The 576,716-nt window shown below is 40.2% G+C and overlaps 3 protein-coding genes and 1 long non-coding RNA gene across 8 annotated transcripts in view; 1 reads left to right on the top strand and 3 right to left on the bottom strand.

The window, feature by feature from the left end:
- sim1a (SIM bHLH transcription factor 1a) overlaps nucleotides 1-16,147 on the bottom strand; it is an 18,811-nt gene extending 2,664 nt beyond the window's left edge. The window contains exons 1-9 of the mRNA XM_076737938.1: nucleotides 15,973-16,147; nucleotides 11,124-11,206; nucleotides 9,716-9,805; nucleotides 9,522-9,630; nucleotides 9,338-9,423; nucleotides 5,684-5,883; nucleotides 5,399-5,505; nucleotides 4,475-4,622; nucleotides 364-529 (exon numbers count right to left, since the gene is read on the bottom strand). Coding sequence (XP_076594053.1) covers nucleotides 364-529; nucleotides 4,475-4,622; nucleotides 5,399-5,505; nucleotides 5,684-5,883; nucleotides 9,338-9,423; nucleotides 9,522-9,630; nucleotides 9,716-9,805; nucleotides 11,124-11,206; nucleotides 15,973-16,147 — 1,164 coding nt within the window. The remainder of the gene's footprint in view (nucleotides 1-363; nucleotides 530-4,474; nucleotides 4,623-5,398; nucleotides 5,506-5,683; nucleotides 5,884-9,337; nucleotides 9,424-9,521; nucleotides 9,631-9,715; nucleotides 9,806-11,123; nucleotides 11,207-15,972) is intronic.
- A 5,195-nt stretch (nucleotides 16,148-21,342) lies between these two features.
- ascc3 (activating signal cointegrator 1 complex subunit 3) lies at nucleotides 21,343-177,001 on the bottom strand. Of its 3 annotated transcripts, none has more exons than XM_076737118.1 (42): nucleotides 176,920-177,001; nucleotides 175,571-175,711; nucleotides 166,372-166,522; nucleotides 161,401-161,978; nucleotides 153,710-153,827; nucleotides 143,051-143,252; nucleotides 142,266-142,401; nucleotides 141,118-141,243; nucleotides 120,873-121,073; nucleotides 119,034-119,174; nucleotides 103,251-103,415; nucleotides 93,752-93,928; nucleotides 93,015-93,086; nucleotides 88,748-88,882; nucleotides 79,215-79,406; nucleotides 77,900-78,124; nucleotides 76,859-76,978; nucleotides 76,401-76,565; nucleotides 75,972-76,058; nucleotides 75,600-75,776; nucleotides 72,332-72,557; nucleotides 71,528-71,682; nucleotides 67,701-67,799; nucleotides 67,378-67,546; nucleotides 62,688-62,908; nucleotides 62,070-62,155; nucleotides 61,662-61,828; nucleotides 59,974-60,119; nucleotides 58,056-58,176; nucleotides 55,187-55,329; nucleotides 52,929-53,066; nucleotides 51,450-51,570; nucleotides 50,786-50,918; nucleotides 48,836-48,961; nucleotides 41,649-41,760; nucleotides 41,400-41,534; nucleotides 35,531-35,755; nucleotides 31,086-31,237; nucleotides 30,038-30,188; nucleotides 27,208-27,414; nucleotides 25,848-26,023; nucleotides 21,343-23,925 (listed from the first exon to the last, which is right to left on the bottom strand). In XM_076737118.1, exons 2-42 carry the CDS (start codon nucleotides 175,658-175,660, stop codon nucleotides 23,778-23,780), a joined length of 6,615 nt encoding a protein of 2,204 aa, XP_076593233.1. In that variant the 5' UTR covers nucleotides 175,661-175,711; nucleotides 176,920-177,001; the 3' UTR covers nucleotides 21,343-23,777. The 3 variants fall into 3 exon arrangements, with proteins under 3 accessions (XP_076593233.1, XP_076593234.1, XP_076593235.1); XM_076737119.1 differs by lacking the exon at nucleotides 176,920-177,001 and adding an exon at nucleotides 176,763-176,788; XM_076737120.1 differs by lacking the exons at nucleotides 166,372-166,522; nucleotides 176,920-177,001 and having other exon boundaries at nucleotides 175,571-175,594.
- Nucleotides 177,002-236,730: 59,729 nt separating this feature from the next.
- Nucleotides 236,731-238,127, bottom strand: LOC143324277 (uncharacterized). The gene is made up of 3 exons (XR_013077452.1): nucleotides 237,985-238,127; nucleotides 237,629-237,717; nucleotides 236,731-236,855 (listed from the first exon to the last, which is right to left on the bottom strand). It is a non-coding gene; the product is annotated as an uncharacterized LOC143324277 (long non-coding RNA).
- Nucleotides 238,128-265,123: 26,996 nt separating this feature from the next.
- Nucleotides 265,124-538,097, top strand: grik2 (glutamate receptor, ionotropic, kainate 2). Of its 3 annotated transcripts, XM_076736798.1 has the most exons (18): nucleotides 265,124-265,237; nucleotides 267,985-268,400; nucleotides 349,079-349,246; nucleotides 353,856-354,113; nucleotides 369,066-369,247; nucleotides 377,727-377,780; nucleotides 381,311-381,484; nucleotides 434,128-434,271; nucleotides 437,980-438,087; nucleotides 442,987-443,100; nucleotides 456,392-456,598; nucleotides 460,058-460,281; nucleotides 467,475-467,593; nucleotides 474,699-474,916; nucleotides 498,715-498,940; nucleotides 512,224-512,474; nucleotides 512,758-512,785; nucleotides 536,099-538,097. In XM_076736798.1, the coding sequence occupies exons 2-18, from the start codon at nucleotides 268,283-268,285 to the stop codon at nucleotides 536,350-536,352; spliced, it is 2,847 nt and encodes a 948-aa protein (XP_076592913.1). In that variant the 5' UTR covers nucleotides 265,124-265,237; nucleotides 267,985-268,282; the 3' UTR covers nucleotides 536,353-538,097. The 3 variants fall into 3 exon arrangements, with proteins under 3 accessions (XP_076592913.1, XP_076592914.1, XP_076592915.1); XM_076736799.1 differs by lacking the exon at nucleotides 512,758-512,785; XM_076736800.1 differs by lacking the exons at nucleotides 467,475-467,593; nucleotides 474,699-474,916; nucleotides 498,715-498,940; ... (1 more) ...; nucleotides 512,758-512,785; nucleotides 536,099-538,097 and having other exon boundaries at nucleotides 267,988-268,400; nucleotides 460,058-462,554.
- Nucleotides 538,098-576,716: the final 38,619 nt, after the last annotated feature.

Here is a 576,716-nt window from a genome sequence, read left to right as displayed (position 1 = left end):
CATGATGATGACCACAGTCTCCCTGAGAAGGAAAACTCATTTTGGTTGCTTGTACTTGTGATGTTATTCTTCCAGTCATTACCCAAATAAAGTGGGTTAGATAAACTAGCTAAACTGTTTGCTTTTCTACAACCCATCTGATCATCTGACTGCTGGAGTTCCTTGCCTTGCTGGACATCACCCATCATACATATTGTCAGATAACAGCAATTTCTTTGGTGAGTACAATGTTATCCTAAATTCAAGAAATCGTTGCAGCTCTGACATGAAGCTTTTCTGTCTTGGAGACCGTTGTAGTGTGTGTTCACCTTAGCATCACATCATATGTGTGTTTGAAGTTCAGCAAGTTAAATACATTCTCACCTGTGTGTATGGCGAGAGTCTAGCTTTGGTCTTGGGCCGGGATACCCTGCTCTTGGGAGTTCTGCAGTTTTCTGTGAGTCTGCTAGCGGTGCTGCTGCTGTAGGGGTAAGAGGCCTTTGACGTGGCCTGGTCCAGAGAGAGCTGGAGGCCTTTATACTCTGGCTCCCTACAGACAAAAACATAAATTCCATGAGGTGCTTTCACCGTAATATTGTCAATGCATGTCATTTGCATGTCATACATTTAATACGGTTCATAATTACACAAGGAGCGATCCCAGTCCCCCGGAAAGGCTCTTTATTGAAGAACACAAACAGCCCATATGTACCTGCGTGTTTGGCTTTTCTCTAGATGCAAAAAGCCATTAACATCTGTTTAGCAATTAGAGCCGCATCATGATGCTGAGAGGGCCAGCATCCAGAGAGATGTGTATTTGTGTTTCTATGTGTGTGAGTGCCACTGCAGGGAGGGGTGGGGGTGTGCTAAGAGGGCTGGAATGGCTGTTGGGATGCTTGTTTTACCAGAAGGATTGAAGCAAGGCTTTCAACAAACACTCTACAGAGGGAAAGCTGTCCAATCAAATACACTGGGAGATTAAAGGCTATGTCTGGCTGAGTCAGGCCCATAGGAGAAGCTTGGACATCTCTTTACTGGGAAAAGGGAATTGATTTCTCACTAAAGTGTCCTACAGCTCTCACCATGGATGATGCATCAAGTTTGAGACAACAGAAAACCTGGACAGGGTTTACTTGAGACAAATAGTGATCCATCATCTAAGCATATTCCCCCATTACAATCTCTCTCCACACAAACACAAATTCATACATGTTCATGAATTTCCAGTCTGTATGTATACAGACATTGTTATATTCACTAAATGTGACAAAAGGTAGACGGTTCAATGAAAGTATTTGTACTGGGCACTGACATTGTGTTCACTTAAACGGAGAAGGTTGGACTTTGTGCATAAGATAGCAGACTAGTTTGCTCTAAACCAGAATAGAAGGCAGCAGAAGTGATTAAACAGACAGGGTAACTTCTGTGAGCAAAACATGTGGTTACGTGCTTTTGCTGCAGACATGCCTTTATTCACAGGATTGCTAAATCACCATCAGGTTGTGGTAGCAGTGGCGAGTGCAGAGGTTATCAGAGCTGAACACACACTGGGAGTTCACATGCAGGTGAAGTGGCCTTATCAGCTGTGTTATCTGTGGTTGTATACACTAAAGCTACCTGGCAAAGCAACTCTGCTCCTGATAACAACACAAAAAAGAAGCCATACTGCTTCATGTCCACCATCTCCGCGTGGCTCAATCCATATAGTGTCTCAAAAAGATTTACAAAAACAGAACAAGGAGGGAATTAAGGCTGTATTCCCCTCACAGTAAGATGGAGCCAGTAAACACTCATCAAGTTTACAACCTATTAATTAAAAAGCCATAAAAACAAAGCTGTTATGGATTTGATATAGTAGGTACAAGAAATGTGTGTCAAGCTGTTCTCTGCCTCTAAATGCAGCCAGCCACGCTGCTTAATGGAGGGTTTTATAGGCCTTATTCATCAACATGCTCACTTGTACATCTGTGAAATATGCACATTAGGGGCAATAAAATAATAGGATAACAGGCAAGTAAATGTTATCCCTCTCTTAAAAAGAGTGTGGCTCATGCAGGTAGAGTCTCTGTGATGATTACAGTTTGATTTTATTGGAAGCAAAGTAGCAGCTTGGCATGAGGATTTTCAAGGCAACCAAGTGCTTTTGGTCTGTTTGTGCAGGATAAAGACCCACCAATGCATCCCAGTCCAGCCAGATATGCTTCAGCTTCTGCCTCTGTTTATATACTCTGCAGGCTGAGCTGCCAGTCTTAGATAAACTATACCAGGTGACTGACGCTGCCAGAGAGGTCGCCACAGGTAACAGCCAACACATGCACACAATTAGCAAAGTTGATAACAAAGGGCTAAGACATTCTGACATAACTGGCATTTGAGAGAGCAGATGCAGTGGAACAGAAGGAACAGAAATGTCTACCATGAAAGGTAGAAAGAACAGGAAAGGTTTGGCTTTCTAAAAAGAAATCATAATCACATTTCCTTTGTTTCATCACACAACAATAAAGACTAAAAAACTGAATATGACATGACAAACTTTCTTCATTCCCAGATTCAGCAAACCAAACACGTGTCATACTTCCAATTAACCTCCAGTTAATTGCTTCACAGCAACTATTTGCGTAAATCTCTAGTACCAACACTCATTATCTTATCAAAGCAGAGAATGACAACACAACAGAGACGTGAAGCACCCCTCTCTGCCCCGGAGCTACCAGACACTTCAGTCATTTCACATCACACCCATATGACTGACAACTGTCAGGTATCCACTAATCTACCCCTACAAGCCTATATAACAGCGATCCACAACATTTTCATGTCAATCAATGTTCTGTTTTGCTATTCTCTTTCAATAGTTGATACACTATAGTGATTCAACTTACAGTGAGTTTGTGTCACAGCATTTTATATTGTGTCCAGTTTGGACGAAAAAGAAGAACATTACTGGAACATGTCTACAAGATGCTGTTAGGTCAGAATGGTTGCATGAGCCGCAGTGAGGGTTACATACATACAGTAATCTTTCATCAATCCATCAAATCTCTGATCCTCTGAGGGTTAGTCAGTCATCTTTGATTTGTTTTGAAATAGGGGGTCACACCCTGTCTACACTGGACATGTTTGTCCATCTAATGGAATGGATGTCCATGTCAGCTGCTGCTGACGTGCAGCCTTAACTGTATACCAATGAAGACAAAGTGGTACAGTTAATGCTGGTGTTTTTCTATATTTTTCTTATCATCAAATCCAGTAAAAAGACCAAAATCAACAATTTGTTGATCCACCTTCATATGCCCTACCCTGTCCATGATGCTGAACCCCAAGCCTGCTGGTTCCCAATGAAGACATCAATCATTAAAAGTGACTCACAGATTTATAGCTTCATTTTTAAAGAAAGTTCACAAATTTCTTAAAAAAGTTGGTCACTATGGTTTTTATCAAATGTTACCAAGTCATGTATATTGCAGTTTATAAAACATTTAATTGCCAGGCAAACACTGTAACAAATGGTTTTTATCATAACAGGTTTACGACACACATGTAGGTTCTGAGCATATGGCCAAAAAAACCTGTACCACCTGCAAGGCTGTCTTTTTTTTTTACATGAAAAAATACAAGTTGCAGTTCTGCCACTTTACAAATGGCAGCTGGCAACAGTTTTTTCCTGCTCTTTTCGTGAATTACTTTTTTCTGATTTTATCCCACACAGCTATGGACTGTCAGTGCCAGATGCTTCTGCAAAGAGTCTAGGAGTTATCTTTGATCAGGCTGTGTCCTTTAAGTTCCATATAAAATAAATTTATCACCTACATAACATTGCAAAAATCAGGCACATCCTGTCTCAAAACCATGCAGAAAAACTAGTCCATGCATTTGTTACTTCCAGTCTGGATTATTGCACGTCCTTAATATGCTGCCCAAATTCATTGGTAAATACTCTCTAGCTGATTCAGAATGCTGCAGCATGTGTTCTGACAAAAATAAATAAATAAATAAATCATATTTCTCCAATATTGGCCACCCTGCACTGGCTCCCTGTAAAATCCAGAATAGGATTTACTCAATTTACCCTATTACCCAATTAGAACACTGTGTTCCCAAAATACAGGCTAACTTACAGTTTCTAAAGTCTCCAAAAGCAGAATGGGAGCCTGAGCCTTTAGCTATCAAGCTCCTCTTCATGCAGGAGGCAGATGTCTCTACAAAAAACTCTGGTATACTGTGAAATACAGAGATTTACCTCAGAGTGATTGGCTTAATCTGCATTGACTGAACTCCTTTGGCAAGAGCTTGAATGTAACAGACATTTATAAGTAAAAATTCTGGTCAATATATTGCCTATCCCTATGTGAATACATAACTAACTACACAGCACAACCAAGACATAAACACAGCAACACTGTTTGTCTTAATTTGTTTGGCTGTCAGATTTTTCAGCATGTTGATATCATAAAGGTAAATCTAGCAGCATTTAGGAACACAGTCAGATACTCACGTGAGAACATAGTTGACACTGACGATGCAGTGGGGACGGGACGATCGGCTGTTGTGTACAATGGTTGCATAACTCTGAATCCAGACCCAGCCTCCATGTTTGGCCAAGAAACGATAGTACTTAGTTGTGACCTGACCTTTCACCAGCACTACAATAGATGGGAAAGAAAATACAGCAAATGATCACGATCGTGGAAAAAAATCCAAATAAAATGCAGCATTTACAGTACTAATATATTGAAATATAGCTGCAAATTACAATAAGGTGATCAATTATTAAAATCTGAAAGATCTGAAATTGGAAAACTGCGCTGAATGTATTTTATTTTATCTTATGGCACTGTGAATGAAATGAGCTGTTTTATAGTAACAAATTATTATTATATATATTAAAAATTATATGAAATTTCACTTGAATGATTAAAAAATAAATAAGGTTAAGCAGCATAACAACAAAACATCCTACATGATATGACAACATAACGTAACATAATGTAGCATTACAAAACACAGCACTGTATAGCCTGATGTGATGTGTCTGTACTTGAACAGCGTGTGTGTGTGTGTGTGTGTGTGTGTGTGTGTGTGTGTGTGTGTGTGTGTGTGTGTGTGTGTATTACTCATGTGGTCATGTTTACACAGTCACATTGTGGGGACTTGCCTTCCTTATGGGGACAAAAGTCCCCCTAATGTAAATGATTAAATTTTAGGGTGAGACTGGGGTTAAGATTAGGGTTACACAAGGAGTGGTTGTGATTATGGTTAAGTAAGATAAGATGAGGTAAGTCTCTGGGAAATGAATGTATGGCTATGCAATGTCCCCAAAAATTATTGGAACACACCTGTGTTTGTGTTTGTGCGTGTCTGTGTGTTTGTGTGTGTCTGTAGAGAGATTTTGTAGAAAGGTCAAACAAACCTAACTCACACAAGTGATGAGCACAGCGCAGGTGGAAGGAGTCACAGCTGTGGACATGATGGTAGAGAGTCTTCTCTATTAGATCCTGGGGCTCATAGCCTGTCAGCTCTGCAACCCTGAGCAAAACACACACACACACATATATTCTAAGGGTACACTCACATACACATTTTCACACAAAATACATAACAAGCAAAAACATAGAACTCACATCCACACCCTCTCACTGTACATGCATATAAACATGTATCCATGTGCAGGCAAGTACGGAACACTGAGGCATTCAGAACGTACCGTGAGTCGAGGAAGATGAGCTTCATGTCCAGGCTGGCTCTGAACATGAACATGTTGCTGTGCAGCTTGATCTCAGTGACAGCACTGGGTGGCAACGAGTGGCCGACAGCCACCAGCCCCACGTTCTGATAGCAGCCGTCAAACGGAGACATGTCCAGGCTGTACTGACGGATCTTCAGGTAGCCACTGCAGTGGATCACCTGGGCCAAAAGTTCACAGATGGATACAAAAAGTATGAACATCAATCCACACATGTTCCAGTAGTCCTTTAGTCCTATTCAGTCAGTGGCAGGAGGAGTGTCCCTGAATCTTTTTAAATGCTTTATTTCAGCATCTCACCTGTACCCACATTACTAAGTTTTCAAACTAACTTTACTGCGTTGTGAAATTGCAATGAGTCAATGCAGAGGGATCTGGAAAAGAAACACAGGGTATCCCTGTCACTCAAACTGTACTTCCTGGGTAGTATTTCATCATCCTGCCGGTTTCTGATGCAACACATACCCACCAACGCAGCCCCTTGTATTGTTTTAACATAGGGTTGTTTTCAGTCTGAACACCTACTGAGAGTGTGATCTGCTGTTATTAATATATAATATCAAATGAGCACAATGGAATAATGGCCAAATGAAGTGTGTTTCGTTTTCTTCCTTCCTTTTCTTTCAGTCTAGCAGGAAATAAATTAAGGCTTCTTTCGGTGTAGCATGGGAAAAGAAAGAGACAGAGCCAAATGTGCAAAAAATTATTTTTGTCCCTAAATAATAACCTACATTTTGCTTTGTGGTTCCCTGCGATGTTAACTTATCACCCCAATGCCCACTCATCTACAGTTCCACCTGAGCAAACTGCAACTGATGCTGCATCAAACAAATAAAAGGGACTTGAGTTGAGGGGTGACTATAATGATTTTGGTAGATTTTGGTAGATTTTGGTTGCCAGATCTTCAGCCTCCACACCTGGCATCAGTCGGCCTGCCCAACCTGCAACTTGTTTGTCATTGACAATTTTAATCTCTTTTGCACTTGTCCCTCATTTTCTAGGAATGGTGGCATGACTGATTGGAGTAGTTCCCCCTTCTGGCTTCTAAGTCCCCATTCGTCTCTAAACTCTGCCATTTCGATCCCTGTGATGATTACAAAAAGGCTGAGCAAGAAGTTTTCAATCCATATGGGTGCCATCCATAAGAACTTGAGGCCAGCTGCTGTTGCCTCTCTCACCTGTTTTTCTGTACCAGATATCCCTGTTGCGCTGCCCCTCCTGCATGTGAGATCACCCTCAAATTAATCATTTGTTTTAAATTAAAAATTAAAATTAATCTCTGTTACCCTGTTTGAATTCTTACCTTTAACTGAGACCTAGCTGAAACCTGGTGATCAAGCCCCCAGAACTGCTGGCCTTCATGGAGGCCTTGTAGTCATTTTTAAAAATCTTGTTAGATGTTGCCCAATTGCTTGACAAGATAATTGATATTTGAAGGTAAATGTCACCTTCCTCTTCGATACCTCTTGATTCCTGTGAACCTGTGTCTCTTTACTTTCTGTGGGAAACAGTTTGTTATTTGTTGAAACATTTGAAGCTTGACTGAATTAGCTCTTTTAAAAGTTCACGATGATTTGTTACTAGCAGCAGACAATGGGAACTGTGCTGATTTAATACTTTTAGACCTTACCGTGGTATTTGATACCAGATGTGAACAATGGGTTGGAATTCATAGTCCTAAATTGCTTTAAGTCATACCTGGAAAATCTAAGTCTTTCTGTCAGTGTGGGGAATGCCTCTTCCTCCTGTGAGGTTCTTCAGGGATCTGTTTTTGCTGTCCTCCTGTTCTCTCTGTATATGTTCCCTCTGGGTTCCCTGATTGAGAAGCATGACATCTCCTTCCATTGTTTTGCAGATGACACCAAGCTATATCTTCAACTGAAATGTCACAGCCTTCAGTCATTGCAGCCTCCATTTGATTGTTTCCAGGGCATACAATACTGGATATCCCAGAACTTATTAATGCTAAATGAACTGATAATTGGGATGGTTTTCTTTGGCCCTCCTGAATCCCCAAGCACTCTGTGTGAAAACGCTTGGCTCACTTCGGTTAAGTTTGACAAACAGGTAAATTAGATGGGGGGAGCTCTTTCCATCTGCAAACCTTCGCAAAAGTAAAATCCTTCTTATCATTCCAAGATTCTAAAACAGTAATCCATGCTTGTATTACCTCTCGCCTTGACTTTTGTAACTCCTGGCACATGGCAGTCTATCAGTCTTCACTTTCACATCTGCAGTATGTGCAGAATGCTGCTGCTAGGTTTTTAACTGGTTCCTGTAAACGAGAACATAATCCCCTCATGCTCGCCTCCCTCCGTTGGTTCCCTTTCAGTTTTAAAGTCTATTTTAAAGGCATCATTATTTATTTTTAAAGGACCTCATGGATTGGCTCCCTCTTACCTATCTGACCTTTGACTTTCTTATACCCCACCAAGAACATTCAGGTCCTCTGACCAGTCACTTCTGCCTGTCCCTTGGGTGACCACACTCTCTCAGTTTTGGGCTCCAGTCCGTGGAACAAACTGCCCCACCACATCAGACGCGTCCCCTCTATTGAATCGTTCAGAGCACAGCTCAAGGTCAATCTCTTTTCTTTGACTTTCCAGCATACTTAAATTTCTACTAAATGGGCTTTTCGAATGGCTGTTTTATCAGTTCTTAAAGCACTCTGATTTCATCTTGATCTCTGCTGCAGTATATGCATGATTTATGTTGTCTGCTCTGTTCTTCTTGCTTTCCTCTGCATATGTTTACAAAATACCTTGGTCAACTCGTGTTATTCTAAATGTGCTATGGAAATACATTTTAATTGACTTTTGACTTGACATCCTTAAAATTTTAACCACTACTGGTAAAGTAGTTTAATTGTAAAATTGTCATGTTGTTCATTCCATCAACCACTGCACATACTCAAGGTGTCATGAGCACTGCAGCCTGTAGTTGTCACTAGCAAGGCTTCAGACGTTTAGTTTTGTTATCCTTAAATACAGTGCGAACATCTTGGGCAATCACCAGAAACATATTTGGAGAGCAAGCCTAAAAATTACATCTGGGAGCTGCTTATTTGTTGACCTGCAGTATGTCTAAGTATTTATCACACATGAATGAATTTAAATTCATTATAAGGTTTTGTGTATATTTTGGTAAAACTGTCTATGAGGACCACATCTACAGTGCATTATGGGTGCATTCATAATGAATTATAATGCATTCATAATGTTTTATGACAGCAAATAAATTTTACTTGTAATTCTCTGCATTTTGGCTTCTTACAAAATAATCACTTGTAATAATCACAGTGCAGCATAAATTCTTTTAAAAGTATGAAAACACATTACACTTTACTTACCACCAACAGAAAGCAATGTAGGTGTCTATGAGTGCAGTCATAAAGCATTATGAATTTATTATAATTAATAATAATTAATCACTATGAAAGCCCCCATAATGCAGTGTGGAAAGCATCTCCGTAGAAAGCATTACAGTTATTTAGTTTTATTTATTTATTTTGATTGATTGATTGATCGATCGAGTGGTCCATGTCAAAACAACTCTGAAGTAATAGAAAATAAAGACAGCTGTAATCACGTCAGTTTAGCAGCATAGTTGTACTACCTTGTAGCCTCCACAGGTAAGACCAGCATTTCTTTTAGCGAGGACACATTTCATTCTCAGAAAGAAGGAGCGTTCCATCTCATATTCTGCAGAGAATTAAAAAAACATGCAAGAAAACAAGTTATTTATCCTGTGTGATGAGTCCACGTCAAATATAGTACAACATGCTTGGGTTGTTGATTACCGTGAACAAAGTGTGAATGGTAAGGCTGGTGTGCTGTGAGGACGGCTGTCATTTCATCATGATCTGCTGGGTGAATGTATTCATAAATGCTGTTTCCCGTCAACTCTACCTGTTGAAATGAACACTGATCTCAGAAGTGTGACACATCAGGCCCAGTATATCAGAGGAAGTCACATTAAGCTTGTCAAACCAACCTGCGACAGGCCCAAGTGGACGGATGCTGTTTCTGATATGTACATTATTTTCCCATCTGGAGCAACCACAAAAATGAAGCCATCTAATGTCTGAAAGAAAGAACAAAAAGAGTTTTATTACATGAGATACCAACACCAGGCCAAAAATGATTTGCCTCTTAATAAAAGTCAGAGTTATTGTCATGTATACACTATGGTGTCATATTAATGTGATAGCTGCTGCTGCCACAGCAGACAAACTGACAGCTGCAACAACATCAGAACAAAATAATGATTGGAAGAAAGGAATGAAATAACAAACACAAACAACAAGGACATGTAATGTGTTTTAAAGGAACAGTTTAATTAAAGACTCAGTTCATAAAGGTCAATCTAATGAAGTCTAATGCAACAGCCCTGCAATTAATTGTACCTGTTCACTTTTTGCTTTAAAGAGGTGTTGATGCAACTTTACGGTCATTTTGGAAGCTGTCGTTTGTGCTGCTGCTGAAGTGGAATTTATTGGTTTGAGCCGTGTTGGTAATGTTTTGTTGACGCATTTTTATCAATTAAAAGCCGATCATTATTATCTTCGTGAAGGTAGGATTTATTACTGGCTGCTATATCACGCTGCATTCAGTAAGCTAGTCTACCTAATAGACTTCTGAGTGAAAGAATATATTATTATTACCCTTTGTCAAATTAACTGATAACAATAACAATGATAATAAGGAACACTGTTAATAATAGTAATTTGACCCTCTCTAGATATGAAGCTCTTATTTAGAGTATACAGCCTGTTTGTCAAACCAGCAGAACTACATTGTCATCATGAAACCTAATTTTAGGCCAGTCTGTTTTCTGTATACCTGCTGAACACTTGTAGCCCTCTGCTCCCTTTTTGCTTCTCTGTAACTGACAATCCTGTAGGCCTGATCAGCTCACATGAAGATCTGCTTGGCACTCTTCTGTGTCTGTCTGACCAGTACGAGCCAACCTGTGCTTGTCTCTGGCCAGCCTGTAGCCCTGTAGCCCTGCTCCATTGTGTTGCTGCTGATGTGAGAGGAGCTGCAGGACAGACTGAGGCTGTGCGTGACCAGGAATGTGTTCAGCTCATTTCACTCTTAAAGCACATGAATGAAGGCAGCAGGAGGCAGATGGCAGCAGCCACTAAAGCCCCCACACACAGTCTACATATGGCCGAATGGTAATAATAATAATGATAATAATAATTATGATAATATTAATAAGTATGTCTTGTTTGGGTGAATTTTCCAAAGAGCTAAGCTAATTCTCCATTCATTGTAATGAACGTTTAAGGGCCTTTTAAATTACCTTGTGGCAACTCACTCACTTGCAAACCCCAAAGCTCACAATTTGTTCCAGTTGCTTTTAAAGTGTGAATATTCCAAACCACAGAAGTAAGTACCTGTAAGAGATGGGAGCCTAATTCCTGGCTGACTCCATCCAGAGAACTACTGCGGCTCACATGACCCCAGGACTCCCCAAGGCCTGGAAACAAATCACACACACACACACACACACACACACATACACACACAATGAAATATAATATAATTTGCTTATAAGAAATACAGAAATTTCACATTGCACAATGAAAGCAGAGGGGGGACAATATGTTGGAAAGCCTTACAAAACAAGAGAGGGTGTAATTCTATATTTTAGTCTATATACTCGAATGTCTGCAGTGAATAACAGATGTTCACAACAGATTTGTAACCTTAAGCTGTAAATGGAATCTTATTGTCAGTACATTATCTCCACAACTGAAGAGGCCACAGCAAATGTACGAACAAATAATGGTGACAATAATGTCTGTGCCCCATAAACTGGATTTACAGACTAATAGACTGTTCTTTATCCTTCAGTACACAGCTACTGAATAGGCTTTCAATCTTAAGACTGTACACACATTTAACTGCATCATATGACCAGAAAAAAACTGCAGGGGGAATCAGAGGAAGTGGAAAGGGGGAAATGTCGCTCAGTTGAAGGGTCCACTGCACACACTGCAGCCGTGAGCATCACAAATCTGAAATCAACCAGTGCAAACTGCTACAATGTGTTAAGCTTACTGTCTGAAGCCTGCAGCTCTAAAAATACACCAAACCTAAAATTAGACTCGGAGCAGACTTTTATCGAATCCGGATCATTGCAAATGTTGTAGCGTGAAAACACTTTCATAAACCCCTCACAGCAGTAGTAAAAAAAAAAAAAAAAAAAAAAAACGAAATATGTGAGACGGTGTGGTGCGCAGAGCTGAGCGGACAGAGCAGTCGAAGTGTGTGCAGCAGCGCTCCACATTGACATGCAAATCCCGCTCTGCAGAACAAACAGGCGGCGTGCATGCAGGGATCACAGCGCCCCGCCGCCTCCACGCTTCATATGGACCTAATATGGACTTCACGTTTGCATGAAAACACAATCAAATTACCCCCCCAAAATACTCACGAGTGGAAAAAAAAATCGCTGGCTTCCACTTCATATCAAAGATGACTAAATATAAACATACAGACTTTAAACTGGCAGAAGCAAACAGCGCTGTGGGAACACGAGCTGAACCAGAAAACAGCCACATGTCCGCTGTCCTGTGCTCTGAGAGCAGGGGCCTCCCTGACGTTTGGCTCTCACAGGCCGACATTAATGCCGTTTGTCTCAGTAATAATAATAATGCTAATACTACTACTACTACTACTACTACTAATAATAATAATAATAATAATAATAATAATACATAGGAAGGCACAATCCTTAATGAGCGGGGCAAAAACTGAAAATAACAGAACATAATAAAGAGTAAAAGTCGCTTCAAACTAAAGCTTCTGGTCCAGCCTCCGTGAGCTCATTTGTCCAGGTGTGTGTGTGGCGGCAGGCGGAGCAGAGGGCCGCTGCAGGTAAGGAACTCATTGATTCATTAATTCAACTGTTCGCTAATTCTTTTCATTCGTCCATGAGCTGGTAGACAAGACGCTCCGATTTGCGACGATTTCATTTTTGTTCTAGTCCTGAAAGAGAGCAGCGGCTTCAACCTTCGATCATCCGGAAGAAACGCGCAAAAGTATACTCGTGAGCCGTGAGGTGGAAGCTGTTACCAAAAAGCGTTTTGTTAGACCTGAAGAGGTGAAAGCAGACAATGTTTGACAAGAAGAAAACAAAAATCAAACAGGAAAGTAAGATTTAAAAAACATTTTTGTGAAATTAATTTTCCCTCGTGCGTCTGCCTTATGTTTTTAATCATCTCGTGACCCCTCAGATTTATCTTAAGACCCTCGAATAATATATAATATGATAGAATTATTTTATTTCTATATATATTACATATATATGTAAATAAATGAAATAGAAATTAAATCTCAAATATAAAAAATATATTTTTTAAATAATCTAAAGAATTAAAACAATAGAATCTAAATCGCAATAGATCGATTTGTTAGACACATGTTGAAATAACTAAATCAAAAGATAAATAAATAAATTGAGCGCCGTGAATGATTTGGTGAGGCTGGTTACGCATTTGAATGTTAAGCTCTAATCCACAGGTAGAAAAGTCGCTGTGGTCCCTGAACGCCTCATGACACATAATAAAAGTACAGCAGCGATAATCAGAGCGGAGCAAAAAGCGCTGCGGGAAATTATAAGAATAAGAATACTACGAATAATATTAATAATGAGCTCACTGGAGCCGCTTCACTCTCTCCTGTAGCACTGTGGGCATTATGTTGTTTTCTAATGTTAAATCAACAGGCCCATCTGCTGAGGAGCACCGTGACATGTGGCTGAAAGCTGAGGAACATCTAGCAGGCCTGGATTCTTTTTTCATAGCATCGCTTTTACTTTTTTGTGACTTGGTGTTTGCCAGTTTTAAGCTGCTGTGGCCTATCAATAAACTATAGACTGATATGATTTAAACTCAGTCACAGTAAAATTAACGGTGCTTTAATTTAGCAAATGCGGTGAAGATAATAAAAAGTGATTTTAGCCTGTTTAAATGTCTTTCAAGACAGAGGTGGAGAGAATTCTGCAAGATATTTGTAGCGTGGGGTGTCATGTAATTCAACTCTGGATGGACGGCATTGCTCAGGTCAAAGGTCATACTACTGACCACTCTGAGCGCCATAAATAAAAGTGACCTCCCAAGTCACAGAAATAAAGCAAAAATCCTGCGATACATCCCCTAAAAATTAAGAACACTTTGAGCTTTTCTTCTCCCCACTTAAGCAAAACCACTAAAGCCCTCTCAGATGGGCTTCTTCACGACTAAATCACCACGTGTGGCCTGTGGAGGAGTGCATGTGGGGGTCCTTGGAGTAAAAAGGCCTGTGAAGCCTGAGTGGAGAGGTCCAGCCTTTAAAACAGCAGAGGTGATTTAAAGGGGAAATCACAACAGGGCTTGTAAAAGACAGAGGAGTAAACCCTGTGCCTGCACGATTGTCCCTTAAATTATTCAGTGAGCTTCACTCGCTGGCTTTGCCACATACATGATAACAGCAGAGGAGAACAGGCAGTCCCTGAACGCAGAATCTAAAGGTGGTTTTGATGTTAAAAGCACTGCAAGCATGTCTGTTACACCAAGTATTGATAACTCATTGTGACATGATGACTTTGGATGGAAGAAGAAGCAGAAGACTGAGCATGAAAAGTAGCTTCTCAGTATCCGGTGCTGTCTGTGGCCCCCGGCCTTTTCCTCATTCCGCTAGATCCTGATTCTACACTGAAGATTTCCACCTCCTGTGGCAGTTGTTTGGAATCCCGAGGTTCAGTCCTAAGAGGTTTCTTACAGCCATCCTGCTTTTTGCTTTCTGTACATTCTGCGGTGTTCATCTCTCATTTTCCCTTTGATGGATTCAGTGGTGTAAATAATAACATGAGGGCTGAATGATTTGGAGCTGGTTGCAGTGGGAAGTAATTCGAACATCTCCCTGCCTTGCACTTCTTTGTGAATGAAAACATATGTTTACCAAACAACATTTACATTCGCTAACTCAACTAAAACGGACATTGGTATATATAATGTGTACTGAAGGAACAGATAACATTTAGCTAAGTGAGCACGCTGCTTTCCCCTGCTTTGTTTTATTCTGACACTGACTGTGTGGTATTAGAATATAAATAATTACTACATTACATTTTCCCTGGTAGCCTGATGATGATGGCTTTAGCTGTTTAAAGAATGCTGTATTATTAGGCCTGTAGTTCTGATGGGCTCCTGTCCTGTAATGGATCTCATGCTGCAGTGAGGTAAACGATCAATACAAAGTTACTCTCACAGCGTAAAGACACAGATCCTCGCTGTTCCTTTGTGTTTTCTTTGTCACTCCACCTTCTACGCCACAGCCTGCTTTACTGTTACAAGGAGCTCCATATGTTGAGGGATCAGACGTGCAGATCATACTAATATCCGCGGCTCTGCAGCAGTCACGCAGGATGGAGCCTCATCCCAGCTAATCTGCTGGCAGGGGCCGCCAGGGGCCCCACATCACTGCAGGCTGGGGACACGGACAGACGCACCGTGGGACACAGGAGACTTCTGCTGCTGACTCCACACACTCCTTCAGTCAGAGGACAAACTGCGGGAAACACTCAGTCCGCCAAACGGAACTGTCTGATTCTGTTTTAAGGTCACTGCGGTAATTTAACGAAACTCCAGAGAAACGTATTTAAATCACGCGTGATTAGGAAAGATGGAATTCACATGAAAGCAATGTACTGAAAGTGCAATAAATCCTACATTATTTCCATTATTTCAAATGTGCGCACAAGTCTCATTTAAGCGCCTGCAGATACCGAGAGTGACAATAAAAATACACGAAGCGGACTGGAAATATAATAATATGAAAAATAAAAAGGTGAAGTGTGTCTCACATTTATTGTGACAGAAATCTGTCGGATATCTGAAACGCGGCCTCACTGATTTTTCGTTCCCGTAAAATTAGAAGTTTTCAGAATAGCGACGTTTATTTATCAAAAAGGCCGAGAAAAAAATGTAGTTTTCTATATTTCATTTGTATGAATTTAGAATTAAGAAATTGCTAAATAATGAAAATTAAAATCAGAAGAAATTCCACACACGACACAGCAGCAGTAATTGTGGTGATGAGATGAGTCGGCCTGCAGGAGCTCGTGCGTCCACAGTGACATCTGGAATCAGACGCTGCTCTCAAACCATCGTGGAGCTGCTGCCGCTGCTTCCTCTAACTGCTGTGAGGCTTACTCTTTTCTTATTATTCAAGTTCAGTCACACTGCTTGGCTCTCTTACCTTCCGGAAAGACTATTCTCATTTTCAGGTAGCTGGTCGTCAGCCGGATGATGGAGGCTTTGTCCAGCTGGGAGGTGATGGCGGAGGGCAGCGGCAACAGTTTGGCCAGTTCATAAAATTCACTGTTTTCCTTTTCCCGTCGGGAGCGGGCGGCGTTTTTCGATTTCTCCTTCATGTTGTCTCCTCTGTGTCACAGAAGACTTTTCCTCTGTCAGTCCGGCTGCGGTCACTCACGGTCCAGGTGTCTCATAGCACTGTGGTGGACCGGATTTGTCCCTCTGCTCGGCCTGAACTCCACAGCTGGCGCGCTGCTGTATTTCCAGATGTTCGGCTGCTGGCTAGAGACCGGCAGGACTCGGCTGATTCCTGTCTTCGTGACGGGGATAGTGGCGCTTGGTCGGCCCATCGGGGGGCTCAGCGCACGCTGGGGTCCATCATAGCTGATGTCAAAGGGGAGTGAGGAACCGCTGGAGACATGGGGCCCTGTGAGATGAAACAGCACAGTGTTGGTCCCTCATCGCAGTGAGACATCACTTGTGTCTGATCTAAAACATTGAATCGCTCCGTAAATCGAAGGACACTTGTTTGAACCTTTCTACTGAAATTTAGTGGCTGTATTTTCAAACATACACATAACAAATCTAGAAATGTTTGTTCGCTTACCTCGGCGCAGATTCTACCGACAGTTCGTTAAATTGTCGCCTGTTGGGCTTGAAAGTGTCCGGATAGAATCCCTCTAAAAAGCCTCAGCGCTGCATTTCTTCGCTCTATGTGATTTTATGGCTCTCAGCGCGTCCAGAGCCGCCGAAGCGCCGCAGGCTCGAAGGCCCGCCCACTGCACGCAACTCTGCTCCTATTGGGCGGTGGGATACGCTGTTCACGCGTCTATTGGCTCGTCTTTAGAATGACGCGCTCCAGGAGAAACGGGGTGCAAATGGACTCCTCCGGCCCACAGCGGACTGGAGCCGCTCGCTCTGTTATGGGATGCCGAACTCCTTCATTTTCTGTATTTGTTGTTTGTCAACAAATTCTAGATTTAGAGAAGATTTCCCTTAACACATTTCATCTCCGAGCTTCTCTTGAATTCGGCATTTTCTCTGTTTGGTCGATCTAGCACGAGGCTACTACTTACCTTCGTGTTCTCTAAAGAGTCACTTTGTTACTGCCGCACGCGCAAAAACACCATTCTGAACGGTTTAGCGGCGTCTTTAATATTTGGATCAAACATGTAGATTTCAGCATATTCTAAGAGATAAGATATGATGACACTTTATTAATGGTCCAAAGGGGAAATGTTGAGTGTTACAGGCAGCAGCAGCATTATCAGAGTATTTATAGACATAGAAAAAAATAAAATTCAAAAAATATATATATTTTAATCAAAGCTCTGTATAGAGAACACAGTGTTTAAAGAGTACAGGACATTTTTCCAGACGACACTTCAAACTGTATCTGTGACGTTTGCTGTGAGGGTTTCTGAGGAAACATGATGTCCACACACACACGCGCGCTCTGTGCGTCCTCTACATGTACAGTCACAGCTGAGGCCGCTGAAGAACTTGTTGGACCTGAGGAGTCAGACGTGAGGCCTGTGTGTGAATCTTAAAATGATGCACAGCTCATGAGGAACTCCTCCTGATGTTCAGCACACAGCAGAAAACACGCAGATTTTCAGCTCCCTGCTGAGATTTAGTGGGACAGAAACACTCTGAGCCTGCGCTCCGTCTCCTCTTCAACCCCCTCTGAAAACAAACAGGACTAATACTGATCCTCATCATCAGCTCCAGCCTCTGAACATCAGCACATGGGAAATGATGCTGGAGCCTCTCAGTCGTACTGACTTCTTACCGAACAGCGAGCCTTCTCGCAGCCTTTGCTTCTGTTACTGTCTTCAGATTTTCCAGTGTTTTGTTAAAGTCGATCTTTGCACAGAAAGTTTTAGAAAGGTGACATGAGGAACTCTGAGTGCGTTCTGTTCCCACTGTCCGCAGAATTCACCGTGCTTTTGAAAAGCAAGCTTAAATTCTATGCTCGTGCTCTGCTCCGACCCTCACAGGCCAGGATGATGATGATGGTGATGATGATGATGATGGTGATGATGGTGGTGGTGGTGGCTGGGCGGCAGCACCATCACGGCTCTCTCCCTCTCTGGCTGCACTGGGGCCAGTGCGGCCGGTCGGTAATGGGATCCAGGCTTCGGTGAGGGGCTGATGGGGAAGCTGGAGGCTCCCGCTATGGCTGACGCTGCTTTAACCTTCGCTTCAACTCCACATTTACTGTTCATTAGACTGCGTGTGTGGAAAATATGACCATCAGAAATAGTCCACGTGATTAAGTGTCCTGCAGTCAGGCACTGATCACAACAAGCTGATGAGTTTATTCTGCTCAAAGATCAAGGCTTCACTGCTACTTTCTCAGTATCATCTGCACGACATATTCTCGAAGTCAAGTTTCTCTTGAAATGTGTGTGAGAGCTGTAACATTGAGGCTGGAGCCGTGAAATTCTTTTTCATTCAAGTACTTGATGAGACCGAGACAGCTCCTTTAGTTCAGCAGCATAAAAAAAAAGCTGGGAAAATTACTGGGTTTTCTTGAACACGTAAAACAACTAATTATTATTATTATTATTATTATGCACTGTTATACTTTTTGGTATTCTATTATGAGAGTCGTGTATGCGCAAAAAGTGCAACTCCTCTCAGGCCCCAGCAGGGCCGGAGTAACATTTGAGGGGGGGCCCGGGCCAAAAATGAGACCCGCATCCGAGCTGCACAAACCAACCAGAATTCCTACAATGGAATACTGTCTGTCTGAGGTTTTCTGTGTGTTAGTTGTGGTAAATTGGTTAAACTATGGCTGCAATGATTCCTAAAATAATCTATTAGTCAGTCATTGCTTGTTTGCTTGTTTGATATTTAATGTCCTTTTTACTGATGCCCTCTATTTTTTGCTATCCACTTTGCTGCTGTAATACCGGAAATTTCCCCACTGTGGGACTAATAAAGGAATATCTTATCTTAAATAAAATTAATCTGCAAAGATTTTACATTAAATATTTTTAAAATACATTAAATGACACCACCTTGTAGCTGCTTAAGGATACTGTAATGCTCTTTCTTTCATTTTCATTCTTTCTTTCTTTTACAGCTTTGTGATATTTTATATTAATTGCTTAAACAATCATCAGATTAATCAAAAAATAATATAATCATTAATTGCAGCCCCAAATTATACACAAATTAGTTTGAGCATGCAGCATGGAAGCATAATATGATGTAACATGAAAGCTGGTATTTGACACAGGGTCCCCCTGCAGAACAGGGCTCAAGATTTGGAAATAAATCACAGCAGGATGGCTCAAGTTCATTTACCAGATGATTTTTCTTTTTTAAATTGAGGTTTAGTGGAACATACTTCCAACAAAACTCACAGTTTAGCAATGGGAGGGACTGGCGAGGAAACACTGTCTGGTAAAAATGAATGAAACATTTTGTACTGAAGTAGCAAAGGTCACAAACAGCCTGTTTAACAACTGTTACGCAGGGTGAAAAAGAACATGGAATTCAGAATCTGCTATTTTCAGATGTGCTTGTGTCACACAACAAATGGAAACAAATGTGATGAATGAAATGTCTGCTGCTTCAGGGCTCCGTCGGGATTTTAAAATCCTAAAATACTCGGATATAAATTCCGATTCTCCCACAGCACAACTCTGCTCACAATTTTGACCAAAAAAAAAAAAAAAAAAAATCAGAGAATTGAAACATTCGATTTAAAACAAAACAAAGAAACTGGAAATCTCACAATTTATCCAAATTTTAAATTTTCAGTTATGTTTTTTGTAAACGTTGTCTCCTAACATTACAGTCAGCCATCCCCTGCCACACTGTCACATATGTGACTCTGGAAGAAAATACTATTTAAATTCTTTTATTATAATGGCAGATATTGGCTTATAACTGTTAAATTTTAACATATTTGGTCTTAAAAAAAAATAATATGCATGTGCGATCATGTCAACTCCTGCTGGGGTCAATAAACCTGCAAAATTCTCAGAAATATAACAGGAGGTATGACCTCTGTGGACTAACTGCTGCGATCTGCTGCTAATCTGACTTGAATGGATGTTTGAAAATTTCACATTAATTCAATCTTTTATTCCAGATCAACTCAACTGTTTTGGCCCTGTGAGACAGCTTTTATTCATGTACAGTAAGCAAACTGGGCATTATGAGTGCCAACACAAGAACTGGATTATATCCCACATTTTAAAAGTAAATGCAAAACAAATGTGACAGTTAAAAGATTGAGCCCTTAATACAGCAGCTCTGCTGTGTAAATAAAGTGTCCAACACGTGGCTGAAAAAGCACCAGATGTAAAGAGAGTCGGTCGAAGCACTTTCACTTACTGCTGCCTTCCCTTTGATTATCAGCACTGTGGGATCATAATGTTCTACATATATTTTTAATGCAATTTGACTGAACTATAAAAGAACTTGTGATGTTAATTAATCTCTAATCTAATCTCTAATTATTTCTTAGAGATATAGATCCCATGTTTGAGTTTATCCCGATGGGGTAAATGGGACTGATCCTCCCAAGCCATTCGTGGATGCGTCTTGCATTATAACAGGGAGCATTAGCTTTAACCACCAACCATCCTGTTAGCATACAGCCCGTGATGCCAGTGACAATGCTCAGTACCAATAGGCCTTTTTTAATATTTATTTATTTATTTCATAATACTGATCACTGAAGAGGGACAGGAAGTGAGAGAGGGGATTAACATGTAGCAGGAGGCCCAGGCTCCACCCGGTGAGCTCCCGAGGTGCCACCCTACAGTCCCTTTTCACAGGAGAGCTGTTGACATGTTTTAGGAAAAACACACATGTAAATAATAAAATGAATAATGACTGAATTCCATTTCACTGCTTGAGTTTCAGGGTCCTGGTATTATTCATGCTGGCTCACGGTCACACTGACACGCTTGAACAGAAGTAAAGTGGCCTTCATGTGTTGAGGCAAATGTCAAGGTGTGGAGGTAGGAGAGAAGCTGCAGATGGGTGTGTGACACATCTCACTTTGTGACCCTGAAGTTTTCATTCTGTCTCAGGCTTGAAATTACAGGCTTGTTTTTTCTTTTCAACCACAACCTTTCCACTGTTTCTACCAAGTGTTTCAGCTGCCAAACCTTATTATTATGAGCGGTTATCAGCATCACAAGGATATCGACATCAGGATCTTTAACCCTACAGTACCTTAGAAGAATACTCCATTGATTTAGCATCACAGACCTAGAACAGTCAGACTAATAATTGAGAAGAAAAAAAAATGATGCAGCAGAACCAGAGATATTATCTCCTCTCATTCCACTCTTCTTCTTGTCAAAACCTGCCACCTACCTTACCAACAACGCAACTTGACCATGAACAGTCCAGCTGGAGACTCAGGAGTGTTATTAGTGACTAGTGGAGCCCTGAGCTGCAAGTCCTAAGCAGAGACGATGAGCTGGCTTTAGATGTCTGGTCAACTCACTTTCTTTCAAACTGCACACCCTCAGATGTTTTTACATCATCCAAAGTATGACAGAATTATGTAACACTGAATTGTTTGACAGCAGCTTTGCATGAATGGATGACCATGATCTGCTGAAATGATGCAGTGGCTGTGATCGATATTTTTCTATTAAAAACACATCAAATGTCAGTGAAGAGGTGACAATGTGAACCTTCACAGAATAATCAGCTGAATCTGCAGCTGTCCTCAGCTTCACAGGTCCCACAGTGAGTTTCAGCTCATTGTTTCACTGTCCGGCTGCAACCTCACTCCTCTGGTTCACTGTCACTGCTCTCATAGGGTTGTTTATGATGGTAAATGCTGTGCTGAGGACTGACAATAACTTGCAATGGCTCAGAATGTCCAATGGCACAGGTTCATCAACATAGTCGCTACAGTGTCTTTGTGACCGAACCCAACTCATCCTGACCGGCACTGCCAAATTCAAGACCCAAACCCAACTCGAGGTCATATTTTTGCTTTATTAGCTCACCGGGCTAATCCATTATCCAGAGGCAGTGAGTCAAAGTGGTGAAAGAATGGAAATCAAGGCCAAAACACTGAGGTAAGCAACCACAAGAAGGATCAGGACCTGGTCTTTGAGTGAAATGAAGCTTTTATTTTAAAGATGATCAACACGTTTAAATGATTTTCAAAAGCATTTTCAACCATAACCATATATTCACCTCAAAACTGAGTGGTTTTAAAGCCATTTCAGGTTCAGGAAGGTGTAGTCTGATGGTGTTTCACTTCGTCAAGTTTCTCTACTGAATCCTTTGATCATAAGTTTTCATGAGGAGACAGTCGTATTCCTTGGGAGGAGGAAGCCATTTTTTTTTTTTTTTTTGACAAAACATATGTGACAGGTGATCCTGAACCAAGCCCCTGGAGTGGAAAGAAGTGTGTTTCACACACCTGCAATGAAATCCACTCCAGCAGATTAAATAAACTGTCAGCTTTTACCTGTTTGGCACAGTGAAACATTTCCTCCCTCCTCAAAATGCCAATCTTTGGATTGATGGGTCTCAATTAAGATTTTTAAACTAACTTCTGATTTACATCCAATGAAACCAAACCATTTTGTACACAGAAGAGCTACAGGCTGCTTGCAGGTCTTCACCCTTCACCACAGCCCAAACCTTTCCGATATGACACAGGATCCCATGCTGAGCCTTTAACTGCTCACCGTCCCATCTATATGTACCCGTGTTATTTTCCCATAAGGCCACAGTAATTGTTATAAGTTGGTTCAGTTCGTGGAGGAGGGTCTATTCTATCCTTCCTCAGAATAGTGCTGTTTACTCCTTCTTTTTTCTACATTTCTGGTCAAGCAAAACAACAGACTGAGCAACATCGAGTCACACTGGGCACACACTTGCTTCTGTATTATTCTGTTGTGCTGAATCTGTAAAGCACGTTGCATTCTGGCCACACCAGCAACATTACAGTTTAGGTTACCATAAAAGTGCTGGTGAAAGCAGAGCTGAAGCCTCCTGTAGGTAGCCTCGCTGTCTAAAGGCAACAGCAAGAGAGGTTTGTATTGTTCTGTATTTTCTGTCTGAAAAATATTTTGTTTTTGTGGGAAATACCAGATGTTTTCTGGAACTGATTTTTTTGGAGTAACTGTTGCGGAGGCCATTTTGAAGGAGGCACCTTCTGAAATGAGACATAATTACAGCACTGTCCATCAGGGATGTTACAGGAGGTATTCTGCATCACTTGTCAAAGGTTAAATAGTTGCTGTGACATCATTGATTGAGGCGTGGCCAGAAGTCAACACACTTCAAAGTTCTTGATGTAACTCAGCACTAACTGATCAATAAAATCAATAAAATGAAATCAGATGATATGTTTAACTGAACTAAAACAAAGATCATGTTTTTTTCACTTTCAGAGAATAACAAGAGATTCCTCCACACCTTTCATCCTGATGTTAAATAATCAGTCAAATCCATGGTACAAGAGGCACAAATGTACATATATTTTTCTGCTCTAACAGTAGAACACAATGCAATGCAGCCACAAGACAGTCAGAGGTGAAGGTCACTGCCAATGTTACAAAAGATGAAGTGGGCAGAGAAAAAAACGGTAAAATGCAAGCTGTGGCTGTCAAATGATCACTGGAATGCACCGATGGTCACAGATCAGTGACACCTCACAGTCTGAGTGTTTCTGATTCATCACGCTGATCTGTTGATCCTCGCTGACTCTGCTCTGCTGCCGATGATGTGTTCTTCTGTCACTGCTCCTCAGCTGAGGGACAGGTCAGCCACTGAGTCAGACACCTCTGTGTTGACCTGAGCAGCGATGCTGGCAGGTGTTACATTCAGGTGGATCTCGTATTGCTGGTCCAGACCCAGGTAGCTGTCACTCATCAGGTACAGTGTGTATATACACCTGAAAGCAGAAGGTAGATGGATAAGCATGGATACACAGGGCAGAAAGAAAATGTACTTGGATCTTGTTGGACCTAAATTTACCCCATTAGTGCTGTAAGCCATTTGTTTTTAACTTTGTTTCAGGGTCACAGTGAATGCATCCTACAAGCAAGTATTGTGTGTGTATCACAGCCTGACATAGCTAATTTTTCTGTGCCACTTAACCCCATTGTTGTCCAGAAACTATTAAAACCCATCAGTGAGTCACGCTGCTGCACTGAGTGACACGTTCCTTCATTAGCATGAACACACTATCCTGCTGCAAGAAATGCTCACTAGAGCACTACGGCTGTCAAAATTGGCCAAAAATGACGTTTGATTATTCCTCCAAAAAACACATACTGTAGAACGGAACCATTCAAATACCGCCACATTACAAAATAAACAAATAAAATAATGTCCTATAACGTGTTCATGAATTATTCACTCCTTCCAGCTTGACATTTGTTTTCAATCACTGAAAGTGACGCTGTGTGCGGAGTTTCCATTTGGTGTCAGTCCACGTGTCCTGGAAGATTTCAATGTCCTGGACAAATGGGAGAATTTCCGGTGAAATATCATCTGATTATGGACGCTGTTTTACCTTGTCTTTGTGTCCAAGTGACTAATGGAGACAACAGTGACTAATGAGAGCGCTGCAGCCGCGACACATGCTGCAATGTAATTCCCCATGGTGTTTGCACACCATCGATGTGCGTCCAGTGAAAGTGTTCGTTTTTGTCTTTGACAGGTTTAGATTGTTGTTCTAAGTGTCTGACAACATTAAAGAAAGGATCCCTACAGAGAGAGACCTTTCAGTTAAAGAAGATCCTTTTTTATTAACTAGAAACAGCTGGTACAGCGTTCTCACCAAAGCCACCAGACTCCATTCACAGAAACAATCATTTTATCACTGTAGAGCATATTTCATTAAAACTCAACAGAAACAAAATAAAACTCACCCAAACCATCTTGGTTTGTCTTTCCACTGTTCCAACAATCACCACCAACTCTGGTTTGGTTGAAGTAAACTCTTAATTCACTGAGTTACATTTGAAAGTATCAGGAGAGGAGCGAGAGAGAGGGTGGACATCAGAGAAGCAGTGGGGGGAAACAGAGTGTGCAGCCAGAACATTTTCAGATCCAACTCTGGAATTATTTTCACCAGACATGATGACCGGACACACTGTTGGCCTTTAACAGATTTTCCCGATAAAAAAAGGTAATTACAGGATACTGGAAACTCTGGTTTTGTGACTCCTGTCCGTCACGCACTGCATTCAGTACAGCTGCCCAGGCTCACGTGGGACATCTGTGGTAACACTGCTTCTTTCCTCTCACAATCAAATATTCATTTTCACAACTGAACGTCTGTTTTTGTTTTGACAATTCAACTATAAAATCGAATTTAGAATATTTGTGGACAGGCCTGTAGAGCACCGCATGTGGATTAATCCCCGACTGAAAACAGTCCCCAACAAATGCCTCATTTTCCACTTGTTTGAGTAAAAAACTATGGCGACCTGCTGTTTTAGGAAATTACTGAACCTTTAATAAAAAAAAGAAATGATATATTTGTAAGACATTTTTAAAGTTTCACTTCTTCAGTAGGAACCGACAGTTTAGGACTGAGAGCCACAGACTGAGCAGGGAGGCATTGAGAGATGGAAAATGAGAAAATGAGAATAATTTCCATTATAATGAGGCAGGGAATTTAAAACTAGCTGGAAAAAACAATCTTCTATATTTTAGTGAAATGCTTTATAATGTCATTCGCAGACCTTGCTTTTCCCCTTTCTTGCTTGTCTAACCTGAAATTGACCTCCTGTTTCTTTCAATCACCGTATGTGGAGTGTATTGTCAATGTATGGCTTAAACTGCTCCTTTCATGCCGTCGCTTACTTTCCAGTATTCTCCGGTGTGTAGAAGGCCACAGACACAGCTGTGTAGTTGCGCACGTATCCAACCCGCTTGACAGCTAGCAGCTCCCTGCGATCCACCTCCCCCAAGACCAGGAACCAGCCTTCATCCTTCACCTTGGGGAACCTGGGAGCCTGGGCCTTACTGTCCTGCTTCCTCTGAAATAAGAGACGTGAGGTGCCTTTCAGTGATATATGGACAATAACAGTTTTATGGTGAGAAAAACTTTATCAGTATCTGACACGGAAATTCAACAGAATTACTCACTGTAGCAATCTGATTTATTATAAAGTAAGTTTGTGCTGTGTTGTGATAAATTAAATGTATCACAGTTAAAACAAACAGACCCAGAAGGACGTTCTCTTCTTCTAATTGCTTTGCATATGAGACAGGGATTTATGCAGCAGTGTGCAGTTAAATGTCTTTCATATACAGCGTTTGTTTCAAACCTGATGAATTTTCACCAAAACAAAAGGACAGTTCTTCCTCGAAGAGTTTGAGAAGCTACTGAACACTTTGTGTCCAGACTGGTTTTGTGAGAGCTGCATCCCAGTAAGAAACTCCATTCAAGTTCCTGAGGGAGTTCAATGCTGGAGAGATAACCTAGACAGAACGTCATCAAAGGCAACTGAACAAAAACATGCCCTATTAACAGCAGTCACAAGATAAACTACAAACTGCTGCTTTAATGGGGAAACATCTGTTCAATTTTCACTTTAGCAGAAGGGCTGTGTCTGGAGCAGCATCGCTCAGAAGTCTCTGGCAAGCGACTGGTCAGCAACACAAGTGTGTGTGTCAAAGGTCGCTGTACTCTTACTCTGCTGCTGTAAGTGAATCAAATCAGTCACTCTTTAAATATCTAATATCAGAATGTGGTGCCACATTTTTATGTAATGAACGTATAATTCGTTTTAGCATTTAACATTAAATTCCTGCTAAAAATAACAAATGACAGCTGAGTCTGATGAAGCTGAAGCGTGTGTGGTGCCACTCTCAGGCCAAACATGACATTTCAGCCCCACTGCAGTCAAGGATGGAAAAAGAACCGAGCGGGCTTTGCTTTGCATAGTCGCTGTTTTCAGGTTTTGTAATGAGACCACTCTGTGTAGAGCTGAGGGGAACATCACTACTAGCAACCCTTTGACATTACTAGTAGTCATGTGATCCACTGTTAATATATGAATTTGTGCAGCTTTAAGTTAAATTCTAAGATCTTACTATTTCATGCGTAAATACGCAGATGCAAAAACCAACATCACAGAGTTGTCAACAGAGATTTTTCTGATACATTATGATGACCTGACCTGATGGACAGTTGAATATTAGTATTGGGCGTACTGACCCTCTGCTGGCCCTGGTTGATGCGTCTCAGTGACACCTGCAGGACATACTCCTGGTCAGCGTGGACGTCCAGCCAGCTTCTCTCCTCCCTCAGGTTAGCTCCCGCTGCAGGCAGGCAACGCTCCGTCTGCTCCTGGCTCTCCTCCCACCAGCCCTTCACACTCATCTCAACCTCCAGCACTGGAAGATGACTCAGGAAGGACCATGCCTGACGAGGGAGAAAGAAGATGAAGATGGTGATGATAATTGACATTCATATCATCTCAATAATCAGTGCGTCTCAAATTTTGCACCACATGATCAGAGATGATGGAGAGTGGACACACGCAGTGTGACACTGTTACATACAGGATATCAGAGAAATGTTTGCAAGTCCAGACTCAAGACCGAGGCTGGATGTTTCCCACTCAGGACTGTGCACTTCTCATCCAAATCAGCCTCTGCACATAGGCATTTAGTTGTGGTCTCGGCCTGGTTGTGTAGTCTGCTTTGAACTCCACCTAACCAGTCAGGCAAATGCACGAGACTGTCTTTGACCCAAACCAAACAGATTAGGTGTGGAAGCCCTGAGACAGTTCCAAGACAACAGCAAAGTCTAGAGTTAACACAAAGACCAACCTCATACTCCACGATAAACCCAGTTCACTTTACGTGACTTCTGGGACCTGGACCTGAATTAGCAATGTCTGCACCAAATTCTTAACTCATGCCTTTACTTCAAGCTGACTGGATTACTGTAACACAGTATTTACTGGCCTCCTGAAAAAAAAAAAAAAACACTGAGAGACTTCAGTACATTCAAAACTCTGCAGCTTGACCAGTTAACCAGAACCAAAAGGAGAGAGCACGTTAGTCCAGTTATAGCTGCTCTGCACTGGCTTCCTGTAACATCAGAATTGATTTTAAGGTCCTCCTCCTCGTATACAAAGCCCTTAATGGACGAGGACCAAGATACATCGCTAACTCCCTTGTTCATTAATTGCCTTCAAGAACACACCTGCCATGCTCATACTGTGTAGGACTGTGAGAGTCACATGCAAAACAAGATAGTGAACTCTTGTTTTGAGATTGTGTCTGCAGTTTGTGGAAACTTCAACTTTTTCACCAAGTTTGTGTAAAATGTAGGTCAGTGATAACACCTTATTATAAAGGTAAGGCATACAGTTACTGATCAACTGCCAGCTGGTACACCAAAATAAATGCCCACACGGTGATAAAGACCCCAAAGTGGAAGTCCGGTTTGAGATCCTTAATTTGAAATCCTTACTAGCAAACCAGTTTGCGTCCGTTGGCCATGGGCCTGCTCACCGGCGCTCCATAAGAGCAGTTCACCTCATGGACATGATGTAGATTGTGATATTAAAGATAATAATGTTAAATGGAACATGATGCTGTGATATTGTCACAGCACACATAGACGGGAGTCATTTCTATTAAATAGACTTTCTTTAAATATTCTTAATAAAATGTTCAGACTCTAATGTAAATGTTTATTCACATAACTTTATTGCTAGCAGCAAGCTTAAGGGTCTTGATTATTTCAAAGCTCTGTCAGACATTGAGCCAAGCTCAAGATGATTATTCAAAATCTATGTCCCTCACTGGCACTCATCGTGTGGTTACCTCACATTTAGCATCTTGGTAAAATCCATTATACCCCCTAATAAAAGATGTTTTGTTCTTTGACACTGATACTCAACTCACACAGTCATTTCCTGTATTACCAGTCATTTAATTAAAAGTAAATAAATAAATTAAATTAAATAATTATGATCTATTTCTTTCTAAAAGTTTCACTGATTATGCAGGAGGTGCTCAGTGAAGGGTCCACAAATGTTGTGTGTTCAATGTAGCTAACTGGTTATTGTCATTATTGTTTTGTTTTTTTGTATTTATTGTATGTCTGTTATGGAATTATTCACACTGAGTATAAGAATCACAAATGGGTGCGAGGTACACTGAGATGGACATGAATACACTGCCATAACATTATGCAACATGAGTTTTAAGAGGGGGTGTGTGTTAGATGGACAGATCTGTCGGTTACTGTAAGTCTTACATGCCTCTTAAGGGCTTTTATGGAGAATTGAACAGTTGGTTCAGCTCAAAAGCCCCACCATGAGGAAGACATATGACAAAATAGATAAAGGCACGGAGAGAGTGACAGAAAAAAAGACAAAAAACAAAAGAGGTGGTAGAGAACTCTGTGTGTGTGTGTGTGTGTGTGTGTGTGTGTGTGGCAGCGTAATGAGGACTAGGAGGAGAAAAGCCTCTCTGATTCACCCGGCAAAAGCTATTTATGTGAGGATTACTCTCTCTGAGCAAGTCAGACAGGAACGCTGCTGCACATCTAATTATTTAATTAGAGAGGCCGCCACACTGTGGGGGGGTGGGGGCAGTGGGGGTGTAAAGGTGGGGAAGGAGGAAAGCAGGGACACTGATTGGGTGAAGCCACAGGGTCTGCCGTCGTGCCCGGACACTCTCATTACTGCTGCAATTAGCACTTAAATTGGAGCTGTAAACCCTATCAATGGAGCTGTAATTGGGGATCCTGGAGGTATCTGAGACCACAGTGGCAAGACTGCTCATGGCACGTCACTGATAATGTGTGTGTGTGTGTGTGTGATGTTTTTGTGATCTGCATGCCCTAAATGTGGAAACAGGCCCATTCTGAAGATCATTTTTGTAAAATATACAGTACTCAAGCACTTACAATCAATTATTTCTTTGTTGTTTCGTTCTTTCTGTAGTAAACCAACATTACACACTTTACTGAGTTCGATGGACACTCATATTCCCATGTGCTCTTGGTGTGATATTTGTAAGCTTACCTGGGCAATCTGACTTGATTGAAACTCTTGGCCGACAATAGCAGCGAAAACACTCTCCTTTCCATGGCAGGCAGCAATCAGCTCAGGAAGTCCTTCGATTGGCCCGCTGAAGCCTCCCACATCACTCCTCCCCTTCCTGTGCGCCCATTTCCTATGAAGTGATTGTAAGAGAGGAAAGGAGACATTCTTGGTCCTGAGGCAGCATCACAACAAATCCTACCCCACACTTACTGCTGTCTTTTATCACAGGGATTGTGGGTCTTCCTTTCTCATCCCTCATTTTTCATTGAGTTTGCATAAAATTATTTAGCACTGCATGGACGTAGGCCTGGAAATTCATATGGTGTGTGTGCGTGGAAAAACAACCCTGGTTGCCTTTGAAGATGAGCTCAATTCATTCTATATGTGTGACTGCAGGTTTATCTATTATCTATCGCTGTGTTGGTGTTGTTCCTACATCAGCTCAGCTCAGTTTTCAGTTTCTTTTTTATTTTCAGTTTTCTGCTGAAGTTAGATTTAGGCAACAAAACTACTTGGTTAGATCATGGTTTGGGTTAAAATAGACTCTTTCACAACAAATAAGACTATTTCAGAACATAAACCACGTGTATGAAAGGCGAACGTCTCCTAAATTCATATTTTTATTACAGTGTGAGCGGTCAGTTGCAATGATGGTCCTGGAACACCGTAATTATGATGTTGTTAGGACATCACCAACACAGCGATAACAGACCATGCTGTGACTGCATGTGTGTTTGAGTCCACGTAGGAGGTTTGCAGAATGTGTCTGATGAGGTTTACTTGATTCGATACCTCAGGAAGGTAATGATTACATATTCAGTTGCTAATGGTGCATACAACATTGAATCCTGTTTGTCATTAGAGCAGCCATACTTTAAATCTGTGAAACCCCGAACACCTAGAGTACTTCAGGTGACATGGAGAGAAGCTCTTCAGACAATGTGGCAGATTAGCCATCTGCTAGAGCTAGCCACAAATGATTGTGCATGCACTGTAGCTGTACCTGCGGTGAAGTGATGTTGTTTACCTGAACAAATAGAGGTCTTGTTGTTCTACATGTGGCAGTGTCTGTAATGAGGAGTCGTGCAGCCAGCGGCCCTGGACAATCATTTGCACCAGGTTGCAGATACTGATGGCTGTAACGAGCCAACCTTCATTGGCTGCTACATCCAGCATCGCCTGGGGACAAGAATCAGAAGAAAATATACAATCAAACATACACTAATCATGATTTTTTTTACTCCATCTCAGCCTGTCACCCAGCAGGGTTTCACCTGAGAAGAGTTTTTGTGCCACTTTTTTGCGTTGTCCCAGGTTCACACGAGAGTTCGGCCCAGGCCATGTGTAGCATATTATGTGTAAACCTTCACCTTAGTCAGGTAAAGATATAAAAGGCAGTCATCTCCACATCCCCAACTCTAAAACAGAGCAACTAACTGTATCAAATAATTGTAAACCATCTTGACAGCAGAGTTCACCAAAGATGTTTTACTGTGCAATTTACTTCCCTCTTTGAGAGAATCCACCATGAAATGAACTGATTTTACTCAGGAATGTCACTGTTGACCAAAACATAAATGCTGGTGTGAGCGAGCCTTAAGAGTTTAATGCATTAAAACCATCTTCAAAGAGTCCGAAGTCACTCAGGCAGAGTGACAAACAATGGTTCAAGAGTGCACACTCAAGGATGATAAAATAAGCAAGAACTGTACGTAAAGCTTTGAGAAGACTTAACTTTGTACACGCAGGTTAACTGAAGTTCATAAATTAAGGAGACAATGTGGATTAATAGAAAAGGAAAGCAGGAAAAAAAGTGGACCAGATCATTTAAAAAAGTGGTTTAGTTTTTATTGGCTGCCCAATAGGTGATATTTTGAATTTCAAACTTTTGCCTGCATACTATTTATGAAATCAGTAAAGGGAAGAAGATGGACAAGACAAGAAGCAGAGAAAAGTGTAAAATATTGTCCTTCACTCATCCAAGAGGTTTGAGGTTGCTGAACGCAGCTGCTCTCAAAAAGTCATTTAGTGAGAGGAACTATGACTGGAAACAGCAGACGAGGCCTGCCATAGGAAATCAAAATGCTAATGCAGTACAAATTAAGAGTAATTTACATTTCACAGTAGCTGCTTGAGCAAAGCCATGACAGAATCCAGCTGAAATCACAGTGCTTGAGCCAACAGCAACAGGCTTAACTGATGAGAATCACAGCATGTTAATTCATGTCAAAGGGAGTCAATGTCCAGAGACGGGACATTTGAAAAGATAAGTGGAAAACCATTTAAATACAAATGGAAATGCCCTCTCATCGTGCAGAAATGTTAGAAAGGCTATAAAATCTTAGCATGGCTTTCTCAATGTACAGTTGAATCACTTGGTTCCTATAGTACCTGAAACCCAACGCAGAACACAACCCAGACTGGGTCCAAATTATACTCAGTCTAATTGCGTATGGTATGCACCCACTTTATTGCCATGGGTCTCAGGACTGTATCCAAGCACCTCACAATTAGCTTTAATCACATGTTGCTTCATAATCATAACAGCACAGGTTTTTTGAGGCATGATTTTGCTTTTTTGACTGCTTGTTAGGAAGTGGAGCATCATGCTGCTGACAGTTTTGGTGCTCTCCTTCTTTATGGGTCCACTACATCTTGGACCGGGTCTACTTGAACTCAGGTTCATGTTGGATCAGGTCTGTCTTTGGGTCCGTTTCAGCCTGGTCTCCATCTCCATGGTCTCTATGAGGGACTTGACCTGTTGCACTTCATTCATTTACTTCCTCTGGCTCCAACATCTTTTGTGCTGTTTTTTTTTTTGCCATGTGTTACACTTATGTTTTCTAACATGTTTTTGATGTTTACTCTTAGTACATAGGACATTCTTATTTGTACTTATTTTTTGTAGAGCTACCATACTTTTAAAGACTATGGACTGTGACAAAACAAGTCTGCTTTTTCACTTTTCTAAATGTGGAATCTATGAATAGGTCCATGCTGGTCTCTGTGAGGCAGATGATGGCCGTGTTGCACAGTTCAAGTGTATACTGTGCACTGCTGGAATACAAACAGCTCAACAAAAGACAAATGATTTACATGAGTGCATGAATGAAGGCCCACATGTCTGGTCAATGACTGAATTAACTGGCTTTCTAACCAACATCCAGCAATTGTGACTGAGCAGTGCTGTTATGCTGTTGGATTAAACGATTTCTCAGCTGAGTTTCAGGAAAATGTAACATACATGGAGGAGTTGTTGATTGTGAAGGTGTAAAATTACATATTCATACTGTGATTAAGACCTTGAGTTCTACCTTTTCCTGAGCGGTGAAATCATAGACTGAGCAGATGATCACAGCAAACTGAAGTTATTGTAATATTCTGGGACTCATCTCAAGAGTGGGTTTGGTGGCAGATTGTTTACAAAATCATAACATGTTGATTAAAATGTTGTCCAGGGACAGCAAAAGTCTACTGCATTCACTTTATGTATACTGTAGGTAACAATAAAAATATAAATTCATTCAATCAAAACAACCAGAAAGACCAGAACCATTTCAGTCAATGGTGGCAGCAGGACACCAGAGAAGGAACCACATCCATGAGCCATGCAATATCACTGCCAGATACGCATGGAAAATCACAAGCACATGCACATATGCACACACACAAACACCCATCCCGAGCTGTGGACAATCACTTACAGACGTTAAGACATGGTCTTAACTTCAAACAGGACATACAAAGAAACTGAATAATCCAGCTAGCACACTTTAAATGAAAAATAACCTGCATGGACAATCTTTGATGGATAAAGTTATGGGGTTGTTAGCAATGTTACTGACTCTGATAACTTGACCAGGTGGGAAGTATTCTGTCGTTGGCTCCAGTCACTTTCCATATAAACACTGAGTAGCAAACCCATTGTGGCTAACACCCAAGCTTCTACAGAGAAGCCCGGCTGTTAGATCTAACCTCAAAAGAGTTATTTATGAGATGAATCAGCAACTTCACCTACAAATGTTTAACATTCACCTTACTCTCTCCATCACAACAGCTGCTTCCCGAGATCTGTTCTCTTTTCATGTGCAGTACATTATTCAAATACCATGACTGCAAAATACCACTGATACAAATTAAAACTAAAATAAAAGTCAAATCAAATAGCTGACTTACTTGCTTTAAATACTCACAGATTCAAAATGTAAAAAGTTCCTAAACTTAAATTATTGATCTGATATACACTGATGTGACACCATCAGCTGATCGTTTCACCTGAGAACACACATCACTGTCAGTTTGTTAAACTGCTAAAACATGCAGTCCACGATCATACAGTTGACATTTCTCTGCCTCTAGTCAAGTTGGTCATAGAATTACTTCATGTTAATTAGTTACAGTTGATATAATCTCCTGCTGGCCAGGTTTGTCATTGCTGAAAGTGACATTCAGCCAGCTAAAAGGCCAGCTACCTGACATCGCACATTGTACATTGCAGCAATTCTAGGGGAAGTATTCATAAACAAATTGAGAATGCTCTCAGAGAGCTCTGAACTGAACCTAATCATTTCCACCAAGGAGTCCTATCTTAGGCCTGATGTAGGAAAATTCGCAGAGGAACTCCGAGCAGGACGGGACTGAAACTTGTATCTTAGTGAGGAGGCGTAGTCGACCCAGTAGCTGACGCAAACTTTTAAACTTGTGACTGGTTGTTAGAAAGACATGACAATCTCAGTGATAATGGACAGTGAAATCGATAGGCCTAATCATGGAACTTAGTCTCTATTAAGACATGATGTAATAAAGACTGAATGCTAACTAAAGTCTGAATAAGTCTTAAGCTGTACTTTAAAAGTAGCCTATAAAATGTTAGAATACACTGGACTATGTCAGTGTTTGGAGAAGATTTCTCCTACCTCCCTCTCTTTCTCCCATTTTCTCCTCTGCTTAAGAAACACTAAAGCCTCTTAAAAGTCCTACTCCTAATAGTTCTTCTTCATGGGAGCTATATTAAGCACTGAGATGCTTTGTGAGTAACTTTGATCTTTAATTTCAAGGGGAAATTCTTAGAAAACATCATAATTCTAAGGAGTTTCTTAGAATTTCACCACCAGGAGTGACTCTTTGTACGAGGAAGCTTTGTGAATACCACCCCAGGTATTTTGGCAGCCTGGATGTTAGTACACAGAAAATTAAAATATTATCATGTTTGCATAATCTAATTTTCACTGCAGTGATCCCTGAATGCCTAAACACAGCAGTCATAACCTTCTCTCACATGTTGAGCCAATTCCCAATACTGGCAAGATGCAGAAGAAACGCACATGGTGTGGCTAGACTGTGCAATACTGTCTGAAAGCCTGAATCATCATTGCTTGTTTTCTTGTTTTGATAAAGTAACTCAGATTCATGAATCAGTTAACAAATTAGTCATTTGTAGCAGCTGTTCATCAAACACCCAGTGAATCCTACCTGACAGATTCGGATGGCATTGTCCAGCACCGTCTTGGTATCGGTGGTGTAGTCGCTGCATGGCAGCTGGGCGTGGCAGAAGTGGGCCTGCAGCAGCAGGTGGGTCTTGGTGTGGGCGCTGTCATAGGAGTGGGGGTTGACCTGCAGGGGGAGCTGCTGAGCCAGTTGGCTGTTCAGCTGGTCCTCATTGTGTCTGACGGGCAGCTCAGCATACTCCTCTGCATCCTGAGAGACAGAGATCAAAGTCAAACAGGAAGTCTAAATCATGCATCAGCCCTGTTTAATCTGAGCATCTGTACTCTAACAGCTGCATTTACCTCCCTGCTCTTCTGGTTTTTCCCTGCTTGGAAAACTTCCCCATAAAGACTGCAGGGGAATCTTTTCAGCAGACCTGATTAACTAAAAACTGTGCACACCTGCTTCTAAGATTCTATCAAGGGTTGGGATGATATTTTGAAATCTTCAAATGTCTTGATGTGTATTGCAGAGAACACTGAATGACAAAGACAGTGTACTGGATCACCGGGTACATAAAATGACAAAGATGGTCCATCAGCCTCTTTGTGTTGAGGCTGTGCGTTGGGTCTTTGTTTGTGGTTGTTATAGAGATGCGTGGACACGCATGGCTCTTCTTCTCTAATTCACTCCAGTTCAACTTCGGCTAATGTAGTCCCATCAACAGGCTGTGCTGGAGGCATTTGTCACAGCCTACCCCCAGCCTGGACTGTTAAGGCTCCATCCATCACTGACTAAAGGCAGTGTTTCATAAGCTAGGACCTGAAAAAGGACCTGAGCTAGGTGGGGGCTGGGATGGAGGATAGGAATTGGAATCATCTCTGAATGATTTATCTCTCAGTGCTGTTGTCCCTGCATATGGATGTGCTGGAGGGAAAAACTATAGATCTTTAACCAGGCATCATAACCAACAACTCGACAGCCCCTCATACCCTCTGATAGTAACACTTGCAGAGACGGAAAAAGGAGAGAGTATTGAGAGAGATTGGAGCTTTAAAAGCAGTAACTGCAGAGAGAAAACAAACTCTGGAGTTAGGCAAACACAAAGGGAAGGAGGTACACACAGCTGAGACCTACAGTGGGGGTCAGGTCCACAGTACACCTGCTAAAAAAACACATTTTATCTTGTTACTAAATGGTGTTTTAGAAAAAAAGGACACACAGGATTTGTGAAATCTTCAAATTTGTTGATTTCTTGAAATGCCAGCAGCTACCTGTGCTGTCTGCAGTCTGTCCAAAATATCACACCACTGGTTGGATATTTTAGAATAGCCTCTTATTTTCTTCCTCATTTTTCTGCTTTTGTTTCAGATAGTGCCGAAAGTCAGACAGTTAATTACTCAATCAACAGAAGATTAATCAACACCAATGTTGACAATTTATACATTGTTTAAAACAGTGATTTCAAGATGTCACTTTGGACTCTGTAACTGGTGATAGTCATGTTTATTATATTTTTTAAGTATATTTTTGAACATTTTATGCCTGTCTTGAGGAGTAGATGGTAAAGACTGACAGGAAATGAGTGAGGAGAGATGAGGAATGATATAAGCCTTGAGGATGTTATGTTTACATGCTCTTTCACCACAGCAGTTCTTGTTATATGTGTCAACATTATGTCAGCTTTCCCTCATTGATCTGGTATGCGTATTTGGATATGACAACACCACTGCCTGTATTGTTTGACAAAGTTTACGTTTAATGCAGTTTGACTTCACTGTGAGAACATTGCCATCCTCGGAAGCAGATCACAAATACAGCACAAAAGAAAACAAAGGCAGGCTGAGTGGTAGCACAGTGCTCAGACAGAGAAGAACAAGTGTGTAAGGAGGGGGTGGTGCAGCGAGGTGTGGGTGTTGCTCATTAGAGGCCACGCTGCAGCAATTAGGGGGAACTGGAGGAGCATGCCAGTGCTTTGTAGCTAACAGAGGGGGAGTGGATGGGGCGGGAGGGCGACTGGCCTATTGTATTGCAGCTTGTTAGGGAGGGAGGCAGCCAGGCATGCCATGCTTTGGTCTGCTTACATGTGTGCAAAGGAGAGTGATGTTAAGTGTCTCAGTATAACCTCCCCCCATATGTTAGCATCATGAAGTCAGGTTTAACCACTGAACCCACATAATGGACTTAACTACTTGACCATATGGTAAAAATATAATGCAAGAATGCCAGCTAATTAGGACATAAAAAACACACAATTCATCAATGAATCTGTCGTCTGAAATCTGAGTTTTTAAGTGCCATGTTCTATTTTTTGCTACAACATAATAAATGAAAAGAAGAAGAACAACCAAGAAGAAAATGCTCTCTTGGCGAATCAGTCAGCCTTGCGTGGCTCATTTTGGGGGGTGAGATAAGGCCCACTTCAGTCTTTACATCCCCACTACATCAGGGAATTACTGAGTCTCCTTTGAACTATATACTGTATTCATGAGCTGTTTTAAATCTGTTTTCAGTAGAAACCACTGGTCTGGAAGCTGAGAGCCACAGACAGGAAGTCAAACTATTGAGAGATGGACCAATACATCAGTTTCTGTGGTCTCCTCATTGGATTTGACTTCACTGAAATAATTAGCATATGTACCTTGAAATAAGATAAAGCAGATCACTGCACTTTTACCTACAAATTACTGTTACTCTTGATTCTTGAAAATTTTAAAACAAGTTGGTTGTTTTGACTTGTTGATTGTAGAAAAACTGATTTTAGAACTCAGTGGATTTTTTTTTTTACAGTGATGAAATCCACTATGAATCATTAAAAACACACATATAAACCCTTTAGAAGCAGTAAGTCATTATCACTCCTCAGTGAAAGGTGTGAAACTACCATGTCTTGTGTTGACCCCACCAATCAGAAGCCAGGGTGTGGATGACCTTGCCACTACAGCCCCAGAATGAGGAGAGTTAATGAAACTCAGGCAAAGGTGCTAATTTGATGGGAGGGAGTAAAGTGTGTCCGTGTGTGCGAGCATGAACATTCTCTGATGTATCCTGTGTTGGCAAAATTTAAAAAGAGAAGAATAGAACAATGCATGTCTCCTGTCACTGATTACAGCTGATTTCTAAAAAGTTGTATGTTCTGCTGTGCCGCCTTCAAACAGACCTCCAGCTGACAAATACTGAAGACAGAGATGCTATGCTACATAGATGTGACTGGGCTACAACAACAACAACAACAACAACAACAACAACAAAAGGAAATATGACCAAAGTGTGTACTAGCTCAGAACAATTAACACTAAATTCTTGTTTACATCCATCCAACAAAATCAGTATTTTAGAGTACTGTACTCAAAACACGTGCAGCCATATTTTTCATTTGCAATCGCAACTACTGTTTTTCTTAACAGACATTTAATTGGAAAGTAGTTTGTGAGAAATAAAGTCAAAATGTTTTGACTGAGCTGGTGGCCAAGAGGGTCTGAATCTAGATTCATGCATTTCTCTGCCTTTTATCTAATAGCAGTTTTTAACATGGCAAGAGAGCAATTGATTCCATTACAGCTCCAACAACACCAACTAGAATTAGCACCTTGCTGTTGGATATAGGGCTGGGCGATAAAACGATAACAATATGTATCGTGATAGACACGTAATCAATATCAATAAAAAATGCGTTCGATAGAACATTTGATTTTTTTTTTTCTTCGTGGGAAGAAACCAGACGTTACGTAGCAAGGTTGGTTGCATGAACAAAGGCACTCGCTCTCTGGTAACCTAGCAATGTAGGGAGCAATCACTGATCAGTGGGAGTGAAACACTAACAGCCAATCATGCAACAGCATCAATTTGTTTGTGCCATCTTGTTGTCTCGTGTTTGGTTCTTTGTGGGGAGTGAGACGAGAAATAGAAAGTGAGTGCTGCAGCGAGCAAAGAAATTGTCGATATAACAGGGAACGTCAGCTCGTCAGTGTGGCAGTTTTTTGGATTTTGTAAGTCGGACTGTAGTGAGACCAATGTGGTCTGTAAACTATGCAAGACCGTCATCCCCACCAAGACCGGTAATAACACAAACTTGTTTAACCACCTTAGCCGTGCTCACCCTTTGGAGCACAGCCGTATTCACCAACGTCCAACAACATCTGCAACCGCAGCACCACTGCACAAGCAGCAGACCACCATGAAGAGGTACTCTGCTTCAGTGCCTTATGACAAATCGTCTAAAAGGTACAAAGACATAACGGAGGCAGTGGTATCATATAGCTGAAGACATGCTCCCGCTGAGCACTGTGGAGAAGCCAGGTTTTAAAAATCTCTTACACGTTCTTTTTTTTTTAAAAAAAATTTTGTTGCAGATTTACAATAAAAATATAATTGAAAAGTTCATGTATGTTTAGAGTAAGAAGAGTTACTAAAGTCATTCATATGTCTAGGCTGGTTTTATGGTTCAATCATTGTTACTGTCCATCATGTTTGTTTTTTTGTATGTCACAGATGTCAGGTCTACCTCAGTTTCTGCTTTGTTTACAAAATTCTGCACATATTTGAAAACATTTTATTCACCAGAAGGTGAATCAGCTTGTGAACTTCCTGGCACTAAACCTGCAGAAAAAAAGTTCTCAGGTTTCTCTATCCATTTTTAAACTTTGCACTATTTTGTTGCACTTTATTTGTTACGTATTCTTTATGTTTGCACCTTAATGTTAAGAGGTAATTGTTAAGTGTTCATTGTGATTTTAGACTTTTGAGTGTTTTTCATGGTTGTGTTGACATTTCTTTTCCTTTCTGCCTTGATAGCTGAGGGGATTATAATCATTCATTCATTCATCTTCTATACCCGACTATCCCTTTCGGGGTTGCGGGGGGGCTGGAGCCTATCCCAGCTGTCAACGGGCGAGAGGCAGGGTACACCCTGAACCGGTCGCCAGTCGATTGCAGGGCCACATATACAGACAGACGACCATTCACACTCACACTCACACCTAAGGACAATTTAGAGTCACCAATTAACCTAATAAGCATGTTTTTGGTTTGTGGGACGAAGCCGGAGTGCTCGCAGAGAACCCACGCGTGCACGGGAAGAACATACAAAGTTCACACAGAAAGGCCCCCCCCCTGCCCCGGGGATCAAACCAGCGACCTTCTTGCTGTGAGGCACGCGCACTATCTGCTGCGCCACCGTGCCGCCGGGATTATAATCAGAGGAGGTTAAACTTAAAATAAAAATGTTTAAATTTAATGTATTTTTCTTCTGGTCCTTATTTTAAATAGGTCATAAAAAATATCAATAATTATCGATATTGACCGATACAAAACACTTATATCGTGATACAGTTTTCAGCCATATTGCCCAGCCCTAGTTGGATACCTTCACCAACCAGTCAAGTTGCAGTTTGCATTCAGGTGTATTTTTTTTGCTGAAATGGAAGTTATCACTATATTGACATGTATGATTCCAATGAATAGTTTCCAGTGAGAAGCATAATTATAATAATTCATCGGTTTTATATAGCGCTTTTCTGAATACTCAAAGCCGCTTTACAATATAAGCAAAACATTTAGACAAAGACATTAAACAAACATCAAACAAAACACATCACTATGACAGTAGACAATAGACAAAACCATAGTCTAAATCTGATTCTGATCTTCAAGCTGGCAGCACAGAAGATCTGTACAACCACCAGTTTTCCAATATTAAGTGTCATCACCTCTTCATTTTATCCAGTGAGAAATTTGTGTGAAACTTTTGACCCCCAAGTGAGCCCATCCCCTGTTTGTTCCACCCTGATGGAAAATTCCTTTTTGTTGCATATCTGCATTAATAACGTGGGTCTCAGTGTGTGGCTTTGATAAGTTAGACTTAGTAAGTTCTGACAGAACAGCAGTAGCTGTATGTTCACAGAGTGAAACTCACCGTCAGAATGGAGAGCAGCTCATGGATGGGCAGCTCGGCCCTCATTCGTTCTTTAAACACCCGGATGGTTTGGTGCTTCAGGTAGTAATAGGAGGCGATACGACCTAAAGTCAGAGGCTCAATGCTCCGATCATCCTGGAGAATTAATGGAAACCAAAATTTGATATTGGGTCATTTTACAGACTACATACTTATTTTAAAAATAATACACACACACACACACACACACACACACACACACACACACACCTCTTTCATCTCTATGCAGTAAGAGCATTCCAGGTCCCGCAGGCTTCTCTCCACCAGGTTGGACAGGTATTTGTTAATGGACTCGTGGCTGATGTCTTCTAGGTTGTAATAGCTGAGAAACACATGACATAGAGTAGAATTACAAAAAACACCAATGAAGTTATGTAAAAATTCAAAAGAAAAGCCAAATTCTGTGCATTTGTTCTGTTCAACTGAGAACTGGTGTTTTACATGCTTCATGGTTACTTTTCTCCCCCTCTGTCCAGCACAACCTTTGGAGAGGGAGGCTAAAGAAGACATACACTGTAAGTTCAAGTAGATGAAGCATTTAAATTTCGGTAAATCTGCAGAAGTCACATGGAGCGAAAGGTCGGTGACTGGTGAATTTTGACATGTGAATTTGCAGTGTTGGCCAACCGCAAGCTGTCCTTTGAAGGAATGGAGAGCTGAGGGTCCAAAATAGAGGTAGCTACTGTAGCCTATGTTAACTGTGTTTTCACAATGTCACCAAGCTTCTATCACCATCTGTTTTACTAGGATAGTGAATGAAAATCAGTGTCCCTTTTCAGCATGGCAAGAGGTTCATCGCCATTTTGAGAGGGGATGGGGTGTCCTTGACTTAGGTTTTCTCTTCTCAACTATGTAACACGGATGATAAAACCTTATGGGCCGAAATGGAAAACCCAGATAACAGACCTGGAATAAAATGGCTGTTAACTACTATGTCTACACATAGTTGCTTAAAGCACTGCTGTTGGTTAAAGTCTTGTACACATTGTTGTGTTGTGAAGAAAAGCTCCAACTGAAAGAAAAATGGCCAGCCCTTGCCAGCAAATGATTCCCAGGTTAGACTGTTATTACCTGAAATAAGACAACCAGTGGCCAAAATGGGTTCCATGCTCTGCTCTGCTAAGTAAGAGTTACCACATGAGGCTTAGCAGAAGTGTAATCAAAAACAATCTTCATTAGCTCATAATGCCAATATTTGTGCATGGTGTGTGCAAGTCAAAAAGTACAAAGGAAACCAGGCATGGTTTCACTGAGGCTAGAAGAAACAGATGCTAAAAACCCTAAAGGTGTGTTGGCAAGGTTCACTGTGTGAATTTGTAATGTAAAATATGTTGGAGAACTGTTCATTCCCAGTGGTTATTTGTACTACTGGAGTGCCATCTGGTTGTTCTGTTGTGTCAGTTAATGACCACATTTAGTGCTTTAATCTGAAGATGAATACAGGCAGATTTATAACTGGGCTGTCCAACAGAGATATATATTTGCATGTGTATATTTGCAAGTGATTCTTTTTGTAAATTGCTGAAGTATTGATGTGAGACCTTCCTTTTGTTGTTTCAGAGAGATGCAAGCTAAGAGGGAATACAAATCAGCTATTAGAAACATGTGCAAGTCTTTAAACTGCACTGTAAATTCTCAGTATTCCTTCTTGGTGCCAATTACGAATAATTGTGATGTTGAATACACTTGTACAGATATGCGGCTTAGGGAACAGAAGGCTGCTGGCGTCAGTCAGTCATGACACTCTATGCATGTAGGTGATACATTCAAATCTATTCAACAATTAAAGGAAGAGCTTGATATTCCCTGAACACACTTCCACTTCAGAAACAGGAGTTATATAATTTCCATACTATTAAAGTGACAAATGTATTCATTGAATTCATACTATGTATGACCATTTGCTAGACCACAGTTAATACTAAACATAGTTCAGAACAGGATTTTGGTGATCACCAACACTTCGTCTACATGAACTGCACCAGAAAAATGACAAAAAACGTAACATACGTAATATAAAATAATCTAAAAATTGCAAATAGTAGTAAATACTCTGTCAAGCACTGTGCGAGAAGTGGCCCAAACATCTTGACACATCCATCTATCATCTATCACGGTGGTCATGGTGGCAGCAGGCTAAGTAAGGTAAGGACTAGGGTTGAGCCCTAGGTAAGGATAAAGCATTTTTGACGAGTACGAGCATGATATGAGTAGAACTCGTCAATATCCGTGCTCGTGCTGAAGGAAAATCCTCATTGGGTGACTGACTGTCTTCACGCTCTGTGATTGGCCAGTCACACACAGCGCCCGCCCCTCCCTACACAGACACATCTCTAGCTCACGATGCTCTCTTCAGTACTCCTTCGGTTTTCTTCAGCTCGCCACTATTTCGGTTTGTATGATATTTAAAGTTACTTGGTGAACTTGTTTCGTAACTTACGCGGTACATTTGACAAGACAGAGCTGAAAACGGCTCGTGTCGCGTCGGTCAATGCCTCCACTCCAGTCGGGTTTTTTTTTTTTTTTTTTTTTACCGTCTGATTGCTCTTAGTTTGGCTGGTGATATAAAGTCAGTTGGAAAACTTTGCTCGTACTGAACGCGGTGCTTTTGAGAAGAATACAGTCAACAAGGCTGACATATTATTTCCCTGTTTGCCATCACTGGATGTTTGCATGAATCACCAAGTTCACACAGATCATTAAAAAATAAACAGTCTTACAGACCACTTACACACATATAGCTGAACACACAAAGTAGCCTATATTATTATTTTTATTGTATATCAATTTCAGACTTAAAATAATGTACTGATTTAAGCCCCACCCATTTCCGTTAGGCCCCGCCCACTCCGAGGACAGATATGGATACAGATAGTGGTGTACTCGGTCATCCCTAGTAAGGACCTGCTCTGGGCCTGATGGGTCAAATGAACCCTCCACCATCCTTGCAAGAGACTGAGCTTGGCGGATCGGCTCAAAGTTAAGAGCTGGTTGACTGTTCCATGATCTGGATAGAATGTGCATTGCTCCTCTTGAATGTGAGGTTCCAATCAACCATGTTTCTTGGACACTGATTAGATTACAGATTAAGACATTTTTTGGTATTAGAACAGTAATGGATCCAAAACAATGTACCTTTGGTGCAAGCTCCTCACATAGAAAAAACTTGAAATTGTGAAGTGTTGGGCTGTATGCTGTGCTGCTTTCAATCACCAAAATATCAAAGCATGTCCACCGAACTTAATATGTGGTAAGATAAACCACCATCTATTTTTCCTGGTGGAAGACTATCACATATATTACATTATAATATCATTACTATCATAAGTAAGTTCAGATGAGTTTGAGATTTGTCTACCCTTGTTTACATGTGTGTTGCATGTATTTCTGCTTGTGAGTGACGTGTAATAATCTTCATTGGAATGATCTGATCAGTTAACAGGTAATTTTGCAGTTGTCTGCATAATGCATGCAAAGCCGGGCTGACTCTTACAAATGGCCCACTTCTCATATTACATTAAAACAAATGGTATCTTCATGATCATTATACAAAATCATTTATTGTACATTTGGGAGCAGGGAAAAGAAATCGTATCCTCACTCGTGGGGTGGAAGCAGCAGTTGAGATGGGTGATGGCCATATTTAATGTGTGTTTAATGTTAAGTATTTCTTTCCATCCCATCATTCCACATGTTAACTGCACAGTTCAGAGCGCTGAATGCTTTTATTACTGAAAAAATTTCACAGCTCTTTATTGGTGGTGGGGCCTGTCTGATTAAGTCATGGCCATTAGCATCATTACCATTAGGCTCCTGATGGCGCAGGGAGTCAGCCTGCAGACATTTACGATACCCATGGGACCCTGAGCCTGTGTATGTGTGTATCTGTGTGAGTGTTGTGGGAGTCAAAGCCTGAAAGCAGTGGTGATATATTAGCTGTTCAGATATAAAACACAGCTGCGTGGACATAATGGTGTCAGTGGATCTGCACATTCAGAGGTAAAATTTAAGACACCAAATATCATTTCATGTATTATGAAGCTGAATTTAAGGGTGCTGATTTACAACTGTTGCTTAAAGAGCGTGTAATGAAGGCAAAATATGTTTGTCATACGGGAAGCAAATTTTGTTTTGATTTAATGTCAGGCATTGTGGTGCTAACTTAGTGTCAACTGTGAATGCAAGTAATGTAATATAAAGAACACTGTCAATCCAGGCTCCATCTTCTATACATTCACCATATGTAGTGCAATCTTTTTGTCTTTCTTTGATGTACCGTGCATTCGGAAAGTTTTCAGACCCTTTGTTTTCGCCACATTTTGTTGTTTTAGACTCATCTTGAAATTAAGATTCAAGTCCCCTAAGATTCAATTAGTTTTCTTTTTCATCAATCTACGCTCAACACTCCACAGTAACAGAGCAAAAACAGTTTTTTGGAGTGTTTTGTAAATTTATAAAAAATAAAAGACTTACATGAGTGTTTAGACCCTTTGTTCTGACATTTGTAATTGAACTCTGCTGCATCCTACTTTTATCAAAGGACCTTGAGATGTTTCCACATTTTGATTGGAGTCCAGCTAAGCTTAATTGAATTCATTAGACATAATTAGGAAAGGCACACACCTGTCTATATTGGGCCTCACAGTTGATGGTGTATGTCAGAGTAAAGGCACAGATCTGGGGAAGGATACAAGAAAATTTCTGCAGCATTGAAAGTGCTCAAGAGCACGGTAGCCTCCACCATTCTCACATGGAAGAAGCTTGCAGTGGCGGGGCTTGTGGACAGGCAAGCCAGGCAGTTGCTTGGAGCCCCCGGCCACCAGGGGGGCCAGGACCACTTATTTCCAACAACGATTATTGATAGGCCTGGCCTTTCAGGGACCTCTGTTGGTCCCTGGATCTCACTTTGAGAACCATGAATCCATTTTTTCAGTATTCATCTCAAATGTCCCAGAAATTGTGCATTTGTGTGTGCAAAAAACAAATTTTTGCGCCATGCATGGGTGGGGTGGGGGCCCCAGGGATTTCTTGCTTGGAGCCCCAAGAGACCCTGGCAACGCCACTGGAAGCTTGGTACAACTAATAGTCTTTCCAGATCTGACTGTCGAGCCAAACTGAGCAATCAGGGACAAAGGGCCTTGGTGAGACAGGTAACCACAAAGCCATTCATCACTATGAATGAAATCCATAGTTCCTTTGTGAACATGGGTGAACCTGACAGAAGGACAACCATCAGTACAGCACTCCAATTAGGCTTTTATGGTAGAGTGGCCAGAAGGAAGCCATTCCTCATTAAAAGGCACATGACAGGCCATTGGGACTTTGCAAAAAGGCACCTGAAGAACTCTCAGACAATGAGACACAAAATCCTCTGGTCTGATGAAACAAGGATTGTTTGGCTACAATTCCCAATGCTGAGTGTGAAGAAAACCAGGCACTGAGCATCAGCTCATTAACACCATCCCTAAAGTCCAACATCATGCTGGCGGCAGCATCATGCTGTGGGGATGGTTTTCTGCAACAAGGACTAGGAGACAAGTCCGGATAGCTTATATGCTATTTTTTTTTACAAGCTACTTCCTCCAAATAGTCGAGGGCTTGAAGCAAAACTATTAAGCTGATAAGAGTACAGTATGATGTATGAAAGTGTGAAAGTAAGTCCCCCAGGGGTCATCTGGTAGAGAGAAAATGTTGATTTGGAAATCAGTACAAACAGATTGACAAACCATGCCCAGGATTCATAACCTCAGCTCCACCTGAACACACAGGTTTAATGATCTGTAGATGTATTTTACCAGTCTGCTCCCTCAGTTTATCAATCTGTTTGCACAGTTTACCAGTCCATTCAGTTAGTTTATCTCCTCCACACCAACTTCCTCATCACTTTTTTTTTTTCTACCATATGACCCATGTCTCCTGAAAATAATGCAACGTCATCAGCTAGATCATGTCTCTAGAGAACAATCACTTTTTTGGTCTTGTTGAATTATCACTACACACAATCCCAGTCATAGAGTGGTGTTACAGAGTTTCTTTTTCTGTCACAAAAAAGTGTAGTTATAGTTGATTTAATCTGATGTTTGTCATTTTGAAAAGCGAAGCCTGCCACATGTACATGGATTTTTTTTTCGACATTGATCCTTGCCCATAAAAAAAGAACAAAGAAATTCTGATGAAAGATTTGGTGGGCATCCAAGTTTAACAAATCCAGATACCTTGCCAACTGGGAACCAGATCAGAACCCAACCCTAGTTCTGTCAAAATAAGATTTAGTTAACAGACAGTGAGGAAATTCATGTGAACTTTGGGCAAAGCTTATGACGAAGGGGTATTTTATGTGGTCACTACAGATTATGGGATGAGGGATGTCAAAAGCCATTGGATCCTTGCATAACCACAGTGAGAACTTTGTTTGCATTCTCGGATATAACTCAAGCAAGTTCTCAATTCATCAATTTTGAACTTCTTGTGATTTTCATGGACAGAGTTTTGCGACACTGGAAAACTGTGAATGTTCTCTGAAATGTTCCTGCCAAAGTGAAGGAGTTCACAAAAGAGCAAATATGAGATCACAGGCAGATTGGTGCAGCATAGACAGTCATGTGGCCATAGTACCTGTCTGTCATGGTGAAGAGGAAGCTGAGCCTGAAGGCTCAGATTTACCACTCAATCTATGTTCAAAACCTCATCTATGGTCTTCAGCATTGGGGAGCACACAGAAAGACAAATTTGATCACAGAAACACAAGACTGAAAAGTATTTCCTTCACAGGCCTTATCTGTGGCAGAAAGGGTGACAAGCTGGGTGACAATATGGAAGGAGTTGGGAGTAGAACTGCTGTTGCATTGCCTTAAAAGATGCCAAAAGAGGTAGTTTGGACATCTGATCAGGACTCCTCTCGGGCACCTTTCTGCAGAGGTTTTCCAGGCACGTCCAATTTGTAGGAGACCCCAAGCAGACCCAGAACAAGTGGGCAGGAATGTATATCCCACCAGAAGTAGCAATGGTTTGGGACCACCAAGTTGGTGGTCATCATCCTTGTCATTGTTTTGCTGGAAATCGTCAGACATTGAATAGTAACCCAAAATGTCTGCTTGAATCCAAAATGATTTCTGATTTTCACAGACCCGTATTGGTACAATCCTACTGCTTGGCCTCAGTAAGGGCCTGAATGGTAAATGTGGGCTGACAGCCGTGCAAATACCAGCAGGCTGGAATGTTCTGGAATGGTCTCTGTCTACACAGCAGATGTTTGACCAAAGAACACGGCACCCCTCTAACCAGGTTGTGAGAGTAGGGCAAGAATGTGTGCATGTGCATGTGTGTTTTCCTTAGTTTTGATCTGCATGAGCTACTGCTGTTGGTAATGATATGTGGTGTGAGCAGGTTTTTCTCACCTGGGGTTCATCACCAGCCGTCTGAAGAAGTATGTCCAGGTGATGTAGTCCATTGCATCCTGTTTGGATGAGATGGTTCCTGCAGCAATCTCAGCATTCAGATGGTCTGACAGCACACCGAGGAGGCTGGAGATACAACACACCATCTCAGAAAGATCACTTACACACAGATTCCAAGTCACAATTTTGTTTCAAAGGCATTTGAGATTAGGGGCCTTATTATTGCACACCAATAGGGCTGGATTTCAACCTCAGCATTTTTCTTGTACAAAGAGAAATAAGTCTCGCGCTGCAGTTGGTCAATCAATTTCTTGATCAATGTCAAATTCTTGTTGTTTCATTCATCTACACAAAAACAGCAAAAACGTGATCAATCATTCTTGACTCATACTATCAGAAACTCAATACCTTTGGGTTTTGGACTATTGGCCAGACAAAACAAACATCTGAATATCACTTTGGGCTCTGTCATGCATATTGTTCAGATATTTTACCAACATGATTAATCAATTAAATGACAAAATAATTGGCAGATTTATGCAGCACCAGCACCAAGTATCCAAAACTCTGTACTGACTTCTGGCATTAATTGTGTGGTCAGAATCATAAACCTGTTCATCTATTTTTTAAATCAGAATGAAATCAAAAGCCAGTTTTACATAAGTGTTAATAGTTCATCTTCCTTTGATAAATAAATTAAAAAAAAAAAAAAGAGTTTTAACAAAAAAAAATTCCCCCATTTCTCAAAGTAAGATAGCAATAAACAGATCTGTTATCTGTGCTGAAAGTCAAGTAAAGTCAGTTATAGAAGCACAAGAAAATTATTAAGAACCATGACAGCAGTGAATGAAAGGTGCCCAAAGACATGTTTGTTCCAATTTTCTTGTTCTCAAATGAAAAGTCAGTCGCGAGGTTACAAGCTATTTTGTGAAAAAGGAAATCTGCTTTGTTCGGTCGTCAGTCAGTTTTATTACATTATTCTATTTTCATCATTATATTTACATTTTGTTTCCTCCAGTGCTGCATCACTAAATACCTAAAGACACGTTTTTATCAGCAGAACCTGTGGAGCAGGGCCTGGCAAATCCTGTTAGGGACACTTAGTTTTAATCATTCTGCATTAATGATGAACTGATGTCTTTCTGTTCCATTATTCTCTAGTTAGACTGACAGTATCAGGACAATAATCTGCCATGACAGTTACACTAAATGCAACTATTAAAAACAACTTCTTCCTATCTGTTGTTGTCCAGTCTGCTCTTCGTATCACCGTCAGGAATGATGCCTTTCAGGGACATCTCACCATAATCGCTGCTATTTGTATCATTTGCATCATCATCTATGAATGATACTGAACGGAAGCTTTGATCCTCTCCTGTAGTCCTGATGGCTCTTTTGTGTGCTATTTTTCACTCACTCACTTTAAAGTCATTTTTTCCTCACATCTACTACAGCTTATTATGGACAAAGATGTTCACCTCAAATATCAGTTGCCTGCATGCTATTCTTGCACTTTTTTGGAATATGTGACAATACCACATGAAACATGAAGGTCATTTAATTGAGTGTGAGTGTGAGTGTGTGTGTGTGTGTGTGTGTGTGTGTGTGTGTGTGTGAAGTCTGTCATTAATATATTTCCCACTTTTCCACAATTAAACCTGTTGCATATTTATGTTAGTAGGCCTTTATAAGGATTTACTGTAAATGGCAATTTAAGGGTGCTTTTTCATGCACTAGATGGATGTAGAACAGGTGGGATTTGTTATTATTCAAAACCACCGGTGGGCATACACGTTTGATGAACAATATGTTGGTCATACAGGAAGTATGTAAGAACAGATTTCGAGGCTGTTCTACGCACAGGTAATTGGTAAATGAGGGCCCTGGTTTTTGCCATAATGGACAATGATGGAGAAATCTTAACCAAGACAACAGACATGTAACTGTTACCTGGACTCGACAGGGAAAGGCTCATAGAGGAACTTCTTGTAGAAATCCTTCTTGATGTCATGGACAAGGATAACCGCTTTTCCCTGGTCATCAAATTGAGGTCGACCTGCTCTCCCCATCATCTGCAGAACATCTTCACACAGCACATACATGAAAAAAGACTGATTTTCCATCCCATGTTCAATTCTTCTTTCAATGAGCTGCTCTCACATAACAAGTGACTCTTTGTTGTCCTGGACTGTGTTCCAGGAGTGTTTCTACAAATTAGACTCTTTCCCTTGGTCTACTTCTGACGTTTAGATCATTGTGATTAATCAAGTGATGTATGTAATATAATGTCTAATATCGATGAGAATCAATCTCATCAAAAGGCCCTTTAAGACAATGTGAACTTCGCTCACCGATGGTTTGTAATTGAGCTTGTGCCCAAACTTCAACTAACAAGCTGTGTGTACCACTTTGGAAACTTAACACAATCAACATGATGGCCAAAACAGGATTATCACTTTCATGAATTTTTATTAAGGGATAATTAAATGATTAAATAATTACATTACATCAATGACATTACACAAATAAAAGGTAAATGTCTGTTCAGTTAGATGAAAAACCAAATGTACTGTATGTATAGAGGAGAAAATAGTGAATGGACAAGACTGCGTACCAGTAATAGGGTAGTCCACGTAGCGCCTGGATTTGCCATCATAGTATTCAGTTCCCTTGACAACCACCAGGTGAGCGGGGAAGTTCACCCCCCAGGCCAGAGTACTGGTGGCAATCAAAACCTGAGAATAGAGACAAGAACTTAAAGAAATGATATAACACAAGCTGTTCTGTCTTCTGTCTGTTCTTGTCAGTGTTTGCGTATTGTCCCGCTGCCCCTAGTGGCGTGTCAGGGCATTACGTCCAAGGGAAAAGAAAAAGAAAAAAAAGTCTGTGAGGAGATATGAGACGATACGTGCAGGCTGTGCTCTACCGCAGTTGCTGTCTAACCCTGGAGTAGATCCGTCAGTGAGTACAGCTGTTTGTAACCCCATTAAGTTATGTTTAAGGTTGTTGAGAGCATGTTTAAGTTAAGAACGTTTCATTTTATGTGTTTTATGGTTAGTGAATAACGCTGACGGTACAATGCTAATGCTAACTAGCGTCGCTATTAGCATAACAAATTCATGTTATTGTTCAGCCTCATCCGCGTTGTGTGCGGCGTTCGTGTGTAAACTATGATTGTTAATGTGTTTATTTTGTCATCTGCCTGTCAGAACATCCTGTAAAGAAAGAGATGTGTTTAAAAAGTTGATATTGTGTGGGCAATTGGCCAATGCATAACCTGGTAAAGGAAAAAAGAAAAAAAAAGGAAAGTGTAAGCCTAACCAGTGTTGCCGCATATATTTAATTTGATATAATTGTAACTTACTGTATGTTTACTGTGTTGCAGTTTTACAAAATACAAACAGACTACAAACAGACAAGCAAGTTTTCAGTAAACCCTTGAACTGGAATCAAGTCTACGGAGTCTTCTGTCTTCGCTATCTGTCTAAAGACACCTGACGTGTTATCCAGGACAGAATACAAGCAATATTTAAAATTCAAGACATGAAATACTGTATATACAGAATGAAAATAAGCCAATAGTAAATAATACTACCATTTGAGTAATGTAATTGTTAAGGAAACCATGTGAATATGGATGAGAATGTACATGCAGTGGATCTATCACATCTAGAATGGTTCAATCTACATTCTGCTGTACAGCGTCATGTGCATGCCACTGTCTGCATAAGGCATCATCATCAAGCTTTCGAGGGAAAAATTTCAGGCATCTACAGTAGATTTCACATGTTTTCCTCTCAGCTTTAAAACTGACATGATCAGGGAGGATGACGAGGTGGTTAAAGAAATACATAGCAAAATAAAAAGACTGAAGAAGATTACATTTGTAATGCATTTCCTGGATCCCAAGGGTTTTACTCTTGTATGTAGGAACAACTCTAACATTCAGATCAAGGACAGAGTGAAGAGCATTTCACTGACAACCAGTTTTGCACTCAATCAAATTGTAAACACTTGTATCAAAGGTAACCAACGTTGTTTACATGCATGTGAAGGACACAGTACACATCTAGTGTACAGGATAAGGTCATACCTGGATCTTACAGTTGACAAACAGCTCTTCCACAGTCCTTCTGTCTCTCTCATGCAGGCCTGCATGATGCATGCCAATCCCAAAGGCCAACGTTAGCTTCAGGTTGGAATCCCTTACTGTGGCGATGATATCCTCAATCTACAGACCAACCATAGCACAGACAATGATCCACAAATCCAATTACAAACTGAGTGACTAACAATGACACTGCTGAGAGATGCCCTGCCAATATTTCACTGTAAAATATACCAAGTAGTAAATATTCCAAGCCTCAGTTAAAGGGGAAAAAAAAAAGCATAACGTGTGTTTTGCCGGAGGAGGAGGAGGAGGAGTAAACAATGATGGACATAACAACTGGCATCTTTGTTCTTAGTATTTTGAAAATGATACAATTTTGAGATAATGAATGAAAAAAAAAACATAAGAACAATTTCCAGTGAGATAACCTGTGTACCAGTGAAATATCTATCATGCACAGTAGACACAAAATCATCAGTAAAATCTTTAGCTCAGCATATAAAACAGTATCCATATTGAATAAAAAAACAGTCCCCCTGCCACCCAAAATTGGATGTATCTCATTAGTATCCCAATGATTCAAACTGCAGTGTATCTTTCAAAAATAGGATGAGTGAATAATAAGTAAGAGAATGGAAGGCGAAAGTGAAAATCCAGCCCTGGGAGAACAAGCCGGGGGTTTCAGGCAACAGCGGAGGGAAGAAAGAGCTGTCAGGTCGGAGAGGGGATTTGGGGCAGTGGGTGACCCCCGGTGAGAGTTAAGCAACTATCGCCAGACGCCTGTCAGTCAAACAGCGGGGAGGGGAGCTGCTACACGGGCCAGCGCAGAGAAGCAGCAGGCAGCAGCATATATCAGCGGAACACACACAGAGGCCGGGGACGCTGTGTGCACACATATAGAAACTAGGCCTACATTATAAGACAGTACATATTTGCACTGGCACAAGGTATCTGCAGGGTTCAGGAAAGCAAATTCAGGACTGTGTAACATTCCATATGTATCATTTTTAAACTTGAACACATCACAGTTGAATTAATAATGCTAGTCCAGGTATACAAAGAAGGTGATGACTGAAATGTTTTCAGGAAGTGACTTTTTTTCGACCGGCCTTTTGTTATTTCTGCCAAATTATAGCAAAGATTAGGATCATTTGAGATTAGAAAGACTGAACCATGGTTTTCAGCTCCCTAGCAGTCTCTAATGGATAAAATGTGCATTACACTCCACAATTCAAAGTTGTGTGTTAAGCAAGGAAAGTCCAATATTTTGTGTGACATGTTAACTTTCTGGTGAGAAGATGGCACAAGACTTCATGTAGTGTCCAAAATAGAAAGGGTTCATCCTTTGGAGAGAATGGATGTATTCATTCAATTTTCATTGCAAACTATTTGGCTTGGATATTTCTTGGGTACCAATTAAACCATGTAATAGTAAAAAAACAGTTCCCAGTTGATAGTGTTGTAATAATATTAGCATACTTTTCAAACGTGAACCCAGGGGAGTCATTTGCTCCCATCTTGACCTGATCCCAAGGTATGTAGAGACAATATAATGGAGGATGAAACAGACTTTTCCGGCACAAGATGGCTTGAATTCCATCTGTAATTATACTTAAAAAGGCACTAACAAAGAGAAACAGAGCGTCAGCACAATTCAGGGAGAGCAAAGAAAAGAGCACTGAAGTGAAGGAAACACATGAGAATGACAGATGCATCTCTTATGTTTGCACCAACTGCATCAGCTCTCTACAGGCTATAGCAAGGCCCCTGAGTGTGATGATGCTTTCCAAAGAACAACGTTGAGCAATCAGTGCTGATCCACTTGATGCTCATGGTGTCTCATCTCGATTGACTGTAAAGTAGCAGAATGTAGAATACCTGCAGTCTTTATTACGTGTTACACTGTGTCTGTTTCACTTGTGTTTTTTTGGTCTTCTGTCCAATGTGTTGCTGACAGAACAGTCACACTTCTATTTTAATCAATCCAGCCGTCTACACAGGCTGTGTAACAGCTGACATTCACCTGCACTATATGTATGTGTGAAGCCATATTTTTATGTTTAAGTCTGTTTTCTTCCATTTCACACACAGTAACTGTGTTGGAAACGCTCGGTGACCTACACTCAGTCCTGTGCCTGAACATGTCCTGTGTAGTCGCAGACAGAGCATAGAAGCTGCTGCTGCTCAGCTAACATCCTGTTTATCGCTACGCCTCCTGTGCACACATGGTGTTAGCGTACCTCCCTCTCGTCCTGGTGCAGCCACTGTTTGGGGTTGTCCTCTGTGGCCAGGTAGGCGATGAGGTCCAGGGCGGTCAGTCGAGTTTGCCGCCGTGATGACACAAAGATCAGCACTGGTTTGGCTGGTGAGTGGCTGCGTATCGCTGTAAAGATAAGTTCAAAACAAAGTGTTTCTTACTGTATATTGATTGATTGATTGATTGATCTTTGAGAAATCAGTCAACTGCTTCAGTAATTGTTTTAGAATCATTCGGGGTCCGCCAAGACATTTGAAGGATAAAAGTGGTGCTAATCTACAGTAACTAACAACGTATAAGTCTGCCTCTCAATGCTTTCTGACTACCCTACCCCGTCTGTGATATTCAGCCCCAAACCCACTGGTTCTTCTCTTAGATTCATCTTTAAAACACCTCACAAATATACAGCAGAGTTCATTATTTAAAGAGTCAAATTCCTAAAACTGCTGTTCACTGTACTTTCCAATAAAAATTGCACAAACATGTGGACATAGTGCATTTGTTGGGGACTATTTTCAGCAGCAGATTAACACACATTTAGGGTTATAGAGAGTATCTATGGCAACAAGACAGTACATGAGAGATTGAGTCAAAATAAACAGAGAGTGAGTGTGTGTTCATGGTAATGAAGGAACATGTCACCCAGCGCAACAGTGTGGCTCATTGATGTCTTTTAATAGTTTTTGGACAACGATGGAGCTCTACGGCACAGAGGAATAAGATATCAGGCTTTGATACAAACGACAATTTTTAGAATTGTTGGTTTCAGACTGCACATTTGTTGACAATGTGTTGAAAAACGAAAATTTCCACCAGCCTTATCCGTTAAGGCTGTCGAATACGACCACATTCAAATTCAACAGTCCATTGACTTGATGCACTACGTTAAGCAGCTAACTTTGTTGTTTTTGTTTTTATGGACAATTGTTGCAGCAGAAAAAAAAATTGGAATGAAAACTTTTAGAAATATTTGTATCAAATTTTCTAGGTGCTCTACATTGAACTAAGAAAATTGAAAAGTGGAATTTTATTATGTGAATGAATAATAATGAATAATAAAACAGCGTGTACAAAAACATGTACACCCCTTGTGTCACCAGACAATAATTGTGCCAGTGAGAAGTACAGCTCTAGAAAAATTAAAAGACCTCTGCAATTTTTTCTGAAATCAGCATCTCTACATATATGGCAGCCATTCCATTGCAGTCTGTTGAATTCCAATACAAGCACAAGGTCCTGGTTAGCAATCACCTGAACCAAATCTTATTTAACGAGGAAAAGTATAAAAAGCACTGCTGTAGTCATCACTATCCTCTTGCAATAGGACAAGCTGGATGGCAAAAACAGTGCTTGTAGTACTGCAAAAGTAATTGGAATCAAAAAATAACTATTGACTATGCCAAAAGAGTTGAAAAGAAAAGTTTTCACTGAAGAAAAGAAGGATTCAGTTCTGGGGCAGCTGGGGTGAAGTGCATAGCCAGAATGTTTCAAAGCAGGCTCCTAGGGGCAGGGCTCAAGTTGTGTAAAGCTAGAAAAAAGTCCTTCATCAATGAGAAGCAAAGAAGAGCCAGACTGAGGTTTGTAAAAGACCATAAGGATTGGACCATAGAGGACTGAAGTAAGGTCACCTTCTCTGATGAGTCCAACTTTCAGCTTTGCTCAACACCTGGTCATCTAATGGTTAGAAGGAGACCTGGAAAGGCTTACAAGCCACAGTGTCTCGCATCCACTGTGAAATACGGTGGAGGATTGGTAGTGATCTGAGGGTGATTCAGCAAGGCTGGAATCAGGCAGATTCACCTTTGTGAAAGACGTATGAACCAAGCCATGTACAAGGTCATCCTGAGAAAACTTGCTTCCTTCTGCTCTGACAATGTTCCCCAACTCTGAGGATTGGTTTTTCCAGCAGGACAATGCTTCATGTCACACAGCTAGGTCAATCAAGGTGTGGATGAAGGACCACATCAAGACCCTGTCATGGCCAGCCCAACCTCCAGAGCGGAACACCACTGAAAACCTCTGGAATGTGATCAAAAGGAAGATGGATGGTCACAAGCCATCAAACATAGCTGAGCTGCTTGAATTTTTGTGCCAGGAGCGGCATAAAGTTACCCAACAAAAATCAGAGTTATTCCACCAAATGTTGATTTCTGAACTCTTCCTAAGTTAAAACATTAGTATTGTGCTGTTGAATGAATGAATATGAACTTATTTTCTTTGCATTATTTAAGGTCTGAAAAGACTTTTTGTTATTTTGACCATTTGTCATTTTCTGCAAATAAATGCTCTAAATGACAATAATTTTATATGGAATTTGGGGGAAATGTTGTCAGTAGTTTATAGAACAAAACAAAAATGTTCATTTTACTCAAACGCATACCTATAAATAGTAAAATCAGAGACACTGATAATTTTGCAGTGGTCTCTTAATTTTTTCCAGAGCTGTATCTTATGCTGCTCAGATCTAATTTGAAGCTACAGATATGGACATTCATTACTATTTGAAATTGTATTTTTTTTTTTTCTTGTATAGTAAACAAAAGACGAAGATGGATCGTGGTGAGTACGGACTCAAATTCAGAAAAACTGTGGAATGTGATGTTTAACAATGGATAACTCTGTTCCTGTTCTTAAAAAAGCTTCATGTTCCCCTTAATTTACTTGAAATACACACAGAGATTGTTTATTGTATTATTATGTTAGCATGACAGAAAACATTCAATATGAAATTATCTTTGTACAGTCGTAAGTTTACCTACTGTCTGCTGCATGGAAAGTCACCAACAAATCAAATACGAATACAGTATGTAGCATAAAGCCTATGTAAATCAAGTGTACAGGTGGATCTATACCTTGGAAGGTTGGCTTGTTCATGCTGGCCATGCGGGGGCAGTAGTGTTGACCTGGGAAACCATGGATGTGAACTTCCAGAGGTACAGGGCGAACAGACGGACGGAAGTTAAACAAACCCACCTGTTACACAGAGAAGAGGGGAGGGGGAGGGGGGAGAGAGAAAAAAGAGAAGAGATTTAATGTGAGCAGCTGGCATCATGAAGCCCCATCTGGCTGTAATGTAAACTGTCTGTCGCTGTCACTGAGGCACAGAGCAGCAGGTCACTGCTGGACTCTGCTGTGTTATGTTTAACCTTTGATGTGTCTGCTGTGTTTATTGTGTGATAAGGTGATATGGTGCAGTGTGTGAACACAACCGAACCCAAAGTGTGTTATAGGGTGTTGTGAAGACTGTGGTCCATTATTTGATGTGTATTGTGGTGAGGGCTGCTGCGTGTCTGCAGACATCCTAAAAGCCTGGATAATGGATTGGGCAGCTACAAATCTAGCAGCTCAATTCCAACAGCAGCCAGCCAGTCAGATTTATGGATGGCAGACAGCCAATCTGGTTTGTTAACACTGTCTCTCTAAAGCTGTGGCAGCAGAGCAAAAGTCGAGCTTCAATATTACTCAAGTCTGATGATATCTTGACCAGTAGCAAGGGCCCCAAAGACAAAACAGGAACACTGTAATTTTAGTATTTCAAATCATAAACATATACATGTATATATACACACACATATACCAAAACAATCTAGAAAGTAACTGTGCAATTTTCCTTGCCCATGGACATTATTTGAGCAACCCAAATACAATATGTGTTTATCTCAATCCCTCAGTATGTCATCCCTCTACCTTGCACATCCCATCTCTTACAACCGCATTCTGAAAGTTTTGGGGCCATTTTATGTTCACCTAAAAAACAAAAAAACAAAAACCAGACAGCTCTCTTTTGCACTTCCTCACTTTTTGTGTGTCAAAACCAAAGCTTAACCTCATTTAGAACAGCCCACCGAGCCCTACCAGCAGAGTCTGACTGATTCTTATTCACATCTTATCCTAAATGTTTAGAATTATCAGCTTATGATAAAAGACCTGGGCAGGCATGAATCACCTGAGTTTTAGTGGGTGTTTTCACCTCACTGGTCACAAGAGGCAATGAAGTCATTCTGACGTGGCACACCAGGAAGAGGCAAAGGTGGTGCACTCACAAACTTACTTGAAAAAGCCCCACGTAGGTGAGATTTATGCTTGTTTAGAAGTGTTTCAGAATTTTACTCAAACAGCATGCTGCAGTTTCAGAGGAAGCAGAAAGCAGTTCCTAGCATATGATAAGAATGGACAATAAAAAAGAATCTAACAACGCTCTGCTCTGATGGATGTTTTCACACTGGCAAACTGACAGACTGCAGCTAACACGAGTCTTTGTGCAGATGTGCAACCCGTCAGTATTGACATTCAGAATAAAAACATATCCATCAAATCATTTCAATAAGCCGTCTTTGTATCATTCTGATGCTCCTGTGCTTCAAGTGCTATAGTCATTCCTGATGATTACAACTTAAGCATGCAAACCAGACACAGACTGCAGATGATTATAGAGACGAACTACAGCATACTACAAAAACTCCAGGCCAAAAGTATCTGTTTATCTTAATTGCGAGTATTATATACATTCAATCAAATAAGAAGAGGCAGGCAAAACATGAACTGTAAAAACACTGAACTAGACAGACTGTGGTCTGTGGTTAGCTTCACTGCAGCAGTGTTCTTGGTACCTGAAACAGGAGAGCTTATGAAGATGATCCCTCCATTTGACCGAAGAACAAGGGGTCAGAAGGTAGGTGGAATACACAGAAAAAGCATTTTCAAGCCATGTTCTGGTACAGCAAAAGACTAGTACTGTGGTATGTGTTGGTGCCATGATGAATAGCTGACCTGTCCGATTCCCAGCCAGTCAGCGAGGTCTCGAGCGTTGGCCAGAGCCGTGGACAGACCAACTACTCTGACAGTCTTAGAGGTGTGAGAGGAAATGAAGTTGGTCCTGGAGACAATGACCTCCAACACTGGACCCCTGTCCTCACCTGGAAACAGACACAATGGCACACTGAGTGTTTATGTTTTAATGCGATCACACTGGTATGGGTTTTCCAAGAAACCCAGAATTTGGATGTGGAAACATTAGCCTCTGATAGACAGTAGCACACATAATATTTTGCATTTCATGCATTTTGAATTTTATTTAAACCCTCCTACTGAGGAAATGAATGATATGGAAATGCTCAGCTTTTGATTACACAATATTTAACCTCGACTGTAGATCAACAGTAAGCTGCTGATCAGACTGCTATTTCTAAAACTGACCAAACCAAACTTTTCAGAAACAAAGTTGAATATTTGTAACAACCATTAGCCATGGGCTTCAATTTCCAAAAGACTTCAGGCAAAATAAAAGCAAAGATATTTATATACATGTATAAAAGAGTATACAGAATTGTACAGTTCTGGTCAACATTACTGGCAGAGATAAATGGTATCTTCAGAATATTTTAACATGACTTTCAAGATTATTCCAATGATTCGTTGAATGACTTTTGGTGGTTTTAGACATGTGCTTCCATCTTTATCATGCTGGAGGACAGATGAACTTTGAGCAAAGCCTAGCTTTCTTAAACTGGGTAACACATGCTGCTCTAAAAAGCCTTGGCAAACCTCTGATGTCATGATTCCTTTAACAAGGTATAGAGACCTCCAGTGCCAGAGGCAGCAAAGCAGCCTGATGGTCTGCACTGCCAGAACTCGACTTTGGCACCTCTGCCCACAGAACATTCGCCCAGGATTGTTGTTTTCTAGGTACATTTTGGCAAAGATCAATTGTGCCTTTTTATGTCCTCCTTCAGCACTGTGGTCACTCTTGCCTTTCATATATAAAGCCCTTCTTGGTTTAGTCTGCAGTGTATGATATGGGTTGAAACCTTCCATCCAGACTGCTCCAGGTTAGCCTCCAGCTCTGTGGAGATATTAAACTGTGTTTTTTGCACCAAGCTTCGATGATTTCTCTCACTGATTTTCCTCTTTTCCCCACATCCCCGGAGTTTGACAGTTCCATGAGTGGCAAACTTCTTAATAACTCAACATGGTTGAAAGACGGAGGCAAAGATCTTTGAAGATGCTCTTGTATCCTTTCAAATTCTTGTGCTTGGTGATGATAACACTTAAGATACTCTCACACATCTCTTTTGTCCTCACCAGTGTGAAAACAAGGGACAAGGGCATTAAGGCCTTTTTAAGCATTAAAGCCATCATTCATTGATTAATTCAAGTCATGTGGAAACTGAAAATTTATCACAGGTGAGTGTAATCTAGTTCTTTGTATTTTAACTGGTGTGGATTCCTCAAAAGGGTGCCAGTGCTTTTTTTTTAAGCCATTATTTGTTTTATCCTTTCCTGTTCTGCCTCAAACATGAGTGTGTATAGACCAAAGCTGTGACTACACACTTTCACTTCAGGAAATATTGTACATGATGTACTTAAAATCCAGAGGCGCCTATAAAACAGAACTGTATGAGCTACAGAACGTGACCCACTCACACACAGACTCCTGCAGGTTTGCTGTGGACTCTTACCCAGCAGGTGGATCTCATCGATGATGAGAATGGCTACTTTCTGTACATAACTTCGGTTCTGCCAGCTTCTGCTCACTCCATCCCACTTCTCCGGTGTGGTGACGATGAGGTCAGCCTGTGCTATAGCTCTCATGTCTGGAGTCACATCACCTGTCAGCTCCACCACTCTACACACAGATAAAAGCAAGGAAACACTTTCAGCCAGCTCATTTCTGCCATTATTCTTTAAGTTACATGTTTTCCTTTCAGTCATGTAAAAATTGCAATAATGTCATTTGTCAGGTCTGTCCAAAACCCTACATATGACAGGAGTTCATGCCAGCTGACAGCTGACAGCCCCATACACATGTGCTTTTTGCAATGTGTGATGTCATCCACTTGGTGACAGTAGTGTCTGTTTTCACTTACTTCTTCCCCAGTTTCTCTTCAATTCTGATCTTCCAGTCCTCAATCCTCTCTCTGACCAGGGCTTTCAGGGGCGCGATGTACACCACCTGAACACACAGGAACAAATCTTTTGCTTTATATATATATTGTTTTTCAAGTTTTCTAAAGAATACACACTGAATTAGATAGTTATAATAAGGTCAAGAAAAAAGTTTGGATTGTTTTCTGACATACATGAGGTTAATATCTAAATGGTGAAGCTATGTATCATGTTAGATTTCTACCTCTATTTCTTGTGTATGCGTTCCAGAAATTATAAAAATAACAAAAAGAAAAAAAAAACCAAAACAACCCAACATCAAAAGAAGTCTCCAGAACTCTACAGACACTGTTTCTGCATTGAAATAGAATGACTTCCTAGTGGCTGTATGCCTCAGCCAACCAGTCAAGTTTAAGTTTACATCCATGTCTGTCCAGACTCTACATAGGACACTAATATATGTAGTGAAGACTTGGAAAGAATTTAATGAAAGATATTAAGTGTGGTTACTCATGCACTCGGTACCAGTGTTGACCAATAGGACAGACTGAAACAAGTCAGTAAATTCCTGAAAAACAGGTGGAGCCTGCCAGACAAACCTTAGAGGTTGGATACTTGTTGAAGACCCGGAACATAGCCATCTCTGCTGCAATGGTTTTACCAGAGCCCGTTGGGGCCCCCAGCAGAACGTTAGTGTCAGTGTGATACAGCGTGTGGAAGATCTGAGTCTGGATGGGGTTGAAGTGAGTGAACTTGTACAGGCTCTCGTACTCTCGGTTACCCAGCGCTGTCACTGGCAACGGCTGCAGGTCCAGCAGCTCTGAGAGGGAAAGAGTAATGGGAGAAGATGAAACTGGATTACATTCACAAAACTACATTTATGGCAGCAAAAAGTGGGGTACATGAAAAAAGAACACAGTATGTATGTCAAAAACATGAAGTGAAGGTGACGCCTGCAATTAAGAGATCTGTAAGTAAATGAAAAATCTGATATTTATTCACATCTAAATGTTGAGTCCACACCTAAGCAAAGAAAGAGTAAACAAAGAAAATAAAAACAAAGGTTCAGAACAATAAAAACGACTCAACCCTTCAGCTTCTTCAAGTTCAATACACAGAACGCTCTACTATCAAACGGAAAATTCGAGATCAAGTGAAAGAAAAAATCTTTATGGTAAATACATTTGACCAGATAGAGATCAAGAACTCTACTCTGTTGCTTCTCCAGTTCACTTGTCTACACTGGAAATGACTTAAAATTAAAATTGAATTGAGTCAGTTATGAGGTCTGAATGTATGTTAATGAACTGCATATAACTTAACGGTGTATAGGAGGACAATTTTATATACTGACTCATGAGCTCAGGGGATGTAATGGTGGCCCTCGGGCCAGAAAACAGGCTGACATTTTTTGTAAGTTACTGGTTTCCTCTTTACACTGTTTCAGGTGTTTTTCCAGCTGTGTCTGCAAGTAATATGAAATATTTAAAATCCTTGTATGTCTCCCAAGATCCAGACCTTACATGTAAATAAAGTTTCAGTTTTTATAATATCTGAAGTTATTCTAATAGTGCATTCAAGATCTGGTTCAGATCTTTATTTTCTTATAATGGACTGGCAAGCTACTGTTGAGAACAATACAAATGAAAGATGTCAAACACTTCGTATTGTTCAAGGCTTCACTAAGCCGAGGCTTTTTAAACAGGATTCTAGTGGAATCTGTGGAGAGTCTGCGTCGCTGTGGCAGATCCAGTGTCTAAACTGATTTTTAGTTTGTTTTCTTTTGGAGCAACAATTCCCATTATTTATTTATTCCTTCTACTCCCTTTCACGATGCAATTGTTCAACCAGTTTGTACAACATTCAAAGTAAATAGGAGAGGGAATTTGACAATGTATACACAGAGGACGACGGGCCAGAAGCTGTTGACTGTCAACATCGTCTTTTCTTTCAACAGACTGAGGAAACTCCAAATTCTTTATGTGATACATGCAACACCATCTATTCACAGCAAGACGGATCAGAGCTTTCTATCACCTCTCTGATTAAAATGGAACTATGTTCATCTTTCTTTTAGCCAATGAGCTTAACAGCATTTTCAAAATCAAAATGAACAAAGACCCTTGTTCTGTTACTGTCTGGATGGATGTTATACTGTTTTTTTGGTTGTTGATGCTTTCTTGCAGTGAATGTATGTCTTTTACTGCACTGATACTGATTGTGTGCTATATGTTGCTGTACTTGTTTCATATTACTCATAAAAGGAGCTACTCTCCTTGCTTTTGTGGTAGAACTCAGTTCCTTTTCAGCTTCATATATCTGTGTCAAAGAGGTGTCTTGGATGAATGATATGTCAGTAGAATGTCTTAAAATATGTAAGAACTTTTTTCTCTTAATTGGCGAATTAATTACCCTAACATTCAAATGAAATTAAAATGAAATTAAATCAAATTTAATTATTTTAAGTTGGCTAATCATACCTTAAAGAATGTGAAAAATAATAGATACCTCAGAAATATCCTTTCTTAGTATATAAGGGTTCTCAACAGTTACAGAAAGATGTAATAAGCATCAAACCACATTAGTTAAGAACTGTAGATTCTATAGCATCTGAATGGGTACAATAAAGGGCTCGCAACATAAAAGGAAACCTGATACAACAACGTGAATGTGTATAACATCACTCACATCATGAATCAAAATGTTTTAAAACACTACTGTGGGAGTGCCTGTTCATCCCTAAGAGATGTTAAACTGTACAGGTAAAGATAAATGAGATTATTAGTTACCATTAGTTCAAAAAGCAAGTCAACAACAAGTTAAACGAGAATTCAAATAAAGCAAAATCTCAGAAGATCAAATTCACTGCAGAGATTACACAGAGCAGACATCAGGCATAAACAGACCATGCTTTCCAGACAAAGAAAATGTTATGTATTATCAGATTTATATGGTGAGTGTGTGTGTATGTGTGCATTAAGGCAAGAGTATGTATATGTGAGCACTGGAATATGATCACTGCAGATTAATGTTTTGGGTTTCAATCACAGTCATATTTGGAGACTTATCAAGATTTGGGTCTGGTTCTGGGATTGGCCACCAAAAATATTTGGAAAACACATCAAAAAGATGTTCTGCTCTAGTCCCACAATCCAAAAAAACAGAGACAGTCTCACGAAAAGATAGGAACAGAGTAAGGATGACAACAACAACAAGATATCCTTCATACATCTAAGACTGTACTGTGTCATGTGCTGCTGGCAGAGGGTTTGGTTTGAAAGTTTACGGAAGGCGATTTTGACAATAAAATGGCAAAATCAAGGTTACTAGTGAGGCAAACATGTTATTATTCTTATCTTATTTGCATGTCCACATCTTTGGCTGCAAACTGGAAGTTAGGCTCTAACTGTGGTTGCAGTTGTGTGTTGGACAGGTAGTGTGTAGCAAGTTTATTAGGGCTATTTCACTGAAATCAGCTGCCTGATGAGATAAAAGACAGGGCTGGGTTATAATGCTGCCCATGCCCCAATGTCATATGAGATGGATGGTAGAGGTTAGAAAGATTTTTTTTTTTTTTTGTTTTTACAATTTTGCAAGAGATCATGTTATCAGAATGCCATCTACAAGGCAGAAACACCCTACGTCGTCTTTTCGACTGTTGGACACATGAAAACATTGATGAATGCTGAGTTTCTCTTCTGTTCCTTCCATCAGTGTCTGGACGACTCTCTTCAAAAGCTCTGCACTCTAATGTTATCAGTATTAAGAATATATCTGATGCTTGATTACTTTGAAGATAGTGTTCTGGTGCACTTGCCAAGGCATTATATGTTCTGATGTGATCTCACGTTCTTCATGTGTCTCTATTTAAAATCAAACATCAGATTTATTTTTGTTATATGTGTATAATAGAACATGACAAACTGAGACTTTTATACAAGATTACGAATGGAAAACTGGAGATGCTGATCAAACAATGCCCCTCCATCCGCCTGTGATATGATCTCCTCTGTGCTATGGGGTTTTTCCCTGATAGCTGCTGTAACTGCAGCTGCTCTTACTGAAGGGAAATGTGGTCAGAAATAATATGCTGGTTCCTTTCTTACAGTCTGGAGGAGTGAATGAGTGGAGTATGGGTGGATTAGATGCTTTTGTTCTCCACTTTAGTTGGGTCTTTGATGTCTCCATGCAGTATCCAAACAGCTTGGCCATTCAGCGGCGGTGAGCTGCCGTTTAAAACTGGCTCTAAGTTACAGTTGGTGTTTTTAAGGGAAGTATCAGCTTTCTTGTGCTGATCTATCAGTTTATGTAAATTCCATCTGAAGTCCACGCTGCTTTAGTCCAACAATTTATGGCTACTATATTGTACAGTAAAAAGTCTCATGACAGCGAAGTCTGTTGCGCATCCATCATTATTAATTGTTCAGCAACAGTAAATTACCGTAGCAACCAGACTGTGTCCACAGTAAGGAGGCTAAACTGAATAATGAAATTCACATGTGAGAATGCTGCGAATCACACAAACGTTTTCAGTTTTTTTTTTTTTTAAGAAACATCTCTGTCTGTTGATTCATTAAAAATGCTGCTGTCATCAGTACTAACTATCTAATAATGTCACATATAATAATATATCTGTCACAGGGCACAATTTACTTTCGGAATGAGTACGTTCACTTTTGATACTTGCTGATGATGCTTTCAAGTAGGATTTGAAATGCAGGGCTTTTACTTGTGATGAAGTATTTTTAAATTGTGATACTGTTTCTTTCATTTAAGTAAAGAGTCTGAGTGCTTCTTCCACCACTGGCTGGACTAGAGCAGGGAGTTTGGCTCTTAACAGTGGACTGTAAGAACATGCAATCAGTGTTGGTGGTGGAGCACCTTGGCAGTCAAATGGTTTCAGAGCATGATGCGTGGGCACAGATGTTGCGGGCTGAACCTTTGCTGCATGTCATACTCCTATCTCTCGCTCATCACTGTCCAATAAAGGCAAAAATGCAAAGCAAACAAAAATAAAAATAATGCACTTGTAGTACTGTAACAGAAAAACAGATCTAATGTCAGGATTTTATTTCTTTCTGGCTTTTTGCCTTTATTTGATAGTCCTGCTGGAGAGGGAGAGGAGAGTGGGGATGACATTGAACGAACCACTGTGGTAAGCAGTGTGAGGCATGCACTCTACCAGGTGAGCTACCGGTGTGCCCCCTTAGCATCAGTATTTTAAATTCAAGTCAAGGCGAAACCCTGTCGTCACGTCATAAATGCGTGTTTGAGTGTGGGTGTGTGTACCAGTGTGTGGGGGGTGTCTCTCGGGTAAAATGAGGTTCTGGAAGTTAATGATGCAGACAGCCTCAGCCCCGAGCCAGCGGTCAGACACTGCTTTGATGTAGTATTGTGAGGGCAAGGGCTCAAAGATGGGGATGGTGAACACTACATGCTGAGGCTCTCCTGTAACCACCTGGAGGACGAAACACACACACACACACACACACACACACACACACACACACACACACTCGTAAAGGTACAGGAAACAAGAACACAATCATCATGTACTCTTTGAGGAACACTATTCTCATGTCAGTCAAGGTCCAAGATAATAAAAAAAAAACCTGTTTCTTCTGCAGGAGGAAGTACTCGGAGTGATAGATGTGATCATTGATGGGATCCTCCACCCACAACCACCACGGCTCACCCACTGACCCATGGACCTGAATCATTGAAGGAAAGCACATTTCAACCAGAGACTCTTTTCAACAGGCAGTTGCAGTGGTGTTAAACTGATGAGGTGACATTTCCAACAAATTCATTTCATCGTCTCATCATACAGATTACTGCGGAGACTGTAGAGGTTCTGATTCAACTCTGCAGCTTCAGAACTGGATTGAAATATATTGTTATTGTTGTCATTCACGTTATTTTGTCCTCACAGTGTGTTACTGGATACCTTCAATCCGAAGGGCTCTGATATAAAACTCCACAAAGAAATGCAAACCACGATGTAGATCACAGATCTACCCCTGATAAATGTTTACAAGCAATGAATGCGCAATTGCTGATTCTTTGATGGTTTGGCTCAAGACTGCTTCACCAACCAGGCAAAGCTGGTAACTGCCATCAGGACCCGAAGGCCACGTCAACTTTCTTTTGCATTTCGTTTTTCAATATAATAATTCAAACAATATGGACCATAACAATAAAACTCATTAGGCATGGGTCTTAAGGTGGCTCCCTCGTGTTTTCTTATATTGAGGCCCTCACTGTAAAGGGGCGCTGCTTCAAACTATTTTGGTTGATATTACGCTATATGGTGCATGTTCTTAAACAAATTGGTGTTTAATCAAATAATCACAAACTAACATATAGTAACCTGAGGACAGGGTAATATTCCAGCATAGGGACACTGGCTGGTTTCTGGGTTCTTCGCTTTCTACGAGTGAGAGCGTATGTGTGCATTTGGTTTGACAGTCTACAGGCCACTTCCTGTCTTGTTCAGAGCAAAAGTTGAGGGGAATAACAGTGAATATCTGGAATTTGGGGACATGAAGAAGGGCAAATTCTAAAATGTCAAATACTCCAACAAAATATTACAACTGACATTTTCATGCAATAAACAAAATCTCAGCCTTCAAAAACCACTGTCAGTTTAATATAATGAACTATAAACAATACTCGCAGGGTTACGGCAGTATGTATCATAATGTGTCAGTGTGGTCTGTTTCCTGGGTGGCGGCTCATGTATCGGTACATGTGTCCTGGCTCTGCAGCCGGATCAGGGCTAAGCCAGCCAGTCTTCCATTACCACTCTCCCATGATTGGAGCATGCATCGCTAATCGGACATAAACATTCATCTTCATATTCAGCCACGCTACAATGAGCTTCCTATTCCACTCAGATTCCATGACAAACACTGGACTAAGCTTCCAATGATCCCCTCTGGCCTGTCTGCCCACTGGGGTGGGACATGTTGGTGAGGCCTGGAGACATTCTGGCTCTCAAGGACAGATGGAGATTCCATGGTTGTGAGAGTAACAAGGGAGCAGGAGCAGCTCTTCTTTCTCCATTGTGAAAATGTGACCATGACTGGTTGTGAGTATGTACTTGTGGTTTGTATGTGGGGTGTTGTGAAGTAGTATCTGGCTGGTTTTATGCGGTGGGTTATGCTGCAGGAGTGGTTTTTGAGTTTTCACTGGATTGTCTGCTATGCTTTGACATATGTTTGCTGTGACTCCGAGACTGGCCTTTGGAACAATTCATCATATTGATGTGCAGAAGAAATCAGTTTATTTTGAGTTATCGGGTGATGCAGGGAAGTTACATGCACTGTAGGATTAAGGTAACTGTAAATTTGTCTACACACACAGCAGGTCAGTACTCAGATGGTGTCCCTACCAGGGGAAGAGGAAATCTTGTTTTGGAAGCACTGCTTACTGTTTTGTGCATTAGTGACACAATACACTACTTCTTGTTCGCAGTATTTTTATTTTGATTATATTTATTGAACCTGTCAGAGCTTTCTGACTGACACCACAGAGACACGTTCCAATTTTACAAACAGTCAACTGCTTAACTGTGGAAACTGACTTTTATAGAGGACTTACAGAGTCTACTAAGTGTCAGTTTCAATCAGACGCTGAATTATTTTCAACATGAACGTGCATTGTCAAATGGAATCATACCACTCAACAGAAACACTTTTCCTGTCTGAGGTCTTTGTCCTGCCAATTAGAAACCAGGTTAGCTGTATACACGACCAAGAAATCAGTATTCTCCTTCTCTAATTAAGGAAGCCAGGTTTCTCATCTTTCCAATTCCTTTAAGACATTATTGAATATTTTGTGGGTTCAATGTAAACTTAGTTTGACATATCCTAACATTAAAACATTATCATACACTCACTTTCCATGCTGTTTGTTGTTGTGTATCTTTTTGCTTTTACTTCTGGATTCATACATGTATAGTCAGAATTTTATTTTGTTTTGAAAAAATAAAGGTATAATATCAATAAAACATGATGTTATAATATTATATATAACATACATTGAAACATACTATTATAGAAATCTATGTCTTTGTCTATCTATATGTATATATGCATATGTACACACACACACACACACACACACACACACACACACACACACACTTGGTTTTTATTATATTGACATGTGAGAATCTCCACTCACATGCTGCACTGCTCGAAGGCAGTGTAAGAGACAATTCAACCAATTTGTTGATGTTGCAGTAACGGTCTAGTTTGCTTGTACATGTATTGACTATTTGGACCATATCATATTCAGAGGTGGCTGCTATGCATATTCCTGCTTGCTTTAAGCACATCCACTTCATCATAGTGGAGTCTGTCATGTTGCAAAGTGGCCTCATATTTCTGAGGGATGGTGCACAAAACAGTGGAGGGGCTGCATTTACTGACAGCAAGCTGAAGTTTCAAAACAAATATCACATAAATTGAAGGAGCCACAGCTGATTTTAACCTTCAATTAAACCCTTGCGTAAATTTATGTGTTAGCATCGATCCTTCTGAAACCTACTGGCTCATTTCGTGGAGATCTCATGAGCATGTGCAGTGCACTAGTGTTGATAAAATGCTGTTGGACATAATGATGATAGGAGCTCCGTCTGTTTACACAGTGACCAACTGGCTGTTTATTCCAGCCTGCATCATGGGAGAGCTTCACAAGTCCACATGTTATGGACTTGTGAAGCTCAGTCAGCACCTAATTTAATCAATTCACAGAAGTCCAGGGTGAACTTTCCATTGTTACACAGACACATTGACCGATATATATACACAGACATACACACATACACATATATATATGTGTATGTGTGCATACAACTTAACCTTTTGAGTCATCTACCTGGCAGACTTAACTTGCCAAGACTACCCACAGTTCCTGGCACTCATCTGTGGCTCACTTCTAAGGTCTATTCATGCAGGGTCACGAGGGTGTTTTGTTTTTCCAAGCATCTGGGATGCCACGGGAATAATCTCCACCTACTTGACTACACTCAAAACCTCTTGACCTCATCTGGAGAATAGCTTCTCAGTCATCTAACTTGATTCATCTTCATCTGCAGCACAATTTTTAGAATATTATCGAGGCAAAGAGAGATCATTTGTACAGAATGACTTTTGTTGTAGTACCAAACAAAAAGTCCCAAATCTCTCATTTTAAAGCACTTTTGGTCTAAACTGTCTGCTGTGTTTAGCTTCAAAACATTCATTTAGGTATTGGCTGTGTTCTAGGCTGTCAAATGTCTCAGGAAAATGTAATGAACTTAGACTTCAAGGCAAACATCTTGAACTCTGTGTACTTTCAACTCAAGTGTACTGTTTCAAGCTATATCAAATAAAAAGAGAAGCAGACAGCAGCAGTACGACGGCATGTTACAGTATATATCATCCATGTTTACCTGGTCATTCCAGCGAAAGTCAGGTGTGATGATGAGGCGAACACGTAGGACGGTGCGTGTGATTGGCTGGATGTTGGCCTCCATTGTGATCGAAGGGATCTGGTGGACGCACTGTTTGACTGTTAACCCCACGTTGACATGGTGCAGCATGTGACCTGGAAAAATACACCTGCCATTAATGTGTTTTGTATCACAACTATAAGTGCATACAGTATGTAGTGCATACAGATTACAGTAAATTACCAAATTAAAGACAATACTCAAATAATAGCTGGGCTGCCTAAATTCAGCATAATATACATCTCTCCAGCAGCAATTCCATCAATCCAACAACAGATTTGTGCCCTACATACCTGCTGCCCTGAGTTTCTCTCCTTAACATTTATGTTTTTATTCACTAATTAATTCCAATCGTTTCAACTTTGCTGCTCTTTTGATCACTGTTAAGATACTGTGAATGAAAATCAACACTTTCTGCAGCTGTTTCACATTAATAGCCTTCCATGACAGAAAGGGATTATACTCTATGACTGGAAGACTTTAATATGTAGCTGCTGTTGAAGAAAAAAACGAAAAAAAATTGCTTGACGTGACTGTTTTAACGTAATTATGCTGTGGAAATGTACATTATCAAGACAACTCAAATAAAGGTCTGGTTCTTCCTGCAGTTTAGGTGAATAAAAGGCCCAAGACAATTTATGGCATATCTACATATGACAATCGGGTGCTTTACGTCTGTATTTTATTGTGGTGTCTAATAATTTACATTGTACTACAATAAAGCTAGGATTTAGTGGATTTTACCAATCTCATCCTTCCTCATTTCCTTCAGTTTGTCCACAGTTAGCTTCTTCTCCTCCAAGCGGTTCAGTACGATATGGCTCAGGCTGGGGAACTGGCGGAGAGGGTGGGCAAAGCCCCACAGTCGCTTATCAATAACCTTACAGAGGGTGAGCAGTCGGTAGGTCATGGTCGGCCATCGCTTCCTCAGAGCAATCTCAAACAAAGCCCTGACGATCCGAGCAGCGTTCTATGAGAAGTGACAAGAGCAAAAAAAGAGAAGCAGAATCAACATCAGTCCCAGAAGTACACATGTTACTGCTGCATTTGTACGCCGATTATTTCCCCTTTGCCAAGACAGCAACAGTTTTAACACTAAACTTTAAGTCGAAATACAAGGATTGAAACACATTTGTACTGGAGCAGACAAAACAGCTGTGCAGTACATCATGCTGAATACTGGTGATTAATCATGTGTGATCAGGAGGAGGTCTGGCTGGGTTCAGATGTCCAGGTTGGTCCCAGCTGTGTGCTGATGGATTGCTCATGTCAGTTCTAGAGGAAAGGTCAGGTGGTAGTGTTGATCGCTGATAGACAGCTCAAGTCTGGTCAGGCTGTGATCGATTTGGTCAGGTGTTAATGTGATGTGATTGCCTTGTAAAGTCTTTCTTTAAAGGCTTTGCTCTGTTAAATAGCTGGTTGAGACTAATAGCTGGACACAAGAAGGCCTAACGCCCCAAAAAAGGATCCTTTTAATCTCACAGTAAAACTATGACCACTTTACTGCTGTTTTCATATTCAATACAAAAATATTTTCATTCATTCCTTCATTTTTGTTTTCCATAGCCAGACATACCCCAGCCCTCAGGGTCTCTGTTAAGAGCTTGTCCACCAGAGGACAGTTTGATTTTTACAATGTAAAATGTCTCGCTCATCACACATTTTTGTCATAATTCCTCAATCACCAACTTTAAGGGAGTCCAATCAAAAATGTCATTGTGTGATGTTAACTGTGTGTGCGTGTGTACCATGTATTCCTGTTTACACAGTCACATTGTGGGGATTCACCTTCCTTATGGGGACAAAATGCAGGTACCCATTTTAGGATGAAGACTGGGGTTAAGGTCAGGTAAGGGTTAGGGTTAGGCAAATAGTGCTGTTGGTTATGGTTAGGGTAAATCTCCAGGAAATGAATGTAAGTCTGTGTAATGTCCCCAAAAATGATGTATATATCAAATATCAATATTAGCTTTGGCCTTTAAAATCCAGTATTGGTCAGTCTCTAAGAACAACAACAGAAAAAGTTTTGAAAAGAAAGCAGCTGAGCTTGACTTTGTTCTGCAGTGATCTCAACACGAACAACAGAAACCTGCTCCTGGTTGTTATGTGTAGTTAAGTTGAATAGTTTATGTCACTCAATCTTGAAAGGAAGACATTCCGGTGTCAGCCAGTTATGCTCAGCCCAAATATTTTTTTGAATTATTCAGGTACATATAAAGTATGCAGGCAAGTATATATGAACAATGATGTGCGTCCCAGCTGTCTGTCTATGGACACATTTTTAATATCCCATACAGTATGTAAGTGCTATACATATGAAGATACAGTGTTAGACTGCTTCCATGTAGTCCCCAGTAGGATCCAGTCAGTACCAGTTCTAATCAAATTCATGATGGTACGTCCTCCACTTCACCTTGACTGGTAGCTGGTATTCCAGACCTAAACTGTTGGCTGCCTACATGAATGTGACAGCCCATACCTTTGTCTGCTCTTTAAAAAACATTCCACACCATCTCCAACATGTTCAACTTTCTCTGTCTTTGATCTGCCAACACACCAAAAAGAAAGAAAGAAAGAAAGAAAGAAAGAAAGAAAGAAAGAAAGAAAAGAAAAGCTGGGTGACCTTGAAGCCACTCCCTTTTCATTTGAATCTACAAATATAAAATGAAGCAAACTGGTCTGAAAACAACCTTGATCCACATGTTCATCCACTTCTAAAGCAAAAATTGAAACAAAAGTGTGTGCTGTCAGCACGTCTGAACAGCTATGGTCACTTAGATGGTCCAGTTCAGTCTGTGTAGTGATTCTCTACTCACACTTCTTGACATACGGTGTTTTTATAGCATTGCACTGTTGGTCAGCTAAAGATTAACCATTGCTTTAACTTTATTTATGCTTTCATTTTATTTTAATACTCATATATCTAAATATATTTCGTATTCTTACTTTGGTTTTATGTGTGTGAATGAGTCTGTTGGTGGTGATTTTATGTTTTCATCTTAACAAACCTTTGTTAAACTACTACAAATTAATTGCTTCTGTACTTTTGCCCACATTTTTTAGTAACTCCTGAGCACCATCAAGTGCAAAAGCCACCGAACAGTGTGGGACCCTGGACCTGACTTTAAATCCTCATTGCTCCACTATAGTTGCCATCACAGACTATGCAGAAGACACACATCACTCCCAACAGTGCAAAGAGGGAATCTGCCTGAACTATTCCAAGTATTCAGCCACATGGAGTCAGTTACTGTGGGAAATTTTGGAAAGATGAGATTTGGTGAGCAGGGAGAAGAATGAAGCAAGCAGACAGAAACAGTTGGCCATTATGTGCCTGTTAATACATTCAGTCATTTTAACAAGACAAACTTTTGTCGCTTGCTTTGTGAAATAAAAAAAATGGTATATACTTAAATAATTGACACAGATTGGATAGAATGTGTCAGTGGTGTTATCACTCCACAGCTGGATGGAAACAAATATTTGGAAATACATGATGTAGTCTCAAAAATAATTTACACACACACACAAATATATTTCAGCTTCTGAAATGTGAACATTTGGTGTTTTTTTTTGTCTTCCAGTCTTCTATGATAGTAAAGTGAATATCTTTAGTTGTTAGGTGACTGCTGGTCAGATCAAAACAAGCTGCTGAACACTGTGATCAGTTTCCACTATTTTCTGAAATTTTATAAAACAAATGGTTATCTGATTAGTTGAGATAATAGTTGCAATATTAATGGCTAATGAAAATAATCATTGGTTCCAATGCTATTTTTAACAGCCAAATCCAAAGTATGTCTGTGTATCTCAGTACAGAAACGTTCATCAAATGTCCATCAAAATGGACGCAACAACTGGTAACTTCATCTCCAGCTACTACAGGAGCTCCATTAGTTTGACTGAATGTATTAAATTACAAATATTTACATCTGTCATTTGATGCTGTGATTTACTCAGATATCGGTTTATCTCTTAGTGTCTGGTGCGTCTGCTGTTCCTTTTTCCTCACCTGTGCCACATACGACAGGTCTGAGATGAGAGAGAAGCTGTCCACCTCTCCTCGGCTGATGTACGTCTGAAGCAGAATGTTGATCTTGCCGTAGCTGTTCTCCACCCCGCCTGAAGCCGGCAGCTCACAGTAGTTACACAGCAACTGATCCAGCTCCTCCAGCTCCTCATCGCGAACCTGCCAACCCACACCACCAACATGATACACTCCATTTCTCACACTGGAATGGACTGTTTAATGGATAAGTACACTTTAGCTACATCCTGTGGGGATACCTAGAATGTAGACTGCTTGGTGGGTGACAACAGGTTTACAATTACAACTTTGAGAGATCTCAGTGCTCAGTTTAGTTTCCACATCATGACCTCTCACCTTAAGCTGTTCAAACTCTTCAGCCTTGGACACAATACTGAGGATGTCGGCTTCTGTTCGCTGAGAGTTGAAGTTTTCATTGAATGTCTTCACAGAAGGAGGGAGAAGAAACAGAAGTGGTTCAAGTCATTATGTCTGCAGTGACGTACACCATGAAAGAATGTGAAAATGCACAAAAATTAAACAATGATGAATCAGATACCTATGACAAGCACACAAGGTTTCAATAATGTGAGACATGAAAGATTTCTGCTTGCTGACACAGTGGACAACTTCATTTCTTAGTTTGGACCCAGGGTCCAGTTGGGCAATATTCTATTCCACAGAGGAAAATGTCCAAACATGAAGCACTACGCCACCCTGGGCATCTCGTCTGATGTATGATCGGGCCAGTTCTTGCAGTGTGTGAATCTTGTGTGCAGAGTCTACCTCTATGGTGTTGTATCTGATGTAGAAGTGGCTGGCAGTCCTGCCCAGGTCGGTGGACGCAAAGTAGCCAGTGCGCTCCTCAAAGCGGATCATCCTGGCCTTGTCCAGCTTTCTGCCTGACTCCACCACCAGCTCCTTCCTGTACAGCTCCAAGGAGGGATCCATCTGAAAAAAAAAAAGAGAAATGCTTCACTTTTTAACTCACCAGTTAAATTCAAGTTCATTTCATTCAAGGATTTATAAAGTAGATTACACAGGTTTTTGCTTTTACAATAATTATTTTTTCAATTTCCACCAGTTAACTCAAATTCATTCATTAAATGTCCTATGAATCCACAGTCCTACAGTCTTCTATGTGACCTTAGGGACCACTGTAAATCATTCAAATCAACACACTGACATTGATGTTCGACTGAAAGACAGACAGAATAAAAGGGATTATACTCAGGATCACCAACCTGATAAGCCTTGTGGTTGATGCCGTATGCCAGCGGGTTGGCCCTCATGCGAACATATAGGTAAGTATAACTGAGCCACTTCACTGCCTCCTCCACGTTGGTGACTGACCCCAGGGCAACCTGATTGCAGGAGAGAGACGAATCAGTCCTCACACAGTCACTAACAACACTGGTCTCTGTCACCACCTGGTGGACACTTCTGGGAACTGCAGTCTGACCATCAACTGTCCAGTTTTACTGCTGTCTAGCCTTTCCAACAACAGTGTCAGAGGTCTAAGCACTGCGACATACTTTGGAGCACAATGCACTGTTCTCACCTCAAACAGACATGGAAATGAACACAAAGGCCTTACATGCAAAGCACATCCATTCGTCTGTTATCATCAACACAGAATAAGAATCATCTTTAGACGAACAAATCTGCTGATGTGTCCATTCATGAAGCCTTCAACCATGCATACATGATACATGTGATGTTTTTTAAGGACACAACAACAACTGACCAACGACAATTAGCAGGAAAGCTAAAGCACCTGTTCTGCTTTTCCTTGTATTTTTTGTTTTTACGTTCCCTCATTTCATTTCATCTTACTTTTTATCTTTATTATTTTATTACATGTTATTGATTTTTTATTTTATTTTTGAACGTTTTCTTTTTTTGGAGGGTTACATAGTTTACCTGGCAGCTGATTTGCATGATGTGCTCTGTAAAGAGCTCAGTCTTAAATGGTCAGGATAAATGCTTCTGCTGATTCCAGATTTCAGTCCATTAGTACTGGATGAAACCACCGAAAACGATCGGGACAAGAGGTGACTCCTACTTTTTTATAACCATACGAGAGCCACCTCTTTTTTTTTGTTTTTACCTTAATTTGTTTTGGGAAAAACAAACACACTGCAGTTCAGTAGAGTGCAAAACCATTTTAAAACCATTCCAACTGCTTTTATTTTTCTGAGAGGAAAGAAAGAAATTTCACAACCATTATTAGCAGAATAAAGAAAACATTAATATTAGTTCAAACAGGGCTTACGGAGACTAACCTCAGCATTGAGGTTGTCAGCCAGGCTGTTCAGGAACTGACTCTCGATGGGGTTCTGCTGGGTGAGCAGGGTTAGGTAGTGGCTCAGTTTGTCATGGGTGGTGATGATGGTGCCTTCGCCGTATTTGTCAAACTGGGGACGACCTGCACGCCCGAAAATTTGCATGACATCCAGGATACCCAGATCCACCAGGGAACCGCGCTTGGCATCGTAGATTTGAGTACCCTGTTATACACACAAGAGACACAAGTAAAGAGCAGCTCATTTAAAATGTGCTAAGAAATGACCAAATAACGTGTTACATGTGATATTTTCCGTGCAGTGCAACATCAGCAAGAGGAGAGAGAGCTCTTAATATTTAATACTGTAAATTATTTATAAACAATCGTGAGTGTTGGAATAAAGTGTCCTGTACTACAAACTGCTTTCTAAAGAAACTACAAAAACCGTCTCAAACAAAATTGTGCGACCGCAATTGTGTGCAAGTCAAAGGCTCCCAACATAGCTAGGATTGTGCATTTAGAGATCCAGTGTGGAGTGTAGACTAGCAGTGAGGCTGCAAATTGCAACTAACTGAATACTCCCTGCCTAACCCTCCCCTATGGTGGCTGCTAAAAACGCTTGATCGTCCAGTCTGGGCTACTGGAGAAACATGGTCATGCAACATGGCCGCCTACATGGAAGAGGACCCATACTGTCTGTAGATAAAAAGAGCACACTCTGATTTCATGAAAACACAATGATTCTTATTTCAGGTGAATATGTACTACTGAAAACATACTCAAAAATATTAGATTTAATTTCTCGTACAGTCTGCCGACTGATCCCCTAAAGCTTACACACTGGACCTTTAATGTTATGGTTAGTTAAGGAGCCATTTTTGGCTTGCTCATATTTCATGTCAATACAGTTTAATAAGCAGTTTTTTAACAGTTTTATACCATTTCATTTTTGATTTAGCATTTCAAAACTGATATGACTCTTTGGTTAATAGAAATTTGTTTTAAACGTATACCATGTGCAAGTCCAGACCAACACTGAACTGACACTACTAACAATATTGTGTGTATCCAAAGTCTGATACAGTATTGCTCCTCAGTATTCCTCTGTGCCATAGAGCGTCATTGTTGTCCAACAGCACTATAGTGGTGTATATTACCAAAGAAACTGGCAATTACTGAAATTACCACAAAGCAATACCTGAAGGTCTGAGAGCTCAAGGCAGTTGTTCACTTTGCCTGGCTGGTAATCCAGCTTTGCAGAAAATATGAGAAACGAGGAAAGAAAGAAAGCAAAACAAGTCAAAAAGTAGAACCTTGATGATAACTGCATGAGCAGGCAGGTTCACTCCCCAGGCCAGGGTGGCAGTACAGACCAGCACCTTGAGGTGGCCTTTGGAGAACATGCTCTCCATCATGCTGCGGTCAGACCGCAACATGCCGGCATGGTGGATTCCAAACCCTTCTGGGAACATCTCCTTCATCTGCTTGTTCCTGGAGCGCTGAATCTGAAAGCAGCGGTACGAGAGGTTAGTTTAAAAAATGCAGTGCTTGAGGGCATGTAAGGGAAAGCAACTAGCAATGTTTTTTGGGGGTGTCTGAGGTGGGACATGAGCCGAGAACTAATATCATGTTGGACTGCAAAGAAAACTGTGGACTCTGAGAAAAAATGACCTCAGTCATAATTGTTGCTGTTCCTTTTCCCAGAATAACAGCAACAATAACAAGAACAACTTTGTATAAAAGGCACTCTAGTTCAAGCACGTGACAATGTGCAAGTGGCTCAGAAAGTGTAGGTGAATCAGCAGCTCTCTGACAGTCTTAAATATTTAACAGGATCAGCTTCACAAAGGTATTACCCTTACATTAAGGTGAACAGTAATAAAACATCGCTGTACATTCAAAGAATATCTGCAGCTCAGGAACCACACACACACAAAGTCAGACTGAGCTGTGTGCTGCTGACTGACAGGGGGGCTGTGACCTGGCTGGGCTTGAGGGGAGTCCTCATCACGGGGCTTTATCTCTTTCTCTGAGCATCTAAATAGAGGTCAGTTGTCGCACTCTGCACTGCAAAGAGAAAGCCCATTACTGCCAGAAGCTGTCTGCCTCACACACACTGAGCGTTTGAGTTGCAATGGATGTCTGGATTTGTATGCAAACCTTGTGGATAAAGGTGGAGGACAGAGACTTTAAATAATGAAAAGCACAGCATAGTAGTGTCTGACTGAAAATTAGATAAAATGTCACTGAAGAACAGGTTTTCTTCCATCATGGGAAAATAATAAATTGGTTCATTCAATGCGAAAAAAAAAATCTAGTTTAGTATTGGCCTTTTAAAGAAATTACTTCTATGGATAAGTGGCTGTTGTTACTTCAGTGTCAGGTAGTGTTAGCCACATTCCATACTTTTTAATGGAGATAGAAACATCCTGTACAGTTGTCAATTTTCTACTGTAAGCTAAATAACCACTTACACTATACATAAGAACATTTCTGACAATTTTCTGAAATGCCATGGTGGACACACTGTATTTTACAGACCATCTTAATTCCCAAACCCTATTTTGTACTTTGTTAAGTTCATGGAAACCTTGGTTGTCCTCGCTAAATGAAGAACAATGTGATTAATCGAGGAGGGTAACCTGGGCAACTGGACCCAAAGGGCTTCTTCAGTGAGGTTCTTATCATGGTCATTGACACCACTTGGGTTGTCAGCGCTCCTGGCCGTGTAAGGGCAGTCGCCTGAGTCGTTAAAGTCACCTAGGGCCAAGTGTAAATGACGAGCCTTGGAGTTCTCACATTCATGGTATTTACAGTTGACCTTATGACAAGTCAAATGAGTGTCATTTACATTTGGCCTCAGGTAACTCCAAGAATTCTAGCGACTGCAGTTACACAGACAGCAGCGCTAACAACCCAAACTGTGCCAATGACAGTAATGATGAATAATGAGGTGAAACACCTGGGCCTCCCACCAGTCTGTTAGAAGTGAAGAAGCCCTTTGGATTTCTACAACCAAGTCCAGTTGCTCTAGATTCAGCACTCCTTAGATAACCATGAGCTGGGTGATTGAGACTCCTCACAGACTTGGTTGAAGTTAGGGAATGTTCATGATCATGTTTAAAAGGTAGCAGGTAAGATTAGGGAAACTTCTTTACCAAGCTTCTTGGTCAAGATTAAGCAACTACATTACCAGTTGGCAGGGTATGACATACAAACTGTGGTGTCCTGTGTCACACGCTTATTGACCCATTCATCCAGATTCCATGCCGACTTCCTCCTGTGGCTCTGTCATGTCACCTTTGCTGAGACTCACATGGCAGCCAAAGGACTTTGTCAGTTAAATGTAAGAATAGGTCATATTTAGGCCTTTGAATATATCAGTGCAGTCTTTTTTCTTGGAAGGACAGTCTCTCCTTGTCATATTTTATTAGTCAATAAAAGTCACACTTGAGTATGAAATCTTTTTAGTGGACGACACACACCAGTTTTATCTCAGTTTAGCCGATTCCTCCTACATACACTCAGTGCTGCTGTAAGCTCCTTTTGCACGGAGATCTTGCAATACAGCTGTAAGTGTGTGATGTTAGATAGCATGTTCGGTGTTCCGGAGACAAAAGAGGTACGACATATAACACAACAGTGTTGGTGTCTACTGTGACGTATAACGTGTGTCAGGCAGCAACATTGGTTTCTAAACAATGATAATGATGGAGGAACTGAGTGTTGAGGTGCTTTTGTCAGACAAGCTATTTTCAGTTGCTGTAGGTTAGCTGCTAACTTTTTCTTTTTCTTTGAGTTAGCTGCCAGCTGCTGTTTGCTGCTTTTTAAATCCCTTGATGGTGGGTCACACATATAAGATGTCATCTACATGTCACACCCCTGTCCTCTCCTGCTGGCTCACCCTTTTTACACAGATGTCCGTTTGGAAAGGTGGAGACAGAATCAGTGCATAGACCAAGTGTGAGATGCTAGTGTTGATTCAAGGACATGATCCCTCACTGGCTTCCTATATCACAACACTTCCATTATTGTTTGGTTTTGTTTTGCTTGGCCGACTTTCCTGCCCTCACTTTTTTTTTTTTTTTTTTTTTTTTTTGCCATTTTCTGGTTTATTCAGAGAGTGACATACAGAGGGAGAAAGGAAAAGCAGGGGAGAGAGAGTCCAGGCCTCTGCGGTAAGAACTCAGCCTTAATACATGGTATGCATTCCAGGTGAGCTACCGGGGCCAGACTTTGAGTGCCAACATTCAGAACAAACACGTGACAACACTTTTGCCAGTAGATGCGGTCAGGTGAAAAGACAGACCACCGTATTTGTTCAAAGCATACCAAAAACTTTAATGGTTTACACATGTAGATTCTTTGGCACCTTCGACACAAGTCTAGCATATTTCCCTCTTCCCTTAAGTATTGAAGTGGCAGTGTATTTGTTATGCTGGTACCCTTCCACTTCCAGTTCCATCTTTTGTGTGGTGACGCACCAGAACAAAAAGCAATCCTGCTATGTCCACCTAAAGCCATATATGGCTGAACAGGGCAAACTGCGGCGTGGTGGGGCGTCCTCAGGGCCCGGTTGTGCACGGTGCTCTTGAGATCCATGTGAGCCAGGGAAGGTAGGTAATTGAAATGCTATGGCTGAGGCTTAGCTTTGAGGTGTCAGAGTGTGTTACAGCCATGCTTCCAGCATCTAATCTAAGGTGAGTTAGCGCTGATGTCTGCTGTGCCATGGCTGTATTTGAGATGGCAGTGACCTAAGCTCCTGATCAGGTCCCATTAGGCCCTGCTGCTCACTGCTGCTCCTGCTGCAGAGCTCACTCTGTCCACAGACAGCCAACTGCCAGCTCCACTCACCGTCTATCATTGTTGTGACTACGTAAAAAGCATCAGTGAACACCAGACCTGAAATAAACTATTCAAGAGGTTGTCAGATCTTTTCTAAGGACCGCTAAATAGAGGTAGGTGTAACTAACTGGTTTTACATTTTTGATGTTTTAATTCGAGCCCTCATAGATCCTTAATCCCCTCAGTAATAATGTGCAGGAGAGAAGCAAATTATTTTTAGAAATGTGGAAGCATCAGTATTTTTTTCTCCAGCAAATTACAGCTTCAAAGCTGAGACTGCGTAGTGTAACATCACACCAAAAATGTGGCAAATGATATCTGTGCTCTGTGGTGTTGAGTGGTATGGTAGATGAGTTCTGTCTCACAGCATCGCCACCAACACCATCTCTCCTGAGCACCTAAACCATTCACTCACTATGTTAAATTGAGGCAGGATGGTTAATTGTTGATTTCATTCAGTGGCCCTTGATAGTCATAATGTTTGGTGCTCAGAGAGGCTGGCTGGGGAGAGAGTGGGAGAATGAGTTTCCACTCACACCATCCCTACTCCACTTTTCTATCACGATCTGCCCGTCTCTTAATATTCCATTCTGTTGTAGTTCAATCTAGTGGAGATATTTTCTAAACCTGCTGCAAATCATTGTCAGCGGAGCAAAATTTCACTGAAACACATTTTTGGAATTTAGTGAGGCAATTTTCCAAAACTGCAGATGTAGTCAATGAGCTCAGCCTCAGTTAGTTTATCTGATTTGCATTAAGCATGACTTTTTGCATATCTCTGAGAAGCAATAAAACACAAAAGAAACCGCTGTCTGTTGCCTCTAACCACTGCTATCTATACATGAGAAATGAGTTCAATTCTCCAATGAGAGAGACGAGTGGTTGAAGTTAAAGGGGCTTCTGTGGTTACAAGAAATAGATTTTTGGTCATTTCTCACCTATTAAACTTCTATGGCTATACAACTGGTGAGAATATATGATAATACAAGAGAGAGCTATATCACAAGTATTTAATTGGCTTCAATCATAATGCAGCTGACTGGATCTGCAGTGAGGTCAGGAAATGTAAGCAAATTATCTCACTCACACCTCTTCTCTCAGCTCTGCTTGTTTATGTTGTTTGTAAGTATCACTTCTCCTACAAAGTCTGTCGAACACAAGAGAGGATGCTACGGTTTTCTTATGCTAATATACAGATTTTCAAAAATTACAGGTACGAAACAAAGACAAGGTGCTACGTAGTCATTAAAACTATTTAAGTACAGCAACAGAGTATTTCTTTCCAGTGTGGAAAGAAATAAACTGCAAACTTGTTTTCAACTTGTTTGTAAAGCACAAACTGCTTTGAGGACAGGGGTCGTATATAATGAAAATCCAGGGTAAAAGTCCAAATACTTTTAAAGCTGAACACAGCTGTAATATGTGAAGCAATGATGCAGATCATATTTGTTAGTGTGTGTTTGTTGATGTGTTGTTTGTCTGTTTGTGAAGACAAAAAAAAAGTGGATGATACCAGTCCTTGGTTGTTGAACATGGTGGTTGGAACAGCAGAACAGTTAACACAGTAATCAGCTGTTTTAATGCTGATGACTAAGCCATTAAAGAGGAAAATGGACTTGCTATTCACTACCATGATAACATGCAAGGCCGCTCCCTGAGGCTATCAGACTGCAGATGAGCTGTGATACTAAAATAGTCGGACTGGATGGAGAGGTATCCAGCTTTCTACGCACTCCCCCACTATTTTACAAAGCAGTGTTTCTATTTAAGGCAGCCATTTTTGTGATATGTGTGTTTGTCACTCCACTGTGTCATTCCTATTTTCCTCCAGCCTTTGAGTTGCAGCTCATTGTTGTTGATCAGTGTACTGGGAAGCTGGTTTGGCACGGTGACAGGTTGTCATGAATCTGACACAATGAAAGGTTCCGCAGTGGACCAGACTTGTAAAAATAGCACCAATGAAAGCAAACAGAGACATTAATGAGCCCACTCTGGTGTTGCTGTGGAGTCCCTGGAGGCTTTGCACTCCCAGGCTTCAGCGTGTCTGCATCGGTGTATCTTGTCAAACAAAATGACATGAAAGCTGCACATCTGAAGACCACAGAGCTGGAGAGTTGAAAGAGAAAAGACGCCTTCACAAGAAAAGTGAAGGTGTATCAGTACACCTGTACTGTCTATCCCTACCTTTACAGTAGATCACCATTAATCTAACTCTTTTTTTTAAGCAATATGCATCCCTACTTTAACAGAAAAATCTTTCACACAGCACAAATGCCCACCACTGAAAGCGCACATTAGTGCTAAAGGTGTTACTTCACAGCTTACACAAACTCATGATATATCATCTGTGTAATAGACTCATGGGACCACAAGGTGTCTCTTAACCTCCACCGTAGAGTTCCGTTCTCATCTAGAACCAGTCACATGGTTTCATCTCTGAGAAGTGGATATTAAAAAAAAATGAAGGAGACAAGCGGGAGGTGAAGGAAAGAGAAGGGAGAGGAGGGTAGAGGACAGATTGTCAGAGTTGGAGCAAATGCAAAGTCAAACAGGCTCTTGAATACAACGCTCTGTGGGGAGAGCTTCAGGCAGAGGTTCCCTGCACACAGGCTGGGGAAACATGATACGCTTTAAGACCTCATAGTTAAACCTCTGTGGCCTCGACTCCATGTTTATTCTGATTTACATCTCGAGCTTTAGCAATTAATTGAAAGCCTCGTTAATGCTAACAAGAGCTGGATTTCAAACCCAATTAATAACTGAGTTAAAACTTCTTTGATCATCCACATGCAAACTGAGACAAGACTGAAACTGAGGGCTGTCCATATTCTAGATTTTCTTACTGTCAACAAATCTCAAGTGCTGACGGAAACCAACAATGAATCCCACTAACAGGGTACGTGTGTATCCAAGGCCTGATAAATCTTACTCCTCTGGGCCATAGAGCTCAACTGTTGTCCAAAAACTACAACACCAATTCCAAAAAAGTGGGGATGCAGTGTAAAAGACATAAAACAGAACGGGATCATTTTCTAATTTTTTTTGACACATATTCAATTAAAAACAGTTTGATGCCAACAACACATTTCAAACAAGTTGGGAAAGGAGCAACAAAAGACTGGGAAAGATGTGGAAGGTCTGTGTGACATCGTTAGAAACATGCAGTGGGAAGACATCATCTTGCTATTTACAAAATTGTGACTAATATTTTCTGATTCTCTGATATCTTATTGACCACAACATTAATCAAGAAAATATATAATCAAGAATGAAAATAAAAGTTAGTTGAAGCCATATTTGGTAGTTACTTTTTTAAAGATCTTTGGTTCTAGTGATTTCTTGTGTTATTTTTTTGCCTCTTCAAGCATTTGATTTGTCAAGCATGAAGCAAACAATTAACATTTGAATGAATTCAACAGGAACCATAAACACCACTGGTTCCCATGAGGGAAACAGCGTAACATAATATGTGTTGTGTTAATGCTCAGTAATCACACTAAAATTACTGTAAATGTTGTCTTCATTTCATTACATTGGAAACTGAAAAGAGTTTTATTCTATTTATGCTTATACAAACAAAATCTTGACAGCATTATGTTTCTTACCAAAGAAATGCACTAAAGCTAATCTGTTGTCCGTGCACTGCAACGAGCTGTGTTATAATGAACAGGCCCTCGTGTTGAAATAACATGAAGCAATTGTCCATAATAACGTTCCCAAGTGAGTGTTCTGTGTTTCGCTTCTCTCCCACTGAGTTATGAAGCTTTTCTCTATGTTCTTATGATGATCGTATATGAGTATTTCAACTGTTCTCCTCTCACCGTGTTCATTATAATCCAACTCTTAAATGTGTACACATGTGATCAAAGACAAGACTGTAGGACTGTTGTGTAAAACGCTCTTTTGTCGAGTGTTTTCTAAATGTTTTTTAATCATTTTACTCGGCTACACTTTATAACCATTAGCTCCCCAAAAACTGTATTTAACAAGAATTGATTCAAGTGGGTGAATTGAGATATCTAAGCTTGATTGACAGCCTCTCCAACCCCACGAGATTAAGCCAATTAAATAACATTAGGAGAGAGAAAAATATAGTGGAATCACTTCTGACTTTTAAAGCTGGATAAATAAACGCTAAATTATATGACTGACCTTAGAGGTGCATTATTTCACTGCATATGCATATTGGAGATTAAAAAACACCTATAAATATTAATGTGGGGCAATTTCCAGAGTGCAAATAGGCAGTGCATTATCTCTGTGTGGGCTTAGAGTGGAATCAGCCTGATGCCTCTTTCTTCGCCAGAGCAGGCCAGACTGACAAACACTCAAAGACGGACTAATGGAGTGGATAATATTCATTATGCTGGGACACTGGCAGAAGAGCTAGTAGTAAATTAATGTACAGTTAGTGCATATGCAACAATATTAGTTCATGTATGAATACTGTCCAAAAAGTTGCCCAGCTGCATTTAAAGTAGTTTCAAAGACTAACCTGGTCACAACGCACCATTTTTAGTCGCCCAACATAATCTCTTGTCTCTTTTTCCAGTTTTAGAAAGCATGAAAAATGATCTGATTTGTATACATATCCTATTTAAATGGAGGGAAGATTAGAGGCACATCAATCTTGGCTCAGCCGCAGGGAACGAAGGGAAAGGTTACTAAATTTATCACTCTGCCTTCTGTTGCAGAGATTTAAATATGGGAGTTGGAGTCTGACTGACCATCCTCTGAGGGAGAATAAAGCTCCACCTCTGTGTGCTGTCACAGCGCAGAGACCATTAAGTGCACACACACGCACGCACAAGCACACGCGGTCGTGTTTCTGTCACAAGCACAAGCACACACACAATTCCACACACAAGCACACACAGTGATGTTTCTATCATTTTGGGGGACATTGCATAGCCTTGCATTCATTTCCTTGAGCCTAACAATAACCATAACCACTACTTGCCTAACCCTTACCTTAACCTAAACCTAACCCACAAGCACGCACACACACACACACACACACACACACACACACACACACACACACAATGACAAAAAGACACCCCAGACTAACAACTAAAACACCAAAATGTTGGGAACACATTAGCACTAACTAATCCACAATAGTTCTCAAAGCTTGCAAACTGCTACTTAGCATGCCGGTGAACTAGGTTTCTGAACAGACAATAAGCTTAAAGTGTATTCAAGGGATTCAGCTTGGTGTTGCTCTGGATACAAGCCTCTGGGGAGCAGTTTACACTAACAGAGGAAAGCAACGTAAAACAGGTTAACTGTAACGTGAAAGTGGATAGTGGAACAAAGCTAATAGGCTGTGACAGCTCAGGTCAGTCTTATCAAGACAGTTTCCTAATGTAGCAGCCCAAATTTGCGTGTTAGACATGACTGAAGTTATAGATCCTTTGCACAGATCTTCTTGACGGGATGATTCCATCAACACAAACTGAGCTCTAATAAGATTTGATGTGTGGTGTGACCGAGTCTTTTGTGTTCCAACCTAAGAGCTGTGTTTTTGTTGCTGTTTTTTGCCTTGATTTTGATTTTTGCTGGAACAATCTTGTCTTTCCATATTCTTGTCTTGAAAAAGGAAAGAAACCATACAGACCTCTCTGAAAAGCATTGCCTCTTATTGTTTTTTCTCTAATCGCAGTTTGGCAACCAGCATTACGCACATTAACCCCTGAAAAGTTTGGCCCCAGCAACAGAACTCTGAGGCTTGGAAAATGGAAATGGCCCAAAACCCAAAATACCTATCATATGCAGTGTTGGCTTTAATCATATATATATACAGGCAATATGGTTTATGGAAACTGTCTTGTCTAAACATTGCTAACAGGATAAGGAAGTGATCAATAGGTAAGTATAGGAGATCACTCCTGCTAAACACTGAGAGAGCTCAAGAAGCTGAAATAGCTGAAAAAAGATATTGATGACTTCTATACTTTCAAAGAGGATTTAAACACAGATCACTGAAAGCTTTTTCTACCTGCTTCTCACACTGGCCATAGTCGGGACCTTGGTCTGGTTGAAAGAAGCATGTTTCTCCATGGTTCTTTGCCATCTCAATCAGCCCCATGGCCGTCTTCACTGTGGCATTACGAGCATGGACAAAGACCATCACCTGAGACACACAAAGATACAAGATTAGAGCTTCACAGCATCAACATAACCTATAATTCCACACAGGAGCTGGTACAACAATCGTCCAATCAGTACAATTTCAAGCCAACTGGTTCAACACTCAGCCGGATTGAGATCTTGTTACTGTGAAGGCCATAACATCTGATTCAGACCATTTACACATTCACCAAACCATTCAGTGAACCCTGTGACCTGTATGGAAGCGTCTGCATTCATTATGTTCATTCACTCATTTATTCAGGTATTTCCTTTCATTTCCTTGCTTCCAATGGAAGTGAAGGAGACAGAATATCTGAATATCTGAAGCTGATGTGAGGCTTCAGCAATGCATGAGCCTTTTACTCCCTTATTTGTGGATGCTACAAAATATCAAAACCAGAGAACAGTGGAACAACAGTCTATAGTGGCTGCACATTTCATATGAATCCATTGTGGAGAAATGATGGAAAAGTAAAAAGTGAAATGATGAAAAGCTCCTCCTTTGGTGTAATGATTCCTTAATTCACCTGTAAATAGCCATGGCATTGTTTAACATGTAACTGCGTAGCATCTTAGCAGGGGAAATATATTATTAGACCAAACAATATTGCATGACTGCACACACATGCAATAACCAGCTGTGTGTATGCTCCAAACACAGTGTGTCCGAAGAGACTGCTGCAGCAACTGTTATTTGTTGAAGGTGTTTTATCAGCACCACTGAGCTGTGTGGAGGCATTGTCGGCAGCAACCGCCGGTTTCTCAGCTTATTAAACTTCTTTCTGGCAGAATGCTTCTCACCAGGAGGGCGGTGGGAAAATCATAAAGGAAATTTCATCCATCAGATCCTCCCAGATGAAATTAATATATGTCACAGCCACTTCTTGACAATTTAATATTGAGTGAAGAAGAGGCCTCCCCAGCTGAGCAGTGGCCTCTGCAGCCTCAACCTACAAGCTGGACTAGACCATTGTACCATGTGAACCACAGAGATAAAATAGTTGTCAGTAGAATTAAGTTGGTTTACAAGTTCTCAAGGGCCACAGCAAGACTCTTATTAAGTGTGTCTCTGAGGGAGATAATGAGCAAGAGGGAAGTAAAAAAGCGAGCAAAAGGGTGTGTGTAAATGTGTGCACTTGCAATAAAATGATGCAGACAGGATAACAACTGTGCTCAATAGGGCGCTCAACTCCTGTAGCAGATGGGAGCTAAACAGTAAAGTCTGAATTCACAACTCTCATGTTCCCAAAAGGCATTCTGAGGCTGTAGAGTGGAAGCAGAATGAGTGGAGGGTGGTGGTTGGTGGATGGGGGAAGGTAGGGGAAGGAAGGGGAGGGTAAACTGGGGGAGATAAGGACTTGAGAGACTTCAGATAGCAGGTGTTCCAAAAGGTTCACAAAAATATTTACTGCAGGAGTTGCTATTCATGAAGAAGTTCAAAGAAACATTTTCAAGAGAAACCGGAATTGGAGTTAAGGTGGACTGTATTCTGATGCTGCACAACGTTACTGTGTGCCTCTTTAACTTCAAGTTCCAGTCCAAACATTTCACAGGGACAGTTTTAGTGAAGTCATAAAGAAGGATGACTGTGATGACTGGGGAAAAATAATCAGACTGAAAACTGTCTTGTAAAATGAAAATGATTCGTTGTGATGTTCAAAAAATACTCATGAGGGGAACTGAAACCCCTGAGGTAAGGTCTCAGTATCTACAACAGAACACCACAGGCATACATGAAGTCAGAAAACATTATCAGGCTAACAAAGGGGTCAAAGGCCACTAGGAAAAATGAACAGATCTGAAATGTGTGCATCACATGGTGACTCAAGTGATTGAAATTATGGCAGCCTGATAATCACAGTGAATGCTTTGGCTCCTGTTTACACTTACAAACATCAGTTATTCCCCATTTTCAAATTATTTTCTCTTGTATAAGTAAAGAATACAAAAAAAAAAAATACATTATCATCAGTCAAACCGCTGTGCTGCTTGTCAAAGTATGCTTTCCTCTAGCAAACATCCAAACCATCCAATGACTATGTTATGTTTGGAGATTACATTACATTTTTTTTAGAAACAATTCTTTTTTAGAATTGTTGGACTAACTAGCTCTTGCGTGCAATACACAAACAATGCTGTTTATTTCCATGTCTTCTATGGATCATCAGCTGGACATGCAGCTTTAGCCTCAGTCTCTTTGGACTAATTTGTGTATGTAGTCATTAAATCTTAGTGTCTTATATTATACACATTAAGCCTTAAAGGTAACTAAATAGTCTACATTTGAGTTGATGGGGTTTTAATTACATAAACACTAATTTCATTCATCTGTCTATCTTAAGTCATTGCCTTTTCCTCCCAAATAAGATATATTTCAGTGCCTCAGAGTCAACATTTCTGATATAAAATTAAACCTAATGCTGCCTTTATACTGACCTGCTACACTTACTTGCTGGGACAATTCCTATAGTAGATGAACCTAACACACATTATTTACCTGCCATACTTATCTTGAGAGAGGATATCAAGAAAATCCTTTTACCTTACCTGTCCCACTATCTGAGGAATAAAGTCCTGGTTAGATTTATTACGGCAGCTGCTTGCTGTCTAACCCAAAGGTACTAATGGTTCCTGGAATAATGAGTTTAACAATCAACCATATTCCTACTAAAACTGAGCCCGACATTGACAAATGTTCAGCAAACCAAGACATAAATGTCATGAAAAGCATGTAATTTAATTTTTATCATACATGATGACGCTGTTACAGCACTAATTTTAGATTTTAAAACAAATGATGAGTAAGCTGTTTGTGTTCCATGAAAATCATTGCTTCTTTTCATGTTTTGCAAGACAGAACCTTATAATCCCAGGCAGAAAATGAGTTGTTGGGATTAGAAGGTTCTATCTGCATTTGACCTGTTCCAAAAAACCCTTTGATTAATTTCACAGGATTTTGATATTGTACATTTGTTGTGTCATTTTCATGAAAGAGACTTGTTCCACGTGTAACTTTTGCTATCTGGAAAGCAAAAACTTTGAAGCTCAATGTCTCAAAAATGCTCAGAACGCAGATAGAACCTTATAATTCCAAGGTGGCTTCTGTGAAATTTTGTCATATTTAGTGCATCAATTCTTGAGTGATGGCCACTAATGAGCTTTGTGTGGTCACAGTGAACTTTGATTTCAAACGGCCAGAAAAGTGTCTGTGCAGAACATTAGGACATCACTGTGAAATTGACCTTTGACCTTTCAGATATAAAATGGTCAAGGGTCACTCAGTGACTAATGAATCAGTGACTGGTCAGCTTTCCCACATGTGCTTTATTATGTTCCAATCATTCCATCATTTTATACAATGACACATTCTATTAAATGTTGTCATGATTAGTGTATGAATTCCTGAGTTATGGCCAAAAACGTGTTTTATGAGGTCACAAAACCCTTTGAAATGAAATTCTAATCAGTTCATCCTTGAGTCCAAGTGGACAATTGTGCCAGATGTAATGAAATTCCCTGGTGTGGGTTGGGTGGGAGGTGTTGGGTTCATGAGAACAGGATGTATGTATGTATGATTGAACCGACAACCAGAAAACAGAACATCTCAGGACACAGGTGTTGCCAGCGCAAAGGCATGAAAATCATTCCATGCTTTGGCTGGTGACATGAAAAGTGAACGCATCTGTTCATCTTTTCCTTATAAATGCATAATCTCTGATTTTGTTTTTCAATGAAATGCTTCTGTGATTGAGCTGTTTTCAAAAATGAAATGATTACACAGGGATGCCCAGATCGATCATCTGCTGATCAGCATTCACTGATAATCAGTAAAAACACGCAGTCGTGATTAATGCTTTGTAGTCACAGATGGCGGAGGAGGGAGGTATCAGCGACTAACAAATCAGTGACCACTCCTCTTTCCCACATGTGCTTTATTAAGTTTTAGGTACTCCGTAGGTATTCTGTTTCACTAATGCCTCACTGAACTCCCACTCCTGCAGCAAGAGCAGCATCCTCCTAACATTACTTTACATTTCAGTCTTTAACACATTCACTCACACAAAAAGCTTTTTGTATATTGTGTAAACATGGGGACATTTCTGGAGGGTTCAGTCATGCAGAGGAGCCCTTACCTGGTGACCAGCTTTAACCTGCTCCAGAACTTTGTTGTAACAGACTTCCTCCATGTCATGAAGCTGCTGGATCTGAACAAGACACAAAATCACAATCAACAATTTAACTTTACAATGGGTAATTTAAACTAATGAACTGCAGCAATGTTTGCTCTCTCAAATGTGACTCATGGATCTCTCTAACAATAGGAATAAACACTGGCACTCTCTTTTTGACTGAGCAATGCTAGTTCTACTTGAAACACAGTGAAAACAAATCATGATGCCAGCAGTGATGCCGACAAGAAAATATGTAAATATAGAACCAAATTTCTGAGTTCATATTGGGAACAGCTGCTACATGCCTTGCTATGTGGCACAATAACCCAAATGTCTTTATGTGAACAGTCAACAAAGGTTATGAAGTGGCCTATGAAGATGAAGATGATGGCCAATGTAGTCAGATGACTACATTGGCCATCATCTTCATCTGCAGATTGGCCATGCTACATCAGCATGGCCAATGTAGTCAGATGACTACATTGGCCATGCTGATGTAGCAGCTGGGCTCTTCCATTCACAGTTAAAAGCTAAGTTTCATCTTGTAATGTAGTGAAGTCTTATAAAATGCAGTTCTTCAGTACAAGCATCCCTGTGCCACACTTGGTATGGTATGCATGTGTCACCTTAAAGAACTAAACTAGTCTACTTGTGCATGGTTATGGGTTCATACATTCACATCATCTTCATTTGTTTACCTTGTTGGTGGATTTGATGCCAACAAAGGTCTGTCCAAGGGGCACCGGTCTGAAGCGACTGTCAAAAAAAAAGAGGCCAATGTAGGGGTTGACATGTAGGAAGGCGGCCACATCCAGGTAGTTGGGCAGAGTTGCTGACAGTCCCAGGATCCTGATCATACTCTGGGTGGACTCCACCTAACCATCCAACAACAAAACAGTGTCACAGTTACATCAACCTCTTTCCTATGCATTAGGCAGAAGGAAAAGTTGCAATACTGGGGAATACATTCTTGAAACGACCATGACTAAGTGACTTGTTGGTCAACATATGAGAAGGCAATGTGTGCAGAAGTGAACGAAAAGTATTGAACATAGATAGATGATCACAGTGACACATGGTGAAATACCTTGGGTCAAAGAAACACAAGTCAGGTTTGTACAGTGAAGTTGTTTGGAGTAAAGCAACCGCCCTCCTGATAAATCCTGACCTCCATCAGAGCTGTAAACATTTCTTTAAGAAGCTAAAAGTGTTTGCTGCTTAAATGTCCCATGAGATTTACTGCTGTGACAACATTGCTCACATGGAAATCTAAAGTGACTGAAAGCAGCCTCTCTAGTCAATGAAGTCAATCATTCAAAAACACATGCATTAAAACAACACAATAAAGAAATCACCTGGAAAGCTTGTGCCGTTCGTCATAATCTAAAAAGGCAATGACCCAAGGCTCTGGAACACACCACCAACAGATATTTTTCAAAGAAAGCTAAAAATTTCTCTTCACTTCAGCCTTGACTTTCCAGATACAGGCCAGAAACCTTTGTGCTTTGCCTCACACTTATGCATTGCTGCACACCTTTTAAAGAGTTGGATTTTATACAATTTTGTCTAGCCTGCTCTTAACTTTATTTTATTACTATTATCCAGTGTCTTTTTATTTTCCATGTTATGTTTTGTATTGTATTTATTTTCAGCCTTTCATTCATTCATCCTCTATACCGACCGAAGCCGGAGTGCCTGGAGAGAACCCACGCATGCACGGGAAGAACATACAAACTTCACACAGAAAGGCCCTGCCCGACCGGCGACCTTCTTGCCGTGAGGCACATGCACTACCTGCTGCGCCACTGTGCCGCCCTATTTTCAGCTTTATTTTATCTTATTTTTTTATGTGCATTTTCTATCTATGTGTTTATGTTCATTCTATGTCCTTTTATGTGAAGCTGATTTCTTTGTTGTAAAGCTCTTTAAGATGCATTTCTTGTATGAAAGGTGTTATACAAATAAAGTTTTTCATTAATATTATTATTACAGGGACTGGTAGAGGTGGAATGAAATGTCCCTAAATCAGTAAGAATAATTTGCTAGGGTGGATGGCAGGTGGATGATTTATGCATACATATGCAGATTCAGATGACATTGGAGCCGATCCTCCCATCAGTTTGGGGTTTAGGAGAAAGAATGGAGGGAAGTGGGGTTCACGAAATGAAGAAATGAATTAACTGAAATTGAACATGTTTAAGATGCTAAAAACATGGCAGACGGATGATGGGCGTGGCACATATCACGACTCCTTTCAGAAAGACAAGGATAAATCTAAGAAAGACCCAAATTCAATCGTTCCTAAATGTGAATCTTCATATTAACTTGAAAGGTCCAAATGCTGTAAAAATGCATTTTCTATTCACCCTTCCCTCAGTCGCAAACCATAGTCTAGCAATTGTATCTAAGTCCAAGCACAACTTTTAAAGCCATAAAGAATATTAAAAATGGCTCTTTCTAACTTTTCAACACCCGTCTCTCCGTTCCGTCTCTAAATAGCGTGTGAAGGTTAACACGCCTACTTGTCAAACAATTCAAACAAACGCCAAATTGGTCCAAAAGACAGCAACAATAATAGAAAAACAAAAAAGGTCTATTGACTGCAACGCCTTTTCAAAGCAGGGTGGTCACGTCGCTGACACTGCGCTGAGCCACAGTGTGTTTTCATTTACAAATACAAAATCTAGCATCCCTCATGGGTGTACATACATACAGCCATATTATTGCGACGCTAGAGTTAAAAAAATATGCAAGAATATTATTATCAAAACAAGTCGTGTACTTGCTTATGTCTTTATTTTGTCTTTGAAACCTGGGGAAAATTCGATATGTAGTGTATCAACGTGGGTGAGGGTACAGAAAACTTTTTTTTTTTTTTTAATCTGTGAGCCTCCTGTTGGATGTGACAGGGAAGATTGGTAAGGCCTTTAATGTGATGCAGTACCTGTCAAACCATCCCATCAAGATAAGACCAAGCCAATCCCTGCCAGCGGCCCGGGCCTGCAATACACGTTCACTGCAGTGCTGCTGAACCTCCATACTGCAGATGTGCATCATGTTCACCTACAGAGAGTCAAACAGTCTCCTGGGGTTGTCTTTTACATTGCCTTTTACTTCATGCAACTATATGTTGAACTGCTTTCCTGGACAAGAGATGAAGAATCTAGGTTTCAGTTAAGTTTGTGGCATCATAACATTTTATGGCAACATACGGTAATTGTGATTAACAGCTGAATTTACAATTACCCCAAGGAGAGTGAGTAATGAGCTGAATAAAATAGGTCACAAAATAGACAGTGTGGTAGTCTGTAAAGTCCTCTGCGGCTTTGCATGCGGCGAGTTCCATGTAGTTCACAAAGCTCCAGAGAGACGCTTAAATCAACCAAAAGACAAAGAGTCCCAGCAACCTTCAGTGGATTTGCATGCACACCTGAAATGGTGGACCTTTGATCCCTTTATAGCGGGCCAGATACCAACACCCACTCAGCTGATTCCAGTCTCCACAAAAGAAGTAAGCTAATGAACAAATTAGGCTCCAACAAAAGATGCTGTCAAGTTGCATTATGGGAAGTGCAGAATGCTGACTCATAACAGAGATTAAAAGTCAAAATATCTTGGACACTGCTGCATCTTTTTAACCAAGCCTGATAGCAGAGCCTGAGCGCTCTTTAAAGTGAGCTACTACTACGCTGGGTCTCCACCATCAACACTGTAAGCACTCACCAAAATGTGTCCATTGAAAAGATATTTACTTCAGTAAATGTAAGCAGCAAATCTTTTACTTTAAGTCCATTGAATATACGTGAAGGCTATTGCATTACTCAAAAACATAAGAAATTGAGCAAGATTAGAACACCGCTATTACAAAGGTTAGAGAGACTATGTCGAATGCAGTGGCTAACAGGCTGCAGTACACCTGGGCACGAAAACGCAGTCCAAACCAAAGCTCTTCCAAGCAAAACATCAAAGTGACAACTGGCTCGGTTCGAAAACATTTGCATAAAAAGAGGGACAAATATCATTTAGTTTACAGGGATTTCCATACAAATGTGTCTGAAGACGTGAACTTAAGCACCTAGCGCATCAGACGCAGCTGCCTTAATTCCTTCAGCACAATCAATTATAGCAGTCTGTCAGGTGTGGCAATAATTGGACAGAGAGATGAAGGAGGTGGGGGATGGTCTGCGAGGAGTGCTGCTGGCACCCGGCATCTTCTGCTGGAGCGAGGACTGCGAGCTGTTTAGCACGCACACAAAGACAAACAGAAACACGCTGCTTCTGTGCCAGTCACACAGAGATATAATTAGTGGAAAAAGAGCAGTCCTTACATGTTCTACTCAGTGACACGCAGTAATCCTCTGTAGCCTCTGCTACAGAAACAGCATTAAAGGTTCAAATATTCTGTATGACTTATCTATTCTTTGTACCAGCTTGTTATTCTTAGAGGAACATAGTGCTCCTTTTGCCACACTTGCTTTTAGGGTCAAATATTCAATATGCTGGTAGTACACATTAGAGCATAAGTCCTGTGATATTCTATATTTATCTTTTTGTCAACCAATCCCATGTGCAGAGCCAAACCCATCATGACCTGATCCTAACAAGTCTTGTGCGTGTGTGTGTGTGTGTGTGTGTGTGTATACAAAGCTTGATACACTCCTCTGTGCCGTAGAGCTCCACTGTTGTCCAAAAACAATTAAAAACACATCAATGAGCCACGCTGGTGCACTGGGTGACATGTTCCTTCACCATAAACACACACACACTGTCACTTATTTTGACTCAATCCCACACACACCGTCCTGCTGCCACAAATCTTCAGAGCGAACCAAATGTGGTTTAATCTGCTGCTGAAAACACTCCTCAACATTTCCTCCTGTTTGGGTGACAAAACTACAGTGTTGTCAGAAATTATTGAGACTTATGTTATGAACCGTTTTTGGGGAGTTATGTCTTTGGTAGGCACTCATGGACTTGGGGCTGAGAACCAATTTGTGGAATTTGTTGACAATATGAAACCCATAGAAGGACACCAGCCTCAGCCTTTAAGGTAGCAACATCATGTTTTTAGCTTGTAAACTCTGTCACTTCTACCCGCTCATCACAGGCTGCATGTTTCGGAGCTGTGAGCGGGACAGTGACTTTTTTCCTCATTTCATATAAATAATTATTAGAGACCTGAGAGGGTGAAATATCTCAGATTTCACAAGAAAAAAGGAAATATTGACAAAATGTAAGAAAAAAATTGTGTAGCAAATTAGTGCTGTTTGCTAATATTGTATTGTACAAGATGAAAAATTTTCATGTTATTTCCAGGTGTTCAATTAATACATTTCCAATCAATCAATTCCAATGGATATCTAGATAACCTGGAGAGTCAGTGAACAGCAGGGAAAATGAACATGAACAAATCTGAAGTGTGTCTACAGACAAACATACGAGTCAATATACATGAAGATTAAAGTTTCCAATGATACGAAATATGAAATATTTCCTTTGTTTTGAATTGAGGAAATGTCTGTGTTCCCATCAATTAGTGCTAAATGACATCGTTCTTACCAGGAGATTTGCTGGGACTTATCAGAATTACTGGCCACCAGAGATTTATGTTGTGCTTGGAAACACTGCACTAACACCTCTATAATAAATGATAAATGTATTCACCAATCACTTGAACTTTCTTTTGTCAGCTTTATTCTTCCTTCCTTTTCTAGACTTTCTTTGTTTCTTTTTCAAATTACTTGTACCCCTTATACCCTTACTCCCATTTCTTTTTGTCTTTCTTTGTGTTTCCCCTCTTCCATGTTCTTAACCCACCCCCCCTCACTTTTCCCTCATTCTCACCTGCCCATCCTGGAAACAATCATTCCCTCTTTCCAGTTTATTCTCTCTTATGTCTCATCTTATACTGTTATTTTAGTTGATCATTTCCTGTAATTACCTTCTTTTGTTCTTTAAATGCATTTTTTCTTTTTCAAAAACCAACTTAATCTTCACAGAAAAACAAAATTCTATATCAAACATGCATTTGCTGATGTTTGGAAGATGCATTTGACTGAATGTTTGCTACAAACCACATTTCTTTGATATTACTGTGTGACCAGTGTGCAGATGTTCTGAAGCCAGACTTTTGTGAATGAAAAGGATTAAACACAAAATGTATTGTATACAGTGTGATTCTTCATGCAGTGCAGAGGATATCATTATTCAGTGAGCTCACAACATTGTGCTCCTCCTCACACATCTGCAGTGTGTTTGCTGTTATCGCCCATCGTTGCCCGAGATCAAGGCTACAGTTAAAGTAAAACCATAAATCTACCTGCATTCACAGGCAAGCTGTGAGGAAGACTGTGCACTGTATACTAGCTGCCCAGCACACAACTCGGATGTACCCTTAAATGGCATATAGTAAAAACAAATGCCGCAGACCAGCGGAGATGACGGTGTGAACACTCTGACTGGTGGTGCATGTCTGATGAAATGGAACAGACAGTTTGAGGTTCATAGGAGGTAAAATCAGATGTGCACCAGGAGAAATAGCACTGAGCGTACTCTCTTTTCCTGTCATCCCGCACATTTGGAGGTTAAACTTGTTTTTGTTTCCCTTCATGGAGACGCGACCCACTCCAGAAATGGCTGCCATTTTCCTTTTCTACCATCAGATTTTATTGCTGGCTGCCACTCATCTTTTAGTTTCAGACAACAATCCAGCTTACAGTGTGAGAATCAGTCATTCAATGGGAAATACACCAATTTTGTGCGTCAAATTAAATTTAATACTACTGCTCAGCCTGTGAAAAGAGCTGTGTAATGTATTTTGTGTCTCTGCAGGAGTTTTGTTAAGTCTGAGAAAATGACTCTGATTATGTCATTGTGATGTCAGCAGGTTAAGTCCATTTCTGGCTGGCTCCTAAGCACTGACAGCATGTGCCATCTGCTGTCCAACAGACAGGCCGTCAAGAGACTTCAAACTTGTGTGCTGCAGTACAACCTCTAGAGGTGTTAAGGTGCACAAAGTGCCCAGTCAGCCCTTCTTCAGTAATATCAGCTAAACCTGCAGATAAATGGGCTGTGAACCGAGTAAACAGCGGTCACATGAACGGACCAGTTTTCAATTACCTTGCGGTTAACCCTGCCAAGAGGTCTCTGCCGCTGCACAGCACAGCAGCTCATCCCTGCCTGTCTTTTTCACTTGCCTTGCTTTCCTCACTCTGGTCTGAGTCCTTTAGCATACATCTATTATTCATGTATTTTCAACATTTCTCAAAATGATGAGCACTTGAGTTGGTCCGTCATTCTCCAGTCACACTCAAGTGGGATATTTCAAAAAGGATTTCTTTTATTTGTGCACACCTTTGCAATCCGCACACCTGTCTATAATATGCCAATCGAAGGCACATTCATAAACTTTTTCAAAATAATTTAATCTCTGCCCTCCTTTCCTTTGCTTTTTGCTGTTGCTACTTCACCACTCCAATAGGTGCTCCAGTGAAAAACGATCACATGTGAAAAAATTACCTGGCAATACTAAATGACACAGAGGACGCGTCTGCTCTTCATCTAACCAACACATTTCAGCACATCATGCTTTTTTACAGCCTGCATGAGCGAGATGTCAATTATCCAATGAAATCTGCACACATAGTATATGGACTCTGCCACACAGAATCTTCACAATGAAAAGTACAAAACAATATTTCATAAATAGTAAAGTTACCACACAACTACGAAATAACAAAAAATAAGGATGGACTTTAAGACCTCAGTGAATATTAAATACCAACAATACAGAGAAAAACTATAAAACTTGCTGAAAAAAAAAATCTAATCTAATGCTAAAACCTTAATTCCTCTGTCTTAATTCCTCTAGGATGCAGTTTCTGAGATTCTAAATTCAAGAAGCCTCTTTTGGTTTCCAAAGGAAATGAAAATCACACTCTCTGTCGCAGAGCGACCGTTTTCACTAAAACCAATAACTGAATGCTTGGCCTCCCAAAGATCCTTCAGTGTTCTGTGATCTTATCTTTAACACTCTTTCCATGTGTTTGTTTTATTTTGCACAGACAGCTGGTCTTATACATCACATTTTTGGTTCTACGGATGATTGGTTTATTTCTATTCATAATATCTCCTGTGATTGGATGAGTGAAACGTTTGGTGTTCCATGTAAATTTTGCAGTTGACACAATTTCCACACATCCCACCCGGTATGTCGCTGGTGTACCTTTCAATTTACCGCATGGATATCTGGAACAGGAGGCTTACTTCTTGAATTTTTTTTTTTTGGGGGGGGGGGTTAAGTCCTGGGTTCAAGCTCAGAATGGTTAATTGACTGTGGCTTTTTCCAAAGAGGTGATTGCAAACTGTTTTCATGTTAAGAACGTATTTTGATCTCTAGGCTTTGTGAACAGATCGATCAAATTGCTACCATTTCTAACCACTTAGATATCCACTGTAATAGTAACTGTAAATGAGCCGTCATTGGGATACTAAATGAATATCTCTCATAGCAGTGGTGAAGGTATGAACACAACAATTTATAAATACTACATTACAAAAGTAAAAGTCCTGACTATAAAATACTTAAGTAAGTACAGAAGTACTTATGTAAGTATAAATGTACTTATCAAGTATCAGAGGTAAAAGTAGTTGATCTGCAGAAAAATGGCCCCTGTGACTGTATAATTACAGTGGACATTATTTGATTGTTAATACTGATGCAACAATATTTAAGCAGCGTTTTCTGCTGCAGCTGCTGGCCAGTTTTAACCGCTGCACATGCTGTTCAGCTGTGTGGTAGTTTAGTCAAACGGTTCTCAAACTAGGGGTCAAGATCCTGCTACACAAATCTGTTTTCACAGATTCACAGTGAGGAGCAGAGAGTAACAAAATGGAAATATCCAAGTACAACTTCTATTTAAGTGCAGTACAAACATCAACATATATCCACCAGGTGATAATGAGGATACATTATACTGACTTCTATTGGCAGTTCACTCACACGGATGCATCTAAACCCAGAACAAAAATTTAAAATGAAAAAGATGCATACTTCGACACATACAAGCACTTGCTCGCTCTCCACTGCCTCCTTAAACTCACTCACACACATGCTGTGTGTCTCTCTACTCTGACTCCCCTGGCTCTCCTCTCCCTTTGTGTCTCATTTTGCAGCCTTCAGTAGAGTGTTTAACAGAGGCTATAGGGAGATGTTGTGGATAATGTGGGTAAATGTGGAAAATTACTGGTGCATGACATGCACTGCTGTGACAGGAAGCTGATGAGGAGAGGTACAGTACTGCCTGTGAGCCTCTTTCTCTCTGTTTGCTTGTTGTGCTTGAAATGTCATTTGTCACACTGAAAGTGAATAAAAAGTGCAACTTAGCAGAAATAGAATGTACCGAAAAGAGAAGCATTTTCAGCACATGAGCCCAAATGGAGAGATATTTAACCTCAATACCTTCTGAGTACGGATCAAAAAGTATCTGTAGTACTGCGCATGGAAAACTGTTAAGTACCAAAAGTTAGCATTGCATTTCATACTCTGTAGCAGGGGTTTTAGAGTGTGACGGTGTGGGCCCCCTGTGGACGAGGCAAGACATCAAGACAGCTGAAGAATAATGTTGCCAAGTAGCAACTTAGCTAGCAATGGGCGACAACTCAAAGCCCATTTTTTACATTTTAGTAAATTGCTGTCGTCAAGTATTAGCTGTTAGCAGTTCCTGTTTCCCAGTGTACCCGTGGATGCACAAACAACTATCACTGGATTACTTGCTGAGGTATGACCCAGAAAACCAAAAAACGCAATGATTCTCAGTTCGCGAGTCTGAGCGCAGGCACAGGCTTTGCTGATACATCCTGGACACATTGGAGTTAAAATCTTATTCCAAAAAGCTGAAATTTTATTATGGTTTCTATATACTGTACATGGAGCTCCCTCTTACATAGAACACAAAAATATTGTCAAATTTTCTTCTCAGCACAACAAGCAAGTGCTCAACACGACACAACATGACACTAAAAACCCTTACTGAAAAATCTATGCTAATGGCCAGTGCCAGTGCCTTGTTCATGTCTATGAAAAAGAGGATATTCAGTGTTCAATTATTTAAGACTTTTGCAGTCTAATAAGACAATTAGAGACTAATTCAAACCATTTCAGGAGAGGACAGAGGGGCTGAGGGGAGTAGGACCAACCTGTCTGATGGTCCTGGCCACCAGGCTCTCCAGCACTGGTCCTCGGTCTTCGTGGAGAAGGTGAACTTCATCTAAAATCAGAAGACGCACGATCTGGGACAGAGCCACATCTCCGACACTCTTCCTGGTCACAACATCCCACTTTTCAGGAGTTGTCACCAACATCTGGAACGAAACATGAAGACATGAGGAACGCCGACTCAATACAAGCTTCCACAGAATGTTAAATAAATGAAGAGACAGTGTACAACAACAAAAAATACTCAAAAAATGTTCTTCAATACAGCTAAAGAGACTATTCACAGGCATTTTGTCAAAAGCACACCTACCTATGTGATCTAATCATGTTAATGAAAGCTGGAGCAACAAAAAAACACTGACAGTGTTCCTGAGTTTAAAGCTCTATCACTGTTTTCCAGCTGTGCATTTGTCATTGAAGGTACAGCCACATTGACAGGTCTTGACTATGTCAGCAACTACATAAACATTGATCACGTTTATCTAAAAAATACAGCGTTGTCCATAAATATTGGGATAGTTTTCTGTTGGCTCTGTAACTTGACATCCACATTAAATAAACCATCCATTAAAAATCTGCTTTACAAAGATCATCGATAATGAAAGAAATGCAAGAGGTAATATGGATGAGACCACTCTCAAGTCAGCACTTTAACCTCAGAATACTTTCAAAATAATAAAAGGACCACAGAGTCAATAAAGAAATGGTACCACACCAGCTCAAAAATCAACAAGGACTGATGGTACATCTTCTCACACTTTGGCAAATCTCCAGCTGGATCCAGTAATGCAGATGAGCCAGGCCTTCACAGGCCTGCCCAGTGGACATACACAAGGCAGAATGTCTGCAGCACGGACTCCGATCACAGCTGTTCACAGCATTTCACTGCTGCTTGTAAGGTCTGTATTTGTACACAACAACAGTAATCCCACACAAGCTACTGCACCTGTTACATTTATCAGACTAATTAAATCAATATTCTGTCATTATACCATTTAAACACTGGCTCAACTAACAATACCACCCATACTTCACTCCTATTTATGTGGATTCAAATGAAGATTATGAAACACAATCAATGATGTCAACCCAGAAACAACAAGACAAACAAAGAGAGGACTAAAGGAGTTCTCCACCGAATGTACACAATACGTTGCGCTTACTAGTCCAGAGGAGTACTACTCCAGAAAACAACTGTATAAGGTCCTTTGTCAAATCATCAAGGTTATCTCAGCTTGGTCCCGGAGTCCAAGAGAAACGCAGCATTCCAAACTGGGAGGGTGGAGTTTGAAGGATGAGGGCATTCATTACAGAGGAAACACAACGTAATTGACCTTTCTCTGTCTCTCTTTTGTAACGAGTCGACGGAACACATGTGTGCTTCAGTCACACGTTCACACTCACATACTCTGATGCGCGCACACCCTCATCATTTTATTTTATGCTTTCGCTGTTTTAATGTTTGCTTTTTGAGTTTATAGTTGCACATTTGCTTATTTTTGTGGATTAAAGGTGGGATATGTAAGCCTCTAGGGGTTTTCTAAATCTCACCTGTACAATTTGCTTCTTTTCTTTTGTTGTGTTTTTGCTGCTTTGTGCAAAAAAAAGAAAAAAAAAAAATCAATGCATCTTGATAATGTCATGGTCACATGGTTGTCATTTGTCCTATTGATTGGTTGCCGAATGTCAAGAAGGCAGGTCTTATCTAATATGAGCCTGTCAGAGACCAACACCAAAAAAAAAAAAGAGGAGATAAGGAGGAAGCACACTTCCACCCAATCAAGAAGGTTTGTGTTCTGCAGAGTAGTGAGAAGCAATGATAACCCCATCCCTGAAGTACTTTGTCTAGTTTTTGTCTGCACCTACTTGTGAACCACCATGAACTGAAACCAGTGCCAAAGTGTGAGCCATCGGTGCACAGATGGTGCTTTGATTTGCCTGATTTCCACTGCTGAAGCATCATATCAGCTTCAAATGAAGCTAAGAACGTCCATCACTGAATTCCCTCAACAGCCTTTTAAAGGTTGTCCAAAAATAGATTCAGAGTAGTCAAACACCTCTTTGTCCATTATTGACAGAACTTTATATTACAGACCGACAAATCTCTATGAATTCACCAAGACTATTGACACTCTTTCAGAGATTATTTCTCCACAATTTTCTGCTCATTTATTTGGACGACACACTGTAAAACCCAGAGCAACACAACCAAACTCCCTTCAGAATACTATGTCCGCTTCATGGCTCATCAATGCCCAATTGCCTGAAACTCCACTCATTACAACGCAGACAGAAGCACCTAAATCATAACACCATGATATAACAAATGTACGACATTACTCACATTGTGTGCGCTAAGTTACATTCGCTCCACAGGGATGTTCGGATGTCTGACAGCGTCCACAAGTTAAAAGAATTTGTCATATTTGATTCTGTAATTATATTCCACAGTATCAACACCCCTCACCTGTATCGAATGTCAGACACGGTCTTTGCACGTTGCTTAGTGCCCACAATTCCAGCGTAATTTTATTCTCCCTTTTCGAGAAAAACACTACAATGCATAATAAATGGTGTGTGAACTGTTTGGCAACCTGTCCGTGGGTGTGCAAATTCCTATTAAACTCTTTCTGTAAAAGCAGTTCATTAAACCTTCTCTAGTTTGCATTTAAATCAATCCATGCAGCCATTAGAAGCTGGCGTGCTCACAGAAAAGGAAGTGCCTGCTCCTAATTGGAGCTACTGGTTAATCTAAATGGAGGCTCTGGCAAGTGGAGCACAGGCCAAAGGGCTTTCTTAATTGCCTCACAAATACACACGAGGAGGTGTAGAGAAAACATGCCATTGTTTGGATGAATGGTGTTATTTAGCCTATTTGTCAATAGATTGCAGCAGGATTGAAATCAATCTTTGGAATCCACTAATTCTGTATTTCATACATGTTTCATACAAGTAAGTGTTTCTTAAGGACGACAATTTAATCAGAGAATAATCCAGGTTCATAAGCATGTACAAAAAGAAAACAATAGCCTGTACGAATTGCTCTTTTTACTAATTCATCACTAAACTGAAGAGCCTCAGGCACTGTAGAAACCTGGATATGTTTAAATAAACAAGAGGGCGGAAAGTTTTCATGATATCAGGCTTCTTTTAACACATGCCAAAGGTTTTTAGTTTCATTTGCTATTTTGGAGCACACTGCTCAGTTTCAGTGAGCTATAAAAGTCAACATCTAGAGACTCTTTCAGGTCAAATTTACATTAATGTCATGTGTTGGCCATTTTTAAGACCTCATTCATGGAAGAAACATCAGGGCCAATGACGAAAACCACTGGCAAACTATGTCCTCATGAGGATGGTATATTTTGTGGTTTATTTCAGTAAAAATGACATTTTTAATCAAATTTTCAAACCTTGCAAGTGAAATTGTCTTTGAACCCACCAACAACACATTTCAGAAGCAGTCCCTGCTGTGGTGTGTAATGCTGGAGCCCTGGCACCATGTATTACAGGTCCAGCAATCGCTTGCTTCATTTTGCACCAGTATCATGGTAAGATGAAAAAAAAAACAAGTGCCCAATCACAACTGAGTATGGAAATCATGTGCTCACACCTACAAGCCTCAGGCTATGAGAGGCAAGAGAGACCGATGAGAGAGCGAGCATGCGACTGGAGTCTGCATGTGTGAGCAGAGGCTAACGCTGAGTCCAAACGTCTGTCCTCTGAGCTCCAGATCTGGCCCTCATGAATTTTGGTCATACTGCGGCCTGTCTGATGTGCTCACTGTCACCAGGATGCAAGCAGATAAAATGTGACCCAGATCATCGGTCGATCAGTGGCACGTGAACTTCAGAAATCAGAAATCAGAAATACTTTATTGATCCCCGAGAGGAAACACATGTCAAAAGTCAAACGTCTTCAAATAAAGATCTGTGCTATAGAGTATCTCCATTGGGACTCATTGGAGTCTGGTAAGGTCTGGGCTCAGAGCACACTATAAAAGTCCAAAGAAAGCAAGCTTGAGGTCCCCAGTTGACTGGATAAATTCTGAATTTGGGAGACTTCAGGCAGTCTGGGCTTCATGTAACTTATGTTAAAGTTTACCAAACTGCAGGTATGCATTGAGCATTTGGATTAAGCCTGACCAATGAAAACTGACCTGGTTCCTGACACCAAAAGTAAACCAATTTCTTTCTCGCAACATTAGAAAAACTATCAATCACTCAATTTATTTGTAATTTGATCGCAAACGTCTCATGTGTCTGTAAGAATTAACATATAATTTACATTAAAGAAGTATTTGTGTTATCCATCTTTCACTGATTTGTACAAAATAATAATTGATTTCTTCACTGATGTTTAAAAGGTAGACTGGCTGTTTTTTGCTTTGAGAGCAACAAGCGGCTTCTTCTGAGATTCTGTTTTCAAAAGGTTAGCTTGTTGGACAGAACGCCACAGATGACTTATCATTGGTCTTCACAGTATTTTGATGTGGTTGATGTACTGTGGAAAGTTGTCAGACATTTCGTTATATTACTGCCACTGCCTGGCAGGTACGTAGATGAATGTCTATTCTCTCCCCTTGTTAATTCCTTGGCTGAGACGCGCTCAGCATATGGGAGACACCAGTGACATTTCCTGCAGCATTCACAGGAAAGCTTGTTACAATATGATTAGTTGATGTCTTATGAAGGTGAATTTTAAGATGTGGAATTTATCATAGTAGACTATTCACAGCTGTACAAATGTAAATTTGATGAATGCGGAAGGGACACGCTCTACAATAATTTGTTTGCAGTAAATGTTTCTCATGCAAGCGGAAAAGCTTGCTCCCACTGTGATATTAGCACACTAAACAAAATAGGGTATGTTTGAACAAAGCCCAGCAGATGTGTTATTTTCCCCGAAATTTACATAAAATTACAAATGAGGAATTCATGCTCTCATAATTAATAACTCGTGTAGAACTTATAAATTCTAGATTTACATTCTTTGCGCGTTGGTGAGTAATTCATGCTCTGATTACTCCATTTGAGTGCATTTCTACATGAATATAAACGAACATTGTGTAAGAACTGGCCACCAGTCTGATGACTGGGAAAGTGGTACCACGGTGATCTAAAACGGTTCTGAGCAGAACTCTGACCAGGGGATGATGAAGAGCAGCAAGAGGAAGGTCGGCCATCGCTGGCGTGGAAAGTAACGAACAGAATCTCTTCATCTGACTCAGAGAGCCAAACCAGAGCTGCTGATGGCTCTAACACCTTTGTGTCTGTCGTCTTTGAATGAAGTGTGTTGTGTTTAATACGGAAAATAAGTGTTAGAATATTTTCTTTCTTGGTATTTTCTTTATTGTGTTTTTTACTAGATACGTAGAAAAAACTCGCCACTCCCAGCTGACACTACTGGACTATCACCTCTTAAGGTACGAAGTGGAATCATGAGACAGGATGGGCCACAGCTCGCTAACTTTCATCACTTACAGCTAATAATATTACTCATGTTGTCTGACAAGTGACCGAGTAAATGAAATAGAAATCAAATTAAATCAAATATTCTGGATGCTTACAGTAAGTGCTGTGTCTCGGAACAGTCTGACATTTCAGTAATGACTTGAAATAACTGTTTTTGACTTGCTGTTAGGAGTTTTTGCTTGGCACCTTCTGTCACCAACAGTTTTGTTGTTAGTGTCCTTTTTTATGATATTATGAAGGCAAGATTGGCTGAAATACGTGAGGAGCTATTTCAATTTCTGTGCATGTGACTTTTTGAAATTTTGACTCTCTCCCCTCGGCCTCCCTTTACAGGAAAACTCTCTGGCTGTGAGGCATCTCCTTCTTGGATGTCATTAACTGATATTTCCTCTCTGGACAGAGAGGGAAGAGGGCCTGGAAGTCCCAGGATGCCATCCACCCGCACACTGGCATCCACATGGCAGCATCCCTCCAAACCTTTCTGTTTCCATGGTAACTATTGCAGCCATAGAGAGAAGAGGTTGTGGGAGGAAGAGGTAGGTGGGAGGAAGATGGAGTGGGGACGTTAGACAAAGACATTTACTGGATTGTGATATGTTAACAACTACGGCTTATCAAAGCAAACTGTAATGAAAACCTTCTCAATGCAGCATTGTCACGTGTCGTGTGTGTGTGTGTGTGTGTGTGTGTGTGTGTGTGTGTGTGTGTGTGTGTGTGACAGGAAGATTGTGTGTTCTTCTGCTCAGTCTTGAAAATACCACTCACAACTTGCTAAATATGAGAAAACATGTCATTGCTTCTGTTCAGTGTGTGATGGTGGGTATAAGGAGGAGTGAGAAAAACTTAGAGAAAACATGCTAAATGTAGACAAATGAAGTCATTAGGATCCTTAGCTCTATTGCTGGATAGACTAGCATCCTTTTTCTGCTGAAAAAGAATTTTGGAAAAAAGGATTCAAATAAGAAATCTTGCATATTTCATCAGTCACTGCAGTTTTCTGCTAAGAGCTGTTACACTAGCAGTGACTGTGTGTGATAGTATGACTGCATGTTGTATATAGTGTGCACAGCACCACCAGAGCACAAGGCACAAGGTTTTCCATTCACATGGAAATGCACTAGAGTGTGTATATGAATACATATATCTATATACACACACATGCGCATGCACACACACACACACTCTCTCTCTCGCTCTGGTTTCAGTGATGTCATCATCAGACACACCCGTCGCCCCTCTGCTCAAATCTGATCTTTTTCAACATTCTCATATAACACTCACTAATGACTGTATTAATGTGTGTATGACCCTGATGAAGGCCGCATGATGAAACGTGTCAGTCTAAGATTAGGTAATACTGCTTGAGTTTGGATCCTTCATGAATGCTTTCCTCTCTGCACCTTGCAAATGGTTGAAGTCGTGCCAGAGGCTTCGCTCTACCATCAAAAGGGCATGTTGAAAGAAGCAGTGAGGACTTTGAGGAGAGACAGAAGACAACCAAGGTTACAGTGCGTGGCATCACTCCAGCCTGTCTGATGTGGACAGCCCTTTTTACTCAACAGCTTTGTGTAAATGTACTGACACTAACGCAGTCAAATGGAGCGATGAGAGAGAGAAAGTGAACAAAGTTGTGCGGAGCTGCAGTGAATCTGACTTATCATTCTCTTTGTGAAATCTTTCACATGACCTGATAGAAATGCAACTTTAATACACCTTCAGATTAACTGGAATTGGCCTCATTTCATAGGAATAAACCCCACCTCTCGCTGCCGCCGCCGCCACCACCCCCTACACACACCAAACCCCAACCTTTTCTGTATTCATAAGTCCCACAAGGCTTATAACTTTAAGTAGTGCAATCTCTCGAATCCAGCTCTTTTGGATTTACCAGATATGCGTGTTTTCTCAACCTTCTCAGTCTCATCGCTCCGTTTTTTCAGGCTGGATCTTCCAACCTCCGCTTACCTCTGAGCTGGAGGCGCCAGGTTCTCTCACTAAATATATGCTCAATCTGCAGGTTTCATCCCCTTTTCTTGGGCCTAACTGTAATAAATACATCCTCTTTCTTCAACAGAGAAGGGAACTCCTTCCTTTCCATCTGAATGGAAAACCTTTCTAAGACATCTGAGGTTGCGTTCACGTGTTCCATCAGTAAAACCCCACAGACAACACAAAAATGAACTTCATCTGCTGCTCAGTGCAACTCATTCATTACTCAGACAAAAATATTGACTGTTGAACAAAAAGAGCCTTTTATCCAACAGAGGTTGGGAATTCCTATTTAGGAGACTAATAAACAACTTAGGTAACAGGTCTTTTTTTATAGGTTAATCTTCAAAGGCTCAACACTGCAATAGACTGCAAACAGACAAAACTTAGCAAATTAAGAAAAGACTTCACCAAATTTGACAACACTTGCACAGAATTTAGGGGAAAAAACAGCTAAATCCAGAAATACTGGAAGCAGCAAAGACAACAGTAGAAGCTGTTTCCAGGGGACACTAAAACGTGCCGAACACACCCGGACACGGCTGGGACACGCTTGTTGACTGCTCACTTTTCAATGTCTTACGAGCCTACATGCAGTGTAGGAGCCATGTAGGGAAGCAGTAACACTGAAAGATGCTTTTAATCAGCAACACGATAGCTTTAAATGAGAGACCGTTAATATGACAGAAGATCTCTGGAGTCAACAGTTGAGAATGGTGTGTTTAGAATTTGGCACCTGGCACATCTTAAACCTTTGAAAATAAAAAATAGAAAAGCACAAGTTTTTCATCAAGCTTATTAATTTGATGCTTATTTCGCCTTCATGATACAGGTGTTACCACCACAGACACTCATGTAGCTCTCCCATCAAAAGCGAATATTTAATTTGATCTTACTGTAGTGCAACCGGGGGAACGACTACTACGTGAAGAGAAAGTGCTGCTTTGAACATGGAACTCTGGGTGATAAATGAAGTTCTATGGAACGTGGAAAAATATAAGGTGTCTGTTGACTTTCTTTACCAGCTCTATTATGCATAACATCGACAAGTACAGGAAAAGACAAATCATTTCAATGAAGGATGACACAGGAAATCTTTACTTGTGTCCCAGGGAGTCTGAAGATGGTAGTTTGATACCTGGAACACTCCAAAAATCAACAATACAAAAAATAAAGAAATCATCTATAGGGCCGATTAGATTACTTAATATTCTTCTAATGACAGGTGAAGGATTTATGTACTGCCAACGCACTGTTATTGGATAGGAAACATCAATATTGGCCTCAAAACACAGCATTGGTCAGGCTCTCTGTGCAATTTCTGAGAAGACTTTCTGGCTAACCTGAATAACATGAAGCAACACAAAGCGTTGGACCATATATATCAAACTCAAAGCCCAAGGACCAAAACCGGCCCGCGATGGAATTATCTTTGGCCTGCATGATAATATCTAATTATTATTAGAGCTGGCCCGCCGGTATATTGCACACACCACTAGTACTACAAGTCCCACAATGCACCGCCAGTGCCTTGGCACGTCGATCAAAGGCCCGCAAGCGCGAGTCCCTGCCCCACTTGTTCATCAGCAGCCTGATGGAGCTCGTTACCTGTGGTCAACTTTCAGCTACCCTCTCCCCGAAAAATGACTAAACAGATAGTGGACTTTGAAAACAGGGTTTTTCAAGGCAGGTGGGAGGCCGAGTATGTGCTTGAGGATATGAAGGACAACGCTGTTTGTCTTCTGTGCGGAGACAGTGTGGCTGTCATGAAACAATGTAACGTAAGAAGACACTATGAAACGAGACACCATGACAGGTAAATTAGTCTGGAAAATCTGCATAAAGAGCCAGAAGAAATGAATGGAACTGATTTTTCTTGTATTTAATGTTTAATGTTGTTGTTTATGGATAAAAATGGTCCTATAAGCTGTGTTATTTCCAGGTTCAAGTATCTGGCTTCGACTAGTGCACATCAGTGAGCAGCACACTCAGGTTTAATTTAAGTTTATTTGTTGCACTCTTTTCTTGCTACCACTGGACATTTTTGGTTTTTGTTTGAAGGAAATTATTTTTTGGCTGTTGTTGGCCTGTGGGAAAATGTTTTCATTTGAAATTACTATGGAAAGCTGCAGATAAAGTCAAAAGAAATTAATGCAACTGATTTTTCATTTATTTAATGATCAATGCTGTTTTATAGGCAGTAACTTATAGGCTGTGTTAGTTCCAGGTTCAATATGTGCAATATGGTCATTTCAATCAGCTTTCAATAAACATTGAACCAGTCAACATTTTTTTTAATTTGACACCCCTGTGAGACTTGTCTGTGTTTAATTAGAGTATCTCCATTACATGGTTTGTCTATTAGAGAGCACCAGCAGCTTTATTTTTACTCTGCAAAATGTCTCGCTTCATGCATATCCTGGTCCAAGTTCCTTAAAAACCATCTTTATTTAAACTGTAGCGGTTTGTCCTTGTAAAAATGATTGGTGAATATATCCTTATTGGACTATTTGAACATTTGGCTTAAAAAAAATCTGCACTGGTCAGGCAGTCTGTGCACTTTCTGGGGTGTAATGTAAGAGCTGAAAAGCTAACCTGATGGAAAACCCAGGCAAAACAAATTTCATCAAAACTGTTGTGTTCTGTGTTTAAAAAAATGGCATACCGTATTGATCGCTCAAAATACCATTGCTGGATTTAACAACCTCGAACAAATTAGTATCAGGCTAAAAAAGGCAGAATTGGCCCGGCACGTAGTAGACCAGACACCGTATTCTGCCTCAGATAAAACACCATTCAGAGCTCTGAGAGCAGTTCACAGAGAGCATTGCTCTCACGGCGTTTCCAACCATGTTTGTAATTTTGTTAAGACATTACACGGACAAGTATACTGCATGAGTTTACTGGCGGTGATACGGCAGTGAAAAAGGCTTCAGACACGACCTGCCAGTCACATAAAACTACTCCACCAATATCTGTGACAGCAACTCTGTCTTTCAACTTTATGAATCAAATGAACATTTTATAATGGATTTTTATGATTGTTTGGTTGCTGTGGTAAAAGTGTGGCAGTGTGCCACAGATGGCTCTGTTTAGATGAAACACTGCACAGAAACCTATAAAATCCCAACAGCAATAAGAAATAGCCTCATAAGAGGAATATTAAAAGGCTTCCCAATGACAAGTGAATTATTGATCATATAATTAATATCTCATCAATTAAACTGCCATAATATTATGTGCACCCACATTAACAGGGCCTTAGGGGACGTAGCGTTTGTTTGGAAAGGAAAAGTGGGGACACAATAAACAAGGGGGAGTGTGACAAAATACATGGAGAGAAAGAAAAACAAAAGAAAGGTGCAGCACTGCTCACAGATCCTCTAATTAATTACCTACAACAGACAAAAACACACCAATAAAGACGTCGACTGCTGAAATATTTGACACATGAACCAGTGTGACCCCAGTTGGGTGACTGTCCCTGGATCATCATTAGCACCTGAACTGTGCTATAGTGCTAGCAGTGCTAACTCTGTCTGTGTTATCATAGAACAAACTAGAACAGAACATCACAGCCAGATACGTAAATCAAACCTAAGAGTGTCTTACAGCTTTTTCTTAGGCTTGTTCACTGTAGTTTTTAACAAATATTACTCCAACAGGATGTGGTTTTTATCATTTTGGACAACAATGGAGCTCTACGGCACAGATGAAGAAGAAGCACAATGAGGACAGTAAGATTTTTTTTATGGGCTGTGTCCACCAAAGCATTTTTTTCTGACACCAGGGTATTTTTTCAAGCGTTTGCAATAGGAGTGCTGCACATTTACAGTATGCTAAAAAAAAGCCATCAGTGTGAGGAAGCCTGGCCGTCTACTCTGTGCTGAGCGCTGGGTGTTTTTTTTCTGGTCGCCAAAGGTTGAAAAAATTCAACTTTGGGTAAAACCCCTCACTGTCACTTTTTACCCAGCTGTCCAATCAGAGTGGAGGAGGGGCAGGACAAATAGAACAACACTTCAAACTGTGGCCTGCTCATACAAAAGCTGGCTACTCCTTGAACTGTGCTCTATCCAACTTCAGCTCGTGAACCAAACCATGGCACTCACCGATGTTTCGCCCACAAAATCTCATGAACCCACACAGACCGGTCAGCCCGCCCTCTCAGCCCACGTGCTTCAGCCAGAGCAACGGCCAGAACAAGTGCTCTACCTTGTGCCAACATTGTTACATTTGATGGCACAAACTGTGCAAAATTAGGTACTTGCAATACATAAATGAGCTGTTATATTCGCAGACATTCTGTATCGTAGCAACCACAGCGTCTCAGCTGGAAAACAGCTGCGCCTCTAAATAATTCTCAAGCTGGGAAAAATGCTTTGTTGGACAAAGTCCCTTATTTAGATCAGTTTTGTGGATTCTGTCAACTCAAAAGCTGACTTGCTCATCCTGACATTGTAATTAACATTAAAGCAACATTATAGAACAATTTTACCTTAAAATAACATTTTCTGAATCATTTTGATGTTACACTGACTCTGTCTGTTCTTGCTCTGTGTGTGACTTGGGTGGGTGGGATCCAACTGCAGTATGTCGGTGAAACTTGATCATATTTTATAGAGAAAAGGTTTTCTGTTTTTTCCTCTGGTGTCCCGTGGCTTGTTATGATTTACTGAGTTTCCTGGTGCACAGATAGCTTTACTCGTTGCTAAATTAACCCCTAACTGCTGCTAACTCAGTTAGCAGTGCAGCTAGCTGACTCACATCAGGGGATCGCTGGTGTTTACATCACTAGCACAGAAGGTAGAGTAAATCTCTCCATTGCAAGAAAGACGCAGAGCTGTTGGACCAGTAATATTAGCAGGTTTGCTATGTCTGTGCTGTTTTGTTTGCTTGTTTGACTGAGCTAGTAAAGGTTATGACTCGCTATAGTTTTCGCTTATAAGTGATGTAATCATCACGAAATGCATGTGTATAGGTGTCCATATTTACGACAATGCAATAAAATACCAATTCTTATGTAATGTTACTCTAAGTCACGCTAACATTAGCCAGTTTTCACACCATCATCATCATCACATGCCCCCCACCAACAAATACTTTGACTGTGGCCCTATGTTCAAATCACTGATAACTTCGTTATAATTACATTTTTCGTAGGTTGTTAGCTGGTCTGTAGTTCACCAGTGACACACTCACATGTACCTGACTGCAGCTGATAAGGCTGTTAGTCTGAAAGGTAGCGTTACAATGTGATCAATCAGTCACGGTCTCCTCCACAATGCATCTCCCATCTCCTCATCTGTGTAGCTAAAGTCAGTCACAAGATGACTGTCTGAGCACTCTCCTTGCTCATTAAATTGATAAAAACTTCCTAAAAAGTGGCATCTGTTACGTCAGTACAGGTTTTCTGTACTTCAGGTGCAACGTCAGGTGCACTTCTACTGTAAAGACACTGTCTATAAGCACATTAGCACAGCAACTTTGAGCTGGGTATCAAGTTTTAGCCACAAACTGAGATGGTGTGTAGCCCCCAACCAAAACAGCATATGAAGCTGGGACTCCATAGAATCTGGAATTGGCTTTCACCTGCTGGCAAGTGCTGAAGGAGAGGACGGAGACAAAGAGCAACTTGGAGATGACCTGTTTTGTGTTGGACAGGTAGGTGCCGGGGGTTAGCCCAGTTTGCTTGCTAAAGTATCTGCTTCGCCATAACTAGAAATGTAAAGTTCCAAAAATAGTATCTGCAGTGTACATACACAGTAATGCCCAGAACACACCGCCAACCTCTACTTGTGCATGACGCACTCGTGGTGTCCACACAGACAGTGTTGCTGCTGCAGTGTTGTTATTGCCAGCCTTATCTTTCTACACTGAGTTTGTTTTTGGCAACGGCCGTCAATAATGATGAGGATGTGATATTTGTTTTCCCTCATTTAGAGAGAGACAGAGAGAGAGCACCAGAGAAAACACTTCCCTTCATCTGATATCTTTCATGTCTGTGACATATTCTACAGATATAGACAGTGAAACTGTACGATCTGTCAGTGCAACTATTGGCAGATCATTTTCAGTCTATTCTTGCTGAGGAATGCGCTCATCACGTGTAAAGAAATAGGTGACACACTGCTGACTACGCGCAGCTGCAGCCACATGTGAGTCACGTTCACACACAGATTGCATGAGTGTTCTAACCTGTTAACATCGGTGCTGAAAAGAAAAGCGAGAGGTTTTTCAACCTCATCAGGTGAATGGCTGGTGCTAATTTGAGACCCTACATGGGTTTATTTTATTATTAATTTAAAAACAATTCAAATGTCCTGAGGACTTGAAGAGAAGTTCATGGATGCATTCAAGTGAGCAGCAGATTCTTCATGAGAGCAACATGTGAAAAACAGGAGTGTCACAATTCTCCTAATCCTCAAATCAACTTGACTTTCAATTTAAAGGTCACAGTTCAATCCCATCTATGATTCAAATCATTCTATTTTATTCAGCACTGATGGCTTTGCCTTTTTAGACTGCTGAGTATTGATTTGTAGAGGTCAACAGATGATCGTTATTGTGTACTGAAAACTTAAGACAGTGTCAGCTATGATACCACTTTTGTCTTGTTTTTGCAATGAACCACACTAAGCGCACACAGTCGAATTTGTTTTTTGTAATGTAATAACAGTAACTTATTCCATCAGCTGAGATGACGCAAAAACAAAGAGAGGAGTCATGAGACGGCAGAAGGGGACAGACTCACATAGCGTGTTTGTTGTGGGAAGTGAGTCTCAGCAAAAGTGCATGATATAAGGGGTAGTTAAGTTATTCTAGTTAGCTGTAACGTGGCTTGATGCTGTCACAGAAAAGAAATAAAAAGTCCATGTTCATGCACTGTTACTGTGCTGCCCTGCATTTTTCACAGCGAGGTTGCGTGAAACACTTCTTGAAAGGAATAAATGTTACCATCGGGAACAATGAGCTAGCTGCTAGATAACCAGCGAGGGTCAAACAAAAAACTGGATACATAAGTGCAGCTGCAGGCAGTAAGCCACACTGTGTGGTCTTTCAAAGGCCTGTTTTTTTCGTCGGACATGCAAAAGACGTGTGCAGGTAGGCGAGGTATAGAGAGAAGGGAAATACTGAGAGGAACTGTCGATCCTGCTTTTCATTTTATCAAAACTGAAAGCTCGTGTCCATTGATTTTCTATTTAGAATCGAAATCACGACAACCCTCAAGAAAAAGCTGCTGACGTCATGCAAACTCTGAACGAGGTACATCTCTATCACCTACTGATGATAGAGATGATCTGCATTTAAATCGAGCAAAAATACAAAACATTTCTGGGTCAGGCTTCTTAATTGTGAGGATGTGCTTATTTTCTTTTGTATTGATTGCTGTTTCTGCACATATTTTACAAAACACAAAATAAATCTGCTGTCAGTAATGAGACTGTTAGGAATTCTGTGCATTTCTTATGAGCAAAGAGCAGTTTGTTAATAACGTGCATCACATGCATACTTGAGCTACAGCACTTTTGGTTCTACAGTTCTAAGAAAATGATCTTTATGGTGTGACTTAATATATTTTTTGCATGTGTTAGTTAAAATGCAGCGTGGAAGGGACAGCAGTATTTTTACTGTATGCTGTTGCATCTTAAAAATAAAAGGAGAAAAAAGTGAGATTTGAGATTTGATATTTTAAAACTCAACTTAAATATTCATTTGTCAAAGACTGCTTTTCTTTTGATTCATGAGGTTGTGAATGAACAGTATACTGTATTACCTTTTGGTAAAGGTAGCGATTAAATTGGGGATATTGGTGATCTTGTGCAAATAAGGGCACTGGATTTCCATTTGTGGTGGTCTTTTAAAGCGCAAGATTTCACTCATGAAGCCAGAAAACAAAGAGCAGACTGAGAGCGTAGAGCCCGTTTTATCATTTCTCCTCTGTTTGAAAGTAACTGCAAATTCAGAGCTCAGCAGTTGACAAAAATTAAATTAGACATCTAGTTAAGTTACATTTGTAACTAGTAATTGGCAGAATTGTGACTGATGTATATTGGAGAGCAAATGATGAAATGGCTTCAAATTAATATCACAATCTAATCCACTTGGGGGTGCTAGAGAATACTGTACATGTGTAGCGGAGGGAACCTGGAGGAGGAACTGCTTTGGCACCCTGAGTGTGGACTATTCTTCAGAGGCATGACGTAGAACTCAGCATGTATGTTTTTCTGTTCGTGTGTGTGTGTGTGTTTGTGTGAGTGTGAGTGTGTGTGTGTGTGTGTGTGTGTGTGTGTGTGTGTATACCTGTGTTCGTAGGATCTCTCCTTTGGTTAGCTGCATGTCTCCAGTGAGTTCTTTAACAGTGATACCCAGTGGCTCCAACCGTTTACTGAAGTAATTAGTCATCTCAGCTGCCAAGGCCTTCATAGGAGCCACATATACGATCTACAGAGAGACAGAGGGACATAGAAATGAATAGGACGGAGAACAGAGGGGAGGAGTGGGGAAGGTGTGGGTGGATGGGGGTACAGGAGGCTGGGAGTGGAAGGACACTGTGGTGATAAATGAGCTAACAGAGGCAGGATCATTTGTTCCCTGGCAACCAGCACAAATCACAATTTATTGAGAAATATGATGCCAGCCACTTGCATGGGTAAAGTTTAATGGTGATGTATGAAAAGTGTCTATCGTCACTGGCTGGCTGGCACACGGTGCCGTGTGTGAGCGGGTGTATGTATGTGTGTGTAAGCCTTCATGAAAGAGAACAAAGCCCTTTGGATGTCTGAATTATTTATCTGCGTGTGTGTGTTAGGATTTGACACTGTGGGTTTATGAAGACATGTATCAATATTTTCAGACTAAACTGCCTATAGCTGACCTTTTGTGCATATATCCCACTGTAGCTGCGTTTCATTAGGACCGCTTTCATCTGCCATTTTTCTAAATCAAGTATTCATAAATATGGAAAACGTGAAATAAAATCCCAAACTTTCTCTTTTTGTCAAGATTTCAGACATTTCATTCAAATGAGTAAAGCATTTTAGATGTTTTGCCATTTTGCGTTAAAGCCCCTCAAGACTTCATTTCTCAATCAGTCTCTTGGTGTGTGTGATGTTCCTACACGAACACAAAATAATCTGCGAAAGTCAAACAGTTGTAGGACTGAAATATGATTCAGCAATATCTGAATCAAGCTGTGAGATGTTTGCTGCGGTTGCCAGGTCGCTGTCAGTCAGATGTGATCAAACCACACCCACACAGTCCTGATGAACACATTCACTAAGTAACTAATTAATTCCATTTTTGAGTATTAAACTCCTAATAAAGAAAATAACGCTGTGATTATTTTTTGAACTTTAACTTTGGGAATTGCTCATTTAGTCAGAAATATTTCATTATAGAGATAAAATGAATTTGAAACCAAGTTTTCATGGGCTTTAAAAAAAATGTATCACTTACAACACAGCTTTTCTTTGATGGTTTGCTGTGACATTTTTGCATTATGCATCATGAAGGTAAGACAGCCTCTTATTGTCCCCAGCATGAGAAAAATCTTAAAGTTCACAACAGCAATACTTACTATGAAACTTCAAACAAAAAAAACAATTGACTGAATGCTGGACATTCATTTAGATCATTTTTACACTCACAAGAAAAGTTGAAAAATTATTATTACAGAACACCACTGAAGGACAAAAACACTGCACAAATTGGCAAAACCATCTTGGAGGCGACATAATCAAGCAAATCCAGCTGTCCTTGACTTAAAACAATCAGAAAGCTCCTATTTAAATGCTGCCTGAAATCCAAGCATCCAAAGCTCAAAGGCTCAGATCTGAATGTCTGCATGGGGTGTGTGAGTCTCAGCAAGGAGTATGCTTAATCTCCTTGAGGCATGTTGAGAGACTCTGGGGTGGAGTAACACTGGGAACATTAAACAGCCATCGCAGAGAGTCTTTATAAAGAAATACTGATTGGAATTTTTCCTAACAGCTGTCTGACTTACATATTGCAGTCAGTCCAGGTAAAAGGCTTCCTACAAACAACCAGTGGAACATGTAATCGAACTACAGCACCATAGTGGAAATAAGTGAGCACATAATGGGATCTCTACTTTGTACTTTGCGTGTGTCAGCGTCACACCTTGAATTCATCCTTCTTGATTACACCGTGTTGCAGATGCTGGCGGATCTCGTGAAGGACGGTCAGCATGGCAATGTTGGTCTTGCCAGCGCCAGTCGGAGCGCAGACGAGAAGGTTTTCGTTGGTGTTGTAGGCCGTCTCAAACACCATGGACTGGATTCTGTTCAGACGCTTCATCCCCTTGAATACCAGCTGCCCAATCTGAACAAACAGAGAGGGAAGGGAATGGATAAAGAGGGGTTAACACATTGTTAGCATACTCGTCACTCAAAAATCTGGATGACTATCGTGTGAACTATAACATATCTTGTCTTCACTTTCTGGTGAATTCTGGTGCCTCCTTGAATAAAAATCAACAAAGAAATAAAGGGGAAAAATACAAATGGCTTCACGTATTTACTTCAAAACAAATGGAAAGTAGAGAGATATATTGAATACATAATGAAAATAATTAGTCTTTAAAACTAAAAACAGTGCTTTGTTTAGTGTTGGTTGAGGCTTCCTATTGGATAACAACAAATGTAACAGGTAAGCTTTTGTTTCCTTTGTTCTGAATGATTTTGATGGTTGGACAATTTTTCTAGATTATTAACAAAACCAGCTAAATAACAATCTGTTTTACAACTTAATTTAAATCACTGATATATTTATATCATATAATCATGTAAACACTGTAAATCAGCATGAGACCAACAACAACTTGTGTCCTCGTGTCATAAACCAGTTGCATCCATGCTTATTAATCCATTAACATTCATCTATAAGTTCATCCCTATTAATTGATTCCTCAGTGTATCTTATTGTCCCTAATTAAAGGAACTGCAATGTTCTTACAAAATAAATAACAATTTTCATCAGATTTTTGTCACATTTATTTAAAAAGACACACTGCTGACGTTTCCAAACTCAGCTGTGAACTATGGGGTAACGCTAATACTGGGGGCAGTGACAGTGACACAGTTTAACAATATTAGTCGCCCAGTTGCCCTTGGCAACCAGATATGGGCCAGTGTCAACCATTTAGTGCAGTTGCCCCGATTGGCGACCGTATTTTCTTTGACAAAAGCACACTGGAGAATATTCCAGCCAGCGTGCTGACATGAAACATAGACAGGTGATCAGTTACATGTGTCAGTGACTGAGTCACAGTATAAGAGGTGACTGCACAGAAAGTGGGGCATCAAGAAGCATGAAGGAGGAGAAAATGTGTGTGGTGGGATCAGCTGTCACTCATGCTGCCCTTCGTCTGCCTTCACTATGGCAACAGAGTGTGGGTGATGGCCCTCAATCTCACAGTGCCTCTGATAAGTAGAGAAATGGCCACTGTGAAGGACAGTTGGTTGGAACCCCCTCCCCCAACACACACACACACACACACACACACACACACACACACACACACACACACACGCATAAATACAGACACACAATACACATACAGGAGAGAACATCCAGCTGCTGCACAGGTGAATTATTTCCTTCATGAACAGAATATGAATAACCCAAAACACAAAAATCTTATTAAAATCCCTTCATGGCATTGGTGGAGAACACAGCGACAGCAGCTCTGAGCATAATAAGTGCCGTCCTGTCTTCTTATATTCAAAAGGCAACATCCACATTTTGAATAATATATTAGATGATTTAAAGGTATTTTTAAAATAATAAAAACATGGACTTGACTGCAGCTCAAAGGTATGCAGGGTCGTCTGGAGAGAGGATACGCTTTCACTTATTGAAACTAAACACAAAAAGGCTATGAATTTCAAACAAGTTGCTGATTATACTGCATGATCAGCCAGCGTTCCTCTAAGTAAATAAACATTAACAAAACGAAGTGCAAGTGTGGAACTCACTGTCTGTTGTCAAAGTGGAAATATTATCATTAAATCTTCAGATGCAATTTTCAACAGTAACGTTGAATTCTATCATTCTTATTTTATCTTAAGAATTCTCAAGCACACGACACACATATAAAAGCATGTAAATACAAAAAATGACATCCAAAACAAGTCCAACTTCAACAATCTGATGAGGAGCTGACATGCAGAATCCAAAAAGTTCTATTTCTATTTTTGAGATTTTGGCAAAATAAACATTTTTTAAATGAATGAATGAATATTCTTTCCTATCTATGTGTACCCTGTGGTGTTCAATCAGATAAGAGGTTCCATCAGCTTGTATTGCAACTTCTGTTCACTGATCTAGGCCCCCGTTTCCACTCACGCACAAACTGAAAATAAATATAAACCCGGTGGAAACAGATCTAATGTCATGCAGGTTGGCACAGTGATAGTTTGATATGGTGTAATCCTGACTGACGGACACAAATGAAGTTCTGGGAAACTTCCACAACCAGCTTTGAGAACAACAGCCAACTAACACCGAAATTCAGAGGCCAACGATGTGACCAGGTTGCAGTGGAACCTCATGCAATAGAGGTCACTGTTGTTCCAGGTGTGCTTCTCACCTCCTTATCGACTTTTTCCGTTTTTCTCTTTTCACCCTTGCTCTGCCTTCTCTGTGTTCCACCTCTCTCCCAGTAAGGCTGGTTGAGGATGCCTTAAGCTTAGACAGCAGTATTATTTATTCAAGGATTCATTAGAAGTATGTCATCACTTTCCTCTTCCCCTCGTTTCGCTCCAACACTCATAGAAAGAAATAATTAAAGAGTGCATGTCAGGCGAGGATATGTGGGCTGCTGCTCGGAAGTTGGCCCCCGCAGCCCAGTAGGGAGGAAGAGGTTATTAATGCATCAAAGAGCAACTTTATCAGAGTCCACTTAAGCTGGAAGGAGCGGAGGGCGGCTGTAGTCTCAGCTAGGTGAGGTGTGGGGTGGGAGGCTTCAGATGAACATCTTGACACATCCACTGATGTACACATGTGACAGTTTGGCTGTTCTGTGGGGCGTACAGACTGCTGATTACCAGCCACACACACCGCCAGTAACAAAGCCGATCAGTTACTTCCCACAGAAAGGACGCTGAAACTCCACTCGCTGATGGGTGTGTGGTCAACAAACATTTGGCCACATTTGCATGTGAGCTGTGGATGTGGCTCTGATGTCTACGCTTAGACAACAGCTCCACCTGGCAAATGCAAATGGACAAGAAGTTGATTACAGCCATTCAAAGCTGTCCAGCTCTGTCCAAATATTATCTGAAAACTACTAAATTAAACTGCTCAGAATTTGTCTAAAAGCTATTCCACCCATCACTTAGGCTGTTGGTAACCTCTGCTACTTACCAGCTGTTGGAGGAAGTCTGAATTGATTTTCAGGGAGCCAGACTTAGAGCCATAAAACTGCAGTTTGTCACCACTTTTGGAAAGAGTACAACTGTGGCATTACTATGATTTACCCTTCTCTAATGTTTATCACCAGGAAGAAGAGAGCTCTGTGCATGTATTTGTGTTAGCTGAGAGCTAACATGAAGCTTTCACAGCAATATGAAACCATAACAACAGCGCCTGCACAGCTTTCCAAGGGATTCATCTGTTGTCCATGGTCTTGGCTGCTCGCTTGCCTTTGAGGACAATGAAGCAAACAAATGATTCATTCTTTCAAGGAAAGGATAACTCATACCCTACGATGCCACTGTAGCCAAAAAGCTCTGGAAATGGTTCGGTGGATATCCCCTTTGATGGAGGAACATATGGGGGTTGTCCCCTCTTTCCATTACACTGTGTTGTAGGTGTTGAGAAACTTGCAGAATCAAGAACCCATGATGAGAATGTTGAGTATCAGTACCGCCAAGTCTCACTGAGGTGCAGGATATCTCAAACTAAACCACTAAATCAGCAGTGATTAAAAGATAAAGATTTCATGGACATAAAAAACAAATCTTTATTCAAGTGTGTGTACACATACACATACACACACACATAAATGTAGCTTTTGTCCTGCATTGCTTTGATGTAACACGAGCTTAAGCTACAACAGGAAGCAATTTATTTATTCATTTTTCATTGAATGAATTATTATATGTTATCCTCTATTTTTCTTGTTGTTGTTTTCAGCTGTTTGTACTGTTATCCTGTTCCTTTGTGTGTGTGTGTGTGTGTGTGTGTGTGTGTGTGTGCATGCTTATCCATTTGATCCTGAATAATGCTTAAAGAAGCCATGATATAAAGGGTATGAAGTTTGGAACAAGAACTCAGGATGCATTTTATACAGATATTTTGTTGTCTCAAACCTGGAAATCTCTCAATTTTACATGGTTTACAGCTCATCAGATTAACCTGAAAAGACATAATCATATTTGATTAATGAGAATCACAAATACTATATTACTAAAACTACAAACAATTCCAGCTATCTCCTAATAGTTTGTCTTCATACGAGTTGCCTATATACACGTTTCCCCCCTAATGTGTGGGACCTGTATAGAGTAAATATGAATCCTCTCATAGAAGGTGAGTCCAGACATGTTGAAGAGGAAAGTTCAAGTGAAGAGTCAGCAACAAGCGATCCCGTACTGAAAAGGCAAAGATTTACTACTTTGGTGGCTAAGATATTAGCAGGGGAAGAAAGCTACGTATTATGTGTGCTGCTCCCAAGTCAAGACTACTGATTTAAGTGTTGCTCCTGAACTTGGACTAGTACTAGTGACTTTAGACTTTAGACTTTAGACTGCTTCTTTATTGATCCCAATCTGGGAAATTGTGTTGTTGCAGTAGCAATGACCAAAAAAACATCCAGACGACCATAGAATATATGCAAGAATTTAACAAAGTAAACAAAAAAGTGACAAAAAATATATACAGAGAAAGCAGCAATGAATACAAGATAAAACTAAATGTAAATATACTGTAAAATGTAAATAAATGTTTGCAATATTGAAGTAGTGCAGATAAAATGTGAAGTATTGGGGTTGTGAGGTTGGTGGATTAACTGTTTAAATTGCTGTACAGTGTGATGGCTCGTGGCAGGAATGATTTCTTGAAGCGGTCCTTGTGACAGCAGAGCTGGAGCAGTTAATTGGAGAAGGAGCTTCACTGTCTGTCCACGAGGTGGTGAAGAGGATGTTCAGGGTTATCCATGATGGATAACAGTCTGTCCAGTGTCCTCCTCTCCACCACCTCTTCAACAGTGTCTAGTTTGCAGCCAATAATGGAGCCTTCCTGATCAGTTTGTTCAGTCTGTTGGTGTCACAGACTCCGATGCTGCTCCTCCAGCACACTGCAGCAAAGAAGAGTGAGCTGGCAACAACAGACTGGTAGAAGATCTCCAACGTCTTGCTGCACACGTTGAACGATCTGAGCCTCCTCAGGAAATAAAGTCGGCAAGTTAGTCTAGAGCCCCGGCTTCCTTTTTACTGTTCATGTGTGATTAATGTCACCCAATTAGTTCACTCATTGATCTTTGTATTTGAAGCTCTGTGCATGAGCTCCAGCTGACCAGAAATGCCACTTTTGAAAAACACAACATATTCCTTTATATCCCCACATACACGCTGTCATTAACTCCCCAACTGAACAAGTGAAGGTACAGTATGGGTGTTACTGAAGCACACTCTCTTCATAATGACTGCAGGGCCTCTTCTCCTCTCTCTGAACAGGGATGATGAGTCCAGTCTCCTCCTGTCTACCTAATCATTTCCCCTAAGGCCAAGTCCACTAGGCTCCTATTTATAAATATTCATTTCTGAATTATGGACCACTGAGCTTCACCTATTTTGTGAGGGTTCTGCACACTCATCTCTGTGTCGCTGTGGTGACCAGAGAGGCACAACAATCACTCCTCATTTTGATTTATCGACTTTGTCTGTTTGTAACGAAAAGCCAGCGTCCCTACACTCCTTAAACATGCAAATTCATGCAAATGCATGCCTGCCCCAGTATTCACCTTGAGGTAAAGCATACATGTTGTAAATAGAAATTTGCCATAATTTAATGATCTTCAGAAATCTTCAGTGCTTTTTATTCTCTCCTTAAAACCTCTCTGGCTTCATTGTTATGCTAATGTATGCACACACATCTTCCAATTGGAGATCCAGCTGTGCCTGCCAAAACTTGTCTCGAGGGTACGATGTCAGTGTTGTGGGGAGGCGGTTACAGTACTGCAATAGACATTATGCAGCTGTTAACGTAAAGCAGCAACCCTGCTTTGCCGAGACTTTGCTCATCAAGAATTTCAGCAGCCAAAGAATCTTCAGGTAAAACTGTGTCGATTCTTCGTGATTCGGGAAAGTGGGGTTTATCATTTTCAGTATTTACTAAAAATGTGAAAAAACTAATCTGATGTATTGCTTTAATTTACTTAGAGAAAAGTATGGTCCATAACAACCCGTGTGTTCTTTTTGCTCTGACCTTCTGTTTTATCAGGGCACAGTGTACTCACCAAATCAATTAAAGAGGTCTGAACAGTGAAGAGCATGACCAGTCAGACATCAAACATGATGAAAACAAACAAAATGAAAAAGAAAATGAAGGTGAGGTGTCAAATCATTACCCAAACTGTCTGCTGTAAACATCCATTACAGCGTACAGACCCACTCCTTGCTTGAACCTGAACCTCCTCTACTTACTGTTGTGCACTCAGTTTTTCTGTGCAACACGGGATTGTTACCATCGTTTCAGGTGCCCTCACTTTCACTTCGACCTCCGACTGAAATGGATAAACTGTTTGTTTTCAACCAGTTTGATCATCTTTCTGCTCATGTTTCATAACCTGTTGGATCTTTTTTGAGCCATGTTGTTGCCACGTTACCAGACCGAAGCAACTAGTTTGGCAAGTACAATTTTTTAACAATCATAATTAAAAAAACTCCCCAGAAGTTCTTTCATGTCTTTAATCGATAGTCGAGAAAGAGGACATGAAATTAGGTGAGAGACACATGGGGACAGACAGGGAACAGAGGTCCACAGCTGGACGCATGCTGCGGATGTTGTGTATCATGGTTGGGGCCATCACATCACCACTCAACACAAATTTTGATAAATCACAGTTTGTGATCAAGATTAAAGTTTGTTGTTGTCAAAAAGGGGTGATATTTTTGGACAATATAAATTGTTAAATATATAATTTACGAGAAGATTGGTTTAGAAACACCAGCTAAAACCTCATGCTCCGCTGCCGTCCTTTGATGTGGATGCTGGTAGCCTCATGCACACCTTAATAATCACTATCACATTTTTCAGCTTTTATGCTGTTTAACAGTCACGTTTATACCACATTACACAGCTGATCAATCAGTCAGTGACTAGCCCTTGTCACGATCACATTAAGTCATACAAACAGGAGGCAGACTTTGAGCTAGAAAGTCAAATTGACATCACCAGGCAAGATGCCAAGTTAATTAAGTTGACAGGAGTTGAGAGGACTTTATCAAGTAGAAATTCAAAGCAAACACATCCAGAGCCAACAGGCTCATTTGTTCTCTTCTCCCAGATACATCACTCAGGCAAAGGACTCCAGTAGCTTAGTGTTTGGTTACAATCAGATCTCTTAAGACAGACACCAAAACCCACTAAAACGTGGACCAGTTATGACAACCAACTTGCCGCTTTATTGCAAATCAATCCTCATTTTTGTTCCTGGCTAAATTCAGCAGATATCATCCCTCTATTTATTACAAGGCCCCAGCATTTAAAACATCGAGCAAAAGCTCTGCAGAATCCAGCTGTCTAATATGAGACCATCCACATACTGTATGTGGTCAACCCCTCAGCAGCAAGGTTAAATAAAGTTTCTAATGAGAGCAGCTGTTCGAGTCTGGGGCTGAAAAAATCTCTAAAACCCAACTGTCTCCTACAGGAATCTGTCTTCCTACACAACATTTTCAGGACTATGCAGATACTTAGGTGATGAGTGTCTCTGGCTGATTATGAGAAAAGAAAGACTGAGTGAATATTTCTGTATAAAGAAACACAGACAGCAGAGTGAGTCAGCTTTCTGTCTATACAGTGTAAGCAGTCGTCCTCAGCAGTACATACTGTGTGCGTAAGAAGGTGCCCATCAGCCCATCCTGGGCCAACGCTGAGTGGGATGGAAGCTGACAGGCTCATTAACACGGCGGATACAAAGCCTACGGCCATATGGGCAAACTGGGAGGACTGGGAATATCCCGCCAATCCACCAGTCACTTAAAACACACTAATTGGACACCAGTGTTGTCCATATCCATTGGTTTCCTTGTCTGTAGGTTTAATGGTGAAACTGAGATGGTCATTCAAGAGGCAGTCACCAGTGTTTCTGTGGTAGCTGCTATTTTGTGTTATTGTGTGTTTACTGTATGAGTCACTATATGAGCTCCTAAACTAATTAAATTCCTCTGTGCATTGGTAATGGGAAGCTAAGAGATAATTGTTGTCATTTTCATGCCATCCTTTTAATTACTTTCTGGTTCCATTTCATTCCATTTGAATTGACAGCCTGATCAACTTTTAATTGCCAGTTTTTGCAAACAGCTTATCAGCCTGCTCCAAGCCTGCATGCAGAGTACTAAATGACCTGGCCAAACACACCCCCACAAACGCATTCTCAAAGAACACACACACACACAAACACGCGCATGCGCACACACGCACAGAGTAAATCCCAGAGACAATCCTATGGATCCACATGCATGCTGAGAGCACACATGCACACCAACCCTCCGCACCAGATGCATGGTGGAGTTTGACAGAGTGAGATGCGGATGCAGCAAACAGGAGGCCCATTCATTTCCCTACAGATCAGCAGCAGCAGGAGAAAGAGGGGGAGAGGGCACAAAGAAGGGAGAGGGAGAGCTGGGAGTAGGATGGAGATAGCAAAGAGTGAGGTAATCCATCACTTCATCCATAAGCACCTGCTGAAGAGGCACAGAGAGCTTTGTGAGCCCCAAAACCTTGAATAAATACAGTACAGCCCATCCTGCATCAGTCCCCTCAACATCATACAGCTAATTATCTATTTTAATAAACTCCAGGCCTGTATGTGTGATGTACATAGTACTACAAAAGATAAATTTCTACCAACAGTTTAACAAATTGTCCAATTAAGCTCATAATGAGCAGGCCATTAAATGTGTGGTGTGCTTTACGTTACACAGTTTCTACTAAAACAATGAAAATAAAATAATGGCTTTCAAGGGCAGTATTACCTGTTTACCTACATACACAGTTGTCCCCTTATGGAATAATAATAAATGTTTGTTAAGTGACATCAGGTGATATAATAAACTAGAAGTTTTGACATCTGACTGATAAGCACCCTGGCAGGACAAAGAGCTTCATGGCGCTGAATCACAGAGGTCCTGATTCAGAACTTGAAGTTGATAAGCAGAAAACAATTATACAGCTCCAATTCCAAAAACGTTTTGCATAAAACATAAACAAAACAGAATGTGATAATTTAAAAGTTCTTTTTGACATATTAAAAGCAGTAATCATTTAATCATCACTAAACTTCATTGATTCCTATATGTTTATTCTGAATTTGATGCAGCAACATGTTTCAATCAAGTTGGGACAGGAGCAACTAAAGACTGGGAAAGATGTAGAATGCTCCAAAAATATCTGTTTGGAACATTCCACAGGTAAACAGGTTCACTGGTAACACATGAGAGTGTCATGATTGAGTATGACAGGGGCATCCTGGAAAGGCTCAGCTGATCACAAGCAAGGATGGAGAGAGGTTCACCGCTTTGTGAACACATGATTGGATAAAGGATATTAATACAGGGGCTCAGGAACACTTAATAAAACTTGTATTCTGTTTTTATTTACATTTTACACAGTGGTTGGAAGATTGTTAGGGTTGTATAACATGTTTTGAAGTTTATCTGGGAAATAGTGACATCAATGTAGACCATTTCAGGAGAGAAAGACAGTAAAAATCCACAGTCCACAATCTATCTTTCAAACATCAAATTGAGCGAGAGAGTGGAACTTGTTCCTCAACAAAAACCTCTTTGGTTGAGCCTAAATAACACAGACACCAATATGCAATAGCACAACAGTCATTTGGTACTTCAGCTGAGGCGTGAGTAACACCTTAATTAGCATCAGCTAATTAAACTTGCTGGTGACACTTTCACTTTCAACAGCCTCGTAACACATTGTTATGACATAGGCAGCTATTCTTAGATAGATAGATAGATAGATAGATAGATAGATAGATAGATAGATAGATAGATAGATAGGACTTAAGGAGTTCTATCGACAAGCAAATGTTGTGGACCTGTAGGGTGGAAGGCTATTTTGATATATTCACCATAAAAATAAATCATTGACAGTTTTTGGCTTTTTTAAAATACTCTAAGCATTCTGTTTTAAACAACCAGTCTTGCATGGCTGATGGTTCCCAATTACTGGATGCTGCCTGGATATGGAAACTCACTTAGCCTACTTTTTCACCATAGGTACTTGACAAATGAATTTTACAAAGCAGAAATACCCCACTGTGAAGTTTGAGTTGGACAACTGACAAACATTCACTTTGGATCCAGCGGCATCTTCCCAGGGTTGGCATCAGAGGACAGTTAGCCCACCACAGAGGGTTTCACTTAGGCACCATCAATAGATAATTGTTCTAATGACACAAAATCAATGTTCGCTTCAATATCTTTATACTGACTAGTTAAATTTCTGCTAAGAAATTATTCTTGTCTTCACTGGTTCTGTGCCCCTTTGTTTTAGCAAAAGAAATTACCCGGGAGAGTTCAGTGTGCAAAGGAAGAGTTTATGTTAATTCATTTGCCAAAATAAATATTGCCACACAGTCTTTGCTTTTCATCTTTTTGTTCCATCTTGGTATAACATTTCGATTCATATGGACTCTGTGAAATGGTGAATTTTTTTTTCTTCACTTAAGCTCATGGTACTATAGAAGTAAAGGCAGGCAAACTGTGCGTGCTACATATGCCAGACACGTTCTCCAGCATTTGAGACAGTCATGATTCATTCTGATTATTCATTATCCTATTATTTCAGACAGAAGATCAAATATTAGGGACACCTTATAATATAGTGCAATCCAATATAATCTCACTACATATAAAAGGTCAAAAATATTATAGATTTAAATTAACAACTCTCAGACATCCTAACAAAATTGTTTCAATAGTTCATTATCCCATAGGCTACTGCAAGGTCACTAGTGACTCATTTCAATTTATTGGAAAAATTTATTTGAATCTGAAATCTGAACACAGACATCTGAAACTACAGATGAAGAGTCAGCCTTGTCAAAATACTCAGAGTAAATTAAGATGGGGCATCAAATTTAAGTTTACATTAAATGAAGTAAAACACAATATGTGTAATTTACTAACAAAATTACAACGTCAACACCTTTTTCAAAGGCTCACAGGTATCAGGTAGATTTTTAAGGTGATGCAGCGTCGTCCTATTTAAGAGTTCTGTCACTCCATCAGACAGGATTGTTAAAGTTTGAACCCTTGAATCCTTCAAAGAAGGCTTGAAGACTCCAGGCTTCTGCTTAGCAAGTCTAGGCAAACACATAGAGCCACAGTTGTGTGCTGTGGGGGAATCACATCAAAACTGGATTAGGGAATGCAATCAAGGTGGATTAATTATGGATGGAGGGCTGTTCAGTTCCACATCATCTTTGCAGGCCTGTGCATATACACTGGCTGGCTGCTTCCTGCACAGGAAGAGGAGAGGGCAAGCTGTCAACAGGCCGAAGAATCAAAGGATGTTGAGTGAGTGTGGTGATAGTGGAACATACTGGAATTCCAACAACACCAGGTCTGAGCACCTGTTACCATCAGCTGAGACTGAAAGTATCTGTCAGTAGACCTTCATTCATCAACCTTCCAATCTGAGTGGTGGAGTGAGACATAAAGGAGGCCAGGAGTGTGCGGCATAATGCTCTAAATGACAAAGCATGACTTAACCATAACAACAAAAGACAAGAATCAATGCAATCCATCTACTCCTATACCATGAATTTTCAAACAGTAACCTTGATTATCCTCAACAGCATAAGCAGGCCTTTATTTGAAACAAGCTTTTATATCAATGAATCTCAATAATGTTTCACATCAAAAGCTTTTCAGCAGCTCAAAGGGCATAATTCTTGCAATATCAAGTGGTCTTTCAATATGAAAAACCTGCAGCAAGAGTTTCACTGACACTGGCTTAACTTTGACTGAAACAACGGCAAAGAAGAAAACGAAAACAGCATTACCAAAAGAGAAGCTTGAAGTGAATATGACATGACTCAGTAGTGATGGAATTAATGCTGTGGAAATGCTCATTAAACTAAATCAACTTCATCATTATTGTGGTAACCAGGAGGTAGTATGATTTGCAAAGAGAATCAACAGCAACAGCAAACAGAGCAACTCTTTACAGTCACAGTTTAAACATCTTCTAACTGCAGGATACCGCTTTACGTCATAAAGAATGCATCATCTAAAGCTGCTTCCACCAATATGACAATGAGTTTAATGTCCTTCAATAGCCACCAGTCACAAATCTTCAGTCCAGTGTTGCACCTTTGAGATCTGGTGAAATGAGAGATTCATGGCATGAATGTGCTGCTGACAAGTCTGCAGCAACAGCATGATGGCATCATGTCACCTGGCACCATGAAGCAGAATCAGTAGGGAATGATTCCAGCACCTTGTTGAATCCATGACAAGAAAAATTCAGTCTGTTCTGGGGGCAAAGGGGTGTCTTACCCAGCACTGGAATGGAGTACCTAATAAAGTGGCTGAGTGTTTTTATCAGACGAGAAAAATAGGTAAGTATAAAGGCCTGTCTTAAATATAAGCCTTCTTCAAATCAAGGCTTCATTCTGAAGTTGGGGCAAATAAACGCCACTTTAGTGTGCTGAGCTTCTCTTTTTGACAAAATACTGTTCTTAAAAGCTTTCCAGTTGTTCAAAGTGCAACATCCCTCTATCTTCTGGTGAGGTTTTAATGTGAAACTTCTGCTGTTCTGTTCAGTTTCATTTCAAGTTCACATCATTTGAATAAAAGGCAAAGAAGCAGCATTGGTAATGATCAGTGAATGAAAACAGTATTTTGTTAAAAAGAGGAACTCAGCAGTGCAGAGTCATGTATGCAGCACTACTCTTGTACTCATGAAATTGGTGCTGTGGAAACGCACATTATGCAGAATTTTCCATGTGAGCCATTAAAGAACAAGAAATTCCATGCTCCCTTTAATGTATTTTTAATGAACAGCCGTTATTGGTTCATGGCAGCCTTTATTAACATCAACTTCAGTTAATTTTCCTTATTTTGTAACCATATTTAATGATTTTTAAAATGTTTTCTGATCTGATGCCATTTTAATTTCCCATTGACGCTGTTTGCTGTCAATGCAAAGTAAAGACTTCCTCTATGTTTGGGATAATGTACTATACATTTCACAGTACTAATTCCATTAAAATAACACCAATATCATGCCCCGCAAATCTGTTGCTCTCAGTGATACTGAACACTTTTTGCACATCTTTCACATTAAAAGCTGTCCAGCAACTTCAACTGTATAATCTCTTATTTTACTATGTTTACTATGTACAATTGTTAATATCTAGTGAATTAAACACTATTTCTGTTAAAAAGAGAAAATGGGGGCAGCAGTGTGGTGAGTAAGACATGACACTGCTGTTTTACTAACAGAAGCAATGCTGTGGAAATGTACATTATGCTGAAACCATTATAGTACAGGTAATCTCATCTCCATCAATGTTACACGTGTCCTTTATTTGTTCGTGCTGTTTTTTTTTTTTAGTTAAGACCATGTTATTCCTTGACTACTTTTTAATGTTTTTGTTCAAGAATTTACTGTATGTACAATGACTGAGTTTGACACCATAATTGTCTGAGTAAGGGATAAACAACACCGGGGAGAAAATCATGAAATAAGAAAGTTTTACGCGTCAAACAGCAGCAAGATATACAGTACAAATTGGGAGGGAAGAGTCATTCATTACTTAGGCCTTTCAACACCCCCTCATGCCCACTATGGCTCTCCTGTAGCAGCTAAATAGCAAAGCTTTCTGCGTTCTTTAATCCTTCTTCCTATGCAGACTGTTTCTCTATGGTAATGTGTCATTTATCAGAATGTGTTAGCAGCTTGACTGGATTCCTATCAATTAGCAGTTCATAGGATGTGCAGTTGTGTGTCCTGTCAAGGCGTCTGTCTATATTTGAGTTTCAGTGTCCATTCTGTTGCCAGTATTATGAGGTACATCAGCAATGTAGGAGTAATAATGTATGTTTCTATGCGTGTTTGGTCCATCAGTACAAGTAAAGAGTGGCACTTGCTCTCACTCACAACACACTGAGTAACATATTTATTCGGATAAATTAAGAAGGCTTTTACCACAATGGCAAGTGCAGGACGCCTAGACCCTGATTCATTAGTTAAAAAGCACCCTAATAAATTCCCCACTTTTAATGTTTCACAGAGCTATTAAAGGCGTACCAAGGCTCACACAGCCCTGTTTCCCACTACAGCTTTCAATAAATGACAATCGGCACTCAGTGTAAACGGGGAGTGGAGGGGGGAGCGTCAGACTTTTCAGCGTGCCTTTCAAACCCTTAATAGCACGTAAAGACTTATTAGGCATTGTGTGCCGGCGCTTTAGAGGAGTGAGGCACTTTGTTCCAGAGTTGCCCAGGCTTAAGTTAATGAATAGAGCTGCTGCTTGACTGAGGCTAATTCACATTGCTCAGTTGAAGAGGTTCCCTATCAATATATATCAGTTACATAGGGAACTAGATGAAGGGAAAACTGCTAGTGAGCTCAGGAGAAACTGAGAGAAAAAAAAAAAAAACGACAGATAAGCCTTTGAAAAAGTGAGAGAAGACAAAGGTGGAGCCGCAGAGAATTTCCCTCAGCTCCTATTCAAATTGTTTAGGTTTAAGTCTTTGCAAGAGAAGCTAGGACATGAATGTGGAATGGATGTCTGATAGACAGCACAGAAAAGACTGTTAACTGATAACTGCACAGAAGAATCAAAAACATCTTCCTGTGAAATTCATTCAAAGTATTGTTTGGTTTTCCATTAATTGGGAGCATTTAGGATGGCAGCTACCTCCAGGGAGCTATATTTCCTGGAAAAGAAAAAAAAATAAAACAATTGCAGAATTTTGCTGATGTTAGATGCTTTCACATTTAGTGGGAATACTCTGTTTAGATGAGGGGTGCTGCCTGGGTAGAACGTGGAGGAGAAGGAGGAAGACTAATCTGTAATGACTCTTTTTGCGTCGATATCAATACTACATGTATTTGGATGTCTCGCAATGTCAACGAAAGAGTGGAAAGCAACATTAATGCAAGCAGAAAAGAGCACCAAGCAGTGACACACTGTGCAATGTCATCAACACGCCCACTTGCTCGCCGTGTAGTCTGGTAGCAATGCATACACTAAAAGACAGTATGTATATCCACTCCACTGCGGGAGTGTATGTAGACACTGTGTTGCCAAATCTCTGCTGGTGGGTACATTTCTACTGTCGTCCGGTATATATCATCCAGTATTTGTCGTCCTACCACCCAACCCTAGTTGCGATACAATGTGGCACAGTTTTACAGCTCCTTTCTGCTCTACTAGTTTCCTTGGTCTGTAACTTTGATGACCACTATCTAGGAAATTTGGTTGAACACAACCCAACTTACCCAATGTTTTGAACAAGAATAAAACAGGGTGGTGCGTCACAATTATTGGCGTCTCTTACCGTGGTTGACATTTACATAGATGAGGTGGATGGGGAAGCCTTGAACCTGTTCCAGTTAACAGCATCTTGCCATTGGTTCTGTATTTGCACCTGAGTCTAGATAAAGGCAGAAGCCTTAAGTTCATAAAAGAGATGGAAGAAGAAAATAACCTAACTTCTGTAGAATGTGCATGAAGAAACTGAAGACTAAAGGAAACTAAAGCACAGTCATCTGTACTGGACATTTGATTCCCACCTTCCACTGGAACACAAGGTTGGGGTTAAAAGGACACTTGTTTCTTACACTAGATCACAAATGTGCCGATCAACACTGAGTCCAAAGACAAATATTGTAAATATCTTGGAGAAGTTTTGAAATTTGGTTTTACAAATAAACTTTATTGGTTTAACATTTTGTCTGACCACATATAAAAGCAGAATTAGTAAAAAAAAAAAAAAAAAAAAAAAAAAGCAAAAAGTAACTGCAAGTTTTACTTGTAGTTCACATCCGTTCCTGTTCAAACTCATATACAGTGAAGACTATCAAGGAATTTAATAAAAATTAAGCTCATTTTTAGGGGAAACTGTAATGTATGATTCCACTGAAAAAAATCCAGTGAGAAATATGCTGTCTTCATTTCCAGAGGAGCACAGAGGACTGATAGAGAGCTTCATCACATGGAGCAACGACGATCACCTGAAGCTCAATATCAGCAGAACCAATGAGCTTGTGTTGGACTACAATGCTTCAAATACAAATGTTACTGTAAAGAGGCTACAAATTCTAAAATGTGGATACTTCATCTTGAGCCCGGCAGCACAGCATGTCTACACAATCAGCACAGCTCCAAGGTGGACATCAAGGATTAGTGTCACCAGTTCAGTATCTGACCAAATGTGAAATATGGTCACGTTCTCCCTTCTGTTCCTGAGGTATGGTGTTTAATAAAGGCCAGAAAAGTGTTTTTGCAGATCATTATGTCACAGCGAAGTGAACCTTTGACCTTTGGGATATAAAATGTCATTCACTTTTTCAGTTTTGTCCTATTAAAACGTTTGTGTACCATTTTGTCATAATTAGCTTATGAATTCTTGAATTATGACCAAAAACATGCTTTTGAAGTCACAGTGACTTTGAGACAAGGTGGACGTTTGGTGTTCCTGATATATGTTGCATTCACAAGAATTGGATGGTTGGAGGGATGGATGGATGGATGAATGGACAACCCAAGAACATAATTCCTCCAGCCATCTCCAGTGTGGAGGCATAAAAAAGCTTAGACCTGTTTATACTTAACCTTGGCCACAGTAGTCTTGACTGAATGAATCATTCAAATGAGGATGACAGCACACACGTTGAAGGTATGCATGGTACTGCACACGCAACTGCACTGACTCTATGCATGAAAGGCTGTTTATAGGTCTATAAAGCCTTTAGTGTCTCCAGAGGGAGCTGTTTCAAGTCTGACAGAGGTCCTCAACTGATGTCACTTGAGTCAGCATCAGCTGGGACTGAAGACTACAAGTTTGAAACTGAAAAATATCTACATATTTGGAGTTGCAAAGAAGTGATCTTACCAGACCTCTGTAGGCCACTGTTCATCTGTACAGCAGGCTAGAGGCTCTGGGCTACATCAGCCACTATTAGCACAGCACATCCTGAATGCTTCCCCACATGCCTTCAGTAACGTTTCATATTGTTTTGTTTGTTGACAACAAGTACTGTAACTAAGTCTCCAAAGACTTTCAAAGGGATATAGTTGTCCATATTTGGCATTCTAGGGGTGTTTCTGGATGTAAGTGTTTAGAGCAGTTGAACAGACTGGAATTATCATTGATTCATTGCATGAAGTTGTACATGTGGATGTTGATGTGTTGGCCCTTGGATCCTTTTTCCACGATGCTTAAGATATGAGATTGATATGAGTGGCCTCCTAAAAGCTCAACGTCACACTGTGGCCTTTACCTGCCAAAGGTGTAAGAAACAAACAATCTAAACTACGAGGAAGGAAGCCATGAACATTAACACTATTCATCTATTCACAGTCCCACTGGACTGTACAACACTCTGTCTCCGTGTCTCTCTGCCGACACATCCCTGCGTCTGATGGAAGGCTAATTGTCAAATCCTCAAAGATTACCTTGAGGATTGAAATTGACAGTATTGAAGAGACCTCAGCCCTCACAGTGCAAACACACATACACACACAAACACCTGAGTCAGTATTGTAAACTGTGAAAACAAGAGCAACAGTGTAGATGTGATTAAACCATCCATTTATCAATTTGTCATGGCACATGACTCACGCACACACTTCCATCCACAGTCAATTATACACACACACACACACACACACACACACACACACACACACACACACACACGTTTGTACTTCTATCCTTGTGAGGACACTCATTAACATAATGCACTTACTAGCCCTTTACTCTAACCTTAACCATCACAACTAAATGTCTAACCCCAAACCTTAACTCTTAATCTTAGTCTTAAACTTCAAACATCCCTTCAAAGGTCTGTTCCAAAGTGAGGACCAGCCAAAATGTCCTCACTCCCAAGGTCTAAAACTCAAAATGGTTCTCACAAAGATGGCTATATACACACATGCACACACGCACACATACTCACACACCAAAACTGCAGCTGGTTTATTAAGATGTCTATTAGCATGAGTGACAGGAAGGTTAAGAGAGGTGAGCAGTTACACTAGTCTCCTGAAGTGTGACAAAACGCTTCTGAGTTTTATGGTTATTGTACTTTAGGGCCTTCATCAACAAAAGGCCAGATTCAGAGAATAAGGAGTGACCTTTTGCACTGCCGCATCTTCACTACTGATGCAGTAATGATGGATTACAAAGCCCACTTTGGCAGACAGGGTAGAAGCAGAGCCTTTCAAAGACAATGATGTGTGTGGCATATTCTCTGTCCTCCTGCCATACCTCTTCCCCAAGGGCCGGAGCAGACTGAACTCCTGCTTTTCCAGCCTGTTGCCCTCCAATACAGACCAGTGGTGGCTGTGTAAAGCCTGCCAGAGGCTAGGGGGGATGTATGTAACAGTATGAGTGTGGGTTTGTCAGTCAAGGTGTCAGTCAGACTGACGGGTCATTGTGTCGGCTGACAGCCGGCTGAGAGCTACAGCACTTCCATTAAGAAGGAACATCACTCACTGGCCATTACAGCCACAGTCCTCTCCTGTTCACTGAGATGGAGGATAACAGGGACCATACAAACACCTACGGCAAACTCTCCTAGCAGGGGGACACACAGGCAAGACCTGCTCTCCGTACAGATATAGTTCGAAATGCTGAGATGTAGATATGCAGAGTTAAGATGATAACGCATTGCTGGGGTTGGAGTCCCATAATATTTTATCAAATCTAAAGCCTTAATCCCTTGTTGAATGCATTTGGGTTTGGATTTCAATATCTGTAAGTGATGAAAGATTTAAATAAGTAAAAGTATCCATTTAAATGTGTTGTCTCAAAAGAGCAATGACACACGCCATACAGAAAATACTAACAAAAAGGTTTCTGCATGAACGCCTGCAAACCTCCGCTGAAGTTCATTAATACAGCACCACCTCCACCACCAGTTTAAATAAATGGCTTCTCCAATTTTTTGGAGAAATTCACCTTATCAGCAAGGAAAACACAACACAGAAGGACATCAAGGGAAGATTGAGGCAAGCCCAGGGTGCACTTTTCAAACTCTGAAGTCAAAGTAATAGACAAAAAAAAACAAAGATCCATCTATATAGCAGCATGTAGTACACAGGGCTGGAATGAAATGATGATTCACTGAAATGAGGCAGAGGTGACTGCAATGGTAGCCACTTGCTTTGAAAGAAGCATTTTCCAAAGACCGTACTGAGAACATCAAGAAAAATGAAAAGCTAGAGGACCAAAAATGACCTGGAAGAGAACTGTGACAGACAAGCTAGCAGCAATTACCCGACCTTAGGGTGAGGCTCACCATGTTCCCAAGGATAGGGGACAATGGAACAATCATTGTGGCCGTATGTGGTTTAGGTAAATTAAGGTTCTTCCATGAATAAATAATGTTTGATTAAGTACGAGTTTGTAGAAAGCATATTAACTAAATACAATATAAATATTGTTCATTTCATTGATGAATTAACATGTTTAATCCAAACACAAACAGAAATGTAAAAACAACTATTTGGGTTTTTACAAGGAGTTGGCTGCTAAAAGTACTTTCATGACATCCCAGTGTCACCAGTGGTTGCCAGGCCACCTCAAAGTGACACACAATTCCAGGACGTCTCCTCTTTTCACGCTTCTCCGTTTCTCTTTCCTCTACTTTCAGCTCGAGTGGTCAGTTCCATAAAGCCTCCACACAGACAAGAAAGAAAGTGAAAGCTCACACTATGTTTGCATGTGGCACAGCTGTAATGAGAAGTTTGCTAAACACACTTTGTCAGCAAAGCCAGTAGAAATATATTCACTGACTAACCCATCCTGGCTTGAGGAATGTCAGTTTGTCTTCAAAACAACACTGTAATCTAAGCCGACCATACAAACAGCAAATGCATATCCACACTCAGCGCACAAACACACACACAAAAACACCAGTACACAATGGCTCCTACCTCATCTAAGTCAGAGATGTAGACAGGCTTCTCTTCAAAGCCGATCGGCATGGGTTCGTTGGGTGGGATCTCCACCTCTTCATACATTTTACTGTTCTCTCTACGGATTCCCTCGGGGAGCAGCAACTGAATGTCACACACACAGAAATGCAAAGAAAATTCAGACCTCATAAATGACCTCAAAGACTCAAAAATAACATACCTGGATTTTAAAACACTCTCTGAAACGTGGAAGGATATTCAAAGTCACGAAATATACTATTACAATTCAGCTGTTTCCACAACAAGGTTTTGTAATTCCTGTATCCTTCATTCACCCTTGAAAATACAGAGCAGATCAAACACAACTTGACGGTCTAATCAGTGCTTGTTTGAACACATACATAAATTTGAAGTACTGCATGTAAAGGCCCAATAAATAGGACATGATGTAACAGGCGTTCATACAGCACTACACTTTCCAAGATAAATCCAATAATAAAATTCATAAATGCAATAAATAATAAGGTTTTAATGAAACTTTATTTGGCACACTTTTAGTGTATTGTGTGGATCCAGCAGTGAAACCTTAATGTGATTCATGGCCTGTTGGATGTGCTTTTCTGTTGTTATACTCTAGTGTGCGGTAGCGTGGTTTGTGATATGAATTGTCGTGACTGTAGTACGCTTTGTGGTACTTTGGAAGATTCACTGTAAACAACTTTAGAACAGAAATACATTTTGTGTCTCAGAACAGTGGGATAGGTTATGATGGATCAAATCAATTTGAAAAAGATTTTGTGCTTTGCTTGACATTTGAGAGCAGTCCATGGATTTAAGAAGTGAACAATTAAAAAAATATTCCAAATAACGGATAAAAGCAAAAGCTTATGGCTTCTATGTCTGTCACTGGGGTGTCACTTTGGAGCAGACTAAAGACCCTGACACACTGTGCGATATTTGGATGTACCAGTCCAAAGTTAACAATTGCCAGAGAAACATGGTGAAATATTTGTGATCCCACATCTCACTAGGAGTAGTAATAAATAAGTGTAGTGTAAAACGAAAAAAGCAAGAATCACATGCAAACAGCTTGCTCTTTTTGAGCATTTCAAAGGAGGCATTACACAATGTAAGCAGAATGAAAAAGTGGACACTTCGAGCCTCACCCTCGCTCCTCCGACGAATGCAGGCGACTTTGTGGCCTCTGCGTAGCTGTCGTAGACATTGGGATATCGGACGCGTTCATACACTCTTTCTCTGCTGAGTACAGGTTCACGGCGTGCAGTCAGCAGAGCCTGCTCCCTATACGAGCAAACACAAGACATATGGAACATGAAAAACCCAGAAAAGAAAGCAAATGTAAATAAACGGAGCTTGATAGTGCTCCAAGAGGAGGAGAAAGAAAGAAGTACACTTCACAGTCTTCTCTCAAAGGAAGAAAGGAATGAACAGTAATGTAATTTGAACAAAAACATCGGCACAATGTCACATCTGCAACCACTTGGGTCCATACATGAACCCTCATATCCATCCATATTTTTGCTTTGGAATGAGTAGTGCAGTTGATAATTCAAATGAAGAGGCACAGATGTGAGGTATTATGTTCCTTCCTAAAGTGGCTTACCTCTCTGCTAATCTTTTCCTTCACACTGGGCTGGATTTGGCCATGCTAGGTTTTTAATTAAACAGATCACTGGTCTTTTTTTTTTATCCTCTGAAATTAAACTTTCAGAAAAAATCCTCTACAAAAAAGACGTGACAAGCTGCATCCCTGTGCTGTTTTTTTTTTTATTTTGTAAAGCTCCAGCCAAGTTGTCAAGAAAAATGCAGAAGCTTGTCGGTTTTTGGTGTTGATACCTGAGAGCACAGGAGGAGACGGACAGACAAAGACAAATGAGGGAAAAAGCAGGGAGGATAAGTTTGGGAGAAAGTTTTGGAGGGGATGACATACCGCTGGGCTCTCATCTCTCTGGGGTCGAAGGGCATGGCAGCATCGAAGGAGTCGCTGTCATCTGTTCCTTTGCCTCTTTTCCTCTCTCTCTTCTCCTCCCTGCGATACATCTTCATCATCTGTTTCTCCTGCTCTGAGTGGATGGTCACCTGGCAGCCATAGGTGGGCTTGGTCACTTCACCACTGACTTTTCGGCCCACATCTGGAGGAAATACAAGCACAAACATACTAAATAAAAGGCAAAATCTTGCCACAACAAAGGTTTTCTTGGACTGGATTAAATTACTTTATTTCTTTAAATGAAAGACACCTGGGCATCAAGACACCTGGCAGCAAAATACTGTATATTTACTGAAAACAGCAATACAAACATCATGCTATGGTAATTGGAATGAATGATTCAAGGTTCATTTATTTGTCACTCTACAACACAGGATTACACGCCCATAAGCAAGCAGACAAAATGAATACTGAGAAGTTGGAGGAGGCTATGTCTTTACCAGAGCCAGCAAATGATCTGACAAGTGATGACCCGGCGCTGGTACTGAGAGGCCGGCGGTGGGAAATGGGAAGTTTATGTAAAGCATTCCAGCTTGGAATGTGCATGTGTACGAAAATATCTTCAAAATATGTTGAAATTTATGCTAACCTGATTTCAGACCATACAACAGTCAAGAAAACATCATGTTTAGACCATCAGTCATTACACTGTGCAGTTATTTTATTTGTTATTCTTTTAGCAATTATTCAACTGTATCAGCAATTATTGAATTATTCATATGAGCAATTATTCAACTGTGTAACTGGAGCAAATGTAACATGACCCAATTTCCCGATCAAGTATTTCTAACTCTGATCCTGACATTTAAGCCTACGCCAGTTTATCCATTCAAGCCCAGCTGTCAAGTTGCCCTTTACTTATGTCTGACAAAGATCTGGTGCAGCAGGGTTTGCCTTGATCTCCACTGGACTACAGTTTAATTTAACTGCCAATAGATGTCACCAAAAACACAGTAAGTTTATTGAGTCAGTCAACAATCAGTGCAGCTGCTGGGGCATCTTAGATAGAACGTTATTCACTGACAGTGGTGGAAATGTGAGTAGAATGTCCTACTCGAGTACAAACCCTAACCCTACTTTGCTGATATTTTACCAAATTAAAACTACAGGTGTTAAAATCTACCTCAATAAAAGTGCAAACCAACTCATGTAAAATCTTGTAAAAGTTTGTTCAGTTTCTGTAGCTCATGAGAGCCATAAAAGACGTACTCTGTAACTGATGTGTTTGAAATATAATGAGATGTACTACTTAAGTAAATGTACATGTACCTCAGTTGTTTTTTTTTTGTTTTGTTTTTTTCTAACCACAGTTCAGCACCAGGCATCATAGATATTAACACATAGTCCACCTCCCCTCATTTTACCATAGTCTTGCATTCTGTCAGCATGGAACATGGTCCGCCCATCAAGTGCAATAGCTTGATCTGGGATGTTATGACAGAACCATGTATGTGCAAAGATGTGGGCACAACAGTCTCTGATTTCTCTACAGTCGAGTTTCATCAATTTTATTTTCCTGCAACATTAGCCAGTAGTGGGCTGGGTAGTGGTACAGATGCAAGCTGGTTTCGCTAAGCTTAGCTCTCTTCTCTCTATTGGTGGGGCAGTCACACCACATGCGGAGAAATTGAGTCTGGTTGGTCTGGTTGCCTGGTCGGAAGATGTGGTGGTAGCGATCATCTCAAGGTCCAGTGCATTTAATCTGATCCCCATGCTTCCCTTTCTGATGGTGATGAGTGTATTTAGGTTTAGGTTTTTCAAAAATTGAGCATACAATCATAAATGTGTGACTATATGACTCAATATGCAATACTGTGGGTGAAAGTGAGAAGACAAAATGTAGTTTAATCAAAATTACCAAAAGTTTCTTGATTTTCACTGACAAACAAGCAGAGACAAAACATTATTAACTGTCTCTTTCTCTGCAGCAGTTCCAGTTCCTGTGCTGCGCACAGCAGTGTCATCTCCTGTGTTGCATGTGCCATGGACTAGGCTACAACAGCAGCACACAATGAGCACAGTCAGGACTCAGTGAGTGAGAGTGTGCATGTGTGTGTGTGTGTGTGTGTGTGTGCGTGCGTGTGTGTGACAGAGAGAGAGTCGGTTAATGGAAGTGTCGGGTATTCGTTGGACTGTGTGCATGCGTGCTCTTATGTCGGTGTCAACTATATCTCGGGGATGCCAACATGGAAAACACTGATGTTTTAGCTAGACTGCAAGTATCTTTAAAGCAGAAGTAGGAGTTTCAGTGTAAAACTAGTGAGGTAACTAGCTAAAAGCCAACCTTGTATTCAGAAAAAAACAGCCTAGTATGCACCTAACAACAGAGCAGCTGACTGACTGATGAATTTAGGAATGTATTTGGTGAGATATGGTTGAGCATATATAATAGAATTTCTAAACTTTTAAGAGTTTTCAGACCCTGATGCAGACAGTCTGAAAGAGTATTTATCCCTGGATGAGCACAAAACTGTTTGTTCTCATTGAGGAAATATCAGGTCAGCCTGTGTCAGTAAAGACTGATTCATATTTCAGTAATCTTGATAGCCCGTTGATGTCAGATGCAGGTGCGTGTGGCATCGCATGGGTTAATGTTCCCCATTGCAGTCTCCCTGTTTGAGGCACAACAGCTCAATAAAAGGCAGAATTGCTCTTGAAAACAGATGAGATCTGATGATTGCACCACGGCCTGGGCTGATTGACTGAATGATTTCTTCTTTATCTCGTCTAGCGGCTCTACCTGCTCCACAGCCTCCCTCTCACTCTAGCAGCTCCCCTCTTCCTGTCACTCTTCCCTCCCTCCCTCCCTCCCATTACCTCTCCAACTCCCAACCCCTTTAACTCTGTCACCTTCTATGCACCAATTCCTCTGTCTAAACCATTCCCCATCCTTTACTTTCCCTCTCTCTGGGAGCGATTGTGCCTTATTATGTGTCTCCAACAGTGATTGCCTCCAAATCTCCAGGATTCTCATTTCCACAAGCGATCATGGTGCCATAATCACTGAGAAGAGCATCGGCAAGATAGATTTTTTTGTTTACAAGATGGCTTCAAGGTGTTTTCACTCATTTGAAACTGTAGTCTTTAGAATCAATATACGATTTTCAAGAACAATCTTTTTAGACTCAACACATAGAGGTGGCTTTAAAGACTAAAATGTCATACTTAATAAGACCAATTTTATTATTACGTATCACAAGATATTTCGGTAACTATTTTGTGTAAATATCAAAGTCATCGTTTTCATGCTTGTAAACCGTTGTAAATGTGTTGTTAAATACGAAAGTCTCAAAATTTCACCTACTTACAATGCATAAGAAAAGACTGTGAGGAAAGATTTTATCTATCCAATTGAATCATGTGTATGGGCAAAGTTATACTGAGCAAAATTTGAAAGGAAAAGAGTTGTTTCTGCTGTCTCTTCTTTGATGCACTCTATCATATTTATTCTTTTGATTTTAGACAAAAATTGGTCCACAATATCTGTTTGTTATTATTCCATCTGGTGGCTCCCCATCCTCTAGGGATGCAAAAGTACACAGACAGAAATAACATGGAAGTCAAGCTACTACTACAATCGTGATATAGTTGTCATGCCACATAAAAGTGTGTATTCACATGGAGTAACATTCACGCTGAATATTAAGGTTTGTGGCCACCTGATGAATTTAAGTTCAATATTCGCACTCCTTTAAGCTCAGTTTTGGTTTCAACAGCCCAACTCCTGTAAATTAAATATGGCCTTTTAGTTGCTGAATGCTGTTAAATTTACCTGGTAGACCGATGAGAGCAGAGTTTGTACCAAAACAAAGAGCTAACAGAAGTAGCACCAGAAGAGAGAGAACTAAAATGTTTCATAGAGTTTAACAGCAAAACTAGTGATAATTCTCTGTGGGTTTCTCTCTGTGACTGACACCTTTCACCTGACACATACTCTTTAGATTCATTGTTCACATAAAAATATTGATTAGCGCAGCTTTACATATGAGAACTGCATCTGTTACAATGTCAAATTCTGATTTTGGGTTACACTTTCTATGAAGACCACATCTACAGTGCACCATGGGGGCATTCAAAGTGAATAATAATGCATTAATAATGCTTCACGGCTAAACTAATTAACACACATAATGCTTTCTGATGCACTATATCAACAATCAATGAAACTGTAAAGTTGTGAAACAGCCAGTGCTGTGGACGCTCTGTTGTGTGGTCGTAATGCGTGTTCTATCACACAGCCATTTAGGAATATCCAAACCAAGGTTTTCCAGTGTCATCACACTGGATATCAACAGTGGCAAAGAAGATTTCTCTCACTCTGTCAAGGTTAACAGCTAACCCACAAGCTAACTCATGAGAGCAAAGGGAGCTTCTGGTTAATTCAAACAGTGTGTGTATATTTTTTAACGTTTGTCATCATGACAGAAATAGTATGTGAAGTAGTAGTAGTAGTACTAAAGTATGATAAGGTTGCCTGACATTCATTGGTAGCGTTTGCTGGTTTGATTAATGGTTTATGGTCAATTGGTTACTGACCGTGGCTGATCATGCTAATTATCATCTAATTGTACTGAAGGAGTAGTAGTTTTTTTATGCAGTAAATGGTTGCCCTTGACAAAACTTGAAAGCTCAGCATTCTTGTTGCTCTTTTCATAGCTTCCTTGTAACATTAATATTTACTCACCCTGAAACAGCTAATATTTCTCTGTATGATGACCTCCTGCTTCTGTCAGCTGCTATTTACAGATATTTATTTAATTTTCAGATATATTTTCAACATTCATGAATGTAAAAGACAGTAAAGACCGTCATACTGAGCTGTAATGAAACTAATGTATATAAATAAGGTAAATAATGTGCTGGGGATTGGACCCCTGAAACTGCTTTGTTGGAAAATTACCTACTACAGCTCAGAGAACACAATCATTAGTTGGATTTAAGCTCTTCACTTGAAATGGAAAGAGTGCAAGTAGCACAAACAGTAAAGCACAGTGCTGCCTAATTCTCTAGCTTCTGAAATAAAGCACAAAGAAATAAATGCATGCTTTTCTGTACAGTAATACAGGGCGAGAGAGCTATGCTATCCAGTTAGCTTACCTAGTTAATTTGTTCCATGATATAGTGGTTAAGAATTTTTTCATTCACTTCTTCTGAATGACAAACTTCTAAGTTAGATTTCAGAGGCAGGGCTTTTCTTTCAGCATTTCCTGTCAATGCTGATAATGTTGGTCTATAATGCATTTTTCTAATGGCATATTTTGACATCTCTTTTGCAGAAAATGATTTTGCTTTTCATCTGTGCAGCGTGTCATTGGTCTACATTCTGTCAATTAGTAATTTATGTCAGTTGTGTAAGGCTCCTGACTTGGCAACACCTCAATAAACCGTATAAAACTGTAGGCGTATTATAATATTACTGAGAAACAAAGAAAAAAATGGTGGTGCAGGCATATATCGTTCTCCGGTGGCTGCACCAGCACATCAGTCTGGAGCCCTGAACGTGACTGTACTTCTGCCTGGAATATCGCTAGATTTGCACAGCACCTGTTAAAAAACTTTTGGGATGCGTGGACATGTTGTCTTTTTTAATTGTTCATTCCATATACCACTCCCTCTATCAGCCATTAAAATGTGGAGAGGAGCCACCAAGAGAATCCGTTCTTTGATAAACATGCAAGTGCCAAGCTGCAAACTGCAATTTAAAAGCTAATCAGCAAGAGACAGGCATTCCCACTAAATCCCACTCTTCCTGATGGCATGCAAATAGTGGAAAATTTAATCAGCCTTTTTTAACCCCCAGTCGTCAAGGCAACACTAATCTCAAAAGCTGTCTGCCAAGTGATATTTCTAACGTTGATCAAAAGTTTTCACAATGGGACTGACGTCAGCTGCGGTTTGAAGCAGCATATGGGTGTGACTACAAGTACAGTGTGTTGTCGATGGCCTGAAATACAGTAAAACTATTAGCACTGCAGCATTTTTGTACACAGTTAATTTAGTCACATAGTGCTCGATAAAAGGCAAGCCAGAATTTCACACTTAACGTTTTAGACACAGATTTGTCTTATCCATCAAACTTAGCATCCTGCCAGGTAAGAGGATTTTAACAGTGAGGGAGAGTCAAATCTAATTCCAGTCCCTGCGTATTCCAACACATAATGGACTGCACTCAGCCGCTGCCATTTCACTTCCAATACCCACAAAGCAAGAGCAACAGCTGAAGGTGAGCATCCGTCCAGGTTGGGAATCTTTTCATTACTGTAGGCTTTCCAAGCTGTTAGACCCATTAACCGAAGTTTGTTAACTTTTGTAACTTCTTGTAATGCTGCATGGATTATTCCAAGCTAGTTTCAAGTTTGTTTATTGTCATTCATCCATATACACAATACACAGCTGAACGAAATGTCGCTCCTCATGGGCCAAAGATGCTACTACACAAATCAGAATATTTTTTTTAAAGTACAATAAAATAGGATAGAAATAAAATAGAATGAAGAACAAAAAAAGAAGGTACGAGGAACAAATTTAAAAAATACAGTTTAAATATAGTTAAGAATTGCAGCTTCTGTAAAGTTGCTCTGCAGCATGTAACGTGGGTCGGTTACTGAACAGTAAAGATGTAGTTCCTACACTACTTGTTCATGGAAAACAAAGCAAGCCTTCAGAGCTTCGAGCGCTGGTTTTGCCACTGAGACTCTATGATTGGAGTTAGCGTATACATAGCCGTATCCTCAGACTGCAGTCCACATGCAGATCTCACAGAATGGATTTCATTGTTAATTTTGACTAGTTCTGGGATCGTGCTCCTCTCTTCAAGAGCGATGGGATTCATCCCAATAAGTAGGGTAGTCACAACCCCTTCCTGACTCCATGACAGTCTGCTGCACTAGCTGCACTAGCTGCTGTTTTTACTAAACGGTTTATCTGTTGCTGAGTGGACATTGGTAGGTTCAACACTTCTGAAGCACAGATGCTGAGGATCAGACTGGCTAATCCTTTTTATTGTGTGATGACTTACCACTCACCTGGCCAAAATAATGGCCTTCTAACTGCATTGGACAAGTTTTTTTCTTTTGTGGTCATTGAGCTTGACAAAGTTTTGATCTCTAGTGATCTCAATATACATATTGATGATGCATCAGATAAATTTGCTGCTGAGTTTTTAAGCACAACTCAGTCCTTGAATTTATTGAATTTATTTATTGCTTTGGGCCTTAACTTTAATGCTGTATGCACTGATGATTTTTTTTGTTGTCTGATCACAAGTGTAATATTTTTGATATTTTCTTTAATGCTGACACCCAACCCATCAAAGCATGACCAGTTCTGGCACTCTCAATAGCCACTCTGCTGTCAACTCTGCCTTGTGTGATGTGATGTGATGTGTGGTGTGTGGTGTACCCCTTGGTTCAATTCTTGATCCTATTCTTTCCTCCCTGTATATACTTCCCCTTGGTTTCTTAATTTTTTGTTTGTGCGTTGACTTCTGTGTTTTCCTTTCTACACAGGTTTTATAGTTTTTACCCTGTTTTTTCCTGTTTTTAACTATCACTATTTTCTTCAGTGTTTGCATTGCACAGCACTTTGTAACTTTGAAAGGGTGCTTTATAAGTAAAGTCTACCTGTTTACTTACTTACTATATAAACCTGTCAAAAACTGAGGAGTTTTTGACCTGATGTGCCTTTAAAAAGATAAAGTTGTCTCTCTGTGTGTACAAGACAGATGCATATTTTCCAACAAGAAAACATTTTTTGTTTTTTTGGGGGGGGGTTTTTGGAAAAAAACAATTCCAACACTTACAATAGTGGATCAGAATGACTGAACATTAGCAGTTTAATTTATTACATCATGACTGGGCTCTTTTATTGAGGCTGCAAATGTCAGTTAACTTTGCTTTAAAATGGGCTTAACACTACTGGCTATACTTATCAACTCACTGTCAATGATTTAACCTGCTCTTTAACCTGCTAAGTGAATGAATACTAGTCTACATTAATGAGCTCATGTACAGTTTCACCCCCAGTTTTCAAATCTATATTTAGGACCTCTGAATTTCAAAATACTCCAAAAACTCTAAAGGGTGAGTGTGTGTGACTTTAAATAGTTGCAGGGATTATTCTGACAAAGCAGGAGCTCCTCTTCTAATCTTCAGCTTCTCTTTGATGTCTACCTTGCATATGGATCAGAAGACAGTTCTGGCAATGAAAAATTTTCCATCCTTATCTTCCCACCAATATCTTCAAGTACTGTACAGCTACACATTAAAGAAGGGGAAACAAAAAGAAGAGTCTGCTACCTTAGGACAGAGGAAACAGGGGGTCGAGCCACAATGCTGGCTCAGGATGGAGGACACGTTTGAAGTTAAAAAAAAAAAAAAAAACATGCAGGCATGGAGGGAACAGTACATCAATAGGTGGGCTGCTTTAGTACAGCTCACTATCAAGCCCCTGAAATACTATCTCATACAAAATCAATGAACTCCGCTTTAAGCTGCCGGGAGAGCTTGATAACTACAGCAAAAACCAGCGGAAGCCTATGCTTATTTGGGTCTTTGCAACATCATGTATGTGTCAGCCTTTTTCTCTATTAGTATGGCATGATATTCTATTATTTCTCTTATTCATGAGAGGCTTTAAAGCAGGGACGTGAATAGAGAGCCTGCCTGTAAGGGAGGCTTTAGTCTGGTCTTCATCATTCCTGGTAGATGGTATAAAAGACGTGAAAGAAATAATGAAGAATTGAGCTGAAGTGAAAGGCCAATCTTTAGGTAATAGCCTTTCAGTGGATTGAGTCATTTCACTATAATGCAGAAAATAGGAGCACTACACAGCTCAACAATGACCGTGATAGGAAGCAGGTTTTCTGTAAAGCTAGTAAAACTCTATACTCTCTCTCTATCTATCTATCTATCTATCTATATATATACATATATATATGTAACTCTATATCTGTATTCCAATTTTAACCGTAAGTGGGGGAGGTCTACACCATAAGTTAATGCCAGTCATCTAGACAGACTTATGTTTTCAACAAAATTATGGAAATTGCATGTTAAAAACCCATTTAAACTGAAATTACCCTAATATACCAAAGACAAATATTTTTTGGAACCTCCATCTTCACCAAACTACCGTTTTGTGCTATTAATTACACACTCTGTCAACAATCAACAACAAACAAGCACCATTATTACAAATCACTGGATACTGTCAGTTGATATCAGTCCTGACACATTTTACCACACTAAATCTGACTGATCACAGAGGCCAATCATTCACAGAACAATGGCAGTCCCTATGTACAGTAGCCAGAGGAGAGTGTAATCTTCCATGTTCCTGATATGTGAAAAGTGAGTACTGATTACAAAGATTCAACAATCAGAGAGACATAGAATCTACAGAGATAAATATGCCTGAAAACTTTGCTTTGGTTGTGGCAGTATTTCTAATATGAGTCGGCAGAGAAACGGGTAAAACAACAAGTTTTTATAAGCCTTGACTTATCATTCCACACCCCCATCACCCCCACAGGAAAACACTGACAGTGATCCAGGAGCAACTTTTATGGAAGAGTACCAGCAGATTAATGGATTAGTTAAAGTTTCGATATATGAGGTTTTGAAGTGGAGGGTGCAGAGAATGAAGTCACACTCCCTCTGTGTGTCTTGTCATCGGAGCCGTTCTTTGTTTTGGCAGGCGGTCTGTACACTTTTCAGTTTCAGAAGGCTCTTGTGTGTCTGTAAATGTTACCTTCCTTGTTTACTTCTGCCAGATTCTTTGTCAGATTCATTGTACAGCAGTTTTTCTCTCTGCCCCTTTGCAATTTTGTCACTCAAAACAGGGTTTAAATGACTCCTGATTTAACCACTCACTGGGTTTTGTAAAAAAAAAAAAAAAAAGACAATGAGAAGCAATTTCACCTTTTCAAATGCAAAATAATATTGTTATTTGCATTATATTGTATTTCATGCTTTACATATTATTTCTATAATTTAAATTCTGCACAATTCATCTCTACTGCTTCACTGTTACTTGTTGTGCACATAACAAATAAGGAGCTTAAAATATATGAAATGGTGGTATTTTTAAACACTGCTGAACACCTGGAAGTTCTTTTCTTATTTTCCAGAAACACTATTTTGAAATGCTACTTAGTATTGTTTGAATGTGGATATTTTATGTGTGAAATGTATTTTCAAAATAACACAGTAAGAATAGTGTAGGAAGATATTGCTTGCTTTGTATATATACTGTAAATACATAAATAAATAAATATGTGTGTGTGTGTGTGTGTGTGTGTGTGTGAGGATATATATATATATATATATATATATATAAAAGAATGACAGATTATTTTGTATACCTCAGTCATTTGTATAATAGCCATTTAATAATAGTGACTGCTTATCTCTCCCGACATCATCATTGTCAGTCAACACAGAAGCTACAGTATACTGTACAGTACATTCATCAGTTCTGATGAATAAGGTTTTTTTTTTTCCTAACATAAAGTCATATCTGGTAATCATGACTGTTTCACATAGTTAATACAAGTGCTGTTACCACAGAGATGACCTGGTTGCCATGGGGTTGTCTCACCTGGTGGATAGCCAGTCCTGTCAGGTGCAACAGTGAGGAGGGAGTCAACGATGGCCGCCCTTTCCTGGAGGAGGGTGGAGATCATCTCCAGCCCCTCTGGGCCCAGCAGCTCAAACAGCTGGAGGGGGAGAATGGAAGGGGGGGTGAAAATCAGCAGTCATAATGTCAAAAATACAGTCAACTACAGCAGCAGCAGGAAACATACCACAAGGGGTGGGCGGTCACCAGTGTCAGTTTGACACAATATGGATTTTGCCACAGTATGTAAATGCTGGCGATAGACAGGCCCTGGGCTTCACTGACTATTGTACTGTAATATACTTTGTCTTTTCTGCCAAATAGAAGCCACTGAAATGCCTAATCCTACCCCTTATCTAACTCTGAGAATGAATCACATTACATTTACTAATTAACCTACATTATGGGGCAGGTTACTCCTCCCAAAACACATCGCAGCCTATACCTCATCTGTTTTTTTTTTTATCTCTATCTTTTTTCCTTTGTAGAAGTAAGAAGATATGTTACCTTACATTTCCAAAAAAGTGAAAAGTGGTAAAAAGATGTTTTGAGTGAGGCATCCCTTCTATTATTGTAATACTGTGATATAAAACATGATAAAAAAAAAAAAAAACAAAAGAAAAAGTGATAGAAATTTTCGATCACATCATCCACCCCTACTGCACACACATCCAAACATGTCTATACATCCTATGGCTCACCAACACCCCCAACGACGGTGCTATTGCCAAGCCTGAACACCTGGTAATTACCATCCGGCTGGTACAGAATATGCTCTGCCGCTTAGCCTCCCAAACATAGCCACCTGGCACTTAGCAAGTGACAGAAAAACAACAACAACAAGAAATCCAGAGTACAGCAGCAGCAACACACAATTAAAAGCATATTGGAGGTAGGGCTGCACAGACAGTCATCAAAGTTACTGTAAGACTGAAGTGGATGTGATGATAAGGTTTGCACTTTCTAATTGGAAAATAGTAGACGTGAGGGCCCGGTGTATGTAATTTGATCCTGTAAAATAATGCAGTACTTCTTTGTCTCTCCTTTCAGGGTTGGTTTCAGGATGGAGGTATAGCTTGCTCTTTCAGTCTGTCCTCCCTTGGGAAGGCAATAGTCAGCACAGCAGGGAACTAAAACAACAGACGCACTTTGATGTCAGGTCAGCCATCGTCTTTGTTGGGGTTATCTTTGTTTCCCTCTGTGGTCTCTTTTATATTTGCTCTAAATTTCTATTGGTCCCTGCGAATGTGTCTGTTTTATTAGAGCTGAGTGTACTGTACGATGGCAGAAGGTGGGAGGTAGCGAGGAGGGGAGGGGTTTCACCTGCTCTATAGGATCTTTTTTTTTTATGAACTCTCATGAATTCTGTCCTTGGAGTTGACTGATTAGGTGTGGGCACCGCTGGGACTGAGAGGCAGAGTTTCTCCTTCAGATGGATTCTACCAAAGTCCACCATCCTGCAGGAAAGACCGGTTCTGAAGTATTAATTGTGTAATAAGTCCAAGTCTGCAAGGCTACAGATCAGGAGTATAAATGTTTGTGTCCTCGTCCTGTCCTCCTGTGACTAAATTTTCTGCCTTTCCTTACTCAATTTTTCAGCTGGTAAATAGAACAACCAAAGCATTATTTGTATTGAGGCGAGGTAGTGTCTCTCTTTAAACAAGTTCAACATAAACCCAGTTTGACAAAAAATGCAAGATTAGATTTCGATTACTTTTAAGAGGTCATATATTCAAAGCAGTAATATGTCAGATAATGACTTTGGCCAATGTTTGTGAAAAGAAATATCTAGGCATAAATATATGTTCCAATGTATAAATAACATGGTACATTAAAGTTTAAGGCAATAAAAACACCCCTTGTGGAATCTCATCTCAATCATCACGACAGTAGAAATATAGAGAGAGATACATTTCTTTTTTTATTAATATATATGTATAACCTTTTCAAACAGGGCATTTATTATTAATTATGGGCTACGTCTCTGCTCTTTCATAGGTCCCCTGGTATAAGCTGATGGTTACAAAGCTGTGCAGAAGTGCAAGCCTCCCAAGCAACAAATGAGAGATTTAAAAGTCATAACTTGATGTGTTAACACTTCCAGTCACTTCCGTCAGAGGTTTTGCCACTGTTCTTACTGTACTCTCCCCATCTTTGAGGAGAGTCCCTGAATCTGAATTTCAAATTTCAATTTGTAGTTATCTGCCAACTTGTTTCAAGTTTGTTCACTCAGAACTACTTGCTTACTCATCATACAGCTGACAGAATTATTGAACATTGGACTTCACAACTCGGACAACTTTACTAGCAATCTACGACTCCCCCCGAAGATTGCCAAGACAGATAGAATAGCTGACGATTCCAGTAACACCAGAGGTGGGGGATTGTGCATTTATGTAAACAAAGTTTGGTGCATGAACATTGCTATAATCAAGAGTCACTTACAATATTTCATGGTCAGGTCTGGGCCCTTTCTATCTGCCAAGAGAGTTTACATCTATTGTTGTAAGCCTTGAGAGGAGACTGAACAAAGTCCATCTGTCTCCTCGCATTCAGGTCAACTTCTACTGCACAATTGAGAGCATCCTTACCAAATGCATCACAGTATGGCCACTGTTCTGTCCCCAAGCGGAAAGCACTGCAGAGGGTGCTGAAAACTGCCCAAGGCATCACTGGTACTCCCCACCATTGAGGCTGCCCAGCACGCTGTCTGCAGAGTGTGCACAGCATCGTCAGCGACACCCTCTCACCCTGGCCACAGTCTGTTTGCCCTGCTCCCCTCTGGGAGATTGTACAGGAACAGCTTCTTCCCCTCAGCTGTCACCTTGCTGCATTATCACCTTGGTGATAACAGACTGAAGACTCGTCAGCTGGCCTGGAGCCGGCTTTGTGTACTTTCGTTTTGCTACACCTATCTATACCTATAATGCACAGCTAAGGCGTATGTGCTAAAGCTGCCTGTGTGTACAGGATGACAGATCAGTTTTGATACAGTGAACTTGTGCAAAAAAAAAAGTGCCAAAGAAGTCCTGTCACAACAGCCTCCTAATCCAAACAGCTCCTCTCTTAACAACTCACTGTAGGTTTCACTATCTATAGCATGAGGCTACCTGAACATGCAATGTGAAACTGCCTTCCCAAGCAATTAATGTACATAACCAATGGTCTTTCCACTGTACCATCCTTCTGCCAGGACTCCGTGACTACCACAAAATGTCAGCAACCGAGGGCCAGCAATGAGAAATAATAAGTAGCAGGTTCTGTCCATTGTCAGCTTTAATGGCACTAAGTGCAGAGCCTTTGAACTTTACTGTTGACTTTGGAGTCACACAGAGGTAGCTGCATGGAGAGTCTGCAGGTGCACTCACTCTGTCTCTCTCTCACACTCACACTCACTCTCTCTCTCTCTCTCTTTCTCTCTCTCACACACACACACACACACACACACACACACACACACACACACACACACACACACACACGCAGGGCATTCTAGTTCTAAAGATGTCAGTGGGAGAGTTCGTTTCCAAATGTCAACTACGTGAGAAACATTGGAACCAACTGTAATAACCTGAAGTTGTACAATTCTGCTTCTGTGGTGAAGAAACTGATAGAACAGGGAGGGGGACAGAGAGACAGAGAGAGACAGACAGGGAGAGAGAGAGAGACAGAGACAGAGAGAGAGAGAGAGAGAGAGAGAGAGAGATGCTGCAGAGGAGCTACATGGATGATGTAAAAGGGAGCATGAGGGAGGTTGAGAATGAAAGTGGGTGAAAATGCAGGAGGACAGAATGATGGAGCACTTTCCTGATTCATAAGTAAAAGTGAAGGACGGCAAATAACTGCTAGAGGTTTCAACAGGATGAGACACAACAGAGGCCTTCAGTAAGCACCCTGATCCTGACCTGTATCTTTGCTTCACACAGCAAAATGGGGAGGCAGATCAAAACAGAAGGGGTAGCCTTCTGTTTAGCTTCTCTTAACTGTACTGTTATACCAGCTCAATGCAAACTACAGTTCCCTGGAAGAAAAAAAAAAAAAAAAAAAAAAAATCAATTTCTTCTAAACATCTAATTCCCAGCTGAAATTCCACTTATTATATTGCAATATACCTATACTAATATATAGAATGTTTTTTTTATGGCAAAACATTTACAACTGCATGTTCCATATTTTATTATATACACATGCATACATACATACATACATACACACACATATACACGCACATATACACATATAAATATAAATATATATGTGTACACACATAGACACACACACACACACACATATATATACATATAAATTTACATATACTCACACATATGTGTATATATACATATATACACACATATATATATGAATGCTATAAACTAAGAATTCTGTCAAAAAAAAATAGTCTATGTTTATCAAATCACAAAATACTAAGTGAGCGAACAAAAGAAAAATCTAAATCAAATCAATATTTGGTGTTACTACTTATTCCGGCTATCCAGTAGCTTAAAAAAGTTGCTTGTGAGGCAGAGAATAGGTCCTGACACGCTGCTGCTGTTCCAGAGAAGCACACTGAGTCCAGAGAAGTTTTGGAGTTTTATTAACACAGCAGCTACTACAGCGGCTTTACACATGCACATAAGATGTCGACTGTGTATCGAAGCAAACAAAATAACAAAAGCGATAACAAAAGTGGTCAACAAAAATTACAGCTACCTAAACTCGCCTCTCTCCTCCCAGTGTAGGTGAAGCAGCCTCTGATATAACCTACGGACTGTCAACTACGGTGCCCACGTGACCCAAACTCTGCGTATCACCATGGCAATATATGGCTCCTACAGTACCCTACCCAGCATCAGTTCTTAAAGATACACTTACACAAAGTCAGGGATTTTGTAGGATTATAGTCAGGTCAAACAATTAACCAGTCAACCAATTATGCCAAACAGGTGCTAATGATCATCAATTTCACATGTAGGCTGAAACATAGCCATTAACTCAAACAGAAACAGGTGTGCAGGAGACTTAAAACTGATGAGGAACAGCAAACTCTGCTACCAAGGTGAGGTTGTGGAGGACAGTTTGATGTCACAGGTCATACACCATGGCAAGACTGAGCACTGCAACACAAGGTAGTTATACTGCATCAGCAAGGTCTTTCCCAGACAAAGATTTCAAAGCCGACTGGGGTTTCAAGATGTGCTGTTCAAGCTCTTTTGAAGAAGCACAAAGAAATGGGCAACGTTAAGGATTGTAGACGCAGTGGTCGGCCAAGGAAATATTGCAGCAGATGAAAAAGACATCAAGCTTAGTTCCCTTCGAAATCGGAAGATGTCCAGCAGTGCCATAAGCTCAGAAATGTCAGAAAACAGTGGGACCCAGGCACACCCATCTACCATCCGGAGAAGTCTGGCCAGAAGTGGTCAGGTTGGTCTGGATTAATGGTGTCCTCAACGCTGAGAAATACAGGCAGATACTTATCCATCATGCAATAACATCAGGGAGGCGTATGATTGGCCCCACATGTATTCTGCAGCAGGACAACGACCCCAAACATAGAGCCAATGTCATTAAGAACTATCTTCAGCGTAAAGAAGAACAAGAAGTCCTGGAAGTGATGGTATGGCCCAAACAGAGCCCTGATCTCAACACCATCGAGTCTGTCTGGGATTACACGAAGAGACAGAAGGATTTGAGGAAGCCTACATCCACAGAAGATCTGTGGTTAACTCTCCAAGATGTTTGGAACAACTTACCAGCCAAGTTCCTTCAAAAACTGTGTCCAAGAGTACCTAGAAGAATCAATGCTGTTTTGAAGGCAAAGGGTGGTCACACCAAATACTGATTTGATTTCAATTTCTCTCCTGTTCATTCACTGCATTTTGGTAATTGATGGAAATAAACTATTACCACTTATATTTTTGACAGCATTCTTAGTTTACAGCATTTTTTCAGAACTGCCTAAAACTGTATATATACTGCAGACAGAATGTAATCAAACAGTATTTCCCAGTCAGACAAGCTTGCCAGGGGTATCTTCCATGATTTAATGGCAAGGTTTGCCATCATGCCATTTTGCCCGGGAACCGTTGCTGCATCCTGGACTTAGCGGCAACTGTGACTGTGATAAAGAAATAAGAGCAAGCAATGGCATTTTTTTTCCCTATACCAGCATGATAGAGGGTTTAGCCAGACCTTTCTCCAGCACTTACAAAGAGTGGACATAGGTCCACACAGACACACACACACTCACACATGATGTCATCTCATCAGTCTATCCTCTAAAGTCGAGAAATTAGGTTTTGATCTCTGGTTCTGTGTGCTCTACATGTTGAGTTGCTAATATTTCCAAGTGGTTTTTATTACTAATGAAGGTCAAATCCAAGCAGAAGGTTGTAAAATGTCTAAAAAGGTGTGGAGGTAAAGGCCAAGGATGACTTGGCTAACAGCTAGGTCATGATAAATCCAGCATCTGGATCAAACCCAAAAGGCCTGCTGATGAAGGTCAAGGTTACAGAATCAATAGGAGCCTCAAGATATTAAATGCACCATTAGGACAGGTCAAACTTTATGTACCCGAAATACCATGTGGAGCATAGACTCCTCATTTCTAAGTTCAAGTTCAAATTGATCTCAAAAGTCTTCATAAGAAGTTGGGCTGCCCCCTAAACACTGATGTGAACAAAATGATTTTTTTATTGGTGTTATTTGAAGTACAGAGCAATTTGCAAATTGGCATAACTTACTCTGTCAACATTTATTTCAAATTCTCCTAAGATTGTTATAGATTTCGCCTCAACAATACATGTAAAGTGATATATACACATTTGTGGATCCATTTGTAAATGTCAAAAAGGTTTAGCATATTTCTAAATCATTACCTGTCAGTTTGCGGGCCATGTGACATTTATAACTTCCGTCTTATTTGTTTGCGTAATTTCATCCATAGTTTGTATAAAACAAAAACACAGTCTCTGTGACTTCAGCCATAGGTTTCTGAAGAGCCATTGTGAAGCTCAGTGACAGTGGCTCCGGCTGCTGCCATCTTGGCAATGCCTGACTCCACCTAACTCCTGGTTGATTTACATGTGTGAGGTGCATTTAGTAGCTACATTCTCTCGTGTGAACAGAGAGAACTATGTTCTGTGCTAGAGGAAGGCTAAAACAAGTGTCTACTTAGCATCTGCATCCACACAACAGGACACAAGGAGAAGGACAGCAGCCTCGATTCAACCAGGAGGTGAAAGACAAGTGGAGCATCTTTATTTAACCCAACGGTTGTGATTCTGCATCAGGTTCATCATTGTTATCTCCAGGAGAGTGTGCCACTGACTGCTGCATTGCTTTTGTTTTGAAATTCTACACAGTTCAATCATTCATTGCCAAAGATATTTCATGTTAATTTTTTGACATTCTTAAGTCATGACAGGCTATTTTTATTTTATTTTACAAAAGAAGGAAAGCAGAAACACTTTCTATATGAATAAAAGATGCTGTATGCAGCAATTAATTAATAAAGGGCATTTTTTCATGTCATTTTTCTTTCTTTCTTCTTTAAAATATTGCAATAAATATTGAATCGTGGTCAAGGTATTATCGTACCTTGAGTTTTTGGTATCGTTAAATTCCTATCAGATACTATCTAATATATAAATACTGGATTTCCTAGTGACACAAACCTCATTCTGCAGCTCATCGTCGCTCTTGTGGGAGGCCAGCATTTCAAACAGGGAGGTGCACAGCTCCTCTGGGCTGGATGAGATCATATTGCCGCCGTTCAGATACTTCTCTACCTCTCTTCTAAGAATGGCTCCATCCCCAGAGCTCAGAGATCTTACTGAGCTGGACACCTCTTCCTCACCGGTGATCTTCCTCCCGCTCTGCTGGTTGTTGAGGAAGTTGATAAAGTCTAGGTTCACTTTCTCCTCATGGATGCCAGAGCAGGGCAGGTCCTCGAGTGGGTCCAGAGTGTAGCAGTCATATGAGAAGGCGATGTTGCGCCCAAAAGTGGAGCCTCGTTGAGGGTTGTGACGAGAGCTCTGGGTCTGGATAAAGTCCTCTACACGGGAGTCTCCGAGTGAAGCCACCAGCTGAGCCACAGAGGCACAGGAGGCTTCAGCTCCAGATGAAGGGAAGGGGCCGAACATCTGTTTAATGGCCCGGGTCTCCTCTGTGCCCACATGGTCTTTGTTGTGGAAGGTCTCAAACAGAAAGACAGCAGCACTTTCAATGGCCTCCTGACCATGTTCGGTCCCCACTGTGAAACAGAGCACAACAGATTTTTACTTTGATTTCATGATACTTGGTGCCCTAGGCAAATCCACACATCAGGGCTTTTTTACACCATTTTCCTCATCAAGAATTTTGGTATAGCAGTGGTGGAAGAAGTATTTTTACTCAAGTAGTACAGTACTTGAGTAAATGTACTTAGTGACTCCATTGCATGTCAGAGGGGAAATATTGTGCTTAATACCACCAAAATGAGTCTAAAAAAGAAGCCATTTTACTTGTTGCACTAATAAGAAGCATCTCGCTTTCAGTAATGTTATGTTTCTGTCAGAAATAATGTCTCAAGTATAAATTATTGGAATACACAGGCTTATGAATTCAATACATATACAATCCACTGAGAATTATACAGGAAACTTCAACAAACCGGTGGGACTAACTACCAAAACATGCAGGTACAAATGTATACTATATACATATATTTTCTTCTATTGTATTATATCTAAACATCACAATAAATCTAGGCAAATCTAGCTACTAGATGCCCTCATGGTTGCGGGCGCCAGTGAGCCAGTTGCCTTACTTGCCTAATAGTAACGTCCAGCCCAAACAATAGCACAAATTCCACCTGAAGTGACAATTAAAGCTGGTGTACAAATCATCATTTTAATGATAAGGATTATTAGGATAGCTGCAACAATCACCTTCACCTTTTCAATTGTCATTAGTGGTATCTAGATGGCAGTTCTCTTTTGTATGCCCATTAAATCTGAGCTTTGCCCTATTCATAGCTCCAGAGAAGAATCAGCAGCTGTTCTTCTCAGCAGTAAAGGCTCCAGCATGAGCTCACTGTTTAAGATCCTTGCACCTCATTTAAATAATATTCCAAACAATTCATGCTTAACCAGAACTGCACTTAACAAAAAAGAAAACAGAGTAATTGTCCAATTAGAGGAAAAAATGTCAGAGGGACAGAAGGAGAATAGAGTGAAGAAGGTTGGAGAGGCAGAGGGAAGCAGAAACAGATGAAAAGGATTTAAACCAATTAAAATGGTCTGGAAGCATCAGACTCGTTGCTGCACGTAGCAGAGCAGAATGGCTGCTTTCATCCTCTCCAGCATGTGCTTAAGAGCAACTTCTTTATTTGGATCCAGTCACACTGACTGAGGGCAGGTTCAACACATAAAAGCACTGGAGAGCATCACAACAACAAATACTGTTACTCTTTACTGGAGAGTGAGAAGAAAAAATACTGTCATGAAGGGAGTGAAAAGCAAACTAAATGAAAATCATCAGGCTTTCACGAGAGAGGTCCATAATTGACTTGTGAAGTTCAGTTAACACTTTAAGTCATAGAGGGAAGATTACAGCATGTAGGCCTACAGCATGCTGTCAAGAACCTGTTTACATCTCTGGAGTCTAGTATATTTTCATTTCTTGGTGAGCATTTTCAAAGTTGACAGATCTAAAAAAAAAAAACACACACATTATTTCTGTATGTTCCTGTACTTTAAATAAAACTTGATGAACTAATCATATGTTCATCTAGTTGTCCATTGAGACTATAAACTAGCATTTCCCATGACTGAGAAATATGCATTCTCCTGCCAAAGACCAGCTTTGTATTCTTTCCAGATTTCAGCCGAAGTTTGTCACCATGTCCTGTTGACACCAAGCACTTCAAAAAATGTTACTTTTGTTCATATGAGAATGGACAGGTGATATAAATAGTTTGGGTTGCACCAGGTATCCCTGCAGTGACACAAAACAGTTTAGGCACCCCTGGTCCAAATTTCTGCTACTGTGAATAGTCAAGGGAGTAGACGGTAAACTGAAAGTTTAAGATGAAACATTCTTTTCAACATTTTAAGGAACATTAGTGGACCATTCTTGGTCTGTACAATTTTACACTGGAAAAAAGGAAAGGGGCACGATGCAAAGATTTAGGCACCCCAAGAGATTTGAGCTCTCATCCAACTTTCACCGAGGTCTCAGGCATCGTTTAATTAGCTTGTTAGGGCTATGGCTGCTTCACAATCAACATTAGGAAAGGCAAAGTGATGCAAATCTCAAAGCTTTCTATATATTGCACAATGATGCCATCTGTTGACTTGAACTCTGTGTTTAACATCATCATCCCAGAAATGCTCCAATCAAAATTCACCCAGCTCACTGCACCAGCCTCCACCTGTCAGTTGATAACAAACTTTCTGACAGACAGAAAGCAGACAGTGAGGCTGGGGAAAATCACATCCAGCCCACGGACCCTCAGCACTGGAGCCCCCCAGCTTCCCTCTACACCAAAGACTGCACCTCAGGAGACCCATCTGTTAAACTCCTGAAGTTTGCAGGCGACACGATGGTCACTGGTCTCAGCAGAGACAGTGATGAGTCTGCATACAGATGGGAGGTCGAACAGCTGGTCCTCTGGTGCAGTCAGAACAACCTGGAGCTCAAAACTGTGGAGATGACAGAGGACTTGAAGAAAAGCCTCTCAACACGGCCCCCACCACCATCCTCAACAACACTGTTTCCACTGAGGAAACCTTCAGGTGTCTGGGATCCAGTACCTCCCAGGACCTAAGGTGGACTTCAAACACAGCCTCAGTCATCAAAAAGATGTCTTTCCTGCATCACCTCAGGAAGTTCAACCTGCCTCAACAGCTGCTGATCCAGTTCTATACAGGAATAATCCAGTCTGTTCTATGAACATCCATCATTATCTGGTTTGGGTCTGTCACCAAACAGGACAAGAGGAAACAACGGACTATAAGGACTGCTGAGGAAATCATTGGTGCCAACCTGCCCTCCATTCAGGACTTGCATACCTCCAGACTGAGGACACAGGCAGGACGCCTCACTGCAGACCCCTCACATCCTGGACACAAACTGTTCCAACTTCTACGCTCTGTTAGCCACTGCAGATCACTGAACTGCCTGCTCATTCTTTGTAGATATTTTTCACTGTTTATTTTATATTTGCACTACTGAACTTATTGTTCAGTCTTTTTTTCCCATTTGTAAGTACACTGTACATTGAGTGCAATGTTTAAACTGGAATCAAATTCTTTGTATGTGCATAAATATTGGCCAATAAAGCCAATTCTGATTCTGATAAAGTCATTGCAGCCAGCTGTAGCATACATTTAAAAAAAATAACAGTATTAAGGAGCCATGCACTACATTAAAGTGAAATTCCTTTATAAATATATGTATTGTTTTATATGTACACATGGTGAAATATGTGTGGTAGGATTCATGCAGTTTACAGCAAGAGGAACATACCTGATTTACTAACCTCACTGACATTAACTGATGATTCCATCTACAAGTCATGGCAGATTTTCAGCTGCCACCTCAGCTTTAGAGATTTGGGTAAATGAGACTGGTACAAAGCAAAGCATCTGTCTCTGAGTCTGACCAAAAGTATACTCACAGTAGATCGCTGGAATAGCCGTTATGGCTAACTACAAAGGGATGTATATCCAACATTGCTTGGCAATGTACTATGACATTCACCTGTGCTTCTCCTGCTACTGTATGACAAGTCATAGAATAATAAGTCCTAAAAATTCTAATGATAAAAAAAGAAGTTTTTTATGGTGGAGTGCGCAGTCTGAGGAAAGAAGCTGTTCAGCCAAAAATGCTCTCTTTTTGGCACATGTTGATTGTACAACTTTATATATATCTTTGTGTGGTTCTTCAACAAATGTTTAAGCATGAAATAACCCTCATGATGGCAGCAGGCACATGATTTTCCTTGTGAGCTTTAATGTATTCCTACTGTTCTTATCATCACACGTTGCTGTTTGTATGTGGAGTGTCAGAACATATTTCTCAGCAGTTTGCAACATCAACGTATTCACATATGTGACATAATTCTATTTCTTTTCCTTTTCCGATGTCCATTCCAGTGTCTTTGGTTGTTTTCAATACCAATGCCAAATGTCAAGTGGACCTCTATGATATGATTTTAGGCTTAGTTGGGTTTTTGGGCAATATCATTGACTCAGCACTTACTTCAGTTACTCAGTCAGTTACTGAAATCTCTAAAAACCTGGCACTCGGTGGAATTTCATGGCACTCCCATGGGTCAAAGGTTGGTGGGTCAGTGCCAGAAACTTACTGGATGTTAATGATGTCCATATAGATCAGACATAACTAAAACCACGTGGGTTATAGAATATTTTCCTTTAAGAAATAATTTGCTAAAGTTCACAATGACTTCTAACCCTTGTCTATCAAAGGCACATGAACAACACCATAATCTCACTGGCTGGTAAGTGTATCATAATCATTTTTAGACAAGCAGTCTAAAAACAGCATTTTGTTACTTTTAACTGTTTTCATCAGTTTAACACAAACACATGAAAATAGACTGAATGAAATTCCATTGGATTTGAGGCTGAGGAGTTACTGACCAATCTGTTTGGCTGCCAGTAGGAGGCTCTTCAGTTCCTGACTGGCAGCTTGCTGCTTAGCTTTGTCCTGATGCTCAGTGCAGAAATGGACAATCTTCTGCCACGTCAGGCCCTCTCTGGCAAACAGCTCCCATCTCTTCAGCCGTTTGGTCTAGCAAAACACAGAAAAAAAGCATTTCAAGAAAGAGAATAGTAATACTCAAAGTGTTAGTAATCACAGGTTTTTCTAACTGCCCACATACCCTTGGACAAAACCAATGTACCTGACAGTCTGTTGATATATTGTGCAGATACTTTGTAAGAACAAGATGTTGCGTGTCACTGTTGTCAGTCACTGATATAGTGCAGTTAATCTTATATATTTGCTGTAAAATTAATCAATGCCTTGTCTGGCAGGTCTTCAAGCAGAAATGATTCTAATCCATCATGATCAAACTAAAGAACCATAGCAAAGGTATTTTGCCTTTTATCCCACTTAAGAAAGAAATTCTTAAAGAAATTCCATCTTTTTCATTTGTGTATTTATAAGGACAGGCACATAAGGCTTTCCTGTAGATGTGCCAGTGGTTGCTAGACAGCAAATTTTCAACATGTACTACAAATAATTCAAACTGAAGCTCTATTTTCTCAGACTTGACAAAACTCCAACAGAGTGACAGAAGACAATATGCAACAAGTCTGAGATCGAGTAGAACTTCTCATGAATAGTAAACTGACTTTAAGGAGTAAAATTGATGGAGTGCCCTTTAAAGAATCTTGAGATTATTTTCCTCTTCTCATAAAGACTGCAAGTTTAGTCATTTCAGAACTGAATCATTAGGGACTCTCGGGAACAGATTTCCTATGAATTGTTTTAATGTATTGCTTTAATTCAGACAACTTCAAAGGAGAGATATTAAGTTAGAGTTCTCACAGTTATGATTCTGTGTTTACATCTGAATACACCACTAAATGCTCTGGAAATTCTCAGAGAATTCTAACACAATTTCTTTGCCATTGAATATACTGTATAATATACATCCATTAAGCTATATCCACTTATCTTTTGGACAGTTGTAAGGGCTGGAGCCACCTGGACAGGTCACCAGTCAAGCACTTTTTCTGCATGAGTGGCTGAATAATGCCTCCAATTTCATTTCAAGGTTAGGAAGAGGCTACTGCTCACTGACATAAAGTGAAAACACTGGAGATTGAATTAAAAAGATGGTATAATGATTGGCAAGGTAGCAAAATAAAAAAAAAAATATGAAACACATATGTACAAACATATGTAAGCAAACCAGTGAAAATGGAGGATCCAACCCAGAAGAACCCACTCAGATATTGTCTAGAGGAGAGCAGCACCTCTTTCTCAGAAATGTCTGATGTCCACCATATACTCTTAAAACCATTCTAGTTTATATACATACCATGGTTTGAATAAAATATGGGAAAACATGTACACACACCCCAATAAAAAAACATGTTAAATTGAAAAGTACACCAGAGGACGGAATAGCTCTCAATACATTTAACACAGCACCAGTTTGCTATTGGCTAGATCTCTGTCAGGCTTTATCAGCATACAACACATGAAAATACAGCACTGGATTCTACCTGTAATTTACCAATTACTTGCAAACCAGCCTGTAGCCTGTGATAACTGGTCTCAAATAACAGAAGTACTAGTAAATCAAGCAAGAATTTATCAGCAAGTATTTTGCTAATTGATTATTTAATGCACCTTTAATTAATACTTTTATATCAATTTATACACGACCCACCCAGCACCATACAGCAGACATAGTTAGCAACTAGCTTGTGTATTTAGTTTATCATCAAAAGAGACAGATATTTCCCTCAGGAGTTGATGGAGACCAAAACAGACATAAAAAGAGGATGAATATTGGACATTTATCAGGTGGACAAAAACATAACATCAAATGACTTCACGTCAGCATATCGGTGTTGGTCAAATCAACTTAAAAGGTGACGTCACAGTGGTTTTCAAAGTTTTTGTGCCCAAGGCGAGCCAAAGGGCAGGCCACATCTGTGCAAAATAGGCTCTTTACCACGTGTTATCACTACTCCAATCACAATGTAAATGTTTTTTTTTTTTATTAATGCCAAATAAAATTTGACAAACAATTATATTACTCATGAAATATTTATTAACAGAAAAAAAAGAATTTGTTTGAAAATTACCGAGGATGGGTTTAGACTCAATTTCTTGAAAGCATGCTGTGTCTCAAATAAACACTAAAGCATATCTCCAGTATGAGACACCGAAGGACAAAGCATCCACTTTTGATGCTCTGGGAATGAGAGCAGGGTCTTGAGCCACGCATGCTGTTTGAGAGTCACTGGTTTGGACCTTGTCGCACTGTCAACATGTGGCCAAAACTTCAATTATTGCAGATTTAACACATCTCCACTTCACAAAGCTATGGATGGAAAACTTCAGCATCCCTGTCAATGCAGAGTACATAATCAACTAGCTGTATCTAGCATCTTTAAGAAAAGCAAATTGATGTACTTGTACTTTATCCGAGTATTTGCAATTTGTTTCTCTTCTCTCATCCAACAACCCCTTAACTACTTATTTAACCAATGGATAGGGTAAGGTTAGCTAAAGTCACAGAGCTGATGGTGGTACTACATCTTTACGGCTGGTGCAATGACAAGCACCAAAGTTTGTCAGGCCTGTCAGACAAGTGTTTAGAGTTTCAGTGTGTGAGTTGGCGACAGCTGACAGAGGTGGCAGACTGTTGGCTTTGGATGGAAAATGCATCACATTGCTATGCCAATAATAATTTAGAAAAAAATAAAATCACGAGCAGGTGTGCACAGTCTCTTCTTGTGATGCCCTGCAGCTGATAATAAATCTAGCATTGACACAGTTTTCTCCGAGTCGAACTTTTCATTCACTGCAGGTATCTAACATTAAGTTTTTGTGCTCAACATCTGGCATATGCTAGAGCATCAGGTATATTTTGATGGTCAACAACAGAATTTCATACATACTAACATTCTCTTCCGCGCTCTTAGCCTGTGCTGCATGCTGGGTATCTGGGACAGTCTCTCGTGATTTCTCACTACTTCACTAGCTAACTTTGTATCTGAGTTTTTAGTGTTAATATGGTAAAGGATGCAAAGTCTTCTTACTTTGCCAACCTAATTTCCTTCAGTAAACACAACACTAAAGCCCTTTTTGACACCATTAGCAGTTAACCCTGCACCTGTTGATGAGCCCATCTTTTCAAATTTGTGGATAAGAGTAATGACTAGCATCATCCCATCTTCTACTCTCTACTCTCTCTATCAAACCTTCCCTGAAAGACCTCAATGACCTGGTGGCCATTATGAAACCTTCCTCAAGCCCTGTATATATTTTACCAATGTCCATGGTTAAAAATGTACTTGGGTCTACTGGTCCATGCCTGATCTCTTGCTCCCTGCAATCTGGTTGTGTCCAGGCGTATTTTAAAACATGCAGTCGTTCACCCTCTTCAGAAAAAAGTAAATAAATAAAATAACCTTCCCTTCTAAAAATGATAGGCTGATACTGAAGCTGCCTTTTATCTCAAAAACATTAGAGAAAATTGTTGCCAAACAGCTCACGTCTGTCTTGACTGAGTACAACACTTTAGATAAATTCCAATCTGGTTATCATCGGAAGCATTCCACTGAAACAGCTCGTCTCAGAGTCTCCAATGACATACTGATGTCTTCTGATGTGGGTGAATGCTCTGTGGTGGCGCTGCTGGATGTTAGCACAGCTTTTGATACTACAGATCACAGCATCCTCACTGAAAGGCTGAGGCAGCGACGACAAAAGTGGCAGTGGCTGATAGAAGGTTTTCTGTGTCACTCGGTCCCTACATGTATGAAACCACCGCTCTTTCCTGTCGCGTGCCTCAGGGTCCTGTGTTATTTGCTTTGTATTTGCTTCCCTCAGGTCATATTATTAGCAGATTTAAAAGGTATCTCTTCACTGTTACACTGAAGATACCCAACTGCATGTCTCTTAAGCCCAATGAGACTGACAAACTGACTGTTTTGTACAATTGGCTGCCCTTAAGGACTGGATGGCAAATAACTTTTTACAGTTAAAGCTGCAGTAGGTAAGTTGTATAAAGATCATTCTTTGTCATATTTGCTAAAACTGTCCCTATGCCCAGAGAGCAGTACATGAAACATGTAATCTGTGAAAAAAAAAAAAAAAAAAGGCTCCATTGGTCCCACCTACTGCTCCTACTGCGATTTGCAAGAATCCACCGCGCCCGACACAAAACAACCAATCAGAGCCAGAGAAGTGTCTGAAGGAGTGTCTGACATCTGTCAATCACTACTCACACACGCTGCGAACCGCCCCCTCCCTCCGCTCATGCTGCCGGCTGCCGCTCAGTTAAACAGCTCTGTGAGCGGCATCAGGAGGCTAGTGAGAGCTATGGAGAAGCTACAGCCACCCACAAAGGAGAAACTGTCCATACCGCCGCTGCCAACAACAGCATATACGGCTAAGACAACAGATAATCATAAAGCTAATATGGTGATTGTTACAGTAACACTCACATGCAGCGCGTACGGTATGTAGCGGAGTTAGCTTGTTTCCGATGCTAAGGCTAACGCTACTGGTTGTCACGGCAGCTGCGCAGACGCCGCAGGGAGGAGGGGCTTGGAGGCAGTGCATGAGTGCAGCGGGGGGAGGGATGTGGAACTTGTGTTGGTTCAAATTTTCAGGCTAAGTTTGCTCTCTTCTTCATACAAAACAATCAGTGACCTGTACGTTTCTGCCATTGAAGAAACAGAAACACTCAACCAAACTCAGGTCTATTGTATCACAGCCTGAACGAGAGATGATTATTCATGCTTTCATATTATCCTGGCAGGACTACTGTAATTCCTGTTTCACCTGCCACAGCAAGTCATCTCTGGACCATCTACAAATAGCCCAGAATGCTGTTGCAAGGCTGTGGACCAGGTCCAGCAGGGCGACTCACATCACGTTTCATCTTATTTACGTTCACATTTAAGATTCTTGTTTTCACATATAGAGTCCTGCATGGTAAGGCACCTGTGTACATCTCTGACCTGCTCCATCCTTATATCACCAGTAGGTCACTTAGGTCCTCTGACCAGGGCTTGCTGTCTGTCCCTCACACTCAACAGAAAACAAAAGGTGGTCATGGCCTTGCAGTGGTGGCTCCAACACTGCAGAATTCTCTTCCTATAGACTTGCATTCACTGGTATCTGTTGATGCCTTTAAAAAGCAGCTAAAGACACCCTTTGTTTGGCCTTGTGCTGTCTCGTGTTTGTAATTTTCTGTTTTTAAGGTCTGTTCTTACTTGTGTTTTATTCTTTCCTTTTACTGTTTTTCTGTCTTTTTCTTGTGAAGGGTTTTCATGCGTCATGTAGTTATTTATATAGCCAACAAATATACTATCCATCAACCAGTGGTGGTGTGGGACATGCTGGAAAACAGTATGTCCAAAAACAATAGCAGCAGTATGTGACACTTGTTCTCGCTAGTTATCGAGCATACATTAACATGACCTTGTGGCAATGTGTCTTCTGCTCCGAAGATGCAGACTGAGCATCACTGTGAGTGATGTTTCACACTGTGAACTCTAATCGCACACACTAATATGACAGCCACTGTTTCTCATGCCAGTAACTGGATGCTGAATTTAATCTTCAACTTAAACAGTCTCGAGCAGTGTTCTCATTTGTGTTTCTGGATATTTTATCCAACCAAAATGAAAACATTTGGATTTTTCCATGTGGAGGGGAAAAGGGAGCTGGGTAAGAGCCACATAATATGCCAGCTGTGTCATCAAAGATAAAATATTTCTGTAATGCACGTAACATGCAAAATCACATTACTTGCTTGCTCACAGATTTGGCAGAAAAACAATCTGCTGTACTTGATGCCAAAGACAGAACCCTCCAGTCAGTGTCAAAGCAGGACACATTTCTTTCTCGTATAACATTCAGTGTGGGAAAATATGCTGACTTCATTAATTTGACTTTTGTCAACATATATGAGAAATTTAGCTTTTATGAATTTAGTCATACATTGATGGGACACTGCAGCATGATAACGCGAGCAATAGTCAAGATTTTTCTTACAGTAAAAGTTCAAAACCAACAATTAATCGATCCAACAAATGAGTATTGTGTATGTGTCCAAAACTATTAAAAACACATCAAAGAGCCACAGTGCTGCATTATATGACATGTTCCTAATTACCATGAACACACACACGCTGTAGTCTCCTTTGACTCAGTCCCACACACACCATCTCTCTACCTCTTTTATTCTTTTCAGAACTATTTCTTTGTTTTTTTGGCTGTTCAGAACACCTACAATTTTTGATTTCCAGTGTGGTCAATGCTATGACCTAACATTTATATCACAGTATTTTTTTGTTTGTTTGTTTTCTACAGTGATGGTATTATATCACTGTATCACAAAAATAAAACGAATACTCCAATCAAAACATAATTCTACCTTTCTTCACTGTATCAACAATGTAAGGCAACACATCTTAGGAAAGAAAAAGGGATAGAAAATGGATGTTCATTGACTCCAAATAGGAATGAAATTAAGGTGTAGGCCTACATGTGTCCTGGAAAGAGTAATCTGTCCCGTAATTTTGGCTCATTATTAAGTGTAATGTGAGTCATTCTCAGAGTTAGAAGAGGGGGATTAGGCATCTCAGCATCTATTTGGCAGAAAACCCAAAGTATATGATATAAGTATAAGAGTTAATCAAGTACACTGACATACGGCAGCCACAGACACTAGTGTTGGGAAAGCTACTTGGAAAGTATAGTGAGCTAAGATACATAAAATGAAGCTTCACTACATCAAAGCTCAGAGAAACGAAGCAAACTAAGACACAGCAAACAGCCAAAAGCAGTTTATTACATCTAAGATGTGTATTTATTTTTTTTACATTGAACCAGCAACTGCTATTTCAGTAATCAATAAAACTGTCAAACACATCAAAAGGCAAAAAATGTTAGGTTGCTAATTAACCAATAAGCTGTGCTCTCTGCCCTCACTGCTCTAAAACCAATATCATGACAACAAACCAATAATAATAATAACAAAAAGCAGGTGTCCAGGGCGCGTGTATGTATGTGTGTGCATGTGTGTGTGCCTGTGTGGGTATGCTAAATTTAGACTCAAGTGCTGGACAAACTGTTAACTCAAAATTTGATCACACGTCCGTGTATGGCGGTGGCGTCATTACTGAACCTTGCAGTTTTATTTCAGACTGCTGCAGACACCTCCGCTGCATCTGAGCTTCAGAAATGCTTTGGGAAATGTATCTTGTGTGGATGCTACGGCATGACTTGATCAACAAAAGAGGTGAGGTACTGAGTAGCTGCTTGATTCAGAACGATTAGCATCACGCTACTGAGAAATGTAGTTAAAGTAGTAAAACTGCTGCTTTTACTGCTTCTACTGCCCAGCACTGACAGACACACAGACTGACATAATATACTTTGGCAGAAACCCAAAGTATATAAGTACAACTGTGAGTGTACAACAGGGCATGTGTATCAAGTACATTTACATACAGCAGCAACAGACTCACATACTGACGTGGCACGCAGCACAGGGGACTTTCCTGTACCAACAAAACCAGCTGAGCTTGTGATGTGTATGTCGTGTGGAGATGAAGCAACATGAAAAAACAGTTACCTACATCCAAGCTACTACTCTGGTTATTAAACTGGCTTCAAATGAGGCTTGACATTCGCACAGTTTCTCTTGACTGTCCCTCAATAAAAAATATGCCAACATTTCTCCAGCTTGTGGGTGTACAGGAGATGCTACTAGCCACATTAGCTGTGGAACATACTAAAGCCAAATTCAACAGGCTAACCAGCAAATCAAACAGTAAAGCAGTATTGATCCATCCTTGAACTTCAGTTCTGCTTTTTACTGACCCTCAAAGCAGTCTGAAGTACAATAATTGGCACACACATAACTTTATAACCGTTACCCTAAGAGTTTCCGGGTAGCTGTGAGGACATTTCCATCAAGCTAATCCACTGGCTCTGCACTTCCTTGGAGGTGAGAGTAGATGAAGACTCTTGCCTTGATGCTTGCAGCCAACAACTGATAACTTAGCATGCACTGCTCATAATGTTACCTTCCCATCTTCATGTTAACAGAGTTGGAGCCATCGAGAGGATAGTATAGTTAGTATAGTTAGAGGATAGTTTGGGGGTGTACCACCAGTTCGATAAGTACGTACGCAGCCCTCTGCCTGCATGTTATCTCAGCCAGAGTACATCGCGTTATTTTTGATATGATAAAACTGTTATCACAGTAATGATAGAATTGCAAAATCTGTGTAATAGCATGACATCACACCGGTGACAGTGATAAAAACAAGTATTCTGCCCACCCCTGACAAAACAACAGTTCTTACAAAAACGCATAACCTGACTCTCGAAAAGTTAAGCATTCTTGAACTGCTGTTTTGCTTCGACCATCCATTATTTAATCTGTTTTATCTGAGTCCTTCAGCTTTATGTAAGTGCGATACTATATTGATGGAGTACTTTTTCTTATCTAATTGGCACACTCAGATTTGAAGCTGAATCAAATATAGATCATAATTTGAAGACTGATTGAAGTACTGAGAGATTCTCGCCTGATGTAATACACAACACAGAAACGATGGCTTTTTTGCTCCTCAAAAGCTTACCTCTGCTTACGACTTGGTAGATATGACAACATATATTGTGGGACAAAAGATATTTGAGACTTCGCCACTACTACCATTGCTTGTAAAGCTGCAATATGAAGGAGTAACAGGAGAGTAAAGGTGAGTAACCGGAAAGCAGTGAGTAGTCACACAATTCCTGTTGCACATACCAAAGAGACTGACATCAGGAACTACAAAATTTCTTTTCACTTGAATAAAGGTGCATAATGCCTTGATGGATGTAATCATCAGTATTATGCACCTTTGGTCCCTTCATTGATTTCCTCACGCAACATGAAATTCTATTTCAGCATCACATCCAGTAGCTGTTCGATGGTGGAACAGAATACTTAAACATTAAAGCAGAATTAAGAAACAAGTGCAGCCCTATGAAACTTCTTTTTTCTATATATACATTCAGCACCTAAAAAAATAAACATTTTATTGCTGCAATACTAGTTTCCAACTGTCCACTTGCTGGCCTCACCTTCAAATCATAGAGCTGTTCAGTGAAGTCCTCCTTCTTGCTGACATTGGAGAAGGAGCGCAGTGCACCTGTGAGCCGTGGAGGAGACATTGTTCTCTGATGCTTTAATCCATACACTGGATTTCCAGCTTGTTTCTATGACTGACAGACAGACAGACAGATGCACAAGGTAAACTCAAATGTGATGGCAGTGTGGTTCTACATGACAACATGACATAGCTTATCAATGGGCACGTGTCTCCATGAAGACTGTCAGTTTACAGCTGCTTTACTAAACGAGAATGACACTCAAAAGGTAGGAACATATTAGCAAATCTAACACACCACTATGGTATTTTGGTGTATTTGGCAAAACAATGAGCACCACAAAAACACCTTTGAGCAGCTAAATATTTGATTGTAACAGCCGTTTGTGCAAGGCAGGAACATTATGGATGGATGGATGTTAGGATGTTAACCAAGCTGACGTCAATCATGGACAACCCATCCCACCCCCTGCATGAGACGCTGGGGGCCCTAAGCAGCACCTTCAGCAGCAGACTGCTACATCCACTCTGTCAGAAGGAACATTACAGCAGGTCCTTCATTCCAGCAGCAGCGATCAGACTTGTATTATTTAATGTAGCACTGTGTTTACATACTTACTGTTCTGCACTATTGTGTGTTTTTATCCATGCAATATCTTGTGCAATATTACATTTCCTTTTCATATGCAATAGTGCAATAGTGAAAAACACTTTACTTAAACTTTTCACTTTTCATCCATTAGCAATTTTATTTTTTAATTTCCCCAAGGGAGATTAATAAAGTGTTGGTATCTTATCTTATCTTGTCTTCTCTTGTCTTATGTTGGTTGGAGAGAAATTGGAAAGCCAGTAATAAACGTCGAATTATTGGAAGAACTAAGTTTACTTTCTGAAACGTGTGTGCCAAACTGAAGACTGGACACTACGAACTTGTCTGAGATCGGAAATGATTTTCTTGTTCGTGACACGTTGCCACAGTTACTGTGATAACAAGTCAGGTGTGTTTGACGACCCAACGTTGCTCTCCCTAGACAGGAGAACAGGGCGCGTGCCAGAGCCAATGCGCTGTATCTAACGTTTTATATTGTAACGTTAAAATTATTATACGTGGTCTTTCTCCACTTTTACGAACTTCAAACACAAGAAAGTGAAAGATGCTCACTCACGCTGAGCAATGATTTTTTTGTTGCTAGCTACTGTTAGCTTGACAGGCTGGCTGCCACTTCCACATCCCTATTAGCTTTAGCACTGTGAAGACCTGTCAACATAAAACGCATCCAGACAAATGAACTATGGTAGACATCGTAAAACATCGATAGGTACCTTCTGAAGCGCCCTGCCGAATCAAGACTTGGGCGCGTGTGAATGGCCCACCGTAAGATGTCAACAGAACCTGCTTGCATATGCGAGCTATGGGTATTGTAGTTCTCCGGCAAACACTTGAAATGGGGTAGGGCTAAAATGACTACATTACCCATAAACACAGAGAAGGACACCTCACATAAGGTTCGCTTTTACTTAAACGGACAGACTCTGAGCCGATGGAGGCGAAGTCGGTCTTCGCATTTAACACGGGACAGTCTGTTGAGTAAGACAGTTGCGACGCTCAACTTCTGTTGTAACTGAAGAATCAAGGAAACAATAAACAGAGTCGGTTCACCAAGACACCCCGCTGAAGATGAATTTTCTGTACCTGTGTCACATGGGTTTCGCTACTGGCATGGCCCTCAGGAGCCTTGCGAGCCTTGATTCCAATAGGATAAGTGAACGTAAGAACAGATTACGACCTATTCTTTCGCCCCACAGTCACCCAAGTGGACATTGGGTGTTTCTTTCACAAGCCGCATATCTTTCGAACTTTCTGACACTGACATGGTATTTTACAGACAAACAAAAGAGAAAATTAACTTCGTTCGAAACCTGCCTCTGTTTCAGCAATTCAGTATCGCGAGATGTGTCTGTCTCAGCAACGTCCCATGGTACGATCTGGAGTTTATTAAATAATAATAACAATCACACTCACTATTATTATTATTATTATTATTATTGTTATTATTATTATTATTATTATTATTGTTATTATTATCAGAAACTTTATTTACATAGCACAATCCATGCATAAAATGCAACACAAAGTGCTTAACATAACAATAACATAACATAACAAAATGTAATTGTAATTGTAATAAATGATAAGGTATGATTAAAAACAAGGAAAATGAAATAGAGTAAAATAAAATTGAATTTAAGCAGCAGGATAAGAATAGATAAAACAGCCTTCAGGTAAAAAGAAAAGACACCAGGAGAAAACAATGTTAAATAAATGTGTCTTAAGATTTCGTTTAAATGTGTCAACAGATTTGGAACCCCTAAGACTTTCAGAGAGGCTATTCCAGAGTTTTGGGGTGTAATTAACAAACATCTAAATGTCTTAACCATGTCAGACAGATAGGACCGGGCAAAACTATCCAGAGATTTTACTTTCTCTCTCGCATTTCTTTCCCTCTAGTCACATTGTGCATGTACAGGAAGTGACACGCATCATAAACGTCACATGAAAGATGGCAGCAGGACTGAAAAAACAGCATGTTTGGTCAGCAGAAGAAACAGAACTCATGCTTAAAGTTTTGAGGGGAAATGGACATAATGTGGTTCACAACGGGGAGATTTTTGAATGTGTCGCCCTTTTCGCTGATAATGGAAGTATAACTTGGCGCAGACGGATGCAGAAACTAATGGCACCCACAGTTCCACACAAAAGCCAAATAACAACAAGAAGAACTGCCAAATCATGTAAACACCTTTATTAGAGTCATTTTTTCTATTGTGTTGTTTTCTGTGTATATTATCTGTGGTATTTACCCCTATTGCCCAGTGGTATGTGAAGTATGGGAACGTTCAAACAGGTGATGCACTAATCACAATCAGGTGTGTTGGTAGAGGCAAACAGTTTTTCTGGCCGTCGTCTGCATAAGCATCGTCATCATAATAATGTTTGTTTGCATGCAAGTTATTAAGGATATAAGTGCGTGATTACTGTCTGCGAACAGGTCTCTTGATGTGTAAATAAATATACTTTAAGTATGGCTGCACGCACGTTTGGACTGTGAATTATTCACTTTACATGCGGCAAAAAGAAGACGCGTCAATCAGGCAAGTACCGGTATATCAGCCCTTCAGTAGCTTGCAGGTTTCTTGTTTTGCCAGTCAAGTCACTGCAACCTTAATCGGAGTAATGCCTTAATCACATTATTGACCATAAATGCATCATTAGTGTCCATGTAACCACCTGTACCTGAGTGTTTAGAGTAGATTTAGGTGTTCACACAGTTTCTCTCTCTCAGCTTTTGGTCCAATAACAAAGATCTCAGTTTTGTCTTGAGTTAACTGTGAAAAAGTTCTGAGTCATCCACAAGCTGATGGCTGAGATGCATATAATTAAGCTGCTGATAGAACTGTAGTCATTTGAGCTGACAGACGTATAAAGCTGGGTATCGTCTGCGTAATTATGGAAATTGATGTTACAATTTGTAAGAATGTTGCCAAGTGGTAACATAAAAAAAACTGGAATTTCTCAAATATACTGTCAGCTGTCATTCAGCTGTTTAATAACATGTTTTTTTCTTAAGTCTTACTCAGAAAAGGCAGGTTGGACATTGGTCTGTTAATGCAGTTTTAAAAGCTGTAAGAAAGGCACCTATGAACAGTGACTGATTTATAATTATTACAGCTTCCCCTGTGAAACTGTTAAAAAACTATCTTCAAGAATTGGTGGGATGGAATCGAGCACAGGTACAGGATTTTAACTCACAGACGACTTTTCTCATAATTTTCAAATCTGTTGTAAAGCAGTGTGTGGTGCATTTGGATCTTGGAATAAAACTCTGTGGTACATTGTCATTTTCCTCAATAACTCCTGAGCAAGGACTCCTTCGTACGGGTCTTTAGGCTGAGTTACGAGCTCTCTGAGAGTTCTCTCAGAATGTTTGTGAATACCGGCCCCTGGTCACTGTGTGTGAGTGTACATGCGTGCGTATTTAACCATAACACTGTTTCATCTTTCTTTATCTCTCCCAGTTCCCTTCAGTAGCGACAAACGTGACTGAACTCAAGACTCCTTTGACACCCATGGCATTGTCTGTTTCTGGCAGTAGAATACTCACCCAAAAAATTGAAGTAAGTAAGTGTAGCATTAATATGGTGGAGTGTTTTTGTTATCACTCTATGGAGAAGCAGTTAATTCTGCGATCCTTGCGCGTGTCCCTGGAGATGATTTGAGCGGCGACCATCCAGTGAAGTTTACTGAGCACTCACAGCCGGCTGTCCAGATCTCCTTTTCTTTGTACAGTTGCAGTGGAAGAATGTAATGGCTATTCTGAACACACAGTGTGACGCAGAGTGTGACAGCCCTGTGTCATGTTAATGAAAAAATCTAAAATTATGTTATATGACTAGATTTCACAATTGAGGCACCACTCCATTCATGATTTTGCATTATAATACCCCCCCCCCCCAAAAAAAGATGATTTCTAATCATCAGGGAGAAAGAGACTCAGTGCTTCCATAACCATAGTCATTCACTGTCACTCCTGCCTGCGAGCACATGGTGTGAGAGGAGAGGGACAGCCACTGACAGAGATTACTTTGAGTAGCATGCAGGGAAATAAATTAGAATATAATACACATTTCTCACTTTCCCCCAATGGTCTGAATACCGTGCAGCTGTACAGTGCTGCTGTTGCACTGTGCCGCTCTGTGTTGTCTGTCCATGCGTTGTCAGTGTTCTCTTTTCATGCCACAATGCTGAGCTCGTTTTCAGCAGCGTGATAAAATTGATGAGCGGTGTGGCCTGAGTGTGTGTGAATAGTGAGTTGGCAGCCCTGCCAATCAGGCATTTCTCAAAGTGTTCACATGTCCAAACACAAACCAAGCATTCTGTCTCTATTTGAGCATACCTGGCCTCTGCATCCCTGAGTCTCCTGGATCACGAGGCCACAGGTTTCCACTGCTAGCATCAGCTAACACTGCTGTGGGTCTGGTAACATCATAGGAGAGCTCAGCTGCAGATGCTCAGACAGACTTCAGTCTCTGGTAGGTCGTCTGCTGTGCAGGAAAGTAACTGGCTGGACATTTGGTTTTAATGGGTGGGTCCTGACATTCAAAGTATTTTTTTGGGGACTTTTTACAACAACTGATTTATATTGAATAGTTTGATATTCCGAAGGTTTATATAGTAAAATACTACCATACAGAACACACTTGGAACTCTAGAACTCTAGAATATTATTCTCCGCTACTGACCCTCTACTAAGCACTGCCCTCACCCATCCAGTTATCTGCATCTAATTGTGAAGAACCTGCACCATTCTTCAATAACAAAATAATTTCAATCATAGCCAGCATTGCTGCAGATGTGAATGCAGATGACCTCAGCAAACCCTGTAAAAAAAAAAAAAAAAAAGATGGAACCGTGGCAGAATTCACCTGTATTATTTTTCCTCCCAGAAGCTTTCAAAACATCTGTTGTAAAACAACAACTTTATTTATCAGTAAGATACTGAAAAAATTAGTTTCAGTGCAAATTAACTCCTTTCTTAAAGAAAATAACGACTTGGAGGAATTTCAGCCAGGCGTTAGATCACACCACAGCACTGAAACTACTCTTCCTACAATAATCAGCAACCTCAGATTGAATTCTGAGGACAGTAAAGTGTCAGTATGGTGTCAGTCTTCTGTGCTAGGCAGGAGGTTATAGGTGGGACTAAAGTGAGACAGACTGAGATAACAAAGGAAACAAGTGAGGAAAGCTCACTCACAACCAACACTGGTTTAAGTTTGGTAAAGTCTGTTAAGTAACAATTAATTCAATTAGAGGCCCAAAGTTTTGTATTATTTGTAACCATACAAAATATGAAAACGAGCCTTGTTTGAAGTAGTTCATTTTGGTCATTTCATTTAATTGGCACAAACACCGTTACGACCCCACGGAGTGCTGCTAGTTAGCTGTCACACTCACTGCTGCTGAGTGTTTGTTTCTTCACTGCACCGATTCAACTTCCTGAGTAACTCTGAGTACTGAGAGAACACTTTTCTTGTGGATTCAAATGAGTTCTAACGTGCACACCAACATTATCATACAAAAAAGTCCAAACCTTTGAACCAAGAACTTTATTTTTGTTTTCAGTTATTGTCACAAGGGGGATCTAAACCTGCTTTGTAATTAATATTTCCTTCTGTTCCGCATGCTGATCATATTGTGACATGTAAAGTAACTAATGGGCAATAGTTACTCCACTGTGTGGAGAAAAATGTTATTGTGAGTGCAGTTTTGAATGTGCAGTTTTTTTGTCGCCTACCTTTGGAGGTACAATTTGTTTTTGAGGTCTTCAAGAATAGAGCATGTAAGCCTTCTGTCACATATGTAATATATGGTTGGTAGATCTATTTAGAGTTTAAATCAAAATTTTAAACACAGGAAGGTAAAGAATTGGAAGATGCTGTAATGTTTGTTATTAAAGGAGAAATGGTTAATTAATGCTATTCAGACACGCTTGTCTGTACGCACATATACAACCCCCCCCCCCCCCCCCCCCCCAGTCAGTCAGTGCTCCACTTGGGCCACCCCAGTCCATTCAAAAATGTCTGGTTGTGCTATTGAATGCGCTCTGTGCTATGCACCAAAATATAACACGGATGAGCAATTTCAAGGTCAGTGCAATACCGAACTGTCGGAACACTGCTTGCACTGGTCATTGCACCACCAAAGCTACCGTATCCTTTATCATATCTGTCAAGCAGACAGATTATCATGCTTTTTTCTGAACTCATTTACACCTCCAAAATCTTATAATCAAAACTCCTTTGCTTATAATGACCTTATGACCTTTCTTTTAGTGCCACAGTCAGGACAAACCTTACATTTTTAGTCTGCTGATACAGCCTAAGAGTAGTAAAACAATTAGCATGTTTGGTTTTTTGTTTGTTTTTTTTTCTGTCCAATACTTTCATATTTTGGGATGTAATGAACACTGAACATTGTAGGGGCCATGAGCACAGCTTTAGCCCCTCAACCTTGTTTTCATCTTTATTTTCAGTCAGCTGAGAAGTTTATATTGTTCTATGCACAATTGCATTTTGCCACACAGTGAAGTTAAAAGCAGGCTGCCATGTGCAATCAATCACACACTCTCATTGTAATTCATAACTCACCTACTGTAACTTCAACCTGCGAAGAAGGTGTCTCATTTGCTCTCTCTTTGCTTTATACCTCTGTGTGGTTTGTCCCTTTGGCCAGGCCCAAATCACCTCCACCACACACACACACACACACACACACACACACACACACACACACACACACACACACACATCGCTTCACGCACTGTACGCATGAGCGGTGTCCACTGCACTCTGGCTATGCCGCAAGAGAGCTCTGCTTCAGAGAATAGTGAGTGAGAGAATGATTCACTCTCATGTTGTGTGTCTCTCTCTTCCTCTCTCTCCCTCTCTCTTTTTTTATCTATCCCCCCCACACACAAACACTCACACACACACACACAATAACAACAACAACACACCTACACATGTCCCTGAGACCACACTAAAGGGCACTGCTTGTAAAATATAATGCATCAGTTTGAGATTTATTTATGTGAATTTCTCATGTTTGACTTGTCATCCCTGATTTTTGTTGTATCCAGCATAAACCACATTCCAAGTGAACATTCTGTGGATGACATTACCACTGGCAAAGACAAAGTAATCTGAACCAAACTGCAAAGAAAACCACTGCATGTACGAGGCAAACAGATTTCATGTGTGCAGCATTACTGAACAAACAAATGCAGCAGCTAATAGGCCGATACAATTCTGTTTTAATTTTGTCTGATTTAATTTTGTAACACTTTAGATTACAGCCCGTAAGGTATGGCGTAATTACTCAGGAGTTGTGGTGTAATATTTTGTATGGTAATGGAGGACTAGTACACGACAGACCAGTACATATATGTAGGTACCGGGGAACAAGATGGCAGTTATGGAACAAAGGGGTAACAATTTGGGATATTACAAAAACTTATATCATAGCTATAAGTTAATTACTAGGTATCTATTCTATTATTACACAGTATGTATGACCAACTGAGCAGTAATTGATGTTTGGGAGGAACGAAGAGAAAATATTTAATTTCTGTATGCCCATTACAAAATTATTGCACAGTGCAATATGACCATGAAACTGAACAAAAATCTGGACATTTGAGGGAAGATGGAGTGATAGCTTCTGCATCACTTAATAAACCTGATGTGATTTTATTTTAAACTACATCGTACCATCATAATTCTGGGATACTTTGTATTCATGGGTCAGATTTGACCCATGTTTGGATTCATGAACAAGCACTGAAACATCCAGTTTTATCTGCTCTGTAACTTATTATTCATCCATAACCGTAATTCATCCATAAACATAATACATAAAACCATAATAATAATATTTTCAGTTTAAAATAAACCCAATTTATCTCCTATTTCATTGCTGAGGATGAACAGAACAGGCAACTATATCAAAAGACCATGGGAAGCTAACAATAAACTAATAATTTCCAAAAACTTATGTTGTAGTTTTAACACTATTTTGCTCAATCACACAAGATTTATTTTCAAAAGTTATGCAAGATGTGTGGGCATGTGTTTGTTTGTGCAGTGCATGTGTGTTTTAACAAACTGGTTATTATTATCATATTATTGCAGGGTATGGTGTGACCATAAAAAAAAAAAAAGAATCACAGTCTGAACACTCTGTAGTTGCCCATAAATGAATGTAGCAAGGGGAGAACAAACAGTGCTTTAGATTACAGTCTGCATATCCTGTAGTTACCCTGTAACTAAATGTAACAAAGGGAGAACTAACAGTGTCTCAGATTACAACCCGCATACCCTGTAACTAAATGTAACAAGGGGAGAACAAATATTGCTTTAAATTACAGCATGCATACCCTGTAGTTACCCTGTAACTAAACCTTAGAAGGGGAGAACTAACAGTGCCTTAGATTAGAGCCCATATGCCCTGTAGGCACCCTGTAACTGAACATAACAAAAGGAGAACTAGCACCACATATACAGTTTATCTAACATTTTTTGTTGGAAGAGTATATTTACCATATACTGTATATATGCAATGTGATTCATACCTTATATTTTATCTTGCTGTATTTGTATCCATCTCCTGGGATGAAAGGAGGCTGTGCATGGTCCTGATAAAAGATAGGCTTACGCCTCGATGACCTCTGATGATTGTCAAGCACAATTTCCAGGAAGAAGACTTTCAAAATTGTATTTACTTCCAAGTTCTCAATGTAACGACTGTTTCAGCTTATTACAGAACAACAGATGAGACAAAATAACTGTAAGGCCGGAGATATACTTGCTTTTAAGTATGTCGTCACATCATGGCTGGCTTGTGTACACATGAATGGTTGGAGCAAGAAGGGGATGGTAACAGATGCCTGTTGTGTGGTGGACATTTAAAAATATTGGTGGTGTTTCTTATCATCAGTTTTTTGCATTGGCAGAACGAGAGAAACGTATGATCACACTGCTGTCGTTTTTCTGCTATGATCTCAGAATGAGCAAAATAGTAACCTCTTTTAGAGTCGCCACGTGTATTGTTTACGTCATGTGAAAATTAGAAGTTCTATATGGTGTGAGTTATGTGGTGTGCCCTCTAGTGGTATCCTCCGGTAACATGTGTAGCGCACGGGCTAGTGTGTGAACGTGCTCACCATGCTGGTGGTTGTCGATATGAAGCTGTGGTGAAAAAGAAAGTACATCTCTGGCCTAAAACTTCTGAAGAATTCATTTAGGGTCTGGTAGCAATTATCTATACCCTGATGGTATGAAAATTGACATACAGTGTAAAAATGCTTATTGACAGTATTGAATGCAGAATTAAAAATCATTATACCCTATCAGCATTATGAAAAAATATAGGACATAGTATGTTGTGATTATGTTGAATTAAACAAAATTAATTTACAGAATGAAAGTATAACTAGCAATAAACAATGCTGTGCTCTAGGTTTAATGCATAATACAAGCTATAACTCACTATTAATTAAATGCAAGACACACATTACTCACTGAAATATGGAGTAAAATTGTGCATTCCATAATAACATTTCTACAATCAGAATCTGCTTTTTTGGCCAAATATGTGTGCACAAACAAGGAATTTGACTTTGGTTTAAACATTGCACTCAATATACTTGTACAGGGAAAAAAAAACCTATAACAGACTGAACAATAAGTTAAATAGCATAAACATATAAAATAAACAATGTATACAAAAAATGGTAACATAATCAACAATATATGCAATGAAATTTACAATGTGTGTTGACAGTGATAGTGAGTGATGATGCCAGTCAGTGGATGTTTTGGTGTCAGAGGGTTAGTGATAGTGTATGACCAGCAAACTGTTCATCAGGATGACGGCTTGTTGGAAGAAACTGTTTTTGTGTCTGGTTGTTTACAAGAGGAGTGAAGTTAGAACAAGTTTTTGTTTAGGATATGAGGGGTCTGCAACGACGCTTCCTGCCTGTTTCCTCAATCTGAGGTGTTTAAGTCCTTAATGGAAGGCAGGTTGCCACCAATGATTTTCTGAAGTCCTTATAGTCTGTTGCAGTCTGGTGGTAGACCCAAACCATACGATGGTGGATGTTTATTGAACAGACTGGATTATACATGTGTAGAAATGGATCAGTAGCCTTTGAGGCAGGTTGAACTTCCTGAGCTGATGCAGGAAGGACATCCTCTCTTGCACCTTTTTGATGATTGAGGCTATGTCTGAAGTCCATCTTAGGTCCCGGGAGATACTGGATCCCAGAAACTGAAGTCTCCACAGTGGAAACACTGTTATTGAGAATGGTGATTGGGGCAGTGTTGTTGACTTCTCCTGATGTCCACTGTCATCTCCACAGTTTTGAGTTTGTTCAGCTTCAGGTTGTTCTGACTCCAGCGGAGGACCAGCGGTTTGTACACCTGTCTGTATGCAGACCAAACAAGGAGAACTCCTGCTGTGAATAAAAGGTTTTACAATTAATGAATATGGTCTCTAGGTGAGGGCTGCATGCTTTCTTCAACACTGTGACATCTGTACACCATCCCTTCTTCATGGAGAAGCAGTTGCCACCTCCCCTGGTTTTCCCACAAAAGCTCTGTTACGCAGTCCGCTCGGAAAAGGTGAAAGCTGGGCAGATGTCACGCAGTGTTTGGTGTGTTCTCACTGAGCCAGGTTTTAACTTCTCACTGTATGAGATCCTGGGTCTCAGCTCAAAATGCACTTTTGCTCGCTTCCCGCATCTGGGTTTCTTTCACATCACATACAGAGCGGCTGTTCCTCCAACAAGAAGTGCAGAAAAAACTTCCAAGCTTGATGAAAAGTGGAAAAAACTGCACTCCTGACTGCATTGTATAGGAGAGGAACAGCTCAAAATGCGACAAATAAACAAAAACAAAGCATTTGCCAGAGGAATTTAACTTAAAACACAATAAATCATGTTTACATTCTGAGGTAACTTGTACAGAGTTCTTACCAAAGTCCCTCTAGCAATGTGGCTAATTGGCAATTACCTATCTTTTGGTTTGTCTGTAGCATGCTAATAAATGTTAATTTGACAATTAAAACTTGAGACAGGTAACACATTACCATCAGACAGGCAATGTTACACATGTTAACATGAATGCTCAACTAGCAGGAGAGTCACACAAGCAGGTGATTTGAGACAAGCAGCGCAGAGATTGCAGCATGTATACAAACTGACCATCATAAAGCAGCCATAACGAAGTGGATGAAAAAAGAATAAAAAAACATCAGCTGTTAATATGATAATCAAGTTTGGCTAATAAGAAAATTTAGGGTGGACCTTCTCATTTGGATCAACAAAGTGCTCGATCTCAGCCGTGGTGAATTCCCTGACATGAACGAATCAACAATATTATAACACAAGCTAGCTCAAATTACAGCTGGGTTACATCAACATATGGTTACAATGAAATGTACATAAACAAGCGCCCAGTAAGTCTGCTGCTGAGGTGAGCAAAAGCCAAGACAGTCTTCAGAGCCCAACAGTATTCATTACAATACACTGTCCCCTGGACCTATGTTCCAAAGTAAATGCACAGATGTACTAGAATCACATCATATTTAAGTAATCTTCCCTGACACATCTGGACTATTGCTTAGTTTTATTTACATACTGTAGCCTAATCTGTAATAGGAATAGAATAGATACTCAGTAATTAAATAAGAGTTATTGTATGAATTCTCTGTTCCTCCCAAACATCCAAATTATTGCTCAGTAAGTCACACATTCCCTTTAATGATAAAATAGGTACCCAGTAGTTACAAAATAACAACATTATAAGTTATTTTGAAGATTAAAGACAATAAAACCAGGTGGTCACCTAAAATCATCTTCTGAAACTTAATACCAAGCATCATGTCAATCTAGTCAGTAGTTACACAGTACAAGATAAGGTCCTCTCGCCTTCAGAGCTTAAGTGCTTAATTATGTGAACAAGTAAATATAAAATCGAGTCACTTTCTAGGTACAAAATATACTATGGTATGTATTATTTAAGGTCCTACTTGCTGTACAGGGTGTGCAGGGTATGTGGACATGTTAAATGAGACTTGGTGCAACAGAGTCTAACTGAGAAACAGTTTTGGCTTTTCAACAGACACAATAAAGGAGCTCCTCGGAATCTCCTGTGGCATATGGGGCCATTTGTTTTTGTCAGAAGGCCTCTCAACACCCTGCTAATGTGCTACCAGCTTTTCCCTCAAGACAGAAATCCATCCTAATTATTCACATTTTGAGTTGAGCTCCATGGTGAAGACCCTCTCCCAAGGTGCAGTCAGCATCTCATACATCTCCCTAACTCACCACCCTGAAACTGCAGGCCATCTACCACACACTCCAAATAACTCTTCATATAGCCCATATGTGTGTCCTGTCCATTTATGGATGTGAGTGTGCATGCATAGCTCCATGACAAATTGAATCTAGTCTGTAGCTGAGTTCATGACAAGAGTGACTGGGTAAGTGTGTGTATGGTTGTGTTTGGCCACAGGTATGATGGGTCGTGCAAGCTATAATTCATTCTGGGCCTCTCATACGCATAAATTCTGCTGTTATATACATATATTTCCGCTTAAATGTTTTTATGCTTTCAACACATATATGTTTACACTCTCACATCACTATATTTTCACTTCCATATATATGTAGACTTTACTTTCACATGCATGTGTTTTCATTTTTCATACACTCTTCTTTAATATAGGCTACTTTTGCCCCCTCTTATATATATAAGATAAAATAAGATAAGATATTCCTCTATTAGTCCCAGTGGGGAGATTAGTGGGGAGATTTCCAGAATTACAGCAGGAATATAGAAAAATATGAACAATTTAAACAAGGGGAAATACAGAAACTAGCATATCGGGAAATGTAAAGTATGGGAGTGGTAACAGTATATAGTGTTTTCAAGTTTACACCATGGCACAGAGGAAACACCAATATTGCACATTGGAAATTAGAGATTTGCCAGGTACTGATATTGCACATTGGATGATAATACTCCTGACTGGAGTATTGATATTGCACATAGAAGTAATAATACACCTGAGTGAAAGATTGATATATTGCACCTTAAGTAGAAATTCACCTGAGCTAAATATGTTCACAGTATAAGTGAACACAGTTGATGTATATTATAATGCAGTCAGTTTGAAAGTCTTGGTGAGTGTGTGGTCTACTGGGAGCACTGCTGGTAGTAAAGTCTGACTGCTGCAGGAAGGAAGGACCTGCGATAGCGTTCCTTCACACACTTTGGGTGAAGCAGTCTGTCGCTGAAGGAGCTCTCCAGTGCTGTTAAAGTGTCCTGCAGAGGGTGGGAGTCGTTCTCGATCATGGTTGACAGCTTAGCCATCATCCTCCTCTCTCCTACAACCTCCACTGAGTCGAGGGGGCATCCCAGGGCAGAGCTGGCCTTCTTGATCAGTTTGTCAAGTCTCTTCCTGTCAGCCGTCGAGATGCTTCTCCCCCAGCAGACCACTCCATAAAAGATGGCTGATGTCACCACAGTGCCTTAAAAGGTCTTCAGGAGTGCCCCCTGCACTCCAAACGACCTCAGTCTCCTGAGCAGATAAAGTCTGCTCTGGCCTTTCTTGTATAGTGTGGTTGTGTTGTGAGTTCAGTTTATTATTCAGGTGAACATGCAGGTACTTATAAGATGTCACCATCTCGATATCCTTTCCCTGGATGTTCACCGGTGTCAGGGGGCAGACTGTTCGTCTGCGGAAATCCAGCACCAGTTCTTTTGGTTTTACTGTGGACTGTTGGTGAGATAGTCCAGAATCCAGTGTGTGAGGAGATGGTTCACCCCGATGTGCTGAATGGTACTGAAAGCACTGGAGAAATCAAAAAACATGATTCTCACACTACTCCCAGGTTTCTCCAGGTGAGAGAGAGCTCGGTGTTGGAGGAAGATGACTGCGTCGTCCACCCCAATTGATGCCAGGCTGGTAGGCAAACTGAAGTGGATCCAGCGATGGGCTCACCAGGGGGCAGAGATGAACAAGGACCAGCCACTCCAGGGTCTTCATTAGGTGGATGTTAGTGCCACCAGCCTGTAGCTGCTGAGGTCCCTGGGATACGGACTCTTAGGCACCGGTACCATACAGGATGTTTTCCACAGCTGTGGCACTCTCCCCAGCTTCAGGCTCAAATTGAACATACGTTCAACAATCCCGCACAGCTGATCCGTGCAGGACTTGAGGAGCCTGGAACTGATGCCGTCTGGGCCTGCAGCCTTCCTCACCTTGATCCTCTGGAGCTGGTTTCTCACCTGGGTTGTTGTGAGGGACAGGTTGGAGCAGGGAGGCTGCATGCTGGAGGGTGTGGGTGGGGGGGTTGGGTTGATGAGATGAGCAGTGGGGGGTGGCTGTGGGCTGAGTGTTGTAGAGGGGGAAAGGGGGGGCTGCAGCATGGAGGACTGGGCCGGGGGAGGGGCAGATGACTGATTAAATCTTTTGAAGAATATGTTCAGGTCATTGCCCACTTTTGGTCCCCTGCAGCTTGGAAGTCAGGTTCCTTGTGCCCAGAGATGGTTTTAAGGCCTCTCCGGACTCCACTGACATTTTTTTTGCTGCAGCTGATCCTCCATCTTCCTCCTATAGGTGTTTTTCCCCTCTCTGATCTTCCTTCTCAGCTTCTTCTGCACAGCCTTCAGCTCATCCTTATTTCCTGACTTAAAGGCCCTCTTCTTCTCCTTAAGGAGAGCCTTTATGTTGGGGTTAATCCAGGGTTTGTTGTTGGAAAAACACTGTACAGTCCTGGTGTTTTCCACACAGAAGTTAATATAGTCCGTTATGCAGTGTGTGAGACTATCGATGTCCTCTCTGTGAGAATCACGAAATTTATCCCACACAGTTGTCTCAAAACAGTCCTTCAGAGTCTCGTCAGCCTTGTTGGACCATCTCTTCACTGTGCAGGACACAGCTGGTTGCCTGTGCATATATACAGTATGCATATATACTAATTCTCTAATTCCCACACCCATATATTTTAATTCTTGGAATGTAATCACTCGACTCACATACTATAGATACACCCACTTTCCAGTTTCTTAGCTCCACCAAGCTAAAACTAATGCAGCCAAATACAAGAGCCCTGTGATCGTTCCTCCCATCATGACATTTATAATGATCAGTTTTTTCAGTCATTTCAGCTGTGTTGAACTATATTGCATTATACTGAAACTGAAAACACTGTGTTTCTGTTATTTAGCCTTCCTTCACTGATATAGAGTGGACAAAATGTGCCCCTATATTCTCCTTACATTAAATGTACGAGTATGAAATATTTGGATTGAATGAGCTGACTTTGCAAACGAGAGCTTCACGATTGTGTTTTCTTTTTTCATTATTCTTTGAAACAATTGTTCACATGGTAAGAAAAGTCAAGTTTTTAATGAAAATGGTTATCATTGTTGTACCTGGGAAAAAGAGAGAGGCAGGAGTGAATAAGAATTAAAAGAATCCCAGCATTACTCTCACACTCATTATACATGAAAGTATCATTTTGAGTAGGGATGTATCACAGGGATACAGTGAGCTGGGAGAGAGTATTTTAAATTGTGAATGCAAGGGCGAGTGAGAGAGTAGCCAAGTGAAAGGAAGAGGGTAAGAGAAATTGAGAGGGATGAGCAAAGAAAAAATGAGAGATAGCAAGAAAAAAAAGAGTGTGACAGAGACAGTATCTGTGGAGAAGGAGAGGGAGAAAGAGTGCATTCATGTATTCATCACGCACACATCACACTGTGGGAACTCGCCTTCATTATGGAGACAAAACGTAAGTTCCCGTAATATAAATAATTTTATTTTAGGATGATGACTGGGGTTAAGATTAGTGTGAGATTAGGTTTAGGCTAAGGTTAAGGCTAGGCAAGTAACTGTTATGGTTATGGTTAGGGTAAGCCCCCAGGAAATGAATAGTCTGTCTGAAATGAAAAGTTTGTGTAATGTCCCCATATATAAGATGGAAACGTAACAGTGTGTGTGTGTGTGTGTGTGTGTGTGTGTGTGTGTTTGTGTGTGTGTGTCCACGTGTATGTAGTGGTATATTGTGTCACCTGCTGTCTTCATTTGTTTCATTTATTGTCCTCTCTGCTGCCTCATATTACACATGATTATAGTCAGCAGCATATTGTTAGGGCAAGCTAACTTACCTGGCAAAATAAAAATACACACATTCAAAGTACTGCACTAGGATACTGGATCAGTCGTCGTAAAGACTACCATACTGAAGATGAACTTTTGAGCCTTTGTGGTGTGCTATGAGGTTGAGTTGGTTTTTATCTACTTTATCTAAATGCTTCTTCACAGTGATCTCTTTCCTAAACCCTAAGTCAGCTTCTCTCGCCTTCTCATACCTTTTCACCAAAGCAAACAACTCCACAAAAGAATAAGATATCACTCCACTGGAAGAATGTACATGCATACAATGTCATCCCTGCACTGCTAATGTTGTACATCAGGTGATACAGCTGAAGCCAGTGTAACCTGAGGCAGCTCAGTGGCCGTGCTAACTGACAATATTTATAGTCGGATGAAACAAGGCAAACGACAAAGTAAATGTCCCGCCAAATATTTTTGTCAGCATTTTCAGGCAAATGTGTGACTGCATTACTCACATTGGTAACACTGCTTTGTACTTGCATGTACAAGAGTAACGTTAGCTAGAAACTTGTCATACTGAGCTGCTCTGGTTGGAAACAGACAGCGTCTGTTTGACAGACGTTGTGGGAGCTAATGGTGAAACATGGTAAAAAGACAATATTAAAAAGTAACATTCTTCAAGTTGCTTGGTTACATCTACATTACATCTACATCAACATTCTATTTATTTTTCAGTTCTATTCCGTCTCTCCTTACATGAACAAATAATAAGATGCAAACTGGACATACGTGTTTTTCATTGAATGGACAATATATTTTTGATATATGCGTATGAGTGAAAGATGTTTGCATGTGAAATGAGGATGTACTTAAGTCAGAGGCGGAGAATAAATTGTGGCTTGCGTGGCTCTTCATACACATGGTTATGTTTGCGTTAAAGTGAAATAAAAGTGTATGTGTGTGCGTATGTGTTTGGGTGCATTTTTGTGTGTCTGTGTGTTCCATGTCTGATGATGGTGTGTGTGTGTGTGTGTGTGTGTGTGTGTGTGTGTGTGTGTGTGTGTGTGTGTGTGAATGCAGGTTGGCTCTGTTAATTCTCTCTGACTCTGGACTCCTGGTAATTTGTTGGCAGCTTGTTCAAAAGAATGGGCCCTGAATTATTCACTTTTTCTCTCTGAAGAAGGATGTTTTTTTTCCTCTTCTTGCTCTTAGTTTCCAAATTGAATTCTCTGTGGGTGCTCTTGATTCAACTGGAGGATATTTTAAAATATTGAAAAATCAATTTTAGATAGAGCTTAATATGACAATCAGTACAGTAAAAAAAAAAAGGAAGGCAATACAATATGACTCAGAGTGCCAATGCTTTGTGAGAAAGAGAAATGCAGTCAGACTCTTGGTGCTCACTCCTCATCAAAGACACTCAGGATGATAAAGGCATTCTTAATTTAGCTCAGTCTCAAATGACAAGAGATAAGAGAAATTCTATCTTTGGTCTTTCAAAATGGAAGATGAATTATACAAAGCATCATCTACTGAGTACTGAAAGCTAAACTCGGCATTTTTTATGAAAACTTAACCTGGAGTGAAAAATGTCTTCAGACATTCAAGTTAAGTTGCAGGGTTTTGTTACTGGTCTACAGAGTACTGAATGTTTGTTGATGCAAAAAATGTTTTTCAATGGAGGTGCAGTCCTGAGAAATGCATTGGTTTAGACTGAAGTACAGTGTGCAGGGTCAAAATATCTGTGGCCTGTTTCACCACCTATACGCAAGTTCTCTTTTAAGTTAAGGTGCAAAATCCACACTAAACAATTTGTTGAAACTAGTTAGTTTGACACCAAAGCACTATGATTAGGAGATTACTATACAACCTCTCCAGCTAGTGCAAAATAACAGTGACATTGAGTGGTGAAAGCAACATAAGGTAGGATCATGGTACTCTAATATTGGGCAAATGAAATTCTAATGTTATAACAAACACATAATAGCTCACATTGGCAACCTGTAAATTATTAGCTGTTATTTAGAAAGTTATCTAACCCCATATACTTGCTTGCAAACACTGTCACATTAGTGTCTTATGCCAGATTTAGTTGATTCCAACTTTGCTAGCCCTGTAACATAGTGTAATGTTATGTTGGCATTAGTTTGTGTACTGTTACGGTAATTTGTGTACTATCACGGAAAACATGTTGCCAACGCAAAACAGTCAGTAATATTTGTTCCTCCTCATTTTCCAAGTTGTCCCACCTTTCAAAACCATGCTCTATGCCAACTAGTATTTTACAGAGGACTTTACATCTACTAAGGGCTAGGTGTAAAATTTAAGTTGTAACTTTTGCTGACATTGGAACTATTTCAGCTGGTGCGACCCTTAATATGTTAGTATCACTTAAACTCTGTCCTAAGTTAGAAATTAGGTTCCAACTAGGCTATGTTTGAATTTACACATAGCTGGTGCAACACAGTGTTGCTTTGTCAGACATTAAATGTCAGGAGGCTAGTAAAAGCTATGGCAGAGCAAAAGCCACCCACAAAGGAGAAACTGCCCATACCGCCGCTGCCAATGACAGCATATACGGCTAAGACAACAAATAACCATAAAGCTAATATGGTGATTGTTACAGTAACACTCCACAGCATGTATGCTATGTTAGCGACTGTGATTTAGCAGCTTGACAGAGTTAGCTTGTTTCCAATGCTAAGGCTAACGTTACTGGTTCAAATTTTCAGGCTAAGCCTGCTCTCTTCTCGATCTTACCTACTGCAGCTTTAAATGTTAAATGATTTGTGGTATGTGCTGACTCCTTGTAATGTAAAAGCTCCTTGTTACTCAATGTTCCAACTGGAGATCCCTGTTAATCGTCAGCCAGTCCTTGTAACCACTGGAGTGCACCCTAGTCCTGCTGCACCTCCCTCCCTTGACACACATCCTCACCGGTGAGTGTCCGACCTGCACAGAACCCTGACCTCGAGCCAATCCAACAGTTTTGGAATAGACTGGGACATGAGCTGTGAGCCAGGCCTTATCAGCCAGCATCTGTGTTTGGCCTAATCTTCTGTTTGAATGGGAGTAAATCTGTGGTGGTGTGTTGGATTTCCCCGTGTTTATCTGTGCACTGTGGAGCTGTGTGGGGCTTGTTTTCATGTGTCCTTCTTCGGCAGAGGTTGGGCGTGGTTTGGGAGCTGGTCCCGACACAGCTGGTGTGAATCACAATCCCAGAAGTGATAAATACTGTGGACAGTGGAGGACGCATTGCCGGATTATTTCTGCCACTCAGTGGTATTGATGGCCGTTCACTAGTGTCACTTGAGAAACTAATGATCTATTCTTGCAAATCTACGTTATGTCCCTCACCACCCAGCCACTCTTCGCCACCAGCCTCAAGCTTCAAGCCTGCAACCTCTACCATTGTGCTTTCACCAGTGCCTCCACCACCACGTGCCACTCCTCTCCAAAAGTTGTCATTCCACATGAACACTGAGCGCTGCAGCGCACTACGGATCTGCTCTCCACCTCTGGACCCTGTGTCTCACCAGCTGCTCACAGAAACTCTCACGTTACCATTCACCTTTGCATCTGGAATCATTATCTTTGTTCACAATAAATTATTTGTTTTTTCACTCTCCATCTGAGTCTGCTTCTGAGTCCAGAGCCCAGCTGTAGAGTGTAACAAAATCCCTGCAGCCAGGTTCAACATCTGGTGGAAAAACAGAAACCAGAAGAGTGGAGGCTGTTGTAGCAGCACATTAAAGGTGCCCTGAGGAGGTTTCCTGGAAACTAACACTCAGTGTTAATCACCAGAACTCGTTGCGTGTATCCTCCATGTCTCACAAATGTGTTGAAATAATTTCTATCTTCATGAAACATTTGCAAAACTGATTATTTTTAAGTACTTTAAATCCAGCATTGTTTATTTGCCATCAGTCTGCTTCTTTCCTGTCTTTGTTAGGAGCATTGCAGGATTTTTTGGCATGTTACTGCCACCTGTAGATCAGTGGAATAATCAGAAACCACTGACAGGCCTGTGTATTGCATCTCAGACCCATCACAGCTCCACTCATGGAAAAAACAGCTCCATAGCACAAATAGGTGTCAAAAATTCCACTGGGAATCTTTAAAGACCAAGGTTTTAGAATGTAAAGGTTTGGGGAAAAATCCTACCACCACTTTGTAGCGCTGCCTCTAAACAGAAATTTATCCTCCATTTTCTAGTTTTACCTCCCTTAGTGTTTTCCTATTCTTGTGAGAGTCCAATCTATTTACTTCATTCCAACACAGCCGGAGTTGAGTCTTTAGATGTTCAATATGAAAAGAGATGCCTCGGTTAAATTTGCACTTCACAGCATGAAATATTTGATAAGATGTGGCTATATTTTTTCAGTCTTCAACTCGTCTCTCTGGTTTTTATTGTTACATCTCAAGGATATCTTTTCAGCTGCTGGGAAATTATCTCAAAGTCTTCAGAGTTTGCGATAGTTTTTTTTTTTTTTTTTTTTTTTTTTTTTAAATCTTTTCCGAAACTTTGCTGTATTTACCTACCAGATCACTCCAATTCTGCAAAGATTTCTGATAATTCAATACCATTTTTGTTACGATCCTACAGACCTGTCTGTTCCTAGTGTTTTTTCCCTTCCCCCAGTGTTACTGTTGTCTGTCTGTTCTCCTCTGTCTGTCTAGTTGGGTGTGTCTCTACACCTGGCCAGCTCCGCCTCCACAAGTGCACACCTGACGTGCATGAGCTTGATTAAGGCACAGGATAAAAGGGGAGAGTTCTCTCCTACCTGTTGCCAGATTGTCCTGAATCCCTGGCTGTGTCTTTGTTCAGTCCGTGTGAGCACTACGCTACGCCATGTCCTCCTCTGAGTTTGCTAATGTTGTTTCTTCATGGACTGCCACTAATAGTGTGCTTGTGTGTTTCAGTGTCTCCCTGCCTTGTCAGCTTGTGCCTTGCCTCAAACCTGTTCTTCAGAGCTCCCTTAGTTACTTCCGCTCTCTTTTGGAGTGTGCTTTCTTTTGTTATTTTGTCCACTCTTTACGATTGTGTTTTATGTTCTTCATTCACTGTTAAAATAAATATTCTGTTTTGTTTTCTAAAACGCCTCTGGGCTGCATCATTGGGTCCTAAAAATTACTCAGGCGAAAAGCCAGCATTTTTAGTATCTGTCACCATTTTGCAAATTGGAACAATGGTTTGATTGTATGAATCTTGTTTTTAAAAGTGACAAATACTCTAAAAATGTAAGAATTTCTTCTGGAATTTCTCTTTGAAAAAACATGATCTAATTTGAAATGTTAACATCTGCAAAAACTGCTGATTTGTATCTGTCATCCGAAACTTAGTCTCTCAGTTAAATCATTTAGGCTGATGACAGCAAAGACGGACAAATAATTCAACCTCAGTTTCCAGCAGTTAGAAAATACACCAGACTTAGTTGACAAATATAGCCAACAGAAGACAATATTCAAGTGCTTACTACTACCAATTTTAACTGCCTTGTCGGATAGTTTCCAAATAATTTGAGGTACCACTAGAGGAAAAAAAGAAGATGAGAGAGGCAACCAGGCTGAATTGTCTGAGCACACTGGATCAGAGTAACTTCCAGCAGCCCCAGTTCAGTGGAAGCACATGCCTGACTGACTAAACATTAAACCTTAAGCACTAGATTGTTACAAATCAGTCATTCCTCAGAAAGCCTTGATGTTTGGATCAGCCTTGCATACGTAGTCGATCATGTGCAATCACTGTAGTCGATGGCAGGAAACTTAATTACTCATAACAGGTATTTCTGTCCACCCCTCTGCACCCTCTGTGCACTTGTCCTCATAGACTTGTCCTTGTTACAAAGATGTCCCATGCTGCTGCTCACACAAAGCCATCATAGCTGCAGCACAACTCTATGTCAGCCTGTTTTATTAACTTTGCCATTGGCAAAGTCCAGCTTGTAGGTCCTGCTGCAATCAGCTGTCTGCTCCTCCATTTGTGTATTTAAATTGCTATCAGTTTGGTCAGCGGTGGGAAATCCTTCCCATACATGAAATGGCTCATTAGCTGCATCAATCAACTTTTGGCTGGTATAGAGCAGATGAACTCCAAAGCTGACAGACACATTTTTAAATGACACATCCAGCAGACACAGTATTAGGATTCATTTAGAATTGTGTTTCTCACCACCTAATAAGAGTAAGGGCAACATTTAGTCTCCTCTTAGCCATTTCTTCATCCTCACCTACTCCCGAGAAAAACGAACAGAAGCAGGTGAAATGATCTTATCAATTGTGAAGGGACCAATGTAACGGGGTGCCGATTTGTGGGATTTAACCCAAAGAGGAATGTTCGTTTGGAAAGACAAAACTGCTGCCCTGAGTGGTACTCGGGTGCTGGAGTCCGACGTTTCTCCGCCATCTTCTTGTTGTGCTTGCTGGTGCGCAGTAGAGCTGCCCGCACATCCTTCCACACCATCCGATGGTAACCCAGACAATGCAAACTGATTTAGAGAACCAGTCCATGATAGTGAGAATAGTGTCATTACCTTAATACCGAGACAGGCTGGTCACAAAGTCCAACGTGATATGAGACCGAGGTCGGTGGGGAACCAGGAGGAGCTGAAGGATTCGAGATGTGACCTGATGCGATGCTTTGCACCGGGCATAAACTGTACAAGCAGTGACGAACTCCCTCGCATCTGTCTCCATGGAGGGTCACCAAAACTTCCTCTTAATGAAAGACAACGTTCGGGCAGTGCCTGGATGACAGGCCACCTTTGACGAATGCCCCCACCACAGCACCTGGGAGCGTACACCTCTAGGGACAAAGAGAGAGTGAGGAGGGCTGCCACTGGGATCCAGCTCTGTGTGCAGGGTGTCACGAACTAACGCCTCCACCTTGCAAGAAACCGCTGCCAGCACACACGTCGAGGGAACTGCCAGGACAAGGCATCTGGCTTGGTGTTACGTTTTTATGTCTTGGCTAAAAAGCATGGCCCATTTGGTCTGGCAAGAATTTAGTCTTTTAGCAGTCTGAATGTAGGTAAGATTCTTACGTTATGTCCACACTATGAATGGTTGTTCGCCCCCCTCCAGCCAGTGACGTTACTCCTCGAGCACCATCTTGACCGCCAGCATCTCCTGGTTCCCCACATCATAGTTCCTCTCTGCGGGGCTCAGTCTTCAGGACAAGAAGGCGCAGGGATGTACATGCTGGTCCACTCTGACTCTGGTGTCCGAGCTATCCACCTCCACAGTGAATTGTTTAGAAGAGTCTGGTTGGATAAGAACAGACGCAGAAGTAAACAAAGTCTTAATTTGCTGGAAGGCTTGCTTCCTCATGCCTCCTCAGACCAGTCAAACTTTAATTTGGTGGAGGTGAGGTGGGTGGGTGGTGCTACCACACGGCTAAAGTTCAGAATGAAACAGCTATAAAAATTTTGTGAAACCCAAAATCCGCTGAAGCTGTTTGTGATTGGTAGGAGTGGGCCACTCAGCCACCGCCTGCACCTGGAGTGGATCTGCTTTTATCGGCCACTTTCAATAATTTCAAAAATGGTACAAATGATTCATGGAAGACACATTTCTCTGCTTTAAGAAGAAGTCTGTTGTCTAATAACCTCTCGAGTGGAGTACAAGGCGAACGTAATGTACATGCTCTTCAGGTTGCAGGAGTAAATTAGACATAGACAAACTTTATTGCCATCCAGTAAACAGCAGGTGTACACTGAATGAAATTTCTTGCAGCAGGCTCAGCACAGGATAGAAAATAGTTAAAAAGTATATACATATGTACAGCATATGTATATATATATATATAAATGAAGAGTATGAGGTGAGAATATTTCCAATTACCTTAAAGAATGTTAAAATAAACGGCAGAATAATTTGGTATATACAGTGTATAAATAAACAGTATGGAAAGTAAACAGTGTGTACAATAAACAGTAGAATATACGTAGAGTTAAAAAATAGCAGCAGAGATGTGCGGTAAGTGAAAAAAACAAGCAGCACAAATATAGAATTAAGTAATTTTAAAGTGCATTTGAGAAGAATGACCTGTGGTGACAACAGTGGTGCAAAAGAAGCTCATTTAGAGTTCAGCAGTCTGATGGCCTGAGGGAAAAAGCTGTTTCAGAACCTGGTGGTGGTGGTGGTGGGCTCTCCTCATCCTGCGCAGAAAGTGCAGCCGTTGCTGTGCCCTTTTCACCAGTGACGCGGTGTTGACAGACCAGGTGAGGTCGTCCATGATGTGCACCCCCAGGAACTTGGTGCTGCTGACCACCTCCACAGCTGTGTTGTTGAGGAGAAGTGGAGTGTGCCTGAGCTGGTTCTTCCTGAAGTCAACAATAATCTCTTTGGTTTTATCCACGTTCAGGATCAGGTTGTTGTCTTTGCACCAGCCCACCAGCTGCTCCACCTCCTCTCTATAGGCCAGGTTGTTGTCATCCCTGATGAGGCCCACCACTGTTTTGTCTGCGAACTTCACAAAGTGGTTGGTGGCAGCCTTGGGGACGCAGTCATGTGTCATCAGGGTGAACAGCAGAGGGCTCAGGACATAGCCCTGAGGGGAGCCTGTGCTGAGGGTGATGACACGGGAGGTGTTCTGTCCGACCTGCACCGACTGAGGTCTTTCAGTGTGGAAGTCAAGCAGCCACTTACACAGGGGGGTGCTGAAGCCCAGGGTTCCCAGTTTGTCTACCAGATGCTGTGGGATGATGGTGTTGAATGCTGAACTGAAGTACAGAAACAGCATCCGCACGAGTGTTTTTTTGCTCCAGGTGAGCGAGGCTCAGGTGGAGAGCAGAGGAGATCGTGTCCTCGGTGGAGCGGTTAGGCCGGTAGGCAAACTGGAAAGGGTCAAAAGTGGGGGGGAGTCTGGAGATGATATGCTCCTTTACCAGCCTCTCAAAGCACTTCATCGTGATTGGAGTGAGTGCGACGGGCCGGAAGTCATTGAGTGATGTGATCTGAGGTTTTTTAGGCACTGGGATGATGGTGGCAGACTTAAAGCATGACGGGAATTTGGCTTGATACAATGAGGTGTTAAAAATGTCCATTAGAACGTGAGCCAGCTGATCTGCATATTCTCCGAGCACCTGCCCAGGTATATTGTCAGGGCCTGGAGCCTTCTTTGAATTGACTCTCCTCAAAGACCTCTGCACATCAGCTGTGTCGAGACAGAGTGCCTCTTCATCCTGCTGGGGAGCAGTTTTCACCACAGGAGTGCTGTTTAGTGCATCAAACCTCCCAAAGAAGATGTTGAGTTCGCTGAGGAAGTCAGCATCATCATCGCACGCAGGAGGGGCTATCTTGTAATTTGTGATAGCCCGTATGCCTTGCCACATGCTCCTGGTGTTGGAGGTGTCATGGAAAAAATCCTGGATTTTTTGGCTGTGGGCACACTTTGCTAGTCTGATGGCATGGTTTAGGTTGGCTCTTGCTGTTCTCAGTGCCTCTGCGTCACCTGACTTGAAGGCTGAGTTCTGTGCCTTTAGCATATTTTGCACATCTACAGTCATCCAGGGTTTTTGGTTGGCCCGGGTGATGATGTTCTTCATATTGCTGACATCATCCATGCGTTTGTTGATGTAGACTGACACAGACATGGCATACTCATCAATGATGTGATGTGATCATTGTAGGAGGCAGCTTCCTTGAACATATCCCAGTCAATGCACTCAAAACAGTCCTGAAGTGGCTCCATAGCCCCCTCAGACCACTCTCACCTGCCTCACTGAAGGTTTTTCTCTGATCAGCAGGGGCCTGTATGCAGGAATTAGCATAATGGACAAATGGTTTGAAGAGTGTAGTATCTGCTCTTCTGCAGGAAATTCTTATCTCCTGGGCTTGAGGAATCCTTCTACCCGTATATAATGTAAACCTTTAACATAAACATTGAGAGGCCGTAACCATATTAGGCACCCTCTTACTTTGCAGTATATGCTCTGCCATAACCATATTAGGTCTTCTGTGTTAGTTGTATGAACACAACTCCCCTATATTATTCATGTCTGAGATGCTGTGTGTTGATTCAATTGGCTGAAACCACCCAGACATAGCATGTTGTCTGAGATGCTGTACTTGTTTTAATAAACCTGTTTATTTATGAACAAGACAGTATCAGCGGGGAACTTCTTCATCATCTTCACTTCATTGCTGCATCATTTGTTCACAATAAGAGACAAGGTGGGGGTGGGGGGCTGAATGCATCTTTGATGTTAGTGTAGGCCTTGTCTCGTGTGTTCACTCCCCTGGTCGCACAGTCCACATGCTAGTTGAAATGTGGCAGAACTGTCTTCATGTTGGCTTGGTTAAAATCCCCAGCAACAATGAAGAAGCCCTCAGTGTGAGTGGATTGCAGGTCACAGATAGTCCGATAGAGAACACGCATAGCCTCCTTTGTGTTAGCGCTGGGGGGGACGTACATGGCAGTGATGGAAACTACAGTAAATTCCCTGGGCAGATAGAATGGTCTGCAGAGTACTGTCAAAAGCTCAATGTCCGGTGAACAACAGCTTGAGACATAGAGTTGATGTAGACACACAATTGAAGATGCAGCTGAAAGACCAGCCACTTACTAATTGTTAACTGGGTAACCTGCAGGCCCACCTGCTGGCTTGTTTCAACAAAGGTGCAGAGTGTCTGATCATGCTGTCCTATCCATTCACCCTGCTTGTGTAAAGGTCCCAGTTCTCAAGCCGAGTCTCTGCCGAGTCCATAGTGGCCAGATTGTTCTGTTAAGGTTTAATGTTTTAGATTAGGACTGAAGGTGACAGAGCACGGAACAAAGGGAGCCAATAAAACAATGTTTTTTATTCTACATAACAGACAATACAATATAGCATTTGAAAAATGTAGCAAATACACTTTTTTACCTTCTTCCCAAAAGCAAGATGAGAATAGCACTCTCATGCTTGCATGGTAGTCTGGAAGTAGAGAGTTGTAATCGGGCAGTTGGAGTGATGATGTCAGCTTAAGTAAAGCCTAACAACATGCTGGCCAGATTCCATTCCAAGAATCCAAAATGAACACCTCCAAAACTTACTAAGTAACATATTTTACCTAGCTTCTTGAATCCAAGAACAGAAATGTAAAAATCACTATGTGCAACTTTAGGGGGACTTTAGGGGCAATTTGCCTGCCAGGCAAACAGGTCGGTGGAGGGCCCAGTCAACATGGGACTGAACTACATTCTGCAACACCTCAACCACGCAGGGACAAAGATCCTGTTTGTGGACTATAGCTTGGTGTTCAACACTATTGTCCCAGAAATCCTCCACTTAAAACTCATCCAGCTCCCTGTGCCAGTCTCTACCTGTCAGTGGATAGCAAACTTCCTGACATACAGGAAGCAGCAGATGAGGCTAGGGAAAATCACATCCAGCACGCCTACACCTCAGGAGACTCGTCTGTTAAAGTCCCGAAGTTTGCAGACAACAGAATGGTCACTTGCCTCATCCAAGATGTTGACGAGTCTGCATACAGACAGGACTCCAAACAGCTGGTCCTCTGATGCAGTCAGAACAACCTGAAGCTGAACACACTCAAAACTGTGGAGATGACAGTAGACTTCAGGAGAAGCCAGTAACACTTGCCCCAATCATCATTCTAAACAACATTGTTTCAACTGTGGAATCCTTCAGGTTTCTGGGATCCAGCGCCTCCCAGGACCTAAGGTGGACTTCAAACATAGCCTCAATCATCAAAAAGATGTCCGTCCTGCATCAGCTCAGGAAGTTCAACCTGCCTCAACAGCTGCTGATCCAGTTCTAGATAGGAATAATCCAGTCTGCTCAATGACCATCCTTCATCGTTTGGTTTAGGTCTGCCATCAAACAGGACAAAAACAGACTGCAACGGACTGTAAGAACTGCTGAGAAAATCACTGGTGACCTGTTTTTTTTCCAATGCAAGTACATTGAGTGCAATGTTTAAACCAGAATCAAATTCCTTGTATGGACACACATTATTGGTCAATATAGCCAATTCTGATGTAACCAATTTAACATTCAAACTGCGGTATCTGATGTTCACACAGTTCTTTTTTATGTCATGATCCTAGCATGACATCACGCTTTCTATATGCCATGTTTTTGGCCATGCCTGCACCATGGCATGGCAGTGTTAGTTAGTCCACCACTTTGCTCCAGACAGAAATATCTCAACACACATTCGATGGATTGCCTTGAAACTTGGCACAGAAATCCACATTCTGAGACCATCCTAATGACAGTAATTCCTTGACTTTTGCTCTAGCAATCACCATGAGGTCGACAAATTTGCTTTTAATTGAAATACCTATATGTATGTAACTATTGGATTGGCATGAAATTTAGTTAAGATATCTATATTTCATTTACGTGGCACGGTGGCACAGTGGCAACACTGTCGCCTCACAGCAAGAAGGTCCCGGGTTCGAATCTCGCTGCGGGCACCGGGTGTGTCCTCCACCATGCTTCGGTGCCTGCTGCTCAAGGAGGGCCTTTCTGTGTGGAGTTTGCATGTTCTCCCCGTGTTCACCTGGGGTATCCTCCGTAAAAATATACCCCCACTAAAAACATGCAAGAAGATCACCACCTGACCAATGGTGACGCAACAGAATGGGTCCCCGGGCGCCGGTCTGGCTGCCCACCGCTCCTGGTCTGCCGCGGAGGAGGGACGACCAGGATGGGTCAAAAGCGGAAGGCAAATTTCACCGACCATGTGTGTGTGACAAATAAAGGGGAATGTCTCCCCCCGATTCTTCTTCTTTACGATGAATTATAAAAAATTGGGTGAGCCCCTCAATTCTCAGTTGTTCAATACCAATACTTCAATACTATTTTGGTTTATCACCATATACAATAATAAGTAAGTAGGTCACAAAATCACTGGGAATTGTCCTCTGAGGACCATGGATATCCATACCAAATTTTTATAGTAATGTGGACAGTAGGTTGTTGAAATATTTAGCTCAGAACATTTGGACTGATGATATAAAGTATTTTAAAGTTTATGACAGATCTCTCTCAGGAGAAGATGTAACAAGACATTGTGACATTGAAACCTTATCCATACAAGAGGTGGGGGATCAGAAAATGCTTATGTGAATCATTCTTTTATTGCATTTTGGAGACAATGACAAATGATCTTGAATCTGCATCAAAAACATTAATATTTGGCCCCTCTTCTAAATGATTCTAAATAATCCATATAAGTATGATTTAGACCTCATAATGTTGTGCCTGATGTGTACAGTTTGCAACAAGATGCCGAATTATCCACCATAACTGAACCAATTATATGATGTCAGGTCATGGTCAAGTGTGTTGGAATGTTCACTCCAGGCAGCTGTTTCAAAGAGCGCACTGTTAAATATCCAAAAACATTAAACCATCTATAAATAAAACCCCAACGCTTGCTCTGCAGACTGTATGATAAAGATTACCTTTATGAACTGTTTCACATACTAAAGCCATTATTTTTTTAAACAATTGTATCCATTTTACTGTTATATTCTTGGGGAGAGGACAAGATGACCTTGGTGTCCTGCATCTGTGGTCTGTTTGTGTTGCTGCCAAGTTTACACAGATTTTGATGGATGGCCAAAGGAAAAACAATTCAAAATCACCTTAAATGTAATTGATTTACAGCTATGACAAAAAGCCTGACATCAGATGTTTTCTCCATGCTTATCTTTTTGACACTTTATCTAACATATTTACCCAGAATTCCTCTGAAAGCAGAGGTAGCACTTAGATGTCGCTGTGCTTGTGATTTGTGATTTAATAGCAATATACTGCTCAGGAGAAATCTGTTTGCATTTTCAGATAATCAATTTGACAGAGACAAAATGAACAGATTGATTTAAGCTAGTGAGCAGCCAGACACCACTGCACTGAGAAGCTTCATCCATCAACGGGCAAAATTGCTTTCTTTGGCATGTCGCAGGTAAGACATACTCCATCACCTTCCACAGAGAGTGCAGCCACACTATCATCTGCAGGCTGGCACTCCAACACCACACTGCCTGATTCAGTCTGGGAGCGCACCATCAAAGCAATATTAAATTGGACTTTCCCAAGCTTAAAATATCACATTCTACATGGAAATGCAGCCATTCAAACTGCTCTGTTTTGTATGGTGAAACCAATACATTGGGCTAGTTGTTCCACAAGATTGAAATATCTCAGCATCTGTTCTTTGGATCTTTATACAGATATTCATTCTCATGGTCCCAGAAGATGAATCCGGCAGACTTCGGTAGTCCCTTAACTTTTAATCGGCCAAATATCTGCAACAACTAATGACAGTCCCATCAGCCTCCACTGTACTTGTGTTCAGTATGAATTAGCAAGTGTTTGCATGCTCACAGTTTAAAGGTCGGTTGTGTAGGATTTAGGAGGATCTATTGGCAGAAATGGATTATAATAGTCATAGTTAATCTGAAAATAAGAATCATTGTGTTTCTGTTGCCTTTATCCACAGAGGGAGCAGGTCCTCTTCATTGGAGTTTGGCATGTTGCACTGCCATGTTTCTACAGTTGCCCAGAACATTAAATTCCCTAAATTGGGCAAGTAAGAGTCTGTTGCATACTTATTTTATCAAGAGTTAAATTGATCAGATTAATAAATTAGGTCAGCTATATATCCATATCAAGAACAGGCTCTGAAAACTCACTATTAACTGACTGGACCCTCTGGTCCATCAAAATTGCCACCAAAATTAGGAAAAGTTCTTTGTCAAGACAATACACACACACACACACACACACACACACACACACACACACACACACACACACACACGTGTTTCCATCATTTGTGAGGACATACCCTACAACACACATATAGAACAACAGGCACAGACACACAGACAGACTGAATCACACGGGAAGAATGATTGTTGTTGTATTATTATTCTTCATAACACAGCATTTAGTCCATCTTTAAGTTGGAAACAACAATAAGGTGATAAGGTATGGCCTTATATTGGTCTTACAGGTCTTGTCGAGAGCCTTTAGACCTTGAATGTTGATGTTGGTTGTTGCACTTCCAATAAAGGGCACAAGTAGTATTGATTAATTGCTCTCATGAAGTTTCATGAAGTAAGGATAAATTCAGAATGTAAGTAACATGCTCAATACACTCAGATGAGGCGAAGCATCTTGTAATACTGGTGTGCTACTGGTGTAGGTTCCAATTGAACTGTAATCACAGTTCTTCTAACCCACTCATCATCCAATAAAAAAGGAGATTTTCTTGACCATTAAAGGTTTATGGCTTTGAATGACAACATTGTGTGTATATGGCCTATGCCAGATCTTCTCAAAGTGTGGAACTCAGTCCACATCTGGACCAAATCGCCAGTCAATCTGGAATGAGCCCATATCATCAAGTGGTGGCCCACAGGTCACATCCCGCCTGCTACATTCCTATCTGGCCCACAGAATAATAGTGAATTCAGAAAATGTGTGCATCTAGTGTTACTCAGCAGTGAAAAAGGTCCACTCCATCCTAAGAGAGACTGCTGATTAGCTTGCCAACCCCTGGCAATGAACCAAAAAAATCTGTATTTCATAATTCACCAACTTGTCATGGAAAATCACAAAGCTTGTCTACCTCTAGATGCAAGAAGCATCACTTGGGTTTATTTTCATTGGCCAACTGTTGTATTGACTCTCAAATTGAGTATTTTTGTTTGCTTCCTGGGATCCTGAAGAGGAGTTTCTTATTAAGATAAGGATTCATTCATTGGTAGTTAAATTGTGGCTCACAAAACTAATATTTATTTTTTAAGAAAGTGTGAAACAATAATAGGCTAATTACAGTGAATATTCGGTGTAGCTAGAGATCATTCACAGCAATCCTGTCCACAGATTAATGTGGTTTTAATGTAGCTTGTTTCCCCGCCATTGACTTTGTTGTCTGGGTGATGATAACTGATGGAGAAAGTGTCGTGTGTTGTTGCTGCAGAGTTCACACATTAATTACACCAGATAATTTGCTATCAGCACATAAAACACTGAAACAGAATGTATGTAATTTTCTCTAGGACACTGTTTCTACAATTAGTGTAAATGTAGTTGTAAGAATACAGTGCTTAACAAATTTATTAGACCACCTGTGATAAAAACGAGAAAACATAAATATTTTAGAAATCTTTCAAAAACTTGTTTAAAGCTCCAAATTCCTTTTTCTTGGTCAAATAGTCTCTGCACAGCTTTGAAGTATGCTTGGGATCATTGTCTTGTTGGTATATGAACCCACACCCAATCAGATTCAGTCCAGAAGGGATTCCATGATGCACTAAGATGTTTTGGTAGATGGTCTTGTTCATGATACCATCGATTTTCACTAATTTGCCCACGCCGTTTCCACAAATGGAACCCCATACCATAATGGAATCTCCACCATGTTTCGCTGTGGGTGCAATGCATCTGGCATCAAAATGTTCTCCAGCTTTTCTGCGGACATAAACACAACGATGCTGACCGAAGAGTTCAAACTTGGACTCGTCCGTCCAGAGTCCCTTCTTCCAGTCATCAACAGTCCAATGTTTGTGCTCCCTGACGAATCTGATGTGTTTCTGGATGTTTGCAGGCCTCAATAATGGCTTCTTAGCAGCTATTTTTCCCTTTAAGCCTTTTTCCATCAGTCGTCTGCTTATGGTCATTCTGGAGACTTTCTCAGACTCTGATCTAGAAGCATTCATCTCTGCCTGAAGGTCAGCAGTGGTCTTCCTTCTGTCTCTAGTACTTAAAATCTTGAGGTGTCTGACATGTGCTTCAGTTAACTTTCAATTCCTGCCTCTTCCTTGGTACTTTTTGTAAGTACCAGTCTCGGCAGTTGACTCCAAAGCATACTTGACCACACTGTGAGAACACTTTATGTCTTTCCTTATTTGTCTCAGAGACCATCCAGCATCATGAAGTGCTTTAATGTGAACTCATTTTCAGTGAGCTCTCGACATTTTACCATTTGGAACAGGAATGAGGAATTCACCTTTTTATACCCAGATTTGAGCCGGCTCACTGGGCTTCTCTGAGAAGTCAGAAATTAATCAAGCATAACATTCAACCACAAAAGCTATTTTTTCTGTTCAGGAATGCAAGTAAACAGCTATAATTTGACATATTAATCAAGAAATAATAATGTGTTACTATTTTTTCAGTTTTTTTTGTAAATCAGAACATTTGAAAATTCATGGATAACAATAATAATTATATTTTAGCATTAAAAATATCATTTCGGTTAAAGAGCTTCTACATATTGGTGTGTTAACCATTGCAGAAACATAAAAAATGATTTTGGTAATTACCAATGCTGTTAATTTAGGGCAGCGTCTGGCATAAACCTTACTTTGGGTGAGGATCTAATAAATTTGTTATGCACTTTATGTCAGTCAGGAATAAATATGGACCAACTGTCTGAGCCTTGTCTGCCTTGATTTCATGCTGGTCCAATCACAAGAGATATGATGTTAATTCATTTATTAAGTATTATTATAGTATTTTATACAGTATTATAGTATAGTAGTGTTAATATTAATATTAAATATCGTTTTGTTATTGCCAATCCTTCCAGGCAGTTTGAGAACCCCTGGCCTATACTGAAAAGCAACACCCTACTCCAGTAAGATGATAAAGTACAGGAAAAACCTGAATAAATAAAATAAGTGTAAATGCTTTCATGCAAGACAGAAATGCTCACTGTATAGTTTGATGTGTATGAAAATAATGTGAATCATATGCTATAGTCTTCACCAGATCTCAACCCATCTGAACACCTTGAAGGAATCCTTTTGGAAGTAATGCTCCTCAGCAGTATCATTTCTCGAGGAAATAGACATTTGCCCCTTTTTGCAGCAACTTAAACCCACTGCTTGTTAGTTATATCGTCTGTGTACTGCTTGTCATGTGTATGGTCTCTCTACTATTGGTCTCTGGTTGATAATGTTGCACTTTTTAAGAGAAAAATAGAAGTGCCTCTTCAGTGTATCCCCATGTTTGATGATGGCTTACAAACCTGATAGTGGTGAGGGACACCCTATTGATTGCTCAGGGGAGACATACCAGTAAAGACAAATGAAATGAAGGAAAAACTGAACTGTGGCAAGAGAATGAATACTTCTGTACGTTATATTGAAGGCCTACCACATGACATAGATTTCTAAGAAAATAAGCTGTATTTAAACAATGCAAGTTGCGGGTCGAAGTCCATGTTTGTTTTGGTATAAGAACATGGGAGTTGGCATTCTTACAGGATTTGCGGATTGTCTATAGGGTCAGAATTCTAGTACCAGTGGTTCAATGTAGAGTCTATCGTATTTACTCTGTGGTCAGGTTTATGCTCCTTCCTGACTGTCAGAGACTAAAACATCTTTGCAAGATGCTAGAAACAATCTTTATGTGTGGTTTAGCTTATGTATGCATATGCATTTCCTCTCAGCTGTGGCTGTAGCAGCTTTGAAAATGATCGAGTGTTGAGGCCTATAAATGTAAGATTGTGAATAGTGAATTTGAGGGCTTTTTGTGTTATATGTAAAAGCCATTATAGTGGCATTATGGTACATTCTTTTGCAGTGGGTGTGCAGCATTAATAGTTCATGGTCATCAATTCAGTTACCGTATGGAATACAATGAAGAGCGTAGGTGTAGACTAGATGGGTTTAAGTGTTACATTGTATAGAGGAGAGTCCTCAGCCACAACTGATTTTGTTTATCTACAAAGACTGCATAGATATAACAGAGAACCGGCGTGTTTTGTTATAAAGCTTTTATTATTTAGCTCAACTGAGCACCAAATTTTGTTGTTCATAATAACAGACTTCCTGTTCAGAATGATGGTTTAATTTTGCAAGGCTACATGTGGATGTCAAAGAGGTAATTTTGATTCAACACAACTTTAAGAAAATGAACCATGTGAGCAAACACTAAACATGTTGTCTTACAATTAGATTACAATTAGTCCCCTGCAGAAGAGGGTCAGGAGGTTAAGCAATGATTCAGGACGTGCCTTTAAGAGTATCTAGCTTTTGAATTGTGACGTATATCAGTGTAAGGATAGGCAGGTGGGACATAATGTTGGGAGGATTTTGATTTCAAAGTTGAAAATTGTGTGTGCATTACAGTACAGCCTCTATTCAGTTGTAGGCGACTACTCATTTCCTTCAAACCTTCATCACCGGGGCAGGCAGACATACCCCTTGCTTGTCCCACTGAACTAGGTTTGTGATGGCAAGACACACTGACATACCATGCCATTGCTAGCTAGCAAACTAATGAAACTTTCCTCTGTGCTGCTAAAAGTTCAAGATTGAAAGATGCATGTTATTGGCTGCAATTGTTAGGATCAAGCTTGCATGTCATACATGTCATATCAAGAAACATGAGTAGATTTTGATAAAAGATTGCAAAGAAATGGATTTCTTGGCATATGTAGTGAAAGACTTGCAGAATATGACTGGGGATGTGATGGGCGGTGTTGGGGCCCATCGGGCAATAATACTCTATAGTTTTTTAAAAAACAGTACCTAAACTAGGATACACTTCAACACTCATGAAAGAAATGCAAAACTTTCTATTTAGAAAAGCTATGGCACAGCCGTTGGTCCAGGCCCTATTCACAAGCGGTCTTCTGGTTGCCTGAAGTCAGTATGCCTTTGGTTCTATGTTTTGGAAGTGCTTGGTGCCTGGTATTCCTGCTTGCATGTCCAGTTGAGTTTACAGTATGTTAATTTAGCATTTCTGAGACTGTGTTTCTTGAGTAAGGTCATATTATTGTAAGCCCATCAAGGCTGAAGATGATCTTTTTCATCAGTGTACTGAGGATTTCTGCCACAATCAATGCCTGGATGCTAGATGGTCATTTTTGCATCAATACTTATTTTCTCTAAAGTTGAAAGGCCAACTTTTCCATGATAAAACCATTTTATATTGGCATGAAGACAATAAAGCCTGGAGTTACCTCCTCTACTAGTGTGGAGCCTCTACTACTCCAGTAGCATTTTGTACTGTCTGCAAATGGTCTGGATTTGATTTCTTTATGTTCAATTTAAGTGCTTTGTTGTGCAACTGAGCAGAATATACTGTAGCTGTGAATCACCAAAATATAAATTTCAACATATTTGGCCCTCAGAAATGTACACTCCTGCAACAAATGTGTAGAATATGAGTGACTGAACACAAATAAGAATTTATTTTAGATTAATAATGTTTCATGTAGCAACTGTCATGCATCAGTTGTCACAGCCAGTCTCCATCTGCATAAACAAAATACCTCTGCCAATTAGATAAGACAACTGGCATTTCTCCCTGCAGCTATCACTGTGAAACCACACTCTTTCCAAAACCAGAAAATATTTGAATTTCTCCACAGTAAAATACTGTTTCTCTTGTATCAGAGGACCATGCAATCTAAAAAAATGGGATTAAACCTGAAGAAATACACAACCACAACATTGCCCTTGTTAATAACATTCAAATTTTACATGGAAAGGGGCAATATTATAAAGGTTTTGAGATGTGTTTTTTTTTTTCCATTGATACACTAACACGTATTTTACTTCTAGACTGTCAGAATCATGAGCGATATTATCAGATGTAATAGATTATTTTCTTCACTCTAACTTTTATGAAGATGAATGACAAAGGGCTATATTTAATTCAATTAATTCCCACCCCAAATGTTAAAACATTGCAATGTACACCCATGAGGCTGCAAGTATAACTCACTTTGAGAATAATATTGTATTCCCAAAGACCAAGTACAGCATCATAAATGTTTAAGGGGGTGGAAAATGAACCAATTTACCGTTCTGTTGCCCATACAAAGCTTAATGTGTAGGTAGGTGATTTGCCAGGGTGGCAGAAAGGGAAGAGATGCGATTGGAATTTTAAGTGACGCAAAGTGATACAAGAAGTATACAATGTACATGGTCACACTAGCCTCATACAATCCTAGCACAGAGTGGAGACTGACACCTGTTGCTGTCAATCACAGAAAAGTGACTTAAACTGACATGGACTTTTGAAGGTTGATATCAGTGCCTGAGCATCAATAGAAGATATCCCATATCAGCACATACATTGGCAATTTAGTGGCACAAGATGAGACTGTAGCCCCATCAAAAATGACTGTAGACCATGCTCCATATCCACTTACCCATCATGGAAGTATGAAGCTGCAGACTCTCTTATCTGTGCCAATAAACACTGAACTAAGACCAGATTTAATGATTCTGGGGACATAATAGTGCAGGTCTGTTATCCTGTACGCCACTGCCACATTTGGTCAGGTGTTCTTCAGGTGAAGTATGACCCCCAACCATTTGGAGTCCATGTATGGTTTTAGTCTCTTTTGAAATTTAACATTCCTTTAGTTTAATCCCCAACATTCAGAATCAATGGAAGTGCTGCTGGCATGCAGTAATAGAAGTTTAAACACATTGAAGTAGAAGGTTTTTATTTCTGCCTGAATATTTTTTTTGGAAAATAGATGACTGTAGACAAGTATATCTGGGCCTCATGGGCCTCAAAATGCAGCTGCCATTTTGAAAAAAACATATTGCAAGAGTTGTAATGGAGAAAACATGGAAGATTAGCAGCTAATTTAGATAATTATGGCATTTTAAACTAAATATTTTACTAGATTGGATCATCTGAACCTTTGGCAATGTAACAAGACTGTTTTTGTTACTGTTATTGATTGTTGGATTACAATGAGAATTCAGCAGTTAGTTGCCTTTTAGGGTGTTCAAATGAAAGCAGATGAAAAGCCTGTTCAGGGTTTAGTTAACAATATGGCTTGTATTTGCATCCCTACTTTGTTCATTCCTTTTTAATCATCTCATCACAGACAGGTCTGATATAATCAATAATTTGCAAAAGGTAAGAGTTCTTGATGTGATTCTTGTTATCGCTAGTCAATTTCAGCATGTAACGAACGGATGCATATCAAGCAGGTACTTTGTCTTACACAGGAACTTGTTTTTCTCTGTTGAAAGCATGTACTGATGGAGGCCGTGCCTCTAACAAACAGGTCAAGTTGTATGTATGGAGGTCCTCACTCCAAGCAAAGCTTTAACACTAGCCATGTACAGAGTACAGAGAAGGGATGACAGCTTCAAACACTTTTTTCTGCTGAATGGGGTGTTTTTTTTCTAGAAGAAGAAGAAGAAGAAACATACTTTATTAATCACACACATTACATGCACAAACATGCACCTTCCATCCTTCCTCCGCAGCAGACTAGGGGCGGTGGGCTGCCAGCTGACCACCGCCCGGGGACCCAGTTCTTTTCGTCACCATTGGTCAGGTGGTGATCTTCTTGCATGTTTTTTAAGTGGGGGTATATTTTATGGAGGATACCCCAGGTGAACGCGGGGAGAACATGCAAACTCCACACAGAAAGGGTAGAGGTAAATATAATGCCGACATCACAATGCCTACTGTGACTGTGAAAAAACAAAGTGATCTGATCTTCATCAGAGCCCATAATTATCAAAAATGTGGAATTGTTCTCATGTACAACCACACAAGAACCTTTCAATGAATTTTTCTCTTGATGCAAATGAAATGATTAAAAAGAAGCCATTCTAAGAAACCATCCTCTCTACATCCTTAAGGATTCTTATTAGTATGTTGACAAAAAAGTTTGCACAAAGAGGAAACCTGAGGTAGGAGAGCCATGTCACAAGCTTATTCTGGATGTCCCTCAGGTGGATCCTGGAATATTGTTGTGATACTGTACATTGATGTCAGAACCCGGAACAAACAGCACTACAGCCATACTATACTATTTTACCTATTGACACAGCTGCTGTGCTTTATAAAGTCCGTCCGTTACAAACGCAGCCTCTCTGGGACAGGTATGTTTCTGGTATATCCACCCATACTTTGTGAGCTTTCATCCTGAACAGTTGGTTGAGTACTGCTCCATATACATTTGAAATTCTGTCTCAGAAGGCCTTTTGTGATCTGAAATATGGTTAAATCCATAACACCTTGCCACTGAGCTGGGAGTGTTTCTGAGTCAGAAGGCAACTCAGTGCTTGTGGCAGAATTTTGGAAAAATTGCTTTGGACGGTACAATCCTACAATATATTAACAAAATGGTTTGGTATAACATCAGAATTTTTAACTGGGTTGAGGATTGACACTTAAACCATAGCAAGCCTGTGGGCAATGTGTTGCCTATGTTGATATTTCTCTTGCCAAAAAAAAAAAAAAAAAAACATATGAGAACAAAAATTGTGTGCTTGAAGTAAAACGTAACAAAAGTTTTGCATCACCTCTTTCCTCAGGAATTGAAAGATCAACAAACATGAGATGAAGATCAGAAGGAAGGGCAGTATCAAACTTAAAATCTGTGACACAGCTAATGTAAGGTGTGGATATCAATCAGTAATCAACTTCAGATATTCATTTCTTCCTCTTTTGATAAGTGAAGGTACAGGGGAATGGAATCATGTATACATTATTAACCTGGGCTATATGGTATGCTAATTATCTCTGCACACTTGGATAATATTCATTTTATTACTATTTGTTGTATTATCAACAAGCCTGTAAAACATTTTGTGATCATATTTAACCAGATCGTAAACCTTGTTGCTGCAATCATGTGTCTTGGCCTGAATTTCTGCGTATGCTGTAGTAGAGAAAAATGCTGGTGTGTAAACCCCCAAAAGCTTGATGCCTGAAACAATATGAAGCTGGAAGCTTACTGCTACTTAACTTATGTGTCAATGAAGTTCCTTCCTAGTAGATTCCACTTTTGATTAGAACTGCTATCAACATGACTGTCTCCCCATCAGCCATTTCTAGCTTGTTCTGGAGTCCATTGATGTTCCAAAAGCCTAACATGATATGTTTGGACTGGCTGGCTGAAAACATGTTATAAACTTACAAATCACTTTCCCATTTTTAATTCTTCTTCTAATTCACTTTAATTGTGTATCCAGTATTTGCAGGAGCGGTTTTTGCATTTCTTACACATTCTTGCAGCCTCTTCTACTCCTTCTGGCAGGAGTGTCTGCTTATAATTATAAAGTGTCGAAATTATAATTGTGCCTGAAAATTTGTCAGTCAGTTTTCAAGAATTCTTCTGCTACAGCAAAGCATGACTAAAGAAGCATGAATAAAGTAGAGTGAAAGTTCTTGGAAGTTTTACTCAAAAGCCAGACAAAGGGAAAAATCAGGAAATCTCAGGTTGATTTCCTGATTTTCTGTGAATGCACACTTAACCAGACAGGGCATATGCAAATTATCATCAAACTGTGAAACAGGCAAGGGTTCAGGCAGGCAGGATCAGGCAAGCAAAGAAGGCTAGAAAGCTTTGGCCGATGCAAACTATACAATCTGAGGAGAACTAATGGAAACCGGTGTACTGGTATACTACTGGGTTAGAGGAAACGCATAGTGGATGAGTGAGTAGGTGGGGAAGTTTAAAATTATCTCTAATTTCGTGATCTTACACCACAATGATTAAGGTTTGTTTAGTTTCAGCGCAACAACAATTTGATTAACAACTTGACCGTTTTGTTCCATCCTCTACAGTTTCATACCCCACCAAGAATGTTCCGAAGCAGAGTGTCTTGCTTGCCCAATTTTGTTGACTTCTTCTATCCAGACTTAAGTCCTGTCTACCAGCTCTGTAGGTGCAGTGCATTTTTTTAAAACTGTAATGTTAGCCGATAACTGAATCCATAAATAAATAGCTTGACCAGGGCTGCCAAACTTTATATAAAGGCTATTAGTTCTGAGCCATGAGCCTTTTTATTCAACATGTTCTCACTCCCTACTCATCACACATGGTCACTTGGTCAGTGGCCTTACATTTCAAACTGTGACACTAAGTACCCCTCTAGTGTCAGTTTTGCACATGCAGGGCTCCACGGTCAAGTTAGCAATAATAAATATGCAATATTCTGTTAACAACATCTCCTTAGACTTTTGAAAAAAATAAAGCTTGCTGAGAACAATTAGAAAAATGTAGTTAACATCATGAAACAGTCAGAGTTTAGTCAGGGTTTAGGAAAAAATCATGGTTAGTTACACACAGTAACTATGTTACTTCGGTTATGCACATAACATTACTTCATTTAAGACAGAGGCCAATTTTCAATTTTATTTTTATACAGGACAGGAACTCCGATCTCCTGGGTGAAAGTCCTATGCTTGACCCATCAAACTACTCCAACCTCCATTCATATGTAGTCTCACTCTTTAAACCTTTTCTCACTCTTATATGTCATTGGATGTGCAGGGAGTGAGACCAGCCTGTCTATAGCCTATTGGACTGCCCTGCACATTGAAAATGCACTCTAAAGGAATACTCAGTGCCACACAAAGTGATGACAAGAGGTCCTGACCAAACTTCCTCGTGTGACATATTGGGAATAGGAATATGTTGTTAAATTTAATCTGAGTGAGATTGAAGCTCTTTGTGCTGTTCACTTGAATTTGCAGTAATATTGATCATCTGGTGAAATCTAGACTTTCCCAAGTCCCTGTAGAATGCTAAAAGTGGTGCTGCTGTTGGAGACTTCTGAGCGTATAATAACATTGTATTTCAATAAACTCCAACTACATGTCCTCCTGTATTCTTTCCACACCAACAAACAAAGGGTCGAGAACAGGTTCATGTCCTACTCAATAGCAGCAAAATCTATTTTGTGGTCAAAGAGTGCTTGTCAAAGTCTATGATAAGTGATGTGAACACAGTCACATATTTCTTCATTCATTTTCTCCCGCATTATTATTTGACTAAGCTTGGATCAAATGTTCGGTGTATCCTCATTTGTCTATTTGTCTCTAAACACCAGCATTTTACTTTCGCTGGGGGGCTCGAGTCAATTTTCGAGAATACTGTAATGCATCTAACCTTCATTTGACTGGAGGATTTGCTGCCTGCCAACAGCCTCATGAAAGGGTATTGTCAGTGACTGATACTCTGCGCTGTGTACAACAGAGTCCATTGTCACGTCAACACAAGGGTATCTGTGAAGGACTGATCTGTGCTCCCACTCCTTCATCAAAACAACACTTTCTATGCCTTGAGGTGAATGTAATAACACAAAGAAATATCTCTAAAGAAAAACAGAATATGTATGTACCAATGGACGTTTCAGGGTTAGCGTTACGCTGCTCAACTGCATTGAGCTGAGGATATTTGTGGAAATTTCAAATAGTGGCTATTCCTAGAGAAACATTAAGCCCTGGTTGCCATAATCATGAAAGGATAATCACAGGGTGACATGTTTCTCTAGGAATAGTGGCTATTCCTAGAGAAACATTAAGCCCTGGTTGCCATAACCGTGAAAGGATAATCGCAGGGTGACATGCTGCGCTCTTGTCAGAGGGATTTCTGGAGCTGTATGTGTCTAATTCAGACTCTCAGAGGAGCCCTCCATCCATCCATTGAGCTATTATCTTAGAAATTCTTATCCTTAGCAGGATCGCAGGGGGCTGAGGATCCCAGCTGACATTGGACAGGTCACCAGTTCATCACAGGGTTGATACATAGAGACAAACAACCATTCACTCAACCGGCAATTTAGAGTCACCAATTAACCTCAATGTCTTTGGACTGTGGGAGGAAAGTTATCACAAGGAGGAATCTGAAGTGGACATAGGGAGAACATACAAAATCCACACAGAAGGCTGCAGTTGGCCGATGGGTTTGAACCCGGAAGCCTTCTTGCTGTGAGGCGACAATTCTAACCCCGGCCCCGCTGTGCCACCCAAGGCTCAATATGACATCATTAAACGGAATAAGAAAAAAAATAGTAAAGTGGTGAAGAGAGGATTATAGAGAATGAATGAAAGAAACTGAGGGACAGGAGGAGATCTGTACTTCTACAATATATATCAAACTGCCAAAAGTGAAATTTTGGACTGTTAAAATTAACATAACACACACTTTTGCCCCTACTTACAAACAGAAAAGTAAAAGCTATTTATCATTTTTGTCTGAACTTAAGTGCTAAATTTAAGAGAGCTCTAGAGATTTCGGAAGTTGGTTAAGAATAGCCTGTTAGGGTCTAGATGGCTGCAGTACAGAGCTGCATGAACACACCTACTGATACATATTTTTGAATGACTTGACAGCAGAGCACTGATCAAGTCTGTTCAGAATAGTTTTGTTTTACCTCACCTGATGCATTACTGTAAGCTGTTATCTCTAAATACGCTTTGGATCAGATGTGACACTACTATTGACCACTTTCTTTAGTCTTTTGTGGTAAAAATGACAAAAAATAAACCTTGCATTGATTTGTTTGTGACCACTTTCCATGTATCTTTTCCCCTTCCATTTGCTAACGTGATTGTAGATTACCACTATTTCTGTCACAATCTACTCCTCAGCTCCATTGTTCTAACACTCTCATCCCCTGCCCTCCATTTTGCTCTCAGTCCCTGTCTCAAGCCCCTGCTCACTTCTCCCAGGCCATGTAGTTTCGCTCAACTCCCCAACCAGGAGTCTCAGTTATCGTGGTCATGGTTATCCAGGGAGGGTTGAATCTAGGGAAGCTCGATTTGGTTGTAGATAAGCTAAGAAAACATTTCACATATCATTCCAGGGACTTCTTCAGTTCTAACTGACTGTTGGGGAATCCCAAGTATTTAACTGCTGCGAGGTCGTTATCAAGGTCTGTTGTAACGGCAGTCCTTAGAGTTGCGAAGCCACCTGCGGTCAAGTATAAACGACAGTTGTTGGAGTTGTCACGAGATCAAATGTGAGTAGTTGTTGAATCACCTGAAAAGGCATCAACATTGTATGTGGAGGACAAGTGGTGTTGTGAACCACCTCCTCTGTTGATGGATGGTTTCCCTACTTTATGCAATAGCCTCCTTCACTCCTCTTTCAAACCTCTTTCTCTTTCCCAAACATGTACGTTGTTGTCTTTGAATGAGTGTCCCGTATCTTTTAGGTAAACTGTAAGGTAAGTCTTGACCTGAGGAGTTGGCCCTCCTGTGTTGAGCCTTGAGTTTGTTCAGTGGTTGTTACTTGTATTTGGGTGTGCTGTCTTTCAGGTGGAACAGTTTCTTTCTTAGTGTTGCTGCATTTGAAAAATGCAGTGATGTGGATTTCAACAAGCACCACAACAAACACTGGTGTTCTTTCTGGATCTTCTGGCTGATCACAAAGGTCCGGTGATCCACAAGCTTTAAGGGTATTCTGCAGATGCTCTCTCGATCTCCTGGCTCTGGGCACCGTCCCACCCATCCACAAACCTGTTCCCACTTCTCAGCAGCCCTGCAGGTTCTTGTCAGCTCCTTTTGGATTTGTTTACCTGTGTTAGACTGCTGCCTCACAATCTTGAAAGCTAATGTAACTCTACCTTTTGTATATTAAATCACTGAACTATCTGCATTTGGGTTCCTCCTCTGGGTTTTTGTTACCCTGCTTGCACCACCTGTGATTTCAACCAGTTTCAACAGTCACTTTTTAAATATATTATGTATTGGTTGAAGGCTCCATGTTATTTGCTAGAGGAGAAAATGAAGACATAAAAAATTCATAGGCATTGTTGGACAGTATGGAAGCCCCAAACTCCTAAAAGATATTTTGTATGAAATTATGTATTTATCTTGTGTCATTTTGCAAGACTTCTGGGGCAGGGCTGAGGACACAGAGGTCATGTCCTTAGTGTTGGTTCTGGAACTTTAAAGATTTTAACAACAGTATGAGTTTATGTTCTATAATTACACACAAACTACACATAATGGGTTTTGAAAGCCTGATTCTGTTTTTAATATTATATTTGAACAAGTAGAATCCCCGCTGCTGGGTCTGTTGTACATGTTAAGATTGAGTGGATCACGATTGCTGATTTCTATTAGATTTTTAATTCAATATATTTAAATGTATCTGTTACTGGTAAGAAGAAAATAATTTAATAATAACTTGCAAAGATAAATAAAATGTCCAGGTGGCTAATCAAAAATTTCTTGAGGGTGGATTTTCACTGTAGTAATTTGGACATATGACCTGTTTTTACAATCCTGGCAACAGCCCTGACAAGCAAAAGTTTTCTGTATCACTTAATGCATCCGTTTTATTTCTTAGTTTTAGTAAAGAACTTTTTTATAGTACTCAAGAGTACATTTTTTGATAAACACAGATTCTGGTTGTATAGGAAGCACCAGCTTGTTGTTGTGATTGGCGATATCCACAAAACTGACCAGAGCAATCCTCTTGTTCTGGCCTTTCTTCTCTCCCCTTCATCCTCCTCTGGCTATATCTCATCTCTGCCTGTTCACAGTATAGGCCTGAATTAAACATGGCTTCATATAATGTAAGAGGCGATTGCACAGGCCGGTCGATAGGCTTTTAATCCCTTTCCTGCTCTCCTCTCATCCCCATTCTGCAGTTTTAGTCTCCCAGCTAAATACACTGTGGCTCTCATCTCAGTGTCCTTCTAGCCCACTCTCTCAGCTGCGCAGCACTTTGGTCAGCCAAACACTTTCTTTCTCTCATTCTTTGCTGGCCTTGGCCCCTCTCTCTGCCGCTGCTCGGTGTCATTCTGTTCTGCTGAGGCAGCTGCTTTGTTGCTGCTGTTAGTCTGCCTGTGTGTCTGTGTCATGTGAGCTCCACATAGCATGTAGTTAAAAAGACACATCAGAGTGAGGTACAGTGTTATTGTGCTCTCTCTTAACCTGCAGTCTGCATGCTTCCTAAGCTCTTGTCTCTCATACAGAGTCACTACCTGACTCACTGCTTCAGCTAACCAAACCCCTTGGCCTTTCTTTTTATATCAAAGTTATAATGTCCCTGGTGCATGCTGGGAAATGGCTGAAGCAGATGCTACACATTCCCTGTGTAGCAGACACTAATAACTTCCCTTCTTACGCAGTAGGTGACTGAAAAGGTCTTTGTCAACCTTTCCACTTGATGAAAATACTCCACAAAGCTGTTCACACTGAAAAATGTTGTGGTAGTGTGTATTGTATTGGCATATTACTGATGCATGCTGTATGCAGATATACAGAAACTGAAGTAGAAATTCCTTAAAACCTTAATCCAATTCTGAAAACTGGGTTTAAATCTAAGTATTTATATAAGTATTTGGCTATCCAATTAAATATTCTAAAAAAACAAAAACAAAAAAAGACATTTCTAGTTATTTATTGGGAGTTTAACTATGAGCGTATTAAAAGAACTGAATACTAGACTCAAGTGTCCTCCTGAATAAAATTTGCTCACTGAGCACATAAGCAAAAAGTTTTATAGCTGCTGAGCTTGGGCCTGTGTTGTGGAGCACACTGCACATGGGCATTAATGCTTAGTATTATTTGACTTTAATTAGGAATGATGTCATGCACTTTAAAATTGCTTATCAAAGCTCCAGGTAGGTTTTACAAATTGTGTCATTTCATTCTTGCGTATACATCAGGAAGTGCTAAATCCACTTTATTTTCGGTTTTGGTTCTACGAAAGTGCAGATCTACTATTTGCCAACTCCTTTGGTGAATTGAGCTTTTAAAATTATTCCAAACATTTTTATAAAGTCAATGGAAAGTCTGACAAAATGTATAATTTGACATGAATTTTAATGTGTGTATATCTCTCTGTATATTTTTAATTTTTATCATTTTATTGCATTTTTATTTTATTCATGAATTCCATTTGCCAAGCCATGTAAAATGGAGTACATGTTATGCTTTTGTTTGGACTGTTCAGTGGAGACAAATTCCTTATTAAACTAAATAATGGGTATGCATTGAATATATACTAAATGTTATATCAGCGATGGAGAACCCCTTCAGGCCATTTATGGCCTGTGAGGCAGTTTGATTCTCTCCGTGTTATGCAAGGTAAGGTTTGTGGTGACTGAGTTAATAGCTAAGAAGCTGAGAGCTCATTCAGAAACAGATTTTGTGAAGGAGTACCTTGTTGCTGCTATGGAGCTGCTAACACCAGACAAAGTGAAACTCTTCCAAGGTGTCTGTTTGTCTGTAATAATTCAGAGAGATGAAGTGAAAACCCAAATGTGCAAACTGAAATGTCTGTGTGATTTGGCCTTCCTGGTAAAATTACCACAAACCTCTCAGAGCTGAGCCTCAAGCTCCAGCCCAGCTTCTCAGTTCTCCGCTTTCAAATGTGAAATCATTAAAACTGCAATTAAAACTGTGGCAAGTGCAACTGGAAAGAGGAAACACTGTGCATTCCCTGCTCTGACATCTGAACCCCCCCCCCCCCCACTCCATATGCATAATAAGCATCCCTTAAAAGATGTCATCAAACTGAAATGACCCTTGATGAGAAAATGGTCTCCCTTGTGTCATATGATATATGCATATTAAAGACAGGAAAAAATAGAAGTAATAGCTAAAAACAAGTTTAACCTTGACTCAAAATATTTTTTTTTTGCATTTGTCACGATTATCAGTTATAATAAATAATAAATTCCAAATCTACCGGTCCAAAGTCACTGTCAGCATGGGCTTACTGTTAAGCAGGCACAAAACATCATGTAGACCCACAGATAATCATTTTATGCTGATTTCGGATGTCATTTGTATGTTCAACATGTCAAACAGCAGACAGACAAAGTCCTCAAAATTAAATGACAAAATATGTCCTTTCTCCATGCCCTCTTGAATGATACGGAGTGTTTTCTCATCTGATGCCCCTATCAGCAGGACCACATCTCTGTCTGTGCCAGTCAAAAGTGTTAGAAATCACTGTTGAAAAATAAATCTGTTTTATGATGTGACACCACTGTGGTTAAGATTTAGGAAAAACATGTAATTTGGGTTAAAATGACTACTGTTGTTTGTAAATAAGCAGCTGCTTGCAAGTCTGTTCATCATCACAATTTGCTAAGGTGATTATGTGGTTTAAGCCTTTTTGAAATTAATGTTGTGAGTTCATTGAAATTCAATTTTAAGTTATTCATTGAAAGACAGAGCTGTGCCTGATTTGCCTGTACTGAGAAAGTTTTTAATAAATAACTTAAATGTAATTAGGAACAAACATCTGCTTTTATTCAGGCTTTAACGCTGGTCAAAGCCAATATTCTAACATCCTCTACTTGATGTGACAATGTTCTTATAATGTTTCCACCATCAGAGCAGATCAACAGTCCTCCTTTCAGATGACTTCACTTGATGAGCTTGCAGAGCTGCTTTTTAACAAAGTCTTGCCCCACTTACTGGCATGGTGACTGCATTAAGGGAAATATTCAGTTCATGCTAATCTGAAGTGGCAATGTACGGAGCATTTATAATTAGTGTCAGGGTCAGCTAATTATCAGCAAAAACCTTTGATTCCTAGCAAATGAGAGGGAAGAACAGAGGGCAAAATGAAGACAGGTAACACTGGTATAGCATCTTTCCTTTTATTTCTTCTGTCTCCTTTCATTCAACCTTTCCCCACCTCCTTTATAATTCTCCCTCTTTATTCCCTCTCTCTGTTGCATCTCATCTCATAGCTGCTTGGTATTGTTAGTTGGGGACAAAGCACGGGTTGTGTGCTTGGTCTGCTCTGGTATTTAAAAAGCTGATGTCAGATGCACAGCAGTGGCCCTATGTCTCATTAAAATGGAGCCGGCTGCTCGGCTTGAACCTCCACCGGAGAGCACAACAGTAATTGGTAATCAGAGAGGGATGGGGCAAGGCATCCCTTGCTGGCTGCATGACCTCTTCAGTCTGCTGGATGGCAGCGTATGTAGACTACAACACCTTGCTTTGAAACATAAATGAACATTGTATCAAGTATAATGTGCCTGACAGTCCAACCAAAGCTGCTATTGTCTGGAAGAGGATTCAGCAGTATGGGCTTTTGATGGTCTATACAAATCACTTGAAACTGTGTTCCCCAGATATTTTGTTGTTATTACAATAGCTTTGAATTCCTTGCTCCAAATATATTCCAAGAAGTTCAGTGTTGAAGCGGAAAAAAAGCATACAGAAACCTAAAAATTGTTCAATAGCTGACCATTGTAACGCAGAGACTGTGCTTATCAGAAAAACAGTGGAACTGATTGATTCAAATGTTTGAAATGACCTGTTTCTTCAGATTTTTTTTCCCGTCTTATTTTCTCTTCATGGAAACAATGTAGTGTGTAATGTGTTAACCCACATGGAAGTAGTACTCATTGTTATGCAGATGATATGGCTTTACAGCATATAGCTGTGGATGTGAACTTCTCTCCCAGGAGTTTTTGTCTTTGCAAACTACAGTCTGCCTTACTGTCTACTATTATGTTGCAGGTAAATCTAACCCTTTCTACTTTTCCAACAATCCATTATGCTTTGTTGGTAGGCAGGGTACACCCTGGACAGGTTTCCAGTCAATCACAGGGCCGACTGTTTCTCCTGGAAAAGAAGTACGTGAGACTGTTATTCATTGTCTTCAGTTCAGTGTTTAACACCAGTTCCCTCCAGGCTCATTGCCAAGTGCCAGTGCTTGGGATTAAACATCTCACTGTGCATGTGGATTCTTGGCTTTCTGATGGGCAACCAACTCTTCCACCTCCATCCTTAACACAGAAGCACCCCAGGGCTGTGTTTGTCCCCCTACTGTACTCCACTACACACATGGCTGTGAAGTCACTTTGGATTCCAACATCACTATCAAGTTTGCTGATGACACAGCTGTGGTGGCCCTGATTACACATGGCAATGAAAAGGCCTACCTGAAGGAAGCAGAGGACCTGACCTCTTGGTATCGGAACAACAACCTAGCACTGAAAGTCAGACAGACTAAGTAGTTGACAGTGGGAAGGAGGAAGAAAGGAAAATCAACGGGTGGACAGCTCCATGTATACCTTGGTGTTGACATCACGAAGGCCTGACCCTGATGCTGCGTACTGACTCAGTAGTGAGAAAAATAAGCCAGAGACTGTTTCACATCAGACTCTTGAGAAAAGTCCCTCAAATACTGAGAAATTGCTACTCCTGCACCATCGAGAGCATCCTGACCAGGAACATCACTGCGTGGTATGGAAATAGAACTGAAAAGAGTGCTTCCTTTGGATGAACATACAATAGGTGATGCTCTGCCCTGCTTAAGGGATATCTACACCGGGTGCTGCAAGGAGAAGGCTAGGAGACTCATTAAGGATCCCAACCACACGGATAAGGCCTTTTCTCCCTGCTGTGGTTGTGAAGAAGGTACTGCACACACCAAGCCAGCACTGAGAGGCTCAGGAAAAGCTTCTACCCCCAGGTGACTATGATTCTTAAATTAGGTCACTGCCTAAAATTGCCCCACCAATCATGCACATATATTTAATACTATTCATTTTCTCTTGAAGCTATTTTAAATGCACAAATTGCAAGAATTGTAGGGATATACATTTCACTGTGATTGTACATGACTGTAAAGTCACAAATTAACTTAAGCTTGAGCAAACAGGAAAAACACATGCAGTCATGGGAAGGACATGCAAACTCCACACAGAAAGGCGACAACCAGCAGGCAGGTTCACAGCCACAACCTTCTTGTTGTGACAGTGCTCCCTACTGCACAGCCATGCTGTCCACCTTTCTGCTTTTGAGTTGCATAAAATGCTGGTTACCCTCTCTTTTCCATGCTGAAATTCAACTTTCCTCATTTAAGGTCATGGCCTCACATATGAAATATGGACACACTAATGTGTTGTGAATGTTGATGATGTTTGTTGTTGACCCAGATGATTTCATGTATGTCAATAGATGCATAGACACAAAGCAAAAATGTGTATTTATTTTTAGAACTAGTTTTATTCTGTTGACTGGTTCTGATTATCAGGATAAAGAAGAGCTGTCTGATGGTAATTGCAAAAGATTTTGCTAAAGACGGACACAAAAAATGGCAAAAAGCAGATGTGAAGGAAGGGTCACTTGGAGATAGCTATTTCTTTTGTACTTCTTCATTGCATAATGGACAACTTGTATGCGAATGACAATTTTTAGCCACCCTAGTGACATGGGTCTGTGGATGGCAATGTTGGTTTGTCTGTCCACCACTTTGGTCAAGACTGAAAGAAGCAGAAACCTAACTTTGAAGATCCTCTGACTTTCCATCTAGCACCACAATCAGGTCACCATTTTAATTTATCCAGTACTTTGGTTTATGGTCAAATATGTCAGCATGTTAGCATGCTGGTGTTAGCATTTAGCTCAAACCACCACTGTAACTAAATACAGCCTCACAGAACAGCTAGCATGACTATAGACCTATTTTTCACTGGGAGTGTAATGTCTGGGTTCCGTCCGTAATGGGTATGATGGAGCTGATCGCTACCATTCTAGTCAATGAGTGTAAATCCACTGGCCGTGTACCGTCTCTTTCAGAAGCGTCCCAGAAATGTATCTAAGCTCTGCTCTGTGGGGAACATATGCCAAATCTATTTTTGAAGGATGATGCAGATCAATCTGCACAGAACAGATCAAGCCAGACAGCAATGGTGCAAAGAATCATGTAAATTTTCAAAGTAAAATACCCTGTGCAGACTCCCAATTGTACATCAACAATAAATGCAATTAAAACAGACAAAAAAGACCCCATTTAGCTATGAAGCCTACTTATCCATGGCAGAAACAAAAAATCAAGGGAAGACAGCCAAATAAACACAATCTCAGCAAGTCAACAGGCAAACTTACAGCCTAATCATTTTTCAGATTATATACAGCATGTCCAGCCCTCCATGTTTCAGCTCTGAAGCCACTTGCCTCTGGTACTGGACTATTTTCTGGTTTTGACCCTTGCTTGCCTCACTTACTCTGTAAGCCTATGATCCTCAGGATGAGCTTTGTCATATCTCAGAAAATAACCTTAACCCTCTATGACATTTGAACCTCACACAATCTCTGTAATTTTTTAAAATGAAAAAAATATAGTATCACCATACATGCCTGTGTCCAATGAAATGAGGGTTGAAATGGTTATGGCCTCTTGTCTGGGGGTGGAGCAGTATCTCAGGAAGCAAAGCCAGATGGGACACAGTGCCACCAATTGGTAAGATAAAATTACTTTTCAAAATGTTTAAATTAAAATAACTTTCCATGAAAAATATCTGTACATGCATGAGTATGTAAAGAAGTATGTTTGATTACTTTAGTTTATGTACTAAAAGTGCTATTTTTAATGTTTGTTTTTTTGTTTGTTGCCTCAGGGCAACATTGTGCAGCTATACAACTTTTGCTTGAGCAATATCATACCAATGTATGAAGATGTGCTTGGATGTATGCAGTCACAGTTTTTCTTTTGTTATCTACTGATATTTAACAGGAAATGGACATAAGAACATTGAATGGGAGTCAGAAAGAGTGGATAGGTTTGAATGGTAGCTCGGAGGTCATGGTCAGTCAGCAGAGTAAAGTGTGTGTGTGTGTGTCAGTGGATGAAGAAGGGCATATGACACATTTGTTGTTGTCAACCATTGTTTCACATCCACCACCAACTGTTTCCTGAGGTTCCACACTGAACACAGTGTGCTTTGTCAAAAAGAGAAACACGGATTCAAACCTACACACACACACACACACACACACACACACGCACACACACACAAACACAGGCTAACCCCTCTACTCACAAACAAACACACACACTCACACACACACACAAATTAGCTTTTCATCCCTGTTGGGGACATCACATAGACTTGCATTAATTTCCTGGAGACTTACCCTAATCATCAACTACTACTTGCCTAACCCTAACCTTAACCCAAACGTTCGCTCAAAAATTTTTTGATTTACATTATTGGCACCTGCGTTTTGTCTCCACAAGTACTAGGGATGAGCAAGTATACCACTATCTGTATCCCTATCTGTTCAACCATCTAAATTAGCTGTATCCGTATCTGTACTTGGAGTGGGCGGGGCCTAATGGAAATGGGTGGGGCTTATATCGGTACGTTATTTTAAATCTGAAATTGATATACAATAAAAATATTAATATCGGTTACTTTGTGTGTTCAGCTATATGTGTGTATGTGTGTAAGTGGTCTGTAAGACTGTTTATTTTTTAATGATCTGTGTGAACTTGGTGATTCATGCAAACATCCAGTGATGGCAAACAGGGAAATAATATGTCAGCCTTGTTCACTGTATTCTTCTCAAAAGCACCGCGTTCAGTACGAGCAAAGTTTTCCAACTGACTTTATATCACCAGCCAAACTAAGAGCGAGCAGACGGTAAAAAAAACCAAACAAACAAAAAAAACCCGACTGGAGCAGTGACCGACACGACACGAGCCGTTTTCAGCTCTGTCTTGTCAAATGCACCGCGTACGTTACGAAACAAGTTCACCAAGTAACTTTAAATATCATACAAACCGAAATAGACACGAGCTGAAGAAAACCTAAAGAGTACTGAAGAGAGCAACGTGAGCTAGAGATGTGTCTGTGTAGGGAGGGGTGGGCGCTGTGTGTGACTGGCCAAATACAGAGCGTGAAGACAGTCAGTTACCCAATGAGGATTTTCCTTCACCACGAGCACGGATAGTGACGAGTTTTACTTGTATCATGCTCGTACTCGTCAAAAATGCTTTATCCGTACCGGATACTCGTCTGAAACGACTATCTGGCTCAACCCTAACAAGAACACACACACACACACACACACACACACAAACACTCAATTAGTGGTAGTTTGTTTATTTGCTTGTTTGATGTTTTGACTTCAAAGCTTCTAACTGTGATTGGTTGGAAGCATTTGTGATTGATGCTTGTCAAACCCTTTTCTAATGCACTGCTATATGCTTCTTATAGTGCTTATTTTCCTGATTCTATGTATCATAGCACAATAGAAAACCTTTGTGTTTCTGACTTCCAGAAACTGGGTGAAATATTTTTTTCCTTCCCAAAATAAAAACGTCATGCCATCGAGGGCAAGTGATGTCAGCTTGGGCTTGGAGACATCAAATTTATGACATAAAAGCAGAGTTACAAACTGGGGTTTGGAGTTTGAAAGACACAGGTGTTTACTCAAGATGCTACTGTAGGTGTCGTCACAGGGTTTACTATAGCCAGGATCAGACTACACCAATGTAGCCTGATCTTGAGACAATTTTTTCATTGGCAACTATACCCGTGAAGTGTGACATGCATTAACCAATCAGGTGCTCTCTCCTGAGTGCAGTCAGGGCAAACATGATGAAGAGGAGGAGGAGGGATGCTGAGGTTGCTGTCAGGTGGGATGAAGAAAGGGAGGAAAAGTTTGCTGAGCTGTGGCAACAGTACCCCTGCCTATTTGATGTTTCCTCGAGGGAGGAGGACCAAGTTATAAAAGACAATATTGGCGAGAAATTTTGGAAGCACATCATCAGCCCAGCGAGTAGCTGACTGTGTCATAACATCATCCCCAGTCCTAATTGCAGTTATATGCACATCATTACTCCAGTAGCATATGGTTAGCTAGCTACTAATTCCAGCTCGGACGTTAAAGTTGCCTGTTTGATGCAGCCAACACAGCCAAGCCTGCTCCTTGTAGAATGAATTGCTATGGAAATTAAATTAACTTATGTGAAACTCGTTGTACCTGTCCTAATTGTATCCGGATGCTACCCAGATGTATAAATAATGACCCAATGGTCCGAAGTTTGCACTGTGTCTTGCATTTGCTTTTAATGTTATGGCACATCCACAGCTGTTTTTTTCTTTCTTTCAACATCACATACAATGCTTCTGTCGCCATGACTGACCGTTTCTTCATCCACCTCCCCGATGACCTGTTCTGAACTTGTGTATGATCGTGAAATAAGACATGCTCTGATTGGTCAGGGTAATACTTGTAGTCTTGTCAGTCACTCGACCAAGACATGGCACTGTGATCGTTAGAACTGACACAGAGCCCATCACCAAAGACAAAAATATGGTGTAGTCTGATCCTGGCATATAACAGACTGCCCACCCTAAATCTGACATGCAACATCCTCAACCACCATCATATTCTTTCTTTTTAAACAAAGTTCCATGACTAATCTGATGTCAGTTAATTCATATATTAATCTGTCATGTTCTACATATTATCTATAGTATAGTATTGCGCACATAAAAAATAAATTCCCTGTAACATTTTCAGATACAGCCAGAGCCATTAAGTTTACCAGACACACACCTTTCATGTGCAGGTCTGTGTTTGATTTAAAACAGAACAAAAGATTTGACACAGGAGGAGACTGTTTGTAATCTCAGTGGCAGTGACTCATCAGGTGAAATTCAAATCCCAAAGCACCCTCTATTTGTCAGTCTTACCTTGCTGATTTGCCTTTAATGAGAGTGTTGTATGCCTGAAATGACACGAACCAATCCTCTGAAAGCATTTGTTGTCTGCAATCAACGACAAAAAAGTGTATTTCCACAACCTGCAATTTCACATAATTATTTTGGCTAAAGGGGCTGGGTGTTGTGTGTTGTAAAGGTGGTTGGGGGCAGACAAAAGCCTTTCAGCCTGGTTTTCTCTCAGGCAATCTTTTCTCTGGCTTTCGCTGGTGTTCAGGTCCTTCTGTAATCGTCAACGCTGTGCTCCAGGCCTCATTACCGAGTAAGAGAGGAGAGACCACCAGATTGACCAGAGAGAGAGAGAGAGAGAGAGAAAAGCACTATCACTTTTTATGTGAAGGTCCAATTTGCTTGAACTCCATATGAAAAAGATCTTAGGGTTATAAATCCAACTTGTAAAAAAGGTAAATTTGTGTTTGGCAATCAGTGTCATATTCTTCCCTCAATCCAAATGTCATCTTGCTGTTGATTAGCATGGAGAGCAAAGATCAAAGAGAAATGGGTACACATGTAATTGGAAGCAACCTAAAACAAGGCAGTCTCTAAAACGAGACTAAAAATCTATAGCAGTGCTAGTGGCCCTGTGAGGCTGTGCTTAGGCGCAGCAGTGCTTTGAGCCAGAATCTTTATCTAGCGTGTTAGTATATTAACGTTTGATAATTAGTACCAAATACAAACTATGACTGAGGCTGATGGGAATATAATTCGTTTTGCAAGGATTTGGTCATGTGAAGTTATGAAGTTATGCTTCAAAATTTCTATTGAAGATTTTCCACTTTCCATGTCAGAAATTATATTTTCACTTTCCATTTTCAAACTGCCATTTCACAAAATCAGTTCATTCCAATTTCCAATTTCCTTGTTTCAGTTTCCCTTTTATTTATAGCATTTCTTTATGACTGGATTGACATTTTATCCTTTAATTTTCCATTTTCCCATTGGATGTCAATTTTCTAATATTATAATAGTAGTAATAATAAACTTTATTTGTATATCACCTTTCATAGAGGAATTGCAGCTCAAAGTTCTTTATGAGAAAGAAATCACATGAACTAAATGAGTAGTTCACATAGAAAAGACAGGATGGGCATAAAAACAGGAATAAAAAATGAATGTAAAATAAGATGGAGAATGAAACCCACTTGATAATGACAATAAAAGTAAGCTTGAATAAGAATGGAAATAAAAATAAAGACAATGCATAAAACCACAGAAAAGAAGTGCAGCAGTGCAAGTGTTAGAGGCGAAGCACAAAAGTTTCCGACCTGTATCAGGAAGTCATGGCTAGGTATAGGCTAACGTGAAGATATAAGTAAAATATTCAATGAGCTGCTTCCCTGATATCTGGAGGCAGTGTATTCCAGAGCTTCAGGGTGTATTGGACAAAGACTGCATCCACAATTTTCTTTTGATTGTTGCTGGACACCTCCCATAGACCAGCAGCTGAATTTGAGCAAAATAATCCTCTTTAGCTACAGGTAAGGCTCACCAAATTCACCTTCATGGTGATTGCTCTGGTCAAATGCAATGGTATTTTCAGACATAACAATTACAAGACTCAGCAGGGGACACTACTGACACACAGACCACAGACAACTGACACCTCTCAGTCCGGATTACAGTAAACCCACAAAATATCAAAACTATCTGGGAGGCTCTGAATAGATGACTTGGCAGTAAATTTGTAGTGACATTGAGAATCCCTCCAGAGAAGAAAGATGCAGTTGTTTACCACAGTATTGGGGATGATTTGTATGGTCACTGAGTATTTGTTTCTTCACTGATAGGCTATAAAAGCCCAGTGTTGAGGACAGTACGGTGTCACTGAAAGCACGTGATCCGAAGTTTACTGTTATGTGTTGGAACGGTCACCAGGGACAGGCCTCACTCCAAGGACATGAGTGGATGTTTGTTTCAGTACAAACATCACCAATGTACACTCCTCACATGAAATAAATAGGGAAACTGGACAGGGAGTAACAGAGTCACAGAATTGTTACTGGATTCAGTGATGTGAGAACAACAACACAAGTATGACAGAAAGAGTGCACTGAAAACATCTCTGTTTTTATACTTTTGTGTGATGCACCAACAAAACCATGGCTCTTAGTTCAAATTTACTTTCAGCCAAATTAGGTTGATGTAGTTACTGATAATCGCTCATTGTACTTTATCTGAAAACATCTCTAAGACTGTATTCAGTTCTTGCTTTGCATATCCATTTATCACTAAGTTTAACTCACATGTGTTTACAGTGGTTCTGTGCTGATGTGTTGATGTAATATTTATTGTTGAACTGACATCAACTAGCCAACATTTGTTTGTCCCTACATGGGATTGTCCATGGGTTCCATAATGGCCACATATGAACTGCCTACATGGATTTCGTGCAGGATCACACAATCTTAGGTGGGACCCAACTGGGCAACATATGCAAGGCCCACCTCTGTCCCAGCTTTAAGCTCTAAGTGGATCCTACATGGGGACTACAGGGTTTGAAATATAGGTTCTAAGTGCAGTTTTCCATGGGCTCCTTGTTGCCAATTGCCCATAAGGATTTCATGCAAGATTATGTGGGGTCTTTGTTGGGGTCCCACTGGAAGACATATGCAAGACCTATATGGGCTTGCCCTTCAGCTCTGTGTGGGCAATACATGGGGACAAAATGGGCTGGAATATTGTTTGAAGAAGAAGAAGAATCAGGGGGAGACATTCCCCTTTATTGTCACACAACATGCACACTACACACGAAGGTGAAATTTGTCTTCCGCATTTCTCCCATCCTGGTCGTCCTTCCTCCACGGCAGACCAGGAGCGGTGGGCTGTCATCCAAGCGGCGCCCGGGGACCCAATTCCTTATTGTGGTGGTGATCTTCTTGCATGTTTTTAGTGGGGGTATATTTTACGGAGGATACCCCAGGTGAACACGGGGAGAAACACACAGAAAGGCCCTTTTTTTTCCTCAAGCAGCAGGCACTGAAGGTATGGTGGAGGACACATCCCAGTGCCCGCAGCGAGAATCGAACCCGGGACCTTCTTGCTGTGAGGCGACAGTGTTGCTACCGTTTGGTGGTGGGATTGTGGGATTGATAGTAAACTTTAAAGCATGCATTTAAATACTTACTCCGTACAGTGTTTAGCTGCTTGTGGTTATCACATATATTTCATTGTTAGCTGGGAAGCCTGAGTTGATTTGCTGTGTCATATGAAGTTTTAAATGAGGAAATCTGGAAGACACAACACCCAGTTGAAAACAGGGCATGCCAAACTGGTCATATGTAGTCTGTGTCTGGGCTTTGTTTTGAGCACTCGACTGTAGCCTACGTTTGTGATGCTGATCTATGGATGTCACCAGAATGACCATGCCCCCTCTTGGGTGAAAACTGACTGTAAAAATGCTATGCCTATAAAGGTTCTTTGTCACATTTTGCACATCAAACAGTAAAAAACAAAAACAAACAAAACAAAATGAAAAAAAAAACCAGGTTATAATTGTTTTTACTTTCGCAAAGAAGGACAGTGAAAGATCTCTGTCTTCAAATCATCCACAGAGAGGATGAAAATGGTAAACATCAGTATGTAAATGATGTGTGCTGTAGATTGAAGTGAAGCACAAAAGAGTTTGGTTTAACTATTTGTCTGTCTGTCCACGACTGTCAGGAGTAGAGGGCATTTCAATGTTAATAATTCACATAAATTGTGTTCACCAACCTTAATATACATATTATATAATAACAAACCTGCACCATAAAGTAACAGAGGAAGTAGGGGCTAAAACCGATTAGTTTCTTGTGGTTACAGGTCATGTAATAAATGGCTATTAAAATTGACAGTGGTTCTGCTTTGCCACAGCAGTGTAATTTGCTTACACTAGCATCACATTGAACAGACAACCGAAATAAGAAGAAAGAAAGCGTTTCAATGACAGAAAAAGTGACAGATGTCAGAAATACATTACCTGGACACTCAGTAACTTGTATGTGTCAGGTTCATCCACTGCAGACTGAAAGGACACTCACTCACCCTTTTTCTATATTTTTTTCCATAGTATAACACTGATAGCACCTGCACAATATCATTGTTTATCTGAACTGAAAAAAATAACCTCTAGGATTTAATTAATAAAATCCTCGCAAGAATTTGCACTAACGCTAACTAAGTAAATTTGCTGTAATATCAAGTACAACTCACTTGCCAATATCTGGTAAAATGTACTCACCACTAAAGTTGACATTCATGACGATATTAAGTAAATGTTACTTAATTTCATTTAAGTTATGCTTTATATTTATTTAAATTAATTAAGTAAAGCTAATTTGTTTTTTTTTTTGCAGATAGGAATGTTGCTTTCATCAAAATATTAAGAAAATCTTACAATTTACTGTTTTGAAGTAATTAAGTATTTTTTTCTGTTTGTCATTTTGAATTACTTTGTTGTATTAAGTCAGTTTATTCACTATAGTTGTGTAAATATTGAGAATTTTCTTTTGATAAATGTCACCAAATTAATGTTATTATTTTCTAAATGCATTCAGCATACTTTTATGACAAATCACAGGAAATGCAATATAGTTAAACTGTTTATTTTCTGAACATTGAACCCCAGTGAAAATCTGGAAACAAACTGACATAACATAACATAGATATAACAACAAACTGTAAAGCAAGGCAGTATTGATTAAATAGGAACACAGGTTCTGTTCATTCATCACATATCTGGTTAACTCTAAACAGAAGCAAAACCCATGTACAGTGTATGGCAGCAGTAAAATATCCATTTAAAATATCTAAAATAAAGAAAAACTCCACACATATTGGAGATTCAAAAGTGAAGAAGATTGTTGCGAAGAAGAAAGTCTGAGTGACTGGAAAGCGGGGGTCCATGAACAAAAGCTGTTGTCTGTGAATGAAGGGTCCAATGGAGCTGACAGTGTCTTTATAAGATGTTGCAGTCATTTGCAAGGTAGAAAACTGAACTGGAGTTTACCAGCTGCTGAGATTTTCAGTGCTTGGCATAGAAGCAGCATTTAAGACAGCAACTTCAACTTTAAAGCTTGTACTTTTGGGGACAGCTTGATCCCATCCAGCTCAGGAATAGTTTCTCAAACACCTCAAAACTATAGCACAGTGTTGGAGGCTATGCAAGGTTGAGGGCATAAATGAGCCCTATAAGCGTGCAGGCTTTAGCGGTATTGCCACATCCTGGCAGTATCTCCTTGCCTTCATGAAGGATGGATACATCATTGGATCCTCTCCATCAGCACCGTGGATAACCAGGATCTTCAGGATGCATTGAGCGGGGTCACAGCGGCTGTCCTCCTGCATACAATTTACAAAGAAAAATTCCAGACAACTCTATTGAGAAACAAATACAAATAGAACTGCATTTTGTCTACTTTTTCCATTCATTTTCATTGTAACATTTGGGCCATGGCTGAGTGGAGTATCAATCCCTTTGTCTTCCTGTCTTACTTTGCAGTTAACTTATAAAGTATAACATTTAATCTTACTGCATTAAAATATCTAAAAATAACTGACCTGTGTTACAGTATATATTTTGTTTGGTTGTCTGCCAGAAGCTGTCATTAATCAACTTTATCATGTTTTAATCATGTTTTATATGACACACTTTTTAGATCTTAGTCATTTTTAACTATGTATTTAACAGGATGAATGATTTAGTCATCTGGATTTGAAATTATAAGAGTGTTATGTAAATGTTAGCAGCAGCTCATCTATGGCTCACCAAACTGCCGCAGAGAAACACTTGATTTTTAACGTGAAACTGTTTAATTGTCTTAACTGGTTGTAATCGTATACTTATTGTTTCGAAAGGGAGACCTCTATGGATAATTCAGCTAGTAGTTAAAACACCCTGAACATTTGGATTTGAAGTTATCAGTGAAGCTGTTTAAGCTAACAATTAGCTGCCATGATTCTAATCTACTTCACAACGTTCTACAACTCCATCTTTTGCTACTGTTTTGATCAAGAGACCCTGAGCAGCAGAAAATTACATATTGTAGGTTTAAATAATACATGAACATATTAAACCTTGTCTTTTAGAAAAATGTTTTTAAATTATGCTTTACCAGGAAATCCTCAAAGAGTTCCTCCTCTTTCTCCCCAAGGTGCAGTATGAGGCTGCGGATAACAGTTTCATGTCTCATCTACACTGGATCTGTGAACAGATTAAAATAGGTGTCAGTATTGAACCATTATTTGTATATGATGAACTGAGCATACACAAGAGCAGACATGTGCAAGGAGCGGTGATTAGAACATACAGAGCAAGAGCCAAGAGTGGAAAGTTGGAGTGTGCATGACCATAGAAGTACACAGGTTCGTGCTACATGTATATGCATGATGTGCATGTGTAAGCAACAGAGAAAGTAGGTCCGTCTCCCTGCAAATAAAATGTAAACAACACAAATCTAAACAAACACACCTGACTAAGTTTGTCCAAGAAGGGCCTCATCTTGATCCCATAACACCTCCTCTGGACTTCATCAGGGCAATAGGTTTTGGTGTGTAGTGGTCAAGTTTGTACATGAAGCTCTGCTCCACAGAAATTGTAGTTATTCTCCTGAATTCCTCTTTGATCTGAATGACAAGAGATTCACAAGATCAGAAGGAACAGGGACAAATAGTCTGACGCAAAATGAAGGAATGATATATTCCCTATACAGTTTTAAACCTTGTAGATTATGTTGCATGAACAAGGTAGCACTTTTTGTAACTCAAACAGGACCACTACTTTGACTTCCAAGTTTAACTTTTAGAGAAGTGCATTTCAAGCTTATTGTTGTCCAGCTGATCAGTTAAGAATATTAGTTAATAATATGTATCATAAAAGCCAATTAACACGGTGCAATGGAGCACACTACCACCACCACTCACTACCTCAAGCCTTCAATAGGACCATTGGCCATCTTGAGAAGCTCCTGTCTCTCCATCTCCAGACTGTTGCTAGTTTTGCCACTTGGATGTGGTGGGAGGTAGTTCGCCTCTGCTCTCTTTGGTCTCTTGCAATTTTTTTAGGATTTCTCACACCAAGGGATTTCCTTTTCAATGAATTGATTTCAAACTCAGGACAAGGATCTTTGCGCCTTCTCATTTTAGAACGGTAATTAGCCATCTTGTATTTAAGACGCTGCTGCTACCCGTATGTGCCTGACATTGAGGTTCCAGGCTCCCTTAAGCATGGATGCTTTTTTTTTTTTTTTTTTTTAATCAGAGCTTCTACAACTGCCTGTATTTGAAGACCAGTGGGATAGGCAGCGTAGTGAAATATTGCTTCAACAAGTTTCTCAAGCTTGGATTCTGAAGGAGTGAACCATTGCTCACGTAAGCGCTGTTTCCTTCTTGAAGAGGTATTTCAACATTATATGCAAAGGTGGGTATCACAAAATTAGTCGGCCATGGGTCTGATCGATATTCTGGTGACTGTGGTAGAATGATGGTGTCAGACGAACAAACAGAGGAACTATCCAAAGAGCTGAAAGACTGATCCAGTGGCATTGGAGGGGAGAAAGCATCAGCCTCAGGGACAGGGGTCAATGTGAGAATAACAGATGGTTCTGTTTTAACTAATTTGATTATGTCTTTGTCCTTAACCTCATCTGTTGAGGTCAGAGTGAAGAATTGGTTATCAAAATCTTTGTCCATGTACATAAACGCATTGTAGCAAAGTGCAGCAAAATTAACCTGGAGTTGAAAATGATCCTGAGCAGCAGCCAAAAGTTCGTCTACAGTGCTCTGGATTCCATCTGGTAGGGTTAACTTGTGAACTTGAGTCTCTTAAATAATGACACATAGTTGAATGGGGGCAGACATCATGCACAGCCTTGGGCAAGGAGAACTACAAGACAAAACAAAGAGAAAAGACATGATTTGATAAGACAAATAAAAACACATTTCAGAGGCAGAGTAGTTAATTCTGACACAAAGTTGTTTACTTTCAACATGCAGGGAGAAGGGAAAAACTCTAAAGCAGTCAAAACTCCAGCAAAATTTGTGGTATATTGAACAACCTAATAGTTCGACCGATGTGTCTCAGCTTGTGGCTTTTGAAAGGGTCATCATTAAACACATTACAAACAACAGGCTGGGTGTGAAGCAGTGAAAAAAACACCCAAAGAGGCATAAAATACAAAAGACAACCAATCATATTCATGTCTAGATGTATGACTGTCTGTCTTTTATATTTTTATATTTCATGGTGACCTTGTCAAAGGCCACAAGCCAAAATGTGCTGGTCTTAGAATAAAGTTCTTATACTGTTTATACTACAAGAGCTGATTTCTTCAAAAATATACCTCATGAGAGCATCCGATCAAATAAAGTGTCCAATAAATATTTCTTCAGAAAATTTCAAATAATAAACCCACAAATAATATACAACAACAGGGCACAAGTCTGTTTCAAATCTTAATCAAGACTTTATCTAGTTTGACAAGCAGCGGTGGTGTTTCAGAGAAACCATTTGAGCACCCTCCGTTGCATAGGTAGCCAAAGGGTATATGTCAGTGAGTTGTGACTGCTCAATAACCTTGACTATGCTTGAGGTCTCCAACTTGAAACATATAAAATGCTCACAGTACCATGCACTTTGCAATTTAAGTAGACTAAGAACACTAAGCTGTCATGCACAATGATGATTTTTAGTATTTCAGCGAAGTTGGCCAACCCACCACTGGAGCCACATACCAATTGCATACCAATACCATAACTGGTGCCCTGAAAATTCTGCCTTGTCCATCAAATGAACAACTGTCTCTTGAGGAAATTTCTGTGACAGAAAATATTGTATATTCTCATTTACAACTTCTAATGGAACTCTTGACATTTTTGATACACGGGCTGCAGATTTTTGACATTTGCAGCATGGAGATAGTATGTGCTCATGGCCTGGTGTTATTTTTTTGCCAAAATGTTATGGAAGCAGTTAGTCTGTCTCATTATTTTCTTTAAGAGGCTGTGCTTAGCTTCAAACCTCATAGTCTATAAGGACACCAGTGGGCCAAATGCTTTAATGAGCTGCGGGAAAGGCTCTACAAAATGGTGTTTTGGAATAAATTTCCCTGCTGGAAAAACACTGCTAAATCTTTGTCTGTGCTCAGCTATTAGGCTATCCAGGTGACCAGTGCTTTCATCTGTATGGGTAGGTAACATCACCAACTCAATAACATCTTTGAGTGTCATTAACAACTGCCATGCTTGTTCCTTTTCTGGTACTTTGGCACCAACCGTAAGTGGGAGCAGTCTGAGTAGGCACCAATTTTTATGTGTGTTATCACCAATGGTTTCATGAGAGGCAAATGTTGGTGGTATGCCTTGGGGACAATTTATCTTGTCTTTCCACTTATTTGGGAAATGTTTGATGATTCTGTTGGGCTCTTCAAGAGAGAAATATTTTCTTTATCAAAATATCTAAACATAGTGCCAATTCAACAGGTACAATACCTTCAAGTAAATCATGAAGTACATCAGGTGGGTAGCCTGTTGTCACATGGAAATGATTTAATCTTCAAGTAATTGCACAATGCCTTTTAACTCTGTGAGGCATGCTTCTATCTGTGCCAAGACCGTGGGGTCGTCTGGCAGGAACGAAAGGAGGAACAGGGTATCGTCAGCATATGTATGAGAAGCCATGTGAGCTGATGACTGCACCAAGTGTGTAGGTGTATATTGAAAAAAGAAGGAGTCCAAGCACTGACCCTTGAGGTACCCCTGTGGACAAGCAGTGGGATTTTGACACTTCTCCCCTCCAAGATACTGCAAAGGATCTCCCAGAGAGGTAGGACTCAAACAGCAGATCCTGAGAAGCTGAGCCCTTCGAATGTGGAGAAGAGGATTTGGTGGTTAAGCTTTAGAGTAAATGTAGCAGAGTAAAACTACAATATTAACCTTTGAAAGGTGGAGGAGTAGAGGTATCCTGGTGCCTAAAGTAACAAATGATAGACAATCAAATAGCTAAATAAATCAATGTGAAAAACTGAATATTTTTGTGTCTTAAAGGAAGCCCAAGTGACATAAAATTGCCATATCATATGTATCATATAGGACACAATTAGAAATTCATACTGTATATGCAAGTCAAAGTCAAAGTGTTCAAAGTGTTCAACAAACCCCTCAATAGAATTTCCTGGTAAAATGTCATGAGTCAGGTTTCACAAGGTTTAAGATAACTTCTTTATACCTGTGAGCAATGTTAAAGGTGCCTGGGCTTGAGAAACAGCCAGATACACTGAGAGTTATGTAAGGTTGCCATAAATAACTGTACTAGACAAACAGCTGATGTTAGTGTTGTCAATGTGTTTTTCCAAAGACCAAAAGAATCTGTTACTGAGTTTATAAAACACTTTCGGGTGAATAAAAATGGAGCAATTATTAATTATAGCAACTATTCACACACACACTAATGAATTACTTCTTGTTCAATTTAGTGACTATGTTTAAAATCAATGACTTTAGTTTGGCAGGCAAAGATGTTTTTGGGGATCAAACACAGAGATGGAGAAAAGTGGTGTGTTTCAGACAAAAGGAAGCGCCCTTCTCTCCCCACAATGGCTTAGACAGCACTAGGAAGTGCTCCACCAACACACACATACACAGGATGTGGCCTATTTAACATACCAGTGCCTGGTTTTACTATGACTGTGGACCTTGAAGGAGACCTGAGGGCTGAAACGTCACCTGAATTAAGGAAATGCATATGCAGCCAGATTGTACAACACTCATCTTAAGTTTACTTTCAGTGATCACCAACACTCAACAACCCTCGGTGTGCAATACTTCTTTCTTATTAAATTTTGACATTTACCTGTTGCAGCCTTTAGTAGTATGGAAAAGTGTTATGTATTTGTGTTATGTCATGCTGCTTGGTGCTGTTAAAAATCAGGTAACAGCTGTCCAGGTTACTGTGAACTGCAATGACTGTTGTTGACACGTCACACATTCTGGACCTTGAGGAGAAAGATTAGGGCTGGATGCTACCTGTGACCCTGCAAACTCTGCGGCAGCTTTTCAGAGTTGACAGACATGTTGTGAGTTACTCAAATATCTCAGTTTATTTGCTGAAACTAATGCAGTCTACTTTAGTATTTGAACCTTTTCTGTACTGTTACTCCAGGTTCAGTGGCAGTCCTTGTCTCTAGAATAATCTTCAGTGATGTGGAGATGCTGAGGTCTCTTACAGTGTAATTCTATAGTTCTCCATAAAGACCATAGTAGGCACAATTCCTGAGATTAGTCACAGAAACAGAGAATGTGACAACATAAAAAATTTGAAAGAAAAGTATTTTCAGTGCTCAAAATAATTCACATGAAAACAGATGATGCACACTGGAATTACTATAAATACTAAAATAAACAAACTAAAAGCACTTTCCAAATGGCAAACACTTTTATCAGGCTACATCAACTCTTGAGGTGATCTTTGTAAAATATCAGTTAAAGAAGAAAAAATTTTTAAATGTATGGAACTATGGTCGGCTTGCCTAGAAATGAAATACATTGTATGCTCTTGCACGCTAGATTCAAGAATTAAACAGTCACAATGGGCGGGTCTGTTAACACATATTGTTGTGTCATTTTGGTTTCCTCTGATCATACTGTAAAGGCTTTGATATTAGAACTGTGATCACCACACACCAACATGTTTCTCCTTCATTCAAGATCAAATTCATCTTTAATTGTAGGCCTGCATTATTGGTCCTGATAGAACATGAAAGCATGATGTAAGTGACAGGAAATCTCCCATGTTTTACAGATTATCTGAGTGACCTGATGAAGCTTGTGTTGCTCCTGGACCCACCAGGGTTGTTCACTGTGACCTGAGAGCTTGATTACCAGCTGACACTTCAGTGTACCAAAAACCATCTTGATGAGGTGATGATCTGGACATTTTAAATAAAAGTTATGGCACTGCTTCTTGGTGCATTATATACATGCCATGTATTTCCATTTCATTGGCAATGAATAGAGTGCTAAGGAGGGTTTTGGTCAGTTTTATATTTATTAGTATATACACAAAACATAAACAGCTACATTGACACTACAGAGGAAAAGACTTAAGTGGAGTTGTAAGATGGTGTACTTGCAAGTGTGTCCTTGAATCAGATCATGTTTATGTGTCTGTTTGAAATATATAATAGAAGACATTCTTGTGCCTTGCCATGGTAAATGTCACTGGTCTGTCGTATTATCTCTGTTCATCTCAGTCAAGCTTCACTGCTTCTGCGTAAGACATTCAGGTCTCCTAAACCTCCTTCAGTCATGCGTTAACCAGCTGTCAAGATTTCTTTCACACACACAAGTTAACTGTTTAACGAAGATAACCAGCAGATTTATCTATAATGACAGTAATTATAAGTGGTCTTATACACAATGATGTTCCATTGCACCAAACCATTCTGCTTAATGGAGCAATAACTATTTGATAATATAGATAATGTTAATCATAATGGGAGGACAAAATATTTCTGCTTTGTGTATGCTTACACATACTCATTTTGTTACATTCTCCTAATTACGCTTACATAGTTTTTTACTTCAGCAACATTCCCGATGCAAGAATTCTGGTGGTAACAGGGTTCCTTCTCCATTGTGGTATTGGTTGTCTTAGCAATGTAAAGGTTCTAAATACTTCCTCCCAAGTGGCGACACCAAAGGTTTGGAGGTGGTTCAGGCCTGTCATGGTACCGAAGACACTCTCAGCTGTTGACCAGGTGCAGGGCAGAGGTGGATTGTTGCCTTGAGTTGCTTCAAAGTGGTCAGAATCCTCTAAGTGTGAACAACAACTCTGTTATTGTCAAGCGTAAGTTTTCCTCCTGTTCAGTTTCCACTTGCTTGGCATCTGGTCACATTCATTTTTAATTGCACACTCAGTTGGAGGACTATAGATCCCAGGGCTTTAGCCACAGGTTTGTCCTTTAAGACTTTACTGTGGGCTTTGTTTATATACTCCTGAGTATTCTATATATTTCTCAGTAAAAGGCATTTCTTTGAAATGGGGAAAATATTGGATTATAGACCATATCTCGCTCCAAAGCAGTTGATTCGTTTAGTGTATTCAGTTGCACTGAGAAGGAATATTTTAGCCTGCCAAACCTCATGTTTAAGAGGAGACACTTTTCGTCAGCTTCTAAGTTGCCAAGGTAATTATGGCCGGTGTTCGTAGGCGCCGCTTGGCTAGAATTTAAATAGAGGGAGCTGCATTGCTTAATGAGTAGTTCTCTAGTATATTGAAAGTCTGGGGATACTATTCTTTGCAAACTGATTTATTTTAATGTACATATTTAATGAACATTTCAGGTACACACAGTGAACCCTATAATCCTCACTAGAGGAACAAGGACGGGTTAACTATCTGCTAAATTAAGTAAATCCAATTAAGTGAGTGAGTAAGTAAGTAAACTTTTATCTATATAGCACGTTATAAAACATGCAGTTACAAAGTGCTTTACACACTCACACAAAAAATAAAAATTAGTAAAAAAAATAAGGTAAAAACGATATAATATAAAACACAGCATAATGAGAGACAGATCAGACAACAAAAACAACAACAAAAACAAAGCCCAGAATGGAGATCTATAAAAAGGCTTACCTACAAAAACGCATCTTTCAAAGTGACAGTCCAAAGTTTCAGGAAGTCTGATAGATTGGGGAAAATAATTCCAGAGGTTTAGGGCTAAAACAAAGGCACAATCACCTTTTGGTTGGAGCGAGGGATGGATAAAAGACTGAGATTTGAGGATCAGCATGGTTGAGCAGTGGAATACAGATTATAATAGAAATATAGCAATCTGTGGGGATGGATCAATTACTTGCTCTAATACTACTGAAATTACTCTGAAATAAGACCTCCAGTACTCCCCTCCCAGCCTTGGACATGACCAAAACTTATGAGTGAGATTGCAGGGAGCCTGGAGACATCTGTCACAAGTGTCAGTCAAGTTCGGGTATATTTTGGCAAGTCTAGATTTACTATAGTGTGTCCTGTGAACTATTTTGAATTGTATGAGTTGTAATCTTGCACAAGTTGAACAAGATTTTATTCCTTCCGACGCCTTAGTCCACCAATCATCAGGTATAACACTGCCAAGTTCTGTTTCCCTTTCTGCCTTAATCCTCTGTAAAGCTGGAGGTGCATCTGGGGTTAATAATAATAATAATAATAATAATAAACTTTATTTATATAGCACCTTTCATACAAAGCATGCAGCTCAAAGTGCTTCACATAATAAAAACTATAACAAGTACAATATATACATTCATACAGTAAAAATTAAGCAAGAGAGGTAGAATAACACAGAAAATAACACACACACACACACACACACACACACACACAAAAAACATATAAAAGAACAGTTTAGAACCACCCATTGGGGACTAAAAATCGGCTAACTTTAGCCTTCCTGCTACTTTTCAACTACTGTAAAGGCTCGGTTGAAAAGGTGTGTCTTTAACTGTCGTTTAAAGATCTCAACAGAGCCCGCCTCTCTGATGTGTTTGGGTAGGCTGTTCCACAATTTGGGAGCATAGCTGAAAAAAGCTGCATCTTCAATTTTCTTTTTGTTGCAGCTTTGCGTATCTAAAAAACCAGCACTGGAGGACCTGAGAGGTCTTGATGGAACGTAAAACAACAGAGAGTCTCTAATGTAGGATGGACCTAGGCCATTGAGAGCTTTATAAACGAGCAGGGACACTTTAAAATCAATTCTGGCAGACACAGGAAGCCAGTGTGGCTAGAACTGGAGTGATATGTTCTCTCTTCTTTGTTTTGGTCAGTAATCTAGCAGCTGAATTTTGTATTAGTTGTAGCCTGTCAATGGACTTTTTTGGAAGACCAGTAAAAAGTGCGTTACAATAATCCAATCTACTTGAAATGAATGCATGAATTAGTTTTTCAGCGTCTTGCTGAGTCAGGAATGAGCGTACCTTGGCGATGTTTCTGAGGTGGAAAAATGCAACCTTGGTCAGTTTATTTATATGGGGAGTAGGGATGTATACCGTGGACCGGTACTTTTCGGTACCGGTCCGTAATTGGGTCGGTACCAGGGTACCGTTAAGATTCTTGCCTAACGGTACTCTTATCGGTCCTTTTTTTTTTTTTTTTTTTAAACTTTATTTTGGAGATTTTTATCTGCGTCTACCCAGCCGTCGCGTAATTACGTCACTGCCGCCGTCTACAGGTGATGAGCTCAGGCTGAGCCATCATGTCGGTGAGGGTCAAGCGCTCAAAAGTTTGGGCGTACTTTGTCAAAGTTAATGATAACGTGGCTCGATGCAGTCTCTGTGAGAGAGAGGTTGCGTCCAAGGGGGGCAACACTAGCAATATGACCAAACACTTGGAGCGCGCTCATAACATGAAGCTAAAGCAGTGCGGCGTGTTCGATTGCTATAAGAAAGCTAGTCACGTTAGCAGCCCGACGACGGCTAACGCTAAAGACTGCATCACCGTGGCAGCGCCAGCGGCACCCGGCTTCGTTTCTGCGACGTCAAGTCACGGTAAGTTTGCAGATGTATGGATGGATGCGGGCATGCATGCGTGCGAGCGAGCATGCATGCGTGTGTGTATGTGTGTGCGCATGTGTCAATATATACTGTATGTATGCCTTGTACAGGCTCCAGTATATTACTATGTATGGCTCTGTCTGTTTACAGTCTGGTTTGAACAAGTTGTTGTTCTGACACTGTTCTGTGAAGCTTTATTATTACCTTGTGGTAATTAAAAAAAGGTTGAATCTTTTAACATCTTGTAACGTCTTTATTTTTTACACAAAATTACATGTTGTAGTATCGATAAGAGTATCGATAAGTATCGGTACCGATAAGGAGTATCGGGATCGGTATCGGTATCGATAAAATCCTAACGATATACATCCCTAATGGGGAGTGAAGCTTAGTTCAGAGTCTAAGATTACACCCAGACTCGTTACTTCTGATTTTACCCAGGAGGACAAATGGCCAGTTTTTTTCCGCAGGTCATCCCTTTTTGATAAGGGACCAACTAATAAAATTTCAGTCTTGTCCTCATTTAAGTTTAGAAAATTATTGCTCATCCAGGTATTTATTGCTGAGAGGCAGGTAGTGAGGGAGCTTACAGCTTCTGTATTATTTGGCTCTACGGATATATACAATTGCGTGTCATCAGCGTAGTTATGGAAATTTACTTTATATTTCCTGATGATATCACCAAGAGGAAGCATGTATAGGGAGAACAGCAGAGGGGCGAGACAGCTTCCTTGTGCAACACCAAAAGTTATGTCGTACCTCCCTGACACATGGTTCCCAAGGGAAACAAAAAACTTTCTTCCTGTAGTGTATGTTCGGAGCCAGTTTAAAACTGATTTAGACAGTCCGACATAGTGCTCAAGGCGGGTTAGGAGAATTTCATGGTCGATTGTGTCAAATGCAGCGCTTAAATCCAGGAGAACTAGGACTGAGACTTTGCCGGAATCTGCACTGAGTCTCAGATTGCTGACTATCTTTGTGAGGGCAGTTTCTGTGCTATGGTTAGTTCTGAAACCTGATTGAAATTTCTCTAAAATATTGTGTTTGTTAAGAAAGTTATTAATCTGGTGGAAAACAACTTTTCCTAGAACCTTGCTTAGAAATGGAAGATTTGATATGGGTCTGTAATTGCTCAGAACATTAGGATCTAGATTAGGTTTCTTCAATAGAGGTTTCACAACAGCAGTTTTAAATGCCTCAGGGCAGATTCCAGTTTCAAGGGAAGTGTTAATAATTTTGAGAACAGAATTTGAGATATTGTTGAAAACACTCTTAAAGAGTGGGGAGGGGACTGGGTCAAGGCAACAGAACGATGGTTTGCTCTGGGTGACAATGTCATAGAGGTCAGTGCTTGAGATGCTGTTGAAGTTGCACATGGTTGCCCTATTTTCCTGAGGTTAGGAGATCATATAAAAACGAAACGTGCCTCCTTGCCATTTTTGTTACTGGCAACAGGTTATCAAGTCCTGAGGAGGGTGTGGCATCTGGAAAGGAGGGAGTGTTTGACTTCTACAGAACTTTGCTTGAACAGCAGGAAAAAAGTTTCAAACCGTGTGTGCAGGTCATAGTTGATTCTTCAAACAGGAGGACTGATAATCGGTCAAAGCAAGTCCATGATTTCAAGGTGAGTCTTGAAATGACTCAAAAAGAATTTGCTGATTTTAAAATTCTCATGTAAAACTTGGTCCAAGAATCGTAATGAAGCCAGGACAGACTTGGACATGATTTCCAAAAGTTTGATCTCAGTCTCAGACAAAACACCATCTGGAGGGCCAGTCAAGATGCCATAATATTGCCATTAAAGAGTCTGGGAAAGAAAAGGTGTCTGAATTTGAAGAAAAAGTAAGAAAACTTTTCAGAAAACTACAACTGGATCATTGGGCTCGTGGGACTGGGAAGCCAGTGTCATCTACAGAAAAGCCCTGACCCATTGTGGTCAGATTTTTGTGGATGAAGGACAAACTGGCTGTTCTGGATTAAGCTAAAACCTTGAAGGGCTCAGGCATCTTTATCAATGAGGACTTTACTGAAGCTGTCCGGCAAAGACGGAAAGAACTACTCCCAACAATGAAGGCAGCTCGAGAGAGAGGTGACATTGCACATCCATCCACCTACCCAAAATTCACCACAACAAAGGAAGACCAATGCTCAGTTTGGCTCATTACTCTCCACCATTAGACATCCTTAGGCCTATTACTGAATCACACATCTACAGCACATTATTCTTTACAAATATGGACTACAACAAATCTGACTTTGAAGGCCAAATCCCAAAGCTTATCGATCCTTCTACAATTGACTCTCATAATTTTGATGTTGACCCAAACCAATTTTTTTTTCATCATTTGATATTTCTAGCCTCTATAGTTTTTATAGTGAAGCCCAGTTTAATGATTTATGTGTTTCTATGCCTCATAATATTTTCTCGACTTTCCATCTGAATATAAGAAGTCTTTCCAGTAACTACAATAAATTCACTCATTATTTATCTTCACTTAAGTTTTCTGTTATTGCTTTAACAGAAACATGTCTTACAGAGGACTCTAGAGAGATCTATAAATTACCCAAACAATTCGGTTCATTATGTAAGAGAGAATAGATCTGGAGGTGGAGTATCTCTGTTCATTCATGGTGACTATGAATTTAAAATTAGGGATGGTCTCTCTCTGAAGTCTGATTGGGCTGAGGTGGAATCAGTTTTTGTAGCGCTCTCTGGTGTCTCGGGTGGCAAAAATGTTATTGTTGGTGTTATTTCGCGCCCACCTGATGCTGTCATCAAAGATTTCAATGAAAGTTTGGAGTTCTCTTGACTTGATAGACAAAGAGGAAAACCTTTGTTACATTTTGGGAAATTTTAATATAAATCTTTTTAAAAATAAATTAGGTACCCTTACTGGGGATTTTCTCAATATTCTTTATTCTAGTTACATAACATAACATCTTAATTAACTCTCTGAGCAAAGGAATGAAATCTGGGATCTTGTATTCAGACTTGTCAGACCATAATATACCAAGAAAATAATGCACAAAAGAATTATGTATTATTACGTTCAAAGACATTAAAACCACATGGAAAGTAATTAATTAGTTGTTGTAAAGAGAAAAGACTACCCCAGAGCTACCTTCAGTTTTTTTTCTTTTTTTTTTTTTTTGGATGGTGACCATTCTCTCAACAATCTGTTTGAGCTCAAAAATGTGATGAGTTTTTGTATGAATTAGCTAACAAGATTTCTGCTTGTTATGGAAATCCACTGGACTTAATTCAAGAAATGTTCATGTTATCTCTTCTTTTAAGCCCCCTGATATCCAAAAAATAAGTGACATAATTGATGAATTAAAAACATCTTCAGCTGGTCACGATAATATTTCTGCATTCCTTGTTAAACAGGTGAAACAGTCAATATTGCAGCCACTTGCTCACATGTTTTCTTTGTCTTTGACAACAGGTGTTGTGCTAGTGTACCTGAAAGTTGCTCAAGTTATTCCTTTGTTTAAAGCAGACGATCAATGTTGTTTTAATAACTGTGGACCAATATATATTTTGCCATGTTTTTCAAAAATATTAGAAAAAATCAGATACAAAAGGATTGTTTTTCATCTAGAGTCTAATTATTTACAAACACCAGTGTGATTTCTGGAATAATCACTCCACTCCGCTCTGCTTCACCTGATTGACAAAGTTAAAAATGAATTTACTTTCATAGACCTTTCAAAAGCTTTTGATTCAGCTGACCATGATATTTTATTGGAGAAGTTGTATAAGTATGGTTTTCATGATGCAGAGGTGGATTTTCATTAAGATTTAGGGGTACCAAATTATGGAATGGCTTTTCCCACCTGACAAAAAACTGTTCTTCTATAGAATGTTACAAACGATGCTTAAAAGACCATTTAACTGCTGTTTTGTAACTGCCTTCCCCATGTATTGTATAAAACAATATCTAACTCACAGACACCTACGCACTCACACATGCATGCATGCTCACATGTACGTACACATTTCACACATACATTTTGATATAACTTTTCTTCTTATTGTTGCTGTTTGTCTAAATATATTGTTATTATTAGTTTGCCATCACACTTATGTAGTTATATGTTCTTTGTTTATTTTGTGTTTTCTATAATATTGTGAAATGTAACGTTACTTAGTGGAGGCTTTAAAGAAGCCCACTGGGTTTTCTGTCTTTCACCATGTGATACTTGTTATCTTTGTTATTCTTTGTGTATTTCAAATTGTGGAAAAAAAATTAAACTTAACTTAACTTAACTTAGCAGGATGTTGCACTTCACTTTGAATTTCACAGGAAGCCAGTGGAGGGAAGCAAGAGCAGGGTTAATGTGTATGAATTAGTGCTAGTTAATAGCCTGACAGTTGCTTTCTGAACTAACTGCAAACAGTTTAGAGCAGCTTGACTGAGACACATGGAGAAGGAATTACCACAATGAAGATATGACAAAATGAAAGTGTGAATTAATTGTTTAAGATCTGTCAAAGACAAGCTACATCTGATTTTTGCGATATTACTTATGTAAAGAAAACAAGACCGAACGAGCTTAGTAACATGTTGATTCTGAGCGCTAGAATTGAAATTTGAGCAAAATAGACCAATAAACCAATCAACTGATGACACAACAGTGGTGGGCCTCATCAGTGCAAAGACAACAACCTGATCCTGAATGTGGACAAAACCAAAGAGATCGTTGTCAACTTCAGGAAGAATCGGCCCAGTTATGCTCCACCAACAACACAACAAACTCCTCAACAACACAGCTGTGGATATGGTCAGCAGCACCACGTTCCTGGGGGTGCACATCACTGACGACCTCACCTGGTCTGTGACCACAGCGTCACTGGTCAAGAGGGCACAGCAACACCTGCACTTCCTCCGCAGGATGCGGAGAGCCCACCTGCCGCTGCCCACCTTCACTACATTCTACAGAAGCACCATAGAGAGCATCTTGGCCAGCTGCATGTCTGTGTGGTGTGGAGGCTGCAGTGCTGCTGACTGGAAGAACATGAGGAGAGTGGTGAGGACAGCGGAGAAGTCATTGGGACATCTCTCCCCTCCATTCAGGACATTGCACCCAAATGCTGCATTTCATCAGGGACTCCTCACACCCCCACCATGATCTGTTCTCCCTGCTGGCGTCTGTAAAGAGGTTCTGCAGCATTCGGTGCAGGACCACCAGGTTCTCTAACAGCTTTTTCCCCCAGGCCATCAGACTGCTGAACTCTAAATGAGTATTTTTTGCACCACTGTTAACACCTCAGGTCACTCTTCACTAATGCACTTTAAAATAACCTCAGCGTACATTCCTTATTTTACATTCTGTATACATCATATTATTCTGCTGTTTATTTTAACATACTTGTACATATCACAACATACAATGTACTCTCTCTCTCTATATATATATATACTCTCTCTCTCTCTCTCTCTCTCTATATATATATATATATATATATATAGAGAGAGAGTATATATAGATTGATAGATAGATAGATAGATAGATAGATAGATAGATAGATAGATAGATAGATAGAGTACATTGTACAAATATTTTCAATCCTGTGCTGAGTCTGTTGCAACAAAATTTCGTTCGGTGTTCACTTGCTGTTTACTAAATGACAATAAAGTTTGTCTGAGTCTAAGTCTAACTGCAGAGGAAAATATATGACTACCAATTAAAAGAATTTCTGTTGTCAGAGTTTAGGTGGAGGAAATTAATGACATACATTCCTTGGTGGCAGCTAAGCAATTATGGGGGAAGGACAGTTGATTCAGGTTATTGGCTGTAGAAGAGAAATAGATGTGTGTGTCATTGGCATAACGGTGACAGGACACGTCCTGAAAGTGGCTAAACAAATGACCCAGAGGAAGCATGTACCATGAGGACTGATCCAAGGACTGACCCCTGAGGGACACCACACAACAGGGGAGCTGAGGAGGACATGATTGTTGATACAGACAATATAGAAAATAAATATATATATATATATATATATATATATATATATATATAAAGGGCAGCTTGGAGATGGTCTGTAGTTCTCTAATTGGGCTGGGTCTGGAGAGGGTTTTGTAAGAAGTGAATGAGCACTGGTAATTTAGAAAAAGGGGCTTACCCAGATGTGAGAGAGTTGTTGAAAATAGAGAGCAAGCTGCGACCTAAGACAGGAAAAATGGATTTCAGGAATTTTGTAGGAATTCTATGACATGGAACAGAGGAGGGATGCATATGAGGTGCAGGGATACAGGCGTCATTTCAGACAGTAAACTAGGATGGCTGAATGGTGTGGATAGTAAAACAGACAGTGGAAAATTAGATATCAAACCGTTGATATTGATTACAACAAAAGAACAGAAATTTTCACAGTCAATAGAAGATTAGGTGGGAATGATGGGAGGAGGAGGATTTACAAGCTGGTTCAAAGTGCTAAACAGGAGCCTTGGGTTGTGTTTATTACTATTAATGAAGCAAGAAAAGTAGGCAGCTCCAGCCTCTTTAATAGTCTGATTCTGTTTAAGCAATAACTTCTTCATATGGAGGTGATGAAGTTTAAGTTTAGGTTTTTTCATTTTTGTCCAGCCTTCCTATATCCTCTTCTCTGTTTTCTCATTGTCACTGTTGATCCAAGGGGTTGCATTCATAACTGGGAGAGCTCTGGAAGTGTGTGTAACAGAAGTGTCAAATCATTAAACCAGCTACTTTGGTCATTAATATTAGTAAAGTTAGCCGGGCAATTAGCCAGATTAGAAAAGTGCTGGAAAAATGTGGTGGCAGACTGCTCATTAAAGTTGTGGGAGTGGATAAAAGTAGAGGTGCATCAAAGGTAATATATTTGTAGTCAGAAAGAAAGTTAATCTTATTCAGGGAAATTCAAGACATGTCCAGAGTAAACAAACCTAAGTCGAGGGTGTGCCCACGGTTATATTTGGTGCCAGAGACATACTGCACAAGGTTAAAAGATTTAGAAATGTTTAAACAGTCTGTGGCAAATGAGTTAGAGGACAGGAGATTTAATTGCAAATTGGTTTATCACACACACTTTTGAAAGTTACAATTCAAAACTGACAAAAGAACGTAAAGAGCCTTCTTGTTTACTTCTGCTTTCCAAAACTAGAAGCTGGGTAAGCATGGCCTAGCATACTAAATAAACCGATTTAACTGTTTCATACTGCAGACTACCATGAAAAATAGTGCTGCATACTGCGTTTGTCTGTAGTTTGTAGTAGGCTGATGAGTTCTCATCGCTGGATGTTACAGCTAATGTGCTACATACCACCCCCTGCTATACCCGCAAGGGAATGTCGGAAACACATCAAATAGTTACGCCTCCTGACAATTTTACAACCAACTTTTTTTTTCTGTCTTTTCTTTTTTTTTTTTGTTAAGAGTGGTTAAAAAATATGTCACATTTACGGGAAAATATTTAAATTTGGAGGACAGTGGAAGGGAGGGTGCAGGAGAATCCCAGGAAAAATGTGAGGGTTGACAGGTCAGCGTGGGTTCTCTGAGGAGCTTCAAGCAATCAAACATTTTCATTTTTTAACTTATTTCACACTGACCCTAGCTCAGCCTATCTCAACCCCAATCTTCAAACCCAATCTCAGCTGATCCCCAAGAGTATGTTAAACACAAGATGAGAACTGTCTTTTGCTTGAAGTAGCGTGGAGTCAACTCTAATGCTCACTAGTTACATGAGTCTCTGGACACCACACACAGCGTGCATGAACAATGGCCTGACCCCTGTGCCTATTAGCAATAAATTGGCAATCAAATATGCATGAACCTGAAACAGTAACGTTCATAGGAGTTCCTTGAGGATAATGTTATTGCTTTTAATAGTTCTTTTGCTATAGCAGCTGGTCACTAACTCTGCTTGGTAACCACAGCAGCAGCTCACACTGCACACCACTTGGTTCCCTCTATTCAAGGTCCAACATAGCCACCAAAACTGCTTTTACTTCTTGGTCACCATAGCTTTGTGTAAATGAATTATTCACTTTGCACTTTGCAAACGATGTAGCATATTTTACCTGAAAATATATCAACTTTTGATAGCATATAACTTTTTTTTTTTTTTTTTCCTAAAGGGAGTTAGTGGATTTACACACACTTCCGAAAGCACTGCCATTTGAAATGCAGAAATTTATGGCAATTAATCACTTTCAGTCTGAAAGGTGCCATGGAGTTCTTCAGTCCTGTACGGTGACTTATACTCGCATACTTGCATCTCACATTTTTCTTTACAAATAAAAAAGTTTATTACTTCCAACTACCCAGCTAATAACTACTAACTACAAACACAACTAATAACTACTAAACATACAAATTAATGAACAAATAATTGTGACCATTAATAGGCTGAATGCTACCATGAACCTGGGCATGATGAAGCCAACTGTGGACATTTTGTAAACTCCACAAAGTCAGTAAACTGACTGAAAAAATATTTTCGGAAGTTTTTGAGTAAGTGTGCTGGTACATATGCAGTATGCAGTGAGCACTTGAATTGCCTCTGTGTATGAAATGTGCATTATAAATCAGGCTGCCTGTCTATACAGTACATATTTTTATGCTAATTTTTATATCCCACTTATATAACTCTCTTTTTTCTTTTTTTCTCTTTTCTTTTATCACCATGACATTAATTAAAGTTTATAATTCTCCTCGTCTTTTCTCGCACATTTGAAACTTTAGCTAAGTTTCTGAGTTTTGGAGCTTCGCCATTGGCCGTTGCTCTTTCAAAATGAACTGGCCTGAACAGTGGGAGTGCTGCGTATTTACACTATACAATGGCAGCAGTGTGATGTTGTGTTGATTCTCTTCTATTCTGCACTGAGTGCTGCATGTAGCTTAACCATGACATATGGTTAAGCCACTCATGACAGGAAATTGCAGATTTTACTTTGTTGACACCACTGCTGGCCATACACAGTCCAGCCATATAGGTTTCGACAGAGTCATTTTACTTACGATTACCTACTGCGACCTGTGAGTCCTGTTAAAAATTCAGTGTTGATGTTCCCAGGAGAACGGGTTGAATGGCTCCTGGCCCTGCCACAGTGAAGCTTTAATAGTTCATTATCATCACAAGCTTATCAGAGCTGTCAGTCCTCAGTGCTGAACTAAATAAGCTACTTTAGAGATGGCTCCTAAAGCTTTCTTTTCATCCTCCGCTCAGTGTCATTGATCCTGATGAGCGCCTAGTATTTTTGTGTGGAACTGTTACACCATGACCCACTGGGCTCACTTCCTCTCTTTAAAATCAGTTTACAGGTTAATTTTATCAGTTACACACACAGGAAATAAAATGTAGATCAATTGTAGTTTGGCTGGAATAGGAAGGAGTAGCTGGACTATAATTAAGGAGTATACTAAAGATAGATAAGAAAGATTTGAAACATGCTGAGCAGTGTCCCATTTATAGTCATGTTTACAGTCGCATTAGGTTATGAAAGGTTTTCTCAATGAGGGTCTTAATATAAATGATGGGGTCACTTCTTAATTCTTTCATGTGAGATTTCTTGTGCTCTTGTTTATTCCTTTTGTTTTTGTTGTTCTTCTTATTGGTTTTGTTGAGTGATCTGCTGAAGTGTATTTTTGTTCCTCACTCAGTTTAGAGCTCTAAGAGTCTGAATCAAGACAGCTGTGGAGTAAAAGCTTATATTTGCGATGAGACATGACACTTTCAATAACTTAAAGTCCCTCGCTCCTATAGTTTGGACAGGGTCTTTGTAAGTATCAAGACCAGATCCACAAAACCCTGCTAAGGGTTCGTGTGCAAAACTTGGGATGATCTGTTATTACAATCAGCCAAAGTAGAAAACTGATCTGAGACAAACAGTCCTACCTGACTGTATCAGCCAAAAGCATTCTACCTCCCTTAGCCTGTACTGGTCTAGAAAGAAAGAAAGAATCGGGGGGAGACATTCCCCTTTATTTGTCACACACATGCGAGCACAGCACACGAGGTGAAATTTGACTTCCGCCTTCAACCCATCCTGGTCGTCCCTCCTCCGCGGCAGACCAGGAGCAGGGGCAGCCAGACCGGCGCCCGGGGACCCATCTTCGGCGTCACCATTGGTCAGGTGGTGATCTTCTTGCATGTTTTTAGTGGGGGTATATTTTTACGGAGGATACCCCAGGTGAACACGGGGAGAACATGCAAACTCCACACAGAAAGGCCCTCCTCGAGCAGCAGGCACCGAAGGCATGGTGGAGGACACACCCAGTGCCTGCAGTGAGATTTGAACCCGGGACCTTCTTGCTGTGAGGCGACAGTGTTGCCACCGTGCCACCGTTTGTAATAGGTGTGCTAATAAACATTATCTAAATCAACATGGCAGTGCAACTGGGCTTTACGCCTCTCCCAGTATTTACTATGAACTGTCTTTGACTGGGCCTATCCCTATTTCTGTGTCATCATGTGGAATGCAAGAGAAATATGTTAATCACTGTCACTTTCTTTTGGACATTTGGACTTTTGACTTTTGTTGCAAGAAACACTGGCTGGGAGAGCTAAATCAGCTGAGCGTGCTTGATCTGTAACACCCAGTGGATCCAGTGGAGACCACAGCCTTGCCTGGAGTTGTGCCAGAGAGGAAACACTGAAAGTGGTGCGACAGTATGTGGAAGTGGGGCTAGCATAGAGAAGTTCAAGCTAGACTAACTGCCAACCCAAACAAACTGGCAGTTCCAACTATCATACTGGCTAATGTTCATTCTCTGGACAACAAAATGGATTGTATCAGACTTTTGAGAAATTCCCAGTTCAGTGTGAGGGACCGCTGTCTCTGTGTTTACAGAGACATGGCTACCTGAAAACATCATGGACACTGCCAGTCAGTTGGATGGGCTAACACTGCACAGAGAGGACCGAGTAGCTTCGTGATCTGGTAAGATCCTGGGAGGTAGCTTGGTCATTTACATCAACAAATTGTGTTGCCAAGATTCTGAGATGGTATCCTCACTCTGGCTACTGCATGTAGAGCCCATGACGGCAAAGTGCTGACCCTTATAGATGCCGTCTGACGGTGGTTGTCATTCTAACAGTCTATGTACCAGCTAGTGCTCATGTGATGGTAGCTATGAATGAACTCTACGACACCATCAGTGTTGTTTTACCGAAGTTCTACCAGCGCATGAAATTTGTTAGAAGGGGCAATAACGCATTAGATTTGGTTTACACAAACATTAAGAACTCCTATAAAGCAGCCTCTGCCACATTGGCAACTCTGACTGTTATGCTAACTCATGCATACAGAGGTTGGATGAAATGAGAGAAATCAGTAATCTGAGGACAGTGTGGCCACAGGAGGCAATTCCAACATTACAGGACTGCTTTGAAAATACACAATAAGGCATCGTCAAAGTGGCAGCAGCATGTGACAACATCACTGACTTACAGGAATATATATATATGATATATATGACATACAGGCTATACCAACAAGTGTATTGACAATATACTATTATGGTAACCATCAAGGAGCAATCGCAAACTCTGGTTGACTCGGTGTGTTCACTACTGAGAACCTGGAATGCTGCATTCAGAACCAGAGACACTGTAAAATACAGACTGGTGAAGAAGAATCTGTCCTGGGGTATCAGGAAGGCCTTTGTTAAAAAGGCCCACCACTGGCTCTGTCCCTTCCGGATATTCTGAAGAGCATGTCTCCCCACCCCAGTCCTCATCAACCTCTATAGGGGCACCATTGAAATTTCTAACCTACAGCCACACTATCAGGTTTAGTAACTGCAAAGTGCCCAAAAAACACAACCTAACTGGATAGTATAGACAGCAGCAAGATCATTGGTGGCTCTGTCCTCTTCCTACTTCCTGCAAGGATCCCCACCACATTCCCATGTCGGTTTTCATTCCTGCCACCTGGGAAAAGATACAAAAGGGTAAAAGGTCTGTGCCAAATCGAGCAGAATTCTAAATAGCTTTTACCCAAAAGCGTTAAGGACCATCAACACACTGTACCCCTCCACAAACATTACCACCTAACCACCCCATCAGTGCTGGTCACTGGCTGACATACACCAGTTGTCAACATCAAACTGAAACTTTCTCTGTCTCTGCACTGTGTTTCTAATCTTTTTTTTTTTTTTTTGTGCCTTTAGTTTTAGAATATTCAAGGCCATTTCTAGATAAATATTTTTCATCCTTTCTGTTGCACTGCTGTGGGCAGGAAGAAACAGATTTCACTTTTAAGAGCTGTATGAAAAGACACAAGAAAATGACAAACTAAGTGTTGAATCTTGAAAAACTGATAATTTAATAAACTGCCAAAATGTCATAAACATGATGAGTGAATAATGTAATACCACACATAATAACAAGTTATTACATTTTCTGCAAGTTACACTCTGAGTTTGGTTGCAGCAGGTTTTTGTTTTGCCATAAAACATAATAACTTGACAGATATTGTAATAATTAATCGAAATTGAATGTTTTAAGGTTCAGTCTGTATTTGATATATAGAATCATTTTCAAAATGATTCTGGGAACATTTTCCATATTTCAATATATAAAACACTATTTTTTTTGCCACTAAAAACTCATAATGTATCAACTTACAGAAAATAATTTGTTTACATTATGTGCAAAAATAGGCCCCTCGAAATCTGTTTTTTTTTTTTTTTTTTTTTTTTTTCCCAGATTCTGTTTTATCTTCTCTCAAATTCTGTGTTTCCCATTTTCATTTTTCTGATATCTGTGATACAATTTAAGCACATTCTGTCACCAGACAGAGTGACTAATTGTGATGGTTGAATAAAATGTCAACAATTCAATCAGTATCAATGAATTTCAAGTCACACAGCATTGCACTGTTTTTTATAAAAAGGATCTTCTGCAGGATAGCCTCCATAAGCAGCTCCAACACACTGGGTAAGCGGGTCTGACGGAGGCCACTCTCACATTCAGGCACTGCTCCTCTTTGTTTGCAGTGCATGGCCAATAATGGACTTAGTTTTTAGGAGTAGGAAACCTTTTTTTATGAGCAGGATATGTGACTCTCCACATACAGCCACACAGTCTTCAACCACACTTGCATCTTGTATCTGCTGATGTGGTTTCTTGAAGTGATGAGCTGTTGCTCGCATGCGGCCTCACTCAAGGGAAAACCCTGATTGTTATGAATTGCATCCACGTCTCTGTGATAATCTAAGTTTTGCAGATGATTCCTTTTTCATTATGAAATTCCTTGATTCCGTCCATATTTCTGCAAATCATATGTCCCTAAAAAGGCTTTTGCTGTATTAACTCAACGTTTTTATTACATTAAAGGCAGGTTATCATTTTACATTTGCTTTTACTACATTCTGCATGCTTATTATGCCTACAGTATGAGTTACTCTCAACACCCAGAGATCAGGAGAGTTCCATGACAGAGGTAGGGGGTTGGGTTAGAGAAAAGGTTTTGTTGAATATGAAATTGTCATCTTCCTTGCCAGCTTAATACAATTACAATTACAATACAGATACAGTTAGAAAAAAAATCTTATTTTATCTTGAATCTTGTGGTTGGTTGTACATTATCTACTTATTCTAGGTTTGTTGTCTGTTTCTTTTTTGTCTTTTCTTTAAACGACTGTTTATGCTTGCTTATGTGTTTTGTGTATATAGATATTGTTTGTGCAACATGTTAATTTTCTTTGTTTTGTTTTGGTTTTGATGACAGTGTCATTTTTTTATTAGTTTAAATGAGGGAAGGACTCCGCATAAGCCTTTTAGGCTTCCTTCCTCTACTGCACTGTAATGCCTGTCTTTTCTTTTGAATGTGTATCTGTGAGGGTCTTGCAGGATTCCTCCCTCATCCTCACTGTTTCTGCTGTTTTTCTCTCCCCTCTCTGTGTTGTTTGTCTCTTTCTGTTTGTGTGTGAGTGTGTGTCTGTCTCAGTAAAGGTGTGGTGACTTAGTTTCCTCCTCCCACCTGCTCACCTGCTTGCCTATTGCCAACTACACCTGTACCCTGCAGTACATAGACCCTGGTCATTCACTCTGCTGTTTACCAGAAGGTTGTGTGAGTCATCGTGGTGCTACATTCAGCCGGTTGTCTTTATTAAACGTGACAAATCCTAATCTAACCTGTGCTTCAGGTCCGTTATCTCGTGCCTGCATGGTTTGCCTCCTGTGCCCTGATTTTTGTTTGTCTCCAGCATTTTTCCTGAAGATTTCAAACACTGCCGGCCCTGCTCTGCTGTTTGTCTCAGATCTACAATTCACAATCCAGCCTGCCCGCTCCATCGCTCCAGTTTTACCCATTAAACAAATTGGCTTTTGTTTGAACTTTTACATTGTCTATGAATCTGAGTTCTACTCTTAGGTCCTGAGTTATTACCTTAAACATATTTGTATTTTCGCTATTGTGCAAATAAACTTAACATGTGTGCCCTACAGATACCGCATCCTTTTTTAATCCTGTGTATGGGGCAGTTTTACTTGGAAGGATGTCTAATGTGACCACACTGTAAGGGAAACAGGGAAGGTGCCACCATGATGACAAGTCTAACTTTAAATGTGTGATATGCCAGAATTGGTCACCTGTTAGTAACATAGTCCAAACGCATAGGAGGCAGTATGTCACCAGAGTAACCGCTAACTAACTGCTGACTGTCGCTGCTGTTACCTAGTTAGCTCAGTTAGCCATGTATACAGTGTCAAGGTTATTTACAGCAGCTCCATCCAGGATTCTGCCTCTGGGGACGATGAAAACACGGTGGGTTCAGGCGGGGACATGAGAGGTGTGAAGCAAGACAGAGGCCCAGAGACTTGGGACATAACCTACTATCAGACTAGTGCCTCCTGAGTTACTAATTGGTATTACAAGACATGATTAGCACGATGACACCAGTAGATATCTCTGCCACATAATACTTACACGTCCTTGACATGATACCAAAAACTGTTATTTTTTCATATTCTGCTGACTTTTTGTCTGTGATTTATGACTTTAATCTTTGATATGTTGACTTTGATAACAGGATTCTAATCTTTCCATGACAATCTAAGATTTGTGAATCATGATTATGAATATTTCTTTGTTATGAATCTCAAACTACTTTAACCACGTGGTGCAAATCTCTATAAAAACAGAACTGGTAACATTTGCATTAAGAAAGTATTTCTTCTCAAAAAATTGGCTATTCTCAAAAGCCATCACCAATTCATATTTACGCCCCTCTCATCCAGACTGAATAATTCATCTCTAAATGTAATGTGTACAGGGGTTTCAGCCTCTTTTATGTCCCATGGGTGAGAGTAGTAGAGGTTGTTGGATCACAGAACTGTCATTGACTATTTATTTGTAGCCCCCACAATTCAACTTTTCATGCTGCACACTGTGGGGCGGGCAGGAGGAGAGTGGGGGTGATCAAAGCTCCCTTTCATTTCAGCTCCAGACTGTGGCCTCAGATCAGGCCTCCATCACTGCAGGGATGTGCTCCTTCACCACTAAATTGTATATCTTTCTGCAGTTATTTCTGTCAGATGGCCTCCCTTTGTTCCCCTTCATTCTGAACCTGCCTTTTGATTGGCCCAATATGCCAAAACAAAAAAAAAATGAGAGGAGTGTTCATGTTGAGGGATGAAAAATAAAGACTTTCTATCATAAACAAGTCATTTATTCAGGAATTGAGTCTGAAGAAAAACGACCTTACAAAGCAAGGAGATAATTTCAGTGGTTTCTATGCAAATCAAGATGTATTGAGATTTTTCAAAATTGAAAGACATTATCTCACCTAATGCCAAGATATTGTCACTCGCTTCTCTAAACACAAATTGAAACAGAGAAAAGCTTCTCACCGGGCAGTTTTTCATTGGTTTTAAAGAAAAAGTAGTTACATGTCATGACAATCACTGTTATATGTTCCATGGTTAGCTGATTCATTGATATTATGCTTTTATGGTACTCAATCAGTGTCATTCGACTCTGAAATGACTCTGCTCCACCACACAGGAATAAAATCAGGACAGGAAAGCGGGCATGTTGTGATTTTCTTTGCACATTTTTCCGATTTTTTTTTTTATTCTGCATTTTCTTTCTGACTAAATGTTTTTTCTATTTATCTAACCTCAGAACAATTGAGGCTGGAAATTTCTTTTGCAAGGGAGACCTGGCCAAACCAGCAGCATAAAACACTGCAACAAAACCAGCAGAGCCCAACATGTTGTAATGTTGTGCTGATGTATCAAAGTCTTAATGCATCCTTACAACTGAACAGGTTATCCCCACTCTAAATTAAGGTCCTGGTGTCCATGAATGGTTTAACTGATTAATGGTTAAACTTTTTTTTTTTTTTTTTTTTTTCCACAAACCATTAGCTTTGAAGAACTTCAGTACACTAACACACATAACAAAATATTGATATTTATTTTTGCATTTGATTTAAAATCCAACAGCCACTCAATAAATATAAATGACATTTTTACAATGCATTAGTGTTCTAACTGCAACGTTCTTCGAATGCTTTGAAAATACTGAACGTGAGTGTTGGGAATATTATAGTGTAACTCATGAATCCAAAAAGGTTTCCCAAAAAAGTTAAGCAGTGGGATATAGTCTGTAAATTTCATACAATTTAGCGCAAAACCTCAAAACCTCTGCTTGCAGTTTTTGGAATTGATAATAAGCCTGCATGCATTACAGCTGCTCCTTGCTTCTAATATTTTGATGAGAAATAAATAACCTGCTAAACAAGTGACATCCAATTCACTCCATGAACTGTGATTGAATTTCTGTTGTCACAATTGTAAGATAACGTGCTTCCTGCATACAGTAATGCAGTCTTGGGAGGAAAGATAGGTGAGTGAGCAGATATTTGATAAAGATCATTGAATAACCATCTTCATCCACACCACAGATCCTTCACTGAGGCTTATTCTTTGTTGCCTGTAAATATTTTCATCTCCTACCACTGTAGAAGCCAGTGAACTTCACAGAACGTTCTGCAGAAGATACGTTATTTTATTTAACAAAAATGTTTTGGATGTAACATTCTGAGAGTGTTTTAATGTTAAACATGGGAGTGTTAGGGGTATGTTCTTGAAAACTGAATATCTGGGTTTACCAAGGCCCTTAATTTTGGACTCTTACTTAAAATGATCTAGACAAGGTGACAATGGAGAAAAACAAAACAACAACAACAACAAAAAAACTATATACCACAATGCAAGCCATGGGATCTGTTGTCATCTGTGCTTTATTTTAAAGCACAAAGAAAACTAAAATCTTCTCTTCGCTTCTATTTTTTCGACAAAATATAATTACTTTGGTGAACTACTGTATCAACAACTTTCAAACACACTCCATACACTTGACAGTCTCTATAGCTTGTCACAAATGCAAATTAAACTGCATCCTATGTACAGGAACTCAGTCTGAGGAACCAAAATAGCTGAGTTAATCAAGCTCTGGGTTAATCTACTAAACCCCAAACAGTGGGATCGACTGTAATCTGTACTTTGAATATCATATATCGCTGAACCGCCAGTGACATCCCATTACCTCTTTAAACTCTTTCTAAAGCTTGTTTGACATGTCACAAATGCAAATTAAATTGCATCCTGCTTACATTATTTGTTCGGTCAAATCTGCAGGGGAGTGATGGCTAACCACCAATACTACTGTTTAATAAAGGACATTTTACTGCAGTTGTAGATGGAACATTAACCAAAATAAGGTGCATTTATTTAAATTCCTGATGTTTTTGCCATTCTACAAGATCAGATTGGAGCTCACCCAGTCTGTAGCATGAACAGTACCACACCTTTAGGCCCAATTAGCGCCTCTCATTCCAACAAAGGAACGGTCTGACTTGTATTGCTATTCTCGTGCAAATGTCCACAGGGGTATCGGGGCTGCTGAGCTATCCGCCGGATAAAGGATTATAACGTGCTTCAGCTCGACCTGACACCCGGTCTTCTCCGCCGGGGGAAGCTGCAGGCTCGGTGTCGGTGAGTCCCCTGGTCCGGTGTGTGCCCCCCTGTTGCTTTAAGCAGTGCGTCCTGCCGTCCGACAGGAGGCGTGTCTCCCCTACGGCCGGAGCACAGCGTTACCAGATGCAAGTGCGGGGGAAGCGACTCGGCTCCTCCATAGAAACAAATCAACTTCTTTGTGCTGCTCTGGTGACTTCTCCCGGCTCCAGCTCTACCTAGGGTAAGCCCAGTCTTTCAAACTTTACATATATTTACATGGTTTTACTGCGCTCTTCGCTATTTTTTCCGGTCCTTGCATCTTTTCAGGAACAGGTTGTATCTTTGGAAACAGATGAAACCGAAGTAGGAGCCTTTCCACATCGTTTCCAACCGGCAAAACGCGCAGAAAACACCGTCACGCAGCTCACAGGGCAGGTTTGAAGTTCATCTGTGAGTTTATATGCGTAAATTCGTCTTTAAGCTGCGCCCTCAGAACGAAAAGAAAATTGAAGTGTTTCAGAAAAAGACTCCGAATTGAGCTAAAAAGCCTTGGAGAGGTGTGACCTCCCGTGTCTTTGCCCGACCTCTATTTAGAGAAGCTTGTCACCTTTTCGGGTTCCTCCTCCTCCCTCTCCTCCTCCTCCGGTTGATCCCTTCGCTGTTGTGGGGTTGAAAGACATTATGAGGGTCGTTAAATGCTTTCCGTGATCCGCTTTATGAATGATCCGTAGATAACGGCTCTAGTTCACAGGGCTGGATGGCAACTCGCGGAGACAAGTCGCGCAATTAAATCCCATAGTTGATGCGCACATTGGCTTTAAATCAACTTTATCATCGCGCAGCGTTGTCCGCTGGAGGGGCTCCGCTCAGCCTATTTAAAAACCCGTTTCACACGTACAAACATACATTTGTTGAGCTGTAGCTCCATCTGTACAAACAGCGGAAAATAAACAAATCCAGATGAGTATGTGCTGTGGAGTCAGCTGTGCTTTTTCACCTGCCAACCCCGCAGCACCTTTGTGCCCGTTACGCGCGGCCATCAGAGAACTGTGGCTTTGTGTACTTGATATTAGTTCAGGGCTGCTCCTTCTGCGCCGATTTATTCATTGCACGCCGAGAGACAAATCTCAGACGTGTTTTTTAGCTTCGGTCATTCGTCACACATTGGCTCAGGAAACCTACTCACAGCCTCTATAATGTGCGGCTTTATTATGAGAGATAAAAAATGAACAAGCATAGTCTAAAAACGGAGAAATCAACTTGTAAGTGTGGACTGTACCCCAGCACAAATTCTGTCCCAACCACTTAATTATAATTATGATGTTGGCATCTTTATGAAATCACATTTGGCTTGTGCGTACAACTCCAATATTAAGTTCATTTAAGCTTTCAAAAATGTTGCGCAGCCCGGCTTATGTTGGCCACAATAAATGAATGTTTATGTGGATGCAGGCAAAGTGAAACAATATTTAACCTTTAACCAGAGCTCGTATCATCATATGGATTCGGTCCAAGCAGAATACTTCGCTGTCAATCGAAGGAGCAGGGAAGCTGGCAAAATGAATAGAAGCAGAAGACACCACCATGAAGTCTCTGTCCATGGCACTGAAACGTCATCCATGCAAAGACTTTAAAGCACAGTCTCTGTCCGTGGTGCTGAAACAGCCTCAACACAAAGACCCATTTCAAACAAATTCATCAGCTGTGGCCTCAACCTTAATGCGTTCACGTCTTTACAGGCGCTGTTAAATCTCAATAAGATATTTTATATCGCATAGCAGATGATATTACAAAGGATTTTTTTTTTGTCATACTGTAATGTTTTAATGCAAATTCACTAAGTTTTCATTGATCATATATTGCTGATAGCTTGCATCAGGGGCCAGCGTGCTGTCACTTTTTTATTAACCCCACGTTTAAATCATCTTGACCTCCTTAATGCAAGAATCGTAAACCTGACTGACTTACGAGGTTTAAAGAAGTCATCTGTGAGATTTAGAAATTGGGCATCAGATGAATCAATCGGAATTTGCCTGAAAACTCTTCATTCAGCAACTACAGGCCTTGGAGATAATACAGCAACAACGCGTGCTTCTCTGTGTGGATGTCCACTGAAACTAACCCACATGCTGTGAAGTCGTTGTGGAATTCTCTGATTTATTTGTGAATATCCTGTTAGAGGCTACAGTCCAGCCTATCGGAAAATACTGAAAGTGGCACTTAAATGTTTTCGCCTTTCAGACCATTTCAGCACGATCAGTAATTCAATAGTGCAGTGAAGCAGCCGATGTGGCGCTTCTTGAGTTCACAAGTCAGACGAAACACATGAGAATGAAATTTGGCGTTGAGGTTTGGCACTTATCAAACAGGCTGTGCAGTCTCAGTCTCAGGGAAAGTGCAAAGTAAAAAAGTAATCATTGCAAAGACAGAACACGAGCGCTGAAATACACCGCGGTGTGAGCACAGGCTATTCATCATGTTGAGTGCATAGTGACAGGTTTGCTTCACGGAGCCCTCACATGAGTCCAAGCTTGAGTGACTCCGATCAAGCACAGGCGATGTTTTCGAATTCATAGATTGGCTTTTATTCGGCTGTGCACGGCGACGCTCCGCTGCCAGCAACGGCCATTGAACCGAACCGAGGAAAAATCAGAGAGAAAACCGGAGAGCGGCGGCTGGCTGGCCGGGGACACGGGGGAGGAGGGGGACGCGTGATCATTTCGGTGGGCGATCTAGATCAAGGGGCGAAGTGTGGTCAGCAGTAGCCGAGAAACATGCCCGATCCACCCTGTGCGCTCTCCCACTACTAGTGTTGGCTCGACGTCAGATGCTGTGCGGCAGTGCAGCAGGAGGAGCTCGGGCTGGCGAGCCTGCTGAGACCGCCGCTTCACTCACTCACTCACTCACTCACACGCTCACTTGGTCACGCTGGATCTCCACAAACCTCCGCTCTCACCCCCCCCTCCAATCTCTGCCTGTGTGTTTCAGTAGATGGATTTCTTCAAGCTCTGCCCTGCCTGACATGGATGCCCAGCCACCTCCACCACCACCACCTCCACCATCATCTTCCTTCGCTGAGGGCTGTTTCTTCTTGGCGCAGTAAGCTGGACACGCAGTGTTTTTTTTCGCCAAATGGATGTGGGGAAACCGTTGCCCAGTCCGCCGGTGGTGATCATGCCGTGATATTGCAGCCGCCTTGCTTCACATTAAAGGGGTAGAAGAGAAAAAAAAATCTGGGGAATATACCAATTCAGGGAATAAAAATCCTGTGGACCACACAAGCACCATGAAGATTACCTCCCTGCTGATATTTAATGCGAGAGTCAGGTGCACCGTCAGGCTTCTACTGCTGCTATTACACTGTGTGGGATATTCTCATGGGATGCCACACGTCTTGAGATTTGGTGAGCAACTTCTTCTTTTTCCTCTCATGTAGCTCAAAAAGTTTGATTTGTATGTTTTCATCCCCATAACGCTTGTTGCTCTCATCACGACCTGTTGGAAACTCACTTTTCTTCCCCTCCCTCACTTGTAGGAAATAGTGAAAGTTGCTGTTCTGACTGTTTGCATAATTTGCAAGGCTTTTTAGGAGCAGTAGTATGAGGGTAGTGCCTTCAAAGAGTTGGCACAGACCTACACTACTATAGTGCCAAGCTGCCAAACAGAGAAGTGAAGAGAAGAGAGTATATGAATGATCTCTAAGTCCATAAGGAGGCAATAGTGGGAAGCCTGTAACTTGTTGCTATTTAGAAAGTTTCAAAAGATTTGACATTTGCAGTTATCAGTTCCCCTCACACCACACCCCCATGTGTGTACAGTGGCTGCTGGTGATATTTTGATGATTGCATGTCAGCCACTTTTGTGTATGTGTGTATGTACGAGATCTGATGTGACGCTGTGGTGTTTGTGTGTGTGTATGTGTGGTGTAAATTTATTCATTCTTTCATATTTCACAGTATATTTATGTAGCAGAGGTGTGTGTGCGTGTATGCAAGAAATCAGTGCAAGACAGAGGGTTAAATATTATGTATTACTATTTATTCACTAAGTGTTTTTTTTTGAAGAAGAAGAAGGTGTGTTGTCTTTCAGAATGTGCCTCATCCATATTTCAGATACATATTTTATTTTGCTCTTACATAAATTTTGGACGAACTATTGACCCATGATTTTCCCCTTAAATTTTCACTTAAGCAGTAGGAAACATAACCCTGTTTCATCACTGTACAGGCGGACTGTATGTCTGTTCCAACGCGTTGTGGCTATGTGATACTTACACAAGACATTTTCCACCCCAGCCCCTCTTGTTTTTATAGCTACATCATCTCATCAAATGGAAATATTCTAGATATCGTGTGTTTTATTTTGTACATAACAAACTGCCCAGCGCATTTGAATAACTCAGTGCTTTTAATGCTGAGGCCAGCGACTGGCAAGAGGTTAAGGCCACTGCCTTTAGCCATACAGTGTGGCTGCAACCATAGAATAAAACAGCTGAAAGAAGGAGCTGGAACAGCAGTGTTAAAATAATGAAATTAATTTAATCACAGTTTTGTCAGTCATGTATTTTATCAAGAAAACATCCAGTAATGTGGGTACAAATACACACCTCGACAGAGAATAACACATACAGAAATAAGCAGATTGCTGCGACTATGAAGAGCACACAGAAACTGTTTATTAATGTTGACAAACATACATGTTGAATAATCCACCTGTTTTGTTTTGTATGGATAGGAAGAAACAGCACTTATACTACAGAGGAGAAAAATCCTCAGTAATTAAATCCACAATGAACATGGCTTTAATTCATGAATGCAAATTGATGAAGTGCGGATTGATTTTTCCGCTGATGGAGCTATAAGATGTGAATGAAAGCACAGGTGGATAGACGGATGAAATCCTGTGAACCTCTGGCCTGCGGGTTGTCAGCAAAGTCAATGACTGGCTCCCCGCTTAGAGTCATTCAGTCCATGTGCAGAGGGGAATCCAGTGTGCTGAGGGGAACATCCTGTGCCCCATTACGTCCCGTTATATGATCATGTTCTGTACCGCCTGTATTTGATGACACAGTGCTGAAGCTGAACACTTACAACCTGAATCTGTCTTATGGACAACAATTCTTGTGATTACATTTATTCCTCGCCTCTTCTTTTGCCAGTGGAGCCTTTCTAGCCACATGTGTATTGACAAATCTGTTCAGCAGGCATCTGTGGGCTTTAATGTGTGTGTTTTTAAGATTTCATTACATTCACTAGGAGCAAATCAGTGGCTCAAGAGACAACCGTACTGGCTGAGCTAGACCTCTGTATCTTTTTAGTTAGCTGTGAAGAGAGACACTGATCAGAATGTAAGTAAATAAATAAATATTAAAGGGTCTCTCCAATCACACGTCACTTAAGGGGGGGAGGGTTAGAGAAAAAGGTTAAACAATGAATGGTCAAAATCCAAGAAGCAGAGGCTGAGGCATCCTGAATTTTAGTTCCTAGTATGGGTCAAGCTCCAAAAGCTCTAGATCCTACACTTACCATGATGCAGCTCAACAGTGTCTGTCACTGGACCCCTCCAACCAGTTAAATGCCAATATCTCCAAAACTTAAGGCCTCCAGTTTGTAACTCAGGTTCTCTGTTAAAAATTTCTATTCTCTAACCCCGATGACTACATCGGGGCCCTAGTGACATCATCATGCACTGGTGGCATCATTATTGTTTTTTTTCTGAGGAAACTAAACAAAGTTTTTCCAGTCCCACAGAAGACACAGGCTGAGTAGTGCCCCATGTGATGAGTGAACTGACATTCACATGCAAAATTAAAATGCTCCTTGTAACATTCTTGATTGTGGAAGGTCAGCAATGTAGATGTAGGTGCTTAGTATATGCTGTTTAAATGACTACTCTCTGATTTTGTGATAGCTCTCAGTAATACCTTTAAATTCCAAAATATCATCTCAGTAATAGTATGCTTGAAGGAAATTTCTGGATATTAGTCTGCTATTGAGTGCTATAATAAGATCAAGGAGTGCATCTTTAAATAGGCAAGGGTCTCACAATAATAGCTACAGTGCGTCTTACACCTTGACTCATTCACTGTCAAAACTGTGCTACTTTAACTCCACCAATTGAATTTTGACTCCGCAAATGGGATTTCATCTGCCTCTGGAGCAGCTTTGACTCTGAGAAATGACATGAAAAGAGCTTGCTATTAATGCAATAATCCCAACATTAAATTTCCGGATGTGTTTTGACCATTCGTTTGTCGTAGCTGTTCTTCAAAATGGGCGCTTGCAAATGGTGCAACTCATTCGGTCGTTTTTAGAATTATGTTGCAAGGGTGATGTATAACTAAATTGGATTTCTGTTTAGAAATTCAAGCAAAAGAAAAAACAGCTCAAAGCAGGAATACCACAGCTGTTTTTAATCAATCTGACCAGCTTCGGTGATTAAAAAAATGCTCTTTACAGATTCCCAGATTTAGGTCTTAAAATACTCAGGGAGCAGAGATATATGTGGTTAAGAAATAAAGAATTGGAAGCAGGGTTCAGCTGGTGTATTGTTTAGTAGTTGTTTCTGTCAAAAACAGACGCTCGGATGCTGACAACTACTGATGATAGAAGCCACATCACTGATTTTTCTCTGCTCAATTGAAGATAAAGCTTGATACAGATCAGCTGTAAGCAGGGATAGATTGAACCACGGCAACATGTGACCTGCCAGTTCTGTAACCACGGCTCCAGCCTGCTGGGTCTGCTGCAAAGTCCTGGAGTTTTTTGTGAGTTGAATTGCAGACAGGTGAGGTCAGGAAATTGGATTACTTGTGTGGAGGAGAAGCCATATTCAGGGTCACTTCACAGGAATACAGCAGAATGTATTTCACACATTCACAGCATGAGCTGCTGGTGGAAAGCAGACGGTTCACTCCTTTAGAAAAGTAGCATTAACAAAAAAAAGTTTAGGTCAAGGAAGTGGTCCAGCTAAGGACAGTATGCAAAGTCATGGATTAAATACAAAATTTTTCATCAGAGCTGCAGAGTCATGGACATCCATGAGGTTCCTCACATCCAAAAGAAGCAATTTTAAGCAGTATTTGTGTATCTATAAATGCATCAATTTATGCTAGCACTTTATGTCTCTGTGATCTCTGTAGAGCTGAGATTGAATCAGGTGCGTTGGCGCTGGCTGCCGTGGTCGGCATTAGTATGAAGGTCACCGTCTAATGGGGCAGACAAGCTAAATGTTGCAGGTCGAGGCTAGAAAAACTCCCTCTTTAGAAAATAACTCACTCTCCTCGAAGGCTACCTGTCAATAACTGAGCAGAAAAGTTCACATTATCCTCCAGGCTCCAGCCCCTGCCTCACTGATGTCTTGTAAATAAGCACATTTGCAAAAAAAAAAAAAAAACACAAAAGCTGCTCGGAAACAATGTTTGGCTAAGTGGATCATTATGGAATGGAGAGCATTAGGTATGAAATGAGAGGTCATAATCATACTGTTCTTCACTGAACAAGTTAATTTCCCTATTTTTGTTATTATTTTGTTATATTTTATGTTACTGATTACAATTAACTTATAGGTCTTTCAGAGCTGTAAATCCCACGGAGTGACAAAAGCACAAAACATGTTTTAATCCACGACTGAATAGTTCGAAGCAAATGCACTATGTCCTCCTTCTTGAGTAATGTGTGCTAAAAGCTACAGTTGCCAACTATTTTAGGAAATTGCTGATTCTTTCTTAAAAGAAAAAGAAACTATGAACCCATATTTAAAGACTTAAGTCTTCAGTAGGGGCTGAGAGCAGGACCCGAACACAATGTGTTACTCTGTCTCATATTCTGTGGACAACAAGGTCTCACAGGTAAATGACAAAATTAGTAGTCGGTTAGTACTTTCCTAAACGACCTGTATGACCGATGACACCTCTCAGTCTTGTAACTTCGGAATTATGTTCACTGTGGACGATTCTGCACCTCAAAATAGAACTTTCCTTAACCCAACCAAATAATTCAGTTGTGTAAACCTGACCAAGTTTTGGTGCCTTAACATAATCAAAGTGCGACTATTTCACAATGTTAACCAACGTGTTTATAATTGTTCTCAGCAAGCTGTATTTTGAAAGTCTAACCGGACGTTGCTAACCCAGTGTTTGGCATTTATTATTTATCATTGCTAACTTGACCACAAAGCCCTGCACACTAAAAAAGTGAAGCTAAAGAGGTACCCAGTGAGTTAAAGGTGATGCCACAGGGTCCTGACCAAGCATCCATATGTGATGAGTTGGGAGTAAGAATGTGTTGGATTTGGAGAGAAATTTGCTGGTTTACTTTATAGCCCAACACAGTGAGAGGGTGCTATTCTGCCAGTGCAAATAAAGCTAAAGCTGTCAGAGTCTGGCAGTGACAGATGGCAGAAGGAGAGACTGTCTGATGGAAAAATTACTTCCATTGTGTTTATCCACTTCAGTACAGACAAAGAGGATAAGGAGGGGAGGGGAGGGGTTTGAGAAACAGCATATTGCACAGACTCGGCAAATTCAGCTAACCTGCAGGAACCCACGGACAAGCCTCTTTATTTAAATCATGTATGACCAGAAATAGCATTGCAATCATAATTGAAAAAGTAGCAGACTACCAGGATGTCTGATACTGATCCTGAGGGTGGAGTTGGATGAGCAGTCAGCCTTTTTTTCAGTCTCAACAGTCTTTTCACCATGGACCCAACTGTACATTTGTCAAAAGCCTGACTTCTGACCTTCTGCTCAGAGCCAAACAAAACTCAGCGCAAGACCAAACTGTCCTCCTTTTCAGAGTTAGAGATTAGAGTGTATGACAGGGAGACTTGTCCCTTTTTTCCCACTCTGTGTGGCTGTGAAGTGGATTATCTCCAGGACCGAGTGTAATGTGCATCTGCATGTGTATGTGGTGCGGCTCTAATGCTGCTGTTTGTTGATGGTTTTATGGCCTTGACAGTCTACAAGGGTTGTGCATTTGGTGTTAAATTTGGTGGGACAATTTTCTTGGTCATCAAAAATGCACAGTTGTTTTTGTGTGCGTGTCACTACAAACACTCCCTGTTACACTGTGTCACTGTGACACAAAAGCTAAAGGGCCTGTCTGTCAGCTGGGTCTATATGTTGGCCAATATAAACATATCAAAGATGCGTTGACATCACCAAGTATGCCGACTAACAGTTAACAAGTAAGAAATACGATAGATGTGTTCGAGGTAGTGTAAAAACAGTGCCATCCTTACAGAATTTGTTCAGCAGACAGCACTGACCAGACACTTTTTTTTTTTTACTATTAATGTTCTGCTTAATACATATTTGATCACAATGATAAAAGGACGAAAAAACCAAAAGTGCGCCTCATCCAAAATATCCCATCATATGTTTATTTTAAAAAATAACAAAAATAATATTGGCAGAAATGTCATTTTATTGTATTGCCAGAATTTTCTAAGATCTCCAATATTTGTCTGTGCCAGCCTCAAAATCCAGCATCAGTCAGGGTAAGCTGTTACCTACGCATGAAACTAAAGAAGTCCTGATGTCTTCCATCTTTTGCTTTGACGATACATTACAGTAGTTAAGTTGGACAATGTTAAAATGACACATTTGAGCAACAAACACAATTTAGCTACCACTCCCCTCCTGATGTTTGCATGCTGATGGTAGTTATGTCCAGTTAGGACATCTTTCCATTCTGTGATATTTCAATTAAAAACCAGCTGTTTTAAATGTGCTGCTGTTCATTTATTTATTTGATTAGTTATTATTTTATTTTGCATTTATCTCACACGTCACTGCCAGTGCTGCAGCCATTTGACACTGTGTAATACAGCATACAGCAGGTTACCATATCATCAGGGCAGCCATCTCCCTGCTCTTTATCTCTCCATCAACAACCTGCCAACTCTGCCACTACCTTACTGTTTAAGCTCATGGAGTTAAATGATCATTTGAGATTGTTGAAAATATTGTTAGGGACAGTTCAGTTGCACCTTAACAATTATTGAGACTGTGAGCAGAACTCTGTTTATAGAGCATACAAAAGCTCAGAAAAATGTAATTAATTCTACCCAAATTTACACAAATTCAAAATTTAATCACGCACATTTTATTGCATTGTGGTACAAGTTAATTCTTTTAAGCCATTTTGTTTGAATTGCATCAATGATTTGTCTTTTTAGCTTCAGTTTGTCAGAAGTGCTGCAGTACAGTAGACTGTGCACACAGAGGGAGAACAAGAAGAGAATGTGACAATAAAAGTGATCATAATAATTTCAGTGTTGAACATCTGGACTGCCACACTTGCTGGACTGCCAATTACATTAACTGCCTGGGTTGTCACACTTCCTAAATTTGTGACGCAACATGGGAGATAACACTGCCTGCAAAGCACGGCAACATATCCTCCTCGTATTTTTCCACGAGGATGATGATGTGAACAGTTTTTCCCAGTCGGCCAATATTGTTTACAGAAAACCCAACATGACAGGACTTCAACGTCACTTGAACAATGAACAGCCCACAGTGTTTATCTAATACTGAAAATACACACTTTTCAGGTAATGTATAAATGGAAACAAGATGGAAGCATGCAGGTTCACTGGAGTGTGTGTGTGTGATGTGCTGAGTTTCAAATGTTTTCTGTACTCAGCTATTGGAGACTGTGTTTCCCCTGTGGGTGTGTATTGAAGAGCCGCATTTTCAGTCAATTGAAGCTACATCATGCTTGGTAGTGAAGTAAGTAAAAGATGAGATCTTGAAGACAATCAATAGTCATGATGGAAGAACAGGTTGAAAGTTTGGAAAATGAAACAGGTTATGGTTTATGAATTGCGATCCTGTCAGAAAGGCTGACGGTCAAAGGAGACTGGATCATTTATATACGGTGTTTGGCAGAAAAGGCTCTGCAGTTGAGCATGATTATAATATGAATCCAAGCAACATGTTAAAGATTCAGCAGGGGCTGTGATAACACAGGGAAGAAAACGCAGTTGCAAGTGTGAATTGAGAATGAGTTGAATGTATTGGGAGGCTGCTTATTTGCTTTCTTTTGGAAAGTGAGATGAGAAGAACAATCTCATGTCTGTATTGACAAGAATGGAGCTGCAGTCAGAACAAGGTTAGCCTGTCGTAGCATTAAGACTGGAAGCATGGAGAGACAGCTAGCCTGCCTCTGTCCAAAGTGAGAACGTACCAACCAAAAACTCTAAATCTTCCTATCTTGTATGTTTAACCTGCTAATTCTTGATAAAGCATTATAAGGATTAAGACAGATTTTAACCCCAAATTGGTCCCCCCTAACTAATTTAAGAATTGGGCTGAATTTCGAGCAACACCTTTTTAATTGACTTATCGATGAACAATCTAGCCAGATGGACGTCTGGCAGATCAGAAATTTTGCTTAGTTATCTGCAGTTTGAGCAATTCCACAGTCAGATTTTGCACATGACTGCTGTCAAAAGATCTGCAGTGAGCTTCTTTTAATGATTAAATAATGAAGTAGTATTTTAAATATTGTTTGTAACTGTAGCATTGACCGAGACTGTGCTGTAATAGAAATAAAACTGAACTTTTCTGTGCAACAGACCATAATGTTTACATCTTTCAGCCATCTGTAGCTCCAGATTACGAAACAAAAAAGCTGTAATTGAAACAGGCAAAAATGATTGTTTACATTCAGTGTGAGCTAGGGCTGTCATAATTGGCCAAAAATTACATTTGATTATTCCTTCTAAAAAAACAAACCAAAAAACCCACATAGGTTTGAACCATTCAATTTTTTTTTGCACATTTTGTCCATAAGAGGGCAAACCAGTACAATAAAAGACAGACCACGTGTAAATTGTTTCAACATAAACATGTCTTTTACAAAATAAATAAATAAAATAATGTCCTTTACTGTGTTGTTGAATAATCCTCTTGCCTCAGCTTGAGCTACATTTCATTCTCAATCACAGTTTCCAGTTGGTGCTGGTCCACGTGTCCTGGAAGATTTCAATCTTCAAATTTTTTAGATCAGTCCAGTACGAAACAAACCGTAAGCGCTCCTGACATTTGCACACCGTCAATGTACGTCCACTAAAAGTGTTAGTTTTTGCAGCTGACAGGCTCAGGTTGTTATCATTATGGAAAGGATCCCTACAGAGATCTGTTGTGTTTAACCAGAACAGTACTTTCATCATCATGAAACACACTTCATTCAAATACGACAGAAACGAGATAAAACTGGTTCGTCCTTAAACTGTTACAATAATCACCACCAACTCAGAGAGATTAATAAAAAAGCGTGAATGTGATGCTGCAGTCAGTATGCACTCGGTACAGCAGACAGAGTCAAATCTTCACGCTGAAATGGCTGATCTCCTGGTAATTTGTTTACAGGCTCTACATCTTCCCTACTTGAATTAGCAGGCTGAATTAGAAGAAGTGTCAGAAGTGAAGGTTACCGGGAGCTAGCAATGAAGCTATCATTTCAATTAGAGGCATGCTGGTTGAACTACATTTGACCTCAATCAGAGGAAACTAATCTGATTTGATAGAGCTGTGGAGGAGGATATATTTTTAAAAGGAGGATACCTTTACAAGAGGAAATCAGTTTTCTGCACTTTCTGCTTTGAATGCTTGTGTTTTCAGAAGAAGATGAGGACACGACGTATTATTTTTTAACAGTTGATAACTTACTTTTGCAAATATCATTATTGTAATCCAAGTCAATTTCATGAAAAAACAAAGAAAAAAACAGAAAAGGTGTCAATTTTATATTTATTGTAATATCTTTAAGAAACAAAGCCATGCAGTGTTGCACATGAATGGGAGACGTTTCACCTTTTCCACTCAAATTTTGGTTTTCCTGCTTTAGTACTTATCAGCTTCAAAGTCTTAACTGCACCTGTAAACAATCATCCATGAGCACTCATTTCATTTTTGCATTCTCTTGTCATTGTTGCATGACCGATGGGGAGATCAGACAAAAATCTGCTCTCACTTTTCAGCGTATGAGAGAATGTGCACCTATACAAAACCAATAATGCTGAGCACAGGGGTTTTATATATTTAGAATGGAATTCACAGCTGTTCTCCTTCAAGTGCCTTTGTGTTCATTATGGCTCTCTGCAGTGTAAATGTCGTTTATACACTCTCTTGCCATCAGCACTTCTTCCATCAGTAAGTGCTCTGCAAGAGTGGTCTTTTACTCAAAAATAGTAAATAATAATTTATTGCAAAACATGTATATGCACTGCTGTGTAACCCAATTAGAGGCAGACAGTTTTGAGCAAATTCAATTCAAGGGCAAGGTCCTCTTTATGACATTGAGATGAGGACATCAGTGCAACCTCTATCTGTTGCCAAAGCATTTAACTAACATCTCTGGATGTCATGGTGCAGTGATAGCAGGGTGATAAACCTGCTGTAAACCCAGCCCCAGCCACAATGACTTCAATAATGCCTCTGAATCAACAACATTTACAGAGGACATGTTGGGTCTTAGTCTTAACATTTGCCTTAATTTTCTCTTCCCAATAAATTTAGTTAGCCTGGGGGCTTGTTCCCAACTTGTCTGATAGTCATCTTGCTTGTGTATCTTTACCCACTGAACCTAATTTCAGTAATGCTCCCATGATCCCAAATCTCTGCAGTGAGTACAGTGTTATCATAACTGATAGAACTGATGGCCAGAGCTCTGAAAATATAACGTAAGTCACAATGAACTTTAGTTTTAGTTCTTGGTTTTGCTTTGATAGTTTTAGCCCCTTGGCAGCCAAAACGTATTCAGCACATTTCTTTATAATCTGAGATGTCTATGCAGTGTTGACAATTTCTGCCAGCTGCAGGAGACAAGTGAATCAAGATATCATGTCTTGTAAATGTTGGCCAAGTAGAGCTGTTGGCCTGATTGTGGCACTAGATAAAAAGTGGGAGGTCGTCCAATCATTAGGAATGATTCTGTGGGGACCACAAACATCCACATTATATTTCACATCAGTCTTGCCAGCAGCTGCTAAGATATTTATATTGATATTCACCAGTTTGATTGTCCATTTTATGGACATGTCTACACCAATAGTTCAACATGTTCACTCATTGGATCACATTGTAGGTAGAAATTAAATAAATGTTAATTCCTCTGAAAACGACTGCGCGAATGGAATGGAACCTGTCTTCAGCCAGTAGGCATGTTTGCTGAGACGGAAAGAAGTTCAGCAGTTTCACAGAATGGCAACACTCATTGTATCATCCTTCATTGAGGGTAACTCAAGCATGTGATGTGTCAGTGACTCTTTTTATGCCCTTGGCAGCAGAGCATGCGTTCTACTATGGCAGCACTTCCCCTTCACTTGTTCTTCCAGTTTATGATGATTTCCTATGAAGAAGTGTGGCTTTACTGGCCTTATTTAAACAGATGTACAGTGCAGTGCTCATGTTTTATAAGGCTGAGGGTCCACATTGCTTATTTCTCCTGAACCATATGTGATAGATAAAATAAAGAAAACGCTGCTGTCTTGTTACTAATAATGAGGATTCAACCTCGTTATAAACCTCCAGTTTTACAATGTTATAAACAGACAGCTCTTTGGAAAAATTCTCTGGCATTTGAAAGTGGTGCATGTTGTGCTTGCGGCTTTGGCCAGCCAAAGAGATTTTTCAGAACCAAAGGGCCAATTTATGCATTGTGATCTCTGGTGGTGACAGTAGTGTGCTAAGTCAAACCTAACTAAATATAGCCTGAGTGTGGATGTTGTTCAATCTCAATGACTTTGGAAGGAAGAACAATACTTTTGTCTAATCTACACAGGAGATGCTGAGATGCTTTCCATACGCCACAGTGTATTGCAGAGGATTCCTAATTAAAGCAGGCTTGTTAACTCTATGTGTGCCTACAGCAAGGATTAGTCTATACTTCATGACATTGCATGTAGCTCTGTCAATTTTGCTATTTCTATGTGAATACTTGCCAATAACTATTTACAGAATTACCATAATGGAAGTTGAAAGTATTCCTATAATCATGTCATTGTGTACATGCAAACAGAGCCATTGGTGTTGCTGTCTGTCATATTCAAAATGTCCTCTGTAAAAGGGACACATACAGTAGAATAGTGGTAACATGCCACACGGGTCTGGTGGTGTTTCTGGTTGCCTAATTTTCTCTCTGCATATTCATGTCTACTCCTATCTGTGTTATTCTCCTTGCTGTTTTTACAAAGCCTGAGAAAATGAAATATTTTACTTAAATTACTTTATTTGCCTTAGCGCTGCCAGTCTGAATTATCAGCTTTCTTAAATTGAGTTTAGCAGTGGTGGCTTTGTGAGCATTACACTGTGTCTTGGCCCACAGCCAACACACTGCTGGTAAATATATTTAAATCAGTGCTAAGCGGCTTAAAATATTCATATTTCACTCATAGCTAGTTTATAGAAATTTGAAACTATCTCAGGCTAGTAAAATCAGTTACATGGATAATATTTATACGTATATATCATTTCACATTTTGGGGGAACAAAGAGAGCGGGAGCTGGTGAGCAGTAGCGAGGCGTTAAGCCCCCATGCACAGTGTGTGTTTTTCTGATATGGCTGGCTTTAGATGTTCTGTCTCTCCCGGCTGAGAGAGGCAGGAAGACGCATGCCATGTTCCTCTCAGGCTCATGATACTGCTTCGTGTGAAGACGGTTAATGTGCCACGTCAAATGATTATTCTAAAGCTGCTCCCCTGCACCCTTTCCTCCGCTTGAAACAGAAAGTCTCTGCCTGTTGTTGGTTTTGCCAAACACGGCATGTATGGGATGTAATTAGCTTAGATGAGTCTTAGATGCTGACTGGGGCTGAGCTGGAGGTGACTTACCATGGACTAGCAGTGATGGAGACGCTCTGTTCCTGCTGTACTGGAACACGCTGAGGACATAAGTGACCAGATCTATTTCGCGTATCACTGTGAAGGTAATACGAACCAGAACCTCACATGACACACTGTCCTCTGCTCTGACTGTTGTATCCTTGTTGTTTGTCCTCCACTTGAGTCATTGTGCACTAAGAGCTGCATCCTGGTGCCATAAAAGTTTTGAGCCCATGGCTTAAATAAATTGCATTTTCCCAAAGTTCTGTTTGGCCTGATTCAGAGTCACCTCAGCAAATTTTGAGTGTGACCTTCAAGTAAAGAATAACTGTTCAATTACATTCTTCATTTGTTTTCAGTTCTGCCTCAGTTATATCCTCATTCGCTCAGGGTGTGGCATCCCTTCCTGGAAATACATCTGTAGAAGCCATATGGGTGAATGGCAAAACATCCTCAGTTACAATCAAGCATTTCGTAACAGTTTGACTTGACTATGAATGCCTCATCAACCTTTTTAATGAATGGGAGGAAGATGTGTTGCTTTCTCTATTAATAGTAATGAAATGTTGTGTTTTAAAATCTACAAAATGTAAGTAAGTCTTTATTATGTAAGAATGACATTTTTATTATGAGCTAAATTAATTATTATTTCTTTTAGGTAAATAGCACTTCCTATGTAAAGAGCTTGGCCTGTACCAGCTCTATATGGAAAGTGTCCTGAGACAACTTCTGTTGTGATTTGGCGCTATACAAATGAAATTGAACTGAAATGAAGATAAATGATTCAGCTGGGTCATGGGGCTCTGTGGAGTTCTCTGGGCTTAAAAGGAAAACCATCCAGAATATTGTATTACTCATGCTAACTGCAAGGCTATAGGGATGACAGTATCATTTGAATACAGCCTCAACTGACTCTTAATCTTGGTTGAAAGGTGGGCACCGTCATGGGGAGTGGCAACTGTAGTCATTCAGTTCTGTTTAAGAAGGCATACTACCCAAAATGTTTGACTTTTCCTTTAACCTAAACAAACAGCCTGGCATGCAGTCATTGTTAACTGTAGTAATTGCTGATCGTATGCTAAACACAAAACATATTTTCTGGTGAAAGACATGTTAGACATGTTAGACATGCCTACAGACTCCCGCACAACAGCTGTGCATAAAGAAAAACCTGTGGATGTGCAGTATGGCTGTCAGAGCAACCTGGAAAAGATTATTGGTTTCACTTTTGTTTCTCAGGGGGACGAGAACCCCGGTCTCCCATTTGTGGACTTTCTTGCTCTTTATACTACGTCACCTTGCTCTGAGCATCAAATATTACCACGGGTGGGTTAAGAGTTGACTTACTTGAAAGCCTGAGGGGTATGACAAAGGGTCTGTATTTGATGCTTTGGGAATGAGACCAGGCTCGTCAGAGGGGGCATTCCATCACCTGAAAGCCCCTCTATTTTTGTGTGAGTCTTCCAGATTTCTCTGTCTTTCCTCCTGCTGCCTGGGAGACAGGTGTTTGGAGACCAGAGCTGTATATATTGTAAGTAAAAACCTCTGATTGAGAACGGCAGAGAAGCCTCTTCAAGTCAATAACTCATTTGGAAGGGGTTATGAATTAGAATGATCTTGCTGAGGGGAAGGTAGACTCCAGCCCATATCCTGCCTCGAGTCACTGAAGAAGCTGGAATAATAATCCTTCAGGAAAATCGATGGGAGAATGCAGTGCCACAGGGACAAATACCAGCAACAGCACCTTTCTGCATCACACAGCTCTTATCTGTCAATCGGCTGAATTTTTGCTGATATGCCATAAATCCAATTCCCTAAAATGTCATATTAAAATTTCAGGCCATTTAGATTGGCTCGTGGATGGAGAATGATGGCTTCCCTCTCCCAGGGGCTGGGATTATATGTCAATAATGTCCTCAGTGCCAGGGAGGTTCTTTCATTAGCTTGTATTTAGATTGAAGTGTCATCCATATTATGAGAGCCTGCTGCTGTGTCTCTACATGTCTCAACAGTGTGTGTGTGTGTGTGTGTGTGTGTGTGTGTGTGTTTGCACGATAGTCGAGCTTTTTCTCAGCTCTCAAACTTAATAGAGTCATCAGTCGGATAAGTCAGCAGCGTGATGTGTTAGGAGATACACAGTGTGTGGAGTGGCAGTGTTACATTTCAGCGGAGGTTACAGAGACCATCCCAAAATTAAGAAGTTACAGGTTTTAGGTCAACCACAGTAGCTAGAGTGCCCTTAACTCCAAACGTGTCTTATTTATACATCTTTAGTGACAAATCAAAATACTCACATGCACAAAAGTATATGGATATCTGCCCCTGTTGGCTGGCTCCAGTGAGTGCAAAATGTGTGAATATGCAATCAAAATGAGTTTATAGTATTAATAATAAGATGAGTAGGCCTTCATCATTGTCCAAAATTACCAATCCTGTTTTTAGCCATGGTAGTAGCAATTCAGTCTGATTAGAAATCATATAAACAAGACCCTCATTCACCAGATTTGTTGTGCAGTGCTGGCTTGAAACCCAACTTTTTTTTTTTCTTTTTGCTCCATAATGATCACATAATGAATGTTAGTGCTGAAGATCTCATGCAGCACTTTACAGTAGCTGTTTGTTTCTTGTTTTTGTGAAGGTTTTGAATAGAACCGTATTTACTGTGACGTTAACTGTCACTTGTAGGAATATTGGGAAAATTGAGTTATAATTACATTGTACATGAAAGAAGTCTTAACATCAGACTATTTTTTGCTTGTTGTCATGTTTAAAGATCTTACCAATTACTTTGGTGAGCAAAACACAGTTTAACAAATATAACCAGAGCTATGAAAGTGAATGTGTTGATGTAGTTTTTCTTACAGTTTTTCGATTACAGCTGGGTGAAGCAGGGTGGATGGGTGGATGCAGTGCTGCTGTTTAAATACATTAATATAGTTACAGCGCTAGTGGCTCTGGTTGTCCTTGCCCTCCAGCTGAAATACCTCACAACACGTCATGTTTCCTGGGGCAGTGGTGTGTTAGGTGGGTTGCTCTCTCTTTTCGTGTCATTTGGGTTACAGTTCTAATAATTCGGTGACCTATTTGTCTGCCTTAAGGTCCTTGAACTGCCAGAACCTCCGTGACCATGATTAGATTTTTTTTCTCTCATTACTGGAGTGTTTGAACAGCCAGGACAACACTGTTGAAAAAAATGAATTTTTCTATACTCACACTGTTAGATAGATATTGTTTGAACTTTTTTTTTTTTTTTGGCTGATTTGATTTATTAGCGGACTGTCAAACACAGACTGGGTAACAATTCAGAAATTAGCTTTTGGAGTGAAATGACAACACTGTACATTGCACAGTACACTGAGTGCTGTAGTTTCAAAGGATGACAATGATTTTGCTTGTTTTAGCACATTAGTGATAATCTGTAGAGTTTTTGATGCCAAGTAGCACAATGGAGCAACTGTTACATGGGTCCCCATTTTGTCACCACGAGGACACACATGCAAGCATGGGTAATGCGACACATATGCCAGCCAATGGTTTTACCCTATTCCACTTATCTACAGGGGGCAGTAATGCACCAAGAGACATACCAATGAGCCTAGAAAGGCAGGAAAGGAAATGGCTTAGTTAGTAAACACGTGTGGATGCAAATAGTGCAGCACTTACAAAAATGCTTTGCAAATGTTTTATGAGGCAACCATTTTCCAGAGCATAACAGGCACCAGGTTTCAGACATTTCCTGTTATCCAGTGAGCCATTGCTTCAGTTCATTATAGAGTGCTCCAAAAAGAGACTTGAAACTTGAAGCTTGCTGTAGATAGCTAATCCTTCCCAGGGAACATTTAGTCACCTTTAAACTCTCAATTTGTGCATTCAAGAATGATCTGTACCTGCGCCTGGACTTGGCTGCTGTACAGCTCTCTCAGAGTGGCTAAAACAGGCTGTGTGCCAGTGGAGTTTGGAGCACACCCAGTTGACACAGAAGCTGTAGTAACTGGAGCAGTTAACTTCAAGTTTTTCTTAACGATTGAACATATATAACATACACCATCCTGGTGCCATGAATCTTACTGGAGCACCAAATCTGTTGTAATCTGCATCTGGAAATAGTCCCCAACAAATGCACTATTTCCTCCTGTTTGAGTAACTGCAGTGGCTGGCTGAAGTTAATATCAGTGTCGATATCAGAATTGATTTTGGCAAATTGAATGCATTTCAGTTAGTGAAATGTCGACCACTGTAATCCCATACTGTGTTTTAGGTTAAGAAGAAGCCTGGATAGTTAATGTCCAGCTTAACTAATCGATATGTGGTTTCCAATGCATTATGGAATGATGCGCATATTCCCCGCAGTTTTGTCCTGTTACTCACTGATTGTACACACAGCAAATAACTGTTCCGAGTGTTGCATTCAGAGACATGCGTAGAGAAAGTTGCTCTGAGGAAGTGTCTCACACTCTGCTGACTGGAGAAAAGAGAAACACTTCAGGCATTTCTTGGAAGTGCTGCAACATCACAACCAACAGGATCACTGGTTGTGGGTGGGTATTTTAGTTGTGCGTGTGTCTGTGCGTGTGTGTTTAGGTGTGTGTGTGGGTGTGTGTTACTTCCTGCTGTTATCTTCACTCTTTGAAAGTTTACATGTAAGATTTTTCTTGTGTGTTTTGTGTCTTTTTTCCCTCTTTTCCCAGGCTTTTGTGAGGTTTCCCTGCTTGAACTGTGATTCCCCTGATCTGTCCTTTGTAACTCTGAGGGGAAATCTGTGCATCTCAAACACCACACTCAGCTAACTGTAACTCATGACTGTCTGCTATGGTTTTGAGTTTTCATAAAGTGTGTGTGTTTCTGCGTGTGTTTTCATGCGAGCGTGCATTGGTACAGTGGGAGGGGAGCCACTTTGATTTCCCAAGACGTCTCGGTCAGGCCTCATCGCTTTCAGACAGCAATCTCTACTTAACGAGGAGGGAAAATGTTAGTAGGAGGGAAAGGGCAGAGAAAAGAGTGTGCGCACCCTTGCATCGGTGCAAGTGAGATGGAGCAAGAGAGGGAGAAGACAGGATGAAGGTCAGTTGGGGAAAATTTGTAGAAAAATCTGTAGACACTTCAGAGAGAGCAAATAAATAAAGGATGTTTCCTTTGAATTAAACATGTCTGTAAACGGTGGTGGGGATAGGGACCTTACACTGGGTTCATCTAGGATGGTCAACATAACACCGTGGCTCATGAGCCTGTTGGTACACTGAACAGTTAAGCCCTGGCTGCTTTTGTCTGCTTCATTCTAAGCCTTTAAATGATGTCTTCATCCTGTGTCTTATCTGCTGTTTGCAGTATGAATGTGCTGCATATTGATTAAAAGGTTCTTTAGGTTTATCACAACAAGCTCTTATTTTTGCTCTTTTTGCTATTGTTCCTATTAGTAATATTATTGTACTAACTGGGAAAAATGCAACATCGCAAGAACAAGTACGATGAAGTAAGAAGCATGAACAGTCAGATGATGAACTTAAGGCAAACTTTAATGTTATGACCCAACTGAGTGTGAAAGTTCATTCTTGGATATGGGAAAGGTAGTTTAACAAAACAATCTTAAAACAAAGTCCACTAACTGTCTTTTTTTTTATAGCATAGCACTTTATAGCATCGCAGGGTGATCTTTTACCATCTGTGAAATGTTCTGCTGAGACACTCTTGCATGCTTTCGTTATGAGCAGGCTGGATTATTGCGCTTCCTTCTGTGTAATATAACTTCAGGGCTCAACCCTGTCCCCCAGAAATCACGTTTACATGCAACTCATTTGCAACAATAAATCCATTTTGTTGGAAATGTTATGCTGCTGTGATCCCATTTTCTGTTTACATAATGAGGAATATTGTTGATTGACTTGGTAAGTTGCAAAACATTGATATCGAACTTACTATTCATTGACATCATATTTCATTTTTTCTGTGGCTGTGTGACCCCTGCTGTGTGACCCCCCCCCCCACGTGTCGAAGTGTCCTTGGGCAAAACACTTAACCCCAAATTGCTCCTGATGGTCAGGCCAACATCTTGTGGGGATAAAAGGATGATACAAATGTACTTGTTTAGCATTAATCACTGGCATTACATGGTTAAGGTTTGGGAAAGATCATTTTCTCCATGTGACTGTTTAGGTGACATTATGGATGTGAAAGAACTACCATTTCTCTCATTTTAATTTGTTGTGTTGATATTCTGGACTGTGTTGTTTCAATGTCTCTTGTGTGAATCCCAGGAGGAATAATTGTTACTGCAGTAATAACTAATGGAGATCAATTAAAAAAATCATCTCAATGTAACACAGAAGTTTGCAGTGACTAGAAGCTCAAACATGCTGTCAATTTAAAACCCCAGCAGAGCTTTCAGATCACAAGGAGAGCTCACGCTACATCTGGTGAGATGTTCCAACATGAGAAGTTTTTGAACAGTTTACCATATAATCTGAGGCTTGCACCCACACTGTGATCAGTGACATCACCCTCAAGACCATTTCATTTAGTTTAGCTCATAACTTCCTATATCTTTGTTTCTTTCTGTTATGTTCCTATATGACTTGTTTTTTTTCCCCCACATCAAGCACTGGGCAATACAAATAAGCCGGAACTTTGGAAAGTAGAGTGTTCATAAGGCAGCTCAGTGGCCAGAAAAAAATGCTTACATCGTACATTCCTGCAAACCGTGGATACCTTAAATCTGTACCTTTCATATGTATCAAGTGTACAATATGCATCAAAGTGACGTAATTCAGATTACCGTTACATATTTGAGGGCTTGAAGAGGACAGTGGTGGCGTGACAGCTAACGAGTCGACTGCCAAGCAGCAGACTACTGTTCCAGTCGTGTTCATGGAAAAAAAAAGGGTATTTTTAAGAATACATCAGGAGGCTTTCCAGTCGTGTTTGTGGCAACTGCACTCTGTGCTTTTAATGAGACTAAACCGGACCTTTTTAACCAGACGTTGGGACATCATCTCACGGGACAAGACATCAGGACATTTTCCAACTGTGGTTGTGTCAATCAGCAGACTGTGTGATTTTAATGAGATGTTGGGACATTTTCCAGGGTTTGTGGCCACTAAACCAGGTGTTTTTAACGAGAGGTCAGGACATTTTCCAGCCAAGTTTGTGAGTTATTTTGAGCCAAATATGATTTTTTCCTAAACCTAACTGAGTGGTTTTTGTGCCTAAACATAACCAGACCTCAATCACAGCATTGTCACAACATGAAATTGAACTAGGTTGTGTTAGTGGTAGAAATGATGGGCAAGCACTTCAGGGGCTACCAGTGTACAGGCACAAACCTGCATCTTATTAGCTTTATTCGCATCAATAAGCATCTTTCTATGCTGAATGCTGCACTCTTTGTCAACTGTACATTCATCCTGTGTTACTCTGTAGGGGAAGTCAGCTCAGCTCCTCCACCAGCATCACTTCAAAGGCTTCCCAACTCTCTTCTCATAACTTTTAAGGGCTAGAGAGGAAGTGCTTTCGGAAGTGCATTACAATATCCTGAGCTGCAGATCTGCTCACCATTTTTCAGTTTCAGTCAGGCTCTAGTTCCGCATTTTTCTGGCTGATTGTCGGATGTATGTGCACATACCAATGTTCCGGTCAACTGAGCCTGCTAGGTGTGCTGAATGTGAGAGATGTTTATTAACTTCTAAATATAAATAGTATTAATTGGCAAATTTAAGCATGTATTCAATTATTTGAATCAGGGAGGGTTGTTCAGCAGTAAAGTATATGGAAAAGGTCTAATTTAACAAGCAAGTGGGCCTTTTCCCTGCGAGGGTTACAATTACCCTAATTGAAAAAGCCGGACATGGATTGAAACTGGCAGTCTAATTAATGGACTCTTTTACAAGCTTCCATAGAAACCTCTGTTCACTACAATACTTACACACATGGGTGGGTCCACAGTTACTCTGTGTATGTATTCCATATTTAGCTGGCATTTGTTGGTATTTGTAATATGACTCTTTTTTTCAAGGATACAAAGATTATATTCCATTTCTTTGTATGTATTGTGCCCCAGTGTGTTTAATATTGTGGTGTTGATATAAGATACAGACTTTTTTTTAAAAAGGTCTTTTAAAATACAAAAAAGATCAATAAATAAAACTCTACAAAAAAATAAAGTCAATCAGTCAGTAGACATAAAAACCGGAATTATAGAAATAACATTTAATCATAATGATATTGAGTTTTTTTTATTATTGCTGAAATTATTTCACAGTCCAAGGTACGTATTCATGCATGATCAATTATTTATTATTCTTATTTATGTCTTTTTGCATTTAATAGGAACACTTTGGGGCAGTTCTACATTTGGCTTAACCTTTAGGATTAAGGTTACATTGTAGTTTTTATTCTCTTTTTAGTCGCAATGTTTCATGTGTTGTTAAAGGAACATCAAACTCAAAATTGTGAATTTGTATTTGAATAGGTGTTAACAGTTTTGGTGGCCTTTTCGGCCACTCCTAGAAATACCATCAATATCTGTTAATATCTTTGTTTTTCATTTTTATGCTATTACCTTTTTTGCTGGCTCCAATACTCAGGTCTGAATTATAATGTATATATTGACAGTAAGAGGTCCAAATTTGAAATGCTGCTCTTCCCTCAGCATTCATTTTAACATGTAATTGACATTAATCTACCAGTTGGAGTTGGGACCAATACAAGCATGTTTCACCATAGTAATAATAGTAATAATCATAATAATGATAAAAATCATTTTCCAGTGAGGAAGAGAAATGATTTATATGCAGTGTGGCATAAAACCACCTGGACTGTTAAACAAGATTTGGTGCAGGGTGCAGTGTCTACACTGCTGCCATTTTGTTCTGCTTTGTAGCAGGTACGTTTTTCTAAATGAATTGGTGATACTTGATACTATGTTTATTACATACATATATTTTACTGTTATGCTGTAACTTTGAGGTGACATGTTAAACAATTTGTGGCCATTGCTAAATTAGCTCATCCTGCTCCCTCTCAAATACACACAGTGAAACACAGACCTTGTTTAGTCTTTGACGCTGTGGTATCAAATGGTGCATATATGAAGCACAAGTTCGCTTTATTCCCCAGATGAAATGTTCATCGTGCTCAAACATACACTTCATGGCTTTCTTGCTTTCATGGTGTCTGCCATGTAACAACCTCAGCCACATGGATTATTGTTATATGTTATATTGTTACAAATTGATTTTAAACTGTAAACTTTGTTTCTCTAGCACATCACATTTATACCCAATTGATAAATATGTATTTGAAAAAAAAAAAAAAGGATTCTAAATCAAGTTCCTTGTAACTTTAATTAAGCAGAGCACCAAATTCACTGAAGCACTAGCTGACTGGCTGCAGGCAACTCTGTTTGCTGCCTCAGCTCTCTCCACCACCCTGACCTCCTCCTTATGTTCAAGGTTTCTGGTATTGTTGATGTTGATGTATGTGCGCTATGAATCATTTTCAGCTGGTTCAACTTCAAAATGTAATAATCAACATCAGTAATAATTATCACTATAAGAAGAAACACTGTTAGGAAACACTGTTAGGACCTTGTCAAATGCAGAAAAAAAAGCTTCTTAGTGAATGTTCTGACAAGCATGGCAATGTAAAAGAGTGTGTGTGTGTGTATATGTGTGTGTGTGTCTCACATATCTGTTTCAGTCTTTAAGCGTCTTGCACATACGTCTGTTTTTCCTGCTGAACGGTGAGAGTGTGAGCATGGGTGAGTGAGCATTTACATATGTCTGTGACTAAGCCCATTGGCACAGTACAGTATGATGCAGTGCTCCTTGCCTGACTGTGCCTGTCTGCTGTGAGTGTAGTTTTCTGTGTCCTGGTTGTAATCCTCAGCACTGTCCCTGGGGGAAAGCTGGGGATGCTAACAGCAGCCAAACTGCAGGTTGCTGCTGGAGAGAACAACAGGTCAGTCTGTCCTCGCTTCCCCACTGGCTGGGGCCAAACACACTACAATAGTATCAAAACATTCTAGGTGATGCTAAGCACTTGGGATTTATAGGGCAAAATGGGCAGTTTAAGAGTTAGACTGATATGTTGGTCAGATTTCTATATCTGTTTATCCCTAGAGGCATTAACGTTGAATTAGGAAGTGCTTGATTGAGCAAAGATTGATGAAATATTTGCTTTGGTTGGAGAAACAGCTCAGCATTCACAGCTTTGTTGGCTGGGTTAAGAAAGGGAATTTCATCTTCCTGCCGTGCATGCAGAGGCTAGCTAGCTGCAGCCTTAAAAACAGCAACAGAAGAAGGGTCTGAAAACTGCATGGATGAGATAAATTGGCATGTTTCTGTTGAATGTTGTGAAAAATGTTAAGTGAACTGCTCTTTGAAACTGGTACCACAGCTTCACTGTTGACTGAAATCTACTGATTGGTAAAGGCAAAACAAACAAATATGGTGCAAATCCCCACTATTTCAGCACCGTGTTTAAAGGCCCCTATCATTCAACTCTATCTCACTGTCTTCCCTGTGACAGCTCCATTGTACAGACCTATCCCCTCTTTTCTGTCATTTTCCAATGAATCAGACAGTGTAGTACTACACAGGTCACTACACGTGGGATCTTATCTTATTCATTAGGAACATGGATAACAGTTGGATACTGAATTTTTAATCCAAAACTGGAAAGTCAGAGCATCTCTGGTATCTTGCTCTTTTGCCCTTATTCACCCCCCAAGTCACTCAGTCCTGTTAAGAGGAGGCGATTAAAGCCAGTATGTCATGGTACACAGTGACTGAGGCTGCTTGTGCAAGCACAATCAGAAAGCAGCCTTGGGGGAAATGTTGGAGAGATGCGCATGGGCTCCCTACCTCATTCAGAGGTGAAAATAGGCATTGTGGATTCTCTGAGAGACAGGAGTGTTGGCAGATGTCCCATATTGAGGAGTGTGAGACAACTCCATGCTGCATGGCAGGATGAAAGAACTAACAAAAACACTGGCTGGATGAGTGTCTGCATAGTTTGGGGACAAAAAATGTGTCAGAGGGGTCAGAGAGGCCGTTGAGAAGTCACTAGCTTCAATCCCAGGACCAACTGGGAAACTCTATGTGTAGAAAGCAATAGATTAACATCCTCCAATCCTTCAGCACATTCCTTTCTTGAGGAAAGCACTGAAACCTCAACTGTTCAGTGGTTACCAGTAAGACTAGTTGTTCTGGGCAGGTCCTAGAGTGGTTGTGTAGTTTGGATTCAGTAAAAGTAAAAGGTAACCTTCCCCAGACAAATAATGGTTGGAAAATAGTAGCTGCAAGCAGCACTCCCTTGAGCCAAGCACAGCATATCAAGCACAGTACCCTGCACATGAGGACACGTCTACCGTCTGAGCAAATCTGATCATGATGGAGAAAGCTTCACAGAGATGTGGAGAGATGTTTGTTTCTGCCTGACAAACTTTGTCACAAAAGCAATGGTCTGCAATAATAAACTGTTTAATTAGAAATATAGGAAGCTGTCTTCACAACAGCTGTATATTTATATCACTGCCAAACAGTCATAAATAAGACATGCAACGCGTAGATTCTTCCTGCATAAGGCAAAATCCTTAGAGCTGCATGCTACAAATCTAAAGGTCATTTTCATAAAGTGTGATGTTTAGGTTGATTTCAGGTCATTTCAAACAAATCACAAGGCAAACTTTTGCACTTGTGAAATGCAGAATTTCTTTTATCCACCTGAAGATAAATTTTCTCCTGCTTTACTGCTTTGCATTGTTCTTACATTGTGCAGTGACAATTAAGTTGGATCTTGTAATCACATCATGTCACATACGGCAACAGCTCCATGGCAACCTAACAACAAAGAGGGATCACCTTATAGTTTATGTCTTCCAGCAGCGTGCGCTCTTTGATCAAGCACAACACTATTCTCTAAAGCAGGGCTTACATCTCCAAGACGTATTCACTGTCATCTAGTCCTGTGTGTGAAACCTCATTGTAATAATGGGAGTGGGGTGAGCAAATTGCAGTGACAATTTCATCAGTGATTTTTTTTCCATTTTTGTGCCATTTATTTATGATGCTCTATGTAGGTAAAAAGAGCTGAACGTTGGAGGGATTGTGTCACTACAGAGATTGTCCTGAAAATTGTGTCACAGTGGACAACAGCCCCGGGGTCTCACACTCTCAGGAGCATGGTGCATAGTCCTAATGTATGTTATACAAATTATCATGGCGGTCAGCAGGTTCCCTGACCGTGTTATCAATGGATCGCTTTTCCCTGAAGAACTGGTCCCTGAAGAATAAAGGAAAATGACTCTAAAATTACAGATCCTACAAAAGCAATAGGGTGTAAATATCAGTTCTTTTTGTAATCACTCCTTCAATGAAGAAAAACAAAAAATCTAGCTTTAGGTTTGTTTGTTTTTTGACATTTCACGTCCATTTCTGTCAAAACATGGGGCAGAAATTAGTAAAAGTTCATTGTGGATATCAAAGTAGTGTTTTTTCCTCTCTGTCTCTGTCTTCTTTCTCAGTTTGCCTCTCTTGCTCTCCCTCTCTCCTTGCTTCTTGCTGCTTTGTAAGCCGAACCTCTGGAGGGCAATGGGCTAAAAAAGGAAACAGACGGTTTGGCCCGCAGCTCTTTTTTCTTTTAATAGGCCTGGTATTCCTGGTGGAGCAGGCAGAAGTTCACCTTGATGTCACATATCAGCGGCAAGCTCAGGGCTCAGGGCCGGCCTTACCTCACTGGCTCACAGTTAAAAGGAGGTTTGGGGAGGGAGGGAGGGAGGAGCAGGAAGTCAACAGATTCTTTGACCTCCTTTTATCTGACAGGTCTTCTGTGAAGAGACAGCCAATGTGTGCGATTTTATTACTGTATACTGTATGTGTACTGCCAGCCTATTGCTTAGACACACTTACTTTAAATATCTTTTGTGGCATGTAAAAGTAGTCGTACACTCGATCCTCCTTTTGGTTTGTATTGTTTGGTACTATTGGCTTATTGCTGCAGGATGTTTTTGTGCTGTTCCTCGCAGAGATCACTCAGTCAGACCAGTTATTGGCTTTGAGTATCACTGCCACCTACTCAGTTCTCATTCTTGCTATTCCAAACAAGAAAAGGAAAATTACATCACCTCGTGGATCAGCACAGGAGTTTTCTAAGTAAAGGCCTATTACTATTGTGTCAATGTGACCGAATCACAGAGTAATGAGTGCAGTGCTGAGGTCACAATGTGACTAGGTTTACTGGTGACACATACTATATGATATTTAGTTACTTCTGCAATATTGTGCACATCCTTTGTGGCACTGTAGACATTTTATATACTGCCATTAGGCTGGGTGAGTTGGTGAATCCCGGCTAAAATAAAGCTTAGATTCTAATGTTAGGCACACAAAAGGCCCTTTATCTCCCCAGTCTTTTCCACACAAACTGTCAAGCTGCCTCAGACTTTCAATGTTTTTGTTTTTTGTATCCCTATTATCTAGCTGCAACACAGTATGTACGTGGGTATTGATGGACTGGCCACAGCAAGTTCCAGGTATACAAGTACCACAAAAATAGCCAATAAATTTACATATTATTCAGTTTTTCCTGCAGCCCGTTGACAAATCTAACCTACCACAAGACGGGGGTTGAGATTGCTATGCAGGTTGCAATCATAATCCTTGTCTCCACACAATTCAATTCCTTATTCTTCTTTGCAGTCAAATCAGTCAAATTTGATACAGATAATTCTCTTTCTCTGTCCATTCTTTGAAATTTTGGTGCAGATACCAAATTAATAATCCTAAATAGTATGGTTGACTCCCATACTATTTAGGAGAGTGCAATACCATTGGCATTCTTCTGCATGATGGTGTGTTTGTGTTTTTGCTGTGAAAGTCTCATTGTTCTGTGCACATACTGTATTATACACAATAATAATATACATATTTAAAAGCCTAGTGTATCATATAACTCATGGCTTGATTGTGAAATAGTTCATGAATCAGCTTGTACTGTGGTGGCAGATGTTCGCTTGTGAATAGCATTTAGCAGGTGAAATATCAGATAGTAGCATTAGCAATGAATGTGTGAAGCAGGTGTTTAAATAAACCAGTCTGCTTTGTAAATGTGTGTGATGATCTCCCAATCTGGGAAGCACAAAAGCTTCTTGTTCTCACCTAACCTCCACTATACGCTCCATTTTTCTTGTTAAAATGTAAAAAAAGAGATTTACTTACACTGCCCATATACTGTAAGTGGAAACCAGAAAACAAAAAAATTTGACTTGAACTTCTATACAACACAAGAACTTTACTTGTTACATTGAGTCAAGTGAAGGTGAACCCTTCAGTAGGCGTGAGGTTTCCGAGGGGATTTTTATGGTGTCATAATATCATATAGGGACCATTTTGCATAAATTTTTCTTGTGCTGAACTTGGCTGTCTCCTGAGACGGCTGTCAAATTTTTTAGAAGTGTATGTCAGGGATCAGTGCTTTAGGTCCTTCTGTGGAGGAGTACACATATGTTACTGAGTTAATCATGACTTTTTCACCATCATCTCTCTCCATCTCTCCCTCTCTCTCTCTCTCTCTCTCACACACACACACACACACACACACACAGAAACACACACACTACCCTCTCTCTCTCTCTCTCTCTCTCTCACACACACACACACACACACACACACACACACACACGCACACACACACACACACACACAGTCTCTCTCTCTCTCTCTCTCTCTCTCTGTTATTCAGTCTCTTGCTGTTTGGACAAACACTTGACCAGAGCGTCCAGCAGCCCAGACAATCAATGGCAAATGCCCATGGCGAAATCAAATTACTTCTGCTCGATTTTGTAGCTGGGGACAAAAGAAAGAAAAAGAAAATATAAAACAGTGTTATTTCCAGGGTCAGTGGCCGTCTGAAGACATGTTTTTCGTCTCTCTCTATCTGGAAGGATGCACAGCTCTGAGTTGAACTCCAGCTGAGTAGAGCTGATCACTGCTTTGAGTGCTGTTGATGGCACAACTGAGCTGATGAAGCAGTGAGTGTTCAATGCATTGTGGACACTTACTGTCTGCTGTAATTTCTCAAATGAAAAACAGTAATAGTGGTCGACCCTGAAATTATAATCAGCAAATAAATGCTGGTGACTTATAAAGGCCTGTAACCACTGAGGGGGTTTGCTTGTATTTATATTGTAATGTTTCACATGGTACATTCTATTGTGCATTTCCACAGCAGTTCCATCAGTACACCAACAGATAAACAACGTTGTTGTGGTTCAGGATGTAAAGCAGGTTGTCCACTAATCAGAAGGTTGGTGGGCTGATCCCCGGCCCCTCCCTGACATTTTGCTTCCAATGCTGTGCCATTGGTGTGTGAATGGGTGAATGTGGTTGTGTGTTGCACTTTTGAATGTTGCACAATTTCCCAAATTAGGATCAGTGAAGTAAAGTCTAAGTCTAGAATAGAATTTACTAGACTATATGTAAAGCTTTCCATTTACCATATATAAAAACAGCCAGGTATTTATAAAATAATTATCTTGTAAGGGTAAGTGGAATGTCTGGAACAGACAGTTTTTCACAGCTGACATTTTGACTTGTCATAGTAGGAAAAGCACAGGTGTTACTCATAATATTCAGCCATGTCAGAGTGACAGTGAGGAGGCATGCATAGTACCAGGACCCTACAACTGAAGCTGCCAAATATAATTCAGACATCATAGGTTTCATTATTTACACTTGTGCTTTTCCTGCTGATTTATCAAAGGACATATCATTTTGCATGGTCAATTGGTCTGCTGTGCTAAAACTAAATTAAGTTTTAAATTATTGTAACGTGTATGTTTAGGACCCAATTGCAGTAGTACCAGTACCAGTACACGGAAGTTGCTTTCACTGACTTTGATCTCAGACATGACAGAGAACCTTTTACCCTTCCTTGTTCAAGGACAACTACTTTTTATCCAAGGTGTCAGACGAGGGTGCCACAGTAGTTTTCTGGCAGTTGCTCTCAGGAGGTGCAGTGGTTTTGGATGGCTGCTGCTGGTGGAACCTGGAGATGAGCTGGGAGTCGAGGTTGTGGTGGGCATGGACCCAGGACCTCTCTTCCGGTCTGTAACACTCCTAGTCAACCAAATACTGAAGACCTTGGCCACGGTGGTGGGAGCACAGCAGATGGTGGTGGATCTGCAGGCATAAGTGGACTCTCCGGGCTTGTGCCCAGCATCAGGTGCGATGACAGTGGTGGATGAAGGCTTGGATGGAGGGACAGGAGACCTCCTTCTCCAGAGCTGGGAAGAGAGGAGGCTAAGAGTGGAATCCAGAGGACAGGCAGGCAGTGGCCCCAAGCAGAACACTCTCCAGAAGACTCCAGGTGAAAACTGTGGACCTCGATCAGACACCATGTCGACTGGCAGACCGTGGAGGTGGAAGACCTGGGGCAGGACCAGTTTGATGGTTTCCATTGCTGAGGGCAGCTTGGTCAGGTGCACAACGTGGGCCATCTTGCTGAACCGGTCCACCACAGTCAGGATGGTTCCCTTGGGACAGTGGAAGGCCAGTGACAAAGTCCAAAGAGATGTGAGACCATGGGCGATGAGGAACTTGGAGGGGCTGTAGGAATCCGGCAGGGGCATGGTGAGACGGCTTGAGCTGGTTCCATACTGTGCAGGTGCTGCTGAACACCCTGACATCCTCATCGAGCATGGACCACCAGAAACATTGTTGGAGGATGTATTGGCTTGGGGGAGTGGACTCACTGGAGGACATCAGACCGTAGGGCAAGGGGAACAAACAGGGTTTGACCCTCCACGGTGGATTTCACTCTCTCCTCAATCTCCGAGGTGATGGGAGCGATCAGACAGATGCAGGAAGAATGGGTGTGGGTCCCAGTGTCCTCTCCTTTTTCTCCTGGAGCTGGCCAGATAAGACGACTGGCTTACGGAACCCAGGTCGGTATGAAAGGGAGAAGTTAGAAGAGGAGACCACTTGGCTTGATGGGACTTTGTGCTGTGTGGTTATATTCAGAAATCAGAATCAGAATCAGAATCAGAAAAAGCTTTATTGCCAAGTACGATTTTACACATACGAGGAATTTGTTGTGGTGAAGTTGGTGTATGACACATCTACTAAAAAATAAGAATACAAAATATAACAATATAAATATATATACACAAGTCTGTTTTTTGTTTGTTTGTCGTTTTCCGGAGACACAATCTTATTCTAAGTTCTTGTGATCAGTCCAGACCTGGTAGGGTTTCGTAGTTTCCTCCAGCCAGTGGTGCCACTGCTCCCCCAACTCCCGGTTGCCACTGTCTCCCCAGGAGACAGTTGCAATGAGAAGGTGGAGCTTCTGTTCTGTGGCTGAGCACTAGAACAGAACAGCCCCCACCCCTATGTGAGATGCGCCCACTCCAACGATGAACTGTCGTTCAGGATTGGGTAGCAGGAGGATGGGGGCAGATGTGAACCAGGTCTTGAGAGTCTGAAAGGCCTCCTTTACCACTGTGGACCACTGGAAAGGAGTCTTGGATGTGAGAGCAGTGAGGAGAGTAGCTATGGAGCTGTAGCTGTGGATGAAGGATCAAAAAAAGTTTGCAAACCCCAAGAAACATTGCAGATGTTTGTGGGTGTTGGTAACTGACCAGGATGTGATGGCAGACACCTTGGCTAGATCCATTCAGGCTGCAGGTTGATGGCACAGTCATTAGGGCGGTGAGGAGGCAGAGAGCCTGTCTTGCTGAAGACCTCCCTGTAGTCATGGTACTCTGGCGGAACTGCTGACAGGTCAGGAACGAAGCTCAGAGTGGAGGAATGCTGCAGGGCTGTGGCTTGTTTGAGGCAGATCTGGTGGCATGAAGCGCTCTATCCCAGGATGACCCTCGTAGTCCAGTCAATGTGGGGGTTGTGACGATGTAATCAGGGTTACTCCAGGATGAGAGGGATGCAACGTGAACTCAGGATGTGGAACTGGATGGTCTTCGGACAGCAGGACCTGAACAAGTGTTGTCTGGTGGGTTAAAGTTGCTAGCAGGTAGTCATCGAGGGCGCTGGCAGAGATGGGTCTGGAGAGTAGAGCACAATCTATCCCCAGCTGGTGAGCAAGCTCCTCATCCATGATAAGGAGGAGCTTGGACTGGAACAGTGGTCGTTGACAGGAGGAGAACTGAGGAGAGGTGTGGCTCAGCAGTATCTCTCTGGCTAATGGTGAGCCCTGCCTTTTGCTGGGCATCGGGAGATGAAATGGACAGCCTGGCCAACAATACAGTAAGATAAGAGACTGAGAGGTACTGTGACAGTTATACCTATTACAGAGAAAATATATGTTCAATTGATAGATGTCGCATTAATAAATTCAAATTAATTACTAGCATAAATCTCCTCTCACAAATGTGAAAATTACTCATTTTTCTTTCTTCTTTTTTTTCTCACATTTTTATCCGTCCTTAATGTTATTTGGTATATTATTATTCCAGCCCATATTCTGCCTGTTTGCCTTCCTCTCCAGTCCTTTCCTTCCTGTCTACGTCCCTCACCCTTGCCTCCAGGATCACTTTGACAATACATGATGCAGGTGTCAGGCTGCAGATACTAAGCTATCCATTTCTCTGTCTAATGGAGTTACGGCTAGCCTCTGTTGACCCTTTAACAGCTTGCTGTGGAGGAGGTGGCCACCGGCAGCAGAACTCTTGTGACATTCTCTCCTTGCAGTCTGTTTGTTTTCTGCCAGCAGATCTCATTTCAGGGTGAAAAGCTGGGTTTGACAAAGAAGGACATTTAATGCAGGGGACTGATGGATTTGAGGGAAAATCTGGAGGTGAGGTTGTCGACACACATCCTCAGACAGTGCTGAGGTTTCCATCCTGCAACCAAAGTCTGCTGGTTTGAACAAACCAGCTGAGATTTTTTTTAATCTGTCAGAATTCAAGGAAAGACCAAGCCTTCCCAAAACATTCAGTGTAACACTATTGATCTCTTCAAACCAAAGGAAGAGCAAAATGTATGATATTCTGCAAAGGTCATGAGCAGCCTAAGTCTTTCAGTATCTGTGATAAAGCAACAATATCCAATGGACTGTGTAGGGGCCTCTGAGCAAATTACATTGAAACAAGGAGCTGCTTTTGTAAACATTAGAAAAGCAAGGTTAATCTGATTTTGACATACTGTAAATGCATTTACTGTGATAATTTAATGGTGACAAAAAAAAAAGAAAAAGTTGAGGGTGAGAAACATTAATAGTAACGTTAACCAAATGCGCATGGAAGTCTGTGTTAATCAGCTTGGGGTACAAAACAAAGGTTTAGAGCACAAGTCCAGTCTATTACACACTGAGTCATTGTGTTTTAGGTTTGTGCTTTGATTGCATTTTATTCACCAAAGTAGTAGATCTGATCTGGGACATTAATTAAATTAGCTGTCAGACAGGTTATGAACAGTTTATCCAGATTATCTAAACTGCTTTATGTGGAAGAAAAACTGAAAGTAAGCACACCTAAAATTTCAGCACTGCACAAGAAAACACTGTGTACACAACTTTAGTAAATATAGTTGGTCAGAGTAAGTCAGACTCCAATGGATTTCATTTTGGGTAATCATTTTACTGTTGCCTTTGTTTTCTGGGGATGAAGAATGCCCTCATGGAAAAAAAAAAAAGAAAAGCGCAAGAAGCTTTATTTATGCTTTCACAGATGTCTGATGGCTATTTGAATACTTATTGTCGACTGTCAGAAACAAAGGCGGAATGATTCTCACACTTATTGTAGCACTGGGGTGGATGGATGGGTCAACAACGTGACTTTTACACTGCCAATTGTTTACATTGCCAACCCTTAAGTAGTTTGTTTCGCAAGCCTCAACAAACCTTGACTATAGAGGTGGGAAATCAGAAAAGGCTAGTTTTTTGTTCTTAATGTGTTAGGTGTTATTTAAAATCCTCATACACACATTACATCAAAAAATGGCAATATAATTTTCCTTTGGAGGGCAATTGAAGAAATACCAATTTTATAATTCAGATGGTAGGATTTGCTAAAATTGTTGAAAGCTTTTATCTCTCAAACATGGTTGAAAACTCCATTAATATAAAAAAGATTAAAAAAATATATTCTTATTTTACATAATTTTATTATTAAACCTAAATATCAGACATAACAAGTTTTATTTAACAACATTGATATTACATTGCTATGGCTGACCAGTATAACTAGTGTAGCACAGATGCAGTGCTAAGTTTGTTGGCTGTGAATTCATATAACAGCAAACACACTGTTGCCTCTCAGTCCCTTAACTCCTGGGGATGAAATGCTTCAACTTCCTTTGGAGGGCCAGGGAATGAGGAAAGGTTTTAGATGGTAAGAGATTCATTGATTGGGGCAAAGTGCTTAAAATGATGAAGGAAAGGCCTGACATTCTAATTTCATGTTTGTCTCTTACTAGCAGATTCAGCTTGAGCAGTGCTTAGAGGAATGTGGGGCTGCAGAATGGCCTGCTGCTAATTGTGTTATTTCTGGACAGTTGAAGCTTTATCCTTGCAGGACCGCACCACTTGCCATCTTCAGCACCTGTATGTCTCTCTACAATTTCTCCCTCACCCACCTCTTCCATAATAACGATTACCTGTTCTGTTAAAATGCCTTCCCTCCTCCAGTCTAATTATCACCAACCTCTTTCCCTCTCTCTCCATAATGGATACCAGGAAACATTAAGAGCTCCAGTGCAGAAATTAGCGCTTGACCCGCAGCCTCCTAACTGAGATAATGTCTGTACACTTACAGTAGAGGGAAAAAAAAACTCAGCGAGTGGGTGTGCTGGTGGGGAAGGGGGTTTGGGGTAGAAGACTGTGATCCCCTCCTTTGCTTTTTAACTGCTGTGGGAATTGAGAGATAAAGTCAAACTCAAAAAGTTTGGTGACTATAATCCAGACAGAGCGAGAAATGCGACGCAGAGACACTGAGAAAGAAAGGATCAAGAGGGTAGGCGAGAAGAAAAAGCTGCTCTCATCATCCCTCTCTCTTATATTTCAGCGGCCATCATTACTGCAAAATGCCTGTCTTATTTTTCTTCCATCCGGCATCCAAAAACACTGTTTCAGTTCTCAGATAACTACTGCTGTGGGAATTGGGTTGTTTCATATGGAGGGGAGGCACACACAGAAGAAGAGGTATAAAAAAGGAAGGCATTTACTGACTTTTAACATGAGAGAAGGAAGAGAGAATGAGTGTCTTATACTCTAGGCTTTTGTGTCAAGGACATAGAGACCAGGTATGCTCAGATAGAGATAGAATGCTTGACTTTTGTTCGGGCATGTGAACACGTTGAGAAATGCCATTTTGGACTGGCTTCAAACTGATCACCAACCACAAGCCCCTGGTACCCTTAATGAACATTAAAGACTGTGACAATATCACAGTAAGGTGCCAGAAAGTGCTGATGAGACTCATGCAGCCTGCAGAGGCTGTGTAAGCACCAGGAAAGATATTAGAAGTAGCCGATGCTCTCTTCAGGGCCCCAGTGCAAAGTTTTGGTGATGATATGTCCATCAACATTGTGGCTGCACATATAGACTCAGTCCTGAGCCACGTCTCAGCTACACTACAGAGGATGCAAGAGAACAGAGACCACACAGCCAAAGGCCCCCAGCTCTAGATAGTGAGACAAATCATAAAGTCAGGTAGCAAGATTCTGGCTGTACTGATGGATCGTACAGTTCAGACAACTTTACCCACCCTATCTGAGAACTTAGACCCAAACGGGCAGGAAGAAAGCAGGCAAGCAGATGCAGATGCGAATAAAAGACAAGAATACCACTACAACCATAGAAACAGAGTGAGAACTCTATCTTTGCTGAACCCAGGAGAGTGCTCTCATGAAACCGGACAATAAGAAACAATGGACAACATCAGGTATTGTCTGAGGAGCCACTTCCACTACTAGATCTTATGTGGTGGACACAGCACAAGTGGGACAGTACAGATAGATGTTATCTGTTGAGTGAACCTACAGAAGTAACACACACACACCTACACCAACATTGCATGTTATGTACGTTATGGAATACTGTGAGAATATTGTTGGTGCCATCATCGCAAAGACAACCGGATTGCTTTTCATTCTCCTCAACACACAGACACTACCAGAAACACATATTTGTGTCCATATTTCCATGAAGAAATGGTCAACAAAACTTTGGAAATAAGAGAGAAGAAAGAAGAATGTGCACTGAAGATGTAAAGTGAAATAGTCCTAATTTTATGTGAGTAAAAACATAGTTTGAGTCTCGCAACAATTAACTATGGCAGGGGGCTGGCATTGGGGTGGAGAGGGAGTAGAAGAAAGCATGAGCAGAAACAGCATGGGTTCACTTATTAAATATATAATGGAGACATGAAAGCAGATAGAAACGGTGCCAGCCTGATTAGATCGCCAGTCAACCTTCATTTTCCCAGGAGATTGTATCCAGTGGCAGACAAAATTGCACAGTGAAAGAAGGCTTAGGGAACCAATCTTAACGGTGATGGTGTCATTATTCTTTAGTTATTGCATTGAGTAATCAACATTTACTTCATGATGTTACCACAAAAAAACGTGTCTTTTGCCAGTTTAAGAAAATGCCTGTAACAATCTTTTCTGAAAATTGTTACAATCAACTTATTATTTCAGCTCTAGAGAATGTTGAACAGAGCAAACAACATACTGATGATTTAGCTAATCTTACCCTATTTTCACACAAACACACAACTGTGGCACTGGAGCCATTATTTTTAATAGACAGTGCTACTGTGCTACTGGTCAACTCACAACTTTGTGTCTTTCTGGTGGATAATAATGTCCTTTACTACATTTACAGCAGTGAGGCTGTAGATCTGGTCATAGCACAATAACTGCTGCAGCTGCTGTTGTGGATGGTTATTTTGTTAAATGTGCTGTTTACCATGGGTTTTGATGATTCTGCTTGCAGCTGGTTGTAAATTCTTGTGGAGCTCAGACTATTGTTGCAGATGGTTTGATCATTAATTGTATAAATGGTTGATAAAGTTGACCCACAAGGATCAACATTTCATGACCTGCTATATGTTCTACACATATTTATTTATTTTTCAACTCATATGTCAATATGTCTATTATCATGCTGATGAGGTCATCTTGTCTGCCATCATCTCTACTGGAAATGAGGACTTCTCCGTCTTACAGTCGATGACCTCCATACTTTCCTTACTAATGTGAAGGTTGTTCCTAATTTCAAAAAGATGCCATCAACATATCAGGTGACGTTACATGGGAGTTATGGTGATGCCAAATTTACTGTAGCGAAGAATGAAGGTGAAGTTCATGCATCTCTGAATATGTTGTGTATGTTATGTAATTCTCTCGGTCCTGCTGAAAGTTTGGAAAAAAAAATCTCAAGTAGTAGTAAAAATTACAAAGAATGATATGTTAGAAAATTAATAATGTCTTTTTCATGATTTGTGTTTGTAATTGTACTGTGTTTGCTTCATGCTGGGAACTGTGGATGTGCACCATAAATGACCTATTTTCATTTTTACACAAGATCTTGATATTTCTTGTGTGTGTGGAAATTTTGGACTTATGGTGGAAGTAGAGGGAAGGTCAATGGGTCACCATGAATAATTAGTGGACCATCTGACTTGGCCTCGCTCTAGTTAGGTAAAAACGTAAAAACACAGAGTTCAATTGAGCACACAATGAGTTTACAGACTAAGATGTATAATACGGGTTGGTGGGGGGTAGGAGTGGTGACAGTTATAAAAAGAAAGTGCATATCCTCTCAGAGTTGGCTAAGGGGCACAAAGTAGTTCCTCATCTTGGCATAATGACGTGAGGAGCCTGTGTGTCCATATGTTGGGGCTGGAGGCCTTGGATTCAGCAGGAAGTCTTATTAGCATTGCATTGGCTGCAAGACATTTGCCTCACACTTGTTTAAAGGTAATGAAGAATCATCTGAGAGAGTGCGCACTGCGATCAGGCTGCCATCTGTTACCTGCTAACACCGCTCACCCTGACAATGAGTAAAAAGCTGGAAATAGTACACAGCCACACCAAGCTGTGTGTTCATATGCGAGTGCTTGTTTTACAAATGATCTATTATCTGTTTTAAAATTGGCTGACATTCACTCCCTGCCATTGGCCTTTTGTCTGTCTCTTTCTCTGCCTGTACGGCTCTTTCCCTCTCTCTGATGAACTGTTTTATTCTTGTTGGCAAATAGTGACTAGATTAATATGAAGATTAAATTTAGGAATTCCACTCTTTCAAAAACTAAAGGATTTAAATTTGAAAATGGCGACTTAATTAGATAAACACATAATAACTAAGTATAAATTGTTTGGGTTTTAGATGTCACATATTTACGTTATAGTTGAGTCTATGCCACTCTCCTTAACTGTTTCCAACAGCTGGAGGTGATTTCCTTCAGCATGAAAAGGTTCTGATAAACCTACTGTGCATCACCAAACTTCGTGACTTGTCCTGAGGCTGGTGCAAAAGGTAGGGTGGCACTGATCTGATTTGACAAATTAATATCAACATTGATTGACACCTTTGACATGACCGATCCAGATTTTATAACATTTATTTGAGAATTATTTTATTTATTTGTTTTTGTTATGTTCAGTCAGTCACAGAGGACAGCAGTTTCAAAGAAAAAATGAATCTTGCTCGTAGACAGTGGCAATAGAAAACAAAAAAGTTGTTGCTTATTATTTTTACAGAGCTGTTTTACAGTCCTAATGGTAGACAGAATCAGCCTGAGGTTGGACAGTACCGATCATCTCAGACTTATTTCCATTCTTGCCTCTTAGATGTTTGTTGATGAAAGAACAAAGACCAATTATTGTCTTTCTTTGCTGCTTCTTGATAATGCACCATGGACTGAAACTGCTTGCTGTCTCAAGCTGTTCTCCGCATACAAAGAGCTCATCTGGAGTAGTTATGGATGAAATTTTGTTTTTTGTTGGAGAAAGACATGTCATATTGGAAACAGCAATACAGTAATAATTTTCTTCAAGATTGCCAGTATTGCACTGAATATAATCTGTGCATTATCATAATAATTAAAGGAAGTGCAAGCTGAAATATTATTACAATGAATCAACCTGTAGGGCACTTACTGTGCTTTCGCCAGTGGTCTTTTATTGTTTTTATTTATTTTAGTGGAATCATCCAGTCTGTCATGGAATGCAGTAAGAGCTGAGATGAATAAACATGAAAAGAATTGTTTCTGACATGTTAATGACCACAAGATTTTGTGTGTGGTTCAGAAAAATCAATTTTGGCCGCAACATGGGGGAAGAAATTGGTTTCCCAGTATTTGACTCATTTGTGATCGACATACCCCAAAGACAGTTGGGGAAATCGAAGCATGGCAGTAATTTTTATGGGGGAATAGTTACTTGGTGGGTAGTTTTAGATTTTGTTGCTGTTTGCACTGTCTTCTTTCTTGGTGTGTTGTTATGGCAGACCCAATTAAACTTGCTGCAGACTTGAGAAATGAGCAAAAATGAAATCAATACCATATTGAGTGTAAATTCTACCCAGCTCTATTTTGGTCTTCCTTTCAAACATAGCTGCATACACATACACACAGTGAGACTGTTAGTTAACAGGAGGCTGGTATCGGGGCACTGAGGTGGTGAATATTGATGCCAGCTGTATTGATTGAGGACCTGTAGGGTTTGTCTTCTTTTATCCAGTGAGCCTTCTGCCTGTCCAGCAGACTTTATGGAGCATCCTGTCTATGCCTGGCTGCACTTTATGAGACGTGTGGAGGAGGCCCATTAAACGAGCTGAAGAAACACACTTTGTCTACTTCTATATACAGCACAGTTCAATCATGACAAGACACAGCATAACACTGATGTTACAGTATATAATGAGCCACAACTAGCCCACTCCTCATCATATAGACCCTCGCTGAGATGGATACAATGTCAAGTTCTTTGTAACCACAAGTATTCACGATACAACCAGAAAGAAACACAGCAATCACTTAGACACCACTAATATGTGCAAACACTTGGGATTTGCTTGTACATACCCCAAAACCCAGTTTTGATGTAGTAACTACTAGAATGGATGACGATGTTGGTCTGTCAGTCCGTTAGTGGGTCGACCTACTTGGACTAATATTATTGTTCTTGTCTGGTGATAGGCTTGATAATCCAGTGGTTGATCCATCCAAGCAGCTATGGGACTCCTTCTATCCACTCAAAATTCATGAGTGTCTTCTTGCTGCCAAAGATTCAATATACACACTGATTGCATTACACTGTCTAATGGTATCTCCATACTCTGTACTCCAGCTCACTGTTGATGTTTTGAAACTCAACTGCACACTATGTTTGACTGCAAAATGTTCTCTAAAGATGGAATCTGGTCCTATCAGTAAAGTGTACAGAATAATTTTGATATAAGGATGCTTGCTGTGTCTTTTTTTCATGTCGGACATGAGTCTGGTAACAAACACTTACATGTTTAGGTCTTGGTGGAAGTCAACATGGCGTATTTTACAAATCATTGGTATGCGGCCATGCTTTATTTCAAGCAAAGTTAACAATGCTATTTTAAATGTGTGGGTGTCCTTGGTCAAACCTTCTGTTACCTTTTCCAAAAGTCATGAAGTTAAAGATGAAACACTACCTCAAAATTTACAATGGATTGCCTCAAGAGGAACAAGCTGAAGGTTTTGCAGTATCAATCATGTTCCCCCTACCTAAAAATCATCGGAAATCTGTGGAGGGTACTCAAAAGAGCAGTGTATGGAAAAGGACCCAAGAACTAACCATTCAGGATGTCTGAACCATTGCTTCAGGCCCTTTTCCTTTTTCCTTTTTTTTTTTTTTTTGTTATTTTAGAATTGTAAAAGATGTAGATAAAAACAAGTAATGCTGCTTAAATCTGTAAATTTATGGCTTTTGGAAATTGGGTTATCTTTTACTCAGCAATTCACAGTGACAGAAATTTTGACCAGGGATGCCCAAACTTTTGCTTTCCATTGTATCCTTAAATATTTGCTCTAGGTTATTGTTCCTATTTATTATTAAATTGCAGGAGTGTTATGTTATTGATAGCTTACATATGAGTGCTTTGTGCTTGGTACAAGAACAAAATATTCATCTAACCAAATAAATCATTCATATTTTCATTGAAAAAAATAAAAATCAGATCAATGAGCAAAACTGTTAATGGAATGTGAACTAATTTTTGATTTTTCTGATTTTTTTTTAATGTCAAAATTCATCATAATTCAGCAAGTCAAGAAACAAAATAGTCTCCAGGCTTTGTGGAGAATTCAGGAGGTCCAGGGTGCTACAACAATCGCAGTCTGTAGGAGGTCTGTGGCATTTTACAGAGCGGAGGTAGAACATCATCTGACTCCCGCCTTCATGTCTGATGTTTTCTGATTTCAATACGTTCTGGCTCCTGCTGGTGTTGGTGTAATTGCCTAACTATGCAGGAGAGCAGTTAAAAAAAATGCACCTTACCATTTTTATGCCTGTAAATTGAAACCTTAATTTGTCAGAAGATTTGTGTACAGTAAGAAAGACAAAAAGGATAGTGTTACGGCTAAATGTTATCATAGTTTCTTGCCAAGCTGTTGTAGTTTTGAGGATTTTAGAACTGCTTCATTGTGAAGTGCTGTTTGTGGCCCTGTGGGTTGGAAGCCTCTGGATGTTCGAAGCCTTATATAACACCACCATTCAGCAATAAGTGGCACTTATTCAGCTTAGTGCAGTGCTCAGCTGAATCACCGGTTCCAACTAAGTGGAGAGCATCTGGGCTTTGCCAAACAGGTTTTATATGATCTACTGATTTGTGATTGAGATAAGCTGTGATCTTAATAGTCATGAAGCACCCTTTTCGTGTTTGTGTAGAAGTTTATATGTGTTAGGAAGGATGTGTGTGTGCGCTTATAAGGGTACAATGGTTAATCCAAATATTCACTTGAAAAAGGCGACTGGCAACTCAAAAATAAGAGATAAGAGAAACATATTTAAATATATATATATATAAATCCAAACCTTTACAGTACCTTTGAGGTTTTGTGGTTATCCAGTTAGAAATTATTTCAAGATCACCACGAATGGTTGTGGTGCCACCACTGAACCCCTGTAATCTGCGAACCAAATTTGGTACTAGGTAGAATGCCTAAAAGATGTGTAGCTAGCAGCATTTTTGTACAATTTTTCTTCCAAACATTGAAATTGTACCAGATGCAGAGTTATATAATCCACCTGAGAGCCTTATAAACTGCAGTTTATTGTTTTAACCTCTGATAAACCTTTAAACTAGACTTCCGGGTTTGTATTTATCCTCTTCACATTACCTGTAGCAACATACCCACAATGGCAAACACTCCTTGATGTTTTGTGGTTATTTAGTAGTTTGAATTAGCTAATGAGGAAATACCATATGATACAGCACTACCAGCACCACGAAAAACACCACAAAGGGGCACTAGAGGTTGGCTTTAAATACCACTTCAGACTGCATTTAACTTGATTAAAAAATCACCAAGTTTTCTCAAAATACAATAATTGTTTTTGCAACTAGGAACAGATTTATAGAGATTTTGACAATTGTTCCATTAAAAAAGACATATTAAAGCTGCAGCAGGTAACTTGTATAAAAGTAATTTTTTGTCATATTTGCTAAAACTGTTCCTATGCCCAGACAACAGTACATGAAACATGTAATCTGTGAAAAAAAAACAAAAAAACGGCTCCATTGGTCCCACCTACTGCTCCTACTGCGATTTGCAAGAATCCACCGCGCCCGACACAAAACAACCAATCAGAGCCAGAGGAACGTTTGAGGGAGTGTCTGACATCTGTCAATTACTACTCACACATGCTGTGAACCGCCCCCTCCCTCTGCTCATGCTGCCGGCTGCCGCTCAGTCAAACAGCTCTGTGAGCAGCGTCAGAAGGCTAGTGAAAAAACAGACTGTGTTTCTGGAAAAAAAAATAAAAAATAGACTTGTGTATATATATTTATATTGTTATATTTTGTTCTTCTTTAATAGCTTATTTTTTGTAGGTGTGTCATACACCAACTTCACCAAAACAAATTCCTCATATGTGTAAAATCGTACTTAGCAATAAAGCTTTTTCTGGTTCTGATTCTGATTCTGATTCTGAAAGCTATGGTGGAGCAAAAGCCACCTGCAAAGGAGAAACTGCCCATACCGCCGCTGCCAACAACAGCATATATGGCTAAGACAACAAATAACCATAAAGCTAATATGGTGATTGTTACAGTAACACTCTGCAGCGCGTACGGTATGTTAGCAACTGTGATGTAGCGGCTGGGCAGAGTTAGCTTGTTTCCGATGCTATGGCTAACGTTACTGGTTGCAGCTCAGATGCTGCAGGGAGGAGGGGCTTGGAGGCAGGGTGTGGGTGCAGCGGAGAGGGAGGGGGAGTGACATGAACTTGTGTTGGTTCAGATTTTCAGGCTAAGTCTGCTCTCTTCTCCATCTTACCTACTGCAGCTTTAAGGGCCTCAGCACCTTTGAACAATGTGCTTGTATGATCACCACACCCCAACACAGTTGTAGAATTAGGTATTGGTCTCATTGAATAAGCGTCAGGCATGGTGATTGCTTGTCTCTCCTTTGCTCCTCTCAGGCTTTGTCAACCTTGGACAAACTAGAATTTCTATGTGTGAAGGTCGTCATGACCTTCCCATGTTATGCCAAGGTATATTTTTCTGGTTTATAGTTTATTATTTTTCTTTTACTAGTTCAGATCTTACTCTGTATTCTTATTCAAAGTGGATTTAATTTCTCCTCTGATGGAATGTGTTCATAGTTCTTCTGTCCCATACTGGGACATACATATTTATATACAAATATACAGTACAAATGTGGTGCATTCGTTTAAGGGGGGGATTGTTAAGGAGAGTGATGGCTGTAGGAAAAAAACTGTTCAGTTGTCAAGGGGTCCTGGTGCTGATGGAGCTGTCTTGGCATGGCGTGCAGAGTTTGATGAGTCTGCCACTATTCTACTGGCCGCTGTCTGACTTTGGCATCATACAGAACACTCACGGACACTTGTTCTTGTCCTGTGAGGCTCCTTTCTGTTCGCATGATGTGTTCCAGTACTTGATTGGTGTGGACACCGGATGCAGGGTACCAAAGAGTGATGGAGGAGATGAGGATACTCTTGATGGTGGCTGTGTAGAACTTGGTGTGAACTTTTAAGTAGATCTTCTTCCCAAGTATTCTGAGGAAGAGCATCTCCTGGTTAGCTTGCTTGATGACATGAGTTGAGTGTGTCTCCCATTTCAAGTCGCTGGTGATAGCAGTACCCACCAGCTTTACAGCTGTGTTGTTAATGGATTTGTAATCATTCAGGCACAAAATTCTGTCCTTTGGAACTGGGATGATGGTGCATGTTTTGAAACAAGTTGGCAGAGGGCATTCAGAAATGGACTGACTGAAAATAAATGAGATCAATAGTGAGAGATGGCTGGCAGTGCCTCATTGTGTCTGGGGAGATACCAATCAACACACCCAAGGGAGGGGAGGCAAAGTGGACCATCAGTGTGTGCGGTAGGGGAGGGACACTTGGCCATCAGTGTGTGTGGTAGGGGACCTACCTCAAACCTAATGTAAAAGGTGTTGAGTTCATCAGACATTGGGTGATAGCAGGACTTTTCTTGCCGTAATTTGTGATTGTCCTGAGTGTGTTCCAGATGGGGTTGTTGGCGCTTGAGTCATGCTTCAGCCTGGCTTTGTATTCCTTCTTGGCAGATTTAATGGCCTTTTAGAGGTTCTTTGTAGCCAGCGTGAATGGATCCATGTCACCCTCCCCGATTGCTTATTCATTGTGGTCCCTGAGTTCTCTGACCTGTTTGGTGAACCAACCAAACTAGGAGCGATGTGCAGTGTCCTCTCTTCCTCCACTTGTGGAGGGCACTGGCTCTCTGTCTGCTGTAGCACTGCACAGGGTGCTTGTGTGCTGGGCAGCCTTTCCAGTTTCATGAAATTCCTTTGATGGACTCAAAAAAGTCAGAGGTGAAGCAGTTGGCATCCCTGATTTTTAGGAGCACACTCTGATAACTGTGGTGTTTTAATGGAGTAAAAAAAGCAAAAATAAAACAAAAACGACATATAATTACATGAGGAAGTGGGAGTGCGGAAAAACTGTAGCTGCCAACACGGAAGTCAGGTGCCAATATGAGTATTCAATTACTAACTGTATTTATATCATTATTAAATCACTAACTGTACTACATTTTCACCATGCTCAGTGCATTTATAGTGTGACTTATCACGGTTCTCTCTGAGTGCCAAAGGCCTAATTGTGCTGACCTGAAAATACCTTCATTTTTAATCACTGGTCTGAAACAGTTTACAGTCTCTCCCCTCTAAAACTGTCCAATCTCTGTCTTCCGTCCCTGTGTGGAAAGTCTGTTACAGACCAAAGCACAAAAAGGACTCAAGCTGAGTGGTATTTCTGCATCACTGTGAGTTGGTGACATGGTGAATAACTGTGGAATGCTAAAAGGCACCTGTCTTCATTTGCTGTATTAATCTGTATGAAAAAGCTGACATTGCTGGCTGGCTGGTACAAAATCCCCGAGGAGTGATCCATCGTCTGTTTAATACTATGAATGAGGAAAGACAAATTGTGACTGATTTGGTGTTCCATAAATAAGAGCTCAAGTAAAAGTCTAGCACAGTAATGAGACACAGCTGTTAGAGGTGGAGGCTGGAGGAAAAAGCACTTGGAGTCAGCTGGTGATGTGTCAGGTAGCTGGCAGTTGTCAGTTTTGAAGAACTTAAAGGGTTAAACAGACCAATAAACTAACAACAAATCAAGAAAGTCACACTTAATTTATTGAGCCTACTCTTTTTTTGGGGTGAATTTTCACCTTAATTCCTTTAGTTGGCACAAAAGAATGGGATCACCAGGACATTACACCCATGTGTTATTGCTGAGCGCTCCATTCAAAAACCTGGATATTAATCTGGAACTATAACCAAGAAGTCATCAATATTAAATGACAAAATATGTCGTTTCTCCATGCCCTCCAGAATGACACACACATAGAAGCATTTTCTGATCCAATGCCCCTATCAGCAGGATGACATCATTTTTGTGCCTTCCAAAACTGTAAGAGCTCACTGTTGAAACACAGATCTGTTTCATGATATGATAATGCTCTGCTTTCAGTTTGGTTAAGACACAAAAGCAACCTAGGCTCAACAAAAGATCATATCATTTGATAATTATTATTATTTTGTTCACCCAATTTATATACACTACAATTCAACAGCACAAAAAACACAGCCTCCAAAATGGATCAGCTGAATTGAAATCTATGTAAAATAGTTTCAATAAAAGTGAACATTAGAGTTTTCATGAAGGCTGTTTGTACTGCTGTACCAATGAAGTGCCAACTGAGAGCGTATTTTTCCATTCTTTCTTTATTTATTTTAATGTATTTTATTCCTTTAATGAAAGTTTCTTCTTTTATTTATTTCCATTATGCATGTTAAATAATTAACATGATTACCATGTGAGCACCTGAAAAATTAAATCCACACCTTCTGGCTAACTAGAATTGTGCATCGTCTGTTGCCTTGATATAAGAAATGCTAATAGTTCTTAAGAAACTTTTCTTGCATGCCCTGCATCCAAAGCACTACACTTAATCCTTGTCCTTACTGTACCTTTACAACCCAAAAGAAAATTTTTTCAACAATCTGGAATCAGTTAATCAGAGATAGTTTAAGATGCCAGTGGTCACCTTGAGGTATTAGCGGTCAAGCTGAAGGTGATGATTACAACTGTAACTTCAGTTTAGTCTATTCTAACTTTAGTCTATTATTTGTGCTCTCAGACTGACTAAGGACCATCAGATGGAATGCATCTTGTTTCTCTCATGACGAATAGATAGTTCAACCATCAATCCAACTATTTTCCCAAAAGTTGACAGACAAGAGAGCCTGTGTCTGTAAGTGGTAGGGGAATAGGATGATAGGATGATGTAGCTGTTAGGGCGACAGATCTCTCAGTGATCCCCGCCTTGTGTATGAGTTTGAGAGAAAGGAGTTAATGCGAGAGCATGTTCAGACCCTCATTTACCTGCAGCCTGTGAGATGCAGGAGGTGGTCTGGAGGGATTGGTGATGCTGAAAGGATAGGCTGGGACTGCCAGTTTAACATATAATACACAGCGGTGTGGTATTTATGTGCCGTCAGACATACGCGCACAATGCATACATACTGAGGAGGTGAATGGGCACGTGGGTGTAGGTTATTACACACACACACACACACACACACACACACACACACACACACCTTTTTACCCCCATATTTCTCCCTCAACATCCAGAGGTTTATTTGCAGACTTGCCTTGATCATGTTTTGTTTCTACATGTGCAGATCCTCCTCCTGGTGAACAGGGAAGAAAGTGGAGGTAATAAAATGGTTGGGCCTGTAATTACTTCCTGAATTATTATAAATGCCTAATGTTGTTGACGGCACTGCCTTCCTGCACACCCTCAGGCTTACAGCAGAAACCAACGAAGCAAGGAAGGCTCATGCATGCTTTCCCCTCATGTTAAATACATACAATGAATAACTGCTCAAAATATTCATCACATGCAAATTTGGTCCCTTAACACAAGCATTTGACTGTGATTTACAAAGAATTCATTTTGCTTCTGATGTTCATTGTTGGATATTGTTCCAAAAATGGACAATTATTTGTATCATTTTGCTGTTCCCTCTGGCCTGATGCATTTGTGTAATCATGTTCTTTCTTTCGAGGAGAAAGATAGAGTAGATTTCTAGAAAGTGTATCAACAAAGCCGCGGCGTTTTTTTTTTTTTTTTTCACTTTTCACAACTAAACCATGTCCAACTCTCTTCTGTTGTGTTCTTGTATGTTTCCGTGTCTATACAGCATATCTGATTTACAGAGTAGAGAGGAGAAAAGTGTGCACAACGTGGAAACCTCAGCGTTTCCACGAACCCTCGCTGGTGAAAATCACTTAGGCAAGCATGTTTTCTTGGATATTACGTATTGAAGACAATTACATTCTTCACTCAACCTTCATCACTGTCGTCCTCCACCCTCTCCTCTCATCACATGCGCTTTGTTTTCTCCCCTTCCCTCTGTTGTCGAAAAGGAAAAGCACATGCCTGTCCCTCTGCTGAAGGGACTGTTTAACTCAACAAGAACAAAGAGCAGCAGTCGTGTCTGTGTTGTGTCACATAACTCTTCTGTCGATTATTTTTACCTCGTCTATTTATAATCTTTCCTCTGTCCTACATATGTCTTAGACAGCTCTCCTGGGAGGTCTTTGTCACCAAAAAGCCTGCTTGCTCTCTTTCTGTCTGCACCTTGTGATTAGGTCAAAGAACACGGCACCAAAAGGAATGAAAAAATCTTTCTCATCCTTTCATATGTTAAGCAGACAACCAACAAAGTCGATTTGATTAGTTAGTTTTGATGCACAGAATCATTAGTGACTAAAGACCACAATGGAAATAAGTCCTGCGATTCTTCTCTTATGCTTGCTTTTAATTGTGCATGTACATCTTTAAAATGAGTTGTCATACAAACAAGCAAAAAATGTTAAACCAAAACACAGAGGATATTGGTCTAATGCATCTTGCATTCTTTTGGTGTCATTATTATTATTATTATTATTATTATTATTATTATTATTTGCTAATGAGATGATTTCAATCAATATCAGGGGAGTCAGCCTGTAAGTCCTTACCCTGTCTGATAGATGAAAAAGGAGGTTTGTGTTGGCTTTTGTGATCACTACTTCTTAAATATAAAACGTTTGGACAAACAATATACAGATCATAGAGCTTGCTTCCTTTCTTTCTTTTTTTAAAGCATTATCATAGTGAGAATGGATTTTTTTTCGTGAGAGTGGGGCTGCAGGAAACCTCATGGAATTACTTCAGTCAAAACGCTTCATCCTCTTCGAAGCATGAATTATCCACAGCAAATCTTGGTCGTCTTCTTTTCAGACAATAATACACAAAATTATAACTTTGCACAACACCATATTGTTTTTTTGTTCAATATTGCCAATTTCCATGAGGGTGTCACCAGAGGAATACTTATAGCACGTGCTCATCCTGTAGGGAGCATGAATCTCTCCAGCAAATTTCCATCAAAAAATGACAAAATACATTAAAGCCTTCCAAAACAGTCCATATACACGTCTTCAATATAACATGACATCACAGCAAAAAAAAAAAAAAAAATCAAAATGCTTTCAAACCCCTTCTGAAGTGGTTTGACTTTGTTAAGGTAATGGAACATTCACTATCATGGTTAAAAGAAAAATCTTACATGGTAAAGACAAAGGGACTATAGTGAAAAAGGAAATGGATACCAAACCTCCCTCACATTTGCTCCTGCCATGTATCATAATCTCATAATCTCACAGCTGCCACAGGTCTTTATCAGAGAAACATAATGGCATATCTTTTTCAGGCATTTGAACAAACAAGTCATTTCTTCAGGGGACAGTGTTAATTGAACTGATGTTGATTTTAATGGACAGCTTGTGTCCTCTGAACTCTTCACAAATGAACAATTAGATTTGCACAAAGTGTTCTGATTTCTCCAAAAATATCAAGACTGTGATCAGTCGTCTGCATTGGCCTCAGTCACGGTCAGAAGCTGGTTAACTAGTTCACATACTGCATGATGTGCATGAGATGTGTTGGAAGCTCTGCTGTGCACTGTGAGTGGATCATACAGGATGGTACCTGGCTGCTGGCTGCTTTCTTTGTGTGGAGCCTCCATTCAGCCAGTGGCCCTGTTCCTATGCTCCGAATCTCTCCATTGTTGAACTGCTCCCTCCGCCCCCAACCCACCTGGTAATCCCCCCTGCCTGTACCTGCTCCCACAGGGAGCTCCTGCACTGTCTGCCTGCAGGCTTGGCTGACTCTTATTACGCTACCTGTGGATATTCACACCACATTCTCCCCACACTTAGCCATTTGAGGCATTTACATCACACGGAGAAAGTGAGAAATATTCCCACCATATTCCCACCTTTAGCAATATAACGTTTACACCCTGCTATGTGTTGCAACAGCTTTCACACGCTGTTTTTGGGATGAGTGTGTGCGTACAACATAAGTGTTAATTTGGGTATTAAGAAAAAGAACTGTATCTTTCTGTACACATGCGGCTGCACGTGTGTGTGAATGAAAGCGGAGGCGGTTAGAGTGTGGTGGGTCCTTGCGGTGGTGTAATGGAAAGCAGTGGTGGTGTTAGTGTGGAGTGTGCGTGGGAATTCTGTGTCGGACCCCAGCAGGTGTTGTTGTTGGTGGCTTATGTGGGAGGCAGAGCTGGCCCTGGGTCTGTGCCATGCTCAGGCTCATTGCTGAATTGCACTGTGTGGGAGGATCATCATGTCATCAAGACTGCTTCCCAAGAGCTTCTTTGAGGGGTGAGTACAGTTCCGTGCTCACCTCCCATTAGCCAGGTGTAGCTAAATATTTTTATGCAAATTATTGATGCACTTAATGGAGAAAGCTAATTGGATGCGGCATAGAATTTGAAATGAATAGACAGATGGTATCCACAGTGACACTCTTGCTCTGTGCAGTATCAAGTGGAAGGAGACATTACAATGCCTGTAGACCTCCGTGACCTTATGACCCTCCTCAACTCCCAGGGTTGTAGTTACCACTGAAGCCATGTTCTCTGTACTTTCAGGGAATGTTTTACAGGACACAGACAGGAATGGGGCCCTAAGTCATCTCTCACGCTGTGTTGCTTGTAAATATTTTTACAGGTAAACATTTATGTGTTTAACTCACAGTGCAGTAACTGAGCTCAAACACAGACACAGACACAGACACACACACACACAGACATGCTGACACACACAGATGCATACACACACACACGAGTGAGAAAGAGGGAAAGAGAGAGGTATAATTAAAAGTCCATTCTCTGCCTTTTCTCCTTCTAAATATATTTAGGGACCTCCTCGTCCTCGTTCACCAATATTTCACTCCTCAATCCGTCCCTGTTTTCTGTAACCTCTTTGCCCTTCAAATGCTTCAACATGCTCGTCATTTGCACTGGCATTAATATGATATTTAGCATGGTACTTAGTAGTCTGTTAGCAGCCAGTAGTGACTCTCCATCCTTGTCCTTAGTTACAACAAATGTTGTGGTGATTTCTCCACTACTTTGTCTGTCAAAGTGAGATATTTTCTTCAGATTGTTAAAGAAAATTGCAGTCATTTTGTCTGCATATTTAACACTTATCCCCACTGTCACAGCAATAATGAATTCTGACTAGCTGTTGTACATGTTAATTCCAGTTAGAAGGGCAAATTAAAACATGCTAACACAAAGGTAATATTGTGATGGGTCAAAAAGTTGATCTAACAAAGAATGTGGTCGGCCTACTATAATGAATCACTCATGAAAAAATGCTTTACTTCATCCCTCTGGCCACACCTTTGCCACATAGACATCATAAATGTAAGTAAGGTTGAGGATGTACTTCTTTATCATGACTGTAGCTATAGTCATCTTCACCTTCGTAGAAAGAAACATCAAAGCACAACAAAGTAGAGGAAATGAAGAAAAGCTAAATCATATTTGAATTATCACTCCCAGTCTGTATTCACTGGTAATAAATAATTAGCACACAATAGCATCAGTAACAATGCAGGACAAAAAATAATTTATGTACGGCATGATAGTCATAGGGAAGTGGTCATCGTGGAAAGTGGGTGTGCAAAGCTCTGGATTTTGACCTGAGACATCCTGAGTCCCACATGTGGTTAAATTTAGGCAAAAAAGTCCTTTTGTTAAGTCGACGACTAACTGTTAACTTTTGCGGTATTGAACCCAAAGTGAAAGTTTTATCATGCTAGTTGCTACATGTTAGCTGCTATACAGTATTGTGCACAGGACGCCTTGCTTGTCATAGTATATTTGATTATGATTCTGATCTCCCAAAAATGTAAAATCCATTGTCATTAGTCAGTTATATACACAGTATGATCTTTACTGCGTATATTAAAACATTTGTGGTTTTGTGCCATTTTCTACAAAAATTCAAAGGGAAAAAGAAGTATTCACAAATATATTTCACATTATATTTGCATATACATATGTGTATGCCTGTGTTCACTTATTGCCAAGTAAGAGCTTGTGTTTTATCATAATGATTCAAAATGAATGTGGCAATGATTTATTAATGTGAAAATGTGACACACTGCACCTATATAACAGCTGAACTCTAAAAGAAATGAATTAGCGTGACTCTTGAGGGAATGAGTTAGTATTCTTAATGGTTTAAATGCTGTTTCAGTGTAATTCTGGGGTAAATTTCAAATAAATATTGAATACATTTCCATACACATGGTTGAGTTGTTGTGATACTTGGTGTCAGCATGACTCTGTCTTTGTGAATTACCATTATAATATGACTAGTAAATACTCCCTAAACCACCACCATCACCATTAACAACTCCCAGGAATAAACAACTACAAACAGCAGAACATGTGCAACAAACCATAAAGCCACGCACGCATGCAGGCACGCACACACACACACACACACACACACACACACACACACACACACACACACACACACACACACACACACACACATGCAGACACACACTGCACATATTCCCCAGTTGCATGGCAGCTGGCTTTGTATCCCAGCTAACTGCAGCTAGAGATACAAGTTCCCTCAAACGGGGAACAATTTCCTCCAAATGCATGGTAATGTTTGAAATAAATAAGCTACATTATGCATAAAAGGGAAAATGATTACCCGCTTTTAAAAGCCTTTATGAATATTTATAAAGTGTTTCTGTCGCCGCTTATTTTGCTGCCTTTTTGAATATTCAGTCAGGAGCAGCTAATAGAAAAGCCCATGTTCCCTCTCACTGTTTCAACATGAAGCCGACATGGACATTAACACTTTTAATGCTTTGGCTTTACATAAAAAAATTTACCTTTGATTGCTGATTGAATTTTCAATTCTCATGGCCTTTTTGGGGGCTTTTATGCCTTTTGTGTGCTTTTATATGCAAGCCTGACTGCGTGTCTGTGTGAGTGTCTTTTATGTTTTAGAGGTGCCTGCAGGCACAAGGCTGTGTATGACAGCTTTTCTCTCCCCATAGCTGTGATTGTCAGGGTTAGTTAACGGCACAGGGTCCAATGTTCCCGTGGCTTTAAGGACAACGTGATCCAGTGGCAGAGAGATGAAAAGAGAGAGGTAACTCATCCACCCATCTGAGGGGATTTTCCCTTCAAGGGCCTCATCACGATCTCTCCAAATGAAACCATTATCTCAACATTTCTGCCCCAGGCGCTCTCACTCTGACTATTCTACTCTTTCTTTTACACACACACTCATGCTTTCACACCATATCCGCTATGCTCCCCTGAACTTTTCCCTTTTTCCTCTCTTTTGGAATGGTATTTTGGAGATGTGAAGGGAAGATGAAAGATGGAAGGTGACAGCAGCAGAGAGATGGTGAATGGTGGGAATGGTGAAGGGGGAGTAAAAGGGTGGAGGTGTCGGGGGAGGACGAACCAGCAGGGAGGAAAGTGTCAGAGATGGAGGAGACAGTGGCAGAGTGTGTGTGTGTGTCTGTGTGTGTGACTGGAGGTGACTCCTAATTCATCCAGGGAATGCTGAGATTTGGTTTGCTTGTCATAACAGATGCCTCAGTCTGCCCAGAGGGAGAGCTGTTCTCCACCTGCCGTGATTCAGTTTGAAATGTCTCTTAATGTATTAGTCGGCCATAATGGATCCCATGGCTCATACCTGCAGACATGCCTGCCTTTTATCTCCACACACACACACACACACACACACACTGCAGCCACCCACCAGCCCCAGCAATGAAGGAAAGGGGTAAAAAAGGAGAGCCAGAAAAAAGAAACAACGGAGTGGGTGAGAGAGGGGCAGTCATCGTGATGGTAACGGATGAATAATGACATGACCGCAGGACTGAAACAAATCACCTGTAGATGATTCTATTATATGCAGTCACAGAGGAGCTGTTCACACTGCCTGCTGCTCTGTAACCTGCTGGGAAGCTGTTCACTCAGGACACAACCAACTAAATGAGAATTTAATTATGTTTATCACTAGACATCAGTGCAGACAAAGATTTCTTGGGTGATTAGACCCCACTGAGAAATTATCTTGATATAGTGAGGAAACTGTAGTACGTATGCATGCCTGAAGGTGGTCAGGAACTATTGTGGTTGTGATTTTTAAAGGTACTCGTTTAAAAAAAAGCACCTGGAACTCTCACTGGATGATGATGATTTCCTTTTAATTGTCTTCATTGTTAAGAATTCAATGAAAATACTAAATGAAAGAATTATGTTTCATTTTTTTAATTTAATATACATATATACAACGGCACAATCAACAAAAAAAAAAACAAAAAAAAAAACTACACATAAAAGAACGAAAAAAAATACAAATTACAAATAAAGGCAGTGAAATTTAAACAGGTTACATTACAAGAAGTTACATGTTTTATCTTATTCAAATGAGGAAAAAAAATCCTATTATGTCTGTAAAAGAAATTATTAAAATGTGGTAATTGCAATGTATTTGTGCTTTTTCAAGTTCTAGTAAAGACCAGGAACAAAGGGTAAGAGGAGTGGAGCTGGAGGTTTTATAGAGAGAGTGTAGAATGATAAAGACTGATTTAATTATTATTATGCTACTGGGGATCACACCACAAAGACGAGAAGTGGGGATTATAAACAAGAACAATGACAAAGGACATTGCAAAGATCATTCAACAATGCAGTATTTTCACTGAAAAACATCTTTTGTTTGTTTTCTGATTGATTCTACACATATATTTTTTTTTTTTTTTTTTGTAAAAAACAAATCATAGAATTTGAACAGAAGTCCAGAAGGTACATTTAGATGTGTATATGTATGTGTATGTACGTGACAGTTTCACATATTTCTCTCATAAGCTTCAAATCGTAAGAGAAAGGACTTGCATTTTTAGACTGAATATTATCTAAATATATAAGCTTAAATATTACACTTTAATAATGTAAATAATATAAATATCTAAAACCGACTAATGTGCAGATATCATAACTCAAATAGACCCTTTAACTAATGGAAACAGTGAAGATCTGTGAACTTGGTACTGTTTGGGACTGGACAGCAAATTACACACAAGCATCTGCTTAGTTTGCCAATAGGAATACTCTCTCTCTCTCTCTCTCTCTCTCTCTCTCTCTCTCTCTCTCTCTGTCTCATTCACACACACACACACACACACACACACACACACACACACACACACACACACAAACCTCTCAGTCATACCTGTCAACATTGCGATGGGAAACAAAAAAGGAAATTTTCTGGTGTCCCTCCACCCATACCACTGTCCACACACCCCTTACATTTAGGCAAATTTACACACAATGAATCTGAAACTCACCGCTATACAATCACTTGCTTTAAAATATCAGAGCAACAAGGATTGGGTTAACTAGTTCCCTACATTAACTGACATTTAGTTGGTCAGAATCAGATACCTGCTTGAAAGTGAAATGCTGTGAACACCCCTGAATTATATAAACGAAAACACAAAAGGGCAGATAAATTCAGCGCTTAGTTTAAATGTGTATTATTTGATGGATACACATCACTTACACATTATGCTTCAGTTGCGATTTTGAGAGTGGTTATTGGCAAGTATGACAACTGGTAGGAGAGGGTGATTATGAAAATGGATGGCAGAGATAGAATAAATACAGTCATTGGTGGAGTATATTTCTGTGCCTCTTCGCCACGCTTACGCTTGGCAGATGTGCCACTTTTTCCTCTGTGTGATAAACTAAAATCCGTGGGGCACATTGTACAGGCACATACTGGTGTACTGGAAGAGAATGCAGCAAACACATCAAATAGATATTTTTGCCTCCTGTAAATGTTACAGCCAACCGTTTTTGCAAAGGTTGAAAACGTGTTTATCGAACAATAAGGAAGAATCCTTGGAAAAACGGAGCTCTCATTATCGAGAGATCTCTCCTATCAAAATCTATTGTTCCACAGCACAAAAATGTATTAGTTTCACAAGAGTGGCTCTAAACTTGTGAGATACTTCCATTTCTTTTTGCTTATTTGGAGTCTCTTTGAATGTGTATAATCTTTAGTTTTTAGTTATTACAAAAGATTTGTCAGGTCTTGCCAGAAAAAATAGTTTAAATACAGTGTTTTCAATTGCTGCTATGGTGGTTGCTGCTGAAACTAAGTAGTTTGCAAGTTGTTTGAATCAATGTCTTTGAATTGTGTGGTTGTCTGAGCTGTAATGTGTATGTATTATGTACCTATTTGATAATGTTCTTTCAATAAAAAACAGATTAGAGCATCAAATTGGCTTGAAAGTCCAGGCACTTCCGAGGATGTTCCTGTGGTGACATATTCAGACACACTAAGCGCATTGCTGTCCATGTTAAGATTTTCTTTTAAAGATGTCCTCAACTTTCTCAGCACAAAACACCAAAGCTTCCCCGATAATTCATCAATACAATAGCTTAATGTTATGCCCATCAGTTTTCAGTATCTCTCCTTTGATACTAAGAAGTAGCGTTTTTCTTGGCAGTTTGGGATAGCAGAAGGCTCAGTTACCCCTGATCCTCAGACACCTTTGCTATGGAGACTAAGTCAGTAAGATGGTGCTGTATGTTGTTCCAAGAGTCAGATGTGCTAGAATTAAAAGCACTTTTTCCAATTTCAAACCTAATTCATGGAACATGAAGGACGAGCCAGTCAGTAGAGTGTGTCTGATAAAGCCCATCTGAGTGATGAAGCAGTTCTGAAAGGTAAAATGGTACATTTCCACTCAGAGCTTTATAGATAAAAAAGATACCATTGAATATCCTGTCTCTCTTGGAGAGAAGACCCCCCCCCCAACTTTATCATATAAAATACAATGATGTGTACCATCAACATCGCCAGTAATGAATGCTTTTATTTCTGTAGAAATAACCTCGTGCACATAACACACATAACATACCAGCTCAGATAACCATACACACAAAGACAATGATTCAAACAACATGCTGTCTATATGGAATCCAGCAACTACTTGCTAACAGAATATGTAGCATTTAAATCCTTTTCTGAAAAATCTTTTGTTATAATTAATGAACAAAAGATCAAAACACATTCACTGAAGAAAGGTCATGAAAATGCAACATACATTTCAAAACACATTTTATTGCAGATATTGTGCCATTCTTTTTGTTTTCACAGACAGAAACAGACAGTCACATGATGTGGACAAAGGACAGTAGGAAAACAAAAGTCAGAAAAAATGTTTGTACAATTTTAGAGCAATTTTTGTGAAAGCAATATTCACACTATGAAGTGGGATCAAAGCGTCTGAACTAAACAAGCATAGCAGAGCCTCCCAATTTCCTGACAGACACAGATTCACCACCACTCTTGATTAACCGAAATGAGCCCATTTCAGCCAACCCTTGAATGTCTTCTCATTGTGGGTATTATCTGTGTCGGGCACAGCCTGAAGCTACCCTGTTTTGGTGCTGTGGGGGCTAAAAAACACACACCTCAGTCTTTTATAAAGAGAAGGAATAATATAAAATTGAAAATAAAACTACTGAACTGTGCTTATAAAATAAAGTTCAAAATAGAGTACAGAGAAAAGAGACAAAAGAAGTGCAGCAGTGCCTAGTTGCAAGGCAAAATGTGAAAGTTTCAGGCCTATATCAGAAAAGTCATAGTTAGTTCAAGGCTAAAGTGAAGACGTAAGTTTTTAGCTTTCTATCTCTATTTCTCTTTCTATATTTAGTGAGCTGTCTTCCCTGATATCGATAGTTAGTGCGTTTCAGAGCTTAATAGACAAAGGCTGCATCCCTGATTTTAAACCAGCAGATGAAACAAACTAGCTTTGTTGCTAGGTTTCTCAAGAGCTTCTGTGAAGCTGAATGACAGTGGCTCCGGCCGTCGTCATATTGGCTTTGACAGGCTCCACCAAACTCCCGGCTTATCCAAAAATGGGCAAAAAGGTGGACCATGAGTGGAGCTGAGGTTGGCCAAATGAAGTGTGGTTGATAAAAGCTAACTGCTGTCACTGTCACTCAGAGCAGCCATGCCCGTAATTATGCATAAATTAAAGGCTTACAAGTTAGTTGTATATACACTCCCTTACAGTAGTCGTGATTGGAGAAATCAGCTATGGAGACTGAAACCGTTTCTTGTTCCAGGCTGTAAGCATGTTTATTTCTGCTGTGAAGTTGAGCATTTAGTAAGGGGGTCTATTAGGATTGACTTGCTTTTTTAGTCGGCCTCAATTGAAGGAACTGCAATCTTGGCACATTTTTAAGTCTGGTTAGTCAGGTTGCCGCTTGTTAAGGACATTTCCTGAAACAACTGATGCTTTCATTCTTCTTGGAAGAAGAACATCGTAAGTTTGATATCATACTAATTTGCTACAGGAAATACATCATGAAACATGATGCCAATATTCATTTCCACCAACATAGTATGGAAATATTTTTAACAAGTCTAAAATGTTAATGATGACATATTTAATCGGTTCCTACAATATTAGCTTGTGGCCCCGAAAGCCAAGTTATTGTTTTTATGGTTTTGTTTAGGCAACTCAAAGCACTTGTTTAGGTTTAGGGAAATATCGTCGGTTTGATAAATGTGACACAAGGCAGCACTGGGTTACTTTATCAGTATTTAATCCACTGTCCTGCTACGAGGAGTGACAGATCAGAACACTCTCATGTTATTTGAGAGGGAGATGAAAAACAATGTATTATGTGGTTTGGAGGGCATTTTGCTGGAAAGCTGTGGTGAAAAGAGGCAGAAGTCATTGGAAAAATCACCAATGTGTTCTTTTTTGAGGATAGAGGGCACAGGACGCAAGAGAGATTATTGAAAATGCTGTCATAATCCTGAGAAATATGAGCACTGAAAAATGCATATGCCAATAAAATGCCTGGGTAGCACCATATACCTCTTCACGTATTGATTCTCAGCTTGGACTTTGATCACCTCACAGGCTATATGGGTTGCGGTGAAAGAAGGGTTAACGCTTGCCCCTGCTCAGTTCCGTGCGGCAGATCAAATGGAACAAGTTCATTACAGAGACGAGGTTGATCGTTCCACTGCATCCATCATCCATCCATCAGCCATTAGTTCTGTCTCCCAGATTCCCTGAGCACCTGTTGGGATCTGGGAGACAAAGCAATCAGCCTACCTTCCGCCTTTGATAGAGAATCAGAGAATTCCATGAAGCCGACCCGACTGTGACCTTGAGGCTGCAGCGTGATTTCATTACAGGGGAAGTTGAGACAATAGAGGCGAGGCATCTTTGGAGCACTGAGAGCTGCTTGCTAAATGGGAAGTGCACTGAAACATGATGATTTCATCATGTTGGCACTTACCGAAGATGCTCACAGCAGTGGGAAACAGAAAGACACAATATGTGCACGTGGCAGACACTCAGAGGTGTCAGGGTTTTGAAAGAACGTCCGATAACTGGTAAGATCTCCAGTTCAATAAACACAACAGTCTTGTCAATTCCTTCTTGAGAGAGACACTGACTTCCTGACTGAACAAAGCCTTTCAGACAGGAAGACCTTGCTGGCTTAATCTGTCTTTTGAAGTACTGCTTTTCAAACATAAGTCTGTTATTTAAATGCTCCATAATGTAGTGTTCCATAGTGTAATAACTCTATAAAAACAAGACAGGACAAAATGTTTGAGCATTCTGTAGATTTTCATGTCACAGCTCTCTATGTTGTGGAAACAACTGTAATGTTCGCACAATATGAAGCGCAGTGTTGCTGTTGGAGAACAGTGGTGAGTTGGAAAATACTGGCATGAAAGACGATGATTGTTCTCAGTCAGCAGAGGTAGATAAGCTGTTTGACAGCATTTTTATTTCTTAGTAAAGATTGTGATCTTCTACCCCCCCCCCCCCACACACACACACACACACAACTTGATCCTGTGAAAGATTTTGTCATCAATTACACAATTTATGAGACAGAATATCATATTTTGCTGCTTACTTTATAAAAGGTTAACATTACATGTAAACGGCAACATAATAACATTGCCATTGTGAGCATGTTCGTATTCTGATTTTAGCATTAACAGTACAGCCTCACAGCGCTGCTAGCATGGCTCTAGACTCAAAGTCTCGTATCCACACAAAAAACACAGTTTTATGGACTGATCTGACATGAAAAGAACTTCATTGACAGCTCGAAATGGGCTCATTCACAGTATTTCATGGTTAATTAAACTGACTTATTTTTTGTAAAGAAATTATCATGTAATGACAAATGTATTTCAGTGCTCTTGAGAAGGTGAAATGAGCTGTGCACTAAGTATCTCCTTGAGTATAAACTTGTTCCTGCTGTAGCCTTTATGTTAATGTGGCAGCATTCAGTTCCGACTTGAGCTGTGTTGGTAGTGTTATGGAAATGTTGCAAGGTCTGAACTAGTAAGATTGCTGTTATGCCCTTGTTGTGAAAGTTATTCAAACATGAAGCTGACACATAAAATTGCGAGAACATTTACATCATAAAGCGTGCATCTGAAAGGGGCTTCAAAACGCCAGCTAAACATCTCAGTTTTAGTTGTGCACATACGCACATCCCACTCCTGCTCTCTCTCACACACACACACACACACACACACACACACACACACACAAACAAACATATTCCCATTGAATATTCTCACAGTGTGACCCTGAGAGCAGCTCTAGATGAACGATGCAGCTGTGAGGAGATTTGTTTAAAAAGCCAAGCGTCCCGTTCTCTCTCTTATCAGCATGCCGTGCCGGGCTCTCCCACCATCTGAATTATCTTTTCTTGACATTATAATTCAGTGCACACTTGACAGCCCTGTTTTTTCCCTTAGAAAATATAATTTCTGTACATTTGATTTGCTCCCCTTTTTGTTTTCTCATTATCTGTAAAACATGTTGTGTACCTCTCCACCCATTTCTAACCCTCTACAATTTCATAGAGGAAGAAGAAAATGAAAAGCCGCGCTGCGTATCTTCATGTGAAACTGCCCAGGTTCAATTTTCCTCCTTCCCACTTTTCAAAATATTTCTAATAATAAATAGGTCTTGGCTGCAATTCCTTGGAAAATGAATCCAGAACATGATGATAAATGTGCGTAGAATAATTCCATGGATGATACAAGGTGGGGACTTCCTTTTTTAGTGCTGTACAGAGTTGGCTTCTCCCATTTTTTTTCTCTCTGTGTATAATATTCTCTTCCAGTCCAACCACCGGGTTATTGGAGAGATTCTGAGATTTACAGCATGCATATATGAGGGAAATAGGTCACTTTTCCATTTTTCTCCCTTCAGATTATCTATAAAAGATGTTATGATACAGAGTATTCTGATCACAGTGGGTTCTTTCATTGGGCTGCATCAAAGGCAAACCTTCATTTCTTTGTGATGGATAAAGACCCTTCTCTAAAGCTCAAGCTGAATTTATGATGCAACTTAAACCTGCTCTAATCAGTAGTTTTATATTAACAGTGAATCAAATGATTATGTGAAAGGGGTCACTCGTTGTAAAAACCTGCACAGATTCATCATAAACTCTTCTCATTGGTTTCATGACCCACAACTTTACTGTTTCACTTCAGTCACACTGCTCTCATCAGCCTGCAGCAGGCAGCTCTTTCCAGTGAAAAAGCTCTAAAAACCCACTGCAGACGAGCTGCTCAGTGCAACAGCAGACAGACACAGGTGGAGACTAGCTGGTGAACATAGTGGAGCCTTTAGCGGCTAAAGAGGTGGACATCTTTCTCAGGCTTTGGTGGAGACCAGATGGACAGAAACACAACTTCAAATGAATTCTAATACTGCTTTGTGTCTGTTGTGTAAATAGGCAACTATTTGTGAATATGTTCACCACGCACAGTAAACCTTCTATGGTGATGATATTTCAGCTTGTGTTTACAGCTTTTTTCGCTCCTTCCAAGTGTTATTCTTTTCAATAAACGCTGCTATATGTTTGTGAATTTAGTGTCCAGCTAGGTGCCAAATATTATTTTATTCATGAATTTAATAAAGAATGACGTTAGATCATACTCAGTGTGTTTCACCACTTGTATTATTGAGGTTTCCTATAAACCAAAGTTAAAAAATGTTTGTATTTTTTTACACATTTGACACTTGTCAAACTGTGCCTGTATTTCTGTGAATGTTTCCACAGACTCTGAGACATTGTCAATGACCCCAAACTCTTTACACTCCTTAGTGGAGCATAATCTCCATACTACCATTCAACTCACAAAAATCTCCTACTGTCTATGTTTTATAGTTATATTATCTCTATGTATATTGATTGAAGGCCCCCCAGTTTCACTACAAACCTTTTACTGAAACCTATATGGACATATAGAGCTCCAATGGAACGGAGAAATAAATTCACAGCTTAAGACAATGCATTTTTTCCCCCTGTATACTCCTTGTGGAGCCTACTAGCCAACTTTTTTGTCCACTGTATTTCTGATACTATTGAGGGTGGTGAAAATAGTTTTTCTGGTAGCATTTTTTTTGGCTCCTTGGGAGCTGTGCTGATGGCAAGACAGCTGGTTCTGAGGACAGTGATGACTGTAATGAATGTCAGTTGAAGTCAATGGATGGATCCTTCACTTGTGTTTTGCAACGCTGACTTTTCACTTGTACGTTATGTGTATTTCGGGTAGGACTGTGCTCAGCAGCTTATTGACAGTTTCTGTGAACACAAATTCTTTGTTGGCCTTGACAAGGGAATACTGTCACAAACAATTGACTACTGGCAGCTGAACTTCAAAATCTGTTGGTGAAACCATCTGCAGATGGATGTACGAGGGAGGAAAGAGAAGGCATGTACTGGAAGATCCAAGATTGCTGTGACCTGAGGAGCTTCTGTTCGGGGCATTAAAGATCTACAATTGATCCCATTATGGCTGGGTGACTTTATAGACAGCTCTGCATCGGAGCCATCAGGAGCTGTATACCTTAATTAATCTGAATCGTGGAAGGAATTGTGGAAGGCTGTGTTTGTGTACTTGTTCGATCATTGGCTGATGTTTCCTCCTTTGCTAAATCAATGAGTCTATTGAGACTCCTTCATATCTCCTCAGGGCCCCGGCTGATCCCTTAAACGGACTGGCATTACATCACAATTGAGGGGTCAGAGGACATCATGCTGGTGCACCTGGAGAAAATTGCCTCAGGAGGGATGTGCCTCTCACCCCTCATTTTTCCCCTTTACTCGAGATAATATCACACACTCGCCTGAGCAAAGAAAATCAATATGCCTTAGCTAAGTTCAAAACCAAAGCTACTCATTAAAAAGAGAGGGAGCAAACACACTGTTTGGAGTATTGGTCCAACCCAGGCGAGTTAAGCTGCAGGGATTGTTATCATTGTTAAGCAAATAGATCCACAGAGGGAGAGATAGAACGGAGAGAAATAATAAGATTTACTCCCTGTGCTATTAGCAAACTGTATCTTCCTGCAGACTGATGGGGGGAGCCACCCCCTCGGAGCGACTGAATGCCCACCTCAGCACACAGGGAATTAGCTAACTGTTGATATGGAGGAGGTTGAATTGTAAAGCAGAATAAAGCTGCGCTCTCTGACTGTCCTCTAAACACCTGCCTCGCGGTGTGACTGCATCCTGCACCGTCTTTGATTTGCCATGTGTTATATTGATTTTAAGGGAAGAGACCTTTGCTTTTATTTAATTTACACCCAGCCAACATATTTCTTTCCACCTTAAAAGTTATTAAGGAGACTATTCATGCAATCAGGAATCTTACCACAACACATTTTATGGACCCCTATGTAAATAAACCATCCAGATATAGTCATAGATCAGGGCTAGAGGGAAGTATGATGTTAATTGACAGAAATGCAAGCAGGAGGACTTGGAACTCACTGTATCCTCAATAAAACCCTGACCTCTCTAGCATTAGCAAGTGTAAAGTTGTGAAAACAACTAAATGAGATTTGTTATATAATTAGCAAATCACCAGACTCACAATTTTTCAAACTTCAGTAGTTCTCACGGTGTTTGAATATGCAAATGTATGAAGTAGACATTATTTAAAGTCTTTTATCATAAATGAAATGTGACATAAAGTAGCATACTGGCTAACAAATGTATACCAGTCAAGGAACATAAAATTATTATTTTGGCAATCATGTTTTAGCCCCAAAATAGGCAGGCCTTATTATGCAGCTTTTACCAAACTGTCTAATTTCTGATTGGCTGGAAATTATCCATTAAAATTGTACAATAAAACACCTCAAACAAATATCTGTAGTTCTGCTTGGGTTTTGCATTATCGGATAAAACTGATGCTGCAAAATGAACGATAATAGATTGTAATGTCAATACCTTGTTTTTTTGACAAATAACTATTGCAAATGTACAATAAGGTACGTAGCGGCATCCTGATAAAGAAAATAATGGACTTGACTCCTCTTTGACTGATCCATTATTTCCATATGTCAAGATGCCTCATTGTGTATCTCAACATTATATCTTAATACGAGCTTTCACTTTGCTCTAAAAGAATCACAAATAGGGCTGCTGCCACATATATGTGACCAAATTTATCACATAAATATGTGTGACTTTTACCTTGTATGGGTGCTGATATGGGTCACAGGTTTGTAAGAGCACAGTGGTTGATTTTCTCTGTACTGGGTGACCAAAACTTTACAGTAGATCTTTACAGTGAACTGGAGTGTGCTGTGCTTTCTGCCTTCTAAGAATCTGTTCTCTCCCATTGTGGTTTGCTCATTGACATTTCCAGATGTGAGTAGTTCACAAAGGCTGTGACTGAGGAGAGAGGCTGACATTTTGTGTCTCTGGGAGTGCTTGACAATGGCTGAAAAGCACTGACATTTATGAAAGTGCCGAACTGAGCACTCCTAAGATTTTCTATTATAAGAGAGGAAAATTACACATTACACATTATATCTGTTGCAGTAATCTGTGCTCATAGGATGGCAGATAAAAATGAAAGAGAAAAGATGTGTGGTAGGAAGGGGGGAAAACAAAGTACAGGAAGAAGGTAACAGAAATAGGAGAGAGAGGTGAATAAAGGACATGATATAATAAATACAACAACCTAGTTGCAATTCTCAAGTGGCTCACTGTGTGAAAGCATCTTCAGTCTTTTCCTTCTAAACCTCCCTCAACTGCTGCAGACAGCTCCCTGAAGTATAGAAAGCCTTCTGTTGTTGATCTTGTATGAAAAAGGTACAAACTGTTCTGCACAAACAGACCATTCAATAATAATGACTCCGCTCTGGGAAACAAATTCACAAGTGCCTGTACAAGATTCGCACAGGCTCACAGAGATGGAACATACACTGAACAAGGATAGCTGGAGTATAAATCAGATTATTCCACTATTAAATCCCACAATTAAAAATTACAAATGTTCAGTAAAGTATATAAAAAAATAAATAAATAAAAAGCTTAAAAGCACATTTACTCCTAACTCCATTAGGGATTCTAGAATATATAAATATACAAACATAGAGATGCCATCATGTGTCTCACCCACCTCCAGTGTTGGTTCAGTTACACTTGTTACAGCATAATTAAAAGAGCCAAGCTGGTTCTAAGCATGTGTACTGCATTCAGAAGTAATTGTCAAATGGGAATACTCACATAAACTGGGATTTCCTTATACTTGTGTCAGACACAATGTAAAATTGATTATGTCCCTGTCCAACAGGCATTGGGTGTCTGGAACAAGCGTCAGGGCATGAAAACTGTAATGTGTCATAATGGAAGGCAACTGATCTTGTGCCTAGATCACCTCATGAGCAGGGCTGGATAAACCCTCTTGAGCTCCCATTTCTTTTTGCAATGTTTACAGGTTTTCCATGCCTAAATAGGCTATTACTTATCTCAGCTTTGTTCTATGTCAGTTTGTGGTAATTTGATTAAACAAATAGAAACTTCACTTCAAATAGAAATCGCACACAACTGATCTTGGCCTTCAGAAGCATTTTATGTGGCCCCCAAACATGACACAAAATGCAGCCAGTATTTTTATAATCTGTACACAATGTGCATATATGGAGTCTATTTCTATTCTGTATCCTGTGCATTTTTTTTTTTTTTTTTTTCTTGACCCGTGCCACTGTTTCTGCTTTTTGTAATACTTGCTGGCTGTAATGTCCTATCTAATCTAATCTTATCTTATCTTATCTTATTTTATTATATTTTAATCATTTGCTGTTCCTTTCAATACGCTCACTCTCAATCGCCTAAATTTTATACCCAACTCTGTTGGGATGTAACAATATATGATTCTTGTGATATCGCGATAAAAATATAACAGCACAGGGCATGATCATAGTAGTCAAGAAGACAGACTCCCGTCATCCTTTGCGTGCAAGATAAGCGCTGCCAAAAATCAACCTACTAAGAAAATTAATGGTAGAAGTATCGATAATGAAAAAGAAATTGAGGATGTTCCAACGACTTTAGAGCTGATGTGTGGCGGCATTTCAGTTTTCATGTTTCAAGAACTGAAAATGACGAAAAGGAAACTGACAAATTCATAAAAACTTGCAAATACTGTCGGAGGACGGCCAACTACACTACAGGAAACACATTAAATTGGCCTCCAGAAAAACTGAAAATCACAAAAGCAACAAAGTTTCAGCCAGGCCAAAGGAGGCTGAAAGAAGCATTTGCTTCTGCACAACAGTCTGAGAGCTGAAGACATAACAAGATGCATCAGTGAATATATAGTAAAAGACCTATGGTCGACAATGATGGATTTCAGAGGTTAGCAAACACACTGGAGCCAAAGTCTACAATTCCATCAAGGCCACATTTGAGTCGCACAGTGATAGCAGCTCTGTACCAAGAGACAAAAGTGAAACAGAGCCTCAAAGAAGAAGAGTGCGTCACAATGACCACAGATGGATGGACTTCACAAGCTACTCAGAGCTGTATTACAGTCACAGCTCATGTTACGACCCGCGAATGAGAAATTAAAAGTTTTGTCTGACAGATGCAGCCTCTTTTCCAATCACACACTGGAATCAACATCCCTGAGGTTTTGAAATCTGCTGTTTTGCAGTGGGAGCTCGACATGTAGAATAATAACAGTGATCACGATATTGCTGTCGTTACAGACAATGCAGGAAATATGGATGCAACGGTGAAAGAGGCCGGACTGTCCCCACACATGAAGACACTTGCAGACACTTTAAACTTTGCTTCTCAAGCAGGTTTGGACATAAGCCGCTCCAGCTGTCTGCTTGGTCGAGTGAGGCGAGTAGCCATTGTACCGTGAGTTTCGGTATCGTCCCTACTATCCTGCATCAAACGAGGCCACCCTAACAAGCATCTCTCACAATAGGAATGACAACTTGTACAGGGCTACTAGTTGTATGGCAACTACTGCCATTTTGATTCACAGCAATTGCATTTTGTCTTTAATAGTAGTGCTGTTAGCTAAAGTTAATGGTTTCAGTGGACAACTCGGTAGTTTAATGTGTTGGTGAGATGGAAAAGCCATCGTGAAGCAAACAATGCATGGCTGAGGAGAAAAGCAGGGTTTTAGGAAAAATGGATCAACACTTACTTTGTCGCACCTCAGAGGACAGATAAAGCGATCTTCATTATCTGCAAACAAGTGAATTCTGTGTTCGAGGAAATCAATAGTAAATGCATTATCAGACCAAAAAATCCTATGACAAGTTTGTTTTCCTGTGCGCTCCTCAATTGTATGCTGCTCGCTAAATTGGCAGTCAGTCATGAGAACTTTCAGAACCCCTAATCCAGAACACTTTGCAAGCAGTTACGAACACTTTCCTCACAGCATACAATTTTACCCAATAATGAATGATAACAACTTATGGTAAAGACCTTCCTCCCAGTCATATAATTTATTGCATACCGTATCTTTATCAGGGACATTTTGACTCGACAAAGGTCTGAGGACCTAAATGCCACGAATGAAGTTAGCACAACTGATCGACAGCGTGCATGATTAAATGTTTTCTAGCTGTCTCTGCTGAATAATAATGTATGCTGTAAAAGTAGCCCACGAAATGATGAAAAGACAGGTCTAATTGGCAGGAACCTCTTCACATGCTGATAGTTTTTATATTTTTTTGCTTACATTTATTTACCATGTTGGTAATTTTTGTACTATATCCATTTATTAACAGGGGAACAATGTTTCAGCTTTCATCAATTTCTGTAATTGCTAGCATCATAGTATCACTGCATTGTGTTGGAGATGTGAGCGTATCTTGAATGAAATTGACCACAAACATTATCCCTGCACGATCTAATCTGTGGCGATTCATTCAGTCACTGTCATTCAGTCTTTGGAGAATACTTCTCCTACCTCTTTCTGTTTCTGGAATTTTCTCCTCTTCTTAAGGAACTTTAAGCCTCTTAAAAGTCCTCCGCCCTACTGCAAAAAGTTTTTTTTTTTTTTTTTTCTTAACCGTAGCATCTATATTGAGCACTGAGAAGCTTTGTGTGTAACTTATTTTTACCAGGATCTAGTCTATAAGTGAGGGGCAATTCTTAGAAAATGTCATAATTTTAAGAATTTTCGTAGAATTTCATCACAAGGAGCAACTCTGGTGGCCTAGCGCAGTTGCCCACTTTGCCCTGTTGGTAATCCAACCTTGCAGATGAGGCCCTGACAGAAACCTTTTTGGTTTTGTCTAGTCTTTCTGGAGTGGCATGCTTCGTGATGCCATAGGTGATGTCATTTTCAATCCTGAAATTTTGTCTCAGTTACCTTCTACACAGTCACATTTACCTGTGACACAGGATGTAAAAGACCAAAACAGAAATCGGAAGACATAGATGGAACAGCATCTAGTCTGATTGCACCAATGGAAACCTCATACTATGTAAAAAAGTAAGCCGAGCTAAAAACTATGTACAGTATGTACTTGCTGCCTGTATGGTTACGTCTGAAAACCACGTGACTTCAAAGATCAACTGTGTCTGTGGGGTTGGGAAGAGGTCACATCAGAATATCTGTGCTATCAAAATTTTTTGTTGCCACTATAGGTCTGTATCACACAAGACAACCAGTATGAGAACCAGTTCTGATATTGCTAAGCATTGTACACAAACAGGCTGACCTGATCTGGTGAAATCAGTTGACAACAGCACTACTCGCTACGAGAACAAGAGGCAAATAGGAAATGTATAGATATAAATGACACACAGTGTCACACTAACGACACTAACAAATTAACTGTGAAATAAAAACCATGTTTCCATGGGATTTACACAGTTTGCCTCCTAAAACTCCACAAGCCATCATGTTTAGTGTCAATTGTTGACAGAGGTTGTCTTTAAACTTCAAATCAAATCAAATCAAATCAAATCATATCAAATCAAATCAAATCAAATCAAATCAAATCAAATCAAGTCAAACTTTATTTATACAGCACTTTTCATACATAATAAGAATGCAACACAAAGTGCTTTACAACAGTTAAAAACATCATAAATGAAAACAGAACAACAGAGAAAAGCCATCCCTCCCACCCTCCGTATGTACTTATACACACCCTCAACTACATGCATAGACAGACAGACAGACAGGCAGGCAGACAGACAGACAGACAGACAGACAGACAGACACACACACACACACACACACACACACACACACACACACACACATTCTCACCACAGACAGTAGCGAGACATAGCAAGGCACTGAGGATCGAGGAAAACGCCACCTTTGGCGTCCACACTGAGAGGAGTCGTTGCAGATTATGCCCACTGGGGGTGCCAGCACCTGGCCCCCCTGACTCCGACAGACAGACGGACCCCCACATTTAACGGTAAATTCTCCAGAACTGGTTTACTTGCTAATTGTGAGGTCACACATATGTAAAAAAAAAAACAAGGTCAAGGTCAAATAAGGTCATGAAAGCAGTGCTCTTTTCAATTACCCACATTTCTACTTTGAAGCTGCCGGCAGCAAGAGGCAGTTCTCTTACTATACTGAACCAGCTGCTTCAGGAACCACCTCCTCCTCCAAGGTCTGTCTCAAGAAGGAATACATCATACATGCTAAACAATTCAATTCTCTTGGAGATGGAGCAAAATGTCTGCCATCATGAAATCCTCTGGTTGCATCCCACTGTCTGCCTAATGATCTCTCCTAGAATCCTCTGCATTTTGCTTGCCTCTGCCATTGTGTGAAGAACAAAAGATAGAGCTCACACCGTGTTTACTTTCTTACCATCACACACCTGGTGAATCAGGTAAATGAATAAATAAAGCAGGTTTGCTTGTCGAATTGTCTGTTTCCAAAAATAACAAAATCTGTTGGATGCAGCTCTCCCCGATTTCACTGCCAGAAGTGGGTTAGGGTAGTTGTACAAGCCGATATCACGAGCACTCTGTTTAAAGCAAATGGAAGTCCGAAGTGTCCCATCAAGTGAAACTGAACTGGCTGAAGGACACAGTTTTTCATTGAGTCTTCCCGTCCATATTTTCCATTTATCCACAAGTCTTCATTTTTTTTACTGAGTTGTCACTGCCCTTTTTTTCCTCATAGTTCCTCAAATTATTCTGCTTGCATTCATACATCCCCTAATGCCTTTGCATGTTTTTCTTTTTTTTTTTTTATTGCCTCCATCTGGCCCTCTTCCTGCCCTCCATCAACCCCCCCCCCCCCAACCCTGTCTACTGCAGCAGAGCCTCAGCTGTGATAAAGATGGAACATGCTCTTGGAGCTCGTCATGCTATGCTTCCCGTTCTGCAGCACTGACATTCTGACACTGATCGCCATCAAACTGTCAACAACAGACAGGGACTGGGGGCTGAGGTTGGGTGGAGGTGGCGAGGGAAGCTTGTGCATTTTTCCTCATAAATAATTTTCACTCAACAGAAATGATGAGCTGAAACAGAGTTTACTATTAATTTCTCTCTCTCTCTTTTTTTTTTTTTTTGGAGAGAACAAATTGAGATGGATGATGCCTGATGTTTTCCAGGGCCCGCCAAAGAGACGTGGAAAAGGCCAGTCTGTATTCGTGCAGGGCCCTGAGTTAAGTCATGGCCCGGTGAGGAGGGATTAGACGGGGCCTTTATTCACTTCATGGAGAAGGATTAGGCTGACATGTTGCTCATGAACTCACTGGAAGGGTTCAGATGAGTACAGAAGTCATCTTTGCATTTAACACTATCCTGGCAGTAAACCAATCGCAGCAAACATAAGGTGCTCATCTGTCTTTTGCTGTCTCTTTGAATTCAGAAGCAGATTAGTTTGCAATTTACTGTGACATCCTAAGTATTGATCTAGGTGCCAGTACTCTTGCAGTTTGGGGAACTGAAGCATTCATGCGGGAACAAATTTCTTATCTTTCATAGCCAGATTTGCTAAGCAATAGAAGTCCATCATTGTTCTTGTGATAAAATCAATTTGAACGGGGGAACTATGATATTAAATCCACATTCAGTGTAAAACTGATTTACTGATTTTTGTGAATGTATGCTGGGAATGGGACAGTTTGGGAATGCTCCAAAAACACCTGTTCTGAACATTCCACATGTAAACAGGTTGATTGGTAAAGGGTGATAGGATCATGATTGGGTATGAAAGGGGCATCCTGGAAAGGCTCAGTCATTCACAAGGATGGAGAGAGGTTCACCACTTTGTGAACACATGATTGCTTAAAACATGGACTCAGGGACACTTTCAAAGCTGTTGTCGGTAAACACAGTTTGTTTGAACATTATATTGTTCTGTTTTTATTTACTTTGTCTCTGGCTGCAGAAAACTACACTGCAGCATAAAACAATACATGTTTTAGTAAATGGGACATTACAAGTTGCCAAGTCTTCTTATATATATGATTTTGGGCCTCTGCTTCTTAAGTTGCATGTTGTGGGTTGCCTTTTTTTGGGCTTGTTTTAAAAAATACGGCTGCGTGTGAAGAAAATTGGAGATGTGTGCACACCATGCAGACTGAATACAATGACCAAATACAAAACACAAGAGTGAAGTCAATAAAGTTTCATTGCTTTGTTGTGGTTACTGCCTAGTTAAGAGCAAGATTTCATCGGTTTTTAGTTTTATGTTTAGAGTCCAACATTTTTATTAATTTTGATATTGCTCTCAGAAATACGTACCCTTTGTAACTAAGCTGTCTGGTAGGTTGTTCTAAATTAAGTTTAAACACGTTTCATTTTAGAATGAAGGCATTATCTGAGCCGTTATCAATGGTGCGTTTAATTCATACCATATAATATTGAATACTGAAGTTAATGGAGCACGTGATTCTCCTTAGTTTTCCTTTTTAACAGACTAGATGTAATAAGATTACATCATGCTTTGTAAGTAATCCAACCATCACTCACATTTATCGAGCCTGTTTACACGATGGCTGTGACAGGCTGTGTTAATGTAGGACTTCTTTTGGTCAAAGTTTTAGTTTGTTCCATACTTTGGGTTATGACTGAGTGCATTCGCAAATAATAATGACATTTTCATCAGCCTCTGTTGTAGTTTGCGCTTTGTCCCAGACGATTGATGTTCTTACCTTGGGGTGAAATACAATGAGAGTATCTTAAATTAAAGCATCTCATTAGTGTATCCTATGAAAGCTTTAATCCAGTATGTTAAAGATATGCTTCTGCCAACTTGTACTTTATTTACAGTCCTTCCTCTTGCTACTGGCTAAGAAATGATTGATAGATGTCTAAATTTGAAATATTTCTTTTTTAACAAACAAAATGATCCATGTACTTCCTAAATTATGACAGATGTTGTTCTAATGTCCTGTGTGCTTTTCTCTTTATGTACATATATTTGTGGTAATCGTGGTTGAGTGCAGGGACTACTTCAACAGAGCTTTGTGATTACATATTTCCATCCTATAGTATGTAGACTGCCAGCAACCATGAGCCTGGGGTCGGCTCAGGAGAAGTGTGATTTTGTTAATGACTTAATGAAAATACTGCCTTAAGGTAAACAGTCTCATTACTGGCAGAAAGGCATTTCACTGAATAGGTTCATAAACAGTCTTGATCAACTGTCTTTTAGAACAGTTTTTGTGTTTTCCACAACACCTGTGATGTTTCTTTCTGTCTCTACTGTACCACGTGCTGTGTTGTGCTTTCTTGTGTAACATGAAATGCTCCTGAACAGGAAGTACAGATTTCTGCTAATGCCAATACCCCCCTGGCAAGCTCTGATGGTTCCTTAGGGTTATAATGATTACACTGACTTCAGTGCTACTACCAGTGTCATAATGAATCATTTATAACTTCTGAGGGGTTCAATCGATTGGGGAGTATGGTGTGGGAGAGGGGTTTGATGCATGGCCTGATTAAGACATGGCTTTGTGCTTACAGCACATATGTCCATACAGAGAGGACATGGACTTAATGGATTAGTCTCAACTGTATTTTTTGTGTCTTTGAGCCACCATGGACTCAATATTCTGTGGCTCAGGGCACCTGTCAGTCACTGTGCTCCCTGGATAACAGGGTAATGTGTTCTGCAGACCATGATTTGTTACAAATGCTTATCAGACAGCAGTGCTACAGCATCATTACTGATGTAATCACCTTTTTTAACAGCCTAGAAACAGATAATACTGTGATCTTCCCTGAAATCCCCATTTTATTTTCATAGACTAAGACAGATACCTGATTTCAAGTTGATGTAGATTCCTGAATCTAAAAATCAAGTCACAGTTTGGAATAAAGTGAAACAAATATAATGAAACAAGAAAGCAAACATGAGGGTATTTGCAGGTGTCATTGACAGCAGAAACCCTTGTGTCTCAATTTACGTGTCTTCAAGATAGAATGACATGTTTTTCAAAATCACTTAACGTCGGAAAAGCCGGTCTGACAAGTAAATAACAGCTTTACATCAAGCCAGCATACTGACATCAGAGAATATGTCCTCTAGCTTCTCTTTTGGGATATAAATATGATAATTAGAAATTAGGATAACACTTTGCACACACATATACGTTGTTGGTGGTACACTACACTCTGTAAAAAATGCAAATAGTAATAATTTCAGTTACACTTTACAATATGATACACAAAAACGTGAGTAGTTACTGGGGAATGAGTGAGGAATGAATAAGATATGACCTGATAATTAATGAAACATTAGTAAGTAATTCCTGAATATGTGATTGGAGGACTATATTTTAGATAATGATGAGTTACTAGAGACCATACTGGGAGAGTTAGGTAGTGATCAGATCATAAATATCTCTGAATCAACACACTGACCACTTTCTGCGTTAGTAGTTCCTGAATAACTCTGAACCAGGCGCAGAGTGACAAAAATAACGACTCATTAGATACTATTTACTGAATCATTAGTGACTCTTTTTGTGCTCCCTCACATAAAGTGATACATCATGCTGAGTAGTTGCAAGGTAGTCCCTGATGAAAATCATGACTGTGACAAGTAACTACTGACTTTCAACTGATAGTTCACAATTCAATCCTTAATAACAAACAGGGACAGAAAGATTCTCCAAAACACATTTTAATCATTATATTCACAACACACACGTATCAATATTCACATCTAAATTATGTTCTTTGGCATTAGTGATGCTGACACCAGGACTCCTCTGCTGCCGCTCTCCCTGGCTGCCTGCCTTCTGCCCTCATCAGCAGTGCTTGCTGTCAACAGGTCTATAGTCCAGCACGTAGAGATAGTGTGAAGGACATTACATTCATCGCTCTGCAGCTGGTTGAAACTCACAACTCTGCCTTTGCAGTCGTTGTTCACATTGGCACCAAGGACTTAAAAAACAAAGTTCATGTTCCTCAGTCTGTGGACAGTCTGTTTGACTCCAGGAAGCAGTGTGTGTGACAGAGAATGCGTATAGAGCTACACATGTGGCAGCAATTACTTCAGGGTATTGGATCAGTTTAGACTGTCAAGTGGGGGTACAAGAAAAGGTGAGTGTGAACAAATCCCATTAAAGTCCAGTAAAGATGAGTTGATTGTTGTTTTTGTTTCTGTAAAAATAAAACACAAAAGCACGGGCTGTTTAGTAATGGAGGGGAACCTGAGCTAGACATAAGCATTGACACAGATAGCAGCTAGCAAACAGCTAAAGACTACGTATGACAGTGTAATAGTGATTAGTAATTACTAAACCAAGTATTCAAACTGGCCAATACATGAATGACAGTCACTGTAACAGTTACTCATCAACTAGTATTCAATGTACAAGGTATAAATAACATAAATGATTAACAACCGAAATGCACAGAAACAGTTATCAGAACACAATAACACAACTCTGACAGACTATGTGTATTGACAAAATTAAAGGAATGAATGAACGAATATGTCTGCATAGTTCCAAGTAACGTGTTGCAATTAATAACACAGAATCCAAAATCATGGCAGACATTACATAGTTCTGTGCACTGTGTAGTGATACTCTCTTTCCCTTGGTTTATAAAAAAAAGAATTTATCCTGTCTTGAACTGCATGGAAATCTAACAATAGATCATTGCTAACACATGTAAACATGAGTTTTGGTGTTGGTTTTGGTCAAAAACAGCTGTTCCTTCCTTTTAAATCAGTCAGGTTTTCTCTTATTTATAAATTTTCTCACTCACTGTTGGGGACTGGACACAACCTGCCACAGTGTGTGTTCACTATGCCCTTTGTTGCTCTTATTGGTGTGTTATTGTGTCATATTTTTATTTGTAATATTCTTGTGTGGTTTTTATGGGAGGATTGAATGAGCAGCTTAACATGAAAATAAGAATGTCCTCTTTTCTATAGAAATGCTTACATTCGCATGTAAGTGAGAGAGAGAGAGAAATTTAAATCAAAATAATGTGTGTTTGTATATATATCTATAGATATAGATATATAGATATACACACACACATATATATACACATTATATTGATGTGCACATATTTTATTAATAGCGAGGTGTTCTTTAGTCTACATTAACTTAATAATCAATCGTAACTGTCATTGGAGAATCTCCAATTGTTGATTTTTTCAATCGTGCTATGTTGAAGGCAGAAGGCAGGCAGCATGCTGGAGCATTCCGGCCGTGGAAACCGAATCAGCACTCAGTGGTGCTGCAAAAAAACAGGGAAGCAAGTTGAAAGCGATGCAGCGAACATTTATTTTAAAGCATCAACATCTTAATGTGACAGAATATGACTTTCTTGTGAATAATAAAATGTATGTGGTGTGAATGTAATGATTAAAATATTATTTTGAGCGTCCTGCTGTCTCTGGTTTGTTACCAAGGAACTAACTGAATTGACTCCCCGTCAAAACTCAGTGGCTACTTGTCACAATCATGTAGCAATAAGAGACTACTCAGTATGACATGTCACTTCACTGGAGCAGACACAAAAAAGAGTCAGTAATTATTTAGTAATTGATGAGTTACCACTAGTTTGTGTTATTTAGCGGCAGGTTCAGAGTTAACCAGTAACAACTCATGAAGGACTGTGTGTGATTTACCACACACACACACACACACACACACACACACACACACACACACACACACTCACACACACACACACACACACACACACACACACACACACACACACACACACACGTGTTTCCTTTCTTTAGGCTTAGAAAAAGTGACAAAAACACAATTATCTCCAGACAACTGACCCCACGCTCCATTGGCTGATGAAGACCATCAGATGTTGAAGCCCTGAAACAAATTGATAAATGGATCTTAAACTGGCAATAGACAAGTTTTTTTTGTCTTAAATGTATCATTATGAAATAAATGATTGCACAATGTAATGGTTATAGAATAATACTATCAGTGTTTAGTATGCTTCTCAGTAAACCTTGCTTTCACGATGTAATGTTGTCTGCTGTGTTTGATCTATGAAAATGAAGGCTGACTGGTCATCCAGTCAGACTGGCACCATTTCTATCTGCTTTCATGGCTCCATTATAGATTAAAGGAATGAATGAACTCATGTTTTTCTTCTACTCCCCCCTCCACTCTGACACCAACCCCTGCTCTAGTTTGCACAAAGCAATACTATATTTTGTTATAAAACTGTCAGGGTTTCCCTTTACCTCTTCAATGAACACGCTTCTTTCCTCCAGGTGACCAGGTGAATCTTCTGTAAATGTAATATGTGATACACTTCTAAACTCTAGTCTCATGACTTCCTATCAATTCACACTGTTGCTGTCACGAATGCCTGGATCAGACTACACGATTTTTCTGTCTTTCACGATGGTCACCATGTCAGATCTGATTAGTGTCTTTAGTGCATTTTCAAAAACCTGAAATAATCAAATTTTAACTAAAATAAACGTAGCAATGGCACAATTTAAAAATCTACCTTTACAAGCTAAAAGGGTGCTATAATCTTATGTCCATAAGAGAAATATGAATAATCAGTTTTCAGCCATAAGTTCCAGTCATTCATAGTGATTTTTGAGCAGCTAAAAATGTTTTCCTCCACTGGGCTTCCTGCCCAACAACACCCCTTAGCATTTGTAAAAACTGCTCGGCCCTGAGTGGTTTATTGCCTAAGTGCTCTCTCTGATCAATCATGGAGGCAACGTTTTGATCGCATTTGGTTAATTTTCAGTGAGCGCTCTGGCTGTTGAGATTGTTATGCTTAAACAAATCTGGGGCATTTTAAGAAGGTGGTGATTGCTGCAAATACTGTGGTCACTGCGTGTCCAATGTCATTTTATCAGACTGATGAAGTGCTGATTGATTTCTCTCTTGACTGATCACTGTTCTCTGGCTGTGGGTCAGGCAGCATGCCTTGAAAGGACTATTTCCCCAGGAGAGTTATTCACACACACACACACACACACACACACACACACACACACACACACACACACTGCAGTACACACAAGAGTAAGTGACTGTTAAGCTTTTAAAGTTCTTATTTATGATACTGAGTGTATGCAGATAAACTCTTGAGTTGTTGTAGGTGGAGCTCTTTCCTTCCTGTGTTCAGCATGTCAGCTGTTGGTGCTAACAAACTGTCTTCTTTTTATTTTCAACAAACTGGAATTATATGGTATAAAAGGGAGGAAGTCTGGTTGGAACTGAAGTGCAACGAGCAAGCAGCAACCACATGGCGGCTGTGAGAAACCTGTCAGCCACGAAAACAAACTTCAAACATATTCTTTAAGTCTTAATATCTCCTCAGTGGACCAATTAGGAAAGTAAACCTAACAAACTAAGATTTTTTGTGGGTTTCATCAGTGACTTCTTATTTCCACATTTGTTTGTGATGAGTTTTGGGTCACGACATAGCAAAACTGGCATTAGCAAGACAACAGTGACATTTTCAAACAGAGACAGTGGGAATGTTTTGAACGTTTCAAAATATTTTTTTTTCCTTGTACATATTTTTTGGCCATTTTTGTGCCTTTATTGCATGTAGTATGGAGATGACAACAAAGGTCCCCACTTCGATTTGAAATGAGGATGCTGCAGTCCAATGCTGTCTCGACCACAAAGGCGCATGGGTGACCTTCAAAATGGGTTTTATGGAAATTATGTTTACTTACAAACACATGCGTTTTGTCACATGTGTTTTGTAACTAATGAAATTTCCCTGCAACAGTTTTTACGTCATGTATTCAAACGTTTTATACCACATTAGGTCCTAGAGAGGTGTTGGATGGTAGGCATACAAAGAGCAGGACTTTGACCCCAGGGTCTGGGGTTTGCATCACGAGTACCAAATGTGATAAGGCCTAGGCAACAAAAAACACTTTGTTTTAAGGTTAGTTTAGGGGAAAGCCTGTGGTTTCAGTTAAATGTTAAGCTTGCAGTCACGGTTGACCGTACCATTATTTAACAGACAGTCTTTCCCAAAATTAACCAAGTGCCTGAAGTGCCTACACGTGCTATAAAAATATTAATTTTGCTTTAGTTGATATGAGCATGAAAACAAATGAAATACGTTGACAGTAAGCATTTTACAGCTGCACATTTTGTGACTTGGCAAATACATTCATGAACAATGTTTCCTCATTATGTGGATTCAAAATGTAGTCTGAGCAGGAGATGGGGTCACTCTTTCATAGTTTATCCTCATTAGGGTTGTGGTAATGACAGAGCAGACCTTTTAGCAACTTTCTCCATATCTCTGTGCTAAAAGGCCATCTGGGAGCTGCAGTAAATCCAGTATTTTGTAATTATCTGGAATCTTTTTTTTTTTTTTTTTTTTACATCTACAATGTCTCATGAATCAGAGCAATGGTTTTCTTATTTTGCCTTTTTTGTCTTTGTAACACTTGTGAAACATTTATGAATGAGACCCATTGATTGAAAGAAGTCTCAGAGGTTGGTAGGTTAGAATATTTGGAGAGGGGTTTGAAATAAAATAATTTAGGATTTTAAAATGAATCCAAATCCTAAACCCAGAATCAGTCTCATTAAGATGAGAACAAGCAAAAATTGTCACATTGGAGTGGATTTTCTTTCTCTTTCCGATCCTCATCACATTTATGCTGGTTCATGTCCACATCCATAGAATATGTATTCACATTCTAACTTACTGACTTAAACAGTCACCTCTCTAACACCAGTTCACCTTTCTGCATTGATTTGTCTCCATATTTACAGGCTAAATTCCTCTCAATGGAACCACAGAGTTTCTCAGCAGGAAAACGGCATCTTCTCGTGTGTGAACGGAGCCATTCCAAATGTGCAGCTTTCCAATTATAGTACATCCCGCTTAACTGATTCTTATTAATTCTTTCAAACTCATTATGGCATGCAAAATAGGGCTTCCCTATGAGATGAATACTAATGAAAGAAGAAACTTCTCAACAGTGCTGCTGCTGTCAGGGGTCTTTCTGTTTAGTTGTTTGCTTTAAGGTAGAACACACAGACAAAATAAATGCCTGTGGAAAAGGAACATTTCTTAAGGGTTCAGTAGTGAAATCACTGTAAGGGAGCATTGATCAGAATCTGTGATAATCGCTGTTGACAGGAGGGACCTGCAATACTTGTGCAGTGGAGTGTATGGATTACGTCTAGACTTGAAGAGGGTCTAACACTAGAGTGCTTGTAGTTGGAGTAAATAAAGCTCCCCCTGACTGACACTGAGCCAGTAGTGCCAGGCCATAGGGCTAACCCAAACAAAACACTTCAATCTCTCACCATTGCTCTCCACTGCTCCCCAAGGGCTTGATTGATTGATTCGCCGGCCAATCAGAGTGCATTGATCTCAGAACCTGACCCCCCTCCCCACCCCCAAATCCCCAGGCCTCCTCTCTGTCCATTCATCTGCTGACTGTCAGAAGTATACACTGGAGGGCTGTAGCTGTGGAGACCTGCACTTTTAAACACACTTCCGCAGCTTGCTGAAGAAAAACGCTTTACAGTGCTTCATTTAGTCACTGAATCCTCCCTGGACCCAGTTACTTTTGCTATGAAGGAGCGCGTCGTTCATATGAGCCCTGTCTCGTAGATTCAGTTTCTGTACAACTAATTAGCAACGGTAAAAATATTTTGAAGGAAATGTAATGCCAACTGAATTATGTTTTGTATTAATATAATGAGGACATTTTGTCAGTTAATGTGCCTGGCAAGTCACAAAAATGTTGGCATTGAACATATGTTAACTGGCAACATGTTTACACCCTAACAAGAAATCTTGCAATGCAGTTTCTACCCGTAGTGATGACAGCTTTATTCAACTTTTTATGGTTATGTTTAGACTCTGAGAGCTCTCGGTTGAGATTAGGAAAGATAGTGGTCTTTTTTTAATACAGGAAAAGTCAACAGTAATCTCAGTCTGCCTAAACACGACCATGGTCGCAAACCCTGGATTCTGGTGCCACAGTCGTTCACTTTGTACACCCCTCATTCAACCCAACCACTGCGCTGCAACTCCAGCACGGTACATAAAATTTAGTGTTTCATTCACTCTTAATCATAATCCAGGCAGTGATTACGTTTTCCAGCATAACGTATTCATGAATGCAAATTAGTTGTATAGAGATGCAATTTCAAGCGGAGCGGGTGGTTCATAGACAGTACCATGATATTAAAAGCTTGATTAGTTACGTTCTTGAGCATATATGTTTTTTCCATTTTTATATTTCCTGCACAGACAGTCCTGGCAGTTGGAGTATTTTCATAGCTTGGGGTGGACATAAAACTCTCGGTTTAATAGTCAGCACATGGTTACTGACTAGATTAGAAAATAACAGCTTTTTTAACGAAAAGTGAGAGATAAAAATCAATATACATAAAAACATCAGGAGAGCAGTCTAGTACAACTCTCAAGCATTTTGGTAATGGTCAACTAATTGCAGAGAGAAATCTGTGCTTCTTCAAGCCATAACCCCCCATTCAAATCACATCACAGGCACTCCATAGAACTGTTACTTGTTAATTAAAAATCATGTATTTAATCTGCAAAATGTTTTCATAAAAGTAATGCTCAGACTATCCCATCAATAAGGGTCCTACACGCACTGACACTTATCTTGATACATTCATTTATGTGCATGTCTTTGTTGTGAGTTGGGACACACAGTTAAGAAACACAAATTTGGAAAAAACATTAATTCATTCAACGACTGTTTTGCAAATGTATAGTATACGACTGACATGAAATCATCCAAGTGTTAAAGTTTACTCTGATAACAATATGGCTTTGCCTAGTTTAATGAAAATGCCACAGTCCTCTGAATACATGGAGTGAAAACCAAGCAAACACAGCCTTGGGGTTCAAAAGGTTAAAACTTTGCTGGGTGTACTGGTAATGGCAATCTCAAGCTATAAACTAACAGAACCTGATTAAACATTTCACAGTTTAATCAGTTCATCCTGACTATCTGGGCACAGTCTGCTGTAGGGAACAATGTTCATAGTTGACGATTATGCCTTGATTTTTTTGGGGAATCCACTTCCTTTTTTGATGACAGCAATAAGAGGGTGTGGTTATTGACAACTTTTTCTTTCCTTTTCTGTCAAACTGATCATGAAAAGTTTTAAGGTGGAAGCCAATTTTTTTCTGAAGAAGCCAGTTTACTCAGATTGAGACCCCTCTATTGACTCTATTTATTAGGGTAACAGAAGGCTCTATGTAATCATGACCACAGCTGTTGTGAAAGCATCTTTTCCAATTATGATAATCAACTCTGATAAATTATTAATAACAGTTGTGTCTCTTTTTCTTTGACAGGGGGGATATTTGAGTCCATTGAAAGCGGCCCATCAGGTGCTGAAGAACTAGCCTTTAAATTTGCTTTAAACACAATCAACAGGAACAGAACCCTACTGCCAAACACAACACTCACCTACGACATCCAAAGGATAAACATCTATGACAGCTTTGAAGCCTCAAGGAAAGGTATTTATGCATTTATCATTGGAAATTCTGCCTCCGGTGTTGGCATGCTTTTGGTTGCTCTTTCTTAATGTATGTATATATATTTGTGTGAGTAACTGTGTGTATGGGCACATACACTATGGCATAACTGCTTTGCATTGTAAATGCGTTCCCTGTTTAAGGCTTGCAAGCTGCAGTGGCTTAAATTGTGACAATTATAATCAGGCGAGGGAGAAATGGCTGAGCACTTCAATTGTAAACAGAGAGAATTGATTGGTTCCAGGTAATGACTCAGCAGCAGTAATTCAAAGATCTGTTTGGCCCCTAGAGACAGCCAATAAAGTGCTATAATCTATCAGTTTTGTGTGTGCATCAGGCTGACATTTCAAGTCTCTTATCAATTACGGGCCATTATATCCTGTCTCGGTGATTTAGCCAACTCCCTTATATCATATAAGGTGATTAGAGTGCACAGTCCAGCTAATACAAAGAGTTGTACAATTGTTTATATGTGTTCTGAATGCAATTTTATGAAAGCAAACTCAAACTGATTCAGTCACACAGTTAGCTCCCACTCCAGCTATGTGTTGTGGAGATGTAATGTATGAGATGCACTATCTATCTATCTATCTATCTATCTATCTATCTATCTATCTATCTATCTATACAGTGCTTATATTTATTAGGCCGCCTGTCATAAAAACAAGGAAACATAAATATTTTAGAAATCTTTCAAAAAGTTGTTTAAAACTAAAAATGTTATTGTTATTTATTTGGCAAATAACAAACTGAAATGACTAAATAGTCCTTTTTCCACACATAATAACCAAAAAACGTAATATTTTGTATGGCCTCCTTTGGCCTTGGTAACAGCTTGCATTCTTGCTGGCATTGTTTTTATGTACTTTTCGACAGTCTCTTTTGTTATTGAGTTCCAAATAGTTTCTAGCTGTTCCCACAGACTTGCTTTAGATGAAACTTTTGTGCGATCAATCTTTGAATCTATTAAATCCCAAATTTGTTCAATAGGATTCAAATCCGGACTTTGACTTGGCCAGTCCATCAGTTCCAGTACTCCAGATTCCTTTTTCTTGGTCAAATAGTCTCTGCACAGCTTTGAAGTATGCTTGGGATCATTGTCTTGTTGGTATATGAACCCACAACCAATCAGATTCAGTCCAGAAGGGATTCCATGATGCACTGAGATAGTGTGGTAGACAGTCTTGTTCATGATACCGTCGATTTTCACTAATTTGCCCACGCTGTTTCCACAAATGGAACCCCATACCATAACGGAATCTCCACCATGTTTTGCTGTGGGTGCAATGCATCTGGCATCAAAATGTTCTCCAGCTTTTCTGCAGACATAAACACAACGATGCTGACCGAAGAGTTCAAACTTGGACTCTGGATGTTTGCGGGCCTCAATAATGGCTTCTTAGCAGCTATTTTTCCCTTTAAGCCTTTTTCTCTCTCGATGTTTTACCATGTGGAACAGGAAGGAATTTCAAAGTGAATTCACCTTTTTATACCCAAATTTGAGCCGGCTCACTGGGCCTCTCTGAGAAGTCAGAAATTAATCAAGCATAACATTCAACCACTAAAACTAATTTTTCTGTTCACGAATGCAAATAAACAACTATAATTTGACATATTGATCAAGAAATAATAATGTGCTTTACTTTTATTCATTTTTTTTTTTTTTGTAAATCAATGAATTTGAAAATTCATGGATAACAATAATAATTATATTTTAGAATTAAAAATATCATATATATATATATATATATATATATACACACACACACACACACACACACACACACACTTTCCTGTTCAGAGGATAAGGCTAGTGTTATTCTATAGTTTTGTGATTGCCAACAAATCCCAGGACAAAGCAAATGTGAAAGATTTCCTTACCCCGTCAGCCCTTACCCCACTGGTTTCTGCTGAAGATACGATCTTTAAAAATGGCTCACAAATGTAGAGTTTCATTTTTAAAATGTGGCTGTAATTTCCTAAAACAGCTTAGCCCTGTAGTTTCTAGCAAACATTTCTCAAACAGTGGGAAATAGTCCCTCCACTTTGTATAGCCTTTTCCTTCTAAGAGGTGTTGCTATTGGGTTCATCCCTCGAAGTATGCACAGTCATGACGATTTTCTTGCCTGCCAATGTACACTGTACAGTTGCCTGAGGTCCTCAGATACAGTATGTAACACCACTGACACCTCAGTTCTGCTCCCAAATTTCTTCGGCATGAAGAAGTCAAGTGAAGAACAGAGGTGAAGATGAGGAGATTCAGCAGCTCTGTAGCTGTGTGCTTGTGCACTGCTTGTGTACTTTCACCCCCACTGTGAGGCTTGCCTTGGTGCTTAGGATGCCGGGCTAGCTCTAACTCTGCAGGCTGTCTGTCCATGTATTCTGCAAGGATACACAACAGTGTGTGACACTTGATGGAAGCTGGGATGAAAGCAGCAGGGTCCTTCTTGAGGATGAGACAGACAAGACAGACTGACAAGCTAATCTCCAGCGGTGAGCTCCCAAATATCCTGGAAAGGGAACCAGATGGAAGGCATGAAGAATCACATCTGCAATCACATCTTTCCCACCCCCGTTCAGCTGCAGCAGCTCTCTCCTTGTCCGTGTCAGTCTGCCAGCCATATGCCGGCTGCCAAAGGACTTTCCAGGACTTGCTGAGCATCATGAGGTTCCATGATGACCAGGAGCTGCTGGCCGAACAGTCCCTGCTGTGACCCCTCTTAATAGACCTCCAGACCTTCAGGTTCTAGCCTGGAAAACTGAAAGCGGCAGTTTCCAGGCATGAGCCTTTTACCAGAGTAGCACCAAGATGCTCGCTCCAGGGAGAGATGCCCAGCGGCACTGCTACAGTATCCTACACCAGTTGCTGCAGCTGACCGCATTTTCATGAGTAATAAATCCTTGCTTAAAATACGTATTGCTTACCAAAAAGAATTATCACCAACCTCCCACCTATCAGGATGAGTTAGTCATGATATCTCAGCACAAATGCTGATACTGATGGATGTTGCCTGCACCATGGCCATCACCAGCCCTATCGAGACAGTCTTGTCCCATACACAATGAGGAACAAAGAATTGTTTCGCACAGCAGCGAAGAAGGCTATGAGCTCGCTGCAAATTATGTCAACTAATGCTCACTGATGTGCTTGTACCTGCTTACAGAGCACTGGAAAAGATCTTGTCATCCTGGACAGAGATATCAGCCCTGACAGCAGAATTGGTGGAACTTCTGGAACACTCTCTTGGGTTCCTCCAGGGATTCCTGTTATTTTCTCACCAAAAAAAAAAAAAAAAAAAATGGCAGGATGAGACTGATTCTGGATCTGTCTCTATTCAACTGATACATTACTAAGCCTGTCTTCATACTGACAATCAGAGATGTGCTAGAATGTGTGCATCTCAGACATTGGTTCACTTCCAACCTGAGAGATGCATATTTCCACATCCCTGTCATTCCCAGATTCAAAGAATTCCTGCGATTCTCCAAGGAGTACAATACCAGTACAACCGACTACCATTTGACTATACTGGAGCCATTACACAGAAAGGGATCAAGGTTTTGTTCTACTAAGACAACCTAATCCTTATGGCCCCCTCCAAGGAGAAAGCTGGATTCCACACAGTGGAAGTCATACAGCGTCTGCAAACACTGGGTTTCGCCATAATCTGGAAAAAGAGCTTTCTGCTTCCAACCCAGTTGTTAATTTACCTGGATGTGCACGTGAAAGCTGTCCTGGGATGGATGTGCTTAAATCTGCTGTCATGCATTGTGCCACAGGGAGACTGACGACACTGTCACTGATGCGTCTGGTGGGTATGATGTCAGCGAGCCATGTGATTGCAACCTTAGGGCACCTACACTTGAGAAAAATCCAGAGGTGGTCTGACCGCCTATGCCTTGACTTGGTTTGGCACAAGAGGAGAATGTTGACCACCCCCCTCTCTCTGCAGTCAAACCTGACATACTGGAAAACCCCTCATGTTTTGTTGAAGGTGGTTCCGCTCAGGAGAGCAGCGTCATGCATATTGGTATATATGGATTCATGGGGTAGGGATGCATTCACCAAGGAAAAGCCCACATGGAATATTCATTTTCATTAGCCATGTAAAAAGCTCGGTCTGAAATATTTTGTGCACGTAAACCTTGTCAGACTTGCTCATACGAGGTAAGAACCATCTTATCTTAACAACCTTAACCAACTAATCAACAGAACAAATGACAATCTGTGACCGTAACAGTGCTCTAGTGAGTATTTTGGGCAGATGGACATTGTTTGAGTCAAAACAGACTACAGTGCATGTGTTCATGGTAATGATGGAATCTGTGTTGGTCTAACTCTGCTCATGGGATTTGCTGGCAAGAAGAAAAATAAAGAATATCATCATATTTATAAGGTTAAAGTATGAACATATAGATAAAGATTCAAAAAAACGAAGCATCAATTAACACATGCTGACATAATTCACAGAAACCTTGTTTACATAAGCTGTTTTCTCCTATAGTTTCTGAACTGTGTAAGAAGTGAATGGTCATTCATGATGAACATGTATAGGAGAGAGCTCACTCTTCAAATATTTCCCCTCTCTAGCTTGTGACCAGCTTTCTCTGGGAGTGGCGGCCATCTTTGGTCCCTCTCACAGTTCCTCTGCCAATGCGGTCCAGTCCATTTGCAATGCTCTGGGGGTGCCACACATCCAGACCAAGTGGAAGCACCAGGTATCGGACAACAGAGATGTCTTCTATGTTAGCCTCTATCCAGACTTCTCATCCCTCAGCCGGGCCATCCTGGACCTGGTCCACTTCTTCAAGTGGAAGACAGTCACTGTCGTTTATGATGACAGCACTGGTAAGACCTGCTTCTATTGTTTTGCTTCTCCTTTTGTTTAATTCCAGCTGTCCACTCTTAACTTGTTTTACCTGTCTAATTTATATTCCTGGGCCATTTTTATTTTGCATACATTGGGATGTTTTGCATACTTTATTTTTTATTGTTTTGCTAACTTGAGTTTACACACACTTAGTTATATCCTACATTTTCACATGTATTTATTGATTTATTTACTGTTTGATCTTTTTGTTAAATACTATTCCTATATTCTGTTGTAACAACAATGTATCTTGAGAAAACAAAGCAAATGGAGAAAATACCTTCACCAATTTTAAACATGATGCTTTCCTTGCACGTAGAAACAAAACACCAGGACAAAAATAATCTATGCTGGATTGCAACAAGAACAAGTCCTCATGCATCACTAAAAAGTTTAAGCGTTTACCCAGAAGATCTCTTCTTTACCAGTTTTGTGCCCACACCCCTTGAGTCAACTTGTATAAGGAGGTGGAGCAACCCATAAATGGTGCCAAATGCCAAACCATTGTTCATGTGGAGCCTGTAGAGATTCAAGGTCAGCAGTAAGAGAACCTCATTCAAAGTCACATTAATTCAAAATTAATAAAAGCTGTAATCCAGGATTAATCATTAGCAGCACTGCTATTTGTCAGCTGTGTTTCCTATAATGACATGCACGTCCATTTTTCAATTTATTGATATAGTGCGCAATCACGACAAATGTTTTCTCATGACACTTTTGACATAGAGCAAGTCTAGACCATACCATTGAATGTTCAGAGACCCAACAATTCCCCCATGAGCAAGCAGTATGAGCAAGCACTTGGTGATGGCAATGAGGAAAAGCTTCCTTTAAACAGGAAGAAACCTCAAGCAGAACCAGAGACTGGGTCAGTGGCCCTCTGCCTTGACCAGCTGGGTTTAGAGAGGTAGAAAGAGAGAGAGAGACGGTAAGAGAAAGACATGCATGGCAATGACAGTAATAATAAGAATAGCTATAATAGAAATATAATTTGCAATAGAGGGGTATATGAAATAATACATACATATACTTTCATATATTCATATATGAAAGTATATGTACATAGTAAAAATAATATGTATATAATAACAATAATGAAAATATGACTAATAAAATACCAGTAGCAGTCACAGGGTCACAGCAGTTGGTGCAGCCATGAGCCATGGGAATCTTTGAGGCAAGGAAGCACATTAATGGGACATGAATACGTACAGATAGAGAGGGAGAGCCTAGTCTTAAATGTAGAAAGGGCGTCTGCCCCACAGGCCAAGACTGGAAGATGGTTCCAAAGGAGAGAAGTTTGATCGCTGAAGGTTCGAGCCCCCATTCTACTTTTGGAGACTTTAAGGACTACAAATAAGCCTGCAATCTGGGAGAGCAGTGTTCTAGTGGGGTTACAGAGTACTGTGAGCTCTTTCAGATATGATGGTGCCTGACCATTAAGGGATTTGTAAGTAAGTTTTGTAAGTTTTTTGCATTTTTTTAGACAGGATGTGGCTGATTTTTGCAATCTTAAGTAGGTAAAAGAAGGAAGTCCTTGAAATTAGTTTTGTGTGATAGTTAAAGGACACATCCTGATCAAAGAAAACTTCCAGATTCAATGCCATCCAGGGTTGCGATGTATATCATTAGATATTGAGTTTCTAGTGTTGAGGGACAAGTACTGAATTTGCAGGTCACACAAATCTTAAATTTAGTAAACTGATTGGTTTCATCTGGCTTCATTGATAAACATAACTGGGTATAATGTGCAATTTTGTTTTAGAAAATGTATGGAATGTTTCCTGATATTGCGTCGACCCAAACACAGAACCTTGTGGAACTCCATAAATAACTTTGGTGTGCATGGATGAATCATCATAAATACGTACAACTGGAATCAAACTGATTACAAGGATTTAAACCAGCTTATTTCAGTTCCTGTAATGTCAATTAAGTGTTCCAGGTTCTGTAATAGGATGTGATTGTCAGTGGTGTCAAATGCAGCACTAACATCTAACAAGTACAGAAATTAATCCTTTGTCTGATGTAATTAGAAAGTAACTTTGACCAGTGCTGTCTCTGTACTATGATGCACTCAGAATCCTGACTGAAAATCCTCAGATAAACTATTTGTATGTAGAAAGTCACACAACTGATTGGCGACTGCTTTCTCAAGGCTATGAGAAAGGGGAGGTTACATATAAGTCTATAGTTGGCTAAAACCCTAAAAATCAACAACCCAAAGGTTTAATTACAGTTATTGGTCTGTAACATAGCCTGTGGACAGGCAGTTTGATCACATCTAGTTAAGAAGTGTCAGTTAAGGTTAAAACTTATTTAAGCATCGTAGTTGGGATGAGCTCTAAGAGAGAGGTTGATGGTTTACATGAAGGAATCATTGAAGTTAGTTGGTGAAGGTCGATGGGAGAAAAGCAGTCTAAATATATATCAGATTAAACAGCTGCTTCTAAGGTTCCAATGTAAAATCATACCAGTTGAGGGAAGGAGGTGATGAGTTTTGTCTCTAATAATTAGAATGTTATCATTAAAGAAGCTCATGAAGTTGTTATTACTGAAGGCTGTACAATGCATGGCAAGGCAATACATGGCTCAATGGAGTTATGACTGTCAGCCTGGCTACAGTGCAAAAAAGAAACCTTATTATATTATTTATAAACCTTATTCTTATTTCCGTCTATTACCAATGAGTAATACCAGCCCTGTCATTCCTATACATCCATTAACATGAAATTGGTGAACACTGTATGTTTCTTCCATGTACTTGTGTCTTCTTAGAATTTAGTATTTTCTCACGATAAAAAATAGATTAAATTAAAATAAACATTTTATGTATAACCAAAAGTACTGTGTGAAAAGCAGACTGAGGTTTTTGCCCAGGTACAGCTGAGGGTTGTAATAATTTGTAGATGTTGCATAATTCATGGAAGTCAGAGAGTTTGTGAATCTGCAAAAGACATGCCTTCCTTGTTACGCGGGGAAGCAGCCTTTGTTCAGACCTTGCTATTATTGCAGTCCAGGTCACCAGGCGACAAATAAACCAGCAGGCTGGGTACATGTACCATATGCCAGGGGTCAGGGTGTGCCAGCCTGAAGACAGGCTGCCAGGCTTCCCAGAGCTCCATCCAACAAACACAGTGGGACTAGTTTGCCCTGGATCATAGTAATGCAGTGTGTGTTCACTGTGTTTAGCATTCAGGCCAGCCAAACTCTGCTTTTTGGAGTCATATGCTAATTGCATGTGCTAGATTATGAACAAGTCAAATTATCAAAACAAACTGCAAATAACAATGCAAAATATTGTAGTTCATGAACTCATTAATTTTCTTTATGCAGTTTTTTTCTGAGTGTCATCACAGGCTGGAGACTAGTAGGATACAGCATGAACTGAGTCTAAAAGAGGTCTCCAGTCCATCACAGGGCTAGGACACATGGGCAGATTTTAATAATACAGTATCAATAATACAGTTTTTGTTACATGTATTTGCATTCTGGAACTGACTCCTTTCATAGTTGTTTTCTTTTGTCACTAGCAGCATCGGCCTTTTCCCATGGAGTGAGTTCAGGAGCCTATTCATGAGTATGGAATTCAGTTTAATGTTGCATTTCTGACAGAGAAGCTGCAGAAGCTTCTCTGTTTGCTGCTCCCAGGGGTCAATACATGAACTGTGAGACCCATATCGTTAAACCGTACTTGTTCTTACTAAAATCACGTGTCACAATATCACCCTGGAAATGGCCCTGCACACCTAGACGGGGGTTATCAATTATTCTGTTTGTTTAGGCCTCTGCTCAAATTGAAGTTGGGTAGAGCTATGCTGAAATTACAATTCACCAAACTTCTTGAACCGAAAAGAATGAGAGGTGTAATGTGGACTCAAGTGACATTGTCATGCCTTACTAAGACACTTGAATAGAACAAAGCTATTGTTAGTGTTATATACTGGCATACATCCAGCTATGGAAGCTGTGTAAACATGTGAATTTGTAAAAATTACACTGTAACCCCAATTCTTAATTCCTAACCCTAACCCCTAATCTGAGATATTATATATATATTTCATGAGCATAAAAACAATGGTGGTCTTTCAATTATTCAATATCTGGAGAAAGTGGCTGTGTGTGTGTTTGCATGTGTGTGTATGCGTGTGCATGTGTGTGGTGGTACCAGTCTTTGCCCTGCCGGTCTTGTAGGCAGCTTTAGGGAGGAATTGATTGTTGCTGATCCCACCACCTCTGTTAATTAAGTTGTAAAGTGGACATAGCTGGTTCACTATGGGGTTAATAGTGGCTTGATTTTCTGTCTTGGTGATGGGAAATGAGATCGTGGCTTGACCTGCAAACAGCTTCACCTTCTTATTGTCACCGTTTACACAGGTGACCTGATAGCGAGGACAGATAATGTTGATGGTGAACACTCAGGGCAAACTGAAATCAGATGTGATTGGGGTCCTTGAAGAGGTTCAGCCAGGATTCCATTTCATTTGAATCTTTTCTTGACTTGTTTCAGTATGAGAAGCACATTGCTTGATGTACTGAGCAAAGTCGGTGCAGGAGAACATTTAATATTATCATATAATTCTCATGGGCTCTTCCCATGATGCCCCACTGGCTGTTCTAAACTGTGTCTGCTTTTTGTGAATGGGATATAAAAGGGGTAGGAAACAACCTCTCTCTTTGTGCTGTTTCTCCACCAAGCGGGTAGCAAACAAGCAAATCAATAACCATAATGGGACTCCTCTAACGGCTCAACTTTATAATGGCAAAACTGAGATGGCAGCAGCATGTGTTATAGCTCTCCCAACCAGCCATAACATCCATACAACTACCTGGAACACTGCTGCCCCTACTACTGCTGCTGCTGCAAAGTTTGATTAGGCCATAAGGGAGAACAGGCTACAATACAATAAAACACTGGCTCGGAAAGAGCTGCTTCTTTCTGGTGTTCACAGTGTGTAGTCCATACATACCTCCATTCGTCACTAACCAAACAATATAGTCTTTGGTGATGGCAACCATGGCTGCTGCTGCTGTGTTTCAGATTAGATAATGTTTCAATTTGCCATAAAAAAAAACTCTTTTTTTTAACAAAAAAAGAAAAACTGACCTCTACCTCTGACACAACATATAAACAAAAGTATTTTATATTTTATATTACAGTATAGCTGCGTCGATTAGAAATGTATTGAACATATTGAAAACGAATTTTGAATTTGAACATTTTTTCATCATTACTGAATATTTGTTAGACTAAATGTTTTATCGCTTCATCAAGAAAATAATCCTCAGATTATTCAATAATGAAAATAAGTTACATTTATTTATTTATGACTTCCAAATAACTCATCCAAGGTATTTAAGAAAGAACTATGACATCACAAATGACAAATTACACTCATGAATACCTTCATTTCAATGACAAATGAAACAGGAGCATGCTAAAATGTTGCTGTTCTAAGAGCCTTAATTTTCATTGACTTTCCCCAAGAAATCATGAATGTACTTTGTAAATATCAACCTGCCTGTTCGATGTGAGATATCTTGACTGCAAAGCTGACATTTCATCGTGAGAGCAGCACTAAAGGAAAGACCCTGAAATGGTCTCTAATAGAAATGATTCATCTTCTAGGTAGCATGATTGTGTTAACTAAATTTAATGGTGATCTGCTCATTTCTAGTGTAAGTGGAAAATCCTTGGCCTGGTGGTCATGCTAGTAGAAAGTTCAGGTTTTAATAAGATCTTTAGGAACCATCACCTTGAGACCATGAATAGCCATAGCACAGGCCAGGAGCAGATATTATATTTCACTCATGATCAAAGTGCTGGATGAACAGAAAAATTTGGCTCCACTGCTAGCAGTGCAAAAACATCTGACTTAATATGAGCCTAGTCAAACCCTTTTCTCATAATAACCTGGTTTGTATGGCAGCAGCATCCCGAGGCCATGCCTAAGGTGGAAGACAGAGATGCTGTATTAACCCAAGCAAATCACCTCTCCATTCACTGTGACTCAGCTCAAAATCATTTTACATTTTTCAGCACTATTTTACTTGTCTCAGTCAGCCTTGGGAACTTCTTGTGAAGCTCTGACAGCAAAAGAAAATAGTTGTGATGGTACGTGAAACGCTATTTTCGTTGCATGCTTCCCTCAATTAAATGATAACTTACGGAGTAACAAATCCATGTCCTGCTTTTTTCTGGATGTGGTGGGGGCTATGGTGCTTGAGGAAAGGTCAGCTTGACAGCATGTGCACTACAAGTAATATGGATGACTGCATGGTGTAATTCCAAAGTGCTCATTTGAGAGAGGCATGGAAATGATTAACAGCCATGTCTGACAAGCTGAGTTGGTATTTAGAGGGCCCACCCTCATGTCTGATCTTTGTGAAACCCTGGTGGATGTTAATGGAAATTTAAAGGCCCATCCCAAGGACTAATGCAGGTAATTGTAAAAGTAGTAGTGGCAAAGGTAGTAATCTTACCAGTAACAGTAGTGGCAGTTACTCTCTAATGCGCATACAACAAGATACTAAGAGTAGGGAATCCAGGGGAAAATATGCCTAAAACTAATTTAGCCCATGGGTAAGTATTCAGATTATCATAGATCAGATGACACCACAAACAATTAGCTCAAGTGCACTTATTTTATTTTTTTAATAATACCAATGCAAATGAGTACACATACATACAGCAGCATAATAACAATCTGAGCTGCCAACAGCACATTACCTGCAAGCATGCAGAAGTCATAGATACCAATAACCACACAGCAGTTAGGTGGACCCAAGAAATAGCCAATAAGAACCTGTGCTAAGCAAAAAATATGTGATGTCACTAACAATGAAGGAAAGCATAACAGCATATACTTATCTTAAAACCCATCTTAAGGACAAGTCAAAGTGAAGTAGAAGTTTAATTACTAACTAGAAGTAATACTTCTATTATAAAGATATATCAACCGGACCAAGGCAGTTCTTGATAAAATATAATTAAATTTACGTGTAAAAATTGGGAATAAAAGCCTGTCTCTAATATAAACCTGTTTGGCCTGTTTGCAGTTAAGCTAAATAAAGGCCTCTGTGACTATTTACGAATTTAGGATATACTCTGTCTGCAGCATATAAAGCCAAAGGTACGATATATATTCTACCAGTGAGAGTCCTCTCAGTGTACTTCAGAGTGAGTCCCAGGACCCCTCCAGTAATCTGTTTCAATTTGATGTGTGTGTGTCTCCACACCAGCAGCCCCAGTCCCATCATACGCTCGACTACCACTCAATAGCTGTTTAGAGAAGGGCTCACTGACTCTTGACAATTCACCATGCTAATCCCACTTTTGCTGTGGTGGAATGCTAATGGTAGCTTCACTGTTTTCCATGCTCTGATCCCATATTATTGTCTTATGTTTTGTTATTTTGAGTGAGTGGAAAATTGGATGGTATTGTAAAATCAGCTTATTTTTCAGCTGTTTCTCATTAGAACTGTGTTTGATCACTAACTGAACTGAACTGAACTGAAAATTATACAAGCATCAAACAAAAGTGCATCAAGCAATGTAAAACTAAAAATTGAGCTAAATTAGCGACCAAATAATTGCAAAAACATTTATTGGTTTCTGGTACACACATGAATAATTACATCTCAACAACGAATGAAGCAAACTAATTACAGAAGAGGTCCAACAGAAACACCACACATTATACTTAGGCAATCAAACCCAAACTGGAATTGTATGCTGTATATAGATGCATGGAAGGACAGATAGAGTGATTTGATGAATTTGCACAAGCTTTGAAATTAATGACTTGAGTAACAACGGTAATTTGATCAAAAATAAAGCATTTTTAAGTTATGTTATCATGTCACTGCCTTCTATCACTGACTGTTTGTTATTGAACAAGCTCCCATTCATCATTCAACGTGAACCTGAAATTTGCAGTTGAAAGTTGAACAAAATGAATTTTAATTGTGAAATACCATGTGAACTTAATAAAAATATAGATACATTGCCATATGATACATTCAAGTATATCTTAAGTGAATGTCTGTAGCACTACACTAGTAAATCCTCAGTTGACAAAGACATTTGTCTGTTATTGCCGTTGTTGGTTTTGTGAAGCCAGCTGCAGTATCACAAAGACCCTTTACTGTCCCCTGTTGTCAGCAGAGAAAAATGTATCTCAAATCTTAAGTCTTTCATTTGAACTGAGGATTACATATTTTTCTGTGAGTTGAGAAAAATTCTGTGCACTCAGGTTCATGAAGCCCTGTTAATCCTGTTGTATAATATGAGCTTTTTTCTTCATAGGCTGATTCCCCCAGAGATGGAGAATATTGTTCTTATATCTGTCTTCATTTTGCCTTTTAGCTGCATTTTGGTGTTGATGTTGACCATGCACTAATGAAAACAACATCTGCATGGAGTGATGACAAGGTGTGAAGACAACACACATCGTGCCAGATGCCAAGCTAACGGAGATGAGTTAATGTGGGCTCTCTGAGCTTCAAGCACTCATGTAGATATCTAGGCCAGGATTTTATACAGTATGCAGGGGTGCTGTAGCGTGAGGAATAGTAGAGATAACTGTGCGCCCTTCCCTTACTTCAAAAAAATAAAAGTAAAAAATACATAAAATAATAAAGCAGCCTGGCAAAAAACAACGTCATATACTCCACAAAAAACACGTTTAAAATGCGATTCATCTGAAATTTGTCTAAATTACAGACAAACGGCTATATTCACACCACCTCATAGTGGAAAAAAAAATTCTATCTGTCTTCCTGGGCTATCACATCTCATCATGCCCTTCCCTCTGCTTACAAGGAGACCAACAATTGACTTGAACAATTCAAATTCAAACTATCATTCAAATATCATTCAAATTATTATTATTATTATAAAAACTGATAAACATACATGCACAACTTCCTAAAACCTCCTAAAATAGACTCATTATTTTTGTCACTTACTTTTCATATTTGTCATTAATCAGCATTAAATTAGAAAATTACCACATTTCTCGCTCATATTCTAACTCACATCTTTTATATTCTTTTTTATGTAGTCACCCCTTCATACACTTACCTTTTTTCTATTCGTGTCATTATTTCTTAATTGTTTGCTTGTTTATTTCTCCCCTCCAAAATACTCCACCACTACCATAATATTACTACGTTACATAAGCACTGCTGGGGCCATGCTCTGCTCTGTCCCCGGCAGCTGGAGAGCCATTCAGGGCACTCTGACGTCTGTCTCTGGAGAAGGAAGGTTGCGTCAACTTTTACCTCAGTTCCTCATCTTTCCACATGCAAATAAATTTACTGTCAATCCCAGATAAACTGGCCCCCTCCTTAGAGTCTGGGATCAGTTTTATAAGGGATCAAGCCCACAATGGGCCAGTCCCAAAGCTGGACAAATCAGTCAAAATAAAAAAAGACACAAATCTCCTTAAAAGATGACATTAGATAAAATAAAATAATGTGATCACAAAACGACCATGAAAAACATGGTTACTGCAGTGCAAAACAAATGTCATATCAGTACTAACAAATGAAACAGTAACCTATGTTGATCAGTGAAAGAAACTTGAACTTATTTTGTAGCAGAAGAAGAACTCTTTATACCCACTGCACCATGTGGCCAGAGTAGATATGTGAAGAGTACCTAGTTCAGGGAACGGACTCTTTTCAGCACAAATGATTTAGAGCTGGGAGAACTGTGGTGTAGCTAATAACAAAGACAATTTTTGCTGTTGTGCCTGGCCCACATTTACAGCTGGAGGTTTATTTATAGCGAGGGACCAGCAGCATGCATGTTCTGCCTCCACATTCCTGAACAACTGTTAGAACCTTTGACCGCAGGCCTGCTTTAATCTTCCTCCAACATGTTCCACGCATTTAATTGAACATAAATAAGCCAGCCGATGTGGTGAGGGTCACATTAACCTTGACCCCGGGAGTCTGCAGCTCAGTGACTCATCAGCCATTACTCCCATCATGCAGCGCTGCAGATCGGCCGTCTGGGGGAATCAGTTTAATGTCTACACGGCCGATGATGATTGAACAGCCCAGTAAAAGGAACTCTTCTTCCTTGTCGCCTGCGATGCACTCGAAGAGAAGTTGGGAAGGGAACGCTTGAGGGGCCATTCCCTCACAAGGATATTTATCATAGGCAGGCTGATCTGCTTTATGCTCAGGAGACTCCCAGACAGCCCCCTAATAAACGCTTAGCGAGGATGAAATATTCATGCAGAGTTAAATATGGATCCTAGAGCAGTCGCCACGCATTAAACACCGTCAATACTGATCAGCGCCGACACCCCTCTTTTCTCCCATTCCAGAATGCTTTCCCACTAGATTCCTTGTGGGCTGAACCTGTAGTTTTTGGAAACGTATGAAGGAGGATTCAGCCATGCATAATGTGAGGAGAGACGTCTTAGGAGTGGAAGGGAGAGCTAGACAGTTGCTCTGACATGTGTTTATGATGAGCGAATGCAGTAGTCAGATGTGTCTAGCTGCTTTTATCGATGTTAACTAACTAACCGTGAAACAGAGATTGCTGCTCCAGCAGTGGAAGCTGTTTTTCTCCAAAGATGGTTCATGCAACATCGAGTGTTCAAATGAGATTGGACTGAAATAGAACATAACATGCAAACACAGACTCTTTTGCTCTCTCATACACATGTATGTATGCAAATTAAGTCAGGTAAAATTCAGCCCATCATTCTACTTCCCACCAAGTGGCAACCATATTGGAGGACCTCTAGTCAGTACTCATGCTACTTGGGCACATCACGAATTTGTCAGACATGGTGGCTACCCGAGTGAAATCATGGAAGTGGCTAAACGGATCAGCATGGGTCCATCTGTCCATGTGTCTGTCCATCTGTCATGTACAGTAGATCAGATGCCACTGACTGGATTTTGTTCAAGATTTAGGGAAGAACCGTACCAGAGGTTTGTTCAAAATTCTCTAAATTGCAGTCATTGAAGTCTAAACTGAATTCTGCTATTTTTTTCGAGACTGTAGTCATCAGATTAATCGAGTTGAGTTCACATCTCTGGTCCTTTAGAAGTGAGGGATGTGCTTATGGAGCACAAATGGATGCCATAAATGACGGATGTGAAGAAAGCATCTTAGTGTGTCAGTTGACATAGCCAAGAGTCAAATAAGAACATGTTTTTCCAACAGGACTGTAGCGAACCATTAGTTGAAATAATTTGTATAACTAAAATAATCATCATCAACTATGAAATAACAACCAGCATTCAGACCTTAATGTAGGGAGATCACACTTAGAGCAAAGGTAACTGCACATGTTTTTGCTCTTTTGTTCTCTTTCTTTTTTGCTACTGTGTTTTCACATTTCTGTTTGTGCGCAGATTTAAAAAAATAGGATGTAGTGTAAAATAGTGAGCTAGTGAGAACATATTTAGTGTAGTGGTTTTGGTGTTCATTGACAAATTATGTCATCCTGCTGATATGGGCGTCAGATGAGAAAAAACTTCTACGTGTAATTCTAAAGAGCATGGACAAACAATGTATTGTATCATTAAATTGGAGGACGTGTTTGAGCGAGCGATACTTAAACTGTTTAGTGCGACAAATGTAATCTTTCTGTTACACCACTAAAAAGCCATGCTTTGCGATAACTTAATCTTTTCCTTTTGTAAGCAGTGCTTGATATAAATTGAAACCAACGTAGCACTTAAAGTTCTATTCACTCATGATTTTTATGGTTCACTTCATCAAATTAAATGAACTAATTTAATAGAACCAAGAAAATTCTATAATGACAATCACAACTTACTGTAAACACAAGGTGTAAAATATAATTACGATGGGAAGCGGAGCAAACCACTCTGATGCATATGGGGGGTTTGCAGTCTTTCAAAGATGAAAAAAAACCCAAATTATTTGGGGTGTTTGGGCCTATACATAGCACAAGTGCTTTCAATGCATATGATTGTATTATTAAAAATTATTTCTAATGATATATTTTGGGCGGAAGTTCTGTTTGGTTTTTGGTCTGAAACCCAAAGTCCATCTGCTGATGGACACACAGCAACTGGTACTTTTAATTAAGGGATTTTTTTTTTTTTTTTTTTTTTTTTTTTAATTACACATCAATTTTAAATTTGTGTGGGGAAAAAAAACCCCTAATGTTTAATGTTAATACACTGGTAAGTGGAGTGAAACTAACTTAAGTCAGTCAGTTAACTTAAGTCATGGGTTAAACATTTTTATCCTTAAGGGCCAAGTTGTAGCAGAATTTCACCACAAGGTGTGGGCTGCAATTAAGCCAACCTCAACTAACGTCATTTCTAATTAGCAAGCACATTCCTGGCACTGAAATACAAGACAGAAAAATGGTTTACACAAGAGAAAAATATTTACTTACCATACCAAATCAGTGCCAAGAACAAGAATCACAATAATGCTGCTGATGGTGACTGCTGTAGAGCTAACATCCAGCTGCACCTGGACTTACTCAGACAGCAACAACATTACAGAAATTAATGTTAAGTCATGTAGGACTGATCTGAATACTTAGATGCCATGTCTTCATGTCCACCGTAAAATCTCACTCCAGGAAAGACGGAAATTAAGCATTTCCCAAAATGTTGTAGTATTTCATAAACAGGCAGATACAAAAATACAGGAAGACCTCTTCACACAATCTCCTTTCAAAACAAGCATCCCTTTTATTTTTTTTAGTGCAAGTTGGTGCACTGGCGGATGCATACAGTCCATGTGGTTATAAATTCTGGCCATGGTGCAGTGTCCACTCTGAGCGGGTGATGAAATTTATGTCATGCTGACCCTTGTTGACCCTTGTGGCTACACCAATATGGCAAAGTATAAATTTGCCTCTGGTTTGTCTTTAACACCAGGTGCCCAGGTGATATTTCTACCTCATACCAATGGCATTCCCACTGCCCTGAGCTTTTTATTCTGTTACCAGTGTTCTTGAATGCATACACTATACTACTACAACACATCAGACACTGTTTTTAGACTGCAGTTTTTACACATATAACATACATATTAGACATATTTGTGCACAGCTGGTCATCCAGTGCCCTGTTTACTGGTTTGTTTATATTATGCACAGTAATGTTCCTCTGACCAGCTGAGATGGTGTGAATCACAGCTGAGGCATCCCTTCGATGGTTAAATGGAACATTTCCAGTGTCTCACAGGTCAACACTCTGGGGATATCATCATCAGTCTGCGACAGAGTCTTTGTTTTAATGAAAACCAGCGAATGGCTGCCGACGCTCCAGCAAGCTGGTTTCCCACAGTGCTGTGCACTCATCTGGAAGCAGGAAGTAAACAAATAATGCCACAGGCCAAACAGCTGGGGATGGTGGCTTTAGGCAGAGACACAGAAGACTGCTGCACCAGTTTAGACCGATGTGTCTGTTTGTAGATGTAACTACCGATACTGGACTGGAATTTAAAATAGCATCTGTTCCAGTCAGTGTGAATTGTGATGCCGTAGTTGATTCACTTCCTGTGATCACTGTTACTGTTTAAATTAGGTTGTTTGTGTTCCAGAATGAGTCATGTTAATGTTTCCTGTCATCTATCAGCAGGACAACATCAATCGCCAGTGCCTTCCAAAATGAAAATAGTAGTTACAAAACAGATGTGACTCTTTTTTTTTTTTTTTTGCCACTGCTGTGGTTGATATTTGGTTAGGTTTTGGCACAAAAACTACTTGGTTAAGTACAGGAAACGATTGTGGCATGGTTAAAAGAAACCAACACTGACTATTAGAAACAGGATGTGGTCTCTCATGTCCAAGTCACACATACTGTTCTTCTGACCATCAAACCTCCACCTTTGCTTCAGGGAGATAACAGTCAAAATTCACATGGCTGCAACAAGACTGAAGTAAACATAGGTTATATCAAAGCATTCAAATAACAGACTAAAGTTGTTGTTTTTCAGTAGGAGAAAGTCTCAAATTGAGAAGGCAAACAGTTGTATTAAAAAATCCTCCAATTTGACGCATGGACACTGCATTTAACAAACTAGAAATAGAGAAAACATTCATCCATCAAATATACACACTGCATGTGAATATGTTGAAAATAATCTCAATTTCAATGATTTCAAGCGCATTAACCATGAACTTGAAGCTCTGCTGGGATCTGTAGCATTTACATATTCTTCTGGTGAAACACAAAGATGATTGATCAGCTACTGAGAGGAAGAATACTTATTGAACATCACAATGTAGAGCTTATCTGTCAAAATTAAGATGTTTATGTCACAGTCACAGCCAATTTCCCCAGCAAGGTTGACTTCACAAATACCCTATACACAACAGTGAATGGCCTGTGGAAGAAAAGATGGATCAATAGTGGGTACAGAATCAATGTCATCTATGATGAATGATGAATGTCAGGTAATGTGAAGTATTGACCTGTGTCTTTTTCTGTTGTGTTTGTAAGAATATTTGTGTAGTTGGATCTATTCTGCTGATACTGAGGTGGTGCGGGCTAAAAGACTGTTACCATGCATTGTGGATATTATCAGGACAAAAAAGGACAGAGACAAAGATGGGAAAGAGGACACAGAAGCACAATTTCATAAACATCTTGCGTTTAGAATAGAAAATAGGAGAGAGCTGAAGAGAAATTGTTTTCATTAGAAATGAACTGACAACAGAAATATATCCCCAGAGTTTTCTTATCCTCACTCTAATTATAACCACCACTGCCAAATTAATCAGGAGTAGTTGTTACCTCAATTACTGTGGAAAGACACATATATTTGAAATATACTTTTAGGAAATTCATTGCTGTCATGGGAAAAGGATTGCACCAGTTGCACTGGGCTAATTTTTCAAATAGCGATGGCTCTTGAGGCAAAAGAAAACATTAAGATGTATTTTACTTCTTTGTTGTTTTCCCTGCAGGTCTGATTCGGTTGCAAGAACTTATAAAGGCGCCTTCCCGATACAACATCCGGTTAAAGATCCGGCAACTGCCTGCAGAGACAAAGGATGCCAAGCCACTGTTAAAGGAAATGAAGAGGGGGAAGGAGTTTCACATCATCTTTGACTGTGGCCATGAAATGGCTGCTGGGATCCTGAAGCAGGTGTGTGTGTGTGTGTGTGTGTGTGTGTGTGTGTGTGTGTGTGTGTGTGTGTGTGTGTGTGTGGACCTGTATTAGTCATGTTGTGGGGACATAAATCTATTTACACAGTCACACTGTGGAGACTCCTTATGAGATCATAACATACGTCTCCATAACATAAATCATTCAATTTTAGGGAGAAGACCTAGGTTAAGGTCAGGGTACGTCTACAGGAAATGAATGTATTACAAGTGCTAGATGGAAGATAATTTGCTTTAACCATGATCTTTATCTACTCTAAAGACTGACTTTACTTGGTTTACTTGTGATCATGGCTTCTATCTTTCCCCCCCCCCCCAATTATCTTAATTTTAATTTTCTTGAATAAGAAATGATTGTGGTTACATTGTGCACACATATTGTGTCATTTTTGAGCTCGGTCCTCTTCAGGAATACGTCCTCCTCTTGATGGTACCCTCTTGGGCAGACTTTGAAAAACAGAAGCCTTTTATCCTGTGATAATGACACATTTACATGGAGGAGAACAATGTTTGATATCTTAAGATAACAATACTATTAATCTCAGAATGGGCTTGTTATCTTGACATAATGATCACAAAAATATGGTTTGCTATTTTGCATGACAGAATATCAAAAGATGTTGAGATAAGAGGCTTAAAAAAGACAAATACAAACCTTCCTATGTGCACTGACTGGCCAGCGTCACACTGAACAGACCCAACTGACTGTGCTGTCCATTATTTAATCTGACAAATTGGCATGATGGTGCTTTTAAGTACTTATTACAAATAGTCCAATTATAAGTGGAGTACACAAGAATAAGCTGCAAAAAGGAAAAAATTAACAACAATTTTCTCAATGTCACACCTGATGTTTTTGCTTTTAGCAATAAACTATGTCTAAGACAATTGGATGGATGCTGAATATTTAAAAAATATTTTAACAAAGCATTGTTTGAGTCCAAACTGTGATGAGCCAAGGTTAGAGTACTTGTGATGCATGGCACCCTCGAAAGGTCATGGTGGAATTTTTTTTCTGAACCACTTTTGCATTCCTTCACATTTGGCTTTGCCTTGCCTTGTAACATTTTTTTGCATTTACTTGATTCATAGGAACAGTTGGTGCAGTTCAGCCAAAATACACTGCCAGTTTGGCAAACTCTGCAGACATGACAGAAAGGAGAGATAACACGGTCCTGTATGCATTTGGTGCTCATTATTAATCCTTTTGTTTTTGAATCTATCATGCTATGATACTGTGGCTACTCTTTAATGCCCCTATGAACATTAGCAATGAAAGCATGTTAGGCACATATGCTTTAAACCTGTTGTTCTTTTATCAGATATGACAGTTATGCTACACATACATCACATGTCAATTTACTGCACATACATAGAAACTAATGTGTCCCAGTCATAATCATAAGAGGCAAAGCACAGCAATGGTTAGAGCCACAGTCATAGAGATAGCAAGGGTTAAAGATTTGTCATCCCATGGTTCTAATCATAATCACAGCTACAGCCTGTTTCAATCAGCCATGGCAGCAGTCAGCAAGAGAGCTAAGGTAACTAGCCCTGCTAGTTATCATCTAGCTGCAATGGCACAGATTTGTGCCTGAGCAGCCATAGCTAAGGGTGCACCCTCCCGCACTGTAGTCAAAACCAGCAGCTGTCTCCTAAATTATACTTGATACTATATCAGAACACAGCTCTGCCTTTTTCTGTGGATTACAGGGAATGTAAAATATGTTGCTGATGGAACCCCCCCAAAAAACTTATTTTCTAGCAAGGAAATAGTACATTTAAAGAAAAGGACATCAGCTCCACTGTAGGTTGTGTAAAGTGGTGATGTAACATGTACCCAGCAGGGAAAAGGTAGGTTGTGCATTACACTTTAGCTCTCCTTCTAAATTCTACACGATGGCTTTTCCATGCAGCCCAGGAATGGCATTTAGTGTAATGAAACTTTTCAATGAGTAACTCAATTAACAAGCATTCACATTTCTTCTACTTACAGGATCTATCAAATATTAAAGACAACATGATTCACCCTCAGCTCTCTGTCACTCTCCTGGGGTTTTTAATCAATGTCTGAGTGCTAGATTGCTGAGGAAGGTCAAGGACTCCTTTCATTAATAATGACAGAGACAAACCCTACTAATGGGAGGTAATGAAAGACTTAACTGTCCTGCTCTGATATTCTCATTACATGACACACCAATAAGTTAGAGATCATAAGCACTCTTCATCAGCTATCAGCCAAGTCTTTGCCCCCAACATAGTGTGCAAACAACAAGGGAGACAACAAGACAGTCAGGTGACAAGATCAATATTAATTTAATGTCTGTGTTTTCAGTGTTTTGTTTTCCAAGACGTGTAGCACAAAGGCTAGCAGGGAAAACTGTGTTCGTTAAATACAATATTTGAAAACCTCAAAACTTCAACAGGGGAAAAATACAGCTGGCAATGAGAGTGAACAGTCAGGAAAAAGCATAAAACCTTTGTTGCAGAGGACATAAAACGTTGTGAAACAGCTATCAGCTGCAAATCTGCATTCAAACTATTTAAAAGTTCACTGGGTGTTATTCACAATAACTGCATTCAAATGTGGCAATCTGTACCACAAGCACTGATTTCTGAGATTTTTCACTGTGTCCAGCTGTTGTTGTTAGTATAATATAATATAATAAGAATCTAATTCCGGCCTGGTCTCGTTCCCAGAGTGTTGAATACTGACGCTTCCTCATGTCAAATATTGATGTGGATGGGTTTACCTTGGAGTTAGTTTAAAGCCCAGTGCATCTCAAACAGACAGTAAAGGGTACCTTGTGCATCTGTATGAGACACTGAGGGGCCTGATAAAGTGGCAGTATTTGACGTTCTGGGTATGGCTCAGGTGTAATGGACAGTTACTGTTCGTCGGCAGGATTTAGTGATCAGTCAGTTGTTCCATGTCTAAAATTTGTGTCAAGTTCTGTGTGTACACCCCTTAAGAATGAAGAATGAATGTTCTGATATCAGTCAGATGCAGAGCTGTGACATAAACACACACACAGTCACACTTCACACACGTACACTTTTGTGCATGTGTTGTTAGCTAGTTAACATCTTTAAGGTACAGTTGGAACATTGGGTGGTGCTGCACGAGTGGCAGCTAGTTACAGGAGCTCCAACTGTTTTTTTTGTGTGTGTGTGTGTTTGTTTTAGTGTTTTTTTTGTGTATTTCTCATGTCTCTTCTGTCACTAGTCTCGGTCGATCGCGCACACTCATGTACAGCTGGTGAGACATATGATTTGATTTTTTCTCTTTCTTGGACTATTTAAAAGAACATCGGGGGATCCCTTTAGCCATGACTCCGCTCTTTACACTTGGGAACAGCAGTTAGTGCTGTACAACACAAACGTACACCCAGAGCAAAGACTGGAGATCTCCATGAGAGTGGTATGGTTTTTCCCAAATAACAAACCCTGCGTGGAACTGAAAAGCCCTATTTAATGAAAGGAAGAGGGTCTGGAGACCGGGAATTGGCAAATGAACTGGATCTGTTTTTTGGCAGATTTGACTCTTCAAAGACGCAGTCATCCACCTGCTCCACTGATCTCTTTCCCACTTGGAGAACATTGGGAGCATGGTGAAGGTCGTGTTTTTTGACTTCTCCAGTGCTTCCAACACCATCCAACCATCATCGCTCAAGGGGAAGCTAGAAGAAGTTGGAGTTCAGTGTGTATCAAGGGAATGAATTGGAGTACAGGGAAGTCATCACTAATTTTGTCAAATGGTGTGAATTGAACCACCTGCACATAAGTGCCAGCAAGACAAAGGAGATGACGATTGACTTCCGCGGAAAGGTACCACAGACTACACCAATGAACATGCAGGGTTTGGACATTGAGATTGTGGGGGATTACAAATACCTGGGTGTTCACCTCAACAACAAACTGGACTGGACAACCAACACAGATGTCCTGTACAGGAAGGGCCAAAGTCGTCTCCACCTGCTAAGAAGACTGAGGTTCTTTGGTGTATGTAGGACACTGTTAAAAAACATTTTATGACTTTGTGGTTGCATCTTCTATGTAGTTATCTGCTGGGGCTGAGGGACAGAAAAAGACTACACAATCTGGTCAGGAAAGCTGGCTCTGTCCTGGACTGCCCTCTGGACAATATCGAAGAGGTGGGTGAGAGAAGGATGTTAGCCAAGCTGACATCAATCATTGGCAACCCATCCCAACCTCTGCATGAGATGGTGGCAGCCCTAAGCAGCACCTTCAGCGGCAGACTGCTACATCCACTCTGTGAGAAGGAATGCTACAGCTGGGCCTTCATTCCAACTGCGGTCAGATTGTTCAACTCTAGCACTGTATAATGTAGCACTGTGTTTACATTATCTTATCGTATCTCTTTTTGGGGCAAATACACACAGATCTCACAGTCCAACAAATAATGTTGTTTTGAAAAGTTGCTACACAGTCGGTGTGAATACCTCAGAGTCGTATCGCTTAGCTGTCTTTTTCGCCCTTCCAGTCTTTGTACTATGCTAGGCTAAAGCGCCTTTAGAATCTCTATGCACAAAGATTAAACATAAAGAGTTCTTCTCATCTGACTCTGAATAAGATAACAAAATTGCATGTTTCGCAACATTAGAGGGTGTTCTTTAAAATGTGCAGTGTGAAGTGTGCATGCACTTAATATGAAAATAAATTTGGGAAATTGGCAAAATCCTGGCTTTGCACACACACACACAAAAAGAATTGATTCATTTGACTTTCATCGCCACCGTGTGTTCAGGCCAGCAAACAGATTCATCAGTATTGATATTAGTTATATGTCAATACTTTCAGACCTTTGCAATATGCATATTGCTGTAACTGATACAGAATGTCACATGTGGTATTGCAGAAAGTATTTCCCTTTTTTAATTTGGTTAGACAGACCTACTGTGTCAGCAAGAAGCACAAATTGTAATCACCACTTTGTAAAAATCTTATTAAAGGATAATTAGCTTTTGAGTTGAATACACCTTTTAATCCTACAGCAAATAAGGAATGCTTTTTCTGTCCTGCTGAAAGCTTGGATAGATGTTTTAAAACTACTATAGCTGAACAGGATGTGTTTCTCTATTTTCTTGTTTTCTTTGCAAAACTTGGAAAATATGTCATCACAAGGTCTAGTAAATGGCACCATGTGAGGCACAAGTGAGTGAGCTGGTCCTCAAACCGAATGCTGGAGTCTTTCTCAAGGTTTCCCACCTGATAGCAGCACCATTACCCCTTCCTCCTGTCTAATCATCTTCTCCACAGTCCTAATCTGTGATTCATATTGGTTTAGTGAGTCTCAGCACGGCAGGCAAGACTCTGACATCGCCATATAGTGTCACACAGCTGGAATGATGTGGCACACAGCCAGCATGCACACACACACACACACACACACACACACACACACACACATAGACGCAGTCTGCTGGATGATAATAGAATTTACAGAGCAAGGTATTTCTACTTTAGAATCTCATTTCAGAGTTGCATTTTAAGAGACAGATTGCCTTGGTAATTGTGCAGATGAGTACATATTTCTGTTGGCAAACTTGCTACAGTCGCTTGGTACGATGGGTGGCAATCACAGATGACATGGCTGACTCATACAGAACATGAAAAAGGCAGCAGACAGATTTTTATGTAAAAGTACCTTCATCTAATTATCCTAAACTAGAAATAGCAACACAGCAGAATGTTGTTTTCCCATTAATCAAAATTTCCCTCTGCTCAGTCAGCTCTGGTATTCATTTAACTGCTTTCTCTACTAAGCTGTGAAACTGTTTAATACATCACTGTGTACTGATTCCACTGCTGTAAGTCAAACTCACAAACCAAATGTTTCCTCGTCCATCCTTCATATTTTACTGTTTGTGGCAAAAGCAAAGAAGTCTTGATGTCAGTCTCCTCAGACATGTCTTCCAACTCTTCCTGGGAGGTCACAAGGTGTTCACAGGACAGACTGACAATCCCTCCAGCATGTTATTGGTCTGCCCAGGGGTTTTCTCTCAGTTTGACATACTTGGATTACCTCCACGGGGGACAACCAGGGAGCACCCAAAAGCCGAGGCCCCAACCGCCTCAGCTGGCTTAATGTGAAGAAGCAGCAGTTCCACTCCAGCATTCTGACGGATGTCTGATCTCCTTGCCCTGTATCTAAGAATGAACCCAGGCAACCTGTGAACAAAACTCATTTTAGTACTTGATCTCATTTGTCTCATTCGTGGTTCCTGAAAGCTCCTGACTACTGTTGAGGGTTGCAACATAGACTGACTGATAAATTGAAAGCTTCAGACTAAGACTCCTCTTCACCATTAAAGTCTGGTTCAATAATGACACTGTAGAAATCTGCATGTCATCTTATTTGCACTCTTGTCCTGACACATCATTTTATTTTTTTTATATAAACATGATATATAATATAAATATTTTAGATCTCTAAGAAATTGGTGATATGGATATTTTCAATATATATATATTTTTTTTTTTTCAGAGCTTAAAATTTTAGCAGTTTGGGGCAGCAAGTCACTTCCAAACTGAAGGGAACAAGCCACCACAACATGACCTCAGACTCTGAAGTGCTGACATAATATTTTTGATAAATTTATCACTAACTACACCTGTCCAAAGAGAGGAATGGGGACAATTCTGTTAAACCCTGACTTATGTTCAATGGCCTTTTTCCTTTTCTTTTCTGTTTCTTTTCTTTTTTTTTTTTTTACATCCAATGCCAACAGATGGCAACCGTGTTGTGAGTAAGGATGGTGAAATATATTGTTTATGGTATACAAAGAAGGCTAGTGCTGATTGATCCATTATGAGACATGAACTCTGGTCTCCCATATAAAAGTCGAGCGAACACCATTCCTGACCTCCACACACACACACACACACACACACACCCACACCCACACACACACACACACACACACTCCATCCTGCCTTGACACTGGATGTAAATGGTTAGGTGCAGAACATATCCATCTGTGTGCTGAAAGAATGTGAAACACAAAGCCTGGCACATTCACAGTGTTGGCTCTTGGTGCTCTACTGCTCTGTTATTGAGAAATGTTGATCAGCTGCTTGCACCTTTTCTGGTTGACATTGCCAATAAACTCTGTTCCAAACAGAGCCAGCATGGAGCCAGGGCTGGATCATATTACACACCATGTTTGTATTTTCACACGTTCAAATCAGCAGCATAAGTATCACACCTCACTAGCTGTTTTTTCCCCAAAAAATTCTGATGTGGCCAGTTCAAATAAAGAGCAGCTTCCACACAATTTCCCACAAATCCACCGTGGATATACTTACTGCAGGGTGACTTCTTTACAGGCACAATTCCAACATTTTTATTTTGGATGGGCCAAAGTCATTTTGGCCTAAGCCTTTTAATACTGTTTGCCTTCCTTTGATGGTTTCCAACTGGTAGTCTCGCTAAAATAAAAATGAGTGAAGGCTACTAGACACTTTTTAAATCTTTTTCTAAAACACTTTCAATGCCAAGATAGCTTATTATTTAACCATGAAGTTTATATTTATTACAAATGACACACATTAGTATATTGTTACAATCTTGCGAAAATGAAACATAGTATCCTATCTATCATGCTTATTCTTTACTGTGGATTGTGTAGACCAGTGCATCCATTCATTTATGACATCGACATTTTAATTCTATTTTAGGAAATTCCTTCTTGTTTGGATAATCTGGCTGGATTGTTATTTGTTCAAAGTGATTGCAGGGAAAGGGAGAGATTGACTGCTGGGTGAGCTAGAGGTACTTTTAACAAGAGAGAGAGAGAAAGAGAGCAATGCACTGCACTGTCAATTCATGAGCTTGTCTCAACAGAAACAATCTATACTTTCAAGTCAATAAAGAGACAATCAAGTCAGGCATGAATTTTCAGCGCTACCTTAATTCTTCTAGTCTCAACAGGAAATGCATTTACAGCGAACATGCTGTTAGGATTGGTCCAGGCTTCACACATGGTAGTCGCCTTAGAAATGTTTTACTTTTGTGAAAGAGAACCCTTTTCTTTTGTCATATGTATTTAAATGTTTCCTACAGTTTCCCAGATGTCCCACATCTCTAAAATCATGCATCATCCTCCTAATTTCCCTACATGTGGCAAATGTATGAGACTGAGCTCTGTCTTTTTCTTTATTTAGCTGTTTTTCTTTTTGGTGGGTGTTTGTTTCTTATCTCTGAGCCTGCGGCTGCAGCAGTGTAGCAGAATATATGCCTCTTCACATTACATGGTAATACAGCCAGTAATACAGCCACACAAACAGACAAATGCATGTGTGTGTGTGTGTGTGTGTGCATGTGTGCAAAATATGACAAAATATTGTATCTGCCTCCCTATTCATTTGTAAATCTCTCTCTCTCTCCCAATCTCTCTCCCTCTCTCTCTGCCTCCTTCTGTCACTTTCTTTCTTAGGCTCTCGCCATGGGGATGATGACAGAGTATTATCACTATATCTTCACCACACTGGTAAGTAGAGAAAGAGCCTCTGCTGCGCAGTCGCTTTGTCATCAGGTCTAACTCAGAGCTCCATACCCCCATGAAGATTTGTTGCATGCCCAAAAAATGAGATGACGCTGCTCTTCAATCTTCATTTTCGCAGATATTCATTTTATATTTATTACTCCATCTTGCTGGATCACTCTTTTTTCCCTTTAATGTGTTCTCCAGAGCCAAAGCAAATAGCATAGTACTTTGTGACATCAAGATAACTGTTTTTTTTTTTCTCTTTTGCTTCATCCTTTTCTTTATTTCTTTTTCTTTTTTACACTTGCACTTCTTTCTGGCCTTCTTCCTTTTCTTAATGTTAATGATATTCCTCTTCCTCCTGCTTTCCTCAGTCTTGTTGGTCCTCCTTTTCTTATTCCATTTCATCTTTTTTCTCTTGTTCAGATCTTCCTCCTCTTCTTCCTTAATGTTTTGTTACCCTCCTGGATATTTTAAAAGATCTGGATATGTCACATTGAGTCAGTCTCACTGCCACTTTGTCCCTGTGGCCAACTGTGGTACTGCGATTAATAGCACCCCAAAAAGCATTTTAATAAATGCAGTGGATTTTTTAGTGCTTTTATCCAAAGTGCTTTACAATTTCACTATCATTCACTATCATGCCTCGGCAGCCTACATGTCAAAGTATGCTTGCACAAGAAACTGAACCCCAAATTGCCCCTGATGCTGTGCCATCGGTGTGTGAGTGTGTGTGAATGGATAACACTCATAATGAGCAGGTGGCTTAGCCTTAGTATTCAAACACACAAATGTGTTTCAGTGGGTCAATGCAGACTTGTAAAAGCGCTTTGAGTGGTCGTCAGACTAGAAAAGGGCTACATAAATGCAGTCCATTTACCATTTACCATACATAAATATCTATGCAAACATGAATTGTTAATCAGATTCTAATAACCACCTTTAACACCGCAATTTCTGTTTTAAACATATACTATATACTACATATACTGCAGAATTTTTCCTCACGTTCTTTGGTATTCCACCGGATCAGGTCAGAATGTCTAACTGTAGAAATATCAGATAATGAGAACACATAGTTCAATATCACTGAAGTTAAACGCCAAAAAATGCCATTTTTAAGCAACCTTACTTATGCTTCATAAGAAAATATGTTTATCATTTAGGATTGACCAAAAAGCAACAGATCATCTTTATTTGAATGTCAGGAACATTTTTTTTTTTTGCTGAATATCATGGATATCACATTGTGACCACTTGACAAGAAAAAATAGATACAAGTGATACAAGATGAAGATTTCACCTCACTAGTCCAGGGATGTCAATGCAAATCTTTACAGCTAAAGATCTCTTGCAGACACAGGCATATTCACAAGTCTTACAAAGTTTAATTCCTGTCCCATATCTATGAGATAACATTGTAATAATAGCTTCCACAGTCAGTATATTAGCTAGCTTGCCAGAAATAGCAATTCTCACTTGAATGAATGGTCACTATGTTTACATTTTGTTTCAGGTTATTTTTCCCTCTCTTTGTTATCTCCCTCTTTCTTATCATGAAGAGGACTAATCATTAATATTGACCAGCAGCAGTGGCAGTAGCAATCGTAGTAGTAATGGTCGTAGTAATTGTTGTGGTCGTGTTTCATTGTCATAATGATTATAGCCATTTTGAAATCTGTAAATGAAGAGTGCCGTTCACAGACTGATAGCTGACTGATAGCTGGCATTAAAGTGAAAGCATCAGTACTTCCCGTGGAGTAAAGAGAGATGAAACAGAAGATTGTGTCACTTTTAATTTCTCACCTAAATGTAAAAAGCAGGATTCAGAGTCTGTAGCTCTTCTGATATGATGTGACTGTATAAGTGACTTTCCCTTTGGGTATCTCACAAAGTCCCCTTCACTGTCTACAGAATAAAATGCACAACAACATACACATAGTGTGTATGTACACGCATGAGTTAGGATTATTCTAAGGTCCCTGACTTCCTGTGTAAACCTGCTCTCAGTCCATATTACAGCCACAGTTTTTACTAAAATCAAACTCTTAATGAAGCTCCATCCCACTCTCATCCTGAAGAGGCTGCTTGTGTTGCCTTGGATCAAAATACTGTCTTTCTTTGTGTGTGTTCTGCCTCCACCCCGTCCTTTACTTTTTAATGTTAAGTTCCTTTGGAAATTGAATAATTCAGGTTTTCAACTGCCTGTGCTTTTCATCACTGTGGCTAAAAGGGATCATTTTTGGTTTGAAATGAAACATCTAAATGTGCATTCTCTCTTTCTGCAGCTATTGAGTGTGGCATAATTTATGTGAGATAATTAAATATCCCTCTGGTGTTTTCGGGAAGATGAAAAGTAAAATACAAACACGACTGAGGCAGGGGAGGTACAGTAAGAACAGAAAGAGGGGTGTCTTGTCATTTCCCACTGTTGTGTTTGGCAGATAGAGAGTCCAGTGCTGACAGCCTAATTCTCCCAGCAGAGTGAACAACCCAGCCATACTGAGGCCACATATGGCAGCCGTTTTCCTGCCAGATTTTTCCTTACTCTTCACTTACCTTGTGTTAACTGTTCTGTCCAATACTGTACGGTTATGTATGGTTACTGCAGTATGATTTCCAGTAGACTGACTTATTATAAAACTGACTCTTGTCATTTTACTAATAAAAGCAGTTACATTTAAAAGAGATATTTACTTATTGCTTCTCTCTGATAGTAAGATGAAAAGATAAGATGGATATCAATGCCATGCCTGTATGTTTAGTACAGAGTTGCAGTCTGGGCATGGTTAGCCTGGCTGAGCAAAAACGACTGGAAACAGTGGAAAACAGCTACCCTCTCTCTCTACCTACACCTTAAAAGCTGACTTATTTATATTATGTATGTTGTGCAATCACTGCAGAATGAGAATCTTAAAATAGCAGTTATGTAGAGACGTTACGTTTCTTGATGAACATCGCTCCACCCAGTGCTCATGTGCATTCTCTATTAGTGCCAGTGCTTCTGGCTTAAGATGTGAAATGCTCCTCCACCACACTTTTGGAAATTTGGTGGGATTAGTAAAATGCTGTTATCATCAGGTTGCTATTAAGCATGGCCAATCCCATGACATACTGTCATCTTTTGTAGTGCTTAACCTAACATTCGCCCCTAATAGTGATATCTGCCATGCCTAACCATAATCTAATATTGACCCAACACTTTAAACCAAACCATGGACAGTAATGCAATGTGAAACACTATTCAAAGAAGCTCAATGATTGGAAGTTTCTTATAAAAGTGCTCCTTTGGAGTCCTAGTTGACTTCTCCTTTTACATTTATATGTCTACAGGCTGGTACGTTTGACTTTTTGTTTCACTCAGTTGTTCAACTCAGTTGTTCATCTTTTGTACCAATGAGTCTTGTGAGCCTTGTTGTTGGTATCTAAATAGGACTGTATGAGTTTTCTTGATAAATTTAAATGGCAGGGCTGTTGATTAATCAAATCGATGTCTGTCTCACCTATCTCTAATGTATTTTTCTTCTTTCAAGGATCTGTTTGCACTGGACGTGGAGCCTTACCGATACAGTGGTGTGAACATGACAGGCTTCAGGATCCTCAACACAGAGAACAGCCAGGTGGCCTCCATCATTGAGAAATGGTCCATGGAGCGACTTCAGGCCCCGCCCAAACCTGACTCTGGTCTACTGGACGGCTTCATGACCGTGAGTTTCATGGACAAAATGAATGAATGAAATAATCATGAATGAATGAATCCCTCTGTGCATCAGTTTGCAATTATGGTCAAGTTGTCTCAAACTCCATGAACAAATGATCAGAGATGAGTTTTCATGACATGGCGTTCATCTGCTCAGTGTAACTAAGTTTGTGTCCCATTGGTCAGTTAAGTATATTGGTCAGAGTATATAGACTAGTGCCATTCATTTGTTCCAGTGATCCATGTTTGTCTTCTCAGGTCACTTTCACTTTAGTTTGTTCACTGGACAGATTTGGTGGATACATCATAAATGCTACATGCACTTTATTCCCAGTATTGAAGTCTTGTCACACTTCAGATGTTATAATAATTTGGCATTAAGAAAGCAACTGGACAACAGATATTGCAAATAATGACAACAGTTAGAAACAGGACAAAAACAAGGCATTTTACCATGTGTTGTCCTCCGCCATTAAGCTGTGCTTGTCTTGGGTTCTGTCACCGCCTGTAAAGCCCCTGTAAAGCAGTTAGGATCTCCTCTGCTTTCCTTAGAGCGCTTTTGTCTTTCTCTCCCTAACTAACCCATGCACACACACATCCACATGCCTTTACAATTACAATCACAATTACAGTCATTTGGCAGACGCTTTTATCCAAAGCGATGTACGTATGGGGGCAGTTTTGGGATTCAGTATCTTGCCCAAGGATACTTCGGCAAGTGGCATGTGGACTGCCGAGGCCGGGGATCAAATCACTGACCTCCTGATTGGCAGACGACCGCTGTTTGGGACCCATATGCCATCTTGAATTCTCCCATTCACGTGGTCATGTCCGCCATCTTGCCTTATCTCTCTCTCCCCTCTCCTTCTCTCTCTTGCTCTCTCTTTCGCACTTACTAAGATATTAGTCTCTTACACTGGGATCACGTTAGACAGAGATTTCTTCAGGGCCTGGATGGACTAATGATTCTTTTAATGGACAGTGCTGTTTTAAGATGGTGATGCTTTAATATAGAGACTTTTTATGTCACCAAAAACATGCCAAAATGCATCGATTGCAAAGTGTATGGCTTTTAACTAGTTATACCTTGCTAGTTTTAGACTGAAGCTTCTACTTCTGCTTTAAATAAACTAGAAATCAAGCTGAAACATCAGAATTTCCCATATAGTCTGCCCTGCTATAGTTGCATGTCAGCAGCCCCACTCATATAACTGACAGTTGTGACACTGACACGCGTCCACATGTACACACACGCACACACACGTACACACACACACACACACACACACACACACAAACGCACCAAGTCCTGACTGTATACTGTGCTGGTGTAGTCTTGATATGTATGAAGAACAAGAAATGGAACTGCTCCATTGAAGAAAAAAATCGACAATATTCATCTCTTCTTTTCATGTCAGTGAAAATGAAGACAAATTTTGGACATTTTGCTTCTTTTTGTTTTTGGTCAATAGTATTGCATGTCACGACAAGTGTTTAACGACATTGGCGCGGTCTCATCATCATCTCGCCTTAATCACGGAAAAAAGAGTTGTTAGTTTTCAACAAGTTCAGCATACTTTAACAAAATTAACACTAATGAGTGTTTCTAAATGCCTGCATTTATATACACTCGCCTTAAATGTAATATTTGATGATCATTTAATTTTTTACTAACATGTTTGACCATATGTTTTTGCTACTTCTTTGACAAAATCTGTAAAACAGGAGCTGGTTTTTCCCACTACTATTCAATAAATACTGATACAAAATAAAAAATAGGACAAAAACATGATTATTACAGTACAGCCACAGAGTTTCTGTTACCAGACCAGTCATGAATGAGCTGCACAGGTTTTGAACATGTTTTAAAAACACAAAATGTGTCAGTAAAACAGCTTCAAATAATCCTGGAAATGTGGCTAAAAGTGGCTTTAGATGTTCTGCCTCTGAAGCACTGTCAGTTGACACTGAAACCAAAACAGAGGTGTGATGCAGCCATGGCTCAACCTGGCAGCAGCTGCATCCAGTGGACATGAGGGGTAAACATGCAACAGAAACAACAAAGAATTGGAGCATAAATAAGGTGGAGGGGCTCATGTATTGTGGAGTGTCTGCTTTCTGAGCCAGTGCAGACTCATGGGTTTGTACAAATAGAAGTGTATCTCTTCTCTGAGATGGACTAGTGACAAATATCTCCAGAGATGCTTCACAAAATACTGGCAGTGTCAGTGGGTCAGAAACCTGCAGTCCTCTACAGCCCACTGAAATACTGTAAGTGATGGAGGGCACATGCAGTTCTTACCTCACTTGAACAATGGGCTGAACTACCAAAAGGTTTGTGAATTTCTCTCCGTTTTAACTTTGCTGGTTTGCTGGTTTTTACAGCCATGAAGTCACTGAAATAAAGCATCGTTCAGGACATAATAGACTTCTTAGGGTAGATGTGGACTGAAGTGGACTCTCTTACTGTAACATCCAAGTGTCCTGAGGGAGTCAAATGGAAAAACCTTGGTGCCATGAGTTGTGAGCCCAGGGTGTGATAAGAAGAGTCTCTGTCACTGTGATCTGAAACTTCTCTGATCAGAGCACACTGCCTGTAATAACTGCTCCTCCACACTGCTTTCATACAGCTCTTATCTGGGAACCCTGCCAAAAAAAGTCAACCCACCAGAGACAAGGAATGGGAAGGAAAATAGAGTAAAGGAAGAGAGAAGAGAAATGAGATGAGGGGGATGAATAAAAAAGAATTTGAAAAAGAAGGACAGAGAGTGGGTGAAAGGAAGGCAGAAGTGAAATCAGAATCCTTGTGCTTTATTCCCAGAATGACTGTTGAGGTGTTAAATGTAAGGCCGATGCAGCTGCTTGGTCTGATTCCAGTTGGAAAGCACTTGCAGTTGCAGCGGCAACATGTTGACTGCTGATTGAAAACAGTGGCGTACCTCTGGGGAACAGATTCCCTTTTTTCCCCTTAAAAGAGCGAGATCTTGCTGAGTCATGTTTCTGGATTGATATTGGAGAGTGGGTGTTACTCAGTTTAAGCCCCTTTTGTTGGATTTGTGGCTCAATCAATACTGTTTCCCACTTGAGACCTGAAATGGACTGTGTGTGTAATAACTGTACCTTTTCAGAACACAAAAAGCTCAGAGAGTGCCTTTATAGCTACTAGCTTCCAGCACAAGCTGCTACATGGAGTCCTAGAGTCAATTTGATGTCTTAAGTCCATATAAGGAAGGTGAAACAAGGGAGAATAAAAGATCTCTCTCATCAACTTTGTGTTTATATTCATCTCTTTTACTCTCTCTGTAGAGAGTCATCAGGCGAGCTGAGCTGGGTGGTTATTTTTGGATCAGTGACAGGCGAAGATTTATGTGTGTGAGGAGTGTGCTGTGACCCTGCTCATCAGTGAATTAATGGCATATGAGTTTGAAGGTGGGGATTGATTAATTAGACAAATGGCAATCAGTCAGCAGCTAATGCATATTGACATGGTGAAAGGTTCTGTAAACGTTTGATTAACGGCTTCATTTGTGTGCTGTATTTACGGTTTTGTGTGCTTAAGTAGTGAACTGCTGATGTGCTGTAGCTTATGGACTGGCAGATCATGACAGATTGCACTGAATGAACAGTCCAGAGACTTCAGTTTCTCTCACTGCGCCTCCACTCAGCACCATTGTTTCACATTTAGTGGTTGAAATTGCAGTTTAAACAAGATGGCTTATTGCAGAATTCTAATGGGAGCCAAAGTTGCTGTAATGTTTAAATTTAGTGCTTAAGTTGCTTCTTCCCCTCAAACTGTTTTCTTTGCAGCTGGCAACAACTGACATAGCATTTAGTACTACAATAAAAGCCTATGCAATCAAACATTTGATCTATCCTGTCAGACGTGGACAAGACCACTTAACTGACAGTAAAACCAGAGTGTTCGTCAAAAGACTTTTTCATTCATTCATTCATCTTCTATACCGACTATCCCTTTCGGCGTTGGGGGGCTGGAGCCTATAATTTCATCATAGTCATTGTAATCAGCGGAGCTCAAGCTCCAGTTCAACTTTGGTGAACTTGAAACATGTATTTGTGTTGTATTTGTGTTGTTGACCAATTGCAAACTATCCTGACACTGCTGACCTTTGACTGAGCAGAACTAATTAGTCTAAGGAGGATGCTATTATGCTAAATGTTAGATAGCCCAATTAAGATATAACACTCCTCTACTGGATTGTAACCCTCTCCACAAAAATGATGTGGATTTATTGATGATCATTCATAAAATAAGAATGGATGGTACAATTACATGAAATTGCACAGTTGGTGATCCAGAGAGTATTTACTATGGCTGTGTCTGAAATCACTCCCTCCTTCACCTCATTAACTGCTCCCCATATAATAGACACTCAGTAGTTTATTCTGTGGTGAGCAGTAAATTGAGATTTCAGTGTGTGAATCATTATCATTTTGTGTCATCACTGACAGGTGATTTTCACACTCATAAAATGTGACATATTACATTGCGGGATTTTCAGCGGAAAGCACTGCACATGTCATGGCCACATCTGTTTTTCTTTCCATTGTAGGAATCTTGATATAGAGCATACATTTAATACTCATCTAAAATGGTAGTGCACTAGGTATAAGGAGTGATTCTGAACATGTAGATCACTAAAATTCCTGCACCACGCAATCTACAAGAATGTGCAAATGGATTTCGCTGTCTGTGGCCAGGCACTAATCCCTCTACTTAATTGGTGAGATAAGCAGCTTATATATCAGTGGATTTTGTCTTTTGGTGTCTAAGTCAGTTTTCACTTGCTAATTGTTGACTTTTTCTAAGATCATAGGTTGTGCTGGGAAGTTAGTAGTCACGTCAGTAACATTGTTAAATGTGCAGCAATGTGTTGCTGAAACTTCTGCTGTTGCTGATGAATGTGCAATTAACCTGACTTTTATGTGACAGTCCAACAGTGCCCCCAGCACTGTTTGCTGCTGAGTTTCAAACCATCAGTGATTGGAACCTAAGGATGTGGGGTCACTCTTGGGCTTGATCACATATTGTAACTGCTATGTGAAGAAATCCTAAGAAATCTACAAGATCTGTTGAGTTATTAAATGTCTAATGGTATGTTTTTTTTTTTTTTGGTTTGTTTTTTTTTCCCTTTCTTTTGTTTGATAAAGTTTTACTGTCTTGCAGTATTCAACAGTTCTCCACATGGAGAAATATAAATATAAATGTAATTACTGAATTCATTTGCAGTAATTCTTGTGTAACTTACTAATCCATACGTCAAAATGAGCTAAAAAGCTTTGTGTTTGTTAACACAGCTGTGCTGACCATCGAAATTCATTATGATTATGATCATAGCTTGATAAAATAATTTCTAACTCATGGAGCACTTGCTGGCTTCTTCTTATTCTAAACCAGATCAGACAGTATTGACAACCATGAGGTATCTGATATGAACTTGACAACAAATTAAAAACCACAAAGTGTTCTGTGTTTATTTCATTACATCTTCAAAGATTTCTAATATCACTGTCTCATGTGGTTTTGTTTCTAAATTCTCCCCTTGCTTACATGCCTGATCAGATAGTCTTTTCTCACCCAGCAGACCACCTAGCTGCAGCTTTTCACAGCGCCGCCTCAAACTGCATCCTGTGTCACAGCATCAAATCATGAAGATAAGTAAATAAACAAGTGGAATTTGGTTCAGGGACTGTTTTCTTTTTTTTTCTCAGACATCTTTGCTTGACAAACCAGGTAAACTAATTCTGCACCTCATTCCTTTATGCTGCCTTCCATTAACCTGGTGACGGAGAATCTGTGCCCTGAGTCGTGGCTTAACATGCACGACAAGAGTGACCTTACAAGCTCCAAGCTCTCATTACCATAATGTCTCTCCTTGTTAATTGCTTAAGCTGCTGTCTGATTCATTGTGTGCCCTGCAAAATTGAAACAGGTTCAAAAAAACACTCAGGGCATGACTGTAATTTCTGCATTTATATCTTTCTCATAAATTGGAAGGAGGAGACGTTAACTTTTACCCTCGTCCGAGCGAACCGGCTGACCCTTAAGTCATCAAGGTCGTCTCTTTGTTTGTTGCAGCTCCAAAACACAAGTTGGTATTCAAAGCCACAGCATCACCGCTGAATCATTTCTCTTCCCATATTACCATAAATATGCTATGCCTGTGGGTACATTTAAATGGGGCAATGATGGAAAGCTATTTCCTTTTTGACAGATATCATTTAAAGTCTGATCCAAACAGAGTTATAAAAAAAATGTCACACAGACATCAGACATATTCCAGGATTCATATTATCTGAGCATCACTCAAACAGGCATATGGTGGACATCGATAGGATGAGTCATATGAAAAATATGTTATTAAATAGCAGGAGGCTCTGCTCAAGGATTACCAGCCAAAAATGTATTAGCACTTTGCAATAAGTGCGTAGCTGCCAATAAATCTACTTACATTTACTTATATGTTCATTTTGATCAAGCATTAAAGCCCATTCTTACCATAAAAACTGTAGATCTGCACATGAATGCATATATAAAATCTGAATTAATCCTCTCCATTTTGTTGTTTATTTACTGTCAGGTGTGGCAAAAAAAGAGTCTCTTTTTGTTGTTATGGTCTATCTTAAGTTTTTGTTTTTTTCTTTTCATTTGTCTTTCAACTCTTTTCATTTCCTGCTCTAAATATATCATTTCCTCGCTCCGAAAAATAAATTAGAACTGTCACAGTGAAACTACTATTAAATAAAAATTTCAAAAACAAAATTTGTTGAGAGCTTTTCAGTGCACAGCCTTAATCTGTGCCTGGATTTTGTTCAGTCATCACTGACATTGTTTAACTATGACCTAAATATAGAATTTCAGACATGTGATGACAATAAAACAATCCATACTGATAACAAGTAAACCATCTCTGTGACAACTGAGCAAAATCCATCTGCTGATGAAGGCCATGAGATGTGGCTGAAAGCTCCAGTAAAAATACATAAAAATGTAATTGTAAAACAATTTTTTCAATTTTATTTTAGTTATTTTTTTACACCAAGGTTAAGAGTGAACATCTGAGAGATAATCTAGTATAGCAGCACAGTAGACAAAATCCTGAATAGTTCCTCAACTATCAAGCCACTGGCCTTTACATTTAGCAAATCTCTAGAGAGTGAAATGATACCCAACGATCTTCAAAACTGATGTAGTTCCTGTGTTTGACTCGGGAGCCCAAAGCTGATATAACGATTACTGCCTTACTGCCATGTTTCTCAAAGATTTTGGAGAAGTTGGTTTACAACAGAATGATGAAACATCTTCAGAAGTGGGATCCTGTATGAACACCAATATAGATTTAGGAAAAAACATTCTATAAACATGGCTGTGCTCCAACTGGTTGACAAAATGTATTCCGCTTTAAATTAAAATAACTATGCTTTAGGAATATTTGTTGACATAATATATCAACAAATATTCTTATAAGTGGTTTTACAACTGTATTCAGGTTCGTTGTTGAGCTCTCTCAGCCACAGACAGTTGTCTAATTAAACGAAACATTCTCATCAGGACAATATTTTCTCATTATAATAGTGTCTCTTGGCCTTGCAATGTATGTGAACAGTGCTTATTTTAATTTGAAACTGATAATTAGAAACTGATTAAAACCAAAAAGTTGAGTTATTTTCAGCATAATATAACATTACAACAGTAACGCATAGAGCCATGCTCTTGGTTGTAGGATATTTTGCTGTCACTGCGTTTTCAGTATCTTTTGTGGAATACAATTTTGTTTTGTTCTGGCAGCCATCATAAAGAGATAAATTGTTAAAGATCAATTTATTTCTCCAATAACATTGGTTGAGTGAGTGTGTGTGTGTGTGTGTGTGTGTGTGTGTGTGTGGTGGCAGGGGTGTTGGCATGGCAGAAAAAGAGATGAGTGAACTGGAATAGGACAAGGCTGGTGGAGGGATTGAGAGATGGGTTTTTCGTCTCTATCCTGCCTGTTCCTTTTTCAACCTGTCAGTCATGCTGTCTTGCTTGAGACCTCCCTGAGTGGCAGAACAGACTGGGGAACATGGCCTGGACTGGTTTAAGGGCTGAGTGTGTCGGACGGGGCGCAGTTTGGTTTGGAAGCTGTGTGGGTTTGTGTGTGTGACCTTGGCTGCTGGACCTGTCAAAGCACTTGTCAGAATACACAGGCAGGTTGACAGACCAGGAACCTGCCTGTGCGTGGCTGTCTGATAACCAGATCATGCTCCATGCACAGACGCAGAGTTTTTTGTGTTGCACTGTGAGATATGCCCTGATGAGGCCGGTGTTGTGGCTTTGAAATGTTTCCAAAGATTTTGTCTGGAGTTTCAGCTGTTGGAAGGAGTTTTTATTAGGGGGAGACGAATAATCGGTTATTCTACATTTTGGCTGTGGCGCCACACTTTGCACTGCGATGATGCTGTTAGACTCTGCCCTCCTCCGCCTATTAGATAGGGCTTCTCCCAGCTTGTTTTTTCCATCTGCTTCTCTCTGTGTGCATCAAGCCATCTCTCTGTCTGTCCCTCTATGGCTCACAGACTTGGAGCTGGCTCTGGTATTGTCCAAATGCAGGAAAAGGAATTTGGCTGTGACATGTTTCTGGAACATTATTCCAGCAGCTGGCACTACATGTGCAGAGACTGGCAGTGCTTGGCAGTGCTGGTGAGGATGAGGAGCAGTGACTCTGGTACCACAGGGTTCACCCGGAGAGCCGCTCAGTGTCTGCTGGGGTTTCTCTGAGCCCAGTGGACAGTGGGAGACAAGTCACTCTCTACAATGCTGACATGAGTGGGTTGAAGTTAGCAGTTTTGCCATCTCTGACTCCACTGTCATCAGAGGATAAATCTGAAGGACTGTGAATCTTTTAATGGGAAAGGAAAAACTGCTACACAGTTATTCTTTTTGCTAATCTTTTTAATATGTTTATTTATTCAATTCACTTCAGTTCAAGTTGTCTCGGGACACTTTCCATATAGAGCTGGTACAGACCAAACTCTTTATCTACAGAGACCCAACAATTCCCTCATGAGCAAGCACTTGGCGACAGTGGCGAGGAAAAACTTCCTTTTAACAAGCAGAAACCTCAGGCAGAACCAGGCTCTGGGTGGGCGGCCATCTGCCTCGACTGGTTGAGTAACAGTTCTAATAATAGTATCTTTAAAAAAAACAAACAAAACAAATCTAGTTGAACTGGTCACAACCGGTGAAGTTAGGTAACCAGTGCCATAGACTATATACTTGTATTTATTAAGCCAGTATAAAATGTAATAATTGATCTTGTTTTCCATTTGAGGTGTCCTGCCAACAATTCAGTACAGACACATTTGAAGAAAATTGTTCCTGTGCTCACAAGAAAACTCTTGTGAGCACAGTGCTGTACTGAGACGCATTGCGAATAAGAATTGCTCTTTTCCACTCTGTCTCAGAGGAAGGCTGCTGGGCAATGTCGTGATTTTGGTGTAGTGGCCATAATTGTCTTGGTGGATAACCAAATATACTGATTGTATATTGATATTCAGGAACTTACTCACAATTTGCAAATTTACTGTCACCTAAAACCAGTGTAACCATTGTGCTGTTACAAGGAACGTGCACCATTAATAGGAGTGCAGGTATATGGTATTTTTGCATAGTAATGAAAAATAAATTCAGGTGGAGATTGAAGAGAAAATCAGGAAGTAAAACATGAGAACAGCAAATGGGTTTGCAATAACATGTTCTCTTATGTAACAAGAAAGCTTCACTGTTGGCCATTTAGCATTTAATGACTGTTGCACATTCACCAACTTAGGATACAGGCAACTCAAGGTCTGTGCTGTATTCAAACTAGCCATTTAAACCAATAAGCAGTTACTACCACAATTATCTGCAAACACATTTATTCAAATGATGTTTTTCATTTCTGCAGTTTGTATAGCAGCATGACAGGGTTTTCAGGAGTGGGCTGCAGATTAGAGCATGTTCAAACAGGGCTTCAGCTCAACTCCTTTTTTTGGCAGGCCTGCATGAGTGGTGGCTCTGCCTTTGCAGCCATGTTGTCTAAGAAGTAATGCAAGGTAGCATTTTGAGTCTGAACTTTAGAGTACTGGATAAAGTGTTGTTATAGGGTCACTGAAATAATTTGACTGTTACAACAAGCATAAGGAGGGAACTTGCTACTTACATAATTAGACTAGCCAAGGAGAAGCAGCTGCGGCATTGTTCCTTTTTGTTTGTGTTAACAGTCAGACAGTCATTGGGAGTGAAACACTGAGGTGATGTTGGTGTGACTCCCACACTCAAAGAGGAGATATCCTAGGTGTCTTTGGTCTTGTTAAAGTTAAAAAGTTGAGTTTCAGCTCACCTTGAGGGGCTTGCAGACTATGAGGTGAGAATCATGTTCTCCAGTGTCCTCAATACCATACAGCCCACACTTCTAAGGGTCAAGTTGGAGCACACAGGGGTGGATCACCACCTCACAGCATGGATCATGAAGTACCACACCAACTGACCACAGTATGTGGAGATGTGGGACTGTGAGTTTTGAATGCTTGTTTGCAGCTTGGAGCCATGGACATTGAGATGGTGGAATCTTACGAGTACCTGTGTGCTCAACTGAAGACCAAACTGGACTGAACTAACAAAACATATGCACTATATAAGAGAGTTCAGAAGAGATTATATCTGCTGAGGAGACACAGGTCTTTTGGATTGCAGGGACACTCCTGAGGACCTTTTTTGACTCTGTGGTGGCACCAGCCATCTTCTATGTAGTAGCATCTCGACTGCTGACAGGAAGAGACTTAACAAGATGGCCAGCACTGTGTTGGGATGCCCCCTCAACCAGGTGGAGCTGGTGGGAGATAGCAAGATAATGGCTGAGCTATCATCCCTGATGGAAAATGTGTCCCAGCCCACACAGGATACAGGACAGCACTGGATAGCTCCCTCAGTGAAAGGCTGCTTTGCTTGCAGTGTGTGAAGAAGAGATTCCACAGGTCCTTTCTGCTGCTGCTGCTGCTGCTGGTGGTGGTGATTGAGGTTAGGCTTTTACACTTTACAATCAGCACTGCTCCCAGTTAACCACACACACCAAAACTGACAATTCCTTTATGTGCAATATTAGTGTATACTAAACAGGGCAATATGAACATTTCCTATCAGCAGTAATGTTAATTAAATCACTGTCTATTTTACTTATATTGTTTACTTATTTATCATATCTTACAATTTTTACTGATGCTTCCTATTATTACACTATCCCCTTTTCTTGCTGTAACACAGCAAACTTCCGTGCATTATGATTATTATTATTATTACATCGAAAGACATAGTCGCAACTTTCTACAACTAACAAGGTACCCTTTTATATTTTATATGTTTATATGTAGCAACTAACAGCTGTATTAATTAAAGTTTAAAAGAAAAATATAGTTTTGAACACACCATTAGTGAATATGAAGAAAACATTCAAGGAACATTCAAAAAACACAAAGTAAATGTCTCTGTGTGTTTTAAGAGTGTGCTTTGTGTTTTTCTCATTTTATATGTAGCAGCTGTGTAGGTAAATCTGAGTTTTACCGTCACTCATAGTCTGCAGGAGCAGCACCCACAGCTGGACTCCCAGCAGCGTCATCGTTATGTTCCTGCCTAAACAAACATCACTTTAGATTGGGTTACTGAAAAATACAGCCATAATCTGGATTTTGGAAACATCAGGTAACACTGACTGATAACTCCTCAACATACAGAAACTTAATAAAGACGAATGATACAACATACAACTTATTACAATTAATTCTTTGGTCTTTAAAATGTGACAAAACATTTTTCAATTCCCAGAGCCTAAATTAACATCTTGAGTTGTCTTGCCTTTATTTGATAATGCAGTGGAAAATAGACAAGAAGAGGGGAAGGGAGTAGGGATGACATGCAGCAAAGTGCCCTGGTGAGCTATCTGGACACCCCCCAAACTCAAAAATATTCTTATTACAATTGTATACAACAGAGAAAAACAGAAAATTCTCAAAGGTGCTGGATCAAGTGAATGTTTGCCATTTTGGCTTGACAAATCACTTCAATTATTGCTCAGTGATTATTTTTGATTATATTTTATTTTGTTCATTCATAACAGCCCATTCAGGTGTGATTAGAATAGACATGAGAATGCGTTGTGAGAGGATAATGTACACCCTCCAGCCATTCAGAATCAAGTATTCTCCAGCTTCTTATTTTACTAAAGTTATCTCACAGCTGCGTGGCAGTGGAATTTGAAGTACAACCTCATTTGAAAAGTCTGCCGTTAGAATGTGTTCATGTCAATGACACTTAACTGGTCAGAAAATGTTAATGCTGTGTTTAAAAAGGCATAGTCCAGGATATTTTTCCTCAGCAAAATGTAAGGTAAGTAGGAAGCTTTTAAATGTTTTCTACTCAGTGTTTTGGCCAGTGTTTTGTTTGTGCTGAGTGAGTGAAATATGTCCATTTGCTGCCCCTCCAGTGGAGAAAATGTGATTCAGTAACATATAGGCTGCCCTTAATGCTAGAAAATTAGTTGGCCTATACTTGTCTCTAAATGGTTATATAAATAATAAGCAAGTCAGTAAAGTTATCAGGACCAATTAAAAGAATTGCTGAGCAATTATGGAGGAAGGACAGTTGATTCAGGTTATTGGGTCTAGCAGGGAAATAGATCTGTGCATCATCGGCATAACAGTGATATAACGCGTCCTGAAAGTGGCTAAACAAATGACCCAGGGGAGCATGTACCATGAGGACTGATCCAAGGACTGACCCCTGAGGGACACCACACAACAGGGGAGCTGAGGAGGACCTGATTGTTGATACAGATGATATAGAATATGTATTTGTCAAATAGGAATGAAACCATTTTAAAGCTGTACCAGAAATGGCAACACAGTCATGCAATCTGTCGAGTAACATGACATGATCTAGTAGGATGAGAATGGAGCATTCACCTTTGTCTGCATGCAGAAGAATGTCACTGCATGTCAATATAATTTCCTGTATGTTTTATTAGAGAGGTGCAGTAGCTATACTTTAAATCTTAATCAGATCATAAAACAGTTTTAGTCTTAAACAGGGTGTACAGGGTTTCTGTGCACTATATCCCCAGCTGCATACAGCATTTTTTTTACTCTTGCCCATCAGATTGCTTGAGTCTGCCAGTGGATATCTGTCTGTGTATCTATCTAATTGTAAGAAAGTGATGAACCTATGTTGTGGGAAAGTAATATAGACATGTGTATTTGCTTGCATTCAAATGGCGCTGTTCAGCAGCCAAATGCTGCCACTTTTGACTTCTCTACTATGAAGGTGATCAATAGCAAGAATACAGAAAAATGATTTTTTTGGAGCAAGGAAATATGAAAAATATGAAAAATATGCTCTGTTTGATACTCACACAAAACTATGGAATGCATCTGTCTTTATTATCATCCCTTTAGTAGTGCCAAAAATGAACACACTGACCTGTTGTGTTTCCAAAAAATTCTCTTTCTCAGCAAATGCTACTATGCTTTTTTTTTAATAGAATATCAAATATCTGTTAGGGAAAATGGGATCTTATGGCCAGTGGACTTGTCTTTTTAACTTCTCCTTTAGAGTGTTAGGGGTGTGACGTACCGTACAGTCTGTAATGAGCTGGTTTCAGCTTGGTCATTGCCACAAGCCATCATTAAATCTGTTACCCATGGTGCAATGTTCCTGACAGTGTGCAGCGGCAGTCTAACTGAGCTACATGCAGTGGATCAGAGGTTACCAAGTCACAGTGGTGGAGAGGGTGTGGTGTGTTGTGTTATGATTGTTAGGAAGAGAAATAAATTTGAGAAATATGTTCAGTTCACACATTGACAGAGTGTTTCTGTGCCAGCTAGATGCACACATGGACTAACCTTCAGTCTGCTAGTCCGCAACCTCTGGAGAGCCTTGGAAACAGATGAATGGCTGTTGTACTCTGCAACACCATGTTTACACTTGCTTCAGGTCACTGTTGGCAGCTTATCAACTGCCTCTATACACGATAGTATAGTGTTCGCTATAGTTCAGATTACAGTACGCTTGCCATATTAAAGCCTACAGCTAATTCTAAACTCCTCTGATTGAACAGTGTGCACACTGCCAACATTCTGGTCCCGCCCAGGCTGAGAAAGTTTGCAGACGTATGAAGTTGTGCTCAGAGGGTCCTTAGAGCAGATTCCTTTCTCTGCTCATTATGTGCTTGCTGGGAAAAACTCATCAGATTCACTTGAGTGTTAAGACTATTAGTCCTCCTGACAGTGTGTCTTAGTCACGGGACAGTGGGTTCTGCTACTAAAGCAATATGGCAGAGCTCCGCTCATAGTCATGTCTACAGTCCATTCAAGGCCTGGGCATTACTATGCCTGACAGAGTAGGAGTCTTTTTAATTAGCAAAGCTCTGCTTAAAGACTTGAAACTCATTTGTGCTGTATTTGAGTGTGATCAGCTACGACATTCTGGGTGTTTTTCTTTGTTTTATTTTCTTGCTATCACCTTATTCTGCAGTGTACTCTCACAGCAGCCATAAACAGATAGGTTTGATTGGCACATAATTGGTCAAACTATACATGCAAGATGGTGCTCATATGCAAGATGGTGCTGTGTTAGGTGGCAGACTGTTGCAGCAGTTCCATCGTTTTCGTTTGTATTCATTCATTTAGTGTGTTTTCTCCATTTCTTTTAAGTTCTATTGTTGTTCGATCAATGTTCGTGTGGCGAGGAGGTGATAAAGAGGATAGGTACAACTCCTATTATTACTAAAGAGCTCGACAACGCCACCCTGGGAATTTCACCCAGGGAATTACTCTGGTCAGACACCAGGCACACAGGTTTCGTGGTTACTGAGAGCACGAGACGTGGTTCCAAGGTTAAAATACAATTTATTATTTTCTAAAAAAACAGTACAAAAAAAACCCCCCATTCACACAAAGGAAAAGGCAAACCTAATCAGGGCTGAGGCCGAAGGGGATGGGCAAAGGCTAGTGCAGGGGAAGGATCCACCAAAGAAAGAAAAAAAACAGAAACTCAAATCACCAGGCACACGTGGCAGACACTCTCCGTGAAGAAAACCCGCTCCCAGGGACACAGCAAGACAAAACGAGGGGGATGCCACCACCAGAGCACCAGCACTGCCACCACCGGCCTACAGCAACTGAAAAGGGAAAACAAAACAATTAATAAGGTTGCACACCAAAAACGAAACCACAATTCATGGGCAGGTCGCAGACTAAACAATATATCAAATAATGGCTGCCCAATATAACCAAAAGAAAAGGAAAAGAAGAAAAAAAAAGTAAATAAAGAACACAAAACCAAACTCAGTTACCCCAATTATAAAAAAACAACTCAGGATTACCAAACTAAAATTACATAAATGAAATAAAAAAAAAATAAACACCAGCACAGTACTTACAAATAATAATAAAATGAAACGAGCCACACACACGTCCACTCATTCAAAATAAAAGGGGTTCAATCCCCAGTAAAAGATAAAAAAAAATTATCGCGCCCGGTCCTGGCGTGCGGCCCAGCAATCGTGCAGAGGAAGTGGCGACCAATCCCCTGACGGCCACAGGACGCCGTGACGGCAAGCAGCCGCAGCGAGTACACGCCACAAACGTGGTACAACCAAAGCAGCAGCGGCCCGATGAGATGGTTAAAATAGCACCTGGTTAGCAGCAACAAAACACTCACAAGGGGGGGGGGGGGCAAAAGGACTCCAGGCCGCCGCCAGATTATCACAGCTAGCACGGGGCAGCAAACCAACAGTCGCCCTGTCGGACACACAACCGCTGACCCGGAAGTGACACCGGTGACGATAGAAGCACAGAGGACGAGACAGTTGGCGGACTACCGCTTTTATACCGGTGCACCTTAATGCATACCGGAAACTAAAGTAACCAAACTGCTCATCCTGCTACATTCGCATGCAGTTTTACAATTTTTTTTTTTGGTGGCCTTTCTGTTAGTTTTACACCCTTTGTAATGGAGGGCCATAGAGAGGGGAGTGGAGCCAGGAGGAGTGGCCCTACATTCCCCCGTCCCTCCACACCTCTCCACTATCCACAACAGCATTCACAACCCCCCTTTGCCCAAGCTTTCTCCCTCCAGCCCTCAACCCTCCCTGGTGATCCTTCCCCTCCCTCCCTTGGACTAAACTCCCACATCCTCCACCATCCCCCACAGCACCCCCCCCACTAGCACCATCCCCTGCCTGACTCCGGGCCAGGTAAGAAGACAGCTGGAGAGGCTGCACCTGGGCAAGGCTGTTGACCCTGACGGCATTACTTCCAGAGTCTTGAGGACTTGTGCCAGCCAGCTGTCCGTGATCCTGGGCCACCTCTTCAACCTGAGCCTGAGCCTACAGAGAGTCCCGGTGCTGTGGAAGACATCCTGCATGGTTTCTGTTCCAAAGAAGAAATCTCCATCTGGCCCCAATGACTACCAACCTGTTGCCCTTACATCGCTCATGATGAAGGTGCTGGAGAGGCCCTCAAGAGTTCACCTACAAACCCCATCTTGGAGTGGACGATGCCATCATATACCTGCTGCAGCGTGCTCACTCCCACCTGGATTGTAGTGGCAGCACTTTCTTTGATTTCTCCAGTGCATTTAATACCATCTAGCCACTGCTCCTGTTTATATGTGTGTGTGTGTGTGTGTGTGTGTGTGTGTGTGTACATTCTATCCAAAAAAGGGGGGAGGGTATTAAAAAATAATATAGCTAATGGGAAAACCTTAAAATTGCACATGGATTGAAAAATTGCACATCGTTTAAGTACAGTGTTCTTCACTATTGCACATCAGATAAGATAGATAGATAAAAAACATGTTACACAGTAATGGGTTAGAAAATATGTAATATTGCACAAGATATGATGCAATGGCAGGATGATGAACCACAGAATCACACAGCAGTATGTAAACACAGTGCTACATGAAACAATACTAGTGTTGAACAGCCTGATCACAGTTGGGATGAAGGACCTACTGTAGCTTTCCTCCCTACAGATTAGATGCAGCAGTGGGTGGGATGGGTTGGCCATGATTGGTGTCAACTTGGCTAACATCCTTCCCTCACCCACCTCCTCAAGGGCAATCCAGGACAGAGCCAGCTCTCCTGACCAGTTTGTTAAGTCTTTTTCTGTCCCTCTCAGAGCTTCCACAACTCCGGCAGACCACTGTGTAGAAAACTGCAGATGCCACCAGAGTCATAAAATGTTGAAAAGTGTCCTACACTGAGAGATGACTTTGGCCCTTCCTGTACAGGACATCTGTGTTGTTAGTCCAGTCCAGTTTGTTGTTGCGGTGAACACCCAGGTATTTGTAATCCTCCACAATCTCAATGTCCAAACCCTGGATGTTCACTGGTGTAGTCTGTGGTACCTCTCTTGGGAAATCAATCACCATCTCCTTTGACTTGCTGGCGTTCATGTGCAGGTGGTTCCGTCCTTACCAGTCGACAAAGTTGGTGATGACCTCCCTGTTTAGTTTGTTCGTGAATGGTCGATATGCAAGCTGTAGGGTGTCAAGCTCCCTGCTCATCAGGTAACAAAGGTGGTTCAGTATAATCCTCTCCAAGGTCTTCATCAGGTGTGAGGGGTTAAGTGGTGCGAAGAGGGTGCTGCCAGTGTCAGGTCTGGACTCTGGTGGGTGAGGGGAGAAACAGGTGTAGAATCAAATCTTTTAAAAAACAGGTTCAGTTCATTTGCCCATTCTTGGTCTCTAGATTCAGGGCCCCTCCCACTGTCACTGCTGTGGCCTGAAATGGCCCCTTTAAACCTCTCTGGCATTGTTCCTCCTGTAGCTGTCCTTGCTTCTCCTAATCTCCTTTTTCAGCTCCCTCTGCAACCTCCTCAGCTCATCTTTGTCTGCTGATCTAAAGACCCTCTTCTTCTCATTTCAGTTGTGGGGACACCCAGGGTTTGTTTTTTGGGAAACACCGTACCTCCTGGTAGGCACAGTGTTTTCCACACAGAAGCTGATGTAGTCTGTGATGCAGGTTGTCAAATGTTGTTAAATGTCCTCGCTATGTAGAGTGCACAACACTTTCCAGTCAGTGGTTTCAAATCAGTCCCTCAGTGCCATGCTGGACTCATCTGGCCAACTTGTCACATACCTGATGGTTGGTGGTTGTTTATTCACCAAAGGTATGCATGCAGAGGGCCGATAAAGCAATTGTGATTGGAACAGCCCAGTGTGGGGAGGGGGAGGAACTGTAGGCATCCTTTGTATTTGCATAAGGTAGGTCCAGTGTTCTATTGTCTCTGGTGTTATTTAATATTCTGGGTGAAAGTGGGGAGAGTGGAATACAGGGAAGCATGATTGAAATCTCCAGAAATGAGGAGGAGGGCCTGGGGGTGTCTGCAGCTGTGAAACTACTGTGTGTAGGAGCTAGCATGCTGCTGCAGCAGCGGCCAACCTTTACAATGATGTGCCCTGGGTTACACCATTTGTTGTTCACACACATCGCAATGCCCCCACCTTTCCTCTTACCACCCCCCTTCGCTCTCCTGTCCACTCTCAGCAGTTAAAAATTGTCCAGTGGAACGTGCATCTGGCATGAGCTCCGTTTACCAAGTTTCAGTGAAACATATGAGACTACACTTCCGGTACTCACCCTGCAGTCTGTTTAGCGCCGTTAGCTCTTCCATCTTATTAGGTAGAGATCTGCCTGCATGGCCTGCATGGTTTGTACCATATTTTCTTGTTCCTGCACTTCGCCCCAGCTCTGCATCCCCTTTTGCTTCTCCTTATTTTCGTGGGGATTTCCAGACTTTCCAATGGGAGTATGTTCATGTTGCACAGCACCAACAGCTGTTCCTGAGTATAAACAAGAGAGTTGTGGCTGAATGGATCTCCTGGTGTGGTTTTAATTGTCCGGAAAAGAGAAAAAAGCAAATCACTAGTCTCATCAGTTGTACATCTGTAAGTATGTACAATTGACCTAGACTAGTGATGGAGAAAACACGAGAAATGCAAAAAAAAAAAAAAAAACCCACTAAAGCAAAGAAAGACAGTCTGAGCTGCTGTAACAAGCTGCCACTCGTGCTGTCATCTTGATCAGAGACATACGCATACATATGGAGGTACACACTTGAACATAAAGTGGTATGTACCCATAAATGTGAATATAATTTGCTCTATTTGCGTGCTGTATATACCTCTATGAACAGAGAAAAATAGGCAAACAAACAAACAATACATGTATGTACCAGATGTACCACTAGATGTTTACTTTACCTGGATCTTTATTTTACTTTTGCATACAACCCAAAAATGGTGGGATACTGTGTGTGTAGTGACAATTTTCCCATGAAATGAAATTGCCACTTAGGTGACAGGAGCAGTCTCGTAATTTTGACACGCATCCACCGTCCACAATATAAAACAACTTTCAGTATTCACGGATCCGTTCTTAGCGTTCCTTTATTTTCTCATTTGTTTCACAATTTCCATCATTAGTGCGGATCCATGACAACAAAAAGTCCAAAGGCGTAATTGATTACCAAACAATTAAACGGTCAAAAAACATTTACCGTGACGCTCTTCTTCACCTTCAAGGAACAAAAGGGCCAACCATACCACCTGTGCGCCCGGCCATATATAATTGGATACTCCACCCATAACCAAATATTACTAAGATAAATTCAAACTAAGAGACAAAATAAATAATTTTCTTTCCTTAATATTCGCAACATAATGCAATTCATAATGTACTGTCTACTTAAATTAAATTAAACTCATTTTCACCTTAAACTGAACTAATAAAGACCATTATAAAAAATGGCTTCTACAGTGTGAAACATAAATGAAACAGAATGTGATAATTTGCTAATCCTATTTGACATTGACAAAACAAAACCACATATTTAATGTTATACCTTATCAGCTCCATTGATTTTGTAAATATATGCTCATTCTGAATTTGATGCAGCAACACATTTCAAACAAGTTGGGACAGGAGCAACAAAAGACTGGGAAAGTTGTGGAATGCTCCAAAAACACCTGTTTGGAACATTCCACAGGTAAACAGGTTCATTGGCAACAGGTGATAGCATCATGATTGGGTTTGAAAGGGGTATCTTCAAAAGGCTCAGCCATTCACAAGCAAGGATGGAGAGAGGGTCACCACTTCGTCAACATGACGGTATTAGCGTTGATGAAAATGATACTCGCTAATGACCTTCTTTTCCATGATTAAAATAAGACAGTGACAAGATGGCACCAACACCATTAAATGTTAAATGTGACCACAATAACGTGCAATATTGTTGATGAAAAAGACGAGATGATAAGAGCCTGTCTCCAGCGGAAAAACAACCATATAGGTGATCTTTGCAAGTAGATTATTTTGACTGGTTTGTACGTTTGTAGTTAGATGACAGCCTCTAGTGGCCATTGTAATTATGATGGAAGCATAGGAGCAAGTCTGGTTACGCAAGAACACCCAGGATACAGCTATTTGTGTCCCCTGTATAGATATCTGAATATCGCTGACCTATTTTAAGTTATTTTATGTACTTAAGTTACACCACATACCTTACAATATTGTACCTTTTTTTAACCCATGATGTTTTCCTAATGCAAATTAACTTTTTTTGTTGGCTAAACCAAGCCATGTTGTTTTGGTTCCTAAACCTAAGCAAACTGTGACCACTTTACAATGTTAACAATGCAAGAATGAAGATCAGGCTTCGCTTGCTGGAGTGTGTGCGCCCACATGTGTAGCTCAGTGCCCTAAGTGCTGGTTTATTTTAAGCAGCAAGAGGAGCTTCAGTCTAAAACTAGTGAGCTAACTAAAAGCCATGCACCTTGCAATTACAAGAACAGCCGATGCATTTAACACCTGCAGCTGAGTTATTAACTGACATACTTGGCATGAATCTTACGAGAAATTAAGTTTAAGTAATTGAAAAAAAAAAAAAATCATTGGTTTTGGCTAGATAGCATTGACTGAACTAAAATAGTTTTTTACGTGTTACACAGCATTCCAACTTTTTTGAAATCAGGGTTGTTCATGTATAAATACCTCTTTACGTGTGCATCAATTGAATACACGCATACATACAGGGTTATATACACATATATCAGTCTTTATGAATATACTGCTGTGTGGTTGTATCTATGTGCATAAATGTGTATATAATGTCTTCCAAGCTGCCCTACTAAGAATTTGGTCAACATTTGCTCCCTGATTTGCAACCGACAAAATGAACCTTTCTACAACAAGCAACATAACAGTGTTTCTCACACTATTTTTTCCTCTTTATTCTTTGTTTTCTTGTCAAACTTTGTCTTTGCCACTACCTTGTTTGCTTGTCGGGCTCTTTAGAGTCACTATGCACAACAAGGACAATAGTGATTAGGTGGGACTGCCCGAAGCAAAAGCCCTGTTCTGTTTCCTGGCTGAGTGGACATGCAGTCTAAAGCACAGGTTGTGCAAATGCAGCAGTCAGTGAATTTATCAGAAACAAAACTTAACTTCAGTTTGTACCCTGATGCAGTTAATAACATAGCCACCATTGAGTCATCAGTACCAACTGAGGCCACGTTCATTATTACCCAAGTTGTGGCACATTGTCAGGGGACAGATCAAACAGTGTGGATGAGTCAGATTCAGGTCTGAAGATGTTCAGACATACTTTAACACAAAGGAACCTCAAACCCAAGGCCCCAGGGCTGCTGCTTTCTTACCTTTAAAATCAAAAAGACTTCAAGCAATCAAGGTATTCTGCCAGCATGTTCCCTTTTCACACTATTCATCCCTTCACCATGAGAGACTCTAATCAAAGGGCTCCCTCATAGGTTTACTGAGGCTGTTTAAGCAGATAAATAGCTGCTTCCTCAGTCTGTGGCCTCAGGGACTATAGCAGGACCTTCTATTTGCTGGAAACACAATAAACAAGGTCACAGTGAGGTTTTACCACATGATAGAGCTGTTATGGTCTGTCATTGCACTTCTAATTCTCAGTTTTTATTCAGCCACGTACGTCGCTTCAATGCTTGTTGAATAATACACCGCTTGATTTATGTGTTGATTTCTCTGTCCCTGTGGTGGTACAGTTAAACTGAACACAAGCTTACAGGCAGTGAAAGTGTGAACTTCATAGCATGAGAAAGTCGGTGTTTTCCAGTCTTAAAATTTTAGTGAGATTTGTGATGACATCAATGGTTAGTCCATCTGATGCTGGCCTCGCCAGTAATAGTTTTCAGATCTATTTTTGCTTATGGTAATTACCAACTTATAATAATATTAGATAATAATATATAATTCTGATTAGATGAAATGCTCAATTCAAGAAAAATCTGAAACATCTAAAAATCATAGACATTTCACAAGATTAGGGAACAGTAATGTTGCAGTCTGTTTTGTGTGTAGAGGTGACATTTCTGTCTGCACAAGCACAAAAAAACAGTAGTGAAAATTAAGTACTTTTTGGTCAGGAAGCGTAGAAATTGTACAAATAAAATTGGAATTTTTGCTCCACTGAATTTATCTGGCAGTGAGTTATTAGGATTTTCCACAAAAAATAATTTATTGGTTAAAGTATTCGACTGAATCTTCCAAAGTAATTTAAATTACCTTCACTTCAACCAGCTTCAACAGTAAAATGCTACATCCATGTATTTATGCATCAACATCAATAGTCAAGAAGTCCCTGTCCCCAGTAATGCTGTCCAGCTACTCTTAGCTGATCCTGAGGTGTCCCCAAACCAGATGAGATATATCATCTCTCCAGCGTTTTCTGGGTTAATCCCGGGGTCTCCTACTAGTTGAATTTACCCAGAAAACCTCCAAAGGAAGTTAACCAGGAGATATCCTTATCAGATTTCTGGGTTTGTTGACAGCAAGAAAGAGATTAGAGCAACACCAGGTGCTAAGGGTGAAAGGTATGATATAATACACGAGATTAATGTAGATAAAAACTTCAACAAGCAGGAAAGAAAAGAAAAAAAAGCAAATGTGTCTGCATTGGAGTGGACATGTCACTTGCTGAGCACAAAACTGAAACATTCCATTTTGCTTGCTGTGTTGACACTATTTACACTTCAGATTGAGCTAGGGAAATATAGTAGTTTTCATTTAAGACTAGAAAGACTGAATGCTCTGCCAAATCCCTGCATATTTTTTCTTCTATAGATCCTGTGAACAACTGGGGATCACTTTAGTAAATTAACTATGTGTTGACTCTCATGCTTTTGACTGCACCAACAGGAATTTACAGTTGATGAGTCCTTAGCAGTGAACAGAAAGGGCAAGTGATTCTCCAACCCATGTTTAACCCAGGTTTGGAGACAGGTCATAACACCAGGTCAGTTGATGTGTTGAGCTATTCAGATTGCTACCTAAGCAGGTTTAACTGGTCATTTAACAGGTCATTGTGTTGATCTGATAGGGGTATAAAACTGCAATGAAATGAGATGCTGTGCTCAGCCTGAGGCTGATGCTCATTATAGTAGAGATGAAGGCAGGTGAGGCTTTGTGTAGCTCTGTACATTTTGTTTTAGGTTTTTGATTCACTCCTCTGCCTTCTAACAGCTGTAAATTTATCAGATTAGACTAGTGATGATGTGAGTTTGAGAAAATTGTGGGGTTAATCAGAAAAACAAGATATATAAAATTAGAAAGATAGACATAGTTTCTTTTGTATATGGACACACTATACTCAGCTGCAGCATCCCCAATCAGAAAATATATTTTAAGATTTTATTTACACAAACTTCACTTGTGCAGAGTAAGTGTCACAGTAATATCTCAGCTGAACTGTTCAGATCCCATGTTGAAAAAGAATGCTGTAATTGGTGATGATAATGTGCTAGAATGGTAGCAATCATGAATCCCTGTTGAATGATTATACCCATACAACTTGAACTTATTTAAAGACTGAGCTAATTGTTATTCTATATTTTTTTCATTTTGTCAACAAACCAAGAAAGCAGCAATAACATGTTAAACCCTTTATCATTGTCTGACTTCTCTTCTCTGTCTTGAAGCCCACTGATTCCATGTGAAGATCTAGGAAATCTCCCTCAAAATATATATTGCTTCATTTAAATAAGCAACTGGACAGGTAGTTTATATCAAAAATTACTAGAGGACAGTGCATTTGTTGGTGACCATTTTCAGCAATGGATTAATGCACATTTAGTGCTCTGGAGAGTATTTAGGGTAACAGGACAGTGTATGTGCAATTGAGTCAAAATAAATAGTTGTGGTGAAAGAACGTCTGGCACTGCAGCACTGTCTATCATTAATGTGTTTTTTAATAGTTTTTGGACAACAATGGAGCTCTGTGGCACAGAGGAATAAGATAAAAACTTCTTCTTTCTTCTGTTCTGGAGTCTTTTCTTGATATTTTCTTCACCTTTGCCTTCCTTATCTTAGCTATTTCCAAGGCGAAATTTCCTTGCAAGTTGGATTTTCTTTGTTGATATCACACATTCTATGTCTTTCTGTGGTCTGGGAAATGATATCACTGGCTGAAGTAAAAAGTAAAGTGAAGGCAGAGTTCTTCTGAAAGGATGAATCACAAACTCATTCAAGAGCTTTGTGCAGGAGAAAGCATCTGACTTAATGTCTGGCCGCTTAGATGCAAATAAACTAACAACAAATCTAGAATGTTTTAAAATCAGCTCACCCTCTTTTAAAGCCATAACACTTGATGACTTTCCTCATGAATTTATCCATTAACTGAGGCTGTAAATGGATGAGTTAATCTGGGCAGGGAGGTGGAGATCGAGGACAGTGTCTGTGTGGCAGCGGAGGCGGAATATGTGGAAGTGGTGGTGGGATGTTTTTTGAGAGTGTGAGGGTTCACTCTGGTCATCTTGTCAGATTGCTAATGGAGATGTCCAAATGAGAGACGCGCCAAGTGTTTCACAGAAAGAGACAATGTGAGGGCACATGGACTGACATTGCAAACCCAAATGGGCAATTGTGAACATGAGGCGGAAAACTGCCCACGGTATATGAGATAATCTGAGGGCCTGCAGGGGTCATGATGAGGCAGAGGACAGAGTGGAAGGATGGCTGAGAGAGACAAGGAAAAAAGTAAACAGGCAGGAGAGGACTGAAAAGAGAGGGGAGTCTGAAATTTGGGTGTGTTGGGGGGGAATTTGGACAAAAACAAAACACAGAAATAAAGAGACGCAGGAGGGGGAGACAGCAGCGAATGAAATAGCACAGCGCAGCAGAGTGAGAGCAGCAATGACATTAAATCTGTGGCTGAAAACAGATGATTTCCCATTTAACACTCCATTGAGTTCTCCGTTATCCTGGGTCCTGCCTGGCACTGTGACGGCGCCACTGCTTTCCTTCTGTTTCACAATAACAACCCCTCAAACCATCCACCCTCCGCACACACAGCAACACACACACACCATCCTCTACACACCCCTCCCATTGTTCACCTACTGTACTGCTCAATATACCCACCATAGAGGCTTCCATGATGTTATTAGACAGTCTGCAGGATACTGGGTGGGGGGTGGAATTGGGGTTTGGGGGTGTCGGTGGATGGTGTCCAAATAACAACAATCTACCACCCACGCCTCACTCTGTAGCTCCAATAATGGACCACAATGGACTCAATGGGAGGCACTGTCAACAGATGTTTTTTGGGGAAATGATCAGACAGCAAAGTGGTGAGGATGTTCTCACTTTAACAGAGAATCACACACAAACAGCACTGAGAGCGAATGATGGATTTCTTCAGCTTCAAACACTTAGCAGATATTCTTAAATTGGATTGCATGATGACCTAAGATTTGTTGACCAAGCATTAATTTGTCTATTTGTGTTCTTGTACCTCTCAATGCTTTGACGTGGGTGAGGTCAAGACAATATCATGCACTTCTGTGCATCAATCAGGATATATTTTGAATATTAATATATTAATAAGAAAAAGATTTGAATTAAAATTATGACATATAGCTACACTGCCCTGATGAAGGAGAATAGTTGAATTAATTGTGTTAAAGGATGCTTCCCCCCCCCCCCCCCCCCCATTTATTCAGTAATATTGAGCATTATATTAATACTTAGAAACCAATTGTCAGGGGTCGGAACCACCCCTCCCCTCCCATCATTTATACCTAAACCTTTTGAAAAATTAGTATTGCATATATTATCTGTCTCAAAGTGGGATGATTCCAAGTTCTCTTATTTCCTTTTCGATAACAAAGAACACTGTGCTTTCTTAACACATTCAAAACAAAAGACTGAAATGAATGCTTAATTGAGGTTAGAATGTAAGCGCAAACTGATTACACTTAATCTAAATTTAATTTGCAATATAAACCTGCGTTTAATCAAATTTTAAAGGATAACACTGGGGTTATTTTATTTTTTATCATCATCAAATCCAGGAAAGAGACAAGAACCGACAGAGAATGTGTCCTGCCAACACGTTTTCTGTGTCGCCACAACCTAATATGCTGTAGCTATGCATCTCTGCCATTAAACTTTGTTGTCACAAAGAATAATAATAATGATACAATAATTATCAATTATCTTATGCTAATAAGCCACTCACCAACACACTAGCCGAGCTAATGACATGGCTGTAAGACAAGTCATGTCCTTCTGCCAGTCAGTGTGCCACTTTGGACCAGGCAGAAATATAAGCACTGGATGGATCAGCAGGGAATTTTGTACAGACACTCATGTTCTCCAGACGATGAATCCTATTGACTTGGTGATCCCCTGACCTTTGCTCTAGTGCTGCCAGCAGGTCGAATTTTTCATTTGTCCACTGAAAAATCTGAACTGCTACAATACCTGATTGATTCTTACAAAATTTGGTACAGAGAACAGCAAATGTAAAAGATTTTAACCTTTAGACTTTTTGGCCTAATTTATTTAATTGTATATAAACTAGTAATACAAAGGTATTCGAACTGTAACTCTCTGACAGGACCAAGATCCAAAAGCCGCTACAAATCTGAGGGAGTGGTTGTGTGGGATGAGGAGGAGAAAGATATTGAGGAAGGCAGTAGGCCAGACGGAGAGATGGTAGGAGATGGTTGGGTGCTGACACCAATTCTGGGTGTCGGTAATGAGACACAGTGGCAGTCTTGGCCTGCTTTAGGAGTGTTTGACAAACAAAAAGTGTTAACTCAATTAAAGGCCAGATTTCCCCCAGGAAGAATGGAAAAGTGAAATTATCCCTGCTTGTTAAACCTGCCACTTAATTTCACTCAAATTATTACTTATGATCCCAAGGACCCTGAGGCTAATTGTTTCTCTCCCAGCCTTCCCCTCCCTCCTTCTGCCTTCTGCTTAGTTTGCAGTGACAGAAAGAAGCTGCTCCATCAGCTCTGGTAAATGGCTTCATCAGGGAGAAGCTGTGAGCTCCGTCTGTTTTGGATACTGTTGCTGTTGCTGTAGTCATCTGAGCAGCACCGTGTCACTTTGTAAAATGAGCTTGAACTCTGGAAATCACATTACATGTTGAGAACAAAAATCCAAATTATTTCATCACAGTGCACACAATATGTGGTGCTAGCATTTGGGACACTGTATGTTCATCACATTTAAAGATCAGCTAAAGCTTTGATCACACAGTATGCTGACCTGAGCCTCCAGATTCTCAAGATCTTGTTGCTAATCTACACCATCAACCATAAAAGTGTCTTTGCACTTCCAAATGAAAATAATAGATAGATGTTATTTTTTAGTTCTCTTTATTTATTTATTTATTTATTTATTTTTTTTTAACATCAAATAAAAACAAAGTTATTACATCAATCAACATTACAATCAAAACAGCCTTGACAAAATTAGTATGCCAAAAAAGACTGAAGATAATTTTTAATTGATCATACAGTCAAGGCATGAAAACGGGCACTTTTGTCTTAAAGTTCCTGTCACACATGACTTTCAAACCTCCCATTCGCCATAAGACTGCCATTGTACCCTCAATCCATTAGCTGTGAATATAGTTTCATATGGAAAGTTTCTTCTTGGAGCAGCATTTCAGATTCTGAAAGAACAGCATTGCTATTGTCACTCTTAGCATTTATATGGTTGTACCCAGGTTTCACCAATGGGGATGATAAAACATTTTTCCACTTGGGTATTGCTGTGTTCAGGTGTAGGAATAGATAGTTGAGATGGGAAACATTGTGTTTTTGATGTTCACTTCACCAAACAACTCAAGATGGTATGTATGTATATACGCAGGGGTGCACATAACTGGTACACAGGTATGCATTCAAGACAAAAATCAGAAATGCACAACATCCAGTTGTTTCAGCAACTGAACTGGGTATGAATAATGTCATGAATGGCATCACTTTTGATGGAGACCCAATGAAGTCACCTACTTTGAGAGAGGTCCAAAAAACAGACATTAAGCAGCTAGTTTGGCATTCCGCCATCTCCAATAAATGTCAAACCAAATCCGAGCAGAAGAAAAGACTTTTCTCTTAGAATGTTGTTTGCATTCACATCTACTAAACAAAATAGGTGCATGTTAAACAGGCTCAAAGAATTTCTAGAAACCGTTATTTGATAGACTAACGTACACTAATGCTAACAAACAAGCTAGTCAAGCTGAGAATTCCAGTCGCCTACTTGCTAAATGGTGGAACAAGGTGAATAAGGAACAACAATGAGAAGCTCTGTGTAATGTTTCTCTCCTGGCATTTCATAGGTCTAAACACGCACATACTCACATACTCACACACATCCTGTGCTAAGGATTTGGCTTTATTGAAGCAGCTAGGAGTGACTTTTGGAGGTGCATATTGACGTGGAGGGGGGACATGGATAATGCAGTGCATTGCACAAACTGTCAGTTGGGGAGTTAAAAGTGAAGTTGCAGTCCACTGAACAGATGGCTGCTCTGATGGATCATCACAAAAACCACCTTGAAACCTGACAGAAACTCTACTGAATGAATGCACTTAAAGCAAGCAGGGAAATGCTTGACAGTGTCCTCTGGGTGTGACTTGGTCCAAATAACAAATACAAGCAATCCAGATTGCTCCAACATCAACGAGGTGGTTAAATTGCCTCTTACACTACCTTGTAGTAGTAGCATGTGAGGGGATTCTCACATCTAAACAATAAAAACCCAGTACAGATCACATACTTGTCTCTCAGCCCTGATGAACATTAACCTTTGACCAAAGCCAGCTGTTGACATGTGGATAGAAGCTAATCTGAGACTAAACCAAGGACTGAGAGGTGCATCGTAATCATCTACAGTGCAGGAAGCTGAAGCAGAGAACAACCAGGGAGACACTGAGGACGACAGGGAGGAAGATTGCATTACCACCACTATGCTATTGATGGGCTGAGTCCCAAACACCATCTCCTGGTACTCATCTGAGTACCTGACCATTAAATAAATTATTAATATTATAATATTGTAACATTTTAATATATATATATGAATTCTAAACATGAAAGAAGTGGTCCTACATAGGATTCACTACATTCTCTACATGAATGTGTGATTGAAACTAGAGTTGATGTTCCTCAGAAATCAAGTAACACTTTGCTAATAGGGAAGCATTTTCACCCATCATCTCAAATATTATGTCTAATATTATGTCTATCATGTATAAAAATGTACACATATGGACATTTTATGTTATCGTACTGTGCTTCATGATCTATAAAAGTTTCTCTATTTCCTTTCCTTCATCTTCGTCACACGGGTTCAGTGGGTTCTGTGCTGTTCATGTGGGGCTGCATGGAGGTTCTGGACTACACACATGATGGACAACGAGCAACCATTCAGCTGAGCTCTAATTAAAAGGCTCTTTAATTACATGGAGGAAGTGGGTATCGGTTAGTGTGATGAAATGCAGCTTTGACACTGAAAGAAAGACTCATCGTGATGAAATGCTGCTCTGACATTGAAAGAAAGGCTTGTCCTGAATGTCACCTACAGCTACGCCTTCTCAATAAATCACCATTTCGAGGACTGCAAATGAAAAAATCAGGTTGGTTAGATTTTCACAAGATCTCGCAGTCACACATCCATCCACCTTCACTACTGCCTCGCTTTATTTGCCCTTTTCCTCACACATATATGGTACCTGTTTTTCTGTGAAAACAGTAATTTAGCACACCAGTACACACACACACAGACACACACACACACACACACACACACACACACACACACACACACACACACACACACAACTGTTTCTTTCCATCACTTGTAGGGACATTACATAGACTTATATTCATATATAGTGGACATACTGTAGCTATAGCACTGATCAACGCTACCCTCACAGTAACCCTAACCTAAATCTGTCCCTAATCTTACCCTTAACCCAGGTCTTCACCCTAACACACACACACACACACACAAAAAAAAAAAAAAAAGATTTATGTTACAACGTTTTGGTCCTCACAAAGTTGTAGAACCCCACGCTCTGAGTGGGTTTCCAGTGTTGGGACACAATAAATACACACACACACAGACACACACACAGAGACACACACACACACAAGTGAGCTGACCTAGATCACTGGAACACATGCCTCCATACGCCTGCAGAAAATTCGTTGAGCACAATTTTCCTAACATGCTCCCTCGGCAGACTCTAAAATCTTCCTACCCCAAGGATATCTTAAGCAGAGGATTAGCTTTTCCAATTTGTGAATTGAAATTTGCATCATTGTTTCTATTTAATCAGGCGCTTGTTTCAAACTGACAACAACAAAAGATTGCTAGAGAAGGGGAGAGTGGGACATTCTCACTGTGTGCTTTACAGAAAAAAATCATTAAAAAAATAGTCACCAGCTCTAGTAATCTGGCAGGAGAATGAGTGAAGCCTCTGCTGAATAGAGGAATAATTAAGAAAATAATCTATTAGGTTTTGCTAATGAATTCAAGGAGTGAGTGATCCATTCCTCTGTGGTGGAGATGCAGTTGAAGAAGACATAATACAGCAGCAGGAATTTACAACATTGCCTTTCAGCTGAATCGTAGGGCTGCTGGGGCTGTAACTCTGCTTTAATACGCTCTGTTAGTGCTGCTTGTTATTGTGCGTTATTGTACTGCTGAGTTTTGTGGCATTTTATGGTCCCTTGTACATTGTTTTTCCCTTAGCTCCCACTAGTTTCCATTAAATGTTTTGTGTGTAGGGGATATTTCAGTTTTCATATGTTTTTTTTTTTTGTACTATTATTGTTTCAAAACCCACGCAGACCACTTCCCAATTTAAACATGAAGCACTTCTTTCACTGGAAAAATAAATAAAATGCCTTTATAACATATTCCAGGCAGCCGTTAAATTGTTCCTGCAAACATCATTTGGTGAAACAAATTAGTAGTTTATCAGCACACTTTCTAGGAGACGGGGTTGATAACACAGCACACAAGAGTCACAGCTTCGGATGTCTCCTCTTTTTACGATGCACAACATATTTCACATCAAAAATAATATCAGACAAAATGTTTTAAATTATTAACAACATTACTACCATACTAAATCTATTCTGATCATGCATTTTTTATATTTGCTGACTTGCTGACTTTTTCAATTTTGCACTCCAGTTGTTCCATAACTTCGTTCCTTTAAGTGATTTTTTTTTTTTTCTTTTTCACATTTTGTGGGGCATTTCTTAAGTCTGTATCACAGACAGTAGAGAGATGACAGGGAATGAGGGGAAGGGAGATGTAACAAAGATCCCTGGATGGACTTTAACCAGGAACACTGAAGTTCACGCAGGCATCTTAAGTTATGGGGCAGAGCACCCTTTCTTTGCTGAACATGCACATTCCTCTGAAGGCATATTGGGATTTTTTTTTATGTTTTCTTTTTCTCAATTTAAATTTTAGTATTGTTGTTTCTGACTGTTTCACTCTTTCAACTTGCTTTGTGATTTGTTATTACCATAGATTCTAAATATAATCATATTGAAAAGAAATGATAGTTTGTTGTCAAAGCAACTCCTGCTTTCCCACCGTAGCTTTTTTCTATCCTTTTCTTTCCTATCCTTATCCGATCATATACATTTTTTTAAATTCATGTTCCACAATATCTTACAATAATTTCAAATATTTGCCACAACAAAATGAGTTTGTATCACCTTCAAATAAAATTGAATGGTTTCAGTGCTTCAGCTTCAGCGAACTGTTTGCAAAATGACACCACTCTGGCTGATCCTCACTTTTTCCGGCAGCGATTTTAGGTTAGGACTTATAGAGAGAAGGTTAGAATTAAGTTAAGACTGGAGAAAGGTCTGTGGTCATGTATCACCGTAGGAGGCAGTGAATAAATGCAGAAGTAGTTGTGGCTGAGCATCCTCATATAGAGAGAAGTGTTTGCCCGTGTTGGTGTGAATGTATGCTGCCTGATATGAAATGTGTTCTCAGTTAGGTTTGGTTTTATACCTCTGACTCTCTTTTGCTTGATTATAATATTCACTGCTGCTTGTTCTACTTTTATTTGTGGTTTATGAAGAGTTTTTGTGTAAATGCCTGGATGTCCACATGTGTGAGAGAAAGTGTAACGAATAGTATTTTAAACAGTGATAGTACCTTGAAGGCATCAACACATGTTCCAAAACAGGTACGAGATGTAAGGGTGGTCAGGAGTTTCCCTCTTTTAGTCATGTCAAGCAGACAATACAGAAAGTAAGAACTGTCTTTACTATTTCCTGTGAGTCTTTCATCAGTAACAGCAGTAGAAACACAGACACTGTATGAGGACGTTTCTTGTATTTACTTCTCCTTTGAGTGAGAGAGTTACAATATAACGACAAAACCCAAGGACAAAAACTAGTTCACAATTTGAGGTCCAGGCTAGCACCTCATTTTGTATTTTGTATTTTTTTCATTTTATTTTATATATGTTGAGCAATAGTAGTAGTCACTGTAGTATGTACAGAAACTTGTGCCCATCCACTGTCCACACTGTTGTTTTTGCATTTAATATTTTCTTTTTTATTATTCATAACGACAATATTCCTCTAACATTCTGGCTGACTAGAAACAAGGACATTTGGTTCATGATTATCACCTTAACCCCTATAAGTCAGGAGGGTTCTTATTGGGCTTGAACAGTGACTGTACATTTTGCCACTGAAAATAAAATGTTACCTTGAAAAAGAAAACCCATAGGTTCTCCTCTTCCTCGAACCTAAAGTGCTTCGCTGGCTAAATGTAAGCGCTAAGACAGCATGTATTTTGAACAAGTTGTAGTTTTTCCCCAAAAAATGTCGACAAAAAATAGTCTAATATTGGTATTCTTGTCTGGTGGTATGGCTGTGTTGTATATCCATCCCCCCATGCATTGTAGGCTGTCCCAGTGCATGCTGGGATAAACTTGCAGACCAGTGAGACCTAACCAAGATTAATGCTTCAGAGACAAGATGAATGAATATACTGCCTGTTCTTGAATACTCTCCATCATCATAAATGTATTGATGGTAGTCTTTTGGTGACATGTTGGGTAGATGACCCATGAAAAACACAGCCTTGATGTTTTAATGCTGGAGAGTAATTACATCTCATAAGTGTTGACATGTGGTGGATGTTTGACAGAATTGAGTTCAGCTTTCTGTCAGAGCCTCTAACTATTGATGTTTCAACTTGTTCAGCAGTAATCTGTTGGGGCATGCTACTGATATGATCTTGTTGTTTGCCATTTTCATTGCCATGCCTTAAATCCCATGAGCTCTTGTCTTTTGTGTCCTGATTCCTGTCAAGTATCTCAATACAATGCTCATACCCAGCCTTGGTCTTTGTGTTAATGGCTTGTAGCGATCCTCTAGTTGTCATCCCTATCACTCTCACTGGCAGCCAACAGTCATCTTCAAGACTCATTTCCTGGCGTCATTTTAGGGGCATGTACGCTGATGGGATGTGGAGAGACACATATTGTCATTACAAAGGAAAGCCAGCCATAGTAATGATTCGGTTTTACACAGTCAATTTCCTCTCCTATTGAGGCATATTATTGTGACACAATTCTACATTGTAAATGGTGAGGCGCTGTCATTCTCCCCCCTTTCCTCTGTATTGTAAGTTCCTACTCCTTTTTCCCTCAACTTTTAATCTCCCCAATGCAAAATTGTTTTCAATTAAACAGAGCTTCTAATATATGAAGGGAGTGGTCACTGGAGCCAAATGTTGAAGGGAAAAGTGGTTGCCATGGGAAAGATTTGGAGAAAACATTTGATTTCTGTGAAGTGAAAGAGTATAAAACCCATCTGGAATCCTAGCCGCAGGCAGAGTTGCAGAAATAAACAAGAGCCTGGAGGCAGTCCACTCTGCTCCCATCTCACAGTCTGCTCTTTTATTTCTAAAAGGTTTTATGTTTGCTATGCAAGTTGATAGTGTATAAAGGCCTTAAGTGATATCCATATTAAGTTTTTTGTTTCAAGCTGCCAAAAGCCACCACTTGAGTTGGCTCACTCTCTACTTATAAAATCGTGTAGCGGGTACTGAGGCAGGCATTACTCACTATAACAGAACAGAAATTCATTCTTTTGTCTTTGAATTGTACAAATTTGTCAAAGCGTATTGAGCAAGATGTTTGAAATGTTTCACAATGATCTCTATCCATGCTGCCTCCACAGCATCACGCTGGTCTTTTGTGTTCCACTTCATCCCAACATGTAGTCTGAATCGTTGTCATGACACTGTAGAAGTCCAGTAGACAGGCAGTTGCAAGAGTATCATTTTTAATCAATGGTCTGTTGCTGAAAGTAAGCCAACAAGCAAAGCTCTATCCTGCATTTCATTCTAGGGGAGACACACTGGACCTCATTCAAGAATATTTTAGTATTCTTATTCTAAATCTCTCCTACTTATTTTTGGAGGTTTGCTCCTATGAGTGTTCCAAATTGTATTCACCAGACTCTCTTCACCACAAAAGTGTGTTAAAAGGCATTTATTTAACCCTAGTGAATGTCACCTGAAAGATGTGTGTTTGCGTGACATGATAATTTGCATTGGTGCAACTAAAATTACCATATAAGGCTGCCTCCTCTGTTACCCAGCAATAAAATGAGAGCTTGACCTCACAGACCCTCAAGTCATGGTAACAGAAGACAGCTGCCAATGACATATCATCAGAGCAAAAGTGTATTGTTACAAAAATAATGATGAAATGGTTCAGACTACATGAAGTTAGATGCTAAAAAACAAACAAAAAAATTGTATAGAAGTCCGGGACAAATACTGTATATGTGGATATGTGGCAGGCAAGGCTGTTGGCTTCTGTCAGAGTGAGAAAGTTTTCTAACAATTACTGAACTGTAGAAGTGGCTGTGCCCAAATACGCCAATCAAAATCATCAGAATTGAAAAAAAAGGTCTCACAAATTGGCAGCCATGATGATGACATGGTGAACAGAATGTTATCATCATTACCAGTAATATTACCAATAATACGCTCAGTTTGTTCCAATTTATATTTCATTTTAACTAATTTCAGTGTCGTATTTTACCTCCAAATTCATTCAGATTAAGGCTTTGTTATGTTCTGTCCAGGGTTCGCTGAGAAACAACGTGCAAAAAACTTATCTTCCTTCAACCTATCACTTAGAGTACTGATATGTTTTGCTTTTAAGTTCATGTCTGCATGGACATGATGCCACCCTGCATATCATTTGTTCCACTGTGCATCTTACTGAGTCAACAACAGGTATTAAATTACATTGTGTCTTTAAATAGATGGAGCTGGCAATTGACCAGTAGTTGCAAAGACCAAAATAACAAGCAATTACTTACTCAGAAGGTATTGCAAATATAATATGAATATAAGGTATAACAAATATAATCACTCCGTTATGGAATATACAACACAATACACAGTACTGTTGCCATCTTGGCTCTTTATGTAGTTGACTGGCATCAGGAAACAGCCAGTGACCTGCAGGTACAGTGCTGGTGGACCAGTCACCTTCACGGGCTGGTACACATGTATTTGCATGCATTCCCACCCACTACCATCATGCCATAGTACCCTCATTGAAGAAAGAGACTAATTAACAGTGTAAAATATGACTATGGTCATAACAGCCATCCTGTTCTAAGCACATGTTGGACTTTGTCCACGTTGTCTTAAAAATTGAGCTTAGCGGTTCATATTCCACCTTGGAAACAACTGGTGACATAACTATTTAATTTTACTTGCTTGTTCTAGAACATTCATTAACATCAGAAATCATTTAAACTACACCAAGAACATTAGGTGTTAACACATATTATGTGGCCCAACATGAGCCACAGAAACACTGCTTCACCATTAACCGAAGATTCCTTTGAGCAAGAAATGTGCACCTCCACAAATCCAGTTTTTAGCATCATTTACCCAATGTAGCCTCATGGTCGTGGTAGCCAATAATTCTGCAAGCCGATTTGGCTGCTGCTGCACTTCATCCATTTCTACTATGGGCAGAGATATCATTCTGTACATCACCATCACATCTTTCAGTTCTCTGACCTCTCTCATCAGTGAGGCATTTTGAGCTGACTGGATTTTCCAGACACTCTATGTGTCTGGTCAAATCCCATGAGGCACCGAGCATCATACCACATTCATAGTCCTTTAAATCAGTGTCTGGTCCATTGCAACACTGCACTGAACAGTCAGAACCTCTCACCCCTGCCCTCAAGCTTTACACATCTACTTTATTTATAGGTAACGTGATATCTGCGGGAATGAGTTGTTTGCACAGATGGGCTGTACTGAGTTAAGTGGTCACAGTGAGCACAGTGGACTAACCCTTAAAAGCTCAAGTTGTCCAATAAGCAGACACCATTAATTTAAGCACCAATTAGTCACATTAGTCTTGTCTCATTATCTGGAGAGACTCCTCAGGGAGACTCTTGTATAACCCTTGTGTGACTTGACACCCACATCTCCTTCCTGAGCTGTATCCCAGAATACATTTCAGCTATTCCAGCCACAGTAAGTGACAAGTATAGTAGGAGAGTTTGCATCTTTGTCACCTTCATTCGCCCCTTTAGCTGCAAGGGACCTGTGACAAACTCATTCCTCAGCACTCTGACACAGTTAAGTGGAGAGTCAGGCAATTTCTATCATTCATTTTCACCGATAAAGGTACTTTATTCAAGTTTATTTGGATACAGTTTTAACAATCTCTGTGAGATCAATTATGAGTTTGAGTGTTTCGTGCTTCGGCAAATGTTTCCAAGGCTTTCTCAACTGTGGGGGAATCCCTACTCTATTATTAAATGCTGTCAGTGTAAAGGTCACCTTCAAATTATATTTGTTTTGAAAAACCCAAATTGATAGAAAACTAGCGCAGAGATTCTCATCAGTCACTCTTACAGTTTCTCTTAAAAACTTTCACCACCATTTGTGTGCCTAAATGCACCTTCCTGGTGCCTGATATTACTTCCTGAAGAAGCATAACATCCATACGAAGGAATGTAAGAATTGTGCAGGGTAGCCATGCACACACAGATGAGTTGCAAAAGGAAGTGTTTGACATTTCGGAAAATATGCTCCTACACTTTATTGCCAACAGCTTGCTAATACTACTCATGTCCATTTGCTAAGTACAATATGAAGCTACAGCAACCAGGTAACTTAGAGAGTGAAAACAGGGGGAAACTTGAGGCTGATGGTAATGAAAACCCATCAGCACCTGTAATACTTACTAATTAACATGTTATATCTTGTTTGTTTAATCCATACAAAAACACAAAATTTGAAAAAATCGCATCAACAAAGGGCTGTTTTCATGTGGTCTCTGTTGGTTGCCTGGCAACTGGTCTTGGTCGAGAAATGGTCTCTCCCCCCTCCCCTTTGGGTTTTTTGTAGACTAAATACAACACGTTCATTAGTGAGCTTCAGAAGTGTTATTTGTGGATGTTGTTACCTTTGGATAGAGCCAGACTAGCTGTTTCCCACTGTTTCCCTGGCTGCTGGCTTTAGCTTCACATTTATCATACAAACATGAGTGTATTTCTTGTGATAGTCATCTTCTCATTCAACTTCTCAACAAGAAAGCATATTTCCCAAAATGACAAACCTTAGAGGCCAAGTGTAAAGTGTCCTGACACCTTGTCAGCACAGTGCAGCTGCAGCGTCACTACAACAATGTCTACACTGGATGTGTTAAGCCACAGTACTGCTGTGGGCTCAGAACATAGACTGCTTACACGTACTCTCCATGACGTCACCCACGGGGTTCTGAAGAACCATTGCAATGCTCAGTGACAGTGCTTCCAGTCCTCACAATCTTGGCAGTGCCTGACTCTGACAAACTCCCAGCTATTCCAAAAATGGGCAAAGAGGTGGAGGGTGGGGGGAGCTGGGACAGATCAAATGAAGTCTGGTTGCTGAAACCTAGTGGGTACCTGTCCCTCAAAGAGGACATGCTCATAATTATACATAACTTTAAGCCTTAATATAATTTATACAAGAGAGTTATATAAAAATTCACTCCTCTGTGTCACATATATGTGTGTGTGTGTGTGTGTGTGTGTGTGTGTGTGTGTGTATATATATATATATATATATATATATATATATACTGTTACCCATAAAGTTGGAATAATTTTTTTTGTTTTGTTTTCAGACACAATCCTCTGTTTATTCCTATTTAAATGCATCAGTAATCATTGACCAGGTGCAATGATTACATTATGTGTTCCAATTACCCAGGTGAAATGAATTCATGCATAACATTTGTTTGATGCCATAAAAGACAAGACATTTACTGTGTTGTCTTTTCCTGCCTAAAGCCTGCAATAGGTCCACATTTTCAGAATTGCCTGAAATAATTTTCAGTCAAATTTGACACCGAACTTCCCTAGGCTATGCCACGTCCGATGCCACTGGCCAAACAAGCTGATATTGCTGATTTGCCTGGACAATCCCAGGATGCCGTCTGTAAAATCCTCAAAGTTCATCGAAAGGAGGATCATTTGAGGCCACAAAAAATTTCCAGGATATCACAACTGACTACCAGACGAGATGATCAGCAACTGCTTAATCTGTGCCGTAGAAACAGGAAAATGCCAGTGAGCCGCCTTTGTCGTTTGTAGAGAAGACACCATGGAAACGTTTCCTGCCAAACTGTAAATCGAAGGTTGCTTCAGCATGGTTACCGAGCAAGACGAATGAGTTGCTAGACTTCGCTGGGCTAGGGAGCACAAAAGATTACAGCTTTGGCACTGGCGACATGTTATCTATAAGGATGAGCGCCGCTATATCCTTAACCATACAGATGGATTACAACGGGTTTGGCAATTACGTGATGAAAATCTTTGCAATGACTGCATCCAGGAAACCACTCAAGCTGGTGGCGGCTCAGTGATGGTATGGGCCTGTATTCATTATGGAGGAAAGACCATTGGTGGTGCTGGATGGAAACGTCAATGCGGTTGTGTACAGGAACATCCTGGAGAACCATTGCTTGCCAAATGCAAGACAGGTCTATGGGGACAACCTTCGTCTGCAAGACGTCAACGCTGGAGCACACAGGGCAGCTGCAGTGAGACAATATCTTGATGCAGAGAGGGTACAGCAGATGCCATGGCCCGCTTGCTCCCCTGATATGGAGGCTAAAGAATTCAAACAAAGCCTTAATAAGCCCCCAAAGCCTGACTACAGTTTGTAAAGGTTAATTATGATTTCATTTTCATTGTGATACGTTTAGAAGAGATTGATTAATAAAATTTTGAGAAGATATACACTTTATCTGACAAGACTAAATCACACTGTCACAATCATTTCATGGAAAGAGTTAAAAAAATAATAATAATTCTAACTTTATGATCAACATTGTATATGGCAATGTCCAAAATGGTTGAACTATTAACTTTTCTCTGCAGTGGAACAAATAATATATCTTGTGTTTGAAGTAAATAAAATATTATATCATTATAAAATATGAATGATAAACAGACTTAGGATGACAGCGCATTATCCAAACCCAACATAAGCCAGCAGACATAAAACCAATATGTAAACAAAGAGGATCATTTTTGGACTTTTAGTGCAAAACATATAACAGACCTTATTAGAGATGATGATACAGTATGAGTGGAGCAGCATTATAACTCTCACAGGTTAATGCATCTGTAATTTAACATTCTGACATGGACCATTCTTTCCTTTTGCTAATTAATGGATTAATGGATAATTCTGTGCATTTTACAGCTAATAGCTCTGTACTTTTACATGAGATACATTTTGATAGCTGAACTTTTTCTGGAGTATTTTTTTTTTTTTTCTACCATTGAATAATGAACAGGTGTGGGCAGGTGAAGTGTCTGTCCTGAATTTGTCTGTTAAACTCCATGGCACCGTGCTGAAACATCATGCAGGATGGGAAGTGAAAGCTACACGGTGCTAGATGGAAATGAGAGGGGAACGTGAGGGCATCCAGACTGAGGCTGGCTGGTGAGAGCAGATTTTAATCAGAGAGGCTGGTAGCAACAGCAGTGTGGCCCCTGAGGGCCCGGGCATCACATCACATTATAACCCAGCCCAAACAGAGGCGCCAAAATGGCCGGGCCTGAAATAACAGATAACCCTGCCAAATCGCATCATCATCCAACCCGCTGCGGTCTTAATCTGCCTCATCCTCCCGCACTCATGAAGCTAATGGAGGGAATAAGTGACATGCTCTTTCTTCTCTCTCCCTCTCTCTCCCCATCACTGTCGTCTCTTTAATGGCATTGCTGCTGATGTCGGAGAGTAGGCCCAGACTCTGTTTTTCCCTGCCTGTGTTTATTTTAGTGCATGAACATGAAAAAGAGGAAAATAAATACATAAAGCAGATATCTGGGCCATGGCTGCATCTAGTCATGTTTGAGCAAAAGAGTATAGTCGAAAACGTTAACTTTAATAGTAGTATTAGGATTGAACGTTGCAATTTAATAAAACAGCCAATAGTTTGGAATGATGTTTAAAATCTTGAAATACCTAAAGTTGTGATCTTGCATTGTTGCACTCTCTGCTGATTTGTGTTTACTGCAGTTGAAAAATAATGGTTTTATTGGACCATTGACTTGCTGCTGATTTTGATTTGTGTTGTAGTTGCTCATTGTGTGGCTAGTGTAGGTTCATAGAGCGCTGTCTGAAGTGCAGTACAATAAGTTAATGATCACATGATAATTTACGTGATGATCTGGCAGTGCTTGATTTGTATGTGGGATTCTGATAACTTATGAAGTGTAAAAACACTTAAGTTCTGTCAAATACCACATCAAACAGTGAAGTATCTCCATGGTCATAATAGCAGCACCAGCATTTGTGTTTTGTTTGGAATGAATAAACAAGAACAGGGCAGTTAGCATGAGCACAAATAGCTGCCACAAAAATGATCATCATCAATATACAATACAAAAAAGAGAAAGACAGGAAAAAAGATGAACTGTTAAAGCAAGGAAAATGACCTCTTTCAGCTATAAATAGTGAACACCAGCATCACCTTTCAAAGAGAAATCCAAGACGATAATGGTCATTGGGATGGAATGTTTCCTATCATTTATTGGCCGAACTATGTGACTATGAATATATGTTGGGCTAGTACAAGTAGTTACAGCACAGTGACAGGTAAGAGGAACGGTTAGCCTCCATTAAACTGAATTGAAATAAACTGTCTTTGTTGAAAGCTTAAGTGGGCAGAATTTGGAGGGTGCTTGTGTTCAAATAGCTGGTTCCATGTAGGATCTAAATCCAGGTTGATCTTTTGTCATTCATTGCTACTTATCTAGAATGGCCACATGGCCGCAAAACTGCATGATTAATGGGCAACTAGTTTGGTTAGCTAGCACACTGCGCCGGAAGTATTGGTCGATTCAGACAAAGTCTTTGAAATTAAGAAAGGTTTTAGTGAATTTTTAGGTGAATTTGGAAGGTTTGCAATGCTCGCCCTAATATAATTTTTTTTGGCCGGACTTTATGCTTTCAGAATGATTGTGTTTATTTAAGTTTGTCACAGGATCCCAGCCTAAAGCCAAAATGGCCACAGTTGAGAGTAATCCAGCTGTGTTCCAGCTTAGTCACACCATTCTAGTTTCAATGTCCACAGGAAACATTTCATTTCACTCAGCTCAGCCACATTTAGATTGGAGTTTAGAGTTGTTTTGCCCACATTTTCCTTCTTTTACTTGCCTGCAGGTCATTTAGGTCATGCAGCCTTTGCTTTTTCTCTGGTTTGTTGCTTCAAACTTTGTCTCTTATCACTCAATTTAAATGTCAATATCACACAGCTGCTGTATTTATTTATTTGTCGTTGTTGTTTTTTACTTTTTTCTCTTTGCTGTTCTTCTCATTAATTAAAAATACAAATGGTTTCAGTCAGTCAGAAACAAAATTAAATGCATGATTAAAATAACATTTTGGTCAGTTGCCAATGCAAGCATTTCTTTACAGACATACACTGGTGAATCTCCCAGAGATGTACATAAGGCCAGCGGAGCAATGAGAGGAGCTGAGATTGAGATGCACCAGACATAGACCCTACACACACACACACACACACACACACACACACACACACATCTTGTAGAATGGAGCAGGGACGCAGCTGGATCCTGTGTACAGATGAGATAAGCAGAATTGATAACCCCAACCCCCAGCAGAGGTGATGACCTGTCATTTTATGACATTTTATGTATCAGGTTTCTTTTATTTATACATTGGAGATGTCCATAACTGTAGACATGACTAAAATTTCCAGTCACATCAAAACACATAAGACACTTTGGAGAATTTTTTGCAGGGGAAATGTAGTGTAAAACAATACAGTATTGACCTGTAGGCACAGCAGGTGTCACTGCACATTTTCACATCCCTAAAGCTGCTGACTAAAATGATCAGGAAAGTCTGTCATTTGGTCGATTTGCAAAATGTATTACTCTAAAAATGTAGTGTGTACAGATTGCAAAGCCTCTTGAGGCAAAATTGTGATGTTAGACTATATAAAAAATGGACAATTTCACTGTCATTAAACTGACCTGCAGGCTGTATTTTTGTGCTTGATAGCACCCTTATACATATTACACATATTACTCCTGTTGGTGTTTTTAATTTAAGAAGTGAGAGTTCTGTTATTGTGAAACTTTAACTATGAAACTTTGCAATGCTTGTGATTCCACTAGAAGTGCTGCAGCGTGTTTCAGAAGCATCCTACAAGTGGCTATCTGCTCTGCTCAATGGAGAATTTTGGCAGAAGCTGCTACAAGCTGCACACAGCAGATCGAGGCAGGCAGAAAGTCAGACACAGGAACGGAAGGGAGAATCTGATCAGTCTCCCCATCGTGTGCCAACAAAAAACAACAACACATCTCTGGGTTATTCCTCCAAAATACCTACCAAACAGAATTCAGGAGGTTTCTGTTTGAATTCTTGTCAAATACTTGCTGTCAAGTTTATTTAGTATACTAGTGTTTCCAACTTAATATCACTTTTAATAAACTGAAGTTTCCAAAGAAAGAAAGAAATGAAAGAAATAATATAATTAGGCCTCCAAATAAAGTCTCACTTTCTGTATGAAACATGATGTCTGATCTTAAAGTTTTGTCTCGTGTACCATGTTTCTGAATTTCCATTTTTCCACTTCCAGTTTGAATTTCCATAAAGTGTTCCTGCACAGCAGCTGATAATCATCTGCTAAACAACAGATTGGACTGAATCACTTTAACAGTCACACATTCACGAGATCAAAATCCCAGGTTCTATCACATCATATGTTTACCACTGCTGATTTGAGAGCCAATAGAGTTTATAGGTGCACCAGAGACGCAGGTCTATGGTGTTTACTCCAGTGGCATTTATTCGTTTGCCACTGCCAGTTTGTGTCATTTTCGCTATTCAGCTGTTTCCTTTTGAAAAGAATCTTCTCAAAAATCTGTTTTGACTACATAATGCTGTGAAATTGATTTTGATTTAATTTAAATCAACTTGTTTTATTAATCTGGCAAATTTATTAGAGTCCACTTCACCTCCAGGGGGTGACTGGATCAGTCTGCATCCTGTCTTGGTGAATTGGAATTATTTTCATTGAAATGACACACAATATCTCCAGATTGAGTGTTACTCCTTTAATCAGGATGTAAGTGGAAGAACAAACAGGTAACTGACAACTTTTTAGCTTTTCTGTCCCTGCTGACATAAGAGAATATGCTCCGGATAAAATAATTTATGACATATCAGTACAGCTTGTGTGTACAGTGCTGAGAATAGCAAGAATAGCTGATGGCAGTGAGTGACTTAGTCATGACTAAGGCCTCTGAGAGATTCCAAAAGAGTACAAAACATGCTCAATTTTTAATCCCTTCAAGTAGCAGGGAGGAGGGGCCCAAGTAGCCACAGAGCATGGAGGGAGAGACGGGACTGAGCTACTTTGTACAGTCGGACTAGTGTTAAACCTCCCTCCCACACACACACACACACACACACACACACACACACACACACACACACACACGCTCACTCCTCCTATACCTACTTTCCCCGACTTGTTCCCGAGTGCGCCTTCATCTCTCAAGGTGTTTATGTTTCAATCAAAAGAGCCAGAGCAGCGTGACCACAGCTTTCTGTGTGACCAGCAGTGCTCCGGCTGCAGCCACCACCCTTCACCGCTTTAGGGATCAGCCATAAAAACGCCATCTCTCCAATCCCCTTTCTCCCCTTTTTTTCTGCTATTTCTAGCCTAGACTCTGGAAGCCTGCTATTGGCCTTCTGTCCCATTTTCTGAGAGGAACTTGAAAATAGATCCATCACTGTCCCCGATGGTGAAATTTTAAGAAGGGCTAGGATCGACCTCTGTCTGTTTGTTCCTTTTGTTTGAACATCTGTCACATGCGATATCACTGAAACAATTTTGACAAAGCACAGGCTGCAATGCGTCTCATCACTGTTTTCCAGTGTTAAATGTTGCTGTGCAACTGCTCCTTTAACAAAAGTAATCGTACCATGAATAATTAGGTATCATGTATAGTGTATAGTGTAAAATGTATAACCGTTTTTTCGCCCTCCACTTCTTCTAAAGATACACAGTCTCACTGTCAATGTCATGTGTCTGCAGGATGTTACTCAGCTCTTTTTAACGTTAAAGGTGTGCCACAAGGCTCAATTTTAGGGCCACTGCCACCTTTAATTTACCTAAATATGTGCCCAATATTTGTAAACTGACATGTAATATTTTATTTTAATTTTAATAGGAATCCTACCATCTGGAATTAATTTGTAATAGTTATATAAAATAGAAATTTGGTGAACTTATCCACAGAGGTTTGTAAAGAAATGACAATCATCATTGTTATCTCTCAATACCTCCTAATTGTGAACAATGCAGGAAATGTGATATGCACAGATGAGTGTATGAATGCTAACTACAGTTGTTTTGCTCCAGAAATATGATGTTGTTGTCATGAAATTTGATACTCTTCAACAGGAGCAGGCAGGACCAAAAAAAAAAAAACCTTAATGGCTTTACCTGCAAATTATTGTGGCAATAAAACAAACAAACACCTAAATGGGACTGAATAACAGCTCTCCATATAATGGTATCACAAACTGCAGCCTGAAAACATGAAGGACAATCATCTTCTCTCTGATGAACAAGTCCTCCGTATGAAATGACTAAATATGTCATTTCTTCATGTAGTCAAAAATGACAGTTTCTGATCTTACACCCCCACCAGCAGGACGTCATCCGTGCCTTTCAAAACAAAATCACTGTTGACAAAAAAGGTTTAAGCGCAGAAACAACTATGTTAGGTTCAGGGAAAGAGCGTGGTTTGGGTTAAAATGCCTACTTTTTTAAGGTAAGAGCATCTTTATCATCATGGGTACAATAAAAATAAAACAGAAACATGAATTTAAAGGTTTGGGAATGACTGTAGTCATGATCAAAAGAAAACATTGTTGACTATCGACCCATCATTCCACCGTGACCTCCTCCCTACTTTTTTTGCTCTATAATAGGATGTTAGGTAAAGGTCATTTACTACCATCATCCTTGGTTAGGCTTTAACATTCTGGATAAAACAAAAATAAATAAATAAATAAACAGATGGCAAAAAAAAACTAATTTTGTTCTATATTAACATCTATGTTATTGTTTCCTTTGTGTGTTGAGCACAATGAATCCTGATTTTTTTCTTATTTATGAGACACTGGCACTGGTATAAATTACAAGAGCAGACAAAAAGATGCATGAGAGAGAAGTATAGTAAAACACACACACACACACACACACACACACACACACACACATATATATATATATTGAAATGTTTCATGGCATGAGAAAACAGAAAGGTACAGTAAGGTTCATTTTAGTCCATTCATTTAAAGAACTGTCAGTCAACTAGAGTAATGTCAGCAGGTTCCAAACCTTTACTTTATATCTTGTTGTTGTGAAACTGTATTGTTAAAATGTGGCCCCTAAACTGTACTTAAATGGAAAGGAAGGAAATTCATGATATCACTGGAAAGTTTAAGCATCCCATGGTGCTGCTTTAGATTCTTATTGTTTGATGCATATTGTTATAGTTTGGTATGGAAAAATATCATGGGAATTGTAAATTGAAACATACTGACAGTGGCCAGTTTAAATGTGCTTGTGAACCTTAATTCTCCAGTTGTGTTTTTTTACTTGTGCACCAGGTTCTGTTCTCTGCAGAGTGCATTTACAAAAGGCATGCTGCACACCAGTGTCAGGAAATTATAACCACACCAGTCTGGTGAAAAGCTATTTCTTGCCACTTCGTTTCCATGGTAATGTTGATGAGCTGCTTCGTTAGGAGGGGGTGAGTTGGGGAGGGGGTTGGGGGGGGGGAGACCTTTGCGGCTGCCAAGTCAGGCCTGGGCATTTTAACAATTCATAAAACTGTTGAAATCAATCTGAGTTTAGGAGATTTAATAAATCTCTCTCACTCTCCGTATGTGAGATGAGAAAAAGAGAGAGGGGGAGTGACAGAGAGAGGGGCAACAATGAGGTGGAAAAATAGACAGCATCAGGGGTAATGCTCATATTGGTTGACACAAGGGAAAAGCAGCTTTTAAAGCGTTTAGCTTTAATTTCATTCAGGAGTGACATAATTGATTTTAATGAGATGTTTATAGAGTGCAGTGTCGGTGTTGCTAAATCATTTGCGAGTCTGCCTGACGGGTACTTGTGAGGCTGCACCGGGGAGAAGCAGAGAGGCACACAAACCTCTGCTGCCAGAACTCCTCCAGCAAACCGCCACTCATCTAAACTCACTCCTGAATACACACATGACTGAATACATTTGGCTGCTTATTTTAATTCATTAAAAGCATATTTAATTCATGAAATACTTTCTTAACTTTGACACTCTATTGACTGAAATGCTTCAACTGGACTATCTTGTTGTCCATTTAGCCTTTTAATAAACCCCCCAAACACATTAAGCATTGTGCCAGCCTCAGTATAATACAAGTTTACGTGTACTACCCAACAAATCTTGCTGACTTCTCCTGTTCACTGTATCAGTGCTGTGATTGACTGACAGGGTGTCACATTGCTATTATGAGGTCCCTGCGGGCTGTGTGGTTTATAGCTGAGAGTATGGATGGCAGTGTGAACATCACAGAGCTGCTGCTCACACTGAGAGACAGACTAGGTGCCATGAAGCTAAAAGTCACAATAACACCACGAACACCCTTTGAGAGCCAAAAAATTCTAAATTCTTGAACACATTTATTACATTAACCTCTGCGATGGCTGGAACAGTTTTTCTTTGGTGACGTGTCTGATGTCAGATGGTAGTAATGATGATGATGCTACTCATATCTGGTTTTCCATGTTTGGGTCAGTCAGTCTTGAGTGCAACCAAGTCTCTGCAAGAGACAGTTTTGAAAAGAGCTGCTAGTAGGTCATTGCTTTGCAGCTCAATTAATTCATGTCATAGCAGGCTTTTGCTCTTGCTGCACTTGCTACAGCTTTAATTTCACTTCAAATGATTTCATATTTGAAAGCAGAGAGCTGAGAAGCTGTCTGGAGCTTGAGGTTCAGCTCTGAGTGGCACTTGGTAATGTCCACCATGAAGGCCAAATCACACAAACACTTGCTATCAAGAGTTTCCACTTCAGATTTCTCTTTATCTCTTATGAATTATTCTACACAAACTGACAGTTTGGAGCAATTTTACTTTGTCTGGTGCTAGCAGTGCTGCAGCAGCAACAGCAGTACTCCTTCACAAATTCTCCTTCTGAATGAGGTTTCAGCTTCTTAGCTATTAACTCATTCACCACAAAACTTGCCTACCTTAACACCGTCTGTCAGAATGTGCTCTTGTGAAAGCTGCTTGTTGGGCACCCAACTCCACTGAAGAGCATTAACTTTGTCCAAGTGCACTTATCCTTACAGCCCATCCACTTTAGCATGCGTTAGAGCTGCAATGACCTTTGGTCAGTTGTCAAAGTTTGCTTCTTTTAGACATGACCACAATGTTTCTTATCCTAACCAAATAGTTTCTGTCATCCGAACATAGTCTAATCTGACTATAGACGTGGTAAATGGAAAAACAATCATATGAACCTTCTGTGCATTTTTCATTTCTAGTTGTTTCGGAGGTTGCTGACAATCAGTATCGTCATATTGGTCATTATGCAACACAGTGACTACCATTCTACTTTATCGTTTTGTATGGAATAATGGTATCACGCCAGAGAGTTGCAGTCTTAAGCGCATCCACTCAGCATATCTGGACGCTTGCAGATGCAGTGACTGCTTATCGGTCACGCAGTGGCTATTGATGGGGTCAGCTAGTTATGTTTGTGGCAGACATTTCAAAGAAAGTCAGCACTGTCAAGATGGCTGAATTGGTCAATGCCGCCATTGAGATCTTTAAATTATCTGCACACAGCTAATAGCTTGTTTTCTATTTATGTTTAGATGTTGTCTACACTGGCTGATACAGGCTACCAAATATGGTGTTCTCATAAGGATGTCTTGCCCTATCCTTTAATACCTTTACTGGTATCAGGCTATCTATTCATTCAATCCTTCTCAACAATTTTCATGAGAGGCTCTGTGGATATTCATGGTCCTCAGAGGAGTCTTAATGATTTTGATGACTCTTTTACCCTTCCTCTACCCCCATCACCAGGCTCGGATACCCACACTATAATAAATTCACACTCCCTTTGCTTTAATTCCTTCTCTAACACAGATTATTAATAACTCATACTCCTGCAGGCATACACTAAAGCCAGTCTGAATTTTTAGAAGGCAAGCTTATTGACTGTGATTGATTTTTAAACATCTCTGGACATCTCCCATGCTTATGGGTCCAGCTACACACACACACACACACACACACACACACACACACACACATTGCAGGATGTTGAGTAGCCACTGGAGTTTCTTCACCAGGGTATTACAGGCAAAACTGGCATTTTAAACTGCAACCTCAATCAGGACTCAAATGGGGAAAAATGACAGGTTTGGGAGTGATTTCTTCCTTCAGGACAATGCTTTCCCAAGCACCTTAGGGCACGTTTTCCATGCAACAACTGTGAAGAGCTGTTTTGATTGCTTTTCAATCGAGCGAGACAAACACTAATTGGATTTGTTTTTTTTTGCGGAACTGCAGAATTATAGGCTTCTTTCATGAAGCGTGGATGACTGGCACTTCTCTGATAGCTTCAGCGACACTCCTCTCTTTTGACTGACTGTTTGCTGTCAAGACTTTATTATATAAATAGAAATCTAGCAATAATGCCCAGGGAAGTCTGTGGACTGTGGAGCCCCACACAATGAAAAAGGGGGACCTGTGTCTTAAAAGTGACACAAAAGGGTCCTGAGCAAGCTTCAGTATGTGATGACTTGGGAGTGAGAATATGTTGTAGCGTTGACTGGTCAGGCACAATTCTGTATCATTGCAGCTAAAGTTGTTGTTACCTAGCAGAGCTGGCTAACCTAGCTCTCTCACTGACTGCTGCCACAGCTGATTGAGACATGCTATAGCTGTGATTATGATTATAACCATGGGATGACAGCTTTAACTATTGCTGTCACTATGACTGTGGTTGTAGGCATGGCTGTGCTTTTATTGTTATGAATATGGCTGCAACACATTAGTGTATTACGGGTGTAATACCAACTACATGAAAGGGTCGTGTGTGCTGTTGGTGGTTGGTTCTGCTGAAGATCCTGTATTTCTGAACTCCTCTGGTGTATCAGTAGCACATCTGTCATATCTTATAGAAGAAGGAGCTTCAAACCCCATGTGGCTTAACGATGCTGTCTTGGTTATAAGGGCAGTAAAGAGTAGTTACAGTACAGCTAATGTTGCCATATCCACAGCATCATACACTATGTTGCCAAAAGTATTGGCTCACCTGCCTCAACTCGCATATGAACTTCAGTGACATCCCATTCTTAATCCATAGGGTTTAATATGATGTCGGTCCACCCTTTGCAGCTATAACAGCTTCAACTCTTCTGGGAAGGTTTTCCACAAGGTTTATGGGAATTTTTCACCATTCTTCCGGAAGTGCATTTGTGAGGTCACACACTGATGTTGGCCGAGAAGGCCTGGCTCTCAGTCTCTGCTCTAATTCATCCAGAAAGTGTTCTGTCGGGTTGGAGTCAGGACTCTGTGCAAGCCAGTCAAGTTCATCCACACCAAACTCTCTCATCCCTGTCTTTATGGACCTTGCTTTGTGCACTGGTGCACAGTCATGTTGGAACAGGAAGGGGCCATCCCCAAACTGTTCCCACAAAGTTGGGAGCATGGAATTGTCCAAATCTCTTGGTATCCTGAAGCATTCAGAGTTCCTTTCACTGGAACTAAGGGGCCAAGCCCAGCTCCTGAAAAACAACCCCACACCATAATCCCCCCTCAACCAAACTTTACACTTGGCACAATGCAGTCAGACAAGTACCATTCTCCTGGCAACTGCCAAACCCAGACTCATCCATCAGATTGCCAGATGGTGAACCACGATTTGTGCTTTACACCACTGCATCCGACGCTTTGCATTGCCATTGGTGGTGTATGGCTATGGAAATCCATTCCATGAAGCTCTCTACGCACTGTTCTGGAGCTAATCTGTAGGCCACGTGAAGTTTGGAGGTCTGTAGCAATTGACTCTGCAGAAAATTGGTGACCTTTGCGCGCTATGTGCCTCAGCATCAGTTGACCCCGCTCTGTCATTTTATGTGGCCTACCACTTCGTGACTGAGTTGCTGTTGTTCCCAATTGCTTCCACTTTGTCATAATACCACTGATAGTTGACTGTGGAATACTTAGGATCGAGGAATTTAGGATCACGACTGGACTTGTTACATAGGTGGCATCCTATCACAGTACCACGCTGGAATTCACTGAGCTCCTGAGAGTGACCTTTTCTTTCACAAATGTTTGTAGAAACAGTCTGCATGCCTTGGGGCTTGATTTTATACACCTGTGACCATAGAAATGATTGGAATACCTGATTTCAATTATTTGGATGGGTGACTGAATACTTTTGGCAATATAGTGTAGGTTCAACCCACCAACGCAGACATAATCCAAGCAATAACCATATCCACAGCTGCAGCTGCGCTCACAGCTAGTGCCTGTATACTGTCCGAGCTCTGCCTTTTGAAAGGAGGAATGACAAATAAACATATTACGAGGGAATACAAAAGTAGTTCAGACAAAAAAATCCCACCATGACCGTTAAGTGTGTGTGTGTGTGTGTGTATATATATATATATATATATATGTGTGTGTGTGTGTGTGTGGGTGTATATATATACACGTATACGTGTATGTGTGTGTATATATATATATATATATATATATGTTTGAATATAATTTTTACATTTCTCATTGTATTTGTATTTCTTCATGTGTTTCCTTACTCTTTCACCCTGTCTTATGCTGCTGTAACTTGTAAATCTGCACCACTACTGCAGATGAATACATGGTTCTGACAGACTTTAGATGTAATTTTCAACTTTTTGACAAGAGAAATAATAGAAACAAAACACTAAAAAAATATTTTTGGGGTCTTGACAAATGCATTTCCAAGTGCTGTCAAAATTAATTCTATATATAGGGTGCATATATTTTCCTCCTTTCTCTCTCCCCTTATTCTACATATACACATTGTAAAGCTATCACACTTCCCCCTCTTGTAATCATTACTAACATGGGTTGAAATTGTCAGTGGAATGTGTGTGTGTGTGTGTGTGTGTGTGTGTGTGTGTGTGTGTATATATATATATATATATATGTGTGTGTGTGTGTGTGTGTGTGTGTACCTGCAACTGTGTAAGAATTTTTAAATTAAATTTAGTTTTATTTAGGCTTATTTCATACTTCCTGGTTGTGAAACTCTTAACCAGCCAGCTCATCTTTTCTTCCCCCCGTGCAGAATATAATGACTATTCGTGCTGTAAGCCATTTTCAAAAAAGTCTCTTATCAGTGCATAATGGGTCAACAGGGAAATCCTAAAATATTCATGGCCATTGTGTCCATAAAATGAAAAGATGCAGATCCATACATAGGGGTTTTGATGTGAGCCTTTGATTCAGCCTTCATGATATTGATATTTCTCTGATTGTGAACAGATCCGTGCTGCCGGGGTGCACTGATTTGTCGTGTGCTGTATTCCATGTTAATGACGCTCTGTTTCTCCCCTGTCTCGGCTTCCAGACGGACGCCGCACTGATGTACGATGCTGTGCACGTGGTGGCCGTGGCTGTGCAGCAGTCTCAGCAGATCACTGTCAGCTCATTACAGTGCAACAGACACAAGCCATGGCGCTTCGGGAACCGCTTCATGGCCCTCATCAAAGAGGTAGATGCTTCTGTACCTGCTTCCCATTCTGTCTTCCTCCTCAACATACACAGTACCTTCACACAAAACACATGCAGTATGCTCTCAGGAAAGCAGATGGAGACAGAATGTAAATAAGCCTGAGGCCATCAAGAAGAAGGGATATGAATAAATAGAAAATATTTATCTATGTATTTATTTGTATGGAAATAATTTTTTCTGTGTGTACATGCATACTCTTCTGAGTAGGGCAGCCATGTTGAGCCTGCTCTCTGAATTTCAGCATTAATCACCCAAGCAACAACAAAAACACAACATTATCTAAATTTTTGGTAATTGCCCCACAGTTTGCTGCATTTGTGAAGTTGGGACAGTTAATCCAGGGCTTTCTGTCTGTAGAAAGGCCGGGGATTAAGCAACCTATATTTAGGCCTTTCTCCTACTCTCTGTTTCCCTTTAGTTTGCAGAGATCATGAGAAGACTGCAAAGAATTAAACTGTGCAGTGAGGGTTTGTATGCAAATGGGAACCACATAAATTTGGGTGTACTTATATTAATCTTGCAGTTTTTCACCATGCAAACCTCATTTTTTCTTCCCTGATGCAACCCTTGTTCGCTCTCTTCTTCCATCTCCTCTCATCCTGCTTTTGGGCTGTTTTTGTCAACTGACTTGAAGATCTCTAAGCCTTAGTCACACAGGGGGATGCCAGCATTTATAAGACAACACTGTTTAGCTCAGTGGCTAGAGTGCAGAGTAGTAATTGGCGACTCGTGTTCTAATCCAGAATGATACTCTGCACAAGGTTACATGACACTGTCTTTGAAATATCCTGTCTCCCATATTCTTATGTTATTCTTACTGTATAGAAAGACTTGTATGATAGTGCCTCTGCATTGTTGGAAGAAATGGAAATTCAGTTGGAATATCAAATGACAGAAGAAAGAGAAATTAAATGGAACAGCATCTGTTCTGGTTTCCATGACATTTGGTATGTATATTGATAGTCCACAGAGGATGATCCCTAACATTTCGAGCCAACATTTCCAATTGTACACAATAAATTACAACATGTAATGGCGGTTTGCCAAGAAATGTTGGTTTAGGCATGTTCCCAGGAAGATGAACAGTTCTGATTTTAATGACCTCATGTGTTGTCCTCTACTCACACTTTTTGGAACAAAAAACAAACAAACATACATACATACAAATAAACAAACAAACAAACAAAACCCTTGTACCATTTATACTGAGACCTCATCTCAGTATAAATGGGAACACATGAGTTGCTGAATTACTTCTTTATCTTAGAAAAGCACATATACTCCATAGTGCAATAATGGGAAGACCTGAGATCATCATAGAAAACATCAATAGGAATCACTTTCAGTGCACACAGATAATTCAAGTACAATATTTTCTTGTTTTACTGGGGTCACTTTTGAACACCTCTCTGGACTTCTTGAGGTCAACCTACCCCAGTTTTCAAAATTAAACTTTTTTTTTTTTTGCTGGCTGAAGAGCTGTCCTTTGTATTGGCTTTCATCCTCACTGTCTCTGTTTTTAGAATCTTTGGCTTGGCCAAACCTCCTTAAAAGCCCCCGCCTTCCCATTTTCAGCATTTGGACCACAGGATCACTGAGCTGCTGTGTATTTAACAGTTGGTGTTGGGTGCTTTGCTGTAGGGCACAGGACACAAAAAACAGCACAGAGAATTGAAGTGTGATTTGCTGACTTGTGAATCAAGTCAGGCCCTCTGAAGTCAAGGTTACTCTGTGCCTGTGATAAAACATGACTGCACTTAATTTTCAAGCTTTTGGTTTTGTTCAAAGTCCTTTTGATTGTAAATGACCTTTTTCTAATTTGCACAAAGATGTTCTCTTTTCAGTAATTTGGGATACAACACTGGCTTCAGAGCACTCAATTCAGCCGTTCATTGCTGTCAGGGGTTTTGTAAATCTGAAAACAGAAAGCTGAGCACATGCGCAACCAATCCTAACCTATGAACGCTGTGTCACATCCTGCCACAAAGACATTTTTGTTTTTAAAACTATCAAAACGTTAGTCTAAGAGAATGTTCAAATCAGTATCGGCACACAGCAGTGGTCGACTGACTATTGCTTTTGCAGCTAATAATTCTAATGATCTTCTGATTATCATTTTAGAACTGATGATATTAAGGTCATATTAAGCATATCAGTTTGATTGATAATAACAAGACTAAAGCCTAAAGCAACACTAACAGTCCCTAGAGTCATTGGTGGCCATTCCTCAAAATATAAAAGATGAGACAAACACACTGATGACTGATTGATATACTTAGAGTTTTGTTGGGTTATAAATGTTTGTTGTGGCACTGAAAGAGATGGTAATCCAAATCACAAAGGTTCAGCCTCTGACAAGCATAAATATGCTGAGATTTGTCAGGGAAATCTGACTGTGGGATTTTTTTCAGTATGTCTTTTGTTACAATGGAAATATTTGCTTGACAGTGGTGTTGCACACATCAGGGGGGTGGCAGAAAGACTAAGAATTATTATTCAACAAATGACATGGAAATCAGACCAGTAATTGCTGAGATACCACAAGTGAAAGTATTGTTCTGGTGGTGGTGCTACCATTGCCAGACCAAGGATGACGAATGTCCACAGCAGATTATTTGGAGGTTGGTCATTGGTTCTGGATATACATATGTGTACAAAGCATGTGCTGATGATGGGAATATTTCGAAATTATTATTATATTTTAAAATTGAATAACCACACACAAAATCTGGGCCCCCATAGCATTCTCACGTTAACAAACTGTTTATATTTTACAATGGGCGGTGAAACTCTGTGTTAATTAGAGACTGGCAGCTAATTTTTTTTTCCCTTAAGGCCCAGGAGAGATCATGGATGGTTCAAAATGTTCATCTTCTGTTGAGCATGATTTTGCCCGAAAAGTTACCACTCACTCAAGAGGTTTTGGTATTTTTCAGTTTATAATTTTAAATCTTCACATGACATGCGTGTTGTTGTGGTGACATGATGTTAAGACACCAAGATCTGCAGGAATCTTCCCCTGAGGACCATCCAAACCAGATTTCCAAGCAAAATGGCAAATCCACATATTGTTCACTGACCTAAACAGTTGAAAGATATACCTCCCTTCTTCCCTGGTAATAGTAATTTCTTATAATCCCCATTGGACTAACAAACTGTATCCTTTCTGTGAACAGCACTGGTATCAATGGAGAGGTATTCAGAATGAGTCAAAGTAGTATGACAAACGCTTTCTAGCACAGTTGACTGTACTGAGTGAGTAACTTCCAGATCTGTGACTCCCACTCATCTTACTAAACATAGGCCCTGAAGTCCCTGGCTTCCAGTCTGAGCAGCACTGTGATGATTTGCTGTACCTGAGAAAAAGCCTTTCCAGCTCTGAGCCACTTTCATGCTACATTGTATCCTATCACACCCCTAAATATCTGTAAAGATTGGGTAATTGCCTTCCCACTGTTACAAATGCAGCCTCAGTGTGTGTGTGTAGGCACCTTGATGTCAGGGAAAACTGTACAAACAGAAAAAGAAAGAGGGGAAAGTGTGAAAGAGGGAGAAATAGAAAGAGTGTGTGTACTCTTATTCTTTGACTGATTTCCCTGAAACGCTATCATCAAAAACATATTTAAAACTTGATGCTGGTGGTTGAATGTCTTCTCTGATAATCTCCTCTCGCCTCTCTTTCTCCAGGCCCACTGGGATGGCCTGACCGGGAGAATCACTTTCAACCGGACCAATGGCTTGAGGACAGACTTCGACCTTGATGTCATCAGTCTGAAGGAGGAGGGGCTTGAGAAGGTGTGTGTGTGTGTGTGTGTGTGTGTGTGTGTGTGTGTGTGTGTGTGTGTGGGTGTGTGTGGGTGAGAGAGAGAGAGAGAGAGAGAGAGAGAGAGAGAGAGTGTGTGTGTGTGTGTGTGTGTGTGTGTGTGTGTGTGTGTGTGTGTGTGGGTCTCTCAAATCATGAAGGACTTTCAGGTAACTCTTTGGCAGCCAGAGAGTTCCAGAAGTCAGGGGTAACAGTGGATGTGTTTTGCAAAGAAATGATCATTTCAGTAGTGATGTGTTTAAAGGAATCTTTTCCAAGGTGGCATAGATCAAGATCAATCTAATGTTTGTGTGTTAAGTACAAACACTTGTACCACCACCTCTAAATCTTGCAAATTAGCATGCAATATCTCTTTTGTTCAGTTTGTACAAAAAAAAACAAACAAAAAAAGATATGGAAATGTTTTATGCCTGAACAACAGCTGGGTGAAGTCACTGTGAGGCTGACAGGTTTAGTACCAATGAGCTGGTACAGAGACCAAAACCTACGCCCACTGACCGTAGCCTTAGTTTGTGTATTTAACAAATTAGATACATCATTTTTAGTCATGAGCGTTAAAGAGGCTGATACTGCATGTCTATTTGTGAACTTTCAAAGGGGCCAGGCTAGTTGTCACTTAGATAGGCTTACTCTGTCCTGATTACAGTTACACAGACGATACAGATCCCACTCCAGGAACAAAAGCAAAAACAGCATAAAGAGATGTTGAACTACTCCTTTAGCTTTGTACAAATATCACATTATTTATAACTACCTATCACTGTCTCACTAATGCACAATATTTCCCCAGTGTCTAATATTAAAACCATCATAATTAAAAAAAAATTTAACTTTGGTGTACCTCAGTGAAAGCAATGTACGCCAATACCAAAGTTCAACCTGCAGACAGAAATAGGACTGAAGCAAATCGCACTAAAATAAACATGATTAATTCTTCTACAATAATTATCTGAAAGATGCTATAATCAAATAAATGTTAGTAAAATGGCAAATAGCTTTTGTAGTAGTTGCATCTTGTGTAGCCTGACTTTCAGCAATCAACATAACATGTGGCTTAGTGCACCGTAAACAGACTTAGTGATAAAATCATGACATACATGAAGCATGTGACTGAAGCCTTTACTTAACTGAAGACATGTAGCAGCAGACTAGATCTGAGTCTTGAAAAGACTGAGATATGCCATATGTCCATTGTACTTTCTACATTATTTTCACCATTTGAAGTTTGACTGCCACTCATTTAATAACATCATCTTGTTGTGTATTCTCTTTCTTCTGCAATGGCATTATAGCACCTGTTCTGATAATTAGTGGCACCTAACTATTATCTCAACTCTTCATGACAGCTTAACAGCGGTAGTCGGATGCAAATAATTTAAAATTTGTAATACATTTGCGTATGAAAGTAGATAGTGTAACAGTGCAGCACACAATGACTGTTTTCATGGCCATGATCTTTTTCAGATGTGTATTACTTCTTGGGTGTTCAGCTGTTGCTTGTGCAAAGAAATTTTATGAAGATTTTGAGTAGAAGTGACACCCAGTCTTCATTTTGACAAGTGGAATAGAAATACAACTTTAATGTGTATAGTGTAGACTAATTTCAATAGTTGTGTATAGGACAGTATATTTAAACAAACTCAGCTTAATCAGATCAAGGCACAATATGGATATGAGACACATTTCAGACACATCTGGCCATGTCCATACAGCTCATACTGCACTGAAAGAATTACTGATGGTTGTAATCTTTCCTTCAATCTGTGCCACCCTTTTAACTTGTTAAGCATATCTTAACACACTAAACAACTTAACACCTTCTTTAGTGTGACATACCACTGAAATGTTTCCCTTATCAGTGTTGCCTTACTGAGTAGGGGCACACTTCCTTTGTTGCAAAATCTAGTTGGCTACTTAAGAAATGCTCATAGTCCATGCACAGGGAGATTTTGTCTTTTTTTTGGGTGAATTTGACTGCTGGAAAGGTGTTCTTTTTCTCCTTCTTTTTACAGTCCTGGGTTATTCAACACAAGTGGCAAGTGACAGCTAACAGTACAGACATTGAATACAGCTAGCTAACAACAGAATCCGACTCTGTGTGTTAATGTGACAAATGAAACTGATTTCAAAGCTTGCCAAGAACTCAAGCTGTTCTCTTATTTTATTTACTTCAACTCAGAACCCTCTCATTTTTATTCCTGTCTCTGTGCATAATAAGAGAACATGAGAACAACATGAGAACATTGACAGACTATTTAGACCAAAACGGCTAAAAAAGAAAAAAATCAAGTGGTTGCAGGGGTGAAGCAGAGCTGTTAAATACAGGAAACATCCTTTGTTTCAGAAATGGTCTGATCAGCCATTATTCATGTTCCCTTTTGTGCCCAGTTGGTTAGGTCTGTTTTGTCTTTGTCAGGTCAGTTTAGTCTCGTCAGTTCTTTTCAGTTTATGTTAAGTTAGCATAGCCTTTACATTTGTTTAGTTTTATGGGTCTACAACTTTATTTTACATCAACTGTTCCAATTAATTTTGGGGTAAATATAGTCCATTTTTGAAAATCGACCTGGAATTCCTCATGTCTGCCAGTTAGGTCCTTCACAACCGGACTGTCAACCAATCAAGGGGTGGGGGTTTGATTCCCATTGCCTCCCATGCAGATATTAAGGTATCCTTGGGTAGGACACCGAAGCCCAAGTTGCTTTTGATGAGCAGGCCATCACCTTTTGGAGTTCTGTTACCAAGAAGTTAAAATTAATCAATTTTTAAAATCAGTTTCTCACTTCGTCCTACTGTGGGCTAAAGAGGGCTTACATATTCTATCAATTTACTTTGAAGGATCCAACAAGGACAAAAATGTGTCTTAGCTCTCCATGTGAACATAAATGCACAGATAGGTCAGAGAGCATATACTTGTATATGGATCCCATTTTACTTTACTTTCATGTGCTTTACAATTTTCTGGGACAGCTCAGCATGGAAACTCAACAGCTATTAACTTTAAAAGATATTCATTTGATTTACCTAATGTCCAAGGAAAATCCAAACCCTACTTTTAACGCAAGTAAGAATGCAGCATATTATGTCATTGGCAGATACATCAGCATATGTTTGTGTACTCACATGAATAGGTGCATCTGTGGTTTGCATCTTTTCCTAGGAATGGCATCACTCCAGTGTTCAGCAGTCAATTTGAGATTCATGAGATTATCAACGGGAAGAGAAACTGCTAACACGGCCGATACAAATAATATTCTTGAATGCAACTGCAAACACTTCACACTTCAGCATCCTCACCAGTGCTTGCCTCTCAGCAGCTCCTGACCTCTGGTCTGTGTGTTGTGTGCGCCTGCACCTCCATGAATAATTTACTCTATTAATAAAAACCCCTTCAGAAGCCCTCCAGCCTCATGAAGCCTGAATTAAAGAGTTGATTTGCAATTACAAAGCCTATCTCGGGCCCTCACACAGGGCATTGGAGGAGCCCTGAGGAGTGTGTTGCTGGTGTGAGTTGTGGGCTGGAGTGTTTGTGGTCGCTTCAAGTGATGCTAAGGTTGGTGGGGTTGGATAGGGTGTGGGGGGTGCGGATGGGGATGTATGAGTGTAGAGACTTGAGGGAGAGCTAAAAGACAACAAGAGAAGCCTTGAGGCACAATCCAATAGCTTTGCCATCCTGTTCTTCCTTGTTGCTTTGCCAGCATGCCCCTCTCTTCCTTTCAGCCCTCCTCTGTGTTGTCCTCCATCGACCCTCCAAAAGGCCATAGGGCCAATTCAGATCCTAGATCATCTCTAATATTATTCCCTGTGGGACCCTAGAAGAAAGTGCCCCCTGACAGTGCTGAGGGTTCACACGGCTGTCAACTGTGCCTTCAGGGTGCTGCACATTTCTCTTTGTATGTATCCAGAATAGAGAGTCTGAATACAGTATATGTCTATATTGTACATTTCTCCCAGTGTGTTTGGCAGTGTTTCCAATTAAAGAAAACTTTAAACGTGCACATTGGAAGAATGCATACTTGAAAATGTACGCCCAGTGCTAATGCAGGAAGTACTGTGTTTTCCTGTAGCATTACAGAAGTTAAGCGTGTGATGTTTGCGTGGTGGATGGTCATGCAGAGCGTATGACTTTATTAGAAGAGACCACAGTTTGTGTCCCATCACAGTCCTTAAACTTTGGGTTTCTGTAACCTCAAACAGTAGTTTAAGTTGCCCAGCCCTAACCATACTTCAGGTGCCATATGTAGATGTTGTAACAAAAAAAAAAAATGTAGCATTGGATATAAATGAACCACTGTTACGATTTGTATTTCATGGTTTTGCAGAGTTGTCTAATGTCGACATGTCTAATGTCGTTGGCAATAGGATTGTCTTGTGATCTACACAGAGTAAACTGCTAAGTTGTAGAGGCTTGCAGAGGTACTGACATAAACTTTGCAATATAGCATTTAATGGCCATGTGCATTAAACAAGCTAAATGGTTGATCCAAGATACATTAATTTTCCACCCAAAATCTACACAAGGGTAAAGAAAAGCGTAGCATCTGTGTCTCCAAATGTACAGGAAACAGAGTTAGTTACTTTGATATCAGACTGAAATTAAAAGTGACAGAAGTACATCTTGCCTTTATCCTCTGATTATTCATGTTTCTAGTTAGAAGTATTCTTACTGGTTTCATGACAAGTGGTAGAAACTTCCAAAGTTACAAAAGCAAGGAAGCCTTTTTTTTTTTTTTTTTTTTTCAGTAAACAAAGTGGGGAGTAATTTTATCCAACACTCTCATGCTGTTTGTTCTGTGTGCCTGTAAAACTTTCACATGTATCTATCTGTCCTGAAACAAGCTTGAAAAATTACAGAACTGTGTTTTGTTATACAGATTGGTACCTGGGACCCTCCAAGTGGCCTGAACATGACAGACAACCAGAAGGGGAAGACGACTAATGTCTCTGATTCCTTATCCAATCGATCCCTGATTGTCTCCACCATACTGGTACCCTACTTTTTCAATGAATCTGTGTATGTTTTCTGAACTGTTGTTGGAATGGTTGCACCACTGTTAACAATTTTGTCAAACTTTTCTTTCAGCTGTTAAGAGCTTTTACTTTTTAGTTGCATGTTGTATTGCGTGACAATAATGTACATCAACACCAAACTCAAAAACAGTGGGTAACAGTAGCAATCTCACGGAAAGGTCCATATACTAGTTTTGTGAAGCTTTCAACCGCATCTCACAGTCTTCCTCAGCAAATACAGTTGGCTCAAACTATACTAAGCTACAGACCATACAGGCAGAGACAAAGGGACAGGTACCTGTTTCCATAGTGGGCCACCAGAAGTGTCATTTGAGGAGGGACAATGTGCAGCTTATTTTTGGATGGTAAGGAAACTGGGAAGTGTGCACCCATTGGAGGACCTGGGAATGGACAGAAGTGGACGCAAACCGGCAGTTAAAGGAGGACCATTACCTGTGCCCCTCTCAACACAGACTTTATCTCCCAAGAGACAGCAGCCAAAACACATGTTGAAGAGATGATGGCATCCACATTGGAGGAGGACTCTTCGGTGACATGCTGGTGCGAGAGAGCATCCGGCTTAATGGAAATGGGTCAGTAGGTGAGTGTGAAGTTAATTGAGCAGAGAATAGATCCCAGCAGGCTTGACAGCAGTTGAGGCACTTGGCTGTTTGAATCTAGACCAGGTTCATACAATTGGTTCACACCACATAATGACTGCTCCGCTCGCTGTAACCAGTATCTCCACCCCTTCAAAGCAGCTTTAACAGTAGTAGCTCAATGTTCTCTATGCTGTAGTTGTGTTCAGCTAGAGAGAAGTGACATTCACATAAGGCGCAGGAATGAAGCTTCTGACCAGGCCCAGAGCACTGAGAGAGGACTGCCCCTATGTCAGTATCGGAAGTGTCCACCTCAACAACAAATTGGCAAGAGGGATCAGGTTGGACCACGACTGGAGTGGAGGTGAAGAGACTGTTTAGCTCAGAAGAAACTTTTACAGCTTCCAGGGTCCAGGAATATGGAATGACAGAATAGGTAAGTCTGGTTAGAGGTGCTGCCACCCTGCTGTAGTCTCTAATGAAGCAGTGTAGAATTTTTGCAAAGCCCAGGAACTGCTGAATTTGTTCACAGGTGGTTGGTTTGGGCCACTCTGCCACAACTCTGATCTTTTCTGGGTCTGTTTTTACCTTCCCACTCTCAGTGATGTATCCCAGGAACTGACATTTATTGCTGGAGTTCGAAAAAACAGCAGGAATTGTTGGTGAGACCAAAAGGCATACCAGGTTGTTGAAAGCACTTTTCCATTCACCTCCCTCCATAATCCTGACCAGACAGGACATCCAGTTTAGTGACGGTTGTGGCATGATGAAGAAGCTCAACAGCAGAGTTGATTATTAGTGGAGGACACCTGTAATGATATTCAAACCACAGTAGTCAATGCAAGGACACAACAAAGAAACAAGCACCAACAGCGGATGAAGATAGTTGAATTAAGCCTGTAGCCAGAAAATCATTGGTATATTTCTTCATGGCTTCTCTTTCGGGATGAGACAGATTGTAAAGTCTGCTAGTGGGAAGAGATGTGCCAGGAAGGAAGTCAATGGCACAATCGTAAATGCAATGAGGTGGCAAAGAGAGACAAATCCTGTCTAAAAACCTCACTCAGATCATGATGCTCAGCTGGAATGGTGGCCAAATCTGGGGATTCAAGATTGGGAGGAGCAACCATGAAGGCAAAGCCAATTGCAGACAGGAGGAATGGCAAAATGAACTCCATATGACAACCTTCTCAACAGACCAATTAATGTGGTGGTTATGTTGCTTCAGCCAGGGAAGACCCCGAACTAGAGCTGAGTTAGGGGCAGAGATGATGTTCATGCAAGTGATTTTCAAGCCTGATGGTCCAAGCCAAAGCTCTTCCTCTCAAAAGTCTGAACATAATGTGTCTTGGATTGTTTTCTGAATATTTGCTGTTTCCAAGTTTGAGTCAATGCTGGCCGGATATTTCTGTTAACATGAATTAGATCTCGGACTCAAAAGCAGGACAGAGAGGGCTTGCAAACAAACTTAGAGTGTGGCCGTAGTGTTAGTGCCACATTGGCAAACTGAATGATCTGTTGAAGACTAGACAGAAGAGCTGAGGTATATATATATATACTGCAGGAGTTCCATAAGTGGATGGGTTGCAGGTGTGCTGTTTGAATGGAAGTAGGAGACAGGGAGGGGCAGGAGGGAATGGAAAGCCATGGCTGGACAAACGAGAGCGAGAACAAACAAGAAACCAAAAAGAAACACAAGGGAGGGGTAATGAGCAGAAATGCAAGGAATGAGGGAGAAGCCATGACAGTTGCATGAATTATATGCAAATGACTTTCAACCCGAAAAGAAAACATAAACAAAAAAAAAATGTATTTTTTTTTAAATTTAACTTGCTGTTAATTGAAAGCTATGGAAACCTCATGGTTCAGGTCAGTGTGGGTTTTACTCAGTATAGTTACCCACCTGAGATAGCACACAGTGATAGGGCATAGAGAAGGAAAAGGAATGCAATTGGTAGCCAATGGAAGGCTTATCTGACTGTCCTCATCAATTAAGTCAGATTCGTATTTGATCAACAGGGTGTGCTACTAAGTGAGATTAATGGATTAGTGAGGTATTTTGAGCTTAAATCCACAGTTTTCAATGTCATGGAGGTGGCTCTCTTTTAACCTGGCTAGATTGCCTTGATAACTGATGCTGGATACCTGATCTGCTCCAGAGAGGGTTCTGTTCAGTGTTTAAGATTTAAGTCCGTTATAAAAAGTGCTACCCTTCCACTCATTCGGATATTCTCTATGAGCAATAAAGATTCTAAATTGAGGGAATACACAGGCAAACTTGCTGAGAAATATGTTAATAATGTCACTGAACAAAGTTGTGTAATTACAGCAGTAGAAACTGTATGCATGTGTTGTGGGTTTTTGCCACAACACGATGACCTACATGCATTCAGTTGGTGACGCAGAAATGTTTTTTCCCCATTTGCTTCAGGTAATATTAACACTTGAAATTTTACACAGCATATCATCCTCTGAAAGAATGATGAATGTACATCAACTATAGACCACTTTGGATTATGTGTCTATGGTTGTTGCTGATTTTGCTGCCAGGTTTGTTTTACAGTGCTGGTACTGCACCAATTAGAATATTGATTAGGACAGCATCAGACATAAATGCAATTCTTGAGCATAATGTTTAAGTATGCTTTATCAAGTTTAAGAGCTCTCTACAATGTGCAGTTGTCACGTTACAATTACTGAGCGCGCAGTGAGTAGTAGAATACATAGTGTATATTAGCTTACACATTTATATGATTATCAATTTTCTGCCACGATAGGACCATTTTGTGTGGAAGTTGACTCAAATGATGCATCAAACACCCCCTTTTTCAGGGAATGCACACCCAGCCTGATGAAGAAAAATGTAGACAGAAAAAGTGGATAATTAGCATCTTGCTACCCATGCTGGCATGACACCAAATCCCTGACTGGGGTTTTAAGTTTTGTTGAGGCAGCTCATGCAAAGCAAGCCTGGCTATGTCAAACTTGCTTTGTAGTATACCCCTCAGGCTTTGGTAAAAAAGTAACACACTTACCCATTTGGTAAACGGGAACCTGCTCTCTGCAGTTCACTAATGTTATCTAACAGGATTTATGAGTAATAAAGTCTGCAAAATTCAAACACTTGCCTCTTGCTGCCATTTTTGGCTGTGCAAATTAAATATTGCAGCTTTAAATGTCTGTTCATAGCCAAATCAAATTGTAACGGTGCTTTATGTGAGACCAATTATAGAAGGCTAGAACAGCTCTCAGTCATAACAGACTTCAAACCCTCCAAAGATGTCATTATTTTTAAGCTTTTCCTATTGAAAATTCCTTCAGTGCTTTGCCTGTGCTGCCCTTTCTGTTTAGAACACTTTCTGGGGATGCTGCTCTCCAACTAAATTGAAGTAGAGTACCCCAAAGCACTGCACTCTCAAATTGCCAGTTGGCTTCACCACTTTGGAGGACTCAAATTTGGTGGGAGCAGGCTCAGGCAGGGAAAATTGACTGATTGATTGTCCAATAAGATTGCATGGTTTACGGCTCTGCCTCTTATCAACCAATTTATCAGGTATATTGTTTTATTGTTTCTCTTGCCAGTGGTGCCAAAACCAAGAAATTCAGACAGAACTGTGAGAAGAAGCAAATCTGTCTGATCTGCATTCTTTGCAGCAATAGTTTTTCTCCATCTGGCTAGCTGTTTTCCCCAGCAACCAGTATTTGTGCTAAGCTAATCAAGTCCTAACTCAAACTCGGTACTTAACTCAGAGATACGAGAGTGGTATTGATCGTCTCATCTAATTCTCTGCAATAAAGTCAGTTGCATATATGCATATTTCATAAAATGTTAAACTATTCTTTCAATGCCCCTATCGCTTCAAGATGTCACTAAGTTTACAATTTGTGAGTGGTGTACACAGTAGGCCTGTCAACAAAAAAATTTAAATCAATTAATGTACCATAAACTTACTGCTAAATGGATGATCTGGAGCTGTTGATTTTCTGTTGCTGAGCAGTCTTGTGTAACCTGTGTACTTACCATACTTACGGTGCTTGTGTGTGTTTACATATGCATGCCTGTACTCCTGCAAACAATAGGCACAGACTGTATGCCATATGAGAACCATGACAGTGGAGGGAAACTTGTCAAAGCAAGCCAAATTAAAGTCAAATATGATCCTGTTATTGAGGAGGCAAGCGTAAAAATAACAATATCAAGTAAATTGTGGGTTGTCATTATTTATCGTGGGCCTTCTTTCCTTCCACGCGTGCTGTGAAGTGATTGGATTGCAGTTATTAGCAAAGACTCTCTGCGGCAGTAATTGCCATATCAGGATTGAGTCATGGGGAGATGTGTGATGGCTGTGAGCAGTGAGGAAAAGAAGGGAGGGCTGACAATAATTGGGTTTGTTACATTTGATTGATGCACACTTTCATCCAGCTTCTCATCATTTTCTCTGGGATTATGTACTATAAAACATGATGTAATTACTGTTGAGATCTTGGCCTATCAACAGTTTATCTACTTTGGAAATCACTCCTGTGATGTTGTGATGGAAATGAAGTACCTTTAGGCTAATGGCTGGAACTGCAGATAATATACTGTGTAATGTCTTAAAGAGAGCATGGAGCAGGCCTGCTTCCATTTGCACAGGAACAACCCCTGTTTCATTAGTCACTGCAGGAGAATAGAGCTACCTGCAGACTGCTCTAAAATACAAAGTAATGTACAAACTCAGGATTAGTTGCAGAATATCATACTGTAGATTTAACTGACTTTTTTCTCTGGTGGAAAGCACAAAGGCCACAAAAGATAAGATACCCAGAATAAAAGATACCCAGCAGTAGCAGTCCAGACAGTCTGGGGGCAACAAGTGCCTCATTGCAGGCACCACATATGATGATAAAATATCTGTTGTTGTGTTAGCATTTGAAAGTAGATCATATCATCATTTGTTAATTCCTAGTGAACCTCTCAAATGGCTAATGTTATGTTTGCCAATAAGTCCTCAAAACTAAACAACTAAATATGATGTATGTTGTTGCCTTCCAAAACTAACCACATGCGTTCTGATCTGATGCTCCTTAGCAGGACAACATAGAGTGTCAATGTCCTCTTAACTGTTACCAACATGATTGATGTGAGTTTGGTTAGGTTTAGACACAAAAAACACTTAGTTGTGGTTGGGGAACCATGTGTTAGTCCTTCTTCAGTACTTTCTTCTACTGTCAATACTTCTTTATTGTGTCTCTGATTCTCATCCCCATGTCTATTCATTCCTGTTGAAGATATAAATCTTTAAAAATAGCTCACAAATATAGATTAGTCAAAGATATTACACATCTACAGCCACCTCCCACATCATATTTTTTACCTGTTAGCTCTGATGTATATTCTATGCAGAATACACTGTCCAAAACAGGTTAAGTTACCTAATGACAGAGATTTCTTGTAGAGAATGATGGGAGGATGGGAGGACAGGTTTGTCTTCATCAGTAGATGTTAGTATGCCACTCAAACAGTTAAATGAAACAGAATCAATTAAGCTAATTTTATTTACTTCCACTTTACAATAAGTCAATTCGCTATCAGTATTTCTCAAATAGTACAATCTGTGTCTTTTCTCTTCAGTACATCAGGTTTAAAAGCATCTGAAATTAAAAACTAGAAAGCTAAAAAAAAGAGAGAGAGAGAGACGGGCAGTAAACCTTTAATTAATTAAATGTTTGGCAGAAAAACAAAACAAACCCCTGGTCTCAGATCAAGTCCATTTGCCTGTCAGTATTCAGGGCAAGTGTTCTTAGACGAGACGTGAGGAAATGCAACCAAGCTGGTGCCAGAGCAAATGGGCCTTTTTCACTGTGTCACACTCAGGAAAGAGACAGGAAGGAAAAGGATGAATAAATAGGACCAGTTGCATTAATTATGGATCATACTGATGAATTGGTACTGTAAGGGATCATTAAATTAAATGACAGAGCTACCAAACATGTTGTGTTGGCGTAACATATCCTGGCAATTATTTGTTGTGTGATGCATCTCATATCTCATAGCAATATTAACCTGAAATATCATGGAAGAGAAACAGACAGTAGTTGTTTGATTAGTGATTAACTGGCCTTTGAATAGCCTTGAATTTGTGCAACTTGTCATGGTTCCTTATCTATCTATCTATCTATCTATCTATCTATCTATCTATCTATCTATCTATCTATCTATCTATCTATCTATCTATGTTAGATTTAAGCCAACAGGCAGTCTTCCATCACACCATGCTGAGAGCACCTGGATGATTTGCTTTGTTCTCTGCTACAGCCACAGTGCATGGAAGAGAATCAATAATACTAAAATAAATGTTTAAAAATGACTCAAATAAGGCAGCATCATTTGTTTTTTCTAAGGCACAAAATCCATTGTTTTTAATTTGTTGGAGAGGAACAGGCTTGATTTTGTGTTTAAGGAGAGTCTGTAGAGAGACATGGAAGTGGTATAGCTTTAATTAGGTTTTCTTTACAGAGATACTTGGCTTTTCTTTCACTCTCTGTTTTTAATTAAAGATGCCCTGGCCTTCCTCTGCAGCCAGCCTCCCTGCAGGAGTTAGGAGGGAGTGTGTGTGTTTGTGTTTGTATGTGTATGTGTATTCAGGGTGGCAGGGTAGGGAGTAACAACTAGAAAACCCTACGCGTGCATTTATCTAACCTGATACTCATACCATCATACTGACCCATATAGAGTCCCAAAAAGTCCAAAACTATAATTGAATGTGTCATTTATTTTGAATACAGCTGAATAATTTGATTGTATTTCACAAAGCCTATTCATGAGACTATTTTAATGTCACTCTCTGTAATAGCTTGTTACATACTAGACAATTACAACAAACAAATAGTAAGCTATTCTAATAATTTTGACAAAAAAAAAATAAACAAAAAATTGAAACAATTCAAAATGTCTGCTTTGAAAAACATCTTGAGCAATAATAAACTCAAAGCCTGTTTCATCAGGTCTCTGACATTTGTCAAGTTTGGTGACTCACAGTGGACTAAAAGAATGATCAAAACTGATACAGAAAATCTAAAGCTATCCTTCTTTTTAGTCCCTATATGCTTCTTCCTATGAAGAAGTTTCACAGCATCAGTTGTCTTTTTATGAGCAGAATAAAAGAGACCATTTCAAAAGTGTGACAAGATAATGTAGTTACATGATTATGTATGTATGTTGCACAGAGAAAATATAAAATTACCGTAGTTAAAGTGGAATGCACAAAAAAAATGTCCATTAAATGTTCATTATTTTAGATGTATTTTATCAACGGATTAGCTCTTCTGGAACAGGCAATGACATTATCCTCCTAAATCAAATTATATTATTTAGCACACTTATTTACTGTTATAACATTTGTTGTCTCGGACACCATAATGCAGATGCACACATAGTGCATCAGCAACAAATGTACTATATGTAATCTTATTGGGCAATGTGCTCATGTGTCAGATTATGTACTTCACTGCGCCTGTGTTGATATGATTAATTGGGATTAAAGCATGTGAATAGTAGCTGGAGAACCATGTTGAATCAAACCATGCCATCAAAAATTCTTTTGAACAGCGTCTCTTTTGAAGATGTAATTCTTAAAAAACAGACATTTCTAAATCTCTGTTGGTCCATGTTGCCCTGAATCAAACCAGAATAAACAAAGGGCATGAATTATTGCATAACTTGGTGCAGGAGAGATTTAAGAGCTGACTGATAATCAGATTTAGATCAGTACAGCACAAACCAAAATGTTAGTTATCTACTCTTCTGCGATTGCACCACAATGTCTAACCAAGTCTCTTAAATTCTAAGTAAAAGCTTTGAGGTTTGGAGTATTTTGTAAAATGTATGAAAAGTTGAAAGAAGAAGAAGAAGAATGTATTATTAAAAGTGACCATTCTCATATGTTGTAGCTACCTGTTTAAAAATGTTTCAGCCCTTCCATACACCGTTTCCAGTTCCACAGATGGAAGATAAAAGCTTTTGTAATGTCCAGGAACAATCACAGGTGTTGCTGATTGTTCCAGTGAGAGTTGCTCTTTGTTAATGTGCAGAGCTACTGTTCATGATAATTACTGTCTTTCACAGTTGACAGAAGGTGAGAGGTCATGAGATGCTAATGTGCTCACAATAGCTTCTTTGTGCTCTACATGCATGAACAGTTGTTTCGCCAGTTAACATGGCAGCAAATAGAGACTGGGAGAAAATGGTCAAATAATAAAGAGGGGAATTAAATTCTAATTTAAAGGGGGTGGGGAGGGATTTACTGTCACCATGGTTAAAAGGTCCTTTCAGACAGATAAGAATTAAATCAATGTAAAACAAAAGCAGAGATGTCCATCACTGTCTAAGAGTCTCTGCATAGGTTGTATGTGTATGTATGTTTATACTGCAAGGTTGGTGCAGAGCACACTGCAGAGTGCTTATATCACCAAGAGGCAGCAGGTATTATAAAAAAGAAAAAAGAGCTGAGCATATGCGTATTATACTAAATGATAGATAAGAACTAGTGTTCATTCTGCCAGCTATTTTTTACTTCCGTGTTCAAATTTGAGACTCCTGTGTCAAATGTCCTTTGTTTAGTCAGCCACACCCTTTTTTCAAGTTTTAGTTCATTAAATGTCTTAGCATTTTAGTTTAATCTTACTCAGAAAAGAAAAACTATTTTATCTTTCTTGAAGAAGTTACTAGTCACATCATTGGCTGTGCATTAAAAGGTCACAGACAAATAAGGTCTCTCATAGGACCTTGTGAGAATGTGGTGGGTTGACCTCAGGCCCTCTATGGGTGTACTCCCCTGGAAGAAAATGTTTTTACATTTTAAAGCGAAATGCATCAGTCGTGCAAAATTAAGAGGCTAGCTCTATGAAGAACTCCCTCTAACAAGCAATTTAATCATATACATATTGGTTGTGTACATATGAACGGTGATGATACAGAAAAAACGTTGCATCCACAAAGCATGGTGAATGACATAATGTTAAATGGAGTTCACAAATGGTTAAAACACAAAATCGACATCCATATTGTTTTTCACGACAAGCAGCCCAGTATGTCAGTCAACATAAGAGAGGAGGCTGACACATCTGGTGGCTGACTGACTGGGAGTGAGACAAGCTCCGCTGAAGCAAAGGCTCAAAAGACAATGTTAAAGTGTTAGTGTAAAAATCTTTTCAGTTCATTAGAAAACCATGGTGAGACAAAATAGACTGCGGCAAGCCACCACAGTCTAGGTTATTAATGGGAAACACTGAAAACGTTAAAACACTGGCGGGACCTAAAGCTCAAGCACTGTACAACAGTGAAGGTAGTGCTGCCATGAGGTTTGGCTACTTTGCTGACTCGGCATGAAAACAATGGCAGTTTTGCCAATAATTGTTTGTAGAGGGGCTAAGACATTCAATTAACAATTGAACAAAGTGTTCAGCAGAGTCAACAACTCTGTCAGATGGTAAAAGCTGGCAGAAGTCAGTCAGTTCACAATAAAACGCTTTACAATGGAGACAGTCCAGCTGTAGATCTATGAGAGTATTGTGCTTTAATTATTGCATGTTTCCAGCAGTCACTGTGTTAACTTTCATTTCCATTGTGACATAGAGTGATAGTGAGCTTCCCTTGCAGAAGAAGTGTTAGAACCAGTGACCTCTATTTTGGCTTGTGTCATTACTGAATAGACTACTGCCATGCAATCACTGTGTATACGTTGTTCATTCAGTTATGGAGACTAGGGGTCATTGAGGGCAGAAGGTTGACAGCGGAGATGTTTTGTTAGATGTGTGTTCCTGAAAGGTAGATAACTGAATCTTTTAAGTTGTTAAATGCTTTCAACATTCTCAACAATCTCTGCTGGCATCAGAAACTACTAGGAGAAAACATAAACTGATAAAGAGGACCAATCACAGTCCCTGGGTGCTGGAAAGTTTTAAACTATAACTATGAGAAACTACATAATTTCCAATATCTACAAACTGGATGTGATAAGGTTTTAAACATCAATCTCTTATACAAATTGATAATATATAATAATAGTAATTTCATTCATATTCTGTATTTGATCTTGAAAGTAACAAAAAGCAAACACAAATCATTTTAGTTATGTTATAGGGGAGGAATTCCAGTGATGAATTTGAGCCCGGAGGTTTCACTTTTCACACACTCCTCTCAAAGCAGTACTTTACTTCACACACAGTAGCCGAGGTAGTGAGTGATAAATAACCCTAAAGTTAACATATTTAAAAAGGAAAGACAGCAGCCTCTTCCTACGCCTAGACTCTAATATCGGTAATATCAATGAGTGTTGTCCTTCTGTACACAGTAATAAAAATCTCTATAAAACTGTGGATGTGGATGTGGATTTAAAAACACTGGCATGTTCATTACCATTGAAGCAGTGTTTCAGTTACCATGGCAATGGGAAGACAGGGAAACGCTGCTCCTACCTGGATTGGATTGCTCGATGTTGCAATTAATGTGGTGTGTAGTGCACACACAGTATGTCTACATGTAGGTGTTGCCGTCGTTAACGAAGACTGACATCCCATCATATATTTCAGTGATAATTAGGTCTGGTATGTGTGCCTATTTTAAAGACCAGCATAAGAGGTTATGGAGGTATGTGTACACCTCAATCACCCTCAGCTTCATGTGTGTGTAAACAAACACGAGTGGTGTTTGTACTCTATGTCTTGACATTGCAGGTGCTCTGGTATTGATCTGTATGTGGACAGTGTTTTCTGCTCTTTCATCAAGATTACATCAGTATTCTTTCGGTCACGCAGCTGCTGATGTATACCATAGCAACACATGAGCTACAGTAGATACAACAAATGATGTACTTAGCTGATACAATTGCAGTGTGGCTAAATGAGACTATAGCTGCTACTTCTATCTGATCCTGGTCCTGTTTATGTTTCAGAGTAAAGGCAAGCAATGGGAAAGATTTACATTTCTACAAATGATAAGCGATCTCTCCAAGATGGTGAACTCATGGTGGTGATTGCCAGTGGAACTAAAAATTACTATAGTTTGCACAATAAATAAACAGTTCTTGTGCGCATAAAAATGTTAATAAATCATACATGGAACACCTTTTCATGTGAGAAATGCAAATAGTGTCTATGTCTTAGAGCACCAATCAGGTGAAATTGGATAATCTTCCACGGCACACCTGATGATTTCTCATGGCACACTTATGTGCCGCGGCACAGTGGATGGGAAACAATACCTATAGTATTGTGTGTCTCTTTTTACACACGTCACCCTCGAAGTGTTAACAATTTCACACGTGCTTTTTGTAACAAAAACTCCACACATAAGATGTGAAACGTCATTTAACATAAGGTTAACTGCCATTATATATAGGTTTTCAAACATTTCACATGTGAAATGTCGTACGTCACATTAATTTATCTCAGGTATTTACACTATTACGTCACAGATACTTGTGGATTTTGGATATTTCATATGTTGACTATTCACAAGATATAGCAACAAAATGTTATTTAAAATAGAAAAAAAGAAATGTAAAAAATTCAACATCATCTGGGAAGCTGTAAAAAAAAATACATAAAATGATGATGATGATTATTATTATTATTATTATTATTATAGAGACAAATAAATAGTGAGGGTTCACAAAGACATGGATTTATATTTATATTTGAATTAGATATATTAAGAAAACAGTCGCACTGTTCTGCCCTTGTTGCTCCATAATTTAACACTTCTGTCTTCACAACATCATCATATCACAATTACAAGGCAAATTTTTGATATACTGCAAAAACAACACACACACACACACACACACACACACACACACACACACACACACACACAAACACATGTCCGCATGCTCTTCAAACTCCAGCCAGCGGAATGTGTCAAAGCTGTTAGCAATCTTAAATGATTTTTTTTTTTTTTTTTTTTCCAGTCATGGCACAGTTGTACTATAAACAACACCTGCTTGACAATATATTTTTGGATTTATTTGTCTGAAAGAGACAAGGGAGTCATAGAAATGAGGGACGTGTGGTGAAAATGAGCGTCTAAGGCTAACAAAGACAGATGGTGTTGTGGAGCAGAGGTATAGAAGGGAGGAGGCAGGAGGAGGAGGAAACGGAGTGAAGCAGGGGGAAAGAGAGGAGAAGGACATGGCAAAGGAGACGCTCAGTGGGCAGGAGGGAGGAAAAAAGCCATATGAAAGAAGACATTAGTAATCACCCCAGCTGTTTGTGTGAACAGAGCTGATGCACCGGCTCTTGCTCTCTCTTTTTGTGTCCGTCTATCAGCATCTCTTATCTTATTGACAAAGCATGCGGTGTCCTGAAAGCTGGGCCTGGGCCCAAAGCCAGCCTGCTGAGCCTGAGAGGAGCACAGAGTCATTGATATGGGGGATTATCTCTTATTATGGTTATGCCTCACTTTGCACCCACCCCACCTCACATCACAGGACTGGGACTGCTGGCAAGCACACACACAAACACAGCGGCTTTACACATGCTTTACTAGCTGAGCCAGTGTGTGTTTGGGCTTGCACAGCTCAAAAGCCTATCTCACACATCAGACACCCTCTCTGATAGGCCTTATCAGTAGGTAAAAGATGCCAAGTGCTGCAGAGACTCATTCCTCTTCCACTATTTCACCTGACAGGAAGAGCCATATGTGATGTTCAAGAAATCTGACAAGCCGCTGTACGGGAACGACCGCTTTGAGGGCTATTGCATAGACCTGCTGAGAGAGCTGGCCAACATCCTGGGCTTCACTTATGAGGTCCGCCTGGTGGAAGATGGAAAATATGGTGCCCAGGATGAGAACACAGGCCAGTGGAATGGCATTGTCAAGGAGCTAATGGACCACGTGAGTCTCTAAATATCATTATCAAAGGGATGCATGAATGTGATCCCAACAAACAGATGCCAATTTACACTCATCCTTAGAGGATCATTCCAGTTCATACAATATGGGCATTATTTTCATAGTTTGAGCATACCAAGGTAATATGGTGAAATATGGTGAAAAACCTATGAAGACCCACAGCAAGAAACAATAGGAGTCAGATGATCAGACAGGTTATAAACACCAGTTTACTGTTTTGGAAAACTCAAGCTGTATCCCAGTTCCCTACTATACACTAGCTGTCATAAACTAGAAGTTGTAATACCCAAGCTGGAATAAACCATAAACCAGCAGCACTGTGAGCAAGCAGAGTGGAAGAAAATAATACATAAAAAGCAGCCAGCAGCATGTTCAAGTACAAAATATAAACTGAATGAAAAAACAGCTTTTGGGGTTTTAAAAAAGCTGTTTGGTGTCTATTACAATATTTATTGGTCAAAAACATCATTAAACTAAACATTCTGTCTAAATTCAAAATGCCAGTCAGATATTGTGTCAGGACAGTTTGTTGTAGTGTTGAAACAATGAGTCAATTTACCAATTAGTTGAGTGACAAAAGTATATTTTTTAAATAGAACTGTTTTTAGATAATCACGCAATGTTGAAGTCACTCATAAAGCAAATTACCAAACATATCTTTTGGTTTGGACTGCTGTTGTGCATCGTGCATGTCGCCTTCTCTAAAGATGGCCATTTTTCTTTTCTTTTTTTTCCCCTCTCTCTCTCCTCACCTTAAGCATTGTATGATTTCTTGTTGAATGTTCAGAACAGGTTTTACAAATGTGCCAATTACCAAACCTGTTTTCTTTCTTTCTTTCTTTTCCTTTTATGTTTGAGTAGTTTCATTAGCGTTAACTCTCAACCACTATTATCATCCAAGAATGCAATGTCATGAGTATCACACTGAGACACACATGAGGGAAAGAAAATGAAAAAGACGGAGGTAACGACCAGCACTGTTTGAGAGTACAGTGATGCGAAGATAGCATAGATTCTGGTGTGACTTGTTTCCCCTACAGAGCTTATTAAAGCACACACACAAGCCCACACAATCAGCTCACAGTGTAGATCATTACACCAAAGTCCCAGTTAGGATAAACTCCATGGGCAGAAAAATATTGGGCGCTGCACAGCCAATAGTCAATATCTGACCCCATTAAAAGAAGCACCCACAAGGGGTCAAGTCTCCCTTAACTTCTCTAGACTTGTCTTCTGCTTCTGCTTTACATCAGTGGCTGTCATGACAGATATTCGGATCTTTAATGGGTGAAGGGCCCAATCCCCTGTGAGATGATGTTCAGAGTGGGTTTGCCCCACTTTTTGCACAGGGTCCTAGCTTGACTTAGATGCTGATTGCAGCAGACTGGCCCTCAGAAGACTGGGGAGTGTGAGATTCACAGAGAAGAATTTCAGTTGTGGGAGAAATGCAGAATTGAGCTGAACAAGTTGAAAACATCCTGTCAGAGGAATTTAGCAAAATATTCTTTGGTCTGTCTTATTCTCAAAGTGGAGTAAATGCATCCTGAGAGTAGTTTTGGCAAATTCAGAGATGCCTGATATCAGCAAGACTTTTCATGTATCACATCTGTGAGCAATGAGCTCAGTCAATTCATCCTCAAGTGATATATGGCAACCTTCATAAGACAAAGAGGATATATCTTTGAGAAATGAACCACTTGACCTTGCTGTGAATGTTTAGCATTTATAGTCACAATGCAACCCAAGATTTATTAACTGTCAACAGCACAACACGGTTTTCACCCCAGATATGGTAACGTGACTTTCCAGGGCTGGCTCTATACATCCCCTCTCCATATCACTAAAGCACGCATCTCACACGCAAGCATGACATGCCATATTATAAATAACTCTATAGAAACATGATGTTAATGTTTATTAAATATCAGAGTTTGTGCTACAAACGGTTGCCTGCGTTCACAGCAGTAACACATTCGGTAAGCAAACCTTTTTGCACTGCAGGACCTTAACAAAACTTAACATAAGATGTAGCAACTGTCACGTTCTGCTTTTGTTTCTACTTTCTTGACCTTGTTTTGGTTAGAGTTCCTTGAGGTACATTTTGGTACTGCTCAGGAGGTGATACCTAATATACAGTAAATTTCACATAGTTTCAGTGTTTGATGGAAATCCTGCCAAGAAGGTGTGATTTGTCACATCGCAACAAGGATAACCACATAAAACATAAGAGCAACCATCATTTTACTACTGCATCTGTATCGACCAGACGGGAAAATAAGGAAAGGTTTTAGGAACATTATAGAAAAGAAAAAAATGAAAATGATGACCAATGAAGACAGTTCGTTCAGAAAAACAGATATTTCCAAATCCTCAGTTGTATTTGGGGAGAAGAAGGCATTCAGAGGGAGCCAGATTAGTGGTTAGGAAAGAAACTTCAAAGTGGTGTGAGCCATTTGATTTTTGATTGGTAGACCCCCAGTCTTCCTTTCCATAGACAAGTGTATCTTGTGTTTATTTAAGTGTGAAAAAAATCAATGATGATAAAAGCACCACTCCTTACACTGTTGTCTGAAACATAACCACTTACTTCACTATCAAAATGATGTAGTCAGTCCAGCTATTGGCTTTTTATGGCATATATTTAAATTGTACTGGTTTGTAAAATACAGTGGGTCTGCAATGAAGGACTAAAGCCCCAAGTGTGTGTTATTGGAAGCCAGTCATTATGAGTTGTTAAGTTCTTGCAGTGGAAAATGATTATAGGTGTCCCAAGAATTGCAACTACACCACACTGACACTAAGGGATAAGGAAAAACCTAGTCTTATGAGGCAAAGTCTCAAGTTAATAACTTCCTTACATTCTCCACCCTCATTAACTGCCCACAGTGTCAATGTCAGAAGTATTTGCAGGCTTTCAAATCACACAAATGCAATGGCAACCAACCAACCAAACTAAACTCCTGAAGCTGAACGAAATATGAACAGATGAGCATCTAAATGACACAGTTACTAGTTGCTATAGGAGCTATAAGAGCTAAAAATACATCCTTCCTGTTTAACAGGGTAGGAAAGGTACAGTATGTCATTAAAATCGATGCTTGTTCTTTCTGGATGGATGAAAGCTCTTATTAAGATGTTAGCATTTTTTTGAAGTTGTCACTATACCAGTAAGAATTTTCCGAGCAATTGTGCCATTGAGCACCAAAGAAAATAAATGAATGCTTTGATTTAAGTTCCAGAAAGAGAAAGGTGAGTTTAAGTAGCAGGAGTATACTTGATGGGTGGAAAGAGAAAGAGGGCTTTAAATTTCTTGCTAAGTGCCTTGGGACAGACTCTGTGGTGTGTAAAGACCCTGTTTTCTTAATTTGATTGCCTCTAAATGCTTCCTGTGCCGGTGACTTATGGCCTATCTCTCTTCCCTTTTATGTTTGCTGTTGACAGAGAGCTGATCTGGCAGTGGCTCCCCTCGCCATCACATATGTGCGCGAGAAGGTTATTGACTTCTCCAAGCCCTTTATGACGCTGGGTATAAGTATACTGTACCGCAAGCCCAACGGGACCAACCCTGGGGTCTTCTCCTTCCTCAACCCCCTCTCGCCTGATATCTGGATGTATATTCTGCTGGCTTACTTGGGTGTCAGTTGTGTGCTGTTTGTCATAGCCAGGTAACATGTCACTTCCAGTGATCACAGCTTCACACACAGTCAGACACATGCTTAGCTGCCATCGCTCAGCCTCGCCCATCTAACTAACAACAGGCTAATCTCTGTAATTACAGGATCTGTGTCCTGAACACACTCACTCACACATAGTAAAATCTTACCACTCAGTGACAGTGCTGACACTAATTAGTGGTCTTGTTTCAAAGCTTAGACTCAACATCGTTGCTGTGTAATGTGTTTTAAGCAGTTTAACCATGAAAGATCACATAAATACTTACTTCGTCCATTAGACATTATGTTTGTAGAATATCTTGTTTCTGGTTGGCACTTGGCAAGGCTGCTAGGTTACTCCAGGCCTGCTTCTACTCACATTGGCATCAGTAAGTAAAACCACAGGAGATACAGACATATGCAGGAACACAGACCTTAGACAGAGAAGTTGTAGGCTTATCAGCCGTTTGAGGGTCGTGTGTATGTGTCCGAGAGAGTGGCAGAAAGTTTGTGCACTCATATGGAGGATATGTGCGCATAAGTGTGTGTGTGTGTGTGTGTGTGTGTGTGTGTGTGTGTGTGTGTGTGTGTGTGTGTGGGATGTGTTGAGCTCGATGTGAACACTGCTGCCCCTCTCACACCTTTCCCTCACTGTCCCCAGTGTCTCAGAGTTCATGCTGTCTATTCTCATTTCCTTCACCTTGCTTCAAACACATCAATGACTCAGAGATATAGTATCTTTTTTTCTTTTTTGTCTTTTTTTAGTTCAGTCTCCAATTACTAGGAAAAACAATAGTCATATGGACTTACAAGTTGTTGATTTATTAGAGTTTTGAGCTGTAACCTTACCTGATAAGACATTTGTTGGAGTCAAATCTGACTCTACTCCTTCTAACCTTTGCTTTGGATGACAAAATTATCATAGCAGATGAGAATCCATAAACACATAGCCAAATATTTATGTCCAGACTACCTTGCTATGATAGCCTTTCAAGGCATAGAACAGATGTCAACATCCTTTTTTCCCATAAAACCTGATCTTTAGGGTTATGTTCTATAGGTGCTTTGGATTACTTTTTCACTTCTGCAAAAAAGTTCTCTTTTAAATGGGACTATGATCTACGATTTCAGGTTTCTCACTGCAATTAATCTGTGCCACCAAAGTTGAAATGGCTTTGCACTTGTTCAAAGAAATTGAACTCAAGGAGGAAGTGTTGCAGAGTTTATATGCATTACTACTAACATGATTGTTGTAAGGATCTACAAGGATCTAGAGCTGGTGATGGAAAGTGAGGAAATCATACAGTACAGGGCTATGAGTTGGTGGATGAAGTTGCCTTGTAGAGTGTTACAGATAATGTGGGTAAAGCATTACTGATTTACAGGAGGAAGCCATGAAAATGCAGGAACTCATTATAACTGTGCATGAGATTAAAATAAATAAATAAATTGAAAATATAGAAACGACAAAAAGAAACATTTTCATCAGGGTTTCAGTCTTGTATTTCTATGCTGTGGTGTTATGACTGTCCTAACTCCATATTGTTCAAAACCATGCATTGATTGGTAAGTGTTATATCTATAGCAGATACAAGGAGCTCTGTATTATGTTATTTGCATCTGTGTCCATCTACTGAACAATTTCATGTGGTGATGCTGCCGCCATCAAGAATGCTGCAGCTGTTTGAACCAGTTGTCTTTCCGTTTAGTGCCCTTAGTGCTCAGACAAATCCTTTCAGTTGATGGAAGTCGGCGGATATTTTTTTCGAAGGCTTGCTCACTTAGTCTCGTGGCTTTTGCTTGAAGCTGCCCTTTGAAGCATGGTGAAGAAAAAAGAGAAAGAAAAGAACATGTTAACTCTAAAACTTTTGGGAGACATCGGCTCTCTTGCAGCCATCGCCCGACAGTTTTATGGTTAACGCACGTTTTCCGATGTTACTGGCAATATGATCACACAAGAGAATAAAAAGCAGCAACTGTCATCTAAGTTGGCTCAGAATATACACCTATCTGTATTTTATATCACAATAAGTATGTGTTTGGGTAAGTGTATAAATTTCCCCCTCACTTTATTCCTTCTTTTCTCCTGTATACACAAATGCATGCCGGGCTACAGTTGCATGTTTATGCTGTAGAGTGTAGCACATAGCAGTCTCACAAAATTTCATGAAATGAGAAATTTAAAAGGCAACTTACATACGGTGAACAGAAAATGTGGAGATAACATCCCTTCACCATGACAGAACGTTTTTACATGAAGAAGAAACCATCCCTGTTAAAACTGGAAAAAAAAAACCCAAAAACTAAAAACTAAAGACAGATATCTTAAAACCTCTACAGCAACTACTATTAACTAACCTATTTACACAGCTAGATACAACAAGAGGTGAGAGTGAATTGAAAGGAGGTAGAGTGGTCGTCCACCTATCAGAGGGTAGGTGGTTCGATTCCTGGCCTTGGCAGTCCACATGCCAAAGTATCCTTGGGCAAGATACTGAACCCCAAAACCGCCCCCGATGCTGTGCCATCAGTGTGTGAATGGATAACGCTCATAACGAGCTGGTGGCTTAGCTACTGTATGAATGTGTGTGCGAATGGGTGAATGCAGATTTGAGTTGTAAAAGCGCTTTGAGTGGTCTTCAGACTAGAAAAGCGCTGTACAAATACAGTCCATTTACCATTTTATGGTAAAACTTTGCTTTGGTTTAGGCAAGGGTTAGGGACTAATTTAGGCTTAAGATTTGACATATAGCTACTTAGTTAAGCATAGAGGAAAAATCATGATTTAGGCTAAGAACAACTTCTTCATTGAGATTGGGGAGCTGTCAAAGTTATGGTTAACAGAAGAAACGGTGACTTGACATGGGAAATGACTGGTTCTCTCCCATGTCACAGTCAAAGGCTTTGAACCACCCACCTGACGCTTACCAAGCTTTTTGGCTCTGAACATCAAACTACTTCTGTTGTTGTTCCTAATGAACAAATCATTATTCATATGGACATAAGAAGTGCTGTCTCAGTGAAAAGTAAACATACAGTATCTTTGTAGTTATTTGTATAAAACAACACATGCTATATTTTTCTTGGGATAATCTCTGCATATTCTATACACCCAGGTTTCTTTCAAATTCCTAAAAAACTTTCTTAGTCCTATGTCGTCCACCTAATCCTTTCATGGTGCAGAAATGTATTTCTTTTACTTTCTGTTCACATACATCATTTGTGTGTTAAGAAAACACACTCATTTCACAAATGTTTGTGAGACCAAATTGTCTAGGAGATACATTTGACAGGCAAGACCTAATAAGACAAGGTTTAGTTCCACTGTGCATATCTACTGTTTACATATGTGTGTGTACACATTACACATTTTATCTATGTACGCTTGTGTTTGTGCTGTACTGTGTGACTGTTTGTATGAGTGAGAGACTGACAGAGACAAAATACGAGGACTGATGTACACAGTGCTAGAGTTAGAGCAGCTTCTCTTTGCCATGTGTAGGCCTATACCACATGGGTGCACAGCTAAAATCACATGATTACTCTGTTGTACTGCCACCTACCCTGATAGCTCCAGTTAGTAATGTTAATGTTGCTGGTTGTTATTGCTTTTATGTTCCCTCTAATGGCATCAATAGTGCTGCTGCTGCTTCTGGTGCAGGAGATGAAACAGCTGAAACAAACAAACCTCTATAGTACATCACACCTCTGCTAAAGCCTGTGCATTATCACCTTGTTACACTTTGGTGACTCAAATTCTCTACATCCTAAACATCATGCTTATTTCCTGAGGATAAACAGGAAGCAGAGGTATAGCTGAGTGACAATAATCACTCAGATTGATTGTGACGAACATTGTCTTTCTCTAAATAATTATGACTCATGATAATGACATGTAGTTCTTGCCTGTCCTGCTCAAAATTAGAATATTTCTCTTTGTGCAGTCTTTCTTCCCTCTGTCCTCAGTATTTCAATGAAAAGCCTTTAGTTGAATATGTGCTCATATTAAAGGTACAGCCCTCATCACATGGTTGAAATTCTCCTTGGAATCCCATGTCATCATCTATGCAAAATGTTGGGGATATATGCTTTATTTTTTTTCTTTATTTTTTTTCCCCTCAAAACCTTTGAAAGTGAAAACACAACTTGGGTATTGAAGGAGGGAAACTGAAGTTCACTTGCTCTTTAAAAGAAATAAATCCCTCCTATAAGACATGCTGTGCAAAGGTATACATTCCAAAAATAAGTTGAAGTAACTCTGAAGTCTCTTCTGAGTGATATTATTGCATTGTGGAAAAACAAGAAAAAGCAAAGTGAGACAAGTGTGTTTTGTACAGCATATGTAATACACAAAGTATGTAAGTAACAAATTAACAGTGCAGAAACTATTTTAAAGGAAATAAAAACGAAATGTACTGTTGTAATATGTCACAGAGGAACAAGAAAATAGCGTCCAAATGCAGACCAAACAAAAGGCTGAGCTAGTACAGTTCAATGAATTTATCAAAAATGAAATGGCAACTAAGAAAGACTTACAGAAGGTTGAGGTAGGTAAGGGTCAAAAGCAAAGTAATCAGTCCATAAGGCAAACAAAATCCAAATCCAGGGAGCAGAAATCCAATCCAAGCAAAGTCTAGGGAAACAAAGCAAAAGTCTAAATCTCAGAATCACTAGGGAAACACTCACCATGGCAGGAACGCTTGCCACAAATGGTACAAAGATGAAGTGGCAAAGACTAAGAGAAACACACAGACTTAAATACATTGGGAGAAATATTAATCAGGCATAGATGAAAACAAATGAGGGACAGGTGACACAAATCAAACAATCACACAAGTGGAAAAAGTAAGTAAAAGTAAAGCAAAAGATGACACATGAGGAAAACTTGCAACATAAAACAGAAAATAACAAAACCAAACAAACCAGATCATGACACTTACATGAAAATAAATCTTAGATAGGTAAATATGTAAGAGCATATCATAAATGTTTTCATCTTGGATTTAAAGGCTAAGTTGGAAAGTGAAGGTTTTCTCCAGCTCTGTGGTGCACAGCAATGAAATGCTCCTTCTTCATGTTTAATTTGGACTATGGAAATGGTTAGCAAACTGCTACCCAGTTACTTCAGGGGCAGATAAGAGTCATACATGTCACACATGTATTTTGATTTACAAGCAGCAGAAATCTAAACTCTATTCTATGACACACTGGAAGCCAGTACAGGACCTGATAATTTGGGTTTACTTTTCAGGATCATTGTTAATATTGTAGCAGCAGCATTCTGGCTTTTTGGCGTGACTTGTTCGAAGATGTTACAATAGATGAACTTGGTGGAAATAAAGGTGTGGATAAAAACTAAAACTCTTGGAACATGGTCAGCAGAAATGTGAGATATACTGATCTGGTTCTTTATTGTACACTGCAGAGTGTATACCAACAACACTCCAAAGTTCATGTGTAGACATATAAAGTCTATCATCCTGTGACAGAGAAACGGGACCATTCTGATTCTGTTGACTCATCTCCCCTGACATTGGTGTTATCGTGCGTATCATCGCTGGAGTTTTCTGCAGGATGACCCTGCCCCAGTCGAAAGATAAAAGCCTCACATTGTTTCTGCGCTGCTGGTGAATCCCTCGGTTTTTCATCCGCGCTTATCTCTGCACTGACCTTGCTCAAAGTTTCTCCCTCTGCAGCACAGATGACCTGAGATAATGTAAGGGCAGTGTAATTGGATCAAAATGACAGCAAACGGGCCAAGCAGCTAAGCTGTGTTGTCTCCATTGAATGGTATGGTTTAGGATTCCCTGACCCAACCAGCAGCAGCAGCATTCCAACCAGACACTCCCATTATCTAGCACGGTGGTGACAACTTTGCTCATCCGTGTTCATGGCGAGCTGTAATTGGCTTTTCACAATGTGATTGGAGGAAACACACTCAGAGACCTCTGTGCAAGTGATTGGGTCACATAGTCACATATGCCACAGCAAGGTCGCAGTTCAGTTGAACTCAATTTGCCATTACAAATTGACAAGCAAGCAAATCTAGGGCAAATTGAATGAGCAGATGGATTGATTTAAGGCCAAAGATTCTCTTGAAGTAGAAATAAAGGGAATGTTCAGAGGTTCTTAAGCAACACCACACAATATTCAACTCAGTGTTGTTAGGGTAAAAAGGAGTGCCACCACTAACCACATTTTAATGGCAACCTAGTACTACTGCATTTTATCCAGAGGACAATGGATCAAAACCTTGACAAGCAATGGTGTAGCAGTTTCATCTGCATTATCCTCCATGCAGACGTTACATCTACTCGTTCTCATTTTTTGACTTCCAGCACAATAAAAAGGCCCACACTGAGACAAGTCTGCTTTATGCATTGCAATTTGATTAGTCAAACCCTTGTGTCTGTTAAACAGCTTGAGTCAAGATAAGGCCCTGGTTCCCCCTCTACTCCAGCACAAACCAAATCAGGTCAGGATGCTTAATTGTAGACCAATCAACCTTTACTAATGTAATGTCACTTTTATTTAATATGAATAAATGAGAAATCTCTCTGCTTGAGGAGTGCGTCGAGTGAGGGGGAGTTCTGGGGCCAGCGTGGGCATGATGGGAATGAACCGTTTGATCTGTTGAATATTAATGCTCCTCCAAGATTATAAGGATTATTAGTTCTTTTCTCGGTTGACAATGGAGTTATTTTCAGACCCCATCGATTAAATTACTAAGGGAATTGCCTTTGATATGAGCACTCCTACGCGAGGAGTCACTTGTAGAATATGAGTGGTGTTAATTCTAGCCCACTTCCCAAGTGGTGTATATTATCAGAATTTAAAAACACATGAGAGATTCAGAGGAGCCATCATTTTTGAGGCTTTATTTTGACTAATGGACTATTCAGTAAAGACATAGTAATCAACATCCTACAGTAATTCATGTAATAAATTCTTAATTTACTAATCCAATTAACAGCATATCAATGTGAGGTATGTACATGAAGGCATAGCAATGCTTATTGATTTTGGAAGTGTTCTCAGCCATTTCTGCACATGACTAACCTTTGTTTTCTCTCCCCTGTCTCTCCAGGTAGGACGACCGCTCTTGGTCTCTTTCATTGTCTACTTTTGTGTCTTTATGCAACTGCAGTTAATATCTGTGTGTGTGTGTGTGTGTGTGTGTGTGTGTTCTCTGTTAATTGTCACAGGTTTAGTCCCTACGAGTGGTATAACCCTCACCCTTGCAACCCTGACTCGGATGTAGTGGAAAACAATTTCACCCTGCTAAATAGTTTCTGGTTCGGAGTTGGAGCTCTCATGCAGCAAGGTAGACGCCTCTGCCTGCCCCCCTTTTTCTAGCACAAGTCCCACTTTTTTGCTGGGGGTCAACCTTGCTCTTTGACCGGGCCCATGACCATGCATGGGGGCCTCTGTGCATGATGCTAGATGCTTCAATGGTAGAGTCCAGCAGGATGGACTGAGTGGCATTTGAGTGATATGATCAATGAATGCAGATGGAGCTCCTGCATGGTCCCCTTCTCCATACTCCTTTCCCCATCTATTCACAGCCACCTGAACAGGTAAGTGTACCCACCCAGAATACCTGAGATGGATCAAATGGGTGAGACTGAATGAGAATGTGAACTCAGCAGCTTATCCTGCCTGTTTGGTTTTGTTTTCTCCTGCCAAACCAATGCCATATCTTCTCAACTAGTTGGCAAACAAGTTAAACAGAAATTGGAATGTTATCACTTCAGTGGTTTTGTGGCCATCTCCTTTATAATGCATGTTACAATGGGAGGATATGTTGAATATTTAAATGAGCATTTCTTTCAAATCAATTGAAAATGCAACATATTTACAACAGGTAATGATGATTTTAGGGCCTGGAAAGCATGATATATACATATGCCCTTGCATCTGAATAATTCAGTGGAGCACACAAAGATCTAGCTGCTATAAAGGGTCTGTTGATCCAAATTAGAAGAAAAGAAAAGAAAGAACCTTGAGTGGTATCTCACCATGCAGATAGTTTTTGCTTTATATGTCCAGGTTTTGAATATCTGATGTTTCCAGCTCCACCTAACATGATGGAGGAGAAAGGACTTCCCTTTTCGGATGCTGACAGTATTAAAATAATATATGAAACAAAAAAGAGCTGGCAAAAACGGAGGGCAGAGGGGCAGTGGTGGATGGCAGAGCTAGGCCAGACTGGACAGAGAGATCAGAGTGAGTGGGCAGGCAAATACACTGCACTGGAGATACATGCTCTGACTACCACTGACCACCACACTGACTTCCACCGCAAGGAATCTGGCCCCAAAGGGTGAAGGCCAAAGGTAGAAATATTGCAGGGTTGATGAGTAGCTGGACAGCAGGTGGGCAGGTTCAGCAGGTGTGCATAACCAGCAGGGATCCAGGTGCCAGGAGAGTCAGAGAGAGAGTGCCACGCCCACACTACAGACACACAGAGACACAGGGGAGGGGAAAAGGAAAACGGAAAACACATATCTATCAAAATTAATGCAGTTTGATTGCTTGATTGCTCCTTTATTTGATTCACAGAGAAAATTGAAGTGCCCCCCCCCCCCCCAAAAAAAAATACAGTTCCTTAGAATATCTTAATAAATGTTCTACTTTTATAATATTATTAGCTATTATATATTTTTAAACATCAACAGCAACATCTGTTTGTGGAAACAGTGTTCCAGGTAATCTGGACAATCCAAGGAACACACAGTTTGTCATTTCACCACCACCATCGTGCTCAGGTGGAGAGTGAAATCTCTGACACAAATAAAGCTTGGACAAATAAAAGCAAGACTGTGCATGACTAGATACCACTAGTAAGTGAAAAAATATGTTTTTTGGATGAAGTGACAATTTAAGTCCACAGACATCTCAATCTTTCCACCGATTTAGAAGCTGATAACTTATCCCTTGTTGGCTGGATGCATGCTTACTTACACTGCACGCTTACTAATATCCCCAAATTAGCTCCAGTTTTTTAAAATCATTTGAGATCAAAATGTGATGACTGGTTTGAGTGTAACACCCACCCACCCACCCCAAAAAAAGAAAAAGAAAAAAAAATTTGGTTGATCATAAACATGTCTATGAATAATGAGGAACAAGATTTTTGTAAATGTCATGCGTTTTAGCTACAGGATGCAGTCTAGACTACAGCTGTTTTTTTTTTTGTTTTTTGTTTTCTTTTGAAAAGCCAGCAGATGAGATTTGTAGAGTTCACCAGTTGAGAAGATGTGGCTGAGGGCCAGAAAGCTGTGGGATTAGACTGGATGAACACACGTGTCTGCATGGCACCGTGCTGGTCTGCACTGTAGAGGCTCCCCTGCCCGGCGGCTTGCCCCGCCCCCCAGAAAACTGTGGGATGTGCTGTTTGGTCATGACGTTACCTTGGGTACATGACAGTCAGCCCCAACCAGGCTCTGTTTGGGTCGACTTGCCTCTCTGAATGGGTCCCCCCTCTTTTCTGTTCTGCTTTCTGAGCTGGAACAGGATAGGAAGCTTGAAGCTGGTAATGTGTTCCACTTTTAAAACCTGCGTCTGAAACTGGTCCAACACAGAACAAGCCAAATCCACTGCTAACAGTACTGATGAATATGTGTTCATGCCTGCTTCCTTTTTGTTCTTGGTTGTGGTTTGATGAATGGGCAAAGTGGGTGGCTGATGGCCATGCTGGGTGACCGTAATAAGAGGTTGAACAGAAAATGTGTTTTTAGCAATGCTAACGTATTTATTAAGCGCTGACAGAGACACTAATTGTTTTGCTGCTAGTAGCAGGGCCAGCGTTCGTGTTTTGAGGACCTTCTGTGAGATACATATTTGAGACCCTTTACGTTTAAAGTATGTAATTACTTCCTACCCTTGGTTATCCTTCAATTAATTTATTTTGCAAATAAATGTACAATTATGTTGCAAATTAGCCTTCTGTTTATGTTTAGCAAATGTATAAATGAATACATACAGAAACAACAGAAAATGTAAGAAAAATGCATCATGTTGAGTGAGAGTATGCTCAATGGTGACAAATAACTATTTTAAAAACATGCTTAATACTAACAGCACATCTGGTATTAAAATGAATACCAGGCAAACTGGATCAGACAAGGCAAGTGTATACAGTATAACACTTCATATTCCTTGTCTTGTTCACAATTTATATCAACAACATTACATCCTCTGTAACAAATTGTAAAATCCATCGTCATGCAGAGGATACAGGTTTGTAATACTGCACACTCAGCCTCTGAAATCCTACAACCAGCCTCTGATAAATTGCAAGATGCACTTGTCAAATTGAAATTAGTCGTGAATGCAAACCAGACTAAATATACGCTATTCTCTAGAGCCATAGATATTGTGTACGCTGGTCTGCATATTACCCTTCTGAAGGGAAACGTTATTGAGAGGGTCTCAGAGCATAAATCATTTGGTATCTGGCTGGATCAAAAAGTTACGTTTAGATTTCACATTGACACACTTGTCAGCAAGCTCGGACAAAAATTTGATCTTTGTACAGAATCAGAGCTAATTTTCCTGCACACAGCAGGAAGCAGATAATTGAGGCTGTCTTCTTGTCTGTCTTGGATTATGCTGATGTTATCTATAGAACGCCCCTGCCTCTCTTAAACCCACACAGTTTATCAGTCCACCCTTAGATTGTCTGAAAAGGCTTGGTGTATCTCTAACAGTAAGACATGACAGGCATTAGTTTCTACTTATTTATTAGGACCTCATGGCAATATGCTATCATACTGTTAAACTGGTCTCATCGTCATTATTTGACCTGTTCAAGTGCTACTGCTCATGTGCCACACTAAATTTGGGAAAAACTGCTTTTAGTTGATGTGCTGCACACACACAATAATGAATGTAAACAAGCAGCTCAAAGCACTTTACAGATAGATAATTAGATAATAATTAATTAGATAACCTCTCCCAGAGTTTACATGACTATTGCTTAGTTGTTGTTTCAGAACAATGGACAGCACTGCAAGAGAGAGAGAGAGAGAGAGAGAGAGAGAGAGAGAGAGAGCTTGAAGCTCCCCTCCCCCTGCTGATTTTGTCGGTTGTTCAAAACGCTTCCTTTATCCTTAGGTCTTGTGTCCATATAGCAGTTTCCCCTCTTTCCTAGAAAGAGGAGAAACTGGGAAAGAAAAATGCTATGGACACACACCAATATGTTTTTGTTATTTAGTCATTGTGATGCAATTACATGATTAAAATGAACTGATGAATTTTTTTTTTTTATGAAAAACAACAACAACAACTACTTGCAATTCTTAACAGCCCCTCAGTCATTTCATCTTGGGAGCAAGGGTGAGAGTTGTGTGTGTTTGTGTGTGTGTTGTTATATTTAGACAAAAAAAAAGATGATAAAAAAATACATAGATTCCCTTCCTCGTTTGACATTGATAGGTGGCAGAGATTAGTTGATAGCTAACTGATAGTGCTAGCTAGCATTACAATCCAGCCAAAGAGGATGCCATTAATGTTTACGTTCGACTCTGTCACAAGCACAAGTCAAGCATGGTCAAGTCTCTTGACCATGCTTGAAGTGATATGATTGGCTGGTGTAGTTGAGTCAAAGAAAAGAGTTCCTACATGAAACTGCTCACATCAAGGTCTGTTCATCTGGGTCATCATTTATGGAAAGAGACTTTGAGTTTTGACAATGAGTTTTTCTTATGTATTTTAAAAATAGTAGGTGTAGTGTCACTGCTCTATTCTTTGAGCCTGTAGACATGCTAACAATAAACACATTCAGCATGGTGTACACAATTCCTTAGATGTTTTGACTTAACAGGTAAATTCACAAATGAGATATTCTCCCCCAAACCTGATTTACTCCTGGGTCAAACTGGGGGGAATTTGGAAGTATGTGCCCACTCCAGCCTGTCGTTCTCTCTCCATTGCAGTATCAATAGCAGCGGGTTCGAGCTGCAGTTGGCTGTCATGTATTTCCCTGCATGTTCGCTCTACTAGACAGCTTACTCAGGGGACTGTGAGGAAAGAGAGAAAGTTTGATGAAAAGTGAGAGTACAGATTGAGTTTCTCACAAAGAGAGTGGAGCACAGAGTTCTTAACCTCCTATCTCTCTGACTCTTTATCAGCTTTCCCTCTGAGTGAATGTGCAAAATCCCTGCTTTCAATTGCTTAAGCTGCTTGAGTAGAATGGTCTTGATATAACCCAGGCCCACCTTCTTTCACCCGGACAGCAAACCTCCCTCCCTCACTCCCACTCTGCCCACACTCATATGCTCCTTCCTCTGCTGCATACATTCTGCATAAAACTTGAATGAAAAATTGTCAGAATAACTGGAGACTGTTGAAAGAATTTTTTTTAAAAAGTGGAAGTAGCTGATGCTGAGCGCAGCTAAACAACTTCATGTAGAAATTGTATGGCCTGGTCAGACATCTGAAAAAAAAAAAAAAAAAAAAAGATACATAAAGTCACTTGCAGAGATGGAGTCAATCCACAAATATCTGTACGTAGAGTTTACCTCATGAAAATCGATGCTATTGAGCAATTGCATACCGTCTTGACAGGGTTGATCTTTGGGCGTCCAAAGAGCTAGAGTGCAAAATAGGCGACTGTATAATTTTAGCTCCATCCAACTTTGTAAAACCCTGTTATACCAGAGTAACTGTCACAGCACAGGTATACTGATAAAATGATTTGTTGTGTGGTCTAGGGGATGAATTATTGCTAAGCCTTATGACTGTATCAGCTACTAACAGGCCATCACATACACTAAATTGCCAGCTGTTGAAAAATCAACAAGAAAAGATAAAATCCTTGCCTGAAATCCTGGCAAGTTCAATATAGTTTCCCTTATTTGCCCCATTCTTTCCATGCAGTGTTGCTCATCCAATTCTGTGGTTGGCACAACCCGCTCCGGTCTGCTCTGGCCCTCTTCCTGTATTAACAACCAAGCACTGAGCTTGGAGTCTGTTTCAGTTAATTTTGGTTAACAAATAGATGCAGACAAAAACTAAACCAAAATACTTCGGGGATGAAGACCAACCTTCATTGTCTCAATTAAAAGTTGCAAATCCCCAAAGTACCGATACTACTGATACAGAGTGTTGAGTGTTGATACTAGTGTCAATAGCATTGGTACAAAAATAATGTGACCCATCACATTAGATCACATTCCTGGCACATGAACACTTTTCTCAGTGCTTCGATATTTGCTGCTGTTGTGTGCATGGATGCTCTCAGTTCAGATACTACACATGATGAAAATTTGTTATTTACCATTAAAAACTCTTGTGTTTAAACATGTATGTGGTAAAGGCATTAACAGATAATAGTAAAAAGAAACAAATCATTTGGTGGCAATTAAAATATATTCCGATGTAGCCTATTAATAATACATTTATCTCGTGGATCATCACGTGTTTTGCTCTGATGGTTCATTAGCTACTTTTAATAATGAAAAAGATCAATATTGTTATATATATCCGTAATCCTGGACTTGGTATCAGATTGAAACCAAATTCTGTAGTATTGCCCTCCCCCACACCTTGGTGTCTGCCCCTCAGCCAGATCATATTACATAAGGTCTCAGCCCCTTGAAGCTTGGCAACCAATCAAAAATAACAAATGACAACCTGTTACTGTTACAATACATTGCTGCACAAAAGATGGTAATACAGTCACATCACCAGCATAAGACTCATTGTATAAAAGAAGTGGGCGTATGTCTGAAAAGTGAAGACAAAGTGCCTTAAACTTCCATTCTTTCTAATCGCTGGCAGGAGGTGACTCCACTGATTGTGAAAAGAAGTCTGATCGTATAGAAGTCTGTGAGAAAATGACACTAATTTGAATTATTACCTCAGTAAACAGTTTCCGAATGAGTGTATGGTCTTGATCTTCAATACAGCATGATATTTATGTTGTAAATTAAGGTCCAATTTATAGTAAAAAAGGAAGGTATGCTTTTGGGCACAGTTAAGTTGTGAAGATTCTCAGTCATCCAGGTCATCCAGGTCCAAGTAACCCTCCTTGGATACCTTGTGATTGAAAAGTCACTACCAAGATGACCTGTTATTCAGGATAGAGGTGTAGCAATGCACATCCACCTCATGGTTCTCCCGAGGTCCATCGTCTCACCCAAATATGGCCACTTCTGACAGAAGATGGTTCACAACAGAAGTCCACAAACCAATGGGTGATGTCATAGTGGCTAAATCCACTTCTGTTGTACAGTCTATGGCAAGACTAAATACCAATCACCAGGTTCAGCCATATGGCTGCCCACTCTGCCCATTTTGCGTGCCTGTGTCTGAGTGTATGATCCAGGCAGCAGATGCAGAGGCCTAGCCTGGCCTGGGTGCTGCCCCCTCTCCAGCCTTGTGCTGTGCCAGGCCTCACCTCCTCCTCTGCTCCTCTCGTTCAGGATCTGAGCTCATGCCGAAAGCCCTCTCCACCAGAATTGTAGGAGGAATCTGGTGGTTTTTCACTCTCATCATCATCTCCTCCTATACGGCAAACCTGGCTGCCTTTCTCACCGTGGAGAGGATGGAGTCACCCATCGACTCTGCTGATGACCTGGCCAAGCAGACAAAGATAGAATACGGGGTGGTCGAGGATGGCTCCACCATGAACTTCTTCAAGGTTGGTGATAGCTTAATATTATTGAACCAACTACAGTCTTTTCTAGTGTCTAGTGTAATGTTTTGCTTTAGTGTTTCTTAAGATGGTAAAACCTTTTGCGGGACACTAATAAGATAAGATAGGACTTTATTGATCCCACACTGGGGAAATTAAGTCATTACAGCCAGCAAGTATTACAAAAAGCAAAAACAGTGGCACAGATACAGAATAGAAAAAAACAACTATGTATGTGTACATTATGTACAGATTATAAAAATACTCAATGTCGTAAAAATCCTGCTGCCATAGAAAGTACTAAAAACAGTATTCTTATGAGAAAAACCACTAATGTCATATATTGTATCGCACTTGAGAAATACTGAGTCTATGTATATGCACAATATATACAGTTTAAAAAATACTGTTGCCAATATGGATAATAAATAGTGTTATTGCACAGTTGAGAGGAAAATACAAAAACTTAGGAACTGCACCAGATGAAATGGATAATGTGAGCATGTATTAGCATTGATAACAGTATTGCAAAACAAAATGGGTTTTTGATGTGGAATTGGGGAAAGACAGCATGAACACAGTGCTACATTACATGATGCTGGTGTTCAACAGTCTGAGAGCTGATGGGATGAAGGACCTGCAATAGCCTTCTTTCTTAAGCTTGGTTTACGCTTCTGCGTCGCGGCGACGCCGTACCTACGCCGTCGACGCAGACCCCTACGCGGACCCTACGCCGTAGCCTGACGCGCACCTCCAAAAAATCCTGACTACGCGTCGCGTCGACACGTAGTGACGTGAATGTCGAGGACTCTGATTGGTCCGTTCAGAACGTAATTTTCGGTTCAGTCGCAGCCCTATGGTCGCAGCACAACAACACCGCCATTTTCAAAGTTTCTGTGGTGAGAGCTACAAGAAAAACTGGACCAAGCCGAAGAAAGAATTATCGAGGAGGTACGCAAGTACGACCACCTCTACAACTCCTCTTCGCGGCAGCAAGAGCCCCCCGAAACCATACAAAGACACAGCCACACCCCCAGACACATTGAATGCAGCAGTCTGCTAAGCCCCCAACTGTTTCATGCAGGGGTGGGATGGGTTGCCCATGATTGGTCAGCCTGGTGAACATCCTCCTCTCACCCACCTCCTCGATGGTGTCCAGAGGGCAGTCCAGGACAGAGCCAGCTGTCCTGACCACTGTGTCCCCTGCATCCCCAACCCCAACAAACCACTGCATAGAAAACTGCAGATGCTACCACAGCATCAGAAATATTGTTGACAGTGTCCTACATATTCCAAAAGACCTCAGTCTTCGTAGCAGGTGCAGATGACTTTTGTCCCTCCTGTACAAGATATCTGTGTTGTTTGTCCAGTCCAGTTTGTTGTTGTGGTGAACACCCAGGTATTTGTAATCCCCCACAATCTCAATGTCCAAACCCTGGATGTTCACTGGTGTAGTCTGTGGTACCTTCCTTGGGAAATCAGTCACCATCTCCTTCATCTTGCTGGCATTTATGTGCAGAGGGTTCAGTCCACACCAATCTACAAAGTTGGTTATGACTTCCCTGTATTTCAGTTCATTGCCCTGTGATAAACGTCCAAAGATGGCTGTATCATTGGAGAACTTCTGGATATGACACCTGCCAGTGTTGTGTCTGAAGTCTGATGTGTAGAGGGTCTACTCCAGCTCTTTCTAGCTTCCCCCTGAGCAGTGATGGTTAGATTGTGTTGAAAGCACTGAAGAAGTCAAAAAACATGACTCTCACCGTACCTCCAGAATACCCCAGATGAGAAAGAGATCAATGAAGCAGGTAGATGACTGCATCCTCCACACCAATGCCTGTCACATAAAAAACTAAGAGGGTTAATTTAGCTGTGGAGTGGTCAACCTCATGTAACATAATAATACAGTATTTAGAAGCGCACTTTTTTATAGGCCACGGTGCAGTCTCACTAGACGAGTTTTCCCATCTGTGACAGAAGATGTGTAGTCTTTCTGCTGCTCTGATGCCAATGGGAAGCTCATTCCACCATCGTGAAGCCCAGACCGTAAACAGTTATCATTTTATTGATGGACTTGTTGGGTCTCCCTGGGAGGGAGGGACTAGCCAGCCAATTGGCAGTAGCAGAGTGCAGTGAACACACTAATGTGACCATGTCCTGGATGTAGGATTGGCCTGAACCATTTGCAGCAAGTTAGGCCAGTACAAGTGTCTTGATTCAGATTCAAATAGCCACCACCAGCCAGTGTAGGTTGCAGAGGAGCTGTGTAGTTTTGTCGGCAACAAGTTCTCCAGCCTTTGTCATTTATCATTACCTTCCAAAACGCATGTGGTTATTACAAAAATATTTTTTTCTGATCTGCCACCTCTATGGCTCCATTAGGTTTGGTCACAAAAGCTACTTAATTATTCTACTTCCACCTGTGTTCTAAAATTTGAATGAGGTCATTTTCATGTGTGGACAATCTCTTTGTCAAACTTGACAAAGCTCTTTTAGACCCACAGAAGACATTATAGAACAATTTTCACAGGTTAAAGGGCAACTTGTCATACTTCATGCTAACTACTTTGACAAATGCAGCACCTACAGTATTGTTTTTTGTTTTTTTTTTAAATTTCTCATCCATTTAATCTGTCAGAACAGATGAGAAGGTAATTAGCATCATTTGCCACACTAGTAGCATGACAGTGACAGTAGTGTGGTTGTTTCACAACTTTCTTTCAGAGTGAAATATCTGGACCAAATATTGGATGGATCGCCATAACATTTTCCACAGTAATTTGCTCCATACAAAAGTCCACAGATGGACTCCTTATGACTCATATCACCGAGTACCATCATCACTTAATAGAGTAAAGTCTGTACTCTGTGCACCCTGCAGCCCTTCTATCTCCTGAGGGAATTCTCCACGATGGTCATCAGTTAGATGCTTGGATCCAAACTCGTGTTAACGCCAAAGCAGCAGTGGAGCTAGTAAACAATGTTGCCAGGTTCATACCCCAATGATGTCATTTTCATGCACCCACACTAGAAACAGCAACTGAAATGCACCGTGCCTCAAATCCACAGTGCTACTCAACGTTCGGAGGACGCCATTACACAACTGCAGGGCTCACTGGTTTGCACTGACTTGGACTGGCAGTTCAATTCCAACCCATTTGCTGCATATCATTTCCATTCTCTTCTTGCTTTCCTGCCTTAATCAATACAGCAAAATGCTAAAAACAAAACATCTTTTGAAAAAGAAGAATGTTCAAGAGATATCTTTTATTTTGTGAGGCTGCACATCACCCTCCGCACTGGAGAATGTCCAACAGCTGTTGAGCAGGTGCAAGCCTGGTAAATGGTAAATGGACTGTATTTTATAACGCCTTTCTAGTCTGACACTCAAAACGCTTTTCCAACACAAGTCTGCATTCACTCATTCACACACACATTCATATGGCAGCTAAGCCACCTGTTCATTATGAGCATTATTCACACACACTCACACCGAAGACACAGCATTAGGAGCAATTTCGGGTTCAGTATCTTGCCCAAGGATAATTCGACAAGTAGACTGCTGAGGCAAATTGAACCACCAACCTTCTGATAAGCAGATAAGTCTGATAAGCGGACGACTGCTCTACCACCTTAGCCAAAGCCACCCCGGCAAGGCGCCAAGGCCAGATAACATCCAAGCTAAGGTGCTTAAGATCTGTGCCATGGAGCTCTCTCCCTTTCTCCTCTCCACCTTCATGGAATCCGACAGGACAGCATCAATGTCCACTCTAGAGAAAACATCCACCATCATACCAGAACCCCCAATATTTTGCCCCTCAGAACACAACCACAACCAGTCATCCACTGATTTCACAATTTCCTCAGCAACAAACCACAGGATGTAAGGTACACTAACACCATCACCAACACTGGAGCCCCTCAGGGTTGTATCCTCAGTCCATTTCTTTCCACCCTCTACACAAATGACTGAACCAGCCCTTCACTCTTCGCGATATACTTCCAATACTCTGATGACACTGCCATTCTCAGATTATTAAATAACAATAGCTCTGTTACAGCCTATCAAAACTTCCATCTTACTTCCCACAGTGATGGACTGATAACTACCTGCAGCTGAAGGTGGACAAAATGAAAAGAACCATGCATTAGCATATGTAAACACCCCACACCCGACTGATCCCCACCTCTATCCATGGCAAGAAAATTAAGCAAGTGAGCAGCTTCAATTATCTTTGACTCATTAATAAAGTCAGTTTCGATCAGGACATCTCTTCTATTCATAAACAATCCCAGCAAAGACCCCATGTCTTCTGTAAACTCAGAACACTGTCTGTTGCCACAAACCTCCTGTTGCTTTACAAAAGCATAATTCATCCCATCCTGCTGTACTGTTACACCATTAACCAGCAAAATCAAACTTAGCGGCATCACATACACTGCCTCAAAATCGTCTGCCTTTTCCACACCCAGTCTCTCAGACATGAGTCAAATGACACTGATCACCTTCTCACACAGTATTTCAAATTACTTGTCTAGCATGTGGCAGGAGATACAGGACTTTAAAATGGTCAAGAGCTCACTGCAGCAGGATGTTCTCCCCTTCTCTCATAGCAGCACTGAACAAAATGGCTCATTGATACTGTCTTGAGGTGGGATATATGAATGTTTACATGAAGATTTTATTGATTTTCTGTATCTGTCTGTTGCTGTGTGCCTATCTGTGTGTTTCTGTGTGGTACCAACTGTGAAAACAAATCTTCCTCGGGGCCAGTAAATCTAAATATGCATCAATTAGATTTTTTAAGTCGTATTCCTTCCAGTTTCATGCAATCAAATAACTATGCACCTGTTTTTGGTACCCACTTATCCTGTTCATGGTCATCAGGAGCTGGAATCTACGGTACATGTGGACTGGTCACCAGTGTATCACTAGGCTGACATAGCTAGATAAACTAACACATTCACACCTACGACAATTTCCATTTCACCTAACCTGCATGTCTTTTGACTGCAAACTCTATACAGAGGAACTCTGGGTGGCTGGGTCATGTTCAGACTTTCTTGCTATGAGGCATCAAATACTGCTATACCTCTTTGCCCGTGAAATAGCCTGGAACCATGTAGCAGTGACAGTTCTGCCGTTGCTAAGACTCTGCTTAGTAATCCGGTCAGTGTAGCATCATATAGAATACCTGCTGCATATTACGGATGTTGTGTTAATCTAGTCAAGTTTGAAAACTTCCCTGCAGTACATCTCTTTGCTCCAACTTTCTCACTGCTATTTTTTTCTCTCTTTTTTTGCAATCTGTTACTGGTACTTGAACAGCTTTGAGATTTTTTTTGTTTTGTTTTTGTTTTTGTTCACACCTCATTTTCACCCATGTGTTGGTGCAGGTAACTGTGTGATTAAAGTGTTTGTGTGTGTGTGTGTGTGTGTGTGTGTGTGTGTGTGTGTGTGTGTTCTGTCTTCACAAAGAAATATACCAAACTCTGGTGATAGTTGTCTCTTTATCATTTCACCCAAGAAATGAACGAAAACAACAGTTGGTGTACAAAGCAGCATATTTCCCAGTTGATCATCCTTCCTGAGGTCCTTCTGCAGCCATTCAGTTTACAGCCTCAGGTCCGACACTGTAAGTCCAGATCATTTGTGCATTATGGGCTAGGTTGGTATACATACAATTGCTTTGATACACAAATATCTGTTGAGAGAATGCTGTATTTTGCAAAATAGCAAATATATGCTCTAAAGCTTCATGCCTTCAACATAATCACACAATGGTATCTACAACAAAATTTCAGCAATTAAAACTCAAACTCAAAACAACAGTCATTCTGGCAGATGGGTTACTCTGCCATGTCTTTCATTTCATTTATGTTGGGTGCCTGATATTCATCCACATCACACCAAAAGTAATGTGCTCTCAACCTAAATACTTTGGGTCAAAAAGCTAAGGGGGTCAACTCCAACTTTAGAGCATACCTATTGAGAATTTTGAGAACAGAAAACTTGCGTTTTCTGCACTAGATATCTGCACTTTGCAAACTATTCTAAGTAATAGTTGTGGGGCGAAAAAGCATTCTGTGAAGAGAACCAAAAATCAACAAAGGTTCAGTTGAATGAAATGACGTATTTTCTTATTTACTTGTAGTGATAGGTGTACATAAAAAGTTAATGAAACTATAATAAAACCTTCTCAAATGTCTAAACTGTCCAATGATAGTTTAGGGTGGAATAACCTCACAGCAGAAAACTGTCCAAAGTAAGGATTACCCAAAGGTCAGTGACATGAGACCTGTTTGAGATGAGTTGCAGATAAAGTGGTTACAATAGAAATCCCACTATTACTGAATGGATAAGGACACGATGATACCACTGTCCATGGGAGTAACGAACGGTAGCTTTAATATAAATTTTAAGTATGATACCATAACAAGTCAAATCTATTCAAAGATATGGAAAACAAACACAAGAAAACAACTAAGTTTTACCAATAAATAAATAAATAAAATAGCAGCACTTATTCAGCAGTTACGGCAACAATGGCAAAACAAACAGTATCAAATAATAACTTCTGCTAATCCTTTGCTCCCGTGTATCTGCCTTCCCTGCCTGAATTGAACAATGACCTGCTTTGCTGTTAAATGTAGGTGACTTTTTCTGTTGGTGCAAAATCTTCAGCAGGCTTTTTTACAAAAGGCTACATGATGTCATGGATGTATAAATGATTATGGATATCAATTGCAAACAGTAGGGCGGCACGGTGGCGCAGCAGGTAGTGCGCGTGCCTCACAGCAAGAAGGTTGCTGGTTCGGGGTCGGGCAGGGCCTTTTCTGTGTGAAGTTCTTCCCGTGCATGCGTGGGTTCCTCCCACAGATTTGGTCTCTAAATTGTCCGTAGATGTGAGTGTGTGAGTTGTCTGTGTGTGTAGCCCTGCGATCGGCTGGCGACCGGTTCAGGGTGTACCCCGCCTCTCGCCCATTGCTAGCTGGGATAGGCTCCAGCCCCCCGCAACCCCGAAATGGGATGCGCGGGTAAAGAAGATGAATGAATGAATGAATTGCAAACAGTAACAACAATTCCCACACTATTTGTAATGATTGATTGTAATGATTTGGTTTAGCCCTAAGGGTATATGAGAAACACTAGAAATAACACCTCACTAAAAATTAATGCGACTCAAATGTATGTTCATTTTCAAACAAATCAATAAACATGAAAGGCACAGCAACTTATTACTTTACCAAACAATTTCAGCCAGTAGTTTTGAAGAGTTTCAAAAATGCTTTAAACTAAGATTTTTTTTTTTTTTTTTTTTTTTTTTTTTTTTAAGCAATTTACGAAAATGTGAAGTGAGAGAACAAAACAAAAAAAAAATCTCAATCAAATCAATATTTGTTGATGCCACCCTTTGCCTTCAAATCAGCATCAGATCTTAAAGGTACATTTGCACAAAGTCAGGGATTTTTTAGGTTAGGTGTATGATCAACCAATTATACCAAACAGGTACTAATGATCATCAATTTCACATGTAGGTTAAAAAACAGCCATTAACTGAAACAGAAACAGGTGTGTAGGAGGTTTAAAACTGAGGAACAGCCAAACTCTGCTACCAACATCAGGTTGAAAGACAGTTTGATGTCACAGGCCATACACCATGGCAAGACTAAGCACAGCAAGACAAGGTAGTTATAACGCATCAGCAAGGTTTTTCCCAGACAAAGATTTCAAAGCAGACTGGGGTTTCAAGATGTGCTGTTCAAGCTCTTTTGAAGAAGCACAAAGAAACAGGCAACATTGAGGATTGTAGACACAGTGGTCGGCCAAGGAAAACCACAGATGAAAAACACATCAAGTTAATTTCCCTTCAAAATCAGAAGATGTCCAGCAGTGCCATCAACTCAGAACTGGCAGAAACCTGTGGGACACAGGTACACCCATCTACTGCCCGGTGGTCTTCATGGAAGAGTTGCAGCCAAAAAACCATACCTCCGACACGGAAACAAGGCCAAGTGACTCAACTATGCACAAAAACATAGGAACTGGCGTCCAGAAAAATGGCAATGGTTTGTTCGCTGAAGGTCTAGAGAGCGGTACAATAATGAATGTCTGCAGGCAACAGTGAAGCATGGTGGAGGTTCTTTGGAAGTTTGGGGCTGCATTTCTGCAAATGGAGTTGGAGATTTGGTCAGGATTAATGGTGTCCTCAATGCTATGTACAGGCACATACTTATCCATCATGCAATAACATCAGGGAGGTGTATGATTGGCCCCAAATTCATTCTGCAGCAGGACAACGATCCCAAACATACAGCCATTGTCATTAAGAACTATCTTCAGCGCAAAGAAGAACAAGCAGTCCCGGAAGTGATGGTATGGCCCCAACAGAGCCCTGATCTTAACACCATCGAGTCTGTCTGGGATTACATGAAGGGACAGAAAGATTTGAGGAAGCCTACATCCACAGAAGATCTGTGGTTAACTCTCCAAGATGTTTGGAACAACTTACCAGCCAAGTTCCTTCAAAAACTGTGTACAAGTGTACCGAGAAGAATTGATGCAGTTTTGAAGGCAAATGGTGATCACACCAAATATTGATTTGATTTGATTTTGATTTATTCACTGCATTTTGGTAATTGATGGAAATAAACTATTACCACTTAGATTTTTGGCAGCATTCTTAGTTTATAGCATTTTTTCACACCTGCCTAAAACCTTTGCACAGTGCTGTGTATTTGTATCAAATTTGTCTATTGTCCCAGAAATATAGTTCATAAAGTGGGACAGTATGATTTGCTTGCATATTGCATATTTTGAATATGTAATAAAAGCCATTTAAAGGGTCATCTGCTAATGCATTATTTTAAATAATTAAGGTAAAATGACAATTCTATGTAATAATTTGGAAGGCTGCAAAAATGATGTCAGAGTCTTGTTTTCTGGTTTTATGTATGTGTGCATGAAAAGAGTACCCCTGCCTTTTAAAAGGGAAGGATAATGTTTGGGAAAAATGTCTCAGTTTACAAGATAGTAATGTATTTCAAAAACACAGATAGTCTAACATTCACAGCAAATTAATAAAATCCTACACTTTGATCTATATGCATTATTGATTAATTCCATGGAATGTATTTCAAGTACAATGGCAAATGACAGAAATAAGGCCAACAGAGCACAACAAAGAGAGATACAGGCTTCAGGATTCAGGATAGGATGAGGAGAGCCCTAAAAGTGTATAGACAGATTGTTGAGGATGGTGGGGTCCCTCACCTGAAGCCTGGAACATTCCGAAATTCACTCTCCAGCATGGGACAAAAGGTGCACTACCATCACCTCACTGGAAGTGATTCATTTGTGCATAGAGCAAATAGCACCGGCCCACCAGTTTGCTGAAAAAAAAAGAAAAAAGAAAAGAAAGAGAAAAGAAGAAAGAAAAAAAGCTGACTTAACGGTTTCAGGGGTATCTGAGAGGAAAGCCCAACCTGAGCATTTGCGAACCAGATGCACTCTTAGCTGCAAAGGGAGCAGAACTCAATCCCACCGTTGTGTAAAAGTGGTTTCAAAAATATAAGGACATGATTGAGACCATGGAGCTGGAAAATGTCCCAGATCACATTTGGAATAGTTAGAAAACAGGCCCAAGGGTGACTTTGGGTTACCCTGTTTTGAGGTCAGTGGTGGAGAGAAAGGTAAAACCACCACTTGTCTATTCATCATCACAATGATAATACTCAAAGGCAAGTGAATGAAGGCAGATCTTCTGGGATCCCAGGAATACCTATGTGAAGATGTCAGATAATGGGTGGATAAATGCTGACTTGTTCGCGGAATGTGGGAAGTGGTTTCTTTGAAGCCTGACAAAAAATATCCACAGCCCCATCTACTCGTTGTTGATGGTCACGCCGCTCATGTGTACAATGTCTGCTGTCATTTCATAATTTTTAAATATGATCAGAGAGAACCGTGGCCATGTATTTAGCCTTCCCCCTCTGACAACGCACTATTTGCATCCCGCACACAGTGCTGTTCAAGAGGTTAAAACCCTAGTGTAAACTCAAGGGATGAAGGATATGGCTTAGGGTAGTTCCACTGTTTTCAAAGGCCTGGGTAAAAAATACACCATTGAATGCCCAGGCTGGCTTTTCTACGGTCGGGGATATACCCATTCAATACAGCCAAGATCAGTCAGAATGTTTCTATATATATTCTATAAGACAAAAAGACAAAACCTTTACAAAACAACATAGGGACAAGGACAGTAAGAACAGTAAATACAGTAAAACAGTCCATACAGGCCAGTTAACTGAATTTCACAGTGAATAACGTTTGTATCAGCTGTTGTGTGTTGTGTTGGTTTGATGTTTGTGTATACAGTTTAGTGGTTGGGGTTAGGGTTAGTGTGCTTCACAGTCTGAAGAAAAACAACTAAAGCAATGAGTAACAAGGGAGACTATCTAAAAAAAATGAATATATATATTCGTTTTTTTAGATAGTCTCCCATATATATATATGTACTTATGAGGTTGAAAAATGTACACTAATGACACTCCTATTCTTTGCTGCTTCCAATGCTGTTATTTCTACTGCTACTACCAATAGTAATAATAATGTTAGTAATCATTCATTCATTCATCTCCTATACCGACTATCCCTTTTGGGGTTGCAGGGAGGGCTGGAGCCTATCCCAGCTGTCAACGGGCGAGAAGCGGGGTACACCCTGAACCGGTCGCCAGTCGATTGCAGGGCTAATGTTAGTAATAATAATACTAATAGTTCTAATAATAATAGCTCCAGCTGTCAAGGACAGGGCAGAGCACTGTCAATGGTTTGTTATCTATCTTAAAAATATTATTGTGGCAGAGAGACAGAAAATTCATTAATAAAGCAAGTAATTAATTAATTAATTAATTAACAAGCAAACAACTAAGAAATAATGACATGAATAGAAAAAAAATGTGTGCCTGTGATGGGGTGGCTATATAAAAAAGAATACAAAAGATGAGAGATATACTATTCATGACACATATGATAGTGTTTTCCAATAATTCACGACAGATGAGAATCTTGTAATGGTATCTCAAACAACTGAGAGATTCTTGCAAGATACTTCAGTGGACTGAGTTAATCCTGCACCAGCAACCTCACGTCGTCTCCCACTTGATAATGGTGATGATGATGACTTCTGCCATCCTCGACTGTGTGATTTTTTTGAGCAGTCCCCATGCCACCCTCTGCATGATGCTGTTCAGTCAGAAATCAGCACACTCGACCCCATCTTCTTCCACCCACCATTGTAACCCCAACACCTCTGGTAGAGGAGGTTGAAGTGGTGACACAGCCAGAAATCTCCTTTCGATCTCTGATTAAACTTCCAGTAAAAGAACCCCCGAAGACCAGCCACCAGATTGCCAAACCTCACTCACCTCTATTATTTGACCGCCGATGACCATTTTTCTTTCATCAAAGAGAAGAAAGGAAAGAACAAGGACTAAGGAGAAGAAAAGTATTCAAGACAAGCTTGTGCCGTATGCCACCATTCATATGGAGACAGAAAGGACCCCAATTCCACAGAGGCATGGCTTTCATGTACCATCTGTTTCTAGTGGTTCCATGAAAACTGTGCAAAGGAAAATGGAGTTATAGGCGATGACGGCTTCTGGACCAAACAGTTCTCACTCTCACCTTGCCACATTCGGACGTTTGGACAGTTTTCAACATTTCAACACTTTTCAACATCTGGGTTAGTCCAATAGACTCCTATAGACAGTCCATTGTCCCAACATGTTTAAGTCTAAAGAGAAAGAAAAGTCCACCTAAGGAGGAGGTTGTTATGGTTGGAAGGGTCAAGCATAGAATTATCAACCAGGTGATTGAGGTGCACGTCCCATGTGAAACCTAAAAATGGAGGTTGATTTCTTTTGTGTATACATGACTTGAATGCATATAACTAATATATTTATTTTAAGCCAAACCATCAACTTCACCTTATGTTTGTTAACAATTTTGTGAGCAAGCTTTATTTTGAAAGTCTATCCCTACATTACATATTTATCATTGCTAAATTAGTCACTAACTTGACATTGAAAAATAACTGTAAAGGGGAATCACCTGCCTTAAAAAGTGACACCAAGGGGTCCTGCCCAAGAGTCTGTATGTGATGGGTTGGGAGTGAGAGTGTGTTACCTTGACATGCAATGCCTGCTTATTTCCAGAAATGCAATGTGCTAATTTCTGCAGGTGGTTCTTTTTATGCCTATGCATTACACATTATTCAGTCACTATTAATAATCCAGTGTGTGGTAAGTAATGGTTTTACGCAGGTTTAGGTTTTATGTGTTGCCTCAAGGTTTAATGCATTGCCTTCAAATATGCCTGTTATGGTCGAATGTGTTCTCTGTTTAGTGAAAATGAAGACATTGTAATGGTTTAACATTTTAATGCAAATCACAGCAGGTTCATGAATGTTTAGCTGTGCATTTAATTCTCCTTTATCTGTCTATTGCTTGTTTAATGTTGTTTAATTCATCCCACATGTACCATGTAACATTCACACCTCTAAGTAACAGCAATAACATTGTGGTGAAATAAAAGTAGCTAAATTGAAAGTAGAATTACACATTTAGCCTTGAGTGTTACTGAGTGTTTATTACATGAACTAGGTTGATTTAGGCCTTTTAACATTGACCTTTTCAGTGTCCCACATTTGGCTTTAAGAGTACTGATATGACATACTACTGATATAATACTGATATCTACCATTTCTTTTATGAGTGTGATATCTGCATTTTCTCATTTGCTTTGATTAGGACACATCCTGGGGAGTGGTACTGGCTGTGGATTTAATGTTTGACTTCATATCACAGTACAATCCATGTCTCAAGTCTTGCTTATACCATTGACACCTGCCAACAAAACGCTACATCTTCAAGTCAAAAATATTAGTCATTCAGTTCCTCATGAGTAATTTTGTTTTCCCTTTTCTGTTTTACAGAATACTGTCCATAGCCTCAGAGTTTTTTGTCATTTGTATTGGGGTGTGTATCTGCGACCGCCTAAATTTACAAGGTCCTATGTTCCCAGGAATTCTCTGGTTCAAAATTCTGTTATCAGGCATTAACCATCTGACAGTGAAAGTGTCATTGTTAAAACTGACTGCAGAGGTAAGGTTACATAGCTCTCTCTCTGTCCCTCACACAGGCTTTGTCTCTCGTCCCACCGGCTTCTGTTACAGACACATGTCATCTAGTTAGCTCTCCTTCTTTCTCTCTTCTCTCTGTCTGTCTTTCCCTCTCACACGCATACCTGTGACTTCTCCTCATCTCTTTATTTTCCATGTAGTATTGGTCACATTTCCTCTACTTTCCCCTGCAGGTGTCCCTCAAATCTCAGACATTTGAGATGACCGTCCAGATCCGTGCAAAAATCAAACACATTTGAAAGTCAAGTCAATTTTATTTACATAGCCCAGTATTACAAATCACATTCTGCCTCAAGGGGCTTTATAATCTCTAAGCTACAGCATACGACACCCTCTTCCAAAGACCCTCGATATATATATATGTGTGTGTGTGTGTGTGTGTGTGTTTGTGTGTGTTTGTGTATATCTATAGCTATCCTAAGCAGAATAGAGAATAGAGAACAAAACATGCAGCTGTTGTTGTGTATGAAAACGAATTTAGGTGCTGATGCTGTTTTGTCCTCACATGCACCAGCCAATCAGGATCAACCTAAGAAAACTAAAATAAAATATAGCTGAATAAAGCTAAATGAAGCTAAATACAGAAATAAATGAACACATATCAGATCTACAGAACAGCAGCTTTAAACATGCCTCTTTCTGAATCATCTTCGCTCTGTTTTTTAGTATTAATTTGTCCTCCACTGAGTAAAGATATTCTGTCCGCACATCCTGACTTAAGTGTTTAAAACACACTGCTGTGAATGAGTGTTTTGATTAGACTCATCATCATATTGATTCGGTGCAGCATCGTCACAGATGATGTGCACTCACATTACTATTCAAACCCAGGGAAAAAATACAAAATACCTATTGTTTAGGTAATTATTGACTTCTGCTAAAATACAAGTCTAATGGAGGCTAATTATGTAAATATCTGCACGGCTAGTCTCTGAAGCATTAAAGTGTGTCACTTGTTTTCCAAGCAGGGACATTCCCTATGGACTGTCACTACAATAACACTGAATAATTTAATAAGCGAACACACCACTGCTGTGTCTTGCTTGTTAGCTAATAAAATCAGATCTTATTAAAGGCACTGCTGTTTTTTCACCTTGTGTGTATCATGGGGTGATGGCTGTCAGAGTCTGTGGCGGAGACACTTGCCCTTTATGGAGCTGTGGCACTGAGCTCCCTGTCTCCAGGCTACACAGGCCTGAATTGTTTTGTATTAGCCATAAGACAATTGTGGGGAACGTCTCCAACAAGGTCATTTAATCAAGCAGATAAAGCTTATAGACTTAGACTCTATTGGGTATTTTTAATAGCATCCTCGACATTTCTAAACAAAGGAAAATAGTCTTGTGGATATTGTCAAAATCTACAGGTTGATGTTATGGCCATGAAGTTTAACCATTTCAACTTTATGTCTGAGAAATCATGTCAGTTTGGTATGGTGGATGGCTCTAACTATCATAAATCCCATGAGCCTCTGCTGCCATTACTGTGGAGAAGAAGCCTGTCAGTGGTGTACATGAGAGCTGTAGCAAATTCAGAATGGTTCGGAGTTACAACTGAAAACAAAACTGCTAAATTTTTACCAAATTAATCCAGAATCTGAAAGTGAACTGATGTAAACTGAACCTGATTCATTAATTTGCTTCAGAAATTTCATCCCTTCTTCTCAGGCTGCTGGAATCATTGAAACAGCAAATCTTGCTCTTGATTTACTGATTTCAATGGAACATTGTTAACATTATCATAGAACAAAATAGATACCATAAAAACACATCTTTATTTCTTAAAATTGTACTTCATGATCATAAAAACTTGGTCATTTTCTTCAGTATTACAACTTGTACTATTTTTTTGTCAGTGCATTCATGCTAACAAGGATAGGTGTGGGAAAACAAGGCTCAGGTGGAGCCCAAGGATGACTGCTTGACACCTTGGCAACATTTTAAAAACTTACATCCTCATTATCCCAAATGGAAACAGAAGACAAAGGAAAAAAAAAAAACAAGGAACAAAAGAACAAAAACAAAATCTCTGGAACTGTGACACTCTATGAATGCATGGCATTTTTTTTTTTTTTTTTTTATTGAGTTTAAAACTTGTGGACATTCAAAATTTCAAACTGAATTTTGTGATTATGCCAAAGTTAAACAAGTAGTTGCAGTTGTCTAGACTATGTGAAAGGAATCTCTTGCAGTGATGGACCAAATCACCACCAACTCTTCAGTTTTCCTCAGCATATGGAGCATTGAATGTCTTTTGGCTCACAGTATGGTTTTACTGTGCTGGTTCAGGCTCAGCACTCTCATTAGCTTTTCAACAAAACTGCTCTCCTTCTTCATCTGCCCAGTACCAAACAACAGACAGACACAATTAGAGACTAGCTAGTGAACATAGTGGAGCATTTAACAGCTAAAGAGCCAGATGATTTTCACAGGAGCTGATGGAGAGCTCAAAGGAGAATGAATATTACTTACATTTACCCAGTGGACACAAACACGACTCCAAATGAATGATAGTGATGATAAAATGATAATGTACCACATCAAGTAATGCGTTATCACCCAAACTTAAGTGTTCAGCAGCTATCAGTGATGTCAACCTTTTAATAATCAACACAGGGAAGATTATTTTAGAAACACAGGTCAGCAAATACAGCTGGGTAACAGCCACCTCTAACCCAGCACAAAAATGACAATTATCACCATAAACCACAATGTTCTGAACACACAGTGCAGTCACTAAACACGTGTGTGTGTGTGTGTGTGTGTGTGTGTGTGTGTGTGTGTGTGTGTGTGTGTGAGATTGACTGTCCAGATAGCAGCACTCTGCTCCACCAAGTTGCAAAATGTAAATAAATTCAGTCAGTGTCTTTTTATTGGGCATCAACTTCACTTCTCCATGCTTATTGTTGAAAAATAGACTTCATGCCTAAATAAAATGGTCAGGTCGTGGTTACTATTGTGAGAGAGAGCTGAAGCATGAGTCTGCACGGAGCTGATTTAGGGTGGTTTAGAAGTTAACATACTTATTTACTTCCTTACTTACTACGTCAGTGATTATTATATTGCAAAACCACTGTAATAAGTAGCACATCACACAGACAGTAATATTGATATTTTGAAAATAATATTTTGAAAGTTACTTGCTCAACAGTGCAGCTCAGTAAACAATTTATTCATTTTTGTAATGGTCATGTGTGGGTTGGTATATACTGAAAGGGACATCAGATAAGAAAATTTTCATTGGCGCCCTTTCTGAGGGCAAGGACCTATTCTATTGTTCTGATTGGAGGCCTTGTTGGCCTGAGAAAATTCAGTGTGATGTGCTTTGAATGCATTGGCAGTGTGCTCAATAAAGATCATGATGGCTGTGAGTACTTAACTACTGTTTTGGGGTAAACAGCTACAGATCAGGTCAATATTTTAATTGAAGTATTCTTTGTCTGAATTGGTTCTAATGTTATTCTTCTTCCTCTTCTTCTTCTTCTTCTTCTTCTTCTTCTTCTTATTATTATTATTATTATTTGTGCTCACCCTCAAAATAAATTCTAGATCATATTTGCCTGTACTCTCTATTAGTACATTTTTCCATAACATGTTATTCACATTGAGCATTCTCAATTGCTTTGTAATCTGGTTCATATTTGATGTCTTTCTCTAAATTTCGCTGCATGGATCATAAAGGTATCATTCCATCTCGTGAAATAGACACTGTAGGGTATAAAAATGAAAAAGGCAATGTGATTTCTTTTCTGCAATACAGTAGTGATATATATAGTATCTATCCTGCTGACAAAGCCACAAATGTAACTATGAGTGCAGAATTATTTTTCCTTTTATAGCCACTTGCATTTAGTGTCAACAGTGTCATAAACAGTATGTGTAAAATCTAGCATGAGAGATGCTTCGTAAAAGCACAGTTGTTTGTGCTGACAAAACCTCTGTGCCATTTCCCATTGCTCTCAGGATTCTTTTGATTAGGGCCCTTTGAAAAATTCGGAAACTACTTTGGCAAGCAGCAAACACAGAGTCTTGATAAGGACCAACAGAGTGTGTGTTGTTGATCGCAATTCAAGGCTTCACTGACACACACAGACACACAGACACACACACACACACACACACACACACGCGCGTGCTCAATACTGTATGCGCAAAAGCTAAACCACATCATGTGTTCTCACTCAGTTTTAATTAAAATAAAATCTGATCAGAAAGACATAAATCAAGACATAGTCACATCTACAGTAGAAGTAAGTTGAACAGACATGATTGCACACACAAACACACACGCTGCTGAACAGTCCACCTCCTCTTCTTAAGAAACAGGGAACATAAAACAGACCACGTCCAGTAAGAAAGTAATTTCTTCTACACAGAAAAACAGATACTGGGTGTTTACAGCAGTGACATTTAGCACTTCTGCGACTTCTGTTCTGAGGGTTTAATTACTATTAACTTACTAGAAAAGTGCACATGTATCATTTAAGAGGTGATTATTAAAATGTGATACTCTCTGTACCTCTGTGTGGCTTTGAAGCATGAGGTAACAAGTTTCAGTGCATTGTATCTTAAGTTTAACTTACCAACTCTATAACCACTACAGATGAAACAAATGTTAATCAGCAAAACATATTAAAGACATTATACTCACACTTGGTACAACGTGTGACATCATTGATAACGCCAGACCATGAAAGCAGGAAGTGTTACGTGGCCACCCTGCTTCATTCCTGGAAAGCATGATGCCTATGGCTAAGTTAGAACCAAATAAGTATGGTTAAATATTAGAAACACATTAAATGAGTAACTAATAACTGATGTAAAAAAAAGAAAAAACTTCTCTGTCTTGATACAACAGACAATATTGATATAACTGTCACAAAATATGATTATAAACACAAACAAACCTGGGACAGTAAGTGTTGCCAGAAGTCAGACTGTACATCATACTGGGTTAACAAATACACTGAAAAGCATGGTTACAAATATGGACAGGTGAGACAAATGGTGTGGTCTCACTCTCTGAGACAAACCCCCTCTCTGAACGCAGAATTGACGTAACTGTGGATTGACCAGGTGTGCAGAGGTGTGCAGAATTAACTGACTATAATCAATATCATTAACTGGATTATATTAAGTATAGTGTGTGTGTGTGTGTGTGTGTGTGTTAAGCTCTCTTTTAAAAACACAAGCATCATTTATCATTTTTAAAATTCCAAAATGGCTCTTATTGCCAGACTGTTCTTATGGTTACATACACTGTACACCTTCTTTAGGCCTGTTTACATAGTGTTCTAAACACTGGAACACTATTATCCAATCCCCTTCCCCCCAACATCATAGTGTAATAAACTATCACTGTAACTTATTAACTAACTTACCCATTAAAGAACTTTGGTAATGGTGAGTGGTGAATCTCACAAGACCATGCATTAGTCTACACTTTTCTTAATGAAAATTGAATATAGTCTTGCACGTCATTGTGTTAAATGGCTCTGCCCTCTTTAAGTCTGATATTTGATTTTACAGAACTGGGATGATTACTGTGCACTTCTGTGTCCTGTTCCCCAAGGCCCTGGAGAGCAGCTGTAGTTTGTTTTGTTATCTTGTTGACTCTGCACTGTTGGACAGAAAATAGGCTCCAAGGCTACTTTAAGCTGTTACGTGATGTTTCAGAGCTTGCTGACCCAAACCCTCTCTCCTCCTTTACTTGCACAGCTCAGAGAAGTGGAGCAAATAGAACAATTAATGTCTTGTTTTCAGAGAAGAAGTTGAACTTTCTGTAGAAGGGTGGTATAGCTGTCTAACAGGGCCTGCAGGGGATTTCTTTGAATGGGAAGTTGAGGTTTGTGTTAGGAATTTAAATATGTTTTTTTTTTTTTTTTTTTGCATAAAATAGAAACTGAGCAGAATGCTTTGTCAAGACCTTGTGCTCTGAATGCTTATTAGACTGTATTCATTGCTCAATAGCTACAACACAAAGGCATCATTCAGTAGATTATCTCTGACAATAACACTTTGTTCACACTGTACATTTTCAAAGCAACCTGAAGAAACTATCACAGCAATAAACAGGCCAAATAATCATCAGTCAGTCAGTGATTTCCAATAGCATTTTATTTTGTTTGCAAAAACTGCTTAAAAATTGCTTAATCTATGACAGAGGATAGTCCAGTGTGAATCATGAGGAGATATCATGTCAAACAGCAGTAACAGAGCAGCAAGAAGTCTTCCTAATGAGCAAAATGGGCTGTTTTGTAAAGAACTTTGCTGATTAGAATAGCTGTGCTCAGATTAATTTAAAGATTCATGGTCACTAACTATGTCGTGAGTTCTTTTTTTCTAAGATAACCAATCTCATTACTTTTTTCAAGGTACTTTAGTAAATGCTCACATTACCATTCATAATGCGTCTGACTGTCTTCATCTAAATAGTGTGTTCAGTCTGCTCCTGCTTCAATTGTTACAACGTTAACAACATAACTGTAATATTAATCTTAATACCTCAGCAGCCACATATTTAATAATGATGATGACAATGGAGTTAGCACATCAGTCAGGGCTTTCATGGTCTTTCAATTCCTTTTTAAGCAGGAGTTACCATAGTGTATCAAGGCTGAGATGAAGATGAAGTGCTTGGACAACCAGATCTTCTTGGTTAAGGTTATTGAAAGGTCGTAGTCATGGCTAAGAAACCAGTGTCAACTGTTGGTAAACACAGGATGCAACCCAAAAGACAAACAGTCACGCTAAAGTGTTTGTCTTTAGCTGCATTTTGCAGTTGAGCCATGCCTCTAAAATGTTGCTGTTGGCTGAAAACTGCATTTGAACTAGTTTGCTTATGCTGGGGATGAAGAGTGGCTCTACTTTTAAATATTCTAAAGGCCCAGTTTGCGCTAAATAGCAGTGTGGAGCTAAATAATGTAAAAAGAAAGAAATAATCGATAAAACAAATCACATTAGACTTGATATTAGCAGACTGTACTCAAAGCAAAGTTGACATGTTGGCCTCAGGATGATGGAAGGTGAAAGCTGAAAGGCCAAAATGGAAATAGTTTTTTCCTCTGGAAACTACTTTCAACTATTTGTTGAAAATCTCAGAAATTATTAATTTTTGAGACAATGTCATGGTTTGTGGAAAAGGAAGGCCAGGACCCAGTGGCAGAGACGTTGGAAACCAGGATTTATTAATCAAAAGTTCAAACAAAAAATCACCTGAACCAGGGAATAACGCTTACAAGCGAGAGGAACTGAGAATCACCGCTGACAGGAAAAAGGGTAAAAAACAAAAGAGCAAAAGTAACAAAATAACGTAACTCAAAACTCACCAGACAACTGGGAGACTATCTAACAAACTAGTAACAAAAAGCGACTATGAAAAAACTCACAGTGACGTGAACAAGCTGTCTGAAAAACACACAGGAGGAGCGAGACGAGAGACGAGCGATCTATTCTGATGAGCTGCGTTCGGCATGGAACCAAGAGAAAAGTCCGGCACAGGAGTGGAGCATGAGGTGGCTTAAGAAGCCGAGCTAATAGCTGATGAGGTGCAGGTGTGGCTCATGAGTCTGCTCCCCGAGTAGATCGGTCCACCTCTCTCCCGCTCCATCCTGCTGAGTGAGAGTGGAAAAGAAAAACGCAGTGGGAGAAAAAAAAAGGAGAACACAGTGACCCGAGACCACAGCCGTCACAGACAACTGGTCAGTCACTAAGGAGTTGATCAATGGAAACTATGATCCCAAAGTATTGCTAGAAGAGAGCTCAGGCATTCACCACAATCAGTAGGAATAATTATCAAGGGACCACAAACGTCCATTCCAAATTTAATGGAAATCTTGGCCAGAAGTTGTTCTGGACCAAAGTGATGGATAGACTGACAACAACACTTGGCATCAGTGTCAAAAATGCAATTCTTGGGTCTCAGTGGATAGTTTAAGTATCCTATCAATATCAATTTTAACAGAGGTTTTTAAACTCGATCTGTGGGGACAATCATGTCTTCTGTCAACCTTGTCTGTCTGCTTTTTCACTCTACTAGTTATCGTGCATTTTGGTTAAACTGCAGAAGTTGTGCTAAGGAGCTCAAGGTAGATGGTTGACTGAATAAAACACATTACTTTGAAACTCAGGGTTGCTTCTTGTGCCTCTCATTTTGTTAGGTTTAGACAGCTATAACACTTGGTTAAGGGTAAGGAAAGATGGTGGTTGGTGGTGGCTGCAGATTTGGTTTTTCACCTACCACTGCTGTGAAGTTGACATTTTTTTGGTATTGAGTGAAATGTCTCAACAACTACAGGACAAACTGACAGGAAGTTTGGTAGATATCCATGGAGCCCAGATGATTGGTGATCCTCTGACCTGAAATGTAGAGCAACCAGCAAATGAAAATTTCCACTTATCCAGTAAACACCTTTTGATGGATTGGCACAAAATTTGGAACAGGCATTCGTGATTCCCAGATGATAAATCCCAGTGATCCAGCACCATAATCAGGTCATAAGTTCAATCTGTCAAATACTTTTTGACCAAATACCTGTAAAACATGACCGTCTCTGCACTTTTGTTTATTAACCAGTGTTCAAATTAGAGTGGAGCCAGGGGATCTTAGCTCTCAAAAAGACACCTCGAAAGACCACTGAGCTCCCCCCAGAATAAAAAAAAATTGAGTTTGTGGGGTGTTTCAAAAACTGACAAAAAATAAAATAAAATAAAAATAAGAAATGTAAGGAATATGTAACAGAGAATTCACTTTTTTTCATTGTCCTTAATGTGTGTAGCAAGATTGCTATGAAAATACGCAGGGTGTTTTTTAGATTTATCATAGCTTGTTCCATGTTTTGTTTTGTTACGCCTATATGTAATTACTCTCTGTGGATTTTGTGTCAGATTGGGGAAATGAGTAAGTAAGTATAGTAAAAGTCTAGTAAATATTAAATGATTTGTCTTCACAAACCCATACTGAATTGGCAAACTATATCAACTGGTCAACAAATTGTTTTGAAAGCTCCTTTCATTTACAAATTGAAGGATCTGATATCTCTTCCATCTTGAATGTTTCTTAGTTTAAGCAATTGTGTGACACAAACCAGTTAATACACAGTGTAAAGACTAACTCAAGCAGTAATGGAGGGGATTACTCACTTACTGTGTTGATGTAACTAAAACTGATACTGGTTTTGGATAGTGCTTTTCTTCCCATAACTCCACATCACTCACTGCTGCCTAACACACATCTTGGGGCTGTTGACCTCTCAGTGATTGTGATTTAAGGGCATTCAGAACAAAATGCATCACTAAAATCTACAGCTCATATGTAAATACAGAAGGAGATCGGTCATAATACATTGCTAACCTACAGCTGCTCCAATGTGATGAAGGGTTTAACCAGCAGTTTTTGCTGGTATGTGAACAGGATTATTCAGCAAAGGGGGCAGATGAAAACTTTATCAGGCAAATGATGACATGAGAGGATCAGACCATGGAGAGGAGTCTGGACCTGGTATGTTTCTTGCTATTGAAGGAACTGGAATATTCAGATTCAATTTGTTAAAAACAAAGGATGTGACGTCCTATGGTTGGATTACTTTGGACTTGTTTGCTATTTAATATTGACAGCTTTTTTATCCTCCAGATCCTCCAGATGTGAATAAATCTGAAAAAAACAGTTGCGTTTTCCAAAATTTCTCGTATGGTTGAAGTGTAATCAGCTCTGGATCCCTTTGTGGAGGCTCTGGGAAGCACACCTTGGCTTTCTGCCTGACTTGGAGTGTAGGTGGTTATCTGACTCCCGCGTATTCACAGCCAATGCTCTTGCCTTATCAGCAGTCTGAAGCTTGCATGCTCAATCACCTGATTTGTCAAGGGTGACTCCAAAAGATTCTGATAGGCACTCTGCAAATCACCCAGTTGATCTAAAATATCGACCAGCCACAAAAAGTCATTACACACAATAATGGTGGGCAGGACCTTGAAGATGTGACTTAATTAGGTTTCAAATGGCTTCAAAAATACCTTCAAATCTGCTCCCCTGGAGAGTAATGCACTCTCAGATTTTTCTACATGATTACAGGTGTAGAAAGCAAGGCACACTGCCACTGACAACACCGCTGCTTCTCACAACTATAGACGATAGCAGCAGCACAGACAGCAGAGATGTGGGGTCACACAAAATCACACTACTGCTGTTCTTCGGCATGCTCGTCTGCTTCAGCCTACATTCTCCTCACAAGCAATAATGACTGAGTCAGACAGAAAGCAGATAGTGCTGCTGGAGCTGCAAGAAAAGTTGTGCTGAAGCAGATGGCATATTTTCCTACTGAAATTTGGAAAATAATTGAATGCAAATGGCTCTGCAGGTCTCTGTGTACAGAGCTGTGTTCATTGACAGTATTTAAATGAGTGATATGAGTGCTCCTTGTTTCTTTTATCAGAACATTAGTCTCCAACATCCAACTGTACATCCATCACAACACAGTAGCTTTTACTATGAATTTGTGACATAATTAAATTTTGGATTGTTCAAAATTTAATTTTTAATTGTTTTGTGTCCAAGTAGTTCTGATTTATTTTCTTACTCATGATGCCAATCTGTGTCTCCTCAAAGAAAACCAAGATCTCCACATATGATAAGATGTGGGAGTTCATGAGCAGCCGGAGGCACTCAGTGATGGTAAAGAACATTGAGGAAGGCATTCACCGTGTGCTCACCTCAGACTACGCATTCCTCATGGAGTCCACCACCATCGAGTTTGTCACGCAGCGCAACTGCAACCTCACCCAAATTGGAGGCCTCATTGATTCTAAAGCCTACGGGGTTGGCACCCCAATGGGTATGTATACAATTATAACACACCATGTTTTGCTATGGCAAAACACAAGTTTCTTATTCATGTAACATGTGCATTCAAAAAACTACCGGCTAGTCAATGTTTGGTAACATGCCTTGTGAAATCAGAAATTCTTCACATGACAAAATGTTAGTTGCAGGTTTCAGTGTTGCAATGAGAGGTGATGTGGCAGGCAACGACAGGACAAAGCTGCTTTCTTTGACTTGTATTCCCTTTCAGTCTTTCACAACTGTTAATTCAAGTAACCAAGTTCAAACACTGTCTTGTTGTGTCAATGCATTGAGGGGTGATGTATTTGTACGATTGTAACAAGAGTTTACAATGTATTCATCATGTATGTGTTATGATGTACTCACATACAGTATGTATGATTCAAACTTAAAATGATTAATCACAGAATGCAACACTGGACACACACATTTGGTGAGCTAGCCATGTAATGCTTGCATTTTATGGGTCCATAATTTCTGAATAATTTCCAACAGGTTTATTGCAAAGAACTGGGTAATTTAGTAGTTTCATTCTTTATTAGTGAGAACTGAGTGAAATACTGTTAAGGTAACACCAGCAATTCCATGGACATGTAGCAATTGAACACTGTCTCTATTTCCTTTATAATAAGTATGTGTAATTGTGAGGAAACTATTCCAAAATTACAGACCCATAAAATATAGTGTTACCAATGAGCCTGTTCTACCAACAGTCTGTAAAATGTTTGTGATGTTTTTGCATTATGAGAAGGAAGCATATAAAAACAGCTGTTGCAGCGCAAGGTAAGGGTATAGCAGTCAGTGCTTCATGGTCTGGATGTCTGTCTTTAGTTGGATTTAGTTTCCAAATCCTTACAAGATGTTTGAGAGTGTCATTTTTTCAGCTGTCTTCTTATTCAACCCTGGATGGCGTTTCACCATATCTTATGAGTTTATACATTTCAAACATGTTGTTTGATTCTTCCATGGTAATGACTGATAATCCTCCCTGGTGATGCTGTCTCCAAATTTAACCAGTAATGCAGTAGCAGATCAAAAGGTGGAGCAAAAATATGATCCTACCTTCATGTATATCATAATGTAGGTCAGGAACATTTCTATAAAATGTTGTGAACGCAAAGCAGTGTAAACTGCATTCTGATGTGTTTATGCAGCAATACATCCCTGAGGGTAACCCATGTGGAGGCATACTTAGCAGGGAAAATCCCGGGGCTATCTCCAGCAGGCAGAGTGTAACGGTGTAACATAAATAGAGGTATGAATAGGGAGGGTGGCACATTACACGTTGTGTGTGTGGAGGTGCAACATTTGATTACAGGGCTCAGTAGCAGATTGTCATAATCCTGTTACAAACGCAGTGAGAAGAAAAATTCTGGTGAAGTACCTCCTGAATTACAACTATCAGACAATTTAACAGGATGACCTCATGCAAAAGGCTGCTCTTGCTCATATGCATTCATGGAGAGATCGTAAAATTCATCTTATAGTGTTTATACCTCCTTCAATCCAGGCTTTTGAGTAACATTCTGTCTCAATGAATGCCAGTCTAATAAACCTGAAGCACGAAAGCACTGGTTACTTGAAAGGTGTGTCCTATTATTCTGAACAGTGCTTCTGGTTTATTTAATATGCATATTATGCTTGCCTGGATGAACACAACACATACATATACACATCATCTGATTGTGAATGATGTTTTCGGCCCCTGTCTCAACACTTTCTGACTTCCCTATGCTGTTTGTGGCTCCAGGCCCATTGGTTCCTACTAAAGGCATGCATTGAAATTAAATAGTAAATGGACTGTTTTTATATAGCGCTTTTACAACACAAGTCTGCATTCACCCATTCACACACAAATTTGTATGATGTTTGCTAAGCCACCTGCTCATTATGAGCATTAACCATTCACACACATTTTCACACATGGCACAGCACTGGGAGCAATTTGTGGTTCAGTATCTTGCCCAAGGATACTTTGACATGTAGACTATTAAGACCAGGGATTGAACCACCGACCTTCTGTACTTCTTGAGCCGCAGTGACCGCCATTACATTACATGCATTACACATATTCCATATTTAAAAAGGCTCAGTAATTTCATTAAAAAAAAAAAAAAACAGCTGGTCAAAACAGCAGCTGTAGTTTTTTGAAAACGTTGCTCAAACATGAAAAAATTGTGCATTTGTAATCCACATTTGGTTGTCTAGTGAGTATTTGGGATAGCAGGATGGTGTATGTGGGATTGATTCCAAAGAAACTATGTGTAAGGTCATGGTAAAGAAGGAACATGTCACCCAGTGTAACAGTGTGGCTTAATGATGTGGAGCTCTATGGCCTAGATGAGTAAGATATATCAGACTTTCAACACGCACACAATAGTTTATAGTATAGTAGAATTTGTGCATTGTTGATTTGGGTCGTTTCACAGGATTTGTTTAGTAGGTTTTAATAACATAAGGAATATCACCATACTACTTTAAAAGTAGTGTGGTGTATAGGTGTGGTGGATCATCCAATAGCCAATGTTTCACTGAATAATTTTGGGGATCCATGATTGTCAATATGACATGCTACCCTGTATATCGAGCTTTACGCATTTATTTCTCTTTAAGTAGCACTAAGCTTGTCAAAATCATCTTATTCTCCACTGACAGTTTTGCATATTGTGCATCAGCTCTTTTCTGAAGCTACATTGTCTTTATTTAAATAGTGAAATTTTCAAACCCGTGACAAGTTTTTATGGCTGTGCCATCCCATCAAATGGAAATCTTATGAATGTCCCCAAAATTCAAACTGACATATTTGGTATCTTCAGAAACTCTTTGATTACCACTAGAATTAATAATTGTCTTTTTTGATGAAATGAAATACCCGTACATTGATTTGAAAATGTTCACATTTAAGGAAATTATCCATAATTGGCAACTCCAGTCCAAAAATCATCAGCATCTACCTTTAAAAATCGCCCACCGTGGAGGATAGATTATATCCAGTAGTTGCATCCTCCTGACAAATCAGGGAAATGTCCTCTGGGACTGTGAGTGTTGGCAAGGTCGTTTGCTGCTGTTTGTGTATGCTCTGCTGGTCAGCCACAGAGGGTAATTTGAGTGAATGTTTTGCTGTGTGTGAAAACAGTGGAGGTAGGCTATATTTGCTTTGGTTGATTGCATTTCCTGACTGATGTGCTCCTTTTGAAGGTTTGCTACATTATGTGTTTGTGTGTGTGTGTGTGTGTGTGTGTGTGTTTGCCTGTTTACATTTGTGTGTCTGTATGCTGAGTTGAATGTACAGTACACCTGACTATGGCATGAAACATACATTCCATATGTTTTGTGACTATATAGGTAACAATATATGCCTTTATTCATATTATACATGTATGTGCATGTGTGTGTCATTGAAAGAAAAAAGGAGGCTGAAGAGGGTGAATAGAATGAAGGAAAAGTGAGTGTTGGCCTGTGGCAGCTTGTGCACCACACAGATTGTCCGTACTGAAGAAAGGAGGGGTGTTAGCATCATTACTCCCTGGTGGCCCATTCACATGCAGTCAGAACAAGGTATTTAAATTGCTAATCCTACCCTTTTAGTACCCTTTACCATATGCAGCCTGTATTCCCATGTAGCCAGGCCATTTAGCATATATCTCATTGACTTGAATGGAGAGTAGGTGTCGGCCTGCATTAGTACTTGGGCCATGATAGAGCCACAGCACTCAGCCCTTGGTCCCTTGGCAGCTCCTTCAGCTCAGTAATGGACAGACTTAGTTCACCTTCCAGCTGTTAGTCATTGCTAATGGTGTGTTAACTACATGAAACCTCCACCTGCGAATTCTGTTGATTCTCAAGACATTTGAACATATCAAGGGCTGTTGTACAACAAAGATGGTTCCTATGTGTGTCCCGAGAAGTTCACTGCTGTTTTGGTTTCGCTTAAGATAGCTAAATAGATTTGTGATGTAAGCTGTAACCTTTTTTTCCCCTTATATCATTATTGACGACATTAGCATGTTGCCATTACAATACAGTTTCCAGGAGCACAGAACTCATTTTAAAAACACAGAAACTTTCCCGAACGTGTGGCACAGCAGGTAGAGAGGGTCGTTCATTAATTTCAGGGTTCATGGCCACACATTGAAGTGTTCTTGAGCAAGATACTGAGCCCCAACTGCTCCCAATGATTGGACCAATGCCTTGCACGGCAGCTTGCAGCCATTGGCGTGTAAGTGTGCGTATGTCAGTGTCAATGAAAGGCAAATTGTAAATCGCATTGGAAAAAAGGTCTACGTAAATGCAGTCCATTTACCATTTAGCTGCATTTCAATTGGTAGAAATGAGAGTCTAAATTTAGTTCCTCAACTGTAATTCCTGGACTTAGAAAAACCTGTGCTCTGGCAATAGCACTGTTCAAGGTCCAGGAACTATATGAATTTTGTTCACACAGTAAGAAAGCATTGTGAGCCAGTCCATGCTATAGCAGAAAATGAAAGTTAAATGTAGTTCAACCTCTGACTAGTCTAAAAGAGCAAGATAAACAGATGTGTGTGTGTGTGTGTGTGTGTGTGTGTGTGTGTGTGTGTGTGAATGACAGAAAAGAGCAAGCAACTAGTTCCTGAGTTTAGACATACAAAACAAAGTACAGTTGAGTAAAGTTAAATGTACATTTTCATCACAAAAGTGCAACTTCTCTAAGAAACTTTTAGAACTTGTACAACTTGTATGATTGCATGTAGTACAATACCATATCTGACACAATTACTATTACAGCACAACTGTAGAATGATGTAATTCTTTCACCAGAAGCTGACCTATGAATAATAATGATTTATTAATTTGTTTATTAATTAACCTCCAAGCCATTTTAGTGTTTCCTTTAACTTGCATGTACGTTACTAGAAGGTTTATTAAAATCATCTTGTTTTTCAGTGTCAGACAGTTATATGACCTTGGTCTCATTCCCAGGTCATCAACACCAATGTTTTGTCACGCCCCTCAACATCTCATACAGACACACAATGTAACTTTCGGTGTCTGTATGAGATGCACCAGGCTTTCACCTGACTTCACTGTAAACACATCTGCATCATTATTAGATGTTCGCACAAGACCTTCACCCTGGAGACTGGAGTTTGTGTCCTGTGCAAAACCAAAAGCGAAGCCAAAAGTCATCGATCTTTTCCGAAAATGAAGTAGTTCCTGGACCTAAACCCAACCACAACTGCAACCATTTCACAACTGCCCCATTTCAGAACATTAACTAATAAAAGTGCAGCTTCTCCTACAGTAAAATATTCAAACCCTTCATATTTTCTATGGTTGCACTATTCCATCAGCTGAAGATATAGTGGATGTCTTGTGTATCTTTTTTTTTTTTTTTTTTTTTTTTCACCAAAATTCAGCCTAATATACTAAGTATATTTGGAAATTTTTGGACCACTCAAATTCAGCACTAAGCTCTGCGTCTACAGTAGATCTACATAACCTACATAACATAACATGATGGTTAATCAGTCTGTCTGTCTGTTACTTTAATATCTCAACAACATTACCAGCCACATTGCCATGAAATTTGCTATGTATATTTTTGGCCCCCAAAATTCATGGGAAATTAATGAACAATCAGTCTCACAGCAGTTTGTGAAATAATCACAAAATTTTATCTATAGGATTTGTGTACATGGACGTACATTTTGTCTCCTTTTTTTTGGACACTCAGCATGGCTGATGACTGCACCATGACTGTCTGCTGTCCTTCACAGTCTCACAGCATGAAGTTAAGATTAGTTTTCCTCTTTTCCTCTCTTTAAGCATTTTTGTGTTTTTCGCAGTGTTTACTATACTGGATACTCTCAAAGCTATGTTTATGTTTTTGGTTTTTTTTTTTTTTTTTTTGACAGTGTGTATGTGTATTTCCAATAGGTCATTAAAACAGTTGCTGCCTGTACTCAAATCACAGGTTTAATCTGCCCATTTTGTACAGGCAGCTTGTGCAGCCACTGTTTCCTCCTCTGCCCAGACTGTAGTCTCAGGAGGCTCTGCATTATTCATCATCCATCCTTTCTTTTTGTCTCTCTTTCTGATGACTATCAATCTTAATTTAGCTTCATTAGGCTGCATTAATCAAACAGGGTAAGGGGGAAGTGTCTGTGCTGCTTGTCGGCAGGCTGCTGTCCTTCGTGCTGTCTCTGCTGCCGCCCGCCAGGCTGTTCAGCTTTGCCTCATAAACAGGAAGGATATTGAATGCATTTCTGTGCGATAGAAGATCTCCAGCGGGGTGACCTGCGGCAACTTACCCCAACCCTTAACTCCCCACCACGTTTGTCACCTTCTGAGCACACTCTGGGATGTGTGTGACATAGAAAGGATATTAGACAGAGAGCTTACACAGAGTGAAGATACTGCAGGGACATCAATTCTTTAGAAGGCCCTTCATTTAAAAACAAAGAATATGAGGGTAAGCTGTCTGAATTGGAGGCAGGAAAAGAAAGCATATGAAAAGTGGTCTTCCTGATTGAACTTTCACTAACCTTGCCCTTTGATAGGATGTGACTTGTAGATTTGGATTGTAAATAAAATTCTGAGAGTCTCCACTCTCCAGTGCTTTAAAGCAGCAGCATGCATAACATCCACTTGTAATACATGAGGGACCAGAACATGTACAAGGATTATTAATTTGAAGGTATGAAATTGTCATTTGTGACACAAAAATAAATAGCAATTAATGTGCACAAATTATCAGAACATATATGAAACCTTATGAAAATGCCTCCTGCAATAATGGATGACAAAGATAAACAGAATGTTGAGAGTAACTCATTTAAAAATAATCAAGAGATTGGACACGAAAGCCCATGAATACACAGAAAAAAACAGTTATAAAATCCATGGCCATAGTGACTGTTTTGAAAGAAGATGGGTTAAATTACCACATAAAGTGCAACTGTGAAAGGAATGGACATGTATTTATGTATACGCAGTCTGGAATATGCATGTTCATACAGATTTATACTTGTGTAAATGTATAAATTTACAGTTATCTCTCCTGACTGTACTGATGTGTTCATATAAATGCTTATTAGGCTTTACTGTGTAAAGCATACACATTGACAAAGGTTTCTGGAGGAGCTAGCCGAAACTTAAGATGTTATCCAGCAGCTTTTTGACAAAACTAGACCACATAACATAGCACATAATACCTCATACAGCACCTGCAAATTTTGACCTCTTATATCCCAAACTGCATCGATTAGCTTTGTCAATGAAAGAAAGTATCAATTTCTGAAGTGTAAGAACAAAGCCAAATCTAGAGCAGCTACATACTTACAACACTGACTCTAGAATGCTTTCCATTTGATCAAAACCCCCAGAGTATTATCATTTAAAACACTCACACATATTTATTTGCTGTTCACTGCGTTTGTTTCTAGTCTTAAGATGCAAAATGAATCTCTCCATGTTTTCAAAAGAAAGCAGAATTGCTCTTTGTGTGCTAAAAATACACATGTTCAGTGTCAGGCACTGCAGCACATTTGAATTTCTATTTTTTTCCTCATTGGCAGACAATGCATGAGGGATCTTTGCTCTATTACTCTCCTTTGATCTGGCAGATTACATCTATGTGTCGTATTCTGGATTCAGCATGGCCTGTCATTCACTCTCCACTCTTGCCTGAATTGGAAGATTAAGTGCCTCTTTTATGGGCACACATGCAGAGGCCTGTTTTCAGCTACCAAATTAACATATTCTGTTTAGCAATGACAAGGATAACAACACATTCCTCCATTTCTCAGCCAACCAGACACATTCCTCCATTTCTCAGCCAACCAGACTCAGGAGAAAATGATCACTATATTTTCAGTCCCAGTGAGATTTGATTGATGTCACTTCCAGTACACTTCACCTTGTTTATTAACACAGCAATGTGTACTGCATCATATTTATATTCACACATTAGCTAAGTGTTCTAATTCATTTTGTTTTTCCTTATACGATCACATCTGATGATGACTAATCAATGTGAATGTTGAAACTAAAGAAATTTCTATCAGGACTACAAGGACATAAGAAGAAAAAAGGTGTAACATAAAAAAATATCAAATACAGCTGCTAATTTGTTGAAGCAAATTCTTCTGATAACAGGAATTGTGATAATCTAAACCTTGTTAGAGAAGATTTAACATTCCTAGATGACAAAATACATTTCATTACAAAGTAGGTCTAAGTCATTTGAATTAGTAGTGTACATTTTCTGCCATGCAAGGCACTGGCCTGCACATTGGGAACAACTTGGGGTTCAGTGTCTTGCCCAAGAACACTTCAGCATGTGGACAGGAAAAGCTGGGGTCAAACCACCAATTCACAGATTAGTGGATGACCTGCTCTATCTCATGTGAATCGCCCCCCATTAACCTTTATCTAGAGATAGATCACATATGGTGTTTAAAACATTTTTATTCATATAGCTTCTTAAGATACTCACAAATGTTTTACATAACAAGCTACATGAATACAATCCTAGGGAAGTAAAACCACACAAGGTGAAGTTGGTACATCAAAAATTAATAGCACATATGGGAGTTTTGAGTAAACTCTTCAATGAAGATTGGTGCAATCACAGATGTGTTTTGCAGAGGCAATCCCACCAATGGACAGCCCTGTCATGCCACGTGTGGGTTTTGATCCTGGATGGTGGGAACAGTCAGGTAGGAGGCAGTCTAGTTTTTGAGGGCTTCGTGACTGAGAGGGATTCTGAATTAAATGTGGATGAACTGGGATTTATTCTGGATGATGTACCATAAAGAATGCTATTTTAGTAATGGATTCTGGATGTAATGAAGAAGCCGAAGATAAGGAAAGCCATGGACTTTGATTTATTGAATTCTCATGCATAGATGTTGAGGTTTCGTACTCTAGACCAAAGAGTTGTACTGATAAAATGGCACTGCCCTGACCACGAAGCATACAGAGTCAGTTCTGAGAGGTTATTAGTAACTGAGTATACAGGCCTGTGGTGTTTGCAGAGCCTCACAGCCAAGGCCAGCCTTGTAATGCCATCTGCCTTTCTGTATGAAAATGGTGGAAGATCTGAGGGTGTGCAGAATATTTTACAATTCAATACAACACAGGTACAAAGGAGAGACTGGCATTAGATTGTTCACCCATTTTATGCTCATATGAATGTGTGTTACGAAACTTGCCAGAGAGGTCTTGACTGAATGACACAGTGCTTCTGTTTATTGAGTCCATGATATCACAGCAGAGGTCTTTCCATTTGTTTTGATTGGACAGAGCGGGCCCAATTTCAAGGCTGCATATTTTCTTTGTTGTAGCAAGTGATTTATCTGACAGACGCTGGCTTGTTGTTCCACTCTGGAGCTGAAGGGAAGGTATCTACTGTAGATGGCAATGAATAAGTAGGACCAGAGCGCAATCCACATTTGCCATCACCATGGTGATAGATGCTTTTGAAACATGCTGGCCGGCTTGCTCTTAAATAAGGAGTCAGATACGATAGAGCCCTTGGGCAGAGATGAAGGACAGAAGAAATGTTAAAGAGTGTGAACATGGCCTTGTGACGGCAGCCACACTACCACAATGCTGAGAGCTGCTGCTCAAAGCTCCACTCCACTACAGGAGCGCAGCTGATCATTGTCACTGTTTAGGGTCTCTTGGGTCCACTACATAATACTGCTGCTAAACTGGCTCTGCATACTAACTACTAATCACAGAGATCGCTACACCATTGGAGCTAGTCAATTGATAATGTTTTCTAATCTACACGTTTTCCTCCCTGTGCTCCAGGGAGAGTTCATTCTAAGTGTCTGCGATAATAGGCGTTATTAGTTTTTTAAATAATTCAAGCTGCATAAACATCTATTGTAGTGTATAGGCTGTATACCACAATCTGGGGAGTGGGAGTCTGGCAGGATTCTTTTTTTTTTTTGTTTTTTTTGACAAGACTTCACCATTATGGTTGAATCAGAGTTCCTGATGTATGACTGCTTTGTATCAGCAGAGCAGGGGAAGGTGCTGGAGTGTTTTACCTGAGTGGAGAAGGGGAGGAGAAGGAGGTGCAGAGGCTGCTGGGAAAACAAAAGAGAGGGGGGATTCACTGAGCTCTCTGCAGACTCACATGGGCAGGAGGGAACATTTCAAGGCTCCTTTTGGTGACTTATTACACCAAAGTGTAGCAGCTCTGTGAAAACATTAGCACATATTAACCATGGCAGCCAGTGTTAATTAGACAGCTACACAGGTAGAAAGAGTGGACATGAGCCCTGTAGACAGTCTTGTGTATGAATGCTCTTCAAGAGTGCATTCACTGAACGTGCCCATGTTTTTGGTCAACAGTGAACTGAACATATCAGTTGGCAAGTAATGACAATGAACGTGTTTTGTTAAGTCCTGTGAGAGTTAACACACTATGTTTTACAGAATCCAGCATGCTGGCATGGCTACTGCAACTGGCACTCCACTGGTGGTGGAGGAAGTGTTCAGATCCTTTAATTAGATAAATTACTATTACCACAGTTTTCAAAAATGCATCATTACAAGGAAAAGTCCTGCATGCAAAGTGACAGTATGTAAGTATTATCAGCAAAATGTACACTGTGAAAAGTCAAGCACTCATACCATACAGTGAAAAAAATCCATGACAAGTAAAAGTCCTGCATTCAAAACCTTACTAAATACATGTTTTATCAGCTAGATTTATTGAAAAGTATCAAAAGTAAATGTACTCATTGCACAGTGAAATGGTCCCTATCAGTATGTATGTTTACAGTGTTTCATGCTGTAGACGTTTAAGGTTGTGCTCATTTTAACTAATTTATTCACTGTTTGGTGGTTTAATCTACAGTAGTGTTTGTAGCATCACTGTCCTGTGACCTACTGTATATCTCTAAAAAGTCAACTTTTCATGAATTCAGAAAAACAGGCCTGGTTTCACCTTTGCGACCATGTATGTTTCAGCTAATCCAAGAGGGGCTTTAAATTGGTTATTTAGTTAAAAGAGTAGGTGAGTTTTCTCAGGCCGCAAAGGAACACTTAACCCTACATTAAATACTGCAAGTTCGGCAAGTCAAGAAACAAAGCTAAGCAAGACACCGTTACCAGCGACTGGCTCTCAAATTAAAAGATTTTATAGAATTCTGGTATTGAATTGATTTTTTCTTGATTATTAAAATATAACTAACTGGCATTAAAACTAAAATGAACTTGAATCATAGGTATTCATTTTGTACAGCAGCTTTAAAACAATTTTAATTCAATTTGATTATATTAAGGGAACAAACTGTTTTCAATCTGTTGATTTGGATGGGTTTCATTACAATGTGTTTAAGGTGGCTTCTCAGCTTTATGTATAGTCACTATTAGAGTAATCCTCTATGTCTGAAATACCAAATTAGTTGAATGAGAATTTGCAAGATAATTTTAACTTGATAACAACAAACTAGCCTGGATTAGTTACACTACAGTTTATTATTTATTATTTATGTCCAGACTCATGTCATACACAGTATGTAATGAAGACTTTGAAGGAATTTAATAAAAGACATGGTTGATTCTAGTGAGAAACATGCTGTCTTTACTTAGAGACTATTTTTACAGAGCAGTACAGAGGACTGGATATTGCTGCATGGTGCACACAGGAGGAAATGAGGGCATGCTGGGAGAAAATAACTCCTATGAATTTCAAGAAGGAAAATAGATTGTTAAAATTGTTTTTTGTTGTTGTGCTTAAAATATATCCAGTAAATCAGAAAAAAACACCAATCATGAAAAAAGAAACAGGTTTATATATTATCTATATAAGTAAACAATATTCTCTCTAGACCACACGGACAACTCCCCATTATACCTCTTTGGGTGAGAAGCAGGGCTGGACTGGGACCAAAAAATGGCCTTGGCATTTTTGGCCATGGCGGCCCACCATGATTATTTATTATTTAGATATGCGGAGGCACACAACATACCAGAGGATATATGCGCACATTGTGTTGTTTCAAAAATTCAAATAAAGCACAGTAACCTACATGGAAGAGAGTAACCATGCTAAAAAAATATATGTTCTTTCACTACTCACAGAGACTTTCATCTTGGGAGAGATGCCACAATTCCCATCTTGAAGTGAAAGTGGTTGTCAAAGAAACACTGCTAGGGTGACCACCTCCAAGCCAGCAAGGACGAGGTTGTGCACAAAGCTCTATAGGCTACTATTAAATGTTTTAAGTCTAAGTTTGACAACAATTTCGACCAATCGTGACTGACTTCAGATCTCAGAAAGTTGAGGGTGTTCTGATGCCGACCACTCGTTAATTTGTTGTGGATAACTTTTTTAAAGTTGTCTCCTCTCTGCATCGACAACAATCGAAACGCGCAATATAAAATGCAGGTGGCTTACCAGTGCAGGTTGCAGACAAACGCTCAAATGCATGCCAATCGAGAGTGACATGCGCACACACACACACACACACACACACAGCCCTCCGCCCCCCCCCCCCCCCCCCCCCACACACACACACACAGCCCTCCGCCCTCACACACACACACACACACACACACACAAACAGCCCTCCGCCCTCCCTACATGAAAAGTCCCTCTTCATTCTGCTAACATTTTGGCTACTTCTTACCAGGCTGACAGTAGCTATTCTGACCTCCTCAATCTGTCCCTGCTGTGTCATGTCTCTCTCCTCCTCCTCCTCCTCCTTCTCCTCCTTCTCCTCCTCCTCCTCCTCCTCCTCCGCTTTTGAGCCTCTTTTCTCGTAGTTTCTCCGCGCTCCCCTTGCGCTTTTGTGGTTTAGGCCTATCCATTTCCACAGACGGACACTCACTTCTCTCTCCGGTCGGACTCCAGTGGCAAAATTTGATAACCTCGCCTGGAGGGGAGGGGCGGGTCAAGGAGGGAGGGGAGGGCTGAGAGATTTCATTGGACTAACCGATGGCCTTCAAGAAAATCAACCAATGGGCCGTGTTTTGTGCCTCAAATACCGTCGTGGCCGATAAAAAAAAAAAATTTAGAACTTTTTTTTAATGAAATTATGACAGCCCCGGCCCAAAAACGTGCGTCGGCCCACCGGGCATTGCCCAGTACGCCTGATGGCCTGTCCATGCCTGGTGAGAAGGCAGTTTCGAAAACTGAGTTTTCAAACTTTAGCGGATCAACAAAGCCAATATTTAATGAATGCGTCAATCTTTGTTTTCTTTGACAAGATAAAGGCACTGATTCAGTCATGTTGATTGCACACGCTGACCACATGTCTTTTGGTCCTTCAGGATCTCCATACAGAGATAAGATCACTATTGCCATCCTGCAGCTTCAGGAGGAAGGGAAGCTGCACATGATGAAGGAGAAATGGTGGAGAGGAAACGGATGTCCGGAGGAGGAGAGTAAGGAGGCCAGTGCCCTCGGGGTGCAGAACATCGGAGGGATCTTTATCGTACTGGCTGCTGGTCTCGTCCTATCCGTGTTTGTGGCTGTGGGAGAGTTCCTCTACAAGTCCAAACAGAATGCACAACTTGAAAAGGTAAGAAATACCTTTGACATCCACTTGTTATTTTAAGCAATGATAGCAGAATTTCTTACCATAACCACATGTGCCATGAAAGGCAGTCTCATGGCAAAGACAAATAAATCTATAAATGCTAACAAAATGAAACAAAATATATGCTAAATATATTATTTTATAATTTTTAGTATATAATTTAAAGAAATCTTCTGGTTGCCAATTTGCGGAATCTCACACTATAATGACAGTGATATTATATGCAGTAAGATAAGGGCTGGTTTCTTTGCATTTATTCACTTAGGCCCAATGGCGACAACGAGATAAGAAACGTGAGGAATTCTGCTGTCACCATGGATCCAAGCTAGACTTTAACCACCATCTCAAATGACCTCAAGAAAAACTCCAGATTTTTTTTTTCTATTGTAATATAACACAATCTAAAATTCCCCAAAACTACTGAAATGTTTTTGTTTTTTTTCTGTTTTTTTTTTTCTGACTGAGGGAATGGGAACACTAAGAGCAGTTTAAGAAAACCTCTGGGGTGCTAGCAGTAAAGTTGCATCACAGGCACATGTATAGAGAGGGTTTGCTTTGCTGCATAAACCACGTCTCCAGCAGCCACATCCACTAACTCACACCTCCCCACTTCTGCTGTCCATTTCCACTCTCCAAACTGCCATCCTGCTTATACTGTAACTATTCTCACTGTTCATGTGTATGATTTTTAGCCCATACATAGTGCAGTAACAGAAGACTGTGTTGTTTGACTGGAGCTTCCCAGCAAACATTCTGACACTGAATGTTCGCTGATATAATGGCCTGCACCATTGGAGAAATACTTAGGTCAGCTGTGCATACATACATAGAACATCAATGAAATAGTGAAATTTTTAAATATATATACATGAGGTATCAGTGTTTGGTATGGACCCAATGCTGTCATAAATGCTTGGTTTAACTCTGTCCTGTTCAAAACCCAAAGCCATTTACTACCTCGTTGTAGGACACTGTACAAAATATTCTTATATTATGTGAAGTTTATTTTATCTTCAGGCAGACTTATTCGGCTGCCATACATATCCAGACTGCTTTACTAATTTTAACTCGGGTCTCTTTCAGGCCAGATGCAGCTGTAACTGTATACAAATGGATTGCAATACTTAAGTATGTCCTGTGGAATAAATCATTATATATGTCACATAGTATGTACAGTATTATAATATGTAACAGTATAAATGGATCTGTATTTATTTCACAGTCACAGTGGTGAATTGTAGCCTACACTGAAAGATGTATTTAATTGGATGTTTTGTATGGTTTCATGTGTTTCATACACAGCAGTCAGCCTCAAGACAGATGCTAAAGCAATTGAGCATTATGTGCTGCAGCATTGCTGGTCAGTAGCTAACTGCTTCCTGAAGAGATTTACCTTCGAAGCCAATTATCTCAATGCTTATATGTAGAAAATAACAGCAGATGCTCTCCATTTAGATTGCAGATATAACTAACTAATGCGTAAGTGAGAGAAAATGTGTGACACTCCTATATGGACTTTTTTTTTTTATTATCACCATTGTCATAACAAGTGTTGACAGTGCATAGGGAGAAGCCCCAATGCTATAGACTGAACAGATGGTATTATGCAAAAAATATACATATATATATGGTGGAAGGTAGAGAAAGCTATGATTCTTCAGTGGAGACAACAGAAGAAATTGCACATTGTTGTACAAATATAAAATCCACATATGTTTTTACAAAAAAAAAAAAAAAAACATACAAAAACTTTAAAAAAAAATTGTTTTAGTTCATCTCAGTAACTAGGAAGATATTTCCTATTGAGGTCATTTTCACATAGGTACATGCCTAATATATACAAGTGAACAAGTAAATATACATATTATGTCCTATTCTGAGCCAGTGTAAATACCGTACAAAAACTCAGTAATGTTTGCAGTGATTCATAAGGACGAATTATTTTTGTGAAATCTGGACCTTTGTATTATTTCAAAATTAATTCAAAACATTTTTGAAAGCTGTTTGAACATTTCCATGTAAGGTCACACGTCACACTGTCATAATTGTGTACTGACTGTGTTGCCATATCCAGTTGAAAATATGTTCTAATATCTTTGAGGGCAGTGAGAAAATAAACAATTATCCAATACTTTCAGTGACCAGAGACAAAATAAGTCCTTTAAAGTAGCAGGCTCTCATTAAAGGAAAGAAACATTAATTCTAATTGAGCCATGCAGTACTTACTGTGGAAGAGTTCAGTAACCTCTCCCTTCAACATTTGATTGTGTTGATTGAACAGTGTTTTAGCTTGGCCCAGTCACACTGCATCGATGAGTCAGACACCCCCTGTCATGTCATTCCATTAAATGAATACAGTCAGAACACTCAAATATGTTAGCACACACTTAGAAGCACATAAACTTCTATATTTAGCATAAACACACATATGCTATGCACCACAAGGCTGTGACTGTGAATAAATAGTTTGAAAGCACAGTAGTGAAATAATAATACATTATACAGTAGGCCAGAGTTTCTTGTCACTCAAAGGTCTGCATCTGATTTTTATTCAAGGTCAGAGGTCTGGAACAACTGACAATAACAAAATAACAGTTGGTCAGTTAATTAACGTCACATCTCTTGTGATTAGGCCAGCATCAAAATGAGGCAGACAAAGTTCAGACAATTAGTCCACATTTATTTCTGACTCAACCATATTCTTGCAACTACATTTACGATTGTTTTTTGTACTTTATTTTGTACTAGCAAAAATGAGACACACTCTGGAACTCCATTTAGGAGCTGACGGCAAATTCTCTGGTGTAACGTGTGAACTCGGCAGCAACAACACACAATACTCTCTCCAGCAGTTAATGTCGCCATAACAACATTGTCAACATTAAAGAAATAAGCGACATTAAAACCCAATCATTCAGAAGCAGAATCGCTGTGAATGATTTCCAGTTTTTTGGCCAGGGGTGCATTACATGTAGGATCCTGCATGTAATAAAGCTGGTAGGGCTAAATTAGTTGTTGCTCTGCCTTACTGCTGGAGGTAATGTACCCTGGGCAATTAGGCTACCAGGGTACATTATATGGTGCTCAGGGTCTTATGATATTGGGGTAGATTACATGTATGCATGTATGCACTTTACAATTCCTTGTGTGTGTGTTGCTTAAGCTGTCCAGAGGATTGGATAATCAACTGCATGTTTACCTTTGAATGTCTTGACTAAACTCTCATTGCATAGCCTAGTCTGCGGCCTGTGATCTGTAACTCTGCAGGCTAATAACAGGAATCATATGCAGTATTCACGTTACAGATCTTAATAAAACAAACAAAATATCAGAGGGTACTGGGGCTCCATGCATATAGCCTAACAACATGTTACTTTTTTTTGCAATTCAACCGCTATGAAAAAAAATTGAATTATTCAAGCTACATGAAAGTAAATATTAAGCGAGTGGACCAGAGAGTTGTGGAGCTGTTCTTAGCTTCAGGTACTTCTTGCTTCTTCAAATTTGAAGTGGAGCTCTTTGCAGTGACAGGTATATATGACTCAGGCACAATTTGCATTTTACTGTGATGTTTGGGTCCATTTCACCAACAAATTAAATATAATGCAAATACTTCCATGACGTAAAGGCTGTCCTCTCCGCCATCTTGCTAGCTGAGCTGCACGCATGCACTGACAACCACAGGATTGGACACCTTCCACTAGTGCGAAGCTATGCCCAGGAAGTAGGAAACAAACAGAAACAGTGTGCATGCATCTGGGATTTTTTTGTGGCAATAAGAGCAACGGGGAAATATAAATAAAATACGGTAAGATTGTAAAACAGTAACGGATTGCCAGTTTAAAAATTAAGTAATTGATTACTTGAAGTGCAAAACTAATGCATTACATTGCTAGTAATCTGAGTACTCTATTGCATTACAGTAGTGCGTTACCCCCAACACTCAGCTACCCCAGTGGTACGTTATATGGTGTTCCAGGTGTACATAATATTACCCTGGCAACCTTATTGCCAAGAGTACTTTATGTGAGTCTAGGATTTTAGATATATTCACAAAACACCACAGGTAGCAAATATGAGCGACTACTTACATCAGCTTTCATGTGTGTACTACTTTTGGTATTTCCTCAGGTTGGTGCAGGCGATTGTGTTAGCAACAGTGTTCAAAATCAAAATACTGCCACAGGGATGATGTATTAATATGCACACAATTATTGATAGAAATGTGAGTTATCCAGCATGTAGCTAATCACCTAATTCTTTTGAATTCAGTATGCTTTTTTTAGAAAGTTCAATCAATCATGCTTTGAAATCAGATAATACATCACAGCCTGTCGTGACAGAAGAAGGTTTGCATTTCTAACAATCTAAGTGAGTATGCCAGGTTATAATGGAGCATATACAATAAGATAAGAAACACAGTGTGAGCGTAAGATGTACAATAGCACTGCCTCACCCCAACATTAATCCCTAAACAAGGGTATTTATCTATTTAGAAAAAAGACAGACATAATGAATAGGCCTAACAGGCACCTCACAGGCAAAGGACAGATAGTGTGACTATTTTTTTTTTTTTTTTTTACATGCTCAATGTTTCTCCCTTCAAATCACAACATCCCACCCTACTTTAAACCTTGTACTGAGAATGAATCGCTTGCACTCTTGTTTAATGCACAAATGCCACTACTGTCACATGTTTTGCACTCTGCTATGTGGACATTCACTTGATTGGAGCACAGGAAGGTGTGCAATAATTGACACAATGCCACTCATTTGCTTGGGATTGCACACATTCATTTACTATTTTTAGAATTTTGGATCACTGGACTAAAATAAAATAGGGTTTGACTAATATTGGTTATTGAAGGCCATTTTGAAGCTGCCTATAGCTAGTATGTGCTGATGTCCATTCATTTCATTGCTGACTGAAACAGTATTGAGACAACTGTGGAGTGCCTAACCTCTTTAGTGAAACACAGAACAATTAAATTCTTTATCAGGTATTTGAAAGTTTCTTTTCTAATTAAGTGGATCTCCAGACACTCAATCACTTTCACTTTGATGTAATCCATAAGCAAACCTGCAGTTGTAGCCCTCAGTGCCTATATGTACTATGATACACTATTTCTGTTCTCAATGGTGAACCCTCAAGACCAGCTTGAAGACAGACTGATTTCATTGTCAATGAAGTCGTCAAACCTCAAACACAATAGAATTGGTATAGTTTTGTACATCCACTGAAATTTGTATTTTGCCTTCACAGTTCTGGATAGCTCTCCTTTGCCTTTCTCTGTGGTGGAGACATATCTATATAATGGAGGTGGCCATTATAGATTGGGCAGTAAAAAAAAGTTCAGCCATGTACATTTGCCTCATATGTTTTGATCTGTTCTGTTCTGTTCTGATTGGTGAATTTAAGGACCAGGGGCCTCATTTATAAAACATTGCGTAGAATCCATACTAAAAGTGTGCGTACGCCCAAAAGCTGAAAATGGCGTACGCCAAAAAATATTCGGATTTATAAAACGTGCGTACTCACACCTGCACGCAATTTTCCCTTTATAAATCACACTCCACCTGGAAGATTGCGCAGGTGGATTCACCTCACATCCCGCCCCCGACACACCCACATTTTACCATGAATGGTCAATGCAAAGTACCTCATGAATGTCTTTGCATATAAATACGCCTGCTGATCAATGGCAGTTTACGTTCGATCATGGCAGAGAAAAGAAAAAGAAATTTTACGGAGACTGAAATCGAGGTGCTTGTGGGTGAGGTGGAGGCCAGAAAGGATATTTTGTTTGGTGGTCACAGTAGTGGCGTCACGAATAATATAATAATAATTAAAAAAAATGAGTGGCGGCACGTCGTCACCGCAGTGAATAGTTCCAGAGCCACAGAGCGATCTGTGGCAGAAACTACAGATCCCTACACTACTGTGCGTCAGGATGAATGAGTCATGTGCTGACCCAGGCCACCGTGCCACTACATTCGTCAAGATCATGTCCGAGGTACAAATAATTTGTACATTGAGTGAATGCACATTTTTTCGATTCACATAAGCAAATTCATTTTCACTCTGAGCCCTTATAGCAATGTGAGTGCAGTCAATTGCGCCGATTACATTTGGGAAAACCGGACATTGCTGCAAATTGCCTTTTAATGTTGGCCTGTTCACCCACAGTGTAAGAAAACCTGATGTATCGACTGGTCATTTTTATAATGCCATCCAAAACGGCTGGCATTATGGCGCTGAGGGATGGCTGCGATATCCCAGACCTACGGACATAATTTAACTGAATTATACCCAAAAGGGGCTTTAGACAGACAATGTAACATTATATAATATTAATCATATCAGACACTTACCTGTCGGCTAATTCCCGCTGAAAGGAGCCAGTCGCCAGAAACCCCAGAGTGGTCAGCACCTGGATATGCACCGGGATGGCGCGGTTCCGGCGGGTGGGTCTATCTAACACTGGGCCCAGTTCAGCACATAGATCCAACAGCACCGCTCTGGGAATCTAAATCGGCTTATTAGCCAGTCATCATCATGGGCCAGGGAATCTCCGTGGTCCCGAAAACTTCTCTCCATCCTGATCCTACCGTTTGCGTGATCTTCCAGCAGTGCCAGCGCATCCATTGTGCAGCATTACGCACGAGTGTCACCGCACTATTTATATGCTTACTCAGCAAATTGAATGATTGTTACACACCTTGTCACAATTAATACTAATCCATCAGTGCCATCCACCGCTCTGTATCATTTGAAGATGGAAGTATGATATATGAACATTGTGCATACAGTAGTAGGCCTAACGGCTCATTAAAGGAACACATCTATAACACTGCAGACTTGGGTGTTTATGATTACGCGGGTCTATAAGTCTGATATGTGATGACATTAAATGTATGAGATCAATCTGGCTTCAATTCACCACCTCACCATCTGCACCGCCAGTTTCCCCGTCTCCAAAATGTTCGTACGCAAGCATCAAAGTTGGCGTACCGGTGCGCACATTCTCACGCTAAGTTTATTTTTATAAATCACAACCTTTGCGTAGGAAGTTGCGTACGCAACTTTCAAGCCCCTTTTTGTGCGTAAGCAAGTTTTATAAATGAGGCCCCAGATCCTTTGTAGACAGAAAGTTGATATTGACCAAATCTGCAACCCCCCACCCCACCTTTTTAATATACATTAACTCCAAAATTGTTTCCGTCTTCTACAATGTCTGCACATGACTGTGGTACAGCTAATGTATACAAAGTTTGTGGTTATGGCAAGTAAAGAATTGTTAAGGTAGGCTAGAATTAAGGTTAGGCAATGAAAACACTTTTGATGTTGGCACTGGAAGTAGATTGTGCACAGCAGAATTAATATGAGCATTATTCAAAGGATTCTCGGTTGCATTTGAAACAAAAAAAAATTAGCTCATTCCAGTTGGTGTCCAATCAATGTGTCCATATGTGGGATATATTACTGATTATTTAGACATGTATCATAATGCAATCATAAAAGTATAATAATTCTACGTTTCTGGTAGTAATTATGGCGGCTTATAACTCAGAATTGCTGATATGAGATATTTAAAAAGGCAAATACTTCAAAACCAATATATTGGTCTAACCTTAAAGACACCTTGATTTATTTTGTCAAAATATTGATTTAAGAAAATAAAGATCCACTATAATGTGTAGCCTGTGCATCCCACAGTCCAATACTAGTTAGTATCAGGCTAAATTGTGAAAACGAACCATCTATTTTGTGTCATTGTGATAATCAACCATATATTTTGTTTCATTGCTCTAGGCTTCTCATATAATTGAATATCACCTACTTGTACAATATGGGGTTGTTTTCTCAGCATGATGCTGAAAGTGTCAAGTTGAAAAATGTGGTGCTAAGCATCTCTTTGTTGTGTTTCACATGCTTGACAGTGCACACCCTGCAATTTGCATTTTATAATTACTTCTGTTCTGTAACATTAGAAAGGAGCAAAAATAGCAACGAGTCATTTATATAATGGGATGAGCCATATGCCCTCGTATACAAAAGAGGAACTGTTAAAAGTGTTTTTAAAGGTTAAATGGACATGTTAGCGACATAACTGTGTTTTCTGAGATTACTGCATTTACTAAACAGATTGTAATACCACAGAATGAGAGCACTGTCAGAAGAAAATATACACTTGTTAAAAATTTTAATAAAAGTATTAATAAACATTTGATAACTTTACACACTATAGGTCTTTGATTCATCTACCAAGACTCTGAGATTTCTTTTCTTCATTATCTTTGTCACTAGTGTTTTCCCTTTACATTATTTCAGTACATTCCATCATCACCGCTACATGGCAACACATTCATTTCTAAGGAGCTCTCCAAATGTTTGGGAAATAAGCTTGTTTGCCTTCAGATCAACAGGCAGTTAAGAAAATAGATCCGTTTCATTTCTGTGCACCGACTTGGATGTGTTTAGCCTAGCTTAGTATTGGAAAGACTGCAAACATTGTGTTCCCAACCCCCTGAAAAAAAGTCTGCTGTCCAACCAAGCTGTCATAAGCACTATTTGGGTAGGATTCCAGGTGTAGGTCATGTTCCTCAGTAACTAACCAACTTACAAAAGCTGGGTTTCTAAATAGACAAGGATATTTAACAAAGCTCAGACTTGGTGCTTAGATTTGAAGTTGTCTGAAGTTGTCTGTCTGGACATCACATCACATCAGAGTGAGCTCCTAGAATGGACTTTTTATACCTTCAGAGAGAGGGGGTCCTCTTCCTTGGAGTCCACCTTGCTGCGATAACGTGTTTCTGCAGTAGCCCAAATACAACAAACCAAACAGTGACTCTAAAAAGCGCTTTCTGTATTTTTCACAGCCACTGTAGGGGAGGGGGAAGCAAGAGATATTCATTTGGTTGCAAGGTGCAGCTTCACTGCTAGATACACTAAATCCTAGACACTAGGCCATTAAAAGTTGCCTCTCAATATAATGTTTGTTAAGTTTGATCTTGTGCTCTTGGGAGGAAAATCTCACAAGAACGAAAAGAAACAGCTTGCTCAATTTGCAATCGAGGAGAAAGCATTCTTGCTGATTCAGCAACTCAGGTAGGATCGCATGACACTTCAGTGCGATGTGCGTACTAAAGGACATCAGCAATGAGTTAAAGCAGTTTGGCTAATGACAAACAACTAATTTTCACTGAGACAAAAGCTCTAAGACTTCATAACCAAAGGTTTTGCTGAGATAAAGCTTTTCTCACTGGCATTGAATATGGACACTCGCCTCACAGGCCAGTCCTTGAGATAATCTGTCTCGTCCCACTAATGGTTCATCAATGACAGAGCAAATTTTCAAAGAAGCATTAAAAAATAAATTGCTAAACTGACCAAATATTATACATTTAAATGGTGAGATCCTCTCCTAAAAAATGCAACATTAACAATTGTACAATTAAAATGAAACAGCTGAATTTTTGGCTCTCCTCCACCATTGCTACTGGTTGTACTTGTCCAAATGAGACTTTATTTATTTGTTGCATCAGCAAGCTAGTCGGCAAAAGTGTAAATGCAGGTGCACCTGCATTTTGGGTTCCTGAGCTGTGCAAAACCAACTGCTTCTACAACCATAATGTCTCATTTGGTGTTACTGAAGGTTTGAACTAAACAAAATACAACATGTAAAGATAGCAGCATTAGACTCTTTTGTAGTTTTATATTTTACTTTGTTCCCTTTTGAAAGAGTTTCTTCCTGCTGGCCTTTGTGTTAGCTGGGCTACTCTCAATACTTCCTGGACCTCTGTGTAGAAATCTATATCAGTCTTCTCAGCTGACTGTGGGTAAGATGGCAAACAAGGGTATTTCTCTAAATGTCAATCTGAGTTTTTATTTTATGTCTAGTCCACTATACAGTAAGTGCTTAATGTTGCTTTCAAAGTTTCTCTCGGAGTTTTGGACAGATTGACATATTAACGTCTACTCTCATGATTCCTGCCAGGAAGAGCACAGTCAAGGCAGAGAAGACAATTCATTTTTCCCCCTGAAGAAGATGTCAGTGTGTATTAAAATACGTTTCTGAAAATTATTCTTGCTAAATTAACCAAAGTTAAATCATTCAGAAAACTGATTTTGGACTCCATAATTTTCCATTGAATGACATGCTTCATAGACTTTCAATGGAGAGGGTTTTTTTTTTTTTTTTGTCATTTCCATGCTAGTCTGTCAGATTTCCATGATTACCATGGTTGTCCCCTTCCTCCCTCTCCTCCTCCTACGCCTCCTGTTCCTTTCTCTCCTCTCCTGTCCACCCGCCCTCAGCTCCTCCTCTGCTTCCTTCTCCCGCTCCTCCTCCTCCCCCTTCTCCTCCTCCTGCTGCTTTTTCCTCTCTTCCTGCCTGCTGCTGAGGCTGCTGCAGACTAACCTGACTCGGGGTGCAGGGACCACCAGCTGTGTGTGAGGAACCCATCTCATAAACCCTGCAGAAACACACACACGCACACACATGTGTATGCACACACACACACACACACACACACACACACACACACACACACACACACATGCCTGCATGTAAAAAGATGCACACTCACATGCACATGTAGTCTAATGATTCATGTGGATGGGTACATGGCAGAATTGTTTAACTCTATATTTTTCTGACTAAGACACAGAAACAGATCTAGTGGCTAAATCTCAAAGGGTGGAGTCAGATAAGCTCTTAGAACCTATAGCCGTGTTCCATATTAGAATTGACATACGTCAAAACAAGCCTTTGGGGCTGTCCCACTCACAGTACTCCTTCATAGGAGACCAAGAAATACAGCTGTCTTGTGCACAAATTTAGAAGGCTTGTTGTGTATCTATCACCAGACATGAATGTCAGTATTGGAAAATTCTGCAAAACCCTAGGTTTCGTCCAGTGGCAACATTTTAAAAATATTGGCTGCCTGTAGTATCTGCACAAAGCTACAGTATGGTCAGTATTGGGGAAATCATGTTTGATCAATGAAAATTCACGACATGAGTTAAACAGATTGAGCCATTCAATGACAACTTCTGAGTGATAAATTTGTCAATGCATGACTTTATGAGTCATCAAGAACAGGCTGAACACAAAACAGACAGAAGTCTCTGTGAATCTCCTGAAGACTGTCACATTTGGGGCATACATGCCAGGTCAGCGTAGCATATTATTACTCTGCAGGCCACATCATCATAGTCTGCATCATTTTGAAGCAGACAGCCATTGCAATGGGACAAACTATGGCTGGGAAAGGAAAAAACACAGTCTCTTCATTTATTCGAACTGAGCCAATCTGGTGAGGGCAGTGACAGTATTGGGGAAAGATGAAATAGTTGCTGCCATGACAACTTTAAAAAGATTAAATGCGTTAATTTGTTATTCAAAGTGGTCTTCCTGGGTCTGTTTCATTGTCTCATCAGTACCTCAAACAAAAAGCCTTCACTAACACAGCCACCTGCATTGTTTTAAAACAGGGCTGTTAACGTGTCTTTTCTGAACGATCATTTAAAATTTGTGTGAGTTTCATAGTTAACCCAGTCAGGGGTGTAGGAATGATGGGGAATAGGGTACTAAAGCCTCACATGGCTCTCATGTGAGGAGGGCCCAGTAGAGAATGGCTATGTACAAAGTCCAAAACTCAAAAACAAACCTAACCATAGCCATTAATGTAGCAACCTATTGACCCATTGATAAAAAAAAAGAGTCTAATTTGCCAGAACTGACATGCTCAAGATGGGTTTCTTTGGTTCTAACAGTGAGATTCAAGTAACCTGTTACCTTATTTTTGTCTCTAGAGCAGCTTAGTGAAATATGGTAATACCTAGATAAAGGAAAAAAATAAAAAAATTAAAAAAAAAGAGAGAGAAGAGAAGAAGAAAGAAAAAAGCATTTCATTCCACCCTTTGTATGACTTGGCCACTTTTAAGGCCATGCTATCTTTACAGTTCATCTAATAATGCTGTTTAGGTCCATCCTCAAGAATGCTTTCACGTCATTTTCACAAATCTTCATGAGAACCCAGTTTTCAGATTCATCCTGTAAGACTGTAAATAGTGTCTTGTTAGTGTGGACGAGTGCACATTTTTCATACACATTACAGATATTTTTTTGGAAATTTTGCATCATAAAACATAATGAAAACACACTGGTTCATAGTTTATATGTCTGAATTATGGACTCCACATACAGGTGTACTTTTTTTATGTCTGACATTTCAGGACAGTAGTGACTTGAAGGCAAAGGCCTTTAGTGTAGACATGGTCTAAATCTCATCAAGGGTTTTTCACTTGTTGAATTCTTCATACTCACTGAGACACAAAAAGTGTGCATGCAGGTGGCCATGCACACAGGCATGGAATTTAACACGGGGATAACAATCAAGACACAGTTCATCCTCCGAGCAAAATGCAGACTGTTCTGTACCAAATGTGGATGACAGCTCAGAGGAGCCCACAGATTAGGCAAACCCTCAAAGCAGCTAATCATTTACTGCCCACCAGGGGCCAGAGATGCAGAGTAAACTGAGGATTACAGCACAGCCGTGCCCCATCCCATCTGCATCACAGCTTCACATCTGTTCCTCCTCCATTCAAGCTAAACGGAGCCCATTATTTCACTCTCACAGGTGAGGGGCCTTTATGTGCTGGACTTAGAGAAAACTAAAGATTATGTTCCTTTAAAATCCATTCTATTCTTCATAAATCTTTACCTTCTAAACATGTATTCCATAAATTGTCTTTTTCTGATTATTTCAGGATCGCTGCACCTATAAAATCCCTACAGAATGAGATTAAAACAATTATATCCCCGTGGAAATGTCCTCATGATATACAGTTTTATTAGCCATTATTCATTTGTACGATCAGGCCTATGTAAATAATCACATGGATTAAATGCACCTTTCTTGCCTTCAATGTCCGCTCTCAGCATTAGATTTATGGCATTTCCATTATCCTCAAAGCGGGCAGGCCCTTCCTCTGAGCTATCCCACAGTGCTATGCGGTGGTACAGCTGCGGCTGACTGTTGAGCATCATAAAAACTCTGTAATCCAATGACCCTAAGCAGCCGTCATCAATCCAACATGCCACAAGCAGGCAGCCATGATGGAAACGTTTCCCTTGAGTGTCAGCAGAGTGGGCCCAGTGTTCCCCAAAGCCTGGAGCTATATGGCTGTTACTGGTGGAAGAAACTGCTATGCCATTTAATTTTACGAGGGGGAATCAATAGCTATAAAAAGCCTGTGTCAGAGTGGCTTAGACAATTGTACAGGTACACTTTTAAAAATAAATATGAAAAAATATACTTTTACTATTACAGAGCATTATCACCTGACTGCAGCCTTTTATCCTGTTTAAGCTTATTGTTTTGATTTTCAGGACCACAGATTTCACTCTTATCAACCTGGTTTCTAGTAGCAGCAGGTAGCTGTTTCAAGTGAAAAAGCTCTGGTAAACACACTTTACATGACCTGGCCAGCACCAAACAGCAGTCAGACAAAGTTAGAGACTAGCTGTTGGTGAGTTGGTGGAGACCAAAAAGGAACTTAAAGGAGACTGAATATTGGACTCGCATTCATAAAACTGACACAAACAAGACTCTCAATGAATGCTGTGTCATAATAGTGCAGTCATATTTAACACAAGATTGACTAGAATACAGTAATTCTAATGCAATGTTGTATGTTATTTATTCATTTATTTTTTGCATTTTGAATTTAAATATGTGTCAAGTCACCATAATGTAAATACATCATAATTCACATAAAGTCTTTAAAAATATAACACAATCACTGCTAAGACTAAGGCTGCACACATTATTAGTGCATGATTATATATAATTGATCTTTAGATTTCCACATATTAAGATAACACTATTAATACCCCATAGGGGACATTTGGATGTTACAGGCAGCAGCAGTAGTATTAGAAGTTTAAAATGGAGTATTGCATCATTGAATAAAAAAAGTATGAAGCAGTATATTAAATATAATTTCTGATGGAAAAAAAAAAAAATTGTACAGGGAATGGAAAATTGCACATGACCTTAGACTTGCACATGTTTTTGTTTTTTTTTTTGTTTTTTTTGTTTTTTCACTATTGAACGTTGGTTAAAAAAAATATGTAGCAGTATATAGAAGAAAAATATGCTTATGCATAGACTTGATACGATATATTATGTCATTCCATGATTTTACTTCATTACAGATGATAAAAATTGTTTTGAGGCTTTGGCTTTATGTACTTTTAGCACGCAAAGATCTCTTTTTTCTGCTCCAAATCCTTTTATTAATGATAAGCCAATGCCAGTGAATGTTATGGCAAATAAAATGTAAAAGAGTGTAAATTGTTGGAAAGCACAGCAGGAGCTTTATGAAGTTGATCACCAAACCTTGAAAATAATCATGATAATGTTTCATTTGTTTCTTTATGTTATTAGCTAAATGTTGTATCAGCAAACTGCTGAAACAAACTGCAGCATAAAGAAAATGGCATGCTACTTTTCACTGCAGGTGGTGACACAATACAACTACGATGCTGTCATTTGCATCAAGCCAATTAGTGTGAGAAAGTTACATTGGAAATGCTGGCCTTAAATGCATGACAATGCATTCAAGGCCAGCCAATCAGGAGAGATCACACATGTTTACTGTAATTGTACCCATGTCTCAGAAACAATATGGTATATATTTCCTGGTGTTAAAATGCCATAATACTTCCTCTGAATCATTGCATTTGACATTACAAAAATTTGTCAATTTTCAGCTACATTTCCACCATTGCTTTTTCCATGAATGGCATTATGAATGTCACAGAGGAAGATTAATAGTAAGGATAGGGCTGGCCTTTAGGTAAGTGCCTGAATTAGCCTCTGAGTGATTATAATACACTCCGAAGGACCTCACACAGCAATCTCATTTATGTGTCTCCTTCCCACTTGCATATAAATATAATAATGATAACTATACACTGGGCAACAGTGCTAATGATTGCTTTGATTGCTTGAAAGATGACTAAATACTTTGTCACAATAAACTCTTTTTAGCTTAGAGCACGCACACAATGGCTTGTAGCGTCTACAGGAGCAGGACTGTTCCATTCCCAGCTGCCAGTGGTGTTTCACAGAGTATACAGATGCCACCATAGCTTATGAGAAAAGAAGAGAGAATGTGAAGAAGCAGCAGTTTAATTGGGCATGCAGCAACACGCAATTCCAGTCTGATGATGTGCATCAATAAGTGATGATGCTCTATGCGCCCGTAAAATCCAGCAAATGTGGAGATGCCTGTCTGGTTTGTGTTTGTGCGTCGATTGTGTTTTGCACAGTCCTGTATGACTGGGTTGTAAGTTTTTTACAGTGATGACACGTTGGTGGTCTAGTCACAAGCACACAATCCTGCAGCCTTTTTCGACTCACTGTGGTTGAGGAGGAGACAGTCACAGGTTGGCTGCGGTCAGCCCTGCTACCAAGCAGGACCACAGCAGTATGGCTCAACAGTCATCCCTGGCTATTAGGTTGCAGTGGAAATACATGTCATCACAGCACAGCCTGACTTTGGCTAATGGGGAAAAAAAAACTCACAGGTTACATTCCACATGTTCAGCCCAAACTGTAACTTCAATTTAAAAAGGACATTCAAAGAAAAATGCACGTTCTGAGGAATTATTTTTTATGCTTAGGTTTCATTTTGTTGATTTCCCAGCTTTATGTACAGTGGCAAGAGATAAACTATTTCAGTAATTCAGCTACTGTAGCACATTACTCATCCATCATGTGAGTGAGAATGTTGTTACACTGACAGCTGTTGGTGATTCATTTCCTACATGGACACAATGAACAGCCTGATGCTGTACAAGGAATAAGTCGGGGCACATTTACAGCCAGAAATCCATTTGGCTGGGCATGAATTATGAACATAACCATGGTATCCCCAGTATTATGTTCATATTGGACTATACCACATGGAATGTCCAATGCCAACATTCAGTGCCGATGCATTGTTGAGGTATTGGATTACCATATAGGACACCCAGCTTTGAAGGGGCCACAGTTTGAGCCCTATCAGTCTAAAAATTGGCATTTCCTGTCTTTTTTTAAAGGCCATAAAAAACTCTTTCCCTCACCTTGACCAAGTAGTCTCTTGCCTAACTATATCAGTGCACCTGAAACATACTTTGCAGTTCAATATTATTCATTTAACACCAAATACATGATACTTTCCATTTAGAGCTGGTCTTGACCATACTATTTAATGTACAGACACTGAACAATTCTCCCATTAGCAAGCACTTTGCAATGACTCTGAGGAAAAACTTCTTTTTAATAGGCAGAAACCTCAAGCAGAACCAACTGGGTGGGCGGCCATCTGCCTCGACCGGATGGGTTTAGAGAGAGACAGAGAGATACGGAAAGAAGTGTTTTTATCTAGTTATAGTGGTAGCTGCTTAGTGGAAAGGCTTTTCCATGCAACATCCTATAGAAGCCACACTTCAGTCAGCAGTGAACCCAATGATGCAGACTTAAAAAAAGGCTGAGAGTAAACAGTCCAAATGATTTATTTCACAAAAACAAGGACAAACAAAATCCAACTATGTCCAAAACTCCAAAAACAAGAAAGCTTCAGGGAAACAGGACACAGATCAAAAACCACAGATATCAGGGTCTGGACTAGGAATTACATATTAGAATCACAAGGAACAAGGAAACCACATATAAGGGATGATGCCACAAAGACAAAGGGAAACACTGAATTAAATAGACAGAGAAGTAGACTAATCAGACACAGGTGAACACAATCACACAATCACAAGGATGGGAAAAATACAGGAAGTGAAGTAAACTTAGACACATGAGGGATGGCTACCAAAATAAAACAGGAACTAACAAATCTTAATAGTACGGCAGAGACAGAACCTCTAAGGAGGACGGACATCTGGCCAGCAAAGGCGGACCAATCCAGAGGACGTCACTGAAGGTGGAATCCTTCTGCAGACCAGGGGAGACCTCTCCGAAGGCCCCTTGGCGAAGGGAAAGCCCCTCGGCAAAGGCGAAGCCCCTTGGCGAAGGGGCTTGGCGAAGCCCCTCTGGAGGCTGTCGGCGAAGGCGGAATCCCTCTGCAAAGGCGAAACCCCTCTGGAGGCTGGTGGCGACGAAGGCAAAGCCCATCTGGAAGCCATCGGCGAAGGTGATACCCCTCTGCAGACCATTGCCAAAGGCGAAGCCCCTCTGGAGACCTGTAGCGAAGACGATATCCCTCTGGAGGCCATTGGTGAAGGCAGAATCCCTCTACAGACTGTCGGTGAAGGGGAGACCTCTCTGAAGGCCCCTTGGCGAAGGGAAGGCCCTTGGCAAAGGCGAAGACCTTTTACAGGAAGTAAAGTAAACTTGCACATGAGGGATGGCTACCAAAATAAAACAGGAACTGACATCTAAATAGTCAGAATCAGAAATTGCTTTATTGCCAGGTATGATTTTACACATACAAGGAATTTGTTGTGGTGAAGTTGGTTTATGATACATCTACTAAAAATGAGAGTACAAAATATAACAATATAAATATATATACACAAGTCTGTTTTTTGTTTGTTTGTTTTTTCCGGAAACACAGTCTGTTATTTCAGAAAGAAGTCCAAGCTGAGAAAGAAGTCCAAGCTAAAATAGAATAGCTAATAGTCCAGATCCTAACAGGTCAGCTTGCCAAACCCTAGAAATGAGCCAGAAAGTCTGTATTTCATAGTTCACACGCTCTATGGATAGTCACAGAAAATCACATAGTTTTGTTCTAATCAAATGCAAGAGGCGTCCCTTGGGTTTATTTTCGTTAGCCAACTGTTGTATTGAGTCTCAAACTGAGTATGTCTGTTTGCTTCCTGGGATCCTGAAGAGGAGTTTTTTGTTGTTGTTTTTTTAGATAAGGACTCATTCATTGGTAGTTAAATTGTGAGTTTTGTATTGAAAATAGCATGAAATTAATAGTTCTCTTGTTCTACAGAAACAAATACTCAAGAATCACAAAGCTTGTCTATAAGACACAAGAAGCGTCACTAGGGTTGTTTTTTTTTTTTACAGGCCAATTGTAGTATTGAGCCTCAGAAGAGGTTTTTTTTTTTTTGTTGAGCTAAAGTCTTAGTCACTGGTAGTTGAACTGTGGGTTTTGCGTGGAGCACTGAGGTCTTTCAGTATCTAGTTATCATTATGGATTTTCCATGTTTTTGTCAACACTGATAAGACTCATAGGCCCATGGACAAATGCCCCTGCCATACCTTGTTATGAATAGGCTCCAATACAGTGTCATATTTTCTGTTTAAATAAACTGATAGTGAATATTCAGTGTAGCTGGAGATCAATCGCAGCGATCCTGTCCTCAGATTAATGTGGTTTTAATGCAGGTTATTTCCCTGTCATTGACATCACTGTCTTTGTGACATTAAGTGCTGGAGAGAATGTTGTGTGTTTTGTAGCTGCAGAGTTCACACATTAAGGTTACACTGGAGAATTTGCTATCAGCTCGTAAACCACAGATAAAGAATGTGTCTCATTTTCTCTTGGACACAGTTTCTACAACTAGTGTAAATGTAGTTGCAAGAATATGCCTGGGTCAGTAATAAATATCGATTAACTGTCTGAGCCTTGTCTGCCTCATTTTTTGCTGGCCCAGTCACAAGAGATCTGACGTTACTTGATCAAATATTATTTTATTTTCACTAATATAATAACATATATAACCAATTGAATAAAAATGAGATGTGGACCTTGTGGTATTGTGGTCAACAGTTTGATTGCAGTGATTGTATTCTGTTTTCACACATAGTCCCAACTTTTCTGGAATTGGGGTTTTAACACAGCACAAACAAAGAATTTCGAGACAGGATTATCTGGACCTGCTCTATATGAAAAGTGTCATGAGGTACCTTTTGTTGTGATTTGGTGATATATGAATAAAACTGAATTGAAATTGAATATTTAACCCTTCTGTCCAAATAAATATATTTGCTTACTGCTCGAAACATAAGCCTGCCATATGAGAAGTTTTTCAAATACATTTAATAAGACAACTATTATTAATGAATGTATCTGCAAGTTGCAAAATGTTCATACTGGACGTACCTGAAAAACACCTGCTGACAGTTCTTTTCCTACAGTATTTACTTGTTGCAAATGAGGCATGATTATCATCTTTTGAATATGATTTTTGAGGTATTTTATGTGTTTATTGGACTGATGACAATAGAGAGATATTGGGAAAATTGTGGGAGGGACACACGGAAAATGACATGAAATGAAATGAGGGTCCCCATCTGGAAGGTGTAGCAGGTGTACTAGGGTACCCTGTGTTAAACATTTTTTATGGTTACATTTTAGTTCTTGGTTAAGCTTATGTAAAGTTAATTTTCCTGGTTGAACTTCTCAACAGCTTTTTTCAACACTTTAGAATAAGAACATAGCACTTCATGGACTGGCAAAAGACCCTACCCATAAACTGAATCCAGGCAGCACTCCTTCAAAACACATTAGGCGAAACCATTTAGTAATGTATGAACACAGGACTGGACTCGGATAATAATTCAGACTGGGAACCTGACCTTGGCTCACACTCACAACAGACCACATATACTGTAGCTGTTTAGTTGAAACGTACAATATTTACTGTTTTTCATAAAACCTCCAAAATAGTTAAAAACAGCCAAGCCTCTTGAGTTTCAAGAGTTAGTCAGTTGTACTTGAATATTCATGAACATATGAGTATTCATATATATAGAATTTTTGTGCACTTTTGGAGTGTTTATTTTGCACCTGGCATTTCCTTAGAGCTCTGACTGGACTTGTCATGCAGCTCTGGTAGCTCTGAGTAACTTGAGGTATTACATCTAACAGAAACCAGTATACAGGTCTTTAACTTCAACTTTAATTCCATGCATACACGCCTCCTGTTCTCCTATGGCATGATTAGGTATTGATGCCATTTATTCATTTTTTTAAAAAGCACAGAGCCAATTGGAGAAGGATGGTTGTGATATAATGAGCACTGGCTTTTTTTTTTCCACAAACACTAACCATGTGTATAACTTTGCTGTATTTAACTGAACTTTCCTTCAGGGCTTTTCTCCTTTGTTGCACTCCCTCACAGCTCCTCTTCTCTTTCTCTTGTTCTCTCTTTCTCCTATGCTGTCCATTTTTTCTCCTCACTGCTCAGCCACGAACAATCCACACACTGACTGAATGTTCTGTTGATGTGAACATGTGCACGACTAATCATATGATGACAAACAGAGATCATACCATCGAGTTAAAAACTGGCAGGGGTGCTGGTGGTCTACAGGTCTGAGTGACAGTACCTGCCCCATGTTTTCACTTTGATTTAACCATTTCATATTGCATTTTTAACACTGGCCTGCCACTCCAGGCAAATCAGATGGCCAGGCCAAATGGAATTCTCCCAGTGCTCCCAATCACCAGTGCAGGCTGGTCTAAATATTGTTTTCAGGGAACACGGTTGCCAGGGACCATTAGGCAGACAGTTATTTCTATCCATAGTCAATCTCAAATTTTAAACCTCATCTGTAAAACACTTTTGAGATGCGTCTCATTCTCATTCTTCTACCATTTTGTGCAGAAATTTAGACTTGACTGCACACCTATGGCTTTGTTTCAAGTGTCAGTTTTCTTTTAATGCGGCAAACAGTATGTGGATACATTTAATCCTTCAATTATGCATGAATTATTGCATTAATTACATATTCATGTAATTCCAGTTGGCTGCATACAGTAAAATTGTTTGGCATGGTGTGCAGATGTTCTGTTACAGTATGATAATCACAGTATGTGGCTAAAGCTGCACGAGGCAATACTTAAATGAAAATATGTAGACTACAGCTGCCTGATCAAGTTAAATTACAAAGTGGGGCTGGAACACACACAAGTGTCTTATCCCTCCTGGAGCTTTTTTCCAAAGTTATTCAATAGTCATATTCAGCATGGATACTTCTCCATAGTACTTACCAACGTGTGAAATCGTAATTGTGTCTTTATCGCAGTCCAAAAGGGTCTCCTGAATTCCAACGGGTCAACAAGCCCTTCAAAGAAACTTGCATTTAACATTGGACCTTTTGCTTCATATGAATCTATGTTCCGATGTATGATTCGACTGATGTTGATATTTTTCCTTGTTTTGCTAACAAGATTTTTGCAACTGTCCCCAAAGAAGAGCGACTACATAAGTTGTTTCAGCAAATCCCTCAGAATGGCATGTGTTTACGTTGAAGTGCCCTCTAGTGGTCATAGTAATTATGACATAAGCAAAGCAGGAAGTCAGGTGACCTTATCATGGTCACCTGAGAGAGAAGGTCAGGTTAGGTCAATAAAACACCAGAGAGCTATTATTTTCCTGTTTTAAATCCACAGTCAATTATGCCTTTTTTAAAGCAGAACCATGATTATTACATAATCTTGACCCTATATTTATTACTGTCACCATCACAATCAATAATAATTTTAACCATAACCACAATGTTTCCTGAAACCTAGCCTAACCTTTTTAAGGGTTTTGCCAAAGAAAATTAAGTTGTCCTGCTGATATAAGCGTCAGATCAGAAAACCTTTTCATGTTTTGCTCAGATTTTGCAAGTTTCCTTTCCTCGCTCCATGCAGCTTGTGGTCTCCACTCAATTCAGTAAGGCAAGACATTAAATTGTGGACACTTGGAACTTAAGTTTGTAATTAGGTCACATGGTCCTGTTAAATTCATATTATCATTTGACCAAACAATTTCCACTAAGCACTACTCACTTGTTGGAGGTTTGGAAGTTGTCATGGAAGTGTGCGTGTTTATATTTACATTATTTTGAGAACTTCTGTGACCTCTCTGTATTCATATAAAAGTTTGACTTTACAGTTAACTCTTTACCTTGAAAACAGCAATTAACAGGGTTGTTTCCAAAGCCAATGATAAACCCATTTCTAATGCTTCAAGTCTCTTGATAGTTGATTTTCATTGCATAGAGGAATGAAATAAAACTAGTGGGCCTAAAGCTTGCAAAAACACTGCCATGGTCTAAACACTGACACAGGGTAGATTTTGTTGCATAGTGGTGGCGTTTCTTTTTCTCATGGAAAACTATCTATGCTTACACAACATGACATGTCACATGGAGATACAGTATGTCAAGGACAGTACTGTCACACAATGAACAATCAAGAGGAACATTATTGGCCACAAGAGGTGTACCCATTGATCCTCATAGTAGTTTCTGTGTGTTAAACATACAACATTATACCAATTCAGCTTGAACTGAGCATCTGGTATCGAGGTTCTATCCCTGGTCAATTAGCCCTACTGAATACAGATGTCAGTACTGGTTGTAAGCCAGTGGGGGATCATGGTCATGTCACACCAGTAATTCTAACTGGTTGGTATCGACACTCCTCCTTTGCCTTCTGTCTAGACCCTCCACTGTCCACGAGTGAGTGTTAACAACAACAAGGAATCTTGCTTTGCTTTTAATTCAGAAGGCACTGCTTCAGTGTATCTGCATCTGTCTATCTAACATATTTGTACGTGTAGAAGAAGGACAGCCTTGTATCATTAATAATTATATTGACAGTGGACAATCCTCCACCTCTCAATTTAGTGAATTGTAGTAGTGTACCTTTATGAGTCTGAAGTTTGTGTCCTGTTATTGAACCTGTATCATTGTTTGCTCTTTTAGGATAATAGTGTTTCACTTTACCTTACATTACCTTACATTTGCTATGACCATGATTTTATCCCAAAATTACCATAACCAAAGTGTAGTTACCATGTGCAGATATTATAGAAAGGAATTTTAAAATGCTGGCATTAGACATAAACAGAACTAACTACAGCCATGCTAGCAGCATTGTGAGGCTGTACTTAGGCACAGACCGACATTGCAATACCAACAGCCATACTACTAAAATGACTAAAAAGTCATTTAATGTAATCTGGGGTTTTGCAGTACTGTCTAACACTGAAGTTTTGCCTGGAGATAGGGCTGTAAAAGAAACAAGTCCCCTCTTCTCTGAGACTGGGAAGTCATTGTTGGAAACATTGACAATTGCTAACTAATATAGTAGTATGGAAGGGAATATGTACACCAATATATGTTGATGACGCCTTATAACAAAAATGACATGAAATGTATTGGATATAAGACATTAATAATATACAGTAGTTTGAAAGTATACATATAAAGTGTGGAGCTTTGAATCCAAGAATTAAAAGCCCTGCATGAGCAGCAACAACCACAAATTCACCACTGATGTATTCTGACACTATGTTGAGTAATTCACTGCCTTTACACTTTACACTCTACTGCACAGCCTATGGACCTGCTTCTCCCTCCATCCTATTTCTTCCCAATTCAGCATCCCATCCATTCCCCACCTGCTACACTGTATATTTCACCATTTTCCCCTGTGGCAGCCCTGACCTGGGGTTGGGAGCCAGTGGGATGGGGGGTTGTTGCCCACAAGAAGAAGATGCTTGTTCTCTTGCCCATAACATTTGGACAGGCAAGGTGGTCTGTAACCCATTTTGTTCTGCTTTTCCTGTTTCCCTCTGCAGAGATCCTTCTGCAGCGCCATGGTGGACGAGCTGCGGGTTTCCCTCAAGTGCCAACGCCGGCTCAAACACAAGCCCCAGCCACCTGTCATGGTGAAAACAGAGGAGGTCATCAACATGCACACTTTCAACGATCGCAGACTGCCAGGGAAAGAGACCATGGCCTAAAATGGGAATCTCAATCTCTTTTTCACCCTCTCTCCTGCAGCGAGGAGGTGTGCAGAGACACTGGGGAAAGGGGTGGGGGTAAATGGTAAGGGCATTGTAATGGGGTTGTAATGGTTCCCAGTTGGGTCATTTCAAATATAGAGCAGAGGTGCTTGGGAGTATATTGACATTGTCATTTTTGTTTCTTTATAAATAGTTAGGGATAAGAGATTCAACAATATTTCCTGTGGAAATAACTTGAACCTGGGTGAAATTTCAGCAAGTTACCTCATTACTCTTACCACCTTGGCGAACTACAGGTGCCAGGATGTACAAAACCCAGGAGTTGAAGAGTCTGGAAATAAATTGAAATAAGGTAATAAGGTGGGACAGAGGCGGTCCTAAAAAAAAAATAAATAAAAATTAAAAAAAAAAAAAAAAAACACAAAAAATTGGACCTATCATCTTTAGCTGCTGCTCAGTCAGTCTTTCACCACACATCTCAAAAGAGGCTGGTCGAGCAGCATCAAGAGCATCTCAGAGATTGCTAACTGGAGGAATGGGAAGAAAAGTTTGTAAAGGATTGTTTATTTTCAGAAGCTGTGAATAGAATGACCGAATGGGCTCTTGACTAATTTAATCCCAAAGCCCTGAAGATAACGACGAGCTCGGCTGCTCCCAAAATGTATAGAGAGGCATTGCTTAGTCACATATGATATTGATCAACATCAAAAACGGATACACTGTATATCATCCATCAGGCAATAAGTGATATCAAATATTTGTGTTTCAGAGTACTAACACTTTCAGTCTTTAATGTATTGGGGGGTGATTTTTAGAGGCAGATTATATGGTGAAATTCAAGCAGAAAACGTGGGATAGGGGCAGTATAATGAACTGTTGATGTCCATGTATCAGCCAGTAGTCACTTAAAGAGGATTCTATGAAGGTACACACCCTTAATGTCAATAAGGAGAAACCTTGGAATGGTGTGCGCATGGCTCACCAAGTCTAAATTCACATCAATCACACAACAAACAAACTCTATTTATTCAAAGTATTTATTGTTTTATTTATAAAACTCCTTATTTATATCTCTATGGACTGGACTTTCACTACTACCACAAATACACCTCATGTCAACTGTTCATGGGTATACACAGTTTCTTTCCATTTGCTCAGTGTCAGGTCTCAAATTTCATTTTGTACTACTGTGGCTTTTTTTTCTTTCTTTCTTTGGCCGCAAAGCTACACATTTACTTGTGCAAATGCAATTTCTATGAAAACGTGTTTTTGTACGAAGAGAATCAAAATTTTGTAATGATTTTTATCAACACGAAACACACCGTGACGAGTGTCATCCATGGCAGAGGCATGGTACTCCAGGCTGGTAGTAAGACTTTGCTTGACACTAGACACAGCCAACACACACGCACACACACACACACCAAGAGTGCAAGGTGCACCCATCCTCCATGGAGCAAATTCACATGAATTAGTACTATGAGTACTACTGTTAGTACAGAGCATTCTGGTAAGCATCGGTGACATAATGCTGTTTTGAGAAGAAGAAAATGAAACTATTTTTATCATGTAAAGGAATCATATTTAAAGAAAGATATTTTTACTTCACATGAAAGAAGAGTACTGATAATACTGGTTAGAGCAAATATATAGTGTAAACACACTGGAAGGGAGGACTGCTGATCATATTTATCGCTCTACATCCCCGATTACTGATAGACTGCTAGAGTCCAGTGCTGAGCAATTGTGTTTAAATGGTTTTAAAAAGGAAAAAAAATGTATTTAAAAAATAATGAACACTTAACTAATTTTGAACTTGTGAAAACAAAATGGAGTGCACACAGTTTACCCTTTGAAGTTGATGCACAAGTTTAAAGAAATTAAAAAAAGGTATACACAACTTGCACCTCATCTGCCTCTTTATTGAATGTTAGTGCATGAATGAACAGAATGAAAACGACAGCACTTAAAGTCTTCTAATCGTAGAAAGCTATTACAAGAGGGTGATTATAAAATATACAGCCCAAATGCCCATGAGGACCATTTTAATAATGTGTTGGAATCTGGGCCTTAGAAACCCCATTAGGCAGGGGTGTGTCTAATTTAGAATTAGTTAGAGGTATGTCTTATAGCATCTTCATTAACTTTAACCACCATATAATTTGTAGTGTACTGTGTATGCAGACATACAGGTTGATGAAGCCTATTTCCTTTGAGGGTCGCCCCCACAACCTAAGGGTAGGGGATTTCACCATTCAAAATATCGATAGCATACCCATGTCAAGAAGATCTAAAAATATTTGCACACCAGCTAGACTTCTGATTAGGTCAAGGTGGGTAACAAGGCCATGGGGTTTTCACATGATTCAATAATCAGCTAACGTTTCGGCCTCATTTAGATCACCAAATAGGGCACAGGCATGGCTAGTTTAACAGGGCCTTCCTGACAGACAATGCATACACATGGTAAACTCACACAGGTTACTTAAATGACATTGGCTGATTAGACCTCCTCTCAGGACTGTGTGGGTATATGTAATCTGTAGACACATGATATCACATAATGCCAGTGTAGGTCCAACTGTGTTCAAATTGAGTTCTAATCAGCCAGAATAACTGAAAAGGCCTGAAATTCAACCACTATAATAAATATCCATGCCTCTACCACCCGAATAATTCTTGACATGCCAATAAAAATACGGTTCACAAATATTTTGCCTCTATCTGATAAAATGGGCCGATGTGAGCAATTGTCCTCAGGCCCCATGGGGCCCTGTTTGTTTTCACTGTCACTATGCCAATAACTGAGCCAATGTGGGCAACAAATGGAGCAAAGTGTTATATGTGTTAGTTGCTTTTGTCCCAGTTTTAGCCTTTTTAACAGCTCACATATATGGGTCTATGTTAGGGCTGTGTGCGTCATAGTTCTTCTTTTTAATATTTCATGATTCATTTTTAGCAGCTGGAAAATAATTTTCAAATCAATAAGACTTCATTTTTCAAAATAGTTTCTTAATGCAACATCTGGGGAAAAAAAAGTGTCCATGTGGGCCCCTTAAGATTTATTGATGGACTAGTAAGCCCACTGTTTTTTCATGCCTTCATCATTCAAAGAATTTCTTGACAATGAATGTTAATGAAATCAAGTTTATAAATATTTGTCTATCAGCTCTATGATGGACTGAAATGGAGCCCATATGTGCAATCATTTTCAATAATGACAGGCTCATTGTTCTTTTCAAAGACAGTATGTGAGCAAATAATCACAGGGTGGACAACAAATGGGCCCAAAGTTGGACGTCTCTTCATTGTTTAAACAATAAGGTTGTAGCCAAGTTATTAACACAAATAAATACCAAAAGTGATTATTGCTATTGGTCCCACATATGTCCTTCACATTAAGTACATTCTTAATTATGATTTTTGAATTTAATTTTAGAAACTGATATCCCAAAAATCCAATAACCAGTATTTTAAAAAAAAGAAAAAAAATCTCTAGAAGATATCCACTGCAACTTAAAAAGGAAAAGTTGTTTTATGTTGTATGCTGAGGACCTTTTTTTTGCTTGATTGTGTATTTTTCTTATTCCATAACTGGATCAAAGATCATGTGAAATCACAATACTTTACACTGCATCCATTGCACTAGAGTTTTGGGGTTTTTTTTTTTTTTTCTGTTTTTTGTTTTTTTTTTAAAAAAGATGTAAAACATCCAGATTTATTCCATTGTCATCTAATACTGTTAAAAGCACTGGGAACTGGTTACATGGTTGGAAAATTCACTCATAAAATCGCCTGGCTCAGCAGAGGCTGAACCGCTTGACAAGGTCACTGCATAACCAATCCCTGACCTCGGTCAGGGACTGTAGTCGAAGCTAGCTTCAATGACTCAGCAGAGTGGCAGCCTATCAGATTAAAGCACCCATCCTCCTTGCCCTGACCCCAGAGCCAGCACAGATCTGAAGCTGGCAGCTGTGGAACATGCAGCCAAAGATTACATCAAAGACGTTTGTATTTAGTTGTCTTCTCTGCCGGTTCTAAGAAGACTGTGCCCTTATGTGTGTGACCTCAGAGTTTGGCTGTTAACTTTATGTGTGCCAGGCAGCAGAGTGACCCTGGCATTAGAGCTCTATCAGTCCACATTTGTGCCATTTACGGCATAAGGTGTCCACTGACCTCTATGATAAAGTTAGGGTGTCGGTGAGAGGCTGCTCCTTCTTTCACCAAAAGTGAATTTTTGCATTACTGCATTTTTATTTCAAAATGCCATTACTATTATCATTATAGTATTTTAAGTGAATTATGGTTACCACAATGATGCTGACACCAGTAATACCATCACAGATACATATATGTTTGTAGTTTCATATAACTCTTAACTTACTGTGCTGCAGTAATATCAAAACAATACCCCAAAGAAGGACAAACATGCTGTTTGCACTTTTGATACCAACATTACTATGGCTGTTTTGAATGATTAAAATACAGTCTTTAGTTTTTATATGATGATGTTGACAAAGTTATTTATTTCTAATTCATTTTTGAAGCAAATTAGTATGAATACAATTTAGGTACTACTTTTTTTTTTTTTTTTTTTTTTGCATAGTTTATTCATTAAATAATAGTTACATGCAAACATGCTAATACACACACAGACGCTGACCATCTCATGCACTATTAAAAGTGTCTATAATGTGCTTCAAACATTCAAGGCTCAGGTTGAAAAAATTGCAAAGAAATTACAGTAATGATGCCAGTGATAGACAACAGCCTCTACCGCTGCAGCTGTACTCTGTGCTGAGTCCACTGCCCCTGGCTACAGCTTGTATCTCAACAGTCATATCCTGTTGAACAATTAACATTTTTAATGAAGCCTTCAACAGAGCTGCTGCAACGTGACATATTCAAGACGTAGGTTCATCTCTGATATCTTCTGTCGTCCATGTTTGTCTATGATGACCCTGGACCCTGTTTTCCCATCTCCTTTTTTTGTGATCCAATTTTTATTATTATCTGAACCAAAGAGTAGGGTTGCAGACATACAATGATATAATATAGATAAATATAGATACAATACAATACAAATGACAGGGTCAAAAATAAATTACATCCTGCCATCCGGTTCTAGACAGGATCTAGTTAGAATCCTGGTTGGAGCCACTGTGAATTGCCTTGGCACCATTTTCATTGTAATCAACCTGGTCCCTGACAGTCTTGGAGGCTGTGTTCAGTCCCGATCCAGCTGTGTTTACTAGGAGACATTATGTCGGTCCAGGGCGAGTACTGACAGTTATTTGCATCAGATGTTTTAATCAAGAGAGGCTTATAAGATGAATGAAAGATAGTGATAAAGAATGAAATAAGATTGAATTGATTGTGAACAGAAGTAATAGATTTTGAATGCAGAGTCTGGATGAGCTGACAGTTCTGCAGCCAGAGGCTGGATATTTATTGAAGTGATAGGATGAACTTTCAAGAGGTTTTTGAGCCGTGCTGGCTCTCCTGATGGGAGACAGTAAGAAAGGTAGAAATCAGCAAACTTGTACATGCAGCAAATGTGAGGGAAATGCAGCCTGGGTAAGTGCAGAAATTTAGCAGGGAATACTATTGAACAACTCCACCTTTTGACCACAGATGAAGACAAAAAAAAGAAAAGAAAAGAAAAAAAAAGAAAGTTGAGAAAGGTATTAAAAGTATTAAAAACACACACATATATACACTGTATACTATAGACACACACATATGTGTGTGTGTGTGTGTGTGTGTGTGTGTGTGTGTATACAAAGAATGATGAGGCAATAAACAATATACACAAACAAACACATGAACCTGACAATGGATGCTGACAGTGACAGCAGTGAGTGATGAATGTGCATGTTAAAAAAATGTGCGTTATTTAAAAATAATGGCCAGTCACTGGATGTTTTGTATGACTAGCTAATTGTTCATCAGGGTGATGGGTTGAGGGAAGAAGCTGTTTTTGTGCCTGGTTGTTTGGCATTCAGTGATCTGTAGTGACTACCAGAGGGGAGAAGTTGGAACAGGTTTTGTCCTGGATGCTACCTGCCCGTTTCCTCAATCTGGATGAGCGAAAGTCCTAAATGGAGGGCAGGTTGGCACCAGTGATCCTCAGCAATCCTTATAGTCCATTGCAGTCTGTTTTGATCGTGTTAGGTGGTAAACCCAAACCAGTCAATGATGGATTTGCAGAGAACAGACTGGATTTTTCCTGTGTAGAACTGGGTCAGCACCTGAAAGTTTCCATGGAGGAAACAATGTTGTTGAGGATGGTGATAGGGAGCAGTGTTGAGGGGATTCTCCTTAAGTCCACTGTCATCCATCCATCCATTTTCTATACCGACTATCCCTTTTAGGGTTGCAGGGGGGCTGGAGCCTATCCCAGCTGTCAATGGGCGAGAGGCGGGGTACACCCTGAACTGGTCGCCAGTCAATTGCAGGGCAACATATAGAGACAGACAACCATTCACACTCACACTCACACCTAAGGACAATTTTTAGAGTCACCAATTAATCTAACAGCTACCTAACCTGGTAGTCACTTAATCCAGACATGGAGGATTGGTTTTGGCACCAGAGTTATTATGGAGCATCTGAAACATGAGGGAACTTCACGCAGATCCAGTGATTTGTTGAAGCTGGTCAGCACAGACTTTCAGACGGGGGGGAGACAGACTGTTTGGGCCCGACACTTTCCTTATTTTCTGTCTCTTAAAAAGGTGACACACTCCTGAGTGCTGGTGGGGGTTCAGTGGGAAAGGGTGAGAATAGTGCAGGGGGTGTGGGTGATGGGTGTTGATGTCAGCCTATCAAACCTGTAGTAGAATGTATTCAGGTCATTGGCCAGTTGACAGATCTTAGCTGTCTGGGTGGATGGTCTCCTGTAGTTGGTAATGTCTCCACACTGACAATGGGTTGGTAGCTGAAAAGCTGTCCTCCAGCTTTTTGGTGTAGCACCTCTTTGCCACTTCAATCTCATTTGTCAGTGTGTTTCTGGCTGGGTTATATGGGACTCTGTCCCCACTTCTGTAGGTCTCCTATTTAGCCTGGTGAAGCTTCCTGAGTTTGGCCGAGAGCCATAGTTTATTGTTGTTCTATGTGGAACTAAGAATCCTGATCTATGATACATCAAGAACACCTACATTATGAAAAAAGAAAAATCTCCTGAAATGCTTTTAATATAGTATATGTTGGATGTAATGCATTTATAACTCCGTAAGGAATAGAGATGTAGAAATGTTTGCAAGGTGACCTGGATACTGACACAATAGTGTGCTAATACAACATAAATAGCATTTCAGGTGTTGCTCCACCTAGTCTGAAAAGCAGTACTCAGACATTCAGTGGCTGTGTTAGAGTCTAACTCAGCTTAAAATAACTTAGGCCATCCAACCATGTCAAAAGTGTTTATGCAAGTTCCAAACGCTCAAATGCAAGCCCAGAAGTCTGCCGTCTTACGAACAGGGAAATGTGTTGAATCGTAAAAATGGAGATAATGTCACACTGTCAGACAGTCCCTCCTCAAAAGCATACAGCATGTTCAACTTGCTTGTACCCACAAACAGCGATGATGGTGTTTGTGTGAAAAAAATAATTAAAAAAAAAACTTTAAAGAGAAGTTCAAACTGTCCACTTTCAAAACTCTGCACACCTGGCCAATCACTTCATAAAAGTGTTTGTGGGACTCTCCACTCTGGAAAGTTACCAAAATCCGTATGGAATTTTTCCAGAATTGTAAAATTCTGTCTCATGGTATTATATACTATTTTTCAGTGATTTGATGACATATCCTTCAAATTTCAGAGAAATTTCACTGAAACTGGACTTCCTGGATTTTATTTCACATCTCATTGGTACCTGAAGCAACACACCGCCATCATCACATCCCCTTGCATTGTTTTCAAGCAGGGCTAATTTCACTCTCAACACCAATGTTCTATTCACAATGAATGGCAGTCTGACATGCTTGTATTGTTTGAGTCTGGATGTGTTAAGGGGGTGTTAGGCCAAAGTTAAGGCTTAGATACCGATTATGTGTTTTAAAGTTTTAGTTTCCAGTTTTAAAATTGTGAATAGGCTAAGGTTACTGTACAGGCCAGGATATGCTTGAAACAAACTAATGTAGTTTTTGTACAAAGTGTCAACTGGCCATGTTTAATGACAATGGTGTTGATATCAGTTTGAAATGGCCACATCTGAATTCAAAGCAAAAACTTGGGGTCATAGAAAGGGACAAGACATGATGAATCAAACAAAATTGGAGTCTCATCTTAAAAACATTCATCATGTTGCACTCGGTGTGGTACTAGATATGTGCATAAATAAAGATGAAAAATGTTCAAGAGTGAATGTTTAAAATCTTGCCTACTTTAGCATCTTCCAACACCTGGCCAATTGAGACACAGCGTGGTGATGATTGTTGGATTGTCTTTCTCAGAGGGTTACATAGGTTTAGACCTGGTGTAAGGCTTATAAACTGACTCAACCTTGAAACTGCATTCTGTATTAGTTTTAGGAGTGGGGCTGAGTTAAGGCCACAATCAGTCAAGAGGGGTCAAGTGCATAAGCAAGTGACAATATGCTGAACCATTTCTTTTCAACATGGCAGCCAGACTTTCTATATAAAGTGCATTTTCACATGTTTATAGAGAAACATCCTGAGAACCTATAATGGTGTGTTAAACCATGGGTAAAATTCACAAGGTCAAACTACTGTAGCAAAAACAATGGCAGGACCTTGGGTTAGGAAGAGGAAAAGCAACATACAGCTAAATCCTCACACAGCTGTGAGATGAAAAAGTGGGTAGGCTCAGAAGAAATGACAAATCACCACATGTGTAATATGATGCTGAATTAGATGACAATACATTTCTTTCCCTGTGCTGAAAAAATAAAAGTGTTTTTTTGTTGTGTTTTTTGGTCTGTGTTCTGCTAGACATTATTGGTCCAGTGAACTCAAGGCTGAACGATTCAGGGGAGAGTGGTAAAAAGGGAAAGTCACAGGCATTTATCCGCCTCTGATCCCCACCACAGGAGATTTACAGACATAATCCCAAATTCCACGGAGGGAGAATCACACAGACCTTATAAACCATGACCAGATTACACAGATTGAGACCTATGAAGGACTAATGGAGCGTGACCAGATTACGGCATCTGAGATCCACCTATGCATGTAGAGAGACCCTTACTGGAAGGGTGCCATGTCGCCTTTTCTTCAATGGAAGATAAAATGTCAAAACTAATTATTTGCAATGGTAAAGAAACCTTTTCAAAAGTTACTTTGTATCGTAAATCATCAAATATGCCAAATCAGTTAAAGCTGCAGTAGGTAAGATCGAGAAGAGAGCAGACCTAGCCTGAAAATTTGAACCAACACAAGTTCCACATCACTCCTCCTCCCTCTCCGCTGCACTCATGCCCTGCCTCCAAGCCCCTCCTCCCTGCGGCATTTGCGCAGCTGTTGCGACAACCAATAACATTAGCCTTAGCATCGGAAACAAGCTAACTCTGCCCAGCCGCTACATCACAGTCGCTAACATACCGTACACGCTGTGGAGTGTTACTGTAACAATCACCATATTAGCTTTATGGTTTTTTGTTGTCTTAGCCGTATATGCTGTTGTTGTCAGTGGCAGCATGGGCAGTTTCTCCTTTGCGGGTGGCTGTTGCTCCACCATAGCTTTCACTAGCCTCCTGACGCCGCTCAGAGAGCTATTTGACTGAGCGGCAGCCGGCAGCATGAGCGGAGGGAGGGGGCGGTTCGCAGCGTGTGTGAGTAGTGACTGACAGATGTCAGACACTCCCTCAGATGCTCCTCTGGCTCTGATTGGTTGTTTTGTGTCAGGCGCGGTGGATTCTTGCAAATCGCAGAAGGAGCAGTAGGAAGGACCAATGAGCCGTTTTTTTTTTTCACGGATTTCATGTTTCATGTACTGCTGTCTGGGCATAGGGACAGTTTTAGCAAATATGACAAAAAATTACTTTTATACATGTTATGTACTGCTGCTTTAATACACTCGAGATGATGAGGGTTGTTCATTCTCAGTATTTTGTTTTTAGTAATCATGAAGTCCTTGAAGGCACAGACAGTTCTAGAAATCAGAAAAAAATTAAAAATCTGAAATCTGAAAAAAACAGAAGGCCAAACTCAATCTCAAACTTGTGTTCTCATTGACTAAAACACAATTGTTGTGAAGATAAGTACTCATAAACAGCAAACAAATTCCAATGTCTGACTGACTGAAGTCCAAATGCCCAGTCCATCCATTTGTTGCAAGTAGCTTTGGGGAACATTGGGCAGACAAGTATCCCAACAAGCAGGTTTAGTGGTGGAGAATTTGATGAGACTCACAGATGAGGTTATCCTTAATTGTCACATCAGTCAACTCTTTTCCTGCTGCCACTCTGTTTCATCTGCACACCTGCTCAGCCTGCAAACTTCACCAGCTATCCACGCCCGCTTGTTCAATCACTGGACACACACCTGGAATCCATCACCTATTCAGTGCAATACTTAAGTACCTCTTCCACTACCATATCTTGCCAGATTGTTCTTAACCCTTATGCAAGACTCTCCAGCGATCACTCTTGGACAGATTCCCCGTTCTTGACCCAGCCTGCCTTTGACCTCGCCTGCTCTCCTATTCGCTACCTCTGTTTTGTGACCCTGACCCTCACCTTGCCCCCTCTGGGCCTGATTATCAGTGAGACTCGCATGCTTCTCTGTTCAGTCAACACTGCACTTGGATCCTGGTATCCTTGTTACACTAATTCAGTGCCAAGGGAAAGCTTGCAACAACAGACAACTGGATCACAGTTTGCAAAAGAGAGAGAGAGAGAGAGAGAGAGAGAGAGAGAGAGAGAGAGAGAGAGGTAGGCGGTTGTGCTTGAGCTCACCATAGAGAAGACCTTGGGAGTTGGTGCCCTCTAAAGTAAAAGTTACCCTGTCGTTCAGTCACTTAACTTGGAAACTCCATAGGATTCAAGGGACCAAAAAAAGATTAAATAATTTTGTTGAATTACAATTTGTTCCCTCAAATTACTCAATCATTACATTTTTAGTTCAAATTAGTCTACAAATTTCCCTGAATTATTAAATCCTTAAAATATTAAATTGTGCCCTCCAATTAACTACATTGCATCTACAAGTCAGCATTAGATAGAATAGAGTTTGGCATATCATTCTCTCCAGCCGCATCATGCCAAAACTATTTTACAAACGTAGAAAAGTTGGCATATATGTGATTGACAGAGCAATGCTTTATGTCAGCTGTAAACTCAAATACACTCTTTTAACACATCATCAAGACATCTTGTCTTTATAGGAGAGACTGAACTGTCTTCTGTATATTGTTCCTTCAATATAATGTAACATTGTTGGGGTATTTTATGAAAGTAATCTAGTGGGTGCATCAAATGCACATCTGCTAAATGAAGTGCTGGGCTGAGATAAAATAATTGAGAAACCATGACAAAACCTGCACACTTTTATTGTGCAAACACAACATTTCAATCCCAAAAAGAGCTCTCCGTCAGGTGTTAGAGACACACGCATGCATATAAATACAGAGTACATATAATTTCATGAATCATTATGGAGGAAAGCAGGCGAGTGAAAGTGGAAAGGAGTTCAGAGATTCTGTGATATACGTATTTTCCGGGAGACTATTCCAGAGTCTAGGCGCTGCTACTGAGAAAGCCTCATGTCCAAAATGTCTCCTATGTGATCAAGACATGGTAAGCAGCCCTTGATCTGTGGGTCTGAGGGGCCAAGCTGTACAGGACTAGAAGTTTAATACAGCTCAGGGCCCATGCAGAGATTCAAAAACAAACAATAGAAGTTGAAGAGAGTCAATAATGAATAAGGAATCAGTGCAGAGAAGCTAGCACAGGTGCATAATGTCCCTGTTTTTACATTTATCTAATAGTCTGGCCACAGCATTTTTCACTGTGCTGTTTAGCATTGTTGCATATGGTTTGATGTGATTGGAAAACTAGTTGAGAATCTGGATTGGAGTTGTGCTGGGGGAAAAAACCTCACATTACAGGGACATTTTATAAGAAACATTCTGTGATCTCAAGCCTCACTGACATCCTTAAACATTTTCTTGAATGTTGCATTGAAAATGTTCTTCTTTTGTTATCATTGCTGTGTGCTACGTCATTACAATGACACATTATTATGTTTTAGTTCACATTTAACCTTATGGAAACACAATTTTAAACAATTAACATCCATAAATAGATCTTAGAACATTTGATTAAAATATTTTCTTGTGTGTATATTATCATATATAATTTGCAGGTAACATTAGCCAGTGTTGTAGGAATGTTCTGTGCTACCAGCTAGAATGTTCTAAGATCTATTCTTCTGTCACAATCTCGGTCTCTCACTCCCTCTGCTCCACTCTACCTGCCAGCCACGCCCACCTCATCAGCTCTACTCTGCTCACCTGCCGACACAGCTGCAGTTCATCACAATCAGCTCTGCATTTAAGTCTCTCCAGCACTCTCACCCGTTGCCAGATCGTTCCTCTGCAGCATGCGAGACTTTCCAGCGCTTTCCAAATTGATCACCCGTTGCCGACCTTGCCTGTCCCCGACCTGCTCTCCTCGTCTGCCTCCCGGTAAACTTACCTGCCTTCCGTCCCTGACCTCGTGCTCTGCCTCAGCGTTTCTGGTGTCTGACTGCTCTGCTGGTAACGGTTCATCCGCCTGGCTTCGGCTTTCCTCTTGCCTGCTCCCCCTCGGTACTTCTGCTTCCGTGGACTGCTCATCTGGCTTCGACCCCCCCGCCTGCCTCCGACCACCCCTCTGCTCTCTCCTCCCCGGCACCGCTGTCCGATCAGCTGTTTCTTCAGGCGGCGGAGCTCCCTCCTCGTCATCCGCGGCTGAAGAAGGTTACTCCGCTGCACGCCGGCTCGATCAGCTGTTTCTCCAGGCTGCGGAGCTTCCTCATCATCATCAGCGGCTGAAGAAAGATACTCCGCTGCGCGCCGGCTCGATCAGCTGTTTCTTCGGTGGCGGAGCTTCCTCCTCGTCATCAGCGGCTTTGGTAAGCCACTTCTCGTTCCCTCGCTTGAGCCCCAGAGACATTTTGAGAACGCTCAGCCCGGAGAACGAACTTACTCTGATCCATACCTTGTTTCTGGTGGTATTTAATAAAAGTCATTACCAACTGTGCCCGCTCTCCGTTGTACTGCATTTGGGTCCAAAACACACCCGTAACATCTTCAATGTTTATTGATTCAAATGGTGTTCCTATTAGGTTAAATGTGTGTGGCCTGGTCTGCAGTTACTCCTCCTGACTGCAAAACCGACTCTGAACCCATGCCCTGTTGGAAGTGCAGTTCGCTTGTGTTTCTCCTCTAACCCAGCCAAAAGGCTTTATTACACGCTAATTACTGGGAACTCCATTACATTATATTCATGTCATCAGCCACTGTTTACTCTCTACCTGGGGCCGCAGACTCTGACACATAGTCTATGCATAATCATTCTAACCAGATGATTCCAAGATGGTGGTGTGCATGGATGCAACAGCCACTCCATGTCCAGTATGCATGGTGATAAAATCTCGAAAAACATTTAGTTTTCTACCTTTTTCGAATGACCGTACACTACATTTATGACCATCTGACATTGCTGGAAATCAGGAATTAAATTTGACACATTTTGAAGCTGTTCTTCGGAAGAAACTGCATAGCCTTGGCCTGCTACAAGGACCAGGAGCCCAAAGCTGTGGCACCTGAGGCTACAACTGCCATCTGAACAAGGACGCAAGAGGCGATGTGAGACATTAACACAACAAATGAGCAGATATTCATGCTAGGTTTAAACTGGACCACCTCAGACTATAGCTAACTACTCAGCATAAGATGAAGGATTGATGTGTACTAATCTCTTTGTGTGTGAATAGGGACACCTCATCCTATGGTAAGACATAAGAAGGAGGGTTATGTCTTTATACCAACAGTGAATTGTGGAAGTATACATCCCTGCCAGCACAAAGATTAAAGAGCACATCTCAACAGCTTCTTCATCATGGCTGGAAATTCCAACCATGCAAACCTCAAAGCAGTTCTTATAAAACTTTATCAGCATGTCAACTTTGTAACCAGAGGGGACAACACTGAGTGGGGTGGCTGCACCCTACTTGTGATTAGAAAAGAGCAGATTCATGTGTTGCCCAGTGTAAAACAATGTGCTTTTGATTCCAACGCCTAGACTTCTGCTCACACGAGAATTGCCATGTTGTGGTGCTCTGAACCCAGCTACATGCCTCTTTTGCTTCCCAACATGCTATGTAAATTCACACATTAGTGCAGCAAGAAACCAATATTGCTTGGTTGAGTGTAAAAAAGCAAAGTTGGAGTAATGATGGGCCTTCTTTATGGCAGTTTTCTGAGGCCTCTGTGTGAAAGGGGCTTCAGTGATGCTTCAATGGCCTTGCATTCCCCCACCCCCTCACACCTCACCACTGTCCACAACAGCCACCATAACCCCCCTCTGCCCAAGCTTTCCCTCTCCAACCCTTATCCTTGCATGGTGATCCCTCCCTTGGACTCAACTCCCACATCCCCGAACATGCCCCACAGCACCCCCTATACTAGCACCATCCTCTGCCTGACTGCAGACCAGGTAAAAAGACAACTGGAGATGCTGCACCTGGGCAAGGCTGCTGGCCCTGATGGCATTAGTTCCAGAGTCCTGAGGACTTGTGACAGCCAGCTGTCCATGATCCTGGGTCACCTCTTAAACCTGAGCCTGAGCCTGCAGACAGTGCCGGTGCTGTGGGAGATGTCCTGCGTGGTTACTGTTCCAAAGAAGAAGTCTCCGCCTGGCCTTAAGGACTACCGACCCATTGCCGTTACATCATTCATGATGAAGGTGCTGGAGAGGCTGGTCCTGGCCCACCTCTGACTGCAGGTGAAATCATCACTGGACCCTCTACAGTTTGCCTACCAACCTCATCTGGGTGTGGATGACGCCATCATTCACCTGCTGCAGTGTGCTCACTCCCTCCTGGATTGTAGTGGCAGCACTGTGATCACTTTATTTGATTTCTTCAGTGCATTTTACCATCACTTGCAGCTCCTTGGTGAGAAGCTGCAAGTAATGGGAGTCAACGTGCCCACAACCTCCTGGATTACTGACGACCTGACAGACAGACCATGTTCCGCTGGGCAATGTTCTGTCTGAGACTGTGGAAAGTTGTACAAGAGTGCCACAGGGGACTGTGTGTCTCCTTTTCTCTTCATCTTGTACACCTCAGACTTCCCTCATTGTGTTTTTGGACAACTCAGCAGTGGTCGGGTGTGTAAAGGATGGACGAGAGGAGGAATACGGAGCAGTGGTGGACGATTTTGTGGAATTGGAATTGTGGTAGAAATCACCTGCTGCTTAATGTGATCAAGACCAAGGAGATGGTGTTTGATTTCAGAAGGGACACGACGACCACACAACCACTGTGTATTCTGGGGGAGAATATCTCAGCGGTGGAGGATTACAAATACCTCGGAGTGCACCTCGACAACAGACTGAGCTGGAAAACTAACATCAACACTGTTTACAAGAAGGGGATGAGCAGACTCTATTTCCTGAGGAGGCTCAGATCATTCAAAGTGTGCAGCAAGATGCTGGAGATCTTCTACCAGTCTGTTGTTGCCAATACACTCCTCTTTGCTGCAGTGTGCTGGGGGAGCAGCATCGGAGCCTGTGACACCATCAGACTGAACAAACTGATCAGGATCCATTATTGGCTGCAAATTAGACACCTTTGAGGAGGTGGTGGAGAGGAGGACACTGGACAGACTGTTATCCATCATGGATAACCCTGAACATCCTCTTCACAACCTTGTGGACAGACGGCGGAGCTCCTTCTCCAATAGACTGCTCCAGCTCCGCTGTCACAAGGACTGCTTCAGCCATCACACTATACAATAGTAATTTAAACAGTTAATCTCCATCAACCTCACAAACTTTAATAGCTCAATGTTTACATATTATTTGCATTACTGCAATATTGCACATTACTGTTTATTGTTCACATCACTTGCAACTTGCACATATTTTTTTCTGGTATGTAGTTTTTACCTGTCGCTCTCTGGCTCTCTTTAAGAACTGCTGTTATTCTTTGTTTACATACTTAGTTATATTGTATTATACTATATTATATTATTATATCAAATTATCATAATAAATTATATAATATGTATTATATATTATGATACATATTCTGTAACTATATACTAAGTTATATTTAGGTATATTTTTAATAATTGCTGTTATTCCTCTTTGTATATTTGGTTATATTTTGAGAATTACTGCTATTCTATGTTTATATACAGTATCAGTCGAAAGTTTGGACACACCGTCTCATTCAATGGTTTAATTATCTACATTGTAGATTAATACTGAAGACGCAGCACTCCATCACTCTCTGTCTTGGTCAAATAGCCCTTACACAGCCTAGAGATGTGTGTGGGCTCATTGCTCTGTTGAAAAACAAATGATGGTCCCACTAAGCACAAACCAGATGGGATGGCATATCGCTGCAGAATGCTGTGGTAGCCATGCTGGTTAAGTGTGCCTTGAATTTTGAATAAATCACCAACAGTGTCACCTGCAAAGCACCCCCATACATCACACCTCCTTCTCCATGCTTCATGGTGGGAACAACACATGTAGAAACCTTCTGCTTACCTTTTCTGCATCTCATAAAGACATGGCAGGTGGAGCCAAAAATCTCAAATTTGGACTCCTCAGACCAAAGGACAGATTTCCACTTGACTAATGTCCATTCCTTGTGTTTCTTGGCCCAAGCAATTCCCCTGTTGTTGTTCTTCCTCAGAAGTGTCTTCTATGCAGCAATTCGACCATGAAAGCCTCATTCACGCAGTCTCCTCTGAACAGTTGATGTTGAGATGTGTCTGCTACGTAAACTCTATGAAGCATTTATGTGGGTTCTATTCTGAGATGCTGTTAATTTGCTGTTTCTGAGGCTGGTAACTCTGATGAACGTATCCTCTGCAGCAGAGGTGACTCTTGGTCTTCCTTTCCTGTGGTGATCCTCATGAGAGGCAGTTTCATCATAGTGTTTGATGGTGACTGCACTTGAGGATACGTTCAAAGTTCTTGAAATTTTCCTGATTGACCTTCATGTCTTAAAGTAATGATGGACTGTGGTTTCTCTTTACTTAGGTGAGTGGTTCTTGCCATAATATGGATTAGAACAGTAGTCAAATAGAGCTATTCACTGTAGACAAAGACATAGAGAAATTTTATTGTCATTCGGTAAACAGCAGTGTACACCGAACAAAATTTCTATTGCAGCAGGCTCAGCACAGGGTTGAAAATAGCTAAAGAGTATATATATATATATATGTGTGTGTACAATATATGTGTGGCGACACGAGGACAGATGAGGGCAATTAATAGTGGGTTGGTTAGTGAATATCACTAACCAGGGCAAGCCGGACAACGCCACCTTGGGAGTTTCACCCAAGGAAATACAACAACAAACCCCAAGTTAAAGGCACTAAGGTTCGTAACGATGAGGCAGAAGACGTGCTTTAAAAAAAAGATAAACAACCAATCCTTTATTATGAAGTGCACACAAAAGAAACAATAGATGCCACCGGCACACAAGGGATAAGGACGGGGGGACCTTCCAGTGCTGAGGCTTACCGGCAGGGAGACGGGTCCACAAGAGTGTGAGGGATCCGATAGGAGGATTCAGGTCACCCCGGTCACACGTGGCAGCCACACACACATGCAAACACTTTAGTTGGAGGAGCCCAATCCAGGGGACGCACAGCACACACACAAAAAAAGAAGGGAACCCACCACCCAGGACACCAGAACCACCACCATCGGCTCTCAGCAACTGTAAGGAGAAAAAGGAAAGTAAAATTAATGGGGTTACACTCACAAAAAGAATAAAACGCAATTCCCCAAATCAAAGTAACAAAAACAATTTGATTAACAAACCAAATCCAAAGGCAGCGTATCAACTTAACGGCAAGAACTTAAATCCCACAAAAATCAGGAATAAAATAATATAAACAAAAGAAAATAAATGAACACAACATAACTTGAACAAAAACAATTTAACTCCAAAAGTACATAAAGCAAAATCAAGGGCAACCCCACTATCCTCACACACACACACACACACACACGCACACACGCACACACGAGCTAAAAATAGTACAGGCTCTGCAATTCGGCGCTGTAGTTGCAGCGTTGCACGGGGCGAAGCGGGCCACACCAAGCGCAGCACACCGTTAGCGTAGCCAACCCCAGTAGCGTGAAGCAACGCTATATGAAGCAGGATGGCATCAGGCGAAAGAGCGTCGAATCAGACAACAGTACGTAAAACAGTGGCAGGCAAGCAATAGCAGGCAAAGCAGTAGCAGGCAAAGCGGTAGCAAGCAAACCGTAACAGGCAAAGCAGTAGCAGGCAAAGCGGTAGCAAGCAAACCGTAACAGGCAAAGCGGTAGCAAGCAAACCGTAACAGGCAAAGCAGCAGCAGGCACACAGTAGCAGGCAAAGTCGTGCCGGTCTCCGGCGCTGCTTCGGTTCCGCAGCACCTGCAAAAAAATAAAGTTAAGAATCTCACTGGGGGGGGGGGGGCCCACGAACTAACGTCAACAAACTGCCATCAGGCTAGCTTACCGATCGGATGTTGTTTAACCACCTGAGCGGACGTGGAAAGCTCGCACACTCCAGCAGCAGGAGGACAGCCAGGCAGTTTGGGAGACTGGCGCGACTGGCGCGTAAGTATGGAAGTACCCCGTGCTATGAAGAGAGCCAACTAGTGAGATAAAACAGCAAACTTTCTACACCAGTACCGGCAGCTAATGCTACGTTACCTGTGCAGGTGGCAGCGGGGGGGGAGCGGAAACGAGGCGACCAGGAAGTGAACGGTCTCAACGCCAAGGAGCAAGAGGGAGTCCGGATGAACCCGGTCCCCTCATATAGAGTGCCCCTGTATGGCGATTGGCCAAAGTGGCAATGAGAGCATGGCAGCACACTCATGCGTTAGGGGCGGGGCTGAACATTTCACCCTGCTACATATGTTTATATATAAATGAAGAATATGTAGTGAAAATATGTACAATTTCTTAAATAATGTTAAATTAAACAGCAGAATAATTCTGGTATGTACAGTATGTAAAGAAACACTATGTAGAATAAACAGTGTATACAATAAACAGTAGGAATATACATTGAGTTAGAAAAAAAATAGCAGCAGGGATATGCGGCAAGTCAAAGAACAAGTGAAAAAACAAGCAGCACAAATATACAATTGAAGTAATTTTAAAGTGCAGTTGTGAAGGGTGACCGGAGGTGGTATGGTGCAAAAAATACTCATTTAGAGTTCAGCAGTCTGATGACCTGGGGGAAAAAGCTATTGCAGAACCCGGTGGTCCTGCACCGAATGCTGCAGAACCTCTTTCCAGAGGCCAGCAGGGAGAACAGAACAGACCATGGTGGGGGTGTGAGGAGTCCCTGATGATGTTATCAGCACGGGACATGCAGCATTTAGGTGCAATGGAGGGGAGAGATGTCCCAATGATTTTCTCCGCTGTCCTCATCACTCTCCTCACATTATTCCAGTTATTATGTTATTCCCATACTCTCTATGGTGCTTCTGTAGAATGTAGTGAGGATGGGCGGGGGCAGGTGGGCTCTCCGCATCCTGCACAGAAAGTCCCGGCGTTGCTGTGCCTTTTTCACCAGTGATGCGGTGTTCACTGACCAGGTTAGGTTGTCTGTGATGTGCACCCCCAGGAACTTGGTGTTGCTGACCATATCAACAGCTGTGTTGTTGAGGGGAAGAGGTGTAGCAGAACTGGCCTGTAACTGACCCTCTTTTCCCATCTTTGCATTCCTCAGGAGAAATGGAGTTATAAAACAATCATACTTTTAAGAGTTATTGACCATCTGGAAGGTTCACAGGAAGGTGTGAACTCAGGCAGAAACAAGATGTCTGGTTGTAGAACAACTTCTCACATTCTTCCAGGGCAACAAGAGTCACTGATGGCTCCCACTTCAAAGGGTATCTTCTGCGCAAGACATTCTCATGGAGGTGCTAACTCTTTCTTGATAGCCCATGGGAGTTAAGGACAATAAAACTGCCTGGATGGACAAATGCCATGTCTCAAAGGAATCTACAAACCAGGTAGTGCTGATGGGTTGTAAATTAGACATTCCTGAAGCAAACTGTGCTGTATGTCTGTGTGCCTTCTTCTTAACCTACCAAAATAACTAAATCTCTATGTTTGATTTAACTGTGGATATTTTTACATTACTGAGCTCACGATCTGTATAATAACACTGCTTTTCTGGTGTTTCTAACTTACAGGATGATAAAACTGTGATTTTAACTATCTGAGTTTCTACCGTGGAACCATACTGCCATCTAGAGGTTCATAGCGGTTAGGTTGAATGTGCTTAGCGGGAGACATTTATTAATAAGTAACCATAATAGCGATAATCATTTCGGCAAATATAGTCTGCCCTTCTTTATTCCTTCGTCATATTAAAGTAGTCATACCCTTAGTCATCATGTTTATTAGGATTAGTATTAGGAAATGTTACCATGTTTATTGTTGAATGTTGTCATTATTCATCCAAGGTGTCTGACGCATGCTGTGAACAATGTTGAAATGTCATTGAATATTGATCATTTAAAATATATTCGATTGACCATAGTGAGAAGCAGATGAGCCCTCGTATGAATCATTAATTAATTCTCGCTCTGTGAGGCGAAATCACGTTGCGCGTCCGCGAACCATCCCACGTGTGACGGCCTATTGATTAGACACGCCCTGGAGCAAGTATATTGGCTGCAGCATGTAGTGGACACTCAGTTTTTCAGTTATGTTATGTTTAGTTTTTTAGTTCAGTTATGTTGTGTTCGTGTTAAGTTTGTTCAGTAGTTTTCGTCTTTTGTTAGTCTTCAGTCTTCTTTTTGTCTTTGTCTTCATTTGTCTTCATTCGTCTGTAGTTTTTATTCAGAAAACGTATTTTTCTAGTTTTTTTACCTTCATGAAACTTTAATTTTTACTCGCCACTTAAGCCGCATGATTTGTTTTGTTTTTGTGTTAAAATTCTAGTAACATAATAATAATTTTGAAGACATTTTCAAGCGGCCATCGAAGAGTTACTTAATTTTATTATTACCAGTCTAAAGTATCGCCACACGGTCGCCGACGCCAACCTAAGACCTGTAGCCTGCTGCTGACACGCTAACCATCAGAAGTCGTTCCTCGTCTGTAACCGACACCGAAGATCCTCAGCTCCCGAGACATCCCTGTCCAACACCGGCTCTCAACCGTGGTTTGCTTGATTTGTCCGGCAGACCGCTGCGCAGATCAGAGTGACGGACAGTGACGCGGAGCCTCTTCGTGTCAGTTCAGAGCAGACATTTACAGGAGCGTCGCTGACAAAGTAGGCATGCTTAAGCGGTTTTGAATAAGAGTTGGTCCGTGAGGTTAAGATACTGTAAATTTGTTAAATTCTCTAAACCGTTCATTCAACAAATTAACTTTATATACGCGTCCCCTTTTTTCCCTTTAAAACCTATTTCTCACTGTCGCCAAACTCATTTTGCCATTCTCTCGCCATAAGTTCCTCTGTGCAGTTGTGTTACTTCGTATCACCCCTATTATTTGTCGTGTTATCCATTATTCATATTCATTTCATTATTGTGTTTAATAAATAATCATTTTTTTATATAAGTCGTGGTCTGACGGTGTCCTTTTGAACTGGATATGAGCAATCCCTGTACTGAGAATTTATGCCTTAGATTATCAGACTGATCTACTGATCATTCGTTGTCACTACATCAGCATTACAAGACATGATAAATAAAATCCTTCTTAGCTGAGGAAGGTTGGTGCCCCTTTATCTTATTAACGAATGTCTACATTCAGGATCAAGTTATTGTCTTTGCACCAGCCCACCAGCTGCTCCACCTCCTCTCTGTAGGCCAGGTCGTTGTTGTCCCTGATGAGGCCCACCACTGTTGTGTCGTCTGCAAACTCGTCTGCACGACGCAGTCATGTGTCATCAGGGTGAACAGCAGAGGGCTCAGGACACAGCCCTGAGGGAAGCCTGTGCTGAGGGTGATGACACGGGAGGTGTTCTGTCCGACAGGCACCGACTGAGGTCTTTCAGTGAGGACCAGTTATACAGGGGGATGCTGAAGCCCAGGGGTCCCAAGCTGTGTCCCAATTCAGGGGCTGCATCCTTCGGAGGATGGATTTGAAGGCCAATTACGTCATAACGCTGCGCAAAGGCTGTCCCAATTCGTCCAAATTCGAAGGATCCTCCAAATGCAGCCGACAAATGCGTCCTCCTTTTCCCTGTATTTGGAGGATGCGTCGCTACTATCCTTCACGTCCTCCCATATCCCAAGATGCTTTGCGCGATTGTTTTTTTTTTTTAATAATGGCGACCTGTTGATATGAGGAGCTCAGTTAACTGTTAGCCTTATTAAAACTCTTCAATTACAAATGCTACAAGCTTGCATGTCAACTAATATCTTATTTCGGGTGAATACTCGATTCTGATTGGCTGCAGGGTCTCCGTTAAAAAGTGTTGTAGGACAACTATAAAAAAGTTCCGGTCAAATAGCCTGATTGTTCTAAATTATTGCGCTGGCTCAAACGCTAGTTGGTAACCGTGGCAACAGAAACTCAGAACATACGTTATTTCACAGTTTATTTAACACAACGGCAAGACAGTAGACAACACAAGTGATTTTATAGTTTCCTTTAACCACATTTAATGATCAGAGTGAATGGTGGATAATATTTCTTGCAATAAAAATGATTTAGGAAACTATCTGTGGACTTTGAGTCTTTGAAACAAAATTTGGCATCATTCTCTGGACACACACAAGCGGTAAGAGGTGCACTTGCCCTCTGAAATGATACTGTGTATCACGTAACATAACGTTAAGCAATCATGTCACTTCCCTCCACTGATTAGGCCTAATATAACAGTTGCGCCGACCGAGCTGCAGGTTCTGTGGCCAGAGCCGGTTACCTTGGCAACGCGTCACAACAAGCGATATTAAATAGTCCACTCAGCCGCCTCTTGTTAAAAACTTACGATTTTAACGGTAAAAAAAACAACATTAACGTATTAATAATTGATTTAATATTTATTTCTTTCGTAAGTGACCATGGTAAATATAATGCCCTTCGAGGTGTCCATTATCAGAAATGAATGGACGACGCGGAGGAGTGAACCGTCCGACGCGAAGCTGTGAAGATATTCACATCAGGTGAATTTGTAAGTTGTATAATAGGCTACATTTCGCGCCTCTTACAAGGGATAGGAGCTGTACGGGTGCATCTCTGCACCCCCTACGTGTGTTTTTCCCGGGTTAGGAGGGAAGAAGTTATGACGTCATGACGCAATCAGGAAATACTCCGAAGGCTAGACCATCTCATTTACCGATAGTCGATGCGGCCGATGGAGGATCCTCCGCAGGACCCAGCCTCCAGAGACCGCGTAGGCTTGGTCCTCCGAAGGATGCAGCCCCTGAATTTTTCCACAACTGTGGCACTCTCTCCAGCATCAGGCTCAGGTTGTGAAGATGTGCTCAACTGTCATGCACAACTGGTCTGCACAGGACTTAAAAAGCCTTGAGCTGATGCCATCTGGACCTGGAGCCTTTTTCATCTTGATCCTCCTGAGTTCTTCCTTACCTGGTCTGATGTGAGGGACAGATTGGGGCAAGGGGGCTATGTGCTGGATGTTGCGGGTGGGGGTAGGGGTAGCATTTGGAAAGGAAATTCAGTTTCCTTTCCACTATGCAGCAGGCTGGCTGTGAGCTGGGTGTTGTGGGAAGGGTAAGGGGCTGCAGATGATTATGGTTGCAGCAGGGAGGACAGGGGGCAGAAACTGCCAATACTCCTTTACTTGGCTGTCCTTTATCCCGTTTATCTGCATCATCTGGATACTGTACAACACAACATTCTCATCTGAAATTAGCACAGTTAGCCATAATCTCTTAGAACAGCATAATGGTACACTCTCTGTGGTGCAGAGTCAGCGCTGCTCGCTCACCCATCTTATTGGAGAAAGATTCACATTCACATTCATCCCGGTGAAAGAGGGGAGGAACCCCAGCACAGTTGTCCCATCTCTTCCTCCACAGCTCGCAGGGAACATCCCCTCATCAAGGGAGGTATCATTGTGTTATGGAGTGCTGTCAACTGATCCCTGTAGCAGACAGTTGGCCCATGGTTGAGCTCAAGATCTCTAGGTGGGATTGTAACAACGCAAAAAACAGTTGAAATACATGAGTTTAGTATCCATAGTGCATGGACAAGTTGGAAAATCTTTTTCTCAACTTGTCCATGCACATGTATAAAGTACTGAAAAAACACACTAAGCCAAGGGAACTAGAGGAGAGCTGCTGTTGAAGGCTGCCACTCATGTTGAGCCAGAGGGAGATACTGTGCTCATCTAAGAGTAATTTTTATTGCCCCCTTGTACAAAAAAGTGTATTACAGATAACAAATTATTAAGCAATGATGGCATGAAATTTCTTGCTAGGAGTTTTGACCACGGACAGTAGTAAAACCTGCTTTCATAAAATGTCAAGTTTTAATTTATCACTAAGGATTTGATATAGATGGATAGAGCTATCGAACCTTATTTGTTAATTTAATTTAAGGAAGTGTGTCACTGGATTACTTTGGCTCTATAAAAGCTAATAAAATTATGTAGAGCTATCTATTGTACTACATGGACTTTAGAATTTTGCAAGAATTTTACAACATTTTTTGTGTTTTCAGTCAAGTATTTGTTGTGAGTTTTATTGAGTCTTGTATGGATGTCAGATGTTACTGTTGGTATGTGTGGTTTGTTTGTTTGTTTGTTTGTTTGTTTGTTTGTTTGTTTGTTTGTTTGTTTTATGTTCATTTCTCCTCTCTCTACTCCTCTCCTCTCTTTTCAGTCAGATTTCTCTTTGCTGGACTATCTGCCATTCTGGGACTTCTCTTTCTTTCCCCTGGCTGTTGGTGTTATATATTTGAATGTTTTGGATCAGGATGTTGATCATCCAAGAGATTATGTCTCTACTCCTGTATCTTGCTCTCTCCCTTGTTCGAATACTGCCCTTGTCATTCTCTCTCCCCCTCTGTGTGTTTCTTTCCTTTCTCCAGTTTATTTGAATGGTGTGCTGAGATTGCCTCTTGTGTGTTAGTCTATCTTCTTCACAGGTTTCCATGGTGTAGAGGAGGACATATGGCTTAAATCCTATCTGTGTGGCGGACCCCCTGAAGTTGGTCAGCATCCTCACAGATAGATGTATTTCATATATGATTATAATCTATCTGTAATTTTGTCATCCTAATTGTCCATACTATAATTTTACTATGTTGATCTAGAAATAAAAGAAATAACAGTTACACGCAGAGTAGAGAGATGAGTTTTCTTGACTTCTTGACTTTCTGCTCTTTTGTCCTCACATGATTAACTCATGTTATCAGAAACTGTATTGTTTTCAGTCTTTTATTCAGTATAATTTCATGTCTGTCTGTGTTGGGAGAGGGATCCCTCATCTGCTGCTCCTCCCGAGTTTTCTTCCATTTTTTTCCTTGTTAAATGATTTTTTGGGGGAGGTTTTCTTTTCTAAGGACAGAGGGAGTCACATGCTGTACAAATTGTAAAGTCCCTTGTTGGAACTTTGTGATTTTTGATATTAGTCTGTATAAATAAAATTGACTTAAATGTAGAATCATTCGAATCACTGTGGAATAATTTCAGGCTTTCTTGAATGTGTCTGTGTGCAGGTGCTACACACACATACCTGAAAAGACCTCTAATATACCCATAATCTTCCCTGTTTGCACACTGTAGAGCCCACAGAGAGTGATACTGTATGTCCCAGTGGGCGGCAGGTGCTGTGTTACAGGGACAGCAAATGGCAGCAGCCTTGCATTGTTTGTTCTATTAGCCAACAGCAGAGTTATAAGAAAAGCTACTAAAAATGGGAAATCCATGTGTAAATCACTTCTTCATAATCCGTTACTGCAGCAACAAGCTCAGTATGCCACTGGCTGTGGGCTGAATGAAAACACGCCAAAGCCTCATCCGTAATCCTTCCCCAGGATACAGCTCACAAAACGCACACAAAAAAGAGGGAAAGAGGGCTAAGAAATAGTATGTAGTACTACATTGTGCAGCGATACTGTAAATGTAAGCTGGACAAAAGAAGAAAAAGTTTGGCTCAGGTCCCCTCTGAGATCACTGTAATTAAATTTACAGCAAAGACTTTCAATAGCTCTATGGCCAAAGTACTTGGCAACTTCAACTACAAAATTATTTGGAAATTATTAAGCATTATTAAGAGAAGATGGCCCTTAATTACAGGTCAGGTCTCAAAGGGCTTTAGGAGGGACAATTTGGCTCACAATAAAAGAAAACACCACCCAACGAAGTCAGAGCCTCAATGAGAACAAGGATAGGCTCAAAATCATTGGTAAAGAAAAATAAAAACCAGAGACGAGAAACACTGAAAGGGGTGAAATGAGAAGAATGCTCACTTCTAGGAAGATCAGGTGTATGTGTACAGATTGTTGAGTGCAAAAACCCATGTGTTAACATATTGTGTACACTCAACCTTAACTCAATACTCAACAATATTTCTTAAAACAATAAAAAAGAATTTGATTTTGCCATTGGGGTAAAGATAATGTGATCCCACTGCAGTTTCCCTCTATTGACTTTTGGGAATATCTTAAGTTCTTACAAAAAATAGACTTCCTGAAACTATGATGATCCAGCCCAACCCCACAGGTCTCATGTTTGAAATTTTCTCAGTAGAACGAATGGCTTGAAGCATGTCAGCAACCACTGATTACAGGTAACACAGACAGATGAAATTATCTAACCTGCCAGGTAAGAGGGATAATGAATGCAAATAAACAATCACACCAAATAAATAAATACGCTTGGTCAGTGCAGGCAGTGTCACCATGGCATTTCTTAACATGGGCTGTAGTGAAAAACAATGAAGACTAAAATGTAACACATTCAATTGACATGTTATATTACCATACCCAGTAAGCACATGCAGTCACTGCGACATATGCAAAAGATCATGACACATACAGCTGATCACACTTGTTCTCTATCGAGCATCTTAATGTGCTATTCTGTGATGAAAACCTATACATCGTAATAATTTAAAATTGAAAATTTTTTTTAACACTGGTGAAGTAAGAAAGGGAAGAATTTATAATAGTGAGGAATGATGTTGCGGTCAAACTGTATTTAATGTGGTTTAACATGTGTTAACATAATTTCAGAAGGTTTTGACTTCCTAACTTAAGATTGCTAACCCTGTAAATTGGCATTTGCTAGCTTTTTGGCCAGGTTAAGTTTAGCTAAGTAAATCAATGTATTTGTTATTAGACGTCTTACAATGAACATTATGCAGAAGTTGCTCCTTGTCTACATCTTACTGTTAACATTAAGTTAGCTGCTCACAGGGATGTAACATAACCTGATAAATTAAGATAGCCAAACAAGCTATTTGACAGCACAACCTGTCCCTTGTTCAAGTTTAAGCTTGGTTTAGGCTTCTGCGTCGCGGCGACGCCGTACCTACGCCGTCGACACAGACCCCTACGCGGACCCTACGCCGTAGCCTGACGCGCACCTCCAAAAAATCCTGACTACGCGTCGCGTCGACGCGTAGTGACGTGAACGTCTAGGACTGTAATTGGTCCGTTCAGAACGTAATTTTCGGTTCAGTCGCAGCCCTATGGTCGCAGCACAACAACACCGCCATTTTCAAAGTTTCTGTGGTGAGAGCTACAAGAAAAACTGGACCAAGCCGAAGAAAGAATTGTCGAGGAGGTACGCAAGTACGACCACCTCTACAACTCCTCTTCGCGGCAGCAAGAGCCCCCTGAAATCATACAAAGACACAGCCTCACCCCCCTAGCGGCTTGGCGGTGAATTGCGGAGCAACGCGTTCCCTCGACGCAGAACTACGAATGCTCAGTGACGGCGTAGGGTGTACGCCGTAGGTACGGCGTCGCCGCGACGCCGAAGCCTAAACCAAGCTTTAGTCAGCTTTGTTTTTCATCCTACAAGAGACAAATCACTCCCCCAGAATGCCACAGATTAGTAGGGTAAATTTTTGCTTGTTTTAACACAGGTATGTCCACGCGCTCATTTGGGCGTTTCTGGGCAGAGTTTCTTCTTGCCATTACTCTTATCTCTCATAAAAGGACGAAATGCAAATAAAACAGTAAAATAACAAGTCGGGCTGGTCAGCAGGGTTCTCTGTGAGCGTTCTGCCCATCCATGTGTAAATGAGACGGAGCGATGAAACTAACAGCACAGTTACACTGGTCAATAGATCAGCAACCACTCGCTCAGTTTAGATGATCAACACCTGTATTGACCAGTCAAGAGAATCGAGGGGCAGCCAATGACGATCCAGAAGAAAGTAACCCCAGAGAGAGTATATCGCATGAAGAGCACTCCCTCCACTCTAGAAACCCCCTCCTCTTTATGTAAACAACCAGGACCTTCATGATTGAAGGTCTGCTACACTTTGGCTGCTAGCTCACTGAGTTTCCTTCGCACTGTGAGGAGGCAGACATCTTTGTGATCAGCAGACTCTCTGCTTTCATACGATACCATGTTTGTGTGGTTTGCATGAAGTGGTGAAATCAACAGATGCACTAAAGTGGACAAACGCTATTTTCGTGTTTTTGTTATATGTTGTTGTGTTGGACAGGGATGTCTCAGGAGCTGAGGATCTTCGATGTCGGTTACAGGCGAGGAGCGGCTTCTGATAGTTATTTCACCCGGACCAGCGGGTCAGCAGCAGGCTACAGGTCTTCGGTGCGGTCAGCTGATTGGCAACCGTTTGGCAAGGCTTTTGACTACTAATAATAAGATTGAGAAACTCTTCGATGGCCGGTCGAAAATGTCTTCAATATTATTATTACTTGACTAGACTTTAACAACAAAAATAGGAATTATGCGGCTCGTGGCGAGCAAAAATTAAAGTTTCAAGAAGAAGATTAGAAAAGTGCGTTTTCTGCAGAATTAAATCAGGCTACTCTGTGTGGTTGTGAGCAGCAACAAAAAGACTGAGAAAACGACGGAGCGGAAAAATAACTTGAAAAACTAAAGACAAAGACTTAAAGAAACTCCGCGGAAGAGACAGAAGAAAGATCAAGGCACGAACTTACAGGAAACTAAACTAACTAACACATAACATAAAAGAACTTAACACAACTAAAACTGCGCGTCCGCTACATGCTGCAGCCTTTATCATTGCTCCAGGGCGTGTCTAATCAATAGGTCGTCACACATGTAGGATGGTTCATAGGCGAGCGACGGAATTTCATCCTATGGAGGGGGAATTAATTACTGATTCATACGAGGGCTCATCTGCTTCTCACTATGGTCAATCGAATATATTTTAAATGATCAATATTCAGTGGCATTTCAACATGGTTCACAGCATGCGTCAGACACCTTGGATGAATACTGACAACATTCAACAATAAACATGATAACATTTCCTAATACTAATCCTAATAAACATGATGACTAAGGATATAACTACTTTAATATGATGAAGGAATAAAGAAGGGCAGACTATATTTACCGAAATGATTATCGCTATTATGGTTATTTATTAATAAATGTCTCCCGCTAAGCACATTCAACCTAACCGCTATGAACCTCTAGATGGCAGTATGGTTCTACGGTAGAAACTCAGATAAACTTTTTGGGATAGTTAAAATCACAGTTTTGTCATCCTGTAAGTTAGAAACACCAGAAAAGCATTGTTATTATACAGATCGCGGGCTTAGTAATGTAAAAACATTACAGTTAAATCAAACATAGAGATTTGGTTAATTTGGTAGGTTAAGAAGAAGGCACACCGACATACAGCATAGTTTGCTTCAGGAATGTCTAATTTACAACCCATCAGCATTATCTGGTTTGTAGATTCCTTTGAGACATGGCATTTGTCCATCCAGACAGTTTTATTGTCCTTAACTCCCATGGGCTATCAAGAAAGAGTTAGCACCTCCATGAGAATGTCCTGAGCAGATGTAAATTTGAAGTGAAGGTGTTATCAGTGACTCTTGTTGCCCTGAAAGAATGTGAAAAGTTGTTCTACAACCAGACATCTTGTCTCAGGCTGAGTTCACATCTTCCTGTGAACCTTCCAAATGGCCAATAACTCTTAAAAGTATGATTGTCTTATCACTCCACTTCTCCTGAGAAATGCAGAGGGGAGAAGAGGGTCAGTTACAGACCAGTTCTGCTACACTAGTGTGAGCATTGACCATCTGAACTGTGCCCATCTCACGCTGCCCCCTGTACAGGGGGTGCTCGTATTGAACAGGGAACGACTGTGATCATCATGATGCTTTCTGATTCATCTTAGAAACAGCCTAGACCTAGGCCTACTATCTGCCAGTGACTTGAGATGTTCTGCCTGGCTTCCTTGTTCATGTTTTGCAAATCGCGTTGCTTTCAACAAGACATGCAGTGACTTGTCAATCAACTGGGGTGGCACCTGAGGTGGCCAGTGCTACCCTGGCCACCTCTCTAGCACCGCCCCTGCAGGGAAACTGAGATGAGTGCCAAGAAGAAGACAGCACTGTGAGTGAGTGAGAGGCTGTGGGGCTATGTAGGCACTGTAAGTGTGTGTCAAGTCACTGTCAGAGAGAACAGAGCGAGAAAGCAGAGCTGGTATGAGCATATCAATACTGTTGACAATTGGTAGTGAAAGTGTTTCAAATATTTAAAATCAATATATATTTAAATATGATATTTTTTGTCCATCACACAGTTCATTCATAGGACTGAAATATGAAACATTTTCTTGTATTCAGTTAAATTGTATGTCATTATTCACTTTACATTATTCACATTATTCTTATTTTCCCACTCAAAACCTTTCTTCCTCTATAGCAGGGGTGTCAAACTCAAATACACAGTGGGCCAAAATTATAAAAAAAAAAAAAAAAAAATTGTTCTAAGTCGAGGGCCGGACTGTTTATTGAAAACTGACTGAAATGACCATATTGCTCATATTGAACTGGAACTAACAGAGCCTATAAGTTATTGCCTATAAAACAACATTAATCATTAAATAAATGAAAAATCGGTTGCATTCATTTCTTATGGCTTTATCTGCAGCTTTCCATAGTAATTTCAAATGAAAACATTTTCCCACAGGCCAACAACAGCCAAAAAATAAGTTCCTTCAAACAAAAACCAAAAATGCCCAAAGAGTACAAAAAGTCGACATATATTAAACCTGAATGTGCTGCTCTCTGATGCACACTAGTCTAAGCCAGATACTTGAACCTGGAACTAACACAGTTTACGAGACTGTTTTTAATCTATAAACAACAACATTAAATATTAATACAAGAAAAATCAGTTTCTTATGGTTCTTATGTCATGGTGTTTCGTTTCATAGCGTCTTCTTATGTTATATTCTTTCATTACACCCACACTGTCTCCGCACAGAAAACAGCTTTGTCCTTCATATCCGTGAACACATTTGACATATATGCTCTACAGGAATGATAGTCATACTAGAGTACCAGAAACTGATGCATGATATTCAAATATTCTGGACAACGGAGGACTGTCTGGACAGTAATGCAGACCATGACAAAATACCTGAAGTATAAGCCGGACTTGTCTCTTTTTAGTGTTGGTGCAGTCAAAAATTTTGTTTTAGCAAAATTCAGGCAATAACAGGGGAAAACTTCAGAATTTAGCTTTAGTATGTTTTCCCACATTCATTTTGCATACATTGGGGCCCAGAGTGCAACATCTTCTGGTTTGGTTTGTTACAGTTTCATTTTACTATTGTTGCTTGAGCATCCCTCCCCTCTGAATAGAAAAAAAAAATTCATGCAAATCTTCCTCAATCCTTGTGTCCTCAGCTCTTAGCTGTTCCTAGAACTTCACTCTTCTGGACAGAGATTTCAGATGTTGTAGCTGGAATCTGCCGGAGCCACTCTACCAATTTGGTGGACACAGTCCCTAACATTCCTGTTCCCACAGGGACCACTTTGGTCTTCACTTTCTACATCTGCTCCAGCTGTTCTCTCAGCCCCTGGGACTTCTTGATGTTCTCGTTCACTTTCTTTCTGATGTTTGCCACATCTCTCACAACTGCCCTCTTCTGCTCCTTGTCAACCACCATGATGTCTGGTTGGTTAACCAGTAGCTGCTTGTCAGTCTGGGACTTGAAGGATCTTAACTCTGTTGTCCTCAACCACTTTCAGTGGTTTCCAGCATTGGGACTTAGTGACTTCTAATCCATATTAGGCACAGACATTCCTCTACACTGTCACACCCACTTGGTTTTGCCTCAGTGTATGCTGTTCCAGCCTACATCATACACCGATTTGATGTATTCTGTCCAGTTTGATGTATTTCTGTACTGTGACGTTGTACGGAAGGTGGAAGCAATTTTCCTTGCAGACATTAAAATAATTCAAGATCTAATCAGTTGCCTCTATGGATCTGGTGTATCGGGCCTGGCAGCCAATGTTAGGATTTCTTGATGTCATCCACTTTCTCTATCTGTCGATGATACATCCCGTGAAGGAGCTTGGTCTTCTGAATTTTTTTTCTCTTCCTTTTCATCACCCTCTGTCTTCTGTTGCTGAGGCACTCTCTTAGCAATTCGTCATGGAAGGCCATCGTCCCATATTTTATGGATGGTCCTTATTTCATCGTAGATCATGACTCTGACAGTCACTAATCCTCACCGACCCTTTCTTCATTGCTTGTAGCGTCTCAAGGCGCTCGATTTTGGCGGAACCCTCTGTGCATCTGGGTATCTGATGACATGTTGATGGCTTGGGTCTTATTCCTACCATTTAGCTGACCTCTCAGCAGTTCTGTATGTTTGCCATCCTGCCATCTGGTAACTCCAACCCTGATCACCTTCCCTCTCTTTGCTACTGTGCAGCCACACTTATACAGTCTGAATGACATCTTGATGTCCTCGCTGTAGATCCTGGTGAGATAGATCAGTAAGTCAATGTCTTGTTCACTCCTGGGGTACAGCTTGATGTTGTCCATGTGGAGGAGGTGGCTGATGGTCAGTCCACTTCTGAATCTACATCCACAGCCACACTTTGTGATGATCTGATTGAGGGGGTTCAGGCTTATGCAGAGCAGCAACAGAGAAAATGTATCACACTGGTATATGCTTTGGTATAAGCGAGACGTTAGTTCTGCTCGAGCACTATTCACTCCAATCTATCATCTTGTAGCAGTATGATATGCTGCTGTGGCTGAATGCAGATGGGTCTGCTGCTCTGCACTTTACCTGGCGCATTATCCGATCAGTGCAGAGAGTGAGAATATAAAAGGAGACTGTGTCCCTCCTTCACCCTCTTACTTCCTGGCTCGAATGCCCTTCCGCTTCCTGGCCTTCCACTTCCTCCTCTGTTCTCCACGCAGTGGTCCATCGTGGTTAGGGGGACGGCGGCAATCTTCTTCGTCTGCCATAGGCACTAAAAAGACAAGTGGATCCAGAACGCATCACCAGCGCACCACAGATGCTGCTCTTTGCACGGAGCCATGCAGAGCCTCCTCATCTTTCTCCTTAATGGGAGGACGCCTGCTGAGCAAGATCAGTGGATGAACTCTGGACGTTAAGAAAAGTGCAGGAACACCACTGCTTCGCCAACCCTCAGGGTGCAGTGGCTATCTTGCTGAGGCTGTTCTAATGCCCGGCTGCATTGACCGTAGCTTCTGTGCATGCTGCTTCTGCTTCGCTCACCACCGCCTGCTTCGCTTGCTGTCGCTGCTGTAGCAGAACTGGTCTGTAGCTGACCCCCTTTTTCCCTCTTTGCCTTTCTCAGGAGAAGTGTAGTGATAAAACAATCAGACTTTTAAGAGTTATTGACCATCTGGAAGGTTCACAGGAAGGTGTGAACTCAGGTGGAGACAAGATGTCTGGTTGTAGAACAACTTTCACATTCTTTCAGGGCAACAAGAGTCACTGATAAGAATCAGAGGGACAAGAATCAGAGGGACAATCCCCTTTATTCGTCACACAGATACATGCCCATATCATGCCCACACACGCCCATGCACTGGTGAAATTTAACTTCCGCCTTTAACCCATCCTGGTCATCCTTCCTCCGCGGCAGACCAGGAGCGGTGGGCTGCCATCCAACCGGCGCCCGGGGACCCAGTTCCTTTGTCACCATTGGTCAGGTGGTGATCTTCTTGCATGTTTTTAGTGGGGGTATATTTTATGGAGGATACCCCAAGTGAACACGGGGAGAACATGCAAACTCCACACAGATAGGCCTTTTTCCTCAAGCAGCAGGCACCGAAGGCATGGTGGAGGACACACCCCCGAGAATCAAACCCGGGACCCGGGACCTTCTTGCTGTGAGGCGACAGTGTTGCCACCGTGCCACCGTGCCACCACGAAGGTAACACCACCCTTTCAAATTTACATCTGCTCAAGACGTTCTCATGGAGGTGCTAACTCTTTCTTGATAGCCCATGGGAGTTAAGGACAATAAAACTGCCTGGATGGACGAATGCCATGTCTCAAAGGAATCTTCAAACCAGATAATGCTGATGGGTTGTAAATTAGACATTCCTGAAGCAAACTGTTCTGTATGTCTGTGTGCCTTTTTGCTTAACCTACCAAATTAACCAAATCTCTATGTTTGATTTAACTGTAGATGTTATTACATTGCTAAGCTCATGATCTGTACAATAACAATGCTTTCCTGGTGTTTCTAACTTACAGAATGACGAAACTGTGAATTTAACTATTTCAAAGGTTTTCTCTGAGTTTCTACCGTGGAACCATACTGCCATCTAGAGGTTCATAGCGGTTAGGTTGAATGTGCTTAGCGGGAGACATTTATTAATAAGTAACCATAATAGCGATAATCATTTCGGCGAATGTAGTCTGCCCTTCTTTATTCCTTCATCATATTAAAGTCGTTATACCCTTAGTCATCATGTTTATTAGGATTAGTATTAGAAAATGTTACCATGTTCATTGTTTAATGTTGTCGTTATTCATAAGAATTGTCTAATGCATGTAGTGAACACGCATGTTGTTGTTGTAGTGCCATTGAAAATTGATCATTTAAAATATATTCGATTGACCATAGTGAGAAGCAGATGAGCCCTCGTATGAATCATTAATTAATTCTCGCTCTGTGAAATGAAATCACGTTGCGCGTCTGAGAACCATCCTACATGCGTGACGTCCTATTGATTAGACACGCCCTGGAGCGAGGATAAAGTTAGCCGCGCGCAACGGACACCAATTGAGTTTTTAGTTTTCTTCTTTCTTCTAGTCTCGTTTTAGTTTTTCTTTAGTCAAATTGTGTCTTAGTTTGTGTTAAGTTCTTTGCCTTTAGTTTTCAAGTATTTTTCCGCTCCGTTGTTTTCTCAGTCTTTTTGTTGCTGCTCACAACCACGCAGAGTGGCCTGATTTAATTCTGCAGAAAACGAACTAATCTTCGTGAAACTTTCATTTTTGCTCGCCACGCCAAGCCACATAATTCGTATTTTTGTTGTTAAAGTCTAGTGACTTAATAATAATTGTGAAGACATTTTTCGACCGGCCATTGAAGAGTTTCTCAATCTTATTATTAGTAGTCAAAAGCCTTGCCAAACGGCCAACAACTAACTGACCGCACCGAAGACCTGTAGCCTGCTGCTGACCCACTGGTCCAGGTTAAATAATCATCAGAAGCCGTTCCTCGTCTGTAACCGACACCGAAGATCCTCAGCTCTCGAGACATCCCTGTCCAACACTGGCTGTCAACCATGGTTTGCGTGATTCGTCCGGCAGACCGCTGTGCAGATCAGAGTGACGGACGACGACGCGGAGCGTCTTCGTGTCAGTTCGGGGCAGACATCTAGGAAAGTCGCTGACAAAGTAGGCATGCTTAAGCGGTTTTGAATAAGAGTTGGTCCGTGAGGTTGAGATATTGTCAATTTGTTTAAATTCTCAAAATTGTTCATTCAACAAATTAACTTCATATTCGCGTCCCCCTTTTCCCTTTAAAAACCTACTTCTCACTATCGCCAAACTCATTTTACCATTCTCTTGCCATAAGTTCCTCTGTGCAGTGTTTGTGTTAATCTACCTCATCCATATAATCTATCGCATTATCCATGATTCGTATTCATTTCATTATTGTGTTTAATAAATAATCTTTTGCATACAAGTCGTTGTCAGACGGTGTCCTTTTGAGCTGGATATAAGCAATCCCTGTAATGAGAGTTTACGCCTTAGATTGTCAGACTGATCTACTGTTGGTTCATTCGTTTTCACTACATCAGCATTACAAGACACGATATACAAAATCCTTCTTAGCTGAGGAAGGTTGGTGCCCTGCATTTATTAATGAATGTAACATTAATTTAGAGGTAATTCCCCTACACTGCTACTGCTTCATTCTGGGACTGACTTCAAGTGGTTGCTTGGCCCCTGGTACTCTGGCCCAGCTTTATTTCTTAGCATCGGGCTTCAGCGCTAGTTGCCCAGTCAGGACTGTGTGTGTGTGTGTGTGTGTGTGTGTGTGTGTGTGTGTGTGTGTGTGTGTGTGTGTGTGTGTGTGTGCGTCTGCGTGCGTGGATGATTGAGTGTGCACGGGGGAGTTAGATGGGAGCAGGGAATCTTATCTGTTTCTTTTGAGTGTATTGTATTGTTTTGAATCAATTGGTTGGTTAGTTAATATTTAGTTTTCATTTCAAATTAAAGTTAATGTGCATTTGTTTTAGTATCTCTGGCCAGAGACACGTTTTCTTTGCTTACTTTTTTTCTGTTGGTTTTTGTTGGTTTGGTAATTAGTATATTTCTTTTGTGGCTTTTTTAAAATGAAACAAAACAAAACAATGTTGTGAACTCATTGTGTTCTCCCCTCTCCTTATAGTTTTTGGGGTGCCGACGGTGGTGGTGGTGTTCCGGGTGGTGGTGTCCCTCATGTGTTGTGTGATCCTGAAGTTAGTTTGCTGTATATTTCACTTTTTGCTGGGTGTCACATATGAGTGGGGTGCTCCTCCTTTAATTTGGACCTCCTCCCCCCAGTCTCCCCCACGCTGTCGGTAAGCCTCACCATTGGAGCAGGGTATTCGCACTTTAGCTTTCTTTTAAGTCTTTTATAATCTTGAGTGTGACAAGCTTCATAAACTTAAGTTTTTGTTAACATTGAACCACACCTCCTGCCCTTCTTTGTATTACTTACCTGCGTGCCTCTTTACTACAATTTATATTTATCCAAATTTCCCTGGGTGAAATTCCCAGGGTGGCGTTGTCGGTTTTCCTCTCAAATTCATATACTTAGATCTTTACCATAATATTCTATCAGCCTCGTATCGCCACAATCAGTTATTTCTTTTAGAGATTTCCTGGTTTATCCAACTGCTGTTTAAATGCTTGTCTGTTCTACTAGCTACACTAGCTTAGCAATTACAGGTGGATTTTCTCTCTCACTCTCACTTTCCTGCTCTCTCTTTTGCTTTGTGTGCCAGATGTACAGATGTTCTTCTGTCTCCTTTCATGATACAGGTACATGTTTAATAAATATTGTTTATTTACTGTTTTTGGAGGCAAGGCTCAGTAAATTGGAAGCGCAGTTCCGCACTATGGAACTCAGTCATTAGCTGCTGTAGTTAACCTGCCCCCTATAACCGCCGCAAACTGACTAAGTGTACCTCCTGTCCTTTGAGCCAAATTATGTGGGCTTGGTAGGTAAAACCTGGGGAAAACCTGGACTGTTTAGGAGAGACAGTATTCATCTTTTGGAAGGAACAGCTCTCATTAGTGTTGTCTCGTTCGCGAACAATTTGTTCAAAAGAACGAATCTTTTAAGTGAACGTACTGAACCGAATCACTTGCTCAAGTGATTCATTCGTTTCTCAGTTCAGTTGAACTGTCAGCTGACAGTTCAACTGAACTGAGAAACGAAGAATCACTTGACAGTTCAACTGAACTGAGAAAGTGAACTGTCAGCAGGCGGCGCTGCTGACAGTTCACTTTCTACGAACGTTCACTTTCAACGAACGAATCACTTGAGGGAGGGACTGCGCGTGCCGACTGCGCCGCGTCACCGACGCATGAATCACTCAGTGAACTACACTCTCCTAAATCATTTTCCTCTGAGGGATACACTTTCATGGCGACCGTTGTTCCCCGTTGTTTTAACAGATTTAGTTTCCAGATAAACAAACTTAAAACGTTATGCTGGCAGTAATGAGGAGCGACGGAGGGAGATAGGGGTGTTTTGTGTTCATGTGTACCTCGGAGAAAACTAACTTTTTTTTAAACTCTGCTAAATTTGCCACCGCAACAACAGTACAGTAGGACACAGCATGTAACAAATAGTGTATAAAACCCGCAGTTTGAGAAAACGCGTGACTGTCTGATCATCTCATTGCGACAATTTGCGAGGGAACGGTGCATATTCAGTGTGAATCCTTCACTGAATGTACTGTGGGGTATACGTTCAGTGAACGGATCACTCACTGAACGTCGTACTGCAGGAGGAGACACTGAAACAGGAATCAAGCCATATAAACATGTAGCGCTTTCTGTACCCCTTACCTTAGGCAGCGCCCTAGGTTCATAAATTTTAATTCCCAAATGAGTTAGTTAACCCTCTATCATTATATATCATGAACTCTTTCAACCACATAGCAATGTCATTTTCATTTCGCTAGAAAAGGATCACTTGACAAATAGGGTTCCAATGGATTTGACTTAGTTTATTAACAAAAAAAAAAGAGAGGAAAAAAAACATATACTTGCACTGACTTGAAATAACCTTCAAATCTCTTATTAAACCAATAATATGGTTTTGTATTTAACCGCTGTTAACACCCTTCTTTTTTCTGGGCCCAGCCACACACACACACACACTCATACAAGCCGGCACCGACGCAAAAACAAAACATGAACAAACCCCACGTTGCAGGCCTGATCGAAGCTGGGGAGCGGGGCGGCCGAGCACAGTGGAGATCCGCACACCTTGACCGCAGAACAGAAAGTGAGTACTCACAGTATCCCAGTTTGTGTCCCAACAATCCCAGAATTGCACCTCAACGCCAACAGGAGATGCAGGCAGGCAGGCAATGAACCGTGGAGGACCCCCGGCGGCAGAAATCGTCTTCCTCCGCGATAGGCTAAAAGTGCAGCTAGCTGCTGTTCTCCATCTCCACACAGTCACGTCTCCAGTCGGTCTCACTCCTCACCTCCACTTGTGGTGAAAGGACTCCTACACCGACGATTGCTGGCTGACTGGGTTAATCAGCGCAAAGGAAAACTCTTAAGTAATTGTTTTTTAAACTTTTATTTCGTCTCTCTCTCCGGATCATCTCCCGCCGTCGTACTTCTCGTTCCTCCCGTCCAACGACCCCACCTCCCAGCTCCACCACCAATCACACAACTTGAAACGTAACATCACTAACAAGCAGCGAATCACAAACATTAAAATGAAACAACATAGGTTGTAGTCGGCATATGCCACATGCAAGTAAAGTACACTACAACCAACCAACTTAAAGCTGCAGTATAACACTTGTATTCAAATAACCACATTAATAACATTAACACATATCAATATGGAGCAGGACCTACATGAACACACTAGTTTTCAAGAAACAGTCATCTGAATACTACGGAGTAACTTAAATTAGCCGGGGCTACATCCTCCCCCTGCTAAATGTCTGAGGTCCCTATCAGACTCACCAACAAAACACTATACCCACCCAAAACAGCTCACAAAGGGCTCCCTAAGAACTCTCTGAACTGAAAGTTAGCAGTGGTATATTAGTGTCTTTGGTCTCTGGGTCACAGCTTATTTGAATGATCATGCCTCTGTAAACTATGGTCACAGGTCTGTCAGTCGGTTGTCCAAGTGTGTCATAAATGAGGCGCAGGACAGGCTTCACAGGCCGTTTTGCACAGGAGGTTTGGGAGGACTCAGCAACCACATCTGAGGTGCTGGAGGCAGGGACGTCTCCCTCATCCAGCTCTGTGTCCACCACAGAGTCTCGGTGTGGCTGTAAGGGTTCTTCCAGATCCTCTGTTGCTTCTGGCAGTTCATCAGTTTGACCGCCCTCTTCAGGTGAGTCATTAACGTTGGAGTCAATACTGGAAGCTGTGTCATGCATGCCCCAAACATCTCCTTGATCAACCTCCTGGTTTTGGTTTTCCAGATGTGCAATGAGTTCCAACTGGGGTACGTAGGAGCTACTTTCCTCTTCAGACTCTGAAGTCCAGTCCCCCTGAGTCACATGTCCTGGATTTGTTGTTGACTTTTATCATCACATGCAGCTTTCTGTGCCCTGGTTACCAGTTTCTTTGGTTGTGTGTTCTTCTCTGTTGGA

The sequence above is a fragment of the Chaetodon auriga genome, chromosome 8 (genome assembly GCF_051107435.1).
Source record: "Chaetodon auriga isolate fChaAug3 chromosome 8, fChaAug3.hap1, whole genome shotgun sequence".
Lineage (NCBI taxonomy): Eukaryota > Metazoa > Chordata > Actinopteri > Chaetodontiformes > Chaetodontidae > Chaetodon > Chaetodon auriga.
Note: the sequence above shows the minus strand (reverse complement) of the source record. Positions and strands in the feature narration are given on the sequence as shown.

Coding starts and splice junctions, on each gene's coding strand:
- ascc3 (XM_076737118.1), bottom strand. CDS start 175,660: ATGTCTCCTCCACGGCTCACAGGTGCACTGCGCTCCTTCTCCAATGTC. Junction 121,074..141,117: donor ACATCTCTGACTTAGATGAG/GTAGGAGCCATT, acceptor CTGTTTGTTCAG/ATTGGGCAGCTGGTATTCAA. Junction 67,547..67,700: donor TCCTCCTGCAGAAGAAACAG/GTTTTTTTTTTA, acceptor TTCGTCCTCCAG/GTGGTTACAGGAGAGCCTCA.
- grik2 (XM_076736798.1), top strand. CDS start 268,283: ATGAAGATTACCTCCCTGCTGATATTTAATGCGAGAGTCAGGTGCACC. Junction 268,401..349,078: donor GCCACACGTCTTGAGATTTG/GTGAGCAACTTC, acceptor TTTCTTTGACAG/GGGGGATATTTGAGTCCATT. Junction 456,599..460,057: donor TCAAGGAGCTAATGGACCAC/GTGAGTCTCTAA, acceptor TGCTGTTGACAG/AGAGCTGATCTGGCAGTGGC.